Source organism: Lasiosphaeria miniovina, assembly GCF_030549165.1.
Source record: "Lasiosphaeria miniovina strain SMH2392-1A chromosome Unknown B0T26scaffold_4, whole genome shotgun sequence".
Taxonomy (NCBI): domain Eukaryota; kingdom Fungi; phylum Ascomycota; class Sordariomycetes; order Sordariales; family Lasiosphaeriaceae; genus Lasiosphaeria; species Lasiosphaeria miniovina.
This window is the reverse complement of record NW_026848223.1, coordinates 1,055,662-1,581,322: the sequence shown is the minus strand read 5'-3', so window position 1 is coordinate 1,581,322 and position 525,661 is coordinate 1,055,662. Positions and strand designations below refer to the sequence as shown.

The 525,661-nt window shown below is 54.5% G+C and overlaps 149 protein-coding genes and 3 non-coding genes across 152 annotated transcripts; 72 read left to right on the top strand and 80 right to left on the bottom strand.

Moving 5' to 3' along the window:
* Window positions 1–222: 222 nt before the first annotated feature.
* Window positions 223–1,839, bottom strand: B0T26DRAFT_645420 (uncharacterized protein; the record flags this gene model as incomplete). Its single annotated transcript, XM_060437716.1, has 2 exons — window positions 223–1,632; window positions 1,702–1,839. The coding sequence occupies 2 exons, from the start codon at window positions 1,837–1,839 to the stop codon at window positions 223–225; spliced, it is 1,548 nt and encodes a 515-aa protein (XP_060295992.1).
* Window positions 1,840–6,082: 4,243 nt separating this feature from the next.
* On the top strand, window positions 6,083–9,032 carry B0T26DRAFT_288112 (PAB-dependent poly(A)-specific ribonuclease subunit PAN3). The gene is made up of 7 exons (XM_060434174.1): window positions 6,083–6,232; window positions 6,337–6,451; window positions 6,846–6,979; window positions 7,034–7,134; window positions 7,185–7,518; window positions 7,579–7,725; window positions 7,780–9,032. Exons 1-7 carry the CDS (start codon window positions 6,163–6,165, stop codon window positions 8,823–8,825), a joined length of 1,947 nt encoding a protein of 648 aa, XP_060295991.1. The 5' UTR covers window positions 6,083–6,162; the 3' UTR covers window positions 8,826–9,032.
* A 985-nt stretch (window positions 9,033–10,017) lies between these two features.
* Window positions 10,018–10,655, bottom strand: B0T26DRAFT_645262 (uncharacterized protein; the record flags this gene model as incomplete). Its single annotated transcript, XM_060437701.1, has 3 exons — window positions 10,018–10,148; window positions 10,285–10,356; window positions 10,442–10,655. 3 exons carry the CDS (start codon window positions 10,653–10,655, stop codon window positions 10,018–10,020), a joined length of 417 nt encoding a protein of 138 aa, XP_060295990.1.
* A 2,352-nt stretch (window positions 10,656–13,007) lies between these two features.
* Window positions 13,008–15,086, top strand: B0T26DRAFT_288049 (uncharacterized protein). Its single transcript, XM_060434173.1, has 2 exons — window positions 13,008–13,513; window positions 13,581–15,086. The coding sequence occupies exons 1-2, from the start codon at window positions 13,264–13,266 to the stop codon at window positions 15,074–15,076; spliced, it is 1,746 nt and encodes a 581-aa protein (XP_060295989.1). The 5' UTR covers window positions 13,008–13,263; the 3' UTR covers window positions 15,077–15,086.
* Window positions 15,087–17,114: 2,028 nt separating this feature from the next.
* Window positions 17,115–18,046, bottom strand: B0T26DRAFT_288014 (uncharacterized protein). Its single transcript, XM_060434172.1, has one exon. It carries the CDS (start codon window positions 17,915–17,917, stop codon window positions 17,297–17,299), a length of 621 nt encoding a protein of 206 aa, XP_060295988.1. The 5' UTR covers window positions 17,918–18,046; the 3' UTR covers window positions 17,115–17,296.
* A 1,550-nt stretch (window positions 18,047–19,596) lies between these two features.
* Window positions 19,597–22,552, top strand: B0T26DRAFT_740705 (uncharacterized protein; the record flags this gene model as incomplete). Its single annotated transcript, XM_060443877.1, has 3 exons — window positions 19,597–20,974; window positions 21,035–21,417; window positions 21,491–22,552. The coding sequence occupies 3 exons, from the start codon at window positions 19,597–19,599 to the stop codon at window positions 22,550–22,552; spliced, it is 2,823 nt and encodes a 940-aa protein (XP_060295987.1).
* A 5,623-nt stretch (window positions 22,553–28,175) lies between these two features.
* Window positions 28,176–28,845, bottom strand: B0T26DRAFT_287883 (uncharacterized protein). The gene has a single exon (XM_060434171.1). The coding sequence runs from the start codon at window positions 28,643–28,645 to the stop codon at window positions 28,283–28,285; it is 363 nt and encodes a 120-aa protein (XP_060295986.1). The 5' UTR covers window positions 28,646–28,845; the 3' UTR covers window positions 28,176–28,282.
* A 3,735-nt stretch (window positions 28,846–32,580) lies between these two features.
* B0T26DRAFT_708967 (DHHC palmitoyltransferase-domain-containing protein) lies at window positions 32,581–34,529 on the top strand. The gene is made up of 3 exons (XM_060441914.1): window positions 32,581–32,956; window positions 33,017–33,496; window positions 33,557–34,529. Exons 1-3 carry the CDS (start codon window positions 32,845–32,847, stop codon window positions 34,243–34,245), a joined length of 1,281 nt encoding a protein of 426 aa, XP_060295985.1. The 5' UTR covers window positions 32,581–32,844; the 3' UTR covers window positions 34,246–34,529.
* A 6,311-nt stretch (window positions 34,530–40,840) lies between these two features.
* Window positions 40,841–43,102, top strand: B0T26DRAFT_675537 (uncharacterized protein; the record flags this gene model as incomplete). Its single annotated transcript, XM_060439842.1, has 2 exons — window positions 40,841–41,067; window positions 41,287–43,102. The coding sequence occupies 2 exons, from the start codon at window positions 40,841–40,843 to the stop codon at window positions 43,100–43,102; spliced, it is 2,043 nt and encodes a 680-aa protein (XP_060295984.1).
* A 3,876-nt stretch (window positions 43,103–46,978) lies between these two features.
* Window positions 46,979–48,469, top strand: B0T26DRAFT_602787 (uncharacterized protein; the record flags this gene model as incomplete). Its single annotated transcript, XM_060435769.1, has 4 exons — window positions 46,979–47,137; window positions 47,238–47,297; window positions 47,405–48,131; window positions 48,216–48,469. Coding segments are annotated over 4 exons (1,200 nt in total), but the record flags the coding sequence as incomplete, so codon positions are not given.
* Window positions 48,470–55,523: 7,054 nt separating this feature from the next.
* On the top strand, window positions 55,524–59,477 carry B0T26DRAFT_646313 (armadillo-type protein; the record flags this gene model as incomplete). Its single annotated transcript, XM_060437797.1, has 10 exons — window positions 55,524–55,613; window positions 55,786–55,864; window positions 55,975–56,441; window positions 56,504–56,688; window positions 56,752–57,944; window positions 58,039–58,676; window positions 58,736–58,778; window positions 58,832–59,010; window positions 59,101–59,224; window positions 59,302–59,477. The coding sequence occupies 10 exons, from the start codon at window positions 55,524–55,526 to the stop codon at window positions 59,475–59,477; spliced, it is 3,174 nt and encodes a 1,057-aa protein (XP_060295982.1).
* Window positions 59,478–67,441: 7,964 nt separating this feature from the next.
* B0T26DRAFT_286793 (uncharacterized protein) lies at window positions 67,442–68,207 on the bottom strand. Its single transcript, XM_060434169.1, has one exon. The coding sequence runs from the start codon at window positions 68,074–68,076 to the stop codon at window positions 67,534–67,536; it is 543 nt and encodes a 180-aa protein (XP_060295981.1). The 5' UTR covers window positions 68,077–68,207; the 3' UTR covers window positions 67,442–67,533.
* Window positions 68,208–70,599: 2,392 nt separating this feature from the next.
* On the top strand, window positions 70,600–72,897 carry B0T26DRAFT_751273 (kinase-like domain-containing protein; the record flags this gene model as incomplete). The annotated part of the gene is made up of 2 exons (XM_060445356.1): window positions 70,600–70,648; window positions 70,757–72,897. The coding sequence occupies 2 exons, from the start codon at window positions 70,600–70,602 to the stop codon at window positions 72,895–72,897; spliced, it is 2,190 nt and encodes a 729-aa protein (XP_060295980.1).
* A 2,839-nt stretch (window positions 72,898–75,736) lies between these two features.
* Window positions 75,737–76,353, bottom strand: B0T26DRAFT_286665 (uncharacterized protein). Its single transcript, XM_060434168.1, has one exon. The coding sequence runs from the start codon at window positions 76,191–76,193 to the stop codon at window positions 75,840–75,842; it is 354 nt and encodes a 117-aa protein (XP_060295979.1). The 5' UTR covers window positions 76,194–76,353; the 3' UTR covers window positions 75,737–75,839.
* Window positions 76,354–80,903: 4,550 nt separating this feature from the next.
* Window positions 80,904–81,190, top strand: B0T26DRAFT_646443 (uncharacterized protein; the record flags this gene model as incomplete). The annotated part of the gene is made up of 2 exons (XM_060437812.1): window positions 80,904–81,032; window positions 81,116–81,190. Coding segments are annotated over 2 exons (204 nt in total), but the record flags the coding sequence as incomplete, so codon positions are not given.
* A 3,018-nt stretch (window positions 81,191–84,208) lies between these two features.
* B0T26DRAFT_647930 (uncharacterized protein) lies at window positions 84,209–86,176 on the top strand (the record flags this gene model as incomplete). The annotated part of the gene is made up of 2 exons (XM_060437952.1): window positions 84,209–85,205; window positions 85,272–86,176. 2 exons carry the CDS (start codon window positions 84,209–84,211, stop codon window positions 86,174–86,176), a joined length of 1,902 nt encoding a protein of 633 aa, XP_060295977.1.
* Window positions 86,177–87,645: 1,469 nt separating this feature from the next.
* On the bottom strand, window positions 87,646–90,252 carry B0T26DRAFT_645767 (OPT oligopeptide transporter protein-domain-containing protein; the record flags this gene model as incomplete). Its single annotated transcript, XM_060437760.1, has 4 exons — window positions 87,646–89,049; window positions 89,107–89,553; window positions 89,606–89,899; window positions 89,995–90,252. 4 exons carry the CDS (start codon window positions 90,250–90,252, stop codon window positions 87,646–87,648), a joined length of 2,403 nt encoding a protein of 800 aa, XP_060295976.1.
* Window positions 90,253–94,260: 4,008 nt separating this feature from the next.
* B0T26DRAFT_t114 lies at window positions 94,261–94,353 on the bottom strand. The gene has a single exon. It is a non-coding gene; the product is annotated as a tRNA-Pro (tRNA).
* A 1,573-nt stretch (window positions 94,354–95,926) lies between these two features.
* Window positions 95,927–98,023, bottom strand: B0T26DRAFT_286444 (uncharacterized protein). The gene is made up of 2 exons (XM_060434167.1): window positions 96,611–98,023; window positions 95,927–96,496 (listed from the first exon to the last, which is right to left on the bottom strand). Exons 1-2 carry the CDS (start codon window positions 97,551–97,553, stop codon window positions 96,003–96,005), a joined length of 1,437 nt encoding a protein of 478 aa, XP_060295975.1. The 5' UTR covers window positions 97,554–98,023; the 3' UTR covers window positions 95,927–96,002.
* Window positions 98,024–100,691: 2,668 nt separating this feature from the next.
* Window positions 100,692–102,425, bottom strand: B0T26DRAFT_675530 (uncharacterized protein; the record flags this gene model as incomplete). The annotated part of the gene is made up of 4 exons (XM_060439841.1): window positions 100,692–101,439; window positions 101,511–101,958; window positions 102,066–102,102; window positions 102,189–102,425. The coding sequence occupies 4 exons, from the start codon at window positions 102,423–102,425 to the stop codon at window positions 100,692–100,694; spliced, it is 1,470 nt and encodes a 489-aa protein (XP_060295974.1).
* Window positions 102,426–110,322: 7,897 nt separating this feature from the next.
* B0T26DRAFT_286201 (uncharacterized protein) lies at window positions 110,323–112,252 on the top strand. The gene is made up of 2 exons (XM_060434166.1): window positions 110,323–111,825; window positions 111,927–112,252. The coding sequence occupies exons 1-2, from the start codon at window positions 110,493–110,495 to the stop codon at window positions 112,154–112,156; spliced, it is 1,563 nt and encodes a 520-aa protein (XP_060295973.1). The 5' UTR covers window positions 110,323–110,492; the 3' UTR covers window positions 112,157–112,252.
* Window positions 112,253–114,009: 1,757 nt separating this feature from the next.
* On the top strand, window positions 114,010–115,986 carry B0T26DRAFT_708855 (HAD-like domain-containing protein). The gene is made up of 2 exons (XM_060441913.1): window positions 114,010–114,762; window positions 114,830–115,986. Exons 1-2 carry the CDS (start codon window positions 114,419–114,421, stop codon window positions 115,713–115,715), a joined length of 1,230 nt encoding a protein of 409 aa, XP_060295972.1. The 5' UTR covers window positions 114,010–114,418; the 3' UTR covers window positions 115,716–115,986.
* Window positions 115,987–116,462: 476 nt separating this feature from the next.
* On the bottom strand, window positions 116,463–118,769 carry B0T26DRAFT_646787 (uncharacterized protein; the record flags this gene model as incomplete). The annotated part of the gene is made up of 1 exon (XM_060437845.1): window positions 116,463–118,769. One exon carries the CDS (start codon window positions 118,767–118,769, stop codon window positions 116,463–116,465), a length of 2,307 nt encoding a protein of 768 aa, XP_060295971.1.
* A 1,689-nt stretch (window positions 118,770–120,458) lies between these two features.
* On the bottom strand, window positions 120,459–122,537 carry B0T26DRAFT_645084 (kinase-like domain-containing protein; the record flags this gene model as incomplete). Its single annotated transcript, XM_060437683.1, has 2 exons — window positions 120,459–121,208; window positions 121,269–122,537. Coding segments are annotated over 2 exons (2,019 nt in total), but the record flags the coding sequence as incomplete, so codon positions are not given.
* A 1,872-nt stretch (window positions 122,538–124,409) lies between these two features.
* B0T26DRAFT_647614 (cytochrome c oxidase-like protein) lies at window positions 124,410–125,441 on the bottom strand (the record flags this gene model as incomplete). The annotated part of the gene is made up of 3 exons (XM_060437913.1): window positions 124,410–124,841; window positions 124,934–125,143; window positions 125,220–125,441. 3 exons carry the CDS (start codon window positions 125,439–125,441, stop codon window positions 124,410–124,412), a joined length of 864 nt encoding a protein of 287 aa, XP_060295969.1.
* Window positions 125,442–126,260: 819 nt separating this feature from the next.
* On the top strand, window positions 126,261–127,720 carry B0T26DRAFT_648290 (uncharacterized protein; the record flags this gene model as incomplete). The annotated part of the gene is made up of 2 exons (XM_060437989.1): window positions 126,261–126,918; window positions 127,038–127,720. The coding sequence occupies 2 exons, from the start codon at window positions 126,261–126,263 to the stop codon at window positions 127,718–127,720; spliced, it is 1,341 nt and encodes a 446-aa protein (XP_060295968.1).
* Window positions 127,721–129,598: 1,878 nt separating this feature from the next.
* B0T26DRAFT_751262 (uncharacterized protein) lies at window positions 129,599–130,148 on the bottom strand (the record flags this gene model as incomplete). The annotated part of the gene is made up of 2 exons (XM_060445355.1): window positions 129,599–129,624; window positions 129,686–130,148. The coding sequence occupies 2 exons, from the start codon at window positions 130,146–130,148 to the stop codon at window positions 129,599–129,601; spliced, it is 489 nt and encodes a 162-aa protein (XP_060295967.1).
* A 3,208-nt stretch (window positions 130,149–133,356) lies between these two features.
* B0T26DRAFT_751261 (Lipase, GDSL-like protein) lies at window positions 133,357–135,054 on the top strand (the record flags this gene model as incomplete). The annotated part of the gene is made up of 6 exons (XM_060445354.1): window positions 133,357–133,571; window positions 133,643–134,017; window positions 134,126–134,283; window positions 134,350–134,528; window positions 134,593–134,927; window positions 135,009–135,054. 6 exons carry the CDS (start codon window positions 133,357–133,359, stop codon window positions 135,052–135,054), a joined length of 1,308 nt encoding a protein of 435 aa, XP_060295966.1.
* A 376-nt stretch (window positions 135,055–135,430) lies between these two features.
* Window positions 135,431–135,501, bottom strand: B0T26DRAFT_t113. The gene has a single exon. It is a non-coding gene; the product is annotated as a tRNA-Gly (tRNA).
* A 129-nt stretch (window positions 135,502–135,630) lies between these two features.
* Window positions 135,631–135,702, bottom strand: B0T26DRAFT_t112. The gene has a single exon. It is a non-coding gene; the product is annotated as a tRNA-Gly (tRNA).
* A 483-nt stretch (window positions 135,703–136,185) lies between these two features.
* On the bottom strand, window positions 136,186–136,560 carry B0T26DRAFT_708821 (uncharacterized protein). Its single transcript, XM_060441912.1, has one exon. It carries the CDS (start codon window positions 136,502–136,504, stop codon window positions 136,268–136,270), a length of 237 nt encoding a protein of 78 aa, XP_060295965.1. The 5' UTR covers window positions 136,505–136,560; the 3' UTR covers window positions 136,186–136,267.
* A 1,554-nt stretch (window positions 136,561–138,114) lies between these two features.
* On the bottom strand, window positions 138,115–138,943 carry B0T26DRAFT_285770 (uncharacterized protein). Its single transcript, XM_060434165.1, has one exon. It carries the CDS (start codon window positions 138,752–138,754, stop codon window positions 138,221–138,223), a length of 534 nt encoding a protein of 177 aa, XP_060295964.1. The 5' UTR covers window positions 138,755–138,943; the 3' UTR covers window positions 138,115–138,220.
* Window positions 138,944–143,612: 4,669 nt separating this feature from the next.
* B0T26DRAFT_285721 (uncharacterized protein) lies at window positions 143,613–144,956 on the bottom strand. The gene is made up of 2 exons (XM_060434164.1): window positions 144,621–144,956; window positions 143,613–144,560 (listed from the first exon to the last, which is right to left on the bottom strand). The coding sequence occupies exons 1-2, from the start codon at window positions 144,802–144,804 to the stop codon at window positions 143,743–143,745; spliced, it is 1,002 nt and encodes a 333-aa protein (XP_060295963.1). The 5' UTR covers window positions 144,805–144,956; the 3' UTR covers window positions 143,613–143,742.
* Window positions 144,957–151,137: 6,181 nt separating this feature from the next.
* Window positions 151,138–152,411, top strand: B0T26DRAFT_285604 (uncharacterized protein). The gene is made up of 3 exons (XM_060434163.1): window positions 151,138–151,153; window positions 151,424–151,585; window positions 151,644–152,411. Exons 2-3 carry the CDS (start codon window positions 151,448–151,450, stop codon window positions 152,181–152,183), a joined length of 678 nt encoding a protein of 225 aa, XP_060295962.1. The 5' UTR covers window positions 151,138–151,153; window positions 151,424–151,447; the 3' UTR covers window positions 152,184–152,411.
* Window positions 152,412–156,376: 3,965 nt separating this feature from the next.
* Window positions 156,377–157,156, top strand: B0T26DRAFT_708792 (uncharacterized protein). Its single transcript, XM_060441911.1, has 2 exons — window positions 156,377–156,511; window positions 156,588–157,156. The coding sequence occupies exons 1-2, from the start codon at window positions 156,407–156,409 to the stop codon at window positions 157,095–157,097; spliced, it is 615 nt and encodes a 204-aa protein (XP_060295961.1). The 5' UTR covers window positions 156,377–156,406; the 3' UTR covers window positions 157,098–157,156.
* A 737-nt stretch (window positions 157,157–157,893) lies between these two features.
* On the bottom strand, window positions 157,894–159,082 carry B0T26DRAFT_285475 (uncharacterized protein). The gene has a single exon (XM_060434162.1). It carries the CDS (start codon window positions 158,937–158,939, stop codon window positions 158,205–158,207), a length of 735 nt encoding a protein of 244 aa, XP_060295960.1. The 5' UTR covers window positions 158,940–159,082; the 3' UTR covers window positions 157,894–158,204.
* Window positions 159,083–159,652, bottom strand: B0T26DRAFT_285474 (uncharacterized protein). Its single transcript, XM_060434161.1, has one exon. The coding sequence runs from the start codon at window positions 159,518–159,520 to the stop codon at window positions 159,227–159,229; it is 294 nt and encodes a 97-aa protein (XP_060295959.1). The 5' UTR covers window positions 159,521–159,652; the 3' UTR covers window positions 159,083–159,226.
* A 133-nt stretch (window positions 159,653–159,785) lies between these two features.
* On the bottom strand, window positions 159,786–162,178 carry B0T26DRAFT_740688 (kinase-like domain-containing protein; the record flags this gene model as incomplete). The annotated part of the gene is made up of 3 exons (XM_060443876.1): window positions 159,786–161,539; window positions 161,598–162,056; window positions 162,139–162,178. The coding sequence occupies 3 exons, from the start codon at window positions 162,176–162,178 to the stop codon at window positions 159,786–159,788; spliced, it is 2,253 nt and encodes a 750-aa protein (XP_060295958.1).
* Window positions 162,179–162,689: 511 nt separating this feature from the next.
* Window positions 162,690–165,432, top strand: B0T26DRAFT_708790 (uncharacterized protein). Its single transcript, XM_060441910.1, has 3 exons — window positions 162,690–163,259; window positions 163,513–163,561; window positions 163,642–165,432. Exons 1-3 carry the CDS (start codon window positions 163,038–163,040, stop codon window positions 165,276–165,278), a joined length of 1,908 nt encoding a protein of 635 aa, XP_060295957.1. The 5' UTR covers window positions 162,690–163,037; the 3' UTR covers window positions 165,279–165,432.
* A 1,390-nt stretch (window positions 165,433–166,822) lies between these two features.
* On the top strand, window positions 166,823–169,301 carry B0T26DRAFT_751256 (amino acid permease-domain-containing protein; the record flags this gene model as incomplete). The annotated part of the gene is made up of 3 exons (XM_060445353.1): window positions 166,823–167,467; window positions 167,577–169,079; window positions 169,149–169,301. 3 exons carry the CDS (start codon window positions 166,823–166,825, stop codon window positions 169,299–169,301), a joined length of 2,301 nt encoding a protein of 766 aa, XP_060295956.1.
* A 1,064-nt stretch (window positions 169,302–170,365) lies between these two features.
* On the bottom strand, window positions 170,366–172,030 carry B0T26DRAFT_645835 (D-arabinono-1,4-lactone oxidase-domain-containing protein; the record flags this gene model as incomplete). The annotated part of the gene is made up of 1 exon (XM_060437766.1): window positions 170,366–172,030. The coding sequence occupies one exon, from the start codon at window positions 172,028–172,030 to the stop codon at window positions 170,366–170,368; it is 1,665 nt and encodes a 554-aa protein (XP_060295955.1).
* Window positions 172,031–173,595: 1,565 nt separating this feature from the next.
* B0T26DRAFT_828864 (Rec8 like protein-domain-containing protein) lies at window positions 173,596–176,131 on the top strand. Its single transcript, XM_060447446.1, has 4 exons — window positions 173,596–173,786; window positions 173,851–173,887; window positions 173,961–174,242; window positions 174,297–176,131. Exons 1-4 carry the CDS (start codon window positions 173,768–173,770, stop codon window positions 176,071–176,073), a joined length of 2,115 nt encoding a protein of 704 aa, XP_060295954.1. The 5' UTR covers window positions 173,596–173,767; the 3' UTR covers window positions 176,074–176,131.
* Window positions 176,132–176,646: 515 nt separating this feature from the next.
* B0T26DRAFT_751253 (GDP dissociation inhibitor-domain-containing protein) lies at window positions 176,647–178,415 on the bottom strand (the record flags this gene model as incomplete). Its single annotated transcript, XM_060445352.1, has 3 exons — window positions 176,647–176,981; window positions 177,166–178,268; window positions 178,342–178,415. 3 exons carry the CDS (start codon window positions 178,413–178,415, stop codon window positions 176,647–176,649), a joined length of 1,512 nt encoding a protein of 503 aa, XP_060295953.1.
* Window positions 178,416–179,196: 781 nt separating this feature from the next.
* B0T26DRAFT_708772 (ribosomal protein S5 domain 2-type protein) lies at window positions 179,197–181,075 on the bottom strand. The gene has a single exon (XM_060441909.1). The coding sequence runs from the start codon at window positions 180,845–180,847 to the stop codon at window positions 179,678–179,680; it is 1,170 nt and encodes a 389-aa protein (XP_060295952.1). The 5' UTR covers window positions 180,848–181,075; the 3' UTR covers window positions 179,197–179,677.
* Window positions 181,076–181,302: 227 nt separating this feature from the next.
* Window positions 181,303–182,532, bottom strand: B0T26DRAFT_647968 (Alpha/Beta hydrolase protein; the record flags this gene model as incomplete). The annotated part of the gene is made up of 1 exon (XM_060437960.1): window positions 181,303–182,532. The coding sequence occupies one exon, from the start codon at window positions 182,530–182,532 to the stop codon at window positions 181,303–181,305; it is 1,230 nt and encodes a 409-aa protein (XP_060295951.1).
* An 832-nt stretch (window positions 182,533–183,364) lies between these two features.
* B0T26DRAFT_751250 (uncharacterized protein) lies at window positions 183,365–183,868 on the bottom strand (the record flags this gene model as incomplete). The annotated part of the gene is made up of 1 exon (XM_060445351.1): window positions 183,365–183,868. One exon carries the CDS (start codon window positions 183,866–183,868, stop codon window positions 183,365–183,367), a length of 504 nt encoding a protein of 167 aa, XP_060295950.1.
* Window positions 183,869–185,959: 2,091 nt separating this feature from the next.
* On the bottom strand, window positions 185,960–187,327 carry B0T26DRAFT_285226 (uncharacterized protein). The gene is made up of 3 exons (XM_060434159.1): window positions 186,957–187,327; window positions 186,840–186,896; window positions 185,960–186,787 (listed from the first exon to the last, which is right to left on the bottom strand). Exons 1-3 carry the CDS (start codon window positions 187,037–187,039, stop codon window positions 186,001–186,003), a joined length of 927 nt encoding a protein of 308 aa, XP_060295949.1. The 5' UTR covers window positions 187,040–187,327; the 3' UTR covers window positions 185,960–186,000.
* A 997-nt stretch (window positions 187,328–188,324) lies between these two features.
* On the top strand, window positions 188,325–189,278 carry B0T26DRAFT_285272 (kinase-like domain-containing protein). Its single transcript, XM_060434160.1, has 2 exons — window positions 188,325–188,610; window positions 188,659–189,278. Exons 1-2 carry the CDS (start codon window positions 188,605–188,607, stop codon window positions 189,124–189,126), a joined length of 474 nt encoding a protein of 157 aa, XP_060295948.1. The 5' UTR covers window positions 188,325–188,604; the 3' UTR covers window positions 189,127–189,278.
* A 1,151-nt stretch (window positions 189,279–190,429) lies between these two features.
* On the bottom strand, window positions 190,430–191,641 carry B0T26DRAFT_708762 (thioredoxin-like protein). The gene is made up of 4 exons (XM_060441908.1): window positions 191,348–191,641; window positions 191,161–191,267; window positions 191,024–191,056; window positions 190,430–190,944 (listed from the first exon to the last, which is right to left on the bottom strand). Exons 1-4 carry the CDS (start codon window positions 191,431–191,433, stop codon window positions 190,886–190,888), a joined length of 285 nt encoding a protein of 94 aa, XP_060295947.1. The 5' UTR covers window positions 191,434–191,641; the 3' UTR covers window positions 190,430–190,885.
* Window positions 191,642–192,131: 490 nt separating this feature from the next.
* B0T26DRAFT_647713 (uncharacterized protein) lies at window positions 192,132–192,842 on the top strand (the record flags this gene model as incomplete). Its single annotated transcript, XM_060437926.1, has 3 exons — window positions 192,132–192,337; window positions 192,470–192,622; window positions 192,722–192,842. 3 exons carry the CDS (start codon window positions 192,132–192,134, stop codon window positions 192,840–192,842), a joined length of 480 nt encoding a protein of 159 aa, XP_060295946.1.
* A 977-nt stretch (window positions 192,843–193,819) lies between these two features.
* Window positions 193,820–196,971, bottom strand: B0T26DRAFT_647698 (uncharacterized protein; the record flags this gene model as incomplete). Its single annotated transcript, XM_060437923.1, has 3 exons — window positions 193,820–193,953; window positions 194,013–196,352; window positions 196,422–196,971. The coding sequence occupies 3 exons, from the start codon at window positions 196,969–196,971 to the stop codon at window positions 193,820–193,822; spliced, it is 3,024 nt and encodes a 1,007-aa protein (XP_060295945.1).
* Window positions 196,972–199,798: 2,827 nt separating this feature from the next.
* On the top strand, window positions 199,799–200,325 carry B0T26DRAFT_740676 (uncharacterized protein; the record flags this gene model as incomplete). Its single annotated transcript, XM_060443875.1, has 3 exons — window positions 199,799–199,848; window positions 199,913–200,097; window positions 200,171–200,325. 3 exons carry the CDS (start codon window positions 199,799–199,801, stop codon window positions 200,323–200,325), a joined length of 390 nt encoding a protein of 129 aa, XP_060295944.1.
* A 424-nt stretch (window positions 200,326–200,749) lies between these two features.
* B0T26DRAFT_708752 (NAC domain-containing protein) lies at window positions 200,750–202,214 on the top strand. Its single transcript, XM_060441907.1, has 4 exons — window positions 200,750–200,962; window positions 201,022–201,146; window positions 201,324–201,497; window positions 201,623–202,214. The coding sequence occupies exons 2-4, from the start codon at window positions 201,098–201,100 to the stop codon at window positions 201,850–201,852; spliced, it is 453 nt and encodes a 150-aa protein (XP_060295943.1). The 5' UTR covers window positions 200,750–200,962; window positions 201,022–201,097; the 3' UTR covers window positions 201,853–202,214.
* On the bottom strand, window positions 202,215–204,522 carry B0T26DRAFT_708748 (adenosine deaminase/editase). Its single transcript, XM_060441906.1, has 4 exons — window positions 204,189–204,522; window positions 203,995–204,025; window positions 203,456–203,823; window positions 202,215–203,336 (listed from the first exon to the last, which is right to left on the bottom strand). The coding sequence occupies exons 1-4, from the start codon at window positions 204,322–204,324 to the stop codon at window positions 202,321–202,323; spliced, it is 1,551 nt and encodes a 516-aa protein (XP_060295942.1). The 5' UTR covers window positions 204,325–204,522; the 3' UTR covers window positions 202,215–202,320.
* Window positions 204,523–204,542: 20 nt separating this feature from the next.
* B0T26DRAFT_283598 (putative ribosomal protein L24.e.A, cytosolic) lies at window positions 204,543–205,816 on the top strand. Its single transcript, XM_060434157.1, has 4 exons — window positions 204,543–204,840; window positions 205,091–205,234; window positions 205,423–205,584; window positions 205,693–205,816. Exons 1-4 carry the CDS (start codon window positions 204,790–204,792, stop codon window positions 205,711–205,713), a joined length of 378 nt encoding a protein of 125 aa, XP_060295941.1. The 5' UTR covers window positions 204,543–204,789; the 3' UTR covers window positions 205,714–205,816.
* A 354-nt stretch (window positions 205,817–206,170) lies between these two features.
* Window positions 206,171–206,855, bottom strand: B0T26DRAFT_740672 (Redoxin; the record flags this gene model as incomplete). The annotated part of the gene is made up of 3 exons (XM_060443874.1): window positions 206,171–206,347; window positions 206,418–206,620; window positions 206,735–206,855. 3 exons carry the CDS (start codon window positions 206,853–206,855, stop codon window positions 206,171–206,173), a joined length of 501 nt encoding a protein of 166 aa, XP_060295940.1.
* Window positions 206,856–208,240: 1,385 nt separating this feature from the next.
* On the top strand, window positions 208,241–209,131 carry B0T26DRAFT_751240 (uncharacterized protein; the record flags this gene model as incomplete). Its single annotated transcript, XM_060445350.1, has 3 exons — window positions 208,241–208,520; window positions 208,779–208,867; window positions 208,922–209,131. The coding sequence occupies 3 exons, from the start codon at window positions 208,241–208,243 to the stop codon at window positions 209,129–209,131; spliced, it is 579 nt and encodes a 192-aa protein (XP_060295939.1).
* Window positions 208,902–210,924, top strand: B0T26DRAFT_284222 (uncharacterized protein). The gene is made up of 4 exons (XM_060434158.1): window positions 208,902–209,812; window positions 210,052–210,264; window positions 210,386–210,480; window positions 210,612–210,924. Exons 1-3 carry the CDS (start codon window positions 209,162–209,164, stop codon window positions 210,428–210,430), a joined length of 909 nt encoding a protein of 302 aa, XP_060295938.1. The 5' UTR covers window positions 208,902–209,161; the 3' UTR covers window positions 210,431–210,480; window positions 210,612–210,924.
* A 1,171-nt stretch (window positions 210,925–212,095) lies between these two features.
* On the bottom strand, window positions 212,096–212,710 carry B0T26DRAFT_675502 (uncharacterized protein; the record flags this gene model as incomplete). The annotated part of the gene is made up of 3 exons (XM_060439839.1): window positions 212,096–212,123; window positions 212,186–212,207; window positions 212,275–212,710. 3 exons carry the CDS (start codon window positions 212,708–212,710, stop codon window positions 212,096–212,098), a joined length of 486 nt encoding a protein of 161 aa, XP_060295937.1.
* Window positions 212,711–216,611: 3,901 nt separating this feature from the next.
* On the bottom strand, window positions 216,612–221,428 carry B0T26DRAFT_282846 (uncharacterized protein). Its single transcript, XM_060434156.1, has 3 exons — window positions 220,272–221,428; window positions 217,105–220,128; window positions 216,612–217,057 (listed from the first exon to the last, which is right to left on the bottom strand). Exons 1-3 carry the CDS (start codon window positions 221,095–221,097, stop codon window positions 217,044–217,046), a joined length of 3,864 nt encoding a protein of 1,287 aa, XP_060295936.1. The 5' UTR covers window positions 221,098–221,428; the 3' UTR covers window positions 216,612–217,043.
* Window positions 221,429–222,499: 1,071 nt separating this feature from the next.
* Window positions 222,500–222,971, bottom strand: B0T26DRAFT_647099 (thioredoxin-like protein; the record flags this gene model as incomplete). The annotated part of the gene is made up of 2 exons (XM_060437871.1): window positions 222,500–222,586; window positions 222,651–222,971. Coding segments are annotated over 2 exons (408 nt in total), but the record flags the coding sequence as incomplete, so codon positions are not given.
* Window positions 222,972–226,957: 3,986 nt separating this feature from the next.
* Window positions 226,958–227,909, bottom strand: B0T26DRAFT_802366 (uncharacterized protein; the record flags this gene model as incomplete). Its single annotated transcript, XM_060447049.1, has 5 exons — window positions 226,958–227,054; window positions 227,119–227,363; window positions 227,526–227,644; window positions 227,695–227,787; window positions 227,864–227,909. 4 exons carry the CDS (start codon window positions 227,907–227,909, stop codon window positions 227,151–227,153), a joined length of 471 nt encoding a protein of 156 aa, XP_060295934.1. The 3' UTR covers window positions 226,958–227,054; window positions 227,119–227,150.
* Window positions 227,910–229,013: 1,104 nt separating this feature from the next.
* B0T26DRAFT_708669 (uncharacterized protein) lies at window positions 229,014–230,475 on the top strand. The gene is made up of 3 exons (XM_060441905.1): window positions 229,014–229,342; window positions 229,417–229,582; window positions 229,831–230,475. The coding sequence occupies exons 1-3, from the start codon at window positions 229,251–229,253 to the stop codon at window positions 230,035–230,037; spliced, it is 465 nt and encodes a 154-aa protein (XP_060295933.1). The 5' UTR covers window positions 229,014–229,250; the 3' UTR covers window positions 230,038–230,475.
* Window positions 230,476–232,629: 2,154 nt separating this feature from the next.
* On the top strand, window positions 232,630–234,075 carry B0T26DRAFT_802364 (uncharacterized protein; the record flags this gene model as incomplete). Its single annotated transcript, XM_060447048.1, has 4 exons — window positions 232,630–232,693; window positions 232,974–233,059; window positions 233,175–233,424; window positions 233,639–234,075. 4 exons carry the CDS (start codon window positions 232,630–232,632, stop codon window positions 233,758–233,760), a joined length of 522 nt encoding a protein of 173 aa, XP_060295932.1. The 3' UTR covers window positions 233,761–234,075.
* Window positions 234,076–235,860: 1,785 nt separating this feature from the next.
* B0T26DRAFT_740669 (uncharacterized protein) lies at window positions 235,861–237,356 on the top strand (the record flags this gene model as incomplete). The annotated part of the gene is made up of 3 exons (XM_060443873.1): window positions 235,861–236,046; window positions 236,116–236,551; window positions 236,629–237,356. The coding sequence occupies 3 exons, from the start codon at window positions 235,861–235,863 to the stop codon at window positions 237,354–237,356; spliced, it is 1,350 nt and encodes a 449-aa protein (XP_060295931.1).
* Window positions 237,357–238,668: 1,312 nt separating this feature from the next.
* Window positions 238,669–240,348, top strand: B0T26DRAFT_646888 (fumble-domain-containing protein; the record flags this gene model as incomplete). Its single annotated transcript, XM_060437854.1, has 2 exons — window positions 238,669–238,971; window positions 239,077–240,348. 2 exons carry the CDS (start codon window positions 238,669–238,671, stop codon window positions 240,346–240,348), a joined length of 1,575 nt encoding a protein of 524 aa, XP_060295930.1.
* A 1,134-nt stretch (window positions 240,349–241,482) lies between these two features.
* B0T26DRAFT_596638 (uncharacterized protein) lies at window positions 241,483–241,954 on the top strand (the record flags this gene model as incomplete). The annotated part of the gene is made up of 4 exons (XM_060435620.1): window positions 241,483–241,528; window positions 241,610–241,650; window positions 241,721–241,783; window positions 241,862–241,954. Coding segments are annotated over 4 exons (243 nt in total), but the record flags the coding sequence as incomplete, so codon positions are not given.
* A 1,101-nt stretch (window positions 241,955–243,055) lies between these two features.
* B0T26DRAFT_740667 (uncharacterized protein) lies at window positions 243,056–244,779 on the top strand (the record flags this gene model as incomplete). Its single annotated transcript, XM_060443872.1, has 3 exons — window positions 243,056–243,297; window positions 243,417–243,825; window positions 243,943–244,779. The coding sequence occupies 3 exons, from the start codon at window positions 243,056–243,058 to the stop codon at window positions 244,777–244,779; spliced, it is 1,488 nt and encodes a 495-aa protein (XP_060295928.1).
* A 1,294-nt stretch (window positions 244,780–246,073) lies between these two features.
* Window positions 246,074–248,879, top strand: B0T26DRAFT_740666 (uncharacterized protein; the record flags this gene model as incomplete). Its single annotated transcript, XM_060443871.1, has 2 exons — window positions 246,074–246,290; window positions 246,436–248,879. The coding sequence occupies 2 exons, from the start codon at window positions 246,074–246,076 to the stop codon at window positions 248,877–248,879; spliced, it is 2,661 nt and encodes an 886-aa protein (XP_060295927.1).
* Window positions 248,880–250,076: 1,197 nt separating this feature from the next.
* B0T26DRAFT_675491 (uncharacterized protein) lies at window positions 250,077–251,533 on the top strand (the record flags this gene model as incomplete). Its single annotated transcript, XM_060439838.1, has 6 exons — window positions 250,077–250,115; window positions 250,307–250,325; window positions 250,410–250,421; window positions 250,513–250,799; window positions 250,861–251,244; window positions 251,300–251,533. The coding sequence occupies 6 exons, from the start codon at window positions 250,077–250,079 to the stop codon at window positions 251,531–251,533; spliced, it is 975 nt and encodes a 324-aa protein (XP_060295926.1).
* Window positions 251,534–253,267: 1,734 nt separating this feature from the next.
* B0T26DRAFT_644923 (Metallo-dependent phosphatase-like protein) lies at window positions 253,268–254,701 on the bottom strand (the record flags this gene model as incomplete). The annotated part of the gene is made up of 2 exons (XM_060437668.1): window positions 253,268–253,477; window positions 253,646–254,701. 2 exons carry the CDS (start codon window positions 254,699–254,701, stop codon window positions 253,268–253,270), a joined length of 1,266 nt encoding a protein of 421 aa, XP_060295925.1.
* A 620-nt stretch (window positions 254,702–255,321) lies between these two features.
* B0T26DRAFT_282088 (uncharacterized protein) lies at window positions 255,322–256,120 on the top strand. Its single transcript, XM_060434155.1, has one exon. It carries the CDS (start codon window positions 255,426–255,428, stop codon window positions 255,903–255,905), a length of 480 nt encoding a protein of 159 aa, XP_060295924.1. The 5' UTR covers window positions 255,322–255,425; the 3' UTR covers window positions 255,906–256,120.
* A 215-nt stretch (window positions 256,121–256,335) lies between these two features.
* On the bottom strand, window positions 256,336–256,877 carry B0T26DRAFT_675489 (cytochrome c oxidase assembly protein PET191-domain-containing protein; the record flags this gene model as incomplete). Its single annotated transcript, XM_060439837.1, has 2 exons — window positions 256,336–256,736; window positions 256,853–256,877. 2 exons carry the CDS (start codon window positions 256,875–256,877, stop codon window positions 256,336–256,338), a joined length of 426 nt encoding a protein of 141 aa, XP_060295923.1.
* A 987-nt stretch (window positions 256,878–257,864) lies between these two features.
* Window positions 257,865–260,116, top strand: B0T26DRAFT_740663 (Alpha/Beta hydrolase protein; the record flags this gene model as incomplete). The annotated part of the gene is made up of 5 exons (XM_060443870.1): window positions 257,865–257,896; window positions 258,016–258,095; window positions 258,159–258,254; window positions 258,320–258,615; window positions 258,692–260,116. 5 exons carry the CDS (start codon window positions 257,865–257,867, stop codon window positions 260,114–260,116), a joined length of 1,929 nt encoding a protein of 642 aa, XP_060295922.1.
* A 4,279-nt stretch (window positions 260,117–264,395) lies between these two features.
* B0T26DRAFT_675487 (uncharacterized protein) lies at window positions 264,396–265,032 on the bottom strand (the record flags this gene model as incomplete). The annotated part of the gene is made up of 4 exons (XM_060439836.1): window positions 264,396–264,452; window positions 264,507–264,577; window positions 264,645–264,882; window positions 264,937–265,032. 4 exons carry the CDS (start codon window positions 265,030–265,032, stop codon window positions 264,396–264,398), a joined length of 462 nt encoding a protein of 153 aa, XP_060295921.1.
* A 389-nt stretch (window positions 265,033–265,421) lies between these two features.
* B0T26DRAFT_647294 (RTA1 like protein-domain-containing protein) lies at window positions 265,422–266,668 on the top strand (the record flags this gene model as incomplete). The annotated part of the gene is made up of 2 exons (XM_060437886.1): window positions 265,422–265,862; window positions 266,027–266,668. The coding sequence occupies 2 exons, from the start codon at window positions 265,422–265,424 to the stop codon at window positions 266,666–266,668; spliced, it is 1,083 nt and encodes a 360-aa protein (XP_060295920.1).
* A 470-nt stretch (window positions 266,669–267,138) lies between these two features.
* Window positions 267,139–267,710, bottom strand: B0T26DRAFT_708622 (phosphatidylinositol N-acetylglucosaminyltransferase subunit C). The gene has a single exon (XM_060441904.1). The coding sequence runs from the start codon at window positions 267,682–267,684 to the stop codon at window positions 267,301–267,303; it is 384 nt and encodes a 127-aa protein (XP_060295919.1). The 5' UTR covers window positions 267,685–267,710; the 3' UTR covers window positions 267,139–267,300.
* Window positions 267,711–268,419: 709 nt separating this feature from the next.
* B0T26DRAFT_281937 (uncharacterized protein) lies at window positions 268,420–269,194 on the bottom strand. The gene has a single exon (XM_060434154.1). The coding sequence runs from the start codon at window positions 269,018–269,020 to the stop codon at window positions 268,562–268,564; it is 459 nt and encodes a 152-aa protein (XP_060295918.1). The 5' UTR covers window positions 269,021–269,194; the 3' UTR covers window positions 268,420–268,561.
* Window positions 269,195–270,031: 837 nt separating this feature from the next.
* Window positions 270,032–270,713, bottom strand: B0T26DRAFT_281898 (uncharacterized protein). Its single transcript, XM_060434152.1, has one exon. It carries the CDS (start codon window positions 270,573–270,575, stop codon window positions 270,105–270,107), a length of 471 nt encoding a protein of 156 aa, XP_060295917.1. The 5' UTR covers window positions 270,576–270,713; the 3' UTR covers window positions 270,032–270,104.
* A 1,215-nt stretch (window positions 270,714–271,928) lies between these two features.
* Window positions 271,929–272,978, top strand: B0T26DRAFT_281901 (uncharacterized protein). The gene is made up of 2 exons (XM_060434153.1): window positions 271,929–272,662; window positions 272,747–272,978. Exons 1-2 carry the CDS (start codon window positions 272,133–272,135, stop codon window positions 272,886–272,888), a joined length of 672 nt encoding a protein of 223 aa, XP_060295916.1. The 5' UTR covers window positions 271,929–272,132; the 3' UTR covers window positions 272,889–272,978.
* Window positions 272,979–277,418: 4,440 nt separating this feature from the next.
* B0T26DRAFT_751223 (uncharacterized protein) lies at window positions 277,419–279,732 on the top strand (the record flags this gene model as incomplete). Its single annotated transcript, XM_060445349.1, has 2 exons — window positions 277,419–279,326; window positions 279,412–279,732. The coding sequence occupies 2 exons, from the start codon at window positions 277,419–277,421 to the stop codon at window positions 279,730–279,732; spliced, it is 2,229 nt and encodes a 742-aa protein (XP_060295915.1).
* A 750-nt stretch (window positions 279,733–280,482) lies between these two features.
* On the top strand, window positions 280,483–282,979 carry B0T26DRAFT_708613 (uncharacterized protein). Its single transcript, XM_060441903.1, has one exon. The coding sequence runs from the start codon at window positions 280,556–280,558 to the stop codon at window positions 282,590–282,592; it is 2,037 nt and encodes a 678-aa protein (XP_060295914.1). The 5' UTR covers window positions 280,483–280,555; the 3' UTR covers window positions 282,593–282,979.
* A 6,272-nt stretch (window positions 282,980–289,251) lies between these two features.
* Window positions 289,252–290,483, top strand: B0T26DRAFT_740657 (uncharacterized protein; the record flags this gene model as incomplete). The annotated part of the gene is made up of 3 exons (XM_060443869.1): window positions 289,252–289,488; window positions 289,556–289,653; window positions 289,736–290,483. 3 exons carry the CDS (start codon window positions 289,252–289,254, stop codon window positions 290,481–290,483), a joined length of 1,083 nt encoding a protein of 360 aa, XP_060295913.1.
* Window positions 290,484–290,934: 451 nt separating this feature from the next.
* On the top strand, window positions 290,935–291,592 carry B0T26DRAFT_281651 (uncharacterized protein). Its single transcript, XM_060434151.1, has one exon. It carries the CDS (start codon window positions 291,035–291,037, stop codon window positions 291,407–291,409), a length of 375 nt encoding a protein of 124 aa, XP_060295912.1. The 5' UTR covers window positions 290,935–291,034; the 3' UTR covers window positions 291,410–291,592.
* Window positions 291,593–300,970: 9,378 nt separating this feature from the next.
* Window positions 300,971–302,963, bottom strand: B0T26DRAFT_675480 (uncharacterized protein; the record flags this gene model as incomplete). Its single annotated transcript, XM_060439835.1, has 2 exons — window positions 300,971–302,848; window positions 302,913–302,963. The coding sequence occupies 2 exons, from the start codon at window positions 302,961–302,963 to the stop codon at window positions 300,971–300,973; spliced, it is 1,929 nt and encodes a 642-aa protein (XP_060295911.1).
* A 5,024-nt stretch (window positions 302,964–307,987) lies between these two features.
* Window positions 307,988–309,506, bottom strand: B0T26DRAFT_281494 (uncharacterized protein). Its single transcript, XM_060434150.1, has one exon. It carries the CDS (start codon window positions 309,115–309,117, stop codon window positions 308,176–308,178), a length of 942 nt encoding a protein of 313 aa, XP_060295910.1. The 5' UTR covers window positions 309,118–309,506; the 3' UTR covers window positions 307,988–308,175.
* A 310-nt stretch (window positions 309,507–309,816) lies between these two features.
* On the bottom strand, window positions 309,817–310,529 carry B0T26DRAFT_281468 (uncharacterized protein; the record flags this gene model as incomplete). The annotated part of the gene is made up of 1 exon (XM_060434149.1): window positions 309,817–310,529. A coding segment is annotated over one exon (663 nt), but the record flags the coding sequence as incomplete, so codon positions are not given.
* A 1,528-nt stretch (window positions 310,530–312,057) lies between these two features.
* B0T26DRAFT_708551 (uncharacterized protein) lies at window positions 312,058–312,463 on the bottom strand. The gene has a single exon (XM_060441902.1). It carries the CDS (start codon window positions 312,364–312,366, stop codon window positions 312,064–312,066), a length of 303 nt encoding a protein of 100 aa, XP_060295908.1. The 5' UTR covers window positions 312,367–312,463; the 3' UTR covers window positions 312,058–312,063.
* Window positions 312,464–313,116: 653 nt separating this feature from the next.
* On the bottom strand, window positions 313,117–315,054 carry B0T26DRAFT_281442 (uncharacterized protein). Its single transcript, XM_060434148.1, has one exon. The coding sequence runs from the start codon at window positions 314,910–314,912 to the stop codon at window positions 313,215–313,217; it is 1,698 nt and encodes a 565-aa protein (XP_060295907.1). The 5' UTR covers window positions 314,913–315,054; the 3' UTR covers window positions 313,117–313,214.
* Window positions 315,055–316,338: 1,284 nt separating this feature from the next.
* Window positions 316,339–317,196, top strand: B0T26DRAFT_645470 (RmlC-like cupin domain-containing protein; the record flags this gene model as incomplete). The annotated part of the gene is made up of 1 exon (XM_060437726.1): window positions 316,339–317,196. The coding sequence occupies one exon, from the start codon at window positions 316,339–316,341 to the stop codon at window positions 317,194–317,196; it is 858 nt and encodes a 285-aa protein (XP_060295906.1).
* Window positions 317,197–318,489: 1,293 nt separating this feature from the next.
* On the top strand, window positions 318,490–319,691 carry B0T26DRAFT_675473 (uncharacterized protein; the record flags this gene model as incomplete). The annotated part of the gene is made up of 4 exons (XM_060439834.1): window positions 318,490–318,558; window positions 318,676–318,752; window positions 318,845–318,998; window positions 319,476–319,691. 4 exons carry the CDS (start codon window positions 318,490–318,492, stop codon window positions 319,689–319,691), a joined length of 516 nt encoding a protein of 171 aa, XP_060295905.1.
* Window positions 319,692–319,778: 87 nt separating this feature from the next.
* Window positions 319,779–321,260, top strand: B0T26DRAFT_708536 (uncharacterized protein). The gene is made up of 3 exons (XM_060441901.1): window positions 319,779–320,116; window positions 320,260–320,584; window positions 320,719–321,260. The coding sequence occupies exons 1-3, from the start codon at window positions 320,055–320,057 to the stop codon at window positions 320,812–320,814; spliced, it is 483 nt and encodes a 160-aa protein (XP_060295904.1). The 5' UTR covers window positions 319,779–320,054; the 3' UTR covers window positions 320,815–321,260.
* Window positions 321,261–321,867: 607 nt separating this feature from the next.
* Window positions 321,868–324,321, top strand: B0T26DRAFT_751212 (WD40-repeat-containing domain protein; the record flags this gene model as incomplete). Its single annotated transcript, XM_060445348.1, has 6 exons — window positions 321,868–322,183; window positions 322,286–322,414; window positions 322,524–322,861; window positions 322,894–322,998; window positions 323,056–324,085; window positions 324,161–324,321. 6 exons carry the CDS (start codon window positions 321,868–321,870, stop codon window positions 324,319–324,321), a joined length of 2,079 nt encoding a protein of 692 aa, XP_060295903.1.
* A 705-nt stretch (window positions 324,322–325,026) lies between these two features.
* Window positions 325,027–326,222, bottom strand: B0T26DRAFT_751211 (TLC domain-containing protein; the record flags this gene model as incomplete). The annotated part of the gene is made up of 2 exons (XM_060445347.1): window positions 325,027–325,680; window positions 325,743–326,222. The coding sequence occupies 2 exons, from the start codon at window positions 326,220–326,222 to the stop codon at window positions 325,027–325,029; spliced, it is 1,134 nt and encodes a 377-aa protein (XP_060295902.1).
* A 1,692-nt stretch (window positions 326,223–327,914) lies between these two features.
* Window positions 327,915–330,625, bottom strand: B0T26DRAFT_645427 (RAM signaling pathway protein-domain-containing protein; the record flags this gene model as incomplete). The annotated part of the gene is made up of 3 exons (XM_060437718.1): window positions 327,915–328,508; window positions 328,551–330,065; window positions 330,170–330,625. The coding sequence occupies 3 exons, from the start codon at window positions 330,623–330,625 to the stop codon at window positions 327,915–327,917; spliced, it is 2,565 nt and encodes an 854-aa protein (XP_060295901.1).
* Window positions 330,626–332,070: 1,445 nt separating this feature from the next.
* B0T26DRAFT_648002 (phosphopantothenate-cysteine ligase-like protein) lies at window positions 332,071–333,847 on the bottom strand (the record flags this gene model as incomplete). Its single annotated transcript, XM_060437966.1, has 8 exons — window positions 332,071–332,225; window positions 332,277–332,346; window positions 332,456–332,477; window positions 332,559–332,875; window positions 332,957–333,260; window positions 333,388–333,434; window positions 333,543–333,595; window positions 333,655–333,847. 8 exons carry the CDS (start codon window positions 333,845–333,847, stop codon window positions 332,071–332,073), a joined length of 1,161 nt encoding a protein of 386 aa, XP_060295900.1.
* A 1,304-nt stretch (window positions 333,848–335,151) lies between these two features.
* On the bottom strand, window positions 335,152–336,970 carry B0T26DRAFT_645596 (mitochondrial inner membrane magnesium transporter mrs2; the record flags this gene model as incomplete). Its single annotated transcript, XM_060437739.1, has 3 exons — window positions 335,152–335,539; window positions 335,622–336,250; window positions 336,341–336,970. 3 exons carry the CDS (start codon window positions 336,968–336,970, stop codon window positions 335,152–335,154), a joined length of 1,647 nt encoding a protein of 548 aa, XP_060295899.1.
* Window positions 336,971–337,768: 798 nt separating this feature from the next.
* Window positions 337,769–338,784, top strand: B0T26DRAFT_646438 (uncharacterized protein; the record flags this gene model as incomplete). Its single annotated transcript, XM_060437811.1, has 3 exons — window positions 337,769–338,054; window positions 338,136–338,425; window positions 338,542–338,784. The coding sequence occupies 3 exons, from the start codon at window positions 337,769–337,771 to the stop codon at window positions 338,782–338,784; spliced, it is 819 nt and encodes a 272-aa protein (XP_060295898.1).
* An 837-nt stretch (window positions 338,785–339,621) lies between these two features.
* B0T26DRAFT_751206 (ribosomal protein S30-domain-containing protein) lies at window positions 339,622–340,355 on the bottom strand (the record flags this gene model as incomplete). The annotated part of the gene is made up of 6 exons (XM_060445346.1): window positions 339,622–339,645; window positions 339,749–339,824; window positions 339,897–339,951; window positions 340,010–340,049; window positions 340,120–340,267; window positions 340,339–340,355. 6 exons carry the CDS (start codon window positions 340,353–340,355, stop codon window positions 339,622–339,624), a joined length of 360 nt encoding a protein of 119 aa, XP_060295897.1.
* A 4,067-nt stretch (window positions 340,356–344,422) lies between these two features.
* On the top strand, window positions 344,423–345,208 carry B0T26DRAFT_608152 (pyridoxamine 5'-phosphate oxidase-domain-containing protein; the record flags this gene model as incomplete). The annotated part of the gene is made up of 1 exon (XM_060435852.1): window positions 344,423–345,208. A coding segment is annotated over one exon (786 nt), but the record flags the coding sequence as incomplete, so codon positions are not given.
* Window positions 345,209–345,771: 563 nt separating this feature from the next.
* Window positions 345,772–348,968, bottom strand: B0T26DRAFT_280762 (uncharacterized protein). Its single transcript, XM_060434147.1, has 3 exons — window positions 347,087–348,968; window positions 346,535–347,029; window positions 345,772–346,472 (listed from the first exon to the last, which is right to left on the bottom strand). Exons 1-3 carry the CDS (start codon window positions 348,834–348,836, stop codon window positions 345,928–345,930), a joined length of 2,790 nt encoding a protein of 929 aa, XP_060295895.1. The 5' UTR covers window positions 348,837–348,968; the 3' UTR covers window positions 345,772–345,927.
* A 2,868-nt stretch (window positions 348,969–351,836) lies between these two features.
* On the bottom strand, window positions 351,837–352,442 carry B0T26DRAFT_675462 (uncharacterized protein; the record flags this gene model as incomplete). Its single annotated transcript, XM_060439833.1, has 3 exons — window positions 351,837–351,941; window positions 352,027–352,326; window positions 352,425–352,442. The coding sequence occupies 3 exons, from the start codon at window positions 352,440–352,442 to the stop codon at window positions 351,837–351,839; spliced, it is 423 nt and encodes a 140-aa protein (XP_060295894.1).
* A 262-nt stretch (window positions 352,443–352,704) lies between these two features.
* Window positions 352,705–354,243, top strand: B0T26DRAFT_708485 (Rix1 complex component). The gene is made up of 3 exons (XM_060441900.1): window positions 352,705–352,836; window positions 352,906–352,978; window positions 353,037–354,243. The coding sequence occupies exons 1-3, from the start codon at window positions 352,789–352,791 to the stop codon at window positions 353,930–353,932; spliced, it is 1,017 nt and encodes a 338-aa protein (XP_060295893.1). The 5' UTR covers window positions 352,705–352,788; the 3' UTR covers window positions 353,933–354,243.
* Window positions 354,244–355,480: 1,237 nt separating this feature from the next.
* Window positions 355,481–358,125, top strand: B0T26DRAFT_708483 (P-loop containing nucleoside triphosphate hydrolase protein). Its single transcript, XM_060441899.1, has 6 exons — window positions 355,481–355,618; window positions 355,841–356,204; window positions 356,258–356,451; window positions 356,511–356,951; window positions 357,003–357,494; window positions 357,550–358,125. Exons 2-6 carry the CDS (start codon window positions 355,858–355,860, stop codon window positions 357,936–357,938), a joined length of 1,863 nt encoding a protein of 620 aa, XP_060295892.1. The 5' UTR covers window positions 355,481–355,618; window positions 355,841–355,857; the 3' UTR covers window positions 357,939–358,125.
* A 734-nt stretch (window positions 358,126–358,859) lies between these two features.
* B0T26DRAFT_751200 (acetyl-coenzyme A transporter 1-domain-containing protein) lies at window positions 358,860–360,729 on the bottom strand (the record flags this gene model as incomplete). The annotated part of the gene is made up of 2 exons (XM_060445345.1): window positions 358,860–359,214; window positions 359,288–360,729. 2 exons carry the CDS (start codon window positions 360,727–360,729, stop codon window positions 358,860–358,862), a joined length of 1,797 nt encoding a protein of 598 aa, XP_060295891.1.
* A 1,098-nt stretch (window positions 360,730–361,827) lies between these two features.
* Window positions 361,828–362,755, top strand: B0T26DRAFT_740643 (Cenp-O kinetochore centromere component-domain-containing protein; the record flags this gene model as incomplete). Its single annotated transcript, XM_060443868.1, has 2 exons — window positions 361,828–361,903; window positions 361,965–362,755. 2 exons carry the CDS (start codon window positions 361,828–361,830, stop codon window positions 362,753–362,755), a joined length of 867 nt encoding a protein of 288 aa, XP_060295890.1.
* Window positions 362,756–364,773: 2,018 nt separating this feature from the next.
* Window positions 364,774–365,448, bottom strand: B0T26DRAFT_751198 (uncharacterized protein; the record flags this gene model as incomplete). Its single annotated transcript, XM_060445344.1, has 1 exon — window positions 364,774–365,448. One exon carries the CDS (start codon window positions 365,446–365,448, stop codon window positions 364,774–364,776), a length of 675 nt encoding a protein of 224 aa, XP_060295889.1.
* Window positions 365,449–367,341: 1,893 nt separating this feature from the next.
* B0T26DRAFT_708472 (uncharacterized protein) lies at window positions 367,342–367,653 on the bottom strand (the record flags this gene model as incomplete). Its single annotated transcript, XM_060441898.1, has 1 exon — window positions 367,342–367,653. A coding segment is annotated over exon 1 (274 nt), but the record flags the coding sequence as incomplete, so codon positions are not given.
* Window positions 367,654–368,871: 1,218 nt separating this feature from the next.
* B0T26DRAFT_751197 (major facilitator superfamily domain-containing protein) lies at window positions 368,872–370,490 on the top strand (the record flags this gene model as incomplete). The annotated part of the gene is made up of 3 exons (XM_060445343.1): window positions 368,872–368,952; window positions 369,072–369,283; window positions 369,380–370,490. The coding sequence occupies 3 exons, from the start codon at window positions 368,872–368,874 to the stop codon at window positions 370,488–370,490; spliced, it is 1,404 nt and encodes a 467-aa protein (XP_060295887.1).
* A 1,723-nt stretch (window positions 370,491–372,213) lies between these two features.
* Window positions 372,214–373,875, top strand: B0T26DRAFT_648254 (amidase signature domain-containing protein; the record flags this gene model as incomplete). The annotated part of the gene is made up of 1 exon (XM_060437985.1): window positions 372,214–373,875. One exon carries the CDS (start codon window positions 372,214–372,216, stop codon window positions 373,873–373,875), a length of 1,662 nt encoding a protein of 553 aa, XP_060295886.1.
* A 188-nt stretch (window positions 373,876–374,063) lies between these two features.
* B0T26DRAFT_280526 (uncharacterized protein) lies at window positions 374,064–375,070 on the bottom strand. The gene has a single exon (XM_060434146.1). It carries the CDS (start codon window positions 374,874–374,876, stop codon window positions 374,253–374,255), a length of 624 nt encoding a protein of 207 aa, XP_060295885.1. The 5' UTR covers window positions 374,877–375,070; the 3' UTR covers window positions 374,064–374,252.
* Window positions 375,015–376,226, top strand: B0T26DRAFT_280428 (uncharacterized protein). The gene has a single exon (XM_060434145.1). The coding sequence runs from the start codon at window positions 375,154–375,156 to the stop codon at window positions 376,000–376,002; it is 849 nt and encodes a 282-aa protein (XP_060295884.1). The 5' UTR covers window positions 375,015–375,153; the 3' UTR covers window positions 376,003–376,226.
* A 1,783-nt stretch (window positions 376,227–378,009) lies between these two features.
* On the bottom strand, window positions 378,010–385,835 carry B0T26DRAFT_675454 (uncharacterized protein; the record flags this gene model as incomplete). Its single annotated transcript, XM_060439832.1, has 4 exons — window positions 378,010–378,393; window positions 378,459–385,136; window positions 385,256–385,296; window positions 385,775–385,835. The coding sequence occupies 4 exons, from the start codon at window positions 385,833–385,835 to the stop codon at window positions 378,010–378,012; spliced, it is 7,164 nt and encodes a 2,387-aa protein (XP_060295883.1).
* Window positions 385,836–387,863: 2,028 nt separating this feature from the next.
* B0T26DRAFT_675453 (uncharacterized protein) lies at window positions 387,864–388,736 on the bottom strand (the record flags this gene model as incomplete). Its single annotated transcript, XM_060439831.1, has 3 exons — window positions 387,864–387,970; window positions 388,119–388,233; window positions 388,497–388,736. 3 exons carry the CDS (start codon window positions 388,734–388,736, stop codon window positions 387,864–387,866), a joined length of 462 nt encoding a protein of 153 aa, XP_060295882.1.
* A 1,306-nt stretch (window positions 388,737–390,042) lies between these two features.
* B0T26DRAFT_751193 (uncharacterized protein) lies at window positions 390,043–390,828 on the bottom strand (the record flags this gene model as incomplete). The annotated part of the gene is made up of 3 exons (XM_060445342.1): window positions 390,043–390,505; window positions 390,561–390,685; window positions 390,757–390,828. 3 exons carry the CDS (start codon window positions 390,826–390,828, stop codon window positions 390,043–390,045), a joined length of 660 nt encoding a protein of 219 aa, XP_060295881.1.
* A 6,848-nt stretch (window positions 390,829–397,676) lies between these two features.
* B0T26DRAFT_751192 (glycoside hydrolase superfamily) lies at window positions 397,677–399,181 on the top strand (the record flags this gene model as incomplete). Its single annotated transcript, XM_060445341.1, has 3 exons — window positions 397,677–398,247; window positions 398,308–398,892; window positions 399,039–399,181. The coding sequence occupies 3 exons, from the start codon at window positions 397,677–397,679 to the stop codon at window positions 399,179–399,181; spliced, it is 1,299 nt and encodes a 432-aa protein (XP_060295880.1).
* Window positions 399,182–400,848: 1,667 nt separating this feature from the next.
* On the top strand, window positions 400,849–401,960 carry B0T26DRAFT_751190 (uncharacterized protein; the record flags this gene model as incomplete). The annotated part of the gene is made up of 2 exons (XM_060445340.1): window positions 400,849–400,874; window positions 400,952–401,960. 2 exons carry the CDS (start codon window positions 400,849–400,851, stop codon window positions 401,958–401,960), a joined length of 1,035 nt encoding a protein of 344 aa, XP_060295879.1.
* Window positions 401,961–404,772: 2,812 nt separating this feature from the next.
* On the top strand, window positions 404,773–408,353 carry B0T26DRAFT_871660 (uncharacterized protein; the record flags this gene model as incomplete). The annotated part of the gene is made up of 3 exons (XM_060447934.1): window positions 404,773–406,522; window positions 408,009–408,219; window positions 408,288–408,353. The coding sequence occupies 3 exons, from the start codon at window positions 404,773–404,775 to the stop codon at window positions 408,304–408,306; spliced, it is 1,980 nt and encodes a 659-aa protein (XP_060295878.1). The 3' UTR covers window positions 408,307–408,353.
* Window positions 408,354–409,570: 1,217 nt separating this feature from the next.
* Window positions 409,571–410,539, top strand: B0T26DRAFT_708435 (ribosomal family S4e-domain-containing protein). The gene is made up of 2 exons (XM_060441897.1): window positions 409,571–409,671; window positions 409,839–410,539. The coding sequence occupies exons 1-2, from the start codon at window positions 409,658–409,660 to the stop codon at window positions 410,263–410,265; spliced, it is 441 nt and encodes a 146-aa protein (XP_060295877.1). The 5' UTR covers window positions 409,571–409,657; the 3' UTR covers window positions 410,266–410,539.
* Window position 410,540: 1 nt separating this feature from the next.
* On the top strand, window positions 410,541–411,101 carry B0T26DRAFT_708433 (putative ribosomal protein S4.e, cytosolic). The gene has a single exon (XM_060441896.1). It carries the CDS (start codon window positions 410,545–410,547, stop codon window positions 410,767–410,769), a length of 225 nt encoding a protein of 74 aa, XP_060295876.1. The 5' UTR covers window positions 410,541–410,544; the 3' UTR covers window positions 410,770–411,101.
* An 8,212-nt stretch (window positions 411,102–419,313) lies between these two features.
* B0T26DRAFT_646644 (uncharacterized protein) lies at window positions 419,314–421,452 on the top strand (the record flags this gene model as incomplete). Its single annotated transcript, XM_060437829.1, has 6 exons — window positions 419,314–419,640; window positions 419,752–420,151; window positions 420,230–420,847; window positions 420,924–421,228; window positions 421,310–421,347; window positions 421,419–421,452. The coding sequence occupies 6 exons, from the start codon at window positions 419,314–419,316 to the stop codon at window positions 421,450–421,452; spliced, it is 1,722 nt and encodes a 573-aa protein (XP_060295875.1).
* Window positions 421,453–423,116: 1,664 nt separating this feature from the next.
* On the top strand, window positions 423,117–427,307 carry B0T26DRAFT_648024 (RNA dependent RNA polymerase-domain-containing protein; the record flags this gene model as incomplete). The annotated part of the gene is made up of 2 exons (XM_060437969.1): window positions 423,117–426,816; window positions 426,931–427,307. 2 exons carry the CDS (start codon window positions 423,117–423,119, stop codon window positions 427,305–427,307), a joined length of 4,077 nt encoding a protein of 1,358 aa, XP_060295874.1.
* A 1,035-nt stretch (window positions 427,308–428,342) lies between these two features.
* On the bottom strand, window positions 428,343–429,628 carry B0T26DRAFT_646911 (uncharacterized protein; the record flags this gene model as incomplete). The annotated part of the gene is made up of 2 exons (XM_060437858.1): window positions 428,343–428,571; window positions 428,646–429,628. The coding sequence occupies 2 exons, from the start codon at window positions 429,626–429,628 to the stop codon at window positions 428,343–428,345; spliced, it is 1,212 nt and encodes a 403-aa protein (XP_060295873.1).
* Window positions 429,629–431,782: 2,154 nt separating this feature from the next.
* Window positions 431,783–434,587, bottom strand: B0T26DRAFT_646764 (uncharacterized protein; the record flags this gene model as incomplete). Its single annotated transcript, XM_060437843.1, has 2 exons — window positions 431,783–433,149; window positions 433,216–434,587. 2 exons carry the CDS (start codon window positions 434,585–434,587, stop codon window positions 431,783–431,785), a joined length of 2,739 nt encoding a protein of 912 aa, XP_060295872.1.
* A 2,643-nt stretch (window positions 434,588–437,230) lies between these two features.
* On the top strand, window positions 437,231–438,153 carry B0T26DRAFT_708402 (uncharacterized protein). Its single transcript, XM_060441895.1, has one exon. It carries the CDS (start codon window positions 437,331–437,333, stop codon window positions 437,730–437,732), a length of 402 nt encoding a protein of 133 aa, XP_060295871.1. The 5' UTR covers window positions 437,231–437,330; the 3' UTR covers window positions 437,733–438,153.
* A 4,519-nt stretch (window positions 438,154–442,672) lies between these two features.
* Window positions 442,673–444,253, bottom strand: B0T26DRAFT_278659 (ras family-domain-containing protein). The gene is made up of 8 exons (XM_060434144.1): window positions 444,041–444,253; window positions 443,847–443,878; window positions 443,709–443,735; window positions 443,547–443,626; window positions 443,458–443,480; window positions 443,372–443,400; window positions 443,059–443,316; window positions 442,673–442,994 (listed from the first exon to the last, which is right to left on the bottom strand). The coding sequence occupies exons 1-8, from the start codon at window positions 444,067–444,069 to the stop codon at window positions 442,822–442,824; spliced, it is 651 nt and encodes a 216-aa protein (XP_060295870.1). The 5' UTR covers window positions 444,070–444,253; the 3' UTR covers window positions 442,673–442,821.
* Window positions 444,254–448,089: 3,836 nt separating this feature from the next.
* B0T26DRAFT_751182 (uncharacterized protein) lies at window positions 448,090–449,685 on the bottom strand (the record flags this gene model as incomplete). Its single annotated transcript, XM_060445339.1, has 8 exons — window positions 448,090–448,381; window positions 448,436–448,484; window positions 448,547–448,598; window positions 448,654–448,788; window positions 448,844–448,934; window positions 448,996–449,116; window positions 449,173–449,254; window positions 449,659–449,685. 8 exons carry the CDS (start codon window positions 449,683–449,685, stop codon window positions 448,090–448,092), a joined length of 849 nt encoding a protein of 282 aa, XP_060295869.1.
* Window positions 449,686–452,049: 2,364 nt separating this feature from the next.
* Window positions 452,050–453,151, top strand: B0T26DRAFT_740628 (U3-containing 90S pre-ribosomal complex subunit-domain containing protein; the record flags this gene model as incomplete). Its single annotated transcript, XM_060443867.1, has 5 exons — window positions 452,050–452,278; window positions 452,395–452,572; window positions 452,659–452,704; window positions 452,778–452,883; window positions 452,970–453,151. 5 exons carry the CDS (start codon window positions 452,050–452,052, stop codon window positions 453,149–453,151), a joined length of 741 nt encoding a protein of 246 aa, XP_060295868.1.
* A 609-nt stretch (window positions 453,152–453,760) lies between these two features.
* On the top strand, window positions 453,761–456,969 carry B0T26DRAFT_675441 (uncharacterized protein; the record flags this gene model as incomplete). Its single annotated transcript, XM_060439830.1, has 7 exons — window positions 453,761–454,690; window positions 454,752–455,214; window positions 455,289–455,663; window positions 456,133–456,249; window positions 456,450–456,569; window positions 456,723–456,735; window positions 456,939–456,969. 7 exons carry the CDS (start codon window positions 453,761–453,763, stop codon window positions 456,967–456,969), a joined length of 2,049 nt encoding a protein of 682 aa, XP_060295867.1.
* Window positions 456,970–460,463: 3,494 nt separating this feature from the next.
* B0T26DRAFT_646053 (uncharacterized protein) lies at window positions 460,464–460,655 on the bottom strand (the record flags this gene model as incomplete). Its single annotated transcript, XM_060437778.1, has 1 exon — window positions 460,464–460,655. A coding segment is annotated over one exon (192 nt), but the record flags the coding sequence as incomplete, so codon positions are not given.
* Window positions 460,656–465,438: 4,783 nt separating this feature from the next.
* On the bottom strand, window positions 465,439–468,266 carry B0T26DRAFT_647682 (PLC-like phosphodiesterase; the record flags this gene model as incomplete). The annotated part of the gene is made up of 5 exons (XM_060437921.1): window positions 465,439–465,595; window positions 465,763–465,990; window positions 466,136–467,188; window positions 467,270–467,604; window positions 467,670–468,266. The coding sequence occupies 5 exons, from the start codon at window positions 468,264–468,266 to the stop codon at window positions 465,439–465,441; spliced, it is 2,370 nt and encodes a 789-aa protein (XP_060295865.1).
* Window positions 468,267–469,134: 868 nt separating this feature from the next.
* B0T26DRAFT_708353 (uncharacterized protein) lies at window positions 469,135–469,730 on the top strand. The gene has a single exon (XM_060441894.1). It carries the CDS (start codon window positions 469,142–469,144, stop codon window positions 469,496–469,498), a length of 357 nt encoding a protein of 118 aa, XP_060295864.1. The 5' UTR covers window positions 469,135–469,141; the 3' UTR covers window positions 469,499–469,730.
* Window positions 469,731–472,122: 2,392 nt separating this feature from the next.
* B0T26DRAFT_751179 (uncharacterized protein) lies at window positions 472,123–472,522 on the bottom strand (the record flags this gene model as incomplete). Its single annotated transcript, XM_060445338.1, has 2 exons — window positions 472,123–472,305; window positions 472,412–472,522. The coding sequence occupies 2 exons, from the start codon at window positions 472,520–472,522 to the stop codon at window positions 472,123–472,125; spliced, it is 294 nt and encodes a 97-aa protein (XP_060295863.1).
* Window positions 472,523–474,354: 1,832 nt separating this feature from the next.
* Window positions 474,355–478,308, bottom strand: B0T26DRAFT_774857 (uncharacterized protein; the record flags this gene model as incomplete). The annotated part of the gene is made up of 3 exons (XM_060446589.1): window positions 477,597–478,308; window positions 474,772–477,532; window positions 474,355–474,696 (listed from the first exon to the last, which is right to left on the bottom strand). Exons 1-3 carry the CDS (start codon window positions 478,070–478,072, stop codon window positions 474,355–474,357), a joined length of 3,579 nt encoding a protein of 1,192 aa, XP_060295862.1. The 5' UTR covers window positions 478,073–478,308.
* Window positions 478,309–484,848: 6,540 nt separating this feature from the next.
* B0T26DRAFT_605047 (uncharacterized protein) lies at window positions 484,849–485,277 on the bottom strand (the record flags this gene model as incomplete). Its single annotated transcript, XM_060435806.1, has 1 exon — window positions 484,849–485,277. A coding segment is annotated over one exon (429 nt), but the record flags the coding sequence as incomplete, so codon positions are not given.
* Window positions 485,278–486,824: 1,547 nt separating this feature from the next.
* B0T26DRAFT_675437 (uncharacterized protein) lies at window positions 486,825–488,133 on the top strand (the record flags this gene model as incomplete). The annotated part of the gene is made up of 4 exons (XM_060439829.1): window positions 486,825–487,201; window positions 487,287–487,363; window positions 487,745–487,968; window positions 488,065–488,133. The coding sequence occupies 4 exons, from the start codon at window positions 486,825–486,827 to the stop codon at window positions 488,131–488,133; spliced, it is 747 nt and encodes a 248-aa protein (XP_060295860.1).
* Window positions 488,134–489,173: 1,040 nt separating this feature from the next.
* On the bottom strand, window positions 489,174–491,095 carry B0T26DRAFT_278314 (uncharacterized protein). Its single transcript, XM_060434143.1, has 3 exons — window positions 490,876–491,095; window positions 490,059–490,686; window positions 489,174–489,372 (listed from the first exon to the last, which is right to left on the bottom strand). Exons 2-3 carry the CDS (start codon window positions 490,662–490,664, stop codon window positions 489,322–489,324), a joined length of 657 nt encoding a protein of 218 aa, XP_060295859.1. The 5' UTR covers window positions 490,665–490,686; window positions 490,876–491,095; the 3' UTR covers window positions 489,174–489,321.
* Window positions 490,630–491,353, top strand: B0T26DRAFT_645126 (uncharacterized protein; the record flags this gene model as incomplete). Its single annotated transcript, XM_060437687.1, has 2 exons — window positions 490,630–490,895; window positions 491,104–491,353. Coding segments are annotated over 2 exons (516 nt in total), but the record flags the coding sequence as incomplete, so codon positions are not given.
* A 467-nt stretch (window positions 491,354–491,820) lies between these two features.
* On the bottom strand, window positions 491,821–493,274 carry B0T26DRAFT_277788 (BcRAC, Rac-like GTPase). The gene is made up of 6 exons (XM_060434141.1): window positions 493,017–493,274; window positions 492,889–492,921; window positions 492,764–492,822; window positions 492,505–492,685; window positions 492,193–492,425; window positions 491,821–492,134 (listed from the first exon to the last, which is right to left on the bottom strand). Exons 1-6 carry the CDS (start codon window positions 493,035–493,037, stop codon window positions 492,071–492,073), a joined length of 591 nt encoding a protein of 196 aa, XP_060295857.1. The 5' UTR covers window positions 493,038–493,274; the 3' UTR covers window positions 491,821–492,070.
* A 335-nt stretch (window positions 493,275–493,609) lies between these two features.
* B0T26DRAFT_278042 (uncharacterized protein) lies at window positions 493,610–494,077 on the bottom strand. Its single transcript, XM_060434142.1, has one exon. It carries the CDS (start codon window positions 493,964–493,966, stop codon window positions 493,661–493,663), a length of 306 nt encoding a protein of 101 aa, XP_060295856.1. The 5' UTR covers window positions 493,967–494,077; the 3' UTR covers window positions 493,610–493,660.
* Window positions 494,078–495,610: 1,533 nt separating this feature from the next.
* B0T26DRAFT_853836 (centromere kinetochore component CENP-T-domain-containing protein) lies at window positions 495,611–497,597 on the top strand (the record flags this gene model as incomplete). The annotated part of the gene is made up of 3 exons (XM_060447672.1): window positions 495,611–496,747; window positions 496,812–497,354; window positions 497,405–497,597. The coding sequence occupies exons 1-3, from the start codon at window positions 495,978–495,980 to the stop codon at window positions 497,595–497,597; spliced, it is 1,506 nt and encodes a 501-aa protein (XP_060295855.1). The 5' UTR covers window positions 495,611–495,977.
* B0T26DRAFT_708299 (SURF1 family-domain-containing protein) lies at window positions 497,366–499,230 on the bottom strand. The gene is made up of 4 exons (XM_060441893.1): window positions 498,615–499,230; window positions 498,022–498,537; window positions 497,828–497,933; window positions 497,366–497,723 (listed from the first exon to the last, which is right to left on the bottom strand). The coding sequence occupies exons 1-4, from the start codon at window positions 498,916–498,918 to the stop codon at window positions 497,624–497,626; spliced, it is 1,026 nt and encodes a 341-aa protein (XP_060295854.1). The 5' UTR covers window positions 498,919–499,230; the 3' UTR covers window positions 497,366–497,623.
* A 255-nt stretch (window positions 499,231–499,485) lies between these two features.
* Window positions 499,486–501,438, top strand: B0T26DRAFT_277714 (uncharacterized protein). The gene is made up of 4 exons (XM_060434138.1): window positions 499,486–499,648; window positions 499,709–499,761; window positions 499,837–499,955; window positions 500,021–501,438. The coding sequence occupies exons 1-4, from the start codon at window positions 499,567–499,569 to the stop codon at window positions 501,222–501,224; spliced, it is 1,458 nt and encodes a 485-aa protein (XP_060295853.1). The 5' UTR covers window positions 499,486–499,566; the 3' UTR covers window positions 501,225–501,438.
* B0T26DRAFT_277723 (uncharacterized protein) lies at window positions 501,412–502,607 on the bottom strand. The gene is made up of 3 exons (XM_060434139.1): window positions 502,109–502,607; window positions 501,716–501,932; window positions 501,412–501,640 (listed from the first exon to the last, which is right to left on the bottom strand). Exons 1-3 carry the CDS (start codon window positions 502,318–502,320, stop codon window positions 501,608–501,610), a joined length of 462 nt encoding a protein of 153 aa, XP_060295852.1. The 5' UTR covers window positions 502,321–502,607; the 3' UTR covers window positions 501,412–501,607.
* A 2,358-nt stretch (window positions 502,608–504,965) lies between these two features.
* B0T26DRAFT_608631 (uncharacterized protein) lies at window positions 504,966–505,532 on the bottom strand (the record flags this gene model as incomplete). Its single annotated transcript, XM_060435862.1, has 3 exons — window positions 504,966–505,085; window positions 505,137–505,303; window positions 505,355–505,532. Coding segments are annotated over 3 exons (465 nt in total), but the record flags the coding sequence as incomplete, so codon positions are not given.
* Window positions 505,533–507,028: 1,496 nt separating this feature from the next.
* Window positions 507,029–508,069, top strand: B0T26DRAFT_602056 (uncharacterized protein; the record flags this gene model as incomplete). Its single annotated transcript, XM_060435754.1, has 1 exon — window positions 507,029–508,069. A coding segment is annotated over one exon (1,041 nt), but the record flags the coding sequence as incomplete, so codon positions are not given.
* A 604-nt stretch (window positions 508,070–508,673) lies between these two features.
* B0T26DRAFT_751167 (PDCD5-related protein) lies at window positions 508,674–509,500 on the top strand (the record flags this gene model as incomplete). The annotated part of the gene is made up of 4 exons (XM_060445336.1): window positions 508,674–508,697; window positions 508,782–508,897; window positions 509,098–509,108; window positions 509,226–509,500. 4 exons carry the CDS (start codon window positions 508,674–508,676, stop codon window positions 509,498–509,500), a joined length of 426 nt encoding a protein of 141 aa, XP_060295849.1.
* B0T26DRAFT_708286 (coenzyme Q biosynthesis protein Coq4-domain-containing protein) lies at window positions 509,464–510,928 on the bottom strand. The gene is made up of 2 exons (XM_060441892.1): window positions 510,524–510,928; window positions 509,464–510,455 (listed from the first exon to the last, which is right to left on the bottom strand). Exons 1-2 carry the CDS (start codon window positions 510,792–510,794, stop codon window positions 509,791–509,793), a joined length of 936 nt encoding a protein of 311 aa, XP_060295848.1. The 5' UTR covers window positions 510,795–510,928; the 3' UTR covers window positions 509,464–509,790.
* Window positions 510,929–512,076: 1,148 nt separating this feature from the next.
* B0T26DRAFT_708282 (uncharacterized protein) lies at window positions 512,077–512,283 on the bottom strand (the record flags this gene model as incomplete). The annotated part of the gene is given in 2 exon segments (XM_060441891.1): window positions 512,077–512,116; window positions 512,128–512,283. Coding segments are annotated over 2 exon segments (182 nt in total), but the record flags the coding sequence as incomplete, so codon positions are not given.
* B0T26DRAFT_708277 (uncharacterized protein) lies at window positions 512,097–513,191 on the top strand (the record flags this gene model as incomplete). The annotated part of the gene is made up of 4 exons (XM_060441890.1): window positions 512,097–512,163; window positions 512,186–512,315; window positions 512,399–512,888; window positions 512,934–513,191. Coding segments are annotated over 2 exons (693 nt in total), but the record flags the coding sequence as incomplete, so codon positions are not given.
* A 1,397-nt stretch (window positions 513,192–514,588) lies between these two features.
* On the bottom strand, window positions 514,589–515,246 carry B0T26DRAFT_675427 (uncharacterized protein; the record flags this gene model as incomplete). Its single annotated transcript, XM_060439828.1, has 2 exons — window positions 514,589–514,707; window positions 514,775–515,246. The coding sequence occupies 2 exons, from the start codon at window positions 515,244–515,246 to the stop codon at window positions 514,589–514,591; spliced, it is 591 nt and encodes a 196-aa protein (XP_060295845.1).
* A 4,711-nt stretch (window positions 515,247–519,957) lies between these two features.
* B0T26DRAFT_675426 (uncharacterized protein) lies at window positions 519,958–521,025 on the bottom strand (the record flags this gene model as incomplete). The annotated part of the gene is made up of 4 exons (XM_060439827.1): window positions 519,958–520,313; window positions 520,396–520,462; window positions 520,534–520,617; window positions 520,756–521,025. 4 exons carry the CDS (start codon window positions 521,023–521,025, stop codon window positions 519,958–519,960), a joined length of 777 nt encoding a protein of 258 aa, XP_060295844.1.
* Between the last annotated feature and the right edge of the window lie 4,636 nt (window positions 521,026–525,661).

Below are 525,661 nucleotides of genomic sequence, written 5' to 3'. Positions count from 1 at the left end.
CACGGAGGCCTCTCTCTCGCTAAGCTTCACGTCAGACACGGGCAGTACAAACATTGGTCTACTAGCCAGGACATGGCCTTTCCGTTCATTTTCCTACGACATTGCTCCGTGACCAACGTCTCCTGATCTCCTCGCCCGCTCTATAAACGCCAACCCCGAAAATGACTGCGATCCGCCAGTGCTCTAGGCAATATCTCGTGATTTTTACACGCGAACCTTCATCTATTCATTGTCCTCCTCGTCGTAGGGAATATCCTCCACTACGAGGCTTCCTCCCCTGCCCATCTTCTCCACAACCGTCGTCTCATTGGTCGGGCTGAACGTTTCTCGTGGCATAACGGATGCGATCCGGAACCTGTACTTGTGGTCGTAATCCTCCGGTTTCGCTGTCTCCGCTGTCTCGGACGGCTCCTGCAGAAGGTCATAGCACTCCACAAACGCGTAGAGATCTTCCAGCGTCGTCTCACCGGCAAACTTTCGGATCACCCGTCCTGCACCTGATGATGCTGGCATGTTAAGCGCCAGACGGACGGAGTCCTTGGCCCCGGCGTCCGGTTCCGCTGGGATTTTCCTTGCCCGCCATTTTCGCCACACCTGCCGCGCCTCTTCCAACCGCACCGCTGCCTCGGCTTCCTCCAAAGCCTGCTTCTCCGCGGCGGCGGCGGCGGCAGCAGCTTCCCGTTTCTGGCGTGCTCGTTCCCGGTCAAGCGCCAACGACCTCTCGTATGCCGAGTCCTGCTCCGAGCGCAGGTTTCGGGCGACGGCCTGGGCAGCGCGCTCCGCACGCACGCCATTCAAGTCAGGGGAGTATTTGGCTATGGAGATCCGCAGTCCGTCAAGATAAGCCCCCGGAGGCATAGGCCCTGCTAGACGTTTAATGATCCCCATGCGCGTGCTTCCCTCCTTTGGTGTGAGGCAGGCCAGGCAGGAAAAGGGGTACTTGGTGCAATGATACTCGTTGGCCACCTGGTAGGCCTCCGAATCGAGTACATTCCCTCCCCATATGTTAATATTATTGGCCGGATCGTTAATGAAGGCAACGACGTCGGGCGACAAGAGCGTGTCCCGGACAAACGAATCCGTGTCGTCGTGTTCGGGGGACACCAGCACAATCAAGAGAAATTTGAGGTCTCTCTTGGCGGCGTCCAGTGCTTGGGCATGCCCGCCGTCAAAGAAGGTGAGACCGTGTGCCCCATACTCTTCTTCAAACTCGCGCCGGAACCGCTCCGCCGTTTCCTTTGGGAGCACAACCCTCCGTGTATTTGTGCCCCGCCAACCCTTGCGCATCGACGTTGTCACTGTGCGCGGCCGGATGGATTGAGGCAGGAAAGAGCTTATGTACAGAACGAGGCGGGCGAGGCCGGTAAGAAGGTGGTATCCCAACCGAAACGGCGCGAAGATGGCGGCAAGGAGGAATGGAGGCCGGTAAACGATAGCACCCTGAGGCACAACCCGAGGAGCCGGGTCCGTTGTATGTAGCCGTGGAACCCGCGGCGACTGGACGACGGTTGCGTATAAACTCTCCTGCAAACTCTCGTGTCGCGCCTCGGTGCGCGGGATGTCGTTTTGGGCAGCCTGGGCTTCGGCTACCAGATCAGGCCCCTCGCCATCGAAGAATTTGGCAATCGCTATCTATGAATCCATCATTAGCGGCCCGATGCAGATACGACAAAGGCTAGGGAATGGGCGGCAATGACGAACTTGGATGTTCCATTGCGACCGCTCAAGTAGAGGGACCGCATCCTTTATCTCCTGGCCTGTGACATCCGTGTACTGCTGCAGAGCCTCCTGCTGGCTTGCCGATAGCTGGCTCAGATCAAACTCGTCTGTCTCCGCCATGGTGAGCTGTCAAGTTGCAAAAACCGACAAAAGTATCAGACCGCGGGCATGCCGGACTGGGAATGATAGAAACCACCCAGAAAGATCCGAGATCGAGGCGCGGAAAGCTGTATGTTATTTAGGTTGGGAACCTGCGTTCAGAGTCTGGTCTGAGCTAAAAACACCTTAACCAGGCATCCAAGGCAGGGCGAGGCGAGGCAATCGGGCGGCCTGGTAGCTCAGCCTTCCGAAGCAACGGTGCGCAGACTTCCGTGGATGGGATGACTGCTATTTGCCGCCGTTGTTAGGGGGTCCGTGTTCGTTGTCCTCGGAATCGGGAGTGGGGAGGGCGGGGCGATCCGAAACAAGAATCACATGAATTGTAAAAATACAAAGGCAATGTTGTGGATTTGGTCTAGATCGCAATGCATCAATAGTGGGTATATAACACGTTGTGGTGACCCGGTCAAGACCTGGGCTAGAGCTTGCCGACGAGGTTTAGGACGTATCTCCGTAAGCACAGCCTTTCAATGTGGCGTGGGTGGCGTGGGTGCTTCGGTTTTCAATTGGTCATAACCTTCCGGCCTGCGTTATGGTTGGGTGCACCAACAGTTATTATGGGGTATTAATCTTTTCGCTCAAGAATTGGGGAGAGCTAGCGGATACTGTACATGGACTGTATGGGGTTTGCCTAAACGAATGCTTTTGGGACTGAAATATTATTGCCCCACACTAACTCTTAGACACAAAGCTATACCCAATCATAATAAAAGCCAGGACTTAAACCAAAACGGAAGCGCAGCACCACCTTAGAAAAAGAAGGCCCTGCTTATCGAGACCTTATCTCGATAAGAGCCCACAATCTTTCTTGGGAGCGACCAGGAAGATAAATCTAATTCCAACTTCCAGGTAGATATTCCGTAGGTTACACCAAGTTCGATGTTTTCCTTCGTCTACTCAAAGAGCTAGAGCGACTGCTATAGTTAGATCTATCACCAAAGTGAAATACCCATCACTATATACACACTGGAATAAATATAATTAAGTATTTACCGCGATATAGCAAAAGGTCAAATAATGAAACTCAAACGGCACCGTCAGAGTCATCCTAACAGACTTACAAACCTTACCGCCAACCGCTATGTAATAGGTACCGCTGTGCTAGCTAGACAAAACAGATACCTGTGTGCCTAGGAGTCTAGTCAGCTGTGCATACGGCACACGCTAAACAAGATTAAGTTTTCGCTCAGGGCATATAAAGCGGACCAAGCCTGGCCGCGCAGGATTCGCTCGGCACCTACTAAATAACCACGCTTCAGTCAGCTCGTGCGACGCACTATCACATGTTGCAACCAACACGCTAATCAAGCGCCTAGGCGAGGCAGCATCCCTCTAGCTCTACAACAGCAGTCGCATTGCTAACCCCGGCTGCAGGCGGGTACAATGAAGACCAAGTACATGTCTCCGGTATCCTTAGTTCTATATAATTCGCGTTCGAATAGTTGATATTCATGACACTACTAATCATCACTAGATCAAGGTATTGAGCGTATAGCGTTAAGATCTCGCCAAAAGGCAGTCGGATTCCAGGGCCACTCGGGCACCGATAATGGGGACCAACAATGTTCCACGACGCGGGACCAACAAGAGTTATATTATGTCTGAGTGAAACTTGCAGCTGGGATTCCGGGCGGGCCTCCGCGGCTTCCGGACACTCCATGACCGAGGCCAACGCGGGTTACACGATGTTTGACTGAAACAGCAGAAAGAGTCGAGCATTAGGGCAGAGTTTTTTCTACTTAACTCAGACCCGAAACGGGCCGCCAACGCTCAAGTCATCAGTCTGAACTCTAGACACCAAAATTAGATGCCCAAGGGATAGCCTGAGGCCGCGACATGGTAATTGCGTGCTTGTTGGCGGCATCAGAAAACCGAATGAGAAATCATAACCGCTGCTTTAGCATGAAAGCGTGGCCTAGAGAGTCCCAACGTAGTTTACAAGGTCTACCTTTGCTCTAGGACATTTGTTGGCTTGTGTCGTCTTACCACACTCACAGGGCATCTCTACCCGGCCAAGTTATTTGGGTGCTACCTATGCACCTGCCGCAGGAGCTCCAACCAACCATACCTACTTGTCCTCGAAAACTGGCCCATGGCCTAATCAGCCTTTTGAAAAAGAAATCCAATACCGGCGCAGACCAACAACTCCAACCTCCGCTGCAGAGGTGGGGAGTGGTGGGTAGAGTAGAGATGTATATGATTTTTTGCTCTCGGTGTGCTCTGCTGTTTATAAATACCCTAGGTAAGGCCCTCACCTACCTGTCTTGTCTCATCAGCTTCCTCATCAATTTCCTCATCAACTTTCTCATCAACTTTCTTATCAACTTTCTCATCAACTTTCTCATTAGCTCCGTCATCATGTTTCTTGTTAGGACTCTTAACCGTTCCTCGGACCTATTGCTTTTATCAACACTAAATAACTCTAGAATATACGACTCTCGCTCATTTATACATCGGTCGAGATTCGAATTGCACTAGAGATATTTTCAAAATGACACTTCTGCAACAGGTTAAGGACTTGCACAACCAGGGGAAAGTCACCGAAGCCGACTTAGACAAGGTCATTGCGGCTGTAAGAGGGAAAAGGGCAGATGTGCTGGCCAAGCTGAATTGGCAGACCAACATGGAATATATTCAATCTCTGATAAATGGGAGAGGTGCTCTGCGACAGACGCATTTGCCCCGCTTGTAGTGTATTAGGGTAGTACTACTAGTTAGCATTAGTTTTCGTGGTGGGAGGGAACTCGCCTTAGTCGCATGTCTTTCTTTCAGGCTGCACTTCTCCCATCACGTCTTTCAGAACAGCAAGGCTGTCCTGATCATTGTTAGCAAATGAACCGGGTTTCAAAACTAAAGAAGGCTTTGGCATACCTATCTGGTGATGCTATACGACACCGACCTGTAGTAGAGTGACCTCCCTACCAGAGAACAAGTGCGTGGCTCTCAGCATTTGATCCACAACTGATTAGTTATTGATATCACATTGTGCTCAGGGTAGCATCAATCATCATGGAGTGGTAGGTACTTATCCATGGAACCCTCCCTTTCGAGGAGTGGTTCCAACTTCCATTAGGAACCCCCAATGGCCAACTATCTCATTCTCTAAACCATAACGATCGTGTCATCAGAGCCAGCCACATACTAGCCAGTCTAGTTATTGAAACAAATTGATACAGTGACTAGAGCTAGTCGAGATAAAGTCATCGTGGCTTCGCTGGTTATAATTAAATATCGATATACAGAGTTAGTCAGTTCATATCTTCCTAGGCGGGAGGCGACGAAAAACACTCGTCTCTTCCATATAGTGCCCTTGATCCAAAATGTACAGCTGTACATGTGTTGATATAGATTACCCTCACCAGTGGGGAAGGAGTAGGTAAGTTGAGCGTAGCGGGTGCCTTCCACGTAGACATACAAGCCTGACATGGTCTTCTACTCAACTTATTAATTACAAGCTAGTTCGTCAGTTTCCAGCCATCCATTTAGCTGAACTAGGACATGTTCAAGGTTAAAGGTTGCTGAGACCACTGTTTATGGGGACCTACATAAGGCGGGCCAATGGGCGGCTGGCGCGCGAAGTTGCCGTTACTTGCATTATGCAATTGACGGCGTAGTTACTGGCTAGGTCAATCTGCGGCCCCGTTAGATGCGCTAATTTAAGTCGCCCGTGCGTTCAGTTCGCTTCTTCGAGACTCGAGCGACACCCTGAGCCCCACCCTGCAGCATTGCCATTCAAGATTCTTCTGCCACTGGCACGCTTTCCAACCTTGTATCCCACCTCCGACAGCCCGCCCACTACAACGAAGTTTAGGCTTCGCGATCCAACAGGCCCAACGCGCACGACCTCAAAACGGGACGGATCCCCAACCTCGACCCCACGAGCCCTTTGTGTGCTAACGCCCGGTTCAGCTTTCTTTATCTTGCTTCGTACCGCCAAGCAAGCAGAGCGAGGCCATTGGCCGCCGTCCCCGCTCAATTGCTGTCGCCCTCTGCGGCTCTTGCAGCTCTCGTGCAACTCTCATGGGTGCCTTATCGCCGTCTAGTGCGAAACATGGGACATCTACGAAGTCAAGTGCGCTACCGCCTGCCCGCCCGTTTCTCCTCGCCCGCAATTCCGCCCACTGGGCATGCTGACGTGCCACCATTGCCCCAGATATTGTAGAGCCGGTCGAGGGGTGTCCCTTCTGTGCCTGATCTGATTGCCTCGCGCATCGTCGCGCATCTTGCGTTTGCTTTCGCATTGCATTGCTCGTCCTTCATATACCTACTTTGTCCCACCTCGAGATGGCTACGACACGGTACACAGCGAACGACCTGCGGCGCCAGGTAGGGTCGCCGCGATCCAAGGGACGCGGTAAGTTCTGTTCTGACTTTACCTCTGCCCGCCCCCTAAACCCTCTCCCTTTTGCCCTACATTACCGAAGGATAGGCGCGCTGACAAAGTTAAACTTCCTATAGAAAACAAAGATACCCTCTGCCGCAACGTAGTTATTTATGGGAATTGCCGCTACGAAGACCAAGGCTGCACCTTCAACCACGACCAGAACAAGATGTCGTCTTCTCAGACAGATCTGTAAGTGGCTACGCGAACATCTTTCTTCATCACTCGCGGAGCACCGAGAGAGCCGCTGTATAGCACCCATGCGCCGGGCCAGAGAAGCGGACTCCCTGGCGCCCAATTCGCGCCCAATTCCGGCCGGTAGGTTGTACTGTGCCTGCAGACACGGCGGGAGCTGCGGCCGCTTGCATCTCCAGCTCAGCAACATGCATAGGACATTGGAGGACTGTCGGGTTGCTGTCGTCAAGACTTGCGCCAGGATGACTATCGCCGCATGCATACGTCTGGCCTCATCTACTCGTGGCTCTCGAAACTCGGCCTTCGGTCTCGATTGATGTCTTTTCCACAAACCCTTGACCGTTTGTTTTTCACAATATTTTTCTGTTTTTTTCTTCTAACTTTTGGCCAGCACTTCTAAGAAAACATTCAATGTCGACTCTCCATCGTTCACGCCGGCAGGCCAACCTCAGCCACCTGCAAAAAAATCCACCTTCTCATCCCAGGCAGCAAGCGCCGCACCCTTCACACCCCGTGGAGCTAATGGTGAGTCTTTATGTTTGGGATGATTGCCCCGTGTGCCTAATATTTGCTGTCTAGTCACCCCAAACCTACAACAGCAAGCCACCGCTGAAACGTCTATATTTAATCCGGCAGCAATTCGGGAATTTACCCCGCAAAACTACGACATAGGAAATACCGTAAGTTCGAATTGGGATTTCGGGTGTCCTATTTGCTCACGCCGGTACAGAACTCTGTAAATGGTGCTGCCCAAGACAGCGTATATAACGATCCTTTCACATCCATGAACTCTCTGGGGCCGGCCCTGCCTCCTGCAGGCCAATTCAACCCTTACGCGAATGACCACAGTACCATGGGGGGATCCGGGGCAACGTTCTACCCTCAGCACGGAAGCTTCCCAGCTGGCCTTACGCAGCCACCAAATTATCATCTTTACACCCCCTACGACTCGTATCGGCAAGACCTACAGCCGTGGCAGCGGAGCACATACGATTTCTTCATGCCAGAAAAGATGCGGGAACACATGCAGAAGAAGATGTATGCGACTCAGCAAGTCATGCCCAGTAAGACACAATCTCATGAACATCGTTCTGGAATTCTCAAGTAACATTTGGCAGATTTAGGTCTACCGCAGCTCGAGCGCTGGCATTCTCTAGTTCCACTCGATACAAACAACAGGAAGAACTCGTCCTCTTTTGGCTATCCTAGTTGGATGTACAAAGCCCAAAACAGTAGAACGGGAAGACACTACGCACTGCGAAGAATTGAAGGTATGAGGCCTGTTATATTGGCATAGGAACTGTCTTTGACCATTGACCATGCAGGCTATCGATTGACCAACGACAAGGCCATTACGACGGCCATGAAAGAATGGAAGAAAATTAAGAATGCAAACATTGTAACCGTTCATGACATTTTCACCACCAGAGAGTTTGGAGACAGCTCGCTCATCTTCGCGTACGACTATCATCCTTTGTCGGCAACGCTGCAGGAACACCATTTCCCGTCTCATGGCCCTCGGTTCAGGGCACTAAACTTCATTCCGGAGAACGTCTTGTGGGGCTATATATGCCAGATCACGAATGCGCTGAGGATCATCCACTCGTCCAAGCTCGCTGCTCGCTGTCTCGAGCTCAGCAAGATTATTGTCTCGGAGAAGGATCGTATTCGGCTCGCGGCATGCTCCATTCTGGACGTGGTGCAGTTTGAAACAAACACGAGGTCCATCTTGGAGCTACAACAGGAGGATCTCATCAAATTTGGCAGGGTTATGCTTTCTCTGGCAACGAATACTCTGCCTGTCCATCTGAATAATATTCAAGCAGCTCTCGACTCTCTTGGGACAAAGTATACGTCGAACCTGAAGGAGGCCATTGCGTGGCTCATCTCGCCGGTGGGACCCGGTGAATTAAAACCGTTTGATAATTTTATCACCGGTATTTCTACGCAAATGACTGCCTTCTTCGACCTTGCACTCCAGGATGGCGACGAGAAGGAGTCAATACTGGCCAAAGAGCTGGAGAATGGACGCGTAGCTCGCTTGCTGATGAAATTGGCCACTATTACGGAGCGCGGCGATTTGGCTGGCATGCAGGGCTGGTCCGAGACTGGAGACAGATACCAGCTTAAGCTATTCCGCGACTACGTCTTTCATCAGGTGGACGCTGATGGGAAGCCCCGGCTGTCTATTGGACACATACTGAACTGTCTGAACAAGCTGGACGCCGGGCTCGAGGAGATGGTTGTTCTAACGAGTCGCGACAACGACAACGTCTTTGTTCTTACCTACCGAGAGCTCCGCCAAATGTTTGAACGATCGTTTAATGAACTCGTCAAACACAGTAAGCACGGTGCTCCTGGGGCGAACTAGAAGAAACCATCAGGAGAAAATACGGGGAACAGAAGGTCGAAGTCTGAACCGCTGCCCGCTCCTCCCAGCCAGGTGACATTAAATCCCGTGGCGGCACCATGGATTCCCGATTAAGGAACCGATCTGGGCACACATACAGCGGAGAAAGGCACACAAAAGCCTAATAAGGGGACAGGAGAGCAGGGTGGTTTAACAGCGGCTTGTGGAATACTCAAAAGATGCGAAGGAGACCGTATTCCTCGTACGGATATTTATTCGAATTCAACTGATACGATGCTATAGCGAAACTAGTAAGCGTAGCGCAATAGGCTCTTCGATGAACTATGCCAAGTTATTTTCTTTTTCTACTCGTTTGTTTTTGTTTTGGGGAACTTGTCCCACGTTGACTCCAGATTCGGGTCGAGCTCGGAGTTATGTCATATTTTTGCCCGTTGGGTATGCTTATTAGGTATATAAGACGGTTGCATCATGGGATGCAGTATATGATCTATTTTCAGTCCCGTGAAGCAGGAATGAGGAATGAGGGCTGTCTGTGTGTACACGAATGGGAAAGGGGAGGAGAGAAGAATAGAAAGAAAAACGAGACATTACTATCTTATGAGTAACAGCAATAACCAGATAAAACTTGCGCGCAGGAAATACCCATTACGCTAAGAGGTCAGTCAATCCCGGTAGAGCTTAGGGCAGCAGAGCAGACGCGCTTTCAGACAATCAATTACTGTCAGACTGGATGAAGCAGTATCTAGACTAGCAGTAAGGTCCAACCCAGTTCATGGGCTATCCATCTACTAACTCACCTAGCAACTCTGATGTATTCGAGTGAGAGGGTGTAAGATTCTCTCACGCAATCGCCAAGTGGCGATATCCCATGCATACACCTACCTAGTGCGTTGTTCCTCGGGGGTATTTCACCAAGACGAGTTCAAATGCACTACTGTCGATGCGTTCCTCCCACCCTATTTCTTCCCCTTTCTTGTACTGTAATAATACGCCGTTTCTTTCTTATTTATTTTTTTTGCGCCAGGATATATCCGTAATGTGACCCTCCTTCCGCCCCCCGGAACTGCCCGACCTAGGCTGCAAACAAAATAGGTCCTTTTGGTCTATTTTGGGGGTTTCTTTCGTTCGGGAAAAACTTGACGTTTTCCCTCCCCCCCGTTTTCCTGCCTCGTGTCTCGTACAATCGAACCGTTCACTCTTCGTCGTTCACCGCGAACGGGTTGGATATGACCTCGCTGCCGTCCACAGGGCTAATAACCACGAGTAGCGTGCCGCGCGCGACCACGAGGCCTAGCGATCGAGTATTCTCGTTGCCTTCGTCATCTAGATTTTGGAAGAGTGGTGGTTAGTCAAAGGGCTTTTTTCTCCTTTGCTCTCTGCTCTCGTTTTTTGCCCCATAGTCTTCGTGCTCTCCCTGGTCGACCAGCTGGGAAGCTGGCGTGTGGTGAGAGAATCTCACCTCTGAGAGCCTCCTCCACGTCATCAAGGACAAGGTTCATCAGTGCATCGTATCCTTTGAGGGTTCCGGTGACTGGAAAGAACAAGAAGATGAATCGGTTAGCTGGCGCCACGCGCGAAACTAGGGGAGATGACCAGGATTTTCCATGGAGACGCACCCTCCCGCCCGCCATTAAACTTGACGGTGATGCGCTGGTCCATGTATTTTTTGAGGTCAAGAATATTCTCTTTCTTTGGGCGCTCGCCCTGGGCGCCGCCCGCGCTACCAGCACCACCACCCTGTCCTCCGCGGCCGCCAGGTCCTCCGCCGCGGCCGCCGCCACTGCCGCCCCTAGAGCTGCCGCCGCGACCGCGATAAGGCCTGTCTGCCATTGCTATGCTTTGTGGGCTGTCGGAATAAAGGAACCGGTCGATATATATACTGGATGGCGGCTGTAACCGTTCGGGTGCGTTGCTTGGGGCGATGCGAGAGTGTGGCCTACGACGAGCTTCTGTTCTGTTTCGCTTGAATGCAACGCAGTCGTCAATAGAGGTCTTGGTGGGGCCAGCGACAAAACGCGAGCCGCCAGTAGGTCTGCTGCTAAAAATGACCCGCAGGGTGACCCCGCGATTTATGGTGGTGCAGGGGGCGTTCTGCGGCTTGTCGAGTCCCTGCCCGCCCAAGAGTCTGGTGGCCCAAGCTTTGCTAAACGTCACATCCCGACAAGGAGGGTGTATTTCTCTCTTTTGAGTCTGTTGCGCCTCTACCGTTTTCTCCAACGATTACGAAAGATGGAGGGAAATAGTCAGATGAGACTTTCCTGTTTGCACCCAAATAGGCCCAAGAGATCCGGGACTGAAGAACTAACCTAATTAAGGTGCGGTATTCGTACATACATAGTGGACGACCGTACCATGGAATCTACCACGCCCAACAAAGGGTGGAGGGCGCTATCCCAAGTTAGCCGGATTATACACTAGATCTGCTTGTGCCTCCGCTGTGGAGATGATCATCACCGGTGCTCCAACAGATCAGTGCGCACCGGAAAGCCAGTGTGAAGTTACTTGTCTGGCTGTTTACACTACAGAACAGGTAGGCACACTTCTATCCGCGATGCAACTCAAGCTTCCCTCCCGGCATCCCGGCCTAGCCGGCAGCCGATCGCCCAACAAGCAGGCCAGAGATAAAGGCCACAAACGTTCGTACAAAGGCTTCAAAAACGCAGCTGCAGTCTACAGGGGCACCAGAAATTCCGCCTCACGGAGTAGGCGGAAGATGGGCATATTCCGATCTAGAAAGGAAGCCAACCGTACTGCGCCCTTTGAAATCCCGTCTTTGATGTCCTCCCTCGCTCCTGACCCCCGCCACTCAAACCGGGCTTATGAGGCAGGAGGTCGAGTCTAGGAACGATGACAAACGGGGGAGTTGCCAAGCCAGGCCAAGCCCAGGGTATGGGCTTGAGTGGTTGTGCGAGGAACGCAGATTGTCGCAAGAAGATAGCTGTTCATATTCTACTTGGTCAGACTCTAGGTGTAATGGAAGCGTGCCAGTGAAGGGATAGCTTGGACATATGGTGTAGCACCATGCAGTCTTTGTTGGCAAGCGGGCTTCGGAGGGCTGGCTGGAGGTTCAAGTTGGTAGGTACCTTGCCCAGGCCCAGGCAAAAGAGCGGCCAAGAGCGCTCCCGTCGGCCGTAGCTTCCCATCTCAGTGTAAAGTCGGGTCCTACTACTGCGGACTGCGATGACCCAATTTCGTTGGTCTATTTAATTGCTGGGTTCCGCTTGCCCGCCCCCAATCCCGTCGTTCCCAAAACTCCGAACCTCTTCCTTCATCTATTAAACTTCCAACTCTTCAACAAAGCTGCCGCGCGGGTCCTGCTCCAGCTTACCCTTTCCCCACGGCACTCACGCCATTCCCGACCCGCTCATGCGTGCCATCCGCTAGGCTTCCCGCTACCTCCACACCACGCTCTTTGTATTGTATATACTATACACCAGTACAACCAATTCCTCATTAGCATACAAACCACAACAAAACGCCCACCTCTCTAAAAAACCTCGTTAAGGCTATCCGTAGCCATCCAGGTCGCTTTGGAGGCTCAGCTTAGAGCATAGGCAAGATCGAGCGATGCGTGTGAGGCTGGACGCGGATTCAGACGCGGGTACAGGTACAGGTACTGAGTACTGCAGATGCAGGCACATGACTGGCACGGGTAGCCAAAATTATTTCTAAGGCTTGACAGCTGCAGCGCTCCGTCATTGAGCTACCTGCCTCCCTTACCATCCATCCGATTTACTATTTGATAAGGCGGACAGCGTTTGTTTGGGCGTCTTCCACGCATTGCACTGCATCCAAAATCCCCAACAGCACAGGCCGCCATTGCCCGGAACGCGAGCCGATCGAAAGCCCCAAGAACCAGAACCTCGCCAGAACCTCCTCCAAACTTAAAGAGGCAATTTTCTGGCCAATTGCATCCGCATCTCATTCTGAGAGCTCGCGTAGCGCAACGACACACGATTGGACAATTCGAGAGCGACCTGGTCTAGGGTGTACACCACTCTTCAGTTTCATGGCCTAACACTTGACACTCGTCTAACCAACCTAAAAGACATAGAACTGAAGACATTGGCTTTATTATTCTAGTTTTTTTCTTTTTTTCTTCCGTCGCGCTGTGGCCAACTAGCCCACCGGAAACTCACAAGGCCGCATGTTTGGCCAGGCAAGGCCACACAGTCTCGGCTCACCTCCACTACTACAGCCCCGGATTTCATGTTGCAGCTGCACCTCGGCATATCTCACCCTGTTCTCGTGTTCCGTAGACAGAGCCACTCGGCACATGCACCCCCGCAACTCAAGTGGGCGGACAGCTACCCGGCTCTAGCCCCCGCCGTCGCCGTCGCCATCGACGGCGTTCTTGCTGTCGCCAGGAACAACAAGCCGACAACAAGCCAGGCGCTTCTGTGCTGCGTCGACAACCGCACTGCTGTGGCAGCGCAGCATGGTGCCGGGAGCACACGGCACTGGCGCCGTGGATCCACCTTCGGATGCCCACAAGCGCAAGCGCGACGCCGACGACAACGGCACCCAGCCTGCCCACTCGGGCCGAATCCCACAGCCTCCGCCACCCCAGGCAGGTAATGGCGCCCCTATTAACTACCTCTCCAGGGCTAGTCCGGCCAGGCTGCGCCTGATCCAAGACGACAGCGATGCATTCACTGACGTCCTGTCTCTCATGGGCGATTACGAAGGTGCGTTTGGAACTTGAGGACCCCCCTTATCCCCCTTAATTTGCGCTACCACTAACACTGTAATAAGGGGTACTCAGTCGCCACGAGAGTCTAGCTGCAAACCTAGGCGCAAAGTTGACCGCTCCCCGTCTCCTGCGCGCAATGGAAAGCCTCTTCGAAGGTACCATCACTGTAATTCCGGACATCCCCTACCGGGACACCCGGGCGTCCACTGTTTACAAGCCTACTTGGCTAGAAATCATTGCATTTGCAAAGTCCAACCCCGGAGACCTGAATTTGATAGCCGCTCCTGACGGCCGCCGAGTGTGTCAGTTTGTAATGAAGAATGTCCGCGTCGGGATAAGCGAAGACGACTGGCGCCTTATCATGTCAAGTACTCTCGATCGCTTCCGCTTGGCTCCCGCTCGGCCCCTGGAAGAGGATGAAGCCATAGAGCTGGCTACTCTCGATATCCTCGAGCAACGCCTGCAGACACTCATCAAGAAAGCTGACGAGGTAGCGCGGAGAGCCCGGCAGCTCAACTATCATCTCAGTGGCCGAAAAGCCGCCATCAATTCTCGCCGTTCACCGCCGGTTGCTCAACAAGGCTCTGGCTTTCAGTCTATGAACCAGCCGCCCGCACGGTCAGGAGGGCCAAATCCGGGATACGATCTTCACGCCGACCTGCTGCAGCAGTTTCTGGTGCCGGCCCCGCAACAAGCTCTTTCGTCTGCATCTACCGCGTCCTTACCTACCCTGTCCGAACCGCCCCGGCTACGCCAACCTGCTCAATTAGTTACTCCGAGTACGAGGCCCTCATCCGTGCATGCAGATGAGCTAGCGGCCTATCGAGATCACCAGTCAGAGTCCGCCGAAGACATATCCGCGGCTCACCGGCCCTTAATTCAGGCCCGCATTGAGAAGCTTGCGCGTGGGGATCCCATCTCCCCGCCTTGCGACCGCTGCCGACGATTGAAGACGTCCTGTGTTAAGCATCTCACTGCTTGTCAAGGCTGCACGCGCAAGCACGCTAAATGCAGCTGGAAAGGGGTCACGGACGAAGAGGTTGCCGCGCTCAGGGGCGAGCTTGTTTATGGGCGTGGGTTAGGAAGAGAACTTAGGGAACTAGAAGCTGCAGACCCGGCCGTTGACGAGCGAGACGATTTGCTCATGACAGAGCAATCATCTTCTCACCTACCGATAGAACCTGGTGAGGGGTCAAGAGTCTTGCGGGACACTAGTAGCCGACACCGGCAAGGGAGCAGGGGACAGACGGCAGGTTCGGCTAGCAACAACCACTACGGAAGCCGAGACGGCTCGACACCCCCTAGAGGTCGCAGTGGCGGGATTCATCTCGCCCACTTGCTACTACGGGACCCTAACGACGACAACAACAGGAGCGTCGATACACCGCCCCCGCCCCTGGACAAAGACGAAGATGGCTCCTCAGCGAGAGGCACGCGGGGCAGCCACGACCCTGTGGTTCACAGACACTTGAGCCACATGGCGTCTGTAGCCACGGCAGCAGCCGAGGCTAGAGAGGCGTACGCCTCCAAGGTGTCCAGAGGCAGCACCCCTGGCTAACGTTTTAACGGTTGGCCTTTCTACACGTGGAGAGAGCCCGGGCTGAGACCATTTAATAGCCCGGTAAAGCCTTGTAGGTATGACATACGACACGTGATACGCCTTGATACCATTTTATGTTTCTTTTTGTTTCGTCCACTTTCTAGGGGTGTTTTGCACTGGAGAAGGAAGGAGTAGATGCCCCATTTGCATTTCACCATAGATCTAGGTCGGCATAGTTGTTCATATTGAGTCATGGCAACATACACGGCTGGGAGGCTGGCGGTCTGGCTAGGTGGTTAATGATTGTACTGAAGTACTTACGTAATGTTAAAAGCTATTATGCCCTACTAGATGTGTATTTGTGAGTGAATAAGAAAGTCTGTTCCCGTAATTGTCTGTAGAGTTTACCTATGTCGTCTCTCCAGTGCCACATCAGAGTTTTGTCAGAGTCTCGTCAGAACCAAGCCCCTTAGTCTTGTATAAACTAGACACCTTGGCTTCAATTGGTTTCAGCATGTTGTCAAGAGTCAATTTAAACCAGAGTGAAGGTGAAATACCCACTTGGTAGGTAGGTATATATTAGATACTGATGTCCCTATTTTTACCGGTCATTCTACCCCAAAGGCTTCAACTTGTTGGTCGTTTTTCCTCTTCGGTCAACCACTCCTCCCCCTTTCTTCCACAGTCTGCCACTTGAAACCAAGGCCAATTCTCAATCAGCGACTTTCAGCTTCCGATTCACATATTTTCAGAATTTGTTCAAGAAAAAGCGTGAATATAAAAGTAATGTAACCAGAACGGCTGAGCAAACAATCTGGGCCATGTAAATATTTCACCACCGTCGAAGGTGTTGGGCCTCGTCAGGAAGTAGAAGGAGAAGAAATGGTGCTTCTGGTGTTTGTTTTGTTTATCGTTTGTCCCCCCCCTTATCTTCGGATGTAGGAGAGTGTTCGGCGGTCTGCAAAATCTGGGGGCTATTTCACTCAAGAGATTTCTTCCGTGATGCGGTGGTTCCCGGTGGTTGTTTCGGGGGTTGGGGGTTTTTGTTGGCGTCTTGAGGGTCCGGCGTGAGAGACGTATCCCCAGTGTCAGTAAAATGCTGGAACATGATATGGACTGACAGTTTCCTTTCCAGAAAAGAAAAATGCAATTCCCAAGCTTTGTTTTGACAACTCCCCCTTGTGGTAAGAAACATGGGTCATCGGCCTTTGTTACCTAGGTAACTTCAGCCCGGGGTGTGGTATAGATGCCCGATTGAGGCTGCTGTTTAGTTTATACACCCCCTTATATCCTCGAGTTTTGTTCCGCTCCATGGTGGCACACCATTAGTGCATTGGGCCTCCAGAGAAATGTGACTTGAGATTCAGGGGCGAAGCTCGATGGGGAGACATCTTGCACTATCTTACACTATTGTTACTTGCTAAGTGTAGGTGTCGCTCAGCGGAAGAGACTGTGTTAGTCTGATAAAGTTGCTGACGCTCGATGTGAAGCAGGGCGTAGGTGGCGGTATTTAGTCGGCCCGTCGGTATAGATTGACGAGATAGCATGTACCGAGGAGGATTAAGATCGGAGAGGGTATGGTCCCACGCGGCATCCATCTCAACTCTCTCCCGAGCCCAGCTGCTCTTGGTCAAGTCGGATCTGAGCGGGGTCGTCTCACCGACCCCGAGATTCTTGCGGTGCGACAGCAGGCAGCTAGATGGTGTTTGAGGTTAGCATGGGAGTGGTTGGATAGCCGAGGTAGTTTCTGGGACATCAGAATAGGGGGACCATGGCTATCTCGATTTTTTTTTCAAGAGAGCTTGCTGAGTGCCTTTGGCTGGTTTGTACCTGACATGGGGGTGCGGGTGCGCGGAAGAGCACGGCGATATTAGAATGACGGAGGAGTCATGTCGCGATATTAGAGGTAGGCATTGCCTGCCGGCGTCGTTTCGTGCTGTACCCAAGGTTTCTATCTTATCTCGTGTATCTTACCATGGCAACCTCGTTTCGTATGTTACATTTGTCTACCGTCTACACCAGGTTGGGCACGTTTGCTCTTCTGGCTGGCTTCAATGGATGGCAATAAACAGAGGCATGGCCGATTGTTTGCGATGCAGGCTTGCTAGAGGACTTGGACCACTGTGTTTTCCGAAATCCTAGCAATACTACTTTTCACCACTGCTCGCCCCTGACCAAATGTCTGCCCACCTGCTGTCTGCATCTCTAACATCACAGACCAAGAAAATTAAGCTGATGCTACGGGATACCGACACGCCACAGGATGGATGGCTTGGATTGTTGACGATATGGGATGCAGGCGCCGGGGAAATCTGAGAAAGGATGTCGACAAGAGGCTGAGGGATCCGGGGGATATTGACAAGTTACTGCATAGTAGAGATCGAGGGATACCACGACCGTGGGTGAGACGGGGACCCGGCGTTGTCGGTGTCTTCGCTGCGGTCGGTCAAACTCGGACCCCCATGCTCCCGCCTCCTCTCCCCTCGCTCTCCCCCTCTCCCCCTCGCCCACGGCGGCGGCCATAAACTCAACCCCCCAACTCAGTAACTCATTGGCTCCCCAGGGGTATGCAGGAGTTTGTGGATCAACACCACAACCGTGACCTGTCAACCCTCTCTTTTGGCGGCAGAGTGGCAATGGGTCGGAAATAAGGCGAGGTAGTTGGTTCTTTTTAAGTTGGCTGCGCAACACAAGCAACAAAGTCGCCGGCGCAGCCAAGTTGCAGTCAGAGCGATGCAGCGAAGACGGCCGGCTGACTAGGGAGAGAGTAGAAAAGAAGGCTTTTGTCACAAGAGAGGCTTCATAGACTGTTGACAATGGAAGTACAAATGCATACATGCATGTAAATGCTCGTAACATGACTTGAGCTATCTACACAATATAGGCAGGTAGCTATCATATTGGCTACCTGGGGCAGGTAGGCGAATATCTTGGGTAGGGAGAGGTGGTGACAGTCGATTGTATGTGTGAGCACGGTAGGTAGGGGTTCTCGGAGATGTCCCCATGCTGTGATCAGCTAGAGGCGTATTCATATTTTACTTCGTGGGGTTTCCGGAAGTGAAAGTCTTCCACGAGGGGGCAGGGCTTCAGAGAAAACGGATCGCGTGTGGTTCCCGATATGGAACAGTTTGAAGACGACGAAGCCCTGGCCGTGTCAGCACTGGTAGTGAACACTGAGCAGTAGCCCTGATTTGACTTTTTTGCTCTCGTTCTGGTATTATCTGACCAGGCATGCTGTATCGAGGCGCCCGGGCGGTCAAAACATGATGAGGGGAGGGACCGGAGCTCAAGTCAGTCTTGTAATAACTTACCCCCATACCTTACTCTTTTTACATGCCACAGGCAAAATCTTCTTCCTCTTCTTGTCGGCTGCATCCTTCGACCACACCTCACACTTCCACTTCCATACCTTTGAGGTTACCTACCTACCTTCCTTGCTGCGTGCCTACGCGGTTCTTACCTTGTTACTTTCAAACGCCCCCCCCCCCCCCCCTCTTCTCGCCAGCCCCTTCTCTTAAATACGGTAGCGTTGGCCGCCGCCCCTGGCGCTTCGCTTCGACCCACGGCACCGCACCCAATCTGCTTTCTTCCATTTTCTTCAGGTTCCCGCTGCATCTCCCTTCGCCAGCCCAGCCCAGCCCAGCCCAGCCAACCTAGTTAGCAGACGGACGCAGAGCAGACGCAGACCCGACTTTCTACCCTCCGCTCCCCACACAACGTAACCTAAACCCCCCGTGACAAGCAGCTAGCCAGCCCTTGCACGCACGCAACGGAACCAACCCTCGCTCGCTCCACCACCGCCCGCTTTGCCTTTCGCGTAGCTCGCGGCGCGTCTGAGAACGCATGCATCTTGTGCAATTGCCCTTCTTTTCTCAATTGCCTGTCTCGTCACTTTTTGCGTCTTGCAGAGCGCGATATCTTCCTTTACTTGCCGGCTCGCGTGCCACCACGCCCCACGTCTGCACGCGCCATTCTTCCAAGTACGGATGCCGCTGTCTGTTTTTGTTGCTTGTTAACAGCCGCCGCCGCTTGCATCTCGCCCCTTGACCAAGTCGGCACACAACTTCAACTCCTCGCAGCCACTTTTTCGAAGACACCTCAACCTCACCTCGTCGACCTTGATAGCCTCGCCCACGGGCACGAAACAAAACACCGAAACTAACCGCGTCTGGCTCTGGAGAAGCTATCGAGTGGCCCGGCCTTTCCGCTCGGCCTTGCAGCCAACATAGCTGGGGGACCAACTACCAGCCAGACCCAGACCAATTCCAGCCGTGGACCCCCCTTCCCGTCCTTTGTTACGCGTTGCAGTCCTCAGCAGACTAGTAGCCAATCGACGTGCCGCCTTTCCAGCTGCGTCTTAGTTTATTACTGGTACTTCAAGTTACCTTCCAATACCTTAGTTTGCTTACCACCTCACCACACCACCACCTGTCTTTTCTCAACACCGCCCATCAGTATCGCGTCAGAATCTTGCAGTCTGGCTGCGGTTGCACGCACTACTGTAATCCATTGCTGCTTTGCTCGCCATTGTGTCGACCATGGCCGAAATTGGCCCTCTCTCGTTCGAGACGAGTTTCTCGTCGGGCGCCCTAACCGAGTCCTCTTCAAACACTGCCTCGTTCAGCTCAACACCGCCAACGACCCTATCGCCCGACAGCATGTCGCTAGCATCAGACCCGGACGTGCCCAAACATGGCAGCATCGTCACTCCCCTTCTAGACGCGGCCATCCCCCTCCTAGAAGACGCGCAAAAGGCCCAGATCCAGCAGATGGAGCGCGATTTCGATCGGAAGGCACCGCACACTTCCCCGCCCGCCGAGTCCCAAGAGCCCAACGATCAGAGCAGCCGGCATACGCCTGTCGCAAATGCCATTGTGGTTGAGCCTTTGCCCGAGGAGCCACCTTTCGCTGGCCGCGCCCGCCGCGCGCGCGCAAGTCTGCCGGTGTACAACCTCGCAAAATTGAGTGGCACCAGACCCTACACCAAGCGGGTCGCCAATGGCGAGCCTGTCGACAGCAAGCGCCGCCGCACGATCGCCAGTGACACGCCCGCCACCGGTAGCAACGAGACGGCGAATGGCGACACGAACGTCCGGCCGAAGGCTTCCGAGCCGGCACAAGGCGGCATTGATGCGATGGGTCTTGACTTGCCGGCCGCCGCCGTTGCCCCGAGCTCGCCTGCCACTCCTAACCGGGCGCGCCGAATAATCAAGAAGCCCAAGTCAGTCAAGTTAATAATTAAGTCGACCAAGTCAACCAAGTCGACCCCTGCCCCCGCCGCGTCGATAACGCGTAGAGCGACGCGTCTTTCCGGCGAGCCCGTCGCGTCTCTCACATCAAAGATGACGGCACTTGGCAAGCGCGGTCGCAAGACGATCGAAAGGGGACTAGACCGCATGACACACGAATTGAGACGGCTGCAGGACACAAACGAGTTCGCACATATAGACACGCGTCCTGTGCGCTACACCGTTTGGAGTAACGGCAAGTATATTGACCCAGATGCGTCTGAGGAAGAGGCTGCGGCCACGCCACCCCGAAAGAAGGCGCGCACCAGCGAGAGCGCTACGGCGGCTCAACCCGGCAAGGAACCCGAGATCGATGCCGAAAAGAAGGAAACTACCGGGCCCGTGCCGAAGAAGCGCCGTGTCAAGAAGTGGCTAGACAAGGGCCTCTATTCCGGTCAGGACACACCTGTGGACGTTTTCCAGAACCTCAATGCCCAGGACAAGAAGAAGCTAGCATCCCTCCCCGAGTTGATCAGGCCCGTCAAACCCAATAAGACGCTGCCCTCCCCGATGTATAATGGCCTGCGCATGCTTATGAACGGCCGCGACTTCAAGTTGCCCTTTGACATCTGCAGCCCGCTCCCCCCTGGACAGCCAAAACCTGCTCACTACCGGACCATGACCAAGAGCAAGTAACACACCGTCGTCACCTGCTGATACAAGAACCTTGCGCTAATATGCTCTGCAGATCGCTTTGTTGGAGACGCCAGCGCGTATTGGAAGAAGACGCCCCACTTTGGAGACTTCGCCTCCAAGTGCGTGTGCAAGCCCGAGGACGGGTGTGCCGAGGACTGCCAGAATCGGATTATGTTGTACGAGTGCGATGAGACCAACTGTAACGTAGGCAAAGCCCATTGCCAAAACAGGGCCTTTCAGAATCTTCAGGAGAGAACTAAGACAGGTGGCCGTTATCGCGTGGGCGTTGAAGTCGTCAAGACTTCTGACCGCGGCTATGGTGTCCGCAGCAACCGCTGCTTTGAGCCAAACCAGATCATCATGGAGTACACGGGCGAGATTATCACCGAGGAAGAATGCGACCGCCGCATGAATGAGGTCTACAAAGACAACGAGGTAAGCCCTCACTTTCCGATGCAATCTAGCAAGGCGATTGATTCAAGAGACAATGATCTAACTTACCTGGCAGTGTTACTACCTGATGTCTTTCGACCAGAACATGATAATTGACGCCACCACCGGTAGCATCGCGCGGTTCGTCAACCATTCGTGTTCGCCCAATTGTCGGATGATCAAGTGGATTGTCTCTGGACAGCCACGCATGGCCCTTTTTGCCGGCGACCGCCCCATCATGACGGGCGAAGAGCTTACATACGACTACAACTTCGATCCCTTCTCCGCTAAGAACGTGCAGAAGTGCCTTTGTGGTAGCCCGAACTGCCGAGGTGTTCTCGGCCCCAAGCCCAAGGAGGTAAAGCCTCCGAAGCCCCCGAAGGAGACCAAGAAGTCTGTCAAGGGAACAATCAAGGCCGGCAAGCGAAAGCTCAAGGAGATGCTCGCCAGTGGCGACGAGAAAGAGCCAGAGAAGCCGACAAAGAAGGTTAAGCTGGTAATCAAGAAGGCGAAGAAGCCATCGCCCTCCTCAGCTGGACTCAAGGCCGCTAAGGGCGCAGCCAAGAGCGCAGTCAAGGGAGCGACGGTAATCATCAAGCGCAGCGTGGCGAGTGTATCTACCAACACGAAGCTAGCTCTTAGCTCGTCGACTAAGAAACCAACGACCAAGAAGGCGGCTGCGACCAAAAAGTCAATCACCACGATCAAGAAGTCCATTACGACGGATAAGGAAGCTCCTAGAGTCAAGCGAAAATACGTAAAGAAGAACACGCCAAGAGTTAAGGTCTCTTCGCGAAGTTCAAGTCTTACTACCATTGTCGCGGCCGGACCCGCCTCGGAGAAGAAGAAGACTGCTGGCCCGGGCAAGAAGACACCCAAGACGAAGAAGATGACGCCCGCGTCGTCGGCGAAGAGCACACCGAAGAAGTCAGCAACGCCACCGTCTTCGGTCAAGGTAGCCTCAGGTCGCAAGCGCACACCCTCGTGGAAGGTGCTGAACTCGGCCAGCCCCGACTCTGAGATGGCCGCTGGCGACGCAGTGTCTGCCAAAAACACGCCGTCCTCGGCCAAGTCGCGCAAAACGCTGGACATGGCACGCTCGGACAAGATCTGGGCCGTGGATGATGATGACGAGTAATCTAATTTTGCTTGTTGAAAGAGCCGGGTTTACGGCGGGGAGAGTATTGCTTGCATGTTTGGGGCATATCGAGCCTGAGCTTTGGGGCCAGGCGGAAAGAGGGCGAAATTACAGGAAGAAGTAAGGGATACACTTTGTTAGAAGAAAAGGGTATTATTGAGCGAGAGGGAGAGATATGGATGGATGTCGAATTTGTGCGTTGCGCGCCGCGCGGGAAAGGGAAATGAGGAATTGCAAAGGGGAAGAAGGCGTTCCGGGAGTATTCAACACTCAACAAACATATTTCGGGGTGGTAACTCAAGGGAAAGACAAGGAGTGTGTGGCTTTTGGGGGTGGGAAATAAGTGACTTTGGGGGGGAGGGGGGGGAGGGGGGGGGTTTGGCGTCTTGATGTCAATTTTTATTTTATTTACCTTACTTATTTTTGTGGGCGGAGGAGTCCCTTGTTGGTCTTTTTAGGGGACTTGTTCTTTTCCTCCCCCCTTCCATGTCATCTTTTTATTATTATTATTATATTTACTATTTGGGAAGGTTTTTTTTTCTTCACATTGCCGCCTGCCTCCCCGTGTTTTCACTATCTTACCTGCCTCTTCTTTAGTCCTCCCACTCTGTGTTGTATCTATTATTTTTAGGTTTATCAAGGAATACTTTTTCTTGTCTTGTTTTCTGTCTCATCTCGTTTCCTCCTGCTTACCTGCTTATCTTTTCTCTTTATGTTTTGAACTGGAATAGGATTAAAATCATAACATGTTCTCATATCGGTGCCTGCCTGTCACTTGGTTTTTGTCGTTGACGGGTCTAGGGACCATTCGGATGGATGGATGGATGAATATATATATTAACGCAAGCGAAGCAATTGCTCTACAACACCTATTCCTTTCGTCGTCAACAAGCAAGCGAGCTCTACTCCTTGAAATCGCCCTGGGTGCACCACCATTCTATCTCCATCATCAGCTATCCGCCCATATGGATAGCAAAGCAATCACACCACCCAGCTCGATTGGCTCCCCCTCAATCGGCTGACTCTCTACCCGGAAACGCCTCCAGAGACGGCATCCCCCAACTCCCCCACACCATCCGTGAGCTTACCAGTCTCTGGTGTCGATAAGATTATCGCCGAAATTCGCAATCGCATCTGTGGCCGAGTCGAGGTCGAAGAGGAGCGGTGGTGCATCAGCCTCAATCATGACGAGTTCAAGGCTTTTGCGGCGCGTTTCGAAGCCGAAGGGGACTACCGCTGGCCAAAGTAGGTAGCCTATCCCTTTGTCCCTCTGTCTCTCTGCCCCTCTTCGTCCAGCTGCCCCTTGTCCAGCATTATATTAGCTAACCTCTAATTAGGTACGACTACTTCCCTCAGCTCTTCAAGTTCGTCCTGCGTATGGCGGGCGCTATCCACGAAGACGTTATCGCAGGATTCGAAGACCTAGTTATAGAGCAGTTGATCGATGTACGGCGAGGTAACGACCAAGTCGCTGCCGATTTCGCTCGGGGCACACACGCAAGAAGAAGCCCCAATATTAAGGATAATGATGGTTCCCATTACCTAGACGGGTCGTTTGCGCACAAAGATGCGGAGGTAGAATGTGTTATCTTGGACGTCTCCCATTCACAATAATGATAAGATTTGTCATTCCTTGCAGATGACTACATCCTAGGTTCAAATGGGCGGACCCAAGCCGTTATTAGGATTGACCTTGAATACCGGGAGGAGAAGGGAAAAGAAGCCGGGGTCACTGTGTGGCGACTAAGATATATTGAGGAAGATGGGGAAGCCGTACTTGAAGCAGCTGAGACGGAAACAGGTATCTTTCGGGCAGTGGATGGTAGTTTGATCGATAGGGAACGGATCCTTCGCATCGGGCTCAAAGATTTTGGGCACTGGCCTAATTGCCCCGGAATCGATGACATCCCCGGGGAGATTACTATTTCGTTTTCTCAACTTTATGAAATAGTGCAGGGGGCTGAGGCTAGAGCGGAGTGTAGGAATCGTGGGTGCAGGAATATCCAGCAAGAGAATCATCAGAAGCGGCCAAGGGTTCGGTTACCACCGCAGCAACTCGCAGAATCAGACGAGGAGCTGTTTAAGGCAGCCGAGAAAAGAGTCAAGAGGAAACTTAGCGACCAGTAGGATTCTATTTTGGGGCAGGTGGCAAAGATAGAGCTTGTAGAATATTTAGATCCGTGGATCCTGAGTTCTGGGCGCCATCCCCATATATATTTTTTAAGCTATAGTCTGCGCGCTTCTTAATACATACCCATAACCATATCCTTTTCTTGCTCTGTCCTTCTTCCTTTCTGTAGCTTTGAATCTAGGCTTGTTGATTGCGAAGTCCTCCATGTAGGTTCGAAACGTGGCAGCATATACCCAGATCCCGGATGTTTTTAAAATAAGAAAGAGAAGTATTATATTACCTAGTTAAAGATTAATATAATTATTATACAGTTTATTACCCCTGGAACGGATGAACTGATTAATTATGTTGTACTGTCTCTTGAAACACCTACCTAGGTACTCTTTCGACCGTGACGGAGATGCGCTAGAAAGGCCGCTATGACACAGGTACACCGACACTACTTGTAAGAGACTTGTGCGCTTGGTGTTAAAGCCGTCGAAAATGGCAGCATGCGCTAGCCAAATTCGGCGGCTAGAACACCGCTTTCTCTGTTTGTAGAGGAAAACATAAATTTATATTTTATTGCTGGGGGGTTTCTAGGGCTATTCACGCCGTATTTACGCTTTTGTGAAGACATGATCAGAGAACTTTGGATGAAAGACCCACTTCCACTTCAAGATTCATATTGTTTGCCGAATTTGAGACGGTCGACGGTCTCCGTGCTTGACTCGATGGCTGTTGTTTTGGTCGAAAGTGAGTGGTGAGTGGACGGTCACGTGATATGTCAAACCTGGAAGGGAAAATGTATTGTGGGGGTTGAGAGAAGCGGCCTGATTGGCTTAGCCGTGTTATTGTTGGAGTTCCCGCCAAATTCTGGGTATCCAATGGGATGGAGGGCGGGTAGTTGCTGAAGAAAAAGAATTTGGCATTTGTTTCGCCTAATGCCATTGTTGTTTTTGGGTGGGGCGGTAAGCCAAGGGGCAACGGTAGGCGACTTTGGATCAAATGATGAGGGGAAAAAAAGCCTAAGGCGTGTGCCGCTTTGGCAGACTTGGTTAATATTTTTTCTAGGAAGAGGGAAATGCCGATTTAAGAGTGGAGAGAACTGGATTTGGAACTGCGGTGAATCTTGAACAAGTGGGAGACAGGCGGTTAGTTGACTAGCGTGTGGCGGTGGTGGTGAGAGTGAGAGAGTCGTAAACTCAAAATGCGCCTGGAGCGAAATGACACTGACGCTTGACAGGGGCAACGCCCCAAGAGCGACACCGGCGGGGCGGGCGTGGAATTTCCAAGTAAGCCTAGATTAGGTCTAAGGCAGTTGGCAAAGTCACGGGGGCAAGGGAACTGGTAAATGACGCCAGTTCATGATGGTATTAATGTTGGAAATTAGAAAAAAACAGTAGTTTAGGTAGTCTCGGTCTGAGTGTGTTTGTTTGCTGGCCGCCCAAACCCGGCGGGCTCGTCGTCGCTTGCCCGAGCCCAATCGGCCTGTGGTCAGCGACCTGATGGCTGTAACGAGCACACCGAAGGGCGGAGACGGCGCTGCCTAGATAGGTGATTCGTCCCTGGACGATATGTTCAGATAACCTAGAGCGCTTGTTCGAGACGGGAGAGACTATCCCGTCCTGTCCGGGTGTAACCCACAGACAGTCGAAGCCTCTATTAGCGGCACGACACAGAACGGCGAGCGGCACGGGGCATGCGCTGACGCCATTCCCGGGGTTGCACTGCCTGGGCCCGCCGTTTCGATACTTGAGGCGCAAAACAGAAACAAAACGCTCGCCCGGAAGAACTCGGAAGGACTGAGGTTGAGCAGATCTAGCGCCTCAGCTGAACCCTTGCCTGGGTCAATGACTGGTTGAGGAGCGACGATAGTGGGCGCGCGGTTGTGGCTGTGCTAGGAAACAAAAACCCACTGTTGGCGGGGGCTTCTGGAAGCTTGGCCGTTAGCTGCCACTACCGCCTCGTTTAAATCATATATTGAAAGAGTGGAGCGTGCAGCTCGGTAAGTGAACCCGGCGATGTCTGAAGTCTGGGGTCAGGGCGCCCGCTTTATGCAGAACGTGGGCGCTGGGCGGCGGGCGAGTGCCCCAGCAGTGGGGTTCGGCTAGCAAGCCTCGAGCGTGGCTTTTACGCATTTAGTCAAACATTTCAACGTTGGGACGCACGCACTTTCTCCTCATGAGGTCACCAGCGCCGTGTCGAAGGGACTTCGAGATTGGGTTTCAACAGGGCCCGCTCCCATATTCACAAGAGCCGTTAGCTGAGGCGCCGATTTCACTTTACGAGCTGCATCGCCTAGCCTCAGGTGGCCCTGTCCTGGGAAGCTGTTCCCTGGGGCACAGCGCTAATACGTCATAGGTGCCCGTAACTCGCGATCGGCCAGTCTGTTTTTCTTTCGGTGTCAGGGGGGGTGAGAAAGCCCAGACAGAAGACAATATCTAACTAAAGGTTGAAATGACTTTATCCTAAATGGCGACGGCCTCTTTGGATTAAGACATATTTACTGCAAGAGAACGAGGATGGGGGGGGAAGCCGAATTTGGCAGAGTGCAGGCTTTAGTTCTCTTCTCTCTCTCTGTCTATTTCCCCTGTTCCGGACAAAAACCTGCACCATTTCAAGGTGGACTCATCACCGCACAGCAACGTAACGTTACGGGTTACCGACTATGCGGGACGGATGGAGTATGTCGTAAATCTCCCGAATCAGGGTGAGTCAAAAGCACCGCACCGCGCTGCACCACACCCACAACACCGGGAGCTGATGTAGACACACACGTACACTTGAGAAGGGAAAAAAGAAAAAAAAGAAAGGCTTTCAGCCTTACCCACTTCGACAAAAGAACCCAGCCTTGGGGCTGCTAGCCTTCTCCAGAGTCCAGGCCTCGCCGATTTTCCTCATGCGTCAGTCTACAAAGGTGCCGGCCAACACCGAGGGGACGGAAAGACGTTAGCTATGATAGTTAGCTCCTCGCCGACAAGTGGCTCCAACGAAAGCCCAAGGTACATCACATCACATCGCATCACATCCATGTAAACACACGGTCAAGTCCTCAAACTTCCCCTCACGCTCTCAAAGAGTCGGTGTGAGGAGGAATGAATGGGGCCATATCAAGAGAACATTAATGCCACGCGTCAGAGCTTGGGATTTGCAGCAAGCAAGCTAGTCACCTGCAACTGCTGCCTCGCTTGTCAAGTTTATCGGTACCGGCGGTTACGCGCCCTTGTTGAGCCTCACGAACATAAGCCGGGACCTTTTGCTTGGTCCTGTGTGATGTTGGCATACCCGATATTGCAAACGAGCCCGGCGGGGGGATGTGGTTGCCTGTTTATTTACGGCGCAAGAGAGAGAGTTGACTCGTTGGGGGCGTGATGCAAATCCAACCCGAGATCCAAGTGAGAAATGAGGGGCTATGAGGACCCAGAGCATTTACAAGTGTAGTTAGGTGGGCCTTGTGGGCGGAGCTACCAATCGAAACCTCCAATTGCTTTACAAACATCGAAACTACAAAAAAGGTCCCGCGAAGTTACAAGTTAACGAGCGAATAGGTTCGATTTGAAACTGTGATTCTAATCCGTAGCCATGCATGCACCAAATGACAATAACCCCCAATGCGTCTAGATGCGTCGGCTTGCGCCTGAATTTCTAATAACCATAACGCTAAATCCAGATATGAGGGTATCTTGAGAAAAGCAGAAAGTTCCCGAAAATAAGAACTTAACTGTCTTTAACAGACATGCCGTACTCGATAGTCGAAAGGTCGTAGAGTAAGTAAGATCTCGCTCCCTGGAAGTGTTGTCGGAAGGGGAAAAAATGCCGGCGTGTCGTCTGAGACTGTCCCATCCGCCCAACTCAACCAAGCTGCGTACTGTGCCTCTAGACGTGAGAAGGGATCTTGTGTCTTTCAACACGACAGTATTCGCAACGAAAGTGGCTGACGCAAGCCGGATTCGTGCAAGCAACGCTAGTATCGATACCATAGGGGCCCGAATTGCATTCGTGCTACATCATCCGTTAGATCTAGAAATAAGTGCGAGCGTTGATGGGAAGGAGACTGACGCAGAACCACAGGTTAACGTATGAGTAAACCTTGCCCATAGCTGCTAGCTGGTGTGTTGTTTTGGATAGTATAGTACGTTGAAGCTTTTATCCTAAGTGAGAAGATGGTGAGCGTTGGGGGTGAGTAGATAGCTATAGCGATGAAGGAAGAGGCTGGCAGAAGTAAGGAGACAAGATTGAGCGAGAAGAGCCATGGCCTTTATACCTATCTTGAGACTTCTAAATGCGCAAGGCGAAAAACAAAGTACACACTAATGGAATTTTGTATCAATACCAAAGCGAAATACCATAGCCCCTCTTCACGGAGTCCATTCTGACTTGTCAAGGCGGCTGGTTAAGCACCGACTTAGTGGCAATCTTGAGCTCCGCCATCGTGTTTGGTTGGAAGAAGGATAGGCCAGGCAAACAAGAGGAGAGGGCCAAGTCCACTTGGACTTGATAGGACCGACATGTGTCTTGCCGTCGGGCAGTTTCCGCTCGACGACTCATAGGTGATGGCCCGGCAATGCAGGCGTGCATTACAGCGTTTCCTAGCCAGTCACCAAGCTGCGCCAGTTAGAGATTAGGACGTGAATATCATCCCAAGGCCTCATCCACCAAGAGCCGAACATTGCCCCGCGGGCGCAGCAAGAGGAGAAGCCACCATCCAAGGCTGCGAAAGTGGGCTAGCATATGCCGCGAGTATTGGATGAAAGTTGAATATGAAGCGGCTCGAGTTCGCAGCATCAGGAATCGGGCCCGAAGTGCGCGGCGCGCCATAGCGAAGAGCGGAAGACTCAAAGCCGCTCTAACCAGAAAGTCGACAAGAGCAGTCCGCGGCTGGTAGTCCTCCTTTTCCGGAGCCCGGGGCCGCTCCTATAGGCCAATCAGCGTACTTATGGCAGGTAAATCTAGTAGAATCAGTGCTAGACTGGATCGGTGGGTTGGTGTGTCGGCGCCTAGTTTTCTCGTTGGTCTGTGGTGGTACTTGGGTACATTTGCGGCTCTTACGGCCAAACCCGGTGTGTTGCCGGGTCTTGTGTGGGACGGACACCATGGTGTATGTATGTATGGGGCCGAGGACACTGGGCCAGCGAACGCGGGCTTGGCGAAACAATGCTGGTAACTTCATATGCACAACGCGGGGTGCCTGACCGATCCCCACCCAATTCCAGCCTTGTCTTGCATCGCTTCTCGCTCAACAGCCCGTCGTCATGTCGCCAACTCCACCCAATGCTTTAGCATATCGGCCTTGTTCACCGAAGAGAGCTTCCATCTAATCACGGGCTGCGTGCGAGGCACAAAAACAAAACACGAGCCCCTTTGCTCAGCCGCTGGTGCATTTGATCGTCGCCTGCACGACACAGTAGTTCTGACAAGTGACGCTGGAGCCTTGTCCCGGCTCTGGACGGTGCTGCCTTGGTGCGTGCAATGCGGAGGACACTGCACGCCAGGCTATGGCTCTCGCTCTGACTCATGGTGAGATGAGGCTCTGCGGCTCAAGAAATCATGAAACAGGACTTTTTGCGGGTAGTTTCGGTGGTGAATGGCGGGGATCCGGTCGCTTTGCTTTCTCTGACATCGAGCCAGACCTCCTAATGGGCTCCGGGGCGACGCGAGTTGAGCCGTACGAGCGTCGAGCTAGGACGGGGCCGCCCGACGGCTGAATAGTGAGTTCGTTCATTAACAAATCAAGGCTCCAGTGAGTCTTTCGCTTGCCTCGAGCCTCTCTCGAGCCCTCTCGCCCAGCTTGATGCTCCTCGCGCAAGGCTTGGTGACTAAGCGGCAAGGCTGGCCAGCTAGGTCTATGAAGAAACTTGAGACAATTCCAAGTGATGGTCTCATCCTGTGGGGGGTTTCATGAGCAGGCTGGCCGAAGACGATGAAGCGGCAAGGCGACTTTGTCAAGAGAGACAGAAATTTGGAGGACACCTTCCATGTGTTGTTCGTTGCTGCCCGGCCTTAGTCGGATTGAGGCAAGTGAAACCCAGTGCTTCGATACTAGTACTCCTAGTAGTACTAGGTTGGCGACGGCAAGAGGAAGTGAAACGGAAGGAGCAGACCGACACCTCATGGAACTGGGGTAGTACTTGCCTCACTTGGAATGAGCAGTCCACGGCAGGAGCAACTGATACCGCCCATTCCGAAATATCACAGGACCCGACCGTGAAACCTTGAACAGGTCGCTGCCCCTACTGGTTTAGATGCGGACGGGTGGCTCTCATTTCCCACGGTTAGGTGAGGTAGGTGCCCACCCCCCTCAGGGTTTCGAGGACATGTTCATCGGAGCGAGTCTGTCGGCTTCGGAAGTGGGAGGGCATTCCATCCTTATATAATATGGCCGGGAAGGCTGTCGGTCTGGGGAGGGCGAACAAAGTTGCTTTACTGATCACATCTTCCTTTTTGCAACCCGCCCAATGATCGTGACAGGCAAGGCTTCGGGGCTGCTGTTTCGGAAGGGTGTTGCCTAGGACGAAATCTGCCAAAAGTTTCCCGACCAGAATTCCAACCGGCGACGGTCTTTTTATACCTGGAGACGAAGATGAGGCTCTAAACAAGGGTGGTAGTCATTTATAACGCCACATTCTTGACTGCCCGCTGAAATATCGTCTGACTGGGTGACAGCGCCGACGCTGCCTTGGGCGAGATGCCTAATGGCGTTGGATGCGTCCTATTCCTGCGCAAACTTTCGAGACCTCACCTGGCGGCCGCCGCTGGTGTCGGAGACGTGCCACTACTGGCTATGGGGTGAACACCCAAACCGATATCCACAAGGCATAGGTTTGCTCCAGGCTACCCATTCATGCGCGACATGGAGACAGTCCGCCGGCTTCCACTTTCGGCCATGGGTAGAGTCTGGGACTGGCGTGGGGATGAGGGCCTGCTCGGCCATCCACTCCGCTGTTCAGGACAGCCTCGGCTGAGATTGGTAATTCGAGAGCCTTGGACGACTGTGTATCACACAATGTGAATTGCCTAATCGGTCATTCTTAACACAAGACGCAGAAAGAGGTGGCTGCTTAAAAAGGGAGGACTCGCCCCAGGTATCTTTATTGAGCTCCGACAAATCTGGCCAAGCTCCTCGCGGGAATCAACAGCGGGACAAGTGCAAATGACAAGTGATATGGCACACACAAAAATATGAGTGCATGTGGCGCTTAGGTTGAACTAAAGAGCCGCACCTAAAGCGAGCCCGACATAACTCAGGTTCTTATATCACAGCCAATCACTAACGACGCCAAGGTGACAGGCTCATTGGGAAGCGAACAGCACTTTTGATTATAAAACCCTTTAAATGGCTGTCTGTTCTTGTGCAGAATCTTTTGCAGAATAGCTTCTTCCCATTTCAACCAACAAGTGAAAGGGGTCTACAGAGCGTATGCCGCAGTGTTCACACCCATTCCTTTCGCATAAGGTACATAATCAGGGCACAGCTCCGTGTAAGTGCTGGTGCTGGGGAGAGAAGCAACGTAAGCCGGGCGTATCCAAATATCCACGGGCTGAAGAAAGGTCCGTCGCTTCCGCCAACATTACGGCCCACTTGCTGAGTCTGAGGGCAAAGTTACAAATCATCTCCAACAGATTTCGGGACTCGGAGTTGCCAACTTGGGTGGTTTGTCATTTGTCACTGGAAGGGTTGTTGGTGTAGTGCCACACCACCAACAGAGTTAGGGAACCGCCCAGTTGAAACAGAAAAGTTCCCGCTTTTGCGGAGTGGCAGCGCTGTTTCGTGTAAGTGCACCCCTTGTCATCGCTGCATTTCCCGGTTCTGGTTGGCTTTGGCAGGGGCGGGACCAATTCAGTGGAGAAGCTGGCGGTTTACTAATTCGTGCAGTGCCGAGGATATATTGAGACAGGCCCCAGTGCTCCTCTACGGCAGGGTGTTGCCAACGTCATATCTGCGCCTGCCAACGGCGGCCGAAAGCTGTCTCGCGGCGCCTTACCAACGTAGCCGTTTATCCTTTGTTCTCGAATGTTACCAATTTTCTGCATCGCAGGCCGCGGTCGCGCCTTCTAATCGTCTCCATCCCCCTTGCCGCTCTTTCTCTTTCTCTTTTCTTGCATCTCGCTTTCCTTAGCCTCGCTCGCATCCTTTGCACCACAGACCGGCGCCCGTCTCGGGATGCCCCGGTAAGACGCAATGAGGGTGAGAGCTTATCGGCCGGAGACGAGGTGGGCGACACGGATTATACCATTTGTTCTGGCTGGCGCTGTCGGATTTTCCACCTATGTTGTGGTCAAACGCATTTGCCGTTCGTGCAGTCCCTCAATCTCGTTGCTTGGGCACTCTGGCTAACAACTCTCTTCTCCAGTGGACTACTTCCTCTCCAGCTGGCAACGATCCGGCGCCGCGATCGCATTCATCGTTCTACACTTGTTATTTCTCGTTTTGATGCTATTGACGTATTTCCGCGTCTTTTTGGTCATTCAAACCAACCCCGGGGTCGTACCACTCGGACCCAAAGCAACCGAACAAAATACCCTTGAGAAGCGGAAGATGAAGGGGAGACGAAGGCGGCGCGGCCAAGGAGACAGCGAAGGAGCCGCCGAAGGTGACCTTGAAGCTGCCAACCAGTACGACGGACGGCCAGACGAAAATCCCGACAGTCCGGGACTCGAAGAATACTATAGCAAGGACGTATTTATATGCGAGACGGATGGCCGGCCACGCTGGTGCAGCACATGCTGCAACTGGAAACCGGATAGGGCACACCACTGCAGCGAAATCGAAAGATGCGTGCGTAAAATGGACCACTATTGCCCATGGGTTGGCGGTATCGTCGGGGAGACTAGTAAGTCCCAAGCCTTGAAAGCTTAACCCGTCCAGCAGCTCATAATTCCGCGTGCCACAGGCTTCAAGTTTTTTGTCCAGTTCACGTTTTACACTGCTCTATATTGCATTGTGGTAATTGTTGCTGCCGCGCTATGTCTGAGGTGGTTGGCTACCAATGGACTTGGAGTGGATGGGTTTGTTATCGCCGTCCTGGCAATTGGCGCCTTTTTCGGCCTTTTCACGACGACAATGGCACTCACATCGATACGGTACATAGGCCTCAACCTCACAAACATCGATTACTTGAAGTCCAAGTGTATTGTCCACCAGTTGGCAATACGAGTTCCTCGAGGCACTCCACTAGGCCCGGACTACGGAGTCGTGCACTATCCTTTGCCCAAATCAGCCGATGGGCTGAGTTCTCCAGAATCCGCTCTGGCGGGCGGTAAAGGACCCTTTTCTGCAAGAGACCAACTTGCTACTCGCACATTTGCAATCGTCAAGACCGAAATGGGCGAGAACCCGTGGCAGCTCGGCGTCTACCGCAACTGGAAATCGGTTATGGGAAATAACATTATCGATTGGTTCTTGCCCTTTAATGATTCGCCCTGCTCAACTTTCGAAAACAACGAGAGTTACTACGAAATGGGTCCGTTGTATAATCAACTGCGGAAGAGATTTAACCTACCAGAGATCTCGATCGAGAGCGAAGAGTCAGAAATGAAGAAGTTGGAAAAAAAGGGGCAGCATCAGGCAAACGGGTTATAGGAATTCATGACGTGTACAAAGATACCCGGGGTATTTTAGGTGGCGCTGGATGGCAATCTTTTCTTTATGCTCTGCAATTATTTTTACTCCAGAATCGGAAGATACACACGCGATAATGTAATTAGACTTGGAGGTCTCACAATCCAGGATTCAGGATACATGGTTGAGTTCGGAGAAGAGCGCAAATGGTATCAACAAACAGGTTCAGCTCATGTGACCAATCACGTTCAACTAACGCGGGGCATGGCTGGTTATCAGGTAGAAAAATATACGTTTATCCTGAAGATGTCCGTGACAAGAAATTGTTCGCAATCAGGTGGTCTAGGAGATAGATAGGCCCGACTCTGGATCTGGTCGGCACCGAAGAGCCCTGGTTCCAATTTGCCCGAAGTCGAACATGTCAACATAGGCACTTGGTACGGAATACCTTTGTGAACTCCAACGCGCCTCACAGAAATCCGCCAGGCAACAAAGCCGGGGCAGCCCCCAACTTTATGAATAAATGATGTATTAATTACCTTACTTGGGTAGGTGAGGTTTAATGGAGTCTTTGAAAAGTATGGACCTTGTTTGTTCGCTCAACCAGGAAGTCGCGCCTCAGACCTAGACCCAACGCAGTTTCCCCAGTCGACACAGGAGAACCACTCTAAGTAAGCCCTTGGCTCAACAAGTTTCAGGTTCTGTGCTTCGCTTGTTCCACCGTTCTAAATCCGCAATATTGGGAGTGCGACTGCAAACCGCGGAACAGATATTGTCGTGAAATCCTTACGGATCCTGTGCGTGCAGGAGGGAGTGGCGACTGAAGAATCCAGACCGCCATATCAGCCACGAACCAGGCAGGGGGCATGCTTTCTTTCAACGGCAACCCATTTCAACAAAACCACCTATCCACCCCTCTCCCCAAGCCAAGACTGGAGTCGGTATAATCCCTCTTCATTTATCTGATTAGATTCCAATGCAATTGTTTACATTCACGGAAGTCAAGCCAGCCAGTGCCACATCAACGACGTTGCCGTCTGCTGGTCAACGACATTCGCAATGCCGGGTTCCAGGACGAGAGGCACACCGGTTGCCCTGCCGGCAAGCCGGCATGCATATGTAACCGATGAGAGCAACCACCCATATCCAAGCTGAGACTGTTCATCCAGTCTTACGCCATGACATTGGTTCGCTGCGTGGTTGACCACTTAACCCCCTCGTCGCAACAGGGCAGACAGCACTTGCTTCTCCGTCTGCGTCTGCGACACCGTAGAGGCTCCCACACCGAGCCTCCCTCTCTCAGCTACAATTCCCCGCTCCAACACCCCGTTACATCGATACCATCCCCACCAATTGCCAGCTCAGGCCCAGGCCTAGGTCCCACACCATTCCCAGAGCGGTGGGCCTTGCTGAGCTGCAGGGTACCGATCGATGCCGATTCCCTTCTCGCTGTCCAGCCTGTTGGGTCTGCAGGTTTGTGGGGGCGGCTGAGGATGTGTGTGCATGGCGACCACTCATGACCTCGGACAAGACACAACGAATGAAGTTACGCCGTCGCCTGGCATGAAGCCTTTTCTTGAAAACGGCTGACGACACTGTTAGCAAGGAGAGGGAGGGAACATGATTGCAGAAATACTCTTTAGGTTATTACCTAACCCTCACACGTCGAAACTCGAGCTCGGGCCAACTATGGTCAGCAGTGGTTTCCAGCCCAACCTACATGCGTCGTAGGAGTCTAGACGATGACCGCGGTGTTGCTAGGCCCTTGGCATCAGTGTGTATTTCCGAGTATCGCCAACATCAAGCCGAACTGGGTATTATCACATCATCAACGACGCGATCCGGCAGACGGAGATGGAGCACTCGACTATAACCTCGACGACATGTCAGTGTCAGAATATGGTCTAAGGGGCACGAGGTCAACGTACGAAGCTCTGCAGAGCCATTTGCGGTCCATATGGGCTGCGACAATGTTTTTTCACAGGGACGAGCCATGATTCCGCGCGGGAAAGAGAAATCCACCCTAGAAGGTGTCATTCATTGGTGTGCTCTATGATCTCGGGTCCCCCTAGTTGGCTTGAAAGAGTCAAGCTAACTACCTACCGCACCACACGCACCGCAAGACACGACCTCCCGAGGGCCACCCGCCACAGTATCCCTTCTCCGAGACCGAAGCCACACTACTCCAAGCTGCCATATTCGCCAAGCTTTGGGGCCAGTCCACTCGATCAGGTGCTGTTGCAACCGCTGCATCGTTCGTGGTAGCAGATGCTGCCTTGAGCATTCTCGTTTGTGCAGGTGTTTGTTGATGAAGTGCTGGTCGTTTTACCGTCGCATTCGCAACACGTCCATTCGGCATCCCCCCCGACAGATGGAGGTGGGCTTTCGTGCTCCCCCGCCGGGTCATTTTCGACTTCCGCCCTGTGTCCGAGTCTGAGCATGGATGGCCGGCAGGGAGCTCTCTGTTTTGACTCACATTTTCTTAGCACGAGACAGGGTGATCCAAGGGCGCTTTGAAAGCTTTTTGCCTTGCGAGGGAAGCCGGGAGCTAGTGGGGGTTGTAGGAGTTCGTTGGGAAACTCAGACTTCACTCCTAGGCGGCGTGGCTTGTTGGTTTCGAGCCGACAACATCCTCATCTTTCGCCACCAGCTTTATAGAGCATCCAGAGAGCTAGCATAGTCGCCTGCTTCTCACAGTCGCCCGCGCAGAGCCGCATCCATCCAACATTGCCCTACCTTTTGCTCTCTTCGTCTGCCCTAGTTGTGCCGGGCAGCGGTCTGCCGTCATAAGAGCCTCCATCCCTGGGCGCAACATCCCTGAGTGAGTCCAAGGGGAGGGCAAAGGGGGCTTAGATACCAGTGCCCGTAACAGGGTGGAACGCAAGAGACAACGTCATTTGGCCGATGAGGTAAAGCCAACGGCGGGCAGTTGATTAGTTGACGATCAACCGCATCGAATAAAAGGGGCTTGGGCTCGGAACTAGTGTGGTTTTTTTTGGTAAGGCTAGCCTTCCAGAACACACTAAAATGTTTCTTGACTGGATACCGGGACATATGGGAAATGAATAATGAGAGAGACGATCAAATCCTGGTTCCGGCATTGCTAACTCTGGGCAAGACTATAAATCTCCGACCAGGAGCTTGTCGTGTACCGACGAGGGCAAATGAAGAGCGTAGCATCTTCTATCCCAGCCGCGTCAAGTCGCCCTGAGGATCCTAGTTGAGAGATGTTGAGTGGTTGGAGTTGGCTTCGGGATGCTGACTATTCAGGGGTCAAGCGTAATGAGTACTACCAGCTGGGAGAGAAAGATACTACCGAAACTGACACAAGAGCCGCAGCCTTACCACCGTTTGTTGCCCGTGCCAGCGGTCGCCCCCAACATGACGGCGCTTCCGCAATCACGAAACAGTGGGAAATCAGACACGATGGGGAAGAGCAACATGCCTTTCGTGGGGCGAAGCGGGGGGAGGGCATGTGATGATCAACAAGCACTTCGCCTCTCGTACAAGCGCCAGCAAGGTGAAAGATCAAAGCGAGAGACTGGCTGCGATCGGCCAATGATTGGTATACTGGGGCTGAACCTGGTTCAACATTGGCAACAACAAGGAGCAACCAAGCAGGCGAGACGGTGACAAGAGCCCCAAATGCCCTGCGCCTGCTCGCCCAAGCGGAAATGCTGTCATCTGAGAACTGAGACTACGGGTGCTGGGCATGGGGCACGCTTCGGAAGGCTTTCGAACCCAGGGCGCAATGTTCCCTGATCCTGATTAAGCGACTAATAAGAGCCGATGACGGAGTCTGGGAGCTGGCAAAAAGAGGTCAATAAGCGCAGCCTTGTGCTACCCAAGTTTCTGAGCTTCACCGTCTAAGCAGCAGATCATCCCATTGTTCTTCACATACCACAAAGCCCAGCGTTTTTGAGTCGTGATGCAACCTCAGCGGCTACGCCACTGGCAAGCAGGCCGGGTTGAAGCGGCCATCTTGCATTGGGGGCTTTGCTCAAGGCTCGGCCCTCTTGGGAATGAGGCATGACGGCGGCGTATCACTTGATCGCGCCGTTGGAGGGGGGGCCGCGTGCCAGCCTCGGAATACAGTGTTCTCACCGCTTCTGCCCAGGCAACGTCAGCGTTTCCCGTGGGCCATGAACCTTTGATTGCAAAAGACTACCTGCTGTTTGTCTTGGAACGCCTGGTGCGGGAAAAGGGGGGATTCCAGGCGTCTGGAAGAGCGCACGTTGTCTGTTGTCTCTCCTTTATCGGGACTATTGTCGTTGACCAAACTTCGCCACCTCTATGTCGTGCCAGGGCGGCTCTTGATAGTGGCTATGGTAAGCGCCAGTCCTAAGGCTAGGCGACTACTAACAGAAGACCGGTTGCCTTTCTCGTGTGACACACTGAGCCCTTATTATCATAAATTCGTTGCTTGAACGAGAACAGATGGCAGAAAGTCAAGTCAGAGAAGAAATGGGGGGCCCATACTGCAGTCCATCTTTCGTCGACGTGAGCCGGCGCTGACATGTTAAGTATCTCTGTCTACCGTGCGAGCTATCTGGCGCAGCACACAATCTCTTCTTCCTGGTCGATCTACCGACAGAGGCGATGGCGGGCCGTCGGTCCCCGAGCTTTGACTCGGCCGGTTCAGCTATGCGCACGGAACTTCTTCCAAACCAGTATTTGAAGTGTACCTACACAAAACCAGACGTTTGCTCATGGCTCTGTGACGATTGATATGGCGCCGGAAGAAGTGCTTTGTTTGTCACCAAAGTCCTGACAGCCAGCAACTTATCCAGGCAGTGATCTTCGCTTTCTACGCTCCATGGAATATACCATTCCTCTTCAAGAAAGCCACCCACCGTCGTTCATGCAGCTTGCGAAACTCGTCACACATATTCTTCGCATGTTTCTACACTATTACCTCGTGGGACAAGGTGGGGTTGCATTCTTCGATGCAAGCAGGACGGAAGCCGTGGACTGAGGAGCAGCGCGACGAACAACGAGCGCCGGTAGGCGAGACTTTTGGTAAGTTTGATAGATATATTATCCCGCTGTCTACAAGATGATGTCCAAAGAGCGCTTTGCAGTCGCTCTTGAGACTGTCCACAGTGCCGCTCTCTTCTTCTGCCGAAAAAGGAGATCCAGTGACCTGAAATGCGTGCGACAGCCATAAGCTGATGCCGCCTACAGCTCCCTCGACTGTGGCGAGCTGAATAAAATCGCGCGATGTCCGAATGGTGTAGAGGTGGCAACACTGTGCGAAGTTGTCCATGCACATTACCGCTGCATCCCGTCTGTCAACTGAGCTCTAGACGGGTAGGTACACAACGTATGTCCGTGGAAACCGGGGTTGGTCGCGGTTTCGGCCCCCCCTCCTCCCGTTCTGGACACGAACAACATCCCGATTGAGGAAATACAACATGTACTCTGTGCTCCCGACGTTCACTCGGCCAAGATAAAGTATAAAGTTGGGACAGTGACCGATAATACTTCAAAGGCGCCGGCCGCTCTGCTCCGTGGGCCGTTGGTTCTAACCTCCGACACACAAGAAGGGAGGTATATCGCCCACCGGGCCTCGAAATCTACTCAGGGAATCAAGCTCTTATCGTATGATATTGATGGCTTTGAGAAGCCGACTAAGAAAAGAAAGAGACCAGACGGCATGCATGTATGGGGATCATACTTCATAGGACGAAGGTGGCTCAAGAAATAAGTATCGGTGATTTTTGTTTGCGCGGAGGAGGGAAAGGGGCAAAAGTTCAATTCCGGATGTTGCCAACGGCCATTTTGCACAAGGAAGGTCAAATTCCACATTATAGAAATGTCTCAGTTTACATAGACTACACATTAGCCACTCGGCAATGTGAAAAGTCAATAATAGACCTTACAAATAAATATCATGAAATTCAGCAGACCAGCAGCTGTATCATGTGTCAAGGGAAAACCGGAAGAGGGTTGAGAAACTTGGACTGTCAATAAATGATGAGGTGTCTTGAATTCACCAAACATGGAAAATAAGACAACTCGCAATAATAAGTTCATATTCAATTAGTTACATATTTTTGTGAAGTTGATAATGCCGAGATTTGAGGATTGACTGGGATGCCCGTGGACCCCGTAGCAAGATGGAAAGGGAGCGGCACGGGCGGATAGCGGATGTGGGGCCCCTAACGATCCCGTTCCCGCAAAGCCAGCGACGCGGGGGAATGTACCGTTGAATGGGCAGAGGTGTGTTGTGTGAAAGAGATCGAGAATTCATACGTTATACAGTACTACGGTGTCATTTTCCTGAGCGTTACCATTAGATCTAATAGAATCGAGCATTTCAAGTTATTGTAATGTGTATATACTGGAATAGTTTCAGGCCTATCTGCAATCCCCGTACTTACCCCGCTAAACGGATTACAGTACTTTGCACACGATTCTAACAAGTGGGGATCGAAAGACGCGAGTTGGGAGCCACAACCATAACGGCAACTGCACCGCGTCCCGCCCATCCTGGCCCCGATAGCTCGACGTTACCAAACATCACGACACCCGCGACAATCCGGACCGAGACATTAGAGCTGATGCTACTGTGTCCGAAAATGAGCTGCCGAGCCACGCTTGGCCTTCAATCCCGATGTCCTCATCTCCCCCCCACTCGTTCCGGGCCTCGTCTCCAATTGACGGTGGCCCGGGGCGCCGACGATCGCGCTTCACCTATCGCCATCTCGCCCAGCTGGCAGCGTACAATGCCTCGTGCCCCCTTAGGGTCATTGCCCACATAGATCTCGACTGCTTCTATGCCCAGGTGGAGATGGTCCGTCTTGGCGTGCCCGAAGACCAGCCGCTTGCTGTGCAACAATGGTGTGTGCTGTTGATGCCGTCGTCAACCTCGTCTTCCCCTCCAAGCCCCTTCCTCTCGACCACTTACTCGGTGTCTCGCTCCGCCCCTTTGGCCCCCTCCAATCCTTACCCTTTGCTCTCTCTCTCTCTCTCTCTCTCTCTCTCTTCCAGCACCAAGTCACAACGTAACACCTCACCGCCTGGACATGCTAATTGACGCTCTTGCGCGCGGGCTTCCAGGCAGGGCTTAATTGCCGTCAATTACCCCGCTCGTGCCTTCGGCATTGGTCGGCATTGCACTGTGACAGAAGCAAAGAAACTTTGCCCAAAGCTAGTCAGCCAGCACGTTGCAACATTTCGAGAGGGAGACACCAAGTGGGCATACCGCCCAGATGCGGCAGCAAACATCACGACGGACAAAGTCTCGCTCGACCCCTACCGGCTTGAATCGAGGCGGATCTTTGCAGTCATCAAGGACCAGCTCCCCTCACATCTACAGAAAGTGGAGAAGGCTGGAATAGATGAGATGTTTCTCGACCTGTCGGCGCACATCCACGCCATCCTCCTTGAGCGTTTCCCCGAGCTGGCCAGCACGTCCCCTTCCCATGACCCCGCCGAGCAGCTTCCCATGCCTTCCATCTCGGCCCTTGACTGGAAGGCTGACGCCCTGGTCGATCTCGATGACGAGCATGCTGAGCTCGAGGACCCCGATTGGAATGACGTGGCAACCCTCATCGGCTCAGAGATTGTCCGCAACGTCCGGGAAGCAATCAGAGATAAGCTCAGATACACATGCTCCGGGGGGATCGCGAAGAACAAGATGCTTAGCAAGTTGGGCTCAGCTCACAAGAAGCCCAATCAGCAGACGGTTGTGCGCAATCGCGCGGTACGGCACTTCCTGTCGGGCTTTAAGTTTACCAAGATACGAAACCTAGGCGGCAAGCTGGGCGAGGAGGTAAGCCAAGCATTCAGCACCGACGCCGTGAGCGACCTCCTCGCCATCCCTGTCGAACAGCTGAAGCAGAAGCTCGGCGACGACGCGGGAGTCTGGGTCTACAACACCATCCGGGGCGTCGACCCGAGCGAGGTCAATTCGCGCACCCAACTCAAGTCGATGCTCTCCGCCAAATCCTTCCGCCCGAGCATCAACACGCTCGACCAGGCAACCAAGTGGCTTAGGATCTTTGCCGCCGACATATTCTCCCGATTGGTCGAGGAAGGCGTGCTGGAAAACAAGCGGCGCCCTCGCACCATCAACCTCCACCATCGTTACGGCGCCCAGACTCGTTCGCGTCAGACGGCTATACCGCAAGGCCGGCAGCTGGACGACGACGCGCTCTTCGACCTTGCTAAGCATCTCCTGAGCCAGATTGCCCTCGAGGGTCGGCTGTGGCCGTGCTCCAACCTCAGCTTGAGCGTCGGCGGATTCGAAGAAGGCATTACGGGGAACATGGGAATTGGAGCGTTCTTATTGAAGGGTGACGAGGCACAGGCGCTCAAAACGGGTCATCGGGCGTCGATAGCGGAAGAGGCCAGCAGCGGGCTCCACCCGGCAGAGAAGCGACGACGAATCGATAATGGTGGTTGCGGCAGCGGTGGTGATGGGAGTGGTGGCATCCAGCGCTTTTTCACGAGGATGGATGCATCTCCAAGCCGCATCGTCGAGTTGGGCGCCGACGATAGCGCCGTCAGGAACAATGGCGGTGAAACGTTGGGCAGCCCAGGAACCGAAGCGGTGTCGAGGGCGGCTGGTGACCCAGATGATTCAGCCATGTCGGATGAGGTATATCGGGACCAAGCCAATCAGGCTCACATGTGCTCTCGATGCAACACCGGCTTCGACAGTTCGGGGGCGCTCCAAAGCCACCAAGACTGGCACTTTGCTAAAGACCTCCAAGACGAAGAACGTGTCAAGCCGGCATTTGTCAACCAGCCTCCAGCCGCTGCGTCTTCCTCGCGTGCCGGCAGCCAGAAAACCGGAGCCGCTGCACCGTCAAAGCGGCCAGGACGGCCAAAGAAGACTGAGAGAGGCCAGAGCAAGTTGAAATTTGGCTGAAGGGGCTTATGCATCGCCGAGGTAAGGCATGCATCGATAAACACGCAGCTGCAGCAAGGCAAGCGGACCAGATGAGTCTATCGAATCTCACAAGAAATACGGCGCGCCATATCAGCCAGAGGTGGTGGGACAGGTGGGCTTGACCAGGGCTGTCGTCTCCTGGCCCCAGATTGCCTCATGTTTGTCATACATTACCTGTTGGGTAACATGGACGAGCGGCGTCTCCTGCTGCGGGAGGATGACGCTCTCCCAACACCTACTCCGGGTCAAGCCTAGGGGACAGACCAATAGACTTGGTTAGCCGGGCTCAAGAAACGGCCTGTAGCGCTTTCTTGGGCAGGGTAAAGATGGGGAGGAAAGACTCGTCACGGATCGCCTCGCACCGCTTCCGGGATGCTCTGAGCCCGTACCCCCCTTCCTTGCATAACCCTACATCAGATGAGTTGTTGATTGTGCTCGTCCGGAGGGCACCGAGGTGCCCAGCACTAGGAACAAGACGAGAGCAGACGAAACAGGTTCCGGGGCGCTGGGAGAGGGTCTTTGGTTGACGCGCTTGCCCTCACTGAGACCGGGTGAAGCGTCGGTACCCCAGGTCCTATGATCTTCGTTCTTCCCCAGGTTACTGTTTGGCTTGAGTGACGTGAGCGGGCCTTTATTGCACGTTCAAGAGCTTCAGGGGCTTGTTCAGATCAACATTGGGCCGTCAGGAAAGTGTCCTTTCAGGAGTCTGTCTGGCTGTTTTTGCCTTCGCGTTGCTTCCGTGCATGCATTTAGCACGCTGTGGCGAGGTCGAGGTCAAATCGAGTCACCAGGAACCAGTTTGGTAGAACGCAAACGGCCGCTTCGTCTCCCCGTTTTGCGGCACTTTGAGGCGGCGTGAGGCCGTTGATTGGCTGGGAAGCCAGCCCCCCTCGCATCATGCGTCAGGTTGGGCTTCACGAGACGCATTGATACCCGACAAGAAAAAAAGAGACTCCCCAAACAAGCCAGCTCCATCAAATTGCTGATGGGTGACCAAGCAAGTCTATTACAGATTCCGCTAGCCCGATGCAAATGACACCCTTCTTTGGCCAGCAGCGACATACATGCACAGAAGACAGGCGATCCGGTAGGTGAATATATCCCGAGAGACCACGTCGCCAGCCGGAGCGTGAGCAGCGACTGTAATAACCCTAATAGCCTCTCTCCCCCCGACACACCAGGTCAGAACCGGGCCTTACTTGCACTTGTGAGTTCCTCCGGATCTGACCCAGTCTGCGCCGTCTTGCTTCCTAGGCAGTCCCCTGTGACCTATCTAGGTACCTATGTAACTGAAGGGCCGTTTCGTGCTCGCCAGCCAATTAGACAAGCAGCTGCTAGGAGAGTATTGATATCTGTTCCTGTAACAGATGCCGTCTCCGCTCACGGTCTAACTCGTGCTGGGTAGGCAAGATAGCGGTCCTGTAGAGGAGTGACTCATTCTCGTGTATCTCTGCTGCTCTCCTGGTCGTAAATAGGTACTTTTTTTTTTTTTTGCAAATGCATCGACTTGCTATCCTTCTGCCTTTCTCGGAACTTGAAGTCTGGACTATATGCCCACCTAAGTATTACAGCAGCCAAATTACCGTGGCAGGTTGCTGGCTTTTCGCAGGTCACCGAAACGGGACACCGAAGCCTCTCATCTCAGCCGGATTCCTTTTCTGCCAAAACGGTGGTCAAAAGCCAGGTTTCCAAGTCTTTCCGTCGCAGGCAACAGCGTCGGTAATGCTTTCAGCACCGGCACCGGCAAGCCAGCACCGCAACCCTTCCCATCGCGTCTGCGTGTAATTCATGCGCGGCCGCAACGCTTGATTGGCAGCCACACCAACAAGCAACAACCGACTGGACAGCAAACCGCAACCCCGAGGCCCTTCCAGGTTTCGGGCCACTTTGACATTTGATCAACGGCGCCACAGACCCAATCAGAGTCAGAAGGCGTTGGTGAGAGAAGCAGCCTCGTCACCGTATTTGGACGCCGGAACCGTCCGACTCACTGCAGTGCAACTTTGCGAGTGTCGTCGACGGGAAGGCGCAGCCAGTTTCTTTTAGATGCTCAGGTCTGCCCAGCCTCGGTAGATCAAATCGACGTTAGGGAATACAGATTACGATTTTTCATTTTCTCCAGACTCAGGCCGAAGGGCAAAGTCGGACGAGATTTGAACCCGGCGCGCCGAGTTAGACAAGTCGCAATTCCCTCGCGTCTCTCATTGTATCTCTCGGTCCCAAAATCCCACGCAACACCACTTGCACGCTCTTGCTGGTGTCCTGTTGCTATTGCTAGTCCTAGGTCTAGTGCTACAGAAACGTCTCGCCGTGTCTTTGGCCGCTCGGGCTTTCAGTGCCGGGACTGGCCTCTCTTGCCTCGCTGCAGGCAGCCCACAAGCCCACAAACGAGGCCCAGCAGCCCACTTTCTTTACGGGGCACGAGCCAACCAGGCTCTCCCACGCAATCGCAGCGAAACCACATACAGCGTGCACACCGGCAAGAAAAGAAAGGGGGAAAAACCTAGTATCATTCGGCCTGCGTGGTTTTACACTCCGGCGCAGCCACCCTTTGTCGATTGGATTGCTCGGGTCTCACCTGATTGATGCCCGCCCGCGGGTTGCTTGCTGTACGCTTGACGAACAGAGGTTGACCGAGTGAGTATAAAAGGGAGCCAAACCGAGCTCAGGTGCCTGGAGTGAGTTGTGAGGTGACCGATGAGCCACTGCTGGGAACCCCTCCATCCCGTCCACCCGCTGTCCCTTCCTTCCATTTTGTGGCGACTCGCCGACAACAGGCAGATGTACTATGTAGACGTCCGTCCTGTCAGGTTGCCATTTCATTATCCATCAGCGACCACCTCCGAGGCGGCCTGATCGTCCTATTGGCAGCGTCGGTGTTCTGCAAAGCTAGGCCTGGCATTGGACGACCTCCCAAGCTGTGCGGTGCAGTCTGCAGGTGCCTTTTTAGCCCCATAGGTTGGCAATTGGAGTGTCCCCAGCAGAGGCATCCACTGGCCGCTGGTCACTGGTCACTGGCACATAGCACCCGGCCGCGCTTTCCAGTTGCCACGTTCAGGCATCCGTTTGTCGGGTTCCATTGCCACCACGCCAAAAAGGTCCCCGTCGGACCGTCTTGGTTCGCTCTCCGTCGTCCAAACACAGACGGTGAGGCAGATGCACGCATACACGCACGCACGCACGGCACGCACGCACGCACGCACGCACGCGCACACACTTCACGCAGACGGCGCACCCTTGAGGCGCACAGCGCACGCACACGCACTAGACGGGTGGCTCCAGCCAACTGGGGAGCGCCGTTTGAGCCCACAGTCGTCGGACTGCCCAACGGAGGCGAGTTGGATGTACTGTAGGTGGACGGAGACAAGAGAGAGACGCAGCTGCAAGACGCTAGCAAATAAGGAATCCACGGCCCGTTACACTGACTGGCTGCTGCCATCGCTGCCATCCCAGCCCAGCTCAGCCAGCCCAGCCCAGCCCAGCCCGCCGGTCCTCCGTTAGTCCCCACCCCTGCCAGCCCAAGGCCTCCTCCCCACCCCAACCCAACCCCAGGCGCCGGGTGTGCCTTCGTGGCTGCTGGCCCTGCCAGTCGTGCTGGTCCATTTCTTTCTCCTCCGCCCACCCTTTCCCCTCCTCCGCCTTTTCTCGCTTTCATTCTCCTTTCCTGGTTTTTCCTGCTTGTCGCCTCGCCGGTTCCTCACCCCCGTGCTTCTTAACCTCTCTTACCGACGCTACTCCTCCGGCTCTGAAGCCTCTTCTCAGAATCTCCTTTCTGGCGTCGTCTCTGGCTCCATCCTCCCCATTATTCTTAACTTTTCACACACGTCAGCAATGGCGGCCCGGCAACCGAACAACAGGCCGAGTCAGGCCCAGCAGCAGCAGCAGGCGCTTCCCCCGACCACGCGCCAGAATGAATACTTCGTGCCCCGCGACGGCATCGACCGTGAGGTTATCACATCAGACATTTGCAGATACCTAGGGCACGATGCGCTGGTGCGGCCTGGCACATACGAGGTATGTTGGCCGATGAACCCATCGCAACGAGCAACGGAACTCCACGCTTCTCGCAACCTCCAATATGGTGGTTTTCTAATCAACCCTCCCCTCTCTGTAGTCACCAGACGGCCGTGTCACGCAAGGCTACTTCATTACGGCCTATCGCAACTTGACATCAGTGAGTCCAAGTCTGGTTCCCGCCCGCGGGGCGCCAACGTTTTGAGTGCTTAGTCGCTGGAACTGTCCGTGTCCGTGAGTTTGAGCTGAGCATCGCAACCTTGACAGGCAATGATCCAAGATCTCAAGCAGGACTCGGCTCGGTGGGAGCAGGAGAGACGTGCAGCGTCCAGGTCTTCAGGCGGTGGTGCCGGAGGTACAATGCACTCAAGCCAACCGAATGGCGCGTATTTGAGAAGCTCTAACTCGCCCGTAGGCGCTCGGGAGCAAGCTCGTGGTGGGCCGTCTGACTACAGCACGTGGAAGAACCGCCAACAACGGGACCAAGAGACCTTCACGGACTACGGAGCCATGGACATTGACTATCCCTCGGTCCCCAATCCGGCCAAGAATGTTGGCTACAATGCCGTCCCATACACGGGAGTTCCAGCTCCCGCCTACCCCCCGGCCGCGTACCCACCCCAGGCGCACCCTGCTGCTCCTCAGTTTGCCTCCCAACCCTACGGATACCCGGGCAACCTGCCCGCTGGATACTCATCCCAACCCCAGACTGCCACGGACAGGTATCCGGGGATGGCGCCGCCTCCTGCCATGGCCCCGGCCTTTGCCCAGGACACTGCCTATATCCGCGGGTCGGACTTCCGGACGGGTTATGGGGCTCCCCCGCCCAATGTGATGCCAATGCCTCTCACTTCTGGTGCCCCTTCTAGGACTTTTCCCGCTCCCACAGGAGGTGCCCCGGGCTATGGCGGAGACACGGATATTTATGGCTATTCGACAGCTGCTGGAAACACGGCTAACCAGGCCTTTCCTCAAGATCCTCAATACGGCCGCGGTGCGTCTTATGTAGCAGCCGCAAATCCTCCACCCCCGGCTTCGTCTGATGATTTAGGTCCCCCCGCAGGTACACAAACACAAGTCCCCCGACCCCCGCAGGGCTACGGCGCCGTTCCGGAACCGCAGTTTGATGACCAAAATTCCGGCCTGCCTCCCGCACCCGTCGCCCCCAATGCCGCGCCTGCTCCAATGCCCAATAATGGACAACCGGCCGCACGCCGTGACCGTGACTCGGAGCCGAGAGAACGAGAGCGAGACCACCATCGGAGTCGTCGCACAGAGCCGGACCGCGAAGACAGACATGCTGCAGAACGAGAGCGGCGTCGCCATCGCTAATCCTTTGCCAGGACTCTCTCGCAGATCTTATTTTCTTGCACTTCCTGGACTTCCCCGAACGAGACAGTCTCGTCTCGCGCGAGATGTCTTCTCGTTGATACCTGCTAATACCCTCGGCCCTGGAGTTATTCATTGCCATGTTTACCAGTTTTTTTTCCTCTCCAACTTTCTACTCCCGGACCTAGCTGCTCGCGTCTTGCAATTTTTAATTTTTTTTTACATCATCCAACGGATAGACCACCAGGACAGGGAGGCTCGCACAAACATTGAGATCTGCAAGTGGCATGCATCTCTTTGAACTTTTGGATATCATGATTTATCGGAGGCTCGACTCTTTGCCCTTTGCCAACATTTGTCGAAGACATTATTTTGCTGCATTCTCGACTAGCCCGGGATCCCCCCTCCCCTTAACGACTCGAAAACAACGTTTCTCTGTTGCCAGCATTTAACCTCCGGAGTCGGCAGTTTATGGAGTGGCAACAACATCATTGGATGGCGGCGTCGTCATGTGACTTTTTCGTGTTTATGTGTTCTTCCCCCCAGAGGCTGTGGGTGCGGAGATGCATGATACCATGGAACCGAATCTTACTGGATCTGCGAAAAGGAGAGCGATTCGGTCACAGCTTGTTGCTATGGATGTTTCCTCCCCCCGTTACTATCCGGATCGGTCGTCAGGATGATGTCTTACTCTCTGCGGGTCCGCGTCTATTGCCACGCCTTTCATACCCAGAGCGGGAGATGTTGCTGCTGATATCTTCCGGCTTGCCTGCTCGGATCCGCTTCCTCAGATCACAGAAGTTCAAGGCTGCGGCCAGAAAGCAAGGTGAGTGAACTTTTGGAATGGGTGTGCATATCTCATCAGACGAACCCCTGGAGCACAATTCGCTACTCCGTCTTCCTAACCCCGCGGCCTCCGCCCGAGCGAAACGCCAAGCGAGACTTGAGTCGACCGACTAACAGAACGCAGGCCATTTGGGATTCGCACGCACTTCTGGACTCTCTGCTGCTATGAGCACCGTTCTCAAGCTCTAGGACCATGGACTCATTTTCTACGGCGTCGTGATTTCAATTACATCCTAGGATTGGTTTCGCCCAGCCTACAGGATACACAACCCGCAGGAGCCGAGTTTCCTAGGGCTACCAAATATGGACTGGCCATCTTGCCTCGGCAGACTGTTGTCGCCAGAGAAGCCGAGCCTCGGGTGATGCATGAGTTTCGCGGTTCGGTTTTGGACCGTCCTTGCGCTGTCCAAGGCCGTCCCGAATCTTGATGAATGAGCAAAAAGAAAACATGAAGCGCACGGTAAGGCCGAGCTACCCATGCTCTTCTCCGCCACAACTGGACCTAGCACACATGGCCGGAGCCGTCTGCGGTGTTTCTGCTTTTCCCACACTGGACAGCCGTCCATCCTTCAGTGACTCGTGGTCGTTGACCAAGAGGAGGCGACAATGTGCTCATTGCGAAATACCACCCATCAGCTGTCCCTGCTTTTCACGCCATGTGCCACTTCTTAGAAGTTACGACTCTTAGCATCCAAGGTATCCATCCCAACCACTGGCATCTCTCTCTCGGGACTTGCGCCGCATGGAGTGGCTCTTTTATTTGCCCTGGAATAGAAAGTCCACAAAAGGAGTCCGAGATGAACTAGGATCTTATCATCACTCTCCATTCAGTATTTGACTTTTTGAGGACTGGACATGTCTCTATTGCCCAGGATTCCAGGACTTTGATGGCCAAACAGTCCCAAAATGGATTGCACCTCGTTTCACATGGATTCGCTCGCCTTGGACACACACTTGAGATGGCCGCGCTTCGAATCCCTCGGGGGGCATCATTGTCAGTTATATTGCCATTTTCATTTGTCATTTTCGGTTATCAAGATGATCACGAAGGATTTATGCATGCGTCGGAGTTTCGGCGCTTGGGAGGGCCGGAAGCATGAGTGCTGACGTGTCTACGCAGACAGTTTCTGGATCACTGCTGGAGACGATTTGCCTTCTTCTCCCGGATTGCTGTTTTCTTGCTGATTGCCGGCCATATCTTGTGCTTTTTTCTGGCTGTGTTTTCATTTCTTACGGTGCGGCATTTATTGCATACAATACGGAATAGTGGGCGGGAAAGGAATACGTTCTTGCTTTGCTTTGGGGCGAATGGAGGCATTCGTGTCGGTTTGAAGAGAAACTTTTCTTGTATATTCTGTATGGCACACGGGCACGCTCTCACACATCACCATACATTGTGGCGCGCATTTTCACATTTTGCCTGGTTGCTGGCTGGGCGGTCAATGGAGTAGTTACTACTAGATTGGGAAATGAATGGCTGGTTGGGAAATAACGAGTTTTTCTGTTTTGCGGCGGGAGCGGAATCTTTCCTGGGTCCGGGAACGGCGAGGTCGGCTAAATTCTATTTTATTTTTGAGCTTTGAAAGCTTTCAAAGCAAGCATTTTTCCCATCTGGATCATTCTGTTGGGTGTGGATATACCCAGACTGATTTGCTTGCTTGTTCCTGCCTGTGTCTCTTCGCCCTCGCTGTCGGCCTATCTGTGTCTCGGCATCGGGAGATAGTATTACCTTTCACCCGTCCTCTTTTTGCATATACATGCCTATCTCAAAGACATTCGTTACTATTGCCACGGTTGATCGATACATGTAATACCTATCTATGTACTTCTCTCAAAGCACCCTAAATTTCGACTCTTCCTTTTCTGACATTACGCCAACATGCACCGTTAGAAACATCTAAAATGCCTTTGCCACCCTTTTGAGAAGACAGTGTATTATCATATATTCTCTTGCTTCGTTTACTGGAAAGCACTTCTTGACTAATTGTTCCTCCTATTAAAACAACTCTAGATAAGTATCTACGCTTGTTGTTGCGTGACGGATGAGAGCCAAAGGGTGTGTTATTGGCCTCGCGACCATCTTTCTGTTTTCACGTATAACGCCGTCGCCGCTTTACTGGGGATGTCTTGGGCACTACTCGCGAGGTTGGTAGTAGTTTAAGCAGGTAGGTAAGGTAGTGAGGATGAAGATATCTACATACCTAGGTATCTTTCGTACGGGATAGGTTTTGAGTACAGAGCTTATGTAGCAACCACATGCGGATATGTTGAGGTCGGTCCTAGGCATGCAAAGATTACTAGGTCTGTATATGCATAGGAACAGGAGTGGCTCTGTTCAAGAACTCGGACGCGCCGTCATATTCACACCTTGAGTCGGCGTTCAGCAACCAGTTTAGATTGTTGTGTCGAGTATTGACCGGCAAATAGGGGACAACAGGGCAAAATGTGCTTCGATGGTTCAAGGCCGGTGTGGTCGGCTGAGCCTTGGGCAAATTTGGCAGCCCGTGGGCTAGGGTGGAAAGAGATCTATGTCTTGGTCGAGATGTCTAAATATACAGTGCAAAAGTTATATGTTGGGGCAGATATATATGGATGTTCGCCTCGTGTCGGCGTCAATATCACGCACCCCATTTTACGCCCCTTCCTACTTCTCGCCCATACCGGAAGCTCTCTGTCACAACTTGATTCTCGTTTTATGTACACCATGGGCTTAAGATGGGACACCAGATTACGCATCCCTTCCTCTTATTAGATCGACTCGGCTGACTCACTTGTCTCAGTTCTACACTCGGGCTCTGTCGAAGTGTCCAGGAGCTACACTCCATACTACCCTTCAGAGCCTCAATCAACACCGCTAACTTAAGTTAGGGGCTTACAACCTCCCCGCTCGACTTGGTCTTTGGTAACATCAACAGCGTGTTCAATACGGCTTTAGGTATTCCAGCCACTCGGCTAGAAACATCCAACCTATTGACACGGTTCTGAGTGCAGAGCTGAAGACGGGGAGCGGATAGACATCGACGGCAGATTCCACGTTGGGCCGGAGGGAAGGAAAAGGTGCCAGTCCTAGTTCCTGTACCCAAGATGGGCATCTGCCCCAGTCTAACAACCCACCTCACATCATAGTTATACCATCGGCCCGCCTACATTGCTTGTCTCATCGCCGTTGGCTCGGTGTTCAGGAAGCCGAGGCAAGGCAGCTAGCTGTCTTGCAGTAACTCGGAAAGAAGCTGGACTCAGTTCCCAACTCGGCGCTTGCCGGGTTCGACCATCACGACGACTACCACATTCGCTGCCACCCCCTAGAAGGACCCCTCCAAGATCTTTGTCGGATACACCAACCACCCGGATAGCGATCCAGTGGCAACGATGGCTTCCTTGTATACGCAGGCGTGAATGCCAAGGCTAACTTAGCCGACCTCAAGGCAAGCATGTTTGACCTGAACCTTAGTGTGGGGGCCCAGACAGATACTGGAACGAAGAACTACTCGGTGGGAGCGCACCTCCTGGGCACTGGATTCACCATTGGCAAGAAGATGTCCATATCGACTTTGGGAGACTCTTTGGCTAGGCAGACCAAAGAGTGGTCTAGGCTCCCAACGGCGGCAGAGACTCTTCCGGCTGAGTCGGGCTCATGTCAGCGAGTGTTTTTGGGCGAGGTGGTCGTTTCTTATCTTGATTAGGGAGGAGAGCAAAGAACTGCGAGTTTATAAGAATCCAAAGTCCAAAGAGCAAAGTAATATTGAATGCAAGATCTCTCTCCTATATGGCGTTATTTTCTGAAGGGTTAAGTCTTGAAGGCTTGAGGCTTTCTCTCTTCAGAGACAGAAAGACTTTGTGGAAGTTCTGCTTCACTGGTCAACCGCTGTCAAGGATATAAAACAGGCCAACAAATATAAAGGATGAAATACGAAGCCGAGAGCTATCCTTTAGTCCATGCGAGAGGAAAGAAAGGAGACGAGTCAGAATAACTTCGGCATATCGAAAGCACGGTCATGAACGACCGAAGCAGGTGAAATGTTCGTACTTCGTATATATATATCGGTATACGCTGGGTACTGTATGTACCTAAATGGTTTAGTTATATAGCAACAAGTCAATGCTGCTTACAGAGTACTACCTTGCGTACTGGCATGGACCATCATGGAAACCAGAATGCACTAGAGCGGCTATGTAGTGCATCGCCGTGCCCCAGAAACCTAGAATCTTGATCCCACGTTGACAAACCTTTACCTACCTAACCCGCGGCTGAGATGCGTGTCGGAGAATTAAACCGACAGCGTTTTGGCAGAGGCCCTGCTTATCTCCCCCCGTACTGTATCCGTACTTCGTTGGATTTAGGCATGTGCAAGACAAGGCCATGTGCGATTTTCAGGAACAGGCAGGGCGGGAAAATCTTATCCATCCCGCTGCCTCCCCTCGCCTTCTGCTTTCTCTCACCGGCGCCAGAGGGGGCGCGGTGGGCAGACCTCTGGAAAGACTACCAGTGGTTGGCGGCCGACCGCCTGCACCTTGATAAGTGGTAACAGTCTGTCTGGCGCGCGAGGCACGTGCGAGGCTAACCCAACCGGCATGGTCCCCATCGGGAAGAGGGTGGGGTGGTCGCTGATCGTGATACGGAGTACGCTCTAGTTCTCCCCCCTCCCCTCCCCCCCCTTTTTTTTGGCCTGTTTCTTCTTAGGTTTGCCATCTCTCCAAATCTCTACTACTAAAATAGGGTGAGGTAACAAGCCGGTGGTCAAGCGTGGCTCCTAATGCGAGGGGAATAAATCTTTTGAATGATTTTGTGCGTTCTTGTCGAAGCCCTGGCGTAGTGGCGTCGGCGAATGAAGAACGACACGCATGAATGGCGGGGGATAAGGAAGGAGGGGTGGTCCTGGCCCAATGGTGGTCACCGCCTTTGGGGCCATCATGGTGGTGGGGTCTTGCGCCCTCATCTCTGATGGGTTTTGCTAGGAAATCCCAGAGCAAACTTGCATATGAAGGCGGTCAATGATCCTTTCTCCCGCGCGCGCATCGGATATCGGGTACATCACTCTGCACAAAATTTTTTTCAGGTGATTTGGCCCTCCTAGCAAGAGCACTTGGGGCTTGTGATACACGTGGCCGGAGCGAGTTTGTGTCACTGCATAAGTACACTTCAATCCCAGCCAGCAGATTGCCAGGGTCCGTGGTTTAAACTCTCGAGTGGCCCGCCAATCCGTCCGTTCATGGCCGTGCATCAGCGGTATCCAAGATCCAAAAAGCTGATGTGTGTGCGGTTCCCGAAACAACTGCTGCGTAGCGGGTTGGGTTGGGTGTCAGCTGTTTTCAAGGAGATTGACGGACGCCGCAAACTGAGGTGGTGGTTAGCTGCTAGCTTCAAATCCTTGGGCCCACGGGACTCGTCGTGTCGTTTCGTTGCAGACGACCGGCAGTAAAGAGCCCATGGTTGGGCTTTGTTCGCCTTGTTCTTATTCGCCCGAGATGAGGAAGGCAAACAAAGGTGAAGTGATTGAGGACGAGAGAGAGCTACCGAGGGCATCGAGGTTGGTTGGCCAGGCACGTCTTTGACCACAGCTCGGACTCTTCGCTTGGTTGTCTGTCCATACATGCTGTGCTGTAGCCTCTTGCAATTTTGAGGTGGCAATGTTGTCCCAGAGCGTCAAAACACTACTCTTGAACCTGCTGCATTGAACAACACAACAAAAAAATTGTGAGAAAACCCCCCTAGACCGACACCCGTTGCTTGGGCTTCTTCCGCATAGGGTTTGGGCGTCTGGAAATCGGTTGGCAGGTGGTTAAATCGTAGCGGACCCTAGAACGCTGCCAGCCTGCGCTGCCGCTCAAGTCTCGACACCCCTCCGCACAACCCCTCCACTAGGCTGGGCAGGGCTGGATGGCAGTGCGGGCAGTGTGGGCAGTGCGGGCAGCTGCCGCCCCCTGACAGGGCCCTGACTGGCGACACCGCGTGAACCTCTGAACCCTCCTAGGCCCTCTCTTAACTTCATATGCCCCGCCATTCTGGGGCTGTAGCCGACCCTAGACTGCAGCAGTTGCTTGGGAGAACTAACGGGACGCGGATTTTGACCCAAATTTTTTTTAAGCTTGGCCGCCCTCGACATCTTCAACCCACATCTAGTTTTTGTCCCCTTCTCCCCCCCTTCGCCAGCACTCATTACTGCCCCTGAACGCGTCTGGATGCTCGAATTGGTCTAAAAAGCTGCCCACGATGGATGCCGCCGCCATTCGCCGTTGCATCGTCGCCACCCTCGACGCCAACGCCGAGACTCGCCACCAGGCCGAGCTTCAGCTGAAGCTGGTACGTTTGTTGTTGTGGGTTATTTTGAGGCTGCGCTGCGTGCTGCGTGCTGCTTATCGAGATTCGAGACACGTTCCCGCCCCCCATCCCACGTTGCTGTCTCGCCCATTTCGCGACGGCGACAACAAATCCATCCGCACCATGGCTAGCACTGACTCTTTTTCCATCGCAGGCCGAGGAGCAACCAAATTTTACAGACATCCTTCTGGATCTCATCCAGTCCGAGCCAAATGTCAACCTCCAGCTTTCCAGTATGTCCACTGTCGCGATGTTACCCACCACGCACCCCTCAACATACCCCATATTCCTCTTTGTTCCCAACAAAAACACCCAAGGAACACTACTGACTTTCGCCTGCCAGCCGTTATCTACCTCAAGAACCGCGTCAACCGCGCGTGGCAAGCCCAGGATGCCTACCCTGCCGAGTCGATGATACCCGAGGATGCCAAGGGGCGCTTTCGAGACCGGTTACTGCCCATCCTCGCCGGGTCTCAGAACCTGGTGCGCCACCAGCTGGTTCCTATCCTGCAACGCATCCTCCACTTCGACTTCCCGGGTCAATGGCCCAAGTTCATGGACTACACCATCCAGCTGCTCAACACCAATGACGCGCCCTCGGTTCTCGCTGGTCTCCAGTGCCTTCTCGCCATCTGCCGAGCCTATCGCTTCAAGGCCGGTGTCGGGGGCAGCAGAGAGAATTTCGAGAATATTATCGAGGCGAGCTTCCCCAGGCTGCTGACGATATGCAACGAGCTGGTGAACCAGGAGAGCGAAGAGGCTGGGGAGATGCTGCATATCGCCCTAAAGTCGTACAAGCATGCGACATGGGTAGGTTTTGATCGGGAGCAGGGGTGGACGCCCGAGATAGCTCACTGACCGCAATATCGCAGCTCGAACTGTCCGAGTTCCTCCGGCGAGGACCCGTCAACTTGGGATGGTGTACCGTCTTCCTCCAGACCGTGGCCAAGGCCACGCCTGCCATTGCCATGAACGAAGACCCCCAAGAGCGAGAGCGTCACCACTGGTGGAAGGCAAAGAAGTGGGCCTACTTTAACCTCAACCGTCTTTATATTAGGTATGGGATTCCCCCCTTGAAAACTCATGACCATCTTGGTCTCTATTGCTGATGGACCTGCAGACATGGTAACCCGCAGTCCTTTATGGACAAGGCTAGCGAAAGCCAAGCCTTGTTTGCCAAAGAGTTCTCAGCCCAGGTTGCGCCCGAAATCCTCAAGCACTATCTCTCAGAGATTGAGAAGTGGGTTTCCAAGACATCTTGGCTAAGCCGGCCTTGTCTTTCGTATACGATTGTGTTTCTCGACGAATGCATCCGCCCCAAGGAAATGTGGACACACCTGATGCCGCACTTGACCAACCTGGTTACGCACTTCATCTTCCCCGTCCTCTGTCTTTCCGAGGATGACCTTGAGAAGTTTGAGGAAGAGCCGGAGGAGTATCTTCATCGCAAGCTTAACTTCTACGAGGAAGTGTCTGCACCCGATGTCTCGGCCACTAACTTCTTGGTCACGCTGACAAAGGCTCGGAGGAAGCAGACGTTTGAGATCCTCAAGTTCATCAATGAGGTGGTCAATCAATATGAGCAGGCTCCCGAAGACAAGAAAAACCACATTGCAAAGGAAGGTGCTTTGCGCATGATCGGAACGCTCGCGCCGGTGATTCTGGGTAGGAAATCCCCAATCGCCGATCAGGTCGAATATTTCCTCGTCCGTTATGTTTTCCCGGATTTCAGCAGCCAGCAAGGTTTCCTCCGAGCCCGCGCTTGCGATACTGTTGAAAAGTTCGAGGCGTTGAACTTCAAGGACCAGGGCAATCTCCTCATCATATATCGCCATATTCTCGACGCCATGGCGGATCCCAAGCTCCCAGTCCGTGTGACCGCGGCCCTGGCCCTGCAGCCCCTGATTCGGCACGACATCATCCGGACGAGCATGCAGCAGAGCATCCCTACCATCATGCAACAGCTCCTCAAGCTGGCCAACGAAGCTGACATCGATGCCCTGGCAAACGTAATGGAGGATTTTGTCGAGGTCTTCGCTGCCGAGCTTACTCCGTTCGCCGTGGCTCTTAGCGAGCAGCTACGTGACACGTACCTGCGCATTGTCAGAGAGCTGCTGGAGAATAACGAGAAGCGAGATGATCCGGAGGCCGAGTACGGCGACTTCCTAGATGACAAGAGCATCACAGCACTAGGAGTCTTGCAAACCATTGGCACTCTTATCCTCACACTCGAGAGCACTCCAGACGTCCTGCTCCATATTGAAGGAGTGCTGATGCCCGTTATCCAGGTGACGTTGGAGAATAAGCTTTATGGTAAGCCAAGCTCCCCTCTTCTTGCCCGTCTTTTGCCTGGGAGCTTCCCGCGCTACCGGTGCTACCTACGAATATATTCTAACTGTCTCTCCAGATCTTTATAATGAGGTTTTTGAGATCATCGATAGCTGTACATTCGCCGCTAAGCAAATCTCCCCTACCATGTGGCAGGCGTTTGAGCTTATTCACACGACCTTCAAGTCTGGAGCCGAGCTGTATCTCGAGGATATGCTGCCTGCCCTGGACAACTTTGTGCAGTATGGTTCCCCGCAGCTCATCCAGAACCCTGAGTATGTCAAGGCATTGTTCTCGATGGTCGAAGATATGTTCACGGACGGCAAGGTTGGCGGTGGCGTAGACCGGATTTGTGCGTGCAAGCTCGCCGAGGCCATAATGCTGAGCCTCCGCGGTCACATTGACGGCTGCGTTCACGGATTCATCAACATGGCAATGGGTGTGCTCGCAACACAAGAGGTCAAGATCAAACCATACAGGATCCACCTCATGGAGATGGTCATCAACGCCATTTATTATGACCCTCTATTCGCACTTCGCATCCTCGAATCGCAAGGATGGACGAACAAGTTTTTCAGCCTCTGGTTTGGCAGCATGGACTCGTTTACCCGAGTGCATGATAAGAAACTGTGCATTGTGGCCATTGTTGCGCTTCTCAACATACCGGCCGACCAGGTCCCGGCGAGCGTTTCAGTCGGGTGGCCCAGACTCCTCCAGGTTAGTCACGTGTATTTTCAATACTTCAATGACGCCAGACATAACCTAACATTTACCAGGGCATCACGGTTCTCTTCAGCTCCCTGCCAGCGGCATTGAAGAGTAAGTCTAAGACTCTAACCCTGATTTGACCACGACAGCTGATAAGGCTCCAGACCGCGATGAGGCTTTGAAGGATGACTTCCAACTCGAAGGCGGAACTTACGGTTATGAGGACGAGGACGAAGAGTGGAACGAGGACGAAGCGACCTGGGATGCCGAAGGGGGAGTTGAGGAGGAGTCTAGCGACGCCAAGGATGAGAGCACAGCGTATCTCGAGTTCCTCAACGAGGAGGTAAGGACCAGATGGATGCCCCCTTCTGCGGTCGAGTTGACATTGAGGATACTTCAGATCCGTAAGGTTGCTGACATGAACTTGATTCAGGCACAAAAGTTCGGCGCCACAGAAACAGAGCTTTCTGAGGACGAGCTTGGCGAGGACAGCGTGCTATTAGAGACTCCCCTCGACAAGCTCGACCCCTACAGCACTTTCAGACTTTCGTTCCTGAGTAAGTTTCTGCCCCTCGGTCTCGTACTGGAGTGAATCTGTTCGCCACCCATTAGACGTCTGCTAATTCCGCCACAGAAATGCAACAAGAACAGCCCCAATTCTACGCGTCCTTAACCTCACACCTGTCTACCGAAGAGCAAACCGTCATTGCAGCAGTTTGCCAACAAGCCGAGGTCCAAGCTCTTGCAGCCCAGCAACAGGCTGTGGTGGCCGCCCAAGTAGCCGCAGCCGCAGCAAATGGTACGAGCTAGTGAATGACCCCCTTGACAGCTTCGGTCCGTTGGTAGTGCATATCAGTGTTTGCCAAGATGGACCTCGAGCCACGGAATCATTGCAACTATGGCACTGTTTCCCAACACTGCCCTCCGTTACACCACCTACCATTATTATTACCCAAGACCCCCGGTTCGATGGGGTTGATAGCCGAGCCGATTATGCTTCCAAAAGTCTCACCGGGTGCAAGTGTACCAAGAACCGAGACGAAACGCAGGTGATTGAAGAGGTGGACTGGTAAGAGTTTAGGTGTTTTACAGGCGCTGGGTGGAGACTAAGGGCAAGACGAGCTATTTTGGTGGCGGGAGGGATACAGGGCATGCAAATGCGGCGTCACCTGGCCGGGATCTTAGGAGAATGAGGATATAATTCTTCATTTATTTAGTCACTCTACGTATGCGCCGCTTCTGTACTCGCCCGTCTTCGATCCCCTCTGGGCCCGGGCATAAGGGTTACCTAGAGGAGATGGATTATAGTTGGCCGAGAAAACACAAGCTATCATAGCGAGTGTGTTGTCGAATATTTCACCAGCGAGTATGTTTTGTCTTCCGAAGTCCGGATCTTGCCATGTAGGGAAGGTAAGATTCTTTGATGTAAGTGACTTGCACGTGCCTGCTAATCTTGTCGTCAATGGCTGTTGGTGCTCTCGAGGGGTCAGCCCATACGACTGAAAGAGTCATGTCATATACTCAGTGTCTCGGAAATTCAACTCCCAAGACATATCTTTACCGAGTAATAGGGAATACAGCACTGATATATATCATCCCTGATGACCCGTCTGCCTATCTGTGTCTCTGCGCCTTTGTCCATTGGCCTCTTTGTCTCCCTGACCGTTGTCACCCTTCCAAAACATCTGACTCCCCTATCTTACCCCTTGAGATGGCAGAGTGTTGGAAGTGCTGGTCGTCTCAATAGGGTGGCAGACCGCCAACCAAGCAGGATGGGTGTTCGGAGTAACAGTTTGTTGATCTCACTTCGTGCTTTCAGTGTGGTGGTAATGGATCATCTTGTCTACCCACCGCTGGCCGTATCTATGGATATAGTTCTTCGACATCCCGTCCATGAAGACTGAGCTGATCTTGCTAGCCAGCTTGTTCCGGTTTGTTGACCTAACCAGGCTAGCTTTATCTTGGGATTTACAACCCAATCATCTGAATGTTTATTAGCGATGGACTTTCCAGGATTTGAAAGGGCTCAATGCGTTACGGTTCGCACGAAAGGCTTTTCGCCGAAGGAGGTCAAGGCTATTGAAATCCCAGAATCCCAGAGGCCTACCTCTTCTCTCAAACACCTATTGAAGGCTTTTCCTAGCCGGTTTATTTGCTAGGCTATAATATTTATCTTACCCAAGTGCTAGGCCAACAAACATTCAGGGACTAGATTGTTGTCTCGTAGTTGCTACTAGTAGTCTGGGGCTCTGGTAGAAATCCAAGGTACGTAGCTTGATGTGCCGAACAGTTGCCCTGTCTGCATAGGCTGGCGGCGTCTCAGATGTTGTATGTACGTATGTGTTATTCAGCTAGCTACGACCTGCAATCTCACTGTGGTGGCGAAAGTAGGGCGCCTCTGAGTGTGAGTGTGATGGCGGTACAGTCGGCCTGCCAAGGATCTGGGAAGCATGATGTAAGGCAGGGCGATGGCAGGGCGATGGTAGGGCATACAATAGGACGATCGAGATGGCAAAGTCAACAAAGACGGAATCACTATCATACGACCTCATCTAACTAATACTTTCGATTGCGGCTGGTGGCGATGGGTTCAAGCCGTACCACTGTTGCGGTTTCAGTACGGTGAGGATTCGCTTTCTCCCACGGGTGGCGAATGAACGACATAAACAACACGATCTCGTGATATTGGCCTGCTCAACCATTGGACCCCCAAGATATGTTGGCGTCCTTGACACAATATGCATTTCACATTTTAAAAACTCGATCCCAAAAGTTTTATGCAGCCACTGCGGGCTGGCCACTAGCAAATATGGACAGAGATATCTAGACGACGTGTTGCTCGCAAGAGGGTGTTGGGGGGGGGGGGCAGTATGAGGGCCTAGACCGTTCGTCCTTTTGCAAGTCACGCAAAGGAAAAAGATGACAGCCAGCACAGCACATACATTTACCAATCAAGCCTCATCCAATAAAATTGCAACGGGAAGAGAGAGAAAAAAACTTACAGCAACTGTATGGCCATCTGGTAGGTAGCTGTTCTCCGCCGGCATCGGAGAATTTGACTTGACATGATATCTCTAGCTCGTACTAGCCACTCATCTTTAGGACGGCAATGCCTGCCTTACTTGGGTATCTGTCTTCCGTGATATCACACAGTGAGTGACTGAGCAAGCGAGCAGCTCAATACATGTCCCCGACAAACTCTACCGCATATATACATATTATACTTGCCCTAACCAGTGTACAATCCGTCCCAAATGACGATGGATATGGCCACCAAAACGGAGAGAGAGAGGGCAGCAAAAGCCCGCAGAGACGACCGGCAGCTGCGATCACATCGCCCGCGTATCTTTGGTCACGTTTCTCTCTCTTCCACCCTCTCCTCCAGGAAGGGCAAAAAACCCCGAGCCCCTCGAAGCTGTTTTTCAGCTGGTGTAAGTAAGTACCTTTGTAGATTTGTATCAAAGCACGTGGTAGATATGTAAATGTGTAGGTAGGTAGGTAAAACACAAGAAGGTAGTAAGAAGAAAGGAAAAAGAGAAAACCAGACTCCCTCCAAATCCCATCCCGAAAACCGGCGACCCTTGTCTTTTTACATATACACATGGGTATGGGTTTTTTGGGGGCGTAAAACGAAAATAGAAGATACACTCCGTTTACCGGACTGGCGTTTTTTTGTGCTGTGAATGCTAGACCCTAGTGTGCGCGGATCCGGAGCGCCAGTGTGATGAGTGTGTGTGTGGGTGGTGAGACACAGAAAGAGAGAAAGAGAGCGCGCGTGTTGTGTGGAAAGTCGGCACTGCCGGAAATTACCTAGACTGGATAGAAATAGAGCAAAGTGGACTCGTTTTCCTTGTCCAATGATTAAGCCTTTTCTTTACGAATGAATGCCTGCCGCGGGGCCGGTCTTCCTCTTTTTTCGTTTCTCGAGCAAGTTGGGAGAGAATACAGGGTCTACTCTGTGCAGACTGGAACACAAACTGTCTCTCTCTGTGTGTGATGGCGATGGCGGTGTTGATGTTCACACTCGGTTTACGCATTTGCCAGCTGCAAGCTGAGAACTAGGCCAGTCCCAAAGGGAAAAACAAGAAGAGAGCTAGGTCCCCCCGTCTTCGCCGGCGCCGCCCCGGATCCCCCCGTGGAGCAAAGACCTGGATATGGGGCTATCCGCTCTGTTTTTCGCCTCCCCCACTTCTTTTCCAGCCTCCTCGCCGAAGCAGGCGCCAGCCGGGCGTATGGTTGTGTATTGGCCTTGCTTTAGGCGGCCAGCTACGGAGGACCCTGCGGGACGGAGCCGCGAGCGGCGGGGAGCCGGGCGGCAGGCAGGCTTTCTGTTTTCGTGAGCTGGGAAGCCGTTCCATCCGCCAAGGTCTACCAATGCGAGAGAGGAGGATGGAGAGAGAGATGCGGAAGGGATTGGCTGTCTGAAGAAGCCGTCCATTCCACCCCTCCCCTTTTTCCTCATTGCTTGTTTTTCGTGGACCTCTACGTCCTCTGGACCCATACCTAGACCCTCTCTTATCCAAGGACACAGTGAATCACAAGGGTAAACGTTGGTGGAAATTTTGGACTTTCCACAGAGATATTTTCGAATCGTGTAGATACACGTGTACGTGGGTGGTCAGCCCGGTTTGAGCCTAGGGGTTGGATTTTCGTCAACACGATCAACGATCATTCACCATCGATGCCTCTAGCTTGAACAGTCTCTCCTGCCAAGATTGCCAAGTCTAGTGCTCGGTATTCTTTTGAGGCCAAGTACATCTATCCTCTGGTCTGCTGCTTGTTCGTGCTGTGCCCAATGGATTATTGAACACATTTGGCGAACCGAGGAGCCAACAAAAACATAAGCATCAAGTCATCAGATGGGACGCCACGAATAACCAGAGGAGGAGGGTAAGGAAAGGGCACACACACGTGTACTAAGCAAAATAAGGTTAGAATTGTCAAAAGAATCCGAGGGAAAATGTAGAAGGGAAACCGCGCTGAGGTAGCAGGTACATGCAAATAAAGACCAGTTCCAAGAGGATGCTTGGAAGGCTGATGAGACGGGGGTAAATGCATAAACAAAAGTCGCGGTACATTGAATGAGGGATTTTCTTCTTTTCGCCTGGCGCCTGGCTGGCTGAACACTCTTCCTCTTGCTCTCAGGCCACAGTGGGAACACTAACACACACAGCTACAAGAGGTGTGGTGGGAAAGAAGTTTCCTCCTACTTTGCTGTTCCGTAACATGTGCAAGAGCATGCCAACAGACTGAGAGTTAGACGGGTGTTTGCTTTCCAATGAACCAACGACCGGTCGAAGGTTCGTTCTCGTCGTCCAGGCTGACGCTCTCTGCAAGGACCATGAGGCAGCTTCTAGTCCTCTCGGGAGATGCCCACTTGAGTGCCCAGTCGGTAGCAACTGGCCGCGGTGTCACCCTCTTGATATTGTTTTTTGGGGTTGCGGGAACATGTTTGGATAGTGAATGCGCCACACACGCACGGCTGAATGTAAGCCAACTGTAAACCTGTCTCGATCCTGCTAAGACCCGGCGTCTCAAATGAGCGGCTGTCTCGCAGTCATGGCCAAAGAAAATCTTCCTTTACTAAGCAGGTTGGGAGGTGCTTGATTGGTCAAATGAGTAATGTCAGCAGCTTCGCAACGGACGGATCAGATCAATGAGGAAGGGAACCCTGCATTTTTACACGGTGAAAAAGGGCGCGGGGGGGAGGGGGGTCGAGAAGAGGAGAGGCGAATGCTGCTCGGGATGCGGTATCCCCATCCACACACCGCCACTTGCGGCGGCGGGATTAGATGAGGCTCTCCAATTCGCAGCGCCGTTCCCCGACAGACGCGCAGAAGATCGTGTTGATGCGATTCGAGTTCGACTTTGAGGGTGGGGAAAACACGTCCGTCGAGTCGAGAGGCCATCGAGGCACCGTACTAGTAGCATGCATCGCGCAGAAAATAGTCCCTACCGCAGACCCTGTGCCGTGTCGTCGTCCATCAATGCCGCACCATTTCAGCTTTCCTGCTTCCATTTGCTCATGGCCAGGCGGCCAGACAGACATCGACGGCCATTGAAGGCGGGAAACACTGAACACTGGCTGGGGTGGGATGCTGCCTCAACTGACGGGCAAGAGTGCGGGGGCGGGGAACAAAAGTCGAGAGGCTACTGGCAGACACCTTAGCCCACGTCGTGCGACCAACCAATCAGCCAACCAGGGACTGCTCGGCTGCGGAGCCGAGAGCAATATGCATCCAAGACGGTAGTCGTGTGTGAACATGTCTGGGCTTAGGTTGTCAAGGTCAAGAGAGCCTGGCGACAGGAGGGCGCCGAGCTGCTCAAAGCGGTTTCAAGCGCACTTTTGCACCACCTGGGGCACCACTGGACGAGTTTTTGGGATAAGTGATCGGTAGAGGTAGCGCGATCGAGGCAATCGACTCGAACCAAGACAAGGCAGCGGAGCGCCCAGGCGGGAGATCGCAATGCCAAGACGGCTCGATAGCCTGGAGCCTTGTCTAGCCGGCTGCGTGGCCGCTGTGGGTGGCCTGTGTCACAGTGTGTGTTCGGGCACTGGGAAGGGGGGGGGGGAGGACGAGAATGTTGCAAGCCTGCAACTTGGCCCGACCAGGGGACCCGCTTCATTCCGATTTTCCCCTTGCTGCCACAATCGACAGGATGCCCATAAACAACATCCAGCCCACCAGTTCACTTACACCCATTTATGTCCAATCTCATCTGGACACTGGGCTGTTACGGCACAAGACCTAAGACGTGCTGTACGGAGTGCGAATACCCATATGAGATAATTAGTAACGGTGTTTACGAAAGTTCCAATGCGTATCCGTACTTCCGCCATGAAGAGCCTAACATCGATTGACGGCAGCTCGGTTTCATGAACGGTGATTCTGACAGCTTTGAAAGTTTGCTTCAGCTATTTTGCGGGTCCCAGTCCAAGCAAACGCGCAAGAGCCCAGCTTCATAGCATACTTATACGGAATCGAGAGACGTAATTGTGGCTTTCCTTCTCAGGGTTGCAGTGACAGCAGGCGAGTTATCGAAATGCAATGCCATCCGTATCATATCCCTACGGACTAGCGCAGGTAACCAACATCAGCTTAGGTACCTGAGTGCTTGAGGTGCAGGTCAAGCTGTGGTCTGTGTGTGCAATCTGAGAAAGTCCGAGTCCAATGGCTGTGAGTTCCCGTCCGCTGGCCGCAGGGTCACCGTGGGTCCGTCGGGGCCGCTATTCCTTACTTTCAATTTTGGGACGGCCGCAGATGCATTGTGTTCCAAGCGTCAACAAGCGGCAAGCGGCAAGCGTGGGGGGCTGGGCGAGGTAGTAGGTCGAAAAAGTGTCGGGTGTAGCTCACGACTCGCGAAACCGAGGGAGTAGTGCTACGGAGCAAGTGTACGGAGTACATCCATATATACCTCGGGAAGTTACACAAAAATCCAGGGCCCCGGCTTACCGCTTCTGGCCGTTTCCGGCAGCGGCGGCGGCGGACCCAAGGGTTTAGCGGCCCTGCCCTAAATTAGAGATTACAGCAGTAGGACAAGACAATAGTTTGGACTCCTGCAACAGAGATGCGATACTCGGTCTATCGAATTTTGGACTTTTGGTTGTGGATCACCCTTCAAGTCAAACAGCAACCACAGTGTGCGTCCGGTTCGAAACAAGAATTTGAGTTCAAAAAAGTCAACTCTCACTCATGACGGGCGCCGAGAAGTCTTGGCAACGGCTGTACCTTAGATACGACCCCGAACGCCCCAAGAGAACGCCTCTCCTGAACCGATCCTCATCGACTCTTCGTGTCTAGCAGAGGAGAAGCCTCGGAGCAAACTGTCTGATGGGCGGCTCAATAGTATACCATCTCTTAAGTCCGTTTTGGCGTACAGGGTCTTCTCATGGTGCTTTTCGTGCAAGCTCCTCCCTTAGTTCTGAAGTTTCTGGTACACCACTTGAGAAACCATCAGATTACACCCCTCCATCCATCCCATGACGTGAGAATAGATTGCAAGCAGCTGCACAGTGCACGGGAAGCTCTGGGAGAAACCGGGCGCCACCACGCCCATCTCCCCGCTCACAATGAGTGACAGGCAACCTGTACGGGGTTGGAGTTGGAAGCATGACTGCCAACCACCTCTCAACTCCCATTTATCTGTGTGAAAGAGGAAGGCCTTAGTTGCCGGGTCTCTTCACAAACCGCGACGGCGATTAAGATGCTAGAGCTTATTCTTGCAGCCGCATCTCGAGGCATTAGAGGCTTAACTGAGTAATCTAGGCTTTAAACGAGGAAACCCCGTCTAGATGGATATGTGAGACAGACATGATTGAATGACACGGCGACTTGAGGCTCAAACACGCCCAGTGGCGCCCCAAGCTTAGTGCATGCAACAAACTTACAAACGTCTTTGCCACTGCTCGAAAGCCCCGAGCCCTAATAAAGAAATGATGCAATCGTCTGGAAACATTCCTCTTCAGGCACTTGATCCGACGGCAAAAATGACAAAGCCACGATCAACAGAGGCCCGCTGTGGATATTTGGTGGGAAGGGCACCTTCCCCCGCCCGGAGCCCGCTTCCACAACCAGCTGGGGCAGCTGGCAATGACGCAGTTTGCGCTGCACAAGTCGCCTGGCTTGGCAGGGATTGGCAGCCAAAGTATCGCTACTTTGAAAAGTCTCACGGCGAATTGTGAACTTCTTTTTTGAACTCCTCTGGTTTTACCAATTCACTTGACTAAAGTCTCAGTCTCTGAAAACCGATGAGCTCAGCTAAGAAGCGCTCCGGCAACGTCTCTCTTTGCGAATTGAGTTCTCAACGAGACGCTGTTCTGTGCTGCTGTGCAGCCGTTGAATGACTTGCGGTGTGTTTCGAAAAGTCAGAACGGTGTTCGGCGACTGTCTGGGCCGCCGCTAGTTTTTTTTGCCGGCCTCCTCCACCGTCCTTGACCCCCGGAGGTCGGCAAATCGCTCTGGGCGCGAGTGGGCGCGAGCGGCCTGACCATCGAGTTCTTTAGCGCCTCCCGTCTTGCCAAGAGGCCACAAGCGAAAAGCGATCGGTCACCCTGCCAAGAAAGGTGATCGGCCGCCATCTCACATCTTGTGCTACAGTACATGCTGAATACGTACGTGACCATAGATACGGAATGAGATGCTGCGATCAACAGAGGAAGACCAACAGCCGGCGCAGACTTGCTGATATTGCAACATATTCTGTCGTGTCTGGGCAAGTCTTGGGAATTCCTCGCGGCGCCTTGGCGATGGCCGCGATAGGACGGCTCGAGTTCGGGTCTCAGAGCCGACGCAGCGGAGAACGGCCGAAGAGTAGGGATCCCCGCCAGCGCAATCTGGGGGAATGGGAGGACGGGAGACCCCGTTACCAGATGAAGGATACACAACAAAGCCCGAGTATGCCTCAACATGGAGCTTTGTGAATGTCACACCCCCAAGCGAACAGATGTATCGGAATTTGTAGTTATACTTGCACGGGAGACGCACTGTCCGGTGTGAAGTCGAGTTAATTTGAAAACCCCGAATGCCCACGGGGATTTCTAGAAGGAAGGACGTGCGTTCGGCTTCGGCCAATCAGTTTGCGATAATTGAGACCAGCCCGGGTGGGGTGTGCAGCCCATCCCACTTCTGGATGCGAGGCAGCGCATCTTAAAGTCCGCCCACATGGAAGCCATACATACCTGAGCTGTAGGCTTTCTGTCAAGACAAGACGGCGCAAGAGAGTAGCCCTGCTGAATCACTAAACGCCGAAGATAGGACCAAAGCAAGGAGAACGAATGGGGGCATATTATGAGATGCCCCTCCGTTTGGGCGGCTTCTAGCGGTCAGTGGGCGATGGAGCTCAAATGGCTAGGAATTCCTTGTCGGCGAGGGGCAATGGGACCTGCCGCTTCCATGCTCGCGGAATGGAATGTTGGTATGTACTTGTACTTAAAACACATCCATCCCAAGGCGGGCGCCCCTTTGTGTGGTTTTCCATGTTGCCGGCCCCGAGCCTGCCTCTGAAAACCTAGAGCGAGGTATCCGAGGTGTAGGTAAGTTTCTCACTAGGCGTTTAGCGTGGGCGGCGGCAAGAACAAAGAGCTAATAACAAGCTCGAGAGGCGCCGTCTGACCTTTTGGGTTCTCATCATGGACGTTGCTCATCCATATTAGTCCCATACTGTAATTCTGAGGTATCCGTCGTCGGGGCCAATACTAAGGCGGTTTCATCGCATGACTGGCCGACTGTAACCCCCGTTCCAGCCAGCACCTGGCCGCTCGCCCGGGCGGACTTGCCATCTTTTGTCGACGCTTCTCTTTCAACTGGAGTTTGGAGCGCTTGCTGGGTGGCTGTTTCCACTTGCTACCGCATACGCGGTACTGGCTATTCCCGCACACCCCTCCAACTCCAACTCGCCCCAGTGCCATTTGACTAAATAAGACGACTGATCTAATCCGTAATTGCTCGATCCCCCCAATTGGAGCACAGCATCGCGCAGGCAGGACTTGGTGGTGCCCCTCGAGTCTTGGGGTTTAGGTGGGACCCTTGGCATTTGCAATCTCAAAGTACCTCTACGCGCGCCCGCGATTCAGGCGGCTTCCCAGCGTAGACGCCGATTACAAGGTACTCGATACTCGTCCAGAACTTATCCCATACCGGGCGGGCATACCATCCCATACCCACAACCTAAAAAGACTGCTGACACTGCCCTCGTCTTAACTCCTCTCTCTCCTTGGAGAACTTGGCTTCATTCGTAAAATTGTCGTGACGGGCTTTGAACCACCCCCTTCCCTATTCCGTGCTAGGGATTTTACCCCACTGCACGCCAGCCCACTTCCGTTCACCAATCCATCCTTCCGTCCACCGAGAACGAAATGCAACTTTAGCGTAGGCTCACCCCCTTCCCCCCCTCCCCCCCCAATTCTCCCCACTCTGTCCAGGGAAAGCCCCAAAAGCCCTCAGTGTTCCTCAGATCCCAGGCGCATATCACGTCTTCCCCCCTTTTACGTTTATCCAACCGCTTTTCCTGCAAGAAGAGAGAAATAAGGACGCCTTTGATTTACAGAAAGCTACTCCGCCCGAAAGATGCCGTTATAAGCGTTGCCAGCCCACGGGCGGAACTCTTTTCTTCCTTCATCTCTTCCCCCTTTCTACCTTTCCTTTTGCTTGCCAAGAGGCCGCTGTCGCCCAAGCGGCTTCCCAGCGTGTAGATCTCGGCCGTTTTTGTGCCCTCAACACCGCGCCACGCCTGCTGCGCAGGGCTACACAAATCTCGCCTCACGAAGACGAGGCTTGGCAAGAGACGATTACCGGCCCTAGAGATCTCCTAGAGACCGAGCCGGACACGACAGACGACAAGTAACCCCGGATCTAGGGACCTTAGGCTCTCTACATATAAGGCCATTAGACGCCCTTGCTTCCGTGAGCGTTGCCTGTGTCTTTGGTCACCGAGAGCCAAGCAGCAAAAAGCAGCCAGCCCGTCAACCTTGAGTCGCAAAGTCTGACCAGCCGATCTCGGTCTGACTCGGGCCAGATCCTCTGCCATTGACGGACAAGAAGGTGGCCGGCAAAGTTAGTGTGGTCGTCTGCAGGCAAGGGAAACAAAGAAACAAAAAAGGCTGCGGCGGCGTGCAACAGAGTTCGGTGTCAAGAGTCGGCAATCGGAAACCCCGATTGATAAGCCAGAATCCAGTTTCCAGCTCCGTGGGTGGTGGTTGTCCCGCTGCCAGATTTCACGGGGTCCAGTTCTGGCTTTCTTGTTGGCCTTGCGGTCATTGTGCAGCAGCCCAGCCCTCCAGGCCTGTGAGACCGCTGAGTGGGCCACAAGACCCTGACGTATACCGCTCAAAGACACCGGACTCTGTGTGCCGCCTGCCCTACCCTACCCTGTTTGCTGGACAGCGCTACCACCACCAACCACCCAGGGCGCCTACCCCCTGCTTGTTCCAACAATGGCCGTGTCGGTGCTTTCTGCTGCGGCCTCGCAGACCTCTTCTTTAGGTATCTTTACTCTTTTTAATCTCAGCCATGAAAGGCTGCCCGTTTCCCTCCCACAACCCAAAGTTAGCATTTATCAGCAAGCAGCCGACTCATCGTTTTTAACTGCAGAGCAAATCCCCCATCAGGGCTCCAACCTCTCGAGCCTCTCGTCGTCGCCGCGCCAATTCCCGACCGACCTGACCAGCTCCATTCTCGAGGAGGGCGAGGAGACGGAGAGCGAGCCCGCCAACGAGCCCGTCACCCCAGTGAGTGGCCGTCAGTCGCAAGACTTCCATACGCTTGTCAACCAAGAGAACCACCCCGACGCCGCACACGATTCGCTCGCGTCCGACCAGACCACCACGCCCTTCGCTCCAGTACCGCCAGGCGCCGTACATGTACCAGGCTCCAAGCCCTCCCTCGTCATTGACACCGTAGCTACCCCTCCGCCGAAAACACCGCAGAGGAGTCCGGACACTGCTGTGCCTGCCGCATCGCCCGCCGCAAACCCATCTGTTGACCAGGAGGCCACGCCTGTGCCCCTCACCCGACGCTCGACCCGTGGGTCAACGTCCAACTTTAAGCGCACCATGTCGAGTTTCTTCCGGCGCACCAACTCCCAGTCGGAGAAGGCTAGCCTCGGTGTCGGCGCCGGAAGCTCTAGCGCCATAGCCGACTTCAATATTCAGGAGCCAAACCAACCGAAGGCTCCGACGCGCCGGTGGTCCATGAACAAGAGCTCGGCTACTACCCGCTCCAACACGCCACCGTCGCCCAGTTCTCCCCTCGAGATGCCCATCAAGACCAAGGAACAGGCATCGACCCCGACAGTACCCAACCCTGACGAATTTTACGAAAGCCATAAAAAGGCGCGCGCGTCCACCGGCTTCACCCTGCGCTCCCGCGTTGCTCATGCCGCCGGACACGCCGAGGCAAGACAACAACGCCAGTCGGTAAGACGGCGTGCCAGCAGCTTTGACTACTCGAAGCAGGAGAAGCCTGACACGGTGGACCCCAATAACCCAATCTACATGGAAAGATCGTTATGGGGGCTACCTGCCGAGTCCGGCACCGGGGTGAAAGCGCGCCGCATGAGTCTGAGCTTGCCCGACGACTTTACCGTGGATGTAGTCGAACTCTCATCCGAGTACGAATATATACACAAGTTCCTAGGCCGACACGGCAAGCACCTGGGCAAAGGCGCCACTTCCAAGGTTACACTAATGGCCAGAAAGGGCTTTCCTGGCGAGCTCTATGCCGTTAAGGAGTTCCGTGGCAAGTCTTCAAGCGAAACGCGGGAGGAGTACGAGAAGAAAATCAAGTCTGAGTATACGGTAGCAAAGAGTCTCCACCACCCCAACATCGTCGAGACAATACGCTTGTGCACTGACCACGGTCGGTGGAACCACGTCATGGAGTACTGCTCAGAAGGTGACCTGTATACCATGGTGAACAAGAAGTACCTCAAAGCCGACGACAGGGAAAAGGACCGTCTTTGTCTGTTCAAGCAGCTGTTGCAGGGCATCAACTACCTCCACGCCAACGGCATTGCGCATCGCGATATTAAGCTAGAAAATCTTCTGCTCACAGCCGACAGCAAGCTCAAGATCACCGATTTTGGTGTCTCGGAGGTTTTCTCGGGCACGCATCCCGGGGTAAGGGAGGCCGGCGGCCAATGTGGCCAGAACATGGGAGAGGTGCGCCGATGCGCGCCCGGCATCTGCGGTAGTATGCCCTACATCGCCCCCGAGGTTATCACCAAGGCAGGCGAATACGACCCTCGGGCTCTCGATGTGTGGAGCGCGGCCATCGTCATGGTCAACCTCATGTTCGGAGCCCCGCTCTGGGCGCGGGCCGAGGTTGGCAAGGATGCGAACCAAAACTACATTTCGTTGGTCAAGGGGTGGGAGAAATGGGAGGCCAAGCACACCGAAGGCGACCGGGCCATCACCGAGTCGGACTACCCAGCAGTCTTCGTTTTCGACACGTTTGTGAAGCCGCCGGCCCTGCGCCGCGTTCTCCTCCAGATGCTCAACCCGAACCCGGACAAGCGAATCAGCATGGCTGACGTCATCAACAATCGATGGGTCAAGCAGATTGAGTGCTGCCAGCTGGAGAGCTACGAGGATCCCACGAGGATTATTGACGCATCCAAGAAGGCGTGTCTGAATCGTGGGAATCAGCGGAGAATCTTCTGCCACAACCACCTCCCTCCCAGGGAGATCAACTCACACTCGCTAGGCAAGATGCCCGGTAGCGCCGGCTATTAAGACGGCGGGATGCATTTGGCGGTGTTCCGACTGCATCATGACTATTTGGGAGGTTTCACGGGTCCTTCTGCTTTTACTACCTCATTTTAATGGATTCGGGAGATGCTACACCAGCGGGAGTCACGACACATGCACTGGCGTTGGGGGACAAACTGGCCGGTTCTTCATTGGCGGCTCAACAAACATCGGGGGTTCGGGTTCAGGCTAGATGTCACATTACTGTCAGGAGAGATGGGATGCATGTCATCTTTGTTCTGATTCACGTGTTTTCTTCTGTTTTTCTTTGTCTGACGGCCGCACAATTTCCGCGGGTCTAGTTTTCTTAATCCAGCAACATGATCATAGCAAGAGGGACTTCTTCCTTTTTGGGATGTAGTATTTTTTTCAAGGTGCAAAAATGGGGAGAGCAAGGAGGCAGAAGGAGGAGGAACAGTTGCACATACGATCCAAACACATACCCCTTTCCTCAGAGTGCCCAGCGGGACTGAGGAAGCGTCATTAGTGGTCCGCCTTTGCTTCGAGGCGTCGACTAAACTCTCTGTTAGAAAGAAGCATCCTCGACGAGACAAATCAGATTGGATTCGAATTCATGTTGTCGAGTTGCATCTCGCCAGGGGTATTTCCCAAATTCCTGAGCTGTAGTGCAATGGGGGGGGGGGCACGGTGAGACGAGGGAAACTCGGAGCTAAACTGCAACGCAAGCCGTGTCGCAAAGCATAACACAAAGCCAAAAGAGGGCCGTGATTCCACGTGGGTAGGATGCCGCTGTCCGACTTGCTTTGTAGCCCGGCGTTGTGCCGCGGTAAACACGCCGGTAGTTGCTAACGGAGCCACGAAACAGCCGGACGGACGCATTGGGTCTTTTTTGCGAAGGGCCAAGGCAAACATGGGCATCACTGCACGGGTTTTCTTTAGCTCTCGCTCAGCACCTACTGCCGTCTAGGAAGGACGGACTATAAAGTGTTTGAGCGAGAGCGAGCAAGTTGTGCTCGCCCCTGCCGGTTCCATCTATCACACTCCCAAACCCAAGCCGGCGCGCCGGTAGACGAAAGTTTATGTTCTCTAGGGGAGAGTAAACAAGGGACACCCCGTCCTGGGCTTGCTCACATGGCATGGCATGTGCGATCACATGAGAGATCTATCTCCCTCCGCTGCCATGCTATGCTATGCCGTATGCTCTTGCTCTTGCTCTTGCTCTCTGGGTCTCTCGCGGTCCCCGGCTAAGTGAGGTGTCTGTCGCTGTCACGCGGCCGCCGGTTCTCGGTAAGCAGCGGGGCTCCTGTTTCTAAGGGGAGATGGGAGGGCAAGACTTCTACTCTGTACAATTTGTCCATTGTTGGTTTGTGGTTGATTGTCAGTGTCGTGCCGTGTGTTGGTTCTCAGGGGACTGTTTCTTGTTTTAGTCCTGTTTGCTACCGCTAGCAACTACCTAACTAACTGAACTGAAACTGCCCTTTTGAAGATTGTTTCACATAATAGAAGGCGCAGAGTCCGAAGTTGATCATTCTCGCTCGCTAGCTGGCTGGCCCATCTGCGCGCCGTCGCAGGGTCTCTCCTGCTCAGCCTGTCGTGCTTGCTTGACTTCAGGTCCACGTCCGCCTTGCCTTGCCTATCTTGGGTAAGGTAGGTAGCAGTCGTCTATTTACCTAGATAGGTAGTTCTAGACTACGAGTTGCTGCGCGAGCAGCCGCTCCCATCCGCTTGAGAGGATACCGAAAGACACACACACAGAGAGAGAGAGAGAGCTTCCCCGCCTTTTCCACTCTTCTCGCCGTCTCGTCGTTACTACCTACCTACGTAGTGCTGCGGTGCCTACCGTACCGTACCGTACCCATCGACGGAGTATCATGCCTGCCTGCTATCGCGTCTCGCTTACACTAGTGTGGCTTTTTGGCCGCTTGGTAGACGGTCTTGTCTAGTCTAGACTGGTTTTCCGTAGCTTGCTATCTGACCCTGGCCTAGGTACCGAAGATGCGTCTAATGCGGCCATCTCGGTCTAGGGTGTGTTTGGTTGTTTTTCTGAATAATTCTATTTTTATGTTTCTTGTCCTGCAAAGGGCAAGGGCAAGGAGCCTTGAGCTGGGATGTTGTTTCCATGGATCGCTTTCTGCACCGTACGTACCTGCCTGCCTTTTACTGATCTATCGGGCCGGCTTGCCATGTCTGGCGTGTGCGCGTGTGCGTGGGGAGGTGACGATACCATATCGAGTGCTGCGCTCCGTACCTACCTTATCTTACTCTCGATAAACTCTACCGTCCATACCTTCCTTTCCTTAGCTTCCCGGCGGAAGACCTTATCCCAATCTCTCTCCCTCACCCGCCCGCCTTCTTTCCGTCTGGCAAACTCAGTCGTGTGTGTGTGTGTGTGCGTGTGTGTTTTTCCCCCAGGCGTTCGTTTGCTTCCCGTGCTACCCCTCCTTTTTTGCCTTTCACGTCCTCTCCCCCACCACTTTCTTAGCCAGGCCGCCATTGCATGTCTTGAGAGCATAAAACCTTGGTTGTGGGGAGGTTGATTGGGAGAAGGCAATGCATGGCAAAAAACTCTAGTCTAAATGTACTATTGTTATTAACTACAAGGTAGGCCGGGGCTTCCGGTTTGTTTTCTTGTGGGTGTGTGTGTGGTTGCGGTTCTGCTGCTGCGTGACGTTGTGCATGCTTGAGCCGCTTGTCGCGCGATCTAAGAAGAGCAAGAAGAATGTAAAGAGGGCTTCTAAGAAGCATGGAAAGAAGAAGTAAGAGAATTAATTATCCCGCTGTCCAATCCCCGCGCACACGTGCGAGTGACGGGCCATGGCAGTGGAGGGAGGGGTAAGGTAAAGGCTGCCGGTGAAGACGCCTTCCTGTAGGCGGTGCAGTTATGACAGCGGCTTGAGCCTTGGCTTTTTTGCCTTTTCTTTTTCCCCTCGAGTTCCGTCCAGAGGGCTGGGTTCTGGGCTTTTTGGTTATGTTTTGGTTCGGCTAGCGCGTAATCGATGATGACGATGGTGATTATGATGATAGAGGGTGGGTGGTGGTGGTGGTGGCGCCAGCCAAAGGATGTAGAAGCGGGGTGAAGCATGGGTAATGATGTCCGTATGCACATAGAGTACATACAGTACAGTACATACAATGATGGAGAGCGGCCCCATATCCCGGCTTTCTACCACGACTAGAGTAGGATCTATATACAACGCATAAATTGCGACCTGGGTGGCATGCGCCTGAAAGCGATGCTGGGGGGGAGCAGCCATCATATCACGGAAGAGGTGTAAAAAGGCCATCGGCAATAGCCAAACCCCGTAACTTCCGCGGGCCATGAGAATGCTCAAGGTCGCTTTTGTACGCCATGAGGTGCTCCAGAAGTCATCACAAATCCAGCAGCCAAACAACCCACCTATAGGCCTGAAGAGGCGTGCAGGTAGTCCGATGTATGCCTTTTGGCTATCACATTGTTCACATCTTCGCGGCAAGCACGGCTTCTTAGAAAAACAAACCCCTATCTCTAGTACCACAACTACTGCTTCTACAGGGTCACGAGTTATTCGTAGCGAGATAAAGACTTGGGGCGTGATCTAGGCCTTGTGCCTCGGACCCGAGATCAAATGACGGCATCGCAATCAGGAACGTGCTAGGTTCTCTAGAAGCATTCGAAGGAGCCGTCACATATCACCGACTCGCGTATTTTTGGGCTTCTCTCTCGGTTCCCGTCGGCTTTGGGGCGCGCCCTCTTTCGGGCCTTGAACCGCCGGCCCTGGCCCGGGGTCTGGCCGTGACTTGATCCGCGAAAGAGAAAGAAAAAAAAGGTGACAAGACCGGGCCAGCCGGCCGGCGGGTCGGCCCCTCGGATCAGCTGAGGGGCTCCCAGGTGTCGGAAGCAGGGTCTGAGGTTCATGCGGTGAGCCAAAGGTGAAGCGGTGAGCCGCATCACATGCCGGCATCCGTTGCCGGATTGCAATTTTCGTTACGAGGATCCGCGTCCCCGTGATGAGAAATCTTGTGTGGCCTGCTTACGGTCCCCTCTAACAACAAAGCGTGTGCGAGGAAAAGGCTTAAAAACAACATGGATACTTGCTTGCTTGATTAGGCCGTCTCCGTCCCGGCTACGGCAACAAGACAGGAAGCCACGGTTTTTCCCACCAACACATGCTGCTTACGGACAGAATTAAACGTGAAAAGAACATGCAAGTACCAGTACTTGAACAGCGTGAAGGAGAGAAAGGGTAAACAAACCATTACCTAGTTGGCAGTGCTGACCAGGTCCGGAACCTGCTGATGTCCATGTTTCCCAATCAGGAAAATATCCGACGGGCGCGCCGGGCTGCCAGGTTGTTAGACAGACGCCTACATGTAAATTCAAAGTGCGAGTACGACATGCTTCTCGTCTCGCCTTCAGAACAAAGTCCCCATAGCCCAAATGCCCACAGCGGATATGCCTTCAGAAAGTGTCCGGCCCCCCTTTTTTTTCCGCCGAGGACATGGAGGTCGCGGAACTGGCCGAACAGTATCGCGGTACGTAGGCATGTAGAAGAGCCAGTGCGCAGGCAGGCACGTACCTGTCTATATAGCTACCTACCGTGATGTAGCTTTGTAACTAGCCAGCCAAAGGCAGTGGCTCGCCAGTGAGCGACCATTGTTGTCGCGAGTGCAAAAACAATGCAGCATCCAATAACAGAACCAGGGTGCAGGAACACGGCAGTGTTGGAAGTGTATTTTCACGAGAGACATAACAACCCGAGTCTACTTTTTATCTCCTCAACGGAGTGTTGTTGGGCATGTATAACCCGTGAAAGCCATGGCATCCCGATTCCTCAGACTCCTTGTTTGTTTGGCCCCCTATTAACCCCTTTGCGTCTCCCTCATCCACGCCCTCCATTACCTCCCCTCTCAAATCATCATCATAGCCTCCTTGTACTCGCTAGAGCCGCCACTGCCACCATAGCCGCAGGCTTTGGCACTTACGTACTCCTGGGAAGCCGCACACCCCACGCGCTGGGCAGGGCCTCGGGCAGATCCCGTCGGTTGTGCTCCTGCGCCAAAGCCAGCAGCCAGCTCTTGCTCGTTCTAAAGGGACCGAACTAGAACCCCATCCGGCCGGCGATGGGTAGTCGGGCAGGGCCGGCGCTGGTGCTGTATCGAGGAGACGTGTCGGACGGATAAAAGGCGCCGCAGAGCACGGCAGACGCTTACCGGTTTGCAAAGGTCGAGGAAGAGTAGCTACCCCCGCTCCTCGCACACGGCCTCACTCGACGCCGTCAGGAACAGCTCAACCGTGAGTGCGCTGGGAGGGTTCGGCGCGCGTGGTGGCGCGGTAGACGGCTGTCATTTGCCGACTACGTAAAGGAGAGGTAGAACTTGATATTTGCTAGCGGCTGCAATGTACTCAGCCAGTCAGATGTTCTCTTTCTCGTTGCCATAGCTCTAGTTCTTAAGAGGACTACTAGCAATAGTAGTATTTTGCAATTCTTCTCTTTTGTAACAACAGCCATAAGTATTGATATTGGTTTTTCTCACCCAGAGAAGACTTACCAACCACGAGTCAGTCAAGAGTGTGCATGGGCGTACCGTGTAATCAGATATCTCCGGCCGCGGCATATTCTTTCTCAATATCTGTTTTTGTCCGTTTAAAGAAGGATTACCAGGTTATTTATCCGTTGGTTTCGATCTCGGCAACATCGTGCGAGTGCCGCCAGCCTAATCCACCGCCCATCGTGAGAATCCTCAACAGTAAGAATGTAGTATTTTGCAAACGTCATAACTGAAATTGCTATTCTCTCACGATTCTAGCACAAACAACTGACAATCAGCTAGCACGACAGCCATTATAGACACAACACGGCTTGCATCTTCAAGCGTTACTACACCTTAGGTCGGTTGTAGAGTAAGACCATCGAGAAACTACTGGAATAAATTAACAAGTCCAAAGTCCCCCCACAGCCAGAAATTGCTTAGCCTGTTGTAATACTTGAGCCGGGGTTAACTATTGTATTGGTTGCGAGGGTCCTTTTTCTCGGATACAGTTGAGCTACTCAAGGTAGAGATCAAATCTAGGGAGGTTATGGTTTAGAGTCCCCAGGATTCCTTGTCCTAAACATCGGGGTGTTAAAGTTCGCGAGCAAATAACCTATGAGACGTGGAATACAGATCCAGCTTGACAACCACAGCTGGCCACGTTTGTGAAGTACCCCAAGTACCTGCTAGAGACCAAGTATAATAAAATCCATCCCCTCTGCTTCGGCAGGTTGGCTGAAGTTGCTGTGAAAGACCGAGACTGGCAAGCCTTGCCATGGAGAGAAATCTCAGCTACCAGTAAGAGCCCATTCTCGAAGTAACTAAGGGGGCTAGAGCGCGGCGAGTCTCTTAGGATAATGCATCAGCACCTTGGAGCTGCCGATGCTTGAGACAGCATGAGCACGAGGGTAGTCACGAGCTTGTCTTCATTGCCATTCGCAACCCCCTTCACCATCTCAAAGTTTCTCCGGGTGCCAATTTAGGTAGGGTCCCAGTTTGCTACGTCAACGAACTAGGACATGGCAAAGTCGGGGGCACGGGACGTTTGAGGATCGTCAATACTTGAAGATGCTGCTCTCGCGGGACCTAGGCAAGACGCAGGCGTATGCTCAGGCTTCTTATTCGAGCAAGTAGGTTATGCGGCAGGGCAAAGAAGAGGAAAACGGAACATAGCCATGCATTGACTCCTACAGATGCAATGGAGAGCGTGTCAGGGTAAACTCGTCGCATGAATACAGCTCTTGTCTAGAAAGAACCCCCCTAAGAGACCCTTTATTACTAGGTAGGGATAGGCTTATAGCCATAGTAGTATTCCCAAGTTTGCCAAAGTCTCTCTTATCCCGTTGACTGCAAACCAGCGGAACAAGTTTGAGCGAGTTTCCCGCCCGTACATAGCTCGGACAAACGTCAAATCACACCAGGGCGCTCTAGAGACCCTATTCACGACGACGACGCATGCTGTATCCGTAGTAAGCCGAGATTCCCAGCCCCTTTTCTAGTGTGGCGGATGGTGATGGCCATGTACAGAGCATATCTCTATTCTGACTTGAATACTCTGTGCGTTCGCTCCTCAAAGGTACTGTCAATAACTAGAGTCTTTGGAAACACGAGAGGGCCGGTTGTCTCTGTTAAAGGTAAACTGCCGGGCTGTAGGGGCACATCACAAACTATGGATCTAGACATAGTCTTGGTATGGTCTCCCACCCGCATACCATCGAGGCAAGTCTCAGATCTCATGGCCCTCGTTACGTCAGAGCAATAGAGCCGTAGCGAGGACATGCCCTACTTAGTCGCGGTCTGTAATGTAATGCGAAGGCGAATAACGCCGTATAAGATGATTGCCAAGATGCTGAAGATGGCCCTACAGATGTTAAAGCCTCTTATCTCTCCGCGGAAGTTTTACTTATATTTCCTTGCTTCCATGTTTGCTTATTGATCTGGATTGAGTCTGAGTTTGTGTTTGCCATGCTTCCTTGACAGGCATTGGCCATTTATCAATCTGGCTCAACAAGAGCCGTCCTGTCTGGGACCTGCTTCAGCGGTGTGCGGACGGACGATAACAGTGACTATGCAAGGACGATGCCCCTATCACTGCTTCAAGCCATGCGACAACCAGCCGAGTTGTCTTGAACTTATTGATGAACGACACCCCAACAAGGCCGAGACGGGGCAATCATTTTTCCATGGCTATTGATAGGTTACCAGAATCCATCAGCGCGGTCGCATCGTCTCACCGCCTGGCTGTCATCGCGTGGGCTGCAAGGGATGGTAGTACGACAACGAGGACGGCCCATATGGCCTTCCTCTCTGCCTAGCTTCGTGATACCATGACCGCCCATCAAAAGCTAAAAGCTGAGTCGGATCCGACGCGCTCGCCCTCGGCCACTTGCTGTCATACAGGAAAAAGAACCCGACTTTTTTCTCTCCCTCCCCGTGAGTACTCCCTCTTGCCATGTGCAACTACACACAGGTTAGGAACACCATAATTACAACGGTTTTTAGAAAATGAGCTGACAACTTCGCAGCGGGAATATGTCTGCGGGCACTTCGTCTGGCTCGCTTCGAAACACTGCGAGGCGTACAAGACGATCAAGACGAGGCGCACAAAGTGTGAGCCAAATGTAACGGCGTTCGAAGAAAGGCAAGTAGTGATAACACTTTTGACTCGGCGGCAGCCTTGTTTGATAGACGAAAAGAAAAAAAAAGCTAACTCTCATAGACCAGACCAGAGAGCATGTGCGGCGAATGCCGGCCAGCACAGCACCATCCGTGGACGGCGGAGTTCATGAGACAGCTCTCGGTCTAGCGCTGAGATAGCGGCTACGAGGGTTTGGCAGCGGCATTGCGGGAGGACAAGCAGCGAGACACGAGAGAGAGAGAGAGAGAGAGAGAGAGAGAGAGAGAGAGAGAGAGAGAGAGAGAGAGAGAGAGAGAGAGAGAGAGAGAGAGAGAGAGAGAGAGAGAGAGAGAGAGAGAGAGAGAGAGAGAGAGAGAGAGAGAGAAACAACAGGGGGAGGGAGGGTTAGATGAGTTTTACTGCTCGTGTCAAACCGAGGCCGAGACATGCTTACCTGAATATTCATGTGAGCCGACATACTTGGCGTTACGTCTTGGTTTCTTTCCTTTCATCGTCTTGGAGGGAGTGAGCTGGGTCGGGTTGAATAGATAGTATATCTCTAGAGGATGCCAGCGAGGTAAAAGTTCAGTTCCAAGAGCCAAGCATTGCTTGTTTGCCACCAACGAAAAGCCGCTTGATGCTTTCTTCACCCCTGCGAAAGAGGGAACGCTCGCTCTATTTCTAGGTGGGGGACATGAGCAACGTTCAACCTCATGTGACTTGTGGAAGCGGATGAGGATGAGGGGGAAGACAGAGGGATCTTGAACAGTTACGGGTATTAGGTGGGGGTATGCGCGAAGTGCAGACATACCGCGGTATCCCTCAGGTCGAGCAGACGTCATGTTTTTTATTAGTCGAGCGGTCGAAGAGGAATCGAGAAAGACGGCCAGTGTGGAGATGTCGAACTGCGGTCAGCTTCGAGTCTGCCACTCTGCCAGGACGACTTGCTCCGCTGGCCAACAATTGGCCAGACGAAAATTTGGTCAGACCGCTGGAATTGGGGGTCCAGAGCCAGGGAGGGAAGGAGATCGCATTTCTCCAACTCAGGCCCGTCCCAAGGGTTCATGGGTTGGTTGAGTCAACCTCTAAGGGTCCAGGACCCTTGAAATGGCCCGGGGCTGTTTAAGAATAGCGCCTCTGTTTTGGGAACCCCAGCCATTTGGATTCCCCATTTGGGGGAAGCTACGATTGAGGGAAGCCACCTGACCCTTTTACGTGGCAGCCCTAAGCTCAAGAAGAGAAGCACTCGCGGGGTAAATGGAACTAACGAACTGACGAACTCGCTCCTTCGGGAGTCAAAAATAACATCCACAACCCGCTGAAAAGGAAGAATTCTGGCGGCCAATCTCTCATGCCATCTTCCGGCTTCCTCGGTATCAGCTCCTGTCCTGTTCCGTAGAATACGTGCTACTGTTACCGAGTATCCCGTACTGTCCCGATTACGCATCTTATTCCCGAGGCTGACTGCCTCCCTTCCCGCAAAGGAAACTCCCGAGCAGAGGGAATGAGCCACGATGCACGACATTCGTTGGATCTCCAATCGTGTGCTGTCGTCAGCAGGCGGGCATGGGTCAGGATCTTATCGGTCAGAGTTGTGCTTCATGGGCGCGCGGCCCGTCCCTCATATTCCTCTTCCTTTGCTGACCGCCAATACGGGGCAAATGAAAAGATGCGCTTGGTTTGGCAAGTGTTCTTGGGAAGGCTGGTCTGATAAAAGGTAAATTATGAGGCGAATGCCAACTCGCGACCTACGTGGTATAGTATGTACAGCTGAGGCGGCAATGAACTGGTAGCAATGGTTCCCTGAGATGGAGGGTGAACTCTCTGCCCGACTTGCCAGCATGCTCGCCCGCAGCCTGTCAGGAACAGCCAAAACTCTCCAGACAAACCCCCCACTGAACTAGGTTTGTGCGGTGCCAACGCATCCAATGTAATATCCATGTATGTATGATGCCAGGTCCAACGTGTCTCTCAGGGGCCTAGCATTCCGAGTTCACTGGATATCACAGTCCGTTCTTGACCCGTTGCCCTCAATACCGGCAATTAAACTCTGCAATAGGGCTGTATGAAAATTCAGCCCCATTAGGACAGCCAACCTCGAGGGAATTATTTGTATGTATGTATAACAGCTTGGACAGCATGGAGGCATTTCAGAACATGCCTGTGCCTTTTTTTTTCTTCTTTTTTTTCTTTTTCACATCGGGAGAGGCACATGCAAGCTGCCGATCTGCGTATACCGAATAGCATAACCTGTCTTCTAAACGGTCGCTAGGGTGATTTAATATGGGTGTCGATTTAGTCTCAACTGAAGACAGCGGTCAAAGATGCGGCGCTGAGAGACCAACAACAACTTAAGTGAATTAGCACAAGCCCAAAAGGAGACGGCAGCACCCTGATTTGGAAACGGTGGCTGTTCGTCGGACCAGCCGGCTCACAGGGCCGGCTGTCAATCATGGGGGAATCGAAACCCGACCGCAGGCGTCAGGGAGTCGTGGGCCCGCAGATGCCGCTAGCCGCCCCCACCGATTTTTGGTATTTGCTGGTCGCGTGTTTCGTCACAGGCACTCCATTTCAAGCAGCCCAGCCAGTTCACCCCGTCTTGGTTGCCAAGGGAAGAGAGACGAGACACCCCATTAAACTCTCCAATAAATTTAAACTCCACTTACACCTGGCAGGACAAGGCAGGGCTGCCTCGTCCCTTTCCGTCCTTCAAAACTCTTGCCATGCGCCGTAACAGCACCACCTGCCTGCATTCTTGGACCACGGCGACTTCCCGAATTCTTCAACCTGTGCAACCATTCGCGCATGCTTCTCGATCTTCTCGGCTCTCTCGACCCCGTACGTGTTACTAGCAGCAACACCGCCGGCAGCATCATCGTCCGACCCTTCCCGTGCACCTGCAACCTGTCCGCCACCAATCGAGCCCGGGCGCCTGGCTTGTCAAGGTTCCGACCCGTCAGGCCTCAAACTCCCGTCCCCCGATGGTTGTCCACCACGGCCCAAGTCGCGCCCCCTTTAGCTCGCCCCCCCCCCCAAACCGCCAAACAGCCTCTAGTCATCTGGATCGTCGTCGACAGTGTAAACAAACTGCCCAATAGCCCCGGGGATGACATCAATAAAATAGCTTGAGCATCCAGGCGCCCGCCATAACTTGCGCCAAGCTGCTCTCGACCACACCTCCAGGAACTCTGTTTCCATCGTTTCCCCATGTCACCATTGCCCACCATGACCAGGCTCCCCTCCGAGTCGTTCTGGCCCTCAGGCACCATCGACACCGACATGCGCCTTCCCTTGCCAGGCCTCGGCAGCAGCGACTCGTCCTCCGTCATTTCTCCTCTGGCCCTGCCTCGAGGCGCTGCTGGCTACTTCGACCACGTCTCTGTCAACGGAAATAACCTCTCCCAGCTCGCTGCCGCTGCTCATAATCCTTCCAAGAATGCTGCCCCTGGAGCCTCTCGACGAAGTCAAGTTAATTCCCCACTCTCGCCGGGCGTCCGCGGTCCGGCTCTGTCCCACGTACCTCAGTTCCTATCACCACATCTCTTGCCGGTTGGGAGAGAGGCACAATACAATCTTCAGCAACATCGATCGACCAGTCTCCCTCCAACTCGTCGCGAGCCCCGCTCCAGTACAGGAAAGCCCAAGACTACCATCATCATATCCCAGCTAGGGGCACCGGCTGTTCCAGGGTCGCTCCAAGGCTCGACGGAAAACTTGAAACCTGTCAACGGGGCAGTTAACTCGTCCAATGCTCCCATGTCAGCCATCGGCTCGACTTCGGCCGCCCACCCACGCAGAACCTCGACAGATTCGGCAAGTGCGCCCTCGCAGGTCCAGACGATCCGTCGTTTGGTTCAACAAAACGGTCGGATAAGGGAAGCTTGGGAGGCTGAGCGGAAATACCTGGAAGCGAACAGGGAACGGGCTGAGGAAGTTTACAAGGAAGAGCGAGCTCTCATGGAGGACGAGAGAGTTGAGTGGGAGACTGAAAAAGTCGGTCTACTGCAAGAGATCGAACGACTTCAGCACCAGATCTTGAGCCTTGGCGGTGACCCTCGATTCGCGAGAGACGGCAGCGTTTCGAACGCCAAGATCAACTTCGTTTCTTCTCATAACATGCGCGGCGGCGCTATATGGGAAACATCGCCTGAAAGCATGAGAAGCTCGCACTCTTCGCAAGGAAGCGCACAGCGAGAGGGGCGAAGTGGCCAGGGCGCTTCCCACGGCTCCCGCATGCTCAGGAATGTTGCCTCTCTTCCTCATCTTCGAGCCGAGCTGGAGAGGCCGAGCCGGGGCACCCTAGGTCCCCTGTCTTTCAGGCAAACGACGGGATTCTCAACAGAACCCACCACCAATGATAGTCTCACGCCCATTGTCGACGTCCAGGAAATCCACCCTGATCTGGAGGGTATTCCTATCAAGTCCAACACTATTCAGAAGCCTACATTCAAGGATACGCCTTCGCGAAGTGAATCGCAGGCGTCCAGTAGAGCTTCATCTCCGTCCAACAAGGCGGCCACCACCTCACAAGGGCCTAAGGAGCAAACACTCCAGGTGCTGGCTGCCGATGAATCGGACCGACTTACTATGCACGCAGGCCACACTCCAAGTCACTCTCTCTCGCTTCTGCCCACGATGTCTTCCTCGGGCGCGGCTACTGCGACTAGCAGTGGTGATAGCACCCCAACCTTGCACCAGGGAGACGGCGTTGCTGCCGAAGAGCTGCCTGCGGGTGATGCCAGCTCAGGAGTTCCATCGCACCCCGCCGAACCTTTTCCATCTCTGGCAACTGCTCAAAACAATTTCTCCGAGGACCACCTTGAGCCGATTTATGAAGCTAGTGAAGATCGCGAGCTGAAGGGCCCACTGATGGTGAGAAATATGCCAGCGCACGACGAGATATTCTTCCGGAGACTGTCGGACAAACTCGAAGAGGTAAGCAAAGACACCATGGCAGCTCTGCCTGCTGTGTTGAGGGGTGTCGACTCTGCTTGCGACAAAGTTGAGGAGCCAAAGTCAGAAAATACGTCCAACGCCAAGTCCGACGCCCAACAGGAGGTCGTTGCCAGCAAGGACCAGAGTAGCCCGAAGAGCGGCGAGGAAGAGGAGCTAGATATTCCCCTCAAGATCAAGCGAAGTTTCAACTTCGGAGCTCCATTTGGCGAATTTCGTTAGAGCCGCACAGTCAGTGGCGGCTCGCAAGGAGCTTCGCCTCGGCGCCTGGATGTTACTCCAGCGTCGCCTTGGACAGCGGATAACCTGTCCGCCCCTTTTGAATAACGTTCTGTCCATATTTGTTCTCTCCACCTTGACCGCCTCACTCTTTGCACATACCCACATTTCCCTTCTGGCTATCGCCTGCTTTTCTTTTCTTCTATTTGAAGATAGTTCATATTACTTGTGGACCGTCAACTATGGGTGTTCCCTTTGTTTTTCCCTCATCCGCATCACACTAGTGCGAGAACATACACGGCCCCTAGACTTGTGCTTTTTTCTTTTTCATTGGCTGAATATCCATCTGGCATGAAACGATGACGAAAATAACCCAAATAAAATAGACGGGCGCATTCGACGAGCGAGGCTTTCTTCTTCTACTACTCTACTACCGTTTTTTCTCGCATCGGTCTGGAACGGGACGCGGTCGGTTTTTTTCTACGGTTCTGACATTAAAGCAATAATACCCCTTCCTCTCCTGCGGGCGCGCATTAAAAAACCGAAAATGGCAATCTGGTAACGGCGCGGCGCGGTATGGCACTTCCTTTAGTTGGCCACATTATATCGCTAGGAAGCAGGCACGGAAGAAAAAGGGCACACATAATCCCAAGAGAAGGGGGTTTCTCTTGGCGGCGGGAATGGAGGTTTTAGCATTACTATTTTTATTCTTGATTTCCTTTTGTTGTTTGGTGTCTGCTGGGTTGACTGTCTGAACGACTAACCAACCGCGACACAACTGGGCTGGATGGGCTTGAGTGGGATGGATGGGCGGACGGACGGCTTTTTTGTGTTTTTCGACAATACCCCTCTTTCTTCTACTTCTCTTTAACAGGCTTATATGCTCGCTTCGTGTGCTTACTTTACTATTAGATAGTAAGTAGGATTGTCGGTTCGCCTTGAGTTTTTCCAAGGCATAAAAAAAGAATGAAATGAAGAAGTCATGAAACCAAGGTACAGTGATTTTCCCCTGATTTGCTTAGGTATTCTTAAGTGATCAATTAGTTCGACATTTTGACTTCGACTCATCATAACACTTTCTAGAAGATAAGGACATGGGATCGTACAAATCAAAAACGTACTCTTCATCCATCGCGTACTCGCTCGTGATATGTAGGTGGGTTTGAGTGTACGTGTCTCTTTCAAGATCTTCAAAAAGAAATGATCAAAAGAGAATAGGGAAGATGAAAAAAAGAATAAAAATAAAAAAGATTATTCACTCCGGTTGTCCAGTTCCCAAATTTCCAAATGCCCCTCCCCAGTAGGTAAATAAACCAAAACCAGAATCGTACCCCCCAAAAAAGTTTCACGCTTTCCTCCAACGCTTTACCGTCAGGGCCCTCCCTTTAAAAACTCCCATAAAAATGTTTGAAATAACCCGCGACTCCTGCCCCCAATCAAACTTGGACGTGAGATTTTTTTGCTGAGAATATCTAGGGCCACTCAGTAGGGCCAAACTTCTCTCCTGGGGCGACAATGCTTTTGACGGCCAGGGAGTTCATGTCAAGCGTGCTGAGGGCCTGGTTGTTGCCAAACCATTTGGGTCCGTCGGAGCTCGTCAGGACGAGGGCGAAGAAGACGACTAGGGTTGACAAGATGAGGCCGCAGTCGAGCGCAGCCGAAGTAACGTAGTTGTACTGCAGCCACCAGCCCATCTTGCGGCGGCGGATAAAGTAGTTGAAGACACCGCCGACGATGCCCCAGCAAAAGAAGATGAATACTGTGGCGGGCGGCAGCATGCCCGACCCGCCAAAGACGAGCGGCATGTTGACATAACGCCAAAAGCCACGCGAGTAGCGCCGGGCGAGAAAGTAGGTCGCGATGGGCGCAATAGCGCCGACCAGCCAAAACCACTGCAACGAGCTATACAAGGCGCTGCCAGAAAACATGCGGGCTGGGCCGATGGCACCCCAGATGATAGAAGCCGTGTAAAAGACTTTGGCGTTGGGGCAGTTAAAGTGATGCCGCTGGTGTTCGCTGCAGACGTCGGGGATGGTGGCAAGAGCCCAGTTCATGACTGCAACCTGGACGATGGCAGACCAGACCGACGCAATCAGCTGGGACCAAAACATAACCCGCGGTGGCACCTTCATATAGTGGCCGAGCTTGAGGTCCTGGGTGAAGTAAAGCGCCTGCGACATGCACAGATAGCCGTAGTTTTTGAACATCATCATGGCAAGCGGGCGACCGGGGAGCATGTAGCCGACGATGAACTCGGTCAAGACGTTCAGCCCAAGCTGAATGTTGGTGATGGCCTGTACAATGCCGATGGGAATAGTCCAGACCAAAGGGATTAACATGCAGATGATGTATGCCCACCAGGGAAATTCTGTGTCCCAGGCGCAGACGACGACGAGCGAGAGGGCAATCATGACGCCAAACAAGACTATGTACCACCAATCCTCGGCGTCGCGGTACTTCTTCATCAGGCGCATGTGGACATCATCTTCCTGGTGGCGCGCGAGTTTCCACTGGGTCCAGATCTCTTTGCCGTGGTAGACAGCGACGTGGGTGATGACGGCCGCCACAGTAGCGAAGGCGAGGCCATATGCGAGCGCAAACTGGGTGGGGAGATAAAGAGGCGAGTAGGCCTTGTATTTCGCCTCATCAAACTGCAGATCGTCACCTAGAATCCTCGAAACATCGTACTGCACGCCGGTGTTGTCGTAGGCGTGCGAGTTTTGGACCGGCAGGTAGTCCGAGTACCACATGCCCGAGTAATGGATACCGAACGACGCGAACACGAAGAAGACGATGATGCCACCGAGAACGTTGGCCGTGGCGTGGAACGGCGGGATGAGCGGGGATTGAAGATATCCCGAAATAATGCTCCAGTCCTAACAGCACGGTCAGTGCTGCAGATGACAACCAATTCGGCAGCTCAAATAACTCACCAGGGTCATAGGAAGTAATCCATAGCCGCTGTAGCCGCCGAACAGCTGGTTGACAATGACGCTGTCGGGATAGATCCAAGTGATCCAGCAAAACCACTGAAGCCCCTGGAAAAGGTAGCCAGGGACCCAGTACCACAGAAACGATCCGCTGAAGATGATGAGGAACCACTTGTAGCGGCTAATGGTCCAACCATTGGTCCGTGCCGGGTCCGAGGGGGAGTGGTCGTGGAGGGTGTAGAATAGAGCGCAGTTGACGAGATCTGTAGGCCAGATCATGGCAGCTGGCCAGACGAGAAATCTCCTAGCCAAACCGGCAAGCCCATATCCCGTGCAGAGTGTGGTGATGCCAAATAGCAACTGCCACAGCCAGCCGAAATTTTGGCCGTACCATACCTGCTGGGCAATGATAACATCGGTAGCGTAGAGAGCGCCGCCGCCGTAGGCGGCCTGTTTCTTGTCAGCACCCTGTTCCCTCGAAGTACGCCTCAAGTGTACCCACATTAGACATCACCACAATGACGACATGTTCCTTGACGTTGAAGGGGCCGGGCTTGAAGTTCATCTTGAAGCCAAGGAACTTAATCTCGCGGTCGGGAAACACTACGTCCCAAAACAAGCCAATCGGATAGGCAATCAACTGAATGACAAATGTCGTGAGTAGAATGCTCGGGTTTCGAAGCGATAGCAACATGTTGACAGCCGAACCGATTGTGCATAGTAGTAGCCCAATCGACCAAGCCCGGATTGTGTTGGCGGGCATTTCGACATCGAAATTCCGGACCGAGGCTCGAACCTTTGAGAAGTTGCTTGTTAGAGCGCGTCCGTTGCAGTAACAAGTACGGTCTCTTTCGCGCGCGCGCGCGTGACAGACAATGCAGGGCTTCTCACTTCTGGGTATGGCGAATTGTCCTCGGCCAAAATCTGCTCAATCTCGGCGCCCTTTTCGGCATTCGAAGTCTTGAGCGCAACATCAATTTCGTCTAACTCGTCAAGGGGGAGGTTCGGATCAAGACGATGCATGTTTTTCATCTGCTTTAGCGAATTCAGCGTCTGGTAGTCGGCCGTGTCCCCTTCCATCGACCCGTTGTCCATGTCGGGCATCACGTTGCCGTCGACGTGACGCCGACGGAGAAACCTGAGAACCATGGCGGCGTGTGGTTCTCGGTCGGGAGAAGCGCCCCGGGACGCTTTCCGCGCAGCAAGGCGCGCGAAAGGAGAGCGGGAGACGCTCGCTCAAGTCGTCGGTGGGCCGACGCGACTCTGGAAAGAAGGACGGGCGTTGCTTGCGGCGCGAGCAAGGCACGGGAGCATTAACGTTAGTATATTTCGATCGTGGACATGGCTGCCTCGTGAATGGGGGCGATCACATCACAGCCGGGCCCGGCGACAGGAGGTGGACGGGGGCGAGATGGGGCAAGAATGGAGGATGGCCAACGAAAGGAGAGGGAAGTGGTGGATTTTCTGCACCCGGGCGACAAGGAAGGCCCCCGGTCCAGGCGAGCCACTGGTTGCGCTGCGCTGTGGGAGGAGAAAAGAGGGAGGGGTCTCTTCTGGAAGCACTGGGCAATCCGCTGGGCATCGCGGAAGATGCAGCCCCAGCTATCGGCGACCTGCCTAAATCGGACTGATGGCTGGGCTGATGGCCGATGGGATGACAGGGGGGCTCAGGAAATCGCAAGCGGGGGGCCAGCAGCTGCGGTCCGCTTAGACTCTTTGGAGAGACCTGGGGTTCTCTCTGTCGGCGAGGCCTTGGTGTTCGTCGATCCACCCGGCCGTGACTGATGCGATAGGGTTCCTTGTCATCAATCAACCTATCCGTGGTAGCGGGACCGGCGATCGCGACTTTTACTTCTCTCTAGTCTCCAGAAGCAGCAAATTTCCTGAGCCTGAGCCCGAGCCCGAGTCTGAGCCTCGTCGCGATTGAAAGGCGGTCGGCAGGCCGTGCTCGTGCTGTGCGCATGAGGCAGAGCAGCGATAAGTTGAACAAGCGACGTTGCACTCGCAGCGCCCAGCCCTCCGACGCTGCATGGCCGGGATAGGTTGTCTTGGATTGTGCGTCTTCAGCTGGGAAGTGGGCATTTGGGGCACCAAGTTTGTCCGCCCAGGAACTGAAGAGAGCACCGATCAGCAGCCAAACGGCTGGCAAAACGGGACGGGCGGGCCTGCTTCGACCCTTCTATCGCTCATCAGATGGAGCGCCTGGTGGCCACCGTCTCGCGGCCGCCCAAAGCAGCACGCCTCAACCAATGGGGTGCCAGCTCTGCCCTGTCGTCAATATCGGCGACCCATGAACCTTCTTATCTCCCCGTCGTCAAGGCCCTGAAGGCCGTGTCCGTCGCAGCCATGGTGTTCTGTGCAAAAGCATTCTCGACGCTAACCATCGTTCGAAACTTGGTCAGCATACAATGTTGACCGAGACGGCTTCCTGGCTCGTTTCACCAGTTGTCGAGTTGTCGGCATGATCGTTTGACAAGAATGGGAATGCTGAACAGCCCAAAGCTGACGGACTTGAGAGCGAACAGATTTGTGGGCACCGCAGTTTCCGTTTCTTGGCACAGGTTTTCAACGTTAGTCTTCTTGCCTTTATCTCTCCAATTCAACAAGCAGCAGCTTGTTCCGTCGACCAGCGACGTCGAGGCGGTTAGGTGGTATCAAAGATATCGTGAGACATGTCAGGTATCCGAGACAATTAATTAAGCCGATTCTTTTCGGACAGTTTCTAACACAAGGTAGCATCTGGTGTATCAGACTGACTGCAAAATCGACGAATCCAGCATCGGCGGTTCCTCGTCACATGAAAGCTACTGTGTAGTCGCGATGGTCATCAACGGAAGTCGCTATCCACAATGACCTTGGAACCAGAACCCAGGGTATCCTTTCCGTGGTTATCGGGCTGCGGGCAGGACCAATCTAGATCATCGTGACTTCTTTTCCAAGGAAAATCGTATAAACTTTTACTCCGCCCTTTCCTCTCAACCAAATGATGCACAATAGAGGACCAAAGGACCAAGGCTGTCGTTTGAAGCACCCGGATATGGACAGCGTGTTTCACAGCCCACTACGATGCGGCAAATGGATAGAGAACCCAGGCCAGGAAGGCACGGCTTCGGCGCTGCTCAACTCGGATTTACTGATACCAACTACTCTACGCTGAGGGAAACGACAACCCTTTCTCTTGAACAAACCCCCACGCTCTCTCCAAAAGCCCAGAACTTTGCGGCCAGCTGGTGTCTGCCGTTAGCCAATGGCTGTAGGAAGACACTAGGCCGTTTTACATGGCCGCCGGTACGGAGTGCCCCCTGCCAAGACTCTGGGGAAATTCCCCCGCCTCCTGGTGACCAAATCTGGCCAGAGCCCATACTGTGCCCATTCTCATCAAACTATCTCTCAATGCGCGAGGCAAGAAATCCGAATTCTGCCCCAAGCACCCAAATACTCGAGACAGCGTGTTATTTCCGATACTGTGGCGCAAACCTGCCAAACAAGCAGGAGGCGGGTCAGTCCAGAGTCGCCCGTTCTCGAGCTTTCCGTGTTCCTGTTCTTCCGCACAGCTTCCGGCCCCTATTCCGCCAAAGGAAATGTAGCCTTCAAAAGCTGAGGCATCCCTCGTGTGGCTCCCCAGGTGTTCACGTTTTTCCGGGTCCCGTCCTCCTGTGTCGGCTCTTCCCTTGCTATACTTCACCCAACCTTCTCGGTGCAATGCTTGGCAGTTGGCCGTGAAGTCGCACTAGGCCCTGGGCAGACGGACACATGCGTGGAACCGAGCGGCCCAGGAGTTCGGATCTTGATCAAGGATAATGATCCAAACGCTCCGCGGAACATGGCTACACAGTCGCAGTGCTCCTTGAACTACATCCCTACAGTATATGTCGCCGGCCTGCTTATCTACTGTACTCTGCCGTTTACTCGCAGACTGTTATTACAGGCTCCCACCCCCGCGGTTCTCTCCCAGCGGCGTGGATCCAAACAAAAGGCGGTCGTCGTTCGTTGCCGCATTCCATCTTCCTAGTCTGGTAGATGTGAGTGCTAGGCCACCATGTCGCTCTTTGGCGATTGTGGGGCAAGTCAAAAAGATGGGATGGGGACTACCAAAATAGCAACTCATAGATTGGAGTTCTCTTCCGGCTATTTGGGGATAGATTACCCTGGTGCTACCGCACACACGTGGTGGCTGGTGCTGCACACCACACCAGGTCTCGGCCGTCCGGTGAAATATTATCAGGACCTCATTAAAACTCTTGAACTATCTGTTGGCGAGGCACATCCCGCTCCTCCCCTCGACAGGGCTGACTTGACTTACCACTTCTCGGTTCTCGGCGCCAGACCACATGATGGAGTTTGACATGGTACTGTGGGGAAATATTACGCAGGCATCAACGGCGACGGCCCTCCAGTTTCCGCCGTTCTGTCGATGCCGGCTGTCTCCCACGAATCTAATCGAGCGGCCCTTTGCCAGATGGAAAACTTGGGTCCTCGGCCTTTTAGCCTGGCTAGACCAGCCGGACAATATTTCTATATCTCGACAGATATTTCTGCAGATACCCGTTCGTCTGAGCACAGGGGCTAGGTGGCAATCTATGCATTTCAACCTTAAAGTCACACAACTCGTTTAAAGCAGCAACGGATGACAGGAAGAGGTCGTGAGCCCCACGCACGTGTGTCTGCAATTGTGTTACCCCCATGGTAACACGACCCTTCCGCACGCTCATACCCGGTATGGCAAGCCCACCAGCAGACTGTTTGCTGCAGTAGCAGCTTTGTGATAAGCTATTCACCGGGGGGCAGGCCAAGGCTATTTAGATTAAGTGCTTCGGGAAGCAGTGATAGGGTTGGATGCTCCAATGTTACTCAATGGAAATATAGCGACAGACTGACTTTGGCCAAAATTCCATAAGGAGTCTCATACTCCGCACCAACATTTAGTTATTAGTCCGGAGTATTCGTGTCTATTGCACTTTCGTAACTCTAGGCCGAGGACAGATAATTTGCCGCTCTCTAGCAACTACGGAGCGCAACTATTTCACAACAGCAAAAAGGTCAGCTACCGATAGATATAAACAATTAAGCCGAATTCAATTGAATTTAGCAAAGAAAGTAATTAAAAAAAAAATTGATACATCGTGAAGACCAAGTCAACTACAGATGACATATATGGGGCTTGGCCGGGGATTGAACCCGGGACCTCTCGCAGAACAGCAGCTGTAGGGTGAACCCTAAGCGAGAATCATACCACTAGACCACCAAGCCAATCATGTTTCGATGGAGATGTCGTCTGAAACCCGCACCCAAGTATCAACATCGCTGCCATGGCTGAGGGGGAGGTGTTTACCCTGTGATCATTATCCCGTACATGCATCATTAAACTAAAAGTCCTCGTAGGGTTGAAGATTTTCTGCCCTTTTTTTTCTTTTTAGAAAAATTAAATTTCTTTGGTAGCCATCAACCGATCTCTCCTTGTCTGTGGCCTCACCTGCATTGCCTTGTTGAGAAGGCAAAGTTACTTGGGTTATGAGAACCTGGGTTGTAGGTTCCGCCATCTATGCCGATGCCCATCTTGCTTCTCTCAAATTTCCCACGTCTTTCGAGGCTACACAACTCGATGTATTTTCTTTCAACACAGCCAAACAATACTTAATACCTTACCTTAGTTGACACACGAGGGTAGGTCTACATAGTGCATCACCACGAGCAGCCAAACCGGTACAGAATATGTAGATGCTTCATCGACATGAAGCGTGAATTCCCTACAAGCATCTGGACAAGACGAGACGATCGAAGGCATATAGACAGGGCCAACTCCGTCTCTTGACCAACACCTAAAGGCGACTAACCACTCCTCCTTTCCATTCCGTTGGCATCGCCATGCTCTCTCTCATTTCTATGCCTTCTACAACGTCTCTCCCATCTTCACCCCACGTGCGTACACAATTTCTAGATACATGCACGGGCATCCTACGCTCCCCCTCGACATAATAGGTACAACCTGTTATCTCTCCTCAGGACAGCTAGACATGAACACCCCTTGAAAGAGAGACATAGGCACGGTAGCTTCTAGTTAAAGACCTTTATAGTAGGACATCTAGATAGGTAGGTAGGTAGATAATAATCTACCCCTTCTGCCTCAGCACGCAGAGGCAAAGGTGAAGGCAAGGGTGAAGGCGAAGTAGAAAAAAGACAACCGGGCACGAAACGACAACACGCACACGGCATAGCATAGCACGGCGTAGGCATATGTATATATAATTTTTTTGCGATAAAAATGCATAGACAGCCGCCTGGCTGCCCATAGCTGACTCGACTAGAGGCTAATGATAGAGAGAGTTAAAAAGAAAGAGAAAAAAGATAGAAAATAACACTGCTTTTAATAGACTCGCTCTCCGCCCCGCCATGACCGGACTCAGGCATGGATCTCTATTGATAGACCCGTAGCGGAAATAATGTCAGGGGTCCGAAATGAAAGAAAAAGGTCCCAGCTATTTGTACACCTTCGCCTTGGCTCGTAAATATAGACTTAGGTTCCTCCCAGGGTAAGGTCCCCCGCGCGTGTGTGTGTAAGCGTAAGTTGAAGGAGAAGAGGAGAAAAGAATATATGCAGCCAGTCCTCGGCAGTTGGCACTTTCTTTATACCGGTTTTATTTTCCCCCATGTCACGTCACCTTTTTCCGTTCCCCCCTTCCGCTCCTCCAAACTCATGATGCCCCGAACTAGTCATAATAATAGTGATAATAACAACGAAAAGAAATAGTAGATAGTGGACAGTGCGGACCCTCTACTCTACTGAAGAACATAAAAAGAAACAACGCCGAACAAATGGAATTAAGGAAAGGAACTGAAGTTCCAAAGGAGAAAAAGAAGGTATGGGAAGAATGAGATATGCACCAAATTAGAACTCAGATTTAGGTGCTGCGGCGGCCTAGAAGACGGCCCAGCATATCGCTGCTGTAGTGACGACTCAGCCAAGGCTTCGAATTGGCCCTGCTGGCACTAGCGCTGGCACCCGCGTCCGGGGCGCTGCCCCTCCCCATAGCATCACCAAAGCTTGCGCCGTTGTTGCTGTTACCGATGGTGTTGCTGAAAGCATACCGCAGCTCCTCGCTTGATGCCTGCGCGGCGACGGACGGCCGTGGGTACATAAAAGAGGCGTCAGCAGTGTGCGCGCGCACGGGACTCTGCCGCGCAGCCGTCGGTGTGCGGATGGTAGTGGTGCTGCTACTAGGGCTGAGGTTGTCGAAACCGGGTCCCGGACCGAGCCACCTGTCCCCGGCGGCCCACCAGGGGTTGCTTGTGCCCTTGATGTCTCGAGCGGCATCGCGCCCGCTACGTAACATCAGCCCCCGCATAAACCGCCGCGCGAGACCGACGCCCCTCTCGTCGTTGCCGACGGCGCTATCTATCTCCTCGTCGTCAGAGTCAACCTCGAAGATGGAGACGTGCGCGGGTGGCTCAGAACGGGCTACCGGAGGCTGACAGGCGGCGCACTCTGAGCGAAGGGCGGAAGGCTTGCCTGGCGTCCCTGGGTTCTGGGAGCTGCCTCTGCCTTGGGCGTGTGCCTGTGTCCGTGCAACATGTGCAAGAGAAGAGGACGAGCGGGTTGAGAGGTTTGAGAATGAAAACTTTCGAAGATTGGCAAACGAAGGGCGACGGATTGCTGTCTGTGGCCGGCCAGGCGGCTCCGGGAGTGGCTTCAACCAAGGTGATTGGCGGGGGAATTCCGCTGGGGCCGGCGCGGGTGGTGGAAGCATTGAAGGTATAGAGGTGGTGCTGGCTGACATGGAGTTCAACGCCTTGGCCATGTTATTGCTCATGGCGCCCAGATATTGGTCGTGGCTAGTTAAGGATGGTGATTTCGAGGCTTGCTGAAAAGGGATGAAGGTGGCTCCCAATGGTCTTGCCAAAGAAGACCTTCGTGGCGGAATAGGGGGGATCTGCCTATCCGGCGGGTCCGTCGGCGGAAAGAGTGAGTAAGACGCTACCTTCGGGGTCTGAGGCCGTTGACGGGTCGGACTTGGTGCGTTTGGCGGTCGAGATGACGTATTCAGTTGCTCTTCTCGAGTGCCTGATTGACTCGCTTGCTTGTCCTCTTGGACTAGAACCGGTCGTGTTCGATCTTGAGTATTGTGCTGACCCTTAGAGGAAGAGTCGATAAGTGCTGGGTAGCGATGTCTCGTGGAGCTGGAATCTTGGGCCCTGATTTGCCAGAACGAGTCCCAGAGATCTGTCCCTGTGGTCTGATATTGGTAGTCCTCATCAACCGAGACGTCGGACCCATGATCCTCGACCATCCCCGGAACCGAGCAGTCGGAACCAAGGGATTCTCGACCAGCTTCCACCTGACATTGGTTGTGGGGAGGACCAGAGCAAGGGTATTGGTAGATCTCCATTGGGTAAATTGCTCGAGAGAATTGGGTGACGTGTTGGAGCTTGGCAAACTCGTGTTGCTTCTCCATCGTTGGCGATATCCACCGACTTCCCTGGGTGCAAACTAAATATATGGCACACGGAGACTGAAGTGACGATAGCGAAGTAGGCGGCAGACGGGCCTAGGCGAATATTTTGGCCAGTAAGTCCGGAAGAGGGTGGGGTTGCTCGGGAAAAAGCAAAGAAGCCCAACTGAGCGTTTTGATGGGATGGGACAAGATCAGAGACAGAAACACCCATGCCCGGCGCAAAAACACTGGGGGGGGGGGAGTAAATAATATATGGGTATCTGGATCACCGCCCCTTGAGCCCAAGAGAAAGCTTCGGCGGGGTAGTGGGGGCTAAGCATCAGGTACGCATGCGCCACGCTGTCGAGCGAGGAAGAGAGGGGAGGAGGGGGAAGAGTCAAACATAAACAAGGCGAGGGAGAAGCCAAGGAATGTCTCGAGAGGAAACTTGGTAGAGAGAAGCAACAGCTGCCAGGGCCACAACTCGAAGCACAGAGGACCTCTGCAGGCGAGGAGATGGCCCTCGATGGCCGCGACTCGTCTGCCCAATCGTCTTTGCAGATGGGGATGGGCATTTTATGATGTATCGCGAACGGCTGGGGCAAAAAAGGAAAAGAAAACATGACAGGTGGCGCGGCTTTCGACCCTCTTGCTATCTACAAAACGCCTGCCTGCTAGGCGAGGATCAAGGGAATTATATTAGATGACGGGGTTTAGTCTCTAAACCTAGACGAGGAGACGAAAGGCCGAGAGATTCTTCTTGCTGTTGCTCTTCTTCTTTTCTCTTGTTGTGTTGGAACGAGACAAACACGCAAAAAAAAAGGAAAACAGTGTGTGTGTGTGTGTATGGTATTGAGGACCGCGTCTGTTTCATTCCTCAAGCGCGTTTTGGGAGGGTGTGTCAAAGTGACGCCCTCCTCGGAGCCCCGAGACCTACCTACCTTACCTACCTTTTAGGATACCTACTCTGGCAGCATGACGGCATCGTCGTAGAGAGGTATCATTTTGTGTGCCTGGTGCTGGTGGGAGAGGCTATTCTCAATGCCACCGACGGCCGAGACAAGTGCACATCGCGGTGGCCCCTTTTTACGGAGAGCCCCCCCTCCCCTTGCCCCCTTCCTTTCCAACCCCGGAGAAGTTGATGCGGCTCACAATGCGACCTATCAGGGTTCTCCTGAGCTAGGGCCTATTCTCCTGGCCGATTGCCGAGTCGATCTCCTGACAGAGAATCTGGGAGCAGAGCGGTCAGTTGTCAGTCGTCGGATGTTTAGCAGCGGTAGCGGTAGTGGCAACGGCAGCTGGCCGTGATGGAGTTCGCAGTGTGCAGCGCGCAGTGCCTCGTCTGCAGTCTGCAGGTCTGCATTCGAGGCCATTGGCGGGCATGTGTGACCCTGCATCCGAAGAGAGGAGCCGGAGTTTTGTACAACTCGGTTCAAGTTGGCGTGTGTCGTCCTTTCTCGTCCTTACCTTATTTTGTTGAAGCCGCTTCACACTTCCTTACCTGGAATCGGGCCACAGCCCAACCATCGAGTAGAGGTGAGCTAGTCCTGTGAGCAAGAAAGGATAGAAGGGATGCTAGTGACACAAGCAAGCAAACAAACAACCCACGAGCAAGCAACCCGTTCGGTAATCTTTTCTTTTTTCGTTTCTTCTGAGGAATCAGCTTTCAAGCTGTTCACATTCGGGAAGCAGGGAGTAGCAGTCTGAGGTCTGTGCTTGCAGTACAGTGCAGCCCTCCAATGGCTCTTTCCCGGCGAACCGGATGGGCGAGTGAGCTGTCACATTCGGCTGTGGATCCCACATAAGGTATCCATGGATATCCCCACCCGGCCCTGGATGCCCTGTCATTGTCGGGCAAGTCTGCCGACCAGCGGAGCCCCACTCAAGTAACGTAACGCAGCCGTTGGGAAGGGAAGGAGGTAGGGGGGCTAGGCCAAGGTTGATGGCGCAACACCGTTTTTGGGGACGGCCGGCGACTGCATCACGAAAACGCATTTTCAGGCATCAGCAGTGTCCCTTCAGCGCCGACCAGTGGGCAGCCCTTGACAGGTATGCAGCACCTTTTGCTATTTGAAGCGCGAGGACGCAGCTCGAACTGCCGCCGTCACAGTGAGGATGCGGGAGCCCGCGCTTTGTTATATAGAGTAGGAGGCGAGCGAGCGACATGTCCCCTCCAAAACCGCACTCCATCGCCCGCCTACATACTGACAACTTCCAGGTTATTGACACGTCCCTGCATTGGATTACGTCCGACCGTGCATGATGCGCAGCCGCAGTACTGAGACCGACAGCTTGGGAGCAAACCAGGCTCGCCTTTTTAAGCTTTTACGTCTTCCAGCCTGTCTTATCAGGTGGTTGACGGCCAAGGCACATTGATGCAGGGGAGAGCCCAGGCCGAAATGCTAGCGCCTGGGACGGACTTCAGTCGGCCTCGCCTGGGACGGACTACAGAGTACATACAATCGGTCTATACATACTGGGCCTTCCCGTCGTCTCCAGTGTAGGAAGCCACGGGCATTATACACAGTGCTTGTAGTAGGCACTGAACATGTCGTAATTGTTGATATCTTAAACCTTCAAGTGAGAGCAAGACACGGAAGAAAAGAAATCTTTTTTCATGATTGATCGCCAACCTTAGCAAATCTGTTTGTGATGTGTGCCTGCCTTATACAAAGAGTCCGCCCATGCCCATCGTGTCCAGGTGTTTCGAATCCAAACGCCTTCGCTGATAACCATCACAGAAGTCCCATCCCGTCCCATCCCATCCCATCCCATTTCCCATTTCCTAATTCCCGATTCCCGATTCCCATTTACTTCATGTCCATGATTTCATGCAATTCCAACGCCTATGCTGTTTCACGTTTCCTCCGTAGCCAAGAAAAAAAAAACCTCCCTCCCGAATCCGAGTAAGAAAAAAAACCCCCCATGATAGAAACTCCTTGCGTTGTGTATTTATTGCCCAATGGTTCCCTTCCCTTACCCCGTGCGTCCCTGCAGGTATATGTACAGCATTGCCTGTTTCGTAACCGTGGTTGGCCTTCTCCCTTAAATACAAGCGAGGGAGAAAAGAAAGGGCACCCTTTTGGTTGTGCGGGAAAAGAATCCGAAAAGTGAAAAAAAAAAGAGTGAGACAGGAGAGAGATGAGAAAAAGCTTGGCATCACAGCCAGTTGTTGCCATGGTTGTCTCTTGACAGCTCGTCATCGCTACTGCCTCGCCTCAGAGAGGAGTCCTGTGGCTTCGCAACGACACCACCGACATGGTCCTCGTGCACGACGACGATGTCGGTCTTGCGGATAATACCGTGATAAGTATCGAGCAGATCGTCGTCGTCGTTGTTTTCGTCGTACCATGAGCGGTTCTTCTCGTGGTGGGCGCGCCCGGGGACGACTGGCTGGCTGCGGATGTCCGTGATGTGCGCAAAGAAGTCGATGTTGCCATCTCGTCCCTCCTCCCGGGGCCTGTTGCTCCCGTTGCTGAAGCTGTTGCCGCGGGCGGCGCCCCCCGCAAACACGCTGCTGGGCACGTACCGGCGCTCTCGCCAAGACACCTTGCCGCGAAGGGGTCTCGAGGGCTTTTTGTTGTTGTTGTTGTTGTTATTGTTCGCCCGCGTCGAGCCCCACGAATGGCTGCTGCTGCTGTTGTTGCTTCGCCGCTTCTTGTCGTCGGTTGCATAGCCCACCTCGATGTCCGGATACAGGTAGGGCCGATTGATGCCCAGCGACTCAAATACTCCCGGGAACCAGCGGCGGCCGAGCGGCCAAAGCGCTGGCACCGACGCAGTGACGATGGCCAGGTTGACCTCGATCGTGGTTGTCGTGTAACCGAGCGAGTAGTGGACCTGCGAGGGGTGCAGGTAAAACGCCTTGACGACAAAGTACAGCCGCACGGCACTGACCAAGGTGACTCTGCATATGGCAGACGGGTGTCAGTGGCAATCGCAATCTGCAGTGTCTCACTCTTCGTGGGGAGAACTCACAGGCCGCCTAACATAAAGACCACCAGGAGGGAGTTGCGGACCCTCCGGTTCACCTTGAGATTCAGGAACATGCAGTACGGGATGTACAGGATCAGAATGTCGGTCACAATGTTAATGCAGGCCAGGGCAAGCGAGAACCTGGCCGGCTTGATGCAGCGGCCTGAGGCGGCGCCGAACCACGAGAACTCGACGGGATCGCATGAGAAGATTGTGACGAGGAAGAAGGCAAACGCCTGCAGTATGCTGAACCACATCAGAGCGATACACGCCAGCCGGATCCGGTGTCTGGTGCCGCCCAGACGCAGCAGAAATATGAGAGCTGACGCCTTGACGAGAGCGAGCAGAGGGTTGTAGAAGACGCGGTCCATATACCCCCAGAACAGGCCCTGGGTGAACGGGTGTGGTGGGATATCTTGGTCGTGTATCCCCCAATATTGTGCTCGGAAGGCTGTGAGACCTTGTGTCAGTCATTTTCGCCCCCTTTTCTTTTACACGACTTGACAGAGAACAACCATCTTCCCCCCATAATGTCTGAATATGACGAGATTTTCTTACTGATTGTTGCAAAAAACGCCTGCGGAATTGCCAGAGCCTGTTTTGTTTGTTATATTCGTCAGCCCTGTTTTGCACATACGAGCCAACCCCCTCAAAGCCTAACAGGGCTAGTGCGCCACGAACCATTGCTAGAAATATCAGCCAGTCGTCCAGCCCGAACCCCTTCGCCAGACGCCTACTATACGCCCTCAAGCAGCAGACAGCGAACGACAGGGCTGGGAAGAAGGCGAGTAGGAAGAGGCCGAAGACTTGGAAGCCACTATATGGAATAGGCCCCGCCGGCTCCAGTATGAAAGGAGCATCTGGGTCAAATACTAGAATAGGCGGCGTGTTTGACGCCGCCTTTGTTGTGCCTGACATGTTGGACGCTATGTCGTGTGTTGCTGTTGGCAGCAACTAGGCAGGAAGAGAGGCTGTAGATACCGGTTGTCTTCACATTGAATAGAGGCTCTGCACGGCAACACAGAACATGGTTCGCAAGGTGAAGAACCATCCTTGCTCCAGTTTATGTTGGATGGACCCTACCTAATAATAAATCCCACTAGGCCCGGGGATGAAGGGATGGAAGGGTAGGGGGGCTTGAAGCAGGGTGGGAGGAGAGCCGGGATCAAAGGTGAAGCTGCCCCAGATTGGGACTTCCCAACCCGGTCGACATTGATGCTGACATGGCCTAGCTATGCAAGGACTGAAGTCTGGGCCCGATCATTGCCCCTGGGCTTCTTCGATCTGGTGCTGAGTTTCAGCGGTCTTTTTGGGCATTGCTAGCCTGGATGCCAGTGGGCAGGGAGCATGAACGGCGAGGACCGCTGCTCCTGCTTCCCCGAGCGCCAATATCCCTGGAACTGTTGTGTGAGTGGGGCGACAGCGCCGCACACGTACGTGTAGACACAGGCTCTCTTGGTATGTACACGTAGCTCGCCCGTCAAATGCCTGTCTGTGATGGAGCTCCCAGCCTATCCGATCGGGGAGAAGGAGCCCTATCATACCGACACCGGTAAGATACAAAACAGTGGCTAGTATGCGCCGAGATCAAAAGAACATCGCCTCGAAGAGAGCGGAGTCGATATAGGGGGAAGCTTCCCACGACGATGTTGCCAAGAGCAGTGTAATTAGGCTGGCCAATACCAAGAGACAGTCAACAACGTCACATTACTCGTTCCAATACCCTGTAACTCGGTGCTTCAGTAAGATTCTGGGTACGAATACTTTCACTCACCTCTGAACGCATAACTCATCGTAGCACTGCCACCAGGCACCGATTACGTAGATCATGTTCTCTCGAACAGCGGAGTATACGTACCGCGTGGGATGCGCTGAAACGTCCAAAAGAGAGAAGAAGGTACGGTAAATTCGTACAGACAGGCTGCACGCACCCGCGGAAAGCTGCCCTGCGTTCTCCGAGAACCAGGGACCAGAGTGGCGGAGTTGGTGTGTGTCAATCCCAGATTCCAGGTCCCCGACGCACACCGCATGCATTAAAATGCTGCATTGGCAATGCGCGCGCGCGGGGGAACAGACCGTTATGAGGTCCGCCGTTGACCTAGTCAGCCTAACGGCAAAGGCAAGCAAGGAGACAGGAGCGGGCGGGATGCTAAGTCTGTGGTTTCTACTCCGTACTTTCTCACTTTATATTCTCCGACGCGGCGACAACATTGGAAAGGAGTGGCTTGGAAACGGCTGATCATCACTGATCGTCGACGAACCAAAACGAAAGGGGGGTTCGCTGCGACGCCGTTTGGAATCGCTTCAGTTCGTTGCAAGTAGCTAGCCACTGCGCGCCACAGGACCGACCATTTTGTCAGACGGAATCGCCTGTTTTGCTGCGTGTGTTGAACAGACAGAGCGGGCGAGCTCCTCGCGGCTGAAACGAGAGTTCTCGTGGATTTCTGTCTTGAGGCTTTGCTGCCGGTGCTGCAAAGACGAAAAGCCCGACCCAGTGAGTCTCGAATTCTACCCATCATTGGGAGACTTGTTGAACAGGAGCTGGGCACAAGCCGACGACATTGCATTCCTCAGGGGTCTTCTCCCATATTAGGTGTATTCCGTAGATATGAAGCTGTAGACTTTTTTTTGTTTGGTGTAACGGACGTCGTGATTCTAAAGCTTCGGTCCCGTGCCGCGAGTTGTTTAGCGAGGCAGAGCCCTAGACCGAAAACCGGGAATCCCAAGTCCCTCTCCGCCGGACGCGAGGTCGTACACAGTCAGTGCTTCTCGCCTATATCCCGGATTGTTCTTGACAAGTTGACCGCCGCCGCATCGCAGCGAAGCGCATTGAACGTGGCTTGATCACCGCCACAGTGTCGCTGGCCAATTTTCTTACACTCTCAGGCTGCTGCGCCGCTGCTATGTTGCTTGAATCGCAAAAGATATGTCAGGAGCAAGTTAGTGTAAATCGTGAAGCAGTTGCAGCAGGTTTCCGTCCCATTTCAGGACACATCGTTCGAGGGATCAAGTGGGTTGGCGGGCGGGGGGTCCGCACAAATGCTGGGATGCGAGCCTGGAAGGCACAGCGAACGCATGAAGCAGCTGGGCGTGGGGGGCCAATGAGTCGGACTGATTCCAGCCACAGCAGCTCCTTCCCGGGGAAAGAGGACGGGAGACGGCTGGGCATTCTCTTAAACATGGAACGGCCTGCAAACTCTCACCCAGCAGTTCGTATTGCGCAATACGTACTCGCGGACTCATGCGGAGCGGGTCTCGATGCCAATTGCTGGCACTGCCTTCTCACAAAGCTCTAATCGCCAGCTGGTATTATGCCCTAACTGTGGCTGTCTTTGTGGCTGGCCGAGGTGATACTTGGGCTTATGTACGACATGCGTCCTGTGGAAGGAGCGTTCGTTCCTGGCTGCTCCAGGCTGAGCAGTTGTCCATGTTTTGCACCTTCCTTTTTGGTGCTTTCAAACCCAGGTGAGATTCGCGGATGTGCGGAGATTAGGCGAGACCTGAAGTATGGAGGTACTTTGAAGAAAGAAGGCAGTGCTGAATTGTTGGAACGGGAACTCCCGTGGAATTCCCGTTCGGGGGACAATACAAATCCATCCGCTTGGAGGGCCGAATATCCGTAAGGATACGAAGTACTTCGTACTTATATTCGGTTTTGAGAGGTCTTAATGGCCTGTCTGTGGCTGTTGTTGTGGCTGGTCGAGATCATGCTTACCTAATCGTAGGTCGCCGACAAACCGGGCCCAAAGTCGTCCTTGGAATAAAGGTTGAGGTGAGTCCCGCTGTGTAATTAACCTTCCCCGAGCCTTGCCGTCTAGCGGCGGGAAGGTCAGCTCCTTGTGGGTTCGATTCTACCTAGACAGCCAACGAGATCTCCAGCTCTCCACTGCCCAGGCACATATTATGCTCGAGGAGGGCGGCCTGTAAAGTTTATTTGGAGATCTTAAACAACGGCAGGAAAAAATACAACATATGCATGACTCCGATGAATGACACAAAACTTCTAACCGTATCTCGCCCACATTGTCACAGTTAAAAGGGACAACGAGCCCCCGCCGTATATCCGCACGAATAAAGAATAAATATAGAGTACGGATACACCGCACAGACAGCATCTCAAAAGCTAAGACATGGCAATGAACAAGAGAACTATTGAATCCAGATTTGTCACCGCACAAAACTCGCAGCAGCCAGAAAAACTGGCACGGAATCTCATCGCCGTGGATGTCCGCGGGCTCATCAAACATCGGAGCTACTTACCTACCCGACATGCATGCAGGCGACTCTCCCAAATATCACTAATATCACAGCACCGGGCGCACGAGGTAAGCGGAGTTCCGATAGATGGTGGTCGGCAGCAAACGCAGAATCGTGCTCTCCATGCGCTGTATGTGCTGTACATACCGTTGTGTTTGTTGCTGAAAGTAGACCCGCCCCAGCGTAGAGTCTGGATACGGAAGGTAATCTGCCTTGTAAGTTAGTCAGAGTAAAACCCACGACTGCTTGGTAATTATCTCCGTTAGAAACCTCTCGTCCCGATCGTGGAAGCCGCACATTGCTGCTGGGACACGGACGGAGAGGTTTCTTAGCTGCCCGAACCAACCCAGACGGATGGTACGACGGGTACTCCGTAGTTGTTTTGTTATAGCTAGAAGCAACCCACGCCGTGTAACCTTAGCGGGCCGTTAGATCCTTATCAACTAGTACGCAGGGTATTTGTAAGATAGGTATGTAGTAAAGCTAGTTCCTGGGGATGAAGCTATTCGCATAAACACGAGTCTAGTTGTTGACTACTCGGTTGCCTGGAATGCTTGGCAAGCTAGTTCCTAGGTCTGGCGTCAAATCTAGACAGTCAACTGGTGCTTCAGGCAGTTTAAAGCCGAGACAAGCTCACGATAGCGGGCTAGGGAGCCGTAGTAAGCCAAAGACTCCTTGTTGACTTTCCTCGGGAACGCTACCCCCTATTATTCCGAGCCGCTCCCTGCATGATTTCACCTACAAATAGCATCGCTGATACGACTTCGGAGGGCTCGTTGGTGACTCTCAGGCCCATCGCAGCAACCCCGAAGGCGCAGGGAGGAATGGGAGCATAGATGCTCCACGACCGCAGTCTCGGGAGGCCCGAGGAGCGGACCATAAAGGAGAAGAAATTCATCTGACGTTTCCTCTAGAAGAATTAAGGAGCATACGTACTAAGGAATGGTGTACTTGATGCACAGCCCTTATACTTCTACTTCGACACTGTGAGGCGAGCAGAGAAGCGCAGCTCGAGTATAAATATCTGGCTTCTTTCGTCCGTGGACCGTTTCTCTTCTTCACACAGCAACTATTATTTTGTCAGCACGACTGCTCTGATCTCCCTTCAGTATCTCACCTCTTGTGAATCTCTTCCGAGTTATCTTAAGCCGCAACGCCACCTTAACACACTACGTCATCTCGACAAGGGGGAAACGATGTCTTCTCACGTCGACATGAAAACGTTCACATACTCCGCCGAGTATCCTGTTGCCTGCTCTTCTGACGGGTGTTCCGATGTCATATATGGACGTGAAGCCTCTATCGAATCAGATGAACCGGGTGTTGGCGAGGGGCAAGAGGAAAACAATCACATCGCTGAAGACCCTGACAAGTGAGTGCAATGACAAAAGGGGATCCGATGAATGACTGTCTTTGCTCACGCCAAAGACAGCGACCCGCGGGGACTAACAGGTGGGGATATGTCTGTTAAGGTTCGGGATGGTTTGAGTGTCGGGTTTACTCGACAGCTTTGCTGTGTGACGTGATGTTGGGGTTCTGTAGTCAGTCAGTTTGGGCTGCGCTGCGTCTATGGAGGGATTCGCACGTACACGTAGCTGTGACTAGTTTCGGGGACGGACACCGATTGCGGCCAAGATTAGCGGGAGAACTCGTCTAGGCGCCATACCGAGCTATAGTTAACATATGGAGGTCTGGACCCATCATCTCCGGTGTTCGTGACAGCTGTGGCTTGATGGTTCTGCGTAGCCCGTGTGTGCGCGTCAAACTCGAATTGCCGTAGCGTCGTCGCCTTCTAGTTGTTGGACAGGAGCATCTCCCGCGGGGAAAAGCAGAGCCGAGTATCTCGCCGACACAGCTTGGCTAAGAGTTCAGGAACGGACTCCGAAGCTGGTGCATGTGGCGGCGCTTCTAGCCGTTGCACGGCGTCCGCTGAGCGGCGTTTGTGGGGAACCGAGCTACGCCGTTAAAACTTACTATGTAAAGCTTTCGAGGGTGAGCTTTATTTTCAGTAACATCTGTCTGAAGCCTCCGATTGGTGGGAGCTTATGGGGAGCAAGGCTGCGGGCCCGAGCCGCCCCTCCCTCTCAGCCGACCCCAGACCAGACCGATTAAAGTCCCTTGGCGCGTAAGCTCTGTCTGCGCCTGGTTTTGTCGATCGCATCGCGTCATCATCACGGGATTTCTAGAGCGTATTCGGCGAACTTGGAGTGTTGTGAGATCTGGATGATGCTGTTTAAGACAGGTCGCTTCTCCGAGGAACCGTGTCTGATAGCCGCCGGGCTTGGCTTACAGCCTCGTCGATCGACATCGGGGGACTACCAAACGTCGAAACAGGGGTAGTGTGAAATTGGAGGGTGTGAGCCCTGTGCCGAAACCGCCCTCTTGGGATTTAAATCGGGTCTTGAGGCTGACCGCGATTGGAGCCAGCGCAGAGCTCGAGCTTCCCCACCAATCTATGTGCCCCGCCTTACCTCACTGGTCCAGCCACCCACTTTTCCCACGTTGGGCTCAGTCGCTGCTAGACTGTCCGGCTAGCGGTAACGTTGATGACGAATGCTCGGCGCTTTGAATCTTGCTTCCAGCTGTCGTCAAGAGATGGATGGTCCTCGATGTGACAGTTGGTCGTACTTTGCCGTGGTTGAGAACTATGTGGTTGTGATATGTATAACTTGCTTGGGTTCAGGTTCGGTGGGCTGGTGGGGTGGTATATGCCCGGGCGGGAACTTGGAATGCATCATGCTTCCCCTGAGGTCCATGATATCTCAACGTGCGACTGGCATGCGACTTGGGATACAGTTTAAAAAGCTCCCGTTCTCTAGAGCAAGCGAGTCGCCCTTACCCGTCAAGTCAAGCTCAGGTGTCTGAACACCCCATGGAAAGCTTTGTGCGACTGGATTCTGCAACATCGTGGGCGGCTGCGGTGTTTAATTCGTGTTGAAGGCAGCTGTGCTACCCGCGGCGAGCGACTGCATCTCTCTCTTCAGGCTGAACGGGCTGTTGAGACTCGCAGTGCACAGGGCGGCCATTTAGACGACCTGCAGGCGCCAGAGAATGCATTCCGAGCATTCCTCCGTCGACCTCTCCCTGCATCTCTTGCTCACAATCCCTCGTGGTTTATATACCACGATTCTCCCTCCGCCGTGATTTCGAAATGGCTCGGGAAGCAACGGGCGCGCTGGGCAGGACGACGACGGCGCTCGCTGGAGCTCAGCGACTGCTGTAAAGGTCCGTGCCTCAGCGGCCTCTAGCGCGCTGCGTCGGTGACGAACCTGCCATAAGAAACGGCCCTGGGCATCAGCGCACAACATCTTCAAAATTCGCAGCGACCCAAAATCCGCAGAGTCTCGAGCTCAACCGAATGCGAAACCTGATGGACTGAGTGCAGTCGAAGCCATTGGCGTGCGAGCATGGTCGGAAGTATTGATCAGTTATTTTTCTCCTCCAATCTCCCGTTTGCTCGACCCGGCAGGTCGTGTTGTGGAGGTGAGGCAGCGGTGAGCGCACGAGTTGGTAGTGTTGGGCAGCCAATTCCCTCGACACCTCCAAAACGCACCGCCTTTCCTCCACTCTAGACGTGACGAGCTCTCTTGCCAACAACTTCGACAACTTCGCCTTCTTGTCGCGGGCCACAACAATTGCACGGCGCCGGCTGCCGCAGACACTGGCGACAAATTCTTGGGGCCATTTTGTGTTTTTCGGCGGTGCTGACGCGTGCTGGCTGTCCTTCAACCGCCTCGCTTGGGCTGCTCACTTGCGCCATCCCATTTTCCCGCCCTGCGCCATCCCAATTCTTTTTTTTTTTGCGACACGAGACAGCTTGCGCCAAGTCGCCTCTCTCTGGTCTGGAGCCCAGCAATACTCTCTTCGCCCTTCTATTCCTCCTGGGATATTGCATCTTTCATTTTCTCTGTAATGATTCACGGTAGTTCCCTCTGATCGTAGTAGAGTTCTAGGTTCGTGGCTCTGGCCCATACCCGCCTGCATCCCTCCCCACACCGCGTACCCGCTTCCTTGCTTGGTGTTGAACAACATCTAAAGATTCCTCGCACCACATCGCCAGGCTTAGCTCTACTATTCTTCACTTCCGCGTCACCACCACGGTGGTGACACTTCAACTTGTCTTCCACACCGGCGCCCGCTGGTGATCGGCGAGAAATTGCCGCAGGAACGCCTTCAGCATTGCCTTCTGACGACCGTCACGACCTTCACGACCCCACAGCATCCACCCAGCGCCAGCAGCGGACGCCTTCTCGCCCTCCACCCACTGTCTCGCCTTTGCCTAGACTCGGCGACAGATCTTCAACCCCGTCTTCACACAGAGGCCTTCGCCGAACTCCTCGCTTCCAGGCCAGTCCCAGTCCACGTCCGTCCGAGACCAGGCGCCTCATCCACCTCGAAGCGGCCACTCTCGGTTTTGAACCCCGGCCTGTGCTGTCCACAGCTGGAGCAATTCCCGACCGTGGACCAGCTACCCAAGTACCGGCTTTACCTGAACGACAGCTTTCGCAAGATCTAGGAGACGACTCTGAAGGAGTCTCTACTCCTCCAGCCTCTTTCCTCCCCCGGCCGGCTTCCCCCTTGTCTGTACGCAAACCGGAGACTCATTCGGGTTCCCGTCGATCTGAGCGCCGAACTGAGCGTGTCCGGCTTGCTATCCTCTGGACCCTCGAGGAAGCACTGAGACAGCCGAATCCATTCTCCCCAGACTATATCGAAGAGAACGCTTCAATGTCGGATCTCCTTGGTGGCGCGCCTGCCACATCCAACGGAAATGGCCAGCGGCCCACCGAAGCCCCGGCACAGACCGGATCTCCCCAAATCCGTGGTCCTAGGATGATCATGCGTGAGCGTCTCGAACGCGAGGCGCGTCAAAAGGCGGAGCGGGAACAGATGGAGCGTATTCGTGCGGAAGAAGAGGTACGCCTACATGAAGAGACACGGCGGAGAGTGGCAGATCGTAGAGCGTCGGCTGCTGGCGCTGGTCAAGGCGGTGACACGCCGCTAGATCCACAATCACAACGGAGACGAGAACGTGCGCTGGAGGCCCAAGGAGTCCAGCGCGTTCCAAATCCAATCCCTTTACCCTCAACACAACAACAACCCACGGCCGCTCCGCCACCCCTTCGGCCAACCCGAGTGCCCACGTCACAGACGCCACAAGGGATTCCCGTTTCGCAACAGCCTGGGATGGGCGGTTCGGGTCCCGCACAAACAGGCGAGCCGTCAACGCAAGCACCTGGCGCAACCAGATCCAAGAACTCGTTCCCTCATGCTTTCGAAAGGTGGGAGGCTCTGTCAGCCCACTGGGAAGGTATGACGGGCTTTTGGATCCGGAAAATGCAGGAGAGCAAAGACGAGATAGACCGAGACCCGATCTCTGCTCAGCTTTCAAGACAGGTTGCCGATCTCTCAGCGGCAGGTGCGAATCTTTTCCATGCCGTGGTGGAATTGCAGCGGCTGCGGGCGAGTTCTGAGCGGAAATTTCAGAGGTGGTTTTTCGAAACACGGGCGGATCTGGAGCGCAACCAAGAGGTTACGGCAATGCTAGAAGCTCAAATGGAACAAGAGAGGCAGGCCAGGTCCGATGCGGTCCGAGAGGCACAACAGCATGAACGAGAGAATGCCAAGACGCAGAAGCTGCTCGCCGAGATGCGGAAGGAGCTGTTGATCTCTAAGGAGGAAGCTCGGAGGGCATGGGAAGAGCTTGGACGCCGCGAGCAGGAAGAGCGTGAGAAAACAGTATCACTCCAGCAAGGCCACCCGACACTTGTTGGGGGCGTCCAGGTCGTGCCCATGACCCAGGGTGTTCCAAGCCGACAGACAAGCACCACGACACGCGACTACCAGCCGCGTACCCAAGCTACCGATACATCCGACTATATCGCAGCTCAAGTCCCCCAGTACCCTGAATATACTCAGGCACCTGCCGTCCAGCCCAGCGCGGCCGTTACAGCTGCAGGAGGATCCGGTGGCGCCTCGTACTATCAACAGCCACCCGAAGCGACAGGTCATGAGGCAGCCAGCTATGGCCCCGGTGGCTCCGAGGCAGGATATAGCGAGGGTAAGTTCGCGATGCTCAATCCGTACGGTCAGGCCGAGAGAGACACTTCCCTATTACCCATTCAACCAAAATTAGAGATGAAAACTCCTGACACCATATAGAGGACTATGAGGCCCAAACACCGGCATCCCAAGCCCCTACGAGCTACCCCCCGTCAAGCTCGCAATGGGCCGGCGCGTACACCGGCGCACCAGAATATTCCGGCCAGGGGTATGCTGCACCGGGGTGGGAGACAATGCCACGGCACCATCACCCAACCAGATTGAGCGATGTCATCGAGGAGGACGACGAACGGAGTCGCACCTCGGCAAGTCAAGTCAGCAGGGCGTGATAGGCCAGCTCAGAAATCGTTAGACCTTGCGCAGCTGCTAGCCCACGGGCGATGACCTTGATAACGGGATCAGCAACAGCTCTTTCATAATCGGCATATTCGAAATTGTGATAGACAAAGGCTGTAGATGTCCGATAAACTGACCGAATCATATTACACTTTCTTGTGAAAACTTCAATTTGGGCGAGGAAATGACGGCGGAATGTCTCGACCACACCAATATCGAACTTATGTCTCCTAAGACTAGCCTCCCGAAAAGGATCCCTGACTTATCCACGGCGGCTCTCGAATTCGCTCTCGCACTAATACACACCGCTGGAGCATCCTGTCTCGTTTCTTGGGAGGGCGCCAGGCCGTCTATCTTGTTTCTGGTCTCGGCTCGCACTGGCTATCTCGAGCAGCATAATACCGAGCTTGACCAACGCTTGTGGCGCATTGCTGTAACAAATCAGCCGGCGGCCACGAAACCCTACTCATCTCAGCATTCTCGTCGTTGTTATTGGAGCCTTTGTGTTTTTTGGGAGGCGATCAGGGGGTTACGGCGTTTTTCTTTTCTGTTGCCTGATGGGGGAATTAAGAGGGAAAGGCGATGGTGGTGATGGTTTTGCTTCTCCCATGTTTTCATCCATGTGTGGGCTCTATTCCGAGCAACCGGGGATAATATACGGCATGTGCATCCAGTTCCTTGTCTGTTCTGTCTGTCGGGCTTTGTACGGGTTTGTCTAGTACTATGTCTCTCAAAAGGAGATCGAAGGAGATAGAGAGAGCTCTTTCTGTCGGGCCTCGGGTAGTGGGCGGAGCATAGCAAGCCAGGTTCTTGTGCCTATTCGTCATAGATAAGAGAGAATGTATGGATGATTCATCTTGGGCCAAGTGCGGACCAACCATTTTTAGTGTTTATATGCCCGAGTTTTCGTGCTCTTGTAGGCGTCTGCATGCGGTGGCGAGACAATGATGAGTAGGTAATGGTAAAGGATAGATAGGAGGTATAGGAGGTATAGGAGGTTAGAGAAAAAGAGGTTTAGTATTTGTACAACTTTGGCATTCCATGCGGCAAAGAGTCCTCCTTCAAAAGGATGTGAATCCGTGGCGTTATCATTGGGGTGGAAGGGGCTGACGCTCCTGATGGTCCTCTGAGACCTGGAGGAGGAGGGGCATCTTTCTCTTATACACGCAGAGATATCCGTATGTAATTTAGTGTCAAGTGTAATCAAGTCCAAAGAATACGGCACTTATTGGCTCGTTTTACAAACTTTGCAGACTGAAACGCGGTTGGCATTGAATGTTTTCCCGGGCCAGCTTGCTTCAGGTTCCGTGTTGTCTAGTTTCGTTCTGATGATGCACTAGGTTTGGTTGTCTTTTCCAAGACGAGCCCCGCTCTCAGTCAGTCAGGCGGGTTGTCAGGGGTGGGAAGGAGCTGCACAGGCGGGATGCACCACTAAAGTGGACACCGAAACGACCCCCGGCGCCATTTGGGGGGCTAGCCCGTGCTCATCCTTAGGTGGCCTAACTTTCTCACTCGTTCATCTGACCCGTCGGTAACCTCGGCCAGCGACACATTAAGCTCCAAAGCCTTAGTTAGGCCGCAACAGATACACGAGGCATATCGTGAAAGGGAGGGGGAACGATGGCGGCGCGCTCTCGCCTTGGTTGCTGCGTGCACGGGTAAATCAGTCATCCATTCATTCATTCAATGTCGATGTTTCTCGTCGTTTTCCCCCTAGAACTAGAAGTCTAGAGCGAGAATACCATCGCCATCGATCCCAACTCACCCATATCTCCCTTGCCTCACATATTTTTATCAGTCATGTTTCTTCCTGTGGCGTCTGTATACTTACTCGGTGCCATCTTTAGCGCGGCAGCCGTGCGTGGCGTCTGGGCCTTGCCGTCGTCGACACTGGGAGCGGCCGTGACGGCTCATCACCTAGCCCCTTTTTCTCTGCAGCAGCAACAACAACAGCCCCACCAACAACGGCAGAGGCAGCTGTCTACGCACTCGCAGTCTAGACGGCCGAAAGCTATAGTGAGGACCCAGAAACGGAATGCCGCTGGACTTCTCCGGGGGTTCAACTCTAGCGCCTTGGGGAAGCAATGGGAAGCCTTGAGGGACCCGCCCTCGTTTGCTTTCGCTTTTGAGTGAGTTTCTGCCCCTGTTTGAGCTGTTTACTTTGACTATTTACTCTTCCTGCCTGGTTGCCTTCATGCATGTTCATATAATCTCTTCCCAATCCACAAGATGGGGTAACTCCCTTGCCTTTTCCCATGTTTAGGCCTCAGCCCGTTGACCCGAGACAATGCAGCATCGACGGCGTGCTACTCCATGTCGCCAAACCCATTCCGGGCGCGACAGAGACGCTGCGGTTCTTGAACGAACACAGCATCCCCTTCATCCTGCTGACCAATGGCGGCGGCAAGCTTGAGGCGGACCGTGTCAAGGACCTCAGCGAGAAGCTGGGTGTCCCGCTCACGACGGACAACTTTGTCCAGTCGCACACGCCCTTCCGCGAGCTAGTTAATGCCGGCGGGCCCGACGGCAAAGGGTTTAGGGATAAGACCATCCTCGTAACGGGATCCGACTACGAGAAGTGCCGGTCTATAGCTGAATCGTAAGCCTTGTTACTCTCCTACCTCCGGCGACTGACGAAGGAACTCGTTTGTTGACACGTCCCGCAGATATGGCTTCAAGAACGTCGTGACCCCCGCCGACATCCTCGCCGCCCACCGCTGCGTGTTCCCGTTTGCGGTGGTGGCCGACGTCGAGTCTGCGGCTGGCGACGGCGACAGGCTGGCGACGCGGCCTCTGCCCAAGCCCCTGCACAACACCACCGCGGCCCCGGCAACAGCAGCAGAGCGGGCGGGGCTCCTCAAGATCGACGCCATGTTCGTGCTCAACGACCCCCGAGACTGGGCGCTCGACATCCAGGTGCTGGCCGACCTGCTGCTGTCTGAGCAGGGCTACATGGGCACCTACTCGTCCAAGAACGGCAACGCCTCGCTGCCCAACCACGGCTGGCAGCGCGACGGCCAGCCCACGCTCTACTTCAGCAACGCCGACCTGCTGTGGGCTGCCGCCTACCACCTGCCTCGATTTGGCCAGGGCGCGTTCCAGGCCGCCATCGCCGGCGTCTGGCACCGCCTCACCAACGGCGCCGCCCCGCTCCGCCGCACCGTCATCGGTAAGCCCCACGCCGACACGTATCGCTTCGCCGAGCGCGTGCTGACCGCGCACCGCAACGACACGCTGCGCCGCCTGGGACACCTCCTAGAGCAGGCCGCCGAGCCGCAGTGTGCTGCTGCTGCTGATAGCAACAGCAACCCCGTCGCCGCCGTCTACATGGTCGGCGACAACCCCGAGAGCGACATCGCCGGCGCCAACGGCCACGTCAGCGACGCCGGTATCCAGTGGCTGTCGGCCCTCGTGCGCACCGGCGTGTGGTCTGAAGAGCGCGACGGCCACAGCGTGCTCACGGGCGTCAAGAAGCCCACTGTCGTCGTGCCCGACGTCAAGGCCGCCGTGCAGTGGGCGCTGCAGAGGGAGGGGTGGGATGCGGATTTTTAGACTTCGGTGATGCGACGTCATGTGGACGAGTAGCGCAGAAGCGAGCTGAATATATCCCTTGATTTTTCTATAAGTGCTCCGTAGCGTATATGGTTATTCCGTAGACAGGACAGTTAAGAGCCTACGGATATCTAATGACGTCTTGTGAAATGCACTAGCCAGGCAGCGTTGCTATTACCATGTTCCGGAGCGATGAATTATGTTATATAAACAGCATTACTTCACGACGCCGCTATCAATAGTTAGACTTCAAATATAATAGATAATAAGCACGCCGCCATGCATGCAATCCATTACTATCTATGATAATGATAATCGCTTCTTCGACTTCAGGATCCATGTCGGTTCTTTCTTCATCCCATCATCTTCCTCCTATCATCTTCATCCTTCTTCTCTCATGTCTCGCAAGCAAGCAAGCTATGTGCCGTAACATGATCCATGATCCATGATCCGTAATCCCATAACCCACGCCCTAGGTCCCGTGTCCCGTGTCCCGTTAAATCATTGACCCCGTTGTCCCCGTTGTCCCATGTCCCATGTCCCATGTCCCAGATCTGGGCATGTACGTACTCCAATAAAACCACACACATACTCCGAGCCCATAAATGTGTAAAAAAGCAAAACAAAAACGCCGTCGCTATGTATTGTCGAATTCCGCACACAACGCAAACAAACAACAAACACACATATTTACAACCCTGGCGGTAAATCCACGACGAAACATGTTCTCGCGATGAAGCAGCGTAATCACACAATCGAGCGATTCAGCACGCCGCGCTTGATCTGGCTCTTTCTGACGCGGCGCTTCTCCGTGAAGCGGCGGGCGCGGCGGATGCCCAACAAAGCAGCACCGTCACCGCCACCAGCGCCACCGACATTAAGGATCCAGCGGGGCTGTGTGTCGGGGATGCCGCCGCGGACGCCCATCTTGTCGAGCATCTCGTCGCGGCTGCGGCACTGCTTGAATGCGGGGTCGGCGAGGAGGTCGTCGTTCGCAAGGAACCCGGCGATCTCGGCGAGGCAGGTGACGGCGTGGGGCAGGCGCATAGCCGCGCGGTTCGGGAGGAGCGACGCGAGGGCGCACAGGTACAGCACGAGCAAGGTCAGGAGGATGGAAAAGGCAGGCATGTTGGGGTAGATGCGCACGGCGCCGTCGGTGGCGGTCAGGGCCATGAACATGCCGCCAGCGAGGACGGGAACGAGGACGAAGAGGGCGGCTCCGGCCGAGAGCGCGGCGACGCGCCAGTGGCCGTTGCGCAGGGCGCGCAGGGCGCTCTGGGCGGGCGCGCCGCAGGCTGCGTAGTCGGCGAGTAGCGAGTGCTCGGCGCGGGCGCCGCGGGGGTCGGCGAGCGCGGCCCACGGCTGCAGGACGCGCAGGCTCAGGTCGAGCGACTGGAAGAGCAGGAACAGCACCATGCCCAGCAGCGACGGCAGGAAGCTGTACAGGAAGTCGGCGGGCGAGAAGACGCCCGGCTGCGGGCCCGAGGGCAGCCACGGGAGGAAGCCGGACGCGATGCGCGTCGACGGCAAGAAGGCGGCGACGAAGATGGCGACGAGCAGGACCAGCGCCGTCACGACAAAGTACAGCAGCTGGTTGCTGCGCAGGCACCAGGGTAGATAGCGCAGGCGCGCCTGGGCCGAGAGGCCCGCCGTGCCGGCTTCGAGGTCGTGGTTGCCCCCGAGCAGCTCGCCGTCGGGACCGCCGGCCGCCACACCGCCCTGCTTCTCGTCGTTTCTGTCCATGCGCTGGCCGGCGGCCGGGTCGAGGACCGGAACAAACGCCGCGTTGTCCATGGGGGTGCCGAGGGTGTACCAGAAGCCCGGCCGCCCGTCCTTCCACGTCCAGTAGCCGAGCTTGTCGTCGGCGCGGCGGCGCAGCGCGAAGCGGATGCCGTCCCTGGTGCGGGCCATCTGGGTGCCTCGGTAGTCGTCCGCAGTGTTAGTGTCGGACACGATGGCGAGGATGTCAGCGAGGGACCTGGGGTCCCAGATGAGGCCGGTGCACTCGACGCTCGCCCAGTACCGCCAGACGATGATGGTCGAAGCCAGCAACGCCAGATACAGCGCCACGAGGGTCCAGGCCACGCCCTGGACCGTCGCCCACGTCCAGACGCTGTCGTCGTCCCCTGACAGTATCACCGTAAACAGCGAGCTTTGCAGCGGGATGGTAAAGTTGGCCAGCCAGGTGACGAGGATTGGAACCCAGACATTCCACTCGCCTGTCAGCTGAGGCCAGAGAAACGACTTAGGATAGAGGTTAGCGAACAAGGCGCCTTCGCGCTCCTCGCGCCGGCTGGATGCCAGGCGAACAAAGGGCAATATGCGAAACATGGTGCTGATGACGAGCTGGGCCCAGAGCAGCAGGACAGCGGCCAGGAGCTGCGGCAACATGCGGAACACGAAATAGAGCCCGCCGGCGGCGCTCTCGTAGCGCCGCAGGCCTTTTTGGCGCTCGGAATACACGGCGCTGAACATGAGGGCCACGATCATGGCGAGACACAGCGCCGCGAAGCTCAGCAGCGAGACCGCCCGCAGAGCCAGCGGCCTAAAGTTCAGCGACGGGACCGTGGCCGCCTTTTGCTCGCCAATGCTCCCGACGATGATGTCGCGGTCGACGACCCTCCACTCGTGAGGCTGGGCCGGGCGCTGGCCGCTCTTCAGCAGCAGCGTCGAAGCCAACGAATCTGCCGAGGCCTGCGGGTTGGGTCTGAAGGGGTCTAGAGGCGGAAGTAGATGGCCGGGGTACTCGGAGGGGGGATGCGCCGGCCGCGGCTGGGTTGGTAATGAGCTGTGGCCGGGGAGGGGGATCGGCATGGGTACCGACACGGGCGCCTGCTGTTCAGAGTAGCGCCGGTAGTCTGCCGCAGTCTGGTCGGGAATGAAGCGCAGGGCGGGGCTGCCTCCGTCGGAGCTGGACGAGCCCGAAGCAGAGTAGCCGGTGTCGCGGTCGCGGGTGATGGCTTCGATAGCGGCCTGGATATAAGGGGTGTCGTCGACGCCGGGGGTGACGATGCCGGCCAGCCTGGCCAGGCCGTCGCGGAAGTCGGTCAGCATGGTGGCGCTGAAGATGGAGTCCCAGGCGGACGGTTGGGGCGCGGGCGCGGACGCGGGTGCAGGCGGGAAATCAGGCACGCGGCGAAAGGGGCCGTCGACTATGACGGGGCGCGCATATGCCCGAGCGACCAAGGGGGGAGCGGCGGCAGAGAAGCGTTCCGGGCCGTAAAGCTCGGGCTCCGACGAGGACGAAGCAGTGAGGGAGGGAGACGGGGGCGCGGCGCGAGGCGGAGGCGTCGGGGCGAATGGGATCACAGTCGTGTTCGTGTGTGTTTGCGTTGATGGTGACGGCGACGCATAGTCTGGCCGCGGCAGCGCACGAAGCGTCAGGTCAGAATAGCTCGAGACTGGAGTTGGCTCGGCGAGGTACTGCAGATGCGGGCCTAGCAAGAGACGGCCGTGAGCAAGACGATCGCTAGCAGAGAGAGACAGAAACAGAGAGAGAGAAGCAGCGAGGAAAGACGACAACACGTACGAGGCTGTTCCACATAGTCAAACGACAGGTTTTGGAAGTTCATGCTTCGTCTTACTCGTCCGTCCTACAGAAAGAGACCGATAGACACAGACAGCGGCGAGATGCAGAAAACCTCCACTTGGACCTCAGATAGAACCAATTGCCAGCGCAGACAGCAGATGCACAGAGGAAGGCCGCATGATGCGAGGCCCCACGAGCATGAAATATGTATGGTTGGCAGCGGCTGCGTTTGCGCGAGGCTGGTGGTTGGGTTTTCTGTCGTGGGTGCGGTGGCCTCGCGCGCGAACTGGAGGTTGGGCTACCTATTTACCAGCCACCCACACCACACCACACCACACTCACCAGGTTCAAATCCCCCCCCCCCCCCGGAACCCGCACCATCAGACAACCCTGGGAGAAATCGTCTTGAGGAAATTAAATAGCATACCGTGCATAGCGGCGTCATGAACCGTCACTGCGATGCATTGCGCATTCCCCTTAGCTAATTCGGAATCGTTGATGTTCAGAACCGTTTAGATGCATCGTGACAATGACAGCCAAAGGTACGGATGAAGAGGCTGGGGGAAGCTTCAGCCCGACGGAGAGCTTTGGGACGACAAGGGTTGCACGCGGATGGACGGTGGGAGGGAGACGGGGAGGGGCAAAAAGACTGGGGTGAGCTCTTGCTGTGCCGCAGCGCAGCTGTGAGCTGTGAGTGGTGGGGGATGGCCCGTGCAGGCAATTCCCCCACGTGTCTCCTCCACACAGCCAGTTCATATCTGCCACAGTACGGTAAACACACAAGAGCAGAGAGGGTCGAGAAGGGATACTGTAGATAATAACGGCGGTATCATATTGATCGCGATTCTGCGTGAAAAAGAAAAAAAAAAAAAAAAAGAACAATCCGTACCTTGCATCCGAACCACCGACTGTCGATGCATGGGAAGAACCATATTGCCCAACCCCTGCTATAGAAACATACCCTGACTGCCCAGACGGGTGAAAAAAAAGGCCTTACCGAAAGGTTAAACCAAGTGGCTGGCTGGCAAGAACCTGGAGCCTGCAAGTACTACCGCCGTAGGGCAACCTTCTGGTGCGGGCCCTAGCGGCTGGGCAGGAACCGTCGCGCCCCCCTGAAGCTACGCACCCTTACACGGAGGGCTAGGCACGGAGATAGGATAACTCAATCCGGACGGATACCTCCCATCCCTCCCAGGTAGGGACGGAGCGCGTAATTAATAACGAACAATCTTGAGCTTGGACTGGACATCGGCCGGCAGGTCCTCAGCCACAACTAGACCGAGCTGGACGCAGTCGCCGAGGAAAAAGAAGGCTCGTTCCTGCGCGTAGCCCAGGTAGTCAAACACAGAGGCATCGTCGACCGTCTCCTCGTCCTCGCCGTCCTCGTCCGGAACGGCGCCGCCCTCCGGAGACGGGACCAGCTGCAGGCCCGGGACCTTGGCCTGCACGAGACCCCACGCCACCCACTGCGCGCTGTTGGCAACGCGCCAGAGCCTCGTCTCTTCGAGCAGCTCTTTGAGCCGCCCCTCGAGGATTTCTTCGCGCTTGCGCTCCTCCTCCTTCCACCCACCTGTCGGCACGCGCGCGTCCAGCATAAAGTCCGCGATCGACGTCGTAGAGCCGGTGCTGTGGAGTGGCGGCGTGGCGGCTGCCACTGGAGCTAGGTTGGGGGTCGACGAGTTGCCCGAGAGAGGGTACCGTGGCCGGTGGCCGATGTAGGCCTTGATGAAGCGTTGTTGCTCCTCCGGGGTCGGGTACTTGCTGGTGTCGCAAGCGTGCGGCCGCTCCGGGTCATGATAGTTGTAGGTCCACTCGGAAAAGTGATTGGCAAACTCAAGGCCCGGCAGGTTGGCGGCAGCGTACTCAAAGTCAATGACGACAAGCTGCTTGTGCTCGTTGGCCGGCTGCAAAAAGGGCGACTTTTCGTCGTCCGGACGGATGCGCAAAATGTTACCATATTGTGTCTGTGCGCGACCAAGCTGTCAGTCAAAGTCCATCTCTACCCTTACGAAGGAAATACCAACATCGTTGTGGGCAAATATCAACTTGTCCCGAATGGCTTTGGCATCACCATACTTGTCATTCAAGAACTTGCGGTATTTGTCGACCAGCGCCTTAAAGGCGGGCCACTCCACACCGCAGACGAAGCCTCGAGTCTTCCAAGCATCCCCTGGGCCGCGTGCCGTTTCGAGGGAGCTTGACGCGATCTGCTTGTCGAGGAACATGACCGTCTTCTCTGCTTGGTTGAGCCATTTGTCCCAGTTTCTCCACACATTGGGGCCCTTGTCCTTCTCGTCTTCGAGAAGCTCGACGCCATCGTGAAGCTCTCTCATGCGCTTGGCGATTTGCTTCGATGTCTCGGGCTCCCTCAGGTTCGCCGGAGTGAGAGTCGTAGAGTTAAAGTACTGCTCAAATCGGCCATTGAGAAACGTGCCCAGCAACCGTGGGCCAATCTTCTTCCTGGCCAACCTCCGGAGCACGCCCAGTTCCGTCTCTCTGTCGATGAGATGTTCCACTTGGGGGCCATAGATTCTCAACAGCACCTTGGTAGGCTGCTTCTTGCCCTCTTCGCGGGGTAGCACCGACTCGGACGGCGGCGAGACCACGTACACGGCGTTCGTCAATGCGCCGCTGAGGCGCTCGACGGCAATAATCTCGCCGCCGTCCAGTGGCACCCGCCTCCAGCCCTTGAGCTTGAGCGTGTGGGCGATGCGGATGATCTCGTTCTTGAACGACGTCCAGGCGTGCTTCTCCCGCTCCTCCTTCCGGCCCGAGATGGAAGCCGTCTCGTCGGCGGTAGGCGAGGCCTGGCCCCCGAAATAGCTCATGGCCTTGGAGTTGTCGAGGTAAGCATCGCAGCCAGGCACTATCACGTCACCGTCGAAAAAGTCGGTGTCAGACGAGACAGGGTTACGGCTGATGCTGGGGTTCTTTGAGTGCCGCTTGTGATGTTTTCGCCCTATGCGCGCGTGTAGGTGCGAGATGGAGTCTAGACCCAATGCTGCCATGCTGTCGTCAATGATTCTCTGGAGTCGGTCAAGCGAGACCTCGCTCGACGCGGAATCCATCGAACCAGCCCGCGCTCGGGTGCGTTCCGCCGCGGCTACTTCGCTCACCGGTTTCTCTGGCGCCTTTTCGACCGGAGGCGATCTGCGCCGCACCTTGCGGGATTTCTTGGTCTCTCTCTTGACCTTTTCACGCTCGACCCAGTCCGCAACCTGCGTGAGCAGCTTCTCGCTCACTCGGTCTAGTCTATGGCGGTGATAAGACTGGGTCTGGTGCTGGGGATCATCTGCCAAGTGGGACGAAGAGGCAGCTGCTACCACATCACCAACTACGCTCTCGACGCTTCCCTGGCTGATGGTCGAGGCCCTTGACGAGCCTGGCACAGGGGCCCGTCCACTGAGCCTCTTAGCAAGTCCAGCAGGAAATTGCTTCTTAGAAGCCGAGTCATCAGGTGAAGATGGGCGTTCGACCTCGGCAATTTGCACAGCTAGGCCAAAATTAACAAAGGATCCGTGGACCAAATTTGCGCAATGTTGAAAGAGAAAGGTACGTTTCAGCGGCTGGCTTGCTTGCGGATATAATTTGGGCCAAGCCGTGGCATAAGTGCAATTCCTGTTCTAGCCACGAGTCTCTTGTGTAGCCGGCTGAGGCAATTCAGACGGCAGGAATTCTTGATCTATGGTGGTACATATGACATAGTTCAAGCCACGCACGTGGAATGGGTAGGGGCATGACACTAAACGCACCCTCTTTCTTGTGCAACGGCTTTGTGTGAAGGTAGGAGAAAATAGCGAGGGTGAGAGAAGGGCAGCGGAGTGGCACAAACCTTTGATGGATGCGCTCAAAGGAGGCGTTTTATCGCTCTCGCCATCCGGCTTCAGCGCCGAGCGCCGTGGCTGCGTGGCAGAAGTGGCCAGCGAAGGGGCCGACATTGCGGCTTCTCCTTTTGCGCTTTTGGCGGATGCGGTTTAGTCGAGAGAGGCGATATTAATTAAACCTTCCTCAGCTTTGTCTTGTCTTGTTCGTCGTCGACTAATGCATGTACGGTACTCACCCTGTCTAAATCGTAATGCAACGTACGTACGGAGACCTAGACCAAGGTTGAGATGAAGTTGACTGGCGCGGGGTCGTCGAATTGTGGAATAAGAAACGGTGTGGCAGGGTGCCTACTAGTTATAGCTGGGCCAAGGGCTCGTGGCTGCCTCGTTCTAGACTCGATGTTGGGAAGGCAGTTAGTCTTTTGGGAAATTCCCTCGCAGTGTACTCCGTATCTCCTGTTTTATTAGTCCCTCACACTTTTGGGGTCGAAGTGCACTAGAGATAAGGAAGCTGGAGTTGAACAAGGGTGCATTAATCATGGCGCCGGCCATGTGACACAGCAACGGCGATCCAGCGACGGAAGCCAATCAAGTCACTGATGTATGAGCTAGGCAAAGTCTAGCGACTGACGACGGGGAATCCAAACAGTCTGCCGTTAAACGCAGGTGAAGGACGGGACGTTAAGAATGCCCGCAGATGCCCGTTATTCTAGGGTGCGACCGTGGGTGCGCAAGCCAACCTTGGAGGAGACGGGCGGTTACCATGGTGGAGAAGCAGCCACAGTATCCAAAACTCCGAGGCTTGTTAGGCTGGTGGGTGGAAGTTTTGTCGCATCCTGGCCCGTGCCGCATGACGTCGTACAAGCAGTACGGAGTATCCGTAAAAGGGCAGCCAAGAATGTAGGCACGATATTCTACCACTACCTTCCAGGTTACCACATATATCAGATCCATCATACACACTACCTTACCTAACCAGGCCACCTATTATGACATTAAGCTTAACAGGCCTCGCATTTATCGATGCTACGGTATCTCGGCACGATCGGGTACCTTGCTTAATGTCTCGTAGCCCGCAGGGAACCTTCCAGGTAAATATTAACCGACTGGCCAGTTCAAAAAAAGGGAAGCGCTCAAATTCGGCTTGTTATCCGTACTGGATAGGCAAACAGTTTAGTTCCGGATCAAACACATCTCGTATAACCACACCTACTCACGTACGGGCAGTATTACAAGGACAGTTCTGATTTATATTACATGAACAGATTCGGTGGTGATGTACAATTCTCGCATACTACACACAGATATGCCCAAATGCGTGGTTCAACTTAAGGCGCGTGACTATTGGCGTGTGGCTGACGGCTTCCACTCCTTCATGTGGTCGATGATGATCTTGGCGGCCTGATCCGGGGAGTGCTGCCGTCCCAGCGCCTCAACGAAATCGCCCTCGGGGTCCATGAGGTAGAAATAGATGCTGTGGTCGACCAGATAGTCCTGGCCTGGCGCCACGGCCTGAGGCGTGCTAAAGTAAACCCGATATGTCTTGCACATGGCTTTGATCTGGTCGTACGTGCCGGTAAGGCCGATGAATTTGGGATGGAACTCGCTCAGGTACTCCTTCAGCACCTTCGGGGTGTCGCGGGCCGGGTCGCACGTGACGAAGACAGGCGCCAGCGCGCCCGGGAGCTCGGCTTCGACGAGGTCGAACATGCGCGCCATCTTGTCCAGCTCTTCGGGACAAATGTCGGGGCAGTGAGAGAAGCCAAAGTACACCTTCAGAGACGAGAGAAATGCGAGTCAGCACGCAGCCATAGACACCCAAACCACCGTAGCTCCATCGTCTGCCCTGGACATATTCGACTTACCAGCGAGTACCGGCCCCTCAGGTTCTGCTCAGTCATGACGTTGCCGTCCTGGTCAAGTAGCTCGAACGGGCCGCCCACCCTGGGCCGCCCAACACCTTTTGCTGCCTCGGCTATCCTCTTTTGCTGCATACGGCCCTTCTCGCGCTCGAAATACCACAGGAGACCGGCGGCAGTGGTGACGAAGAGAAGGCCGGCTTTCCAGGAGAAGGGCTGGGCGACACGTGTTAGTCGTCGCTCGAGCCTAGAAAGGAGGTGCAGAGCGAGCGAGTCTCGGCCCATTCCATACCCCAGAGCGGTAGCGACTCTTTGCCTCCTCGACCGTCTTGTATTTGAACCTCCGCTGCACCAATGGCTGCCGGGCCTGGGCCGGGCCGTGGAAAAGGCAAGGGGCCGTCGGTCGTCGAGCGGGCGAGCTGCGCGCGGTTGACATGGGTCGCAGGCATTGCCGCGCCGGTGCTCTTGCGAGAGCGTTTAGGACGGCGCCTATCCGCACAGCCGGCTGCGACATGGTGGGCGTTGGCGATGGAGCGGATGTGGCGAGCGGGAGGCGCTGAGGAATGGAGTTGGCAGATGTTCAACGAGAGCTCCAGACCCCAAAGCCTGAGGTCGGTCTCTCTCGTCTGCAGCAAGTAAAATCGCCCGATGATGGTGGCGCTTGGTCCGGGCGCTACACAGTAGCCAATGGAACTTGGGCGCGTGGCGCAAAGTGTGGGGCGGGTGCCAAGCAATCGCGCCAGGTATGCAGATAACGCAGCAGCGCATGCCTGTAAACAACTTAAACTCAGGTTCTCAACCACCTGTTGAGCCACTCAACCAGTGACTGAATTAACCTTGAAGCACGAGCAGACGCGATCGACATTAGACTCTGCACGCCCATACAAACTTAATATGTACAAACGATAGCTAAAACTGGAAAACTTGCGATGCGTGCGTGGGAAAGGTAGCACGGCTACACCCCATCTTCACGGTTGAGCCAGGGCCAGGGCAAGGACCAGGACCAGGACCAGGACCAGACTCAAACTCAGCCACAGGTGACGCCATGAGCCACGCCCTGCCGAACATGGAAGTGGAAGCAAACATGAACAACCCTCAGGGTGAGATGGAGAGTGAGATGGAGAGTGAGAGCCGGGATGGAAAAGCCGCTGACGTCGCCATCTCTCCTCCCCCGAGCACTTCACCCAATAAAATTCCTGCTCCTGTTCCCGACATAGCAATTAAGTCGGAAGAACACCAATCGCGCATCCCCAGCAGCGACGCCATTGACCGGCTCAAGACAGAAGGCACGCCAACAGCACCCGCTTCATCACCATCATCAACATTACCAGCCATGGCCGGCGACAAGACCAAGACGCCCAAGGCGGCGCCCAAGAAAAAAAAGGGCACGGCCAGTGTCGTCAAATCTTCCAAGCGCTCACGCGGTGGCGGTGGCGGCGGCGGCGGCAAGAAGGGCGGCAAGAGCTCCGGGGCTGCTAACAGGACCAAGACCGGGACGGGCTCGTCGCTAGCCCTCGCTTCCGGCGTGACGGGCGACGGAGATGGCGATCTCGGCGGCGGCGGCGGCTCTAGCGAATCGGACAGCGGGCCGTACTGCCTTTGCCGGGGCCCAGACAACCACCGCTTCATGATAGCCTGCGATCGGTGCGAGGACTGGTTCCACGGCGACTGCATCGGCATGGACAAGTACACGGGCGAGAACCTGGTGCAGAAGTACATCTGCCCCAACTGCACCGACGGCAAGCGCTACGTCACGCGCTACAAGAAGATGTGCTCGCTCGAGGGCTGCAACCGCCCCGCCCGCGTCTACAGCGTCGAGGAGCGCAGCATCTTCTGCTCCGAGGAGCACTGCCAGCTGTGGTGGGAGCAGCTCATTGCCACCCTGCCCAAGTCCAAGGCCGCCGGCGCCGACATCCTGACGCAGGACGAGTTTATGGGGCTCCTCGATACCCCGTCCAAGGGCGGGTGGAGGGTGGGCAAGAAGCCCTTTGGTATGACTTCTTCACTTTGTTCTCGAAAAAGTTTCATCCCGTCTTCACCCCATCTGTCCCTGGCTCACTCCACTTGGGCAACATCGGAATTTTGCGCAACTACTGACAGCTGTGAAAAGGCGTCTCGGACGATTCCTGGAACACGGTAGACCTTAGCAAGGCGCTCACTGCCGAGGAGCGCGACATCCTCGACCGGTCTGCCTCGGACCGCCACAATCTCGGCGAGGAGATCATGCTATGCAAGAAGATGCTGCAGCTGATCGAGATGGCACTCAAGCGGCGGGAGACGGCCATCGGCGCTGGCAAGGGCATTGCCAAGGACTTTTGCGGGTACGACGTGCGCCTCGACACGGTGGGCGTGACGCACCAGTTTGGCGTTTTTGTCCAGACCCCCGTAGGCGAGACCATCTTCAAGGCCGGCCGTCTCGACGCCTCGCCGGAACAGCTGCCCGCGGCGCTCCTAGATCCCGGAACGGCTGGCGGCGGCGGCGGCGGCATCGCTGCGGGCGCTGCCGGCCCGCCTATCGTGGACCCTGCTGCCGCGGCCGCGGCCGACCCCTTCACGGCCGGCATGTGCACCAAGAAGAAATGCAAGCCGCACGCCGTGTGGAGCGCCATTCTCGTTAAGGACGTGAAGCACTCCATCAAGGAGCTCGCCGCGCAGGCCAAGGAGAAGCTCGACGCCGAGGCCCGCGTCCGCGACAGCGCCGCCAGCCGCTTCGGCCGCAAGCTGTGCGAGAAGAACACCGTCACCGTCTACAACTCGGACGACAACGACGCGGACATGGAGGACATCGAGTGATGAGAAGTGGCGGCGCCGGCGGCGTGTATTGGGTAATAATGACAATGACCAAAAGGCTCGGACACGTAGTTTTCTCGCCGACGCGTGATGAATTTTCTTTTCTTATTTTACGTCTTGTGTAACACCTAGATACCTGCCTGCCTTATGTAGCCGGATTGAAAGAACAAGCTGGGCGTGGGTCGGTGACAAAGGCGTGCTGCGTGGGCGTTTCTAGGGATTTTCCTTTCGCTCTCGGCGAAAGGCGTGGTTTAGAGGGGGGGAGGGATGGGCCGGGGGCGAGGGAAGCGCGTCTCTCTGGCATGTTTCGTTAATAAAATAAATGGCGTCTTGGGAGTATCGGTTATGATTTATATGGAGTATCTGCCAAACGATAGCCCTGGAGACAAGCGGTCTGCCTTTTGCTGGCTAGTAGTCGTCTACCCTTCCAAAGTGAGAGGAATACCTAAAGGCTCATGATATGACGACGCGAATATATACTGGTAAATAGATATATATATATATATACTAGAAGTATATGTTCTCTTAACCCCCATTCATATGCTATCCAGCCGAGAGCATCGTACAAGGTAAGAACACACACGCCCCGCTTTTGTTGCTTGTTCTTCTTCAGCTTGAATGGGTACTTTCGAACATACATGTGTGTCCCGGCCTCCTCCGTTCATGCTCACACCAACCAAGCCAAGCTGTCGCACCTATTTTTCATCTCGTAGCGCCAACAATTTCGGTCTTCATCCTGCCCACTGCTCCTGTTTCCAAGACGAAGACGGCGTGTGGGAAGGAAAAGTCGATATGGGGCGACAAAGGGGGGCGTAAGATTTTTGAAGCGGTCTTCCTTCAGAGAAGAAGACGGCGAAAGAGGGGGTGAGAAAGTGAAAACACTGTAGCGGGCATGGTCAGCGTGATATGGGCGAATTTTGAAGCAAAGGCTGCCTGTCTCCTTCCGGCGGGTCCGGAATAAGACGAGAAAGAGATAATACAAAACAAAAACAACAAAAAAACATAAAGCCGCCGCCGCCACAGAACGCTCGTGTGGGTTGGAAGAGAGTAAGCGATAACGGAGAGTGAGAAATAAAAGTAGCCAATCCAACGCCAATCATATATTTCCAAGAAAGGAAGAAAGGAAAAGAATCGGTCATAAATAGAAAATAAAGAGACGAGCCGTGAGGCCATTTCCATCTTGTGTGTCCAGCCGCGAGGCCCATCCAGTAGTAAGTTACGTTAAAAAGTCTTGAGACATAGCCAATGCCACCGCCGTCCAGATTTCATCATGCCGCCGCCGAGGCAGGCAGGCCAAAAAGAAAAAGATAGCCAAATGCCCAACAAGATTAGATATTTATATCCCCTCCCATGAAACGATGCTGTGCATGCATGATAGAATTCCCGGGATATGCCGGGACAAGTGATGCGACTCGCATATATCCCTTTTCTTCCTCTTTGCCCCCCGGTCGTGAGATCCGGGATGACGAGATTTGCTTTTTTTTGTGCAAGATTATGTCGGCGGTGCTGTTGTATCCCGCCAAAATAAGGGGTCTCTTCTTGTGAGAGAGAGCGCGAGTTCCCATCAAGGGGATATGGCTTTTTCTCAAATGCAAAAAAGCCGCCTCTCCCCTTTTTTGTACCAGTAGTGGTCGTGTGACCCCAGTAGATTCTACCATTCATTATGGAAGACTGATTGCTTCCATCCATGTCCATTACTGGGCATAGCCTCAGTTGTGGGCCATCTCGCACTCGCGCGGCGAGAAACAATTATCGGGTGTTTCTTTTCTCTCCTTTTCTTCGGAGTACAGAGCTATAATCCCCTGTGCACTCCCTCAAGGGACTTCAGTGTTGGTTGAACAATCTTTGGGGTGCCGTATTTTTTTGTCTGTTAGTTTCCAATTACTTATGCCCGGTGCCGTCCTGAGCTGGAATGTCCGTGGCTACGGTGACTTCCATGGCCATGGCGATCTCTTCTCGATGAGCTACTTGCGCTGGATCGCTCCAGCTCGCGCTCCAGCTCCTCAGCCCTGCGACGAAAGTCGCGCACTATATCGCGAATATGGCTAATGCGATCAAAGTCGAGCTCTAGTTCGTCGATCTGGCGCATTATCTCGTGAAAACGGGCTATTTCGGCGTCGGCGTTGTCGATCAGGGTACCAGCACGGTCGTATACCTGCATCGTTACTACCTGCGACTGTTCCATGAGATATTCGAGCTGCTGCTGGATATGTTGCATTACGCGGTCGAAGTGGTGGCCCAACGCAGCCAGAGACGAGCTGTCGATCATAAGCAAGCCCTGAGACGAAGCCCGGCTTGCCGCGCGCGATGATGTCGAGCCGCCTGCCGCCACCGCCTGCTGGCCATGGCGGAGCAGTTGAATCTCTTCATTTGTCAGTCCGAGCTGTGTGTCCGGCACGGCGCTTGCGGCTGCTTGCGACGATGATGACATGTTTAGGGGGGCGACGGGTGCGGACTGGCCAGCTCAGGTTGTGAGTGACAGAAGCTCCTGCAGTTCTATGCCAGTGTTGCAATGCTGATGCAAGGTACCGGGATCTGCCGCCACTGGCTGCGTCGCCGATCGTCTGAAGGCAGGGTTGGCGGGGGCAAGGGGCGGCGCAAGATCTAAGACGGGAGCTTGCCGGGACCTAGAGACGGTCGCGGTCCCTCAAGGGGCGGGGTCCCACCGGTGACGGCACACGGCGAGGGGGTTCTGCAAGACGTTGCAAGCTTGTAGTTTGTCGGGCTCACAAGGGCGAGCTCCGTGGCACGTTTGTGGGGAGCGCGTTGCTGCGGGGTAGGCGGTAGTGCAGCCTGCACTCACTCTCCAGAGGCCAGAGTCTAGGTTGTATGTGGCGCGCTGGTTTTGGAGCCGGCATCCAGATCCGTACCATTCACTCAAGCGTCGGCGACGTCGGGCGGCGCGCGCGGCGTCGGCATTGTTCCGCTTCAGCGGGCAAAAGGCAGTCACTGTATTGGAGCCATGTCCGGTGGGCAATTGGAACGTATAGGGAGGTCGAGTCTGTCTGAATAAGGGGCGGCGGTCTCGGTTTCGCCCACGAATGTCGGAAGATAAGAGGGGCGCTGGTGATGGCGTGGGTGCCGGAGCAGCAACGCGATGCGGAAGCGGGGACCGAAAGATGGGTAGCGATGGCAATCGGTCTTGCCTTCGTTTGGTGGGTAGACGGCCGGCGAAACTGCCCTCCCACCGCGGCTCGCTTCGCCCGTCTGTCGCGTTTACACACCCTCGAGATGCCAGATTGTCTAAACTCGAAACAGCGTTCGTAGGCTGATAATCGGTGGGATCCCAGTGCCTCTGCTGACGGGAATGCGCAACCTAAAGTACCTTCGATTTCCCCGGCAAATCCGCAATGAGCTCCGAGACATGCAGAAGGGGTCTCTGGGAGAGGGGGCGCGAATCCGGCAAGCTGGTGGTGGTGGTCTCGAGAGCGCGCGGAGGTTCCAGATGGTCTTAATTATGTTGCCTCCCCCCTCGCCAAAATCTGCATCAGCTGATAGCGTGTCGAACCGACACCGCCCGGTTGTGGGATTGAGCCAAAAGGCGAATCCAGGGAAGCGGTGGAAATACCGCAAGAATGGAACCAGAGCCGTGGGCTGTTATTAATATCTCGATATCGTAGCGTAGGGCCAACTAGAAGCTAATGAAACCTGTTGGATCTGGCCAAGGCAAAGGCGAATGTCTCAATTGTGCACGTGCCGACGAACCCCGAGCCTGTTGCTGAGGGGTTTGAGGTCAAGCTGATTTCCCAGTATTGCCAAGGCAGGCTGTTCGTGCAAAGAATGGGTAGAGGGTCGAACGTCTCTGGCTGCCCTTGTCGTCTTCGGGGAGTATCTCATGGGAGATGCATGTGGAATAAGAGAGGCCGGAAGGTTTAAGAATGAATAAAGAAAGAAAGAGAAGAAAAAAAAAGTCTGGTGATGATTCAAAAAGGAATCTGACGAGCTAGATCTTGCGCTTTCCAATTTGGTTTCTTTTCTTCCGCGCCGACAGCTTAAAGACACGCCGCTTTCCAGGGCTCAGTGTCTGGCCTGGGCGTCACGTCCCCCTTGTCAACGTCAGAGCTTCTCGGAGGCGCTGACAGGGGTTAAAGTTGCACATCACATCTTTGCAAAGCAAGAACCGGCGAACATCATTTTCATCACATCTCCACTATTCCAGTGATGAGTGAGGAGTCAGGACAGTTTGCGCGGCACTAGCGGCTGGGAAATGACAACGATATCATCCAGCCCGGCCCGAGATTTGGCGCGTCCTGACTTGAGCAGGCGCGACTCACGCGCAACAACTGAGGTGATAGATAGCCCAACTTGGATCAAATCTCTCGACAGGGCAGGCCCACATCCCACACGGGAATTGGGGAAAGCGCCATCTGGGAGAAGTGACCCGGCTGTGTGGCGCTACAGTTCGCAGGGAAGGCAAGGTTGTGAATTGTCCAATGGCTCGCGCCCCTTGGTGTCCGTAGCTGGCTTAGACTTGAGCAAGCCTTTCGCACAAACCACGGCGGCCGTTTGGCTTGGAAACTTGCATCCAGTTTCACTGCCTTCCTTATGTTGCACCACCCGGCACAGCATGGAGATACATACATACAGTATCTACTGACTGCTTGGGCTTGGGCGATGCGGCAGCCTGCAAGGACGTTAGCTCGGGTCGTTCGGGCCTGGCCCAGCAGAGCAGGAAGGAGGCCCAGCAGGAAGGGGAAGGCGCTTACCAAAGCTTGTTAGTGAATGCTTTTGTTGGCCCACTACTAAGGGAACCCCCAGCCGCAGCTTTTTCAGCCTCATCGATCGTCGTCCAACGACAACCTCACTGCAAAGTTGCCCAGAAAGCCGTATTTTCCTGGGAATCGATGTCTGATGCGCCCGCTCCCGCGCCGATCGGGCGCTAAGTAGGCGCAATTGCGCATACCGCGTATCCCGGCCCGACTTTTACTCCGTGGAGTGGTGGACATCGCATCGCAGTCATGACCAAGGACAGGACAGGGCAGGACAGGACACTGTCACTCAAACTGCGCTCCCTCCGCAGAGACAGAGACATGGCCATCGGGATATTCGCCCTGTACTCGAAGTCCGTACCTCGCGCGGATCCTCGTGGTGCCCTTGCGCCGTATAGAGGATGCCGCCGCCGCTGCTAGATGGGGGTTGCGGAGCAGTCTCCTCCGGGGAGCAGAACCTCGCTCTTCGTTCTCTCCGTCTTGTTGGCGAGCTCGGGGGGGTAATTCCCTTTCGTCGCAAGACGGCCGCAGAGTCTTCGGCCCCCGGCTGCTTCCCCCGGTCTGTTTCATACAGCAGCACATATTCAGAGTCACAGCAAAAAAAAACATGTGCTTTGAACTTGACTGCGGGCGGCCGCGACTTGCCAGTAGATTGACTAGCTGTCGGCTCGCTGTGCCTCTTATCGCCAACACCAGGAAGTGACAAACCCCCCAATCGTTTTGCCGTGTGCAGAACGCACACTGTCGCTACCAAATGTTGCTTTTATCCCCGGGCCGAGAACCCCTCTCTATTTGCAAATTGGCGTCTTGACAAGCAGGAAACCGGGCTAAGGTCCCTGTATAAAGCCGGGCACGTTGGCAATGAGGAACGGAATAAACTAAGTGGTTCGGCCCTCCCCGACACTCAATCGTTGGTCCCGCCCCGTCGTCATGCTGTCCCTGTCCATCCAGGGTCTCGTCGTCTTTGGCATCGCTGCCCTATGGCAAGCTTCTGCGACCATTCTCCAGAATGGTCAAGTGAAGCCTACAAGCTATGCTGAGACTCGTATTAACCAATCCGAATACTCGTTCAGGACCTACTCGGCGAACGCCACCGAAATATCGTATCAAGGCCGGTGGGATTCCAAATATGTCTCTTGGTGGTCGTAAGTCAGATCCGCATTGGCTGGCCATGAGCCAGATGTCGTACCAGAAGGTCTGATACAGATCCCGATAGGGCTCCAGGTATCAAGTTCGGCTACACGGGGCGGACGGTGGCCATCACGTTCGGCAACCTGACGACGGATGGCGTCCTTGTTGGATACCGCATCGGGGGGCTGGATTGGGCCTTTGCAAATATAACAGCCGGTTCCACGCACCTCCTTGTTAGCCCAGCCGACCCAAACTCGGGTTTGACTGCGCCCATCAATCCGTGGACATTTGAACTTCGCGTAACGAACTGGGCTTTTGGCATACAGATCGACTCCGTCCATGCCGCCGCCGGCGAAAAGCTTGTCAGGCTCCCCGACCTTGGCCGCCGGATCGAGGTCATTGGCGACAGCCTCGCTGCTGGCATGTACACCTCGTACGAGGGGCTCTCAAGCTGGGCATAGTAAGTAATGCCTTCTCTTCGGGTCTCAGTTGGGCAGTCCGGTCGGGACTAGGCTGAGTGTCGAAACCTTTTTGACAGGCGATACACACTAACCTGCGGTAAACAAAGCGGCCTCGCTGCTGGGCTGGGCAACACGGAATACTCTGTGACGGCTTACCCGGGAATTTGTGCTGCCGACCAAGACTGCTGGGGAAATCCTCGAGGACAGGTGCACCAATGGTTTTATACATCCGACACAAGCTCTCGAGCCGCAGCACTATATGGAGGTACGGGGTACCGGCTTCCCTCGACCTGGGAGAGTCTCAAATGCTGATGCTGATCGAGAACTATAGAAAACCCGGAACCCTGGGATTTCAGCGCGCGGCCAGCCGCCGACTTGGTTGTTATCAACATTGGCACAAACGACGGTAACGAGCACAACAATGTCTCGACCACTGCCTATATCGATGCATTGACCAAAATTATAGAAGGCGTCCACGGAAAATGGCCCAAGGCCCAAGTAATTGTCATGGTGAGCTTTTCCTCTGTATGACTCTCTCCCTCGGCTAAGCTCTGACAAATACTCTCCTGCCAAGTCACTCTGGCTCGGCTTCTACCAGTCCGGAAACTCGTACTTCCCAAGCGCCCCGTCTGGGTGGGTGAATGAGATCAGCCAGATGGTCCAGTGGTTTAACTCAGGTGACTATCTGCTCGACCCAGTCATCTACGACGGCATCACCAAAAAGACCTCGAGGACGGGCACCAAGGTCGAACCCTTTGTCCACTACTTCAATACGACGGGTATCATGCAGCACAACGACATTGGGCCGGGGTATCATCCCACGGACATCGGGGCAATCAAGGTTGCCAGCCACCTACAGCAGTTCATCAAGATGACTTTCCAGTGGGACTTGTACGCTACAGGACCAGAGTAGGTGGCCCTCCTCTTTCCAGAGCTATGCGCGGCTAGTGGGGGATTCGAGTGCCCGCATGACTGACGATGAATCTCAAGGGTCTACCACGACACACTTTACTGGAATAACGAAGCCAACTACTAATATGTTCTACTTTGTAATAAGTAAGTCACGGAGTCAACACAAAATATGATATGCGGAAAGCGTGTTTCTGCACAGAGATTATGGTCCTCCTATCCTGAACTTTCAGTCTTGCCCTTATCAGCAGGCCAGTCCAAACAAGAAGGGCGAACGTTGCATAAGTAACTACATTAGGTAGTCTAAACCGGAATTGAGAGTGGTCAACAGATTATCGCTCGAGCGAAACTTTATGACATTCTGGCTCCCGATGATTAACCAGGTTGCATAGCAAAGAATTAAAAAGACAACAAGTGCGAGGTAAAAAAAAAACATTTCCGTTGCGTTCAGCCATGACAGCTGCTACAAGCAAAAAGATACAGCTCCAATCTAAGAACGCAGATACGACAAGAGGGAACCGAACCCCCCCTCAACCTTGGAAGGGTTGAATCCTAGCCACTAGACTATTGACGCTGTTGCTGGATGTTTGGATGATAATAGGGTAGGGGAGGATAGTCTCCATAATGAGAGGGCCCCATGAGCTATCGATAGTGAATAAAATAATAAGTTGCAGAAGAAACCCGGTTGTGGAGGAAAAAAGGATGCATCAAGAGGGAATCGAACCCCCCCCTCAACCTTGGAAGGGTTGAATCCTAACCACTAGACCATTGATGCTGATGGACACGTTGTTTGTTTGATGATGTGAGGGGATGCTCCACCGCTATCTATAAGCCTCGTGGCCAAAGCCCCCGAGGGTGGGTAGCGTCTGGGAGGTGGGCCTCTCACCGGTTGGTTTTGCTACGAGGGCTTATGTTTACCATCTAGAGGGACGGCCATAGTGTTTGCTTCCCTTTTGCGAGTTAGGTGCTCCGTGGTGTTTACGTGCATGTTAGGTTACGCCCCCCAAGAAGACATTGGCGAGCAAAGCATAGGACAGACATCACCGCAAACACGGCAATGCAAAAGCATAGCATTGAAGAATAACCCCTTAGTGATCTTGACATCTTAGTTATGTCCGAAACACATCTAATCCACGTGTTTCCTCCTGGAAGGTAGTAGCACCAGAGCACTGCAGTTGTGCCTATCTCTTAGCTTTGGTCTCCCGGGATGGGTACCTCACGATACGCTTTCCTCAGGCCGCCATCCATCCATCCGTCCAGGTGAACACTTGATCGCCGAGCAAAAGGCTTCGGGCAACAATAACACGCCGGGGAGGTCGGAGATTCTTTGTCAAGGACCCCTATATTGATCTTTTTTGTTGCCAAGTGTTTCCCGAAGCGCCTGCTAACCTACATTCCCTACAGGAGGAAAAACTGCAAGAAAAGGAAAGAAAGAAAGATGTGTGGAGTCTCGGCACATTGTACATAGGAATAAGGCAAGGCAGGTAGGCAGGTCTCTGTAGGTATACGTGTACAACAGATGCAATGCATGGTAGGACTAGAAGGAAGGCCAAGGCTACGTACTGTACAATGTACATACATGTGCATAGGTAAGGAGTATGTTTGTTCGCAATAAGCTTTTCGGGAGATTTTCAAAGATTTGCGTGCTTTCTTTTCCCATGTTTCCGTCGTGTCGTCGTTCATGTTGGGGCGAGCAGTGTTTGGGCAGGCAGCGCAGCACGCACACGGGAGGAGAAACAAAACTGAAACGAGTCGGGTGCATACGCTACATGCACTGCTTTGCACTGCCCTGACCTGACAAACCACGCTGGCGGCTGCATTTATTTGCTTGGGATAAGAAATGATCAAGGAATAACGGCGCTAAATTAAATTCTCAGGCATGCATTGTTGTCATCTCTTGATTCACCACGAGGTTGCTTGCTGTGCCTCTTGGAATATCAATATCGTTGAACCTCCGCAGGGGCGGAGAACCGGGGCAACTTGGCGATACGTAAGACAAAAAACAAAAAGACAATCAAAACTGAAGTCTCAAACAATTCGACGAGAGGGAAGATCTTAGCATGCTTGTTTTCACTATGTGACCAACAAACAGCTGGGCCGAGTTGCATTCTGTGCTTCAACCTACCTTTAACCTGGCGCGTAGGGAGTAAAAGAGACCCAAACCCGGCCAGCCTATAATTGACACATAATATCAATCCCGACGCTCAGTGCAAGGGGAAATCAGCAGTGCAACAAACCCACCGTTTCTTTTTCTTTCTTCTTTTATTATTTTATTATTTGGCGTTCCGTTTGTTTCCCACAGCATCTGTCCTGCCGCGCGAGGTACATACCAATTGGAGTTGTTTTTCCCCTTGTCTCCCCCTCCCGTTCCATCGTGTTACACACAAGGAACTTGCCTCTCGGCTTTTGGCCGAGCCGTGGGGTGTGGTTTATGGGTTAACCCGGGGGGGCACAAGGCAAGTGCAGGGGTGGGCGGCCTAACGTTTTCGGTTCGCAGTGTGAAACGCACGCGAAAATGGGACTTGTAGCAAAATACGTTACCTATAACCGCCTGCAGCAGCAGCAGCAAGTGACCATAGGCAATAAGAATAATCAGTTATTTGTGCACGCGTGCACTGCGGGCATTTAATTGTGCTGTTTGTCTCATACATAAGGCAGAACTACTTATTGTTGATCGTGGTTTCTTGAATACGTAAGAAGAGGAAAAGAAAACATGAAGGAAAAGGGGGGGGGGCTTGTTTGAGATACGTGGTTCCGTCCTAAGACGGACAAGTGCAGCCTCGTTCCCAGGGGGGCCGTTGAATTGAATGAGCAAGGGGCGAGGCAGCCGCAGCAGCCTCGCGCCTCGCGCCTCACCATTCGCTAGTGCAATGCAGTGCCGGGCCAGGTCGCACGTAGAGTGAGTTTAGCGCCGAAAGGCAAGCCCCCTTCCATCACAAAAGTTAAGCAAAAGTTAAGCGATAAAATAAATAAAATAAAATAAGAGAAGAAATGATGCGCATTCATCCTTCCCAAGGGTATGGCGCGCCGACGCCGCGTCCGGGAACTGATCTGTTTCCCCAGGGCCCGCGGGCATGGCATGGCGTTCTGTAGTCGGCAGCAGCTCCTCCCCGGCCCCGTCCGTCGTCACCGTCACCTAATTTCGCTCAACACCCGCCAGGAGGTTGCAAGGCGCCGCATCAGGAAGTTCTTAAAATATCGGACTATCATCACAGAGACACAGACAAAAAACACGCACGGCGTAATATGTGATTACTCCGTATTTCCTTCTTTTTCGTCGACATCTCAATAGCTCAGCCACTTTTGTTTCTTGCCCCCCCGCATCTCATCCTGCAAGCGCAAGACAGGTAGGTAGGTGGTGAGACAGACAGGAGCGTATGGGACTGCAGATACTTCGTTAGTACGTACTTCGTGCACACAACCGGCCGGCCGGCAGTGGATACCGCAGTGGATGCCGTGCACATCTGTCGTGGACCCCTTTCTTTATACCTACGCAGTGGAGAGAAAACACACAGTTGGCACGGATAGGGCCGGGCAAGGACAGATACGCGAGCGCGAACAAAGGGCGAGATCCTCGCACCTTCGTCCTGGGACGAGTCTTTTCCCCACAGCTCGCTCGCTAATAGCTCGGCGAGGACAACTTTGGCCGCGGTGAACTTGCAAAACCCCTCTTCAATCTTGCATGCAAGTGACGAGGGCCGAGCAGTTGGGACTCGGGAACGAGTTGAACAAATAAAAGAAAAGAAAATAAGAAGGAAATAAGAGTTTAGCGTCATGATCTCCACTGCACTGCGTCTGCGTGTGGCGGCGCCACAAGTGAAAGCCATCGTTTCAGCCAACGGCCTTAACGTTAAATCACCCAGCCCAGCGCAAACCCCAGCCCAGCCCAGCCCAGCCCAGCCCAGCCGGCAGCTTGGACCCACCGCTCCACTCCAAGTCAAGAAAGGCGCACGCCGCCCGGCGGCGGGCTGATCGGCTTTCGTGCTGGCATCTGCGGCTTTGCGCGTCGTGGTTTCTGGGGAGGGGGATGATCTATGTCATCCAGCGCAGCGCCGCACGCACAGCACGGAGCGTCTCGGCACCTCAGCTCGGGGCAGGGCAGGGCAGGGCTTGGCTTGAGGCCTAGAGGGCTGTGGTTGAGGTTCAAGCCGTGTTTGTGAAACCCCCCCTAGTCCGGCTCTCCCACGTTTTGCGCCTCGTCCGCACTAAAGACGGAAGAGGCTGCAAAGTGAAGAAAGGCTGCAAGGTTGTCGAGGGAGGGCCCGAGCGTCAGGAGCGACTAACTGAAGTTGCAAACAACTGAGAGCTCGCTCGCTCGCTTCGGTGGTTCGGTGTTTCGAAGACATCCGGGAATGTGGATTATTTTTGTTTTCTTTCGGCTTGTCAATCATGAGGAGACGCTAGGGAAACTCACTCATTGATTTACGCGGAGTCTCGGTACACGGCTGTGGAGTTGCATTGTAGGAGTGTGGATTGGGGTTTTGGCTTTGGGTTGGACAAAGGGGGAATTGTCGAAACGGAAACAAGCGCAACGGAGCCCTGTCGCATTGAAAAGAGTTGTTTTGTTTTGTTGCTCGAGGAACTCCTCTGCAAACCACCGACTGCGCTCTGGGTTCGTCTGAAGTTCCGAACCCATACGGGATACCAAGCCGGGGTTCATCTGCTTGTCTTGCTCGTGCGAGTTGCTTGTCTCACTTGTCAAGCCCGAGCTTGCGGGATGCGATGCCAGGTCCCCAAGGTACTAATAATTTGCAGTCATGCTTGTGGCGATCAGATGAAACAATAGTTAGATCTGCAGCGCGTGATGGAAGAAGGTCCCGCGCATTCGGTCGCTCACTTCTGGGCAGTATAAGCATGCAAGATGCAAGCCATAGCACAGGGCTAGCTCGTCACTGGGGGCCGCTCCGCCATAAGTGACGCTGTTCAGGTTGACTTTGGTGCAGAAAGAACGCCGCGGATGCAAGAGTTCTGCAAGTCCATGTTCGCTGCACGGCGCCAAGATGACCGTGTCGAGAGGTGCCGTGTTTATGGCTGGCTGAGCGATCTCGGATGCCTGCATTCGGAAGGGCTGTCCTGAGGTTGTTGATGGCTTGATCAGAGAAGACGCTGCGGTTTTGTTTTATTTTCCCCTTCATTTTTTGCGATGCCACCGCGAGTTTCTTCTACAAACTGTCGACATTGGCCGCCTCTCATAAAAGACTACTCATGACATCAGAACCCCTTTTTCACCGCCAGCCTGCCTCTGATGATCTGCCCCATGGGATGAGCGGCGATCCCTGCATGGCATCCAGGGCTTGGCGGGAACTACTGATCGACATGACATGGGCCGCAAAAACTTGGATGGGCGGAGGTGGAGAAGCGAGCTAAATAAATGGAAAAAAATAAAAACGATAAAAAAGACCAAAAAAACACGGAAAAGGCAACGGGGCACGCTAGCGCAGCGCATCCACACGCTAGAAGGGCGGGAGACGCTAGAAGAAAAAGCAAAGAACATGTTTCTCTTGAGTTGAAAACCAAGCATCGGAATTGATGGCAAGAAAAACCCCGCAATCGTTCAATTGAGGGGGGACTATTGAGCCACTCGGCACGTGCATGTATTATACTGAGTATAAACAGTACACGACACCGCGTTTTACGGACGCTGGGTAGGTTCGCACCCACCCTGGCGTATATTGGGAACGTCTTTCTCGCCGTTCGTCGGGAGGACGGGTGCTTTTTGGGAAGCCGCGACTGCAGATCACCGCATGGCCCCCCAATATTCTGGGGCGCACTGCATCGAAAAGAAACGTGTCACGGTACCACAACGGCTTTTTTTTTTTGGGAGGCGACTTCTCACCGTCTTCCCTAGAGCGGAAACCCCAAACGAGGCCGGCTGCAGCCAGACTGTCCAATGCACCGAAGAGAAATATAAATATTTATTATTGCTAGATTTCCCATCCAATCCCCAACGACATCATCACACTACATATGTGCACAGCATGTACCCAATCAGTGCCTTTTGATCTCTTCCGGCTTTATTCCTTCTTTGCGGCTGATGCTGATCAGCGGTGATGGCTCTGGCTGTTAGTGAGGCTCCGTTTCCCAATTACCGAGGACTCGGGATCCAGCTCTGGACCCATCTCGGGCTCCTGCCTGACTCGACATTCCCGTGGCGGGTTGTTCCATGGCCAACTAGTATGTTCCCTTTTCTCTTTTTCTTTTTATCTAAACTTCTCGAGCTGGTATAGGCCATAAGATTAGATCCCCCCTTCCCATCCATCCCCTTGCAACGTGGAAGATCAGCGGATGGGGTTCGCTAGCTCCGGTGATCTGCCATGATCCCTGCACCTGCTGGATGTGGCGTAGTTGGTTCCGTCGTGAGACGAGCGGCGATGACGAATTACCTTGGTTTCCCGACGACCTCGTGTCTTTTGGTCGGCGCAGGAATGAAGCTATAAGCATTTCAATATTAGCCTGATGACGGTGCTCCTAGTTCTGACAGGCCAAATACAGTAATCTATACGCGGCCCCCGCCCTGCCCCGAGTGCCTTACCGTTCGTGTAATAAGAAGACATAGATAGCAAACAATAGGATGGCGCTACGAAAAAAGATCCGGCCGAATTTCCAACGCATAGGCAAGCCTAGGGCATCCCATCTCCGAGATATAATGACCAAACACAATGCCTTGTTGACTCAAGCGTCGGCCTTTTCCCGCACTTTCTTTGTGAATTGGTTTTTCTTGCAATTCACATCCGCTGGGTTCGTCTGCAAGCATTATCCCGGGCGTTGTCGAGTGGAAGCCTCCTGGAAAGAATTGTTCTCCATAGTGTCCAATCTGCTTTTTACGTCATGGCATGGCAGACCCCGAGTTGCCGAGTTGCGGGTTTCCGTCTCAATTCAATTTAGTATTTTAGTAAGTAGAAGGGCACCTTACCTAAGAAAACCCCTCTCCCGCCCATCTCCCGCTCATCCCCCCTTGCCGAAGGAAATACACGCGCACCAGGTTTTCCTGGCCTTTGTATGACGATGCGGGGCCGTTGAAAGCCATGAATGGGAGAGACGTCGAGATCCTGGTCATCGACGACAAGAGGCTCCCCCGGAATGGGTAACCATTTTTCTGCTAATAGTTCGCATCCCAATAAAAAAATTCGAATTGAAAGAAATTTAAACCCTGAGTGCGCCCGCCGTTTGTCGTTAGACAGGGCCGCTCTATGTCCTACGGGGCGATCATGCGTGGAGATTATGGGTCCTAGCTTGTTGGCTCCGACGTTCCGGCCTCTCATTCGAGAAAAAAAAAATCGCGAAAGACGAGGGGGATACGCGAGGGAGATCTCCTTCGATCATCGGTTAGGGAGGAATGTAGGCAGTGCAATTCTCCTCGGGTGCCCGGTGCTGATGACGGTTACGTCTCTAAGACTTTGCTTGCTCGCTCGCTCCCCCTGGGATCAGTATCGTCATGCCGTGCGTGCAACGGAAAAAAAGTGTCAATAGGATCTAAATCCCACGTTCTCAGCGTCTCTCTCGAAACTCGCTTTGTTCTGTTTCGGTTCATGGGGGTGTTTTCTTTTTCTTTTTTTGTCATGAGGGGGGGGTTATGAGGTTAAGGTTATGACGCTGTTGTTGTTTCAGTAAGGTGGTAGGTATTCCGTCCCTCGAGCACGTCCCTCTCTCCCTCCCCTTCCCCCTTACCCATGACGAAACCAAAACCGACTTCTCTTTTTCACCATGAATAAACCAGAAAAGAAAGAAATAAGAATAACCCCCGAAAAATAGGACAGAGAAGTGATAAACCCTCCCAAAATGTGATGCAACCATTGGTATTCATTCCCACGCCCCCTTAAAAAGTGCTTTTCTGACCCCCCTACTGCGCAATGCATCCCTCCTCCAAGCGCCCCATCCCATGGTGTTTGCTTGCGGACGATGTCCCTTTCCCCCCCTTCCTACTCCCCGCCGATAGGCATTAGATGTACAAAAAAAGAGAGAAGAAACAATCCAACATATTGGGTATATCCCCTTTTTCTATATGTACAATTATGTCTTCTCGCAAAAAAAATAATTTTGCCCAATGCATCGAAGCAAGGGAGACGAAAGTCTCTCTCGCCCAGGGGTAGTAGTTCGTCGTCACGTAAAGTGAAAAAAAAAAGAAAAACAAAAGAAACACCCAACATATCCCGTTGTAAATGCTGAGCAATTCCCAGACCACCCCAAACCCCCCCCCCCCCCCCCCCCCCCCACCCCCCCCCCAATTCACGCCTTGTTCCCCCAGTGCAAAAAAAGTTGACCTTGTAACTCCTTTCCGTCCATAATGTTGTTGTCCCAAACCTGTTTCGGAGTTCCAACCGTCCGTCCATTGTGCCCCCCGAAGAAAAAGAAGAAAAACATAAAAACAAAAGAAAAGCTTTGGCTCCCCAACCACCAAAGGAACACTCCGTGTGCCCACTTGTAAACGCCTTTTTTCCCCCAAAAAGTAAAATATGCACCGCCGTCAACACACACGCACATATGTACCCATCCCTTTGTGTACACATACACACCCGTCCTATTTTTCGTCCCAAAATCTCATCAAAAAATAACATCCGATAATTGGAAAGAGATGGGGGAATTATGTATAAAAACAGTTATCGTTGTGGTTGTTGGTTGTTGTATAACGAAGGGGGGGAGTGTTGAGAACCTCTACCACCAGGGCCGGTATGCTTTGTTTGGTCGTAAGTGTTGTGGTGAATTAGACATTTTGGTTTAAAAAAATCCAGGGGTGTAGGTGTAGCTGTCTTTTTTGCTGGCGATAGGCAAAAATATTTAGAAAGACCAAAGACCAAAAAAAAGTGGTGTTGTCGATTTAGGAACTTAGCGTTGGCCCGCCGCTGCTGCTGGTGCTGCTGCCGCTCTCGTACGTGTGGCAACCCCGCTCGTGACGCTTCATGTTGCTCCGGACGCTAAAGGCCTTGCCGCAGCCGGCGTGCGGGCACTTGAAGGGCTTCTCGCCCGTGTGCGAGTGGCTATGGATGCGCAGCGAGCTGGGGCGGGAGAAGGCCTTGTTGCAGGTCTGGCAGATGTAGCGGTCCTGGGACTGGGGGAAGGACGAGGCGGACGAGGGCGCGATGTAGTGGTGGTGCTGCTGCCAGGGGGCGCCCGACGACGGGGCCATGGTCACCGACACCGGCATGGGGGGGAAAGCCTGTGACCCTGATGAGAAACTTCTCGTGGGGAAGGAGCCCATGGGGTGGCATACCTGGGGGAGCGGCCTCTGGTAGTACAGCCCCGACATCTGCGACTGCTGCTGGGGGTTGGGCTGCATGGGAGGGTAGTACGATGCCATGGCCGGCTGCGTCATGTAGGTGGGCGCGGCGAACTGGGGCTGGTACGCCGAGGCGTGGACCGAGACCCTCGGCGCAACGGCGGCGGCTATGTGTCGAGCATCGGCCTCGATCTGGCTCAGCGGCGGCGTCGTCTCGAAGTAGTAGTTTTGCTGGTTCGAGAGCTGCGTCATGGGCTTGGTGGCCGGCGAGTTGTACCCCTCAAATGAAGCATCCGACGACATGGGCGGGCTCGGCGGCAGTATCCCCCTTCCCATCATCGAATTGCCATAGTGTGACGAACTTGGCCGTGTCTCTGGCTTTGATGATTGTTGCTGCTGCTGTTGTTGTTGTTGTTGTACTGGGGGTGCGGTTAGTACCTGCTGCCATAGCTCGTCCTGCTGCTCTGCGAGTCCCCTACATTGTTGAGACTGGGGCGACGTCTCTGAGGTCGGAGATCCCTGGTCCGCTAGCCCGAGCAAGTTTGAGATTGAAGGCAGCGAGCACTTGATGGCGTCATCCATTGGGGGTGAAGGCGGGGCGATATAGCCATAATGTGCCTGTTGTTGGGGAGCAAAGTGTGTTGCTATCATCGTGGACGTCATCTTGATGTCGAATTAGAGAGGTATTATTTTTTGGTATGTCTGCGTGCGTGCGTGTTGCCGAGTTGGCAAGTAACCCCTTCGACGGTTTACTGGACGGGGCACGAGACAGGACACCAAAAGCAGCACGAGGTTGTGTTTTTGTGATTATTAGGCTCTTGTCAATGGCAAGAGCAGGGCGAGGGCGAAGGCGAAGGCGAGGGCGAGACGGGACGAGAAGGAAGCGAGTTAGATTGGTTGGATGATTATATCGAGTGCCAGCTGGATAGTGATGTGTTGTTTAAAGATCCCCAAGATTTGCTAGCGGATTATCTGGTGGGAGGGGGGTGGCTAGTTATGTATGCAACGAAAGAAGGCTTGCCCTCGCGTGTTGACGTTGTTACGGTAGGGTAGGCAAGGTTGGCAAGGCAGGTTGTGGGTTGTAGTAGTGTAATGGGTAGTAAGGTCAGGGAAGGGCAAAAGGCAGGGGCAGCTTTGTACCATCCATCAGATCTCCCGAAGTACACTACATACATGGGGCACCAGTACGCCAGAGTGTGGATGATCAAGCGTAAATCCACAAAAGGTGATCCCTCCCCGGACCAGGGCGGCCAGTAGGTGTTGTCACATATTGTGTGTGGGTCTGACCGGCGGGCCTTGGGTGTTGTGCCAGGCCAGGATCAAGGCCATGGGGCAAACTGTTGATCAAAGGTACTTGCAGCAGCCACCCCCGTCGAGCAGCCGTCGAGCTCGCCAAGCACTTATAACGCCTCCTGGTATATGGGGCTCTGACTCCGGGTGCATCGGCGGCGCCCTGATTTGATGCTGGTGCTGGATGGGGCCCGCATGACCCTGCCCTGCCTGCCAGAGTCTACCTCTACCACCTTTAGTCCCATCATCCGGTAAACACGGGGGGACCCGCGGTCGGCTGCGCTCAAGTACCAGCCGAGCGCCCGCGCCCCGTATGTACAGTACCCGAGGTACCTACCTGGGTCAGACACGCAACGGGCGGATGATCGAGGAGATCCAGAACGCGTTGCTTTTTTGTGATTGCCATTGATCTCCAGAGTCCAAAACGTTTGAGATGCGTGCAGCTGCCAGTGCTAGCCCAGACCCTGTTGCGCCAGTGCATTCTATGCCATATCGCATCGGCGGGCCAAATGCGATGCGCGCGGGGTGCACCATTTATTGTCGAATCCGTTTTTGCTCTATAGCTGCGCTTTTCTTTTTCTCAACGGTCGAAGGCCGAAAGGGCGACGAGAGAAAAAAACGTGAAGCGGTGGGCACTTCGGGTCTGCGACGAGGGCGCTCCTTGGGACCAAACCCTAAGTCTAGACGCTAGCTCAAAGAGGAACTATCCACTCTCCCGTTTCTGCTTAGCTTCTACTTAGCCCTTCCGCTGCACGCTGGGGGCCCCGCTACACCCGAAGAAGACATGCCGCCGTCCCAAGAGTTGGTCTGTGTCAGTACGTACCTGCCCTCCCGTCCCCCCTCTTCTCCCCTCCGTGTTCTGTCACGGACGCCTGGGGCGTTTTGGGACAGGGGTCCCTGAGCCCGGGCAAGCACAACTTGAGACGAGCGACGACACCAAAAACCTCGTGCCTGATAGCAGATGAAGCCACCGCAGGCGCTGTCAATGCATCACCCTGGAAACTTGCTTGACAGAAGCTGTGACCGGATTGTCGAGCTGATCTTATGCCGTACGCCGTCCCTGCCTTGCCCAACTGCCATCTCGAAACAAGTCCATCTTTCAAGGTTCAGATGCCGTGGCTAGGACCTGTCACGGTTCCAGAACTATTCTGATCTGTCGAGACCATGGCGCAGATTGCTCGATCCATCTCGTGTGTCTGGAGATCTTATTTCGACCCTCAGTCCATCAGCGTGGCTCATCGGGCCATATCTGCTGTTCCGCATCTTGTGCCACAGGGAAGAGCGGGAGCGTCATTCATGCTAGGACCGGTTTTTGGAATTATTTCAAGTAGCCTACCTTACGTACGTACATACATACATCGTATCATCAGCACCCAGCACGAAGCACGTGGAAGCTGCAAAAAGCACTCACTGCATATTGAACACCCTGCAACGGAGTGCAACACGATTACCTAGAACAACAACAACAACAACAACAAGCACGGGGCAAGGAACGGGATAAAAGAGGGCCTGTCTCGACTCGCTTTGGTGGCCCAATACCCTGCAGGGGCTTATCCAAGAGCCGGAACTGTTTGGACGAGTCGACGACAGCCATGGTCGGCAGCCCTTCAGAGCCAGAAGATCTCTATCTCTACACGTACGATGGCGCCCTTCAACCAACCGCGCGGGTGCGAGTGTCCGATCGTGAACCCTCAGGTAATTAAGGCCGAGTTAGTGGGTACGATACCACCGTTGCGGTCGCTTAAGGAAGTTAGTTACTGGCACGCCTAATTGCTGTATAGTGTGTGTCAGGCCAGGAGATATTTCTCTCAGCACACGGCCTCGAGTTCCGCATCTGACAAGAGCATCCGTAGCTGTAAAAGCTATTAGTATAACGGACCATAGCCCCTTTTCGGCGCGTCGTGATATTAGAAGCCAGAACATGGACCCGCGAGCCACCTGGCAGTCAGTCGCCGAGCAGCTGCCGAGCTGACGACGGCAGACACCAAGGCCTCGCCTCTCTTGGGCGAGTAGATCCTGCGCTTCAAGATTGTTTCTCCAGAAACAGCCCGGGGATTTTCAGAAACAAAGGCTAATCTCAGATGATCGTCCGCCTTACTCGGGGAGGTGAGTCAACGTTTAAGGAAAGCTTTGGCATCCGGGTGGCTTGTCCGGGGGCCGTGGGGCGCCCTCGGGGTTCAGGGGTCCTTGATCGCCAGTGGAAGCGAGTCTTTGGGACTGGGGTTGCCGACGGAAAAGAAGGCTGCCTGTCTTGTCTTGCCTATGTCCTGTGTGGCCCTGTGTCTGGCATGAGGCAGGGGCGAGCAGGGAGATCGACGAGGGTTCGGAGATGCTTGGAGCGCTTTGGACTCGTGGGAGAGCCGGAATTGGGAAGCTGGGACAAGGAGATGGGCCTGTCGTGCCACACCCGTGCCACATCCGCGGCTCAGTGCAGGGCAGCCAGTTGCAAGGCATGACAACGGGATGAAGTTCCGAGAGCGCTCTGCGTGGTCTGGCACCGACCTTAAACGCAGGCCTGCCACTTAAGGTTGTGCTGCTGCCACATGCCAGACACCCAGACGGTCAACGGACCCCGTCGAGGGACGCCCTAGCGACTTGGGACGACGCTGAGCACAAAGCACAAAGCAGCATTTTACTGCTGAGATCTTTTTTTTTGACAGCTGCAAGCTGCCGACCAGTAGGTCGCCGGGCCACGCATCGTCCTATGTCGCACTGCAACCTTGTCTAAACACGCCCAGGGCTGCGCTATGATGTTTTTCTGCTAACAATGTCTGTGATATTTCAGAGTCTTTGGTCGCTGCCGAGAACCGAGACATGCTAAAACCAATTGCGCAGCGCGCTGGCTGCCCTGGCGGTGTCTTGTGCGCCGGTGCCAGCAACATCCGACGACTGCAAGATGCGGCTAATTGTTCGACGTCAGGGTAGGATTTGCTGGTTTTGATACACTGAAGCGCCTTCTCTGCGTCCAGCTGTAAATAAACCGTAATGTGATGTACAGTACGTGATGGTAGTTGGGGTGGCAGATGGATTGGCAGGATCAATAAGATGGGCGCTTTTTTTATTTGTTTTAATTATTTTCCGTCTCTCCAGTCGGTGTTCTCGAAGCTGCGCCGCGCCCCCAAATTGGCTTTTTGCGGGCGCAAGCCACTTTTCCCAGTCCACCCTCTTCCTGCTCCTTCCCCTGCTGGGTCGCGGCGGTGCACTTACCCAGACCCGTCCCGTCGGGCAAGAACCACCCACGACAACCAGGTCAAATGATGCCATTTTTGCTTCCTTCCCGAGGCGCCAAGAGCACCTTCCCTCAATCTCGGCGCTGACTTTTTGCGATCAGGTGCAAATTTCAGGTACAAATTGAATTAAGCTGAACCCAATTGAGTCTGATGCAGGCCCCCCAGCTTCACACGCCGCGCGGGGCTTTGCCAACTGAAAACAGGCGGGGGTTCTGCCCACTCCGCATTTTCGGAACGCGACTCACTCAAGCGCCGACTGATGTTCGCGGGGCCGGGGCGGAGTCGGCCCACGTACCCGCTAATTAAGCACCGACCCCGACCGCCCAGCACGGCCAAATGTGCGACCGGCTCTCGCTTACCGGTCCGCCGACAGCCACACCCACTGGAGCCGCTGGAAGCCCGCTGTAGCTCTCCTCAATGTTCAGCGGTCCGGTACCCCAGCTGGCTTCGAGCTACCGAAGTTACAGGCCTAATTGCCGGCCTCTTCTGCGGCACTTGCGGCACAGAATCTTGTCTTGGAAAGCGCGGCGCCCAATCGAAGACGGTGCCAAGTCGTCCCAGGTTGCTGTGAGGTGGCTGCGATGAATCTCGCTCGTCTGCCAATCAAGCCAGGCGGCTACAAGAGCAGTTGCTCTGTGCAAATATACAGACAGTGCCCCGCAGTGATGATGGCATCAACACTTACAAATAACAAGAGAAGCTCAAAAGTCCTGAGCATGATTTTTATGACGTGAGGAGGCGCGATTTGCATTGAGGCTTCCGTCGCAGCCCTCAGTCGAGACTGAATTGGCGCACGCCTTTTGGCACACTCTTGAGGCGATCCTACACGGACCCAGGTTCACGTTGCAGACAGAATCAATCTACTGAGCTATTGCGCTAGAGCTGAGGCCGCGCGCTGTGAGTGATAGCTATAACCTAAGCTGGTAAGCTTGCCTTGATTACGGATGTGTCTCCGGTAGGAAGCAAAGGGCAGGCATTTGCAAGTCGTCCTAGCCTGGCGCGTTTGTCGCCGTCCCGCCGCCAGCGGGCCGCTACGTAATGGGCAGCATTGGCTGCCATTGCCAATGCCCGTTGGCTTGGTTGTGTGGTTTATGGCTGAAGATACAGGTGTTGTGTGGTGAGCGGCGGTGGTATTTCGGGCACTCTTTGATTGCCCGCCCATATCACGCCCTGATATAACCCTGGCAGGCGCCAGGCTGCCGCACTCCGTTTTATGGCCAGCACTACCTGGTATCCGTACGTACGTGTAATACTAGGTAGCCCTGACTCCGTACTTCCGTAAACTCTGTAGTATCCTGTACGTACGGTGAGTCGTGACAGAGTCTACGAGGTGCGGGCCTACCTTCCCTAATGTCACACTCGAGGTCGTCACTGCCTTCATCTTCATTACATAGCATTACATAGTACAGAGTACAGTCACCGGCCTGGGCTTCTCCCCCCTGCACGCAATACCGATTTCCCAAACGGATATTATCCGACGTGCGGCGACGTGGGCGATCAGAACGTGGTGCTGCCTTAGCGCGGGCTCGCTTAGCACGCTCAAGCCGAAAAGAGTGTGAGGGCGTGGTGCCGGTTTGGGAATGGGCGAAGATCGACGAGCGTTTTCGACGTTTGTGGTCGGCGCTACACTAGTCTCGGAAAATATGCCACGCTGCAACCGCACATCGCGCTTCTTACCCAGCTTCCTCTTTGGGCCGCCTCACCACCACGGAATCGCAATATCGTCAGAGCGCCGCCGACGGCCTGCCCAGGATCATCAATCACCTCCCCTTCGATTGACTTACCATGATATCGATTCTCTCGTAGCCGGCAACCCGCTGCACAGGTAGTATCCAGCACTTCCTGCTCGCCGACCTCGTCCTTCTAATCCCTTGGCCGTCCCTTCCCGGGCTTTTCCTACAGCACATCCCCGCAGACACCGGACTGCCAATTAATTTTCTTCTGCATGGGCCGTCCCAGTCCGACGGGGGGCAAGCAAGCAAGCAGCCCAGCTTCAGCTCGGCCTCTTTGTCGTATCGCATTCGCTCCCTCCTAGGACGCTGTCAGGACGGGCTTCTGTCTCACCGTACATTGGGTCCATCATCGCCCTAGCCTGGACGGAACATGTGATCTCCGCGTTCCAAGAATCGTTTCCGAGACTCGACGAGGAACAGCACAATGCTTCCCGCCCACCGAGCCACGAGCTACCTACGCTACGTACTACACATCTCGGTTTCTGTTGCCCCGGGCAGCTATGTATTGTGTGAGTCCCTGCCTGGCTTGGCCAATGTCCAATCCGGCAGTGTCCCTTTTTTGGAGTGTGTACCTCGGCCAAGCCAGTCCATGCGTCGTTGGGTGATCGTGCGGCACCAGGGGCTACGGAAAATTGCCGAGAGCCATGCCTTGAGCAAGTCTCCCCTTGACGGGTTCATGCTTCGAAACCTCAGCAGAGCCAATTCATGCCGCTGTCAAAACAGTTAGACGCTCACTCGTATCCCAGTGACTAATCCACGGTGAGTTGAGCAGACCTCTATCTCTTCTTTTTGATGCCCAGATACATGCTGTCCAAAGCCTGCGTCACGTTTGGTGCAGTGTACTGTATCGTACATGCGTCGTTAATTGTGCCCAGCTTTCTCCAGCCCTGGAACACTATAGTACATCTATATATCTGCATGTGCAACACGAAAGCCAAGCGGGCAGGTTACTGGACCGCTGCGTCGGGCCTGAGCCCATAACTGGCTAGTCTACCTGCGCTTCATCACGGCTCAAATCTTGGGTCACAGGTCGCTGCGTGCTCATTCTGTGGCATGTGTGCGTGTGCGTGTGCGTGTGCGTGTGCGTGTGTGTCTCTGCGTGAGTGTGTACCGGGAAAGGAGAAAATACGGATGCAACACGTGGACGATGTACAAGGCACACGAGCGAGTGTGTGTGTGTGTTTGTGCACTGTAAGTATCTAATCTCGAGTTTCCATCTCTATCCATCTTCAATGTCTAACTGTGCAAGTACCCAAACCGTGATACGCTGCTACTCGAGCTTCTCAGCAAAAGGCCGGAGCAGTGGAAAAAAGAAAAGGTGTGTGCCGGATGCAGAAGCAACAAGGCAGGGAGTGCGACTGGCTCGCGTCTTGTCTCGGCGACTTGGGGCCAGGGTCAGCTCTTCCCCAAGGGAATAGAGTTTGAGGGATCTGTCGATCAGCACAGGGGGGATCTACCCGAGCCGAAGAACCTCTCTTTCAATCTTTTTCGAGGTTGCTTCTTTCTCGTCGTCGCCACCTCGGCCCCGGCGTGCACTTTGACCAGTCTATCTACCTGTGAGGAGAGACTTTTGAAGTCTGCTCAGGTTAGTAGAGCGAGTCGTCCAGGCAAGAGGAGTATTTACCTACTTCTGCCAGCTTCACAGGCTCGAGGCGTGCTGGGAATCGCCTGGCAGTCAGCCCTACTCTCGGGTTTTGCCATTGTTCACACCGACTTCGGCAGGCAACGACGGTGTGATGGTATGGTCACCGCTGCTTGTGCACACCTCTTCTTCCCGCCTCCAAGATAAAGAATTTCCTCTGCAAAACCCGGCCTTATCAGTTCGGTAACTGCCACGGTACCGACGGAGGGGGCGCCTTGCACGCCTGTCTGTTTTGTGTTCTCTTTGCGTTGTTTCTGTGAGCGCAAGGGGTCACATTGTCGATCCGTACGGGGGAAACGAACTGCTGGCACCCACCCTAGGGGGTCGGGGAAGTTGGTAACCTTTCCCTGCATTCAATAATAAAAATCCCTCGAGCTTTTCCACAAGTCGGAAAAGGCAACGACGGGCTACCATTTGTTGGCCCCCCCCTCGGGTGGGGGGGCCCTTCGATCCTACATATTGTCTGCTGCCTAGCAGTCACGCGTCCGTGATGAGGTTGGCCGGGTGCTTGGTGGCGTTCTGTTCCGCTAGCCGTTTTCACTTTCTGTAGCCGATCAACGGGGCGGGCTGTTTTTTTAGTGTATGTAGCTTCCCCCAGACATATGACAGACAAAAAGAAGGAAAGGGACAAGATTGGAGAGCCCCAGACATTTATCCCTGCCATGTCTCAGATAACAGCGCTCCAAACCGTTGGGCAAAACGGGCGCGGCGTCGACGCTAGGTTGCGCCACTGCTACCTTGGATACCTTGCCAGGCCGCCCAAAGAAGAAGGCCATAGGGTAAATCTCCGGGCTGTAACGACTGCCAACTTGTTCCTCGCTCCGCCGATCCGGGTCTCGAGGCCGACAGAGAGTGTACAAACCCGACAACGCAGGTGTCCGCAAGGTGGCTACGGTCTGGCTGTTAGACTATGGTCACGTCATCAAAAGCTGTACGTAAACTGGAAATGATTCTGATTTCTCTCATTCGACAACAGGCGCGTTACTTTAACTCCTATCGACGGGAATCCGGTCTGGTCGAGATCGTTCCAGATGTTGGAGCGTGATCTGGACTATTCTCTGGGCAACCCGATACGAACAAGTCCCAGGTGGTCGCCGGACAGAAAAGAAATATTGACTGGTGCTGGCTGACTTGACTTGTTTTTTTTTTGGTTGCAATGCCGCTTCGCTAGTTCTTCTCAATTGGAGCGAGACGAACGAAAATGGCGTGGTTTGGGTGGATGGCCCAAGCCAGCCTTGCCCCTATATCACGCCGGTATTATATGTTTGTTTCTTTTCCAACCACCCTTCGCTACTACCACCCAAGGTACTCACTTCTTCCCAATCAGTACTCGGCAGCCAGAAGCTGGGCGAGATTTTCACCCCGGGAATACCGCCTGCGCCCTTACAAACACGCCCTACTTTGCCTTATGTACGTTTTGGACATACATGTGTAACAAAGAAAGAGTGTCCCGCAGCGTTTGCTTTTCTGGCTTGCTTGGCTCAACCGCGTGTGATGATTTCACGAAGAGATGCATGGTTAAGCAGATGCTCTCTTGCCAAGTGTTCTAACCGGGGTTGCTAAGACACGGGATGGCCGATCTAGACTCTTGAGGAAGACACGCCGCGGAAGAGATTCGCGGTCTAGCCCACGGCAAGAGGGATGATGGTTTGTGTTTCTCCCCAGCGCTTACGCGTCGGCTATGTCTTATTCTTCCTATTGTGCGTGCTGGCCACGGACAGAGAGAAACGGCTAGTGCAAGGTAGGCATTCAGTCTTTCTGTTTCCACATCCTGCTGTATTACGCGGCTATGGCGCTTATCAGCCATCGCCCAAACTTGGTTCACTGGAATGAGAAGAAGCACCACTAGCAATTTCCGATACAAGCAATGCGACAGTCTCGCGTCGTCTCATGTTCAAGCCAGATAATCTATAAACGACGAGTCATAAACATATACAATACAAACCCCACGCAACGCAACGCGCCGTAACCGGCCTGGAAACAAACAGAGTCTCTCGCTTCCAAGGGTCAGGGCTGGCAAAGAGTCTTTGTACATACAATACAAATAATACACGCACAAGTCTGCGGACTCGGAGAGAGACGTCACTAGCGTCCTGACAGCCTCTGAATTAACAACTAACTAAACAAACACGAACACAAGCAGAAGCTATCTGATTGGGGAGGGGGCATTACAATGCATCCCTGTGCGATCGAGAGGGCCTTTACTCCGAAAGCACTGCCTGCAGACCCCATCTCAAAGGTTGGGTGTGTGTGTGTGTAAGTGTGTGTGCATGATGTTCTTCCGGCTGGCGCACATCTCTGCGTAAAGTGCTTACTTACTTACCTACTTTCCGTACTTGAGGGCGTGTGCGTACGCCCAGACCGTCGTACACATCTACCTTACCTACCTTACCTACACCCCGCTAGACCGCTTCCCGTCGGGCCTGCAGGATGAATGATGTGAGGCGAGACAGAGACAGAGCGTCCTCACTCCGCGACCGTGTTCCGTAGTTCCTAGGCGGGACAAGTGACGAGTAAGAGAGACTCCGAGCGAAGAGTCTCGTCTCTAAGCAAAACCTAGATTGATACTCGTAACTCGCATCATCCGTCCGCAGTCCGTCGATGATAATCAGTACATATGTCGGGGGGAAAGGGCCACAGGCCACACCCAGAACCCGAACCCGAACAGCTGGAAAGGGTTGGCTGACGCGGACCAGGGTAGGTAAGGTCGGCAGCTTATTCCAATGCGTATGGATGAGCAGGACAAAAGGGAGTGAAGGGCAGTTGTTGGAGGTTGAAAGCCGTGTTTTCTCGTTTTCCTTCCCTAGGGAAAAGGCGCTCCTCCCGCCCGTCTTCCCTCCCTCCCCCTAGCTATCGGGACGTCATTTGGCATCGTTGCTTACCCACCCCCGAAGCTGATCATCACACCCCGAGGTCGCAGTCAATGGGACGAGGAGGGCGATCACTGTTTCTTTTCTTTTCTGGGAAGGGAGGGCAAAGGGAAGAAGGGGGGAGGGATGTGATAATGACGGGGATATTACCTATCTTGCATGCCCTTATTTTGGGTTTCCGCAGGGAAAAGAAAAAGAGGAAACGCAGTAAGAAGCTTGAAAGTGAAGCGACGGCGATCCTTTGTTTCTTACCTCCCGGACGTACATACGTACAGGACGTACGTAGTATTCTCCGCGTCTTCGTCTCTCCCTCTTCCGCATGTTCCCCCCCCCCCCCCCCCCCCCCCTCCTCCGCCCACTCACGAGGGGAGGGCTTCCTGGGGTCGACTAGATCGACTGGATGGAGCTGTACCGAGAGCGCGAGACCTGGGAGCCCGCCGAATCAGCAGTCGCTAGCGGTCATGCTCAGTCGGATTCTTTTCTCCTTTCGTGTTGCCGCGGCCAGCACAGCAGTGCATCCATCCGGCACTCGACTTGTAGTAGGCATGCGGTCCCCCGTACCGTACATAGAGGAAAAGAAGAAGAGAAGAAGATAGAGCTTTGATCAAAGGTGGCCGCAGGAAAGCAAGCAGGCAAGCAGAACAGTACATCCCCATACTGTCTGTCGGTAGGCGAGGACGAGATGGGGCTGTTGCTCCAGGTATCAATCATTCCCCAGGCCTGCCCCGATGTCACATCGCTTTCTGTTTTTCTTGTAACGTGCTTCATTCTCCCCTTCCGCCCCCACTTCCGGCCTCGAAACACAAATATGGTCTTAAGATAGGGAAGCCACTTACACTGTGTTTCCCCGGCCCTCTTCCGCAGCTTGCGTGCGGCGGCGGCGGTGGCGGCAGCTCCGCATCTCGCTCCGTACCGGGTATCTCTGAGAGGAATAGGGAGAGCCGCAGGCGGAACAGGTGACGTATGTGAAGGGTAGAGAAGAGAGGCCTGGAGCATACTCTCTTGTAAGAAGGGTAACTGGAATTTGTCTCTTGGGTTTGCCCTCGTCCATCCTCTTTTCTTGCTTGTGTATACGCAATATTGAGCAAGCGCAGTGCCTTGTGTGTATTGTGTGTAGGTACATCCTGATGATCATTACTTTGCTAACCCCTGGCTTGGTCTGGGCTCCGAGTTCCATAAAAATACGGACTCGGCACCGGCACTTAACGACCGCATCCCCCTCCCAGCTACTGGGGCGCTGGGCTGGGCTGGGCTGGGCTGGGGTGGAAAGGGAAGGGAATGGGGGGTGGTGCCCGGGGTGCTCCCTCCCCCTGGTCCTTGCTTCCTTTTCTCCAGAGGGGGAAGGTAGCAGCCATCAGATGTCATATCGGTTCCCCTCCCAAAAAAGAAAAACCCACTTTCAATTATTTATTTCCCTTGGGCCCGCCGGCGTTGCACTATGCTCCGAGTTCGTTTCGTGCGCTCCCCTTCCGTAATAATGATGGATTTTTCTTCTTGGGTATGTTCCCTTGTTATTGGGCTTTAAACCGAACGGCGGAACGGAATGTATTGTCCTTGCAATACGAACGACGAAACGGGAGAAAAAAGGGAGGGGCTTGCTCACTGGTCAGCGTTGGCCCACCGTCCGTTCATCCGTCCATCCTTTCTCGCTTGCCTGACTGATCGCTGTTGGCCTTGTTAGCTAGCTCGTGCAGATATTGTGTGCTGTGCTGGGCGGCCGGCAGCAATAAGCAGTAGTGTAATGTATTGTGGTGTAGTGACGAAAGAAAGAACAACTGTGCCTAGCCAAGGACGTTGTTCTTGTCCATGCCGTGTAGTTAGTCATGAGGCCCCTGTCCCTGTTGGCGTCTTTGCAACGGCTGGTGGCATCGACCACACGCAAGCCACTATTCTCTCTGTCGTTGCTTTTTCTCAACGCATTTTTCCCTGTCATTGTGGGAGGGGAGGGGGCGGTTTATGCATCTCAGTCGGCCGCCACCATTGCGTTATATTTCTCTCTCTCGCTCTCTCCGTGATCGGCTGCCCTGGCACAGACAGACATCTTGTCTCTTTCTCCTCTTATGGGCTCAGTCACAATCACACCATTGATCACACGAATCTGGTCAGGAAGTGCGAAGAGGAACAATCTTCAATAAAAGTCTGGAGGCTGGGTCTAGACTCTGAAATCTCAAAAACAAAAGCCGCGTTGTGACTGTGGCTGATTTTCTGCCTTGAGTGTAAAACGGTGCGGGGGTGTAAAATAAACGTTATAGGGGGGGGAGAAGAGAGAAGGAAAAAGCAAAGTTGAAATCGTTCGATGGGACTGTGTGGTGACTGACTAGACCAGACCGGGCGAACGAACAAAAGCTCGGTCCTTGGGGAACCCCCCCGGTCAGTCCCCAGTCAGTCCCCGGTTCGTAGGTTATGCTCTCTTTCGTTTTGACCCCCCTACCGGTTTTGATCACCACCCACCCGAATGGACGAGCACGTAAAACCGACGTGGGCTTTCGTATCTGCGTGTGAGATGGGGGGGGATGGTTCCCAGGACCGGAAATAATTGTCGATCTTTATTGACCGCGGGACCCAGATTAAGATTGATCGACCGACTACGTCTAGGGTAGCGGAGGTGGAGGCGGAGGCGGAGGCGGCTTCGATCACGGCGGGTGTGGCTGTCAGACTTTCCCGTCTCCAATCCCATCCATCCCCAATCTCAATCTCAATCTCAATTTCAGGGCCAAGTCGAGCTGAGGCGGGCAGGCAGCACCGGCTCGAGAATTAGGAGAAACAAGTTTCTGCCGCTGCTGTTTGTGTAACTATCGCTGTGACGGACCTTGCAGTTTCTGCACTCTCGGCTCTGCGGTGTGTATGTCCATGTTTGGGCAAAAAGCTCGCAATTGCAGAGCCCATCATCAATCACACTTGCCTTCGTACCAGGAAAGAGCAAATAGCAAAACGCCAAGCTGAACCGGCACAGGGCGGCAGCAGTAGCGGCAGGAGCAACCCAGCACAATGAGACCCTGTTTCCTTCTTCCTCTTCTAGGTTGTCGCGGCAGAAACAGCATACGTCTGTCAATCAATTCAATACAATTCGATTCAGACAGCAAGTACCTCAGCACCGAGACTTGTCGTCGGTGGATATTCGCCTGATTAGTCTTCTTACATCAAGGCTGACACGACTACCAATTCAATTCCCTCATCTTCATCACACGCCGTCATCTTCATTTTCCTCAGCCCAATTCACGGCCTGTCGTTCCGTATGGGTTTATGTTTTCCGTACCTAACCTAAGGTAGTGGCGGGCGGCGGGCGGCAGGCGGCAGATCAGCGGCCCTGCCTTGCTTTGAGGTGGTGCGTGCTTTTTTGGCTTGCGGAGAAAGAGAAAAAGCCGGGGGTGGGTGGTGCAGCACCAAGGAGAAGACAAGCAAGCGAGCGGCGTCGTCGTCGTCGGTTTGTGTCATTGGATAATATGTATGTACATGTACCATGTACGGGCTGCCGCCGCCGTTTTGTGATGCGGCGCAACTGAGACATTTCGTCCGTTTTGGTCGATAGCGCCCTGCACCTACCTCCAAGCTTGCATAAGGAAAAGAAGTAACAAAAAAAGGAGAAAAAAAAAAGAAAGACAACTCCAACGGTCGACGGGCAGGACTTCCTTTCCCGGGAATAGATCGACAGTTTTTCGATTTCCGGTTTTTTTGCATGTGGATAGATAGATTGCTTGTCCGGACTTAACTCCGTGAATCCGTACTGCTGCATCATCATCATCATCATCATAGCGCGCCCTGACCAGAACGATATAAAAATGCTACGTATCGGCATTGCAAAACAATGAAACAAGGCATCGACAAGTGCAGATCGTCTGGGGTTAACCAGCCAGCCAGCCAGCCAGCACGGAGGCGAAAACGAGGCGGTGAATGGCAATGGCACCGCAGGGGGTTCGAACAGGAAGAAGAGCGTGTCGCCGCTGCAGCTGAGGATATTGCAGGACAGGCGGTGGGGAGGGGGTTGGCAGGCACCGCAGACACCGTGCAGTTTGAGTTGCATTACCTCACCCATGATCCCTTGCGCGCCCCTTTTGTTGTAAACAGAAGCCTACATCCCAGTCTCCCTTTGGTGATTCGGTAGGTATGGGAAAGTCAAAGAAAACACAAACAGCCCTGGCCCCGGAGAAGCAATGGAATGACCGCGAAGCAACCTGCGCCAAGAAATATTGATAACCCAATCCCAAGTCCCATTCTAAATTGGCCGATCGCTCAGCTCAGTGTGCTGATTGCTTCGATATGCACACACGCATGAGAAGAAGAAACAGAATAAGAAAGCACGCAGGTGACACCCGTGTTGAGTTAGTTAACCGACAAGAAAATTAATCCCCAACGCCTCCCGAAAGCCAAACTCCGCCATGAACAAAGGCAACAGAAAAGAAGAAAAAGACCCCCGCCCAAAAAGAGAACACCAATAGTAGCCCTTCCCGTTTCCAGAAAAGCCAGAACGGAAACAAGAAAAAGGAGGCCGCAAACGCCTCCTTGCCCACTCCCTCTCAAAGCCGAGATATTGCTCCCCTCCCACACAGAAACTGGCTCCAATCCAAGCAGATGACCGGCCTCCCCGTCCTTGTCATATAGGTTTTTGTCCAACATGTGCGCATCATCGCAGTCCCCTTCCCCTTACCCTTCCCCAACCCCCAACATTCCCATATCGTCTTTGGTTCCATCAACATCCTCCCCCCTCGTTTCCTGACCGAACCTCCTCCCTAGCCTGCCTATCTGCCATCGAAAAAACAAAAGGAAAAAAACACATCATGTAAGCGATTGCACCTTAGATGCAGTTTGGTATCTCGAGACACAAGCGCAACAGAGAAGGCGACAGAGAAGGCGGGCCAAGAGGAAAACAGCTCTTTGTTGTTTATGTCCGTATGATGGGCTTCCGCCGAACCAAGAAAGGACTTGGCATCTCATCCCTCTCCGGGTCCCAGACAGCAGCTGGCTCCGAGGATCCCGAGCCGCCCCGGTTGGCGGCAGCGGCGTGTTCCCGGAAGGGCCGCGTGGGGCTGAGGTTCTCACCGCTCATGACGGCGCTCAATGGCCTACCGCCTGCACGGGCCTGCTGGAGTTCCACTAATGTGCGACCCCTGATGTTGTTGTTTTTGCCCGCCACCTTGTTAAGAACGGGGGGCTGTGGTTGTTGCTGTTGCGGGGGCTGCTCTGGTTCCTTCTTGATGATGGATGGCTTGCGAGACAGAGCGGGAGCCGAACCATCGCTCCCACTGCTCAGCTTGTTATTGCACCCGTTCAGGTTCGTCGCCGAGGGTATTTTTGTAAGCCGGCGGTTCGGGCTATTGCTTCGTTCCCGCAGCGCGCCATTGCTCCCGGCCCTATGCAGACCGTGCAAGTCGGGGTTCGAGGCCGCAGTCGGAATGGCACCCATGGTCCTAGCCTGGGGCGCCAGTGTCTGTTTCGACTGGAGGCGGTGGAGCGGGGCCGACTTCTGCGCGAGGAGTGTGGGTCTCTGCTTTGAAGTGAAGGGATTCTTGCTGGACTTGATCATCCGGGTCGGGGACGGCATATGGGTTTCGTCGTCGGACTCGTCATCTGATGCCATTCCGGCAATATCTCGAGGAGCCTCCCACCGTGCATCGCCTCTCGCCATCAAGTTGGCGGTGAAGATGTTGGATGGGTTCGCCGGAACTTTGGTCGCTGCGTTCCGTCGAGGCGAAAGCGACAAGGATGCTATCGTGATTGGTGACGGCGAAGCCATCTCGACATCCATTGGCGTTCCAGCCGGGACACCCACAAACATGGTTTGAGCCCGTGCGAAAGGAGTGCGAGCGCTCTTTTTCAGCACGTGAGTTGAAGTGTCAGGCGAGTCAACAGACAGCTCGGTGAGGTCTGTTGTCGAAGAGAACTCGCCGTCGGCGCTCTCGCAACCGATTGACGAGTGCGGGTAGTCCGACTTTGAGGACGAGAACTCGGCCGGCTCATCCTCGCTGAATGCCACAGCCTTCCTACGACTCTGCAACTCTGCTTCAACTCGCGCCTGGACCTCCTGCTCGAACTTCCTCTGGAGCTGCTCAATTTCTATACCGACTAGGCGGTCAATTTCGAGTCGTGCCTTGACCTCCCATTCTCTCCTCAAGGAGGAATCGATTTCCTGCCGCATGGCCACCTTTTCGTTGTCGACCGATGCCAACTTTTGGTCAAGCTCCCGGATCCGTTTATTGAGGGAATCCTCTTTGGCCTTGAGCATATTGCTGAACTCGACCACCTCCTTCTCCTTTCTCATTAGCCGCACAACAGGCAGATTGAGGAGCGTCGCCGTGTCCGGTCTGCGGTCGGGGTTGACGCGCAGGCAATCCTTGATTACAGCCATCAACTCTACTGAATAGACCGGAGGCAGGGGTGCGACCTTGCCCTCTTTTATCTTCTGGACCAGCTGGAAATGCGACTTGGCATTGAACGGCGGCTCGCGTGAGCAGAGCTCGTAGATGATGCATCCCAGTGACCAGATATCCGACTTGAGGGTATACTTCTCGGCGGCGCAAATCTCGGGCGACATATAGAATGGCGTGCCCACATATGTCGACGCAAAGTCGTGTGACTGCATTACCTTAGAGAGACCAAAGTCGCCTAGCTTGACCGAATTATCGGCGCCGAGAAAAACTATGACGGAATCAGAACCGAACTTGACAGCCTCAACTGGCGAAGATGTGCAACCTACCATTCTCGGGCTTCAAATCGCGGTGCAGAATGATCATGCCTCCAGTCGGTGCTTTCGGTTTCGCTGCTGTGCCCAAGCCAAGCACTGTCTTGCCCACCTCGGGAGGGTCGACGCCGTAGTGGCAGCGGTAGAGTGCCGTGACGAGCTGGGAGAATGTGCTCCAGACAAAAGACTCCTCGGCGTACTGGTTCTTGCTCGCGAGGTCTCGAATGACACGGCCGAGATCGCCATTGCCGCAGTACTCCATGTAGAGGTGCAAGTCTTGGCTGGCCTTGAGATGCTCGCGGTGGTAGTAGCCAACAATGTTTGGGTGGCGCAGGGTCGACAGGATCTGGAACTCGGCATGCAACTGCTCGCGCTCCTTTTGCGACATCTTGAGGTAGCTGATCTCCTTCCGGCAGAGAATCATGCCGTCCATCTTCCGCCGCACCTTGCGGATGACGCCAAACGAGCCATGGCCTAGAGGCGAGGGGAAGACAAAGTCAGCAACGACAATGGGTGCAGAAGAGAGACTTGGGGAGGGGGCCGATTGGCAGCTCACCAATCTTCTCGAGCACATCGTACTTGTCGCCTTCAGACATTTTGGCTCCCTATGTTTTTTTTCTCCCTTTTTGAAATGCGACAAGGTCTGGCGGGTGTCAATTGGCGATGTTGTCCCTGTCCATAAGCAAGCCGGCAGCTGTGCAAGGTCGTGAGGGTTTTCCTGTTGTTGTTGTTGTTGCTGGTTAGTATCCCGCGAGGGCGGCCGGAGGTTGCTGCACTGCGATGCGATGCGCTGCACTGCACTGCACTTCGGTGGTTGCTTTCGGGGGATTGGAGGCGGTCGGCTTCGCTTTCGGTCAAAGGCATTCGATGGGGCAGACCCTGGCCTCGCATGGGTATCAACACAGGGCCGCTGCCTAGGCAACGCCTTCCCAATTGGGAGCGCTGGCAACGATCTGCCCCACTCAATGCAGGGGCTCAGATGAGTCGCACGGGATATTACTGGTTGGTCGGCGCGGCAAAACTTGTGCATCCGTCGCAGGCAGAGCTCTGCGGGCGCGCCTTCCCACGGACCCGGAATCAGCCTTATCGATAAGCCTCTTCGCTTTGGAAAGAGGAGCTTTTTCATCAAGAGCCAGGATCCCGTGATTAGCAAAGCAATTGCTGGACGACGGCGTAACGCCACCCGCCCGTCCTTGCCGCAACCAAGAGCTTGGTCCGTGCCCCACGTGAAACTCCCAATGGATGTTAGTTAGTCGTCGGCCTTATCTCCGGCGGGGGGCGAGGTGTTGGTCAACGCCATCAGCTCGGCTTTCCGCTTCCTGTTGGCTGCTTCTTCAGGTCAACAACAGCTTTCTTTCTTTGTGTTCTTCCTGATTTCTGACTGCATTATTTTTTTTCTTGACTGCATATTCGTATTGCTCTATTTAATCATTTTGCATCAAAGGAACAGGAAAAATGGTGCTCCGGAAACACGAGTTGGAGGTCAAGCTCAGGGACGACAGCCGGCTCATCAAGAGCGGAGTCCTTCGCAACGAACATCCCCTCGACTCATCAGAAGAATTCGATGAATTTATTCAGGCATGTCGCCGCGGCGACCTCAAGCGCTGCCAGGAGTTGATGTCGGCCGGCGTCAACATCAATGGAAAGGACAACTTTGACTATACCCCGCTCATTATTGTAAGTTTTACTTGTTGAGTGTTCCTTGAAGTGTCTAGGAAGGAAAGTGTAGTGAAAGTGCTTGAGTCTAGGATGCATAAGATCCTAGCGCCTTTTTAGTTTCTATGACTCTGTCTACGACCGACCTCTACGTCTAGAGTTAGAGACGGCAGCTGCGGTCTCCATTGGCCCTTCACCGAGTCTAGGTCTCATTAGATCTCAATTTCGTGTAAATTTCTTCAACATGGACACAAACAGAGCTGACCCAAGACAGGCCAGTTTATGTGGTCACTACGAGCTGGTACAGTTGCTTCTTGAATCAGGTACCAGAGTCCCGCCGTGTCTCCAAATTGGCTGACACCCGTGCAGAGGGCATTACTTGGATCACTGACAAAAAATCTAGGGGTAATCGCTGATCCGGACTCATTTGAGCGGGAACGAGCTGTCTACAATGCCCTCAACAACAAAATTCGCAACTTGCTTCTGTCGTACGACTACTCAAAGACAGCCGACCCTTTGCAGTCGTGGGCATCCTACATCACATCTCTGCTGACGCGTGAAATTCCAAAGACGTCGGACATCACGCTCACGGCTGATGATGATAACTTCCATTTGCACAAGTTTCTCTTGTCGGCGAGGTCGCCCTACTTTCGCAGAAAGTTTGTCGAGGCCCCTGAGACGCCGACGTGGAGGCTTTCGAGCTCTATTCCGGTCGAGGCCTTTCGCCTTGTCTTGCGCTTTCTGTATCTTGGTGACCTGCCACGAGAACTGGTCGGGCTAAGGAGCGCGGTTGCTGAAGAGGACGTTTTTAAGGGAATTGACAAGCTCTGCAACCAGCTCGAGCTTGAAAGGCTTTGGGAAGCTGTGCTATCTTTGAACGACCGCCGCCTAGCACGCCAACGGCAGCAGGACGAGGTGCGGTTGGCACAGGCACAGGTCGCTAGTTTCTTTAAAGATACAGTCCTGAAGTTCAAAATGTATGTCGATCCCCGCAAGGTCGACGAAATAAAATGGCCGCACGACAATGCCATCTTTGCCAACTGCATCCTGCGGGCAGACGCAGACGACGAAGAGGAGGAAGATAGCGGCTCGGGGTCCAACCATCTTGGGATCCCTATAGCCGTGGCGCCCGTGGCCAAGGATTCGACGACGAATGGGGCTAACAAACCCAAGCGGTCAGTACTCTACCCTGTCCACAAGGCCTTCCTCATCCGCAGTCCTTACTTTGAGACCATGTTCTCGAGCGAGTTTATGGAGGCCAAGGACAAAGAATACCTTCACATCATCAAGGTCGACTGCACCCCCGAGGTGCTTGAGATTATCCTGAGGTTTCTCTACACGGAGAAGTCAGACTGCCCGTTGGAGTTTGCACTAGATCTGCTGTATGCGTCGGACATGCTTCTGCTTGACAAGCTTAAGACAAAGGCGGCAGTGGCGATAAGCACACTGGGAAATGGCGACAGCAACGCCTTGGAAGATATTACACGTGTTGAAGTCGGAGACTTGAAGCGGCAGCGGCAGCAGCAGAAACAAGAGGCTGATGTTGAGCCCATCAACGTGTACGACGTGATACGGGCAGCCTGGGACCTTAGAGTGCAGCGGCTGGAGGAGTTTGCCGCGCGGTACATAGCCAACCGGCTAGAGGACTACATTGACGACGAAGAATTTGTAGAGCTTATCCGTGAGAGCGCGTCGAGGATAAAGAGCAGACAGGAGACGGACACGATTGAGCTTCTCGACGACATCCGCTACTACCTCTCGGAGCGCTTCAGGCTGCGCTTTGACGGCGACGGCCTTGAAGACATGCTCGAAGAGGATGAGGAGCCAGATGCTGCAGCGGCCGAGGGACTTTCGGGTGCTGCGGTGGACGACGAAGCCCAGGCGAGACAAGCAAGCCCCGCGGGAGACGAGCAGCTGGGCGGCGTCAGGACGCTGGACGGGAAGCTTGTTGAGGATGAATTCGCCTCGGACGCCGTCAACTACCAGATTATGCTGGAGAAGATCGACAAGATGCTGGACCGTCTCGGATTGGACGCATGAATAGCAATGACTGTATGTAGGCATGACATGACCCAGAATAGACCAAGGACACCCGTGGCGGGGACTAAGAAGAGCGAAGAAATTGTTTGCAGTACATATATTTAGATAGGCACACTGCAATACACTGCAATACATGAACTAGATGCAATGGCTCTTTTTTGTATCCGTATCTATCTATATGTATGGGTTGATTGGATTTTCCAGTATCCTCCCGATTTCTCGCCTCTTGGCTGGAGATCGGATCAGCGAGACAAGCTTTCGATGTATGTACGGCAATTTTCAAAGCTCTGAATCCACGAGTCGGATCGCCGCCAAGCCTGAAACACGGTGTGGTTGTGCGGTCTGGGGGGGCAAGCTCAACCCGTCACGTCTAAATTCCATTCCCCAGAACCGGCAAGGGCCCCCCGTTTCAGCTTCCCCAGATGCGACCGGCCTTGCGCCAAGCCATCGCCACAATGCCCACAATTCCCGACCAGCCTTTTTTTTTTCTTTCCTTCCTGTCGGGATTCGGCTGCATCCATACGGAAGTTTATTCTCGGATTGAAGAGGGTGTGCAGCAGGTCGGCACTTGGGGAGGGTTTAATCTCCTTTCCCCCAAAAACAAACGATCAATTAACCAAAAAAGCCTGACCTTGTTTCCACTTTCCCGATTACAAGAAAAGTAGGAATCGAGACGACGACCGTTAAAGCTTGATTGGATTTATCCTAGCCGTACCCTATCCACGGGTTTCACCACCCTTCCTCTGACGGCGATCATGCCAAGCCCTTCCATCCTAGCTGAGCTATGCTACTAGTATTACTCGGCTGTTCCTACCCATTCCATTTTCTAGAAGCAGGCAGAGAGAGCCAGGCCATGGGCGTTGCAACGAGATCCCCAGTGGCAACGCCAGTGCCGGTCCCAGTGTCAGTGCTTGTGGCGGGCTGCTTCCAAATATGCTTGGTCCTGCCTATCGCATCTTTACCTTGCCTTGCCTTGCCTTGCCTTGCCTTGCCTTGCTTTGCTGGGCACCGTGGGGAAATCCTCTGCCGCGAGTTTTGACAGACAGCCCCCTCCTCCCCTTCCCTCCCAGTCGGTGACAAACAGGGGCCGGGGGCGAGATCCCCCAGGAGGAGGGAGGCCGGTCCATGGCTGATCTTCTCTTTTCCCGGCTGGATATGCGAGCCTCTATTGTTGCAAAGCCTCTCTGTGTTCTGGGTCTCCTTCTCCTCTCTTCCAACTCGGTAGGTCCTCGCCCTTCCTCGTCTGGGCCGACAATAATACCTACCTTTGCCGCGAACCGGTGGATGTAAGTGGTGAAGCAAAGGGGCCGTGCCTTGGTTCAGCCCGCAGCTTCAACTCTCTCCTCTATGGACACATAGAAGGCGTCTCATATACGTCCCTCCCATCTTGGTTCTGCTTTTCAGTTTAGAGTCGCTGCATAAGCCAGTCATCCCTGCCCAGTCCCACAGACAACAAACCATTCCTGCTTGGTGATGTTCTACAGCTTGTCCCTATTCTCATCGTGACGAGCGGGGCCAAAAATAAGGCCAGAAAAGGGGAGAACATGGCGCCCTCGTCGCTGTTACCGGATAGGCTGTCATCCCCACGTCGGTTTTCCACCACCTACATCGCAAGCGCCATCTCTACAGCAACCTCGCCGTTGCAAGCGTCCTTCCAGCTTAGCTGCCGGTCGCCCATCCGGCCCACTTATGGCGAGCTAAACGATGAGCCGAGAAGGCTCAACAGCAGCACAACCACCACCACCACCAACAACAGAAGCCCGGGGTATTACAGAGAGCCCGCGAGCCCTTTGCCGTTCAGCTTGGGAATACCGGGCTCGAGCGTGAGAAGCAGCGAGGTCCGCCCCGACGGCCGCGCCCACTACGAGGATCCAGGGAGGAAATCGTTCCAAGAGCTAACCGCAGCGAGCGAGACATGGCTGCTGCAGGAACTCGGCCCAGGGCTTCTTGCCTCCCCGCTGGAGGCGGCACCTAGAAGACAGCACCAGCGGCGGAGGAGGAGGCGGAGCGACGCGGAGAGGAAGCTCGGCGTCGTATCAGCCATCAACATCATCGTGGGCAAGACGATAGGTGTCGGCGCGTACTCGGTGCCCAGCGCCATCTTTGCCGGCGTCGGGTCCGTCGGCATGACGCTGCTGCTGTGGGTGCTCGGCAGCATCATCTCCTTCTGCGGGCTCGCCGTATACTTGGTGAGTAATTTCCGGCTGGTTGTTTTCTGCTCGCTTTGGGCGAGAGAGAGCTGGATTAAAAGGGGAGAAATAAGGCAAAGAAACACATGAAAGCTGACAGTAAGAAAAGGACTTTGGCACGGCCATGCCGCGCAGCGGCGGCGAGCGCGTCTACCTCGAGCGCATCTTCCGGCGCCCGCGCATGCTGGCTACGTGCATGTTCATGGCGTACGTGGTGCTGCTGGGCTTCTCGACGCCCAACGCCATCGTGCTGGGCGAGTACACGCTGTACGCGCTCGACGCGCCCGTGAACCGCTGGAACGTACGCGTCATCGCTGTTGCCGCCGTGTCGTGCCTCTGCTGGATCCACTCGCGCCACCCGCGCCTCGGCCTCCGCCTGATCAACGTGCTGGGCGTGGCCAAGATGCTGATCCTCGTGTTTGTGGTCATCGCCGGAGTCGTGGGTGGGCTGATGGGCGTCGGTAGCGACCTCAGCGAGGGAGAGCGAGTTCTCCTCGCGCCCAGGCGGCTCGACGTGGTGTTCTCCGGTGTTTCTAGTAGTAGCAGCAGCACAGCCCAGAGAAATTTCAGCGACGTCTGGGCCGGCAGTAGCACGCAGCCCTACGACTACGCGACGGCGCTGCTCAAGGTCATCTACTGCTTCCGCGGCTACAGCACGGCGAACCAGGTGCTGGACGACGTCCAGGACCCCGTGCGCACGCTCAAGATCGCCGCGCCCGTGGCCCTCAGCATCGTGTCGCTAGCCTACCTGGCCATCACGGTGGCCTTTTTTCTCGTCGTCGACAAGAACGACTTCAAGTCGGCCGGCATCGTAGTCGCTGGCGTCTTCTTCCGCAACGTCTTCGGCCCCGGCGCACCCTCGCACGTCATCCTGCCCTTGTTTATCATCATCTCGGCCGCCGGCAACATCGCCGCCACGAGCTTCGCCCAGGCCCGCGTCAACGAGGAGCTCGCCAAGGACGGCTTGCTGCCGTGGTCGCGGTTCTGGAGGACTAGCAGCAGCAGACAAGCCTCTGCTCCTCCAGCCGTCGACCACGCCCTCGATGACGACGATGGCTATGACGATGACAGCCACAGCGAAAGCAGTGCCAGCACCAGCGACAGCAGCTCCACCCACAACTACCCTCACCACGAATACCATCACCACGCGCTAGCAGAGTTCAAGGCGCTCCCGCTCATCACCCGAACCAAACCCCCACAGCACAAAAACAAACCATCACCACGCTCTGCCGCCCCCACCACCGCCGGCGCTCCTCCGACCCGCGGCCTGCTGCTGCACTGGCTCATATCAACACTGGTCATCGTCCTGCCGCCGCCAGGCCGCATCTACAACTTCCTCGTCGACGTCGGCAGCTACCCGGTCAGCGTGCTCGGAGTAGCCATCAGCTGCGGACTACTCTACCTGCACTCCTCGTCTGCCTCAAAATACCGCACGCCGTTCCGGGCCCCGCACCCCGCCGTCGCCGTCTTCGCGGCCAGCAACTGCCTGCTGTTGATCCTGCCGTGGGTGCCGCCGGCGGGCGGGCGCGAGGACGGCGGCGCCGCGGGGTTCGTCTGGTTCGCGTACCCGGCGACGGCGCTGGCCGTGCTCGCCGCGGGCGCTGCGTGGTGGGTGTGGTGGGCGCGGTGGGGGGAGGGGAGTAGGGTTAGGCGGGGGACGATGATAAATGAACATACGAAGACGAGAGATGCGGTTGCTATGGACGGCGAGAGAACGGCGACGTTGGTGGTTGACGAGGCGGCGCAGCGGCTGCTTTTTGTCGTTGACTACGACGATGATGATGACGACGACGACGAAGTAGAAGAACAACACGGGGCAGCGGGATTGCCGTAGCGGATTTGCTGGCTGTTGTTGCAATAAGTGTCTTTTTGTTTGTAGGATTAGCCCAACAGGAGTAGCAGTAGTAGTAGTGCTGGTACGTACCTGGTAGAGACAAGGGAGAAGTTAGTTAGCTGCGGCGTTTTTCTACTATAGCATGTGGTACGGTTATTGTGCAAGTAAGGTACTGGTTTCATTAGAAGCTATAGCCAAGTTAGACGGACAGACGGACAGACGGACAGACAGGCAGACAGGCAGACAACTATGTAATATATACCTAGCGAAGTAATTTCTGGCATGCAATGGAGAAGATTAAAATAGGTACCTACTCTTTGAGAAGGAAGAGCACGAGGGGCTGCAAAGGTGGAAACGAATCGGCCTTCTCCCGGACAGTCTACCAATGCCAATATCATAGACTCTAGATAAGAAGTTCAATAATATTATACCCTCTTGTCAATTCGCATAGTGGCAATGGTATCTGAAGATAGACGCCAAACAGCGTAGAGGAGTTGACCACCTCGCGTACCGCACTCATGGCAGCCACGTTGGCGAGAACTAACATTGAAACCTGCAGTCATAATTTCTATATACGAAGTAGAAGCTAGTGCTTAATCGCTTTCGCTTTGTGGGGAGATGAAGGCAACCGCTGACAACCAACCAAGTACCAGCTCTCGCACGATACAAATCATGCATAAGCCCAGCAACACAAAAGATATATGCCAAGTATAGGAAACCGATAGGTTATTTCATTTCCCATCGCTAGCCCCCAGACTGGGTGTCGCGGCCGGCGGCTGTAATGCACTAAATGGGTTGCCAGTCATGGGTGGCGTGGGTGGTTCGTCTGTCGCGGACTTTTCTTCGTCTGCCACGTATGCGTCTTCTACCAAGGATGGCTCGTGCAATGTGTCAGAACCATAAGAATCATGTGGCTGCCCCCCAATCCCTTGCTGAAGCTCCGTCTGTGCGGTCGAAAGCTGCTGCTTCTCCACCAATGCGGCCAAAATGTCGTGGCCCCATATCTTCGGCGGCACCGGACTGTCCTTCCAGTTGTCCGGAACCTGTGTCGTCTTACCAATACACTAGTTGGGCACGACAATGCTCTGGGCGCCGCGGACAAGGAGACCGCCGCTGCGGCCAGCGGGCTCTGTCACGAAGCCGACCTCCTCGAGCGGGAGGCGTTCGAGCACATTGTTGACCGGCAGGGTGCTACCCAGCAGGTAGCGGCGATGCCAGGGGCCGACAAAGAGACCGTTGGGGTCGACGGCGTCGCGGACGCGGCGGAAGCTGGCAAAATCGTCGCCGTACCAGGCGGCGAACTCTTCGGGGGCCACGGAAAAGGTCTTAGCCCAGTGCGGCCGGCCGCCGAGGTCGCGCATGAGCCACTCAAAGCCCTCGTAGTAGCGCTTCGTGGCCTCGTAGGTCGGGTCACGATGGTAGGGGCGGTACATGGTGGCATTGAGGTAGAGGGCGGGGCCGTCCTTGGGCGAGGGGTCCAGGAAAGGCCGGTTGTTTGCGGCGGCGCTGGTATGCACGTTTGAGTTGCTGGCGCGCACCTCGATGGGGCTGTGGACATAGAGCCCCTTGGAACTGAAGGGGATGCCGTGGTCGACGTAGCCGACGTCGCCGGGCTTCAGGCCCTGCAGCCAGGCGCCGAGCCGCTTGAGGGCCTCGGGCCCACGGTGCAGCGGGATGGCCCACTCGTTGACAAACTGGCTATACAGGCAGTCGAGCAGGAACGCCTGCTGGCTGGGCTGGACAGCGCTGACGCGCGTACGGTCGCCGTTGCGGAAGCCGTACTGGAGTCCAAACACAAACCACTCGACAAAGGGCGTGATGCATGGCACCCAGCGTGCCAGCGCGAGTAGGTTGTGGTAGACAAAATAGCCCAGGCGGCTCTCGCAGAAGCTCTTTGGTGGGTCGCGGTGAGCGACCTTGCCCGAGTCGATGTCGGACTGGGGCACCACGTCGGCCTTCCACACCGCGGCGCGGCGCATGTAGGGGAACCACCAAATGCGCACAAAATCTCCCTGGGTCCACAGCGTAGTGTCCCACTGCTCAAAAAGGCGGGCATCGGCGTCGATGGCTTGGTCCCAGGCGAGCGAGAAGGCGGGCACAGCCTTGAAAGTGACCTCGGTAATGATTCCGAGGGCGCCGACGGACAGCAGGGCGGCGCGGAAGAGGTCCGGGTTGTCGACGGGAGAGCACGAGTACGTGTGGCCGTCGGCAAGGGTGATCTTGAGGGCAAGAATGCTCTCGCTGACGAGGCCGTGGTGGATGCTACTACCATGGGTGCCGGTGCTGATGGCGCCGGCGATGCTCTGCTCGTTGATGCTGCCGAGGCTGGGCAGAGACAGGCCGACGGCGGCAAGTTCGGCGCTCAGCTGGTGGAGGCGGATGCCGGCCTGCATGGAGCAAATACCCGTTTCCTTGTCGATGGAGAACACCTTGCTAAAGTTGTCGAGGTTGACGAGCCATGACGACGTGCACGTCATGTCCGACGGCGAGTGTCCCGAGCCAGTTGTGGTAACGCGGCGGCGATGCCTGCGGGCCAGATTCACCAGTTTCTCAATCTCGGCCTGCGATTCGGGCTGGATGTAGAGCTCGGGCAGGCTCGTGTAGGTGCGCGCCCAAGTGCGGTGCATGTGGGCGTTCCGGGCGCGGAACGGGACTCCATCGTCCTGCTCGATGACGGAGAAGCCGTCGACGTCGAAGAGCGGCCCGTAGTTTTTCTCCGTCGTCGCCATTTTTTGGGCTGCGGCTTTTCCTTCCCTTTGTAGTCGAATGAGTTTGATGCTGTTTGTTTAAGCGTCGCTTTGGCGATCACATGGAGCCCGGCCAGACGGGAAGAGAGGGGTCAAGGTCAATCACGACAGACGCGCGAGGTGCGGAGCGAAGCGAGAGAGGGCCACTACAAAGAAATTCGCTCAATGGATATCCAACGGTCCACGATGCAATAAATTGATTAGATTTGATGGAAATCAAAAACCAACGACGGAGTAGCAAGAACTGTGACTGTGGTTTAGCAGCCGTGTAGAATGAACCCTCTATGGGTGGGCGCGTTGATAAAGCTGTCGGTTAGCTACGAAACTTCTTGGTTGGTTCTGTGTTGGGGTTCGCCGTTTTGAGGAATCCTGCCGGGTTGGAGTGCCGTGGTTTAGGTTGTTAGTGAACGACGAGCCGCTGTAACTTGTAAATAAATTTAGGAAGGCGTGGTGCTGTACATACAGCGAATTCCGCTAGGACGTTCGACATTGCTCATTCGGTCCCCACCTTCCCACCCCCATCCTAACGCTCTAACGATGGTGTCCTAGACGCTCCATCCCCATCTCCAAATTTGGGCGCCTGGGATTGGCGGGGAGAGACTAGCGGATTAAGAACTTGAACGGACTCTCTAACGACAACTGGTGATATTACATTACTTATTCACTTTGAGGGTTAGTCTACTCTTCAACATGTTTCGAGATGTTTTTTTCTTCTTCCTGATTATAGATCCCGTGAGATATGAGAAATTAAACAATTGAAAGTTCTCTTACATGACCTCAGTTTCGTGGTTCCGTTTGTTCTCCATCTCAGACTCAGCGGCGGCAACTGTTGGACTTGAGAGAGACTTTATACGAGGGCCACTGCAGGACTTGATATAAGCTATCAACTACTCAGACAACGTCTTCATGTGACGAGCAGCATATACTCGTCACTTGACTACCAATGCCTTCCATTTGGTCCTTATGTTCGTTCTTAGTGATGTGTATGCAACAGAGAGAAGGGGAAAAGAATAGCAACCAACTAACCCGGACAAAGCGATAGTATCATAGCAATTGAAGAGACAAGCGTTCATTTACATAGCCTGAAGTCTTGCCAGGTGGGTGTGGGCGTTCAGTCATGGCACCCATTGCTCGAGATGTTGAGCTCAGGGAAGAAGTCTCTAAAAGGAGAGTAATATATTGGACAACAAGCTAGAAACACGACAAGCTGCTGTTTCTTGATGTCTAGTCCAAGACTTTGGGATGAACAGCACGCTACCTGCGTCTCCTGAGATTGATTAAGGAAAGTGAGAAGAAAGTAAGGTTTGTCTGAGTGCTCGATCTGAGATAGGGCTCCTTCCATTCTTGGTACATATTGCCCAAGGGAACCTTATTCCAGCGTGACTGCCATAATTACCTGACTGCCAGGAGCTCAAATTGTACCCAGGCGCACCTTCCATTTCCGAAATACCTGACAGCGAAATTTCGTCAGCCCGTCGCGTCAGGCGCGCGGTCCCCCAATGAACTTCGCACAAGTTTTAGGCTTCTTCTTTTTCTTTCTGGTTTAGAACCAACACATCTCTAGGGTTCTGCGCGGAGCCCTTAACCTATCACCCCTCTTGGTATTTTGTCTTACCCAAGCGCAGCATACTTATCCTAACCTTTCTATTTCGCCCCTTCAACGAGAGTCACATCTTAGGTTGACCGAATTCCTAACTTGGTCGTATCTAGTCGGGAGCCATGTTCTGGAGTCACGAAAGTAGGGAACCTCTGTCCGCTCTGCCGGATTCGGATTGAAAGTGCTGACATCGTAACTCCGGCAGTTCTCACAAGCCGCCAGCATGGCGTTGCGACCGTCTGGTGAGTACACCTAAATGCCTCTTTGTGCTATTTTCTACGAGAGCTCGCGAATAACTAAGTGTCTGTCCTCTAGGTTGGTATCTACTATCGGCTTTAGATCAGCGCACCGTAAGATATCGCGCAAGGCTATCCAGGAGGTCGACGTTCAGAAGGCATGCGAGACCATCCTCCAACCTGGGGCCCCAATCGCGCTGCGCCTCCAGGGCAGCCTACTCTATGGCGTCTCGAGAGTCTACTCCCAGCAGTGCACGTACGTGCTCACCGACGCCGAGAAAGTCCAAACCACTATGAGGACCTTGTACGGCGTCTTGGGTGGTGACGAAAACGCCTTAGACCCCCAAGCAGGAAAGGCCAAGTATGCGATCCCTTCTCCCTAAGGATTGCTGCATGTTCAGCTAACGGTAGGCAGGCGTGACCAGATCACTCTACCCAACGACCCGAACTTTGACCTCACCATCAAACTTCCTGCCTTCCACTTCGACGGTGACGGAAACTTGATTCCACCTCACGAAAGTCAAGCCTCGGGCAAGACATCGTCTCAGTTTTCGCCAATGCAGCTAGACCATTCAAGCCCCGGCGGCGGCGCCTCCTTCATCGGTAGACTTGATCTCCCTCCGTCGCCGTTTAGACAAGGAAGCTCTCAGCTCCTATCGCCCTTCGGATTGGGCAGCGCAATATCGCAACAAAAGGATCCCGAGAATAATTTGGTCCATTTGCGGGACGACGAGGAGGAGCTTCAAGTGGTCGATGACTGGGGAATTGAGATTGATGCTGAAGGAAATGTCATGGAGATAGTAGAGGAACCGGAGCTACCACAACTTCCACGCCCAGAAGGCGCTCATCGGGACAATCATATCCATGAAGACGAGGAACCTTTCCTAGTCATCGACGACCAAGGCGACGTCGTCATGGCCATTGACGCTGCGGAAGCTGTTTTGCCACACGCCGAAGCAACTCATCCACAGCCAGAGGGTATAGAGCTGCAATTGGCGGAAGAATATGACTTGAGCTCGGAGAGAGCTAGAGTGTCTGCCCAAAAGCGACGAAGACGCGCGTTGCTGGCTCCCGATCACGAAACTCAGCTGAGCCGCCAAGAGATCAAGTCCTGGAGCGCCGAATATCTTGCGACGGCCGAGACTAAGCGAGCTCGCCGAGCACGCCATAGGACCACTGCCGCTGATGCTAGGGTGAACGCTTTCCAGTACGTGTTTGGCCGCGGCGTGGCAAACGTTGGGTCTCCCACGGGGATCCCTGACTTCTCCCACCCACTGGCACGCATATTTGCCGGCAACAGCCTCCAAACGGTACTCTTGAGCTCCATTGTTGAAGAGGAGGACGAATATGAGGCCCCGCGAGGCCGCCGTCGTTCAGCCCTCGAGGCACTAGAGCTGGAGGGTGAGGACGAAGAACGGCGAGTTCGACGCCGCATCAGCGAAGATGCCGAGCTGCAAGCTGGCCAGGGTGTTCAGAGAGGAGCAGTACTTGGCAGTGATGGTCATCTAATCATAGACCCCGAGGAAGAAAGAGAGGTCGGCAGAGAAGCGGGCTCTAACTTGCCCGACCTCCCGTCTGAAGTGCCCTGGAACCGACACTCATCGCAAGTACCGAGCTCTTCAGTCAAAGGCGGCGGCAGGTCGAAGCTCGGTCATTCGGCGTCGGGTCGCCAAGTCAGCGCCAGCCCCTTGCGCAACCGTGGCAACACCCTCCTACCCGAGATCGAACGCTTTAGCGATTCTCAACCTGCCTATGAATCCGATGGCGTCGGCCCGGCGTTTCATTCGGCAAATACATTCTCAGACCCCATCATTGAGAGCATGGGCTCGCAGGATCGCCAGAAGAAGAATCAAGGCGAGGCAAACACTTCGCAGGTGACGCAAGACACCCTGGATCACGAAGGCCTCAACTTTGTGGGCTTTGTACAGGCAGTAGCACTCGACAAAGGAGACGCAGACGACAACGACACCGATGAAGATGACAACACCGGCGGAACTGATCGCCGGAAGTGGGTGGGCTTTGAAGAGCTGTTCGAGCCAGCCGACCAAAAGCGTGCCGTCGTGGCGCAGGCTTTCTACCAAGTCCTCTCGCTCGCAACTAAGAACATCATCAAAGTCCGCCAAGAGGGCGAGATCAATGTGCCATTTGGCCCGATTCACGTAGGCGTCACGATGCCGCCGATCGACGAGTAAAGAAAGGGGCTCGATAAGAAGACTCGCAAACATCACCGTCACATTCCCAAACACCCATTCATCTTTTCTTTCTTTCTTTCTTTCTTTCTGTAACCATGATCCCCTGCGATGATTTAGCAAGGGTTTGGGAGCCGTCTCCGAGCTTTGGGGTTTGGAGACTGGATGCCAAAGATATTTGGGGACATCTCTGCCTGAAAATACCATCGGATCTGGCGCTTGGATTGCTGGGAGATCTCATTCACATGAATGGGGGAGGGGAATACATGGCTTCCACCACCTCCCAGATCTGACGAGCAGTTCACAACAGAATGGGGGTGACGACGATATGGAAATGGAGGCAGCAGCAATAAAAGATCTGAATTCTGGCATCTTGGGGAAAGCGGTTCCTTCACCCATACCCCCACATAGCGCACTAGCTTTTATCACTCTGGTCAGGTATGACCATGGACGGACGAGATAGTCTTCAATAATGACTTCTGAAATTGCATTATTTGCAGCCAACCCCTCCCTGTCTGTGTGGTATCATACGGAAAGCGTAATATGAAAGAGTCCACGCCCTTACCATCATAATCATCAATCGTACATCTCTTCATCATATACAGCGCCTTCCCGGTCCGGGAAGGCCATATAATCCGCACCCGTCGCCGCTTCGTTCAGAACCTCCTTCCAAGCCTCACGTACAACCTTTAGCGTTGAGTCGTTGAATGAGAGGGAGGGAGAAGCGGCGGGGAATTTGAACACCTGGCCTTCCGTGCGGCTGCCGGCGGGACCGCCCAAATGTTCGTAGTACAATTGGTACACGCCGTGAGGCACTTGCTCTCCGCTGACTGCATCCAAGAAGGACTGCACGGCTTGCTCCAGGACTTCCTTGGAGCCAGTGATCGATGGCGTGGTGAGATATAATATGCCTGGTTTGTCCTGATTAGCTTTGGTTCGCCTTTCGGTTAGAAACAAGGCTCATTGAGAGGGTACATCAGAATGTCAGAGGTATTTTTCGTCAGGGCCGAGGCTCAGACAATGTAGATAAGTATTCAAGGTTTGGATCATCATCGTACCGGTGGATTTTGAGAAAAGGAAAAATAAGCAACTTACTTTGACCAACAGGGCACTCCCCAGTATCACTCGAGTGAGCAAACACGTAGACAGGGAATTCCCACGTCTTCCCGGCCGAAGTCTTGAGCGAGCCTGAGGGAAAGGCAATGACTGCAACGGCCGGTTTTTGTGCCCCTTCGACGACAGCCGCAAACAAAGAGTTTAACGGTGAATCGATGATGGACACCAGCCTGCTCACAACCACCTTCTCACTGGCAGGTTCGTCAGTTTGCACCAGTCTCCGGGTCTTGACCGTCACGCCGTTCGTCAGCTCCAGCTCCAACTCCATCTCGGCGCTGTAGCCCGTCTGCATCGACTTGATGCCGGTCCCGAGCATGTAGACAGCACCGCCCACGGCACATGCTCGACAGGCAACCTGGGCGATCTCCGAGATGCCGCCCCATTTTGGGTAGATGGCGGTAAATCCCGGGCCGAAAACGCCCATCGACGAGAGATGGCGGTGGATGATGGCCAACCCGTCTCTGGTGCTTATCCTCCCGTCGAGCGACAGCGTCAGGGTCACAATATAGGTCTGCAACTCCGCCTCCATCGTAAACTCCTTCCGGAGAAACTCGGTCAGGGGAGCATCCGCGTGCGGCTGCCAGGCTTCCGTCTGGGGCTCGCTGTCGTAGTCGACCACGAACTTTAGGAACTTCATCAGCCCCCGCTTCGCCTTCACAGGAATAGCTTTTGAGAGAAAGACATCCTCGCGCGTCGACGGGATCCGCGTCAGCACGGCCTTGTGGTCCAGGTCCTCTGGAGCCTTGAAGATGAAGAACGCGCCGACGGCCAGGAAGTCAATTTGCCGGTGTGCTCGGGACGAGACCAGCTGCGCGAGCAGCTCCGAGCGCGAGTGGATCAGCTGCGGCGAGAGCGCCAGCGAGTATGAGCGCGAGAACTTCAGGGCTGGCGAGGTTGCCTCGGGCTTCGTGATCGAAGCCGCCCGGAACACGCCGCCGTTGCCAGCATTATTCTGGTTAGTGGGGTCTGAGAGAGTGGCCACCCAGGACTCCGCCTCCTGCAGGCTAAACGCCGCCTCGGGGCCGCCATAGTATTCGTTGGGGTCTATGTGCAAGATGTTCTTGCCCGATCGCGAGAGGGCTCTTCAGGGCGGACAACAGCTAAGTCAGTCAGACGGGCAAAGGGCAAAGAAGAAGCGGGGGACAGGAGCCTTACAAAGCAAGAAGCGACTGCTGCAGACCGGTGCCGCAGATGACAACGTCCCATATGGTGTCGCTGAGAGAATCCATGGCTGACATGAGGGAAAGCTTGCACCAGCCAGGACAGCTCGCTGAAGTAGCGTTGTTTCCGTGGTGTGTTTGATAAAAAAAAATGAAAAGGAGATTGTGATGGGTAGAAGTGTATTGTGTAGGCAGCAGAGAATGTAAAAGAAAAGGTTGGAGCTTGTTGGGTGGATACCTCAATCATGGGGGGCTGTCCCGAAAGCGCCGCCCGGCCAATTCAACGGCCCGAGAGCCTAGAGGCACCCAATGCGCACGGACCCGATTTGCAGAGTGAAAAAGGCTGCTTATCTTGGGCATTTCGCCTCTAAGACTCTTCTCTCCTTTTTTTTATTTAGAAAAACAAAATAACCCCCGCCCTAACGGATCCCACGCGATTGCCGGCTTTTGCATCTCGACGGCGATCGCGGAGCGGTGGAAGGCTCTTTCAGTAGGGCTCTTCAAATGTTGGGCGGCAGATTGAACCTCCAGTCTTCCTGTATCTCCTGCTCTGGAATCATAACCTGTTAGAGCGGTTCGAAAGAGTTGACACATCTCCCCCTTCATCCCCCCCTGACTGTCCGCATGCTGGTCCCTGACATTTGCACAATTTGCCTTGTTTCTTTGCCTTGTTTCTCATGCTGCGTCTGGCTGCTGCGTACGTGGTCTCTCGAGGCTCTTTTGTTCTAAGTGGTCGCGAGCTTACGAAGGGAAGCGGGCGGACACGACTAAAGATAGCTGTGCTCAATAGTTAGAAGCCAACTCATTGTTGAGGCCATATTTCGATGTAAATTTGAACACATTCCTAATCTTCTCCTGATCCACTGTGCATTTTGCACTATGATCACTTACCAATATCGTGAGTTGGTATTCTATTTCACCATGCCGGTTATTCCGTTTCGTTCTTGGATTGTCAAGTTGGCTGTGACCGCGCTAGGTACTTTCTGCCTACGTGATCGAATCTTCCACCACGACATTTTCAGCACAGCGGTACCAGTATCAGTCTCAGTAAAGCCCAGCATTTCGTCTTCCACAGGAGTCGCCGAGAAAAAAAAGGTACGGACGAAGCCGTCTCTCTCTCCCACACTGTCCCAGATAAACCAGGCGCATCGATCCTTTCGGGGTATCAATGCCATCCATTTCTTTTTGTCGCCTGTCCCTCCATATATTTTTTTTTTAAAAAAATACCTACTTCGCTCACAATGCCAATCCATTATGCTTTTAATCTTCCTCTGAGCAAATAGAACTTTGTAGTCTAGTAGTCCCTCCCCGGCGCCTGCCTGCTACTTGGATTACTGCATGGCATCCCGCACCTCCTTCCACCTCTTCTCGGCGACGCCCGCGAACCCCCTGATCAGCTCGCGGCCGATCACGACACCGCCCTGCTTCTCGATGCTCTTGATCCTCGTCTCGCCGCCTTCGCTGCAGTCCACCACCATGGTGATGGTCTCGCTGCAGAGCGTCTCCTCGGAGCGGTCCGGGTCCAACAAAATCCAGTGCCGGTTGCCGACAGTAGCCTCAGCAGAAGCAGCCATTGACTCGCCGCCGTGCTCCTTCTCGGGGAACATGGCCGCCGTGCACGCGACGGGTAGCCCCGCGACGGGCAGCGGTGTTGTCTTGACGCTGTTCTTGTCCTGCCCCGGTACTGCTGCCGCCGCGGTAGCAGTAGTAGTAGTAGTCGGCTGTGAGTAGGACTGAAGCACGGCGGCCTGGCGGTCGGGGTCCCACCGCACGGCCGGCAGCTTGGTGTCGCGCAGGGCGGCCATGACGGCGGTCCAGGCTGCATCGAACGGGTTGCCGTCGAGCGACACGAACAGCAGGTCGATGTAGAGCACCCAGTACGCGGCGAGCTGCGGGCCGTCGTCGCCATCGTCTGCCTCCTCTTGTTGCCTTTGCTGCTCCTCTGTGTCCATCTCGTCGCCTACTGCCGTCGGCGGCGTGTACCAGATGCGCAGGGACTTGGGGTCGACGACGCGACAGCTGTGCAGCAGCGAGTAGACCCGCGTGCTGAGCGTCTGGGCGAGCGTGGTGGGCGGCACGCCGGGGAGGAACTGGGGCGCGCAGCCCGTGGCCAGCTCGATGTTGGGCACGAGAAGGTCGTAGTCCTTGAGCTCGCCGCGGCCCAGGCCGCCCCTCTCGTCTGCTCTCTCGTGGCTGTCGTCCTGCTGCTGTTGCTGTGTTGCTTGCGGCCGGTACTGCGGGATGTTAGCCACGGGCAGCACCTCGCCTCGCACGCCGCAGATGACGGTGGTGTCACCGGTGCGCACGAGGGCGCTGCCGTGGGCATGCGACAGCGACGACGTGTGGATGTGGACGGGGCGAGCCTCATGCGGGGCTCGGCCGTTTGTGCGGCTGGCAGCGGCGTCTGACGGCGGTTGCGGCGCGAGCGTCCTGAGGAGATATGGATGCGGCGAGAGCTTCGCAAACACCGCCCGCGGAAAGCTCATAGACGGAGCCGCCATGTTTGAAAATCTAGCCTGTGGAATGCGAGAATGCTGTCGTTGATCGCTTGATGGACGCGAGTTTAAAGTTGAGATGCTTGGCCTGAAGTTTGCTTCGGAAAGTTCCTTCGCCCGCTGTTCAGCCTTGTCAAGGTGGGCTGTCAGAGAGCGCGGGAGTTGCTAGAACGTTGGTTCCAATTGGCTTCCAGGGTCTTTGGTGGTAGGGTTTAGCGGTGTGCTGCATTTGCCAAGGAGCTCAGACCACCAACTCGTCCAGATACCTAACCCAAGACCGGAGCGCGCCTCCTTAATCTGTCCTAGAACACGTAAATACTCAATTCCGGATGGAATTATGCAGTAAACTATTAAAAATTGAAACCTGTTCACTATTCAAGTCTATATACTTTCAGCGCTGTGCTGGTTCTGCGCTATTCATACATGCGTTACCTGTTAAAAACACCCTAACTATCTATCCATCATTCATTGCTGCGCCAAAAGTTGGCCGCCAAAGCGGCAATCTCGTCTCCCCTCGCCATGACAATCTCGTGACCGCATTCCAGAATGACGGTCTCGAAGCCGTCTTCACCCAGTACCGCCGTGGCATCGTGGATCAGCTCCTCTTTGATGATGACGGAATCCGTCGATCCCAGCACCAGGAGAACCCGTCCGCCGCGGAGCCCCGGCAACGCTGCCGGCGACCTCTCATCCTCGGATGATTCCGCGTCCTGTCTTCTATCGGCTAGCAGCCGGCCCAAAGCGAGCCAGTCCTCTCGTTGATCGTATATTGGCGCGTGCCGGATGCTGCTGATAAACGCCGTGATGAAGCCCTCGTGATTCGCGATCTGCCACTTCATGACCGACGAAACCGTGTGGCCTGGCCGGCGCATCAGAAGTGTCGCATTGTCGTACGAGCTTCCCCCGCTGGCGTCGCTGTTTCGCTGCGGTTTTGGATCCACCGCCTCGCTCGCCATCTTGGTTTCAGTCACCGCGCCCTTGGGTGAGATGCGCCACCGCACAAGAGTCTCGAGAATCCATCCCGGAAGTGTCCCAGTCGAGTAGAGAAATTTGCTCTTCCAGCTCTGATGCTCGGTGCGTATAAGTCCGCCGCCGGCAATGAGGATGAGCGAACGGACCATGTGTGGGAAATGCTTAGCAAACGGCACGGCAAGTCCGCCGCCCAGGGAATACCCGATGAGGTGGAAGCCGTCATCTCCCGTCCACGGAACGCTCGAGGACGCGAGGACCAGGAGAATCTGCGTCGTGAAGAGACGGATGTCGTAAGGGAGATCTGAAGGCGCATCAGAGTACCCGCGCCCAAAGAAGTCAAAGATGATGACCCGGTATCCCCTGGCCACGAGCGCTTCTCCGAGGCTCGCCTGCGACAGACATGGCGTGCTGATTCCGTGTAGCATGAGCACCTTTTCTCCGTCTCTAGGTCCCAATTCAAAGACCTTGATGCTCCCGTAAGGCGTCTCGACATCGCGGCTGCCAGGAAGAACGTCTGGCGGATAGGAAAGCGCACTAGTCTCCTCGGCAGAGAGTTTTGGCAGCTGCGTCTTTGCGGGGGACCTGATGCATGGTTTTCTGCTACGTCTCTGCGGCGCCACGAGAGCCCGGACGACGAGACCAAGCGAAATCCCAAGGACTCCCCAGAGGATAACAGAGCCGGCCGTTTGGGGGCGAAAGGCCGATACCCCGGTTACCATGGCGCTCAGGTTGCCTTGAGTTGTCACGGATATTTGCGTATTGTGAGTCAAAACCGGGAGCTGTGCGCTGGGATGGCTATAAGCTCGCTGCGGCGTGGGCGGCAAGGAATCCTGGCTGAGGATGTTCTGGACCATGCCGTTAAATTACCGAGCCGAGTCACCTAGGTCCTCTTGGTTTGGATCCTGTTGAGTTCCGAAACATTTCAAGGCGTTGAGATGGCCGTGGTGCAAGCCCTGATGCCACCAGAGACGAGCGGGTTTGAGCTGTATCTAAATATTGGGTGGGAAGAGTAAATGATGTGCCCCCACTGAGAGCCGAGATCGAGGTCTGCAAGTGCGAGAAGCGGGGCCGTCCCTCTTGGCCCCCAAATGTCAAAAGTCTCCATCCGTCCAGCAGGGAGGACGGAGTACGCTAGAGTCTAGGAGTTGCGAGCCAGTCCTCCGAGGAAAAGTAGTGCGATAGCTCGGAAGTTGCTGGTTCCATTCGCACGGCTAGAGAGGGGGGGGGGGACACTGAGGAAATATCCGAGCACACTATCTTTTTTGCTTTGGGTTCGTCATTCAATGGATGAGGGTTGAAACTTGGAACCGGAATGCACTGTGCGAGATGGGATGCATTGCTGCAACCTATCGAAACGTGGGGGTTGGAGGATTGTTGATCTTAATTTAGAAAATGGCAGGGTTATCCTCTGCCGACGGGCCGTTTTGAACTCCCGGCGCCATATTGGACGGAGTGGAAAGGAGGCTAGAAAAAAGAAAAACAAATAAATAGGCCCCATAGGAAAAAGAAAATAGAAAATGAATAAATAAACAAAACCGTCATCATCATAGCTCACACGCCAGGCGTGGGTTTCATTCCCTTTCGGCACATGACCTTCAGTTTGGAGAGCTGCCGCCGCACGACGCCGCCGCCGCCACCGCCGCCGCTACTGGGGGGGTTGACGACCCTCTCGGCGTCGCTGTCCTCTTCGGAGAGCTCGAGAGAGAACGAGGGCCGGGCGGAGCCGATGCCGGGCTCTTTGACGAGCTTCCGAAACGGGCGGCCTCTGTCGCCCAGCCACGAAGACGACGACGACGACGTCGGCGTCTCGACGGAGCTGAGCCACGACTTGGACGAGTCGTTCGACCGCGCCCTCTTGTGCTTGTACCGCTGCTGTGACGACGGCCGCCGCCGCTGCGTCTTGGCCGTGTTGGCGGTGGTAAAGTAGTCGAAGTCGTCGCTCTCCTGCTGCTCTTCGCGTCGGTTGGCGTCCAGCAGCGACAGGTATGCCGAGTGCGGGTCCTCCTCCTCTGTGGCCGGCGCCACCCAGGACATGCGCCTGAAGATTTTCGACATAGTTTCGTAGAGACAGAGGGAGGCGTGAACAGATTTGACGAGCGCAGAATCTAGTCGCCGCCTACACAATCGGGGAAGCTCGTGAGGTTTTTTTTTGTTTATGGAAAAAAAAAAGACGATGAGATAAAATAAAGCAGAAGTGAGTAATAACAGTCTGCGGGAATAAGAGCGTGCAGTGTGCGAGGCGGGAGGTATGGAGGTGCAATATGTAGGTATGTAGTCAGCTCCCCAGACGATCAAACAGCGCTGCCTTTGGGTCTTGTGGTCCGAGATCTGGCGGCAGGAAACGCCAAGGAGGGATCTTCTTAAGGGGGGTGAATAGACCTTAGGAGTTGCGAGGAGAGACGATGACGGGACAAAGTTCCAGAACTCTGTGCAGGCAGCGTATGAGGAAAGGAAAAGAAAGGAAACAGTTCAAGTCAAGAAAAACGCGAGGCCGTCCCGGAAAACTCCTTTCATATGGAACATGGCTGGCCACAGCCCCGAGCGTTCTAATTTTGGCTGTCGAGAGTGCACATCCATACTCTGCATCCTGCCTAGTTCACAGCCAAAGAGATAAAGTTGCGTGTCCATTACGCATCCTTGCCGTGTTGGCTGTCATGGAAGGTTCATGTTGATGGATGAGGCTGGCGTGTGCGTGTGCGCTGTGTGGGGTGCAGCTTGGTAGTGTTCATGATCTGCATGATTGGCGAGTGGGTTGCGGCTAACGAGACTGACCTGCCGCCGTGATTGACGCCCATGCGAAACCCGTTCGGGGCCCTGATTCGACAGTCGCTGGCGGCTTCTGTGGCCCAGTCGTTTCCCCGGTGAAGCTTGGCTTTGCCGCGCCCTGAAACGCGCCCCTCCGCCCGCTGACTCTTGCCGCTACCGAGCCAACCAACCGCGGGGCGTTCCGGTGCTGGCACTTCAGTGGATGGCATTTCACCGTGCCTTTGTTCTCGCAAACCAGCGATTGGCCAGTGACACGTTTCTGTTTGAGGGATTCCATACCTTGAGGGCATCCCTTCTGTCTACCCCTATTTTTGAACATGGACAATCTAACCACAGCCTCAAGGTATGCAGGAACCAAGGAAGGTTACACAGCGTGACGCGGTTGCTCTACAGCTCGGGTCAAGACGGGTTTAATAATTAATAATCTTGGTTTGCGTGAATGTTTTATTCTCTGGTATTGACCTGGAGGTAGGAAATACATACACACTCTTAACAGCCATCAGAGTCTGTAGTGAGGGTCAGGCAAGCTACAAAGGCGAGCTTGCATGTGGCGTTGTTTGGCCGCTTAAGAGGAAGTGGGTATAAATGATATATTACGGTGATTCGAAGCCCGAAAAGCACGCCATTCACTCATCTCGCTTTACGGCGGGCTCTCTGGGAAACGCTTGCTGGTTTCGACAACTCACCCGCGGCAGCCGACGGTTGGCCTGATGACTTCGCGGCCCGGGCTTTTGTTTGCCGATTTTGAAGACCTGTAGTCGGTGCTGGTGCTTTTCCAGCCTTGCGTGATCGTTGTCGGATACCCCGACCCGGGCTAGCTAGCACAGCGGGTTTCTTGGATGGCTGTTGACGGGCTGCGATTCGTGTACTTCGACGAAGGGGGGAGATTGATGGCTGTTGACGGGCTGCGATTCGTGCACTGCGACGAAGGGGGGAGATTGATGGCTCACCGCCTTGCTTCTTGCCGCTTCTTCTCCTCTTCTCAGGAACCTCAGACTCGTGTGGTTGCTGGGTGCCCGTCTTCGTATCCTGTACTATTTGGAGATGGGAAGGAGGTTCCACAGACGGCCGCCTGGAGAGCAGTGTATCTTCAACCATGTCGCCGTGGCTCTGTTCATCCAAAGTATTGGGCTTCTGCCTCTTGGGACTTCGGCTTTCTATGGCCTCGTCTTGACCCAGTTCGGGCTCGATCTTCCGCTTTTGACCTTCCGAACTGCCCCCAACAGCCGTGGATTCCAACTCCAACTGAATCACTGGGATTTGGTCTCGGATACACTCGAGCAAGACTGTATGGCGCTCTGCGCTTTTCACATCAAGCCGGTATGAAGAGGTATCCCTGATGAATTTGCCGATAAGATCATTCCGGTGCTTGGTCCGTTCCATTTCTTCATTAGCTGAGTCGAGATTGGCCTCCGCCGCCGCTAGCCTCTTCTGAGCAGCAGATGAAGGCTCGCTGGATCAATGGCTTGCTGGGCCGACAACAAAGCCGCCTTTGCATATTCAACGGTGTCATTCGCCTGCCTCTTTTCGATATCGCGTTGATGCCAAGATTCGTTTAGGATAAACGTCTCTGTCTCATGAGGTTTTACTACTCCCGATTCCAGGAGCGTCTCCCACTGTTTGCGGTACCACTTGGCCAACTTCTTGTTTTGACCGTAACGCCTATTGTAAAAGTCATGCTCGCAAACCAGGAATTCGATCCATGCCGTCAGCTTGTCTTGTTGCTTTGGGTCTTCGTCAAAGCTGAGCTCGGCCGGCACCGTGATTGAGTGTTTGTTGAAAAATGCCTTGGCCCGCTGGGTCAGGTCCAAAATGCGCCCTTTGTATCTGGTTCTCATGGTCGCCTGCCACTCGCGGAATCTTCTCCAGCGTATCAACTGCTGTCCGATTAAATCTGATTTATTTGGCTTTGCGAAACGCAAGAGCTCGCGGTATTTTTGCGGATTCCTACCGATGTCTTCCATCATGTGGATTGAGTACCAAGGATGCGCACCATCGTCGACAAGTTCATCGTAGGCCTCCCTTTCCCACCCGATCCTGCGCTGGAGCTCATGCTCTGAATCGTCCGAGGATGAAGATTCGGCTGGTAAGCCGCCGTGCCCCTCGGCCGGCACCTGGTCGAAGGTGGTTGCCTGAAGCAATCGTGCTGAAACTTGGTCGAGATCAACGGGGCGAGACTGGACCTGGTTGTTTGGGCGAACCCGATCCCTGCTTGACTTTTAGAAGAGCCAGGAGTTGGGGAAAGAGCGGAGCCAGTCACCTCAATCGCTGAATGAAGGACTCGGTTAGATTCTGCGGGTCGTGAACAGAGACGTGCCTGTGTTCAACTTGACGTCAGAAGACAAACACGGGGTGTGGCATCGCAGCGGCGGCTGACCTTCCGTTCTCCTCAAGATAACGGTCCAGTTCCTCGTCATTGTAGGCGATAATTTCGCGCGCATACAACTTTTGGATCTCCATGGCCTGGGGTGTGGTGGAGGATAGGCAGGTTCAGACGAGGCTCTGGCAACATTCCCTTTCGCGCATCTCTCTGAGACTTATTGCCAACCCCACGGCGGTAGGTCCAGGACGAGCGCCCTATGGCTGCCTTATCAAGGGAGTAGACATAAGGCGACTGTGCGACGTGACATCTTGGGTGGTCTTTGTCGCCAAATGGGCCGGCCAATCAGGCTTTGGATGCAGTCTTCCCGATTGGTTTCTGCCAGCCAGAAACAAAGACGTATTTTCCGGATCCGTACTACGTAAAGCTAGGTAATGTAATTCTGGAAGGTGCAAACAAAGACTTATTTTCCGGATCCGTACTACGTAAAGCTAGGTAATTCTGGAAGGTGAAATGTGAGCCGCAACAGTACGCACGGCTTCTTTTTGACTGATACACTTTCTATTTCCTTATTTTAGGCTTCTATCTCTCTTTTAGCGCCCGACCGAAGCAAAGTGATGCTAGAGATGTGCATACCTATATCCAGTGGCCGCCTGGATGACCCGACCTGTGCAAGGCTATCAACATGGCCTTTAAAAAGGTTCAAGAGTCAGCCAGGCGGCGTGTCGCAACAGTCAAATCTCTTTCCACACTTTCCACGATTCCCGACAGACATATCAGTTGCTAAAAATGGCTGATCCTAACCTTATTGCCTGCTTGTATCCAGCCCGAGACTCTACTCAATTTGCCAATGAATCACGCACGATTTTTTACACCCGGGAATGCGTCCCGGCGTGTTGAACCGCTCCGCGAGGATCGGACTCGCTCTTCGTCGCCCATAACTGACTATGGAGACGGTGACGATGACGGTGATGGTGTTAGCATCAACAACGACGCTAATAACAGTCGCAAAACTGCTCAGAGGGCTTATGAATGCATGCCTTGCCTTAAGATCAAGTTCGACGACTAACGGAAACACCGAATCGGCTTGGTCTTCGGGACTAGCTCAACTACCGACATTGTCCTGCCAATGCGGGACAGTCTGAACGGCCTTGCTGCCCTGCAGTGCGCCCTCACCTTTGATGACCAGGGACGCCTCGTTTTGAGAGACTTACAAGGCCCCGGCGGTCGAAAGAAGCATGGGACTGCTGTCACTTACGACGGGAAAGGAGGAGAGAAGCGCGAACTTTTACCTGGATCCTCGGTGGCGAGGAATTCACATGTGAGAACCACCTAATCAATATTGAGTTCCACAAAAACTTGATCTTCGAGATCGTGGTCGCTCAACACGATATCACGTCAATCCCGTACTAGTAGATGGTTTCTCAGTTCCGTAGCGGTGCTACGGCGACTCTCGATGGTCTTTCATTCGACGGGCTCGGCTTCCAGAGAATGGGCTCTACAGCAACACAGAGCGGAACACGAACTCCTAGCGGAGAAGCCCCTATCCTGCTCGACGACAAGGAACTGGGTAGGGGGGCTCAAGCTGTGGTGACTCGGGTCTAGGACGTTAGCACCGGGCGCTATTATGCCGCCAAGAGACCTCACGCACAGCATTTCTATGGGGCATTAGTGATGGAGCTCAAGCTCCAGGACCAAATTAGCCATGTGCGTTAGTCATATCTCCCCTCGGCAGTAGATTGTTATTAACCCCTGCCAGGACAACATCGTGCAGTACATCCTCGAATATTCAACGGCAGCACCAGTTCTGAGAATGATCCTTGAATACGCCCCTCTCGGGACTCTGGAAGACCAGGCCGGCGTGGAATGGTTCTCACCCCAGGAGAGCTTAGAGATTCTTCGTCAAGGCCTATCCGCCCTGCGACATCTCCACGAGCGAGAGGATCCAATCGTCCATAGAGACATCAAGCCGGGAAATATCCTTGTACAGTCGCGAAATCCCCTCCACATCAAGCTCTCCGACTTTGGCCTGTCCAAGGAGAGCCAGGACTACTTGAATACGCTCTGCGGCACGCGGCTCTACGCGGCTCCGGAGATCTTCAGGCATCAGAGTTACGATTCGGCCGTCGATATTTGGTCCCTTGGCGTGGTTATTTTTGAATACGCGCACCAGCTTCCAAATTTCCGCGGGTCACAGCCGTTCGACGGACTGAGGTGGACTGACTAAATCGTGGCGGCTCTCTGTGCCTAGATAGAGATTTCGTATTGCCCCCTGCTTACATTTCTGTCGAGGGCCATGCTGGTCATTGACCCGCAGCGTCGCTATTCGGCTCAAAGATGCTGGAAGGAGACGCAGCAGCTCGAAGTATTCTCGCCTTGCCCCTCAACGCCGACTCTGACATCGACGCCGCGGCCAATACCTTCCGCCCTCGCCCAGGAAGACGAGTTGACGTTGACTAACCTCCCGTCGGGCGAACGAGAAACTACGCCCGCCGGTTCTAGCGCGCTCCGTCTAGCGTCTCCCCCGCCGTCAAGTGCGAGCCGGAAGGCATCGCGGGTGACAAAGTCGTCGTGCCAACCCGCGAGCCGAAGACAAAGCGGAAACTGAGAGTTTAAGTACATGTTGGACAAGTTCCGGAATCCGCTCCACCCCCTCCACGTCGGGTCCTATCTCGGGCAGGAAGACGACTCGGAGTGGAGCGAGAGCAACCTCGCTTCGACCGTCCACGTCCAGCCAGTTCTGCAAGGGCCTGTCGACGGCGCGGCTAGCGACTCGTCGTCGGTCGTGCTCGAGGACTAGTATAACGACCCACGGTAGGCACCAGCGCCCTTGCCTAACAGCCCCGGTGCGCTGGTAGCGGCCTTGGATGTGTCCGACGGAGGCGTGTCGGTCCAGATCCGCTTCCTCGGCACCTTGATGCAGGACATGAGCGAAGGGGAGCCGGCCGCACATGCTGGGCGAGCAGGGACGCCTACTGGGCTAGATGGCTCGTAGCTTGCGATATTCTAGGGCTTGTAACGCTGTGGCGGGTCGGTTTGGAGACATATTGTTTCCCATGAGCAAGAAGTCAGAAGTTTAAGCTGTTGCTGCCGAGTTGATGGTTAATTACAGGGCGACGAGGGCGGCATTACATGAAAAAATACCGATATGGGCTACAATTTAGGAAATTATGACAACAGCAAGGCGGGTGGTTTGGGAGTATGGGTTTCGCAAGTGAACTATGCATTTTAAGGCGTTGGTTTGTAAAATATCCTCTGCATAAAACCAGATGACTCTGGAGGGGTGGGTAGATTATCGAGGCGCAAGTCTATTTACATGTCGCAGTTGACTATCATTTGGTACCATTGACACCTAGGAGGGTGCCCGCCTCTGCTAGCACACTGAAGAGTCTTAGTTGTCGACTTCAATATTATTTCATAGGGAGTGATTCACCCAATAATATTTTCAAAAAGGAATTTAAATAATTTCGGTGCTCTCAGATCAGCTAGTACCGTTTTTACTATCCAAAATGAGATGAAAGCGAAATCTTGGCTGAAAAGTCATGGCCTGCGCTCTCGTTTAGTTTGTTTGCAATGCCAGAGAAGCCAGCGGGGCTTGAAGTGGCTAGAATAAGAGACTACGGGGAAGCTCCTTTTCCCTACCCGTGTTTCCCTTCATTCTACACAGTTAACAACTCTACCCCCCCAGACATAAGTAGAAGGGGAAAGGAGGTAAATTTCTAAACAAGGGCCGAACAAGGAGGCCATCGTAGACCGGACTACACTACACACGGAAGGTCTCAAGGTTGTTAACCGGAACAAAGTGGTATACAATATTTACATTTTATCGTCTTGTGTCCCTTTGCTGCTGTCTGTCTATAAACACCTGGTCCCTCTAGCGCCGTGCGGGTTTGGCGTTTTACGCCCGAGCACCGACTATCCCGCGACCTTTGAGCTCCGGTAGTCCTCGCCCTCGACGCAACATATCGGAAAAGGGGCTCGTTCTTCTACGCACTGTCCTTGACAAGCGCTGTGACTGCCTCCTCGATCTGCTTATCGCTTAGGCCTGAGGGGAAAAAACAGGTAAGTTAGGTTTGCCTTTTTTCTTTCTCTTTCTGGGGCTTGAGACAGGATGCATGGCGTACCTTCTAATATCTGCGACTTTTCTTGGCCAAACTCTGTAGGGGAAAAGAGAGAGAGAATTAGCAAGAGGTCGCATTTAAAGGTGGGGGGTGGCAGTGGTTGGCTTAGAGAGGAGGATAAGGGCGCAGCGGCTACCGACCGTATCTCGCGTACACCTTGGGCTGGGTGCCGGCCGCTTCCCGGAGCATGATGGGTATCGAGGGGTTGTTCTTCTTCATGATGGGGTACGCGCGCGTGAGGAAGGACCTAGGTTCAAGGTCAGCACGATGTCTTGCCGTCTCGTGGAGGACAAGGGGAGGCGCTGGGCTTCAGAGAGGCATCCGTACCTTGTCGCAGCGCTGTGCTCGCCCGTCTGGCAGAAGAGGAAGCGGACCTCCTTCAGAGTCTTGGTAAAGGCATATTTGCTCGACATGGTTGTAAGGAGCCTGGTGCACGTGGCTTTGGCGTCCAGTCAGGCGCGGAGGGCAGGTCGATTGGGTCCGGGGCGGCTCTTAATTGATGGCGGGCGGGCAGTGAGCTTTCGCGGCGACGACGGCGGCGACGACCACGAGCTCCGAAGTGGATGAAGTGGATGATGAGGCTGAATACTTTAGCGGGGCCCCACTCACTGGCAAGCTCCCTCTGCAAGTGCTGCACAAGGCTGCTCCACTGCATAAACCTAGCACTTGTTTATGTCAGGGGTCTAACAAGCGTCTGCACAAATCACGCACGGGCCTGACAACTCTTAATCCCGCTTCTTATCCCCGGACTGCCCCCAACGGATTGGCAATTGACGTACCAAGGGGTGGCCGAGCCTCCATCATCGGACCTCTTTCCTTGCTCGTAACTGTCGGGCTGTATCTCGCAAACGATTCCGGCGCAGCCAGTCAGCCCATCCTCGCCGCCAGCGCACTCGGATCTCTCTCCGGACATTGACCCGAAGACGCAGAAGCCAATTAACCGGACGGCGCAACAACAGGGGGCAAAAAAAAAAGCCCTTAATAAGGGCCGACCGACAGCTCCGAGCCGATCCTCCCCCGAACCCCTCCGACCAAAACCTACGGTAGCCACGACCACGCCCCGAACCGAAGTTATCTACACAACTTTGACCAGTAGTATCTACTCAACACCATGGCACCCACCCACAACCTCTTCCGCGCGGCGCGGCCCGCGTTCCGCAACAGCAGCCAGTTCTTCCGGTCGAACCTGCGCCCTAACAACACGTCCAAGCGGTGGCAGTCGTCGTCATCGTCGTCGTCGACAGCTGGCGCCGCGCCCGAGTCGTTTGCGAAGCGCATGTGGAACAGCCCCATCGGCGTCAAGACGGTGCACTTCTGGTGCGTCATCTGCTTTCTTGCCGTTCCTCTCCGTAGAAAGAGCAACAACACGACATCCCTCGCTACTCGGGCGTATCTCTAAATGAAAACAGAACCTTGTTGTGCATTTACTAACGCGTTTTAAACAAACAGGGCACCCGTGATGAAATGGGCGCTGGTGCTCGCGGGCGTCTCCGACTTTGCGCGCCCCGCCGAGAAGCTCTCGCTGACGCAGAACGTGGCCCTGACCCTGACGGGCCTGATCTGGACCCGCTGGTGCTTGATCATCAAGCCCAAGAACTACCTGTTTGTCGCCCTCTCTCGCTTCTGTTCCAACGGGGGCCGGTCCTCTCTTTCCGAGCTACAGAGAGACAAGAGACAACAAAGCTAACACATCTCCCCCAGCCTCGCCGCCGTCAACTTCTTCCTCGGCCTCGTCGGCGTCGTGCAGGTCAGCCGCATCGTCATGTGGCAGCAGTCACAAAAGACCCTCCCGGCCAAGCTGGAGGAGGCGGTCAAGCAGTAGGAGTAGGCTGAGACGGGGCGTGGCCGTGTGCCTGTCTGTGTGCGAGTTTGTGGGTGGCGGGGACAGGTCTTGTTCAAGACCGTGTGCCACGTAGATGGCAACGAGTAAGAAAGAGGGGGGGAGAGGGCCCAGGGAAACATATGCTCTCCGTAGACTCACTACTCGGCGAGCAGGCGTCTCTAAAGCAACTACATTTCATTCCTACACTGCCTAAATATGCAGAGAACGGGGCAGAGTTGCGGCTCAATGGCGCAGCAAGTTGCATGTATAACCCCCTCAAGCGCACGTGCACATATACCAGGAGAGGGGAACGTTTGGGGGCAGACGATTGAGTGAAGGTTGCAAAGCTTGTAATACATCATGAAGTAAGTATCCGTACTTGAAGCAGATTTTAGATAATATTTCACCTTGTGCCAGCCGTCCCTCACCCGAAGATACGGAGAACAAAACAAATATCTTTCTGGGGCATTTCCCTTTTCCTTCTCGTGTACCTCAGGTAATTCTCTAGCGCCGTAGCAGTCAGTGTAGTGGTATAATATATCCATCACCCCCCTCAACCAGGGAGAGAGAGATGGGGAAAACAGAATCAAGACTTCGCCAATCCAGATCCAAACCCATAGTCCATGTCATGAGATAACACACAACACACAGAAAAAAGAGACAAAACGAGGCCCCATTTTCTCATTCGTGACCGCCAGGCTCCCTGCCCAAAATCCTTCCAACTCCAGTCATCTTTACATCATGCCAGAAAATAAGACCCCGAGTCTATCCAGATAGCCATGTCGTGCTTGTTATTTGCACCCGCACCCCCCATTATGTCCATGCGTGTGCGCATTATCTAGGCCAATCGTCCAAGCGAGCTCTTTTCAAGCCTTTGCAAAAGCCCCCAAATTCATGGTTCTCTTTTCGCCGGAGCTCTGTCTAGGTTTGTAGACGGCCATCTCATCTTGCTTCCCGGCTGGGCGCTCCCCCCGGTCTCACATTATAGAGCACTCGCCCTCCTGCTGCTTGTCGATTTTGCTGCGGGAAATGCGCTCTCGCGCGCGCGGACCGTTCTTGCCGGAGCGCTTGAGGTCTTCAAGGCGCTCGCGGGCCCTAGGAAAGTCCTTGGCTGTTTGTTTCGGTTAGCATCTCCACGGTTCTGCACCGACAGGCTTGGCGAAGACTTACAAGCAGCGCGCCAATACCACCTCTTTGCGTCCTCCAGGTTCGCCGGTACGCCAATGCCAACTTCGGTGAAGTAGCCCATCGCATATTCCGCTTTGGCCAACCCTGCCGTGGCCGCTTTCCTTGCCCACAGGTACGCCTCGGTGTCGTTTTGCGCGAGCACGCCGTCACTGCCAGTCAGGTACCAGCCAGACAAGGCCAGCTCGCTCTGGTGCTCTTCCTGTGTCGCCGCGCGGCTGTACCACATTATGGACAGCCGTGGGTCGATAGGACAGCCCATCAAGCCGTACTCGTACGCACAGCCGAGGCGGAACTGACTGAATTTGTAGCCGAGGTCGCCGGCTTTCTTGAAAAGCTCAAGCGCGTAGGGCTCGTCGCGCAGGATCACGTCGTTCGGCTGCGCACTCTCGTATAGAAGGGCGAGCTCGTGGAGCGCGTGTGGGTTCTCGCTGTCGGCTCGGTCCGCGGCGCGTTTCAGCCAGCCAACGGCCTCACGCGGATTTTTCGGCTGGCCCAAATGGCCCTTGAGCAGAATCATGCCGACCTTGTACATGGCAGGAGTGTCGCCGAGGGTTGCGGCCCGCTTGTACCACTGGATCGCCTTTAGCGGATCTTTACGTGTGCCGCCGCCATCGTCGTTGCCGATCTCGCAGCACACTGCAGTGCGGTAGGCAGCCGCTGCGTGCCCCAGCTTTGCAGCTGACTGGTAGAGTGAGAATGCATGCGCATTATCCGGCTCCGAGTTGAACATGCCGCGGCCCATGCAGTCAGCCATGAAAAACATGGCATCCGGGTTGCTGGCCTTCTCGAGCTTCCGGAGAATCTTGTGCGCATCAATTATGTACCGTTCGCGGGACCGCGCACGCGCCTTGGGGTCCGGAACATTGGGCACTAGAACGTCAGATGCCTCGATAAGTCTCTTTGCAAGACGAAGCGCCGAGACTTGATCGTTGGGATCTTGCTTGATAACACCGCGCAGGTGCTCCAGCTCTTCGACTGTGACCGGGGCTTCGACCGGCTTCGTAGGCGCTGGGCTTTGGGCTGCCTGAGGAGGCGGGGGCCCAGACATATTAACCCCTACGGGCGGGGCTGGGCCGCCCGTCATACCACCACTATAGTTCCTCACGGGAGGGGGCCGGTCGGAGAGGTTGACGATGGAACCCGGCATGAGGCCTGGGCGGACTGGTGTGGGGTGTGACGGCAGAGCGTCGGGGTTGGAGGGGGCTGGAGGTGTTGCAAGTGGCGCGGGGCTTTTATATGAGTTTGGATTGGAAGGTAGGCCGGGCCCGGGTAGTGGTCCGATTTGCCCCTGCGGTGGCTGCCGCTGGAAGCCCTGTTGGCCGTTGGGCATGGGCCCGGGGGGGTTGGGCTGTTGAGAAAACTGGTTTGGAGTCGGTAGCGGGGGGATATCGCCGGCCATCTCGAAGATTACCGTCTGCGAATTGCGCAAGTCTGGCTGAGATTTTGTCTTGCTTAGCTCGGGTACTCTGCCAGGTCCACGCTGAGCCTGTTCCTGAAAGCCAGGCTGCGGCATTTGAGGGTCCATCGAGTTTCCCGGCCTCTGAGGAGGTATGCCATTAAAGCTCGGGGGCTCGGCCAACTGAGCTGGGGGTGGATTCTGTGGAGGGTACTCGACGCTGTCCCGAGCATCGTAGTAGTCGTAGAAATCATCGAACGAAGCAGGCCGTTGCTGGGTTGCGTATCCCGAGTCAGGCGCTGGCCCATATCCTGGCTCTCTATACGGCTCCTGTGGTGGGGGGCCGTTGTTAGGTGGATATGCTCTCGGCGGAGAGCGCATGGCTTGGGCAGTATTCGGGCGCGGCGGCATCCCCCGGCCAATGGGACCGCTGTATGGGGCGCTATCGCGTCGCGGGGGAAATCCTGGGTTGCCCATTTCCCCTGCATCTCTCGCGGGCATCGTCATACTGCGCCCTGGCGGGCCGAAGCCGTCATCTTGATAGCCACCCATCGGCGGCCCGTATCCTGGGCCCGGTGGAGGACCGCGTCGCTGGTCTGGATAATCCTGAGGAGAGTAAGGCTGTGGCGGTCCTCGCGGGGGGCCAATAGGTCCAGGTCCAGGCCCAGGCCGAGGTCCTCCATAACCATTCCCAGGAGGGCGCATGGGCCCTCGCTGTGGCTCGGGGCCGTTTGGTCCACCCCTGGGGCCAGGTCTCTGGCCGGATATGTCCATATTGCCCATCTGGGCCACGATGTCCTGCTCCTGAGCTAGATCTGTCCTCCGCTGCGTGCCGGGAAACGTGGGAAAAGAACCGCCGCCAAATCCGGGTTCACTTTGGGGCATGGGGCCAGGACCAGGACCATTCATCGGGGGCCTTCGATTTGCTGGGAGACATATTAGCGAATGGCTTGGACAAGGAGACATGGCGCTGTTTGCACAAGCATGATGCTCACCAACTGGATCGGAGCCTGCAGACCGTTCCATAGGGCCTGGCCGGCCACCTCGACCTTGGGGAGGATAGCCGCGCGGAGGCCCAGGAGGATATCCGCCGCCCCGAGGAGAGTATAGACCTCCCCAGCCGCCCTCGACAGGGGGAGATCTCATAAGACCTCCCCTTCCTCCGAGCATCGGTAGCCTCCCTCCCCGCGCAGGTCCAGGTCCGGGGCCGTTCGGAGGCATCGGGCCAGGGTCGTAGTACTCTGGGTAGTCTGGATTCGGAGGCGCTCCCCTTGGGGGGTAGTTCGTGTTGTTGTCGTATTGCCTCGAAGGGCCCTGGCCGTAGCCATTTCCATAACCTTCTAGGGCATAGCCATAGCCGTCCTGATACTGATCTTGGTCGTATTGTTGCTGCTGCTGCTGTTGCGGCGGCGGCGCGTTGAATTGTTGAGGCTCACCGGGCGCGGGAGGGTATTGACGCTGCGGGGGGGGTCTTTGAGGGCCCTGCCCAGGTGGATAAGGACGTCCACCGCGCCCTCCGCCTTCGTACGGGCCGTTGTATGCCATGGCGAAAGGGATGCCTCCACTGCGTTGACGGGCAGTCAGTCGCGTCGCTTGAAGCTTTTAAGCTGCGGTGGGAGGGTGGGGAGTCGAGGGGGAAAAGTGGCCGAGAGCGAAGAGACGAGGGATTGGATTGGGATAGCAAGGATAAGGAGGAATGGAGTCGGAGGAATGAATGGCGCCTCAGCGCCCGCAGCGTCTTTTGATTGGCCCAGGGTTACCGAGATGGTGCGCGCAGCCTGTTCCTGCCGTTCGGGATGTCGCAGGAAGGGTCTGAACCGCAGGACAGCCCCTCACAGAATTACCTTACTGTATGTACCTGAATACGGCAATACGCGCCCAGGCTCAAACCCCAACGATTTGTTTGCTACCCGAAGTGGCAGGCACTTTGAGTTTGGCCGTCTTTTCAAGGCATAGAAGGTATCCCATTGACATCAAAGTTACACAATGCGCTCGACATGACTTTATTATTTCCCGCGCGTCTATGAAAACAAGACGCTGGCGGCTGAATATCAAGCTATCAAGATCGAGCGCTAATGGGCCTTACCGACGGTTAGGTACCTCGATACTGCAACGGCCGTCACAGAGTGTCAGTGTGCTGAGAGTTGTATGGAGTACATGCGGATGGGTATAATGTGTGCGCGTGCATAAGGTTCCTGAAACTTCTCGACGGAGCTCCCAGCCTGGGGATTTTAGTGTAGCATGCCCTGGCAGTGCACAGTGCCGAGCATTCTAGGGCCACTCGTCTCTCCACCCAGGGCAGCTGGGCCGTCGCCTTATTCACCTGAAAGGCACGGATACGGAGTATCAGACTCCAGCACCGTCGAGGCCTCCAAACTAGAGCTTGCTGGCTCTCGTCGGCATTCAATTCAAGCCAGCTTGGCCACGTAGGCAGCCATCAAGCCTCTTCCTGGGTAAGGCAAGGCAGTTTCTCGTCCGTCTTAAAGCGGCTTTTGCGAGAAGCCAGCGGGGCGGCGTGATGCGCTTGATTTGCGACTCCCAACTTCAAGCAATCAACGATCGACTGGAGAGCCACCCGTGTTGCGCAAAGCAGTCCCGGTTTCGGGTTGGCCCAGACTGTATTCCGTAAGGTAGTGCTGCTCGAAGACCGCCTCCGCGAGTCCGTCCACTCAAACAAAAACGACCTGGTAGGCTCTACTACCTAGGATTCAGGACTCGTCGCACTGATGGCACAGCGAATAAGGTACCCCTTGTGCCTCGTCTTTAAATCCCCTATGCCACGGAGTCGCGGCAGCCGTCAAATCTGGTCTTCCATTGCCTTGTTACACACTCCCACGTCTAGGAGCAAATTTGTGCTCTGCTCTGATCAATATCCCCCGGCTCCCCCCCCCCCGCCCCTTTCCATTTCTTCTCTGAGCTGTAGTCAAGACATAATTAGCCTGCTGTGGTAAGTTGCTGTTTTCCTACTTATGTGGATCTTGCCGTCGTCTTCAACGTGCCGTTGGTGGAACCGCCGTTCCGCCCCTGGGTGACATTTCTTGGCTGTGGTTCTTACTGAGGTGCCTCTGAAACCCCGAACTTAAAATCTACTAAATCTTTCACAAAGGCTGGCGAAGGCTTCAGACTGCCTATCCGTATGTGTAGCTCTAGATACTTATATGTGTCCACTACCTCGGAAATGCACTTAAGGTTATTGTTGCACACCAAGGCAATGATGTAAATATTTGATAGACCGGCAAGCAAGTGAACTCCTGTCTCGGGTCTGCACATTACACACAGGTTTTGGAACATGCGAGGGAAGCCGGCGACGCGACATTCGAAAACAGTCCCGTCGCATCAAGGGAGGAGCCGACCCGGACTTGCGCAGTTGCCGGTCTGCTCACACGCAGCATCACAGATGTTGCCCCATGATGCTGGGATTTCCTTGCTGTTTTTCAGACGGAAACAGTTTGTTGCTACGTAGTGTTTCACTGCCCTGCTGTGTGGCCTGGTAGGGTGCATTGCAAGTTGCAGCACCTACCTACCTATGTAAGCAAAGTGCATACTCCGTAGACATGCTCACCTTAGTGACAGAGACAGCAGAGGGAAAAGCCACCCGGCTTTAGCCTGTGATTGGGTCGCCACAGTAGGAAGAGGCTGTCAGCAAGAAACATGCACGGATTCCGGTTGAGCGACTGGCCGGGCTGACATCTTGACTTCCCGGCGGACTTGGAGCAACATTCAATTCTGAGAGGTTGCTCCTTTTCTAGAATCGCCTCGCCGGTCCTTTGACAATGCAGAGAGCAGCGGACGGCCCCCGATCTGCGCCGTGATTGATAACTCCGGTCGATGCACCCAGCCAATGACCTAGGAGCTCTCAGTTAAAATCCAAGAGACCACTCGGCGAGTTACAGGCGCCGAACGCGATTGCATGATTTTCGTTGGCGCACTAGCATTACCGGGACACGTCTCCGTTCTCTTGACACGGGACCGGAGGATATCTGAGCTGATGGCCACACCGACGTCGGCACCTACCATTCGCTATCCCCTTCTTAGGGTCATACCTATCCGGAAAGCCGAGCCCGTAGTTGGCTGTTTTGTCGCAAAGCCAGGCCTCCAGTTATAAGTGTAGTCGACTTGTACATACAGTCAGTTAGGTACCAAGTGACTAGTGGAAAGTGGGAGCAAAAGGGGAATGGGGCTTTCTGCCGTTCCTGGCCGCTTTCACTTCCACCAGCGTCAAGTAAGCTAGCTCAGAGGCTCAAAAATCCACGACGTCACGTTACCCGGGCCTTTGATCATAGCTTGGCTTAGGCGCGCCAGGCTTCAAAAGATATCTCAAGTCGGCAATTCCCGACTCTCTTGCCACTACCACCGCTATAGACCCGCCAAGATGCCCAAGAAGCCGTTTAACTGGCGGTTGTGGACCAAGATGATTGTCGGGTTAGTCTGCTCACGATCCGTCGTCCCAGGCCCTGCTTGTCAGCTGACATCGAGCCCGAAACAGCGGAGGTGCTATCTGCGTTGGAGGGCCAGCATTCACGTACTGGGTCATGCCCACAGATGAGGAGTTGTTTAAGAAATACAACCCCGAGCTCCAGAAAAAGAGCCTGGAGAGAAGGGACGAGCGCCAGCAGGAGTTTGACGACTTCGTCACGAGGCTCAAGCAAGCTTCCAAATCGGACAAGCCCAGTGAGTTCCCCCTTCTCAAGACTCAAGAGTAGCTGTAGGCTGTAGCTGTGCCCGGGCTGACTCGATTACGCAGTTTGGGTTGTCCAGGCAGAACATATAAAGCAGGCCCAAGACAAGCACAAGGAAGAGCAGTCCAGAATGCAGAAGGAAATAGAGGCGAGAAGGGAAGAGATGAGGCGCGAGGCCGGGCTGCAACAGCAGCCGTCCAGCCCTCCAAACTGCAGATGATCATGATGTGACGATGATGGGGTGTGGGTAGTTGGGAGTGTCCGGGCAACAAGGGCGCGACTGTATTAAAATGTACAACAATTCACAGGGTATATCTCTCTAATGGAACTGGCAGGCCATATTTGTTTGTTCTGTAGCTTTAGTGTCGAGCCTCAGCTAAAGCTAACAATCCTGTCGTTTATTTTTTTTTTTTTTTGGCATTGGTGGGAACCTTAAAAAGGACGGGAGATGTAGGCTTAAGCCATAAGGCTCGTGGGATAAGGCCCTTCGAGTATCGCAGACTTCTGGATGGTTATCGCTGCCACGGAGTGCTAAATATACCAAAGACTGAGATCCAAGGTTTCAAAAGAGGTCGCATGGTGTTGAATCCCCTCCACCCCCCTCCAGTTAGTGGTAGCCCAGCCTATGGGAACGCAGTTTAGGGTGGGGTAAAAGTTATTGCGGCAGCGGAAAAAAAAACCAGGCCCCCGGCGCACACAATTTCTCCAACCACAGCCCGATCTAGCTGAGGCTCGAGACATCACGAGCCTATCAATTGACAGTCGGCGAATCCAGGGTAGAATAACCCCAAGCAAACCAAGTACGTCGTTTTCTCGGTCGGGTGCACGCCGGGGAGCTTTTCTGGGACGAGGAGCGGGTCAGACGAGCTGTCCGAATTGTGCCGCGAGAGCGGAGGCTAACCAAGCTGCGTTGCAGGGCTCACCGACCTGAAAACGAGACCTCTCCCATCCACCGCCGCCTGTCCCGCAGACGTTCACCCTCCTCCGCAATCATGGATGTCCAGGAGAGATTGAAGAAGCTGGGCGCGACTGCTCGTATTGGTATGTTGTCGTCGCCGTGCTCCTCGCCGTCCGCCTACCACTGGCGCCCGCGCTAACCGAGCTCCGCCTTGCAGGGTATGTACAACTAACTACGGACACACTGGCTCGGTCGCGGCTGGCCGTCCGGGCCATGACGCCGCCGCCACGGGAGCCGAGATTCTAACGCGTGACAACACAGTGGCAAGGGTACCCCCCGGAGAAAGGTCAAGCGGGCGCCGGCGCGGTCCAGCGGCGATGACAAGAAGCTTCAGCAGACCCTGAAGAAGCTCAACGTACAGCCCATCCAGGCCATAGAGGAAGTTAATATGTTCAAGAGTGACGGCAATGTCATTCACTTTGCCGCCCCTAAGGGTGCGTACAGCTATCCCCCATCTACGAGCGAGGCACCGGGCATTCGAGACAGACGGATGAAGAGAAGACGGGAGAGCCGTTGTCGCTCTTGGTTTCCCGAAGCTAACCGCCATGTTATATAACAGTGCACGCCGCCGTACCCGCCAACACCTTCGCCATTTACGGCAACGGCGAGGACAAGGAGCTTACTGAGCTTGTCCCCGGAATCCTGAACCAGCTTGGCCCCGATTCGCTGGCGTCGCTGCGCAAGCTGGCCGAGAGCTACCAGAGCATGCAGAAGGGCGAGAAGGAGGCTGATGATGATGATATCCCGGATCTTGTGGCGGGCGAGAGCTTCGAGAACAAGGTCGAGTAGAGCCCAGTCGTCATCCCCCGCCAACTTGTAGCGGCGTGAAACAAGACATTTGGCCCACGCTCTCTTTTTCGCTGCCTCTCTGCCCTCATCTGCTGTTTCTTTTTTTCGATAGTGGCAGGGGGTAGGAAACGAAATCTATTCTATAAGGACCGGCGGCGTCAATTGGTGTTTCGTGTGGAATTAGGCTCCTTGCGCCACCTTAACGGCCTGATAAGGTTTGAGAAGGAGAACGGGTATGAGCGGGGAGTGAAGGAACAAAATATACAAACAACACGATGGTGATCACCTCCCATCAGGATATCTATCACGGAGACAACGTGGAATCGCCCTACGAGTAACCAGCAACGACAGGCGTTAATTGTGTTCCATGATGGGGATTGTGCCTTTTAAGTAGCAGGTTGCAAACTTGTCGATAAGTGAGCACTTCGTAAGATGCTCCCTTTCCTGTATTCTCTGGTGTTGCGCACATCACACGAGGCCGAATGCCCCGTCACCCTCATTCCTAAGCCACCCTTGCAGCGCCTTGGCACGAGCTTCCTCCTTGACCCGTCGTCGAGCAGCAAGCAGCGGGCAGCCGTCTTTAAGCTCGTCGTAGGTGCCGGCCGCTAGGACACTCGCTATTGTTTGGCCTGAACCAGTGTCTTCATCCCCAGCCCTAGATTGATCCCCATCCCCATGCCCGTGCCCGTGACAATTCCCAAGAAGGCCGGCCACCTCGACAGCTAGTTCCCACATCTTCCGCCGCGACACGGCGCTCGCCCCTTTTTCGTCAAACGTCTTGCGTCCTTGCAGCACGCCCCCAATCAACCCCTCCTCCACCAGTCCGTCGCACGTCCACACCACGGCGAGGTTGCTCGCCCCAGTCCTCCTCGTAGTCGTCTCCTGCTCGTTGCCGGCCCCGGCGCCGACGACAGCCGTCTTGGAGAACTCGAACTCCAGCTGCGTCGTCGTGACGGCGACGGGCGCAAAGGCGTAGCCGCTGGCGCCCCACCGCCGTCCGGCCAGGGCCCGCATACGGCCGGGGGGGAGGCAGTCCAACAACTCTGACGATTCCCACTCCGACAACGAGGAGGCGGAGAAGCACCGCGCGCACGCCGCGGCCGAGAAGCGCGACGCCGGCAGGACCAGCGTCGCCAGGTAGACGCCCCGCGGCGAGACCACCGCCGACGCCACCGCCGACAACAGCGACGTGCACTGCTTGAGCGCCAGCTTGTCTGAGCACGACTTGGACACGCTCGCCGGCGCGTCGCCCCGCGCCGGCTTGCGCCGCACCACCCCGAGCTCCGAGAAGTAGCCCCGCCCCAGCAGCTCCCCGCCCGGCGCCACCCGCGGCTGCCCGGGCTCTGCGGCGAGAGGGGGTGACGGCGCTTTTGCTGCTGTTTCTGTTGTTGCCGTTGCTGTTAATGGGGCGCGGGCCCCAGGCAGCGCCCATGGCGACGCATCGTCCTGCGCCGCCATGACGAGTTCCATGCTGGCGTCACCACCTGTTGCAGCGGCAGAGCAAAGGAATCGCGCGAGTCAGCCCATTGTTTTCTTCTTCTTCTTCTACAGGTCACATTGTTGATGCTGGCCAGCGAACGGTCAGCCGCCGGGAAGAACGTACAGGGCGCTTCCGAGCAGTACATGTGCAGGCTCACATCGTCTCGCCAGGCGAACGGCTGCCGCTGCCACGTGCGTTCTTCCTGGTCTTCTTCGCCATCTTCGTCTTGCTGCTGCCGCTGTTGATGCCCGCGGGCGTTGCCGGCGGGACCACCACCAGCAGCAGCAGCGAGCTCCGCGTCGGCCCTTCGCCGGAGGAAGTCGGAGGCCGGCCGTGGCTGCTCGCCATCGTCGGCGGCAAGGAGCCGCCTGCACTCTTGCAGAACGAAGCGGTTGAAGGCGCGCAGCGCAAGCACCTCGGCGTGCCAGTCGTGGACGGCCATGCCGCGGGCCTGCGGCAGCTTGGAGGCCGGGAGGCATTTCATTCCCGTTCTGTGGCGGTTTGTGAGTGTTTGCTCTTTTCGGCCATTTTGTCGTTCAGTTGGATTTCAAGAGTTACGGAAGTGGGCGTGTGAGAGAGTGTAAGAGAGAGATAGAGAGATGTGAGTAAGCAGGCATTCGATGATGGCAGAACACATGCTTTACGGTTCATGATGGACTTACGCTAGGGCCAGGCATCTCAGGAAGTTAGGACCTTGAGAGACAAACCCCCTGTCAGCTCATTATCCCTTCGCCATTTCCATCTTTGCCTCTGTTATTTGTCTTCTTCATTCTCATACACACTTCCATTTTCTAAAGAACAAGGAAAAAAAAAAAGAGAATAGAACAGTAAGATTGACAATGTGGAATATTTGCACCTTTGGCAACAATGCCGCTCAGAGGCACCCATTCGTGAATGCCATTATCACGAACACACGGCTTGCGTTTTGCTGGGAGCTTTTGGAACTCGGCCAGCACGGCTGACGCAATAGCATCTGCATCATATGGACGCATTGGGAGGAGACCGACGGCTTTCGAATAGGGTTAGGGTTAACAGTTGAAAGTCTGGAAATATACCAAGAAGATTTGGGGCCAATGTGAGGAAAATGCTGTTTGACGCCTGAGAGTCCAGTGCCAGGAAAGTGTTGTCCCTTAAACAACAACGGAAGTTGTTACCACCGCGCATCGTTCAGCGAAAAAGTGATATATTGTGTAAGCACAGTGTTGGCTTGCACTTTTCCCTGTGCCAGTGCTCAAATATCTCCACCCAAAGCGGGCCAAGCCACACCCAAGCCGCCACCCAGTTTTTGGTGGGCTGTAAAGAGGCGGTCTAGCTGGCACGTGCACCGCCGGCCTATCACAGGACAGCCCTACCCGCACAACCTGGCTGCAAAGAGAAATTGGTGAAAATCGACCCCGAACCTCGAACTCAAGCGGAAGCAACCACGACAACGACAGAATCGACAAACAACCGCCACAATGAGGACGTACGACGATACCTTCTCCGGCCAGAGGATTTACCCTGGAAAGGTGCGCTGCCGGTCTACTCCCTTTTATTCCACGGTTGAAATGAGGGGTGTGGGGGACGGAGACGGCGAGCCAACTCGTCGTTCCTCGCCGCGCGCGACTCCTGGATAGGAACGAGACCCGCCCCATGAGGCTTTCTCTCGGGAGCCCCCATCCACCAACTTCGGGGAGGGGGGAGGGGAAGGGGAAGGGGAAGGGATACTGCTCGTACCAAGATGGTCGCTAACATTGCCATTGTTTCTACAACGTGTAGGGTAAGCTCTTCGTTCGTGGCGACAGCAAGGTCTTCCGGTTCCAGAACGGCAAATCCGAGTCCCTCTTCCTGCAGCGCAAGAACCCCCGTCGCATTGCGTGGACAGTCCTCTTCCGCAGACAACACCGCAAGGGCATCTCTGAGGTACGCTCTCCGATCCCCGCTCCCGCCGGCTACCCCTCGCGCCGCCCAAGTGCCCCATCCGATTGAATGATTCTCGGGTCTCCCGAATGAGTTTGGATCCGACGGGAAGAAGCCTCTGTCATAAGGCAGCATTGGCGTTGTCGAGGAGACGAAATTGGCCGTACTGACATGCTCTCTCACCTCTACAGGAAGTCGCTAAGAAGCGCACTCGCCGCACCGTCAAGGCCCAGCGTGCCATCGTTGGTGCTTCCCTCGATGTGATCAAGGAGCGCCGCAACACCCGCCCGGAGGTGCGGAGCGCCGCCCGCCTCGCCGCCATCAAGGAGTCGAAGGACAAGAAGCAGGAGGCTGCTGCTGCGAAGAAGGCCGAGAAGGCGAAGAGCGCCGCCTCAGCCGCCAAGGGCCAATCGCAGGGCCGTGTGACCAGCAAGCAAGGCGCGAAGGGTGCGCCGGTCAAGGTTGCCGCCAAGAGCCGTTAAAGAGTCTTGGGTGGAACGGGTCGATGAAGTTGGGGTTGGTGATGGGTCTTACGGTCTTCCTGATGGAGGAAAGGGCGCAGTCGGTTGGTCGGTCTCGGTTATTTTGCCTGCTCGCCTCTTAAAGGGTTTCGCTCCTGAAAACAAGACACCTTGTTTCTAAAAAGGGCTGGTTGCGCGGATCCTGTGTCTCGGGGCATCACATTTGCATGGGTAGCTCACAGAATGCCGACTTACGCATTTGGTCTGAAGCACGAAGCCTGAAGCAGCGCCGTGGCTGTAGGAGACTAGAGATATTTCGACCTCCGAATTTCTTTATGTCCCGGCCCATATATAATATGCAGCCGACTCTTCACGTTGAGACCTATTCATGATCCTAGCAGTGTCCCTGAATCCATAATCCCATCCCTCTCAGAAAGACTCGCTTTCCCAGAGGAATGCCGCTCCAAGCCCCTTTCTCTCAGAGCTTGGACAACACGGCCTCGGCACCAGACTTGCCGATGCTCTTGGGGACGTCGTCCGTGTCGGCATAGACAACCTTGCCGTGGTCGACAACAATGGCGTATCTCAGCGTACGGTCTCCCTTAGTCCAACCAATGCTCTTGCTGAATGCTAGTCCAGTGTCCGACATGAACAGCTGCGTTCAGGCACCACTGTTAGCTCAGGCCCGGGTACTAGCGGGTCTATGATGTGGAATCAAGGCTTACAATCGAGTCGTCCTTGACGCCGTTTGCCTTGCCCCACGCCGCCATGACAAAGTGGTCGTTGCTGGCAATGAAGACGACCTGGTCGACGCCCTTGGCCTTGAGATTGTCGAGGTTCGCCAGGTACGACGTGACGTGCTGTTCTTGGCATGTCGGCGTGAAGGCCCCGGGCACGGCGACGATCACGACTTTCTTATTCTTGAACTCTACGCGCGTGTGTATAAGGCGTTGGTTAAGAATGCATACAAGGGGGGGAGGAATTCTTTTTGGAGAGAAGGAGAGAGGGGGGGGAGGTAGGGTGCATCTTGAAAGAAACCTACCCTCGCTGGCGTCGTACTTGATGGGCAGGCCGCACGTCGTCAAGTCCAGCTGCCCTGTCGGCGCAACATAGGTGAACTTCACCCCCTCGGGGAACGAATCGCCAGCCTTGAGACCCGGCATGTTTCCTGGTCGCTTTATGCCTGTCGTATTGGAGGTAATCGAAGAAGGCCGGCACGGGGACTAAAGGACGGAAGAGTACAGAGTATCTTGTCTTGGACTGTCGGAGTTGGAGATGGAGATGGGGGGGAGCCAAAAACAAAGGGACGGGAGAGCGGTAAATGGATCTGGCGTCTCTGGGTTGCTTCCACGGATCTTGTAGCAACTTATCTTCCGCGATGGTTAGTGGGGTTCGGTTTTGGGGAGGGAGGGATCCTTCCCTTGAAGGGAGAAAGACCGTAAATAGTGCGTACAGGGCAAGGTATCCATCCGCCCCTTCGGTGGGCAAAGCGTATTCAGTACTAGTTGGTATCCCGTACGAGTAGCGTCAGGGCCGGTTCCGGGCCGCTCCTGCCTGCTGAAGTCGCCGTCGTCCGACAGATGGGACCTTCCATTTAATTACCCCACTGCCATCTCTCTGCAGATGTTCTCTCGCCTACCCACGAGTGACAAGCACAGCATGTGTACGGTTGGGTGCGAGACATGCGTTTTCGATATTTGCCCCCGTAATTGCGCGATCCTTTTGAGTCCTTTCTGTCTTGCGTGAGGCAGAGAACGTCAGTGCGATTTGCAGCCAGATAACCGTTGCAGAATTACTTGAGGGCTTTGCCACTGCCGACACAAAATAAACGGCCCCGAGAGCTGTCTCCGAAGCTGACAAGCTTTTTCGTTCTCGGGCTTGTTGACTCGTTGTCATTAATGGAAGAAACTCTCCGATATTGCCTGAGGGTTTTTTCTGCAGCCCGACTGAGGCCTCGATGGCGAGGGTCTCGAGCGCCGAGCTTGCGGCTTTGTGCTCGGCAAGACTTATACTTTGCTCTGTTCATAGGCTCTCGTTAACGCTAAAACTTTAGCAAGTGAAAGAACCAGGCGCCCAAAGACACATCTCTCATCTTTGGACCGATTCTCAGCTGATGGAGAACTAAATTATACATTTCACACGAGGTTTTCTGCCAAAGAGGCAACAGGAAAAAAATAACACGAATAACTAAGGTGTTCATGAATACTCGTCGCAAACACCTTGTTGCTGGGATATTTTGGCGGGAAATGTACCTACCTTAGGTGTGCACTTACAGCATTAAGGTATAGTACCTTTGGTGTTCAGGACATCCCCGCCGACAGAGTCATCGCCAAACTCAACCCCGCCCCCCTGGAACCTTTTCACAAGTGAAAAGGCTGTTACAGCTGCCAGGTAATTTATCGGAACCTTGGCCACTTCTTTAGCACGCCTTGCTCTCGCCGACTCATCACTCCCGTCTTCTTAGGTAAAGCAACAGGAAATACCCCGTCCTACCCCTTTCGGGAGTCTCGACTGCGACTGCGACCACGACCAGAAGCTTCAATCGGCAATGGCTGCGCTTTCCTTTATCGACTTAGCCCGCGAGCTGCGCGATATGGTCTACGAGTACTACGTCGCGATCGATGGCGGCTACGTCTTCGACCCTGAGTCTGACAAGCTCAAAGCCCCCTCACCGCGTGCGCATCTATTTGCCCTTCAGCGGACGTACAAGCGTGTTACCGATGAAATAACGGGCCTCGCCTTCATCCACAATCTCGTTACCTTTTCTACAATTCTCCGCATGCGAGACCGCGCCTTTCTCGTCGAATTCTTGTTTGACTTGTATTTTAGTTGCCAAGTAGATGCAGTCATACAACATTTCGACGAGAAGCCCGCATCGAACTTGCTTCGGGAAGCCGTTGCTCACCACTATCCGAGTTTCCTGCCATGCCTGAATGCATCGCCAAATGACTGAGCCCCCGAGGACCCTGACATGCATGTCGCGCGGGACATTTGTGATGGGAAAATCAGTGTGACTCGGTCACCTTGCTACGAGTTTGCAGATTTTGTGCTTCACCATTTGGGGCATGACAACGCAACTTATCCAGATGCTGTTCGCCTTCGCCTGTCGGACAAGTATTGGAACATTCCCTCTGACGAGGAGCTCGAAAAAATGCCCAAAGCCCTGAGGCCGACTGTAGCCGAATTTGAAGCTGATAATAGCCCTATCATAGAGTTTGACAGTCTCTAGGAGGAGAACCGCTTCCTTTACCATTTCTCGGCCGCGGCAGCAGCCATCCGGTTCCTCCGGTCCAACCCATCCAGCCGCGTCCACGTACGCAGGATTCTTCTCGATGAAGACCGCGAAGCTGTCGCCTACCCTGAAACTCACGGAAAAGGGCTCGTTCCGTTTTGTGCCGAAAACCCCCACCTCCGTATCGAACGGCGCGTTAGCCTCTAGAAGAATATATTCTCATCAGCCTGTCACTATATGAGACCTCCGCATGGTGCCGAGCACCACCAAAAACACCGGTTTGAGCATTCTTATTTGGAAGATTGGTATTCTGGGATCAGTCACTGTTCTGTTTCGAACAGCGTGGCGAAATGGGCACTCGAAGCCCTGGCTCTTCCTGGCAGCATTTCGGTCGTTCTAGATTGCGATTCGACCCCTGAGCAATGCTCTCAAATGTTTGAAGAAGCGGTCGTTCAAGACGCAGTATGGCAGAAAGTCCAAGAAGAATGCTTTGCTCGCCAACTTCTTCCCCCTCCTGTTTGGGAATGGAGATCTATGCACTCTACGAACGCCTTTATATGCCAGGATTTCCCAAAAATTGTTCAAGATATCGTCAACGGGACATCAGTCATCTCCTGCAACTTCCCAATCAACGAGTTTTCTGATATTAATGTGGAGCAGTTGATTTGGGATCATCGCGGAATGTCTATATACGACTGGGAGGAAAAGATGTATGAGCGGTCGCAAAGGCCTGGTTTCCAACCTGTCGCTCCGCTACCTAATCTCGGCACCATTTTGAGGCAAAATGCCAACCTTGAGAGGAGCAGTAGGGATTCCCCGTCGCGGTTCCAACATAGCTCATACGGCATCGAGATTTGCACAATCAACGGGCATTGCTCCAAGTTTTGGGTAATTTTTTTATATTATATTTTATCTGCTTCAATCAGACTTGCTGCCTTAAGGAGAGACTTCCACATTTAGATTTATCACAAAAGTGAAATGGCTCATACCCATCACCACGTACACTTAGGGGTTCGCGCAGGCATTTACCGCGGTATAGCAAAAAGTCAAACAATCGAACGGCACTGCTCTGTTTGGGTTAGCAACGGATCTGCTCATGAATGAAAAGTTGGAAACTAACCCAACAGAGTCATACCTGCTGGCCCATGAGCCTTACCACCGCCATGCAAGATCAAAGTTTTCGCCCACGGCACATAAAACGCACCAAATGTCTGGCTGCACAGGATCGCTGTTTCGCTGCCCAAAAAGACCATATTAGCATAAGCGACTATGATGAGGGAGGGTTAGAGCACACCAGGACCATTCCTTCACGAAGAAGCTTCACCAAACAAACAAAAATAGTAAGATTCAGCGGCTCCTGAGTTGAAGGTTGGTTCATAGAGAATGGTACTCACCGCCATCTCCCTGATCCAGCATACACCAATCAATCCACGCCTCAGTCAGCTCACGCTACCTAACTAGCAAATCACAATAAGCTCCCGCATATTAGATGACTTGGGGGGTTAAGGTGGAACACATACGCACTACATCAACCAACGCGCTAATCGAGCGCTCAGGTACGCCGGGAACCCTCGGGCTCTGCTAACCATTTGGAATCTCATTAGTGAGACACGTTACGAGGGGTGTAATATTCGAGTCTAGAAGATAACGTACCAAGAGCCGTCGTATTGCTGACACCTGCTCCAAGACTAGTACAATGGACATGTTCAAGTGCCCCGTTGTACCCCATACCTGTGCCGACAAAGTAAAGACCGGATGAGTCAATATACCCGGGGATCCCCCGAAAGGGAAGGCAGTCCTCAAGCTCGATGAACAACAGCAGAATGCCTTGTTACGGAAAGGCCTAGGCCTAACGTTGGTAACCGCTGGGAACAAAGCCGACGAGAGGAAGCTGAAGGCATGGTTGAAGCGGCTGGAGGATGTGGAAAAGCCGTGGGAAGACCTAGATGGGGATATGAGGGATTGGATAACAGGTATTGGAAATAGGCGTTTCGGCCGCCTGTGGGCCTTTTTGAGCTCCAATCAAGACCAGGTCGTCGGTGCTAAGAAGACGTGACAAGAAATCTCCGTTAGCTTGAAGCCTAGAAGCTAGGACGAGGGCCTTTCTCTTGGGGGGGGGGGTGTTGGATGGGATGGGTGGGTGGCAAGGATACCAGGAGGTAGAATATCATATAAGCCAAGTACATGCCACTCCCCATCACTTACGAGCATGGCGAGACATGCGTTTGGCTCGATCAACGGATTCCAGCACGAAGAGATGTTAAATTAGATTCCCCCGTTTTCCCGCCCCCCTCAGTTTCGAGAGAGGGCTGGGCAACAAAGGGGAGGCAGGGGGTGGGTAGAAAGAAAACTTGCTTGCCCAAATGTTCAGCTGTGGCTGTTGCGGAGCGGAGGGGTCGAGGGTAATTAGCGCCTCTCTTTGCGAGCCTGGTCGTCCTCTGGAAGCTTGTTTGTGTAAAGGACACGCGCGTCGTGGTTGGTGGTGGGACTTCATTACTCACAAGACACAGTTGATGCCTTTTAAACGCCATGGCCAGGGCAGGAGCGGGGAGGAGGAAAAATGGGAAAAAGGAAAAGCGAGGAAGCAAAGCAGAGCAAAAACCGAAAGCAAAAGAAAACCCATCTTCAGAAAATGAAAGGAAGTGGTTGTGGGGTTTCGTTAAAAAAAAAAAAGGGGGGGGGGGGGGGTGCCTCCCACGTAAGAGTGGTTATCCACCAAGTAGCTGGAATGACAAAGCCTACTTCTTGATAGCCAACAGCACAGCCACGGCATAGTCTCGAAGGGCCTCGAATTGGTCGAGGCTAAGGTATGCAATACATCACGTGGTTGTGAGGCTTGCATGGCGAGAGAGCAACATGCCGAGGTCTGTAGTGCCCGTGTGTAGCGTCAAGTCAAGGAATCTCACTTCGGTCAGACTATTGCAGTGGAGCAAAACATGTCTGACGTCCTCCCATTCGACGCCACATGAACATGTTGCAGACTTGGCTAGGCTTTTAATATTGTCAGCTCCTTTTTTCTCTTCGTGGACGGGGCGGCGGGGCACAATTATCCCCACACAAACAAAAGAGCGCATGCATACGAGATGATGGGTCGAATCTGGCTGATGAACCAGCGTCACATACTAAAAACAGTTTCGCCCCAAGTTGGGCTAGATATTATGGGATAGTGCCTCATTCGTCGTTCCACCTTAGCCTTGATCTGTACCGAAAGGAAGGAGTATGAGTGTTATTGCGGATAGGAAGCAGAGGGGGCACACTCACATGCTCGAGATGATCTTCAAATCTGAGGGCCGGGTCCAAAACAACTCCGAGGAGCACGTGACGCTCCTTGACAACTTGTCAACCAAGACCTGGTATCTCGGGAACATCGCTCGGTTCAGGTTTGGGGCCGTAACGACGATAATGTATGATGGCGTATTTTTCGGGGCCGAACTCGACACCCAGCTCGTTCGCATTCCAGTCAATCTCTTCCCAATCCTCGGGTCTGCCGTCCATTTCCTCCCCAGACGCCGGCTGCTGATGTATAGACTCTTCAACTTCATCACTGATCTCGATCGGCTCAAAATCCCCATCAGCCGGCTTGCCGAATATGTCAATGAGCTTTTTGTGCAGCTGTGTCAAGGGTCGGCAGTTGTCCCTATACGACCTGGACCAAACAACCATGGAAAGATCGTCGGCATACGCCCAGCACCGGAAAAGGGCAGGAGCGCCGAGTTTCGAGTGTGACACGGTATCAAAATACTCTAGAATTGGTGATGTAGCATTGGAATTGGCCTGGGCCGGCATTGTCTATATCGGTCGGTCGGGTCGACGTTGCATATATTCGTAACGTATATTGACTTCCCAAATCTTGGCTTGTACCTCGGCGTCCGACCTCATCACTCTTCGAATCCCTGGCGAGAAAGAAAGAAAGGTGGTCCTTATCTGCAGTGGTAGGGAGGGCAGTAGAGTTATTCGTGATGACTTTAGTATAGCCGGACTTGGGGGTCCAAACGAGTGTAGGAAGAGCTGGGAATGTCTTTTGCAATAAGGAACCCCACACGGTGGGCTATGCGCCCCTCGATATCGGACCTATCTGGACCGGTCGACGCCTCAGTACTTGTCGACAACTGGACGGCCGCGGGACTAGCCTTCTTCCTCTTGGATTCGGCGGCTTTCTCGCGCCGCACGGCTATCTTGCACCCTTTCTGTTTTTTGTCCCGAATGGCTCGGGGATGGTCGTCCTCTGTGAGCCCCCTTGGCGTGCAAAAAATGGCACTGTGCATTTGATTCTCCGGGGCGAATGCCACATAGATGGGACATGTTTGCAAGGCGACGATGTCGTATTGCCTCTCCTCGCACAGGAATGTGAGGGGCTCTTTGTATCGTTTCTCACATCCCTTGAGATTGATCTGTCCGACGAGTTTGCCATGGTTCGTGATGCGGGGCCCCCTGAAGTCACCAAGAACGAGATAGTATTCATTTCCCCCCAAATAGGCGGCCGATTGTCGAAAATCAACAAACACGGTTCCTCTTAGATTCGGGGGTCGTCGAGTTGATGCGGTGACAATAAGGTTCGGCCTAGCCCACCCCGAGCCCCACCCCGGGTGAGAGTCTGTCTTACTCTTAATTACCACTCAACCTCTCTAGATCACATCCCGCTTCCATGGCTGTCCAGGTCGACAATATCACCCAATAGTAAAGCATCGGACTCATCGCTATTTTTGTCGGCGTGAACTGTACCCATGTCAGCGGTGCCAGTTCAAGAAAACGAGGTTCCAACAATGCGGCTGACCAGCGTACAAAGTCTTTTCACGGCAATTGAATCTCGTGCGGTGAATTGCATCCTCCTAGTGCGGACGGGTGATTGATTGATCACTCCGCTCCTGAGAGACACCGATATTGTTGAGGACATGCACGGCGGGGGAGTAAGAGCGGGACGGGTCTCTCTTTTAACAGGAAATGAAACGGGGAATGTTCCTTGCCAGTGCGTTATATACCCTCTACCACGACTTGGACCATGGCGTGTCTTTCTTTTCGGACTGGTCGACTTTGCGGAAATAAGAAACTAAGAGAAAAGGACCAGATAACCTATAACAGCGACCCCCCGCCTGTTCTTCAGAATCATCGTCGATTAGGACTCTAGAACCGTACCCCCTTCAAAAACGGCGGGAGCTAGATAACGGGAACTGAGTTTTACAGGTACGTACGTACTCGTTCCTGTCCCCGAGGAAACATGCTTGTGTGCGTCTATAACACATACGAAAAAAGTAGACGGCCTCTTTTTATATCTTTTCCATCACTGACAGGAGACTTCTACTCCGAACAAAGCATATCGCTTGAACAGGATAAATGGCACATATAGATAGGACAGTAGCCACAGCGTCGAGGCCAAGATTCTCATATTCCTCTGCGAGCTAATTAGGTGGGTAGGTAAGCCGCGTGCCTGCAAGAGCAGGAGAACGAGAACGAAACGAGAGTGTAAGGTGCGTCTCTCTCTGTCTCTCTGTGTGTTTCGTGTTATTACAAGAACAAGACCTCCAACAAGGCCGCCGCCGCATTCATTCTCCCCAATCCCAATCCCAATCGAAGCAGCAGTAACAGCAGTAGGCTGGCTATCCCCCCATATAGCAGAGAGATCCAACCCGCCGCTACCTGCCTACCCAATCCATCCTCCGACTCGCCTTTCCCCAATCCCATACCCCACACACAAGCACACGAAATGCAAGAAGATCGTGGCTCGCGCCGAAGCAAAAAAGACGAAAACCCCAAACCCCGCCTCCTCCCAACATGTTTCGCTGCCTGGGTATCTTCCGCCGAGGGTATATCATCCCAATTCGTCCTGTCGTTCTTCGTTGGTTTGTTATATCTACCGGGTATCTACCCCGCCCATCCATCTATCCGTTGCTCTCGTCGACGCGCTCCCTGGCTGGCTCGTTCGCTCGCTCGCTCGCTCCGATGTGAGTAGATGAAGAAAGAAAGAATATGAATAAAGGGGTTTGTTCGTCGAGTCCGGCACGGCCACATCGTTCCGTGGCTGATGGATGCGGCAAGAATCCACCGATGACCCAACCAACTAAACAATCATGCCAGCCATGCCGAATCTAATCTTTCTTCCCGTCTCGAACCCTTTTTTTTTTTTTTTTGTTTTTGCAGTTTCGAGTTTTTTTTTCGGTTGCCACCTACAATTACGTATGTAACTAGGCGGCGTTCTTCTTCTTCTTTCCGTTGTCTCTCTTCTTCTTGTTCTTGCCAGCCGGCGCCTTGGGCTGCGGCTCGGACGGTGCCGGCGGCAGGCTTGCCTTGGGAGTGGCGGCTGCGGCCGAGGCCGGCGATGATGATAGGGCTGAATACCCGTCATCGGTCACGGGTGGGGGGCTGCTGGGCTTGGCGGCCTTCGAGGACGACAGGCTGCCGTCGTCGCTGGCGACGGCCATGAGCGCCGCCGGGGCCATGGACGAGTAGGGAGGAGAAGCGGTGGCGCGAGCATTAGGGGCAGGAGCGGGCGTGCCGCTGGCGTGCTTGGGTGTGGTTAGTGTTGCGGCAGTACGATAAATGGCTGGCTTGAGGGAATCTGGCGTCTTTGGCGAGGCGGGTCGGCCCTCGCTGAGGTCAAGGTCGCTGCAGCTGGGCGTTGGGCTGGAGCCGCGCCGTCCTCCCAGAGTCATGGTGGCAGAGGAAGGAGTGCCGAGTTGCGTGCCGTCGTGGACAGAAGTCGCGGGGCTAAGCCTAGGAGGCGTCCCTAGCGGCGACTCGAACATGAGCTCGTCGTCTTCGGCCACAGGAGGCGAGCTCTCCCGAGACGACACATGGCTCCGTGCGCTGAAGTAGCTGCTTGTTCGTCCAAAGTTAATATAACTACCAGCCAATGGAAAAAGGTCACGGGATCAAGGTGCGACTGAAATAGAGAAGGCATGATGGAAAAAAAGGGAAGGAAACCGATCCGGATGGAAGAGAAAGTCCGGGTGTAGAACAAGGCCAGGTAGTAAGAGATGTCTTCGAGATAGGTAGTTACGGGCCAGTTAGTACTTACTCGCTCGTCTGGTGGGTGTGCGCCACGGATGAGCCCGAGAGCTTGTGGCCAACCATGTACTGAGAATCCGATAGGATTACCAGGGTATTGTCTTGCGTGTCCTCCAGCTGTACCACGGGTTCGGCCTTCTGAACAACCACCTTGGGCGGGGGAGGATGCCGCGCAGAGCTCCGAGTTGGAACACGAGGGAAAGGGTCAAAGTTCTGGGGGAGGCCCGTGAAGCTGCCATGACGGATCCAGTCATGCTCCTGCTCCGTGTTCTTTGTCGCCTTGCTAGCCTCGACTGGAACAGTGGCTAGCAGATTCTCCACGACGGGAGCATCAACAACAGCAGTGTCAGCCACTACAGACTCGACTGTGGCAGCGCTGTTTATCGAAGAACCTGCAGCAGAAGGGCAGGCCGCTGAGATCGCAACCGCCGGAACCTCAGCCGCCGTGTTCTTGATGCAGGGCGTCTCCGTGAAACTAGTGTTGATATTGCCGGGAGTCTCGAACGCATCGGCTTGAGCCACGGGAGCGTCGAAATCACCAAGAGATGCCGAAACCGAAACATTGTCCGCTTCCGCTGCAGGTTCAGCAATGGAAGCCTCGATCTTGGGAGACCGAGTCAAAGGAGAGTTTGATGCAGGAAACTTGACGACCGGGACTTCCTTATCCGACGGCGCCTCGGGCATGTCCGGCTTGACCACTATCGACTCGTCCACGAGCAGCGAGGGTCGCTGCTGTGGCGCCTGCTGATGCTGCTCTGCAACAGTGAATGGGCGTGGCACTGTGGGCTGCGTGGGATGATACTCGACTGGGGGCATAGAGAACTCCGTCCTGCGAGGGACGTGGACCTGTGCCGACGGTGGAGACTGGGATTGCTGGTCGCCCATTTGCTGCTGGCTGGGGTGATACTGGCCATATTGAGGAGAGCCGGAATAGGGACCATATGCTGCTGGCTGGGTAAAGTAGCCTATGGGAGGCCCGCGGACCATGGGGGGTGTTCCGGCATGTTGAACAGGCGGTGGCGCCATGGCGGTATACTGGCTGCCGTAGGGAGGAGAGCAGTACCCGTACTCGGGAGGTGTGGCCATGGTAGGCTGGGCCATGGGAGGAACGCTAGCGCTAGCCACCCGTGTCTCCGCCTTGTTAGCAGCAAACAGTTCGTTGATGTCTAGAGACTGACTGTTGTTGTTACGGTTTCTGTCCACGCGTAGCGAGCCGCCTGCATCAGCACGGTAGCCTCTGCCGGAAGCAAGTTGAGCGTTGCTGTCTTGGCCCCACAACGAAGAGCCAGCGTCATGGTCTTGCTGGACAAGGTTGCTTTGCTCAGGCTTGGGTGGAAGTGTCGATGGAGCAGACGGGAGCTCCTTCGAGACGTGATGAGCAGTCTCCTGCACACTGCTGGTGGAGAGATCGGTCTTCCTCGGCCTATACCGCTTTTGCGATTTGCCCTCAGTGCCCTCGGCAGCGGTGTTCTCGGCGCTAGTATCGGCAGCGCCATGCTTGCCGGTTTTTTGGACAGCATTTTCGGGCTGTCCACCAGCAGGGCTGTTGACAAGAGTGGCCAGCGTAGATGGCCGGGACCCCGATTGCTGACCGCTCGCCTGTTGCTGCTTCTTTTTCTTGGACTTGTTCTTCTTAGGCTTCGACTTGCCATCCTCTTGCGTATCCTCGTGCTGCGGCTGTTTCGGCCCAGCTACCTGTGGGCTCGGGTTCTGCTCCAGAACGGCTGCAGACGACCGGCTTCGGGTGCCAAAGTCCGTTCCACCGACTTGAGTGTTCACACGCAGCTCAGGACGCTCCACAACCGTTGGCACTGGAGCCACGGGAGTCTTTGCGCTGCCGGAAATGGGGGGGACGCCTGAAGAACCCGCGTTATCGATGCCCATCCACTCCGAGGGGATGCTCTGGCGGACTCGAAGCTTGCGGTGGATTACGGTTTCGATAGCCTTCCCCTCTTCGGCTTCTGAAGTGAAGAATCGAACGTCTTGGGAACCAAAGACGTACTTTGGCCTCTCCGTTGCCGGCTTGGTACGTTCACTTTCGGGCTCCTCGAGGATTTGAGGCAGAGCCGCAATGGTCTTCTGATGCACAACAGATGCTCCAGCCTCAGTCGTCTCCTCTTCGACAGGGATTGCTGTATTGGAGACACCGCCCTTCTTCTCTTGGGCGGGAATGTCGGCAATGGGATTGGTATGCATTTCGGGTGCAGTGATCTCCTTAGTAGCGCCGCCGCTGGAAACACAATCCTGAGGAGTAACATGGCCTTTAGAAGCGACCGGCTGCGAGGAGATAACCGACTCCTCGGTGGTGACCGGATTCTCGATAGCGACCGAAGTCTCAGTTGCAACCGGCTTCTCAGGAATGGCCGACAACTCCGAAGTACTAGACTGTTTCCGCGAGACATGGACTTCAGGAGAGTTGTTCATCTCGGCAAGAATCGAAGACTCCTCGGCTACGTGCTCCTTCTTTTGCTCCGGTAAAGGCTGGTCGTGGCCAGGAGCTGCAGGAGCGGCCGCACTCGCAGGAGTGATATAAACGTGGCTGGCCATGTCCAGAAGCATTCCTGTGGTGCTGGCTCCGCTAGGCACGGGAATGTATTGGTGGGGGACAACCGAGGGATGGTGCGCAAGCACCTGGCCGTAGCCAGTCTGGGGTCCGCCATATGGCTGGAACTTCCGAGCTGGCTGGGCGTTCTGTGCTGGGTTTTGCTGCTCGTCCTGTTTACAGGGCTGGTAGCTGGGAGCCCCATACTGGGAGGGGTTCCAGTAAGCGGGGTGGTGACCAGCGTACTGCTGCTGGGGCATATGGGCCATGGGTTGAGCCGCCGACGGGAACAAAGTGCCAGGGATCACTCCAGCGGGCATTCGCATTCCGTGGAATCCTTGGGAGCCGTACTGAGGCTGCTGCGTGTACTGTGACTGTCCGTAGAACTGGGGTTGTCCCGAGAACTGATGCTGTCCGGCAAACTGCTGATATCCCGAAGGATATAGCTGCTGCGCGTATTGCTGTGGCTGCATGCGGACATATACTGGCGAGGTTTGCGATGAGGCGGAAGGGTTGCCAAATGGGTTTCCACCAAATGCGGCTGAGCTGGTAAATCGAGCGTTGTTTTCCAAGAAGCGGCCATCCGACGTCCCCCGGTTCTTATGGCGAGGGCTGCCAGTGCTATATTGGGCTGGGTGGACAAACGCGCCTGAGAGTGGTTGCCGAGGTTTGCGGCTCGAGTTACCACCGGAAGCTTGGTTGCTCGCGACTGAAGGCATTGGAGGGGTACGCAGCTTCTGGTTTTGGTTCTGAGTCTTTGGCTGTTGAGGCTGCGACGGCTGCGTCTCGCCGCCTGAGACGCCGGTACCCTTGTCTATGGTCATGTGCTCGGCCGGCTGTGTCGCCGATCGGAGGCTAACGTGTGACTGCTTAGAGGCCGGCGAGTACAGCTCGATGTAGTGCCTGGAGTGGTACGGAAAGACTACCTTGAGCTTGTTGGCCAGAGGGTACAGGGACTGTCCGTGGGCTTCGTTGCACGCCCTCACGGCGCTGTCGTCCGACTTGAAGTAGACAAAGAAGTTTCTGAGAGATCTTCCGCCGAGTCGGTAAGGGTGAGCCTTCGGGCATGTTGGCTCACACGACTCGACCTCTCCCCATTTACCGAAGAACCCCTTGATTTGGTGCGTGTACTTTTCCTGCGGGATTCCGTCGATAGAGAGTCCCTGGACGAGGACGCTTCGAGACTTCTTGTCACATCGAGGACAATGGCAAGGCTCAGACTGTTGCGAGACAGATCGGTCGCGGTTGCCGTGAAATTTGCAGGCCACTTTTGCGGTGTGTGAGGGAATGGGAAGAGTGGAAGGACCTGAGTTCTTAAGTGGATGGGCTGGGAGGCGGGAGGGGCCAGCTATTTCAACGGACGTCTGCAACTTGGCCAACTCGGTCTGTGCCATGTCAATGGGGCCCGATTTAGAAGGCTCGTGGCGCCTCGTGTTATGCTCCACTCCATAGACCTTCAAGTCTCCCTGGCCAGCGGTAACCACTATGGGGATTGCGAGCGGGGCTACGCGCAGGGTGGGCGAAACGTTGGCGGACTGGCTGCCGGTGGAAGAAGCAGGCGAGTTTTTCACGGCCGAGGGGAACTCAGTAGCCAGTGCCGAACTGCAACGAAGCTGCTCTACGGCGTTGCTGCTGGGCGGCACGAGGTATTTGTTCACGTCTATATTATTGCATTAGTTAGAAACCAGCGCAGTCAGAAAATAGGGGACGACATTCGGAGAATGGGAGATAAATTTAGGTACACGAGTGGAGGAAGAAAGTCAGAAAAGAGTTCGTTGAACTCGTGAGTTATTCAAATCATACCTCTTCCATGACCAGCTTGGTACTCGTTCTTGCTGGCAGTCGAACCTTCCTTCGAATCCTTGACGGGGCTCGGGGCAAAATAGAAGGGATGCCAATGGATGAGGATGCGGCGCAACACGTCCAAATACTCGTAACTGCAAGGGGCGACGTTGTTCCAGTCGTTGGCCGTGAAAATACTGAGAATGTCGCGCTTCTGGTCCCAAGTGCTCAGCTTTTGGCGGTTATCGGCGTGGGTGAGCCACTTGTAAGCCCAATCGTCGGCGATCATGAAGCCCTCGGGATTTTCATTGGCCAGCTGGGGGGGGTTAATGTCCATGGTATCGCCGACCTGCTGGCCATAGGCCTCGGCGACATTTCCCTTTGCAATTTCCTTACCTTTGCCCTTGGCCTCCTCGATGCTCTTGTTCTCGTGGTAAAGGTAGTCAATTGCGAGCCAGAGATTGACGGCGCCGTGGCTCCAGATGTCCGCCGCGTCAAAGTAGTCGTACATCTGCTCCCACTTCTCAACCGGGGCGACCTTCTCCATCAGGTGCTCAGGGTGGAACTTTCGAATGAGGTTTGCCTTGATCTGGACCTGATTCTCATCCCAGTCGCGGATTTCGCGCTGCTTGAAAGGGTGCTTCATCCAGCGCTTGACGGGAACATGGGCACTAATGGTGAAGATGCACTGGGCATCAGCTGGCATCTTGGTGTAGAATCCCATTTGGAGATTTCCGAGCTTCTCCAGCACCTGCTTGGGCGTGAGCTGAACGCGATGGCCCATGGTGGTCGAAGTTGACGTCTGAAAGGTGGCTGCGCCTCCGGTCGCAGAGGTGGTTTTCTTCATTCTCAATAGCGAGTGCTGATATTTGGGTGAATGGTTGTTTGTGCGGTTTTGTTTTGATGGTGACAAACGCCTTTTCGAAAGACAGCAAACATAAACGTCTAGCAGCGCGGGTTGTGTGGTTGAGAGAGAATCGAGAAAAGAGCGTCTCGAAATTTTTTGGAGGTGAAAAGGTGAGGGCTCAAAAATGAGAGAGAGAGGGATCGAAAAGGTGGGCGTGGGTGGGTTGCCGGGGAGGCGGTTTTGCAGGTAGGCCAAGCACCAAATTCTCTCATATAAAAAGGTGAGGTGAAAGTGAGACTCGCGCTGGGAGAGCCGGCTGGAGGAGCAAAACCTGCGCAAGAACGAGCGGAAACGCTTCGGCGCTGCCAAGGAGAAGAGGAGGAAGAGGAAAGAGGCAGCTCAGCAGCCCTTATAGAAGAGAGTTTGCCGGAAGAGCCGCCCGCGGGTCGCTCTGAAACAGTCGTCTTTTGCGCAGAAGTTGTGCGAGCTTGGTAGCGTGGAATGGAGAGAGTCGAAAGAAGAGGACGGATGAACCCAACGAGCGAGCAAACCACCAGAGAGAGAGTAGCTGATCAACGTGAAGCGTTCCAGGTCTTGGAAGGCTGAGTGAGATGGTACACGTTTGGGGTGGCAGAGTGTGAGAGGGAGTGTGGAGGATGCAGCATGGATTGTGACGACCACGAGGTAGAAAAAGGTGTGAGGGAGGTGTGGTGGCTAGTGCACGCGTGCCCCTCGAAGAAAAGACGTGGGTGGGCAGAGGGCAGAGGGCAGAGGGCAGAGGAAATCCCCCCGTCACCTAGTCGACAGACTCGACTGCCCAACCGCCTGACTGTCTCCTGGCCTACCTACCTTCCCCTCCCTCGCCCTCACAAAAGACCCCAGGAACCGATTCAAGATTTTTTTGCAGTGCATTCCGGAAATGCGAAACCACTCCAACCAACTACCAGCACAGGCGGCCGTCTGTATTTGCATCCCCTTTCCTTTCATTTTCTTTCTGTCCTTCTTTCTTTCAGTCCTTGCTTCCTTCATTCCCGTTTTCTTTCTCTGCGCCAAACCATGTGCAAAGAGCACGTACCCGAGACATGGTTCAGACAGCTAAAGAAAACCACAATGCTCATTCAACGGCAGTGGCAGCGGCGGCAGCAGCCCTACGCCATGGACCGTTCGGCTCGACGGACCAGGCGCCGCTGCCCATACGGTTTCCACCTTTTTTAACCACCAACTAGAGGGGAAAAATTGAAGACAGGGCGTTTATTGAATAGTTTACAGAAGAAACAAACTTTTGCAGAGAAGAAAAGAGAGCTGAGTGTGTAGAGTAGTCGCCTGAGCAAACAGAAGGAGCGAAAAAAATATGAAATGACATGAATGTACAGCGCGGCGGGGTACGGCAAGAACCGTGAGCCTATTTCTTGGGCAGCTCGTTCAGCATCTTCAGTATCGCAGACTCGTTGGCCCCGGGAACCACTTTGCCGTTGTTCCAGTCAACAACCTGCGTTGCGCGTGAGTGAGAGAGTGAGTGAGTGGCTATGAGAAGGGCAGGAGCAAAAACGCACCAGAGGGACCTGGAACTTTTGGTTGTTCTGCTTGAAGGCCTTGAGGGCGTCGTGCTTGTTGATCTCGCCGGCTACAATTGACGGGATATCGGCCTTGGGGACATAGTCCAGGATGGTCTCGAGCTGGCTCGGGGTGGGGGGGTCCTCGACAATGGTGAGCTCGAACTCTGGGATCTGGGTTGCCTGGGCTGAGTGGTCGCTCGCTTGGTCTTCAGTGGCCGATTCGGAAGCGGCGGCCGACGTCTGCTTTAGGAGCGTTGCAATCTTGACCGACGCGGGCGAGCTTGGCTTGTGGAAGAGGGTGATGATATCGAGGGAGCGGCGCTGCAGGAGCGACGAGCCAAGAAAGGAGACAAGGTCAGCGGCTGCCCATATCCCAGCACCAATTTCCCACGCCACGCGCGATTGCACTTACGAATCGAAACATGGTCGCGGTGTTTATCTATTAATTGCTCAAGCCTGGTGAAATAATTGGTCTACAGCGCAATTCGTGTCGTTGTCGTGGGCATAAGGGAGCTGTGAAGTGCGGGCGTTTGTCGCTTTAAACAGGCATGTCGTTACAGCTAGCGTGTTGGGATGGGTTCGGTTTTCGCCAGGGAGCTTGGGTCATGTGGAGGCTTAGCTTACCCCACCCTCCTACCCTTGGCCTGGGCCTGCGGGAAGTCACTGCCGTAGTCCCCTGTTCAGTCAGAAATTGCTTGCAGCTGCAGTTTTTGTCAGCTTCCGTTCCAAACCGCTAACGTAATTGCATAGCGAGTGGCCATGTATAGCGAGTGGCCATGTATAGCGAGTGGCCACTCTCGCCACCCTGTGACGGCCCGCCTTACGCAGTAGGGATGTCAATGGTTGAAGGCAGCAACGAATGTGGATTTAAAGCTAAGGAAGAGAAAGGAATCTATCGCCGGGTCCGCGCAGGGCGCGGAGAAATAGGTAGTGGTGCTCAGTGCGCACAGGCCACACCCTAAGCACAATGCAGCCAATAGAATCAATCCTGTCACATGAGCCCTGTGGCGACCGTGACACACCCCAATTGAACTTTCGCCCGACACACCAACACTACAAAAAAAACTAAAAATGCCACCTAAACGAAATGAAGCACAAATATAGCTTGCCCTCCAAGCTATGGAACGCAATAAATCACTAAAGCCCTTTGCAGCTGCAAAACTGTATTCGGTACCCCGAAAAACACTTGAGCGGCGATTAAAGGGAATCCTCCCTCAAGCAAACACTATCGCCAACTCTCGGAATCTCAATCCCCTTAAAGAGCAGGTTATTATACAAAAGGTTCTTGACCTCTATGAGCAAGGATTTTCGCCAGGATACGATGTGGTTGAAGATATGGCCAATTTGCTACGCATCACGCGTAACGCGTCACGCGTCGGACCACGCTGGGCTTCAAACTTCGTACGACGACAACCAGAGCTCCAGATACGTTGGACGCGTCCGTACGACTACCAGAGAGCCAAATACGAAGATCCAGAGATAATTGGGGCGTTGTTTGACCTTATTCGTAATACAATCGCGAAATATGGGATTATTGAGTCGGATATCTGGAACCTTGACGAGACTGGGTTTATAATGGGCCAAATTTCGCCGATGCTTGTTGTTACTTCATCTAAAGCCCGTAGGAAGGTCAAGAAGATCCAGCCTGGTAATCGGGAATGGGCTATAGTGATCCAGGCTGTACAGTCGGGTGGTAATAGCATCCCTCCGTACGTGGTGGTTGCAGGCAAAATCCACCTCGAAAGTTGGTATCGCGATAGCCCTTTCCCCCCCGATTAGACCGTTGATCTCTCGGAAACTGGTTGGACGAATAACCAGATTGGTCTTAATTGGATTAAGCACTTCGACAAACACTCTCGCCGTTATATAATAGGTGGAAAACTTCTCCTAATCCTTGATAGGCATGAGAGCTACTGTTACAATCTGGACAACAGGTCCACGGAGCTAGGCCCGGCCTAGGATTGTGGGGGTCTGGACGGCAGGTAGGAGATGACAAGAGGCAAGGAGTATCGTGCACAGATTGCGAAAGACGGGCTTTCAACACACAACCTATGTGTGCTTAACCAGATGCATTGATAGCTGCAGAACCGTTCTCCCAGAGAGAGCGTGCTGCCAGCTCCTATATAGAACTACGAGCAACCAATCAGAGTCCCTTCTTTGCGCTCTGTGGGCCCCGGGGCGATCTGCCAACAGATCGCCATGGGCCCCACTAATCGCCCTGCTCCGTGCGCTCTCCCGGGTCTTGGCAACTAACCGCACAGAGCACTACCTGATTGGCCGCATCCTTCCTGCCGAGAGCCCTGCCCTGAATGCCGCTCCAGCAATCTGCAGCGGGCGGGACAACGCCCTCTGTGCCTTTGAACCGGGATCGTAACAGAAGCTAATACGCAACCATATTCACCATATCACCAAGCCCGACTTCTTTCTCGCCTTCTACAACGTATTTCAAGCAATATTCAAACCTAAAAAGCATAAGGAGGTTTCCGAGGGGCAGGCCTTGTCCCATTTGACCCAGAAAAGGTGATATCCCAGCTAGATATCAAGCTTCGTACACCAATACCTACTTGCCCCCCCGAGGACTCAAGACCCTTGTGTTACGACCCTGGTTCAAAGGTGCAGAGGGCGTTGCCCGCCCGCTGCGGATTGGCTGGAACGGCACTTAGGGTGGGGCTCTCGCTAAGAGAAGGTGCATCCAATTAGGAGTGCTCAGTGGGGCCATTGCCAAGGTGCACTGAGCAGGCTGAGCTCAGTAGGATCAGTGCCGAGACCCACTGAGCGCACTGAGCAGGGAGCTCAGTGGGGATCAGTGCGTCTAGGACTGAGCACGACTGAGCATGTAAGGCAGGAACTCTGATTGGTTGCTCATAGTTCTATATAGGAGCTGGCAGCACGCTCTCTCTGGAGAACGGTTCTGCAGCTATCAATGCATCTGGTTAAGCATACATTGGTTGTGTGTTGAAAGCCTGTCTTTCGCAATCTGTGCACGATACTCCTTGTCTCCTGTCATCTCCTACCTGCCGTCCAGACCCCCACAATCCTAGGCCGGGCCTAGCTCCGTGGACCTGTTGTCCAGATTGTAACACCTTGACCAAATTGTAAAGGATACAACGAAGGTTATGCACGAGGTAGTATTGATGAAGGCTCGTATACGAGAGCTTGAGGAGGCAAATACAGCCCTAAGTAAACGCCGAAGGGCTAAAAAAAGTCGTATCCAAGCAGGAGGACCATTAACTATACAGGATGCAAGCGATATTCTGGCTGAAAGGGATGTATACGCCCTACTAGAGGAGGAAAAGCGGTCGGGAGGTGGCCGTACGAGGAGCAATACAGCAGGTTCACGGCACTGTAGCAATTGCGGCAAAACAGGACACAACTCTCTCGTACGTGCCAGGAGGATGCGAAAATGGATAAGGGATTGGATTCTAAGTAGTTTTAATTGATCATTTTTTTGTGGTATTAGTGTGTCGTGCGAAAGCTCAATTGGGGTGGGGAGAGTGGCCACTCGCTATACATGGCCACTCGCTATGCAATTACGTTACGTCATGTTCAAAACCCGCTTTTCAAAACCCGCTTTTGGAGAACCCCCACGCCATGCCATGCGCCAGCCCCAACAGCCCACCTTGGGTTTTTGACAATTGTTGGTAAAGTAGATTGTAGCACGGAACATATATATGTCTCCCTCAACGAAGTCTTACACTGCCTAAATTTCATGCCGAGAGGAGGGGATTCGTATTGAAAACGCGGATAAGTCCGCTCTGCCTGCACTGGGTTACATTGTGTTGAAGCAGCATCGTAATTACCAATTATGTCCGCCTGAGATCAAAGGAAATTGACACATCTTCTCCCGACGCGGAAAGAGCCATGGGATATTCTCCCATAACCGAAATGTGATTTACAGAGAGGTGAAACAGGGAGGTTTCTAGGCTTTCTCTGTGACCTATCTCGACCTCTACGTATAGTCACCGCGCGTCAAGGTCTCCGCCAAGAGCAGCCAAGTCCCCTGTCCCATTATTATTAGTATCGCCCCGACTGCCTCTTGCGGCTACCTAGGTAGATATTTTTATGATCCAAGAATTTTGCCCTTTCCAGTGAGACGGTCGTCACCAGCAGCTCGACGAGTAGTAGAATTCGTACTGCTCGCTGCAGGCCAGGACTGAGAAGGCGTTGTCGGCGGCCCACGAACCGTTCTCGTGCCCTACTTGTATATTTTCTTGCTTCCCCGTCCAGTTGTTGTAGCCTGGGTAAGCACGGCCCGTGGCGCGAAACCAGGGGTCATGCGCAGGGAGAGGGTATCGTGCCATGTTGGCCAAGCACAATAGGGTCAGGTCGGCGTCACTGAGGGTGGGGGAAAACTAGGAGCGGACCAAGCCGTCATTGTATCCTGCCCAAGCTTTCATAGTCCTAGAGGTTGGGCATCTGTTAGACCCTGCGGGCCAACTCAGCACCAGACGAGCGAGGCACTTACCATAAGTTGTATGGGTTTTTATTGTTCGGATCCTAGTACGCCGAGTCAAACGCTACCAAGGTGAAGTTGCCGTATGAAGTCGGTCCTAGGTAGTAATACCAGTATGCGTCGTCGGTGGAGAAGCACGGTCTAGGAGGAGTGTGTGTCCGGTTGGAAGAGTGGCGCTCTTCGGCAAGAATCGGCGCGCAGGTGATAGCCATGCGGAAGCGCAAGCGGGAATTGGGTCGAGCATTTATGCCAAGATGCTGAAAAGGGTCAATATAGCCCGTGTCGGCTTGGAAGCCGCCTGGCTGAGCACAGATATCCGCGCCAACGGGACAGGGCATGGGTCGGATGGTTAGCGGGAGTGATGGCACGACGAAGACTAAGGTGCACAAGGGCGGCGGCGATGGACACTGCCGACTTACGTGCGGCGCCGACCTTGCTGTGACGCCAGGCCAAGACACGATGACGAATGCCCACAGCGAGGACGCGCTACTAGTCGAGTTGCGAAGCAGCACCTGCAATGCGTGATGGGGGCCAGTCTCTGGGCGGGCGGTAGACCAGATTTGGTGCATGAAAAAGCATACGACGGACCAGACTTGGCGATCGACAAGCCGACAAACAGGGCGATGGCGCTGATGAGAAGCGGGCCGTCATTGCGGCCGACGGTGAGAACCTTGGATCCATCTGTTCGTGTTGCTCGCTCGTCAGGCGACAGAAGACCTTTGAGTAATTCTGGGTCTAAATGGAGTTGAAAACCCACCGCTCCAGTTCGTCCAAATACCTATGTATACGGGATACAAGGACATCGCTTTGACCACCCTCGCCCAATGTAGGGAGGTAGACAGATGCGCTGGCCCACTGGCTATGGCAAACATTGTAACCCGGATACGACGCTTTTATATGCTGGTAGCCTGGTAGCAGCCTATAGAGAGTGGAAGCCAAGTTTGACAGAGAAACAAGTCGAAATACCCGGTAAGCGACCCGCGTGCGTCCCGCCTTCCAGCTTATTAAACCCTACGTCATGCTCATTATCACACGAACGTACTGTTGAGCTAAAGGTGCTGCACAAGTTGTGTTTCTGTGCTCATCAGCTGAGGAACTGAGCAGCATTGATTTGCTTTCTAGTCACGGCCCACGAGTGTGTGGAAGATTGGGAAAGCTCAAAAAGAAAACCCCTCCGATGCGACTTGATATAATTAGTGATATTAACCTGGATCTTGCAAGATTGAGCTTTTCGAGAAGCAACCGTGAGAATCCTACTCTGTTCCTTCTCTGATCTTCCAAGTCATGTTCTTTTCATCTTTTTGTCCTTTCCATTTCCGTAATTACACATTGGTTCACCGATCGTAAGGCAACGCCGAAGGAAACCCGAACCTACCCGCTACTGCCGCCCGCAGAATGGATGAGACTAACCCCGGTTCCCGGAGTAGTGGCGGTTAGACCGCGAAGATGTGCGTGCGTGCGGTGCCCGGTCTGTGTAAGCAACCCGCCGAGCTTAGCCTTGTGCTGACTAGCAGCTGCCGTTCCTATTTGCCGGGCACGAATGCGCGGGTAAGGTAGTAGCAACATGTCCGTGCTGAGAATGCATGTTCCAACGTTCTTATTCACCCCCTTGCAGCGAGAAAGCTTCTCCTCGGAACAATCAACATGGCCAGTAATCTCGTCAAATGTTCTGGTGTTTGCTTGTTAACTCGGAGGCCGAGGCGCGGGGTTGTGTATGCTGCGGAATCGAGGGGCGCAAGATAGCGTAGGAGTATTGAGTACGTGGTTTGGACAGTTTCTGTTGGGTGTCGTGCTTGCGCGAACGCAGCTAGCTGCATTCGACTTTGATTAGTATTCCGCACCCCTAGTGGTTCACTATTCGAAAAATTGTCCCTATAATAGCAGGCTACCCGGTGCTCCGCAGCGTAAATGGGGAGACCAGCGAGTATATATTTAGTACATACATCATACGGCTAGCCCAGGCTTAAAATCAAATGAGGGGAAGGTTCCATTCGTCATTCAACTCCAAGCACTTTCGTTCTTCGCGACTTCAAACCTCCGTGACACAAAAACACACACGCTCACATAAACAACCTCAAGCAATCAAAAATTAACCCATTACAGCCCTTTTAAACCATCTTTAACCAACCGCTCAATAACCGACCATGGCGCCCGAGTCCAGACCCCCTCTTCCACCCTTCACGCTCGAGACGGCGCAGCGGAAAGTCAAGGCCGCGCAAGACGCGTGGAACACAACGTATTCAAATCGCTTATTAGCTGGTTGCTAATCAAAGAAAAAAGTCTTCTCATTAACACATGATGCCTTGCCAGAAACCCCGAGGTGGTGCAATTCGCCTACACGCCCGACTCCATCTGGCGCAATCGCGGTACCTTCCTTCAGGGCCGTCCCGCCATCGTTGACTTCCTCCGTGACAAGTGGGCCGTGGAGAGCGGGTACCGCCTGAGGAAGGAGCTGTTTGCTTTTACCGACAACAAGGTCTGTCCAAGGTCCTATCGTTTTTTTATTCTTCTTTCCCATTTCTTTCTGTCTTCTCTCTTGCTTTCTGAATAAGAGAAAACAGCGGTTCATAGGCTGTTTCTGGATGGATTGCGCTACTTGCCGTTATTTCCCTTGTTACGGCGGTGCTTGGAGCTAGGCCAGAAAGACGCCTGATGGCTGATCTAAAGAGAGACCCGAGAGTGCTTTGCTAACTTGTGGCTCCCATGCGTAATAATCAAAAACAGATCGCCGTCCAGTTCTGGTACGAGTGGCACGACGAGGCAGGGCAGTGGTGGAGGACGTACGGGCTCGAGGACTGGACGTTTGCCGATAACGGCCTAATGAGGAAACGGCAGATGAGCGGCAACGATGTCAAGATCTCGGACGAGGAGCGCTGGTTCAAGGACGGCGTCGACGTCAACACGGTCGAGATTGTCGAGAAGCACTGGTGATCGGACCGGCTATAATTTGGGGTGCGTAAGCGCCTCGATTATTGCGGCGGCGAGGGCAAGAAAAGAAAGAGAAAGGAAAGCTACTCGCGTTTGGATCTGGAATGAAATATAAAAAGACAGCAAAAGAAAAAAACCAGCAGGACTGAAGAGGCAGTCGATAATGAAATGGAAGCAAACAACATCGCACTGTCGGATACACAGCTTCCAATGAAAACAAATTGTAAAAGAAAAAAGAGACGACTCGCGGCGTTGTTGTCAACTACACGACTGCTTGTGATTGCTCTGCAAATCAACCAACAAGCATATTTATCGTCCTGCGTTCCTATGCTAGCATCTCATTGACATTAATCCTTGTGAGAAGTCCTCGTGGGTTAGTCATGAGCCGTGAGCCTACTATCACGTCGACTTACGTTGTTGGTAGTAATTAGTAGTTTGCCACGTCTCCCCGCCTTAATCTCCCTGGACTTCACAAGCCAAAACTGGAACGTCACCCAATTTGTGGCCCTGCGGGCCGTACTGTAATTGACTAAAACAAAACAAAATGACTTGAGCTATCATTGCTGCGCACATCTGTAAGGATTGGTAGTCGCCGTTGTATTCAGGAATTGACATTAGAGAGCATGGGTTGCTCTGTGTAGTCTGACGCTCCCCATTTCTTTCATTTCTCGTGTCTCTTGACGCTACCCGTGGAGGAGTGGCGCTCACGTCGTCGAGTGGTCTAGACAAAGCGGGACCGACGGGGGCTCTCTTTGAGGGAGAACTTGCTGCTTATTCACGGCAGTTAGCAGTGAGCCAAGAAATATTTGAAATATTGGAGGACTAGAACGAGGGGAATTTGCTGCTGGCTTGAAGGCTTCACGGCCTCAAGACAGCCAGACGGTGCTCTTTAACTAGAGTTCTAATCAAAAGACGTACCTAAGAACGTTTTATGACCACAGACTTCCCGCTGTGGGATGTTTTGAGGTGTGAAGCTGAAGGTTCTTGGCGCTAGTCTGAAAGTATCGCAACGTTTCATCGAAAATGTGACGCTGAAAGATGGTTGCGGACACAGACGATATTGGACAAGTGCTTTGAGCTGCAGAGACTTAATTCCTACTCGACAACATGTCGTGCAAAGCTAGCACCTTGGGTATGCTCTAATTTACTAATACCGATGTTAACTCGATTGCCGAAACGAGAGGGCCAAGGCAAAACTGGCTTCTTCATTGGCTTGGACATGAAGAACCCATCCCTCATCTTCCCAAAATAGGAGCATAATAATTAGAAGTGCGGTAAAAAACTGAGGAATTTGAATCGACCTACTACGATCATGGACGGTTCTCGAGTGTGTCTGAAACTCACGAAAACACTCAAGCGTAGTGATTCTAATTCTGGTGAACCTAAACAAAAGTCAGGTAGGCACCAATATGTCCCACTGACTAACATAATACCATTAACTAACTAGGCATTTAATAGCCACGGAGAAATGGGTAGTAACTAGACACGTAGAACGGTGAAAAATGATACAGGTGGAGCACGAGACGGTCATGATTAAGCCGTTCGTTATGAAAGTAAACTCAATCTGTATTCTATGATAGGCTACCGCTGCACCAGCTGACAAGACACATACCTGTTGCCTAGATATCTGGGCAACTGTATCTATATGGGTCGTAGACTGTAGGTTGCGAGGCTATACGCAACAAATATTCTAGAGCGGTGGAGTGACATTATCTGTCGGGTCTCTCTCTGTAACATTGTTTAGGCTCACTCAAGGCAAGACCTGGTTTGGTTTCATACTGTGCTGGGCTCTCTTTGTGTTTGCCATCAGGTTTCGGCTGATCTCCTTTACTCCGTTTGTATTTTAGGCTAGTAGCAATAGTAGCAACAACTGTTGATGAGTTACAAGTTATGGGGCCATTATATTTACGTAATGGTACGGGCCCTTAGTGGCCGTACATTGTACTTTTCCCACTACTAGACGGTTATCAGGGCCATTTATCTTCATTCACGAGATGATACAATACACTATAAGCACGCTGGAGAAAGCAACCCAGAGAAAGAGGGGCCAGAGAGGTGCGAGACCTTTCGGGTGGCAACCATTGAGAATCTGCCCAACTAAGAGACGCGCCCCCCCCGCTTGGCCTGTCCTGTGATGCCGAGATGGGCTGATGCTGAGCTGGGCTCACTCCTAGGACATGGTTACCCCTTTCCGGCCGAAGCAGTAATTCTTAGCGGCCAATCTGTTTGCCCAAAGTTTCTGTCTTGCATTGAACTCTTGGGAGGTCGCCGAGCTGCAGTCACCGCCACCGCACTGATAGTGACTGGTCACATTGTCGGGGACCTCTCGGGCCGACCCATCGTAGCCTACGGCCGGCGCCGTGCGGAAACTAGAGGGTTGACTGGGTATTTGTGCAAAGTATTGGGGCTTTCTGGCTTATACTGCCTTACTGAGGCAGGCAGTTCACGAACACAGAGAGGGGTATGAGGTGGCGAGAGAGAGACAGATCTGGGGGCGAGCGCCCGTCGACCAAACACAGTCCACCTCGCGTAACCCGCAGCGAGGGCTAGATTCCATAGCCTACTGTAGGACTCGCAGACGTACGTAGTGAAAACATGGGACATGCAGCAAAAGAGGCCTGTCTATCTGAGATGTGGATGTGTGTTCAGGAGATTGTCCGTACGTCAACCAGAGGCCAGAGGAAAAAAAGGTAGGGAAAATAAGAAGGAAAAGCCGTAAACCCGTAACGTTGGTGTCAAGAATGTCGGGGACGGGCACATGGGTAATGAGCTTTGAGGTATATTCATGTCTGAGTCAAGGCTCGTATTGGGTCGATCGTGATGCCCAAGGCAGGGCGGTGATCCTCAGACTTGAGGGCTCGGACTCGATAGAGACGGCTTCAGCTTCTCCGTCTTTGCATTATTTTGCGACCTAACTGGGGACTGACGTCTTGGTCTAGCTGCTACCTTGCCGCTACAAGCCGAAACACGCAGTTCTCACAGGTTGGGCTGCAAACCGATGCGCTACAGGGCTGTGATTAGTACTGTATGCTCTGTGCAGCGTCAGCGAGGCCAAGCTAAGAGTCACTAAGAGATGCCAAGCAAAGAGACCGGGACCCTATCCATCCCATACAGATTGTCTTGAAACAATGTGATTCTAGATCAGCGGTTGGGTCAAGGCTTTCCTTCTCCTCGCTGGTCCTCGGAGGGGGAGCAGGAGAGAGGTGGGCTCTCAAGTCCAAAAAGAAGAAACATGCATATCTCGCAGCCAGCTCATAGGGACCTTGATTGCCACTGGATCTGCCACCGCCCCAAGGAGAAGACCTGCATTTGCTTCTTCTGGTGCCGGCAGTGCCAAAGGGGCAGAAGGAGACGACATCGACTATCGACGCCCCGCATACCAATATGTATGTATGTGTAGTCCCTACGCATTGGAACAGGTTGGGGGAGGGGGAGAGGGAGAGGGGCACAGCCTGGGCCAACATTGCCTCTTGATCACAGGTCCGCAACCATCAACAACAATCAACAACCCAATGGAAGTCGGCAGAACGGCGGAACGTTCCCAGCGCAAACCCAGTCGCGCTGAAATTCGCACACACAGGGTGAAACGTGCCGACAATACCAGGGCCTGAACCGGACGCTCCCGTGGATCTCGGAAATTTCGAGTTTGGAACGGACGGTGGGAGAGGGCCGTCCATCGACCAGGAAGAGAACAAAATGTCCGACAAGCCGAATGGGGGGTTGTAATTGTGATTGAAGCAGCAACAGTGCGCCGTGGACAGTGCCAGAAGTTCAGAATCCATTCCATTCTCGGTCGGGCAGCACAGCAGGGCAGGGCAGGGCAGGGCAGGGCAATTGCAACTCCCAGACGGGCCCGCCTGCCCGCATCCCAGGTCGGCGATCATGAGGATCTGGGACCTGGACCTTCGATCTCCTTGCATCGGCGAGCGAGAAAAAAAGCAAAAACGGTTGCGTCAGCTCCTTCCCACCTCGGCTGCCCTGGCCTTGATTCCTTCCATTTCATTGGCCCAGAGCCTGGAGACAGGGGTTGATAGAGCTCCGAGCTCAAGTTCTCCCCCACCCTCCCCCGAACTCGCACCCGCCCCACGATTGAGGAAAAAGCAAATATCCAATTATCAGTCTTTGGCTTGTCCATTTCCGGTTTGTCCCCATTCCCAATCCCATTGTCCTCCAGCCGAGTCCAGTCCACAACCCACATCCATTGAGTGCCGGGTGCCATTGCGCTCGCCACCAATACTATGGCCATTGTGCAATTATTGTTGCAGCTGCACTAGAACGAAGAGGCCGGGTGATCGACCTCGTGCAGCGTTTGTCCCGTTGAGCAAGCAAAGTCAAAGCTCCAGATCTCTCGTTGGCCTCTGCTCTCCTTTGAGGGCTCCCCCATCATGCAGCTTGTTGCTGCAGTCACCTGCTGCTAGGCTGCCCTGGGTTGTTTTCTTGCGCGCTAGCGATCTTCTGCCAGCCCATCCCGAATCTCAGGGTCCTTCCTGCTGCTGGTCGCACAGCTTCCAGCCAGATGCATGCCAATGGAGGCTGTCACTGCGGGCGGCCTGGGCATTCAGGATTCCCATTGCGAAGCCAAGGGAAACCCTTCTCGGCCAAAATAAGAGATTGGCTCTTGCCATGAGGGCAGGGGGGCATATCTTTTCTCAGCCGTCGCCGTGATGCCATCAATGGTGGCCATGTGCTTAGTGGGCCTTTTGTCACTGCGCCAACTCTGTATCGCTCCGGAAGGGCGTCGATCCGGCAGCGTCTGGGCGATAGCAAGACCGAAAGTGTTGCGCCTCAATCCGTCCACCTTTTGGTCGACGTCAGTTTAGTTAGTCGGCTCCCGCCAATCCGGGACGCGCAAATCAGCCCCAAAGTGCCGATCTTGCCCCTTTCGGGCCAAGCCCGCCAGCCGAGAGTCTCGACCAAAACATCGAGGTCAATAAGCACCACATCCTAGTCATTTCTAATAAGACCGCGTCCGTAGCACAAGTGTACTGTACTAATCTAGGTCCCCAACTGTCTCTGCTAGTGTTTGTATGTACTTCGTAGCTTTGCGGGAGCCGCAAGCTGTATCCGATGGGTGGCTCCAGAGTGCTCCCCAACCGCCCCTGGCCACAACTTCCCCATCTGCAAACCGCTTCTGAGTCACATCTCCCGCATCGTCCGGCGAGGGGGCTAGCCCGGGACCACCCTTGACCCTTTTTTCCTAGGTTATCGTGTGCGTAGAGGGTAAAACTCACGATGTATACAGAACCACGCGGTAAGACTCTCCGATAAGGGCAAAGCGCCTTCTTCTGGACTGGGATTGCCTGCGTACCAGAGACGATATAGATACGGCTGATTCACCCCTGAAGCTCGCTTACCTCTGGAATTTAGTGCCTGCTAGCTTCCTCTAGCAAGTTGACGCCATTGAGATAAAATTGCGTTACATATTACATAATACGGATCACGATGTATAATACAAGGGCACCCTTCTTCCCCTCCACCTCGCCCTCTCTCTACCCTTGCAAACCAGCTTGTCACGGCGGACGGCACTCCGTCACACCAGCCCAGCACCATTTGAGCCTCGGCCACAGGGATCCATATTACCCTTCCTCCCTTCCACAGCCCAACCCGGTCCGATCAGCTTGTATTCCTGCTACCTGCCTGAACACTCCCGTCTACCTGGAGAACCCAAGGAAGCCGAGGTTTCGATCCTGACTTGTCACACTTTCGTCATCACACCAAACGCTAGAAAACATCCCGGAGGTCCCCGCAGTAGTGACAACCGGCCAACTCACCTTGTCCTTAATAGTCGAGAAAGCCCCCTCGTCCGCCGCGTATATAGCCGCCATCATGGGTATGATACCGCTGCACTATAGACGCCCATCATTCGTTGAAAAGACGATGATGGGAGATAGCCAGAGTTCGCTCGAGGATGGAGATGGAGAGCGTTCGCTGAGATCTGCCAAGTCTGGAAACCTGTCGGGAATCCCCGAAGCCCTCAGCTTCGACAAGATCGTGGACGGGGGAACGTGCCCGGTAGGTGCTGCCAGGCTGGACATGTCCCCATGCTCTGGCCACGGACTAACATGAGAGCACAAACCGAAGCCGTGCACGCTCCGAGAGTTCATGAACTATCTTGTTTACATCGAGCGGTCTGCCGAGAACCTCCAGTTCTACCTGTGGTTCCGCACCTACGTGACTCGCTTCAAGCTGGCCAAGACCATGGATATTTCTCTGGCCATGGAATGGACCCAGGCCATGGAAGACGAAGCCATTGCGCGGATCCAGAAGGAGCACGCCGAGAAGGCGCGCAAGGCTCCCAAGGCAGGCACGGCGGCTGAGATCTTTGCCGGCAGCGACTTTGTCAAGGGCTCCGAGACCCCGAGCGTGGCTAACACCGAGATTGCCAACCCTTTTGGTACGCCGCCTGCGACCCCCTCGGAGTTCAACCAGCCATTCGACTATAGCAACAGCTCGGAGGACGATTCGTATAGGATGAAAGCAAACAAAGCGTTTGCATCTGCGGGCGTCAAGGCGCCCTGTAAGCACCTCCGCCCCCCTCCAAGAAGTACAAAGTGGATATGAAACTGTCAAGCTGACCCTTGCCTCGAAATGCAGTCACGATCCAACCCTTCCGCAAGGAGGTTGACCGCGTGGTCGCGACATACATCATGGACGGGGCGCCTCGCCAGCTCAACCTGTCGGACCGGGAGCGAAAGGCGGTGCTGCACGCGCTGGCGTTCACGACGCACCCATCGGCGTTTAGCATCGTGATCCAGGCGACCGAGTTGACGCTGCGGCGGCAGGCACACCCAAACTTCATTCGCTGGTCGATCTGCAACGGCAACCCGGCGCGCGTGTCGTTCGCGCGGGGCCTCGGCGCCAGCCTCATCCTAGCGGGCTTCGCGGCGGCCGTGGTGCTAACGCTATCGGGCGCCGCGCGCGGGTACCGGGCGCTGGCGTCCGTCGGGTGGGTGCTAGGCATCTCGACGCTCATCGCCGCGTGGAAGGGCATGTGCGTGGTGCTGCACGGCATGCACCACCGCCACGTGCGGCCGTGGGAGCTCTTCATCCACGAGCTCGAGGACGCCGAGTCCGACCGCATCAAGAAGCACTCTTTCGACAGCTTCGGCTCCGCCAACAGCTACGAGGAGCAGCCGTGGGTCATCCGCTACCAGCGCCGCAACATCGTCCGCAAGGTCTTCGACCGCGAGGTCCACATCCGCGAGCCGGCGCTCCGCCAGATCCAGGACGTCATCTTCCTCCAGAGCGTGCTGTGCGCCGTGGTCCTCTCGGCCGTCTTGACGGTCATTTTCGTCCTCGTGCCGGGCGCGGACATGTTTTGATTGGGCCTGTTGTCGTTGTTTGTTTACCTTGCTTCCCTTTCTTTTGCCGTTCTCCTCTTGCTACTTATACACACATGTGTTTTGAGTACTCTGCTTGTTTACGAGCCCGCGCCGAGGACTGCCTGAAATGAAGGCATGGTCGGGTCTGTGATGCTAGCAGATGGTAGCTGGGGAGAGCACGGAATGGAATTTGGGTAGGAATGTCTTTTTTCTTCTTCGTCTCTTTCGTTTTTCTTTTCCAATTGATCTCTTGTCTGGGTGTTCTATAAAGGGAGTTTTCCTCTTTTCACTTCCTTTTCTTCACGTATACGAGATGGCAGTTACGGATATCGGTTAATTGGGCGGTCTTTTGGGGGGGGGGGTGGGGGGGGGGGTGGGAATAATATGGAATGGATGGATGGATTCATGGACAAAATTTACGGGACATGACTCTTGTAATATAGGGGAAGGGGAGGTGCGGGGGGGGGATAAAACAGATTGTGAGCCTCGCAAACAGAGCGGCGCTAGCGGCAGACTGTGAAAGGGAAGCGGCAAACAGAACGCGAAACGGAAACGGAAAACTCGAGGCTACAGAGCGATGTCGTGAGAATATCAGACTTGTCAGTCTAGGTGTACAGAATAGCAGCACTGCATTTCAAGGCTCGATGTAACCTGAAGAGTCTAGTGATTAATGGTGCATGTCCTCTGAGGCTCAGGCCGTGCACTATGCTTTAGTCAAGCTATTCTAGTGGCTAGTCAGTGAGCACAGATGCAGGCTTGTGTTGAGAGTAGTAACTTGGGGTTTGGCTGATCTTCTGCCTTATCGATAAGCGCTGGTTTTCTGTGGTCCCGCACTGGCTGGGACCCGACAGTTCCAAAACTCACCGGGATGAGTTCTACAATGTAAATCTGAGCATTCCCTAGGTACCTATTATAAACGTTTGACAAACTCGGAAAGCCAGGGGGGAGATAAAAAACCCGCTTCGAATGGCGGCCACCGCTCAGGACACGTCAAGGCCTCCTTGAAGCACACGAGCGCTCTGCGACCGAGAACACCCGACATAAGAAGTGCCTTGCGCGCCCACACGTACGTCGGCAAGGACCGAACGGACGGGACCCCACGATGCCGACGGACATCTACCAGGCCGACGCTCCCCACCAGCAGCTGCCACTCCCGCGACCGACCTCGGGGCCCGGGATTGGCGGGGATGCGGATGGAGATGGAGATGCGAATGGGGATGGAGATGCGAATGGGGATGCGGAGGTCCTGGGGACCGAAATGGAGATGAAGATAGAGATGGGCATGGACATGGACATGGACATGGACATGGACATGAGCGGGGAGGGGAACCGCCAGAATGACAAGGACGACAGTGCGACCGCGCACATCGAGGCACACGCGCCCGCGCCGGCAGCCGCATCCAACGGCCTCCGCCCGCGGACCGCCACGGGCGGGAGCATTATAGACACGACGCTGAGCCATCCGGGCTCGGTGCGCATCAACGTCAAAGGCGCCTTTATTGTCGACCTCGAGAGCACCGCCTCGAATGGCCGCACCGGCTCCCCGCACAACCACGAAACCAGAGACATCCGCCTGCCCAACCACACGGCCGTCGTCAGCCATATTGCAATTGATGTATGCCATGATTCCCGCGCCCCCCCCCCCCCCCCCCCCCCGGGTCCGCCGTGCAATGTTGGACATGGAACAGACAATAATAACCCTTCTCATTTCTGTTGGCAGATCGGCGGCTCTTTGGCCAAGCTCGTTTACTTCTCGCGCGAAGCGCACTCGACCGAGCCCGGCGGGCGTCTCAACTTTGTCAACTTCGAGACGGACCACATCAGCGAGTGCCTCGAGTTCATGCGCCAGCTGAAGCGCAAGTACAAGAAATCTAACGGATCCAGCCCCGCCGAGCTGTGCGTCATGGCCACCGGCGGCGGCGCCTTCAAGTACTACGACATGATCCGCGACGTGCTGGGCATCGACGTGCTGCGCGAGGACGAGATGGAGTGCCTGATCATCGGCCTCGACTTCTTCATAACCGAGATCCCCGGCGAGGTCTTTACCTACTCCGAGGCCGACCCCATGCACTTTGTCACCCCCGCTGACAAGGTCTACCCCTACCTGCTAGTGAACATTGGCTCGGGCGTGTCGTTTCTCAAGGTGTCGGGCCCGCGCGAGTACCAGCGCGTCGGCGGCACCTCGCTCGGCGGCGGCACGCTCTGGGGTCTGCTCAGCCTGCTCACGGGCGCGCGCACCTTTGACGAGATGCTCGACCTGGCTTCGCGAGGCGACAACAGCAAGGTGGACATGCTCGTCGGCGACATCTACGGCACCGACTACGGCAAGATCGGGCTCAAGAGCACCACCATTGCCAGCTCGTTCGGCAAGGTCTTCCGCAAGAAGCGCCAGGCCGAGAACGAAGCCGAGGACAGCGGCGGGCTGGGGCACTATCAGCACCACAGCCACAACGACCACGACGACGACCACCAGCCACTATCCCCCTCGGATGCCGCTATTACTAATTCCTTCTCATCCCTGCCAGACCAAGGGAAAAGCAACGGCGGCAGCAGCAGGGACCCTCCGTTCTCGGGCGCCGACATCTCGCGGTCGCTGCTGTACGCCATCAGCAACAACATTGGGCAGATTGCGTTCCTGCAGAGCCAGATCCACGGGCTGTCGCACATCTACTTTGGCGGGTCCTTCATCCGCGGCCACCCGCAGACTATGAACACGCTCAGCTACGCCATCAAGTTCTGGAGCAAGGGCGCCAAGCAGGCGTACTTTTTGCGGCACGAGGGCTACCTGGGCGCCGTCGGCGCGTTTCTCAAGCGCCAGCCGCGCAACTGGGGCCGTAGGGGCAGCTTCGAGGAGGCGGCGCTCGAGGAACGCATGCGCGCCCGCGCTAGCATCGGTGCCAAGGCTGCAGAGCAGCCTGAGGACGCATCTGCGACGGGGTCGGGGCCGGGGACAGGGCTGGCGAGAGCAAGTAGCGATGCTGCCATTGCCTAAGTGTGTTGTGTGTGTGTGCATATCCCGTCTGGTCTATACAAAGGCAGGACAAGAAGGGGAGTGAAAGAAGGAATTTGTTTTTTCCTGTCGAGAAGGCGTATTTAGCGGTTGTTTGAGCTTTTTTTTTTTTGGTAAACGAGCTTCTCCATCTTTTTCCTTCTCTAGCCGTCTACTTTTACTCGCGCGCGCGCAAACACACACACCCGCACACATACCCACACTTGCACCCGCATGTTTTTCGGCCTGCCTGCTTTGCCTTGGCCGAGTAAACTGCTCGTCTATATTATCCATCATACGTTTGCTCACGAGATACCTACATACATCAACCAGCCACGCGCCCAAATTTGCATGATTTCTTTTTTTCGTTTTTCACATTGCTTTGTCATTGTATCTTATCTTATATAGACTATCCAGCAGAGCCTTTGTTTCGATACACATATATGCCTATTTACCTGCCTACGTAGCGAGCTAGCTAGTATTGCCTATATATCATTTGCCATTTGCCTTCCTTGCAATTTAGTTAGTTATTCACTTACCAGCCAGGTCTTGGACCCGTGCTCTCCCAGGCCCCTTTATTATTATCATTTGTTATTTATTTGACGGTGTCCATAACAACTCCGTCCCCTGATGATTCCCTCCGTTTGAGAGGACCAATATATAGGAAGGGTTAGGGTTGTACATGAAGCCTCATCTCTTCGGTTTCTTGTTTAAAATCTTCCCTTCTACTCCGTAAGGAGCAAAACTTTCCTCGTGAGTATTACGGGTTACAACTCGGTACTGTAACAGAATCTGGACATAGTTTAGGATTCGAGGTAGTTGTACGGAAAATAGGGAGATATGGCGGAGCACCGACGGCATAATCCCTTAGTTAAAGGTTGGGGTGGGCACGGTAGAGTTTACCCACTATGACGTAGATCATCTTCCATGCATTATACATACAAATAGATCATGGCCCAGACCTTTAAAAGGGGGCAGCTTGTTGTTTACCACTTGGTGATTCCCCCCAAGCAAGCAAGCCCAATACATTCTGATCGTGCTTTCGTTCTCTTGATTCGACGAACTATTTCACTCGCATTTCCCAAATCGCATAATAACACACACTCAGCCACCATGTCGGGAAACTCAAACACCACGCGGTTCGAGGAAGGCCAGGCCAACTCGCACATTGCCACCGACTCCAGTAAATACCTACCTACCTTAGCACGCTTGACCTCGTCCTTTTCGTTCAGACTCCCGGCTAACAACCCGGCCCTCCACACAGAGGACCAGAGATCGATCGCGAACCGCTTGGCGGCAGCCGAGGTGAGGATATCTAAGCATGCAGCTGTATTTGTATCTACGATAGCTATTCACGTTGCTGACTGGCATGCAGAGCTCCACAGAGCCCCGGGATAGCAAGGAGACGGCCATGCTGAAAGAGGACCCCACCGTGCCTGTAAGATATTTACCCCTTGTACATGTATATGACAAAGAACATAGGAACGGTTTGCTAAGACTACGTCTCGCAACGCAGGCCAGAGCGCACGGCAACGAGCCGTCGAGGGGCGCCAAGATCGACGCCCAGATCCAGGCCGACGAGGAGGAGGAGCTGGAGCGGAAGCGGAAGCGGAAGGCTTGAATTGCTTGCCTGATGCTTGCCTGGTTTCTTACTAGCTACTAAGTGGTTGGACGTGACGCAACAGGGCCGCGAGGCTTTGGGTCGTGTTCAGACGGACGGATGGAGATGAATATTTGGGGAAAGAGTACCTATTTCGCAAGGAAGGCAGGAGTTGGTTTCGAGCCTTGGGGTTTAAGTTTACCTCAGGTACTTCTGGGGTGTGCGGGGAACACATGCGTGTACTGTTTGTGGTTCTGTTGCACGCCAGGAGCGCCTAGCGCCGACAAACCATATACTCTGGGTGCAGTTCTTTTGCGTGGTCTCCCCACTGGCTGCACTCTAAACACCTGGTGAGTAATGTTACCCTTGTGTCGACAGGCTCGAATGGGATCGGTTAGACCAGTTTATGGGCTCAGATTTTGACATGACAAGCGAAGAGAAAATAATGGGGAGGGGAAAAGGCTACTTGAGGTTTGCTGAGCTTGTTGCTGTTTCTGGCAAGTTGCGCAAAAGCCTTGGTCGGTGTCAGTCAGTCTGTTGGTTGCTTGCGTTTCCAGCCGCGCAAACTGGAAGTGGTCTGGTCCACATGCACACACGCCTTCCCAGTTTGTTGAAGATCGATGGTTCAAAACCCGTATTCACGGTCAAACCCCGTGAGTATTCACGTTAAGGCGTGTGCATATATATCAACACGAATCCACGGGTTTCGAGGTGCACACATCCCCGTAGCCTTAGCCTCGGCACCCCTTGGCCTTGGCATCGGCACCCCTTGGCCTTGGCCTCGGCACCCCTTGGCCTTGGCCTCGGCACCGGAGAAACTACCGTGTAAGCCAAGGCAGTTTTGGCAAATGATCATGGTGGAAAATTGTTAGCGACACAAAGGAAAAAACGTCTCGATTGGTTATATTCGGCAAATTCGCAGACAAGTTTGACCGGTGCCGAGCCCAAGGCCAAGGGGATAGGAAATCGCGAATCTCTGTGCTGAGGGGGATCTGTGAGACAGGGCAAGAGCGCTTCCTTCCCAATCAAGGTAAGCGGGCTTGCTTAATGCAACATCAAACTCACATATGCACGCTTCTTTCACCAGCTGCTAAATTGCTAGCCCTCGCCATGGCGCGCAAGACTTTTACCGTTCACACATCGCTGCTGTTCGACCCCAAGAAGAAGGCCTTTGTCGAAAATGTGTCAATGGAGGTCGACCGCGTGGGCGGCTCCATCGCCCGCGTCTTCTCCCGCGACGACGACGATGGCGACGAGATTGCAAAGAATGACGACGACATCGATCTAAGGGGCAAGGTCGTGCTGCCGGGCTTTGTCGACAGCCACGCGCACATCTTTATCCACAGCTACGAGTGAGCACCCTTCGCCGTTCCCTCTCCCTACTTTCTATCTTGGTGTGTGTGTGTGTAGTGGGTGTTATGGTTCCTACGCGCTCAAGACGCTACAGAGCTGCGGGCTAAAACTACTCCAGCGAGCGGCCGGCGAGCGAGCAGATGCGCGACGTGTCTGCCGTGGAGCGGATCGTGAGAGCCACCAACCACGCGCGCGCCGCTCTGCTGGCCGGATACACGACGTACCGCGACCTCGGCACAGAGGCGCTGGGCGCCGCCGACGCCAACCTGCGCGACTGCATCAACCGCGGCATCACGCCCGGCCCGCGGCTGTTCGTGGCCACCGAGGCCCTGGCCAGCAGCGGGTCGTACGAGACGCGCGTCGAGAACCGGTCGCTGGGCGGCCGCGGCACCGGTATTGGCAGCGGGCTGACGGCGCCGCGCGCTTCGGATGCCGCTGATGGTGTCGACGGCGTGCGTGCCGCCGTGCGGAGGCGTGTTGGTGACGGCGCCGACCTAATCAAGTTCTACGCCGACTACCGCCGTAAGGTAATGCGCTTCCCGCCGCCGCCGGGCAAGAAGTTCTTTGGGCCAGACTCGTTGTCGGCATCGTCCGCACAGGCACGGGACCAAAAGAAGCCCAAGCCCAAGCAGCACCGGCAGCAGATAGGCCCGAGGGAAGACGGCGACATCCTGTTTCCGCCGGCGCGGCGCAACCCGGCGGTGCCGTTGTTCACGCAGGAGGAGATGGACGCCATCGTCAGCGAGGCGAACCTGGCCGAGATCCCCGTGGCGGCACACTGCGGCGAGACCCGGACGGCGCTGATGGCGGCACGGGCCGGGGTGACGAGCGTGGAGCACATCTTCGAGGACACGCACGCGGTGGCGGACGAGCTGTTCGCGGCGCTGCGGCGGGGCAACGTGCTCTGGGTGCCGACGCTGGCAGCGGCGGAGCTGCTGTCGCGGCCCATATTCGAGCAGGTCAAGGCGTCGGTCAAGCGGGCGCACGCCAGCGGGGTGCGGTTCGCGGCGGGCGGCGACACGGGCACCTTCAACCACGGGCTCAACGCGCGCGAGCTCGAGGTCATGGTCGAGGCCGGCATCCCGCTCGTCGACGTGCTCGTCGCCGCCACCGTCGGCGGCTGGGAGGCCTGCGGCGGCGACCGCTCCGGCTTTCGCTTCGGCTGGTTCGAGCACGGCAACCGCGCCGACATCATCGCCCTCGACGCCGACCCGCGCGACGACACCAGGGCCCTGCGCAAGGTCAGCTTCGTCATGAAGGACGGCCAGGTCTGGAAGCACCGCGGCCAGCCCGTCGCCGACATGGTTCCCGTGCCGCAGTGGCCGGACAGCAACGGCGGCAGCAGCGACGGGGGTGGTGCCGACAGCGACGAGTGCATCGACGACGGCGAGCCGTGGACCAATCTGAGTGCGGCTAGGCCGCATAGATTGTCCATGTCGGTGCCGCTGCCCGTGTACCAGCCAAGAAATGCCCCTGTCTAGAAGCAGGCTGTGCGTGGTTTGTCACCACTTTCCTGCTGTTCTAGGTTGACTTTTTTAAGTTAAGCGGGGCGGCAAAAAGACCAAAAAGAAAAGCTAGCTACCTATCGTGCATTTCATTACCTATCTATCTTCTCAAGAATTAAAGAGGAGCGGGGGAAAGGTCTTCCTACTCCGTATATATATACACTTAGGTAAAATGCGGAGCTGTCATGTTTTACCCCTTTTTGCTTGATCGAGGAGCATTCGCAGCACAACCCTTTTTTTCTCCTCGACCTGCTACACTGTCCTGAAGAATAGCCACAGCAAACAAGACTAGCTTTTCTTTCTTCCTAATTCTTTCTCCCTAATTCTTTCTTCCTAATTTCTCGCTGTGTGTTTTTGATAAAGATAAATTGCAATTATCACGAGTTGATGCCCTTGAACCACCAGCCACTAAAAGATCAGGGTTAGGTATGGTGCTGCAGATGGCCCAAGACGGTTTAGCAAGGTCCGACGGCTGCCCGTTCTTGCCTGCCCTAAGCCGGCTCCGGAAACCCCTGAAACAGTGCAAGTGCAGGCCTTAAGTTGTTCCCCACCCCCGCCGAAGCGCTTCCCCACAATCTTAGTCCACCCAAAAATACCAGGCCAACGTGTCCAAATATCCACGACGTACGCCGATCCTCGAGCTCACCAAAACGTCGCTGTTCCCCGCCTCCCGTACATACAGCAGGCACCTTGCATCGCTATCTGCCCTCTCCTTGGACAATCGGCTTTTTATATGACGGTACGTCAGACATTTTCCAGCCGGGCATTGCCTTCTGTCTCCCCTCCCTATCCCAAGTCCCATTGTCCTGTTGCATTGCTGGGAGCGGGTAGCAGCATCTCACCGCCCGGCCAAGTTGAGGTTGGTACTGTACACTAGATATAAGGCATCTGGTTCGACAACGCCACGCCTTCGTCATGGAGCCCGGACCCGACCAAAGTCTCAATGGCCAGGCGCCGGCGCTGCGAGGATGCTGCGAGTTTGGCGGGCCAAGTCCACTTTAAGCCTACCGCTCTCCCCACCAAGCTGATGCACCGCCCAAGGCTTGCTGTGGAGCACGGGCTGATGGTAACATGTCCAGAGGCAACCTCGGCCGACAACACAACCAGCCATCGACACCGAGTACAGACACTGGGACTGACTCGACCACGGCACACACCGCGCCGTAAACATCCTCACCTTGCTTACCTTGCTCACCTTGCTCACCTTGCTCGCCTTGCTCACCTCACCCGCCCTCGCCGGACTCTCATTCGCGCTAAAATCTCATCCATTATGGCCAAAGTTTTCTACGGCACTGTCAAGTCAGTGCTGAGTGGAGACACGCTGGTCGTTGCCAACATCAACAATCCTGCCAATGAGCGCACCTTCTCGCTGGCCTTTGTCTCTGCCCCCCGCCTGAGCAAAGACGGCGATGAGCCCTTTGCTTTTCAGTCACGCGAGTTCCTGAGGAACCTGACGGTTGGGAAGCAGATCAAGTGCACCGTTTTGTGTAAGTACTGGCGCTCAGACTACCCCCCTACGCCGCACTTGCGGATAGGGGGTCGAGCCATTTCGGCCCCTGGATTAGCTATCATGCCTCTCCTGTTGTTTACTCGACCGCTCTTGATTGGTCTAATGCTTACTTTGAGCCCAAGACATCATTCCAAACTCTGGCAGAGAGTACGGAACTGCAGCCCTCCAGGACAAGACTGAGTTTCCGGACGAGTCGGTCAAAGCTGGCTGGCTCAAGGTCAGGGAAGACGCCGGAAGGAAGGAGGAGTCGGAAGAAATTCTCGAGAGACTTGACAACTTGTGCAACCTGGAGACCCAAGCCAAGAATGAGAACAAGGGTCTCCATGCCGGCACCGGCGGCATCATCGAGGTCCAGAACGACATTGGTGGCCCCGAGTTCTTGAACGAGTGGAAGGGGAAGACGGTAGATGGAATTGTCGAACGCGTCATCAGCGGAGACCGCCTGCTCATCCGCCTACTCCTCACCGAGAAGAAGCACTGGCAGGTCATGACACTGCTTGCTGGCATCCGCACTCCGTCAACCGAGCGGATCAACACGTCTACTGGCCAGACCCAGCCCGGAGAGGAATATGGCAGCGAAGCCCGCGCATACGTCGAGCAGCGACTCCTCCAACGCCAGGTAAAGGTCAAGATTGTCGGCGCCAGTCCTCAGGGCCAGCTTGTCGCCACTGTTCTGCACCCGGTTCGAGGCAATATTGCAGAGTTCCTCCTGCAGGATGGTCTTGCCCGGTGCAACGACTTCCATTCTACCATGCTCGGCAGCGACATGGCCGCCCTCCGTGAGGCCGAGAAGAAAGCCCAGGCTGCCCGTGTGCGTCTGCACAAGAACCACGTGGCCAAATCTACCGACAGCAAAGACCTTGAGATGACCGTCATCAAGATCATTGGTGCCGATGCTATCATCGTCCGCAACAAGGCCGGCGACGAGAAGAGGATCAACCTGAGCAGTGTCCGTGGGCCCCGTGCCGGAGAGCCTTCCGAGTCGCCTTTCAGAGACGAAGCAAAGGAGTTCCTGAGGAAGAGGTTCATTGGCAAGCACGTGCGCATTACCATCGACGGTTCCAAGGCCGCCACGGACGATTTTGAGGCTCGCGACGTTGGCACTGTCATCCAGAACGGCAAGAACATCAACCTCACGCTCGTTCAGGAGGGCTACTGTTCCGTCATCAGACACAGGAAGGACGACACAGACCGCGCACCAAACTACGACGAGCTTCTAGCGGCCCAGGAAACTGCAAAGGAGGAGAAGAAGGGCATGTGGTCCGGCAAGCCTCCCAAGGTGAAACAATATGCGGATATGTCAGAGAGCGTCCAGAAGGCCAAGATTCAGCTATCCACCCTTGCTCGGCAACGGAAAGTTCCCGGCGTCGTTGATTTCTGCAAGTCCGGGTCTCGCTTCACCATCTTGATCCCCCGCGAGGGCGCCAAGTTGACGCTCGTGCTTGCTGGCGTTCGCGCTCCCCGTGCGGGTCGGACTCCGCAGGAGAAGGGAGAGCCTTTCGGGCAGGAGGCATTGGATCTGGCCAACAGACGCTGCAACCAGAGAGATTGCGAGATCGACGTGCACGACATCGACAAGGTCGGCGGCTTCATTGGCGACCTGTACATCAACCGCGAAAGCTTCGCAAAGCTTCTCGTCGAGGAGGGCTTGGCCTCTGTCCACAAATACTCGGCCGAGAAGTCAGGCAATGCGGCCGAGCTCCTGGCTGCGCAGAAGCGTGCCAAGGAGGGCAAGAAGGGGATGTGGCACGACTGGGACCCGTCTCAGGATGAAGTCGAGGAGACCGAGGCGGCACCGGCGGATTCTGCCGCGGACGCCGCCGTGACGATCGACAAGAAACCTGAAGACTACCGAGACATTGTCGTCACCAACATCGACGCTGCCGGCAAGCTCAAGATCCAAGAAATTGGCAAGGGCACTGCTTCGCTGACGACCATGATGAACGAGTTCAGGAAGTTCAACCTGGACCCCAAGAACAACGTCGCCGCCAAGGAGAACCCAAAGGCCGGAGATTACGTGGCTGCCAAATTCACGGCAGACGGCGAGTGGTACAGAGCTCGCATCCGGTCCAACGACCGCGCTGCCAAGGTGGCCGAGGTGGTCTATATCGACTACGGCAACTCTGAGAAGCAGCCGTGGTCGAAGCTCCGCCCGCTGGACCAGGCGCAGTTCGGCACGCAGAGGCTGAAGGCTCAGGCCGTGGACGCACAGCTCTCGTTTGTGCAGCTCCCCGTGGCCCCTGACTATCTCAGCGACGCCATCAACTTCATATACGAGCTCACCGAGGGCAAGCAGCTTGTGGGGAGCTTTGACTTTGTCGACACCAAGGAAAACCTAAGCTACATCACCATCTTTGACCCCAAGTCCCAGGGTTCTGCAAAGGTCACGGAATCCGTGAACCGAGAAATCGTCCTGAACGGGCATGCCATGGTCCCGCGCAAGCTTAAGCCCTGGGAGAGGAGCAAGGTGTTCGAGCCCGTGCTCAGGAGCTTGAAGGAGGCCGAGACAAAGGCAAAGGAGGACCGTCTGGGCATGTGGGAGTACGGCGATCTCACCGAAGATTAGATGCAGTTGCTGGCTGGAAGACAAGGGTGAGGTGTGTGGTGAAAGCAGATGGCGAGTATTGAATTCGGGTCATGGTCACAAAAGCCGCAGGTGGCCGCTCAAAATGGACGAGGCGGTCATATCCTAGTCCAATATCATCATAGAAAAAAGCATTGTTTCGGTCCGACGTCGGAGTTCCTCAGACACATGAGGCGCTCACATACGGAGAACCCTCGGCTACTAGTAGTAATTGCCTGCCTGGTATTCCGTGGAACTAGTAAATTGAACGAGTACAAAGTAAGTACCTAGACCACCGTCGTGTTGACAGCAGTGCCGAGCATCTGAAGGAGCTCCCAGAAACCGAGAAACGGCAGCTCTGGTTTCATATGCCTCAACTAGTCGAATCAGAAACGACGTGCTTGCCAATGCCTCAGCATTGCCCAATCAGGCAGAGAATGCGCCTCACGTTGGGCCATTCGGCGGCTGAGTAAGATCTGCCGCTAAACCCCGCAGCAGTCGTCAGTCGCCTCCAATGTAACAGTGGCGTTCGGGCACGACAGACGACAGAGCCTGGGAATCCGAATCCGCGAGGGTGAGGTGGAGTGACTGAAGAAGGCAAAAACCCAAATCAAGATATTACGCAAGGGAAGGATGGGGTGAATGGATAGGTCGGGTGTGCTTATTAACGACGGAAACTTGGCGAAGGCAGTATCTCCATGTGTCTTTGCCAGCAAGATCCCGGCCGCCATGTGCTGGAGAGCCCAAAAGGGGACCTTTTTGGAGGGGGCGCCCCCCAAAAAGTAAAAAAAGTTAAAACTCTTCCAGTCGGGTGATTCTGGACATTTCCGTGGAGCAACACAACACACAGAGACAAGGAAGGGGGAGGCCCGGCAATGGAGAAGGAGAACGGTGGGGGGCAAAGCAGATGACGATGTGGTGTGCCCCGCTAAAAGTCGCAAATATTATCCGCAGCAGCCCCGGGCGCGGCGGGCTTGACTCATATTCCCCTCCCCCCTCTATTCATACTCCTCCCTCAACAAAGTTGTTGGTGTCAGTCCACTTTGCTCTCTTTCACAAAACAAAACACAAGCAATCAAACTGCTTCATTGCTCGCTCCCTGCCAGAATATCCGGCGAAAACGAAAGAAAACACAGTTTCGTGTTTTAATCTAAGCAAGGGAAACATTTTCCACCATTCATCCCTCCGCCTCCCCCAAACATGTCTACCTCTCTGGACCAGCTCAAAGCCTCTGGCACTGTACGTCAGTCAACAGTTTACCCCGCCAAAACAACACCACCAAACCCCTCGTTTTGTTGCTCGCTATGGTTGTTAGTTAGGCTGGGTCGAGTCGGCAGCCGCCGATTGATTACCACCTCCCAGCGAGCTGTTTGCACTTTTATAATTTTTGATGTTCGTTCTTGCTGACCGTGGATTTGCAAATGGACTAGGTCGTCGTCAGTGACTCAGGTAAGCCATTCCCGGCCAGACGAGAGGAGGTGCTTTGAGCAATTGAATAGGGAAGAGCTTGTTGGCTAACACGTTCTGGTTTAGGTGACTTTGCATGTCAGTCTACCCCTCCTCCTCCTGCTCTTCCCCCCTGCCCGAACCGGTACCCTCCCTCGACCCGACGGGACAGGCGCTCACAGTTGTGTAGCTATCGGCAAGTACAAGCCGCAAGATGCCACGACCAACCCGTCGCTCATCCTGGCGGCCACCAAGAAGCCCGAGTACGCGGCGCTGTTGGATGCGGCAATTGAGCAGGCCAACAAGGAGTCGGGCAAGTCGATCGACCAGAAGGTCGAGTCGGCCCTAGACCACCTCCTGGTGCAGTTCGGCAAGAAGATCCTCGAGATCATCCCCGGCAAGGTCTCGACCGAGGTCGACGCCGCCTTCTCCTTCGACACAAAAGCCTCAGTCAACAAGGCCCTGCACATTATCGACGTACGTGTTGTCTCCGAGTTTTGATTTTAGGAGCTGTAGCTAACCCCTCTCCCCCCGACAGCTCTACAAGGCCGAGGGCATCTCCAAGGACCGCGTCCTGATCAAGGTCGCGTCGACATGGGAGGGCATCAAGGCGGCCGAGATCCTGCAGCGCGACCACGGCATCGACTGCAACCTGACGCTCATGTTCTCGCTGGTGCAGGCCATCGCGGCGGCCGAGGCCGGCGCCTTCCTCATCTCGCCCTTTGTCGGCCGCATCCTCGACTGGTACAAGGCGTCGACCAAGAAAACGTACTCCAAGGAGGACGACCCGGGCGTCGCCAGCGTCAAGGCCATCTTCAACTACTACAAGAAGTATGGCTACAAGACCATCGTCATGGGCGCTTCGTTCCGCAACACGGGCGAGATCACCGAGCTCGCCGGCTGCGACTACCTGACCATTTCCGTAAGCTCATGTCCATATTTGTAGAATGGATTCATTGCTAACATCTGACACACAGCCCAACCTGCTCGAGGACCTCGTCAACTCGGACGCGCCGGTGCCCAAGAAGCTAGACGCGGCCGGCGCAGCAGCGCTCGACATTGAGAAGAAGTCATACATCAACGACGAGCCCACGTTCCGCTTCGACTTCAACGAGGACCAGATGGCCGTTGAGAAGCTGCGCGAGGGCATCAGCAAGTTCGCCGCCGACGCCGTCACCCTCAAGGACATCATCAAGGCCAAGCTGCAGTAGGTTTGCCTGGTTCGGCATGAACAGCGCCTGCTTCGATATCATGATAACCTGGCTCGGTGGGACCAAGCCCTATATGACAAGGAAGACGCACTGGAGGAGTTTAAAATGACGTACTCTCTGGCTGATATTGCTAGTCTTTGTGCGTTATTGTGGTCGCCGCTGCTGGTGCTGCTGCTGTTCTTGCGGGTTAAGTGGTGATTTTGCGCCGCCAACGCGCGCACCACATGACGAAAGAATGAAAACAAATACATCTTTATCTATTTTTTGTGCTGCTGGCTCTGTTTGTTGCCTGCTCTTTTGCGGGACTATAAGATGAAATTATTTGTCCTTGATGCGGGCAGGCGAACGCAAAGATGGGTATTTATATACATATTCAGAGAATATCAATAGATGTCATTTTTTTTCTGGGTGTATAATGCTGTGTTGTGCCGATATGCTGTTTTGTTGTGTCGACTGGGGAGTGGTGCCTGCATTGCGGTCGAGAGTGAGGTCGGTGATTCTACCGAGAGTGAGGCTAGTGAAGATGTGTGGGCTACTAGATTGGAGTGAGTGGGTTGATACTGATGAGTGAGAGCTGGTGAGTGATACTCGTCAGGGCTCCTAAAGCCCCCGCCAGACCAACGGGTTTATTTACCTACCGCCCTTGGTCCCGGCGTTTCGGAAGCCTTGAAGAGGAAGTAGGCGGGGATTGGTCGGTCATATATATTATTATATCCCCAAGATCCTTGTTGTTGCTTTCATCCGAGTCGAGTCGAGGAAATTTAGTAGACCCCTTCTTGTTCATCGGTCGATGTCCTGTAGTTGTAGCTGGATGTTATCGAGAGCGAGCTTGCCTGGAGCTGGTTTGTATTTGGGAATGGTTGTGGTTATGTGTATGGCTATGGTTATAGTAGATGTGAGGTGAAAGACGGCGGTTCTCGCCAGCCTTAATGTCGCTGGGCTACCTAGGTAGGGCAGGTAGGTATCTAAGAACTTCACCTACTTCAACGAGATAGTGCTATAGAGAGTTATCAACGCAATTTGTTTATTCGTCACGGAATATAACCGAGTGTAGCGGCATTGGGACTTCCGCATCGGTAGGCCTCTCTCCTGTGTCTGCCTCTATTATTGTTTATTTTCTACCCCCCATTTCTCCTCTCGTATTGCTACCCCATCCACTGTTTTCGGATTGTCCCGATCTCCAACGAAATTACTCATAAAACTCGGGGGTTACAGATGCCTTCCCGAATACAAAGCAGCCAAGTTGACAATGTAATCCCAGAAGGAAACCCACTGACACACGCAACAGCGTATTGGAAGTCGAGCGTTTATTTTCTCGTGGCTCTCGGGATTAAATTTAAACGAAGTGTTTATACTCCAAGCTGGTGCCCGAGCAATAACAAACAAGTAAAGAAAAATAAAACTCAGCAACAAAGCAAAGCCCTGCCAATCGCTTTCCTCGCCCTGCCATGCTATGCCACACTACGCCATGCCAGCTATGCTATGCCATGCAATCAATGGTCTACAAGGGGTCGCCCCCTCCCATCATCATGCTGCCTCTCTAGAATGCATCCTACCGCCCTTTCTCTCCATGACCGAGTGACTTGAAGTAGTAGCCGACTTGCGTCTGTACTCTGTACGTACACAACTGCCGCTCCAAACGTACGCTTCTAGTCTGAACACTGGCGAACCCAAAAGGAAAGAGAAAGGAGATAGAAGAAAAGACGGAACCGCCAACCGATATCAACATGCAAGCTACTTCCCCTCGCCGCCGCCGCAATCAACCTGCACAATACGATGAGTGATGCGCACTCCCTCACCGTCTCCTTCGGGACTGGCCGTAGCCGCAACAGCTTCGATGACCAGCGCAGACAGCTGGCGGCCGTGGCCACAGCCAGAGTCGAGGCCAAAGGCGTACCGGATGCCCTTAGCGTGCTTGTGCGGCGCCTTCTTCTTTTTCTTGTTCTGCTTGTTGCTCTTCTTCTTGCTTGTGCTGGCGCCCGCGCTGTTAGTAGCAGCAGCAGCAGCAGCAGCAGCATCGTCATCGTCGTCGTCGTCGTCTTCCATTCCGCTGCCTTCGTCGTCACTATCGTAGTCGGTCGGCAATGCCGCCTCTGCCGCGCTGATGTCAACCTCTAGGTCCGCCTGCAGGCCGGCCTTTGCGTCATGGCCGTAGACGACCACGACGCGGTCCTGCTCGGTTCTGATGGCGTTCTGCGCGCGGTTCCACGCATGACTCCATGGCTCGCCCTCGCGGCTGTCGACCGGCACCACAGCCGCGGGCTTCTTCTTTTTCTTGTGGCGAGCTTCCTCCGTCGCCGCCTCGGAGGCCGCCGTGGCTTGGGCTTCGACGCTGGAGAGGTGGTAGTGGGGGCGGCGCGGATGGTACACCAGACTCCGCATGTTCATCACCGCCCAGCGGTCCTGCTTCTCGAGGGCCACCGACGGCACCAGGCCCGCGTGCACAACCACGATGGTCCCAGCGTTCCACGGCGGTGTGGTGGCGCCCGGAAGTCCCCCGCTAATGCGCAGGGCAATGGGCAGCGCGGCGAGCCAGTTAAGCTGCGCTTTGGACAGGGTGCGGGCCACAGCGCGGGCGTGTTCGTTCGCAGCCTTAGCTTCTTTCTCCGCTAGAACGCTGTCGACGGCTTCGCCGCCCTCGTCGCCGCCCTCGTCTGCTTCTTCCTGCTCCTCTGCCGTAGCCTGCAGCGAAGAGATGCGGCCCGCGGCCCGCAGCACGTTCTCATCGTGGTTGCCACGCACGGCGCTCGCCCCGAGGTCCATGGCCAGCTGCACTACACCAGCGCTGTCGGGTCCCTTGGTCACAATGTCTCCGGCCAGGACGAGGTGGTCGCTGCCGCTGCTGGTTTCGGCGGTGTCAGCCTCGGCATTGGCGGTGTGGCGACCGTCGGGGCTGAAGCGGGAGTTGTCAAAATCCAGCTTGGTCAGGAGGGCGCGCAAGGCCGCCAGATGTCCGTGGACGTCGCCGACGATGATGAGGCGCTTCGTTGTCGGCTGCTTCTGCCTCTGCTTCTTCTTGTTCTTCTTGCCGGTGCGCGTCTTGCCGCCGTCGTCCTTTCCCGGCGCTGGCGGAGCAGAAGGGATGAACCGCGCGGGCAGATCGCCGATGACGATGGGCTGCTGCCGCGTGGCTGTTGCCGAGTCGCCCTCTGCCTCGTCGGTAGCCATGATCGGCCTTTGCTGGTCCCGGAAGTTGTCAATGTCTTTAGAGGGCTGGGAATACTGGTAGTCTGACGGCGCTGCTGATGGCAACGGCACTTGGGTCACTGCGACGAAAGGAGTCTGCGGTTGGACATGGAAAAGACTCGGTGTGGTTGCAGCGCGGTACTCGTCTGCGGGCCCGTTCGCGTTTGTGATTTTGTCGTTGCTGCGGTCGCTGTCGCTGTCACTGCCACTGCCACTGCCACCGTCGTGGCTGCCTTGGTGGTGTTTGTTTGGGCTGGGGTCCTTCTCCGAGGGCAGCCGCGACGTCATCATGGCAGGATCTTCTGGAGCCACCCCTAGCCGCTGCTTCCCGGTCGGGGAATTCAGACCCAGGCCCAGGCCCAGCCCGTCGGCAGCCGACAGGCGCGTCGCGACCAGATAGATCGCCACGACGGCCACGGCCACGAGGCCGAAGAAAACCGTTGTACCACGCCGGTGGCGGTGGCGTTGGCGGAACCGTGCAAATAGCGCGAAAGCCATCCTGCGCCGACGCCCTCTTTTCAGCGTTGCGCGCACATGAAGTCGACCCTTTGGCTTTTCCCCCTCACGCTCCAAAGGTCGCTAAGTGGATTTTCCTTCGTCAATTAGTTTGCAGGTGGGACAATGCATGAGCTAGTCCACTCCAGTCACACCGCAGTTGGTGCTTGAAGTTTTGTTGGTTGAGCAGAGGACGAATCGTTCGGTGAGGATGGATTGGAAAAGCAGAGAGACCCTGCCGTTCATCGCCTTCTTAGCCTCCGTTCGCGTCCCTGCCTCCCTCGCCAGAACGGAGAATAGGTCCGCCTTTTGCTTTTTCTCATTATGTACTACACATCTCTTCGTGAACATGATTTACTTCACCAATATAGTTACGTGCGTCTTCGTATGTAGTAACATTAACTCCGTAATAGTCATTACAGCCTCTGACTTGACCGGCGATGGGCTTGCATCAAGGTCAAAAGGAATGCGCCACTTGACTAAATCCCCCGAAGCTAGGCGTTTGCCCAAAGGCGTTTGGATGATTACTTTACGCGAACAGATCTATATGGTCGCTGTCGCGGGGCCTTTGGCCTGGAGACGCGGGTCTGCTCAGATGCACAACACCGACAGCCTGTCTCCCGAAAGGTGTAAAAACATAGTGGAGACCAATTGTATGACATGCCAGTGTCTTCACTGCATGCCGAGTTAATATAACATACAATACACGTGCCGAGTCTCAAAACACAAGTCTACAAGCCGGTATGGCTTGTTCATGCCTCCAGCTCGGCCCAGGACGACTTCCATACCGCACCGGGCTTCACTTTACCACTACCTGGCGGAGAGACGGGACTTAGTAGTGTTCTCTCGAGCGATTTGGCCGTCAACCATTCTCAGAGGAGATGGCGAGTTTTCTTTCTGTGCCAGAACTTTGGGCAGAGCCATTAATGTAACCACCCATCCACCGTAAAAACGCCTGCCGTCTGTGCTTTCGCCCCGGTCCCCAAGAAAACTATTGTCGTTGTACAGTATGTATGATCGGCAGAGCTGCCCAGCTCAACCGCCACCCGGCCGCTCGGCTCCGTCTCCCCAGCTCAGCAGTGCCTGGTATGCGTCGCAGCGATCCGTTCGTCTCGCAATCGTCATGGCTTGGTCCCCTTGCTGGCAGCCGCAGCCGCAGCCGCAGCAGCCGCCGTAGCAGCGCGCTCCTTCTCGGCTTCGACCTCCCTCCAGTCGGGCGGGGCCATGCCGGAGCCGTCGGTGACGCCGCGGCCGCCGGCAAAGGCCGACTTGCCGGCGTAGAGCTGGTATCCGTCGCCCGTGTTGTCGGCGTCCTGCAGCTGGCGGAAGGTGACAGGCTGGTTCCCGCGGAAGCGCTTGCGCATGTCGACCATGCCCCTCCGGCACTCGCCGAACCCGCGCTTGAGCTGCTGGCACTTGGTCGGCAGCTCGTCGACTAGCGGCGGCCGCAAGCAGTCGGCCGCCGAGTGTCGCTGCACCATGACGCACTCGGACTCCTGGAGGCACTGCGCCAGCGCCGCTCCTGCATTTTTGGGGGTTGTGCCGTCAGTCAATTGGCCCAGCTCAGCCTAGCCTAGCTAATCTGGCACAGGGTTGCTGGTTGCGTGCGGGTTTCTAGGAGGGGCTGTGAGCACTCACGGATCTCCTTACATGAGCTCGGCATTGTGTGGTGGTTGCTCGAGGTTGGACTTGTCAGTCGCGAGATCGATCTCAAGGCTTGACTGGCGGGCCACTGCTCTGTCGTTTGAGAGAATCGCCCGAGTCTTCCAGGGAGCTTGGGGCGCCGTGCGGTCCGAGCTGCCCTGTCCCTCGATACGGCTAGGTAGGCTACCTAGCTAGCCGATTGGCTGGAGGCGATGTAAGGTACATACAGCCCTTGAGCCCGTACGGGGCACCCCCGTGTTTTCCAGCTGCGGAGCGCGGTGCGGGATACGGAATACTGTGTAATACGCTCCTCGCTGGCGCCCCCTTTTCTAGCTCGGTTCAAGAATGTTTTTCCCCATGGTTCATAGCCCACCCCATGAGTTTGCTTCCATTTTAGCGGAATCTTGCTTCCATAATAAACTGGGGACAACAGCCCGTCCATCTCACAGAACCGGCTGCAAGACATTGAGGCTCTCGCTTGCCTTGCTGTCGAAGTACCAAACGAAGTAGTCGTGCCTTGCAGCGGTCTTGGGCATCCCATCCCAGCGGCCCACCGCCTTTGGAGGGCAAGCGCAGCAAGAGGCCGTTTCGCATGTGACTTGCGTGACATCACAGGGTCTCTGTCACACCAGCCTCCAGCCCACCCCACATTCATCATCTGCAGCCCAGGTATTCCATACCACCTCCATTACGAATACTTAGTCGCTCTTTCTTGCGAAGCAACTTAACCTTCGACGACCCCGGAACCTCTCCCGACTGCCTTGGAAGCGCCGCACGGAATTCCGTTCGATCCAGAGAATGTCTTGCACGGTGAAGAGCGCCACTCCCTGCTAATTTTCCCTTACATATCCGCGAATACAAGAGAAAAGCAGCCAACATCTACATTTGATCCGCCACCGGGTCCCGCCCGCGCGTCAAACTCCTGTCGTATTTATTGTATTCAACTTCAACCACACAAGCTGCGCCGATGCATTACAGTAGCTAGAGTCGCTGGGAAGTCGCCAAGATGCCTGTTCCCTTTCTGGGGCGTTTGAACATGTGAGAAAGACAAGATGGCCCATCCTCTCTCCTTGCCGCCTTCTTTGCCGCAATGCCCCGTCCGTGCGGTGCCCGTAAGCATTTGGCTGACCGCGTGTCCATGGCTGCCCCCGGCGCAGCACCGAGTATGCCGCGCTCGTCGGATCGTTTTTGCTCGTAGGGCTCGAGGCTCTCATTCGCGTCTTGACTCTTGCTCTTCGTAAGCACTTCTGCTATTCGAAATGCCTACCTTATCTAGGCACCGTAGCTAACAGCCCCGAAGCATCCTCACTCCTCGCCGTCTTCTACGGGATATCGCGACGTCTGTTTAACAGACTGACATCTCCGCAGCAAAAGCGGGCCGAGCAGAGAAGAAGATGTACGTGCCCTGCCAACCCCGTCTGTCCCACGCTAGTGCGCGCCGCTGACACTCCGAGACATCAGCCGTGTCGGCGTCGATTCGCGATGCCTCCGATTTTGTTGACATATGTGCCATGTTCGGCTACACTGCCGAGGAGCACGTAGTGCAGACCGAGGACGGATATCTCCTCGGCCTGCACCGGCTGGCATGGCGGAAGGGCGAAGAGGATGTGAGGGTCAACCGCGGCCCTAACAGCGTCAAGAAGCGAGTCGTCTACCTGCACCACGGCCTTCTCATGAACAGCGAGGTGTGGGTCTGCTTGACAGACGAGCAGCGAGCCCTGCCGTTTGTGCTTGTTGACCACGGCTTTGATGTTTGGGTAAGGAGCCTCCCCCTCCTTCTTCCTCTCGTCCAATCCTTAGCAGGGATGTATGCCAATGACAGACCACGTGAAGTTAGGGAATAATCGCGGCAACAAGTACTCGAAGAAGTCTATCAAATGTTCGCCCACCTCGCTCGAGTTTTGGAACTTTTCGATCGACGAGTTTGCCTTTTACGACATCCCCGACAGCATCAGCTACATCCTAGACACCACGGGTCAGCCATCGTTGTCGTACATTGGCTTCTCGCAAGGCACTGCCCAGGCATTCGCCAGCCTCGCTGTCCATCCAAAGCTCAACGACCAGGTCAACGTATTCATTGCTCTCGCGCCCGCCATGTCCCCTGCCGGCCTCTCCAACGGCATCGTTGACGCGCTGGTCAAGGCCTCGCCCCAGGTCTTGTTCTTGCTCTTCGGGCGCCGGTCAATTCTCAGCTCTGCCACCATGTGGCAGTCGATCCTGTACCCGCCCTTGTTCACCAAGGTCATCGATGTCGGCCTGGCCTTTCTGTTCAACTGGAAGACGCAAAACATCAGCACTTCGCAGAAGCTTGCTGCCTATCCCCATCTGTACTCGTTTACCAGCACCAAGTCGGTCGTCCACTGGTTCCAGATCATCCGCACGAAGTCATTCCAGATGTTCGACGACGACGTGCACCCGCCCATGCTGCTGTCCTCCAGCAGCAAGTACACCAAGGTGGCAAAGTATCCCACCCGCAACATCAAAACGCCCATCGTCCTGGTGTACGGAGGTAGCGACTCGCTGGTGGACATCAAGGTCATGCTCCGCGAGCTGCCAAGTCAGACAGTCGCCATCGAGATTCCGCACTACGAGCACCTCGACTTCCTCTGGGCACGGGACGTTGACTCCCAGGTTTTTGGCCACGTCTTCGATGCTCTCGAGAGCTTCACGGGCGCTGAACATACCAAGGAAGAGTTTGAAAGGTACCGCAGCGCGAGGCACACCAGCTTGATCTCTAGGAATTCGTTTGGACGGCACGCCGCTCGGGGCAGCGATGTCGTCGACAGCGATGTGAGCACCGCGGTGGGCTGGAGCAACGAGGACGACACCCCGGTCGGGCCCGGCGAGGAGCACGAAAATGAAATTGCAGAGAGGTCCGATTTTGTGCCCGAAGGCCGGCCCGATACCGCGATGGTCAGGCAATCACACCAGGCCCGTGAGAGCCAAATCCCCTCGCCGAGTGCCACGTCCCGGCTGGCCAAGCCCCGCGGACTCCGGGTCGCGATGCCGGACGAGGACGGCTATAGCCGGCACAGCCCGAGCCCCTCGGCGTCGAGCACGCGAGCCGCTCGTCTCGACGAATCGGTGGGGACCGAGGCGACGCTGGACGGGATGCAGGACCGCGACCTCGACTTTGAACCCGTGTCGCCGGCGACGTCGATAAAGCGTAGGAGCGTTGGCGAGTGCCAGCTAAGCCTGGACTCGATGAAAAGGGGCCGCGGGATCAGTCTCGGTGCCAGTAGGTTTCCCGAGACCTAGTTTGCTGCACCGCGATTTGTTCTGGAATTTTGCAACCAACCGGAAAGAAAGAAAGGCCCAAGTAGCTTGGTTCTTTTCTGCCCTTGGGTCCGAAAACACTTCTTTTACTCCCCGTCCCCATCCCACACAGATAACCCAGTCCCTTGCGATTTTCCCTACTCTATTGTGTCCGATTAGCGGGATCGCTGACTTGCGGGTGACAGGTAAAGCTGTTGGAGGCATTACTACTAGCAGTACTGACATTGCCGCCCTCGCGGGCAGGTCGGATCATGGGGCTGGGTTACGGCGGACTTCGGGGAAGAAGTAAAGAGAAGAGGGGAACAGAGTGTGTGTGCACCGGCGTTGAAACAACATGCCACCCACCTTTTGTCTAGGGGAGATGTGTAATCCCATATGTATTGAAAATGGGAGAGAGGGTGATAGGGGGAGAGGGGGAGAGGGGGAGAGGGGGAGAGGGGGAGAGGGGGAGAGGGGGAGAGGGGGAGATGCGGAGGGAACGGACAGAGAATTGTTGCCGGGCCTTGGGATGGGCTGCGTCAGTTGTGGTATGCGAGCAAGCCTCTCCCCCCTTCTCTCTCCCCCTTGTCTAAAAACAACACAACAAATACACGCGGAACCGGGTAGATGTATACATACATGCTTGTACTTGTAAAGCTACGCTACCGTACAGAATGGAAGGGCTAAACTATTTATACATGAATATAAACATCACTGGGATGCGATTGCTGTTAGCTGGGAGACTATGTTTGTGGCCTCGATATATTTCCGTTCAATAACGAGTAGATGGGAAAAGGCAGGGGCTTCTCCTTACGCCACGTCTACCGCAACAGATCGAGATAGCGTGAAAGGGGCAAGCTAGCTGTTGCGTTTCCTTGCATGATAGGATGATGGGATGATGATAGATCGACAGTCCACGTTCAGCTGGCTCCCCCTGTGCACACAAACCACGCACAGCAGGTCGGCAAACTCTTTCCCGAACCGACGGCAGGACGGACGGAACCTTAGCGTGCTGGTGTAATTCTTTCAGGGGCCGAGGTGGCGCCAGGGAGGGATCAGGGGCGTTTAGTTAAGTTAGTTTAGTTAAGTTAGTTGATGGTGCTGGTGCAGCCGTGGTGTGCTTCGCTGGTTTCTCGGGTTTGATATGTAAGGTAGGGAGGTAGGGAGGTCTAGGGTAGGTAGGTAGAAAGGTACATGTAGAGGGTGCTTCAATCGCATTAGCCGTCGTCAATACAACCGGTGATTGCTTCTGAAAGGTGTGTGCCTTTCCTAGCCGACGGGAGAGGGTTCCTATCTACGCGCTGAGACGGAGACGGACAGGTATAACTGGGCAGACATTCCAGCCATTGGGGACATTCTACATGTCCAGATGTATGAAGGTCCGCTGTTGGCCTGCTCTTGTTGGTCTTCTCCAGCCTGAGCTGTCAGCCGTGCTTGGCTACCTACTTAGGCAGGTACCTACGGATACCTTGGGGGGGGGAGAATTAATATACATACATACATACATACATACATGCATAGCCCTAACTAGAACGCTATGCCGGGGGCCGTGACCGCCTGGCGTTTGCCCTCCTAGGGCACCTCATTTCCTGCCGTTTGAGAGGGTCCTCTCGCGTTGCTTGGGCGTAAAACAGGCCGGCCGGCGGTTTATCGGCCATATGAGCTAGACTTCATGAACTTGGCGAGTGAGAATGCCGGCGCGTATTTCTCGGGCAGATAAATCTATTTGTCTCATGAGTATCATCTTCCTAGCAGGGTTGCTCTGTTTACCAACCTTGACATTCTAGTCTGGTAGGGGAAATAAGAGAGGGAGAGGCAGAGAGGGAAAGGATGAAGGGCCTCGGCCAGAGAAGAACCAAACGGATGGATGAACCCTGACGCTAGAGGGAATATCTGTAGCAAGCGCCCCAACAGGGACCGGGAGTTGCTTGCAATCTGATAGCTAGTTCTGGCTCTGTATCGAGACGGCCTGTGCTATTATTCATCTAGGGCCTGGACAGCCTCGGACTCACCGGTGCCCGGCCGGGAGAGTTCTAAGCATATGTATACATACGTGGTACGCATTGGCTCGCTGCCCCTGTATCTCCTTGATGGCGGGAGCTTGCTGCTGCTTCCTCCCGTCCAGTCTTTTGGTTTCTATGTACCGTGAATGTCTTGTTATTGTTACTTGCCTTGTTCATCTCCCGTATCTCGTCTCTTCTCTCTGCCTCCTTGTCAGAATCCCCCCTTCGTCCTCCCTCCCTCCCGGCTCTGGTCTGGGCTAGTTTGGCCGGTATCAAGTGGACAGGAGCAAGCTAATATCTGTATCGTACGGAAATTGTTTGTCGTTGGAGAGTTTTTAGAGGTGTACTCCTTTACACGACGGACCGTGACATATCTTTGACAAAAGGGGGTTAGGGCTTTATTATTACCACCGCCCTCATCGATGCTTTGACTCCGTTTCCTTCCGTTTTGCTCTACAGGTGCAATGGTAGCTAGGCCCCCTTTTGACATATCTTTCTGCTATCAAGTTGCACGCACCCGCCCTGCTCTTCTGCCAGCAAACGCACCTCTGCTTGAGTGCAAACAGTTACCTACCTGCCTAAGGTAAAGCGGCGGGCTTGGGGGCCGCGGTGGATTTCCGCCAAGCCGTTGCACACAGATATCTGACGCGCGTTAGAGCTAAGCTATACGAGACACGATCTAGAGCAAGGACGGGCTGTGGCTCGCGGGGGAGCTCATGGTACGATGGTTGGTTTGGGCTTACTCCAATACGCTGTAGTGGTAGACAGTGCCCAGCGCACATGTCCCGCGCCAGGCCAGGCCCGGAGATTTCACGTTGTGTCGGCGGCTTGGTCCTGAGGCGAGGTGCAGAGAAATTCCAGTGTTTGGCTGCATACCTGGAGAAGAAAGAAATCAGGGAGGAGGGGGGTGGTGAAAGCCGGCAGCGTAAGTTATAACCTAAGTAGGTAGTCGATGGCCCCTGGACGTAAATAACCAAGGTAACTTTATCTTTGGACGGGTCTCTACGACGGGTCGGCCAGAGGGCAATGTTGGTTCCAGACTCTATTTCGGTACATTTCAATCATTTAAACGCGTCTTCTGTATGTTTCTCCCGAACTGGATAAAGTCCGGTTGGATTGCAAGGCGGTGCAGTACGTGTTGCCCCAAGACAGACCAGGTGAGTGATGATTACTTACCTAACCTAGAAGATTACGTGTCGTGGTCACTCGAGCGCGGTCTTGGATGTCGGCGTTATGAAGCCCAAAGGGTCTAGGAAGTGTGTGCGTCCCGCACGGGTATTGGGTATTGATTGTGTATTGTGTGGTTGCAGATGGATTGGACGAAACGACGATTTGGGCAAGGACCAGGGGGTGACGTACGCCTGCGCCGCCGTTATGCTTCGCCCTCAGGTGGCTGGTTACACAACCTAGCGGTCGACGGAAGGTGCCGAATGCGCAGTCGAAACGTCCTGCCCGTCTGGCGGTGGATTGATTTGCTGACGCCGAAAAATACGCAGTGGGCTTGCATGGCGCTTGAAGCATGACCGCTCCTGATTTTCGTGTCGGTGAAGGCCTGCAGTACAGTCCTGGATAGCTCAATTCGTTGATTCGTTATCAAACGGGCGTGTCTTTATTAGGTTTGGTTGGAGACGGCCCGCTCAGTAAACGTAATTTTCAGGAGGCTCAGGGCCTGATTTACCCGCTGCGAGGCTGACTTCCATGGTTCTGGAAGCGGCGCCGTGGGGCCAGTGCCTGCCCATAGCGTGGCATTGCTTGAAAGGGGAGTTGGGATGGAGTCTCGATTGGCAGTCTTCCGAGCTCGATAGCCGGAGTAAATTCGACAAGTATTCTGGCCGGCAGTGCACTTCGAGACCGACTGATAATCAATGACAAGGTCGGGGCCAATGAAAGGGCCTGAGGCCAGCCGCCAACCAGGCTTGCTGCCAGTTGCCAAGCGTTAAGCGAGTGCGAAAGACCACGAAGGACGATGCTCAGCCCCAGCTTAGCTAAGACTTCTAGATTCGGCAGCATCGAGCCGCTTCCTCCCGCGCAGTTGACGTTTAGCGAATGCGAGCTCCATGAGCCAGCCCTAAAGGCTTCCCTGACTGATCATTCTAGGTTGATAGCGCAATGCACCCGCAATACGTATCCACCGCCATCCATGGCAGACAAACAAACTCAAAAGACTCATCTCAAAGACGCGTCGTCCACTCTCTGCTGCATCTGCCAAGACCAAGACCAACAATGCCACGTCCCTGCACTGTGCTCGCACTCGCATCGTCGCCAACCGAAGACGGAACTTAAACAGCGACTTGACTTGGCCTGACCTGACCGACCGCCTGCATTGTTGCCCAGCGCTGCAGGGCCAAGAGAGTTGGGCCCCGTTGGCGATCCAGAGAGGGTGTTCCTACCGCCCGGTATCTATCTGGGCCTAGGATCACAATGCCCTTGTTGGGCATTTTGTCGCGGAGAATCCCACTTTCTGCGGCTCGGTCAGCAAGCGAGCAAGCGCTAAGCGACGCCGCGAGGCTCAACGGCGGTCAACGTACGTATGTAAGCCAGCCAGTCCTTCGGGTATCGTCCACGTCCCACAGTGCTCCCAGCAGAGCTAGGGGCCATCAGTTGCCCCAGCGGGGCGTGGACAGGTCGTCCTGCCCTGACTCCTGTATTAGGTACGTCCTTGTCCGTCGGGCCAAGCAAGCACCCAGCGCTCGGAACCTGGCCGTTGGTCTTGTCATCGCCTACTAGTCCGTCTCGCGAGTGCGAGTGCGTCCAGCCCCCGGCAACCTGGGGGCACAGTGTTGCACTGGAACACATCCTACTGTCCTGGGTATGGAATACCTCGTCGACAGCCTCCTCATTTGCTTCAACGCCCTTGCTCTCATTGGTCTGCGCCAGGCGGGGACTCGTCCTGCCTGTCGCTCCCCCTGCCAACATGGATAACTATAAGACCTTGTGTCACTCATCTCCCATGTATTCGTATGTCTCCTGGATAGCTTAAACCAGAACTGCCTCATATCCATACCATACACTGCCTTTCAATGCACAGTTCGTTCGTTCTTTGAGCATCCTTGATCCAAACATCGACGGCACAGGCCTCGCAACCTCGCCCCCGGAGCCCAAGGTGAAGCCGCTCCCGTATAACTCTCTCCTCATACAACAAGGCTGGACTGGGTAACAGTTCATACATATATCCCCCCGAGCCCTCCCCAAGCCACCCAGACGGGACATAGAGCAGGAAACTTCACCCACTCCGACTCTCGGCACCAGCGAGCCGCATACGACTCACAAAAGAACTAGTCACATAGCCAACGACACCAGTCAAGATGGCCGACGACGACAGAACACCGCCTCCCAATGGCTACAAGACGTGGGGAGAGTTCTGCGCATCGGACCCGACCAACCTCATCTGCGTCAACGTCGATAGCAACTACGAGTACAAGCCTAGCCTGGCGGCCAACTCGCTGTTCGCGGCGCTGCTCGGCCTGTCCATGCTCGGCTTCATCGTCACGTACGCCGTGACGCGCCGCGGCACCGCCTTCACCGTCGCCTTCGTCCTCGGCACCCTCACCGAGGTCATCGGCTACGCAGGCCGCATCATCAGCCACGGCAACGTGTGGGACCAGAACGGCTTCCTCATCCAGATCATTTGTCTTACTATCGCTCCCGCCTTTCTGGCCGCCGGCATCTACCTCTGCCTCCGTCGCATCGTCTACGTCTTTGGCGCCGAGAACTCGCGCATCTCCCCCGCCATGTACACCCGCTTCGTAAGTAACCCCCTCCTGCTAGATCCAACCTTCGTTTTCTGTCTGTCTGTCTGTCTGTCTGCCGAGTGTGGATATTTCATCAGACAGCCCCCCCCCCCCCCCAAAAAAAAAATCGGGGAGGCGAGAAGAGAGAACAGATATTCTAACACAGCCCTTCTAAACAGTTCATCCCCTGCGACGTCATCTCGCTCGTGCTGCAGGCGGCCGGCGGCGCGCTGGCGTCCATCGCCGACAACGACCAGCGGGACCTGCTCAACGCGGGCAACAACATCATGATCGCGGGCCTGTCGTTCCAAGTCTTCACGTTGCTCGTCTTCATCGTCGTGTCGGTCGACTTTGGGCTCAACGTGATGCGGCGGCACCGGAAGCTGGGCGAAGCCTCGCTCGACCAGAGCGAGATGGCCGTGCGCCTCCGCGGCGCCTGGACGTTCCGCGCCGTGCTGGCCGCGCTGGCCCTCGCCACCATCGCCATCTTCTGGCGCTCCGTGTTTCGCGTCGCCGAGCTCAGCGGCGGCTGGGACGGCCCGCTGATGGGCCGCGAGGACCTGTTCATCGGGTTTGAAGGTGTCATGATCGTTGTCGCATGTTTTGCGCTCAACGTCTTCCACCCCAGCGTCTTCGCCCGCGACATCATGGCCCCCGGCTTCGGCAACCTCACCAAGACGGGCGCCAAGCCCGGCCACCAAAAGGTCGAGAGCTACGACCGCGCATACCTCTCCCCCGGCAGCAGCGACACCGAGGCACTACCCATGGGCAACGTGGCGACCCAGGCCCCCGCGGGCTATGCGTCGTCTCATCGCGCTTGATTTTGAGAAGGGGGATGAGCGGGTGTTTTATGATTTTCTCAAAAAGAGATACCACCAAACAAACTCTTGATATATGTCCATGTTTCAGCGGAGGGGGCCGAGGGGGGGTTCCTTTTGTTTTCTAGGTTGGTTAGTTGGTTGGTTGGTTGGTTACTTAGGTTCAATAGATCCCCTAGACCAATATATGTATATCTTCTCTATTACCATTTTGTTTTTCATTAGCGATTTGTCTCTCAAGGGAACCGAGGCGGGAGGGACAACGATTTGGCAGTTTCTTACCTTGCCACTGGAATTCTCGTTTGGGCTTACGATGCGGCATGGTTTCCTTTTTTCCTTTGTTCAGGGAGTGGGACATGATAGACGGCCCGCCCTCCCTGATTAGGTATATTTACTGTGGCCATACCAACATGCCAAGAGGGGGACGACGAGTTAGAGAGATACATAATATAGAATAGGCTTTTGCTAATAGGATACTATGGTTCACGTACACCCAACGCAAAGAGATTGGTCAGCAGTGACAAACACCAAAACGCCCAGTTTATATTTATCACCGCATTAACTACGTTACGTGTCTATTACGGCATGTCTATCCATGTACAATCCATATACTCCCGACGAGAAAAAACACACGTCTATTCGTCATCCCAGTGCCTGCGGCTGATGATGATGGGGCGGGCGGGGTCCCAGGGGCCGTAGATCTCGTTCTTGTACTTTTGCAGGCCGATGAGCCACCAGCTGCAGCCGCCCATGGCGACGGCCGAGATGAGGCAGGCGACGACCATGCCCAGCAAACCCTTCTTCCAGGGCCAGCCGCGCTCGTCGCCGAGGATCATGCCGACGCCGGCGCCGGCGCCGAGGACCAGCAGCACCGTCAGGGCGACGTGGTAGCGCCAGCTGCGGTGGCGGGCGTACCGGCGGAAGACGGGGAAGAGGCCGAAGACCTCGATGCTGAACAGCGTCAGGCTGAACACCTGGCCCGTCGACGGCAGGCGGCTGGCCAGCACTGTCGACGCCATCAGCGCCGCGTTGGTCGACAGCGACGCCACCGAGACCTTGTGCACCCCGACCCACGTGCCCGAGTAGTCGAAGAAGAAGACGTTGATGGCGAGCAGCCAGAACGAGATGGCCCAGATGCTGTCCGACGACGTCGACCGCGTCAGCGACTTCAGGATGGGTGACAGCCCCAGCAGCGTGAAGTAGATCAGCATGGCCGACTTGATGGTGCCAACGCGCAGGTAGACCCTCCCTCCGCGCGAGGGCGAGTCGTCCCGGAACCTAGACGCTCCGCGCGTCTCCCCGCTACCCGTCCCGGAGCGGGAGACGCCGGCGGCAGAGCCGGTCACGCTGGTCTGGGAGGCGGCCGAGTGCACGGAGCTGGCCGACTTCGAGTGCGCGTGGCTCGGGCTCAGCAGGCCGCCGACGCTGGTGGTGCTGCTGCCGCCATACTGACCCAGGTGGGCGGCGGGCTGCAGCAGGTTGGAGGTGGAGCTCGCGGCCGAAGGGAAGTTTGAGGTGCTCGAGATGCTGGTAGTGCTGACGCCAAGCGCGGCCGGCAAGCCGGGTCCACCGGTGTCGTGGCGCCGAGTGCGAAAGGCGGGCGGGCCACGCATGCTCCCCACCCGCGAGATGGCGCCGTCGGCCGAGTCCCGGTGGCTCTCCTCCTGCGTCACCCACCAGTCCCACAGCAGCCAGCCGATAAAGGTGGCAAAGCTGCCCCATCCCACCACCGACACGGGGCTCACGCGCTCCTGGAAGATTCCCACGAAGCAGACAACAAAGATGATAACGGAGCAGACGTGCTGCAGTATCACGGTCGAGTCGGCGATCAGCGGCCAAAAGTCGTAGGGCTGGACACGCGGGTTCCGCTGGAGGTTCTCGAGAAACGTGGCTTGATCAGTGTAGTTGTCGGGATCTGCCGGGCACAGAGAGTGAGAGAGTGTGTGAGCAAAGACAACGCCAAGAATTACGAATTGAAGGGGGCGTACATGATTGCTTCACCCATAGCAGCTTCTGGAAACGCTTCCGCCTCCTGCTCCTGCTGCGACTTGCGTCCTTGGGCTGTCTGTGGCGGCGGGGGCGCGACTCGTTCCCGGAGCCATTGCCGCCGCTTTCGAAGCCGCCGCCAAGCCGGCGCGGGGGCGAGGCCGATGCCGAGACGAGGGCATCGCCGGGGACCAAGAGGCGCGAGGAGGGGTCAGGGCGGCGTGAGGAGGCGGCTGCGGCTGTGATGCTGTTGTTAGAGGTGACGGGGGCGGTCGAGGAGCGGACCAGCCCTGGCAGCGGCAGCGGCAGCGGCAGCGTCTCGAAGTCGGTGGGTATCGCTGATTGATGGAGGCCCGAGGGAGGGGCCATAGGTCATAGGAGCGTCTCCTCCATGCAGTCGTCGCGGGTCGCGCGGGGGGTTGCAGGCGCTGGCTTCTTCATCGAATCGCGACGGGGGATGCTAAAACAAACTTTGCCTTTGGTCCGACTGCGCAGCAAGCAAAAGACAGGTTTCACCATCCTAGACCTGCAGGCGGTTTCGGTGGAGACGGCACGGCATCTCGATAAACCTGTCGCGCTCGGACCATCCTCCAAGTGATTAGCCTGCGATTGCCGGATTACATAAGGTGCACACACTGGCCAGAAATACGTAGTCCGAGCTGCCACTGCGATTTGACTTTTGAGCATCTGACCACTACATCGAGACTGTCCAGCTCTCGTCGCTTTCTGCTCCAGGCTTCACAAAATTGTGACATCCGAGGGCAAGAATCCGATCCGGGGTGTCTATTGCGGCGGCGCACCCTGGTATTTGTCGTTCTATTCCGAGGAGTCGTCCATCAGAGTGTGGAGACGCTCGCCGATGCCAAGAAGAGGATTTACAGTCTAACACAGCCTCGGGCTGCTAAGCCTCAATTCAGGGGTTGACTTGTGATCTCTGATCTCTCAGAAGCTGAATATCAAGGGGCTCTTCCGCCCAGTGATTTGTGCACGAGCTTGGACCTCAAGGTCTCAGTTGCGTCATATCCATAGCCATTCCCCTCGCTTTGATCCTCCAGAATGGCACGGCAGGTGGACGCGAGGTTGAAGAAAGGAAAGAAGAAAACGAGGGCCAGGATATTCCCGAGATGAAACTCGCGCTAGTAAATCGCGGGCCTTTTAACTATACGGGCAGACGTCGAGACAGAGGCTGGGCATCGCAGGCATTGGAATCCCAGTTGCAGTTCATCAGACGCGGTTTCTCGCCATTGGGCGAGACAGCGGGGCCCCCGCGCAACCGAGCATTCCCCTGTTGCATTCCAGAAGCTTGATCGATCAATGGAAAGAATCGGGAGCGGCCTTTTCTCAGGGGCCTTTCTTGGAAGCTCTGGTCGAGATCGCCACCGGGAGCGCCCAGAGTTTTGCGACATTCAACTTGCGGCGGGGTTACGAGTTTCGGCGACGATCCCAAGATACCTTACCTAACCACGCTACGGCCAAACAAGGCAAGGCAGATATCACTCTTCCTCAATCTGCCCTCTAGATCTAGCCAACAATCTGTGTGGTCTCTATGGTGGATGAATACGCAGGACAATGACGCGGCAAGTGATGGTTGATAATCAAGCTGAGTGAAAGTAACCCGAGCCCTAGGATCGGATGCCAGATGAGCCCCAAACGCGAGCCGCCATTCAAGTTGCTTCATGGAGCAAAACATCAACAGTCGGTGAATCGCTGGGCGTACGTTGCCTCGTTTGTCTTGGCATGCACTGCTTGGGTGTTCAGGAGCACTTGATACGCGTGTCTTAAGAGTCTTGGCAGGGTCTCGCAGGTCAGGAATCAACGACGGAGATGTTGCGGGTCGATAAACGAGGCATTCTTGAAAGGCGTTTTCCAAAGGAATACGAGACTGTCTCTGGCTCTGTCTCTTGACCTTCTCTTTTGAACCCATGAGAGAGAGAAGGCGACGGGGTGGCCGGGTAACTAAACCCCATGGCGAACCTTGGTTTGGGCAGCGGGCAGTTTTGCGGGGGCTTGGCAGCTGTTGTGAACGCCGTCAAGCCTCTCCCGCAGCAGTTTCTAGTCTGCCGTGGGGCATTGACGGAAACGCCGCAGGGCATGAATTCGGAATGCGCCGGACAGATGGGGCAGACCCTGGAACAAATGGAAGGGTTTCCACGATGGACGCTTGCGTGCGTCCCGCGTATTTGTGCGAGAGACGACTAGATGACCCGCGTGGACGCCGCCTTGCCTTGCTCCTGGATGTCAGGGGATGAAGCCACTTGCCAAGTTGGGACAGTTGAGACCACTTCATTGGGGGGGCTGGCGGCGCTAAGTGGGCCTGGGCGAGCCTGTGAGGTTGCCTCGGAGGCCCAGGAGCGTTTCGGCGGGGCGGGCGGCTTCGCTTCAACCACTGTACCTACCATTTGCGGAGCGACATTTTCTCTGAATTACTAGGCACCGCATTCGATCTCGCATGCGCGTGTCTAGACCCTCCGTGGAAACATTAGACGGGCACGCAGAACTCGTATCCCACCAGACCTGGCCGTGCCGCTACGAGCCACTAGAATGAGTGCCAGCGTCACGGCAGGTGCATTAGCTACTCATGCTACTCATTTCTAGTCAGTATCGGGTGGCATCTAGTCTTGACGGGCCCCATAGACAGTCGCCTGCCCCGGGCTTGATGGCACCTCAGTGGATCCGTTCCAGGTGAGGTCCAGTTTCCATCTTAGTGGCCGCAGGGCCTAGGTGCCTGCCGCCAGGCAGACAGACAGACCACCGTAGCGATTGGATTGACGGCAGCTGTCTGTCAGTCAGGCCGGCGGCTGCTTCTGCTTCTGCTGCCGGCACGCTGCGCCGGGAATGAAAGTTGATGCGCCTCATCCCTTCTCGGACCTTTTGTCGTGGGATCTGCCCTGGCCTGCTGGCTGCTCGTCTTGGGACATGCGACCCTGCGCAGTTTCCGCTTCCGACGATGTAAGACCCGTTTATGAAGTGAGATGTTCTACCTCTTTTTTCTCCCTGCCCGCTCTCGCTTTGTTCTGCCCACCCTCGCGTCCCGTCGGCTCTCTCCCTCTTTGTTTCTTCGAGTCGCGATAATTACCACTTCGACTCAGAAGCCCGCCCCAGCACGTCGACGCTTTTAGGCTGCTGCATTCCAATAAGACGTGGCACTCAGCATCCGACGTCCCGCCCCCAGATTCCCTCCCACTGGTGGCGGCATTTTATAGATTGGCTGTCTGGTGCTGTCTGTCAATTATCCGGAGCCCCTCTGCCCGTCCTACATTGGAACCCCAGTGTAACGGTAGTGCAGGCCAAGACTTCCAGAGCAGCGACCCTTGCTCGCTCTACCTGGGGTAATCGGTTCGGACGTGCCTCGGGTCTGGTCTGGCCCTTTCGCGGCTCGTTATATGTGCTCGACGCCCTGTCTGCTCCGTGGGACTCGTATCACATACACCAACACTCGCCTTATCGACCGCTCCACCGCCCAGAGTCGCCCGTCGTCATCATGAAGCCAAGGAGTCTCTACCTCGCGCTTGGCCTCGTGCCAACGGCCCTATGCGCACCTGTGCCAGCCGTGCTAGTAGAAGGCATCGAGACTGCCCCTGAAACATCAGCCTTAGCGCAGGCGCTATCGAGATTCCATCCAAAGCACAGCTTTTTCAGATCCGCCCCTGAGGTCGTCGGAGAAAGTGCTCCATCTCCAGCACCATTCGATAACCGTCCTTTCACCCCTACGGCCTCGGACAAGCCCTCAGACGTACTCGCGTTGCCGCGCCCGATAGCCACTGACTACCTCCTCTCGGCTACTTCAGACGGGAAGAGCCACGGCTCTGCCGCCGCAACGCCAGGGTCAGATGCTGACGACTCGTTTACGATCACCGAGATGGAGGTTACCGTTGGGATCCCGTCACAGGGCATGCCGTGTCGCCGCGCGCGCCTGTCACGAGACCGCAACGACATGCTTGCCGTCTTGCTTGCCGTGACCTTCCTCGCGGTAGTCGTCATGGTCGAGACATGGGCATCTGTCTGCCGCAGGTTAGTAAACCCACCTTAGGCTCTCGAGCGTCACTGCGCAATAGTAGCGCCCACATGGCAGCCAGCGTTGCTAAGTCTAAACAGTGCACGGTACCTGTTTTGCAGGCAGGGGGCCATCCGGCTCGAGGAAGATAGCACGCGCCAGTTGCTATCAACTGGGGCGGCCACTGACGACTCGATGGAGGGGCTGGGGGAAAAAGACGACTGCGAAGCAAAATTCAGGTGACGAAACGGAAGGATGGCACCTTGGCAGGTGTTGGAGAGATTCATTTCTCTTGTTTTCTTGTTATCTATTCTTTTTAGTTCCCACTTTTTTAAATCCTTTTCCAGCAGATCAAATGGCAGGCGAGACTCATGGTGTCATAATTGTCAAAGGGACACGGCGTTTTGTGCTGGTCATACCAAATGTGGCTTGGGTTATCTCGAGGAATTTCTTTTGAGTATTGGGAATTACGCATCCGGAGGAGAAGAACGGGGTGCATGAATTTCAACGGGGGACAGACATGTCAGAGGAGCATGGCCATTGTGGTGATTCCGGGTGGGCGCGATAGCATCGACAGGCAGATGAAGAAGACGGAGCCGAGGGTCATACAGAGACTGGGTACTGGCGGCCAGCTTCGGGAGTTGGAAATTAAATCTTGCTGCATCTTGGGAGGCAACCAAGCGACAAACTCACCGCCTGACAATCTGACTTGTACACTACGACCCCTGGATGTTTGTTGACGTGGTGTTTGGGAACATACCGGCTACTTTAATAGGTATTTCTAGAGAATGGATACGCCTCTGAGGTTCTGAAATAAGGATTTTAATAGCTTTTACCCCCCTCGGCGAAAACCCTTTAGAGCGACGCGGCTCGTAAAGTATCGAGGCCTTTCAAATCTTGGAAAGTCCCCGGATAACAAACATTCAAGGATTGGATGGTACCACCGACTTGGACGAAATATGCCGCAAGTTAATTGCCGGTACGGATAATATAGATGACTTTCGTCGCCCAACAACGGTAGGAGTCTGAGCCATAGGTACTTAACTTACCTAGTATTTATATCCGTACAATACAATACAAAGTGCTGACATGGAGACCGATTTGAACCGCTGCCGCCGATGGAACATGGATGGTCGGGACGAGCGTGGGAACTGAATGGGCTGGCGGCACATGTCATGCCATGCCTGCCATGCGACGGGACGAATTTGTGGAGAAGACTGACTTTGACTGGCAAAAATAAATAAGGATAAAGCTTCTCCCGTCAGCTTTCCCCTCCCTTCCCTTCCCGGCTCCCGTGAGCTGCCCGATCCCGCAGCCATTCTCCTGCTGGCTGGCCCGAGTCGGCCGCTCAAGCCCAACGGGTCCCGGCGCCCGCAAAGCAGCCACTCACGGAGCCTGGTGATTACCTCCCTAGTTTTACTGAGGAGTACCCAGTGTAACGGTCAACAGGGTAGCGCGTGCCTTGGGTCTAGTTTCACTTTCAGGCTTTTGGTTCTGTCTACACAGTAGTAATATCGAGGAGCAGAGCAGAGCCATACCTTTTGCCTCGCCAACCTCGTTGATGCCAGGTTCGGGCTAACCTAGGTGCTCTACCTTTACTAATTGCCCCATCGCGGTTATTATTATTGCTGTTATAATTACGGATCTGCTTGGTGATCAGATAGAAGGAAGGCCGATAGCCTATCGCAGCGCGAGGACCGGCGTCAGAGTCAGATTTTGGCCTCACGTCAGCAGCTGCGAGCGCCAGTGTTATCGTGGCTTGCAAGGGTGTTGATGCAGCCCAGCTGCCTCCGCATATCCGCGGGCTGCAGGCTTGGAAGGTGGGGAAAGTTAGGGATTTTAGGGTTTGGTTTCTCAGCCCGGAGCACCCACCTATCGTTAGGAGGACCCACCGAACTGCAAAAACCCGGGATGGCAGCTGGTTTCAACTAACGGCTTTTTTTAGCGTAAAATCGGTACTTTTGGATAGTGGCCCCCATATGTAGATTTTTGGTCTTTCAACACGCGGATCACCTTCTGGCCCTTGACCACCTTGTTGAACAAGGGCGGATTTTGTCACCATGCCTACCTACCAAAGCGAATCCCGAGGGTGTTCCTTTACCCCCCTGTAGAGGCAGTATGCGCGAACAAAACGGACTTCCTTGTGCGCACGAGATGCTGGCTAGGTATATGACAAGGGCATCGATATTTGTTACGAGGGAAGACTGTCATCCTTAATGGCACCTCAAACAGCGGCTTGTAAGTCATTGGAGTCATGTTTATGGGAGTCCATTGCTAATTTACTATGTAGGTTGCCATGGATGCGTATCTCCGAACCGACCCACCAGACCCTGCGAAGCCAAAGGGTCGCCCGCGCAACCAGGGCGGCCCATTCGGTAACGAGGTTGCGATAACTAGCGAAGTCTCCCTTCCTATACGCCCGGCACCGCGCCCTCGCACCTACGAGATCACAAGCACCTATACATTCCTCTGCACGGCGGCAGTACTCGCGGTGGGAGCTCTCGGGGCTCAGTCTAGAAGCACTGGATGACGCAGACTACATCATTGTCAAGGAATGCACGGGGAATGAGGCTAGTCAGGGACAACAACAACAACAACAACAACAATAACAACGTGCTACAAAGAGAAAGGCTGGTGTTGAGACCCCGGTGCCGAATCCGCACCTCAAACTACAGGCTTTTGCGTTGTGGGAGGCCCGCAAGGCCAAAAACGTACGCATATCAACATGCGTACGCATGCTGACATGTCCCCCTGACAGGCTCAACACCATAAATAACATCACCACTCTATTCGAGCGGCCTCACATGCATGCATGCACTTGACTATATGCAAATCGGTCCATTTCAACGAATTGGCCAACAGCCAGCTCAACACCCTGATTTGCACCAAATTTATCGAGGGGCCACTATCCAAAAGTATCGTGAGGGTGGGTGGTTCTCCTAAATATATTCGTCAGCCGATGGGGAGCTGCAAAATAATTTGACAAGCCTAACCCGCCCCTAATAAAGAGCTCGGGATTGGGGATCCTGCCTCGCTTTAATCTATAGAACTCGGCCAAATACCTTCAAACTCTTCACTACATGTCGCACAGAAATATTGGACTAAATAGGGGTGTCTTTGGCAGAGGCCACTTTTGTACGGCACTTCAAAAGCGGTAATTTGCTAGACGAAGCTGCCTCTAGTTCGAGTCCAGTTATGGACAAATGTGGCCATATCACTCCATGAGCTGAGAGCCAGTCTAGTCTGGCATAGCAACTAACTCGGCACCGCTAGACCCTGCTATAACTAACCCCAACCCACCACCCTACTTGGCTATTTTCATTCAAGTTAACACCAAGTCCTAAGATGAAGAAGTCTTTTACCATCATATCATGCTGTCCACTGCCACTTTCGTGGCTCTCGTCGCGGACGGCTACTTAATCCCAGGCTACAATACGGTGCTCATAATTGGAATACACACTACGACCGTGATACTCTATCAGCTTATACACTCGGTGCAGGACGGTTTTCTTGGCGTCCACATTGCGGCGAACAGCCTGGCAAATGACTTGTGGCAGATCACAGGATTTCTTCGAGATGCCACGACAGGCGGACCATCTAACATCACCTCTCAGTGGAACAATGGCACTATGAATTCTGCAATTATTGCTGGCTCGACCAACTCATCGCCGATCCGTCAAAAAACGGGATATGGAATCCTCAGCACGGCAGACATTGAAGGAAAGTGGGAGATGTTCAAGACTGGCATTGTGGAGAACCTCCTCTCCCAGGTGTAGATCGGGCGCTGGTCATTGTCGGGAGCGACAAGCGTGGAACGATCTTTGGAATCCACACGCAGGCAGAGCAGTGCGGTCAGTCCCCTTACCACTGGTTTGCCGATGTCCCGGCCAAGAAGCACGAGCACATCCATGCCCAGCCAAAGGCGACAATCCATGGAGAGCCTACAGCGGTCGCGTGCAAAAATAAAACCCCCTTGTCAGGTACCTGTGGGGCAAACACTTTGCGCGTTTTTGACCAATAAGTACTCGGCATGGGGCTTTTTATTACCCATCATACCACAGTATCATCAAATACAGGGGCCAGGCGGATAATACGATAGAGAAAAGAGGTGTAACGACCCCGACAAATATGGATTGCGGAAGCTGAGGTGGGATCTAGGCGACCCCAAAGACAGCCCGGTATTCCGTAGCTGACTGGATGGATGGTATGTTGCACCGCATGCACGCCTCACCAAGACCCCTAGCTCGTCTTGAGTTAGGCAAGCCAAACCAGTGAAGTGAGGTAAGCAGGCAGCCCAAAACTTGACCTGAACCCCCCCGCCCTCGCCGTGCGTGCTTCAGCCCTCCCCCCTTCATATCATTTCCGACGAAGCTCCTCAAAACCCCGTCCGGACCCCGAGAAGTTGAGGAAAACTCGGGCAAAGTCTTTTCTGCTGCGGCTTTTTGGAATTAAAGACTACACAAAGTTGCAGGAGCAAGAGCACACCACCCCAGCCTGCTGGCGCATCCACTCTCGAGCAGCATCTCAGTCGTTATCGAACTCCACCTACCTACCTTAAATTTAGGGACATCGTGGGGAACGAGAACCCCGCACCACAACGCCACCAGCCAAACTACCCCTGAAACCTGAAAGGGACGAACACCCTCTCCAACAGTTTGCCCTTTTTCTCGCCAGGACAACCCAGGTCGCGCCCCGGGACTGCTATATATAGCCTGCTTGAGTGTTACGCCACGTGGGGGCCAAGCCAAACCGGGCCTGCTGAGATATTGAAATATGTCGTCACTGCAGATTGACGAGGGCGGCCGGCGCGGGCGTTCACGGTCGCCAGCCGGAGACCGCCGGGATCGCGACTACGACGACGACGACGACAGCGGCGGTCGTGACCGTGACCGCGACCGCAGCCGCACCCGGGTCTCGGCCAATGTGGTCGAAGCTGCGCCTTACCCGGGCTCTACTGCCGAGTCGTTTCGCAGCCCCACGGAGGCTTTCCGTGGAGGCCCCCCCGAAACCTTTCGCAGTCCCCCTTCGGCTTCGGCCGCCTATGAGGAGTACGAGCGCCTGTCCAAGTGGCCGCCCGCGCCGCCTAGCGACGACGGCTACTATCCCGCGCCGCCCCGTGAGACGTTTGACAAGCGCGACCGGGACCGCGAGAGGGAGAGGGATAGAGATAGGGACAGGGATCCGAGAGACGCGCGGGACAAGAGGGACCAGGGCAGAGACCGCGACAGATACTCGGACGACGACGATGACGAGAAGCTTAAGCAGCGCGCCAACCTGTACCACCTTCCGCAAAAGTATGCCACCAACATAGTGACGGCCGAGCCTCCCGAGTCGCCGCGGCAGTCGCGTGACTCCCTCCAGGACAGAGAGCGCGAGAGGGACAGGGGCAGGGACCCGGACAAGGACCGCAGAGATCGCAAGGAACGCGAGCGCCAGCTCCGCAAGGAGAAGCTCGAGGACGACTTGGCCTACGGGAGCACTCCTATTCTGCCTGCCAAGCCCTCACCCGGGTCGCCGCCCGACTCGTACGGCTACGCCCAGCCCAAGCCGTGGGAGTATGCCAAGGTCGAGGAAAAGGCGAGCACGACGTACGGCCAGGACCCGCGGTACAGCAGCGGCGGCCTGACCGCCCCCGGCTCCGGGCGCCCCGGCGGCCGCTCGCCCAGCCCCGGTCCCTCGCCGCTCAAGTCGGCCATGAAGCGCGACCGCTCGCCGCAGCCTCCGACGGCGCGCATGTCGACGCTGACGGTAAACACGGGCCACCATTCGGCGTCGCTGTCGCTCTCGGCGGCGCCGCCGTCGCCCCTCTTGGAGTCGTACCACGGCACGTACCAGTCCATGTCGCCGATGCCGTCGCCGCTGCTCCTGCCGAACCACACGCAAGTGCTCGAGGCGCTGTCGCCCATCGGGTCCGAGGACGAGCGGGCCGGCGACAAGAAGCGGTCGCGGCGGGCGCGGTTCCACGACCCCGTCGACGACGCGGCGCGGCTGGCCAAGGCGCTCAAGGGCGAGAAGCGGGCGCCCGAGACGGAGCCGCTAGTCGAGATCCTCCCGGGGCTGACGCACGAGCAGGTCATGGAGCTGCGGGTCGAGTACAAGCGGCTGGTCAAGACGGGGTCGGAGCGCAAGGGCGTCAACATCGCCAAGCACATCCGCGCGCGGCTCAAGGACGAGGACCCGAACCTGATGAAGGTGTGCTACGCGACGGCGCTGGGGCGGTGGGAGTCGGAGGCGTACTGGGCCAACTTCTGGTACCACGGCGACAAGACGCGGCGCGAGCTGCTGATCGAGGCGCTCATGGGGCGCACCAACGACGAGATCGGCCTCATCAAGGACGGGTTTAGCGACAAGAAGTACGCTAACAGCCTGACCAAGTGCATGAAGACGGAGCTCAAGGAGGACAAGTTCAAGAAGGCCGTGCTCATGGTGCTCGACCAGACGCGCATGGAGGAGGCCGACGGCTACGGCCGCCCGCTGCGCCTCGACAAGGAGCTCGTGTACGACGACGTCAAGCAGCTGCACCACGCCGTGCGCAGCGACAAGGGCGGCGAGTCGCTCATGATCCAGATCGTCACCCAGCGCAGCGACAGCCACCTGCGCGAGGTGCTCAAGGCCTACAAGGAGACGTACCGGGGGGCCAACTTTGCCAAGGACGCTCTGAAGAAGAGCGGCAACCTGGTGGTATGTTTTTTTTTCTTTTTCTTTCTTTCTTTCTTTTGTTTATAACAAGAAAAACCGCTAATCACTGACATGACACGGAAAACAGGGCGAGGTCCTCACGCACATCCTCAACGGCGTCATCAACAAGCCCGTCCGCGACGCCATGCTGCTGCACCACGCGCTGTCGGCGTCCAAGCGCGAGGAGCTGCGCCGCGAGCTGCTCATCTCGCGCCTCGTGCGCTACCACTGGGATTCCACCCATATGGTGGCCGTCAAGCGCGCCTTCCGCGACCAGTACGGCCGCGACCTGCAGGACGCCGTCCGCGACGCTACCTCGCGCGAGTGGGGCGACTTCTGTGTCGCCCTGTGCATCACCCGCGTCCCCGACGACGTGCGCCGCGTCGAGCGCGTCGACATTCACCGCTGAGGGTGTTGTGTCCGGCTTTTTGGTTTGGGGGTTTTGGATAGTCTTTTTTGGGGGGAGGGGTTTGGCTCTGCGGATCTGCGGATCGGTCTGCTAAAAAAAATTGGATTACCTACCCGCTGGCCTGTTTGCAAGAGGGCTTGGTGAGGGCTTCATATGAACTCTGGTGTGCATGGTTGGTCTGGCGTGTTGTGTATGGAATATGTACTAAAGAGGACCGGCCGAGATTGTGCTTGTATTCATAATACAACACGCCGGTTGCTGGGCGGGTGCATCATGGCTCATATTCCTGCTGCCGGTCGCTGCAGTGGGTTCCTGTCACATTTATACAAATATATATATATATATAGGTATGGTAGGTATATACCCGCCGAGGGGGTTGAAGCCTGGTTCGTTGGTTTTGGACTTTGTTGGAACCTGGCTACGTACCTGAGGCATGAATGAACTTGCCTGGACCTTTTTGTTTTCTGTCACTGAAAATGCCTAGATAAGCACCTGAGGCTGCTGGTCGTTATTGGTTCTTATGGACCACCTAGTTGTGGGAGTCTGGGTTTTTCTTTCAAATGCTCTCTCTCCTCATGGCCCCGGGATGTTGGAATAGGCTTTTGGCTGAACTCAGCAGGCCCGACACCTGCCACAAGACACCAAATTCAAGGGTTAGGGCTGTATGTACCAGCTCGCGGTATGACTCTTATCGGCCACTGCCCCAGTGCTGATAAAAGTGCCCCGCCATCCCACCTCACTCCCGTGCCTCGACACTCGCGAGCCTCGACACTCGCAACTGCTCGACAACACCACCCCAGAGCTCTCAACCCAACGACACTACATGTACTTACACAGGCACCCGGATTTGCGCAACACAATGGACAAGAAGCAAGTCGAGCCGATACGGCGGCCGCTTTACCTCTACGACCTGCCCCCAGAAATCCTCAGAACGCTCTCTCTCAAGACTGGTGCAGGGTTCCCAGCGCAGCAACAGCAGGAGCAGGAGCAGGAGCAGGAGCAGCTGCCTCACGACACCCCTGATCAGCCGCAACAACTCGGCTCAGACCCCGCCACCCCAGACACCGCTGTTGGGTCGCCTTCCTGCTCCCTCTGCAGCTTGGCTTTCGCAAACGCCCTCGAACAAAGGGGCCACCTCAAGACCGACCTCCACCACTACAACCTCAAACAGAAGCTCAACGGCCTCTTGCCCGTCTCGGAACCCGAGTTCGAGAAGCTCGTGGCCAACCTTGACGAGAGTATTTCCGGCTCCGACTCGTCACCCAGCGAAGATGAAGAGGACGAGCCGCCCTCCCGCAAAGACACCACGCTGGTCGCGCTCCTGAAGAAGCAGGCTACCCTCGCCGACAAGCGCGGCCCTGATGTCACGACCGAGGACTCTTCGGAGGCCAGGAAGAAGAGGAGAGGCGCGGCAGGAGGCAGCTTGCCCCTTTTGTTGTTCAACTCCCCCACGCTGCCCGACAGGTCATATTTCGGGGTCTACAGGGCGCTTTTCACGGCAGAAGAGCTGGCCAAGGAGGACGCCATCATCGACGCCATCAGGCAGCGGCAGCTGGCTCCGATATCGATGCCCAAGACGGGGAAAGACGGCAACGTGGCGCCCTCGGCCCACAAGGGGCGGCACATCTTCATGTGCATGATCGGGGGCGGCCACTTTGCCGCCATGGTGATCTCGCTGGCTCCGAGGCAGACCAAGAACCACGCGGTCGGCCCGCTCAACCGCGAAGCCATTGTGCTCGCCCACAAGACTTTCCACCGCTACACGACGCGCCGCAAGCAGGGCGGCTCGCAGTCGGCCAACGACAACGCCAAGGGCACAGCCCACTCGGCCGGCTCTTCGCTCCGCCGGTACAACGAGCAGGCGCTGGTCGAGGACGTCCGCGCGCTCCTCGCGGACTGGAAGCCCTTCATCGACACGGCCGACCTGCTCTTCATCCGCGCGACGGGCGCGACGAACCGGCGCACCCTGTTCGGCCCGTACGACGGCCAGGTGCTGCGCGCCAACGACGCGCGCGTCAGGGGCTTTCCGTTCAGCACGCGCCGCGCCACGCAGAACGAGCTCATGCACTCCTTCATCGAGCTGACCCGGCTCAAGGTCAAGGAGATCGAGGTCGAAGCAGCGCCGAGGCCCGGCCCCGACGCGTCGTCCAAGCAGCCCGACGCGGCGCCGTCCAAGCCCGCGCCGCCGCAGCTGACCGAGGAGGAGCAGGCGGCCCTCTTGCACACGACGCAGATCCAGGCGCTGGTCCGCCGGTCCAGGCTCCCCGCGCTGCTGTCGTACCTCGCCACCAACAGCCTGACCGCCAACTTCTGCTTCGAGCCCGCGGACCACCACGCGCCGACGGCGCTGCACCTCGCCGCGGCGCAGAACTCGGCCCCGCTCGTCACAGGCCTACTCACGCGCAGCGGCGCCGACCCGACGGCGCCCAACGGCGACGGCATGACGCCGTTCGAGCTGGCCGGCGACCGCGCCACGCGCGACGCCTTCCGCGTCGCCCGGGCCGAGCTCGGCGAGGCCGCGTGGGACTGGGACGTCGCGGCGCGCGTGCCGCCGGCCCTCCTGCGGTCCGACGCCGAGCAGCGCACCGACCGCGAGCGCAGGGAGAAGGAGGCCAAGGAGGCCGACCGGCGGAGGGCCGAGGAGGATCGGCTGCGCGCTGCCGAGGGGCCTTCGAGTAGTAGCGACAAGGTTGGGTCGGGGAAGAGGACTAGAGGTGTCGTGGGCGTGATAAAGACGCCCCAGGAGAAGAGGGACGAGGAGGCCCGCGGCCTGACGCCCGAGCAGAGGATGAGGCTGGACAGGGAGCGGCGAGCGCGCGCAGCTGAGGAGAGGATCAAGCGACTCCATGGGGGTGGTTAAGAAGAAGAGACTGGTTGGCTAGTCACGGTTGGCTGGGTGAGTGGTGCTCAATGAAGGTTGCAGGTAACTAATTAACTCCCTGGGCTCGAGGGAGCGTGTGTGCCTTGAATCAAAATATTATAATATGAAGCTTGTGGCTCTGACTCTGTCCAGCTGTTTGCCGTGTCTCGGCTGGGTCGGGTCATGTTATATTGCTTCCATGACACTGTCTGCGTGTGTGCGTGTGTAATAGACAACCCTTTTTATTTACTGGGTTAAAGGGGGTTAGCTATCTACTATCTACCTACATAGGCAGCTAGTTCGGGGTGGCCTCTGTATAACGTGATAACGGACAGCGACATACATATATATACTGGCCTGCTGCCCTGGGCATGGCGTTAAAAGGCATCAACTGTGTCTTTATATATATGCGATTGTGGTTCTGATATCTAGCTGAATATTTGGGTAAAATCCGTTGATCGAACTAAACCACCGACGACCTGGTCTTAATTGGAGCTCAAAAAGGCCCATAGGCCGTCGAAGTACTCTTCTTCGGTTTAATAGAGCTACGACCTAGCTTTCCTTTCTAAGGCCCTCCTCCCACGGCTTATCTACGTCTTCTAGCCGCTTCAACCAAGTCTTCAACCACTTCTCTTTAGCTTTGTTCCTGGCGATTGCTAACGCTAGGCCTAGGCCTTTCCGTAATAAGGTAGTTCGTTGTTCTCTATCAAGTTTGAGGACTGCTTCCCTTTTCGGCGAATCCCCGGACTGCCGTTGCTTCGTCGGCCTAGTTATGGGGTATAACCGGGGTAATTGAGCCTGGATATTGTACTGGTCTAGGAGCAGGTATCAGTAATACGAAGGCTCTTGATTCTACATGGTTAGTAGAGCCCGAGGGTTATTGGTATGCTTGAGCCTTTGATTGGCGCGTTGGTTGATGTGGTGCTTAGGTCGTGCGAGCTGACTGAAGCGTGGATTGATGGGTGTGTGCTGATTAGGGAGACGGCGCTTGTTCGTGAGGAATGGTGAGAGCGATCCTGTGTAGCTAGATATTTGGTGCGTTTTTATGTGCCTTGGGCGAAAACTTTGATCTTGTATAGCGGTGGTAAGGTTCGTGAGCTGGCCGGTATGATTCTGTCGGAGTAGTGCCGATCAATTGTTTGACTTTTTGCTATATCGTGGTAAATGCTTGTGGTAACCTTAATGTGTACGTGGTGATGTCAATTTTACAGCGTGGAAGTTTTTTGTTCGCTCCTTGATGGAGATGATAAATAAATAAAGAAATACTGGAAAGATGGTGTTTGTTGGTTTTCTTGTTTATTATCCCTGGTGTTTGCAATGGTGATAAGTCTTGACATCCCGCGATGATGACGAGAGAGAGGGCGAAGCAGAGACGGTTGGTGATATGACTTTACTCGCCGTTACACGTTTCTTAACCAAGTTTTCTAGTCTTCTGGCAACTGCATGGATAGCTTGTAATTAGTGCCCTTTCACCAAGAAAGAAAAGGGGTAGTTAAACGCAACCTACACGGTGGCTGACTCTTTCGAGCGTGCTTTAAAGTTTCTTTCTTACCTGTGACTGTAGCGGGCAGCCCTACAGGAAATAATAGTGTGTTCATGGGTCTTTCAAGACACTACTGCCCATAAGGACCTGACGTTAGGAAGCAGCAATTGTAGCTGATTTTCCCGTCAAGGGCCAAGACCGAGAATGAGTGTTTGATTTTGGGGATAGGACAGGCCAACCCGCAGCCAATTATATTCGTGATGCACTTCAAGCACGAAGATCCGTCTCTAGAAAGACGCTACTCCGAAAATATTCAAGTATAGCACCGTACCAAATTCCCTCGAAAGCCATCGCGCTTTTCGGTCCGCAATCGGCGATATCTAAGGTAAGTAAGGTAAGTAAGGTGAAGGATGTCAAATCGGAGCCTGCCAATTCCGAACATTTTCGAGGTCTTGGCTTGCCGACCCACCACCGACTAGGCGGGTAGGGGTCGTCAAAAGACGGGATGACGTCAAAGCCAGACAGACGGGAAACCCACGCCGCCGCTCTGCCGAAATCGAACAACGGTCAACCCGAGCTTTGACGACAAAGGACCCGATCGAATGTCACACACACAAACACACGGACCAATTCAATGTCTGCACTGAGTCGTTCGCAGCAAAGCAAAGCAAGCAGCAGCAGACACAAAAGGGACTAGGAGAGAACAACCCCTCCATCTATTCACCGAAACGCCAGGCGGGCTCCCCATCCCTCACACAAAAAAAAATACCAAGCACCCATCATATCATGGAACGTGGCTCGGTGCTTCGCATTTTACTTCGCGGGGCGAGCCCGTCCCTCCCTTCCATACTCTCCACACAACCACCACATGTCCTCGAACTCCACCAGCCACAAACGAAAAGGGCTTGTCAAAAGGTTCATGACTCTCTTGTTGGTCGTCGGCGGTTCGGCATTGACCATTCCGACTTGAGACTTTTTTTTGTTTTGACGGAAAGAAGCCGGGAAAAAGGCGGGGAAAAGAAAGGCGTCGACGAAAAGAGGTCCGCGGAAAATCCGGGCCCTACCCAAGGTAGCATGGGTAGGCAACCCGACCTAGTGAATGAATGAATGAATGACGCCGTGCTTGCTTGCTGTAAAACCATCCTAGCAGCGAACCGCAAGACACTCACGGGCGCCGCATATCCCAAGCATGATCGCGGGACCATTTACATTTTGAACGGATAAGACCCCTGACGACTTACGAATGGCTAATTCGTGTGGCTGAGCAATGACAATGTGCACCTGGGTTGTAGGTGTACGATACTGCATGCAGCTGCCTATCCATAGCTCTTGAAAATAGACGGCCGACAAGATCCGAGCGGTGTCGGTTTTGCGCATCGCAGGCCGACTTGGCCGACGGCCGGGTGGACTTTTGTATGTGTGTGGCTTTCGCACACAACCTGGGGTAAGAAACGCCCCAACCATACTACGGGTATATCCCTCATGTATTTTTTTTCTTCAGGTCGCATGCAGAACGAAAGCGGTGCACGCGAGCAGAGCAGAGCGGAGCAAAAGCAAGGCAAACAATTGTGGAAACAGGCATCAAGATTGTCAGAAACGCGCCCTTTCGTGGTGCCCGTCGGGAGATCACGGGCTGGCCCCAAAAAAAAAAAACGTGCCGCCGCCCCACCACTTGCTGACCCTGACAAGCAATGGAGTGGAGGTCAGCGTCGGGTTCCCCCCCCAGGCGCGGCTCCAGTGCGCTGGACACCCCTTCGGCAGCTATCCCGCACCATGCCTCTTTTGGGCACATGCACACCGTCTTAGAAATCCTTCTGGAAGCGTCAAACTGCATGCCAAGACAAAGCCCGTTTGCGCTTGCGCACTGTGGGCAAAGTCAGGTCGCCGCCGTCCAACGGCAGCAGCTTCGCCAGAGAGTGAAATTCCGCAGGGAGCCGGGGCCATACATAGGCATAGGTAGCACTCGCTATATGTTTAGCCACTTTGCCTCTGTGCCAACTGACTTGGCGTTGTATCTCTTTTGAGCCTCGCGACTGGCTTCTCGAGGACAGGCATCTTGCTCCGTCGTCTTCCATTTTGGCGGCTTAAAGAGGCAGTCAGATATTGTCTCTTGCTCCTCCCAAATCCCAACAGCTCGAGGCTGGACACGTTACACAGGCCCAACCCCCCAGAACAAAAATATTCCCAAGCGGCCGCGGTTATCAAGAATTTGGTTTGCCGTGCATACAAAGTAGGGCATTCCGTGAATCGGTTCAAGCCCCCCTGTCAGACTTCGGTGATAGTGGATCCAGAAATAGTAAAAGCTAGCCAGACAACGTATCTTGACTGCTTGTGACGAGACAACTCCGAGCTTCACGAAACCGCGCCGTATCGGATCCTATCTCGACTAGATCAGCGCTCTATCGCGAAAAACCAAAGCCAAAACCTGGTGGATCGTAGTGCAGCTGCACTTGCTGGGGGTAGGCACAATATCATTGCTGCAAAGCCTGCAGAACACCATCAAGTGCCAGTTGGCAAGGTGGTAGGAGCAATTAATAACAAACACACTAGCAGTCATGTTCCTGCTAGGTGCTGATAGAACCCAGTTGACGGGACGCTGCTGAGTGAGGGAAAGCAGGCAGGCATGCCTCGGATCTTGATCGGGCGTCTGTACGAAGGTATCGCAGCTTCGCGTCGGAGCGCATTTAGCTAGCTAGCTAGCAAGCGGAGCCTTCAGACTCGAGCGCAAGCCGCCCATCCAGAAGGAAAATTAAGTGAAAAAAGAAAAAAAATTTGGTCGTCGGCATGGTTCAAGATGGTAGGGACTGTTTCGGTTAATTCCACATTTTTCCTCCTTGGATCCGCGCAGGGGGGTGCTTGCTGTGTGTCGTCGAGCTTGAGCCCTCGATCCTCATACCAGTACATACATGCGAGTCCACTACAAGTGGAGTTTCAGCGTCATAGGGTTGGTCGAGGTTTTGATGGTTGGTGTTGGCGGTTTGCATTGGCGGTGTCTTCCTTTTTTTCTGTTCCCCGAGCCGCCTCGCTACCTACTCCCCCTTACCATTCCCGTCAAAGTCAAGGACCGGGATTCGGCCAGCGGCCACACCCGCCGGTAAACGGAAAGGACGCCGACTCTTTTGGCAAAACGGCGATTCAGGTCCCTTCGAGTATTGAGCCCGGAGTTTCGAGCGAGGTGAGGGAGGTCAGGGGGAAAAACATGCCATTCTATGCATTAAACTGCGCTGCGCTGCACTGCACATGGGTCTCATTCAGGTTTCTCTGTGCTGGTCGGCCTCGTGACGGATGGAGACAGACATTGGTAGGTACGAGGTAGACGGTGATAGGATCGACGTGACTCAACAACAAGGAGGCCCCAAAGAGGGAGTTCCGTGGACGCAGACACGGACGCGGGCGCAGACGCAGACGCAGACAGTACTGAGCACATCGGTGCTGTCCAGTGTAAAGAGAGTCGACTGACTGACAGTATTCCGCCCGTGCAAATGCAATAGGCGGCTGGCCGGGTTTGGGGCCTTAGGCAGCGGGCTCCGCGGAATACTCTTTCCACTCCCGTTTGGCGGTTGCGGGAAGCCGCTTACTCAGAGCAGGGAAGTCGGCGTTTAAGGGTCCATCAACGTCCGAGGTTTTGGGCCGAAGTACCTCCATGTACCCAGCGGTACCTGCCACACATGGGATCATGGGCGCGTGGTGGGTCCAAAGCCGAGGTGCGCTAGCCCCGTTCTGGGCATACCAAGGATGGCTCTACGACTCGGCGCGTTAATGGTCGTTGCTCGGTCCAGCAGCTATTCCCAACCAAGAAAATACGCTTCCCGTTCGAGCCAGGACAGGACAGGACACAGCAGCGACGATGGCTTCTCTTCTGCAAGTGCAAGCAGGGTCTCGAATGCCATGCCATACCCTTCTTACTCAGCCCCGGCGAGCGTCGCGTCAGCTTCAACCATTGAGAAAGGGCGTGGGCATGAGTAACTTTTGCGACCAAGTTCCTGGTTTGACGCAACTACTCCATTGATATAAAGGAAGCTTGAGGGGACTTGCTTGGCAATCTGTTTTGGAGCACCATCCCACTACCGCATCGCAGCATCCCTGGAAGCTCTCGTCCGTACGGCTCTCGGCATTCAGTGCCTTCCCGTGTGTGGACCGAGTACTGCTGCTGGAACCGAGTCGAGGGCCATCCATTGACGGCTTTGGGGGCATACAAGCCGGATTCGACTGGGGTCACCGCAGGCAAGAGTCTCCTCCACCGAAACAGGCGGGATCGATCCATACACTACGTACCAGCGATCACCTCCAGGATCCAAAGGCTGCCAGGCGTGAAATTTCACCACGACTACCTAGACGACACTACAGCATCGCATCCGATCATCGATCACCAGGACAGGACATCAAGCAAGCAAGAATTCTGCCAGGCGGGACTTGTTAGCAGCCGGGACTGACCTCAGGTGGGCTCCTGAACCTGAAATACAGTGGAATACGGTAATACCCACGCTATCAACCTCGGTACATATGTACCTGGACCCCACAGCAAGCAAGCGTCCCAAGCTCCAAGCACTGCACCCGCAAGCACTTTGCAGGCAAACCGCCATTTATTAGCCCGCGCGCACTCGGACATAACGAACAGGCCGACCGTTGATGCCAACCCGTCGCGCGCGCGGCGCAAGGAACCCGAGAGATTACGGATACCTGACCTTAATCGACTGAAGGGTGTGTGTGTGTGTGCACTGGGCCATTGACAGGCGCCGGAGTACGGCATCGCCTCGCTAGTCCTCTTTCGAGTTCCGTTTTCCAACTTTCGATTGCCATTCCCATTCATTCACTCGGTTGCTGGCCATACCCATGTCTCCCTGCCCACCACTGGAACCCCGTCCTTCGTTCCCAGCCTTACTCCATTATTAATGTCGAGTCATTTGCACTTGCTTATGCACTCGCTTTCTGCTCATACACAGTAAGCACGACTGAGCGTGGCTTGCCCGTCCGTGGTGCCTTCTGGAATCCCTTATACTTGTGGTTGGCCCCTCGCCTCGCATCTCCAAAACAGCAACTAGCACTAGTTGCACTTCACTTAACACACACTCCCGTCTCCTCAACCTACGCACGTCGCTGCTCCTCCACGCCACCGACCCAAGGCCACCCCCTTAGTGTCCCAGAATCGAGGTCCCGACTTATATACGCCACCAAGATGGAAAGTCTACCGACGCCCCCCAATGAGGAGAACCTCAAGTTACACGGTTCCAAGAGACAACATACTAGCTCCAAATCAGTAAAAACAGTACATCGCGGCTCCAAGAGGGCTGCCACCACACATGCCCACCACCCCCCATCACCGTCTCAGGACGGCCACTCCCACTCAGGTGGTGACGGGAGGCACAAAAGAGTATGGAAGGCCTGCGAGAGGTGTAGAATGAAAAAGACAAAGGCATGTTAATTTTCATGGTACCCGAGCACTACCTGACTGAGTTCACTCTCACTAACACCCACCCCAGTGCGACGGCGAGTTCCCATGTAAGAGGTGTAAGGACGACGGACTGGTCTGCACCGCCGGCACTCGCAAGAAGACCGAGTACAAGCAGTTGCCCCGAGGGTATGTGTGATGTCCCAGCTTGTTGCCCCTGACCAACCCATCTCGGCGCGACGTTCAGAGAGGCTTATACCGAGGCGCTCAGGTATGCCGAAGTGCTCGAGAACACACAGTTCGCTCTCATCGCCACGGTGCACAAGCTCTACGCCATGGTGCGGAATCGGCAGGCATGGGATCTTGGGGAACCTGAACTGAACGACCGGGGTCAGCCCGTGATCCACAACATTGCTTCCAGGCTCGGCTGCATACGGCCGAACAGCGACATGGACCTTCCGGTCCACTCTGTCTTTCCCGAAGACGAGGCGGGACTAGCCGAGCTGGCCAGGCAGCTCGAGGAGCAGCAGAGGGAGACGGGCGAGCTGGGTGGTGGAAGCAACAGACAGGACGCCGATTACTGCAACCGAACCGACCGCGCAAGCTCGTCGGAGCTCGACCACTCAGACGTTGAGCAAGACTACCGCAGGTCTGCCTTCCGCGGAAGCACGACGGCCGTCACCATGTCGCCCCAAAGTATCAGCTATACCGACTTCGATCTGAACTCGACGGCGCCACCATCCGAGTCGTTCGCTAGCCAGTCGCCCAGCCACCTATCCACAGCATATGCATCGTGGATAAGTAGACCGACGTCGATGGGATTCGAGAGCAGTCCGTCACAACCGTTCGTCCCGACGGGATCGTACCTCGACATGGACATGCTCAACCAAGGCCTCCTCGAGTCTAATTTCGGCACCATCAAGCCCCACGTATTATCGTGTCCGAATCCCGAGGTCATGATGGGCATGGGAGACCCGATGATGTACTCGGGGTACGACGCAGATGCGCTCAGGCTATGACCGAGACCCCGACAAAGACGATCGCTGCCGAAGAGATAATGGGGCGGAGGGTGCAGGAGGGAGTGGCATTACAATGGGGTGTGTGCCAAAAAAAAAGACGGTCATGAATCACTAATTGGGGCGCTCGGCGCCGGCAGTTGCTTACACAGAGACGCGCACTCTACGAAAGACTGCGGCCGCTATTTTACACGGGGTTTCCGTACGGGGTTCCTTTACCGGTTTTCTTTTCGGGGGTGGGAATCTTTCAGGTTGGCATGGAGTCTGGGGCTTGGTGCTTTTAGAAAGGGATGCTCCCGCTTTCGAGTTGGGCAAACGAACTGGTCTCTTTGAATATATGCATTGCTCAAACATCCACGGGATACGATTGGGGGAGGGAGGGAGGGAACAATTCCAGATACCGGTAAGGTATGATTACCTGGCACGCTTTTGGGCTAGGGGACCGTCCCACGAAGCGGCCACGGGCAATTCGAGATTTTTTACTCATCACACATCATGACAAGACTGTGCACAAGAGTGAGCGCGAAACCCACAAAAAACGCCACATGTAAGACATGTCATCTCTTTCTTTTTTTGGGTTCTTTGTTACGCCTTTTTTTGCTATGACCCGAACAACTGGATTTCCGTCCCCGCTCGTCACATTTCCGAGTTACTCCCGAAGCAGGGCCCACCCTTGCCAGCAGCCAAACAAATGGGACTCTGTCTTACTCAGCCCTCTTCTTTACGCCTTGAACAATTACGTGCAAAGATGCGAAAGCGAGAGCGGGAAGGTGAGATGGAAGGTGAGAGTGCGGGCGTGTCTATGTGTAACCTCAGCTAAGACGAACCAAACCCCCGCCCCGCCCTCTTGGTCCGTCTGGGCCCAGCCCCTTGGGAAACGCAAGATGGGATCACCGTCATCGTCATCACTTTGGGCCTCTTCTCATTAGCACTTGTTGGTGTCGTTGACTTATATTATTACTCCCACGTTCAAGCTAAGGTAGACCCGGCAAACCAAGGTGACTATAAACACCGCGCCGGCCTGCCAGACGCCAATTAATTACTGAACAACAAAACAAAAGACACAAGGAAAAAAAACATCTCACTCTCTCGCTCTCCTCGCTCTCTCGCCCTCGCCATGATCAGTGGAGAACGGTGTTTCGTTGTTTGTTTGATGCCGACTTTCTTGGGTCTAGGTTTTATTTACTGATTATTGATCACGCGATACTCGATTGTGTAGGTACCTAGGTGTCTGTATCTCTCTGTCTATGTAAGGTGTACCTCATGTAAGTACTGTACATACATACCGAGGTATATGGATATGCGCGGCTTCGGGAGATATAGCAACGTCCCGACGACGACTGGTGATGAAAGAAGCACGCAATTTCTCTGCCTGCCAGGCCAGTGTAGCAGCGCCGATTTATTCCGATTCCTACCACACATATTCATCAATTCTGTAAGGAGTAATGTGTGTGTGTGTGTGTGTGTGTTGCAACGCAACGCAACTCTCTTTCTCCCGCCCTGTCGTTGGAGATTGATGGGCAAGGCAGGGCGCACAGCACGCGCGCGCGCGGTGTGTGTCGCGCGGAGAAGAGAGTGGACAAGGATTGTAATTAGTGGTTGTGGTGGGGAGGGGGTTATCTGGTCTCCGTTTTGTATTTTACGCACGTATGTATGAAATTCAGCGCAGTGGTCCGTACAAGTCCCAAATTAAGTTGAAAAAAGCCCATGTCTTAATTACAGTGTTCCTATAAAGGAGCCTTTTATTTTCTTCTTCACCCCTGCCTACCCGTAGCGTCTCTATCTCGGGGATAAACAAAAAGAGAAAAGTACCGGGCGAACGACAAGGTTGACGGGGATATTTGATATATATGTTGACCAAAAAAACGCTGCGGAGCATATAAGATATATGCAAAGCCCAAGTGTAAAACGCCCTCAAAAGCAGGCCATCTTAATTTATCGGGCGGGCGGCGGGCTCTCCCGAGTCGGTATCCGTACCTCCTCCACACCGCACTCGTAAGGACATAGGAGAAGAAACATGTCGCGAGCGTATTTCATTACAGAATTGGAAAGAGCCACCTCCAGATACCTTACCCAACAACAGGATACGTAGTTGAGAACCTTGCTAGCTAGCCAGCTAGGCCCCTTGGCCAGCGATATCAAGTCGAGAGAGGGAAAAACAAGGCCGGGACCGAGCCGGCAGCGGATTCGGCGCGTGGCGTACGGGATACGGGGCGGACGGGAGGGGAGGGGAGACTAGCTGGCTGGCTGAGACCCAAAATTGGGGAATAGGGGGCCGTATACATGTCTAAATGCCGACGGCGGGTACGTAGTGTAGTATAGGACGGGGGAAGGGTGGTGTGATGTCTATGGAAGGAGTGTGGAGGAGGTTTCAAGATTGTGATGTGATGCGATGTGTTGTGGGTGATGCCCGTCTTTTCGAAGAAAATGAGATCCGGAATTGTTTAAAATTGGGAATGGGAGAATCCGAGATTCCCAATCAACAACGTATTGTATATACGGAATACGCAGCCGACGAGATCGATCAATGCTTATTTTGTCTCTTCTCCTTATTTCCAGCCCCAGGAAAGTAAGACAGGAACACATCATAGGAGACCCAAAGTATGCTGTACGCACATGCATAAGGTACGGATATCTTGGCACGTTACGCTTCTCTCCGCACCGCACCGTCAGCAGCACACACTGTCCATGTCGTCGTCGCAAATGAGGCAAAAGTCTAAAAACGCCAAAACACACGACACTCATCCCGTATTTCGTATCTCGCCTCGCCCGCCCCGTCTACTTATCATTTTTTAATTTTTTTTTACTCGGGGTGACTCAGCTGGCTGATCGATGTCTGCTCGCGAACTCAGTGCCCAATGCCAAGGACTCTGTGTGCCGGTTTCTGTGTTCGTCCATAGGGAAAAAACATCACAGCTTAAGTCCGCGGCCACTTTGGCTGGGCACGGAAACTGCACTTCTTGGCGTTGATGGGGGAGTTTGTCGCGGCCCAGTTCGGTTCTCTTTGCCTCCCCCCTTCTCTCTCATGTCGCTAGCAGCAGTGTCAGATCATTGAGGAGGATGAGGCGCTCGCACACACACGCGCGCCTTTTGTTACCGTTTCTGGGCAGTGTGGTGGTGGGCTCATTGGGGCAGTGGCGGCCGAACCAACAACAGTTACACCTTCACCTAAATTCAGATATGATATGCGAAAGTCGTCCATCTGGGGCACAGTTTGTATCTATGTAACATACGGGCGGCGGCGCGTTTGTTGGTTATGCGAAGAGCACACGCAAATGCACCATCACCTTCCTACGCCCTGTATGTATGTACTCCGCAAACAACAAAAAAAAACGTTGGTCAGATATCAGATATCGTATATCGTAGGACCGGGGAGCAGGTTTAAACTTCACCTCTCACCAACCACACACTGCACACCACTGCAATGTCTTTACCTTGATCGAGCAAAAGACCCCAACTAGGTGAAGTGAGCATATACCTTACCTATTCCGTAGGAATTCGGGGTTCGCTTCTCCGCACTTTTAGGCTTGAACGCGAAAATATTTACAAGGGAAAGAGTAAGCGCGCGCGGGTGAGCGATACGGATTAGATAGCCCCCAGCCCCCGCCAATACCAAGACCCAATCCAGGGGGTTCTTCTCTCACTCTTTCACTCCCTCTCACAGCTAGCTGACCGATGCCCTACGACAGATGAACCAAGAAACGAGTATCCGCACATCGAAATCGAGCCAGCCAAAGTAAAAAGGGAGGAAAAAGAAAAAAAAAGGAGCTCGCATGCGCATGCGTGGATGCGAGCCCGGGGGTGGGGACAACATGGCAGCAGATCGGCACTAACAGTCTGGGCTTCCATTGAAAGTTAGGATGTGCTACCCCAAACATTGATACCCCATTTCATTCCATACCCATACCCATACCCGTACCCATTACCCAGCCCAGCCCTGTGATCTCGGACATTGAGAATGCCCCGTGCTCCGTCATCGTGGGATCGAGAACAAGACCGCGGACGCCCCTCGGGCGGACTAGCTACGTCTCGATGGAATCCCGACTTCCTCCTTGAACCCTGGGCGCGCCGCCTGCCCAGCCCAACCCAGCCCCTGGGCCTGCACGCCGTGTCGTGTCGTGCTGCGTGCTATGGTCTCTTGCCTTGCCGCGCCTCTTGCCTACGTATTATCCCGGGTGTGGTTCCAGCGGTGAGGGAGAAGAAGTTTGAACCAAACTAGGTTTTGTCCCCCCCATCGGTTTGCGGGGGAAAGAACAGTCCATGTCGATATATGGAGGGGCAGGGCAGAAAGACAGGGGGAAGAAACCAACTGCCCCCCCTTCGCTGTGGGTGAGTGAGATGTGAACGGGATAGCGGCATTTAAACCAATGTCTCTCCCAAAAGGTAAGGATAACTTCTGCAATCTGCATGGACAGTACGTGGGCAAACACACCACCTGCCCAAATGTGCCACTTGGTTTGCATGCCAATTCATTGGCAGTTGTTGGAGGGTCATCATGGCTGGTCTTGGCTTGGAATGCCATGTTCACCACTTATTGGTGTTCGAATGCAGAAGGACCTTCAAGTGCTCAGGTCAGCAAGTTTCTTTCAGCCACCGAGCCTGACCTGGAAAAGAGTGTGAGCGCTCCGGATGCCAAGCTAAGCGTTTTGGGGTGTCGAGGTGGGGCTCATAACCGCGGGCGGGTGAGAGCGGGGGGCCAAGCAAATCTCGCATTCGCATTTTAACGTTAATGTTATCCGCAGGTGTGAACGAGGTACGGAATCGGTAAGGTACTGTATTACAGATACCTCCCATTCAACTCCTGCGAATAGCTTCCGGCTTCTAGTTTGTACGGAATTTCGCTCTTTAGCAAAACCCCGTCCGCGGGGATCAGAGTGCCGTGCAGCTAGAGAAAGGGCCATGCGACACTGGAGCCACATGGCCACGAGCGCAACCATTCCGAGTGGTCTCATTCTCGATAGGTACGCAATGCGCCGGCCGTGCCCCGTCCGGCATGCCCTGTTTCAATGTGTAGTGCGCGCTGTGGTAGCTGTCGATAGGTTCTGGTTTTCAGTGTGTCGAGGGCGCGCGCCGCGTCATTTTAGTGTGGCTGAACCGCCCCTCCTACCCCCCTAAAGCGCCCCTGGCTCGGATCAAGCTCCGACCGCAAGGCGGCGGAGCGGGGACATTGGTAGTCGCCTTATGCAGGCTTGGCATCGGGACGTTGGTGTACCTCCAGTACATGCGGATACTCAGACAGCTTGCACGCACGCACCAAGTTTGACAGGGCCATGGAAAACAAAGCCGTGCAGACGATAATCGGGCCCCGCAAATGCCGAGGTTCTCAAATGTCCTTCACATCAGGTTAGCAATTCCAGGATGCGAGAAATTCAACACGATATGATTCATTTGAGTTGTTTGTTGTTCGCTGCGGCATGTGTAAAATCCGTCGTCGATACACATTAGCTCCGTCCAAACCCCGGAGCTTCACTCCGGCGCAACGGATTTAAGGGGCACGGCATTGTTTAAATGACGCCTACCTTGATGTGGTCGCCGTGGTAGTATTTAGTAGCTGCATTCTGTGGGTGCCCGCCTGACACTCGGCGGCCAGCCTGAGACGGACAGATTGACTGCCGAATGATTCATCACCAACAAATCTCTTGAAGAAGTAAGAACAAAAATGAGCGGTCTGGCAGCGATTTGAGCTTGCAAGTCGCAACAGCTCGAATAAGATGCTGCATGGCGATTGGTCAATCTGCCCTCCAGACGAGGAAGGGAAGGATTCCTGTATGCAACTGCATGTCAACGGCAGCAACGAGAGACAACGGTCCCATATTTGCCCCGTTCCCAGCGTTTAGGTAGGCCGGGGTTGATAACGGAGGGATGATGCGCCGATCCATCCCGACCAGGCGGCGACGATGGCCTCCGCTCGCTCATCACGCTCGAATCCAGCCCTGCGGGCGGGAATCAGGTATTCATTTCTTTCGTCAATCCCCCCACTTCCCCTTTGGTTGTTGCCGGTTACTTACCGCACAAAAAAGGAACCGGTGAAGACAGGCGCTCCCTCTTGGTAATGCTAGTATTATATAGGTAGGTAGTTAGCATCCGGGTAATCTGACTGCTGACGGGATCAAATCCCACCCGAGCATGAAGTCGCCTGAGAACCTCCAGGGCCGCCATCTCATTCTTAGCAGGGCTTCCTGCCGTAACCTCAGGTACTTGAACTGTACGTGAAGAAACAACCACGAGCAGCTGGGGACGATACGGAGCTGGTCCCGAAATCCGCGGGGTCTGGCGCAGACACCAACATGCGGAATCCATAAGTCCACGGAGTTTCCGCCAACGCCAACGGAGGACGTGCAATCGTGTAACAGTGTAATGTGCAATACGGAGTAATAAAAACCTGAGCCAAGAGCCTACCGTTAAAATGGGCTTTGGCGGCGTCGAAGAGAGGAACGGACAGCAAGAGTCGAGATGCTGTATGCGGAATATGTCCCGTGGTCACTTTTTGGTGGCGTTTTCGAGACCCGATTGCGCTGATCCATTTCCCATGGCCTGACGTGACCCGTCGATCGATCTTGGGGATATTGCCGATGCCGGGACCGGAATTATGTTTGCAAAGCACGAATTGGTACTCCGAGGTTCGTTCCTTAGTCCCACGATATCCCGTTCACTCTAGATCCCGACGGAGATTGCAACTCTTTTCTGCTTTTCGCATTCGCAAATGATTGCGACGACGGCGGCGGCAGTGCACTGCGCCAGGCAATTTGACAATGGTGGCCGGCCCCGCGCCGAGCCCATACGCGTAGACACAGGCTGGGCGCCGAGAAATATCCCGCGCGTTCGTCTCGCTGGTGAGGTTGAACGGGAGGAGACTTGGTGCGTGAATGGTCCCTGTAGTCAGCGTGGCTCGTGGCTTGTGTGGTGGGATCGACCTCTGGGGACTTGGCGTGACTTTTGTGACCTTTGTGACTTTCTGCCATTCTGGGGACGGCAATTCCCCAATCTGGCAACTTGGCAACCTTTGGACTGCGTCGCACAGACGTCGCACGGCGTCTTGCACCTTGCCAAGACTTGTGTATCTAGCGCTTATTACCCAAGCAAGAGGGAAAGCTTGAGTGAGACGTGACGGAACTTCGGCGGGCCGATGTGACAAATCTTGAAGGCTTGTTTTAGGCAGTACCGTCGGTTGTGTCGTATTCTAGGCGAGGTGGGCGAGCTAGTTTAGCAGAGAGAAAAGTTCTAGGTTTTACTTTTCTTTGTCTAGACTCTTGTCGGTTAACAAGGCGATATAGCTGTGTCAGACAGGACGTTGCGTTACACGAACAGCCCCGCTCGCACATGACTGGGCTGCGCGGCATAGCCTGGGTTGCACAAGAAGGATCAAGCGCGCCTTCCCAGAGTCTTGTGTGGCATAGCAAACCCAAGGTAACTCTGACTCTGACCGGTTCAAACTTTAATAATTAACCCAAGTTCTGCAGTTGAAGTGCCCGCCCGCATGTCTGCCTTACATACACCACCACCTCTCATGCAGAGCGTGACAAGACACAACCGCATCAGCTGTTTCTCCCACAGCAGGACCCCCAAAACCGACACCCTCAATGCGACTTCAATATATGCATTGCCTTTGCCTTTGACGTGGGATCAACTCCTGCACTGCTCCGCAGGCAGGCCGTCCGATTATATCATGACATCTTGGCATGTCTCTTGTGTAAACGGATATGCATGTCCTGTCCCTTGGCGATCAACTGATGACGAGCGATCTCGTCTTTTTACACCCGGTCCAAGGTCAATTTGTCAGCGCGGATGCCGTTTGCGGTGCTTTCCAATGCTCAGTAATCAGGAATCCCCTCCATAATTTATTATCCACAATCCCACATCAAATTTACACTCTCGGCGGCTTCAATTCTTCCCTCGCTCGCATCCATCCCCCTCGCCCCTCTCCCGCGCCTGCAGATGGGGGTGTGTGCGGGTGCGGATGCGGGGAGAGCTTCGATTCGATCTCCTCTTCTTCTCTAGGCCCGAGAGTCGCCAATGTGCTAACACCGAGCCGATTTGCCCGGCGAGCCTTGGTGCATCATTCCACCTTTCATCACCGATTCGGTAGGGGTGCCTGACAGTCGAACCCCCCAACCCTTTTAGTCGTTCAGCGCTTCGGTTCATTCGCCCGCTCGGCGGAAGCTACTTGGACCAGTAACGCTGCGTCGCACTGATTCCACGAAGGCTGGCGAATGGCCTAAGGGCGCGGTCCGAGTTCCTTCTGCGCCCGGGAACGTCACACGAGCAGAATACATTTGGGCTGCAGCCTAGACTATTTTCCCGTCATGATCCTGTACAACCCGGGCGTATTACTTAGTTGTCAAAAAGCTGTGTGAGTACAGCAAAGTGCATGGTGCATCGCGGTTTCCTTATCCGCCATTATTAATCCAACGCTGCCCACATTTCTCTCGCTCTCGTATGGTATATCGGAACATGCATCTGCCAAGGTATGGTATTCTACTACACCATCCTACCCGGCCTACCCATCATCAGTATCACTGTCGTCTCTCTGCAGGAAAATAGTTTCACACCGCTACACTCTAGTCATGCTCCCCTTACCCGTAACAGGTTGGCCGCCTTGGCGCGAGGGCGTATCCAAGTGAAGCCGAGGTTGACGATGCTACTCGTCAAGATGTTTAGTCAACGATATCTGCACAATGGCAATCAAGTTCAAGCCTGAGCCGGGGTGATCGATGGCATGAACCCGGAGCCATGTATCTCATGTATGTGTGTAGGAACATCGAGATGTACTGCAATGTCACCATCAGGTCCAAGGCAGCTGTCAGGCAGTGAGAGGCGATCAGATGGCACCACAAAGGTCAAGGCCAGAGGACCCCCTTCTCTACCTCAGGCGACATTACAAGACAAGTTGACGACATTGTAGCCACCTGATTCAGGCGGTCAATCCTGCACCAAGGAGACAACCAGAAACCTAGAACACATGAAATCAGCGTTTTAGCTTCATGTTTGCATGTCTTGTCAACTCATTTCCCCGCGTCACCGTCTTGCAGCTCTGCGCCAATGGGTCGACACTGTCTCAAGTCTCTCATTTCTGTTGTCTCAACTCTATTGTCTCATCCCTCACTGTGTCGGTTGCCCAGTGCGGACATAATGGAGGGATATGGCTTATACCCATTGCCATATACATAAAATGAATACAAGTAAGTATCTACTTAGAGGTAGGTAGATAGATATTACTTGAATTCTGTGGTCTTGATGTTCGATAAGGTTGTTCAGCTTCGCCACGGTGATATCATGTACGAAGTGTAGTTCATATACCAGATCTCATATCGTCTCGAGTGAGAGTGGGGCTAAGAGTGAGACAACCCCGACTTAATCTTCAGAGTCGGCCGAATACATACATTTGCGGTTGCTTTTCTTGAGACACGCGCCTGTGTCAGTTGACGCCGTGACAGAGAGAGTGGCTGGCAGTGGAAACACGAAACATGTCGATCAGCCAGCCCCATTGAGACGGCGATGGTCAGTTGAAAGCGGTTAGAAGAAGAAAAAGAACTATGTTCATGAGTAAGTAATTGTTTCCAGACGGTATGAGATACAACAAATTTTTTGGGAGGCAATATCACAAGTGTTGTCGCCTTGAAGCTCACACGAACACACCCCTTTCTTTCTAGCGGGCCAGAGTAAATGTTTGACACACTCTACACTCTCCAAGACAGCACCGAATGCGTTCCCAGGCTCGGCGCAGATCACTAGAAACACGCAGCGCAGATCACAGACAGACAGCGCAAGACCCAAGACAGCAGAAGGAGGCGACCACGAGGAAGATCAACCGACCAAGGGCTTAATTATACGTGAACCACATCAATAAGACAAGAGACTAAAGTGACGCCACCACAAATCTCATATCAAGGCTTCGCATGTGTAAGAACGGGTGGTGCGTGTGTGATCAAAAAATGTGGTCTTGCCCTATGGGTATTAACTATTAACTACCAATTTTGTTTCTTCTCGTGTTCTCCTACAGAAAAGAGAGAGAGGGGCACACCATTGTCCACCAGTGGAGGGGGAGAGAGTATTCTAATAAAAGAAAAAGAAAAAAGAAAAAGAAACCAGGATGCTTTAGCATCATTGTGTTTTCCCCATGCATGTGTCTAAACAGTGCGTGAAGTGCTTTCGTGAAGCCCACCCTTCACCACTCTCCCACACGCCTCTCTCTCTGTGTGTGCCCTTTCGCACACAGCAAGACTAGGGCTGTCTGCTGCGGCTAGTTTCCCACATGCTTCGGATATATATGAAAGAAAGAAAAAAACACCCAACCCCAAGACCACCTGGTTAAATATGCTGATGCCGTTTTTGTACTGCCGTAAGGATCGTAAGAATGAGATATGCAAATGCGAAATAGGAAGGCCGTCGGGCCATGAGAATATATTTCCTCCTCGTCTCCGTGTCTTGATGTTGATACACAAAACATATACTGTCGTCGTTCGCGTTTTCACGACACTTGCCACCTGTGCTTAGAGGCCGAGGATGGCCAGCAATGTCATGCCAAGCGCAAGGCTGAGCCCGGCGTTGACACGGCCGCTGCCGGCGGTCACGAAGCCTGGTTGCGTGGCAGAGGGGCGGAAGCTGCCAGTGCCGACGGGGCCAGCGGTTATCACGCCAGTGGCTGGCGCCGTCACAAGACCTGGCACACTGCTGGCAACAGCAGGCGGGGTTGTCACAGGGATGAGGCCAACCGAGCCGGCAGTGCCGGTGCTGAAGCCGACCTGGGGCACCGAGAGGGTGGTGCTGATAGTGACCGTGGTGCTGGAGCTTGGGATAGTGACGCCTGCCGAGTCAGTGCAGGGCACGACGACGGTCTGGTCCACGGTGATTGTCGTATACACGGGGGCAACCGCGGTCGGCGTAGCGCTGACAGTGATATATGTGGTCACGGTGGCACCAGTGGCGATGGCAGGGTTGGTTGGGACATACTGGGCGCAGATACCCTGGAAGAAGATGACTGCCTCGGACACGATTTGATCTGTAGCCCCGTGTGCGTAGATGCAGTTGAAGATGTTCTTGACGAAGATCTCGTCGGGGCAGTAGCATCTCGAGTCCGAGTTGTCAGAGCAGCCAACGCTGAACATGAAGGTGCTCAGGCAGGACGGTACAACGTCGGGGCAAGGGAGCGTCTCCACGGGGGCAACAGAAGTGGCAGCGCTCGTGGTGCCAATGACGGTAGTCGAAGTTGTGCCAACATCAACAGAGGCAGACGAGGTCGTGCCGCCAACGGGTGCCACTGATGTCGTGCCAACATCAACAGGGGCAGACGAGGTCGTGCCGACAACAACGGGCGCCGATGAAGTAGTACCAACAACAACGGGTGCAGACGAAGTCGTGCCGACAACGACGGGCGCAGATGAGGTAGTATCAACAACGACAGGCGCAGATGATGTGGTAAGAACGCTGGTCTGGGTCAGGGTGACGGGGCATACTGTCGTAGAAACAGCAACAGTAACCACGGTGGTGACAACCGAGTTGGCCGGGCAGTTGGGGATAGTAGGTGCGCAGCTGGTGATGGTCTGGGTCGAAGTAGTGAAGACTGTTGACGTGCTCTGGGTAACAAAGGTGGTGGTGACAGTGCTGGACGAAGACACGACAGCGGGTGCGCTGGAGCTGGCCGTGACAGGAGAGTTGCTGCTGACTCCAACAGGAGCAGTGCTGGTGGTCCCGGCGGCCGTTGTGCTGGTAGTGCCGGGAGCAGTAGTGCTAGGGGCGGTAGTGCTGGGGGCTGTGGTGCTAGTAGTACCGGGAGCTGTGGTGCCAGGAGCAGTGGTGCCAGGGGTAGTGGTGCCGGGTGCGGTAGTGGTGGCAGGCTTGGTGGTAGCAGGCTTGGTGCTAGAAGCTGTGCTACAGTCGAAAGACACGGTGGGAACCTGGACGCTGCAGCTGGGCTTGGGCTTGTTGGGCTGAGGGGGGTAGACGATGGTGACGTTCTTGGCGCCGCCGCACTGCGAGTTGACGACAGTGGTGCCGGACTTACTACACGGGTTACGGTGCTTGCAGGTCGAGCCGTCAGGCATGTCGTAGTGGAACTCGAGGTCACAGTCAAACTCGGGCTTCACGTGGATAGAGCCGAGGGAGAACTTGTCGACGGAAGCTCCGCAGCCGAACGATGGTGACGAGGCCTTGTCCGAGTGGCATGTGCCGCCGATAAACTTGGACGAGGTCCGGGGCTCAAAGCGCTTTCCGGACGAGGCCCCGCATTGGAAGTTCTTGAAGGTGAAGTCGTTGTACTGGAAGACAGGGCCGATGTTGAGGTCGCCAAAGTTGAACCCGGGCTTCTGCTTGTCGGTACACTTGTTGTCCGTGTTGCTTGGGCAAGAGAATGGCGGTGCTTTGTTGAAGCCCTGGATGACTGTGTTAGTCACCGAGACAGAGAACGGAAGGCCGAGTGATGATTGTCTGACATACCGTTGCCACTACGCTGGACGCGAGGGCGAGAATGGAAACGACGTTCTTCATGTTGACATCGGTGTGTACCGAGGTACTAATACTGTATCTCTGTGTATATATAGAATGTTCAAGAACAGAAAGTGAGAGGCGTAAGCGATAGTGAGAAGGGAGAGCGAGTCTTGCGCTTTCAGTCGGATGGGCTGATCAGTTCGTAGTAGTGATGTAAGATAGATATCAACGAGAGTATCCAGAGAGAGGAATACCGAACAGAACGAAACGAAGGCAGAGAACAAAGGAGCGAGTGGCTTTGCTTCTCTCCACAGGAATAAGAGACGAGGTCAAGATGGGGAATAGGAAAAGAAAGAGCTGTTGCATGAAAGTATCAAGAGAGCGGGAGGGAACAACCAGGAGGGCTCGGCGCCGTTCATATACATGCGTAGCACCCACTCCCCACGATCCCTACAGAGCAACCGCACGATAGTTTGGACTCTCTCTGTACCTGGATGGACTCACATGGCCACAGAAAATGGACCACCCACCCGACGACAGGGGACAGGGGGGAGGGGGTCGAAAGAAACAAGGACGACTAGGGCCCTGTCAAGCCGAGTTCCCCACAGCCGACCTGCAGAGGGATGGGTCCCAGGGACACGATCGATCCTTGCAGGGGGGCCTAGATAGGATGTACACAAGTCTCCGTTATACCTCCTTGGGCATGAACCGGCCTACCGAGCATAAGAGAGGTACCTACCTGACTTAGGTACGGTGCCTGACTTGCCTGGACTAGGACTAGGCTATGCATCTTCCCATGAAGGGAGGCCGGTACTAGTAGTGTAGTAGACATCGTCTACTTAGTACATCTGAGCCTGTCCGCGCCGTGCAAAATAAAGACGGCCAGCCAGTCGGAACTCATGGCTAGCGAGGTGGGCAAAGGCGAAGGCGAAGGCAAAGGCGACAACGGATGACGGACGGGTGATCTGAGCTGTGGACATGTCCTTCCTACCTGGGTGGAGGCGCGAAATGCAAGCAAGCATTTCACGCCTCCTAGAGCAGCCTACTGGCTGTTCCACTGGCTGTCAGGACTCGAAAGACGTTTAGGTAGAATATGCACCGCGGTTGCGGACAGCGCAACGCGCTAAAGTTGCGTTGCTGCGTCTGTCACTCTATTTTGGCGATACAGCGCCCATACAATGGAAGTGAGTCAAAAGACAGCGACTCAGCATAAGAGGTTGAGGTTGAAGCCCCACTCTTTGGCAGACGCTCTTGCCGTGGGTTGCGCGCGGCTCCCTGCCAGGGGTTGACAGGGGTCTGGAGACAACCATGGCCAGAGGCCCGGCGACATCGCAGCCCTTGCCTGGCCAATCGGCTCCATGATACAAGACTCTACTCCGAATCTCACACCAATCCAGGAGAGATCCAGTGGCTTGCGCCTTCCCGAGTGAAGGAGTCAGGAACAGATTAGGTAACGACTTCAACATTGATGGTGTCGATGAGTCCGAAGAGTGGAAATATTACTGTACCTATTGAAAAGAAGACAGAAACAGAAGCTACCAGCGGCAGAGTTAAGATTAGTTTGCGTCGGCGCCAGATAATTGACCGAATATTTGCATTGCGGCTGCTGGGCTGCGGCGAACAAGCAAGCTCTCGCAAAACCCCATCATGATTCTCATCGCATGAAAAAAGCGCCATCACAGCCTCCCTTCTCGACCCTCCGTCCCTACTGCTAACCCGCGAGAGTGGTGGAGCTGTGGAGCTGTGGAGGGTAGGAGGGAGGTGGGCGGGCTACCTGAAACAAGATCGGTCCAGCCACATCGAGCCACGCTACTGCAGGTACGTGTGTACGAAAGGCTCTCACACCTCCAGGTTGCTGCGCCCACAACCCAACACACCGTGTCCAATCGGTTTTGTCTAGATGCAGAGCTCTAAACAGCAACGTCATGGAGGGCGCTCGAGGCTCGAGCGAGGGATACTATCTATACGAAGTAATGTACACGTGAAGTTGGATTTGTTAGTCCTCGCTCCTCAGGCCTAGCTTTCCTAACCAGGAAGCTAAACCGCCTCATGCGCCTTTCGGCATGGATGGAACACGTAAAGTGTGCCTCGCGGCTCAGGCACCTGGGTCCCGAATGACACCAGGTCCCGGGTTTCGATGTGTGTACTCACTGTCGGTGCAGCTGGGCACATTATCTAATCCCACCCCAACGGCAACGTGATTGATTCTGTCAAGGCACAGCACTAAGGCACCTAGTGTAGACGATTGGCAGTCTTCGCTTGATCGAATGCGACTTTGCTGCCCAGGTAATTATTACAACAGCTCCATTCCTTATGTAAATTTCGTAGGAGTGCTAGACCTTCCTCAGGTTGAGGACGAGCCCGAGCACCTTTGGTCAAAGCCAGTGTCAACATTGTTAGTCAACGGCGCTTGAAGACGGTTGGGGGTTAGAAGTGAAAGCTAGAAGCGAGCGCGAATCGCAAAGAACAAAGCTGCCGGCGCTCGTCAAAAGATGCAAAAAGAAGCTTAGGGAAAATTGATTGGAAGCTACCGTCGTGTTTCGTTCTTGCTTGGGCGCGAGGCTGTTTCATGTTCAGCGACTCCTGGTTGATAGCCAGGGTCATCTGAGCTTTGACGCTGCAGCCAATGAGCCCACCTGGCCTGTGCGGTAGCTTTCTGGCCGCTTCTCACTCAGCACTGACGGGAGCTCTGCCTGCCCTCACTCAACCTCGAGTCAAAATCACACACACAAAAAGCCAAAGACATCCGAGCCAGCAGCTACTGCGTAAAGACAATTTCGCAAAAGCACGTCGCCACCGTCACTGCGACCGCTAGACAGGTGACAGGATGGACCTCGCGGCCTGTGCGCTCATTACGCTGCGTATCCATCCGTCTTTAGCATCCCAACTCAATTCCATCCCGGACTTCTCGTAGGTCGGCACTACTCTCTCAGAAGAGGCGAAATCCTGCTCTGTGGACTATGGAGCAGTGGGCAGGCAGTGCAGCTTCGGGCTGCACAGACAAGGTGGTGGGCTGTTGCTGGAATTAGCGTGCTATCAACTCAGACCACAATTATACTACTGTCACTGCTAGCGATTTAGCGCCTTGTTGCCGCCCATCCGACACAAGCGCTTTGTTCCAGACTCCAGACTCCAGACTCCAGCGCTGAGACCTGCCCACCCGTACTGCAATTTCCTCGGAGCCTGGCGGCCGGTCACGAGTCGGAAGATTCGATTTCGAAGATTCACCATCTCGCATCGGCGACGCGCCAGCCGGAAGGCCCGCCGCTTCTGAAATGATTCGTACATACTACCTACCCGCCAACGCCCTGGCTTGACAAGCTGAAGCCTGGCTGCTGCCATTTTTAGCACCGGCAGCCCTCTCGCCTTGTCTCGCCTCGCCTTGCCCTGTCTTCCACTGCATAGCATAGGCCGCCACAATGAACAAAATGTTCCGATGGGAACGGCAGCCGCGCGATTGCCCGGGGAAACCTGAAAGCCCACAAGTCAGGCGCTCAGCTCGCGGCTCTGATGAGCTCATCGCTTCTCAACAACCAACTGATGAGCCTCTGGGGTGAGCGCTGTTTCTTCCAGACACGCGGCGAACCGCCAAAGATCAGAGTGATCGACAGGCACAGCTCTTGACAAGAGCAACAAGCCGTTTCGACACCACCAACAAAGAAGCCCGGCTTTTCCAAAATGTCTCAGACCCTGGCGCTTCACATCTAACATCCCGCTGAATACGAGAAACAGGTGCAAGAACCACCTCTTGCAGCTGTTTGTTGCAGTGTGCACGCTAGGTACATACATGCTGTCGGTGACAGACGCATCGGCCTCCTTTTTTTGTCTCTGCCTCGTCTTTTGCAGCCGGCACCTCTTGGCCCTCCTCATCCCGGCGACGGTCGGATCCCGGCTCCGCATTGGGAACTCGTCCAGCCGTCAACGTAGGAGCCACCGCTATCTTGAGCAAGTCCCGCGTCGTCGCTTGTGTAGTGGAAAGCCCAGAACGGCCGTGGCTCCAAGGCCATGTTTCCAAGTCGAGACTAGCGGTGCAACCTCTTTAGAGAGAGGGCTTCTCCAAAACAACGTGCCCTGGTTCAGGAGGCTTTAGAGTTGTTTCGAGCCGATGCTACTCCGTACCTTACACCACATGTGCACCATACGCAGTACACCCCCCCCCCCCGCTCATGGTGACATTATCTGCATGCAAGCTTGATTTTTCTCTCTGCAACAGGTCACCAAGAGGCCATGGCTTTTGAGTTGCACCACGCTGAACTGCTCTCGAACCCCTTTTTGTCCCACGAAACCTCGTGCCCCGTCGCTCGAAACGGCGGCCCCAGAACTGGTCAACCTTGGGCAGCATCTTTATGCCGTCGGATCCTCTTCTCTCTTATTTATCGGGCGAAAACGCCAAGACGACAGAACTCAACTGTTTGTTAATGATCCTACTCGAGGCAGACAGTTCTTGTTTCCTTTTGGTTTGGGGTTATTGCTCTCTTGATGTTGACTGCTCAGAACTGGGAATCTGTCCAGGGCAATGGTTTCTGCCTGTGCTGATCAAGTAAACCCTTCTGACAAGACAGATAAGAGAGAAAATAAACAAATCACACATCCCCATCGTGCATAACACGAGATCATTCCCTGCGAGGCTATGTTTCACGAACGTTGCCGTTCCCGTATCAACAACACCGGCAACGCCACCATCAAGCCTAACCCTTCCTCCCAGCCTTCCTCATCAAGGCAGCCGGCCCAGATATTCTACACTACAGTCTGCCCAGTGTTTGCCACGCGCGCTGTGCCTGAAAGGCTGCCTAGTGGCTATCGTCGGGCCACTCTATTGCCTCGTGCATCGCGAGGTGCAATCCTCTTCCCAGCTAATTACGAGATGATGTCTGGTGTTCTATTTTTGCCTCCGTAAAGGATTCTTCCAATATTTGGCATTTTGAGTGATCATCTCTCGAGACTCGCACACTTTTCTTGCGAGAAGAATCTTGGGGCGACACTTTCGCGATAATCCAAGCTAGTTTCCGGAACTATTGAGCGGCACGGCGGCGCCGGCGCGGCGCGGCACGCTGGGGAAGCCAAGAGGCGGATGCGGCGAGACCATGCTATCAGTGGAGAGAGGCGGCAGAGAGACACGAGATTGGCATGGTTAGTGCGTGGCCCTGCTGCGCGCCGTAACTCCTAGAGGAGGTGGTGCGTGGTTCTTTTGTTGTTCTTCTCCGGAAGGAATTATTCAATCAATTGCCATTGTTTCCCGGCGAGCGAGTCCACGCCCCCGTCCCACACCTAGCTAGCCACGACGTACGTGCGTGCTTACTCCGTGAGGTGCGTATCCCCAGTCTCGACGGCGCGGCACGGTGGTGGGTCTTGTGTTTGTTGGCCGGCCGGGCCGGCTTTTTCCCTCATGTGGCCCCGTTTGAACTAGACTCGACGGAGTTGACCGTGTCAGACCTGCGGAGACTTGAGACTCGCGCGGGCAAGAAAAGAGCCCCAATCGGGCCGGCCGGTCGCCCAGCCGGCCGCCCAGCCGGTCTGCATCGTCCCAACGGAAATGCGAAAGCGCGGCTCGGCCTGTCGCGCTCGTGTGTGGCTCTCGTGGTTTAAATAGCGGCGAAGCCCAACATCTCTTGCTCCTTCTTACACCCTGCTGTCTCATATACAGGCACATCAAAACCAACCATAGCGCAAATAATACCCTGTCGCACAAGAGACAAATTGCCGCAGACAGCGTTCCGTGTATAGAAGAATAAAAAACAAGAGAATAAAAAAGAGCTACTACTACCACAATGGCAACACCGCAGACCCCCCCTGGCCAAATCTCGCCCACGGCAGCGGCGGCGGCGGCGGCGGCAGCGTCGCTAGACAGCATCTCGGCCGACATTGGCAGCCAGATCCTCGCGCAGCTGGAGACGATCGACGAGCGGCTGGGCGACCTGGAGACGGCGATTGAGGACCTGTCCATCATCGTCGAGGACCACTCGTTCACGACCGAGGACCGGCTGACGGCCATCAAGAAGCGCCTGGGCCATATTGAGCGCCAGGAGGAGCTCGTCATGGCAGAGATGCACATTGAGGAGACAGGCGACGACGCAAAGAAGCAGCTGCCGCAGACGCAGACGAAGAAGGGCAAGAAGGCGGCTGCTGCTGCTGCTGCTGTGGATAAGCCCGCTGAGAAGAGGCCGGATGCGACAAAGGAGGACCAGCAGCACGGCTCCCTCGAGGCCTTCATCATCGGCGACGACGAGGATGACGACAAGGCCCCCGCCGCCGAGGCGAAGCCCAAGAAGGACGCCCCGTGGTTGGGTTAGAGAGAGAAGAGCACTAAACTCTGCCTACCTACCTGCCTGCCTGTCTGCCTACTTGCCCTTGCCCCCTCTGTGTGTGATATGCATTCCCTAGACATGACATGGGATTTAGACAGATGGGGGATTAGAAAACGCTTCCCTCCCCCAGGCCGTTTGTTTTGATAGTGGCGAGAACGTAGAAAGAAACGAAATGTATTGTAACAACAGAACAGAACGAAGGTCATGCTCGCTGGATTTGTTCCCACCAGTGTTCGGTGTTTTTGATCGAGCGATGTTGTGAAATAGACGATTTGTGTTCCTATCATCTTGGACGTGTCTTTCTCGGACGCGGCTTTCCTTTCCCCGTGCATGCAAATATATGTTTATGGATGTTCGCTATCCCAACAACAGCAGCCTTTCCTCAGTCAGAAGAGTCTGGTAGACGGAGCGGTCGTACACATACACACGCACTCGGTGGGACTGGACCGGTCAGCACGCTAGCTGGTTGTCTTGGGCTCATGACGATCTCAGGTGGGGTTGAGGCTAGAAAGGGGGAGAGGGGAAAGGGGAAAGGGGAAAGGAGAAAGGGGGGAGAAAAAAGCTGTTTCTACTCTGCACTAGCTCCCCGCCTACGCACCGCTTCCACTCCGCCTGGCTACAACACGCAGCTCAACACCCCTACTAGGACTTAAGGTGATTAAAGTAGGAAATCCTCGGCATACTCCTCATACTCTTTCATAAAGTCCTCAATGCTAAACTTATTCCCCATCCCCATTTCCTCCAGTATAGCCTGCCCCGCATCCATGTACCCTGCCTTGAATGCATCGTACAGTTCACGGCTCTTCATATAGTGCGGAATAAAGAGTTGGTTGTCACCGGTGACCATGGCGCCCTTGAATGCTTGGTATACCACATCCTGGTCATCTGAGAAGTCCACCAAGCCACACTGACCGAAATCGAGGAGATAGAATCTAATGGCGCGATGCTGGAAATCAAGGCCTCCCTCAACCTCATGCTCAACAGCCGATGAGCCAAGGACGAATTCGACATCGTCACCGTTCACGCCCGCGCCCCAGTGCATGATAGCGAACGCTTTGCCCATCGCAGATGCGAGTCCTATGACTTCCAAACCCAACTCCTGCATCGGCTTCAGATACAGTGGGAAGTTGCGCAAGGAGAACCCCGCCCTCGTGAATACGCCATTGTCTCTGCCGAGATATGTTCGTGCAAGACAGTGCTTGTTCGGAGTGTCATTGAGGATGCTGTCTAGCAGAACGGAATCGGGGAGAGGGAAAGATTGGAAAAGGGAAAAGAACTGGGGGTTAAAATTTATTAGTAGGGGGAAAAAATTGAAGGAATATTTAATTAATCTTCCCTATCATCAAGGTTTGGCGTGTTCTTTCCAAGGCTATCGGCGGTAGGTGCGTCATCTCCAGTCTCAACGAACCTTCACCTCCCAACGGACTTCCCACACCGATATGGTCTAGTTTGCTGGCGAGATATTGGTAATAGTCAACACCATCAGATCATAGCCTTTCACCACTACGTCTGTCATTACCAGTGGATGCAAACCGATCCAACAGGTCGGTCCATCTAATTCTCCCCAAGTTTCAACATCGACAACAAAATCTACTTCAGTCACATTAATAACTGCAACTATCACAAGGACATCCTCAATTACAGTTACTGAGACGCGCACCGATCGCCCCCTCACAACCAAGCGATCCGCAACAGTCGCAACCTTGTTCATAACAACCGGGCGGACTGATATTTCCACCAAAGGCACCAATACGCTTATCCTATCTTATTACGTCCCAACTGTTTACACTAATACGATCACTAGTGCCAGCGTTTATTCCCGGTCTAAGACGACACAGGTCTGCATGTGGACCTCGATTAGAGATTTGTACATTCCGTGGCAGTGTAGATATTGTGAGAAAACCCCGATCTACCTTCCCTTGGCTTGTCTCATGCCGACAACAGGAGGCCCAGGTTCGGGACCGCTTCCTCTCTGTCCGTCTTGGGGGGGTGGCTGAATGATTTACTGGAATTACGTACAAGGTGTGCCTGTCTATTACGCCAATTCTCCTGCTCCGAGTTTGATGGTGCATGTATTTGGCCTGCTTGACTGGTTGGATTGACACCCGCCAGATCAGACAACTCCTTTAGAATGTATCTTAGTTGTAACAAGTACAGGATGCCGCAGGCCTTGTCTTGCTTGTTATACTCCAACCACAGCGGAAACCATCTTCCTCTCCCGGGTTTCTCTTTTATTGCCGTTCGGAAAAGAAGGCGAACAAATAAGAAGCAGGAAACTAGAAGGAAAAAAAAACTCATGTCGGTTTTTAGTGACTCTTGTTGATCCGAGCTACCTTATCTACGTCCATCTACGGTTGGTCCGCCATCCTAGCAATATCAAATATGTGTATGTATGTAGCTTGTGTCCAGACCGAAAATCAGGTAGAGAGAGAGAGAGAGAGAGAGAGAGAGAGAGAGAAAGGCTTGTAGCGGCCTTCCTTCTCTCGGTTATCTAGAATCTACCTAGGCAGGCAGGTTACGTTTTCCGTTGCTCACCCCAGGCCCTTCCTTTTCTTTTCTGCAAAAAATACACTTCTACCTGCACGTTCACTCTCTGCGCACTCGCGAACCACAATCAAACGACCTCGCGCTTCCTTCTCAGGACCTATGAGTTTAAACTCGGGACGATTAGCCCCCCCTTTCTCTCAAAAAAGGGGAAAAGTGAGTGTACTGCGGTTGAAACCTACCCTGTCGTGCTGTCTCCCTCTCGGGTCTACCTTAGGACTTACTATTACGGGTCTACCTTAAGGAGAACTTTAATATCTACTTAAATAGCTTAATTATAAGAGTACAGAGAAATAAATGGCGCACTGCTTCTAGTTGTGGGCCTTATAACCACTGTGGTTTTTGCCTAATGGGTTGTCGTATATCTGCGTCTGTTGTGTAGCACTGCTAAGCAAGAAGTCGGGGCTTAGATTTGAGTCGAAATGGATGTGAAGATGTGATGCTTTGGGGAATATCTCGGCTATGGCAAAGAACCGGGTTTTCTCGATCGTTTTGCGGTTTGAAACGAAGTGGTCTCCGTCGGTCCTCGTATCGACGTGGTACAACAACGACATCGCGCACGAGGGCCGGCGGCTCGTGCTCACGGCCGTCGGCGTACCGTGTACCAACGTCATGGGCCCCGTGTCCAAGGGGGACTTCCCGCGCAGCCGCCTCGGCGAGAAGCAGCGCGGAAAGATTCTAGCGGGCTGGGTCAGCCGCAAGATGAAAACCATGGCCCAGTTCGCCATCAAGGACATGGACGCGTTGCTAGGACCGCCCGGAACCATCGGACTGAGCGAGCCAACCAGCAGCATCTTGGGAGTGCCCGACGCGGCCGGCGACCACCGCATCAACATGGGCAGCTTCCGCAGCTCGAGCGGCGGCCCGGTCCCCGGCGGCAGGAGCCCCGTAACGTAGAATTGTGTCGAGGTACATACATGCTATCTAGGATAAATAGACAATGGACAGATAGACTTGGTTACGATGGGGGTCCGTACAAAGTACAAAGAAAAATAAGAAAACACATCTTCCACTAGAAGATCCACGACGTGATATCAGTAGCTATCTGGAATCGGCACTACCGATGGACATATACGGCCGAGCATCCCCCCCAGCAGGGCTAGTGAGAACAGCAGATCACGAGAGGCACCTGGTGAGCAGCAGATCCGGATAGATCGATTGCCAACGTGGGCGTTGTATTTTTCGGGGGGGGTAGATTGTCACGTGATGGGACAGCCCGAGGTTACCAATTAGTAGAAGATACATCAATCTACATTCAATCCACATGGAGTTGCGAGAGAATGGGCGAGAGACTTGTTACACCCCAGCCCAATCTCCGCCGTCATGTTAAATAACTCGTGCCAAATAGACCATCCGCCCGAATTTTCAGAAACAAGATATCGTACAGTACATCTACTCTCCTTTAGATGGAGACTAGGGTGTGGAAAGAAAGGGGGACCAAGAAGCCGTGTTCCTCCCGACATTAGAACCAGACGCTGCCGTCGGTCGAGTACGAAGACGACGAGGCCTTCGAGTCGGCCCTGCTCTGGCTCCCGCCGTACTCGCTCTCGCTGTCGTTGTTTAACGCGACCAGGAGCGGAGAGTTGGCGTCGTCGTCGGCAGCGGGGGTCGTCTCGTCCGGCCAGCCCGACTCTATACGGGAAATTTTCTGCGCAAGCAAGTAAGCCTCTTCGTACTTTTTCTTCCACAGGCTGTCGTCGCGTTGCTCCTCTTCGAATAAACCGAGGTAACGATCGGGGATGCGCCGCGGCCGGCCGGTAGTGGAGTAAAGGTCGATAACATCATTACCATCATCCTCCTCCTCCTCCTCCTCTTCTTCTTCTTCTTCTTCTTCTTCTTCTTCTTCTTCTTCTTCTTCTTCTTCTTCTTCTTCTTCTTCCTCCTCCTCGTCTGACGAGAATTCAGAGTCGCTGACGAGGTCTGGAGGCATGCTCTCAGCAAGTTTCTCTTGCGGATCGTCATTATAGTAATCGAGTATATCACCAAGTTCTTCCTCGTCTTCATTCACCGCAGTGACATGTTCAACATGCTCGGGCGCACATTCTAGTACAGCGACATCGGCGTCGACACCGAACCCTGGGTAAAGAGATCCTCCGCCACTGGGTCCAGAAACGAGGGTCGACTGACTCCAATGTGACAGAAGGATACTCGATTCTCGTCTTTTCGTTGGGTCAGCGACGCGGTCAGGCAACAAGTCGGTAATATCACGCTCGATCCTATCGAGGTCCGGTATAAGAGCTGTCTCACCAATTGCCGACGTTCCGTGAAGCGTCCCAAAATGCTTCTTTATCGATGGGGAGAGGCCGGCACGGAAGAAGAGGTCATAAACATCGCCTGGCCCTTCATCAACGTTAGCTTCATGAACTGCAGCGAACTGGCCGTAGGGATTGGTGATGTCAACGCCTATGGTACCAATGTCGGCCATAGGAGCCGTCTTACCAACTCTCGTGCTCTCCCTGGTTGGGGTGTAGTCTTTGCTCGTCCACGAAGTGAACTCGGCCTCGTCCACGGCTTCTCCGCACAGAGCCTCGAGGGTCTCGAGATGGGCATTCGGCTTATCCTCACTGGTCGAATTCGAGACTCGCCGAGCCGCGCTGGGGGGGATGTCTAGAACTTCCGCAATCCCTCGAATCTGCACTGACGCGCGGCTGGATCTTCGGTCCGCTGATATAGTAGACTCGGATCCAGAGCTCGCCCACTTGATAGTCCTCACTCTAGCGTTCTGCGCCCTAAGCAGCCTCGTCTCCATAGTATCCGAGTCGAAATATGTTAGCCGGTCGACGAGGGCAGTGAGCTCGAAGCGGATGTCTGTCGGGTCTTCTGGAATAGACCTGCCGAATATCACGTCGGCCGGAACCTCATGAGCAGAGACGGGCTCTAGTAGTTCCATTGTGTTCTTGTAAGCCCAATAGTTTTTGATGGCAGTCAGATTTCGAGTGTTGTAGCCCTTGAAGACGGCGCGACAACCCGCGCAAAATCCCATGACAGCCTCTCCTGTCTTGGTCGAATTCTTGGCGCATATCTTGGAAGGCCGTGTGCTAAACCACGAGAGCAAGGGGGATTTGCCACCGCTCTCGGCAGCGTTGCGGGCCTCGCACTTGGTCTTTTCTACTCGGTCGTGGGTACACACGGTGTAAACAAACCGAGTAGTGTGGCACATTTCGCCTCTCCTCTTGGGCGGGGACCTTGCACGCAAGGTCCCCGGTACACAGTAGACTTGAGGCGGAAAAGAAGAACAGGAAACAGAAAAGAAAGCGACCCTGCCTACAGGGCAGCAACAGCCGATGACGGCTAGATGTGGCGGGGTCGAGAGTGTGTTGGTGTGTTTTTGTTGTGGGAGCGATTGCTGCAAACAGGCAGGTTTAGGTGGGCGGTCAAAACTCGTTGACGCCGCCGGCTTGAAATGAGCAACTCGAGACAATGCGCGGAAAATAAAGACACGAAATGGGCAGGAAACAACACAAAGGCATTGTCCGCCGTCCTTGTTTGCGCAAATGGTGGCCGGCCCTTTGGACGGCGGTCGAGGGCAAACGAGTCGGGGTCAAACAAAGCGAAGATGTCAGAGAAGGAGAGGCGAGGAGATTGAGAATCTCGGAAAGACACATGTCCGGCCAAAAACAACCCCGCGCAGTACCGAGGCGGGGAGGGTCACAAGAAGCAAAATCGGCCAGAAGCCGAAGCATTTCGTTTGTTTCCATCCCATGGCCAGAGGTAAGAGGCACGAGGCAGGAACAGAAACAGGAGCATGAACAAGACAACTTGGTCCCAAGACGAGCGAGGCAAAAATGCGGCACCAAAAAGTTTGTCTACCGTGCCACGACTTCAAAAGCAATCAAAACACTGCTGATCCTCGTGGCAGGCGGTCAGGTTGTCACGATATCAGATCACAGATTGCATTTGGTGGTTGAGGTTTCGAGAAAATGGTCAAAGTCGTGTCGTCTAGTTCAACGAACAAGGTGGGGGTGATCTGATTGATCCACTTGACATGAAAGAGCTGCTGAATAAACCTGTTCTGTAATTTACATTCTTCCGTATTCTGTAATAGTCTTCAGGCTTCCTTCAGTGCCAGCTTGGAATGTATTTCCGCCAATATTTCCATTCTGGTACACACCCCGCCATTACGTTACGCTTGGCGCATCCGTAATCATGGGTAATCCAGCGTCAGCAGCTTCAGTAAGCAGGCTGATTGGCCAATCGCCGCTGAAAGAGGTACGGTGATTTTTAAGCACCAATTATTCCGTACTCGAGCTGCGAAGGCTCCTTGGATACATTTGGCATACTCACCCAAGAATTGGGTTATCAGCGTGAAATACCCGCGCGCGAGCTCCTTCTCGTCAGATCTAGATGCTAGATACAAAAAAAAAACACTCCTCTGCTCATTGCTATAAATGGGGCGCTTTGTGACTACTCTGTCGATTTTCGTTGTCCCAATTTCCATCATCTCCTACAACTCGTCTGCGATCAAGTCTTTACTCAAGAGTAGTCCTCTCTCAGTGTATACCACGTCTCACCTGTCAGAATCTCAGCTCCAAGCTATCCATACTTCAACCAGCGAGCAACCCATGCTCAACGCAGTCAGGAACACAATGTCCAAGACTCTGTACGACGCCAAAATCACCACCCACCTGTCTTCTGCCCGGGGGCACGGCGACCACGGATGGCTCAACACGTACCATTCCTTCAGCTTCTCGGACTGGTACAACCCCAAGCTCATGGGGTTTGGGGCTCTGCGGGTGCTGAACGAGGACCGCGTCAAGGCCAACTCGGGCTTCCCCACGCACCGCCACAATAACTTTGAGATCTTCAGCTACATCCTCTCGGGCGAGCTGACGCACCGCGACTCCATGCTCAAGAAGGGAGCCGAGGGCGGGCAGTCGGACCGCTTCTTCCGCATGCACCGGGGAGATGTACAGTTCACGACGGGCGGCACGGGCATCGCCCACTCCGAGTTCAACGAGCACAACCATGACACGGTGCACTTTTTGCAGATCTGGGCCGTGCCGTGGGCGCGCGGTTTGACGCCGAGATATCATACGCGCCACTTTGACGACGACGACAAGCGCAACGGCTTCGTCAACATCCTGAGCCCGCTCAAGGCCGGCGTCGAGGCCACCACCGAGGAGGAGAAGGCGGCCGAGCCCACAATCCCCGACACAATACCCATCCACGCCGACCTGGTCATGGCCGCCGGCATCATCGCCCCGGGCGCGGAATTCGAGTGGACAGTGGGCGCCAAGGCGGACGGGGCGGCCAAGCGCAAGGTCTACATCCACCTGCCCATGACGAAAGGCGGCGGGTCAAAGATCAGACTCGACGGGAGGGAGGACGCGGAGCTCGAGGAGGGCGACGGCGCGTTCGTGGAAGACGTCACGGCCGGAGACCGCCTCGTGGTTGAGAGCATTGGCGAGGAAGAAGCCGAGGTCATCGTTCTGGACACTGCGTGAAAATCATGTGCATGTCAGAGTTTCGTTCTTCCAAATGTAAATAAGCAATGCAAAGCAAATTGAATTCAACTGAATCGTACAACTGTGACTGCATTAAACATTAATCAATTCCATTCGCGGTGGGGGGAGTCGAGGTTGCTTCGAATCTCCGTCGTGTACTTCGTACCTGCTGCGCGCAAAATTTGACCAAGGTAAACGTCCTGCGTGACGCAGGAGCTACGGTTGCGGGTCAGCCAGGTCGAGCACGCACGTAGGCAGACAGCAGTAAATCACACTCCGGTTCAGTAGAGCAACGCAACCACCACAGCGATAGACTTGCATGCCCCTCTTGACAATCGCGTCACTGCTCGGAATCAGCCCTTCTTCGCCTCGACCTGCGCGCAGGCCGACGGAGATGAAAAGAGAATCGGGTAATGAGTTTGTTCCAAAAATTCCCCAGCCGGCCGAAGCCAACTAGGAGCGGTCAGGGTTGTAGTTTTCAACTAGCAAAAACGTGATCTCGGACGAATCCTCACTGATACACGTAAAACCTCTGCACTGGGATGGGGAAAAAAAAAGAAAAAGAGGAAGAGAATTGAAGGCTGCCGGCACAAGTATTTAAGCAAATTCGTGTGATCCGTGCGCGGCTGCGATTTTTGAGGGGTCCACTCTTGGACCCCGCTGCTGCTTGCTGAGGGCCCGCTTTTCTATGGGAGGTGGCAAACTGAGGCCCCACTCTGTCAGAGGGAGAGAGTCGCAACTGCCAAACATGGAGCTCTTGCCGGCTGGCACGCTGCCCGTGCTGTCCCCGAGTTAAGACTTTTGTCGGGGACATCCTTCTTTGTGTTATAGAACACGGTGCTGCACGTTCCGGGAAAGGCGCCCTCCCCCAACTCTCCTCATTTGCTTTAGCGCGGCCATTCCATCATCCCCGCGACTCTTCGTCCTTGCGCCTAAACATAAATAAAAATACATCCCCCGGCGTCTCTTTCCTGTATTATGGACCTTTGCCCTTCTTCTCATATTCTTCATAATTGCACCAGCACGCAATACGGCGGTTTTTGATCCTAGTCTGTATCGCTGTTTAGGGTTGCCGACCCCAAAACACTACATTTTTGGCGGGGTAGTTCTGGACGCCGCCCCCGCAACCAGTTCCTTCTTCCTTCCATCGCCAATCAGCAGGCAAGCGAAGCAATCGCCCTAATAATAATAATACCTGCTCCTTCCGTCGTCAACAAGCAAGCGAGCCCTGCTCCTTGCAGTCGCTCTAGATGCACGCGCATTCAATCTTCATTATCAAAGCCATCCGCCCATATGGCTGACAAGAGAAAATTCGCCGAGCTCAATCGGCCGGCAACGCTCCTAGTAACGCCCCCAGAGACAGTATATCCCGCCTCCACCACACCGTCTGTGGGCTTGCCCGTCTCGGGCGTCGATAAGATTATCGCCGAAATTCCCAATCATATCTGTGGCCGAGTCGAGGTCGAAGAGGAGTGGTAGTACATCAGCCTCAATCGTGACGAGTTCAAGGCTTTGGAGGCGCGTTTCGAAGCCGAAGGGGACTATCGCTGGCTAAAGTAGGTAGCCTATCCCTTTGTCCCTCTATCTCTCTGCCCCTCTTCGTCCAGCTACCCCTTATCTAGTATCACATTGGCTAACCCCTAATTAGGTACGACTACTTCCCTCAGCTCGCCAAGTTCGTCTTGCGAATGCCGGGCACTGTCCACGAAGCCGTCATCGGAGCATTCGAACGCCTAGTTATACGGCAACTACATATTATCGAGCAGAGTAACGACCGAGTCGCTGCCGATTTCACTCGGGACGTACGCTCAATAGGAAGTCCCAATATTGAGAGGGATGGTAGTTCCCATTGCCTAGACGGGCCGTTTGCATTGCCCAGACGGGTCGTTTGCACATAAGAATACGACAGAACTTGGCATTATCCTAGAGGTCTCACATTCGCAAAAACGCCAAGATTTGCAGTTCCTTGCAGATGACTATATCCTGGGTTCAAATGGGTTAACCCAGGCTGTTATCGGGATCGACCTTGTATACCAGGGAAACGAAGCAAGAGTGATAGTATGGCGACTAAACAAGACTAAGGAAAAGGGAGAAACTACCCTTACAATAAAAGAGACCTTCAAGGGTACCTTTCGCGATACAGATGGAAATTTAGTCAATGGCAAAAAGAAACTCCGAATTTGGCTAAAGGATTTCAGTAATCAGTTTGATTACTCCGAGATCCAAAATGTTCAAGGGGAAATTACCATTCCTCCACTCAATTGTATGAGTTGGTTCAGGAAAGTGAGGCTTTCGAGCAGACACTGAAGCGGAGGCGGGGGTCAGATGAGGTTCTGGAGGGTAGAAGTAGGCAAAGGATGGTCAAGCAGAAGTTAGTCCGCCCGTCGCAAGAGAAACTCGAATCCTCAGACGAAAAACGATTCGAGGCAATGGAGGAAGAGGCTGAGAAGCAGCTCAGCGGCCAGGAGCAAGACTATATCCTAGAGTTGGATTAATCTTGGCCAAGATGGAGCTTGTAGAACTATTCACGCGGATCCGAGTTATGGGCGCCGCCCCCATATATATATATATTTTAAGCTGTAGTCTGCGCGCTCCTCAATATACCCTTTCCTGCTCTGTCCTTATTCCTTTCTGTAGCTCGGAACTAATTATGTTGTGCGCTTGGTGTTCTGGCCGCCGAAAATGGCAGCATGCGCTAGCCAAATTCGGCGGACAGAACCCGTTTTCTCTGTTTATGGCGTATACTGCTACATACATGTAGAAATCTCACATTTTTGCCAATCGATCAAAGAGTAGAAAAGACGCCGCTCTTGACGTGCAATTGTATCAAGTATCTTATTAATATATACTTGACAGCCATGGCCTCGCAGTTGCCCGCGTTTCCGCGGTTCGTGTTCACGATCGCGGAGCCCATTTCACTGTAAGATAACAGCGTGTTTCCTCTCTGCGTGTGGCACACATGTCTATCCCTCCAATAAGCGGAAGGTGACTTTTATTTCTTTGCCTTTTTTTCATAAACCGCAGAAACAGCAACAACAGATGGTAATTGGCTCGTTCGTCAAGTGTCTTCGGCGCCATCTACGCCATCGCGTGGCCGGATTGGTTCACGGCGGAGCAGCTGGGAACGCCCGCGGCGGCGCCCGCCGCACTGACAGGGCACAGCCGCGTGGTGGCCCGGCAGCTTGGCAACTGCTACGGGCTGGCCTTCTTGGTGGCCGTCGCCGTGCTCTACTCGACGAGCGAGCCCAGGGTCGTCAAGAACTACCTGGTCGCGCTGTGGCTTGCCGACATTGGCCATGTCGCCATCTCGTGTCTCGCCCTAGGCCGCGACCAGGCGCTAGCCGTCGCGGATTGGAATATCCTAGCGTGGGGCAATATCGGGATTACGGTAGGTTTCTCTCTCGTTCTCTCTCCTGTTGAGGTCTTTTTTTTTTTTTTTTTTTTTTTTTTTGCTTTCGCAGAGCTTGGCCTCTGCCGGTTTGCGAGATTAGAGTGGCTGCTGATATTAATTTGGGGATGCAGGCGTTCTTGTTCTTCACCCGGACCGCATATTTTCTCGGGCTCTTTGGTCCTGATAAACCGCACCCAGCCCAGCTGTTGAGAAAAAAGGCGCAGTAGGAGTAAGTCGCCTCGAGGTTTCGCAGTCGTCTTAACTATTAGCAAACGCGCTGTTGCCTGCTACCTACCTCAGCTGTCAAGCACTTGGGATGGTTCCACAAGCTCGACCTCGGGCCCCGGTATGCTGCTGGCTGATGCCGAAGGGCATGTCTCCAAGGCCTAAGAACTTTGGGTACTTGATTATTATTTCTAGTTTAATCGCATTGGATAGTATATGGTAGTTTGGTTTGTGACGAGATCTTTTTATTGTTCGATATCCGAAGCTTCGGTGGGCATTGGGGACTAGGGGCTTCAAGTCCTAAGCTGTTACCGAGTTCATAACGAGTCTAAACACCGCCAAAAGTACAATACTAGCAGATAAAGAAGAGGAAATATATTGATGTCTCTTCGTCAACTATGTCTCTCGTCGTTGAGAATGCTGTACTTATTTTTATCTTCTAAGCAGGTAGCTCGCTTCTGCCCGTTGTGTTGATAACTCCGCGGATAAGTCCGAGTTCTGTATTCTGTATTGCTAGTGTCGCGGCACGACCCCACCATCCGAGGACGAAGCTTCCGATTTGTCGGCCGCATGTCGTCACCGCAGAATCGCGGGCGGACTTGGACCTTCTGCACGTTGCATCTGCCTTGGGACTAGGGGTCTAGGATGGGATGGAAGATGTCGACGTCGTTTGACCGGGAATGCCTCATTACCCCAACCTGGACCAGCCTCATAGACATGTTTGATGCCGACGCCTGGTGCAACACTTTACCGGACCTAAAACTTCCCTTGCGACTAGACGTCGTTCTAGCTCCAGTCCTAGTTTGAACCCCTCTGCCGCCGCCTCGTACGTTGGATTCTTTGTGCTTTGCCTTTCCCCATAGCAAAGGCTCCGGGTTGCAACGTGCATCAAACGCTCGGGAATTGAACCTGTCGGTCTCCCTCCGGGTTTTAGCTAGACCAACCACAAGTGTCATTTGGCCAAACGCCCATCCCATCTCAACCCATCTCAACCCATCTCGCCGCACAGCCCCGCTTTGCTGATTGCATTGGGGGGTCGGGACAAGGCGCCCAAAATGAGTACCGCCGGGCATCCCGAGGCCGGCGCCGACGACGATAGCGAGGCCTATCTGAGTTCTCATGAGCACCAACACGAGTCCGGTGACGACAACGATGACGACTATGACTGGTTCACGACGCTTCAGGGCCACATCCACGATCATTACCATAACCATGATCGGCCCGAGGGTGGCGAGGATGTCGACGAGGACGAGGACGAGGACGAGGACGAAGACGACGACGACGACGACAACGACGGAGATTATGTCGACGAAGATGAGGATGTCGACGAAGACGAAGATGTAGATGATGACGAGGCAAATGAGTACTTGGGTGCGTTCTGACATTAGCATCAGTATGAGCATAAGCTGGAGCATGAGCGAGCTGCTCGTTTTCCCGCTGCCCGCCCTACCCCACATTCTGACTGGTGACTAGATGCCGAAGCCGGCGAGGTCGAACTAGAGCTTCTCATCCAGGAGATTCCCGGTCAAGGCGCCGGCGGCGACGGAGCTGAAGCGGGCGCCGAGAACAACTTGCACCGGAGGATTTTGAGAATCATTGCCGGTAAGCAAAGGCCTATTCTGCGTCGCGGCATGCAAGGCATGCTCCCGCCGCTCGGGGAAACTCATTGGCGTTTAGAATGCGGGACAGTGCGACTAACTCGTCTTTCCAGGACGGACTGGGCCGGGGTTTTTGACAATTCGCCAGATCTTGGGCCTTCTCCGAGGCCAAGACCTCCGCCATGTCATCTTTGACGACAACGAAGAAGTGGATCCGTGGTCGACCAGGAGAAGGAGGGATCTGGACCCCAACCGATTCCCAAAGGTGCCGAGCGACGAGGGCCGAAAACTGATCGAGTCTGGCCTCTTTGGCGCATTTGACGCCAGAGACCGCGACAGTAAGAGACTAGCCCGACGAATATTCGAACGCGAGTTAGGTATCGAGACCGGTTATGGCCGCAAGATCCAGCAAGGCCTCATGGCTCAGGCAAGTAAAAGGTGTTTCTGGCTTGTGCTTCCCCCGGAGTCCTAACCGTGTCTTAGCAAATGATACCTTCGTCAAAGCCCGAGATGATCATCCACTACGACGATCCCGTCTGCTGCGGGCAGTTTTCCGACGACGGCAACTTTTTTTATGCATGTGTCAGGGTTGGTCTGCCAAAACCTCGCAGCCCTTGATGAGCTGCCCGCTAAATGAAATCTCAGGACTTTCGCGTGCGCCTATACGACACTTCTAATCCCTACAACTGGAGGCACTACAAGACAGTCACGCTTCCATTCGGCCAGTGGAACCTGACTGACGCAGATCTCAGCCCTGACAACAAGTGGCTCGTCTACTCGTCCCTTCAGAGCAACGTCTGCTTCGCACCTACCGACCCCGACGACACAGGCGATCCGTATGCTCTCAACCTTGCTAACGCCACGAACCGAGGCGCGAACACGGCCCGAAACTCCTTTGCCATCTTCTCCGTCCGCTTCTCTGGCGACGGCCGCCACCTTGTTGCCGGGACGGGTGCCGACTCCATCGTGGTATATGACATTGAGCGGCGGCAGCCCATCCACCACGTCGTAGGACACCACAACGACGTGAACGCCGTTTGCTTTGCCGACAAGCTGTCGCCGCACATCCTGTACTCGGGCTCCGACGACTGCACCATCAAGGTGTGGGACACGAGGAGCATGGGCGACAACAGAGAGGCCGGCGCCTTCGTGGGCCACATCCAGGGCCTGACCTACATCGACAGCAAGGGGGACGGGCGGTACATCCTTAGTAACGGCAAGGACCAGAGCATGAAGCTCTGGGACCTGCGCATGGCCATGTCGACGTCGCGGTTCGAGGAGGTCGATCCCACGCGGGTGACGAGATCGCACGAGTACGACTACGACTACCGGTGGCAAGACTACGACGAGAACAAGTGGTTCAAGCACCCGCACGACAACTCGCTGGTGACGTTCCGCGGCCACAAGATCCAGCGCACGCTGATCCGCTGCCACTTCTCGCCGCCCGGCAGCACCAACTCGCACTACGTCTACTCGGGCAGCCAGGACGGCTTCATCTACGTGTGGAACCTCGACGCCACCCTCGCGGCCAAGATCGACGTCAAGTCGCACACCAGGGGCGTGCGGCCCGGCTTGGGGCGCCGCGTCCGCGCGTACGCCGGCCGCCCCGTCAACGACGGCTGGATGACGCTGATCCGGGACGTCAGCTGGCACCCCAACGCGCCGCTGCTTGTCGGTATGTATTGTCCCCCCTCCCTTCCCTTCTTCCTTGTCTAGTCGAGCACCGTGGCTAACAAGATACACACCGCAGCTTCGTCGTGGGACGGCCCGACGATGGATTGCGGCACCGCCACGGTACACTCGTTCAACGAGAACGAGGACGATGAGGCCGAGCCGGCCATGGGCGTCTCCATGAACGACAGACTAGTGCCTGGCATCCCCCCTCCATCCGCTCAACAGCCGGGGTGGTAGGTTTGGCCTGACCAGAGGCCATTTGAATGTTTTTTATGCCCTCATGATCATGTATGTATTTACCGTACGCAATTTGGCGCGAGGTGGTTACCTAGTTAACTGTTTCTCTTTCTGTTTTTAATCTTCTTACTATTTCTTTTCCTTTTTTTCAATTTTTCAAAGTTTCTCATCTCCCTTTCTTCATTCTTATTTGTGGCGAATTTGCGTACACACATACAAAGGCGTGTTTGTATTTTGAACGGAAAGTAGGTGGGCAAGAAAGTAGGCAGTCAAATTACATACTCGATTGAGGATACATACATACGTGCTCGGCTACCTACCTACCTACCTAGGTAAGGCAGATAGAGAAGCAAGGAGTTGGAACTGTACTTTGAGACTTGGGTTGGTCCATGCACATGACATGATCCTTGCCCACTCGAGCAAACAAGCCTGGAACGATATTAGCAATGACAAAACAGGAACCTGAAGGTTTGTTCAAGCCATTAAAAAGGAGAAGGGTTGTATATATGCATAGAAAATGCAACGCGTTTAAACAAGGAAACAATAAATTGAGAAGCGCAAGTTTCCAACCCCGTCCGTTGGCTCAGTCAGTAAGGTAAGTCAGCTAGCACCTTTCCTCGCTCCAACGCTCGCTCGCTCGCTCGCCTAGCTTTGGCTCGGTTCGCTTCCCCCCTACCCGCTCCCGCCCCCCTGGCTCCCAAAGCCTCATTGGATGGTTCCATCGCGGAGTTCCTCGCTATCTGGGACCACGTCTTCGATGATGGAGTGCTGCCTGCGGTGCGTCAAGTTGTTTCCCGGGACGACGTGCTTCTTCTCGTCGATGACGCCCGTGGCAGTGGTGACTGCCGACGGCTTCTTCTCCTCCTTGACGGCCGCCTTGCCAGCATCGCCGCCCTTGGGAGGGTCGAAGCGCTTCCGCACGGCGGTGATCATCTTGAAGAACCAGTGCCAGTTGAGCGTGTTGAGGATGATGTTGCTGGCGACGTAGACGAGGGCCAGCCACACGGGCACGGGCTGCTCGGCGGCGGCCGTGACGAAGGCCATCATGTTGGCGTCGGGGTCGGCAAACGGCAGGAACATCGAGTTGCTGGCGGCGTTGGCGGCCGCCGCCGCGGCCACGTAGAGGGCGTCGGGCGAGCGGCGCACCGCCCGCCACATGTCGGCGTAGACCAGCACCGACTGGTAGCTGCCCCACACCAGGCGGCACGAGAAGAAGGTAGCCAGCAGCGCGATGCCGTTGTATAGCTGCGCCTTGGAGCCCGTCATGTTCAGCTTGTCGAAGAACCAGTGGATGTTGAGGAAGGGCGTCGACAGCTCGTAGAGGATGAAGACGGGCGAGTAGAAGTTGAGGAAGGGTCTCTGCGTTGTCTTGTCAGAAAAGAACGGACCCGCAGCAAGAGGTGTGAAGGGAAGAAACGCACAAATCCAAACGAGTAGACGGCCAGGGCGCTGACGGCGTGGGCGAGCAGGCCAATGCCGAAGATGTCGAGGTTCAGCAGGGTGATGCCCAGGTCCCAGACGAAGTAGCCACAGGCCAGAGCCTGGATCATGGCCGACGAGCCTGTGTAGCCCCAGACGCGCTGCTGCCAGTCCATCGACTTGCGCTCGGCATCGAAGAAGATGACCCACAGCGCCAGGGAGTTGATGATCACGCTCTGGATGAGCGAGACGACGTGGGCATCCCAGTTGGCCTTCTTGGCGCGCGAGTGCCGCGGGTAGTACTTGGGGAAGAAGCGGCTCGACAGCGCCGGCGACACGACGACGTGCACGAACGTGTAGAAGAGCGCCGAGCCCACCACCTCGTGGGCGTGCAGCGGCAGCACGGGGAACGCCAGCCGGTCCGCCCATGGCTGCACGGCCTTGCTCAGAGCCGGGATCGAGAAGGCTAACGGATCCCGCATCGTTGCTTGCTGGTTGTGTCGTATCGCATATGTTTGTGTCGGTGCAGGGAGGTCAAGAAGCTTGTCCGCCCCGAGGTGAAGAGTTGACGTGAGTTCGGAACGGTGTGCGGGCGAGGCGAGGGGAGGCCAGGCGGGAACGGGGACTCGCGCGAGAGGTGGACGGGGAGAGCTCCGAATATACGAGGAAAATAGAAATGGGCAAAATATTGGTGCTGTGCACTCTATTTGTATTTGCCCATGTATTTCTCGGTAATGTACCTCAGCTACTAAGCCCACGCGAGGGGAGGTGGTAGGTCGGGAAGGTATTCCGCAATAGAGCCCTATTCGTTTGGTTGGCTGGGAGCCACGGCAGGGGTAGGCAGAGCAGCTTGGGGATCGGCTGCTTGCTTGCTTGCTCGCCTCTAGGCAGATGATGGTGGCAGGCTGGCAGACAGGCAGAGTCACACCTAGGGCTGGCGCATCGTCATTCGTGCTTCCGTTCAGTTTAGTTGGGTGAGGCGGGCAGGTGGGCGGGATAACGGGCCTGGCGGATGTTCAAGGCACCAGCCCGGTGGGCAAGAGACCCTGGGCTAGGTATCCGTACTCCGTAAAGGAAGCTAACCTACCTACTCCAACCCTTTTTGTTGGGAGACCTTGGCGGTGCGGAAGCCTTCTTGGCTTATCTTATCGCCAAGTCAGAGGTACATACATTTGGCCTGGCCCATACACCCAAGGAACTGTACTATAGACTTCTGGTGAGGGGACCCCTCATGAAATTGCGGGGCGCGTGAGGGTCCCCTCGTCATGCGGCATCTGTCCAAGGCAACGCCCGCCTGTCAGAGCTGTCAGCCAGCCCCAAGGCTCGCGCGTCACATGGAAATGGCGGGAAGCCCCTGGGATTTGTATTTCCTATTAGTGTAGAAAAATATTCATTCTTCACTCTTTCATATCGTCCTTCCCATAGCCTCACGGTACCGTGCTTGAACCTTTAACGTCGGATCTGGCAACCAAGGCGGCGAGCAGAACCTTGATGAATAGTCGAATGGGAACAAGCCTTGCATCCAACTCCCCAATAGCCGAAGAAAGGTTGGAAGAAGTCCTAGTAAACAAGTTTGGGCAAGACTTCTTCCTTCATTAATAAACATATCATTGCACTCTGCCAGTGTACAGTATGTACAGTGCTTGACATGACCAGAGTCTATTGAACAGACCATAACGTGAAGTCTGTCCCAAGCCCTTTAAGTCCCGTATGTATTGCACATAGGTTCATATATGCGCATACATACATCATGTGCCCGATCCCATAACCTTACACCAACACCCAAATCCGTGTCTACCTAGGTAAGATAGCCAGCCAGACAACCCAACCCATCCGTCAATACATACCCAGATCCCGAAAATGCATTTCCCTTCCATGACTTGAGTCGTAACTCTGCGTATTCCTTCACATGTGAAAAAAAAAACCCCTAGCCCATCACCACTCGAACAACATCCAGTATCTGTATAAGGAGACAAAGCCCCACGGAGCAAGAAAAATTAGAATACAAAAAAAGTAAAACACATTTTTACACTCCCCTTTTGAAAATGGAAGTTCTGTAAACCCGAGGCGAGTCCCAACCGGCCAGATATAATGGTACCCCACAACGATGCAGCAGAAGACGAAAAAACACAAACATGAGTGAAAATGAAGAAAAGTAAAACAAATCCGCCGCGTCAGGGAGGAGAGAACGGCTTCGTGGCGCGGACGGCTGGCCCTAGCGCCGCGCTCTGCGGCGTTAGGGGCAGGGCCTGGTCGGTTTTCCGCGCGGGGCTGCCAGAGCGAGCCGAAGAAGAGGTGGTGGCGAGGCTGCTAGCCGCTGCCTGTCTCCGCACGACGTCCCAGAGGCTCATGCCGTCCTTGATGTTGCGCGAGATCTGGCGGATCCCCATCTCCGTGTCGGCCGGGAACCGCACGATGAGCTTCGTGTCGAGCGCCAGCTTGATCTGGTCGCACAGCTCGGCCCAAGACACAAACAGGCTGTGGCAGAGACCCCAGAACGGCGAGCGGGCGCCTAGGCTCGGGTCGCGCAGCCGGATCGTCGACAGGAGGGCACGTAGCGGCTCTTCCTGCTGTGCGACGGCGGCGCTCCTTTTGAGCAAGAGCTCCCAGCTGACCGTGTCCTCGGCCGAGCGGGCCTTGCGGAGTCCCCCAGCGAAGAGGTTCTTGAGCCCCGGCAGAGTCTCTTGGGCCAGCTCGGATGCGGTTTTGAGCGACACAAAGAAGCACTCGAATTGCTGGTCTCCGTCACTGCTGGCCGGATCGGCCTGCTGCCCGCCGGTTTCGCCCTCACGCCCGCGGCCAGCCTCGACTGAAGATACGGACGACGAAAAGGAATCGCTTGATGGCGGTGTCCTGGCGTGCGCCACCGGCCGCCGTAGTATGCCCACGTTGTACGGTATATCTGTCTTGACCTGCATCTGGCGCTTAGGGGACCTCCCAGGAGTGACTGCGGGCGGTATGGGCGGCCTGGGTGCTGGCAAAGTCTCACGAGGCGGTGGTGACGGCCTGTGCGGTGTAGGTGCTGCGGTCTGGGCCGCGAGCCATGTGCTGATAGTCGCACGCAATTCCATAACACTGTGGTAAAGAAGCAACAAGAATGTTCGCATGTACCGCTGATCACCATTATCCACGAGAAGGTCGACGCTGCCGGTGAGCCGGGAGCAGATGTGGACATAAGCCTGAATCAGGGTGACGTATGCCCGCTGCATCCCCTCGTGCTCTCGAGTACCGGCCCAAGTGCCTGCCGAAAGCTCGTAGTCCTGAATTGCCCGCTCAAGCTCTCCAAAGTAAACATTGGTATTGTAGAATACCATCTCGAGGCTAGACCGCCTAGCTCCGCCATCGTTGGTGAGGCTCATCAGAGTCTGGACTCCCATGTGCAGCTGAAATATCGAATATAGAATGCCTTTGGAAACTTCCAGCACCGGGTCGACTGCCTGGGACTGGTACTTGCGAACAGGCAACGCGGAAAGGGCCCTGACATATAGCGGCCGCTGCAAAGACGGGTCTTCGGGGCTGAAGGGGTTCTGGAGAGTCAAGCCCCCGCTATAGCTGAAACCACGGAAATGAGTGCTCGTCCGGTATGCCCTGGCACTTGTAGTGACCGCACCGGGCTGTTGGGCCAGTCTGCCACCCGCGGCAACGGCTTCACCTGCACGGGTAGAGGAACGGCTCTGTGATCGCTCTTCGTCCAGCGATGACCTCACCAGCTCGGGGTTACTCCGGAGGCTCTCGTTGGACTTACCCATGGTCAGGGGTATAATGCCCTGCTTCCGGGCCAAAGTGTTGGTGTACTGAGACAGCGATCGGCCGGGGATAGGCGGCGGCCTCGACAGCGACGGAGACCTCGACACGGGGGGAGACAAGGCTCCGGCGGTGCCGGAGCCCTTGACTCGTATTGGGAAGCGGCTGCCCGGTCTTCTGGCGGGCAGGCGTGGTGTGTCGACGCCCTCGCTAGATTCATCATCTCCTGCTTCGGATTCCGAGGCCCCGCCGATGGCCTGTGCGTTCAGCCGCTGGCCCAGATACTTTTTGATCTGGTCCGTCAACATCAACTCCGACACACTCTCGGACAGCGTCTCGTTTGGGGCCAGGTCCCAACGCTGGACTACAAAAACTTCCTTTGGAGGAAAGCTGATGGGGTTCCCGTCCAGTCTCAGCCTTTGCAGCGAGCTCATGTCACCTAAGCCGAGAGGCAGCGTCTTGATTCTGTTATCCTGGAGAGCAAGGGCCTTGAGCGAAGTGAGCTTAGCAATCTCAGGGGGGAGCTCTTCCAGCTTGTTCCGCCCCAGGTCCAGGAACTCCAGGGAGGTGAGATCGCAGAGCTGCGCATCGGTTAGCCACGGGGATGGGACGACGAGTGGTTATAGACGGCGACCAGGGGCTTGCTCGCGCATGCGTGTACACGTATGAACGTAAAAGGACATACCGGCAGCGGAAACACCTCGAAGGCATTGTTTCTGGCAGCCAAGTAGCGCAGCGAGGTGCACCGGGCGAAGCGGGCGGGCAGTGAGACAAGGGAGTTGTGGGAGAGGGCCAGACGCTCGACGCTATTGCGGAGGATGTCTACAACCTCGTCGGGAAGGGCGGGGATGTTTTTTTGGGTGAGATCAAGCGTGATGCCCGGCTTCAGGCCGTCCGAGTCTGGAGCGCGGTTCTCGTCGTCGATGCGCGCCTTCTGGAGGGCCTCGCGCACCAGTGCAGTGACCTGGCCCGGCGAGATGGGCGCGGTCGCGGCCGCGCCAGGTGGTGGTGGGGGGACGCCGACCCGTCTTTTAGAGCTGCTCGGCGGTGCGGGCGTCTCTGGGAGCCTCTTGATCGATGACGAAGACGAAGACGAGGCCGACGACTGCTGTCGCCGCTGCTGCGGGTTCTTCCAATCCATTTCTCGGGAAGCCATAAAAACGGATCGTTATAAGAATAATCGGAATTGAAATGCAGACAGACTCGAAGAGTCCAGGGACGAAAAAAGATATTTCTTTTTCGAGAAGAAATTCAATAAAGCCAAAACCGACCCTGTCCGGCCCGGTCCAGTAAGCCCTCAGCAGTAGCCCAACCACCCAGGCGGAGGAAACAGGGCGATTGTCAAAGAAGATACGAGACAGGAGCCGCTGGCGCGATCTCTCTAGGTGTAAGCACGCCCGAGTCCGACATGTACGCGCCCCCGATGTGTTGTTTTTGTTCCGTTCGTTCGTCCCAAGTTTCCGCGGATGTTGGAAACTTTCCACCCAAGATTGGATTGGATTGACACAGGGCCAGGTGCGAAGCGGGTAGGTATGGGGGGGAAAAGGAAAACAAAAACCTTAAAAAAGGCTGGCGGCAGTCGGGAATAGGCAGGGGAAGAAGATACAAAGGATAGAGAAGACGGGACCGCAGGCCACCATTAACAAAATGGAACTAAACTGAACCGAATGGGTGATCCATTTGACTACCTGAACCTTCATTATAGTTCGGGTAGCAAAAAAGCTCGGGCATTCAGTCTGAAGCCCGGGGCAGTTGCGATCGCTCCTTCTGAAACCATCTGAACTCAGGAGGAGCGGGCCGGCACGCGTCCAATTGGAGACCAATGCGCCCGCATTTTCCTTTTTTTGCGAGCGAGCGCGGCATTCATCCATTCCCATCCCCCCACCTTAAACCTAGCGGGCGAGCCGCGCTCACTCGAGAAGCCGGAACGTCCATAAACGGAGGCAGGCAGGTTCCATGGAGCATGAGCGTGAGTGTGAGAGAGAGGGTGTGTGTGTGTGTGTGGGTAGCAGGCTATATCGGCGCCCGCGATATTACACCACACCAAGTATGTCTTTGCTTTGATATTTTCTTGTGTCCATTTCTGGCTTCATGTTTCTCCGTTGCATGGGAGTACAAGTACCGCACGCTTGGTGGTACGTGAACTGGTGAAATATGCGCCGTCAACTACCTGAGAGAATGTCGGGGACTGCATCATCACACCTGACATTGGAGGGAGGACCCTTGACCTCTTGTGCTGCAGTGAGCGGCGTGTCGAAACCGAAAGAAGAGCAACACGGCGCTTGCTGGGTTCCCAAATAGGCATTAGGGATGTTGCGGGACACCAATCAGACAATGCCATCCATCGTCGCCCAAGTCACACCGCCCATTGGCTCATACATTACCTACCTTACCTAACATCTCAACTACGGACAATACGTAAGGTAGGTTGTCGGTAGAATACTTCCAAAAAGAACAGCTTAGGCATTTTCTCTAAATAAAAAAACATCTCAATAAAAAGGAGCTGCGTATGTACACTCTTGCCGCAAAGATCAAATACGAAGGGACACCCCAATCCCAGAGACATGAGGCAGCCTTCTCTGCGCCTCAACCGCGGGCCTTGCCCTCGTTGTACGCCTTGATGTACCTAGTATGCAGCTCCTTGACGGCGGGGATGATGAGGCTCTCAATCTCGAGCTCAGGCTCGCCCTCGGGCAGGCTCTTTGGGTCGAGCGGCTCGTCCTTTTCGACGGCCGCGGCTTCTGGTTCTGGCTCTTCTGCTGGTGTGGCGGCGGCGGAACTGCCATCGGCACTGCTCTCGTGTTGCTGCTTGTGGATGGGGATACGGATCCAGCGGTCTGGGAGACCGGGAGCGACAAACACCTTTCATCAGGGGCTCAGGTCAATACCTTGCATCTTACCGAAAGGGGGGGGGGAGTGTAGCTTTCAGAATCTAATGGCGTGAGAGAAACGAAAAGGGGGCCGGACTCACAACTTCCCACTTGCGTGTGGATCTGTAGAAGAACAAAGTAGACTATCAGCACAAGAACCTCGCATAAACCATTCGGGCCATAAAGACAAGAGCAATAACGTACAGCAGATTGCCAATGACGAGGTGGTGCTGGTACCGCTCCAGCGAGTAGCGGGCCTTGTGCACCAGGATGGCCGGGTCCGTCTCAAGCTTGAACGAGACGATCATGCCCTGGGGCGACCAGCCCTCGACGAGGTTCTTGAGGAACTTGGGGACGGGATCGAGGTCGACCACGAGGCGCTTGCTGCGGGGCACGGCAGGCGACGAGTCGAAGTTGTCAAATATCTCCTCGTCCGTCGTCGTGGGTGCCGTCTTGCTCCCTTTCTGGACCGAGTCGACGGCGTTTGTGCTCTGGATCTTGTGCTCCGACATGCGCTCAGGCTAATAGACATGCAAAAGCCAGCCCTCTTTGTCAGGACCACTGCATACAAGCTCGTTTTGCGCTTCGAATCGTCTACATACCGGCACGAAAAAGTCGCTTACAGCAGCAGCCAGGTACAGCAGTGCCTGCGGGCCGAGCGGACGCAGCAGCCGCGTGATGCTCCGCAGCTCGTGGAGGTAGTCGGATATGCTGACGAAGGGCAGCACGAGCAGCAAGTTGCGGTCACGGGCGTCGCGGTACTGGCGGAGCACGTGCAGCATCTTGCCGGCGTCCTCGTCGCGGGCGACAACGCTGCCGTCGGGACCTTCCCTTAGGAAATCGAGGAAGCAGTCCGTCGCATGGCTGTAGTGGCGAGAGAAGGGCAAGAGAGAGAACTGGCGATGCCTGCAGTGGTTAAGGTGGTCAGCTGGTTTTAGTCTAGGCTGACAAAACCAACAATAAACAACGGATAAGGGCCCCCTGAACAACGGATAGGCTAAAAACCCCCAGAAAAAAGAAAAGAGCAGCATACAGAAACAGAACGGCGTATCCGGCTTCGAGGAAGTATTCGGCGCTCGTCTGTTCATTTGTCTCAAATAAGCAAAGTGTTTACTCAAGACAAAGGTCGTGCCTCACAACAATCGAAAATACAGGGAGGCAAAAAGTAAATAATATGAAAGAACATACTGCTCCGCGTGTGCCGGCCGAGAAGTTGTCAATGAAGCGCACCGTCTGCTTCTCTGTGAAACATCCCTGTATCAGCAGGATGAGAAGGCAAAGCCGTTATTAATAAACATACCCAGCGGGACTGTGGTTCCGCCCGACGTCACAAGCACCAGCGGGCGGCCAACTGCGGCGTGGAAGTTTATAAAGTCGCGGGCGAGAGCCACATGCCTGTCGAGGTCCTTGGGGGGCGGGTTAGTGTTGAAGTACTGGTCCTCCGAGGTCGCGGGCGCGGGCGCCGCCGCCGATGAGTTGTTGTTCGACGCCATGCGGGCCGTTGTGTTTTGGGTGGGCGAGACAGCAGACTCCTCTGTTGGCGAGAGCTAAGTGGCGGCAGAGACGGGGACAAGGTTGAAGACGAGAGTAAGAGTGTGAGAAGAGGACGACGATGTCGGCGCCTGAGTCACCATCATAAGAGTCTTTTGTTAGAAACGATTCTCGGCGGGGAAACTCGCTCTCGGTGTGCAGAGGCACGGTCAAGAAGCAGGATCGGTATCAATAGCATGTCGGTGAGAGTGGTCCGCAGGCCGGATACGCTGCTGTTGTGTTGTTTGTTCAGGTGCACCGATGTGAGTCTTGCGGCTCTGCGTCGGCCGAGTTTCGACAACATCTCGAGGCAAGCAGAGAGAGACCGAAAGAGGCGGAGAGTCCAAGTGCGTTTGTTCAGAAGCGATATGGGATGAGAAGTAGCCAACTGACCTTTAGTTCCTCTTATAATCTAAAGTAGCTCATGCACAACAGTCAATGACAATGACAATAGCTGAGACGGTGATAACCCTGACTGGATTGACCGATGTCCGACCACTTGAATTATCGGTCGACGTTAATAAAACCTTGCTAGGATTTCCCTGCTCATCAACGGCTGAGGGGTTTTGTTCCTCTTTAGATTTCCTCCAAGTTGCCCTGGGAGGTGAACGAGTTTGTGAATGGCAAGTTGTTTGTGGGAGAGGGACGGACTCGGATGAATGAATGCGTCAGATGCGTCACTCTCCGGATTCCGGCAAACGGCAGCCGCGAGAGAACCCCGGGCTTGGCTTGCCTGTTACGTAGTGGGGTTTTGCAGCTAAACTGCGGGGAACATGGGACCATGGCCGGGTGAAGGGAGTGCCCGAGTGCCCTTCTATTTCGTTCGTCCCAGGCGGGTGATCTAGGTCCATCTATCCATTGGATCCATTGCACTTGCAATTGGAAGCCCCTAAACAGCCCGACAAAGGGCAACATGTAACCCCCGAAAGTTCCTCACTCTCGACACATACTGTTTACAGCTGATCCATTGTATAGGTACCCAGGTAAGAATTATATACAAACAGTAGCCCAACAATGAGCCGAGACGTGAGTCAGACAGCCTTTCTCTGACAAACAGATGATATGCTACATACTTGCAAAGATGAGAGGAATATAATTAGTTGACTACACGGCTCCAGTTCCAGCCTCTAACACCCCTGACACCGTCTAGCGCCCGTCTAGACTTTATGCACAGAGCCTGTAACGCTGAGGTATAGTTTAAAAAAGGGGCCGATTCCGGAGACACAAGACATCGATATGTCGTGCTCTTTCCTCCGAACTTTGCCCCTCAAAACCACCGCTTCGGCCGCTGCTTGACCGTCTTCATCATGTTGATCCTCCTCAGGCGCTCGCGGTTGGTGGGGTCGAGCAGTGCGTTGGGGTCCTCCTGGAAGAACTGGCTCCGGTCGCCGCTGTGGTGCTTGTCGACGCGCATCCTGACGCGCTGCACCTTGCGCAGCTTGATGAGTCCGTACCAGCAGACTATGATGGAGAAGAAGGTCGACACGGCCGTCACGGTCCCAAAGCCCCAGTTGGTCTCCTCGATGAAGTTCTCCACGTTCATGCCGTACAGCCCCGCGAGGAAGGTGCCCATGGCGAGCCCGAGCGTTCCCACGCTGAACTTGAGATCTAGCAGCATCAGAGAGTTGCGGTTGGCATCCAGGATCGCCCGGATACTAACAACACATTTCTCTTGTTAGCCGGGGCCGGGACTGGACTGCAACCTCAACATCCACGTCCGCAAAGAGAGGTCCCTACATTTCTTCGGTGTTCCTGATGCTCGAGACGAGATTGCTCGCCTCCTGCACCACCTCGTCGCAAATCTTGTTGTACGACTCTAAGAGCAGCTCGATTTCCGTGTGGTCGTCCTCGCCGCGGAAGAGATCGTGCGTCTTCTCGGTGAGGTACATGGCCGCGAGATCGTCGTCGGCTTCGAGCAGTTCCTCAATGGCGTCGCGCACCAACTTCGCCTTTTGCTCAAACGTGCTTACGCGCTTGGACAGGTAGAGGAGACTCCTCAGCTTCTCGCGGTCGATGACGTCCTCGAGCTCGCTGAGGACGAGGAGGATAGGGTCGCGGACGGTCCCGAACTCGGCCTCGAGCTCCGTCGTCACCGACGTGAGCACCGCCTCGAGCGCGCGGAACTCGTACGGCAGGTTGTTGGCGCCCGGCATCTGCTTCTGCTGTAGCTTCCCCTGCAGGTCGTACATGAATGCCGACTGCGAAAACGATGTCCTCGAGCCGTAGACGTCAAACAGCAGGACACGGTCGTGCTTGATAAGCACCTTCAAGTGTAGCAGGTTGAGTAGGATGGCAGAGGGGCGGACGACGATGTGCGGGAGGTTCGACGAGTCAATCTTGCGGAGATCTCGCGGGAGGAGCCCATACTATTCAGATAGATGATTAGCCAGGCAACGACGCGATATATAATGTGCCATCGTGGCCTCAAGCGCGGTCCACGCAGGTCGAAAGCGTACCTTGGCAATGAGCTCGCTTTTCTTGAGCTCGCCGTCAACCATGATCACGTTCCCGCTCCCGTCCACCTCGGTGCATCGCAGCCGGGGGTCCAGCGCCGCCTTCGCCGTCATGGGCCGGCGCGGGAAGATTGAGCCGGCTTGATCACCCAGGATCCTAAGATCCTCCTCTTTCAGCTGCGATGCCGCATGCGCTGCGTCCTCGCGCCGGAATATCCAATCCCGCCATGTGGGTCTGTTGGGCTTGTAGGGCATCTTGTCTGGCATGCAGTCTGGTGGTGCGTCAGGCGTGGGCGGCTGCTCCGGCGTGTTGTTCAAGCTGGTCGCCATGGTGCGCTGTTTCCTGCAGAGCGACCTAGGGACGATGGCGTCAAGATCCAGGAGGCCAGACCGCATCACGGCGAGGACGGGGCGCCTGGGCGACGACGACGTGCCCAGATACCTCACGAGGACCCGCGGTGTGCTGCTGGCGCCAGTCGAGACATTGCGACGCGAGGAAGCGGCATTGGGGCAGCGGCGGACGACGCAGGTTGCGCCGTGGCTCAGGCCAGAGAAGGCGAAGCCCTCGGACTGCGCGCGCAGAAATCGGAGGAGGCTCTGCGACGGTGCTGCGGGTTTCAATGCCGGCGGCATGACAGCGACGAGTTGGCTGGGGGTTCGTGTCGGGGGAAAGGCGCCAGCTGGAGCTCGTTCAATCGACGAGAAGATGGCCCCTTTGCGCGCAGAAAAATAATTGTCGTCAGAGCTTAAACCTGGGAATAAGCTTCTGTCCTAGCCAAACCCCCTGGCCCGGTACGAACTTTATAGTGGGGCTGCCAAGCTGGCCAACCCATCTTTCGGGTCAAGTCCAGCACTCAAGGAACTCCGTCATACCTTGTTGTATCTATTCATTCATGGAACACTCTCTCTGCGGCCTAACCTGCGGACGGATTGTCGTGGGATTTGAAGTGGTTTTTAATCGCATTATCTCTGCGTCTTAAGGCAGTTCGGGTCTTTTTCCCTCCCCTCAAATTTCTGCTTTTTTTCTCTTTCTCTTCTCTTCTCTTCATTCATCCCCGTGGCAGGTTTTCCCAAGTTGGGAGCTCAAACCAAGCAATTGCGCCATGTTTCCCTCTTATTAGACAACCCACAGTTCTTGTCTCCCAAAACACGGAGTCTCTCACCACCACAAAACACCAGGATTCTGGACCCGTCTTTCTTCTGCTGCGAGATCCCTACAAAGCCCCAGCTTAGACAAAAACCATGAAATTGACGCCGGTCAAGGTCCGCGGGAAAGGCCCCCGGAAGAAGGGCTGGCGTCCTCCCAACCCCGGGCGGTTCAAGCGAGCGCTCGGCGAGGCAAGGCGCAGCAGAGAGAAGAAGAACAAGAAAAAGAAGCCCGCGGCGCCCATCGAGCGGCTGCCGGCCGAGATCCTCGAGCAGATCCTGTTCATGTCGGAGAACCTGAACCTGCCGCGCAGCAGCCTGCGCATCGGCTGCCTGCTGTCGGGCCGCTCGTTCCTGTCGGAGCTGGCGGTGGCCGCGTTCGGGCCGACGTGGGACCTGTGGTTCGGGTGCGTCAGATCCCAAATCCGCTCGTACAGGGACTACGAGGCCGATTACCACCGCGTCGGCGGCAACCCCGAGTTCCAGAGCGCCGTGCTCGCCTGCCCGCGCATGAGCCTCGCGCTGCTGCTGGACGCGCAGAAGAAGTGGTACCGGCGCCACGGCGAGGGGCGTCACTACCAGCATGCGGATACCTTAGACGAGCACCGCTATATGGATAGAGATGGAGGCTCTAGAACTGGAGGGAGTCAAGACCAGCTTGAGCTGCGGGATCGTCTAATCAGACACGGCCGGGGCGGTTTCGGTCACGCCTGTGACCTCGAAGCCTGCCTCGGTAGTGACTGGGAGTGGTTTGAAAGGCCACAGGTCATCCGTATTTTTGACTGCGACCGAGATTGGCGGAGGCAGCGCTATATAGACCTGCACCCGGCCACGCGGATCCCCGACCACCTCCTGGCGGACCCGATGGACCGAGACAAGATCAAGTGGCTGTTCTGGCTGATTCGCGGGGGAGCGACTTTGTCTCGTCATCAAACCTGGGAGGTAAGTCTCTATTGGGAATTTACTATTCCGGCCGGACGTGGCTATTACTACCAAAGATTTTAATTCGGTGTTTCAACAAACAAGCCTTTTAACATGTCTTCCCCTGTGGGCTACAGATCACGGAGTGCGGCTACCAGAAAGCCATGGATGGTGCGGGGAGCAGTCCAGAGCTTGCACTACTGGTTATTCGCCTCTTCTTCGCTCTCGGAGTTTTCAGCCACCGCCACTGGCCTAAGTTCCTAGTTTCCAAGAAGCTGTCCGAGGCCTACGACGAATGCGATGATGACAACAGCACGGTTACGGCCGACTACATAGTTTGGAAGTATGCGGCCCTCATCCTCAAGAACACACGGGATTAGTTCTATATCGGGAACAGTGGAATGAAAACCAAAGCTTCTCCTGCGAAGAGATGGATAAACACGTTTCTGGTTGCCACTCAACGTCGAGCCAGAAAATGACTTGGTCTCTTTACCTGACACACAGAAGTTCAGAAGTTCACACAGGGATATCAGTTTCATTTTTGATCTAATTCGATTTGGAAGGGGCTCAACCCATGGCTGTGAACTCGGAAAGTTGAGGCTCTATTTTGGTTTGTTCAGTATACAACCACTAAAGGTGGGTTCCAACATTCAAATCACGATTTGAGTTGCGAACCTACTGCGTACGCAGCCGCCATAGAGACTAGATGGTATATCCTAAGTAACACAGAACAATCACACGAGCAACTATAAAAGGGGCACAATGGGTGTTTTTGGTTGGGTTTGTTGCTTTGCGTCTAGTCGGAGCCGAGTACTCCCTCCATCCAGGAGGATTTGTAGCAGAGAGAGTGTCGAGGTCTTCTCTAGTCGAGTGTCCTCCCTCAAAATATAGAGACATAAAGCATCGCTAGCATGCCCCCTTCATCCCCCATCTCCATCCCCAGCGCGAAAATGGCGTCCCCATATCCAGTACAGAAAAGCTAGTGCGGTGGTAATTTGATGACCATGGTGTTCTGTGAGGCTTTTTGGAACCAAAAAACTAGATTCCACACCTTTTTTTGCCGACCAAAATTCGTTCCCCCCCTCCACCGAAGGGAAATGACTGACATTTGCCGTTCACAGAAACATTCTCAACGGAAGCAGAGAAGGTTGCCCTCGGAAAAATATTGCGTGTTGAGGGCTTCGCCGGAAAGAAGAATGTCACCGCCGGTGAGTCGCTTAGGCAGTGGGGTTCGGGTTCATCTGTGTCGCAGGTGTGCACATGTCAGTTGGGCTCCCGCTTCTCTTCAGGAAGAGGGGCGAAACTCGGCCTCCGCCCTCCCCTGGGATAATGATGAAAACTTACCTTGCGCTTGCCGCCAACCAGGGTGACGTTGACGAAACGGCGGGTGTATTGCAGTCTCTTCTTCGCGCGGCCCTTACTGCTCAAATGGTCAGAAACAACTCACCACTCCAACTCGCTGCCCGTAAAAGAATCCGGAGGCTGAACGTACGGGACCTTCTTCTTCTCCTGCTTCTCGACCTTGGGGGTCTGAGACTTGACCTTTCCTGTAGAGACGTTGTCAGATTCGGTTCCAGATCATGGCATATCGGCGGCGGTGCCGACGGTAGTAGGTGCGAGAGGATGCATACCGGCACGAGCCAAACTGCAATCGAAAGAACGAGGTTAGCGATTTTGTTGTTGCTATTAAAATAGCGTGAGGGGGCACGCCTTACCTTCCGTGAACCTTTCCCATTGTCGAAGATTTCTGGTGGTCGCTGCGAGATCCTTGGTGTCGTCGTTGTCGTCGGGAAATAGGCCGATTTCAAACGATTCCAGCCGGTGTCAAGGTCGTAGATTGCCTCTGGATTACGGACCTGGCCACTGGATTTCGAGATTGATTAGCTAAGACTTGTGGGAGCCCTGCGGGGCCGTTTGGGGCTACGGGCACGAACCACTTGAGAGGGAACATTGAAGCCTGGATCTCAAGGTTCAACTCGGTTGTGGCTCGGTTGTGGCTCGGTTGTGGCTCGGTTGTAGCTTAAGGGTATGATCGGCTCGTTTCTGTGCCGAGCTGTTTTCTGTGCCCACGCTAATGCAAGGTATTCCACCTTCCTGATCAAGTAGAAATGTGGGCTTTTTCTGCCATTCGAGGTGCTTCATGCCCACGAACCCATGAAATTCTATGCCCACGAGAAATGGCGGGCAAGAGGCGAGCAGTGAGCAGTGAGCACGAAGCCAGTCTTTGGCCTTACGGAAGCCAGATAGAGGGGTTGAAGAACTGAGTTGCACTGTAATTAGTATGGTGGAGCGTTCGTCAAGGCCAACCACATACCGACGCCAATAACGATGATGTAAGGCGTGCAATCCTACTACAGCTGTAGTGGCTGTAGCTATTCAGAGATATCGATATCTGTTGTCGTGCCGAGTACTTCGAAACCGCCGAAACCGACAGCTTATTCACCCTAGCGGCCCTGTAGTTGCGAGGCACATCGCCAACGCCTTCTTAACCGGCTCGGAAACGCAGTTCAAGGACCTCTTCTAGATGTAGAGAGCAGCTTTCTTTGAGCTTGTTGAATGGCTTAAAAGCAACGAGGGTCTTGTTGGCTCTCGATACCAGTCAGCTGAGTAACAGGTCATGGTTGTGCTTTGGATCTTTGGCCATAGCGCAAGTCAACGCCAAACGGCACATATGTTCCAGATTACTCAGTGCGCTGTCTTACGGATCGTCAGAAAGCTATTGCCAATGCTCGTATCTTTACACAGGGCTTTTGTATGCCTACCTGACGACGACTGGCTGGACCCAAAGATCGAACTGGATCCAAAGCTCAACGTGTTCAGCGACTGTATCGGGGCAATAGATGGCACGCATATAACCGCCTACGTGAGGAAGGCTAACCAAATTCGCTAGCGAGATCGAAAGGGCCGTATTATACAGAACGTGCTAGCTGTAGTCAAAAGCGACTATAGCTTCAGCTATGTACTTGCCGGCGCCGAGGGCTCGATGAATGACGCTTCTCTAGTAGCCCAGGCTTTTGGGAGGGCATTTAGAGTCCCCGATAATCGGTATTACCTAGCTGGCTCAGGCTTTGGTACTCGTAATGGCTTAATGCTTCCTTTCCCTGCAGTTCGATACTATCTTCAGGACTGGATTAATGTAGAGCGCCGACCGGAAACCGCGAAGGAGCTCTTCAACCTGCGGCACGCACGCATTCGTGTTGTGGTTGAGCAAGCATTCGGGTAGCTTAAGCGGCGATGGAAGATCGTACGAATAGCGCCGTTTGAGTATAGTATGAGGAAGCAGGTGCAAATCGTGTATGCTGTAACTGGGCTCCACAACTTCTTGATTAAGCAGAACGAAAAGGTCGCGTTAAGTATAGAGGAGGAAGCTGACCTTATTAAGGCTGCCACGCGGTTGGAAACTTTGATGCCCGATAAGCACCCCGATGTGGTTCGGAATATAGTGGCGACGCTTTCTTGGGAGCAGTATAGGACAGTTAAGGCGGAAAAGAAAAACTAGAAGGAGGAGAGCATTTGCGATAGCTTTGGTGGCGTTGAGAGGGTCGTATGCGTATAGGGCAAAAGGTGATGAGTTGTAGCGTTTTGGCAGCAAGTTAGCTAGATAGGGAAAAGATTGCTCTTTATAGACAAATGCGCCTTTACAGCCAAATTGCCTCAACTTAACCAAGTACGTTAAATTGGTGTTAAACAACTGGGCACTGAGCCTTTATTATTCCTGGCCGTCACCTTTCTTCCACTTTTCTACATAATACTTCTTCATCTCCAAGCCAATCTTATTCCATAAAACCGCGTTCAAAGGGTCTTTCTGTAGGTTCTTGAAGCAATTCCCGAGTTCCCCAGTACTGAGTTTATCGCTAAAGAGCTTCTGTATATTCTCAACCGCTACGGCGAATTCCTTGGTGCCAGGTACCTGCGATATCGACCCAAATGCCTCACGAAGAGCATCACCGAATGCGTCGATAGCTGCGTCAATGGGTGCTTCAATAGATATAGTACTGGGTGTGCTTGGTGTTTTCCTTCTAACTGGAATGAGGGGGGGGACGCTACGCGTAGGCGTAATATCAGGATCGGTATCTCGACGATGCTGTTGCCTAGTAGTTAACCGGCGTGGAACAGGTGCAATCTCTATAACGCTCTCGTCTATAGATTCTTCGTCAAGGTCCTCTGGGTTATCGCAGTCCGAATCCTCGCCGTCGTTTTCTTGGTGTTGAGAGTCGTCTTGGTATTGGGATTCAGCTGCCTCGACCAGATTCGTACCAGTTGCTTTTTCCCGCCAAAAGACTGCCCGATATATCCACGTCACCCAAAGGAATAGTCTTCAGCCACTGGTGAGACCTGGAAGTGGTGTTGCGAGAGGAAGCGTTCCCAAGTGCTTTCATCGTAGTTAGGAAGCCCAGTCTCGTGGTTAAAGGTAAAGCCCGAATAACCCTCAAGCAACTGCTTCCAAGCAAGAAAACGGCAGCGCTCAGTATTCCATTTCTGGCTGATCTTTTTCTCTGACCACCTCTCATTTGGCCAATTCTCTTTACAAAGCTCCAAGACTTCCTCCCACACCTTTGTATAGTCGTTTCTCTTCGTACTGTTGAAGAGGCCTCGATCCTTGCACTCCTTGAACCATTCCATGACCTTATTAGTCATAGCAGTCGACCACGAGGTTCTCCAGGTTTGTCCGTTGTTACTGGGTTTATCGTTGGGCTTCTTGTTGGGTTTCTTCTTCCTTGCCCTAGTAGTTGAGGAACGCTTTCGCTTCGATTTCGATGATTCTTCTTGCGGTAACTGGGCCGGGGGAGCAATACTGGGAGTTGAAGGCTGTTCCCGGTCGCTTGGAACCGTTGAAGGCGGTTCCAGGGCGCCTGGACCTTCCAGCATATCTTCAAGCGGCGGGAAAGCATCGTCGCTAGCGATCCAGGCTGCAAGGCGAGGGTCTCGATAATCTGGATCATCAGGGTCGTTGTTGGCTGCCTAGGACACAGTAATGGCAGCCTCGGCCAGATTGATCAAATCGTAGACCGGTATGTGGTCGAATGCGTCTTGTTGTATGGCCATTCTGACTCGTTTGCAGCCAAAAAGCGGCTCGAATGCCACCAGTCAAGACAGAGGCTGGCACAGGCACTGACACGGCCGAGGCGGTGAGCCAAAGGGGCGTAAGCTAGACCCAATACAGCATATGGGGCTAAAAGTGGGCTATGGGCGATACTTTCGAAAAATCTACTTATTTTACAGGGGGTCAAATGTACTGCTAAGCCTCACGGGCACCATGCCCGTGAGTTGGCGGGCCCCAGAAGATCAGGGTGCTACGGTGGCTCCGTTCAGCTGAATTAATATCATGGGGCCGTAATGCAGGTAGGACAGTTGACCTACACACTGTATCTCTTATCGATTGGCGCTATCCGTAATCTGATTATGCAATGGGACTTTGGTCCGTCGTTATCCGCAACCCCGCTGTCGATCAATGTCTCGCCTGCTATCTAACGGCGCTGTATGGCGGGAGTTGAGAAAGCGCAATCGTTTGATGGAAGCATGATTTTGGTGCTCCAAAAAACATGAGGTTCATGATCTGTGTAATATTTACTATCAATCAAGCAATCATATTCAGTCTACCATATCACTACAGCTAAGAGGTGTACCGAAGCCTACATACATGACAACAGCAGTAACTCCACTCGCTTTGGCCTCGACTGGTGCTTACCTACCCCACCACAAATGACACAAATGACGCTAGGTAGGTATCATTCGATCCGCGGCGTAGTCACCCCCTCCCTTGCTGCCAACTGATAAAGGAGGGAAAGTCGCCGAGCAGGACTCACCTAGTTGTCTTACTCTCTTTTGTTCTTCTACTCACCTGTCTGTACGAAGAGATAGTAGCCCAGCAACAACACCACAGGAAATCAAACCCTGCCAGCTTCCCACAGCGGCACCGAAGCCGCCAAGATGAAGTCCGCCGCCGCCCTCCTCCTCTCGAGCTGCAGCGTTGCAGCAGCGGCCGCAGTCGAGCGCGCCAGCAGCAGCAACATCAACCGTGTACCAACATCATACGAATCGGCGGTGCTTGCGCGGCGGATCCTCTCGCTGACGCCGCTGGGGACGCTCGCGACGGTATTTCCCGCCTCCTCCAGCCACAACAGCCACAGCAGCAGCAATGACCCGTCAACAGAAGAGAACCGGCCGGACGGGCTTGGCGGCATGCCGCACGGGCTGATGGAGTACATCTCGGACTGCTCGGGCGAGGCGGGGCTGGGCGACGACGGCAGCCCGACGCTGCTGGCCATCACCATCGAGACGAGCTTCAAGAACGCCGCCGCGGGCAGCAACGTCAGCCTGGCCGTGCAGTGGACGCCTCCGCACCCCCCGGCGAAGCGGATCCAGAGAAGCGGTGACAGCGGCTTCGTCAACAGGGCCCTGTCGTATCTGGGGCTGCGCAGGACCCGTCTCGGCGAAGATGAATATTATGGTGATGAGGACGTCAAGAACGTGATGCCCACGCCACCAACACCGTACTCGGCAGCGAACCTGCCGCGGTTCTCGCTGCTGGGACACGTCGAGCGGATCGATGGTGGCGACGACCGCCGCGCGGGCGGCTCGGTGGGCGACGCGCTGGCGGCGTGCTTCACGCGCGTGCACCCGGACGCGCGGTACTGGCTGCCGGGGTCGCGCGTGCACGAGTCGCACTTTGTGCGCCTCGTGGTCGAGCAGATTTATTGGATTGGTGGTTTTGGAGACCGCGCTTACATCGGCTGGATCTCCGTCGACGAGTGGAGAGCGGTCACCCGCAAGGAGATTGAGAGCGTCCGGCTGCCCGGCGAGAAGAAGGGCTGGCACGAGTGGTCCGCCGCCGCCGCCCGAGCGTCCGGTGGCTCGCGGGACCTCTGAGGGGATTTGGATAGGTAGGTAGCCAAGCAGATAATAAGGCAGAGTATGTAGCAGTTGGTCCCTGTTGGCTTTTTGTCTTCCTTTTTTCTATGTCCTTTTTTTGCATGGCCTTTTTTGCGAACTGCTTGTTGCACCTGGGGCGGGGATAGGGGGTTTTAGGATTTCATTACATTCCGGGGCGAGGCGAAAGTGCTTGTATACCTTCTTGGTAACCAACCATGTGTATATTCTCGTACAGGCATCACCGCAGTTCCATATTGACAGTAACATCGTTGGTTTATCATCCATGTAGGATGCAAGTAACCTCCGTATAAGATCCAAGTCTCCTACATGACCCCCCATGTTCAGCCTTGCTCCATCCTTGATTTGGAAAAATACAAGACCAGAGAGAGGAGAAATACGAGAGAAGTATCAATAATGATCGCTCTTCATCACAATACTACATAGAGAGGGTATCGACAGCGTCTAGGCATGAACCAGTTAAAGAACCGTGTTTTCCTCCTCCGTCCACCCATTGCCTGAATGACATGACCCGTTTTGACGGTTTTCTTTTTTTGCTTTTTACACCGAGAGCCTTTTGTTTTGAATTTCCTAATCAGCTTTTTCCCAATAATTTCGTACAACTCCCCCAGGAGCTTCGTCGCATTTTATCCTTAATCGACTCTGATAATGACCTTCCAGCCCAACGCCCCGGCCTCGCGTATCGCACATGCTAAACAACCTCGTCTTCGCCTGCTGATCAGGGCGTTCCAGCCCTTCTCAGCGCAAAAAGCCCTGACAAGAATCTCCATGTCAGATCCAAACTGGCGGCGCCGTGTCTCCGAGTGCATCTTTTTGCTCGCGCTTTCCAGCGTGCCAGCAAGACTCCCAATCCCGGCACCACTCACGGCGGCCGTACCATACACGGACTCGGCCACAGGCCCAGGCTGAAGCGGCGACCAGCTAGCTGATGCTTGACTGCCTGACCGGCTTATAACCGGCGACAGAGGTATTTCGTGCTCCTGCGGCAACGACTGAAAGCCAGTGATGCAGTCAATCACAAGAACCTTAGCAGCGTTATTTGACGCAGGGGTCAGGCTAGGGCGGTGGGCGGTTGATGAATAATTGCTCAGAAATGCTTCTAGCGAGAAGTCTTGCTTCGCTAGCAGCTCCGACAAATGGAGAGCTGTATAAGTGTAGTATTTGTGCAGCGGATGGCCTGGGTTGTATGTCAGTCTCGCTAATAAGTTCGAAGATCCACGATCCTTAGTACAGGCTTACCAATAACGCTGGCGGTCTTACCGGCCGCAGAATCCCCTGAGAGATCAACTTGTTGGATGGTTGGGCTTGATGGCGACTTCAGTATCTTTACATGCTGAGACGGCACGCAAGGGTGGGCCGTGACGAAATTGATGTCTTTAGCCAACGCAAAAGTACGCTCCTCTTCCGCCCCCGAGTCCATGTCTGTTACCGTAAAAGATACCGACGACGTATAAGTACGGATTTCCGGAGGTCGACTGGCCTCAGAAAATGGCGTCGCGTTGAGGTCCTCGGTAGGGGTTGTGTAAACCGAGTCAACCGGGGCCCAAAGATTAAGAGCCCTGAGGTCAATCTTAAGGCAGGGGGGTGTCTTTTCCCGGTAGATGTTTTCAAACGGTATGATGAAGTCTGCTGGGAAGACAGATGAGGGATCAGTATCCCCCAGTACGCGTGACTCTCTTTCAATGTTTTGCTTCCCCCAAAGTCGAGCTTTCTTCTCTACGTTATGGGCGTCATCTGGAAACGAGTCAGCAAACACGGTTGCAGTCAAGCTGGAGGGCATGTATTGCTTACCGGGAGTTTCCTCAACTTCAATGTTTACCCAACCGTCGCCAAGTCTCTGGGGTTTAATATCGCTGGAAATCCAGCCCATGCACTCAGCAGAGCCTTTGCCAGCAGCGAGAACCCGGCCAACAATGCACGACGTGCTCCAGAAGCTCTTGCCGGAGTACACAAATCCACCGCATAGATTCGCCATGGGTCCAAGTCTCCCCATGGCCTCGCGATCATTTTCCAGCAAGGTCGCCATCAAAAAGTGGCAAAGTCCTTCACCTGGCAGCATCAGCCCCGACACGTAGCTTTTGGACAGCCAGCCTGCGGGGTGCAGAGCGGCTGATATCTTTCTTCTTCTGGACGGCATCCGCTTGACCTTCGAATCTGGCTTGCGCTCGCCAAGATGCGAGCCTCCAAAATATGAGGAGCGATGGCTGTCGCTTCGGCTTCCCGCACTGGCAAGTGAGTCGTCAAGGATGTTCCCCTCGGCGATGCTCTGGCAGTTCGCCGATATCCTCCAGGCGTACGGTTCGACGTCGGGCCATTTCAGCTGCCTCGCGAAATGGGTCAAGCCATCGACTTGGCGTTGAACGTGCCTCCCTCTGATCGCGTAGACGGGTCCGTGGTGCTGGCTACGGCGATGCGACCCGCCGTCACGAGATAGTGATATCCGCTTGGTCAGAGTTGCTAACCAGCCGGACGGCTTGTCTTCGGCACCCGGCCGCTCCGCCGGCTCAGTCTTTACCACCTCGATATTCTCCAGCCACGCCCGAGCAAGGTGCAAAGACCACTTGACCGACTTGTTCGCGTCCTTCTCAAACTTGAGGATTTCTGACGGCCGGATGCTCTCAACGCCAAGTTCCTCGCCCTCGGTGATTGCGTCCAGCCGGACAAGTAACTCACAGGCCAACAGGATTTGTAAAAGAAGCCAGTATCTCTCCTCATGGACGTCGCTAGTCGTCTCGCTCGCCGACTCGCCAGTCCTGACTGAAGCTCCGTCGTCAACTTCGTCCTCGATAGGGTTTCCCCATAGTAACTGGCCGAGGCGGATCCGCCACTCCACATGGGAGAAGTCAATCCACATGTTCGGGGCGGCGAGAACCTTGACGAGGGCCTGGATCTGCACCGAGAGACTATAGGGGTCCCGATGGTCGAGCACCTTTGTCGGCGGATGAAGGATCTGGAGGAACAACTCATTGTAAAGTTCGCTCGAGACACGACGCTCCCGCGGGTGCTGCTCGCTGTACCTCTGCCCATTCTTGATCAGCTGTTCCATGATGAGCGTCTCTTCCATGTGGCGGAGGCCGTCCCTAGAGGTGAGCATCTTCTGGCGTTGCTCAACAATGACGGGCGTCAAGGTGCCTATTTGCTCGAATCCCCATTGGTCCTCCTGCAAGGCGTCGGCCACGCCCAACTCAAGCGCCGCTTGATAGCCCATGCTCCCCTTCTCGAGGCCGGCCGAGCTCAGCATGCTAGGGCGCTCGCGGCACCGCGGGTAGAAGTGTGCTCGGCGCTTCTCTTCTGTAGCTCTCTTGGCGGCCGACTGGTCGCCAAGGATGTCACGCGTAATATGAGGCCATGCCGTGACCACTCCCCAAGCCTTGTCTTCGATCTGCGTGTGATCCGTGAGGTCCCTAATCTCGAGCTTCTCGTCCCACGGGAAGGCTACCGAGGGATGGGGCGCCCCCGTGTAGTGGCCCTCAGAACGGGCAAAGTACTGCGGGGCCCCTGAGAAGAGCTTCTCGATCTCGGACTCGGTCAGAGTTGCCATGATGCGGGCGAGTTTGAGTACGGGTTTGGCTGCGGGGGCTGGCTCGCTGCCCGGCGGAGGGGGTGATGGTAGCGGCTTATTAGGATTGAACGGGGAGCGAGGAGACAGTGGTGTGGATGCCCCCGAGACCTGGTGCGTACCACGAATTGTCAGTCAGCCGCAATGATGCATGCACGGGCTCCTTCATGTGGTGAGACAAATTGGCAGGCAGACAGCAAGCAAGCTTCATAAATAGTCTCGAGGCCGTCTGCAAGGCGCCGACCGCCCCTCGTACGGTTGGTGCAGGAACAGGCCGGGGGAAAACAAAACAAGTCACGCGGGACTCTCGAGTCTCAAATGGGAATAAGGGGAGGCAGGTAAAATCGGCTTGGAGGTCGACTGACAAATGCCCGCCGATGACGACGGATGATGCGTCGGCGGCCTTCAGCTGATTCCAGAATCTGAGGTAAATGGGAGTAAATGGTATTCTTGTGCAAAGGGGCCTAGAAGGCAGGACAGGACAAACTCGTCTCGCTTTGCTCTGCTCTGCTCTGCTCAGCTCTGTTCTGCTCTGTTCTGCTCAGCTCTGCTCAGCTCTGCTCTGCTGCGTGCACAGATCCAGATGCACCAAGATTCCAACGATTGCAGTTGCAGGTACGATTGAGGTGCACCCGCAGATCTAAGAAACCGTGCATCTGCACCTGGAACAAGATGAGGCAGAGCACTCAGATACCAGCAGCAGCAACAGCAGCAATAAACGAGAGGGGAGCAGCTGGAGCCGGAACATTGGAGCCCACAAGTGCACGGGCGGCCGGATGGGAAACGGCCCCAGATGAGGTGAACTGAGGTGTAGGCGGGTGTGGATGACGGGTACTCGAGGGCAAGCAGTATGTCATAACTTAATGCCTGGGAGGGAAGGGACGGAGAGGGGGAGAGAGTCTAGGGTTGCTCTTACCACGGCTGTGCCTCGTTGAGGTCGTGGCTGCTGCGAATCATGATCTCTTCCCCGCTGAGGGGTTAAGGACGGCGGTGGCTTACCCACTAGTCGGCTCCGGAGGTCGTAAAGCAAGTCCCTTTTCGAACTTCGACGTCCTTTCAGAGTCTGCTGCTCTGCACCAACATCCCCTTTCGAGTTCCCGTCTGGAGTCAGCGCGCTGCCGTTTTGACTTTGTTCCTCGACAGCACTGGTGTTGGAGCTTGCAGAGGGCCTCCGCGGCGACCTCCTGAGCATCGAAAATGAGGGCATCTCGGCCGGTGGGGCAGGTGGTATGACACCTGGAGGGGCCGATGCTGTTTGTCGAGGTGCTGTTGTCTCATTGATCAACGGCCAAAGACACGCCCGCCGGCGCCTGCGTCCTGCGGCGCAACCGCCTTTGCCGGTAGCTTGCAGATTCTGGGGACGCCCGGTGGCTGTTTCAGCTTATCGGGACTGGCTGCTGTGCCCGCTTCGAAAAGGGTAACCTGCAGGCAGCAGGAGAGGAGCCGAGAATGACGACGGGAGGATGGGACCGACAAGCTAGACACGAACAAACAAGCGGAAGATCAAAGCAGATATCATCCAAAAAGCGAGGGTAGAGACATAGAAGAAGAAAAATGCTGTCTGTCTCTGCCCTGGTAGATGGGCTAGAAATGCTGACGAGTTGGGCTGGTAAGGCAGGCAAGGTAGCTCAAGAGCAGCTAGCTGTCTCAGGCTCATCTGTTATATCATAGCAAGCATCAAGCGTGCCGCGGAAAGCCAATAACTGACGATAGCAGGCCTTTTATTCAATCACAAGCCTTAGCAGACGCTGCTTATTATGACCAGCACATCCTGGGGATGATACCTGATTCTGCGAGCGAAGGCGACCAGCAGTTGATTACCCACCACTACCCAGTCGCCTAGCAAATCACGGGAGGATTGCGCCGCTAACATGTTTCGAATCAGAGGCCTACATCTATAGGTTCGTTACCATTACGAACCTCGAGATTAAGGTTTTCCCTACGGAGGAAGAGTCCCAGGTTGATGGTGGATGCTGCGTGCCCTGTAAGTGTCGGTGCTGCCACTTGCCCGCCCACGCAGCACACGCAAAGACACCATGCGTGCAAACTTGGAATAAACTGGTTTGAATCAACCTAAGCCCATAGCGGCTAAGGCCAATACGCATCCGTTGGGCAAAGAAGCCGGCCGAAATTTGAGCGAGATCTAGCCCGTTTCGTTGAGTTGGATCGGGACCAACAAGATGTGACGCGCTTACGTCCGAAATGCACGTATGCCCCTATCCCTAGCCGGAAGTGTATAAACGGCTTTTTAGAGAGAGACGCCGGAAAGCGGCGAGTGTGGGCACTGGGCTTCCATGGGTTGCAATGGAAGCGTTCACTGTTCACACTTCACGGCGAGCACGGCAGCAGCCCCCGCGCAAACAGCAAGGGAAGGGGTAGGACTAGTAAGTCGTAATCAAAGTAGGAGTTATCTTGAGCTGTCTATCCACCCACTCATTTCCTTCTACGATAGGCTGAATATGTACGTGACCTCCGTAAACACGGACAAGGAGCACGACGACCGTTGGCGCACCGCAACAAGCAGTCCCTTCCCGTCGTGCTTCCCCTCGTGCGCGGAGAGCCTCAACGGCGTTTCCCGCCCCAGTCGCTTCTCCGAATCGTCCCGGAAGAACGGGTCGGTTTGATGTGATATTAAGCGGCCATTGTTTAGGTAAATCCAGCAGCTCGTGGGTTTGCCCGCTTGGAGAGCCCTTACTTATCAGCCGCCTCGACAAAGACTGCAATCTCGGGGTATCATTCAATTTCCAGCCATGGTCCATTGTTCGTCATCCATTGCCCACCATAGCCAGCCTCGCACTCCGCAGCTTACTTCATTTCAACCTCGCATCCAGAGCCTTGACATCAGCTTGGGCGCGCTGCTTTCATAATAGTGTATGTACGTGTCTTGCCAGCCGCCGAGGGGGGATTCGCCGCAGATAGATGAGCCAATCTACCGTTAGGTTCCTGTTCCCGTAGTGCCTACTGCCCCCACCCCACTCATCATTATGCGGGAGGGGTATCGTGAACTACGATCAACAGATACTTCGTGTCAGGGACAATGACAAGCTCTTGCTTCTTGGTCCGTAGCCGAAGCAATTTCAGCTCATCCTGTGTGTGTGTGTGTTTATGTTTATGTCAGTCGTGATGGGCTTAGGTCTCTCTCGAGCTTGTCGGGGTGGGTGCGCATCGGTACCTCCGTGTCCAGTTCCTGAACGAGACTGCCCGCCGTTCCCACAAAGTTCCATACAAGAGCTGCGAGTTCTTCTGCGCTCTGGTCCTGGCTTGAAGGGCTGGCGGTGGATTCGCCGGCAAACGAGCCCACGGTTGGGTTGGGCAGGGAAGAGCCCGGCGCCTTTACCTTGCGGACTGAACTGACCTGGCCACTGGTCTTCAGGATGGCCCCCGATGCGCGGTCGAGCACAATCGTTGCCTTGACGCCCGTCTTCTTGGAGAGACGGCCTAGCGTCTCCTCGAGAGCATCGGGGCCGGCGCCCTGGTCTGGTCAGCCTTACCTGGGCACGGTGTATGAACATGCCTTGTGGGCCTAAGCCGCAGAGAGTGAGAGTTAGGGTGAGGGCGAGGGTGACATACCAGGCCTGGCTCTGCCATTTCAGTCCGGTCAAGCGAGCGCAGGATGGTCAAACAGGCGGGATAATTGAAAGAAGGCTCGAAAGTCTTTGGAAACAGCTGCAGCTACTGTGTTGTCCGAAGCGGCTCATCATGGCATTCACACCAATGCGCGTGCGTGCCCGGTTTGGAGGGCCCCAGGGCGCCCCCAGCGAGCAACCAATGCATTCTGCCGCCCAACACCGCTAAAATTTTCCATCGAGCCCCACCAACGCAGTTATCGTTTGGGAGCATGTCCTCCATAGTAGGGAGGCACATCCGGCCTGCCAACGGCATAGCCAGTCTGAATACATAAAGAAGGAATCAATCTCCTCCCAATGAGACAAGAATGGGTTCTAGCAACAGGAAGAAGAAGGAAAAGAAGAAGGACTTCCACGTATGGTTGTCCCAAACCGAAACCCCCTGCAGCCACTCTTTCAGGAATTCTCACTAAACCCCATCTCAGAAAGCCAAGTTGAAAGTCGGAAAAGCCAACGCAAAGGCTGCCAATTTCACCGATACGAGCTTCAAATCCAAATGTGACAACTCCGGTGTGACCCATACGGCACCATTTTTGCTTTTGCTAACTTGCCGCAGCCATCAATGTCAACCAGCAGACCCTTGAGGGAGATGGGTCTGACTCGGTGGAGCAGTTCAAGCAGACGCTGACGACGGCCGCCACTGCAAAACCTGACAACCTGAGACGAGATGCCCTCTCTTACATCACGACCCAGGTATCGGCAAAGCCGCCGAACAACCCCGTCGGGACGGCCAGCGTGCTAACAAAACTGCTACCCCTAATCTCGGACGTATCCATATCGGTGCGCGCACATCTTCTGAGGCTATTCCGGGTACTGCCGCCTTCCGAGGTCAGGCCGCACGTCGAGAAGATGCTCATGTACATCCGGGGCGGCATGACGCACCTCTCGGCCGACATCCGCAGCGACACGCTGAACGCCATGGAGTGGCTGCTCGACGTGGCCGGGGACGAGGTCGTGTCGTGCCCGGGCGGCTGGCTGAAGACGCTCAACAGCTTCAGCTCGATGCTGGGCTGGAACCCTAGTGTCGGCTCCGCCATGAACAGCCAGGGCTGGACTTCGGGCTCCAAGTCCACGCTGGGCACCAAGAAGGGGCCCGAGGCCCAGGCGAGGCAGATCCAGGTCCTCGCCCGCTTCCTCCAGGCCGGCTTCCAGCCCGAGACCGTCGCCCCGTACAACCCCAAGGCCTACTGGGACAACATCTACCGCCTGCCCGCGACGGCGAACCCCTTCGCCTATCTCAACCTCTTTGGCGCTCCCCGGGACGAGGACAACGAGATGTACCCCGACCGCATCTCGAGGCAGCGTGTTTTCGATGCGAAGTGGAGGAGTTCTATCGTAGGTGGCATGGAGGGCGCGAAGAAGGAGGGTGGTACAGTCGGCAGAGCTGCTGCCTTGTTGGACAAGGCTTTGCGAGGCGGACTCAGGGATAGCGCTCCTCTGCCTGCGCGCTAACGTCTGGAGAGAGTCGAGAGCGAGAGCGTGGGCTTCGACGGGTTTGCCTCCATGCCCCTAAATCGACATGCTTAGCTAGGTAGGTAGGTACCTAGTAGGTGAGGTGCTTGGGTCTACCACGCTATATGTATATATTTCGACAGCATTCTAAGACATTTTCTGCCTTGACCTGTCTTTCGTTTTCCTCCCCAAAGCCAGAGGTTGACAAATTTACAGCAGAAAACGCGCCTCCACCAGCCCCCCTACGAGCCATTTTGGTCAGGTAGTTTGGCCTCGCCAAAATCACGTGAATCTGCTTTAAGCACTCAGCCAACACAATCATGTTTGCAATGCCTCCGTTGAACATGTTAGGAAATGGATACCCGCCGTGCTGTTAGAGCACATTGGCTGGCTGAGTACGAGTCTCTATTGTTGACCTCAAGTTTCTTCACTTTGCCATCGAACACTAACCACATCCAAACCAGCCGACTCCTATCCCACCGTGTATTTGCTGGTTGACTCGACTTCAATGTACACGAATAACCTTTACTAGTGCTAGAATATTCCCCTTCTCGACCCAGTAGGTAGGTGGCTTGCTTTTTGGCGGTCTGGGGGGGGGGGGGGCACGATCGGTCGACCGCCGCCCAGAAATACCGGTATCCACTTTCAACAGTTGCCCCTTTTCAACTTCCGTCCCTACTCGGTTGCTCCTTCCCTTTGGCTGCTCGGGAATAAAATCACTGCGCGAATTTGATTTGCGGAAATTCAAACCCGGCGGGCGTGCTTCTGAGTCTCAGGCGGCTGGTTTACGTTTCCAGCCAGGCTTTCAAGCTTGAGTATTTGAGACCGGGATATCTGCTCACTCCTTCTGTCAACAACTTCGGCGCCTCTCATCCTAACCACACAACTTCCTTCCACACAGACAGTCTCGCACGCCTACACCAAGGCACGCTCATCTACTACTCTGTCCAGAAACCAGGCAAGCAGTTCTTTCTTTTTCGTCTTCTCGTCTTCAATATCTCGCCCTACCCATCGCCCCGGCCCAGGGATCGGGGGGGCATATTGGCTTTCGGGTTTGTCTGCCAGTGCCGCTCCTGAGCTGAAGCTCCTTCTGTTTCTCGTCCGATCTACCTTGTTGTTGGGAAGGCACGTTTTTCAAGCCCACAAACACACAATTCCCTTCTCTTCCAACGCGTTCCCCCGTTTTCCAGCCCTTCCCACCGGGCCTACCTCGACAAAAATTGGCAATCACTCCTGGCCTTCCCCCCTACCCCACTATCCCTCTTTCTGACGGCCAACCTGTCAACCTTTCTCTTCCTGACATCATCTTCCAAAGTTCGCCTGCTTCTTGCCTACGCCTTGCAAGAGTCAAGCCCCGAATTTGATCCATCAGGTTCGTTCTCCCATCTCCTTCCTACCTTTTTCAACTTCCCTTGCCCAGATTCGTCTTTGGCCATCGGGCGCACGTTTATCTGGGGCGCGACTTCTGTTTCCCCCAGTGCTACTGCCGTCTCTGGTCAACGCACGTCCTTAATATTTCAGTGTCTCCTCTGGCACTCTCTACCTTTCACCACACGTTCACCTCTCCCATTGCTTCACCTCGGTCGAGTAGACCTATTCGTCATATTATTTCCTGCTCACAACCAAACCAGATTAGCGATCGTGTCTACCATCACTCCCTGATCTCTGTACGGTCGTTCTCGGCAGGTAAGAAATTCACTCCCAATGAAACATTCAAGTGACGCGAGGCATTCCCCTTGCGGTGATGTTGGCAGCCTGGAGTTGCTGCTTTCTTCTTCAGACGTCGCTTTCCGAAACTTGATTGCCCGTCTTCCCGAAAGCTTCACCCTCGTTTCCACCTTAGCACCCACTCATCCTTTTGCCTTTCGGTTGCTAGTAGACAGAACACTTGCTAATATTCCACGTCAGAAAACCAATCTTCAACCATGACGAGCCTCAACTCGGATACCCCAGGCGCGGTTGGCGGAGCGAGTGATTCCCTCTCCACCCAGGCCGCCGGTCTGCCCGATGGTGGCGCCAAGGTTGCCAATGACAAGGACGAGACTACCGACCCACCTAAGGTCGTTCAGAAAATCCCGGAGGCCTTGGCAGGTTGGGCTCCATTGACCCCGTACGACTACAACAATGAGGCTCCGACGGAGTGGGACGGCAATGCTGCTGTCTATCACTGGGATGGCGAGTTGGGTGAGGTCGGCCCTGAACACGCCGACCTTGAGATTCAGCTGTTTGGCCCCCCCAACCGTCGCCAGTCCCAAGGCATTGACTTTTCAAAGTAAGTCTATTCAGTTTCCCAGGTGGAATATGAACTGTTCGCTGACTTGTTAGAATCGCCTCCATTGAGTTGTATCAGGAGGGCCCCGTTCGCGTTAAGCCCATCTCGAAATTCGAGGATGCCGGCCTTCACCCTGTCATGCTTCGGAACGTTGAGCTGTCAGGATATAAGATCCCGACCCCGATCCAACGTTACTGCATCCCAGCAATCAACATGGGATATGATGTGATCGCCGTTGCCCAAACCGGTAAGTTAAACTTGAGGATTTAATACATTGGCACACATAACTAACCGACAAACATCCAGGATCTGGAAAGACGGCTGCCTATTTGATTCCGATCTTGAACAAGCTCATGGGCAAGGCCAAGAAGCTTGCGGCGCCTCGCCCTAACCCAGTGACTTATCGCCCTGGAATTGATGCTCCCGTCCGCGCTGAGCCGCTTGTTGTTATTGTCTGCCCAAGCCGCGAGCTTGCTGTCCAGATCTTCAACGAGGCTCGCAAGTTTTGTTACCGGACCATGCTGCGCCCTTGCGTGGTCTATGGAGGCGGACCTATGCACGATCAGGTCGATCAGCTTCAGAAGGGATGTGACATCTTGGTCGCTTCGCCCGGCCGTCTGGTCGACTTTATTGAGCGTCCTCATCTCTTGACTCTCCGTCGAGTGCGCTACATGGTCATTGACGAAGCGGACGAGATGCTTGAAACCGCGTGGAGCGACGAGCTCAATAAGATCATGACTGGTGGTGGTAAATTTTTCACCCCTTGAACTTTTATATCTTTTTCTAACTTGCCAAAAGAACAGGAAGAGGGAAACATCAAGTATATGCTCTTCTCAGCCACATTCCCCAAGGAAGCTCGGGATCTTGCGGCAACTCATTTGGCGGAGAACTATGTTCGACTTCGTGTTGGTCGTGCTGGAAGTACCCATGAGAACATCAAGCAGAGTGTCGTCTTTGTCGATCCTTCGATGAAGCGACAGGCGCTATTTGACCTGTTGCACTCGCTTCCCCCCACGCGTACCATCGTATTTGTCAACAGCAAGCGTGCCGCCGACGAGGTGGACGACTTTTTGTTCAACAAGGGTATGCCCTGTGCGTCAATTCATTCGGACCGGACTCAGAAGGAGCGTGAGGCCGCCATGCGTGCCTTCCGCGCCGGCACATCCCCGCTCCTGGTCGCCACCGGTGTCACTGCTCGTGGTATTGATGTGCGAAACGTTATGCACGTCATCAACTACGACATGCCGTCTCTTGACTACGGTGGCATTGAGGAATACACTCACCGCATTGGTAACTTGACTCATGTGTATCCGTCAATATTGGTTCGTGTGCTAACATGATGCAGGACGAACGGGCCGTATTGGTCACCGCGGTCTCGCCACTTCCTTTTACTGCGACCGAGATGAGCCTATTGCTTCTGTGCTCACTCGCACGCTCCTGGAGACCAACCAGGAGGTTCCTGACTTCCTGCAGCAGTACATTCCAGAGGGAGATGCCCGTACCAACCTGAAGTTTGAGGCGGATTCGGACTTTGATGAGACTGAGGCTGCTGAGACTGGAGATGACGGCGGAGTTTGGGGTGATGAATCCGGGGACCAGCCTACCACCGGAGACGGAGGTGGTTGGGGCACTACTGACAACAACAATGCCGATGCTGTTGGCGGAGGCGCTTCGGGCAATGGCAATACCTTTGCCAGCCCCCAGGCTGCTGTGGAGGAGTCAACCGGCTGGTAAATCTATCAGCTCTGCTGATACCAGCCTTGCTGATGTGTGGTGCGTTGGGAATCTTCTTTGAGTTATCCTGAATGGTGCGGGAATAAAAGTTTGACTAAGAGTTGTGGACTCTAGTGCCGAATATATTTGCCACCTAGCACATTCTCGATTAGGTAGCTTAGCATGTCGTGGTGATTCGGAATACCTGATACCGTAACTTGTGTGAACCGTGACTGTCCGAGTGTACACTCGATCCTTATTTCTATTTGATATAACCAGGCCCCTTGGTGTTTTAGAGGCTTGGCAAATCGTGCCGCTGGCAATCCAATCTAGACCGCCTTGTATGATACAAACCGCGGGCAGTGCTTAGTAGAAATCTTTCTAGGGTCCCAAGATGGACGGAGATTCTTTCCAGCCCTACCTCTCTTGCTCGGTTTCCGGCGATGGGTTCTCTTATGATATCCTGTTTGCCTTCAAGATACGAGTGGTGTACTATTTCAGGCAGAAAGGCCCCGACGAGAGCCAAGACGCGGAGTAGTAGGGGGGCTTTACGAGGCGCTTTATATTGAGCACACTAATGAAATTGTATATGGTATGTATTGTGACATTTCTACGTTTAATATTTTCAACTCTGGCAGAGTGAGTGTGGTGGTGGTATGTATTTATTTTGTATTTCCCGCCCGTCCCCCCATTTTCTTACTTATTTCCCCCCTAGGCCCTTTTGCCCCCCTCCCCCCCTTACAAAGCTACCTCCTGGCTTTGTTTTTGGCTGTCTTTGGTCCCAAACCAACATAATTCGCTACCACTTCTATCTTCTTTCTATCCGCTGGGGTTTTGGAGATCTGGTACGAGGAGAGAAGAGGGGAGTCCAGGACCTTGGGGTCAAGATTTGAAAAAAAAAAAATTTTTTTTTTTCTCAAGGCACACAACAGATCTCAACGCTCAATATTTTAACGAAGACGACGATGACGACGGCGATAACCGCCACGCGCGCAGGGGCAGGGCCTGCAATTGCAGCACCTTGGGGCGGATGAAGAGCACAAAGGTGACGAGGCCGAGGGCCACGCAGATGACGTTGACGATGTAGTAGCCGTCGCGGACCATGTCGCAGGTGCCGCCACCGGCGAGGCAGCGCTCCTTGTCGGCCTGGATGGCGCAACTAAAGGCTTCTGTGATGAGGGAGTGCTTTGAAGAAGAGGACGAGGACGGAGAAGGCGGGTTGCACGTGGCGCTAGTGAAGTAGTCGACGAGGCGCAGGACGAAGAAGCGAGGGAATGTCCCGCCGAGGTTGCAGACTCTGAGAGGAAGTGTTAGTTGTTTGTGGTGCAGCGTGTTTCTTTACAAGAAAATGAGGGAGGGAGTAAACTTACGTCGCGAGAAGGGTCATGTACGTGCCGCCAATGACAGGGTCCGCGATCCGGGCGTGGAAGGCGGAGACGGCGACGAACATGACCGTGTTGGTAAAGGTGGAGAAGATGTGCTCGGCGATAACGACCAGCAGGTACCACGAGGTGACGCCGCCGGCAGGGAACATGGCGACGGTAATTTGGGCGAGCACGGCAGCGAGGAGGCGGCCCATGAAGGCGCCGCACCAGAGGCGCATGGGGGTGAACTCTTGCGACCACTTGCCTGCGTAGTAGCCGAGGCCGATCTCGAAGGGGAAGTCGATCAGCACGGTCAGGGCCATGTTATCGGTGCCGAAGCCCTTGTCGAGCAGCTTCAGGTTGGTGACGCCGTCGTTGGCCTGGAAGCCGATCTTGGCGATGAGGTGAACAATGACGATGGTCTGGATATTGCGTAGCTTGAGCACGCCCCACATGATCTTGTACACGTCCCAGATGCCGTCCTCGTTCCTCGTCTTCTCCTCCTTCTTGATTAGACCCAGGCCGATGGTGACGGCGATGTACGCCCACCCCCAAAAGGTCAGGTAGCCGCCCAGGCCGATCAAGCCGGTGTCGAGCGGCGAGTCGCGGAACCAGCGGTTGGCAAAATCCTTGGAGCAAAAGGCCAGAAACACGGTGTGGGACAGGAACTGGCCGGCCGTGAGCCCGACCGTCTGGGCCGTTGACGCGTACGAGATGTTGCTGGGGCTCAGCAGGGTCAGGGCCCAGCCGTCAACAGCGATGTCCTGAGTGGCGCACATGAGCACCAGGAAGAACCACCAGCCCGTGAAGCCCCAGACGGTGTGGCCGCCGGGCTTGCCCGTCATGGCCATCATCTCCTCGACAGTCGAACCCAGCCACAGCATGCCAATGCCGGAGAGCAACTGTATGGGCAGGATCCAGCTCTTCCTCCGGCCGACCTTTGGACTCCACATGGCGTCGACAATGGGACTCCACAGCAGCTTGAGCGAGTATGGGTATGAGGCCAGGCTGAAGATGCCAATCTCGCTGTACGACATGTGGTTCTTGAGCAGAAAGGGAACGGAGCCCGTGGCCAGCCCTAGGGGGATGCCCTGCAGGAAGTATAAGAGGACGAGCAGGCCAAAGTTCTTCTGGTCCTGCTTGGGCAGGTCGAGGAAGCCATGGTGGTTGGCCGTGGGCATCTTGGGGTTCGGCACGGGGTCGTCGAGGGAGAAGGTCTCGCGGGACATGAGGTTGGCCGTCACGGCGCCCGAGGAGGCGTCCTGGGATATGTTGCGCCGCAGGAGCTCGACGTTCTTGTTCATCGTGGGGTCGTGGTCGTGGGTGGTGCCGCCGCCGCCGCCACTGCTGCTCGCCCCGCCGTTTGTTCGGGCGTCGTTAGGGACGTGTTTCGGGGACTTGGCCCCGTTCTGCGTCGGCGATTTTGCGCGACGGGACCGGGCACCCATAGATGTTTAGATGATCGTGGTGAATGCGACAGTGTTGGTTTTGGGTAGCTGTTTCTCGGCGTCCGGGGGCGGGCGCGTCGTCTTGCGGCGCGGCGCGGGCGAGTAAGCGACTTGGGCGTTGGCTTGGGAGTTGTAGCGCTTTACACACGAACCACGTCAATAAGAGTGCACGCAATGCGGACGAGAATGGAATAAAGCTTGCAGGTAGCTACCCTTTTTGGTACAATATTTTGAACGAGAGACGAGAAGTATGACTAGTGTGCAGAGTGTCGAGAAACGAATGTGGCCTCTTCAGAAGCGGCGCCAAGACAGGGGGCCAACAAGGTAGGTGGAATTCGGGTAAAATTCCAGAATGACTGCATCGAAATCTGGGGCGGGATGGATTGCCTGGGATCCAGCGAGCTGCTCAGGGGGGTGCCTGCCACCGCCTGGGCCTCGGCGCGGTCACAGGAGGGGAGCCACGGCAGCAGCTACCGTGGCCTTTTAGGTGGCGATGCACATCAGTAACCCGCACCACTATTCGCAAATACTTAGAATAGAGGAAAAAACCTAAAATATTGAACTCGTTTCCGTTCAAGCATGCTTCTTTGGTCCGTAGGCGAGAATAGGGCTCATGTAACTAAATTTCTGGAATAACCCCCAAGACATTCTGTAACTGGATTTTGTTACGGGCCTTATATTCAGAAGCCACCTACGGAGTTGTGCCTTAGCTAATCACGCCCAGGCTTCACGGCAGGCAGGAGCAGAGACATTCGGCAGCCAATGATAATGGAGGGATGTCCTAGGGATGCGCTAGTGCGGGAGGGGTCTAGTTGCATTCTCATAACCCACACTGACCACAGTTTGTCCAAGACGCGATAGGCCGTGACCGACCTGAGACCAAATCCGTACAAAAAAACTGGACGGCCTTTGGGCTCCTTCGAATATGAATAACGGGCATAAGATATCTCTTGTTCAGGCGACCCTAATTCCACCACATCTTTTAATGGCGATGAGCTGTCATATTTACAAGAATAACGAGCAACGGACGACGCGAGACGCGTTACGTCTCGTCAATTGAAAAATACCCTTCAGTGTTACTCCGTCCGTACATTTGCAATGGAATCGGAATTAGTATCGGCATCGGCATCAACATTAGCTCTTGATGATGGTATTGAGAATTTGCAGGCGCGAGGTATGTATGATAAAAACCCCAACCAAGTCTCATTGCGCACATGACTGACACGAGCCCGTAGTCTCATCCCTGAAGAAGCAGCTGCGTGTGCAGACTTCGACGCTCATCGCGGCGCCGTCAACACGGGAGCTGCTGTCCGGCGCTCCACGGGCCGGCAAACTGCTCGCGCAAGCGGCCGCGCAAGAGGCGCACAACCAGCAGTGTCTGTACCGCGCGTGTGCCTCCATCACCACATTTCGCGTGCAGGACCCCGACCCCAACGCCGTCGACGGCGGTGCCGCGCTGGGCCTGCGCGTCGAGGTCGTCAGCCGGGCCAAGTTCCTACGCCCATACTACGTACTACTCAACCGTCCCTATCCCAACGCCAGCCGCCACCTGCGCGTCCACCGCCACACCGTTCCGCCCTGCATCCCCTTGGCTGGCCTGGCAGCGCGTCATCTCCCTCCCCCGCCTGCCCCGGACCAGGGCCTGGCGCGGTTTGCGCGTTCGCTGCGCCGCGAGATTGTCCGCTACCACCACCGCCTGGGCGTCGTGGCTGATCTGCGTAAGGCCGCTGGGTTGGGCCGGAAGAAGAAGCGAATTGCCGAAGACGAGGGCGGTGAGGAAGAGCAGGAGGAGGAGCGACAGGCGCGGGGGCTGATCAACATTAATCCCGCCGATGCCGAGGCGAAGCAGCTGAGCATCGAATGGGTTGACGGCCGCACCGGTCGGCTGGTCTTGGGCGACGACGGTGAAATTCTCAAGTTTGTGGCTGTCGGCGATAACGGCCGAGACCGCGACGCCGTAAGGGAGCTCCTCGGCGGCGCAGCCCGGGTGGATGAAGTGGTGGAGCGGCTGGCATCTTCTGGGTGAAAGGCCTCAGCTTCTTCCTTGCTATCCCGTCGCGAAAAAAAAAAAAGGGAATCACTCGTGCAGATGAAGGCTGGCTGATGAGCCTGGCTGTATGAGTGGGCGCGCTTCTTTTTCGACCCCCACACGTTGCTGATTTCGAGCTCACGCACGTCGATCCCTCAGGAGCGCGGGCCCGGCCTCTCATTACCGAACTCGAATATCGCGTTCATGTGCCTCACGAGGAGCAGGAGTCCCGCGCCGCCCGCGCCGCGCGAGCAAGTCGGCAATTTCCATTTCCACACGCCCGCAATTCTCAAAACCTCGTTCCCCGCCTTCGCGTATTTAATTTTATTGACGAGAACAGAGCGGGCTATCAGCCTCCAGAAGGAACAGCTTTTTGTTTGGTCAAACATGCATCAGCCATCCTCTTAACCAGACAGGCTTGCAATGGGAGTGAGTCCCTGGTCTCTTGTCTAGCGAGAGGGCGGGTAATTCGAGGAAGTTGACCATGACCACCAGCGCCACGATTCCCGCACGCCAGGGACGGCGTTGTCTTGTTGAGAGGAACTTGGGCAGTCAACACTAGCCGAAAAATACCGTGTAGACCTACACCTTGGCTGTGTGCATACACACGCATATGCAACACGTCATGGGAAGGGGAGATGGTCATTTATACGGTCAGACGACGTGGCCGCCAGCGACGCCGCCTGGCGATGACCAGGTCAATATCTACCCTCATGCTTTTTTAAAGGGTGTCAACACCCAATCGCTTTTGCCAGCGAGCATGTTAGAATAGTAGCTATGGAGTTAATTGAGACCCCTATGCAGGCAGACAGGCAGGTCAGGGTGTCCGGACGTGCGGCTGGGTCAAGGCGTGCGTGGCTGCGTCGGTGTCCATGCTTCCCGTGCCCTGTAAGATGCGAGGACGGGACGGGCGGATAAATATAGCGGGAGGCCATGCGAGATGAGAGATGGGAAGAACAAAAAATCACGGCTATTCCATCTACCCAGCCCAGCAGGACCCTTTTCTTTTTGGCCCATGTTACTAGTAACCAGTATTGGAGCAATTTTCCCAGGTCAGTTGATCAAGGTTGCGTGCGGGGAGGGTCTGCGGCACGCACCCATTCCCTGACCGTGTAGAGAGAGATGATGGGGCTGTGCGACTTTTTACGTCCATAGGTAGGTATCTACATAGCCATTAGAGGCTGGGAATGAAGCCCGCCGTAAAAAGCTTTCGGACACACAGTAGCAGTAATAGCAGCAGAAGAGCTCGCGCGTCCTGGTTCACTTTTTTTTTTTTTTGAAAAAAATTTAAAAAATTTCTCACGCGGTAACAAAACGACAGACAAAAGAAGCAAGCCTCTCACGCGGGAACTATCTTCACAGATGGCCGAGAAAAAAGAGAAGGGAAAAAAGGGGTATTCATTAAAGCAGCCCGATATGCGGGCCTAGGGAAGAGAAGATGGGGTGAAGCAAGTCTTCAGTACTGCCCGTCTCATAGTCGGTCTCTCAGTTGTGCGAGGGCTGGGGCTGGAGCTGGCCTGGTTGTGAGCGGCCGCTCTTGCCCCGTTATCCCCCACCGTGAAAGAAAGGGAAAAGAGGGGGGAGGCTGTGAATAACAATAACAACCAATACGCATCATGCGTCGTGAGAGAAACAAATAACAGTCATTTCTTGTTGCCTTTCGTATTCTCGTGTTATCATTGTCGAAAAAGGGGTTAAGTCAAGAGAGTAACACCCTTTGATCGCCTCCCTCCCTCTCCCCCCCTTTTTGGTTTCCCGACAGCATAACACAACAGGAAGTTGTTCCCTTTTATCTCTCCCTCCAACCCCCCCACGCCTCCTCTCACAAAATAGCACAAGATTTCCCATTATCCCGATAAGAGCTTTTCCGAAAGAAATATATATCATGCGCGAGAGAGGGGGAGGGGGAGAACATGACAGTGAGAACAGGAACAGGAACAAGGACAGGCTTCGTTCCAAGACATGGCAAGACACGAGAAATCAACACACACACACACACACTAAGAAAGAAGAAACTAGAGAAGCGCAGCGGCAACAGCAATAGCAGCCAGCGCGCCGCCAGCGCGGTGGGCGTTATGCGCGGCGGCGGCGGTAACGGCAGCCGGGAACGACGAGGTTGTGGACAAGGACGGCAGCGGCGAGGGGACGAGGGAGCCGACGGAGGAGGTGATACTCGAGGGCGGCAATGGTAGCAGCGAGGTCGAGGACAGCGGGGCTGGCGGCGGCGGGACACGGAGCGTAGTGCTGGGCGGCGGTGGGGGGATGACGACGGCTGAGGTGGTGATGACGGGGAGCGGGGCCGTGGTCGACCAGCCCGGCGGCGGCGGCGGCGGTGGCGGCGGTGGGAGAGAGCTCGGCGGTGGCGGCGGAGGAGGGACCACCAGTGGCGTGGTCGTCACGGGGCACACGGTGGTGCTCACGGGGACGGTCACGGTGGTGACGACGGTGCCGCCGTGGGCCGGGCAGTTAGGCACGGCCGGCGGGCAGCCCGTGATAGTGTGCACACTCGTCGTGTAGATGGTGCTGGTCCAGAACTTGGGCGGCCAGGTTGGGTTCGGCCAGCCCAGCGTCGGCTTCCCGAACGAGTGCCAGTCGTCGTCCTGCTCCTCTCCTCCCCAGCCAACGCCGTGGGGTGAGGCAGCCGCGTGTGCGGCCAAGGCGGCGAGCAGGGCGGCGGCGGAGGTCTTCATGGTGAGCTCTTTTGTGTCTCCTATGGGACCCAACAATTTTGGTGTTTTAAAAACCTGCGACGGACCACCTGGTTGCCAAGTTGTTGTTACCAAGGAAGCCAGTGACGACTTGAACGAGTGAAAGGGTACCGCGGATACGGACTACAGAGGGGAGCAGCAAGTAGGTGAACATGGGCCCGGGGGGGCGTCGGCCGCCTTTTAAACATGGTCACCCGAAGGACGCACGCGAGAGGGGGCAACAACACAGACGGGCATCTTAAAGTGCGGCCGTGGTTTTCCTTGGCAGCCTGTCGAATCCAAAGGCATGGATTCCCAGGGGGGGAGGGGGTCAACGCCGACATGGCGTCGTGCGGCAACTCCAAGTACTGCATGGATGTCATACTATCCGATGCATTGGGGCCTGGGGAAGGAGGCAGGCACACCGAGCTGGGCACGGCGCTGGCGGCTAAAGAGGAAGTGTGCCCTGCAATCAAGATTTCTGTGTAATGAAATAATGAATGGGTAGGATAGAGTATAGTGTAGAGTGACTATAGGCTGGCGGACATGAACAGACCGCGTCGGTGACGAGGCAAGACAGTGCTGAATGCACGGCTGCTCCCTGCCCTGGCAGCACATCATAAATCAGAGCATGGCCTCGAGGGCCTTTTCCCCCGACCCAAGGTCAAGCAAGGCCTTGATCGGCCTGAATTAAGCTTCTCGGGTGATCGTCCGTTAGGGGGGTGGGAACTCCCTTGCGTGGTCGCGGGAACGACAGACAGGCAGGCAGACAGGCAGACTGTGGAGGCGGTCGGAGGATGTAGCCAATGTCAGTCTGATCTGATATGCACGGGCGACCTCGTTCCTGCATTGGCTGTTAATGAGCGGGCTCCCGACGGCCGGCCACCGAATGAGATGCGGCGTGGACCCCTGTGTTCATCTTGACTGCGGCGCTGCACACGGCGCATGTTTCGAGTTTTTTCCTTGTTTGAGGCAGGGCCTGCAAAATAAGCGAGCTGCTTACGTCCTGGACACAATTCCGATGACCTCGATCTATATGCAGCCGAAGAATCATTGAGATGTTATTAGGATTGGGAGAGTGGCTGAGGAATTGGTCGTGTATGAAGGGAAGAATCGATCGGGGCGGATCGATAGCGATACAACTATTATAATTCAATTCTCATCTATGTTTCCATGTTTTCCTATCGTCACAGTTCCCACCTACGTACGCATACAAATGGAAAAGCACCAAAATAAGTTGTTGTAAAATCAGGCAGGTATCTGCGTCTAAAGATAGATAAATTAGTATATATAGTTATGTTCTAGCAACCCTAATAATATATACTTACGACTCTGCTGGTATAGCTCGGGAAGCGTGACTGACTGATCTCTTCGCACTGGAGATCAACGAGCCGGACAAGAATGCATTCCGACCGAGATGTAATGTATCGAGGCCGATTTTTCTAGCGGCGAATCTCGGTTGATGTTCCTGGTATTCAGGTCATACCACTGAGGGCTGGGTCCAAGAGGGAGTGTGGTAGTACCACCAAAAGGGGGGTTGTGATTGGTTTGTTCTGTTTGTCATGTAAAGCTGAAAGTGTTGTGCGACCCTGGTTTCGGTGGATCTGTGCGCGAGCCCCGCGCGATCACGTGTCCGGTTAAGGTGGCACGTGAATCAGCACGTGACTCACGCACTTGCAATACAGCTACACTTAATATTAAAAAAAAATCTCGAAGTCTTAGAACTGTTATAATTCAATTTCGTAGGGTATGCGTGTGATTTTTAGCTAGGTAGGCTGAAGTGATGTACTATTACAAACCACTCGACTGTCAGAGCCGTCTGCCTGTAAGGGTGCAAGGGCACCACAGAGAGGGTTGCTGGGTTGGTGTAGTGAAGATTGAACAGAGGGCAAGCTCCTGTCACGAATCCCTGTGGATTCCCTGTGGTTATGCACAAAGGTGGGACATGCACTTTTGGCGCGAGCCAATCAAGAGCGTTCCAGGATTCCGAGCTCTGGAGCTCGGGGGCGCGGGACAGGTCCGGCCAGGCGGTGACCCGGACGCGGGACCACGGGACAACGGAACCACTGTTATTGGTTACGTAGATAGATATATACGACGATCGTGTCCACGGTCTTAGATAGTTCTTGCTTGGTTCTTCAAGCAAGCAATACACATTCACTGCACTCATACACTTTGAGTGGCATTCCGATTTGACTGTATTACCCGTGCGATAGGAGCTTGCCCTTTGTTCTATCTTCATAATTACCAACCCCAGCATTCTGTGGAGCCCGTGCTCCCTTACAGACAGACGACCCTGACAGTCGAGTGGTTTGTAATAGCTCCTTTTGCACGGGTGATACAGTCAAACTGGATTGCTACTCAAAGTGTATGAGTACAAGGAATGTGTATTGTTTGCTTGGAGAACCAAGCAAGCTCTAGCTAAGACCGCGGCTACAGTCATCGTATATATCCATATAGGTGGGCCAATGGGCGATGTCCCACTGTCCCGAGGTCCCGAGCGCGGGGCCTCGGCCGGTCGCCTTGCGTCCCGGTGTCCCGTGGGTTCGGCCCCCGGACCCTGGACCCTCCTGATTGGCCAGCCCCAAACAGTGTGTGCCCCACTCCACCGTCGTGCATTTCCTCAGGGATTCTAACATGTACAGAACGCCAAAAATTGGTTGTTGGTGGTTGGGTGGAAAAGGAAAAGAATTGGAGGGTGGGTGGTGAAATATTTCCAGATGCAGCGATCGGCGGCCCCACTAGTGGATACCAAATAGAGTTTTGCTGGGTTTTTTCCAGAACGAAGTCTGGAAGCGTGCAACAGAGAAGTCGCGGCGAAATGGCACCCTAGTTGTGGCTGGTACGAAACATACCTAGTCGAGCGTATCCGCAATTCCTTCGTATCGAGCGTATTATACCGTACCGATCGTATAGACGGGGACTGTAAGTGGCGCTGTCACAGGGGGAAGGGTTGGTGGGGAGTCCTCTGTGGCTGAAGCACTCTAGCTGCTAGCGTATGGCGGGAGACCTGGGGGCCCAGGCTCGCTCTTGGTTAACCGCTGCTGCAGAGGGGGGTCTGGAGACTGAGAGTGTCAACACGTTGTTCAAACAGCTCGATGCTGCCACGCTGCTTCGCTCGGGACGCTCTTCCATTCGCTTTCGAGTCTTCTTCTTCTCCTTGCTAGTATTATTATCTACCATAATTTCTATATACGTGCGGGCCGTGATAGAGGAATCGGGGAAAAGAAAGAAAAGAACAGAAAGAGAGGCACCTCCATTCTATCCTCGCTTGTGCCACCAGCAAGCAACCTTAACCTCCATACCGGGAAACAACCATCACGCAACAGTGTGTGCGACTCCGCAACCTCTACGCGCCAAGGAAACCCAACACCAAGACCCTTTTGTCCGAGGGAGAGCTCCCCCAGCTCCAAGCCGTCGTTAGCAATGGGCCTGGCGCCACCAGTTGCTGCTGCGGCCCGCAAAACCGTCTTGAGGGTCATCTTCATCTCCCTGCTACTGGACCTGGTGCGTATCTCTGCTTATTAGCTTCCCCCCCGGCCTCTTGCTAGCCTGGGAAGCCAGCCAGTCGACCCGACCCGTTGGACAATACTGACGTATCATGCTTTTGCTGTTTGCTCCCGCAGATCTCCTTCACCTTCATCCTCCCGCTGTTCCCCAACCTGCTCGAGTTCTACCGCAATGTCGAGGCCGACGCCGGTGCCGCGGCCGCGCCGTCAAAGACGATCCTCTCGAGCATACTAGGATACCTCAACGCATACAAGGCGGCCTTTGCCCGGCCAATTGACTCGCGATATGACATTGTTCTGCTGGGCGGGGCACTGGGGAGTCTCTTCTCGTGCGTTGGCCCCCTTCACCCCTTGCTCCCCCCCTCTTCACTCCTGAACCTGTCTCGGCCTAACCAACTAACACCCCTTTGTGATTTGCTATGCAGGATCCTCCAGGCGATCGCCTCGCCCGTCATAGGGCACCTGTCGGACCGATTCGGGCGGCGCAACGCCCTGCTGGCCAGCATGGCGGGCAACATTGTGTCGGTCCTGCTGTGGGTGGTGGCGGTCGATTTCCGGACGTTCCTGGCGTCGCGCATCGTCGGCGGCCTGTCCGAGGGCAACGTGCAGCTGGCCACGGCCATCGCCACAGATATCTCGGACGCCGACACGCGCGGGTCTACCATGGCCCTCATCGGCGCCTGCTTCTCCATCTCCTTCACCTTCGGCCCGGCGCTGGGCGCCTGGCTCAGCTCTATCGGCACCGTCGCCGCTAACCCCTTCGCCACCGCCGCTGGCGTCTCGCTCTTCCTGATCGTTACCGAGACCGTCTACCTGTACCTCTACCTGCCCGAGACGCTGCCCTCGATGGTGAATAAGCCGGCCGAGGTGCCTTCGTCTTCTTCGGCGGCCGCCGAGAAGATTGCGCCAACTGCCGCCGCCGCCCCCGTGCAGCGGACCAACTCGCACTTCCTGCTCAACTTTGTGCACATGACGTTCCTGCTATTCTTCTCGGGCATGGAGTTCTCGCTGCCGTTCATGACGTACGACCTGTTCGGCTACAGCTCGGCCAACAACGGGAGGCTGCTGGGGTACGTAGGGTTGGTGGCGTCCATCTTGCAGGGCGGTGTGACGCGGCGGCTGCCGCCGCTGCTGTCGGTGCGGATAGGCGTGGTGTCGTGCGTGGTGGCGTTTGCGCTGCTGGCGCGGGCGTCGACGGTGCCGGCGCTGTACGTGGCGGCGACGTGCCTGGCCACGACGTCGGCCACCGTGGTCATGGGCCTCAACGCGCTGAGCAGCTTCGAGGCCGCCGAGGGCGAGCGCGGCGGCAAGCTCGGCATCCTCCGCAGCTGGGGCCAGCTCGGCAGGGCCCTCGGCCCGCTGCTGTTCACCAGCGTCTACTGGTGGGCCGGCCGCGAGGTCGCCTACGGCATGGGCGCCGTCGGCATCTCCGCCGTCAGCCTGCTGACCCTATTCGGACTCAAGACGCCCCCCGGCTCGGCTGTGAAAGGCCGCGTTAAGGCCAAGGGCCGAGGGGGGAATAAGAAGGAGCTGTGAAATTTATATAGAAGAAGAAAAAAAGAGGGCGAATGCGCATGTGATAGCTTAGTAGGAGGGGGAAGGCAGGGTTAGTTGCATAAAATGTGGAACGAAGTAGAAAAAAAGTGGAAAAACAGATGTCTGTTCGATAGTCTATTTTTTCTTTCTTATATAATACACTACAGCTAGAAGGCTTTCTCTGTCGCCTCCAGCGCCCCGTGAGGTTGTGCCGTTTATGTGTTTTGTGGGCTGGGACTGGGGCCTTGATAATTCAGAGAAAAGGAGATAGATGGGTCTCTCTGAAAAGGGGCTTGCTGTAAATTGTCCTGGGTTTTGCGCCTCCTTTCTTCTTTCTTTTCTATTGAGGGGGAAAGATACCCCTCTCTCTTTTCTCCTAGCTGACTTCCGTCCGGGTCCTGCTAGGATCCAAGGTAATAATTTTCCGCGGCCGGTAGTACTTGTAGTAGGCGGTGTGGCAGATCACTAGCTAACGGGTTGGTTCATAGCAGGAGCGATGGGTTAGTGTAGCGTGGGTGAGGATGCGTAGGGTTGTGGCCGTTAAGGTCCTTACTTACTTTTCTTCTTTCTTCTCTTTTCGTTTTCTTCCATTCCATTTTTGTCTCATCTTGTTTTGAGAAGGCGCTTTGAACCATACTGTGCCCCGAGCCTAGTGCAACTGGTGGGCGGTGTTTCATAGGCGAAAACGCGGTAGCACACCAAACAAAGAAAGAGCCGTCGTCGCTCGCAGAAAGGCAGAGTGGCCGAGCGGTCAAACTGCTTGCACGCGAACACACAGGCTTACCCAGAGGCCTTCGTGGGGAAATGGTAACCCATCAGACTCCTAATCTGAGGATTGCGGTAGGTTTCGCGTCCATAACACTAACAACTTCTCATGGCTCCCTCTCCGCTTTGATCTGATGCTAACGAAGACGTTCAGGGTTCGAGTCCCGCCGGAGGTGCTTTCTTTTCTTTTTTATATTATAATTTAGTTCTTTATATTTTATTTCGCAATATTCTTTCGAGCATGACTGCTCCCTTGATCTCCTTTTGTTAGTCACTGGCAGACCTGGGCTCCGGATTAGAACTTTCTCGAAATAATTGAACGGCTACGGCAACTGCTTGAGACGGTCTCCTCTCGGGAGCTCTTCATCACAGCCAGACAAACCTTACTAACGTGCTCTTTCGCCGATCTACTGCTATTATTCGCCCGCATCCAGGCCGCCATCGGTCCAAGCCCCTTTTTAGGCCAAATTCGACCAGATCAGCCGTGTTTCCTCACCTAGGTGTGCTGTAGAATACTAAATCGGCAGTTGAACTACAGACCATCAAGCTCATGTTCCGCGTATAGGTGACCGGCATATTTCAAGGCTGGCTTTGGTCCAGCTGATGCCGTGCTCCGGAAGGACAAGACGGTGAGATCGGGCCGGGGTTAGTGTGGAACCCACACCCACGTTCACAACGTCTCGGCTCTCGGCTCGGCATCTCCAACAGACGACGCTGCTGGCTGCCCGGTCTCCATCAGCATCCACAACAGCTGCTGGAGGTGTGCTCACGCGGATATGCCGGCATTGCCTTTGTCGCCATTTGCGCACAACTGAGCGCGGAGCATATCGTCGATATCGCCTACTCTGGACAAGTCACCTCAACTCACCATGGTCTGCAACAGGGGTCTAATTGTCCACGTCCCTCGGTGAAGATATCAAAAAGAGATCCCAAATGAAATGATAGAATGGCGCTCTTTATGGCAAAATTTGCCAGACTTGTCGTTCATGGCTTGGCCGTGGCCTCTCTAGCCAGGCCCTCGTTGGCGCTCTCCGGCCCCTTTGATGTTCGAGAAGCCACAGTCGACGTCGTGCACAGCGCCCTCCTAGCTCGCCTCACAACATGCCGAGAAGTCATTTCGGCATTCATTGCTCGAATAGAGCAATTCAACCCCATATTGAACGGCGTGGTCTCGCTAAACCCAGATGCTCTCTCGGATGCGGACCAGATGGACGGCCTGATCGCGTCCGGCAACATGACGGGTGCTCTGTTCTGCATCCCCGTTCTCCTCAAAGACAACTACAACGCAGTTGGGATGAACACGACAGGAGGCTGCCTGGATTTGGCCAACAACAGGCCGCTGGTGGACGCCCCAACGGTGAAAGTGTTGAAGGGTGCCGGCGCCATTATCCTTGGGAAAACAAACCTGCACGAAATGGCCTTGGAGGGCCTGACCGTCTCGTCTCTGGGAGGACAAACTGTGAACCCCTACGACTTGACCCGAACGCCAGGGGGGAGTAGCGGCGGTGCTGGGGCGGCCATCGCCGCGAGCTTTGCTGTGGTGGGAACGGGCACCGATACCGTCAACTCGCTGAGGAGCCCCGCCAGCGCCGGCTCTTTGTTCAGCTTCCGTCCCACGAGGGGCCTAATATCGCGTGCCGGCGTCATCCCCGTCAGCTACACACAAGATGTAGTTGGCGCTTTTGCTCGCAACCCGCAAGATCTTGCCGTCGCCATGACTGTCATGGCGAGCGTGGGCTTCGACCCCAGAGATAACGCCACGGCCCTGATGCCGACAGAGATCATGCACACGGATTATTACAGGTGTCTCCTTGGCGGCAGTCTCAAAGGCTTGCGGCTAGGTCTGGTTGACGGCTTTTTTGATCACACGTCCTCGCCCGAAACCACACCAGTCGACGACATCATGGCGGGTATGGTCTCTCAGCTCACAGCGGCCGGTGCCGAAGTAGTCAATATCACCGAAACCATCTACAACTCTGCGGCTATCTCTGCGGCTCTCGATGTGCAGGTATACGAGTACCGGGAGCTCCTGGACACGTACCTGGCAGGGGAAGACCTCAGTGGCGAGCCGCGCCCTAAGAGCTTCGACGAGCTTTACAGAAACGGCAGCGGCGAGTTCCTGGTCATCCCAAGCCAGCACGCGTTCGTCGAAGCGGCGTTCCGCTCGTCTACCAGTAATACCAGTTACTTCACGGCGCAGCGCGGAATTCAGAACCTGACGCAGGCGCTCAAGGCCACGTTTGCCCGCGACAAGCTCGACGCACTCATCTACCCGGAGCAGAAGAACCTTGTCGTCACGGTTGGCTCGCAATCGCAAGCCGGGCGAAACGGTATACTGGCCTCACTGACAGGCAGCCCCATCGTTACGGTGCCGGCTGGCTTCTCGTCGCCAACCGAGGACGCGCTCCTCGGCGTGCCCGTTGGGATGGAGATCCTAGGCCAGCCATGGACCGAGTGTCTGTTGCTCAACATTGCGAGGCACGTCAGCGAGTTAGTGCCCGTGAGGAGAATGCCTGCTTTTGCCAACATGACTGTCGAGACAAAGGTATTCGACAGCGTGCCAGTGATCACTCCGAATTCGGCAAATATTGCTCCAGCTTATCCTGTGGGGGTATTCTAAAGTCTAGCTTGGCTCAAGTCAAATGTCGAGCTTAATGATGGCTATCGAGGGTCCTTCGTACAGTCGTATATGTGTGATATGATATGATATGGTATTACATGAAAGCAAAGGTATCGACATTGGTCCCCTCCGCCGATTAGCTCCAAGCCAACCACCCGCAGAATGCAGCGGAGAAGAAAGACTGGACAATACGAGAAGAAACCTGTACAACTTTGTCATGCAGATGCCCTCCTCTACAAAAACGATAAAGCAAGACGCCGTGTACCGAGCTTCAAATGCAAACGCTGCTCCTTCTAAAAACACACCGCCACCCACTTTGTCATGGACAGCCGGGTGTAGAATCAAGTACCATTTCTCGACCCCCGTCCGGCCGCCTCTCAGGAACGGCCAGGGGCCAGAGGATCCCGCTCGCCGCCTCCGTTGTACGGGGCAGACATGGCATATTCGCTGGTCCTGTAGCCACTGGGCACAGCAGGGCCCACGGCGGTAGAAGCAGGCGATGGCGGGAACATGACGGCGGCCGGGCCGGGCGACGGCTCGGGCGACACGGACAGCGGGTGGCTGGAATAATACTGCGCGGCCGCGCCGCCACCAGCGCCGCTGACCAATGACGACGACCTCGATCTTCCTCCTCCGGATACCGCCGAGACAGACGCGGCAGTGTTTGCCGGCGGCATAATCAGCGGCGTCGTGCTGGCCACGACGCCCATCTCGGGCGGAGGCCCGCTGCCGACGGACGACATGACGGAGACGGAGAATTCCGTCCTGCTGTCCTCGCTAGCCGCACCGCCGCTGAGTGCCGCGTTGTAGCCGTATTTGCCCGCGCCGCCGTCGCCGTACGGAGCTGTTGCCGCTGCTGCCGATGGCTCCTCCGCCCATGCCATGTCCCTTTGCCCCGTAGCAGTAGCGCCGCCGAACCCGTCTTCGCCCCCGCCCCCGCCAACCTTGTCGTACATGCCGCCGGCTACGCCGTCCTTGCTCTGGTGCCGCCGCCGCCGCATGCAGCAGCACTTCGCCAGCTGCTTGACGGCCCAGATGCCCAGCGCCACCTGCACGGCTTTCCACAGGACACGGCCGACGCGGAATTTCTTGCCCGTCTGCTTGCCTAACCTGCGCTCTGTGCGTGCGGGGTGCGGTTAGTCTTGTACGATTCTTTATAGCATAAGGGTGGGGTGTGCGAGTTGGGAGGATCTCCTTTCTTTCTCTCTTTTCAACTTACCCTTTCTGTAGTAGTGGACGAGGGCGCACAGGAACAGCAGCACGATCAGCGAGCCTACGATGATGACAACGATGGCCCAGACGGGAATCGCGAGGCCGGCCCCCTGCGCCGGGCGGTTGTTGTTGTTGATGATGATAGGCGCCCCGGCAGTGCCTCCCGTCTTGGTGCCCGATGTGCCGGAGCTTATGCCGGTGCCTGTACCAACGCCGACGCCAGCGCCAATGCCAGCGCCAACGCCGGCGGCAGTCCCCGACCCCGAGGATCCAGAGCTTTTGGTTCCCGAGGTCGACGACCCAGACCCGAAGCTTGAACCAGATCCCGAGCCTGAAGAGGAGCTGCTTCCTTTGGAGCCCGAGGAAGAAGAAGAAGAAGACCCCGAGTGGGACGACGAGCCGCCTCGGCCTCCTCCCGAGCCGCCGCCTCCGCGCGGGCCGCGCGTCTCAATCCGGGAGCGCGCGCCGGGCAAGACGCGGCCTCTACCCCTGAGCTGGCTCGGTGCCTGTTTGGTCGTGATGGGATTGCGGCTCCTCATGGCCGCCGACTTTTTTTTGCCGTTTGCTGCTGGCGACCTTTTCGAGGTTTGTCGACTTTCGGAAATATTCCCCACCCTCTCTTTCGTGCCCTTTTTTCGAAGTGCCGACGGCAAAAGATATGGCTTCTTTTCCTACCGACCTTGCCTACCTACACTCTCTCGACTTTTTGAGATTTCAGAGCGCCTGATTCATTATATAGGTACAATTGCACTGCGTTATTCGCGTGCTCGGTTAGGACAAGAATCCGGCCTAGGACGCGCTCGAGGCTGGTGTGCGGCTGAGGGGTTGCCAAGTCTGCCTTCATCTTCCCAATGCGGGCAGTTGGCCATGCACAAAAAAGAAAATCAATCATTGGACGGGATCGGCATCGCCTAAAAAGAATAAGGAAGCTCAACCTCTCTCTCCAGCGCGCGCCGTTGTAACGTCCTTGCTATTTCTAATCATATTTCTCGAATGCGCTGGCTGGACATTTTCGTTTTCCTTTTTTTGTCTCTCCTCAAAACCTCGTCTGAGCCCAGCCAGCTCAGCTCCGTGGAGTTTATAAGTGCGAGATTGACATCTCCGGGGGGTATGGGGAGAGTAGGGCGGGGTTGTATGTATGTTTAGCCAGCCGATCGACACGGGGAAAACACCAGGGGGGAAAGGGGGTCAGATCTCCGTTCGGAGTTCCGCGGCCGGGGCTGTGCCGCCAGAGCGCCCATCTCTCACGGATCCGTCCTCCAACAACACGCTACGCCTACACAGACAGCAAAGACCCCTGGGCCGCCGCGGCGCCGGGGTCTTGAATAAAAAACCAGCCTCTCTCTCCGTCTGCCTAGGCAGGGGCCGGGAACCGCGCTGAGCATCCCGGCTCCCCTACCTGGCCTACCCAAACTCTACACGTGTGCGTTGTGGTCTGGCTAGCTATGCATGCTTGGTTGACGGCCCCGGCGTGGGTCACGCAACAACAGCTCACCACAGACCAGGGCTCGCTTGCCTAGGAAGAGAGAGCAACATGTACAGGATAACAAGACCAGTCCATCCACGCTGGGATTCTCTGGTCTCGCCTCTGCAGCCATAGTACGAATACTCACAGAAAGGCAAAGCCGATAAGCAGATCCCACCCCTTCTCGCAGATCATGGCATACAAGACTGCCTCATCGACCACGATAAAAGGGGACTGAAGAGCGCCAGCAGCCGTGTGTCCTCCGCCTGTGTGTACGTCTATACGTCTGTACGTCTGTATGCACGTCGAAGACTAAGGGGGCAAATTCTACACACACACACACACACACACACACACACATGCACATAACAAATCCTTCTTTCCTTCCTTTCTCTCTGGTATCGAAGATGTGTTGATAATCCAGTACAGTTACCACACCACACCACACCATACCACACTACACTATGCCATACCTGGTGCGGAAGGCAGGAATGTAACTGTTGCATGTGCCGCTAGAGGGGGCCGGGTTGGGGAGAGACGATGCCGTCTTTCTTGGCCCCAGCCGCCCCAGGGAATCTAACACCGAGGACTGAAAGGATCCGTGCCGAGCCACTCAACAGCCAAATATGTTTCGTTCGGAATAACAAAGCTGCCTAGCCAGGGTACGGTATGCGCCCCTCGGCCACACCGCACTCACTGAAACGGCCGCCCAGCATTGACATGGCCTTCATCGCCCTCTTGGATCTAGCAAGGTAATGTTTAGCTACATCTCGGATCTTCACCGCAATGCCAGTCCCGCTCACACACGCGGTGCACTCGATGAGAACGGCTTTGCCATAATAATTACAACCAGCATGTATGTACTAGCCTAGCGTAGGACGGCCGAGGTGGCGATTTGTGACGATATAGCATTATTGTAGAGAGATAATGTGGGGAAAGAGTGCGTGACGCTGCAAATAAGGACAGAAACAAAATAAAAGAGCGGTGGTGTAACAAGTATCCCCCTGTCGAGACAAGTTCCAATCTCCACCCCCTTCTTCCCCTTCGTTATATGCGACTTCTCCCCCTCATCCATGTGACAAAGGAAACAAAAATTATGTGGTTGTGTAAGCTGTACAAACTCTTCCCTAGAGAGCCAAGAACTGTATAAGGGCCCGGCTTGCGGCACCATGCCCCCAAACAAACATACCTCTGCTAGTCAAATGAGAAGACAAAACGCAAAATAAAATCAGGAAAGCTTGCTTAATGGGGTATCATTCTAGTCCGGTCTTGTGCTGCGTGTACAGGAATGGAGCACGGTGAATTTCGGGTGAGTGGTGGTGGTAGTAGTGGTAGTGGTAGTGGTGCGTATGTGCTGATCATATCTGCCGTGTTCTCTTGAGTTGATAAAGAAATCACAAAGAAAATAGTTGGTCATTATACCATCCCTTCCTCCTGGAGCGTCTGTCTCCTGCTCTTCAGTCGTCGAAGAAGCCCGCGTCGTCGAAATCTTCAGCCTGAGCATCCGTGTCGTACGCACTCGGGCGCATCATGGGAGGAGTCACGGGCCCGGGAAGTCCACGACGAGGGGGCGTGTTTCGTGTTGACACATTGCCCCCATGCAACGAGGCCGATGACGGTCCACGGGGCCTGCTGGAGTGGTCTTGCGATGTAAACCGGCGGCCCGTATTCGAAAAGGCGGTCGGTTGCTTAGTCGAGACGGAGGCCGGCGGTGTCTGACGCAAACCTGATGCAGGAGGCGTCAAAAGTCCGCCGAGAAAGCTGTTCTGCCCCGGACTGCTCTTTGAGGGCGTCGAGCTGCTTCCGTTCGGGGGGCAGGCGACAACAACACGCTCCCTAGGCTGCCAAAGGTACCCGGTTCTCTCCCCTTGCGCCAATTTCCCCACGCGGCGGCCAGCGGACCGACCGCCTGGGCGACTCGCGGTGTTGCCGCATCCCGGATCGTAGCCGCGATGTTTGGCAGATTAATAGAAGAGCCACCGTTCATGGCCCTCTCGCGCTCCTGCTGTTCCATTTGCAGATTGGCCTTCAAGCGAATGGCTGCATCCTTCACGGCATTTCGATCATATTCCTCGCCACTCAGAGTGGCAATGATGTCTTGGAGGTCCGAGTGTCTCACGGCAAGGAGCTCGCGTAGCCAGATGATTTCGTCATCGCGCTTCGAAATCTTGGATTCCGAATCGGGATCTGTTTTCGAGAGAGCCTGTTCGAGCTCCTCGACTCTGTGCTCGCGCTCCTGCAGCTGCTCCTGTAGCACCATGATGGACTCCCGAAGAGCCTGTGGCGAGATCTTCTTAGGCAACTCCAAGCCGCGTGCGGAAGGCCTGGGCTGTGGAGCCGCTTCTGTTGCCATGATTGGTGACTTGGCGGCCTGGGCTGCCGCCTTTGCAGCCTCCTTTGCAATCTCAAGCTTCTCCTGTACGTCGGTCAGCTTGGATGTGGAAATGCTCAACCGTTCAAGGAGATTTTGCTCGGTTCGCTGGGCGTCTTCGGTTGTATTGCTGATTTGGCGTTCGTGGCGGGTTTGCAGATCTTCCATCTCGTTCTGGTGCTTGAGCTTGAGCTCCTCAAGATCCGCCTTCTTGGAGTTCTGTGCCTCCTCTAGAAGCATCTCATAGCGAGCCTTGGCCGTGTCTGCGTCCATCTTGACCTGGTCGAATTGGCTCCGGGCTCTAGCCAACTGGATGTCGAGTTCTTCGCGGATAACGTTGACTTGATGGTTCGCACTTTCCACCTCGGCCTGCATCGACTCGCGCGTGCGCTGGACTTCTCGAGCACCAGATTCCCTAGCTTCCTGGAACTCGGCTTGGAAGCGCAGAGTGCTCTGCTGCAGGTTGCTGTTCTCGTTGCGCAGGTCGATGATAAGACCCTCCAGTCTCTCAAGCTCCGTTTCGATGCGCTCCCGGGTCTTTGCCTCTGCCTGGAGTCTAGCGTCCAAGACCTCTTGTCGAGCCAGCATAGCCTGTTCCTTCTTTGCGCGTTGAGCATTCTCCTCCGTGACACGCTGCGCAGATTGTGCCATGTCTTCCTGGATGGTGATAAACTTTGTGCGCCAGCTGTCACGAATGCGCTCGCTCTCGTGCAACTGTGTGCCGAGAGTGTCGATGAGCTTGTGCAAGGCTTTCTTCTCGCCCAGGGCTTGAGCGAGATCATCACCCTGTCTCTGGGCAGTCTCAGAGAGCCGGTCCGTCTCGAATCGCCAGTGGCGGACTTCTTGCCGAGCATCCCGCAAATCAACCTCGAGGATATTAATGCGGTTCTGTGCTTCGCTCTGCGATTGTTGGGCATTGGACTGCGCGGCCTCTAGAAGCGTCAGACGCATGGCACTCTTGCTATGCGTTGCCTCGACAGACTTGATCTTCTGCTCGCGCTCTTCAGCCTGTTCTCTCAGCCGGACTTCTTCCTCGGAGGATATGCGAAGGAGCCTTTGGACTTCTGCGAGCCTATCTTCAGCAGCTCGTCGGCCCTTAACTTCCTCTTCGGTCTCCCGTTCTGCATGATTAATGCGATCCTCGACGTCGCCAATCCGCTGGTTGAGGGCGCTCTTGTTCATCATCTCAACCTCAATCTTGGTGGCAGCGGACTGGAGCTCCCGGCCGAGTTCTGCTGCGCGATCTTCGGCAGCCCGTCTAACAGCGACTTCGGTCTCTACCTTGGTCTCCTCACGCCTGAGACGCTGCTCAAGCTCTTCAAGACGAGTTTGGAGCTCGTTGACCTTGTCTTTGTTTTCAACCTCGACCTGAGGAGGAGTTGGAGGCATGCGGCGCTCGACCGCCTCTTCCACGATGTTTCTGAGATCCTCGCCACGGAAGTCGAGGTGCAGCGATTGACTGAACTGATCTCTCATCTCCGCGAGAGCCGCAATGATTGCCGAATTGTCAGCCGGCGCAGGAGCAGGTACAGGAGAAGCCTCCTTTTGTGGTTGGCTGCGTTGATGGGCTGCGAAAGCCTCCAAAACTGTGGATCGAATCTGTTCCATTCTCCGATCCCGACGAGGGCTCATTGAGCGCCTGGGCACAGGCATTTCATCGTCCTCGTCATCCGCATCGCTCTCACGGATCTCAGCAGACATACTGCGTCTTTCCCGTCGGCTGGCCGGGGTTTCCCTAGATGTGCCTGCCAAGGCATGCTTGATAGCATCCAGGGTATGCTCAAGAGGACCGAGGCGGGCAGCAAGAAGACCACCAACAAGCTCATTGACGTGGCCGTCAAAGAAGTTGACCCGAGCCTCGAGCTTCGTCTGTTCGTCCTCACTGAAAGCGCCATCCCAGTCGCTAGCCGGCAAACTCTCACTACCATTGAGGCGGTGAACAGGGCCGTCGAGAGACAGAGTGCTCTGGGGCGGGTCCACGAATGGATCCTCCAATTCGGTTGACAGAATTGGCTGCGATACATCAACGGGAATTGAGCGGTATTGGCGCGGGCTCGGACTAGGAGCATCGCTTCGGAAATAGCTCTGAGGAGGCAAGTGCAGCGGCGAAGCCTGGGTGACGGCAGCAAGAGAAATATGGCGAGTAGGGCTTGGTTGATGCCATTGGGGCTCGCTGGTAACCTTCTTGTTGACGCCCATGTTGGGGTTCTCGTTGAGATGACGCATAATCGCATCGATGTCTGCCAAACTTGGTTCATTATCTTCAACTCCCTCCACATACTCCTCTCCCGAGATAGGAGACAAGCTCTCAGAAGGAAGAACCAAAGGCTGCTGGACATCTTCGGGCTCAAGTGGTGATACCATGCCGTGGGTCTCATCTGTCTCGTCGAGAGGCGAGGGACTAGCAGCAAATCGCGAAGCGGTGGCTGCTGTTGGTAGCGGAACCGCCCTTGGGAGCGAAACTGCCCCTGGCGGGGGGGAAGGGCTTCGAGCGAAACGAGACGCTGCTAATCCCTTTGGCTTTGGAGGAGCTACAATATGCAGGGAAGGGGTGATGGCAAACCGGGGGAAGTTGGGTGCCTGTGGGGGCGTAGCAGACGCACTGGCAGGAAGAGCGACAGATTGTAGAGGCTCGGCAGCTTCTTGAACGGACTCCTTAACCGGCGTCTCGATCGACTCAACCACTGTTTCTTCGATTCCATTGTCAATGGGTTCGTCCCGCGCTTCTGCAGCCAAGTTGTCCAGCGGTGCGGCATCAACTTGCAGTGCCGAGTCGAGCTCTTCTGCAAGCTCTTCGGCAGGCTCGTCAGCAGGCACTTCGGCAGGCAATTCAGCGGGCTCGTTGGTCGAATCATCCGCTGAATCGTCGGCGGCCCCTTCCCATCCTGACACCCCAGGCACAAATGCTTTGGCCGTTGCCGACAGTGAGTTCTTGTGGCCACGCTTAAAGCCACTGTCACCCATCGGTCTGGCATCGTTAAATGCTTGCAGGTCGGCGGTGCTCTTAAACTCGAAAGGTGCCCAATTCATGGGAGCCTGGTCGGGAGATGTCTCTGACGGGCTGACAGTCGCTTGGGTGTCTGTCGTCTCAGATACCATCGTAGAGGACATGGTTGTGTCTGCCTGACCGTGATTGGACTCGTCAAAGGACTTGTCCTCCGAGGGAATGACCTCTTCCCCGTCAGGTGTCTCAGGCCGCGACTCCGGCATAGGCGTGAGCTCCTCAGTGGGTAGCGCAAACAACGGCACTGCATCGTCGTCTTTTCCATTAGCCCGGGCCCTCTTGATACGAGAATCGTCAATCATGCGGCCATCTGGCCCTTCTCGTACTCCGTCAGGACGAGGAGGCTCGGGGCTTTCAGGTCGAATAATGGGAACAGCTTTAGATTTCTTCGCGGGAAGTACTATTTCCGCGTTACTGATATCGATGTTGCCGAAGATGGAAATCGGTAGCTTGCTCTCGGACTCGTCCCCTGACAGGGGTTTCGTAACCGAGTTGGCAACCGAGTTCGACAGAGAGTGGGGCGTGAAAGCTGGCGCATCTGGACGGAACTTGGGCCCAGCAGCCGAAAAGCTGAAGTCGATGTGGCTAGGCGCAAAGATTGGAGCATTGACGTTGATTTTAGAGGATGCAATGGCCGGCAGACTGAACTGATTCGAGGTTGGCAGGGTCAGGCCGGCGTTGAATACCGAAGGCTGGAATGAGTTGCTCGAGAACACAAATTGCCCAGGCTTGAACGTGTTCGCCGGGTTAAACTTGAATTCGGGGGCTTCCACGTTGAGCTTCGACAACGACGGCTTGCTGCTGTGGCTCGAACGCCTCGGCCCAGAGCCACTGGCAGACTTTCCTGACTCGTTATCAGTCCAGGGGTTACTAGCAGTCGACAATGATCGCTGATGCAGCAACTTCGAGAAGTCGAATGATTGGACGGGCGTGCCCAAGTTGCTGGGGTTGGTATCGATTTCAGACTCTTCGGCCGATTGTGTCGCGACCCTCTGCAATGTCGGCCTGAAAGCTCCATCCCTAGATACGTCCTCCTCGGTAAAGTACTTCTGAGACAGAGAATGACCGCGGCTATGAGGCCTTGGGTGATGCAAAACAACGTTATCTGCAGCCCCGCCGAAGCGCGGAGGTTGCGGCGCAAACTGAACAGACGGCTCGACAGCCTGAGAGACAGCAGATGACGCAGGATCTGTCTCTGCGCTCGCGTTCTGGTTATAGGGACTATAATCCTCGTCATTGTCGAGCTGCGTTCGCATCTGCTCTTCCAAATGGTACTCGGCCTCGTCAATCTCTTTCTGAAGGCTGTTGCTGGCATTGTGACGAACGAAACTAGGCTCGGGGGTTTTCGAGGGGCTCTTGCTCGGAGCCTCTTCATCCACCTCGCGAAGCTCTTGTAAGCGAGGCGAAGACCTTGCCTGTTGCTGGAACTGGTGTGGAAGCAAGGGGAACTGAAGTGACTGGTGCCGTTGGTGTGAAGGAGGGCCAGGCATGCCGTCGACAGAGAACGGAGAGGTCGGTGACATCATCGCGTTGAGGTTAGCAAGCGATGGCGAGCCAACACGATGGCCCTGCGGCAGCATCATCTGCGGCGACCATCCATGAGGAGATGGAATAGAAATAGAAGCTCGAGGGTTGTATTTCCCGGCAAAAGATGCGGGCGATCCGCCAGTCGGAATGCCAGGGCTCTGGGGGGCGGAAGACAAAAACGAGGTAGGGAACGGGAATGCCTGGTTCGCCTGGTTGCTGGATGCCGATGACGTTGGCAGCGGCGGCGAGAAAGGTAGAGGTGGATATTGGTTGACTGAAGCTTGGCGACTTATGGTGGAAGCTGGTGAGATGGACGGAGCAGGAGGGTCGTCCTCTCCAAATGAAACGCCGAGCGCGCGAAGCTTTGCCTCGTTCAACTCGTCGACATATCTCTTCCATGCATTCAGGTCCGGAAGGAGCACTTTCCAGCTTCCCTCTTTCCGCTCTCGCACGACTTCGTCAAAGTCGGGCCAGGCACCCCTGCTCTGAGACTGCTCCCCCGGCGCAAACGGCCCGGCGGGCTTATCCAAGTCAAACCCTCTGATGCTGTAGCCAAGTTGCTCCCAGTCCCGCAGCATGCCATCGACATCGGATTGCTTCAGAGGCATCGGTGCCTTGCCTAGCTGGCCGCGCTCATCATCCCTAGGCAGGAGAACCATGATGTTTTTGCCCTTCCAGGGGACCTTCTTTTTTAAACGGGGCGATGCTGTGCTAGCAGCCCATTTGATAGGCGGTCTTGAGGGAGTTGTGGGTACATTAGGTCCGCCGCTATGCCCTGCGGCTGATCTGTTAACGGCTGCATCGCCGTTGGCATTTGGTGTGCTGGGCCTCTCGGTTGTGGATATTGACTCCTGAGGGATATCAGGAACGGCGTGTTGTGTTGCGCTATCGGGCGATGTCATCTCATCGGAAGACGCCATCTTTGCAGGCCCGTCTCTTTCCTTGCTCTCGAGGAGAGCTTGCTTCAATGTCTCGATACTTGACTTCTTTCTAGGTCGGCCTCGAGATATCTGCGGGTTGTTCTCTAGCTGCCGGTTTGCTCTGGGCGTCAGGATGTCGCTGTGCCCCAGCCAAGCAGCGTCTTCACCAGAAAATGAGCCGCTCAATGAAGAGTTCTCACTATCGCCGGTGCCGTCGCTGAACCAATGGCGCTTTTCCGAGTCACTGTCGCCGGCCGTGTGGTGGCGGATCCAGCCCTCGGTAAGGCCGTGCGGGACTCGCCTCGCGCGATTCGCAAGAACGGCGGCGGCTGCACTGATTGCAGGCTGCTGGGCGTCCAATTGCGAATCTTGGTCGGCGGGGACAGGTCGCAGGAATGGGGTCCGGAGCTCTAGCTGATGAATCGGGGAGTCCTCCGACGCTTCGCTACTGAAGCTGTCTCGGCGTAGGTGTAGAGGATACGGAGAGCCCCAGTGCGTGGCGTCGTCGTACCGGGAAGCTTCGCCCTCGTCAGGATTCGGCGGCGGAGTCCTCAACAGCCCGCGCACCCGGTCGGGAAGCCGTGGGGCTGGCAGAGGCGGGAGGTCGGGAGACGCCTCGCCGTCGGCGGTGGATGCGCTCGACAGGGCAGGAGATACAGCCGGAGACCGATACCGAGCCCAGGATTGCCGAGAGCCGTCCTGTGCGGATGCACGAGGAGGAGTTTGGGGCTTGGATTGCGTGGACGACGTCTTCGAGGGACCCTATGGCGGCCAAGAAGCATCGAGGTTAGCAGTCTGTGGTGTTTTGAATGGCAGATAGACGCAACGTAGACTGCGTGGGTCCAGGTGCTGAAAGTGGACCGGACGGGATTTAGACTCACCAGTCTGAGATCAGCGCAGACGAAGCCGAAGTCGTCTGCAGCTGATTCTCAAGTTCAGCGCGTCGCCAACATCCATGCACTTGAAACCTAAAAGGGCCGCAAAGAAACTTTTCTGTCGTCGAGCGGGCCGAGGCGCGACGCGTTGCCGGGAATCAGGGACCTGTGCACGCAGATGCTGGTTGAATAGAACAAAGCAACATTAAAAATAAAAATAAAAGCTTCCGGGCGGGTGCTGGAAGTGGCTAAAGGAGCGACGGAAAGGCGACAGACAAACGGCTCCGAATCTCTGGACACATCGAGTCGTAGTTGCTGCCAGGTGAAACTTGGGCGTGCAAGAAGTTGAAGGGACTCGAGTCGGCGAACGCAGCAAGGAGACGACGCGAGGATGCCGTGGTCTTGGGGGGTGAAGGGGGTGTGATGTGTCGTGGACCGTCGGGCCAGGATATTTTTTCTGCTGGGACTAGGCCTGGGCTGCTGCTTTAATGAACACGCCTCCCTGTCACCTCCACATGGTTGGACCGATAATTTCGCTCTCATTTGCAGATGGCCGGTACTTGCTCGAGGGACCCCCGTAGCCCATTTCACCCGAGCTTTCCCTCGCCCTCGAGGTACCTTGAAACAGTTGCCCCGTTGGTCTTCCCACTTTATTTTGCCCAGCCCGGCATCTGCCAAACGGGCGCATTGGGCTTGCAGAGCTCGACAGCTGCAAGAGCAATGGATTGCATCGATTCGTGCAGCTTGAGCCGAGCCTGTGCTGGGCCTCGCATCGCAGCCCAGCGCAGCAAGTCTCGAAAGCCATCAAAGGTTATGACGTGTTGGCATTGGGTACTGTACCTGCATCACGGCCCCATGACATTAATAAGAGCTCCGCCTTTAGTTTTCGACAAAGCCAAATGCAGCCACCGAACGAGGGCTGTTCCCCGAAATCCAGGGTCACCCGTCAAAGCCAAATCTTGTCTTCATGGAAGAAGCATGCAGAATGAGGGACATCACGACATATTGAGTCCTGCTCGGCGACTTTCCCTCCTTTATTAGTTGGTAGCTAAGCATAGAACCCCGAGAATTGAATTATAGTTACATCGCTATCAATCCAAATAGTTGTATCGCTATCGATACAGTTATGTTCTAGCAACCCCAATAATATAAACTTACGGCTGAGGTCGTGTAGCTGGGGAAACGTGACTGGACAGAGACTGATCTCTTCGTACTGGGTCAACGAGCCGGACAAGAGTGCATGCCGGCCGAAATGCGATATACTGAGACCGATTTTTCTAGCGGCGATCTCGGTTGATTTTCCTAAATTAATTAGTACCCAATATTAGTCCAGTGAAGATGAGAATAGAATAGAAGGTAGAGGGTGACAAACTCGGCGAGCAAATATGTGCGGGTATTAATGAACTCTCTTTTCAGATTCGTAAGGTCTTACTCAACTGATTCTAGACGCTCAACTATCGAATCAAGACGCTGATCCATCGGATCAAGACGCAGATTCATCGAACCAAGAGCTGAGTCAAGACGTGAAGCAGATGCCATCATCTAGTTTTAAAAAATCGCCATCTGATTTGTCAGAGACTCGATGAGGTCCCATTATGTCCGGAGCGGGGTCGTGTCAAGATCCATTATTGGCATGTATGTTGGCGCTGGGTGCACACACATTCTATCATCATCATCGAACCTCTCCACCCGGTAGAAAATTGAAAAGAAATTTGATGACAGAATGAGAACGGGTGCGTGCGACCGAAAGAAATTGAATCGATGGGACGAGAATGAATCAATGTTGATTGATCTATTGATAGGGATACAGAACGCCAACAGGTGGTTGTTGGTGGTTGGGTGGAAGAGGAAAACGATTGGAGGGTGGAAGAGGAAAAGAATTGGAGGGTAATATTATCAGATGCAGCGATCAGCGGCCTCACTAGTGGATACCAAATAGAGTTTTGCTGGTTTTTTTCCAGAACGATCATTGTCGCCTAGATTTAAGCCACAACCGAGCCAAAACCGAGTTGAACCTTGAGAAGGCCTCTATGACGCTCACTTCCTAGTACTACTAGATTTCCTTTGTTTAATAAATAGGGTGAGTAATGCAACGTTTGCTACGGAAGCTGTACCATTATACACCCATGTAACCGCTCTCGATGCAATTTGGGCAACTAAATACAGGCCAAGACTACCTAAATAATGTCAAACATTTGGCCACTCTGGCTCTCGATCAACTCCCCGTGTATTACGCCATGGACGTATTCTTTTCCTGTATCTTTAGACCTTTTTTAGACAGACAATTCAATGCGCTGTCAACTACGATCACGTGCAACAATCATCAACCAATGTGGCAACGGCAATATCCCAAACAACCCAACTCGCTGCCATTATAAATCAGTCGCCCAAATCGCCAAAGTTGCCCAAACGCAAATTAAAAAAAAAAAAAAAAAAGGAAAAAAAAAGTTTCCCAGAAAGCAGGCCAAAAAGAAAAAGGGCCCTTAAATATTTTAATACGCACCCCATGTTCCAACAGGTCTCCGGTCGCGACAAGTGTCGCGTTGACAGGCCCGTTCAGTTGAATCGCTCGATGGCTCAATCGCTCGCAAAAAGGAAACAGATACGAGTCACATCATTGATCGCAGAAAAAGTCGAAGTCGGCATTAGAGCTCGACAGCACAGGCGGCGGGAAGTCGAAAGCGGTTTTGGTCGCCGCTTGTCCGGTGCTCTTGCACTGGGCTAAATTCGTTTCAAGCAGAGCGTTCTCGTCAGCCCAAGCCGCGAAGAACAAGAAACCACTTCCCCCCCAAGCACGTTATGCGCAATACGCCCGGACTAAGCAAGTGCTCGCGGGCAGAGGCAGAACACTGGGAAAATCGGTACTTACTTGTCTGCTTGTCGCAGTCGCCGACAGCAAAATTTCCCTGCTTGGCGTTGGCCGCCTGGGCGCACTTGTTGAACTGATTATCGCAGGCTCTGATGGCGGCAGTCGGGAAGTCGTTCTTTTTGAAGTCAGCAGACATTTTGATACAATGGGATCTCTCTATTCCGAACAAGACATAGCGAGAAGGCGAGAGAAAGCGAACGGGAAAGATGCCTCTCCTCCGCCTCACCACTTCCTCATCGCTTTCTTTACGACACACACATACGGAGAGAGACCGAGGAAGACAGGCCCCCTTTTTCAACGGTTGTGAAACGGGGAAACCCAATCAAGAAAACAAGCCAGAACAGCAGCAGCAGCAGCATGCAGAGGCCAAACACCTACAAAGGTATCGCCGTCGACCTCGAACGGCCTGTCCCTGTCTCCCGAGAATGTAATGGCCGACGCCTTGATTCCGCCCAGGTCGCCGCTGAAGATCTGCAGGTTCGTGGCCGTGGCGGCGACCTGCTGGCGAGGGTTGAGCAACGCCATGCGGAACTCGTGCAGGGCCACGTCCTCGAGACTCATAGACGCCATAGCGGCGGCGACGCAGGCCGCGAGGGCGTAAAAGGTTGCGCACCGCATGGTGACGATGGTATGTCGGGACACTGATGAGGAAGAAGAAGAAGAAGAAGAAGAAGAAGAGAGGAGAGAGAGAAAGGTTTTATATTTCGCGTTCGTGAGATAGCTTTACCCGTATAAATTTGATCCACAACAAAGTGAAATAAACAACCTATCCCCCGAATGGTACCGGCGGAGGTAAGTAATAGACAATATTAAGAATGGCAGTTGGAATCTGAAGCTACCCAGCAGCAGAAACGGTGGTGAAAGAGGAGAGGAGAAATGCTTCCCAACAGCAGCAAACCCGCACCGCAATCGATTTTCGTTCCAGGGCAAGAAAGAATACCATTAGCCGTCCATTGCCCTCACCAATTAGATAAAAAGAACACACCCAGTAACTAGAGAAGAGCCAGAACGAGAGGAGAGCGCATCAACACCTGAAACCGTCTTGAGACGTGCGCTCGAGCAATTAAGGGGGGTGGACTTGTTGTTGAGCGAGGCGAATGCACGTGACATTTTCTCTTCTGGATAATAAACCGGCAAAAACAACAATACCTAATCTACAGCGAACGAAATGGAGGGTCACGAATGCAGAGGGCGAGCTATTCCTCTTGCTAAATTAGACTTTCTTTAAAGTGCCTGGCGGTCCAAGCGAAGGTTTCGCTCAAGTCTTTAGATGGCAGCTCATTTGACAGGAGACGCCAAAAGATAGTGTCCCTAGTTCATGCCTCGGGGACAACGTCGAAAATCCCAGTGTGCACACAGATATGTATAGCCGAGAGCGATTTCAGTGATGAGAAATCTATTAAAATGGTCCTACTACGTGTATGCAGCTATTCAAGGACCAGTGATGTCCCCCAACAGTCTGATCCTGTTTTGTTACTGTGAGAAAGGGAGAGAAAAACATAAGAAAAGGAAAGAAAAACACAAGTCCCTTTTTCCGCGTCCTGCAACCGACCAACTCTTTCCCGTTTTCTCGCCGTGTTGGGAGGGGGGGAAACTGCTCAGCCTAGCCTGCTCTGCATTCGCACTTTCTCCGACAGACCCGTGGATAAAAATCCTTCCTTCTTGGTATATGCCGATGCAGCGAAGCCAGTGATGAATTATGGAAATGTCTATCCTTTTTTCCCCTTGGCTAAAATGAGCTCTCAGAAATGCGAGAATGAAATCAATGCAAGAAGTGCAAGAACACTCCCGAGGTGTTCCCAGTACGGCGAAAGACAAAAGAGTAGAGGAATGTATGGACAAGTCGAAAACAGATGGGTGGCTATAAACAGGGCAGCCCGGCGCAGCCCATTTAACGAATAAGGTGTGATTCGCATATCAGTGATCAAAAGTTGGATGCTGTGTTGACCTGTGTAGGTGCGTGGTAGCTCTCGAGAGTGCTCTGGAATGGCGTCCGCCCAGTCATCGAGCCGGAAGTCTCGGTGGTCTTGTCGGCAGTGCTGTTGTAGTCCATTAAGCCGTCGTCGGCATCTGGGGTCTTCTTACGGCCCCAGATTCTGAAGGCGACGAATGCCAGACCCCCGAGTATGATGGCACCACCAACACCAACCACAACACCAATGACAGTGTTTCGCGTCTGGGTCGACATACCAGAGGACTGGCCGCTGTCATTGCTCACAAGCCCGGCAGTCGACGTGGTTAGCGACTTTGTGGTGACTGTCGACTTGGACCCATCTGAGTTGGTCGTCGTATAGGTCTCGGTAGTCGTTTCCACAACTTCGGAGCTGCTCGAGCTTTTATCGGTCGACGGAGGCGGTGAAGTTGACGGAGGCGGTGTCGTCGAAGAGCTGGAGCTCGTCGGCGTAGTCTTGGGCGGCTGGCTGGTGGGTGGAGGGTTGCTACTGGTTTTGGACGTCGAAGTTGGTGGGGTTGACGTCGGGGCAGTTGTCGATGATGACTTGGTGGGAGTCGTGTTTGTGCTTGGTGTGGAAGTGGGCGTCGTCGCGGATGATGACCCAGTGCCCGAGCTTACGGCATTCGCGGCATCATCGCTTCTCTCCTGTCTCTGTTGCAACTTCACACCATTTTGATTACGAACGAGGGTAGCCTCGACGACGGACGCCGCCGAAAGCCCGAGAACGAGCAATTCGAAGACGTTTCTGATATGCATCGTGGCTCTCAGGTACACGAGGCCTGTTTCGTGGTTGTGGTTCTCGTCTTGGAATCCTCGAATCGAGATCGTTGGAATCGATCCTGTTGGAAGCGGGGGGAGAGTCGCCAAAGAAAGGCGTTTTTTTTTCGACAGAGCCCTCGGGTTTTTCAGATGTGCTGCACCCCAGAAATACACTCGTCTCGGACTATTCTGGGTTATTCGCTGGCCGAACGCGAGAGCGGCGGCTAGAAGTTGTCGGACCAGGTCAGACCTCGCCACAGAAGTCGGTCGAAATGAAGGGAGGCGTGGTGTGGGACGTGGAGAGCGAAGGAAGTTGGGCCGAATATACTTCAGGTACTCGGAAACTCTTGGAATGGAAATAGTGAAAGTAGCGAAGGAAAGATGTCGAAACGAGCGGGGAAATTCCAAAAGGGAACGAATGGATGGGTATGGGTGCAGCGGTTTGAGGACAGGACAGGGTGAAGGGGAAAAGCTTTCTGTTCGCTGAGTGACCAGATGTTGTGAGATGCTTGGGACTGGGTGCCCCGGACACGCGGCAAGCGACTTATCCAATGACAAGGCGGCATTGGGCGGCAGGGGTGCAGGGTTTGCCGAAGCATTTCGTATCCACTGGGCGCCCATCGTGAGGCCCCATTCGATCCCTCAGCATCCCCATCAAGGGACCAAACGGCTTCCAGGCCCCCTCCTGACCCGGTCCAACGTCTGCAGCAATCGGCCTCCATCATCCAGAATTTATTTGCTAGGCGGTTTGGCGACGACTGCCTTTCAGCATTGCTTGACACTTGCCAGTGGTCGTGATTGACATGTCTGAGGTCAGCGCCTGATAGAGCAGCGGCCCAACCGATCGAGCTAAGTACTGTAATACCGAGATAAGTAACTCGATGCCGCTACCCCCCGTAAGCACTGCATGCATTGACTGACCTTCAACCCGTATTTCCGGAGTACTAAGTAAGGTAAACAGGTTCCACGCCACTTACGATGTCGTGCGTGAGATAGGCTGCAATGGCGCGACCCTGCGTGTATCGTCGGTCAGCCTGCATTACCCTTGGGTTGCTGATTTTTCTTGAATTCCGTTGTTGTTGGTTGGCTGCCAACAACAGAACAGCGAACCTGCCTTACCATTGTAACATTGGGCAAAACATGGAAGTCCTACGTCTTCAGTGCGAACACCCCCCATTCTAGGTGCAGTGTTACAGCCCTCCCACAGTTACCAACCTAGGGTAGAAATCGTCAGTCAGCTCCCGCATCGAGCTAAAAATAATGTACTAATCACAGATCGACTGTGTAGGAAAATTTAGCGAGAATAAGGCTGTGCATGCCAGGGCAATGACCAACAGCGAACGGGTGTTCGATTGAAAGGACCCCTGTTTTTCGAAGCCCAGTTGTTTATGTTTCACTGCAAAAAGGAAGGTTTTACTGTTTCAAAAAGGCCCCAGATCCGTTCCTGTGTATTCTTCGGTAGCCTGCGATCAACAACCTGTGCGTTCCGGGTCTGAGACTCACCACTACGTAGTACGTATCTTCATGCGGCGCAAAATGTGCGGTCGCACTGAGGTGTACAGTACATAACCGCGTGCTCGCCAACACATATCCATTGTGCCTCTGTTCAGAACTTGGGACGAAAACCGGTTTGCTGCCCTCGACGCGCCCCCACTATAAAGGTAACCACGCCTCTAGAGCCTCCGTGGCCGCAGCGATCCAACTGTCTCGATGACATGATGATTTAAGTTTTCATGTTTGGGTGGGTGCTTGCTTGCGATTAGGAGAGATCGTCGGCGCTGGGGCAAAGAGGCGCCGATTGAGCTGCTCTGTGCGGATCGCTCGTTACATCTACGTCCCGACGACATTCAGAAGCAAGTTTGTTCGTCGGCGACTGCACACGAAAATCGGATGCGCAAGCAAGCTGTCGAATAGGTCGTACATAACAGACAAGGGCCGGAATTTGCTTATCCCGTTTTTGGGGGTGTAGTTGGTCGAGTCTCGAGGTTCACCTTCGCGCTATTTTCCCTGTATTCATGACGTCGGCGGCATGTTTTTTGCGCCAACACAATTCGTCTTACACAGGGCTCTCGCCTTTGGCGTTCAAGAACAAGAACATGGAAACCGGCTGCTGAGTTATCCCATGTTCGATATTCTTGGTCGACCATATAAGGTCTGCTTATTAGGGGCGCCGGTCGCCTTGGCCGCCGGCCAGGTCCGAGCCCGGCATAGCATATTCACGAACCCTGACCAGGCCTGTGTTGCGGACCGATGCACAAATAAAGGTGCTTTGTTCTCAATGCGTGATAGATATCACAGCATCAAATCCGTGTGGTGCTCGGTGATGTTGTAGGCTTCACTGCCCATGTTATAGGTAGAACTGGGGGCAAATCTCCTGTATCTTTAAACGTCGACGTTAGTAGTACCTCTTCTAGAGAGGCCGGGTCCATGAAACTCGGTCGTCGGCTTTGTGGTAAAATTAAGGTGACCGGTCTCAGCGCGGGAGTCCCGAGAAGACACCCCAGCGGAGGCTCAAAACTGCAAGAAGTCCGATTCTTTATGGAGATTGGTCCTCAGGTCTATCCGGAAGTCGATGCGTACCATTCAGTGCTAGAGGAAAGAAAGAAGCAACTGAAACATGGAAATAAAACGCACCAAGGCCGCTGTTTTGTATCACAGGCTCCTTTCCCCAGTAATACTAGAGTTCGTCGATTCCTTTTTGTATACACCATTCCACAGTAATACTGTGATCGGTGTTCCCTTTTACCGTGCATGTGGTATCCGTCGTGTCCAAGTTCTGCTGAAAATACCGCCGAATTTATCTCTTCATATGAGTAGGAAATGATGAAGGAGATATATTCTACGGCAGCTACTATTGTTTGTCCCTTGGATGCAAATGACCCGCGGGTATTTCTGAGACTTATATAGGAACCCAGAGAATACGTACCTAGTCTACTCTACCAAACGGACCAACTGCCCTGTCAAGTAATATTCAGAATACGTTCATTACCTATCAATCACTCAACAGCCGTATGAAGAAGAGGGCTTGTTAGACCCATGAAGCCACTCTACTCGAGAGCATCTCGTCCAATGACATAGAATCTAGCTTCCGTGTGGGTAAGAAGCCTGTCACGAACGGCTCTTTAACAATTCTGCTTTTCTTCCTCAGCGGGGCTAAGTTTGCTTCCGGTATCTATGTCTATATTCTGTTAATACAGTATGCTAACCCTAGTTAATACCTTATTATGTTCATTTTGGTGTGCACATCGTGATTGGTATATACCATGTCACAATTGTGAGAAATCTAACACGATAGAAGTCGCTCCTCGACACAGATAGTAAACAAGTGAATAAAAGGCTTTGGTTGATGTTCTCCGTGTCCTTCCAAAAACTGCTGCTCAGGTTTGAGTAACCGTTCTGGCTATCTGGTGAGATCTATTCTCCGTTCATATAGCTCATGGCTGTATTGGTCTCTCCACTGCCCGTGTTGTGCTCGGTAGTGTTGTCAGAGGTAAATATGAGGTTGAAGCTGGGGCGCGTGATATATTTTCTGCCATGAGCTAAATCGACTACGAGTAGAACTTTTGCAGCGCGGTCCGAATAAGAGGCACAGCTCAGTCATAAACCGAGCTCGCGGAGAGTTATGACACAACGTAAAAGCACGAGTTGCCATTTTGCGTCAGTGCTGCAAGAATATCGCCAGTGTCCTTGTGCAGCAGACGACTTCCCACATATAGTGAGCGACCTCCCGTTGCAGGTTTTCTAGGGCTCCTCTAATGTAAGAGCCAACCAGGGGAAGAAGCACAATGCAAACCCTACTTTCTTGGGGTTAGAGGAAATGTAGTGCCGGCATCCCCAAGCTGAAGCCTCGCCTACACCCACTACAGTCAACTGTAAGCCTTGACATCGACGGCAGACGTAGCTAGACGGCCTACTCAGGCTTTAGCCGCAATTGACTCGAACACCGGCTGGCCGGAAGAGTTCGGAATGGGCTTGTTAGTTTTGTTTCTCATTTTCCTTCTTATTCCTCAGGATCTGTGTGGTTCCATCAGACTATCCATCACGCCATGGTACCGATTAAAAGAATAAACGGAGGTGCTCGGCACTAGACTGCCTACTAAAAAAAAGATTATTGAGGATGAGAGAGTCCGTTCGGATTGTCAAAACCGTTTGCCAACACCACAGTACATATGACACTACTCCCTGATATGGCTTTGACGAAAAAAACCGGCGTATAATCAAAAATGAAAGGGCTCTGGTGTTCTTGCTAAGAATAGTATTCTGTACAAACTTTCTGGGTTTATCTACTAGAGCTTTTTTGTATTTCTCTGACATGGAGACCTGGACGTGATTACCAAAAGCATCTTTCCCGGCCTACAGTCCAAAAGGACGTTTCTGCAGCCTGAGTAGACTCCCTCAAAAGAGAATACTATTAAAAGTAGTTTTGTCAATGGCATTTCACTGGCTTTGAGACAAAGTTTTTAGCCTTGGCCCTAATCCTACCACCACAAGTGAGCGAGCGCCGAAGGCTTCGGGGGCGGTCTACGTGAAGCCCCCGAGCTGTTCTCAAACCCGGGTCTCGCTATTCGTACTCCGTATGGGGAACTAGACCGCACCTTTAAACTAACTTCACTAATATATACCATGGAGAAGATTATGTACAATGAATTGCCTATGAATGCGAGAGGTTGTGTCGAGGGAGATACAACAAACAGCGACTCTAGTGATAAAACGCGCAAGCGAGGCAGACGTCTTGGCTAATTTCGTTGTGTCGCAGTTGCTGCGCTGCGCCCCCATGGTACGGGTTTCTCGCATTGGGTCCACGGCATCTCTTGACATGCAAAAGCTTTGAATACCAGCTCCGCGTGGGAACTCCATGGCCATTACTTGATTGAGGAAAGAAAAAAAAGAATTCAAGGTCGTGGGGGATAGAACGCCACGGCTTGGTAAAGGAACTAAAAGGAAATTCAAACGGCTGCCTACCAAGACCGATCGATGCCTTGCAGAAGTCGACGGGTGGCGTTTTTACAGCTTTGGCGCTGCGGGAGAGCTTCGATCGTGGGGGATCCCTGTTTTACCTGACGCGTGGAGCCCGGGTACCCCAGAATAAGAATACGCGTACGGTACCTGCAACGTCAGCGACGGGAGAAGCAGAACGTCTGGAGCCGCTATCGCGACGACAATCTGACTAAAAGCTCACCCGAGGACGGACGGATCATTTAGCATAAAGGCATATTCCTTGCACTCAGTCCGCACACAATCAGGAGTAGGCACTCGGGCAGAGCCTCATCTCTTTTCCAGGAAATGGCCAACTGCCCTGCTGGTTTTCCCAGGGAAAAGACTTGGACTCAAGTCGTCGCCTAGGGGCTAGAGTGGATAGTTCTCGGTATTTTCTGCTCAGGGCCCGCCATCCATAACAAGTTAATAACACCGCGCGGAAGGATTCGAGAACTGCCCAGGAGAAGAGCCGCTCCACCTTTTGAGAATGTGTGGCGGGTTCGGCGTGCGTGTCGACCGAATGAATGTCGGACGATGTGGGCTTTCTATGTCGCAATCTCATTATGTTTCGGCCCCCAATCCCGTCTCTCTCTCGAATCCGGGACTGACGCCTTGTTCTTTTGCAGGCGCCGAGGAAACCCAATTAGGGTTTTTTGGTGTGTAGGACCCCTGCCCTCGATTCGCTCATCCAACCACCTACCTTCCCCTTTCCCAGCGCAAAAACTTTCCGGGCTGCGTACCTAACGCGATCAAATAACGTTTACAAAGGCGCCCGTCTGAACATTTTTTTGACGCTGCTCTAACCATGCAGGCACACAACCACGACGTTCTTGGCAGGGGCTCTCCACTCCTCCGATTTCTTGGGTATCTTCTCAGTCGCCACCAGATCCAGCAGGTACCATCCATCTTGCCTTCTAGCTGTGCTTAGCTATCGAATTGCGCATCCACAGATGCTCCACCAACGTGGGAGTCGCCTTCTCCATTGGTGAGAAACGGGCACCGAGCGGAAGACTAAGAAGCTTGGAAGTGGAGTTGGCAAGTCGCAATTGGTCAATGGGATACAACTTGAAAGATCTAGCGTCTCCGCCCATCCAAGACGACCTGGGGCAATCCTTACTGAGTATAAAAACGAGCTCATGTCGAGGCTCTGGAGCCGAAGTGGGATGTGGCCAGAAACCACGATGGAAAAAAAGTGGAAAGGAAAAGCGAAATACGATCTAAAACATGGTGGTATCGGGAAGGGCCAACGCACGGGGTCTGCAATCTCCTACCCCTGCGTGGCGCCCTGTTGAGTCGACAGACAGATCAACTTCGCGATGGGAATAGAATGACTGTGCAGTTGCACGCGCGGTGGCCAGCGGGCAGAGAAGCCGGCGCATGCCCCGAACGGGCCCCCTGTTTTTTCATCGGCCGCTACTACGAAAGAGGCACCTGCGTATCGAGCGGTATCCATCTGCTGCCAGGTTCCCTCGTCGCTGGCCCAGACTGTCCCCCGTTCTGGTTCCTGGCCGCCCTCGGCACGAACGGCACCCCAATTCCAACACCCCCTCCTTCCAGGTTCTCTTCTCCCGAGTCTAGCGTCCGGGATCGTGGGTAGTATGAAAGGTAGCCCTGCCCTTCTCGTCCCCCAAAGGGGGACCTTTTTCTCTTTTTCACACGCCTCTTGGTCCTTGTCAAGTCACCATCAGCACCCGACGGCGTGCTCTCCTGCCGTGCAAACGTTTGTTTGCGTCCTTTCGTTGTTAATCTCGTATCATCACACTCTCTTTACGGCCTCTGGCCACTTCACTCATTTTTGTGGGTGCTTATTTGTATAATTATATACATATGAATCGCACGTTGTGTATACTTAATTCTAGATCACCATAATGTTCAACTACAAGACGACTCTGGCCGTTGCCGCTCTCGCCGCCTCGCCCGTCTTTGCCAGCGCCCCGGCGCCCCCCGTCGTGGCCTCGGAACCCATCGTCAACGTTTATTTTGGCCAGACTGGAACGCAGGGCCTTGGAGACTACTGCGAGCAGGGCACCGGCTTCGAGTATGTTACGGTGGGCTTCGTCAACAGCTCGCCTGAGCACGACCCGTCGGGCTTGAACTACGCCGGCACCAACTTTGCCGCCCACTGCGATGCGCCTCTCTACACGAACTCCAAGAACGGTGTCAAGTCGAACCTCCTGAGCTCGTGCACGTACCTTGCCAGTGACATCGCCAAGTGCCAGAGGCTGGGAAAGAAGGTTCTCCTTTCGATTGGTGGTGTGTTCAACCAGAAGACGTCCAACTACGAGATTTCCGGCCCGGCCAAGGGGAGGGAGTTCGCCGACTTCGTATGGGGCGCCTTTGGCCCTTACAATTCCAAGTTTACCGGCCCCCGCCCCTTTGATTTTGGTGGCAACCGTGTCAAGTTTGACGGCTTCGATTTCGATATTGAGACAAAATTTGGTACGTATTTGTTGTTCTCTGGATTCTGTGCCTGGTCTTTGCTGATGTGAGACACTGTAGAGGACCAGTCTGGCTACATTGCCATGATCAAGAAGCTTCGCGAGTTGACCGATGCCGCCACCGGCACCTATCTGATCACCGCGGCGCCTCAGTGCCCCCTCTCGCCGTCTCAGTATTTCCAGATGGACAACATCATCAAGAGCTCCGTCTTCGATGCCCTGTTCATCCAGTTCTACAACAACGCACAGTGTGAGGCCTCGAACGCTGCCGGCTTTAACTACAATGCCTGGGAGACCTACCTTACGGGCACCCAGAGCAAGAACGCCAAGATTTTCATTGGACTCCTCGGTACTTCGGACCCCAAGCTTGGCTCCGGATACGTGGGGCCAGACGCTGCTGTCACGCTCATCAACAAGTACAAGGGCAGGGCGTCGTTCGGAGGTGTTTCAATCTGGGACGTGAATCTGGCTAGCGCCAAGGTTAATGGCGGCAAGAAGACGTACTATGAGTTCATCCACGACTCCATGTGCGGCACCCCGTCCGTGACCACGACCGCCACCACGAAACCCGCTACCACGACCACGAAACCCACAACGACGACTGCTTCGCCGACTGCCTGTGTCACGTGGTATACAGTTAAGCCTGGTGATTCTTGCTGGGCTATCGCCAACGCGTTCGGATACGATGAGGCCACGCTGAGGAAGTACAACCCGTCTCTGAATGCGAAGTGCGACATCTGGGGCGGCCAACAACTGTGCTGCGGACTTGGATTTCCCACGACAACCACAAAGCCGGCCACGACTACAACCACTGCGCCGACCACGACTACGACGCCGACAACCACCACTACCCCGACTACCACCACTACGCCGACTACCACCACTACGCCGACTACCACCACTACGCCGACTACCACCACCACTGCGATCACTAGTCCCGCTAGCAGCACTACGATCTTCCAGCCGCCAGTTTCGGTGACAACCACTTCGGTCCCCATCTCCTCTGCACCGGTCAGCTCCGCCCCCAGCAGCAGCTCAACCACGACAGACGATGAGGATTGTGACGATGAGTCTACCACTTCCTCTGTACCCTCTAGCACTGCCCCTGCCTCTACTGTAGCTTCGTCGGTTGCTTCGTCGTCGGCTGCCTCGTCGGCTGTACCTGCCTCTTCGTCGGCTGTCTCGTCGTCTGCGGTCTCTTCGTCTGCACCCCCTTCGAGCTCGGTAGTTTCAGTGACTACCACTTCGGCACCGGTCTCTTCTGCCCCGGCTAGCTCTAGTGTTAGCAGCTCCACTACGACTGACGATGATGATTGCGAGGATGAGACTACTACCTCCGAGATCCCCTCGAGCACCGCCCCTGCGTCGTCTACTGCTGCTTCGTCGGTTGCTTCGTCGTCTGCTGCCTCGTCGGCTGTCTCGTCGTCTGCGGTCTCTTCGTCTGCGGTCTCTTCGTCTGCGCCCGCCTCGAGCTTGGTAGTTTCAGTGACTATCACTTCAGCCCCAGTCTCTTCTGCCCCGGCTAGCTCCAGCGTTAGCAGTTCCACTACGACTGACGATGATGATTGCGAGGATGAGACCACCACCTCCGAGGTCCCCTCGAGCACCGCCCCTGCGTCGTCTACTGCTGCTTCGTCGGTTGCTTCGTCGTCTGCTGCCTCGTCGGCTGTCTCGTCGTCTGCGGTCTCTTCGTCTGCGGTCTCTTCGTCTGCGGTCTCTTCGTCTGCGCCCGCCTCGAGCTCGGTAGTTTCAGTGACTACCACTTCAGCCCCAGTCTCTTCTGCCCCGGCTAGCTCCAGCGTTAGCAGCTCCACTACGACTGACGATGATGATTGCGAAGATGAGACCACCACCTCCGAGGTCCCCTCGAGCACCGCCCCTGCGTCGTCTACTGCTGCTGCCTCGTCGGCTGCCTCGTCCGGCGCTCCGTCGAGCTCGGTCGCTGCTTCATCCGCTGCCTCGTCCGCTGCCTCGTCGTCTGCTGTCGCTTCAACTATGGCCCCTTCAAGCTCAGTACCCGCTTCGTCTACAATCACTTCGGCCCCAGTTTCTTCTGCCCCGGCCAGCTCAGGAACCCCCAGCAGCTCAACCACTACCGACGATGATGATTGCGAGGATGAGACTACCACTTCTGAGGTCCCCTCGAGCACCGCCCCTGCGTCGTCCACTGCAGCTTTGTCCAGCGTTCCGTCGAGCTCGGTTGCTGCTTCATCCGCTGCCTCGTCTGCTGCCTCGTCTGCTGTTTCATCTACTGCCCCGTCCGGCGCTTCTTCGGGCTCGGTTGCTGCTTCGTCCGCTGCCTCGTCCGGCGCTCCTTCGAGCTCAGTTGGTGTTTCGTCGACGATCACGTCGGCACCTGTGTCTTCGACCCCCGTTAGCTCGGCGCCCGTCAGCAGCTCGACCACGACTGACGATGACTCCTGCGAAGATGAGACCACCACGTCCGATGTCCCCTCGAGCACCGTGCCTGCTTCGTCTACCGCCTCGTCGGGAGTTTCATCGGGAGTTTCGGAGTCCGCATCATCCACCATCACTGCTGCCCCCGTGTCGTCTGGTCCGGCCAGCTCTGTGGCCAGCTCGTCTACCACCGATGACTCCTGCGATGAGGAGAGCACTACCTCGTCTGAGGTCCCCTCGAGCTCCGTCCCCGCCTCTTCCGGAGGTGCCAACGGTAGCTCGGCCGTCTCTTCCTCCGCCCCTACCAGCGGATCTGCCTCGTCCACCGCGGCCAGCTCGGGTGCCGTTTCCTCGAGCGTCCCTGGTGGCCCTGGTGCCGTTTCGTCCACTGCCTCGGCCAGTTCGGGTGCCGTTTCGTCCAATGCCCCGGCCAGCTCGGGTGCTGTCTCCTCGGGCGTCCCTGGCGGCCCGGGTGGCCCGGGCGCTTCTGCCAGCTCGACCGCCGTCCCGTCAAATGCCCCAGTGAGCTCGGGCGTCTCCTCAGGTGCTCCTGCCGGCCCCAGCGGCGCTTCATCGACCGTACCTACAGGCACCGGCACTGGTGTCTCGTCATCCGCGAGCTTGTCAGCCTCGGTCTCCCCTAGTGGCCCCATCTCCTCCTCGGTGGAATGGACGACGTCTACAATCTACTCGACAACCACGTACACCATCACGTCGTGTGCTGCCACTGTCACCGACTGCCCGAGCAAGATTGGCCAGGTCACCACTGAGATTATCTCGGTCACAACGACTGTCTGCCCCGTGACCGCCGCAGCACCCGCCACTGCCACCGCCGCGCCGGTAACCACGGCCGTCCCTGCCGGCTGGGTCACGTCGACAATCTACTCGACAACCACGTACACCATCACGTCATGTGCTGCCACTGTCACTGACTGCCCAGCCAAGATCGGCCAGGTCACCACGGAAGTGATTGCCGTCGGCACCACTGTGTGCCCCGCCGAGGAGGGCTCCGCTGCACCCACACCTACTGGTGCTTTCGGCGCCGCTGCCGTCCAGTCGGGCTCGGCCGAGATCACCAACACGCTCCTCACAAGCGCCAAGCCTGTTGCCACCAACGTTCCGGCTGGCGGCGCTGCTGCTCAGAACAGCCCCAATCCCACACCTGCTGCCTCTCCGGCAGCCGTGGGCACGGGCGGCCTCTCGGCAGTCTCGCCGAGCGCTTCAGCTACGTTCCCGGTCACCGCCGGGGCCGGCCGCAACGCCGCTGTGACTCTTGGTATGCCGGCTCTTGTGGTCGCGCTCTTCCTTGCTCTCTAAGAGCCATAGGAGCCTGGCTTTTTTTTACCAGTTTTTTCTTGTGTTTTACTTTATGAATGATCTATCTCTTCGTATGTACTTTTGTGGCATTGACGGGTGGATAAGCATTGGCGATCAACTATTTTTTCCCCCCTTTATTGTTTGGATACATGTAGTGTACAATCCTCGCAATGAACAACATCCAATCAAACCCCAACGAGGCATGCGTGTATGCATCGGTCTCGCTAAAGTAAGATGTAAATGCAAAGAAGTCGGTTTCGTTCGGTCTAGAACAAACAAGGAAAAATCGGCCCAATGATAAACCCCCTTTTCCGCCGCGGACATTGAGAAAGACACTGGCCTAGCTGAGATCCATGTCCTGTCGTGTTGACGTCGTACTCCTCGAGTAGACTAATAAACCTTTGCCTCCGCGGCGCGTGAGGAGCACAACGCGTCGCTGCGCAACCTGCCAGGACCGTCAACGTGGTCACCATGCAGGTTCGTGTTACGGCATATTTCAGCTGACCGAGGTTTTCTGGGTCGTTCCGTCTGCAGCCCGTCCGTCCCAGCGAGACGGCGAGGGCTGTGTGGATCCATCTCCGCCCCATTCATCTGTGGCCACAGTCCTCCTTCCTCCCACTCACCTCACTTACTCTCGCACATGATCCTCCCAAAAATGCTAATTTCCCATGGGGTGTTTAGGAAGTAAACCAGTATGACTTTAGAGTGTGTACGACGTGGAAAAGCCACATAGCCTCCTTCGCAGAAAATCATTAATTTCTCACAAAGTTAGTTACCTACGTCAGCCAGCGGTGAGAGAAAAAAAAAAGAAACCCCCCGAAAGAGTCCGGGCACCTTGCAGGCTGATGATCGGCACCGACAGTCTTCTTCGACCCACACCTTTTTCATTTGTGGGCGGGAGAGTTCAATCACCGAAACGGCAAAGAACAAGAAAAGAAAAGACGGAGAAAGCCCTGCTGCCGGGGCATACAGACAGGCTCCTGCTGCATCACGAGCAACCTCGTCTGCCTTCATCAGAAAGTGAGTTTGCCACTTTCTCACATTTTTACGGTTACAGTATCGGTCCTTCACCTAAAGTAGACTTCATGCGGGCACGTGGCGGCGGGGAAGGAATCTTTTCTCTCTCTAGGTATTCCAACGAAACAGAGGACGAGGACATGAAAAAATAAATGAAAAAGAACCACACACCAAACAAAAAAAGCCAAGACCACCCCGTCCGTCCGTCCGTCCCTCCCTGCACCGACCTTTTGCGATTTTATTGGGGCAGGCAGCCAGATAGATTCCCACGCCGTCGGGACGGGAGCTAGTGCGCGTACTGCGAAAGGGTTACAGACTGCCTGACCTGACATACATGAATGGGGTGGAGCAATGGTAGCTGAGGATTTTGATGCTGTGACTCTTTTTTCCTTCTCTTCGCTTTGGTCGGGTAAGGCATGTAAGGTAGGTGCTGTGCGGAATAGCTGACCGCCACAAAGGTCTGGGCGAATGGCAATTCTCGATTATGATTATGAGACACTGATTGAGTTCACTCGGCCTCTCTTCCCCTTTTCCCAATCTCGTGTTTTCACTTCCCTCCCCTTTCTGTGTTTTATATTTTCTTTTACCTGATGGAAAGTGGGATTTGCAGCGGCACAGTGGTGGCAGGCTTTTTTTGGACCTCATCCAGTCTAATCCAATCATTCGTCGTCGACGAAAGGAAAGCGCGGAAGTAGCCCCGTTGTTTTGGGAACGAGAGAAAAAAAGAGTGAAAGAATACCCATTTCGGGCAGTCGCATCCAGAACACGAGAAATCCAGACTAAGAAAAAAAACCCCACCATTCGATTTAGTCTCGGCAGCTGCTGCTTCCCCGCCCTTCGACCTAACCTAACCTAATAAGCTGAACTGTGTCTGTATTCCGTGCCGACAGTATCCCGTGCCTCAAGTTCGAATGGATATGGATTCGCTGTACTGCTCGCACAGATCGCTGGCGGGTTCTTTCAGCTGACACTGGTGTGCTCTGCACTCAATTACTGGAGCGGCGAGAGATAACTTAGCCACCGAGAGGCAGGTTTTGTTGGTTTACTTTGGCCACTTGAAGTTGAATTTTCCGCGGTTCTAGGTTGCTGTCGAAGTGGCGATGGGCGTCGTACTTGGCGAGCCCGCCCCACATTCCGATGTACAAAGTACCTTACCTGCGCATGTCGGTAACTTCCTGGGTTAGTGTACTGAGGTGCTGCTGTACATACTGTACATTACCTTACTGTAGTGTATGATGCTCCGCGCCGCGCTGTTCCCGCAACGCAAGCAACGAGATATATGTTCCGTACCTGAGGAACATCCCTCACTGCACGATTTCGCGGGGAGCCCGGATCGCCTCCGAACGTCCCAGACCGACGACCCTGACTGCCGGGAGAGGCGCCCAGTCACCCAACATACCTACCTTACCTACCTTACCTACCGCAGGTACTTAACTACCTAGGGTCCAAGTAAGGGTTTGTTTCCAAAGGCACGGCCGAGCCGCAAGTCCTCGCAGCCCTCCCGTCTCTTTCCCTCGAACACCTAGCCCATCTCACTGTGCCTCCTCCCGCGGTACGGATACTTAGCTAGGTTTGCGCGGCGCTCGGTCGAAGCTCCGGAGCCGAATTTATCACTGCCCGCCTGCTCCATAAACCACCCACCACCACCGTCACCACCCCTCCACGTCGTCTCGTCGACGTCGTCCTCGTCGTGATCGCCCTACCCACCTCCCCCTCCCGGGAATCTGCATCTTTCCTCGAGCCTCCACCTCGTCTGCCTGCCCAATGCCCTCCTCTTCGAGGCCATTGTCCCACGATGGCTACTATCGAGCCTCGGTTGATACACCTCCTCAACAACTCGCAGACTCCTGATCTGCCGCCAATACAGCTGCTGCCCTTTAGCCCGTCGGCCGACCAGTCGCTGTCGCTGCCCCCGCTCGGCTCTGATGGCGGCCACAGAGGTGACAAGTCTGCGCCAAACCAGATCCCTCCGATATACGCGCCAGGCGACGAGCATGCGCCCAAGCAGCTCCCTCCCCGCGTCGAGAGTGCTTACGACAACGACCACAACAGCGCCCTCAACAAGCCGGCCCACCCGCTGCAGCGGCTCCTCGCCGGAGAACTGGAGCCAAGCGTGTCAACTCTCTCCTTACGCATGATTGTAGGCGACAACACACCCGACAATTCGGAAGATCTCTCTACCAAGAAAAGGCATCGAGCGCTCACAAACAAGGAGGACTTCGTCCAACTGCCCCAGCCACTGAAGAAACAGAAATCAACCCAGCAAGTCGTCCCTCCAATCATCAATGGCCTGCACGAACCGCCGCCCAACGCGGCCGTCTTCCCTCCCATCACGGGGTCCTTTGACGACAACGAAGCGCTGAACCTGGGCATGTTGAAGGACTTTACCAATGGCACTGAGGAACGAGCCCTCACGGCCCCCACGAGCGACGCGGAGAAGAACAACGCCAATAGCAACAGTACAGGCCCCAAGGTAAAAAGACGCGCTACAAAACCGCGGAGGAAGTGGTCTGACGAGGAAACCAATCACTTGCTGTTGGGGGTCAATCGCCACGGCGTTGGAAAATGGACGAGCATCCTGGAAGATCCCGACTTCAAATTCAATGATCGGACGGCCGGGGACCTGAAAGACCGGTTCCGGACTTGCTGCCCCGATGAGCTGCGCGGAGGCACGGGCATGGGCAAGAAGCGCTCCGGCAAAGACCCGGTCGACACACCAGCCCCGCCTCCTCCACCTCCGCCCCCTCCTGCACCGGAAGATAACCCAAGACCTCGGAACGGCCCGCTGCTCGAGAACATTCTTATTGAGCCCGGGGGCGCAGCCGACTTAGACGGGCCGTCCTTGTATCCTCCGCAGACGCCAGATTCAGGCCCCAAGCAAAGGAAAAGCCGAGCACACCGTAAGAAGATTGAGGATTTAGAGGAGCTAGGCATCCGTGGTCCCTTCAAAAAGTCGCACCGCCGTGAACGGCGGCCGTTCACCGACCAGGACGACAAGGAGATCCTGGAAGGCCTCGACCAGTATGGGCCGGCCTGGACGAAAATCCAGCGCGATCCCAAATACAACCTATCCAGCCGCCAACCCACTGATCTACGTGACCGTGTGCGGAACAAATACCCAAACATCTACGCGAGGATCGAAAAGGGCAGCTTCTACACGAAGGAGCCCGGCCGAGGGGGCAACCTCCTCGAGCCTTCCGTCAACACAAGCATGGAGAACTCGCTCCATCCCAACATGCCGGGGACGCTGGAGCCGCAGCTGAATAAGTCGGGCTCCAAAGACGACATGCGCAAATGGGGTTATTTCGAGTCGTCAGAGTCTCTGCCCGCACTGGCCGACCCATATACAAACGAACACCCGGCCTCGTCGTCGTCCTACGTTGCCACGAACAATAGTAGCGCGCCTGAAATGGACATTGGCCGGCTTCTGCTGGACGACTCCCAAATCACAAACGACAGCCACGCGACACCGGGGCCGTATGATGGGTCCCCCAACGCAACTTCGCGTCGGGTGGGCCAACTGATCCCCGTTTCCCAAAGCCCAGGTAGGCATGGTACCGAGTAATACGCCAACGCCACACGAGCTGGCTCCTGAGTTGGGTCTCTAGATACCTAAGCGTATCAACTGCTTACGCGTGCCGCGTTTTCTTTTTTTTCTTTCTCTGTCGAAGCTTTCTTCTTTCTTTCGTCCTTATTCTTATCATCTTCTCCTTTTTTCCCTGGTGGACGCTTTGCGAACTGCCCCATAAGGGGGCTAGTTGTTCGGCCATGTTCATGCTTTGCAGCAAAGATGAAGATGGACGGTTGAATTTCTCTCTACCTGTGCTGACTCGGGCGCTTCTCCCAGGAGTCACCACTGGTGCTTTTGCTTATTTGGTAGATCACTTAAAGGTTGGGAATTTCCTGTCATTACTTACTCGAAGATCCTCCGGGCGAGGGAGGAGGGGAGGAAAGATGGGATGAGAGAATCAGGGCAAAAATTGTACACTGGGCGTCGTCTGGGAAAGCACATGTGTTTTAAATGGAGGGGAAAAAAGCACTGCGCGAACACGACGGTAGGTAATGGGGGGAAGGGGGGATCTAAAGGTTAGAAAGGGAGCAATCTCTACTCGGAACGAGAAACATTTCTCAAAGGGCTGGCTTTCTGTCGCTTCATTGTCTCGGTTTCTTATCCCCTTCTCTTGTCTTTTCTTCTTTTCTTTTAGTTTCCATTTTATTCCTTCATTGTCTCTTTTTTCATCCACCTATCCGGTCGTGTCAGTCTACCGAATAGTTTCTCAGCTGGTCGGTCTCCAGCTTGTTTTCTCGCACTCTATGTCACTCTCTCTTTCTCCCTGTCTCTCTGCCTGTCCTTACTACTGTAAAACGAACGATTTAGGGAGGTTTTGCCCGGTCGGTGTGTGCGAGGGGAGCCTCACGGTAGCGGAATATAGTAATGCAAACCTGTCTTACTCGGCGGAAGAATATGAAACTGCGTCGTCGTTGAGGGTTGAGTGCTCGGGCTGGATTCCGCCACTGGATATTCCGTAAGGCACTTATTTACTTCGTCTCGATGGATCTCATCAGTAAAGGTTCGCTGATAAACCTAACCCTTTGGTTCTGCGCTCCTCCCAATCGCCCCGCAACACCTGTTCCTTCCGTCATCAACAAGCAAAGCGAGCCTTACTCCTTGCAATCGCCCTGCAATAATATACCTGTTCCTTCCATCGCTAACAAGCAAAGCGAGCCATACTCCTTGCAATCGCCCTGCAATAATATACCTGTTCCTAGCAAAGCGAGCCATACTCCTTGCAATCGCCCTGCAATAATACACCTGTTCCTTCCATCGCCAACAAGCAAAGCGAGCGTTACTCCTTTGCAATCGCCCTGAACTAGCTGATGGCGAACTCGATCTTGCGGTCGCAGGCCTCAACGTCGGCCGGGTCCTCGGGTGCACACACACTCTATCATCATCATCATCATCGAACCTATCCACCCACATGGCCGACAAGCGAACAATCACCCAGCTCGATCAGCTGACTCTCTACCCAGGAACACCTCCAGAGACAGCATCTCCCAACTCCCCTACACCGTCTGTGGGCTTGCCAGTCTCGGGCATCGATAAGATTATCGCCGAAATTCGCAATCGCATCTGTGGCCGAGTCGAGGTCGAAGAGGGGTGGTGGTGCATCAGCCTCAGCCGCGACGAGTTCAAGGCTTTTGAGGCGCGCTTTGAAGCCGAAGGGAATTACCGCTGGCCAAAGTAGGTAGCCTGTCCCTCTTTACCCAGTTGTCCCTTGTTCAGCGTTGCGGTGGCTAACCTCTAATTAGGTACGACTACTTCCCTTAGCTCGACAAGTTCCTCCTACGTATAGCGGGCATTGTCCACGAAGACGTTATTAGAGGATTCGAAAACCTAGTTATACGATAACTATGGATGATCAAGCAGAGTAACGACCAAGTCGCTACCGATTTCGCTCGGGGCACCCGCGCAAGAGGAAGTCCCAAGATTGAGAGTGATGGTGGTTCCCATTACCCAGACGGGTCGTTTGCGCACAAAGATGCGGAGGTAGAATGTATTATCTTGGAGGTCTCCCATTCATAACAACGACAAGATTTGCCATTCCTTGTAGATGACTACATCCTAGGTTCAAATGGGCAGACCCAAGTCGTTATTGGGGTTGACCTTGAATACCGGGAGGAGAAGGGAAAAGAAGCCAGGGTCACTGTATGGCGGCCAAGATATATTGAGGAAGATAGAGAAGCCGTACTTGAAGCAGCTGAGACGGAAACAGGTATCTTTCGGGCAGTGGATGGTAGTTTGGTCGATGGGGAACGGATCCTTCGTATCGGGCTCAAAGATTTTGGGTACTAGCCTAATTGCCTCAGAATCGATGACATCCCCGGGGAGATTACTATTTCGTTTTCTCAACTTTACGAAATGGTGCAGTGGGCTGAGGCTAGAGCGAAGTGTATGGATCGTACGCGTAGGAAGATCCAGGATGAGAATTGTTTGAAGCGGCCAATGGTTCGGTGTAACTCACAGAATCAGATGAGGAGCGGTTTCAGGCAGCCGAGAAAAGAGTCAAGAGGATTCTATTTTGGGGCAGGTGGCAAAGATAGAGCTTGTAGAACTAATAAACCTCGGTATACTTAGATCCGCGGATCCTGGGTTCTTGGTACCGCCTCTATATACGAGTGACCTACGAGATTATCCCATTTTCCGGAACTCATCAAGGCTTCCAAATTCGGCATACTTTACACCTACGACCAGGACTCATAGGAAAATTCGAGATCCCGTCCGCTCTCCCATAGACAATCCAATAAGGGCCAGATCAGTAGTTAGGTCGGTGGCGGCCAGCAAATCCCTAGTGTTGTATTTTTTTTCACCTTTTTTATTAGGTTTTTAATGATCTTTTATATTGTCCTTTTCGAGTGGATGTATTTTGTTTTGGTGTGGAGTTGAGACGAGGTAGCGGCTCTGGCCTTTAGGGAGGACTTGGAGCCTTGCAAATTTGGTGCCCCACCTCCAAGCACAGACCAGGAGCATTTCTGCCCCATCTTCCCGCCCGCCCACCAAACACACTAGGGTTTTGGAGGCACAGAATATTTTTCACTGGTTTTAGGTGCGTTCCTCAACTTCAGGAAATCCTCCCTCGTTTTCTCATCTACAAGCCAGTCGACATCAACATCGAGCCAAAATGGGTAAAGGACTGTAAGTCAGCCGAGATATAGCATTCCAATCCGTGTCGACTGTGGTTCGATGGCGCGCACTTAATTGCCGCGAGCATCTCGGCGAGATTCGTCCTGCGGGACTGATCGAGCTGCTGTCCGGCCACCAATTCGAGATGTGAAGGCCGCGATACTGACCCGCCATTACAGGAAGAAACACCAAAAGCGCCTCAGCGCCCCGTCGCACTGGCTGCTCGACAAGCTCTCGGGCGTGTATGCGCCTAAGGCGTCTGCTGGTCCCCACAAGACTCGCGACTGCATGCCCTTGATCGTGTTCATCCGCAACCGCCTCAAGTATGCGCTCAACTACCGCGAGACCCGGGCCATCCTGATGCAGCGCCTGGTCAAGGTCGACGGCAAAGTCCGCACCGACCTAACCTACCCCGCCGGCTTCATGGATGTCATCACAATCGAGAAGACGGGCGAGCACTTCCGCCTGGTCTACGACACCAAGGGCCGCTTCACGGTCCACCGCATCCAGGACGAGGAGGCCAAGTACAAGCTCGGCAAGGTCAAGCGCGTGCAGCTCGGCCGTGGTGGAATCCCATTCTTGGTTACGCATGATGCAAGGACGTAAGTTCTGTCGACATCTGTCAGCCGTTGGACCAAGCTTTGGAGGATCGTGTGTTTCCTTGCGAGAGGGCCGCGATCAACAGAAGAGCGAGATCTCGACGGCTGGTACGTCTTTATTTTCCCCCTCAATTTTGCTGACAGGCCCGCTCCGTTTAGCATCCGCTACCCCGACCCGTCGATCAAGGTCAACGACACCGTCAAGATCGATCTCGAGACTGGCAAGGTTACCGACTTCATTAAGTTCGACACTGGCGCTATTGCCATGGTCACCGGTGGTCGCAATATGGGCCGCGTCGGTGTCATTACCAACCGCGAGCGCCACGATGGAGGATTCAACATTGTGCACCTGAAGGATGCCATTGACAACACGTTCGCCACCCGTGAGGCCAACGTTTTCGTCATTGGACACGAGAAGCCGTGGGTATCGCTGCCCAAGGGCAAGGGCGTCAAGCTCACCATCTCTGAGGAGCGTGACCGCAAGCGCGCCACGACGCTGGCTGCTCACTAAATGGGGGTAATTGGGGAAAGGGCAGGGGCATTGGTTTGCTGACCTTAAAGCATGCTGGACGGAGTACCGGATGTCACTTTAGTTTGAGCTCGGCTGTCCAGGGCGTCCTGCGACGTGGTATACGGAGACCTGATCGGCTTTGATACCGGGTAGATTGCGCTATCGGACCGTGGGACAACATAACTTTTTTCTTCACAAATCTTGACTCCCTGTTCTTTCTGCTGCAGCCACATATTGAAACCGTGCAGCGTGCGCCGATTCCGCATGTCCGTATGGACTTACTTGCAATTGTGATGTTCAGGCGGTGAACGTGTTACACGGCTAGCCATGCATCTTCACCGACCGCGGTCGCCATTTTCCCTCTCCCCCCTCTTTGGGGCCCCAACCAGTCATCCTGCAAGCGCATCTACTGCACTCTTGATGAACCCCCGTTCTTTTTCTTAGTTCCCCCTATACGTCCAGCGGGAGGAGGTCAGGGGTGGTATGTTAGATCTCAAGAGGCCCAATGTCTTCTGGCTTTCCCGCCGCCGCCGTGGCGCTTGCGGCGTTTGCCCAGCCCAGCCCAGCCCACCACAAACCCCAACGCAACCAGCTCGTCGAGGCACGCACAGGCTGCATGCCTGCCTGTATATGACCGTCTTGAGACTCATAGCATGGCAGTGAGAGAGATGTGTTGTGTTCAGGGTGTGTATGTGAATATGGAGAAATAAGAAAATTTAGAAAATAAGACGACAATAGACTTGACGGTGGAGAGTTTTTCTTGCTTCTTTTATTTCCTTCTTTCATTTTATTTGCTTCTCTTCACTTTCCTGTGCCCCGCGGAAAAACAACAAGGGAAAAAGCAAAGAAAGGAAGAAAAAAAAATCAGAAGAACGGAAGAGGAAGAACGAAAACAGGAGAATAGTACCTTACCGGTGATGAGAGAGCCCTGTGAGAGATATGGCCCTCGCAAACATACATGGAGGCCACCTTACAGTGCGCATTCACATGTTCTTCGTTTGCTGCAATAATAGTCTAGACGAGAGAGTTCTATTTCCACAAACACACACCTGTCTGTCAGGTAACTAAGAGCCGCAAGGGAAAAGGGGGCGGGGCGGGAAAGCAAATGGGATAAGGTAGTGAACTGGAGCTGGAACTGGAACGAGTGCGTTATTTGATACCTGCCTACCTCGCCTACCGCCTTGCCTGCCTACCTACCAACCTTCGAGCTGCTCATATGTCTGTCTATGTGTCTGTCTGTCTACCTTGATGCCACAGCCTGGCATTGCCTGGCTATCAACTTCACTGTCTGTCTGCTTCGTCTTGCTATAGGTACTTATTACCTTACTTATGTGTGTTTGTATAGCCAGATGGGAGGCAGTTTAGCAGAAGACCAAAGTAACTTCCTGTATCTGTATTTATATACAAGTCAGATGTTATATCTACCTCACTGAAATCGATCTACTTGCTAGACGGGTTGGCAAGGCTACTACCACCTACCCCAGGTTACTTTGCATCTGAATGGGCAGACCACGGCTAGACCATCCAGGGGCATTTCTGAAAACCATAGGACCACACACATGCACATACCACGCATATACACAAAACGTTCTTCTTGTCCTTTCCTTTAGTGAACCGTTGCGTGCTGTGCCAGAATTTGCTGTGGGTGGGTACCCGTGTTGGCGGGAAACCTACAGATGAGCTTGCTTGCTTGCTTGTCTGACTGACAGTCGAACAACTACGTACTGTCTGTCTTTGAGTGTTTACTGTTCGGGCTTTCGGGTTGTATTGTACTGCCGCCGTCTGTGTGTCTGTTTGTGTCCGTTGAACGAATCGAAGCATGATGAGGGAAGAAAGGGGGAATCTGAAAAAAAAAAGGGGGGTGTTAGTAGGCCAGACTAAGCTTGCTGGCCCTGACAGCAGGTTCTGGAAATTTATCTCTTGAAACTGAAAGTGAAATCTATTGGTATTGTTTATTCATTGCAAGGCCGTAAGGTCGACACGCAGACAAGGAGAAGAAGACGGTTATAGAATATTTCTCTTGGTAGCAACAGAAGGAAGAGAGAAACAGGGAAGCAAATATTTGGTTTGTGTAGATCCGTGAATGAAGAATCTTGAACAAACGCGATGTAAGTTCCAAACTCCTATCTCAACTGCCCAGGTCTGAAATGGTGACCCAGAAAGCCCTCCCTTTTGGTTATCCCTTTCTTCAAGGTCATGTACAAGACTGCACACTTTCAAGCTGTTCTGTCCCTCAAGCGGTGTACCTTGTAACACCAGCCTGACGTTCCTGCCAATATAGCCTTTCTAAAGGCACATCTAAGTTGCTGTGAAGTACTAGTGTTAGACTTACCACTAGCTACAAGAGTGTGTTGGTTCCTCAACCCGACAGGCTCCTTAGTTTCGGAGATAAGGTAGTCCAAAGTTGTTTGCCTTCAAACTGCGCACAGGGTCGGCATTCTGATAAACTCATCAGTAACAGCAATGCGGTTGATTCGATACCAACAAGGCGTTCTGTGGTATAGCGTGCTAACCTGGGCAAGATTTACCCCGGACATCCCCTCTAAACGTGTATATAATACCTATATGTACATACAGCGTTGATCGGTCTGGTGATCGGGAAACCCAGTTACATGAATATTGTGATGGTTGTGCCTGTGTGCCCTTTGCCTCTTCACAGCAAATATGGAAACCAGAAACGGGTCTATAGCTGCATAGTAGCTAGCACGGTGTGGTCCCAGATGCGAGCTTAACACGCAATGAAGCACGTTATAGGGACGGGGGTAGACATATTATTGGATATGGATAACCAACAGGACCAATGTTTCCTTTTTTCCCCCGCCACCCACACTGTGTCCTGCCCGCTGGGCTCCGCGGGTACCAAGGGGACGGATGACCTTCCCGTTGATTTGAACCACTGACGTTCCATCTTGCGCCGTCTCGTGACCCCAAGCTGACGTGCGGGCAAATGCTTAATGCCCCGCTAACTGCTTCCCGGTAGCAAAAAAATAGGGGAGAGATTCGGAAACAACATGTTGTGGGATATCCCCAAACCAAGCAAGAAGATGGAAAGGGTTGGAATAATTGCCCCTCTGCACCCGGATCGTCAAATTGTACAGTACAGTGCATACGTATGTTCAGTAATGGGCCGGACTCACCGATGCAACTCACTAGCCACACGGACGGAGACACAGACACCTGGCTCTTGTTGTCGCCGAGAAACTGGCCTTCCCACTCTCGAAATCTTGATTTTGCCCGGTTTCGAGGACCCCGCAGCCCGGAGAGGCGGTCACATCTTTCCAGCTATCCAGGTGGCACATGAATTTGCCCACCTGCATGTTGCCAGCGAGGACTTTTTGAGACAGGGGCAGCTGAACGGAATCTGGCGGGAAGGCGAAGGTGGTGGGGTGCTTTGAAGGACTTGACAGCCTGGGCGGCGGACAAGCAAGCGGGCACGCTTGTACCCGTCTGCCCGGCTTCTTTGCTTCTTCTTTTTTTCTTCTTTTATTGCCCGCCCGAAGAAGGCGACTTGGCATGCGTGGCGCGGCGTTTGCCGGCGCCATCATGTTCCGTGGCACCAAGTGGGAAGCAAAAGGCCGCCGAGCCAGTGATGTTAACCCGTTTGGGGGTGCGATCTTGAGGCTTTTCCCGCCACAAAGCGTCACCCAAAGTTGTCACCGACAGTTCGGGGTTTATTGCCAGGGGCGTGCTGCAAGCTATTCGCTATCAAGTGAGGAGGCTATTGACTCTTTCATGTTTGCTGTGGGGGGAGGGAGAGGGGGAGGGGAAGTGGAAGAAGAGGTGGGGGTGACGAGGTGAGCGTGGCCGACATTTCACCCGAGGGCAAGCTTTGATAGCGATTTTACCCCCAGTCTGCTTGGCAAGGCGTTGACTGAGCAAGATTTTTCTGTAACAACTAACCAATGCTGCGTACTAATCTGCAGGAGACCAGCTCACAGCAGCTCTTCTGTCGAGACGGTGAAGCTCTCCGTCTCGTTGCGAGCTTTGTGCTTGGGCGTGGGGTAAGCCAGTCGTCCGTCGTTTGTGATGGTCATCCACTGCCGAGACAAGCTTCACCCGAACAATCTCCTTGGCAGTTGACTTGCTCTTCGGGCTGAGATGCAGACGGAGTCGCGGGGGGTTTGTGCAAGCTGACTGGCACGTGTCTCCCAAGCTCACAGCACGTGGCTCTCAGTCAATGATATTTCGTTTTTGATGGACGAGCTGCGCTGAGTCGGCAGTGGGCTCTACACGGCTGGATTGCCCGACTTCCGGCAGGCAAGGGTTGGGCTAGACGAGCAGCCACTAGGTACCGTGTAACCGAAAGAAATCTCCGGGCATCAATCGCATCTTAATTGATGAATACAATAGAGCGGGATAAGCGTTCCTGAGATGTACTGTACATAATATCCAGTAGTAGCACTGGGAATGGGAGGGTGCGGTAGTGGTACTGTAGTGAGGTGGACTGCAGGAGAGCGAGGAGGTCAGATGTTCAGTCTGAGCCTTTTTTGTGTCTCACCAATCTAGCGGTGTCCGTCGTTCAAGGAAGGCACGAAGGCCAGGCCACGAAAGACTACATCGAACGAGTGCAATGTACGAAGTACTGGGGAGTAGGACGCGGCTTCCTCCTTGAGGATAACCGCTCTTTCCTCGCTGCCGCGCCGAGCGAAACGTGAGCCAGACGTGCTTGAAGTGGCCCCACGCGGTAACTAACGGGAACTTTCAGTTTTTAACCAAAATCAAAACCACAGAGTCGAGAGATCCCCAGATTGAATCTCCTGATCAAATTTGCCTTGAGTCTTTTTGGAAACTAACTCTAGGAAGCCGGAAATACCAATATGGGGGGACAAATCCGCCAGGGTTCTTGCTTGGCGCTGGTCAAGACACCGATCCATTGGACCTGGGGTAGGGCAAGAAAACCCCCTTTGCTTCTTCCCCTGTCGCCAATTCTCTCGCGTGTTGCACAGCATCAATCCGCTGCCTGAGAGCATCGACCCGCCCGCTAGAGCAGGCGACTACCCGTCAGAGATGTTGATCTCGTCGCCGCCTTGGGCGAACAGACATAAAGCAAGTAGGCCCCAACTCCAAGGTACCGCACAGGAGGACATGTACGACGTGGGGCCCATGCCACACACAGCGTTCCCCACGCTCCGAAGCGGTCTGGGGAAGGAATGGAAGGTATCCATGACCGTGTTACTCGAGGATGACATCGCGCTCGCCTACTGCAGCTCAGTCTTGATCCTGGGGTTCCGATTCAACACTGATTCTGTTCCCATGACCCTCCAGAAAATTAATTTGCATCCCAACTATTCCGCATCTCGCGACACCAGCATGACAATGGAGCCTCCCGTCGCCTCTAACACCTCTAACACTTCCCCTAGCCCACCCTAGGTGTAGTTGTATCTCGAATTGAAGAATCTACCGCGAGCCGTTGCAACGATCGACAATTCCAAGTCCAAGTGGAGTCATTAATGGGCTGAGAACTGTTGTTTGGACTAACATTCTCTCCATTTTTTGGTGGGGGTGCTTGTTTTATTCTTTGAACCGCCCGATTTAGCACGAACCGGACCGCAGTCGTCTCTAAAACTGTCTACGCAGTATAGTTATCCAATGTGCATACCTTACCTTAGATACTCCGTACCTCCTCGCCGTCGTCGATCGCGTAAGGCGGCCGAGCCGGAAAAGAGGACTGGCTGGAGCAGCTATCGACAGGGGTAGAGTAGCACAGCAGCTTGGATAGTTCAAATTCCAGGGAAAAAGGCATGTGCCTAGTTTTCCACAAGAGATCGGTGCGCCAGCAGCTCCTAAGGTAGGTATAATTGCTCTGGGACTGAATGAGGACCAAGCCAACTCAAGAGAATAATAACTCGTACGCTTGTGATGTCTAGGAATCCATACACACGATGGCTTACCCCACCAGTTACGGGCAACGTTATCCCTTGAACAGCCATGAACCTGGTCTCCGCACGCCATCTTCATCTTGCCTAATCGATCTGGAACGCAACGATGTATAAAATGGACAGTATATGATATGGATTGGTTACAATTAGGAAGTTCTATAGGGACAGCAGCGCCGTTCGTTTCTACAACCCACAGCGAACCTCGTGACCGAGAAACAGAGATCGAAATAATAAGAATAAGTCCATACACCGCACGATAACCGCACTTCTTGACGCCTAACCGGGTATCCAGAGGTGACACAAACAGGAGCCTGCAGCGTACTTGACATTTGCATCCTTAAGTAGCTCCGGCAATAGTCGCCTCAACCTTTGATCTAATTACCTAGCTCCCTCCCCGTGTTTGACGAGACTGCAGCGAGACGCGGGGCGGGGAGAGTTGCTGTTGCAAGTATCCGTATCTGACCTTGGGTAACATTTTTGGCCATCTACTAAGTACACGTGCTGTATGTACCCGGATTGCGCCTTCTATGGCTTTTCTAGAAAGAAAGAAGAAAACTCCGGACATTCTCAGCCGGCCCGACTGCTCAGCTCTCCCTGTATGTACCTACCTAGGTTAGGTCTGTGCAATAGGTGATGGGAACGGGATTTTATTCTGAGCCCAGGTGGCCATTGAATACATGCGGATCGGTGGTACCGTATGTACCTTGACGGACAGGCACCAAAACGGGGCTGGAAGCGATCTTGTGCAGCAACAGCATCCCTCTGTTTCGAGGGAAGGCGCCATTCAGTTGACGTACCCGTATGTACTTTTGCACAGACAACTTTTTGGACGCTGGCTGGATCTGCAACGTGCATGGTACCTGCTGATGACAGAAGCACGAGAAATTTTTCTAGCCGTCGAGCTTTGATCCGCCCCAACCTACCTAACCTAGGTTCCCTCTTCCGCTTTCATTTTTCCTTCCGTTCCGCATATGTACGCACGCCTCTGAGGTATTCTCGCAGCCAAGCCGGCGACAACCCGCACCCCACTACCGTGTGGACAGTCTTCGAGACAACCCCGCGACCCTCAGTAGCCCGATACCTAAGTTAGCGGGCACTGGACGTTGACGTTGGCATTGACATTGGCGTGCAACGCTGCTCTCAGACAGGTGCCCGCGTCCTGTATGTACAGTACATACATCTGTACATATTCGTATAGAGAGGTACATACGGAATATGTCTGCGCATACAGGGCAAGACAGCCTAGAAGTCGCGGGTGGCCCTCCACGGGGTCTATCCCTGCCTGCCTGACGGACCCTTCTGTTCTTTCGTCTCGTTCGTTGCGCTTCCCACACCCTCCGTTGCCCTCCCGCCCTCGAGCCGCCATCCCATTTCCCTGGGCCGGTTCTCTCTTGGTTGCTACGCTGCACCGTGTGCACGGTTGCAGCAGATTATATGTGCGTCTGTACATACCTTTCTTCCCAGCAGCCGTGCTAAACCCTGTCCCTGATGTGGCCTCGGCCGTCCTTTTTCTCCCTCTCCCGTCGTCAACGGGCATGGAGTGGAGGGTTGGCTTCTATGTCCAACGGGCTTGGGGGCGTCATGGCTGGCTGACCTCCCGTCATTGTCCGTCCTCTCTTGGCCTGTGGGACAGAGAGTACCGTACATACCTACCTTTCTTTACCTTGGCCTGCCGTCCAACGGAGACTACCTTGCCATGGCTGCCTATACATACTTATACACATATTGCCTTCTCTTCTCGATGGCCTCGCCATGCGCTACTCTACGTGTGTGTGCCCGCCCACGCTGCTGCCCGGTTATCTTGCCACTCAGCAGCACCTCTCGCACCGTTCCTGCTTGTTGCTGCTATCCCGTGATTCGATCCACCTGTCACAATCACAACCGCCCCCCTTGAGACCTGACCCTCACCACGTCAAGCCCCTTCGCTGCTGGACATAGCCTAGTTTAGCCCGGGCTTGATTGGACCCAGGTACTGCTCCACCTGTGCTGCATCTGGCACCGGATGTGGAAGCGGCATTCATTCATTAATAAGAGGCGATACCCTACCAAACAACACGGCTTCCGGGCATCGCCCACTCGCATTATCGTCTCACCAGAAGATAGTGGCCGCGGAATTCGTATCGCCCACTATGGTCTCGTCATACGCACCCTTCAGTCACACATTGTCGTCTTAACTTGAACGGTACACTCCTGCCATCTCTCCTCTCTCCCAAGACCCCCTCTTCGTCAACGCCATCACGGGTTGGAACCATCAAATCTTATCGATTGTGTGCGCGCCCTTGCCACGTCGGTGACACCATCCCCGGGTGCGTTGGTCAAGTTCGAATAAGTGGAGAGTGGGTATCATCGGATCCAAGCAAGTGATTCCGCTAGACTAGTCAGAGGCTGATCGAGCAAATAGCTCTAGGGTATCAGTTATTCTCCGAGCCTGCGTTGGAACGTCCACCTCTTGTTAGATCAGGAGACTTGAAGAAGCTAGTGGACAGAAACCTCTGTTTTATTTAGTAAAGTGAGAGACAGGAAAAAGAGTCGTTTGGTTGCAAACAGCATTTCCAGGTCATCACAAGCAAAGGAGACGAGAGCCAATCCAATCCGCGCCTAGTGTTGCAATCTCACCCGCCGATTCACGGAGGAGCACCAGGTGCTGCAGAGAGCAAGTCCCGGCATGTCTGCAAACCAATTTGCGAGGGCTGCGAGCGCGGCCAAGCCCCTCAGCAGATCTCTTGCCGCCGGCGCCACCCGCACCGGGTTATGCGCTGCCGGCCGCCAAAGCTTCACCACCTCGGTAGTTCGGCGCACCGTTGCCGGAAAGGGGCATAGCCCCCGGATTGCTTCGGCATGGTCGTTCTCGGGCGTTTTGGGTGTTGCCACCGCTGCCGGCATGTTTGGATGGGGCGTATCCGAGCTTCGTCACCGGGGGTTTCCTGGCACCGTGCTGCTAGATAGCGTATTTCCCGAGCCCCGATACGCAAACTTGCGAGAGATGGAACTGGTATGTAGAACAGCCACCCTTTTGGCAACTCCTTTAGTAGAACTAGACCCGCCTCTTGTTTGTGCGCTCAGCAGTTGCTAACTATGTCCCTTATTTGGCGGCGTGCTTTAGGCGCTGGCTGAGATCCGCGATGAATTTGGAAGCGAGGACATTATTTCAACGGACCCCGATGACTTGCACGCGCATGGCTATTCGGAGTGGTCGTCGAGCAACCCCGAGGGGTTGCCAGTTGCGGTGGCATACCCGCGCTCAACGGAGCAGGTCTCAACTATTGCCCGCATTTGCTATAAGCATCGCATACCAATCATCCCCTATTCCGGGGGCTCGAGTCTGGAGGGAAATTTCTCTGCGCCTTATGGAGGCATCAGCGTCGATTTTGCCTACATGGATAAGATCATCAAGTTCAACAAAGACGACATGGACGTTGTCGTGCAGCCCAGCATTGGATGGCAGGACTTGAACGAACAGTTGTCTAAGCAGGGAAGTGGGCTCTTCTTCCCCATAGACCCTGGTACGTGACTTTTGATGGCGGAAGGATCGCACGTTCGCGTGAAGCTCCGACGACAGACATAGTAACTGACTTTTCCAGGCCCGAGTGCCAAAATCGGCGGCATGATTGGTACCAATTGCTCCGGCACCAATGCTGTCAAATACGGCACGATGAAGGACTGGGTCATTAACCTGACAGTGGTTCTGGCCGACGGAACCGTGATTAAGACTAGACGGCGTCCCCGTAAATCGTCGGCGGGATACAACCTCAATGGATTGTTTGTCGGCTCCGAAGGGACCTTGGGATTGGTGACAGAAGCAACACTCAAGCTTGCCGTTGTCCCTGAGGAATTCTCGGTCGCCGTCGTCACTTTCCCCTCGATTCGCGATGCGGCGTCCGCGGCTGCCGAAGTCATGCAAACCGGCATCCCGGTGGCAGCAATGGAAATCATGGACGAGGTGCAGATGAAAGTTGTCAACATGGGTGGCGCGACTTCTCCCCGGGTTTGGAAAGAACTCCCGACCCTATTTTTCAAGTTCTCGGGGACCAAGGCTGGTGTGAAAGATAACATCAACCAGGTGCAAAAGATCACCAAATGGAACAAGGGCGGCAACTTTGAGTTTGCCAAGGACGCCAGAGAGCAGAAATTGCTGTGGTCGGCTCGAAAGGAGTCGCTGTGGTCTATGCTCGCCCTGCGCAAAGAGGGCGAGGAAGTCTGTAAGTGTCTATTTGGCCAGAGACTTGGAAGCTCATCCGGAGCCCGGACAAAGGGGGCAAAGCTAACATCTACTAGGGAGCACTGACGTAGCAGTTCCGTTCAGCAGGCTTGCGGATATCATCGAGATCAGCAAAAAAGAGATGGACGATCTCGGCTTGTTTGCTAGCATCTTGGGCCACGTTGGTGACGGGAACTTTCACGAGAGTATCATCTATGATCGACGCAACAAAACCGAAAGCGACAAGGTCGAAGTCTGTGTGAAGAACATGGTGAAGAGGGCCCTGGAGATGGAAGGTACCTGCACTGGCGAGCATTCGATCGGATGGGGCAAGAAGGAGTCTTTGCTCTGGGAAGTTGGCCCCGACACTCTTGGGGTGATGGTTAGTCAACTCCCGAATCCCTCTCAACCGTCCTGCGCAAAGCATGATGGACCGCGTTGGATCAGATACTGACCTGTATAGAGGGCTATCAAGGCTGCACTCGACCCGCATTGGATAATGTTTGTTGCCAACTTTACGCCTCCTCCGCCTGTTTCCTCGTTCTCTGAGCGCTGGCTAACAAACCGTCTAGGAACCCAGGGAAGATTTTCGACCGAAGGGCTTAGAGGCAACAGGCAGGGTTCTCCTCAGTGAACACTCTGAGCATCTGGCATTCTATACATTGGGAGTGGGCAACCGCCACCTTTGGAGCATGGCTCATGATAACGATTACGTGTATGAGGCGTATTTTGCATTGGGAGACGGTTGAAGTTCAGAACATTTTTTGCCCGTGTTTGTAGGCTGGGCCTGTCACTGAACCCTAGGCAAAGTAGGTTTGAGCGTGGATTGGTTGTGCGTTTGTTCTTTCTGCATCGATTGTTTAGAGACTGGGATTTTTGCGCATCTGCTTCCCCACTAGAGGGACATTACCGGAAAGCTGCATTTTGATTATCAGGGGACCTGGGAAAAGTTGTGGACCTCTCGCATCCTACGTTTTAGACGAGACCCGAATGCAAACGATTTCACGACGCCCCTATCCGAAAAGACCTCTCTCTCAGTGGCTGCCGCATCCAGGTACGTACGTATCTAGACAAACTAGGCGTGGAGTCTCTCTCTTGTCTGACATGTCATCCAATCCCCAGCCTTGCCCCGGTCAGATGAATCCAATTGTGCCCAACACGTCCCCCCCACCCCTCCCCCGGCGCCGTTATAATAATATTATGAATGTCCACACATTCAGTCTTTGAACTCGTCGCCCGAGGATGCGAGATGGGTAATCTCTTTTTGTGTCTAGGAGATATACCATAGGTACCTACTCTGGAGGGAAGGAGCGAGTGTCTAGCAAGAGCACACCGCCACGGCAAACCGCCGAAGTGAGCAAGGCAAGTACGGGATCGAAACCACCTCACCTCACCTCCATACCTGACCTAATTCTTCACCCTACCCTATTGTATCTATTTCATCACCTACTCACTTATCTCATCTGAGCAGTCGGGAAATTACCTCTGGCTTTAGGTCTCTTCCCCTTCCGCTTCCCCCAAGTTCCATTTGCGGGCCGAGCTTCTTTTCTCGCCTTTCGCTCTTCACCCTACCACGCTAGCTCGGAGAGACAGGCGTGCACGTAAGTTATCGAGTTCGGGGCTGAGAAACGAACTGCGGTGCTGGCTGCTCCCTCAATTCTCTTTTTGCTTGCTTTGGTTGAGACCTATTCGAGATCTCATTTTCTCACATCCTCTCCAGCCAAGACGAGCGCGCTCCTTCTAGATCTTTAGTATTACGAGCAGCGACAATATTCCGTCCCTTCACCCTCCCCCGCTCAGCCCTTGTCGAACCGAAGGGCATATTGCTCTCGAGTGTTAGATGTAGTCTGTCGTCCGATAAAAGGACCCACACCTCAGGTCATTTTTATCACTCCCCCCTTCTCAAAACTCCCACGAGCCTCCGAGCTCCTCTAAAACCTCGCACATACATGCATGTGGAAAGCGCCAAAACTCACCTCGCATGACCGGCAGTCATTACCTCAGTTTCTCATACCCGAACGGATCCAAGGTAGCCTCGGGGCTGACACCTTTGATCTGTCGAGGCTCCTGCCCGCATCACAATGGCCGATCAGTTCCCCGGGGAACGGCCCTCGAAGGCACCCAGAGCGGAGGGCGAAGTTGGAGCACCACCTCCCGCCGTCCCAAGGAGCAGCACAGCCCCCGCTCAACAAGTCCTCCCTTCTCGTCATGGCTTCCCCTACATTGGGCCAGTTTCAGGGACGTCTGTAGTCCGTGCTGGCAATAGCACAATGTCCTCGGGGGAACGTCAATTCCGGCCTCTCCGCCAACCCCCCGTTGCCCAGCCAACTGTTATCCCTCCGGGCTGGGCTCGCCAGCGAAATGCACAGATGATAATCAGAGGTGTGCCTTCCGGGGCAACACCGTACGACATCTACCAATTCTTCTCAACCTACAGCACGGTCGTGTATATTGGTATGGATGACAGTCGAAGGAATGCCGACCGGACAGCTCGGGTGCGGTTTGAGCCCCCGCCATCCGACCTCAGCTTCATTCGAAATGGCCGTTGTACTCTTCAGGTCCAGGGGCGCATAGCAGTTGTCTCGGTCGAGTTTCCAAGGCAGCAGGAGGGAGAAGTGACAATTCGGACGCCCCTTGGTAATCCCTGCCCTGCGACTATCGTCTTGTCGCCTTTGAGTCTCCGATTCGGTGTATCGACTCGGCCGGAAACATTCATGCCCAAGAAAGCAATCCACCCTATTCCTGAGTTCGATTTCAAACTCAGTATCGATTTCAAGCACAAGATGCTCGTCGTGGCCTTTCCGGTTGATTGGAAGATGACCTATGAGGGCTTCCCGCTTAGTTTGCACCAATTCCGCATGAAGATCACTTTCAACACCATCAAAGACATCTACCGCCTGACTGCCTCTCAAGAGACTCAGGGCTTGGTTATAACTGTTAGCGACCCTCCCACTTTCTGGAGAAAGAGGTCTCGTTTAGGTGCTGCCAGGACCTTTTCCAAAGATCGGCTGTTCTGGGACGACAATGAACTGTGGGAGAGGGTCACAGAGATCAATAGGAAACATCTATGTGACCAGAATGACATAGTTTCGCTCGATGAAGACTATCAGCTTATCGACACAGGTCGTTGGACAAGCTACTGGATCGACATGGACCTACACACTGCCGCCCTATGGTCTACTGCTGAGACAAAGCTACAAGACTGGAACATCAAGACAACACCCATTGTCTCCTTCAACGTTATCCCAGAGCAGAAACCGCAACTCTGGAAGGTCCTGGGCAAGCCAATCACCGTGCGGCCGAAAGATTCTAGCACGTCTTCAAATGACGATCTCGCTCTCCTCGGTTCAACTTCACACAACCAACTACGTTTTGATGTGCGATACCAGCTGGAGGTTTGCATCTCCCAGGGAATCCTAAGCGAGTATGACGTTGGCCATGAGTTCGTTGAGAAGCTTATTGAGCTCTCGAGCCCTGAGAGCTTGACTCCAGACCGAGCCCGCCTGGTCCTCGAGTATGCTGCTGATCGGGGGAACAAAATCTATAACCCCATGGATCTGTTCGACGACAACGCCGCCATGACTTACTATCCATCCACGATGAACTTACCGGATCACTGTGAGCTGGTCAGAAAGGCAGTCATCACGCCAACCAGAATATACTTCAACACCCCCACAGTTGAGACTACTAACCGCGTGGTTCGTCAGTACAAGCATGTTCGGGACAACTTCATGCGCGTTCAGTTTACCGACGAGAAACTGAAGGGCCGCATCCACGGATGCACGGGAGTCAGGGATGACTCGCTGTACAGGCGCGTACACCGGGTTCTCAAGTTCGGCATCAAAATGGGGCAATGGTACTGGAGGTTTCTCGCATTCGGCAACTCGCAGTTGAGAGAAAATGGAGCATTCTTCTTCTGTGAGCCCGAAGGAGACCCCGAAAATGTCATAACCTGCGGAAAGATGCTCAAGTGGATGGGGCGATTCAGCCACATTACCGTGGTCGCCAAGCATGCTGCCAGAATCGGGCAGTGCTTTTCAACGACTCGGCGCGTGCCTGGAATATCAGCTCCCCGTATAGTCAAGATCCCTGACGTGCAGAAGGGAAAGTACTGCTTCACGGACGGTGTAGGCAAGATATCAGGTCTGCTTGCCCGGTTCGTGGCCGAAGACTGGGACATCATCAGCCCGGCTCCCTCGGCCTACCAGTTTCGCATGGGCGGCTGCAAAGGCGTTTTGGTGGTCTGGCCGGATGTCAAGGGTACCGAAGTTCACATTCGTAAGTCTCAGGAGAAGTTCTTTGCCGAATTCAACGGACTGGAGGTCGTCAAGTGCTCTCAATTCTCCAATGCAACCCTTAACCGACAAATCATCATGATTCTGTCCTGCCTGGGAGTCCCTGATCAGGTCTTTGTCGACATGATGAAAGAGCAGCTTACCAACTACGACATGGCTATCAAGAACAAGTTGAAGGCTGTAGAGCTGCTCACTCGGTACATAGATGAGAGCCAGACGACACCCGTCATTGCGAGCATGGTGCTCAACGGCTTCATGGAGAGCCGCGATCCATTCTGCGAGACAGTCTTGCAGCTATGGAGGTCCTGGTCGATCAAGGCCCTCAAAGAGAAGGCGAAGCTCATCGTTGAGAAGGGTGCCTTCGTTCTGGGCTGCGTAGACGAGACTGGAACCCTGAGGGGCCACTCGAAGCTACTCGAAGGCCAAGGAAAACCCGAACAGAACCAGCTGCCGCAGATTTTTATCCAGGTCCCAAACCCAGACGAGCGGAATGCCTACAAGATCATTACCGGTCTGTGCATCGTTGGCCGCAACCCCTCGCTCCATCCCGGCGATATTCGGGTCGTGGAAGCAGTTGATGTGCCCGCACTTCGACATATCAGAGACGCTATTGTGTTCCCTCTGGTGGGAGATAGAGATATTCCTAGCATGTGTTCTGGAGGAGACCTGGACGGAGACGATTTCTTTGTCATCTGGGACGAGAAGCTCATTCCCCCGTCCCAATGGGACCACCCCCCTATGGACTTTTCTCCACCCCCGCCAGTGGAAGAAAAGGAAATCCCAACCACCGAAAGCCTCATGGCCTTCTTCGTTCTTTATATGAAGAACAATAACTTGGGGTTGATTGCTCATGCTCACCTAGCCATGTCAGACTACGAAGACAAGGGCCCCAAGAGCCACCGATGTCTGAAACTCGCCGAACTACACTCACAGGCGGTTGACTACGTGAAGACGGGGGTTGCTGCTGTATGGAGCAGAAGCCTCGAGCCCCCGAAATGGCCTCACTTTATGGAGAAGAATACTAAGAGAAGATACCACTCGGGTCAGACTTTGGGCCAGCTGTACGACATGGTAAGGAAGGAGGCGTTTGACTCGAAGGAATGCTACAAATTACCATTTGACAGCCGAATCCTCAAAAAGTACCGCCTCGACAACGAGCTACTGAAAAAGGCACGACGAATCAAGAGCCAGTATGATGTTGCCTTGCGCAGAGTGATGGGCCAGCTGGAGGTCAAGACTGAGTTTGAGATCTGGACTACCTTCATCTTCACTAAGCCTAGCGGCTTGGGCTCCGACTACAAGTTGCAGGAAAAAGTTCGCGCCGAGTCGGCCAGCCTCAAACAGGCATTCCGCGACATGTGCATCACGGAAGTTGGATCTCGTGAGTTTGAGGTTCTGGGACCCTTTGCTGCTGCCATGTACCAGGTCACGTCGGAAGAGGTGCGTATCGCCCTTTACGAGGCCCGCCAAACCCATGTTCGTCCTGACGGAACCCTTGGGGTGCGGCGCATCAACGCCAGGTCCATGCCGTTGATCAGCTTTCCCTGGATCTTTGACGCCGTCTTGGGACGCATTGCCACGGGCACAACCGAGGCTCCCAGATTTTCGCCGGCTGCTACTCTTGGTGGCCACAACCCTGGCGCCCCGGGCAAGCAGAAGCATCGTGGGCACGCAAGTCAAATCATTGATCTTGGCCTTGACAATGGCATCGACATTGGCGAAGGCACGGATCCGCCGACTCGACTGAAGCATCATGAAGAAGTCAGCGAGATCATCGGCACCGATGCAGAGCCCGACCGGGCGCTCATGGACTACACGATCACCAGCGATGGACACGTCATCCACCGAGGCGAGATTCTTCACCTGTTTCGTCACGACGACGACGAATACGGTGACGACGAGGATGGGGATATTGGCGGCGTCGAAGAGGATAATGGCGTTGACGTTGACGTTGACGTCGAGAACGAGAACGAGATCACCGACGACACTGGCAACAATGCCGGCCGCGATGCGGGCAACGACACCGGCAATGAGACGGGCTATGAGACTGGCACGGACACCGGTACCGGCACCGGCACCGGCGCCGGCAATGAGAGCGGTAGCGAGATGCTTGGTGGCGGCGTGGCGAGCGAGCAGGAGGAGGAGGAAAATCTCATTACGATGTAATGCGGATCTTGTGTAGGGAGTCATGTAAACGGGAAAGCTTGGGAGGTAGACTTTGAGACAGGGGGGCCCTACAGCGGGGCTACAGCTAGGAGCTTTTATTACTGAGGGCTTTCAGGTAATCCTTAAGGCGAGCTTTCTAGCGAATAATAACACGGCACGTCTAAGATGCTACCTAGGTTAGGTAGCTTAGACACTAATAATTGCCTTTGCTTTCGGACCTGAGGAGAACATCATGCCAGTCAGTCAGTCAGTCACGAGTGAATGTGCCTCGAAGATATCAGAGCCTGCGCCTCGCTGGTACAGAGAAAACATCCATCACGACGGGTAAAACAATTCACGATATTTAGTTGTTTTTAATAATAATAAAAACTCAATTCAAATGAACGTGGATGAATAGATGGATGATGAGATGGATGATGATACTCGGGGGGGTATTTTCGCTTTGCCCATACAAAAGAGAAAATTCGGAAAACCCGGCAATAGTAACCAAAGAGACAAAAGGAAAAACTAACTACCAGGTAAGGAAACAAACCACCACCAACTTACAAAACATGGAGATATCCGAAGAAGGAAAGGGGGGAGGGGGGGTGGGAGGTGTGAAAAATGAGTGTCTGCTACCGCCGCCCTCCCTTATTCTCAAACATGTCTCCCCCATTCCCACTTCCGCATACAAATGGAATAGTAGCGAAACAAGAACGTACGCCGGTTATTTGGCAGACCCCTCGACAGATGTCTCTTGAGATTTCTCTCGTGCCACTGAGCTCCAATGTTCCTCTCTTCCTTCACCTATTCTGCAGACTCCGGTCGAGATCGATTTCACCTGATTGACATTTAGCGACGTGAACAACGAAATCGATAAAATTTGCTGCCTGCCCTGCTAAACCTCTTTTTTTTCTTGTAGGAGTTTTTTCTTCTTGGGAGCCGAGACTTAGTTTGAGAGCCTGTTATTGTCACCGAACGCACATAACGAACTATTCGTTAGACAGTCGCCCTCCTGTCCCTTTCATCCGGCTTTCGTTTAGTGAGTGTCGTGATTTAGACAACCGTCTTAATCGGGTCAACCTCGTCCTGGTACGGAGAGGGCTTCTCCTGGTACTCCATCAGGCCAGCCTTCTCCTCGGCAATGACGGCTTCCTTGAGGGAGGCGCGGTGGTGGCTGTGGTGAGAATGGTGCCGGCGGTGGCCGCTGCTGCTGCTGCTCGACGGGCGGCGGAAGAATCTGCGCCACAGAGACACGATCAATGTGCCAACAACCATGCCAACGCTAAGAAAAGAGAAATTGGTTAATTAGGGTGCTGGGAAAAACGGGGCATACAGTGAGGAAGGAGGAGAACTTACAGGCTCACGCTCACGCCAGCGACGATGCCAATGAGAACGGGCAGCAGGATGTGCGAGGCAATGCTCTTAAACAACTGGCCCCAGCTGTGCTTGCGATGGTGCGGGATCGGCATGGCCTCGAAGTCTGGCGCGGGCTCGGCGGGCTCGGCGGGCGCAACAGCCTCAGGCACGGGCATGACGGCGGCGGCGGCTCCAGCCTTGTTGCCGTGGCAGGGCCTGGGCTTGGACGCCTTCATGCCCTGGATCTTGTCGTGGACGGCAGCCATCCACCTGCACAGCACGGTGACGCACTCGGAGGGCGCCGAGCTCAGCGACGTCACGGGGTCGCTCTTCTCGATGCTGTGGACCAGGAGCCGGCCGTCGGCCTGCTTGATGAGCTTGACGTGGACGCTGGGGATGCCGTCCATGAAGACGGTGCCGATCTCGATGATGTCCAGGTCGATGGCGATGAGCTCGAGCCCGGTGGCCGTGTCCTTGATGGGAGCATGGACCTCGAGGCCGAAGCCAAGGGGCAGCGCCGGCCGAATGAGCTTCGGGTTGGGGCGCCGGAACTTGTGATGGCTGGCGAGGGCCTCCTCCTTGTTCTTCTTGGCATCCTTGCGCGCCTTCTTGTTGTTCCTCCGGTCAAGGACCTGGGGTGCGGCGAGGATGTTGTGCATGGGGTCTGCCACGGGATACAGCTCGAAGCCGTTTAGGAGAAGGCGGTCGTGCGTGGGCTGGTGGTCGACGGTGAAGGATAGCTCGAGGTGGTTCGGCTTGCTCTCGGCCGTGACGTGCGGACCCAATACGAGAGGACACCCCGGGCATTCAAGCTTGACGACATGCTTTTCCTGAATGCTGGGGACAGACGCCGCCGCATCCAAAGGACGGGGATCGACGATGCGGAGGTCGGCCTCGGTCAGCTCGGGGGGCAGGAGGAATGCGTTCACGGCAGGAGCGGCCAAAAGGCCAGCGGCCGCGATGGCGAGGGGTTTAAACAGCATGGTCGCTGTCAATCTATGCTGTAGTTGTCTCGGTCGGTAAGTACGGGGAGCGTTAATTCGTGTCGTTGGTTCTTGTTTTGTGCAGTCTTGCGCAGAAAAGGAGATCGACGGGAAGAACGGTGGTTGTCGTTCTGGTTTTGATGCGGCTTGTTTGGGAAATGGAGGAGGGATCGTGGTTGCGTGGTGAGGCGATGCAGGTGATTCAGATGATTTCAGGTGCGGTGATGTTGTTGGCCCAGCCCTTTGTTAATAATCCATTTGACGCCGGGCCTGCCGGAGCCCAAACCATTAGCAGCGAGTGGCATCGGCCATCAGTGACGAGCTGCTCCAACGAGAGGGCCACAGCGTGCCAGGGCCCCCTTCCCCTCAAGCCAGCCAGCCAGGCCCCCAGACTCCCGTGACACTCGACTCGCGCCAGGGAAGCAAGCACCTTGGGCTTGGCCGTCTCCGGCGCTAAGCTAAACGACGTAATTGACGGCCTGAGGCATGAAATTCCTGGCTTGGCTGACGCACATTCCCCTTCAAACAGTTGGTGATGTGCACTGTGGGGTATTACCGAGCCCGCAAATACACGTGTACTTTGTATATCCATGTCCTAGAGTGCACAATCTACAACTCATGCGGCTCTTCTTCAACAAGCTACAATTGTTTATTTTACGGTTTCGCGGGTTATAATATCGCGTGCATCTCCTGGAAAAACCCGTGAGCGTCTCTCGCCATTCCCCAACCTACCTTCCCCCCCACCGCCCGCCCGAATGCGCCGATGATGGCCCCACGTCTCCGATCCTCCAAGCTCGGAATCGTCAGTTTCTCTCCATTTCTGGTCAAGTATATTGCTCGTCCTCCGCCGTCGCTCCCACTGCACCCCCTTTGGGACATTGCCCCAAAGAGTCGCTGAATAAAAGCCGTCGAGGTCTATCTATGCACGGCCGGCGTTTAACTTTTTTCTGCGGAGACGGGCCACCAGAGCTGTGGAGATGGTGAGTGAGCCCGCCCATGCCGTTCCATGTTCCCGTGAAGCAGTAGTCCAATCCCTGAAGTTTAGTTTTTTTTTTTTTCCGACGGAGTTAATAGCTATGCGGATCTCCAGGTAGTATTCGAGACAGGGAGATAGGCCTCCAGGCTTCTTTGCTAGGGGTTCCAAGACTTTCCGCCTCCCAGTCCGGCACCAACAAACATTCAAGGATTGGACTGTGCCTATGTGTGCTCTCTTGTCCATGAGTGACACTCTACGAACGAGACCAGATACGTAGTAAATAACAACCACTCAGGTAGGCAAGGTATGTATGCACGTGGAATGCGCGCCCCTCCCTCACATGGGTGACCAATTCCCGAAGGTAAGTCACCTTCATTCATTCCACACTGATCTGAATATGACAAATAATTACTGAGCCTCCTTGTTAGTAGGATATCTAGTCACACACAGACAGACGCACACACGCACACAAAAAAGCAAAAACGCCGATGGCCCCCCCCCGGGTTGCGAAACAAGGCCCTGAGACAGGACCTCAATCGTTTTGCGACACAACAAAGGCCGGCACCATGGGCGGCGGCGGCGGCGGCGGCGGAGGCGGGACATGTAATGGTCGCTGGCCCCACTCTTTGTTGAATTTTTCCGTAGTGTCATCCATCATCATGCCCGATTTAGACAGAGTGGCTCGTGTGATTGGCCTGCGAACAAAGGGCCCCTAAACAGAGTCAGATTACGGATACGTCTTCTTCTCTCAAGGTAAATAACCAAAAGTTTACATGAGCTCTAGGACCAGAAAGAAAAGAAAACAAGTTATTAACTCTAAATATTGCGAGTTTTGTCAATGGTGGTATCTACATAAAATGTCCGCCCTACGGACATGGACGCCGTTGCTGAATCTCTCACCTGCCCGAAGCATGCAATATTCGGACAATGTCGTCCAAGAAGAAAAAAAGCACTTCCTGGCTAAATATTTGTGCAAGATGTTGCACCAAAAAACTCTCCCATGTGCAACCCCCCCCCCCCCTTTTTATGTTTATTTTCTGTCTCCGGCCACGGCCGGTTGAAACAGGGCCGAGGAGGTTTGGCAGGTGCTGACGACAACCACACAAAGCCACTTGACCGCCTTGGCCTCCGAATGTCATCACATTTTCGATCGTCAGCTCGGTAACGATACGTAGTCGTTACCCGAGCCGAATGGGGGGCGGGATTCGGCCATATCGCATGGCTCTCGAAAAGCTACGTGCATTGAGTGCCGACCTTCCGCCAACCTTACCAGCGGTAGCGCCCGTGTCGACGAAGAAGTTGACGAGATCGACCGAGTTTCCATTCCCGACCGTCACATTGCTTGCCACCTGGACGCTCACCGCGCTGCTTGACACGCTAGCTCCGGGAGTAGAAGAGGTGAAGAATTTTTGAAGTGTGTTCTGGGCTGTTTCGGCATTTGCAAGCGATTCCTTCTGGAGAATGAAGAGGACTGCAACTCGAGCAAAGTCAAGAACCTCTTCCGTAACGTTGAAGGTGGCTGTCGGGGCCGGATTTGGCGTACTGGGTGCCATTGGCATCGTAGTTGTTACGGTACTCGTTGTGTACGGGCGTGTGGACCTTCCGAGGGATATTGTTGTAGCAAACGTGCCAGGAGCAGTAATCAGAGTAGTGAAACCCACTCCACCGCCAGCCTGAGTAGTTGCCACAACTTGGGGTGATGCTTGGTCCGACGTGGCCCGGTCTGCAGTAGCGGGGCTCACAGTAAATGTGGTAAATTCCCCAACCATGATGGTTATTGTAATCATAGCAACACCGTTGACCACATTGACAGCGTTGACGACGCCCTGTGATTGAGCTAGAGCGGCACCATCGCGCGTCGCTTGACCGTCGAAAGTTACTAGTGCGTTCTCGGCCGCGCAGCTCATGTTACCTGCATTGAGCTTCGCAACTATCTCAGTGCCGGAGAGAGGAATCGAGAAATTGGTTTGTGCTTGTTGGATTAAGCGGGGAATGGCGTCTCCCACGGTGACGTTGTCAAGATTGTTGCCGCCAGCAAGCGAGATCGAGCTGCAGCCGATTGAGCCTGCGACTGCGCAATTGAACCCAGTGAATCCATTCTTGCATATGCAAGAACAAATGCCCTGGTTAACGACATTGGTGCCGCCATTCGAGCAGGCCAGCTGAGCTTGACATTGATCTAGGGCCGCCTGCTGGCTTCCACGGTCCACGTTTTGCTTGCGGACAATGAAGAACTCGACAGGAATGACCACGGCGGCCGCGATGAGGAGCAGGACCACAATCATCACCACAATGAAACCCCAGAGTGGTAGGCCGCAGCATCTGCGCCCTTCTTTGGATCCTGAGCCTCGTGAGCTGGAATTCGGTATTGCTTCCTGAGAGGTGTTTGGTGTGCGATTAGAATTAAAGGGTAAAGGCCAAGACTGAACTTGGTCTCGAATGCTCTCGCGGAAACTGCGGCGACTGGTGCCCGCAGCTGCCTGAGCAGGAGGTGGAAAAGCAGCAAGCATATCTGAAAAACCAGAACGGTGTTTCTCGCCATCGTCTTTTTGCGTGTCAAGTTAGCCTACAAATCTGTGCCAAAATCTCAAAGTTGCAAGGAAAAACTTACAGGAAGCATCTTTCTCAGCCCCGTAGTCATCTTGTCCCGAATAACCATCAAGGTCATCAATTCGGCTGGCTGGTCTCCTACCCTTCTCGAGGCTGGCAGCTAATCTTGTTGCACGGCGTATCAAGTCTGGCAAGCTGGTCAAGCTTCCTCGCGACTCGGCTTTTTTCACGGCGTCCAAATCTAGACGCGGCGGTCTCCGTATTGCCGATAGTCGACTGAAAGGGCGGCCATTCGAGGGAGGTTGAGGTGACGGCATTGGAACCGACGAAGGGCTGGACGTATCGGTTGCACTTGCGGATGAATACGCATTGAGTATGGCATCCGCCGTGAGCGAAGAACCAGCCACCCCTCTCGTTGTCTGAAGCGTACTAGACGAACTGGAGTTCTCCAAGTATCCTGTCCCATCCTTAAAGGGCTCGGATTGAACTGGGGCCAGGCCAGGTCGTTGACTCCCATCCACGCCCCGAGGAGCCGTCGCACCAACCAGCGTAGCTTTTGCTCGCTTGCCCAAACTCGCACTTCTTACAAGCCTGCTATCCTCCGCATCGTCTTCCTCGAAGGTGGATGGCCCTTCCTCCACTATTGTGTCGTCAAAGTCCGCATCTGGGTAATCAGGGCTAGGGCCTGGGGATGGTGTTCCCCAGCTTTCAGGCATCGCCGCGCTCGACGCGAATGAGGCGCGGGATCTCGAACGGGGGCTTTCTTCGGGAATTGGCGAGACATATGAGGCATTTGAGTAGAATGAAGATGCACCGCGCCTCGCTGATGGCGGGGGACCGAGATTTACACTCCGTCGTGGAGGGCCGGGGGGGAGCTGCGCCGGAATAGGAAAGTCGGGAATTGACACAACGGAGGATAGCGTGGATTGCCGTGAGAGACTCGAAGGAGTCTCCGGCACCGATAACAGTTCCATGCCCACAGATTCCCTTCCGGACTGAGGTCTGTATTGAAAGACGGGAGTATGGTCCTGTATCTTGGAGCTGTCAAGAATCGAGGGGACTCTTGAGGGACGTGGGGGTCGTTGAGGCGGTTGAGATTTTCCAGGGGGAGGTCGGTATGGCTCACCACCTGCGCCAGAAGCGGCCGCCACGGGGCCTTGCAGCGGCCACTGGGGAATCTGTGTCGGTTTTGAAATAGCCACACCGATTTGCCCATTCCTGGTCTGCATTCCCAGTGGTGCTTGAGGTCTCGGGAGTCGTGATTGTCCAGCAGTCGGTCCCATTGGAGTTTGACGTGCCATGGATGGCCGCGCTATCTGTGGTTCTTCGTCGCCAGGCATCGCCCTTGATGGTAGACCATCTTCCCTCGGAAGCCCAGCCGCAGCCCGCTCCCTTGCTCTCCTAACGGATCCTGCTGGTGGTGGTCGATCCATGTTTCTCCCATCTTGAGAGCTCATTGAGTTGGAGTCTCCCGGAACCCCCAGACATCCAAACTGCCTTCAGTCCCTCTCTCTTGCCGGATTTTCAAATATCCGCCCTGCTTTCCTCCGGGATTCCACGATGGCATGCGCGATATCCCACCACGGTGCGATGAAACTAGTGATTGGTTTCCAAAAGACCGGCTAGGCGGTATGGTGTGTGACGAAGTCGTAAGCCGTCGTCTCTGCGTCGCTATCCGCCGTACAAATCTCTCGAGTCTATCGGTGTAAACGAACGGTTGGCTGGCGCAAACGAGGGAGGAGGGACTCTATAATCCAAGGCTGTGGAACCGGACGTGTGCATGTATCCGTGACAAACGAAGAAGTGAATGTACTCTATACTGATGCAGAACAGACAAGAAACGAGCCCAGAGTGTAGCCTGAGCCCGGTCAGCACAAACAAGAAAATAAGATCAAGTGGCTGGCCAGCGGCCTGGACTGCGCGAAGCCAGAAGGACCGGGCAGTTTGAAGGCTGGAAGACAAGAGGTCAGCCCCAAGTATCTGGTTGCGCAACACGAGACACAAAAGAAAGGAGCATCAAAGTTGTTCACGGATCATCCCCATTTGCCAGCATGATTTGCCTGTTCAGGATGGCCCGAGGCCAGGAGGGCTGGGGAATGGCGGGAGGGTGACTTCACCCGCGGCCAGGACCAAACACTGAGCCCCTAAACAGCCGGGTCGCGGAAGGGGTGGGACGGAGGAGATCACGTACAATTGGCGTTTCGAGACCCGGACACGACGACTCCAACAGCCGTAGTTAATGGGCGATTTAGATACGCCCAGTGTATTTTTCTGTCCCTTGCGTGTGCGTGTTGGGCGACACTGCAGACCGGAGCGTTCGACGCCCTCGTGTCTGTTTGCGCGACTGGCCGAACGGTGGACGGCCGAGTCTCGCGGACGAAATAGCAGGCAGCGATGGTCGCTCCGATGGGTCACAAACTGAACCAGAGGCCCCAGAGTCGGTAATGGCAGCGCGCCGGGATGCCGTGCATGCACGTACTTGTACGACACGACGGTGGTGCGTGAACGGTAGGTGGCGTTTCAGGTTTGCGGGACGAGCAGAAATCGCAGCGGAACCCAACAGGGTGGGTGTTTGAGAGTAGATGATCAAGAGAAAATCAAGCAGAGCCTGCAGGCGTTCGCAGGAAGATAGACAGAAAGACGGGTACGAAACGTCGAGCAAAGAGACGCGCGATGAGTGTTTGTGTCTACGTGTGTGTGCTTGCGTGTTTGCATGTAAGGCAGGATCTGGGTCTTTGTTTGGATATACACAAGCAGGCCCAGCGCGGCGGTTCCAGGATCCTTAGACGGCAAGAAGGACAACCTAAGTGCAACTAGCAGAACAGGCTCAAGTGGCAAGAGGCGAAACGAAGGGGCCTTCCCAACGTGGGTGAGGTGAGAGACGGGCCGGGCGATGTCGTCAAGACCGCGCAAGCGAATCCCGAAAAGAAGGGGAAAAAAATCAAAATCAAAATGAGCGTCGACAAAGTTTGATGATTAGGCTTTGCAAGACGCAAGAGTAGGAAGCAAACACACTGCTTGACCAAGTTGCTTGAGCCCCAGCCCCAGCTTCGACTCCAAGCGCCAATTGGGTCAAGGTCACCGTTGGTCGACACAGCAAGCAAGCAAGCACAGCCGCGACCTGAGGCAGAGCAACTGCAGAGAGGAGACGAACGAGGAAGGGACAACCCGGGAGGCAGACCGCAGAGAGAGAGCTTGGACCGCGTCAGTCACCCCACGGTCCTGCCCGGGAGGCGCACTGCACTGCAGACCTCGGGGTAGGCATCACGGCCCCCCCTGGTCACCTATAGACCATAAACCGCCAGGGCGCGGTCCAAGACTCCATAGTGCTGCTTTGCTACAGGTCCGAGGTCCCTAGCGTCGAAATTGAAAGGAGATCAGTGCAGGAACGCTCTTGCGAACGGACTCCAAAATCAGAATCCCTCTCTATCCTGACGACCTAACCAGGATCGACACAGCTTTGGGTGAAGGGCTGCTGTTGGATATGCGCCAAGGGTGGAAGTCCCAAGAGTCGGTCCACTTCCAAGGTCACTCATGTACGGTACGGTACGGTATGGACACGCAAATCCCATGGAAGGCTTCGTCAACTGGATCAACGGCGCTGCAGGTGAGAGGCGCCTCTTGCCTGGTGGGTGGGTGATTCGTCCCAACGTCCATACAGAGAGGGTAGTTTGTGGTGATCCAAAAAAACGCAAATTGATCTACACCTTATTTTGGGAAACCCGACTTTTCGAACAGGCCAATGGGTGGGCTGGATGGGAACAAAAAATAAGGTCAGCAGCCGGCTTACCGCGCATCACTGTGCCCGCGTGCCGACTTCTCCTGTGATAGCTGGGACCACCGAATCGGTCTCATGCAGGGGAGGAAGGGGGGGGGGAGGGGGAGATCCCAGAATACAGGGCGCCTGCGAACACTTTCTAGAGGCTCAAGTATCTTTGGCGTATCTTAGTCTGGAAGTAACTTACCTGACTTACGTGGCCCGTGGTGTGTGTTGTGTATGGCTTAGAAAGATGGGGGTAAATCCTTTCAGGCATTTGGGAAGGAAAAAGGTTTAAAAGAAGCCTTTCCGTTGCGGCGTTGCGGCGCGGCGGCATGCGAGCAGTGTTGCTTGCCGCCCACTGCCGCCGCACCTTAAAAAGAAGGCTTCTTCGCGAATGCTGAACTGCGGCGGGAAGCATGGGAACCGGACACCTGTTCCACGGGATACATGGACACACGGCGCCATGCCATGCCATGCCATGCGGAGGGAGATTTCCATTCCCTCGTCGATCACGACATGACGCCCGCCTGCCCGCCCGTCGCCTTGTCGGGTTTGCCATGTTGATTAGCACATGTTACCACACGCAAGGACCCAAACCTACCAGCACAAAAAGGGGTGGACAAGCACCGCACCGAGGCTCGAGGACCCCCTTCCCGGCGACTCTAATGGAAGCTAAATCGGAAACGCTAGCACGGTCACTTGCAGCAGCTTCCCCTTATTTCAGGGGTACCTACCCCAAAGGCTCTAGCTCAAGTGGGGCCAGAACAGAAGACCACACAACACTCAGATCTGCACATACACTCGACTTCATATCATGACCTTTCTCATCAACCCCACGCCCTCTACTCCCTCTACCGGAAAGGGTAAAGCCCGCACATCTCAAGGGAAGACAGGCGCGGTAATCTTCAAGATCGCGTCAAGAGCGTTGTTCAGGTATTCAGGAAATGGCGACTTGGAGGCTCTTAGGCATTCACAGCACCTTCGTACTTCGTACTGTGCACGGTCGGAATAAGCAGTCTTATGTGACGAGACCGCAGTTTGTTGTTCTCTGTGATGAGAGAGAAAAATGAGTGACCCTAGGCTCTGGGACGGGAGCGAAGGAGCAGTGTCTTTTAATACCTCGGCTCTTCTCGAGGCTGATAGACCAAGGTATTGATACTGCTTTTCAACTCGTGCTCGGGTCAAGCACGTGATGGTATCTTTACAGTACATCGTATATACACAGTGCGGAAATAAGGTTGAGGAAAGTCTCACCTTTTTAAACCTCAACAACGCCCACCGCACGCAAAAGCACAAGCCCGCCAAAACCCCGTTGCTCGTCCTACACTGTGTCACTATGCAATGCGGCGGCTCGGGCTGCTAATCGACAACCTTATGTACCAACACGAGAAACCCGGCCGCCCGGCCCGGCGATCGGCCAACCTAAAAGGCAGCGCGAGACGGAAGCCCAGCAAGCAGCCAGTGCGGGAATTGCGGGAATTGCGGGAATTGGCCGCCAGGAACCTTAGTTACCTTGCTTATTGCGTGATGGCCATCTCAGGCGTCTCTGGCTGGATGTCCGCCCGGCCTCACGACCCGAATTTTAATTTTCTTTTCCTTCTTCATTCAGAATATATTGTCTTTGACGCTGTTTCCACAGCCCTCAGCTAACCTACCTTGGCCCAACCGCATATTATTCCATCGCAGCAGATTCTTTTTTCTGTGACAGAATAAATCGAACCGTGCACTGCGAAGACGAGACATCTTGCAAAAATCCGGAGAGGGCGAAGACGAGCGCAGGACGATAAGGAGACCGTTCCGTGAAACGAAACAGAAACAGGAGGGCTTACCAACACTTTCTCATGAGGGTGTGGCAAACCGCAAAATCCCCCCCCAATGACCAAATCAGGCAATCTCCTCACCATTAGAGAGCCCTTGCATCAGGCGATAGCAGACCTGAGCTTGTGCGGTCCATGCGCTCTACTGTGTATGTCTATTGAGATGCATCCCAGTTCACGACTCTCTTTGCACTCACCTCTTAGACGGACTCGCGAGGTGCCAGCGCTGCTACATACCTCCTTTACAAGCAAGGTGAGGTGACTTGTGTAAACTTGGGCGTGAGCTTCTAACGCATCGGTGCCCTGACATCGTTCCAATAATGCTCGTGGTAAGTAAGAGAGCTGATTTTCGTTGAGTGAGTTCATTCAATCTTTTGGGGGATCTGCGTTCGCGTCGTCCCGCGCTGCATCAGGAAGAAGCTGCTGCATCCATCTCAGCGGAAGCTGTGCCAGAGTCTTCCGTACCCGTTTTTTTCTCTTCCTTTCCTCGTCATGGGTCAAGGTTCTCCGTACTCCGGTACCGACTTTGCCGTTTCAGGTTGACGACGTGAATGCTGCTGCCGTTGCTGCCGCTGCTAGCTGGGCCGACAGACGAAAGGGGGCAGGAGGACTGGCCGAGCCGGAAGCTTCAAACTCGGCCAAGGTAGGGCAGGGAATTTATCCGACTGCCTTGCGCATTACATATTTTTCCGATTGCTCGCGTGCCCTCCGTTCGGTTGTCTATGTGTGCCGTCTGCGTAGGTGTTCATTTGGCAAGCAGCTGGCCAACCTCCTCAGCTCCCAGCCTACCCATCTCGTTTTGGTATCCTAGCCTCTTCCTCGCCGATGGCTGGATCGTGCATATTGCCAGGACCCAGACTGTACAGAGACAGAGAGGGAGAGGGAGAGGGAGAGAGTTGTGAAGCCGTCGCCGAGATAATTCAGCCCCCACCGCCCAACCACCCGGTTCTGCTCCCCTTTTACCCGCTCCACCCGCTGCTTCAGAATGCGTTTGCGAGTTTTGTAATACGTACGTAGAGAAGGAAAGTAAACAATGTCTGACCCGCGTGGGCTGCCGCCGCCGTCGGTTTCCCGGAGGAATAATTTGGCGTGGTTGCTCGCTCAGGAGTGCTGTGTCAAGTGTTTTATTGGAACAGCGGCATTCATGACCGTACTTTCGGTGCAGGAGGGAGGTAGCGCCAGGCACGTGCCGGCTCACGTGGTACGTGAGCGCATGGGAGCCTGCGTGCCGATCCACCGAAAGTAAGCCCACCCAGAAACCTTAAAATTCTGTAGACAATCAATGAACAACCATTACCCCCCCCACAGTAGTACTGCTACGAACCATTCCGGAATACCACGAACATGTTTAGAGGACAGAAGACCAATGCGTGTGTGTATGTGACAGCCAAGACGCCGAGAGAGATGCATGGAGCAGTGGCATACCTGATGTCTAGGCCGGCATTGATGTTGGATGGCAGGATGCCGAAAGGATTTTTCTTTAGTCGTAGTTAACCACTGACAAAGTTCGAGGAGAAGGAGCCCAGAGGCGTCACGGTCGAAGCAATCAACTTGCTGCCAGTATAACTAATCAACTATGAAGAGCCTGGGAGGATTTGGATCCATTGTGGTATAGAAGCAGGTCTTATACTCGGTGAGTCTCGGTTATAGCAGTGGCTGGGTTGGCCCTCTTTTCTTTCTGTCTCTGCTGGCTCAGCCTCTTCATGGCTTAAACTCTCCGCAACCCGGATACTCATGGTCTGTATCCGAAGTAATAGACTCTTCCCTAATCTCAACGTGATACAGAAGTGCTTCACTTTGATATCTTTTCTCGCCTGCGAATGTAACCTTGTCTTGTTAAACTGGTTTAAACATATGTCTCTTATCTTCTTGTTCGGTCATTTTTATTGAGATATATGTGTGCACGCGCATATATACGTGCAGTCTATCATCCAGTCAGGTGGAAGTAGTTCCATGGATTACCTCATGTTTTCGTACATGTTTTTTTGCTGCTAGTAAAAGGATACTATTGAGGGTTGGCCGGTTACACTTTCTCTTTCACCGCCTGTGAAGTCAGAAAGCCACACACATGTTGGTGGCGTCTGCTGTACAACAACAACCTCGAGACCCTTGCCTGGGCCAGACACCCATCCCTTCTTCCCCACGCGCCAACCACATGAGCGTCGGTCGGAATTCTTTTTTTTCTTTCTGTGAGGGTCGCTTGGGGGCCGAGAACTGTTGACTGGTAGCACACGAGGAGTTAGGGAAGATTTGACGAGGAGAGAACTCTTTTCTCTCCCTCTCTCTGTGTGTTCCATCTCCGCGCTTGTCTCTACCACGCACACAATCACACCGGTGTTGTGATCGATGTGTCATGCGGCGTAACCACCATTCGATGTCTCGGCCCACCAGCACGCCAAGGGCTGACTTGTCAAGGACTTGGAGTACGGAAATCACGCTAACTTCTCACGCTCAAGACAAGGTGCACGTATTGATGTTGGCGGCCAAGAAACAGTTTGTCCCAAGGTGCCTAGTCGATTGCCCAAAAACATATCGACTCCAAATTTTCATCTACTTGCTATCTACAGTTCTCCGTCTTCGGCCTTGCAACCACTTTTCTCGCTGCTATTGCAGGTAGACAAAGATGGAAATCCATTCTCGGCTCCCATCACACATGCACATGCATAGAGACACAGACACACACTTACACATTCACACACACACGCACGCACACCACTTGACAATCACCGGCGTGACCTCCGTCGATCTATAAACAGCAGCAAATATCACGCCGGCCAAGACTCAACCAAGAGACAAGTCAACCAACAAAGCTGCTCGTAAACCTTTAACCCTCCGAGAAAGAGTGAAAAAATCTCAGAAGAGAAAATTTTGGGCGGCTCTTGCTCGCCCCTGATTTGACGGCGGCGATCGTATGCAGGTGGGGTTGAGGTTGGTTGGTGGGCAGGTAATGTAAAGTACATGTACCTACAAACACAGTTACTCCGTCTGCTCCCACAAGGTAAGGCAGGGTAAGGCATATTATATGCGTAAACCGTAGGCCGACCCCAAATGAACAACAAGTAAAAAAAAACCCCGCTCGGTCCAAATCCGCCTTCTAACCTCCATAGGAAGAAGCAAGGGAGGGGAAGGGTGCTAAGGCAAGGAAGGGGTGGCGGGGCCGCCGCGTGGGCCGGCGGCAGCCAAACGTCACCCATATACGTATCAAAGTTTCGAAAAGAGATGGACGCCCATGCCGGCGGGAGAGCGGCGTCAGCGGCGCATGCGGCCCCTACCTAACCCCCTCTCTGCCGCTTCGGAGATATATGCCGGGAATTTTATTCCTTGCTATATTGCCCTCTTCCGATGTTACACTGGGGATTATGGACGACGACTTCGGATAAGCAAGCTACTGATTATCCCCAAGGTAAGGGTTATTAGTATTGCTTTGGTTCTAGAGTAGGTAGTAGTTGCGCGGATGTTACTTTGTTGCTTTTCTTCCGAGTTGCTCAACAGGGCGGTTCCGCAAGTCGCCTTCTCTTCGTGGATGCCATGATGGCGAGAACCCGTGGTTGTTCATCCAGAAAGTTAGGCAACTGTGCAAATAAACAGAAGAATCCCATGACCAGGTTCGTGAGCATGATTAATTGTTTTGGTAGAGGCGCCTTGCATGCCACTAACATACACTCTAGACTGTTGCTCGAGGAGCTGCCAACAAAACGAAGTGCTATCACTCGCATCAACAAACGCACATGCATAACCGATCCAAAACCATGCTTGCGCTACCGGTATCTTGTGTCCATCCCAGCATTGTGACTCCCTTCTGTTCGTGCAGAAGATCAGGCCATGGGAGATGCAGACACCTAAAAAAAAAAATTGAAAAGGAAAAAAAGGGTCGAAGACCAACCAGGAGGGTCTCGTCAAACTGACAGCCGTTTTATCCCACCATCTCTTTTCAAGAAGTTCATATCCATGTCATGATAAATCGCTCCTTCCATTTTCCCGCTGTCGCTCAGGCGTCGAGCAAATATAGCCCAATCTTAACCGCGGCTGAATCACGACCTCGTAAGTATGAAATGTGAAAGAAAAGGGGCACAGGAAGGGAAAGAGGAGCTCATAATATCACGCATCTGTGCTCTCGGTCTTTTCGCCTCCTCCTCTCCCGTTTCTTGGAAGATGCAGGATACTCCTGCTTTTGATAGTAATCGTCATCGCGTGTGTCTTCGTTGTAGTCATCGCGTCGTAGCATTTGTCGACAAAGGTCAACAAAGACTTCATCGACATTGGCTAGGCGGAAGGCATCATGGTTAGACAGGGGTTAACGGGCATGGTGATGTGGGTAGCGACGTACTTCGTGTCCTGGCACTGGCCTCGTAGTATGGGGCTCGCCACCGCTGAGAAAAGGAGAATGCCTTGGCGCGATCTACGGTCCGCGAATCTTCGAGATCTGCTTTGTTCCCAACGAGGACAATGGGGATATTCTCGTCGTCCTTGATTCTGATGATCTCCTCGCGTAAGGTTTTTAGCTCGTCTAACGAGGCGCCCGAGTTGATGCTGAAGACCAACAAGAACCCTTGACCGGTTTTCATGTAGAGATCTCTCATAGCAACTGAATCCGCTTGTCAGCAAAGAGTTTCCCAACACCTAAAGACACGGGAACACACCAAATTGCTCAGTGCCGGCAGTATCAAGGCTATGCACTATGTTAGAATAGACGAACAGGCTATAAAGGGACCATACCGAGTCTCACATTTCTAGAATCACTTGGCGTCCCTGACATCAAGCCACGTTAGCTCTAACACAACGAGAGACGACAGAAACATAAGAGGCATAGCATACATCGACAGAAATCTGAGTCCTGTAAGAGTCCTCGATGGTAGGATCATAGCTCTCAATCCACTCATTGTGAACGAATTGGGCTGTTTGCAAGGTTGGGTCAGCATCAAGAGGGAGAGGACAGGGATGAGGAGAGGTTGCTCAGGGGATGGTGATAAAACTCACCTGTTAGACAGCTCTTTCCAACGCCACCTTGAGGAAGCAGAAAAATGTCAGTAGATACACCTGGTGATGCTTGTGATTTCTCTGGGGAAATAAGCCGAATCGCTCGTGGCTTGACAAGCTCGAGAATGAGAGACATACCTGCACCAAGGACTACCACATGGAATTCCCGGCTAGTCCATAGTTAGCTTGTGAATTTGTATCCATCGAGGCCATTGAGCGTTGCTTAAGAAGGGTTGTTGGAGGGGAGTTGTGAGAAGGGAGAGCGAGGGAGCTGGAAAGAGGGCAAGGATGAGGATGAGGATGAGGGTGAGGGGGGGTACATGGAAGCTCACCAAGGCTGGAAACCATATTTCGACGGCATGATCCCCAACTTCAGCCAGCTCAGTGGAGGAGCGGATCGCTGCCCAATGCGCCTCGGGAGCTCGCCCTATTATTTTGCCGCCTTTTCACCGAAGTCTCGCACTCGCAGCTCCGACTCCTCACGGGACGCCTAAGGGCGGGTGCAACGATGGGCCGGCCCAGGGACCGCGGCATGCAGATATCGACCGGTGACGACCAGGACCCTTTGAGTGGAAATACTAAAGTTGAAGAAAAGGGAAGGCTCCGCCTTTTCAGACAGCTGGTTTTTTTTTTGCGCTCTCTCTTCTCCCTCTCCCTAGTCGTACTCGAGAGAGACAAGCGCTGCTAGGGCCGACAAATTTGGGGGCTCGAGAGGCGGGGGGAAGGCGGGATGCTTCCAGGCCGCCGTGTGGGAACAAGCTCAGATGTTTTAGTGGGTCGACAAGATGGGGGATGGAGGGGTGCAAGTGGCCAAGCACCCAACTTATGTTATGGCCTGCTGCTGCTAGGTGTGCTGCTGCAGGCGGGGTGTCGATGGCCCAAACTCCGAGCAACCGCGGGGAGATCTTCCTAGCAGATCTCGAATCGGAGGTTATAGAAGGGGGGAATAATGTGATATAGATATCCGCCCGCCGAATCTGGAATCTGGAATCTGGATTGGGATTATTTGGATGGATCCAGGCCTGTAATATCCCGACCCCGCTAGAAATCCCGGCTCGCTGGGAGGAAGTCGCGGCGGAGGCAAGCGAAAGGCACCAGACTAATGGCGCCAACAGTCGCTAGCCTGGGCGGAGCTTGAACGGTGGGTGCTGGATGACGTGAGAGAAGTCGCGGGAGTCAAAGTACTAAGATGGGGCTGAATGCCCTGGTAGTGTAGACGGGAGGTATTTGTATTTGTAGTAGTGTGGTTTGGGGTGCAAATCAAAATGCGGATACACAGCAATCTAGGTAAGTGGTAAGGCACGGAGGTCCATCCATGGCAGCTAGAGGTATCCGTACTTGGATTTTGCCCCTCTTGGCAGCTCTAGAGGTGCCGGTGCGGCGGGTTGACAACTATCAAAAGCCGTTTAGGTAAGGTACGTAACAGGGTATGCACGTGCTTTACCTTGGGTAGGTATCCCTCCTCGAAAGACAGACATGCATGGAGGCGAGGTGCAAGACTAACGGACGGAGTGACTGACTGACTGACTGACAGGGAGGCGGGGGAATTCCGAACGCTGTCATGGTGCAGTGGCTGGAGAGAGACATACAGGAAAAAGAAAGGATGGATGGCATAGGATAATCCAATCCGTCCACGGGAAGCACATCCATCTCACCTCACGTTATTGGACTTGTCGGACGGACATTCAGCTTTGGTGCAGCACGGAGGCGGCAAGCGCCCTGACTGCCAGTGTGTCTCGGAGGAGGGACGGACTCGCGTCTCTTTTGTGCTTTTCTCTCAAGGAACAGACGCTGGAATTGGTCGAGACGATCACAACGGCTGCAGTCACGCAGGAGGCGACCTATGGCCCAACCCTAACGAGGCTAGACTGGAGGGCGGGCCAACTAAAAGAGAAAGTCCAGGCGAGCCAGACTGCAGAACATTGGCTTCCCCGGCCGCGGGGGCCCTGCGCTGGGTGCTAAAACGACAGTCTTGGAGCCAAAATCTATCCAACCAATTCCCCCCCTTTCCACCAGGCTGTTACCTTTACGTGCCTGCGTTGCGCAGACTTGAATGATGCTCGCCTTGTGGATGCGCGTGCCTTACGCACCCACCAGCCAACGACACTTGGCCATTCAAGCGAGACGCTGCAAGGACGGACGCCAAGGACTCCCGAGCATCCAACCACACAGCCAGACAATTGACGGGCTTCCGGTGGGACTAATGCCAGGAACGAAAAGGCTTTCAGAATCGGGCAGGGACGAAGGAACACATGAGCCGATCACGGCAGGAAGGAAGGCCCTGGGCAGGCATGTTGGTAGGACGTACCTTCCATGTTTACCTATCTCATTTCGTAATGCAATTAGCCCTACGGTATCCGTAGAGTCCTGGCGCTTGCTCTCAGTTCCAGACACACAACTCCGCCTCCATTGAACTGAATGGCTGCAGCCCGCCACTGGTTGCTTCGCCTGGCTTCCATTGAGCTCGGCCGTCAGCGGTATTGATGCGTGTGTTTAGGCCCCCTCGTGTACGAATTGGCTCGGCGTCGGAAGTGTCTGTCGATAAGCATCCGTCGGTAGTCCGAACGCACGACTCTGGCCTATCGAACTCGAGCACCGCGGGACCGCTGGCCTAGCAAGGTCCAAGTGCCTGACCTGACCTTGGAAGGCATCGAATTGCCCAACCACAACAACAGACATACGGGCCCGCCCGTAGCCACTCCGCCTCTTGCTTCAGCCGCTGGAGCTCCTGATACCTGTATTACAGGAAGCGTTTGTTGGTAGGTAGGTCGGTCACGGCTTCCTTTCCATCATTATCGCTCACCAGAGGCTGCCACGCCGCCCAGGAAAAGCAAAAGAAAGACGCAAAAAAAGAAAGAAAAAAAAGAAGCAGATGACCTGCAATGACAGCGTGGACAATCCAGCGTGCCTTGCTTTCAGGGCGCGTATCGTTGTCGTGGCTGTAGCCGTCGCCTCGTCTTGCAGGAAATCGATCCGTCCGCTACGTCCTCCGGCCCGTCTCTAGACATGGACCATACCTAGGCAATCATAGTTGGGCATCACCGGCCAGACTCGCTGGCCGGGTTACGCTGCAGCTCGTATCTCGCACGCACGCACATATACCTCTTTCCCGATGACCAAGACGTCCTCCGACTGGACAGTAGCTGTGTCGCGCAAACCGGCAATTCGTGACATCGTGACATGGGGAATGTGCGCGCGATCCAGGGGTTCAGTTGCTATGGGCTCGTCTGAGCGAGTCGAGGCCAGGCGGCGCGCCTGGTCCAACATCGCCGCCGTTTCCCGTTTTGTCTTTGCTTCTTGGAGCAGTCCGCCGTTGTCCGTTGGCCGTAGCCAGAACTTGACACACACTAACCAAAATATAGCTTAAACGGCCGTATCGGTTGAATACGTCCATCCTATCTATCTTTGCAATGGGATCTCTCACTGGGGACGCTAAGAGAGGCGTCTAGATCGAGGAATAATGGCTCGGTTCTCCCATACCACTTTACAAGCAGACGGCTTGAGCGTCGAAGACTTGGCATGCTCAACTGCCGACACATCTTCGGCCCCCCGAACTCGGAATGCTACGCTCACACTCGCCTACCTGCCTGCGTCCTATAGGTATTGGCTATTTGGCGTAAAGTCGACCCTCGGTAAGCTCTATTGAACTTCTCCTTTCTCATCGTCATCGGCTTCTTTCCCCGACAAGACTCCATCCACGGCCCGACGAAGCCTCTCCTCTTACCGCCGAGCCACTGGCTTGCTACCATTAGCTGTACCAGCTAGCACTCCATTAGTGTCAACTCTCCGGAACAGACCAAGCTGAAAGACTATTGGGACCTGGCCAGGATTAGCGCCCAGCCTTTTCGGGATTCCATGGTCGGCAACTAAAAGAGTACATGCTGCTGTTAAAGTTTGGACGGCAACAGCCGCCAGTCGGCCATTTTCTACCCAACTACTCAACGTCCCACCCATTACAGCAGGTTCAGAACGTTATAGATGGCCTGATCATCCCTTTTATTTTAAGAAATCACAGTTGATCAATAATACGCTAGTGGCTGGTACTCTTTCGAACCTCTGTTTATCTTGAATGATTAGTAATAAAGCATCAGCAGATGAGCTCTTACGTTGGAAGGTTAAACCTCGACGGCCTACTTTTCCAACTATTATTTGTCTATTACTGTATTTGGTGATTACTTGAGACGCTCATCATTCATGTCTTTAAGGCTCTGACGACATTCGCCACCGTCTGTTCTGTCTTTAGTCGAGTAGATCACCAGTCTCCATGCTGTTCTTGGCACGACGGAGAGTCCAAGCGACTCATCTGGGCCCTAGCGGAACGTGATCATCCGAGAAGCCCTCTCTCTCTTGTTTGTCTTCGGTTGTTAAGCCGCCATATCCTCTAGCTTTCCACTTCGCCACCCGCAGACGGGCCCGGGTCCAGTGGTAAAGCGGCATCAGCGGCGGACTTTTCAACATCTTGACTCGTCGAGCTGAGCGTCTCGGTGGCCTTGCGCCCCGAAATATCGTTCCAAGCTTTCCTCTCGGCAAACTTGAAAGGGTTTCCCTGTGCTTCGTGCTCGGCCAGAAGATCATCGAACGTCTTACCCTCTGCCGCGGCCGCTTTTCGGATCTTGCGTGTGCGTAACAGCCAAACTAAATGGGAAGTGAATATGCCAATCTCAAGGATAATGCTGCGGAAATCGTCAGAACTTTGTGCCCAAGTGGGTTGCTTGTTTCCCGCTTACCAAATTATATAGAGAACGCCACCCAGCACATCAAACGAATTCTGTACGACTTCAGGGGTTCGTTAGCCACTTGCTTCTGCAGGGATCAAAGACCGAGATGGGATCACCTACCGAGCGCCAAGAGCGAGAAGAAGGCTCCAGACCAGTCCATGCAAAGGAAAATCTGCCTTGCGTTAACCGCGTTTATCCCCAGAGGCTTCTGGTTTGGCCAGACATACCCAGTTTATCCCTATTACACGACCTCTTCGCTTCCATATTTCGCCATATGGCGGAAGGAGGCCGATTGCAAGAAGCACCGCAGCGAAAATTCCAACGACGAAGATTGGAACCTCGTTCCCGTCGTTATACAGGGGCTGAAAGGTCAGCTTTACTGTCTCGAGTTTCAAGGTCTTCACCTGTGGAGCTTACCCTCAACGTGAAGATCAGTGCTGCCTCGACGCCAGCAAAGACAGCTGCGATTGTGAGGGCTAAAGCTGCTGCCTTCCACACCACCCACTTGCTATGCCTTGTCAGCCCATAGTACTGATTGGCTACAGGAGTCGCTCTTCGGCCACACTAACTTGTGGTACACCAAGATTTGAGCCCAGCCGACGAGACATAACCCCATGAAGGCGTTAGGTTGCACCTGCAACGGAATGTTGAAATTTTGGGCGATCGAATACACGCCGAACGGAACACCACCTGTGGTCCGTCTTGTCAGATCTGGCGCCTGACAGACCGGCACTTTTCTCACTCACAAAGCGCCCACATGAACATCATGGCCCCTGGCAGCCCGTCTGTCTTCTTGGTCCGCCAGTTCGTCCATACTTGAGGAATCAACTATAAGGACACATGAGTACAAATTGCGTCGCGGCAGTGAGACCAGTCGGCTACTCACTTGGACGCACCAAAGTCTAGAGCGCGAAGAAAGGGAAAGTTTAGCACGGGATCTCGCCAAAGCCGAATTTGGGCATCCTTACACTGCAGAAGGTATCAGCAACCATGCCTGTAATTTCCGCCTGCTAGGTGGGAAAAGAGGGCTTTACCTGTGCCAATTGTCTAAACATATTGAAAAGGGGGATTTAGTTAATAAACACCCAATTCGCAGGCAGACCAATCTGCTTCAGACTTACACCTAAAACATTCGCAGCCTTTCGCAATGAGAATTATATCGTCAGCAATAAGCACAAGCACACCACCCCCGGTCTGAAAAATCCACCGGACGAGGCCTCGGAGCAACTTACAAGCGGGATGTCTGTCTGCGGCGCCATTTCTGTGCCGCGCGGCCAAGGGTATTGGAAGAAGAGAGGGGGCTTTTGGCTTCACCGCGAATTTGCCCTATCTTCTTCACCCTTTTACTGAGGAAAGAGCGGGCAGGATGAGGAGCGGTTGAGCAAGAGGGGGGGGTGGGGGGGGGGGGGGTGGGTTGTGTTTTCCAACTAGGACCGAGGTATTCACTTGGGCAAAGACAAGCGACGGCATCAAGGAGTGGCTTTAGACAATTGAGAAGAAACTGCAAAACAGCCTAACATAGGTAACAATTCCCTTCTGACAGAGTAGTAGGATTAGAAGGTACGTCAATTAAACTTCAATGGACAAAGAGAGCAGCAGGGAGACGAGCTTTTGTTTTTTTCTTGGGCCGAAAATGGGGGGATGAGGGGGGGCTATTCGGCCAATCCAGAACAAAAAGAAGGCCGGCTTCGAGAACCCACACACAATGGTCCTAGTTATAGATAAAGGAAAAAAAGGCGAGGAACAAAGAAGAAAGAGTCCACAAAAATAAATCTCCTAGAGGACGTAAAGGGGAAAGGATGAGAAGGATCGTTGGAAGCATGAGGTCACACTAAGGCACAACGAGCTATTAGCGCCTCGCCCTCGCTTCTTCGCCATCCTACGGCCCCCTCCTCTCATACATAAACCACGAGAACGAGTGCAAATCTGAATAGGATTGTATTCCAACACTATTGTTACAATGATGGAGAAAAGATGACTCGATTGGGGTCCAGCACGATTCCTAATCGAAACATTTAATAAAGTGCTGAACAGAAAGAGGAAACAACCAAACCCCACACATATGAAAAGCAGCCTCTTTTTTTTGGTGGGCTTCGCCTCGATGACGCTATTCGTCTCCAGCGGGGGGGAGGGGAGGAGACAACCCTTCGGCGTGAAGAAGCAAACTGCAGCTTTTCACAAAATAAGAAGAGAAATGTCGGGGATGTCCGTGTTCCCTGACTACTAATTATTAGATAATGAGAAAAGGTAAAACACGAAGGAAACCCTCGGGGCCGGTTGTCGGAAAGGTGGTGGTGGTGCGGTGCCTTAGCCGATGTCTTGATGCAAGTCGGGACGGACAGGTTCCTGGTGGCGTTGGTGCAAATGGAATGAATCCACACCCGCCGCTTCTCTACAGGTTCCGTACATGAAATTAGCGTCTCTTTGTTTTCTTTCGAGATATGAACGACTTGTGCGCTGAAGATTAGAAGGAAACGAACCGTATCTTTTTGCACTACAGATACAGGAGCACTCCATGTCTACCGGATGGCCGAGTTGTGAACGAATCCGACGTGGTTGCGGCTCCGAAATTAAGCGAGCCCCAGCCCATTGGATGACGCCGACGACCGCGGGGGATGAAGCCGGAATCGATATCAACTTCAGGTGCCTAAGAGAACAGCCCCGGGTGAAGAGATAGAGGCAAACATTCTAGCATTCCCGACGTACTCTGTACGACCAAAAATCAAGCTGAACTAGTACAGTCCGTGTCAATACTCAGCATGGCCAGTTACTATGTATGCACTTTGTGATAGGAGAGTATAGTACATACAATCTAAGCCCTGAATGTTTGTTAGCAGGGGCCGTTCAAGATATAAATGGCCTCTGTAAGGAAAGAGCCCCAACCCACACACACGACCAACCCACACGCGTACCGAGCGGGCCAAGACCTCACTCCTTTGTCATGACCTCTCGCCCGCTAGCCCTGCACTCTGTCATGTATATAAGCAGTGGCCCTCGCCCCTTCCTTTGCGAGGGCCAGGTTGAAGCCTCTTACCAATACCAGTCATTGCTCGTCCTATTCAGTACCTTCGTTGTGACCACCTTGATCAGGCGTACCTGCCTTCACTTACACCTCAGTATCCTACGGCTCGCCCCAAACGTCTTTCTCCAAGGAGAGTAAGAGCTATCGATTGCAAAAGCCTTTCGGGGTTTGGACTGAGAGACCGGGGAAATATTAGAAGCCGTGAAACTAGCACTCGGCCCTAGAATGGATTTCAGATGCCAATCCCCTGCTTTTCAGGACCTTGTCCACTGAAAGTGCTGATACCCGCTGTAAATACAGTGCGGATTGGTTGGCTGAATTAGCACTGTGCTCTCGCGAAATTTTCGTCCTCGCATTGAATACAATAGACCGTGAGATGAGTGGAACCAGCGCTCACCCTTCAACTTGATATCAATCTTTGAGGAAAGGGCTTTATCCAAAGATTTGAACTTGTTTGGGTATAAGTCATTTGACAAAGGAAACGGATCACTGCTAACGGTGTCTTCTGATTATTGCTTGCCCAGGAAAAAAATTCCGGGCCCAAATAAGCACTCTCAAAGCCTCCAACCCCACGGGTCTATTGAGGCCAGGGTTCAGTACAATGGCCGCCCTCGAGCAGAAAACAGTGAAGAGGAAGGCGGATGACGACGGCAGCAAGAAGAAGAGAAAGAAGGTGCGCGAGGACGAGGCCGACCTCGATGTCGAAGCCGGCCTGAACAGGGCCTTTGAGCGCATGGACAGCCAGCTTCTGGCCGACCACATCGCCCAGAAGACGAGCCGCTTTGGCACAGACCTGAGTCCCATCGAGCTGTCGGATCTGTACATTTCAGGTAAGGAAAGAAAGCAGCCGGAGTTGCGCCGCTGGTGCTTGGCCCGGAACCCCCCCCAGAACAAAGTGCAGAGTACAGGTTTACTGACGGGCGAAAACCGGGGGGGGGGGGGGCAGCGACGGCTATCAAGGACACCACTTCCTGGCAGAAGCCGCGGTCGCAGAATAATTTGCCTGACTTCCTCGAGGCTTTCTCCGAGAACCCGGAGAAGCTCCAGTCGGCCCCGAGGAAGCTGGGGGCGCCGCACACCATCATCGTAGCCGCAGCAGGCCAGCGCGCCGCCGACCTCGTCAGGTATGGAGGTCCAGCACGTCCATCTTGGACTCAATGTCTTGAGATGTCTTTCAGGTCGACTGACTAATCTGGTTCTATCTGTACAGATCCGTCAGGACGTTCCAGCAAAAAGGAATCCCTGTGGCGAAGCTGGTAAGGCCTTGCCGCGCATTTTCGCTGCCCTTACAAGACTGGGGGGGCTAACTCGTTTTTTTCTTCTGTGCAGTTCGCCAAGCACTTCAAGGTAGAAGAGCAGGTCGCATTTCTCAAAAAGACGCGGACGGGAATTGCAGTCGGCACGCCGCAGCGCTTGATCGACTTGATCGATGACGGTACTTGATTTTTATCTTCTCTCCTCTCTCCCTTACCCATCTGTGTGGGAAATGTCTAATCTCCTTATTTTGCTAACTTGCTGAAGGCGCCCTGTCTATTGAGCATCTGAAGAGGATCGTGATTGATGCCTCGCACATCGACCAGAAGAAGCGAGACATCACTAACATGAAGGAGACGATGCTGCCGCTGACAAAACTGCTCTCGAGAAAGGACCTCAAGGACAAGTATGCGAACGAGGAGAAGCCTACGGAATTGATATTTTATTAAGTACTACTTTCGGGACTTTCTGAAACAGTGAAAACCGCCCCGAACGATGCTTGAGGCCTCTGGTCTGTTCCCGGGTGCCGAGTGCGGGTCAAAAGACAGCTGAGTGCTTGATGTTTATTATTGAGTTTCTGAGGGGCCATGGCCCTCCGGTTTCTTTCTTGCTGCTGGTAGGGACCACTCAGTTAGCGCCTTCTTGCTCTTGACAAACGGAATCCTGCCGTTGGTGTCCCATTCTCTGGATTCGTGATGAAACTGGAAGGCTCGATCATCATGGCGGAAAGTCGCTATCATGTGGGACTGCAAAGCGCGCCTGCCTTTACTGCCTACACAGTATTCTTCCTTTGGGACTCTCGCAATATGCTCCTTCCACGGCTGGTGCCCATGAATTCCACGCTGTATTTAGTGCTTCTCGCCGTGGTGCACTTCCAACTTCTCTCCTCCATCACAGCCACCCATCATCAACCATCTCCTTTTTGGACGTCCCTCGTTTTTTTGGATTAGGTGCCCAGATTCTTTTCACGTCAATCGTTTGAACCCCCTTTTTGGAGATCATATCTTTGCCTGCAGCTCTCCGGGCCACCGCTGGGGCTCTCTCTCTCATCAGCAGCCATGAAATCCGCAGTGCTCTGGAGCTTTACGCTATTCTCAAGCATCCCGTCAGTTTTAGGGCTAGATGCGAGCAATCTGCCCGATTGCGGTGGGGGCTGCCTGGAACCTAGCTATCTGGGCTCGGGATGCGCCGACCTGCAGTGCGTCTGCCAGCGAGACCAAGAGCTTCAGGCATGTCTTCTCTTCGCCCAAACGCCGTCGTCTCCGAGCTTAGCTAACCATTGTGGACGGCAGAAACTCTTCCAATGCCTCTTCACCAACTGCAATGCCGAGGACTACGTTCCCGCCATCAAGCAAATCACGGCTGCCTGTATCAACTCGACCGTGACGTCGACGGTTCACAGCCTTATAGGGACCCAAGACCCCAGCAACATCACGGCCCGCGGCTCTCCCATACAACTCAATGTCAATCTTCAAATGGCGTACGAGGGTGTTGCCGAACCAGCCATCACTGGCACGCCGGTTGTTGTCAATGACAAGTCAGCAGTCACCGACGCATTGCCTGATATCTCCCTGGGCAATCAGTCCCCAGTCGAGATGAACATCAACCTCAATTACGGAAGCAACAAGCCTGGCACCGCGACAACGTCTAGCAACCCCGCTGCCGTCGCTGCCCGGCGACTCCTCGGTAACTCTATCAGTCTCGTCAACGACACGTCTATCCATCTCGACTGCCCCCCTGGACAAAACCCCAACGGTGGAATTCACGACCCAAGTCCTTTCGTGACGAGCGGGCCTCCTTCAAACAACGGCAACGGCGGCCCGCCGGGGCCATCTGTCACAAGTGGACCTGCCGCTCCCGGCCCAGGCGCTGGCAACCCGGGAGGCAACGGACAATCGCCGCCCTGCCCACCCGAAGGTGGCCCTGGAAATGGGGTTGGCAATGGGAATGGTGCACCTCCTCAGGTCACAGTTACCGTTGCTATTCCAGTAACCCCTGTGGGACCACCCTATGGCTCTCCCATGAGCGGCAATGGTGGGAATCCCGGAGCAAACGGAGCTGGGACATATGGATCTGGTGCTGGATCTGGTGCTGGATCTGGTGCTGGATCTGGTGCTGGATCTGGAAATGGAGGCTTCCCGAACGGCTGGGGCCCTGTCGGGAATGGCGCCGGTACTGGTGCTGGGCCTGCACAGTACGGACCACCAGCTCCAGCTTTTCCTCCTCCAGCTCCAGCCTCTCCTTCTCCAGCTCCAGCCTTTCCTCCTCCAGCTCCTGCTTTTCCACAACCAGCTCCGGCTTTCCCTCAAGCAGGCGGGCCGGCATGCGCAAATCCAGCGCCCCAACCGGCTCCCATGGGTCCGCCTTTCAATCCAGGCGCAGAGTCTGGAACCCCCAATGGCAATGGCCTGGGAAACGGATTGGGGGGATCACCACCTTGCCCTCCTGGCCCGGACTTCGGAAACGGCAACGGAAATGGGAATGGTAACGGCTGGCCGGCTCCAGGTTTGGGGTCAGGTAGCGGTGCAGCTAGACCCAGTCCATGTCCGGCTCCAAATTTGATGGAGGGCCCGTTTGTTGAAACAGTCATTATCATGGGAACGCCAAGTCCCGAGGCAGTTGTCCCAACAACATGTCCTTCGCCCCCACCTCCGCCTCCGCCTCCGCCTCCACCACCTCCACCACCTATGCCGGCAGCCCCGCCCATGTCTCCGTGGCCCATGGCTCCGGCTCCATGGCCAGCATCTCCGCCGCCCCCACCCCCTCCTCCGCCGCCTCCTCCGCCACCGCCACCAATGTACGGCCCGCCACCTACTCCATGTGCATTCTACGAAGCGAAGGCCGCTGCAGAAGTTAGAGCACCTGAATTCGTCACGGTCACTGTCGCCGTTCCAGGAGGTAATCAGTACGACCAGACCCCTGCAGTCGTCGGCGGTTACGGCAGCCCAGGATCGGCCCCAGGTAGCGGGGGCGCCGGAGCCGCACCCGGAAGTGGCGGTGCAGCAGCTCCCCTGCCAAACATTCCACCAGCTCCCTGGAGTCCTCTCCCGGCACAGGTTACCGCATCCCTGTCACACAGACGCGGACCGTCCTTTGCGCTTCTCACCATATCAACCCTCGGTGCTGCTCTTGTACAGGCTGCCCTGCTTTACACCTAGGAATCAATACTCTTGAGTCTTGTGTGCGGCAATTTTCTGGTCCCGAAGTATTATGTTACAGCAAGCTATTAGAACGGAAACAGGATGCATATCAGTAACTACGGCGGTTCTCGAGACATATATTGGGAGGAGTGGTTGTGCTGGTATTGACATGATATCGAACAGAGGACTATTGTATTGATGAGGGCTGACCTCGGTCTCGTACCCCGCTTGTGAATTCTCTTGGGAAGGCATAAAGGGGTGGCGAGTAAATAACTTAGATAGACAATTAGAACGGCTGTGGTCCAGCTTGGGAGTGCTCATCGCTTCTGCTGTTGTGATGGTCGTATTCCATCTTGATCTGGTGTCTCTTCCCGTGCATGGCCTCTACTCGTTCTTCTCGCCAGCTGGTTAGTAGGCTGAGCAGGGCAGCTTCGGAGGCGCCTTGGGCCACCAAAAGTGTGCCTTGTCGGGGGCTATAATCTGCACTGCAATTTTTAGCTGAGGAGGGCCTTCGAATTTTTAGCCCTTTGCTCTCCTCTTTTGACCTACCTGAAGGCAGTCAAGCTTGCACTGTGATATTTAGCTCGAAAGGAACCTCGTAAACCAGAAAACTCGTCCAACTGCGGCCGCTCTTGCACTGCAAATTTTAGCCCCAAGGAGGCCAAGTTGCGACATGTGAATTGGTTGAAACATGATCAAACACTGGACGAGGAGCTTTGGAGATGGAGTAGCGCCGCAGACGAGGTCATGACGAGCCGAATATACGAACAAGCCGAGTGAATGCACGAAAGTTCAAGTCAAACGCAGTTCAAGCATGGCAAGATCAGGAGATAGAAGTTATATGGCTATAGGCACTATAACTATAATGGCCAACATCCAGTTATTGCCGGTAGGTAAGATTCCTTGCGAAAGCGGCCCAAAGCTACGGATATGACCACCGACAAAGAAACAATGTTTGTAAGGGTGTAATTATATCTGTCCTGAGCAATCCAAAGTTAGCCAAAATGTTGCGCGCCATATCAGATACAGCTAGACCAATATTTGTATGGACGGGTCGTTCAGAATATGTAAGAATGGACTATCACTTTGCCACCAGATATAGCAGCCCCGGCGAGGGCGCCACCTGATGGCTATCAATCGCAAATTACGCTCATCATGACAACCTGAGCCACGAAACTTGTGGTTGGTGGGGGAGGGGAGTGTTGTGTTTTTTGTCAAGAGGATGCATACCTGATGAATTTCTGCCGGATTTCCCCCGGGGACGAAGACTGGCTGGCTGGCTGGCGGTCTTCCTCCCGAGAAAATCCGGGTGCGGTGGTCGTGGTGACTACCACGCGCGCACACACAAACACAACGCACGCCTGCGTGCGTTGTGTGGGTGAAGAAAAACCCCGAGGCCTTGCACGAATCGCTTACTATCGCTTCTCTCTCCCCCTTCTCTGCTCGTGCAAGAATGAGTTCCGGAGAGGGGGAGAGAGAGGCGTGATAGTGTTCGTTGCTGAAGAGGTTTGGAATTCGAGGAGGAAGAAAAAAATTGAGCAGAGGTTAAATATCTCAAATTTTTTGAAGGCCCGCTTACTTAAGCTCCTTCACCCGTCAAAGTCAAGGCTTCTTTTTGCTGGTGGAGTGGTGGGGGGATAATTGTGGGCCAAGAGGTGGGTTGGGGGACAGCACTTCCAGGCTGTCTCTGGCAGTTGGTGATTGGGGCTGTCGGACCGTTGGGCAGCCAGGTAGGTGGGTGAGTGGGCAGACTTGCTGGACCTCGTTCCATTCCTTCTCTCAGTTCACCGCACAGCAAGCAACCCCCCTGCCAAGGACAGCATGGTGCAAAATGCATGCATTGCCGATGCGGCAGCCTTGTTGATGGCGAAGCGCGAGATATAACTTGCTATTACCCACATGCTTCATTTTGCTTTCTCTTGACTTGACGATCCTCGGACCAAGTCGCCCCATTTTGTCTTGTTTTGGCGATACTGGCCGGACGCTTCAACCGGACAGATCTCGGTTTATGTGTGGTCAAATAGCACCAGTGTGATACCGAGCGTAGATATTGACCTTCATGTAGTATTAGGCCAGCTGGGTGCCGTGTCGCTGCGACGACGGTGATGAGGCGCTGGAGCGACGATCGCCATCGTTTCGGGTAGCGATATCAAGAGAGACAGGGCAGTATCAGACCATGGGGCGGGCGGGCTCATTTTTGGTCAGGCCAACCAACGATAAACTGCCGTCTACGGCCGTACGGCCGTGGTTGGCTGTTCCCAGCGAGCGGCGCGGTTGTTGGACTATTTGTTGGGCGCAGACATGTTGTAGCCAGTAGCTCTGTCCAGCAGGAGACGTTGAGGCCCAGAGTAGAGAGCCGAGTAGCGATCATGTAGCTCATGTGCCGCGTGCTGTGCGACTGTTGGCTTTCTCGGGTGGCCAAGTCGAGTCAGGCTACATACCGTCGCCCTGAAGCTTGCTGCTGCTGCCAGTGTGAAAGAGACAGACACAAGACAAAGAGGAAGGAGAGAAAGAAACGAGATGTGTTGCACAAGCAGCACGTCGAGATGCGTCCCATGCGGTGCGACATGTCGGCAGAGCAAGCCTCACACACAGCCTCGCGACGGATACAGACGCCTAATTATGGTGGAATAAGTAGATAGTGGAATAGGTAGGTACTGGAATAAGTAGGTAGTGGGATAAGTATAGGCCGAGGTGAGAGATGCCTAGATGGGCCGCCGTGATCAACCAACCCTGGGTGGTCGACGAAGATGCGCGTGCCCATGCCACAGATCCTCGGTTGGCTGTGGTTATGGCTGTTCACCGCCGCCGCTGGCCATGCTGCCCTAGGTTGGGCACTGTAGGATCTGGCGTGATCTCTGTTTCCCCCCCCCCCTCAGGGCACCAAGGATATGAGGCTGTTCGCCGGCTGTGGCAGCCGGTTTTCTAGGTCGTTCGTTGCACAAGGCATTGTCACGCGTGGTGTGTGTTACCTGCCACAGTCTGGGGTGCCTGTCCATTGAGAGGGCGCATTGACAGCTACGCTGGCGAGATACTACCTATCCGTGTTTTGGCGGGCATGGACGTAGGGAACTAATAAATAAACAACAAGGCTGGAGTCACTCTCGCATGATTATCTTTTTACTCTCCCACTCTCCTAGGTAGGTACATGGGGCCGGGACTGCACGAGTTCGATTCCGGTCGTCCACGTCTCTCTTTTCTCTATTTATCCCCCCACGTGCACACAACCCCCATCACGAAACGAGAGAGAAGGAAAAAGGAAAAGGGGTCTTGGTTCAATATGGGGAAACCAGGGGAGTGACGTTACACACACACACACACACATATGGTACACCTTGGGGGCCGCCGGGGATCTCTGGCGGAGGCAGTAGGCATTCCGTTCCCCAGGCCATGGTCATCCTCCTTCGCCTCTAAATTTCTCAAGAGCGAGCCTGTTCTGTGAAGGAAGGAAGAAGGAATAATAACGGAAGCGACGCGGTTGCTTGTGCTGACAACATTGGTTTGTTAGTCCTAGACGGACTAACTTCGGCCCTGTCTGTCTGTCTGTCTGTGAGTCAAGAAAAACAAAAAGAAGCAAAAAATACCAAGACAATCCCATAGAGAGAAAAAAAATGCGAGGCCTAGAATGCGAGTTCAAAAAAAAGAAAAAGAAAGAAAAAGTATCACACACTCAACCCGCTTTGACTTTCTTTTAACCAACCTGATAACCAGTCAAACCCCCCCCCCCCCCCCCCCCCCCCACACCCTGCCACCAACAACAGGGAAAGGGCAGTTTCAGCCGGTTGCACAAGCACACGCATATACGCGCACATACGCGCACATGCACTCACTCACATCAAGCTTTGCCACAGAGGTGCGTTCTCGGTGAAACTGCCTTGTGTGCCTCCTTTTGGGTTCTATGCTATGCTGTTCTAGGCGCATCCCGCATGAGGCCAAGATGTCCAGCGTGGCGGGGGGAGAGGGGTTTCCCGCTGGGAGAGAATAGGTACGTATAGAAGGATGCCGAGTCCTTGTGTAACCAAACTGTCGGGACCGCATCCGCGAGCCGGGGACAGCCAACCACACACACACACACACACACACACACACGCACACACACACGCACGCACATACTGGCGGCTGCTGCTGCTGATAAGGCGGCGTACCATGCTGTGTGATCCCGCAGACTTGCCCCGTGCCATCCAAAACTGGACATGCCCATTACGGATTCAACAGATGCAGCCTCATCCACGTGGCCAGCACTAGTCCCGGTCTTCTGGCGTCTACGGCTTACACACTGTCACACACACACAAAGAGAGCTCTGTGTAACCATGCCCCAAGAAGCTGCGCGGCTAGATTCCTTGGCTTATGGGAGAGTTGGCTTACGGTAATTCATTATATTTGCATACCCCTTGGAGACCCTTCCCCAAACCTAAAAGTCAAAGCAACGCCGTACCATTTCGTTTGAACCCGCTTTCACCGAGTCCTTGTCGCCCCAAACTTTTCCACCAGAATTAAAATGAAATTAAAAAGTGAATTTTGTCCAACATGCAATACAATGCTTCCCCGTCAGTTTTCGTTCCTAGACCGATCTTTTGAAAGAAGAGAAAGAAGGCCGGATCGAGATCACCTCTGCGGCTCTCACACATCCGGCGTTGCGTGTGATTTGGTGTTTGGTTTACTGGCCTGTGTTCTGGTGTGTGTTTGGTGCCGAAAGCATGCTGTCCCACAATGCCCGCAAGCGCGGCCTCGTATCACCCAAACTTCTTGGCCATTGCTGGCGCAAGTTGGACAGCGGACACCGGGCAGCTGTTGGATCAGGCGTGTTAGGTCAGCTTGCACATGACATGGCCGTGATGCATGACAGCGGCACTGTCTTGCGGACCCCTCTCAATGACACCGGATCCGAGCGGTGGGGCCACAGTCCGACAAACACATGGGGCCTGGATGGAACCGGCTTACCATTTTGGATATGTAGAGTGAGATGAGCCGATCTCGTCAAGGTCCCGGTTGCTGGGCTGGGCTAGGTACGTCTGATGTCCGCCTTTCAAGAGAGCCGTTTAAACGTGAGGCTTCAATGGCTCTGACTTTGGGCGCGAAGTGGGCAGACTGGTGGCCGAAGACGACGAGGAAGTGTGGTGGTCGAGATGAGAATGGAGACTGGGGAAGGACTGTGCTGACAGATCCGGGCGGGCTGATGAACCGAGTAGCAAGAGGCGAGGTTGAGGTTGAGGAAAGCGAGCGAGGCTGCTTGATCATTTATACTCGACCGAGAAGCTCGCGAGGAGGTACGAATGACGCCGTTACCTCTGTCCTATAGACTCACGGACACAAGCACCAGAGGGCGAGGACGAACGAAATGCCTTAGTCCGTGTCTTAGGGCGAGATTGGCCATCGGAGAGAGAGAGGGAGAAGGGAGCGGGAAGCGGGAAGCAGCAACGCTCGTTGAAGGTCCTGCACCCAAGGAGATAATATCATGGGCTGGCCGGGGTCTGATCAGCGGCGTGTTCCCGGTTGTGAGGTCGACACTAGACGGGCACTTGCAGAGCAGAGGGACAGGCCTGTGTGTGAGACGATGCATTCCGCGCTCCGGGAGATTCGGACTGGGCTGCCACGCTGCCAATCTTCCTTCCTGGGGCCGGTGGCCTGGGCAAACGACCACGAGCATCGTGGCCTGGGCGTGCCTCCTAGACCCGGGCCCTAGGTTTAGGTAGCGTGTGCGCGCTAGCTTGGCGAGTTACGAGATAGATAGACAGGTCGAGACGACAAAAGGCGTCAGATGTCAGATAGCAGCCCCGCAAAGCGAGACCGAGAGGGGAAACACTCATCTCCAGCCATGGGGCGGCTCCCCATCACTGTCACTCTCTAGTCACTTGTCCTTGCTCTCCCCTCGCCTTCAATCGGCCTACGCCCGTTTGGTGCTGAGATGACGTTCCTAGAGTCACAGGGAGCCTCGATTGGTTGCGCGCAGCAATTCGGGATGGGTGTTGGGACAGGGTTCAGACGGGAGAAGGGGGAAAAACGCAGAAAGAAAAGCCTGGTAAGCGAGTGTTGGCTTGTCGAACCCGGCCCATAGCAGTGGGATTTAACCCATGAAGTCCGCGGTGGCTCTAAGGAGTTAAAGGACGCTTCACCACGCTGTCGACGCACTACCCAGTAGCTGCATGATTTAGCTCGGCTTGCAGCTCGCTGCTGCTGAATGCGTCGTGCATGCTCCCCACAACCACCTCAAACTTTCCAGGTTGGACATTTGCGGACTGGTGCCTGCCTTTTTCAGGTAGCCCGGGCATCGTGACCGCCATCGAAGCGCTGAAGGTGCTCAGAAAGCGCCTGCCGTTTCCGTTGTTCAGGGCTCTCAGTTTTCAGGTTGTCAGCCTTGTCTCTGTCCGGGATGTGGGTGGCCGACCAAGACGCCGAATTCCGGCCTCTGGGCTTCAAACCAACGGCATCCTTGGACGTCAAAAATCATATTTATACTGTGTTAGACGTGGCAAAGTACGGCACCGTCCATCGTTTGCAAGAACCCCACTGTCCGAGTTCCCAAGTAGCTCTTTCTTCGTTGCCCAGTTAAAATACATCAGCGGCACCAGTGTAAAAGCTCGCCGCGTGTCGATGGGGTTCAGGGATCGACAGTCGCCAATCTCAAAGGAGCGCTGTGCATCATAGGCCGTCCCCAATCTGTCCCACATCTGCTCCCCCCTGGCTGGTGACCCGAGCCAGCCAACGGGAGAAGTCAAACGAATCCCAGCCACGGATGACCAGCTTCAACATGTTACCTCAGCTTGGGGATCTGCGCCATGGAAGATAGTATCAACAGGTCCCCCGATCCAGGAACCCAATAGCGTGTAGTATCATATAGAGTTCCGTGCTCTGCAAGGTTGCAGGTGGCCCCTTCTGTACGACTGCTTCAAGTGCTAGTGTCAGGAATGTAAGTGCGTACTCGTATGCCCAAAATATTGCACCATGTGTGGAGACTCGTGCCTGCGGCCGAAACAGGCTGCTGCTTCCTTGCATCACCGCGCAGCCTGTCACTGCACTAGTCGTCGAACTACAGCTGTCGAGAAGATGGCGGGCGCATAAGTACTTAAGGTATAGATACTCAGTAGACCGCCAACTGCCAAGCAATGACCAGGCATCAATTATTGCCCCTCGGAAGCCGTCCTTGGGCTTTTGTCACACTCAGACTTCTCTTTCGTCGAAATCCGAATGTGTCGGGCACGACACGCGTGCGTGCGTGCTCTCCGTGACAGGGTCGCCCAGCTCGCACCTGCCCCTCACGTTGCCTGTGTTAGTTTGTGGCCGTCTAACACCGCCATTCTTTGTTTCCTTTCGAAATCCAACCAAATTCTACGTCCTACTTATTGGGTGGGTGGGGATTGGCGCGTTCCCGGCCGAATCCCCTACCTACATATAGGACAAACACCAAAAGACTGCCATTCCCGTCATTGCATGCTGTTGTAATCTAGATTCTCACGGGTGCGGCCCTCCCCCGCCAACAATCCCGGGGATCCGAGCTAAGACTGTGTCGCCGTCGGCGAGTCGACATGGTTCGGGCATAAGCTGAAAAGTTCGAGCTTATCTTAAAACGGGGTTGTTAGCAGAGTGAGTCTTGGCCTCGTGAAAACTTGCGTCCCATGTAACTAGGCATAGAAGTTCGGTCGGTTGCTGACTCGCTTGGTAATATTATGGAATATCACAGATGAACTTTATGATCCAGCAACTATTTCAAATCTACGCCGGCACTATCGGGATCTGGCCAGGAGAGACCTTGACCGACTTGTCAAAGATAAAACTGAGGCAAGGAGAGAGGGCAAAACGAATATGCGCCAAGTCCGCCAAACGCTCGTAAACGACTCATCACAAAAACATACCATGACAACAGACCCAACTACTCCTCACCGCGATGTCCGGGAAAACGCCCCTATCTTTCTCAGCAGGCGGCGTTTGCATTCACTCGACTTCCCTTGTCCTTCTTTTCCCTCCCTTGCGCAGCCAACCGCCCAAGGCAGGTGAGCGAGCGAGTGCGTAGTAGAAGAAAGTGGATTCTTCGTTCATGTCTCTCTCTGTATCTTCCCGTTGCGTTCGCCGTTGCGTTGCGCGCGGCCCACTCATCAACAGCAAAAGAACAATGCCCTTTACTATATGCCCTTTGTTTGTCAAAGAGGTCGGTCCCCTACACCCCTCTCTTCACCAAAGAAGAAGGAATACAAACGCCACGAGATGCGGCGGGCGGAAAATGTGGCAGATCTTATCAGAAAGATTTTAGGTTCCTCCATGCGGTGTTGTTGTCTACTCCTGACATTTTATGACCTGGGGAAGGAAGCAAAGTCGACAAACGAAGCACGACAGTAACAGATGACCTGAGTAGGGGGAAGAAGAAAAAAATAGAGTGAGGGAGATGAAGGAGGGGAGCTACCTATTTCCTTGCCATTCTCCTCCTACCAACGCCGCATATATTTCCCTTCCTCTCCCTCATTACTCCCGCCATGTACCGGTCTAGAACTGGCTCTAGAACTCAAATCCTCTACTTCCGTCACACACACACGCGCGCGTACATGGACGAGAAGAAAAAAGCAGCGGGTGTTACCTCATTAACTGTTGCTAGTGTACACCACTCAGCTCACACTACGGGGTATCGAGAGAGAGGTAGAGACAGAAAAGAAGGAGGAGAAACAACAAGGCGTGGAAAGGGTCTAGAAAGAAAGAAGGTAGGGGGGGCGGCAACAGGCAGGCAGGCAACCTCACAGCACAGCACAGTACGGTGTATTGTAGACCGATAGAGGATTTGACGGGATCGGACACGGATGCATTTTCGGCGGGGGGAACCGGAACCAGACTGTCGGGAACGAATCACAGCTAATCATTCATTCTCACAGTGGGTTGCGTTGGTGACACACCCAACTCCCTCCCGCCGCTTCAACGCAACTCACACACCGCCGCCTGTTTGTCCCCACGTTATGTCCCCTAGGTAAGTACTTTACTTACGCATCTCTCTCTTCGCCTAGAAACAATGCAAGATGGGGCACAATAAGGTTCCGAATTGTAGTAGTAGTCCTGCTGCACGTTCCCCTCAGTGCACACACACTTCTAAACGGGCTGCGCTGTCGTTGGCCGCCGACTGATAATGAAGACTGTTGTTTGCTTTGCCTAGCCATTTCATAACAAGGAACTGTAGCGGCAAATTTCGTTTTTGATTAATGTAACCTCCAATTTGTTTGGGTATCTCTGCTCAAGTACGAGAAAAACAAGCCAGAAAGACTTTGCCCTGGGAGTCAGAAAATGCTCCGACCGGAAACGCCAAAACCGAAATACCCAGCTAGCTAACCAAGAAGATAAATGTTAAAAAAAAACGCTTATATCCACTGCAGCCCGAATGCTTGCTTGCCTGCCATATGTTCAAGGCCGAACCCAATGATATGTACCGGTATATGCTAATAATGCCCCCATGTGTGCGCCAGGACGCTAATAGTCTAGAAGAAGAGAGAAACGCGGAAAGAATAAATGAGATAAAAGATCAACGGCAGTAAAAAATATTACGGCCGCATGATTCGGGTTTTTGGATCCGGCCAATGCAATATTCCGATCATCAGACCGGTGCAAAAAGCGCGATATCCGTTCATGACCAGAACGCCTTGTCGATCTTGACAAAGAGCTGGCCGGGACTAGGGCGGCGAGTGTTCGGGTAGACGAGGTCGATGCACCTGTATCCCTGCTGGAGGCGATCAAGACGGATGCAGGCCCACGCAACCAATGGTTCACGAAAGTTGCTCGTGCTATCTTCAACCCTGAATCTGCACATTAGAGTTAGCAACTGCTGCAACATACTGGGAAATAGAGCGGTCTGTCACCGCTGTTCGGAGACGGGAGGAGACGGGAGAAGAGGGGAGGAGACGGGAGGAGACGGGAGGAGACGGGAGGAGACGGGAGGAGACGGGAAAACACAGAAGGAAAGCAACTGGGCGTTTGCGGAGAGCTGGGCAGGGATTTCGGCATCCAACAGCAAAACGGCGCGAGTTCTCGGGTCTTTGCTGCGTCGAACGATTCTGTCATCTCTTGCTTCCTGCCGCAGCTGGCACCCGCCAGACATGCAGGAGCCCGCCGCCGTCTCGTGATTTTCCCTTCCTGAAGGCTGACTGACGTAGGCACCCAGGTGCGTCGAGAAGCAGGTCTAGAAATCGTCTAGAAGACAACATGGAAAGGCACACGGCAGCTTGCATCGGCCGATAAGGCGAAGCGACTTGCTTTCGTGGCGCTCAGAGCATTGGGGAGGGATTTGAGCTAAACAAAAAAGAAGGAAAAGAATTAGCGCCTACCTGACAAAGCTGAGTTCCGGAACAATGTTTTCGACATTGAGGAACTCGCAGGGAGAGGCACCGAAGCCCCAATCCGGGTTGTCTGTTTCGCGGGCAGAAGACGTCCACACATAACCAATCGGCTTGGTCGGCTTCTCGGCATGTAGTTCGACCTTTACAAGGGGGCGGAATTTCTTGTCACCTCCTACACCGACGCCACTCTGCTTCCGATCTTCGGGTAGTGGAATAAACTGGCCCGCCAGCACCGTGATCCGCAAATTCATGGTCTGTTGCGGCATCGAGTCGACACTGAGCGGATCGTCGCTGAGGTATCCGGCCGGCTTAAGCACCCATCCATTCGTATTGGCAAACATGGCATCATTGACCATCATGCCCTCGTCAGTCTTCTGCCAGTTCATGGCCACCATCTGCACACCTCTCCGCCAATGAAAGCTCGGGTCGGGATTGCTGCTGTCGACACGTAGACCCTTGGGGTAAATCCGCATGAAGAATTGCCGGTTATGATCGATGAGCTTCCGCAGCCTCGTGGCGTCCTGGGATAGGGCAAAAAATTTGTCCTCGCTCAAGCTGAAGATGTGGCTCGGGGTCCGCGACGTCAGAGACTTCATGTCGTCAAAATGCTCACTATGAGTATAGATGGCCAAAGCAGCGAGCGCATCGCAGATGGGCGGCTTGGAGTTAATAGACGAGGTGACATGCAGAGACCGCCCTCGGTCGACCTCGCCCTCCACGGTGCTCTCATGTATCCGCTTCACCTTGATTAGAATCTTCCTAGACAGCTCTTCCAGACGCGGTTGCCGCTCGTGAGGATTGCAGAACTCAAAGGGCGTATCGAGAAGTAGCCCGTCCCATTCTTCTTTCATTATCTGCACCATCATCTCCTGCTGCTCACGGTCGGCGCCAACCTCGAGGCTGACAATGATAGGCAAAGGGTTAGTTTCGAAGGCGCTCTGTCGGATGGCCTTGCAGACTTCCCGGAATCCAACAGTTGATGTCATGGTTCCGTGATGGTGCACGATGGGCTCTCCTCTGCGATTGGACACAGACGAGTCCCTAGAGCGCACAATCCGCTTGTCCGCCTCGGCCGTGTCGAGACCAAGACCAAGACCAAGACCAAGACCAACCTGGGTGGACTCGGTTGTTGCACTCGAGCCAGTTGTTGCACACGAACCGGTTGTTGCACCCGAATCGGTTGTTGTAATGGTTTCGGTTGTTGCGCTGGTCTCGGCAGTTGCACCAGACTCAGCTGATGGCAGAGAAGGCTGGTTCACACTAGGGGAACGGCTGTGAAGGCTCACTTTGGCGGACATAGCCTGCTTGACTGATTCAAACGTCTCAGCAGCAGCCCGCGGGAGAGACGCGGTCGAGAGATGGCGCCGGTGGTCCGGGAGAGGAGATTTGGAAGGCAAGCGAGAAGTCGGGCCATTCCAGACGTCAATCTCAATACAACGACACCCATTTTTTAGAACCTGTGGCCGAGAATTAGAAGTCATGTACAGAGAGGTGGGCGCTGGGTGGGGGGGAGGGCACTTACGGCACGGTATGCATCGGCAGAGCTCTTGGACGCAAGCTGGTTTCCCTCCAAGTAAGTATTGTGGCTGCTGCTGATAAAGTAGTTGCTGATGGCTCGGTTTTTGGGGTTTTCGTCGTCTCGTATCCTCCGCACGGCGCTCCATGCCTCGTCCCTGCTGCTCCAGACTTTGAAGAACTCTTTGAAAGTGAGCGTCTCGAATTCCGGCAGTTCGACAGTCGTCACACCCTGAGTCCGTTTTAAAAATGTGATGAAGTTGGCGCGGGATAATGCCCTGTCGCCGTCACAGGCCAAGTCGTAGGCCCGCTCCACATGCCTCCTGACCGACTCGTGGCTGGGCATGTAAGTCTTTAATAACCCGTCCAGTGTGCTGTCGCCGCGCACACTCGGCCTCATGTGTCCTGCAACCGCGGTTCCCAGAAAAGCGACATTCATCATGGCCGACCTCGGGTGGTTTGGGGAGCCCTTTCGAAAGGTCGTCATCCTACGCATGAAGTTGGACTTTGGCTTCTTGTGGGACTTGTCCCTTCGGAGTTGCTGTGGCGCAGGAGGAGTGTTAGAAAGCAAAGTCAAAAGCAGAAGAGAACGAGAAAGAGCCATTGAGTCTTCAAAACGGCAGCAACAGCAAGAAACAAACGGCACTGGGAGGACGCCCGGCCAGAAGCAGGGGCTTTTCTGGGCAGGCGCGTTTGGCAAAACGTACGGATGGAAGGCACATCATGATGGCGGGGCAGGCCAATTGGCCGCGAGAGCCTTGTCGTTCCGCGACCACCAGAACCCAGCTGCTTCCGAAGCCTTGTTGCACTCAGCCTATCGAGACATGTGATGTTGTCGACGGCGAGATAGGTGTGCAAGAGTAAGTGATAAACGCAACGGATGCGATGTAAGTATTTAAAAACCGAAAGGCAAAACGAAATCAGAAAGAAGTGGAAGTTGGAGGGGTGGCGGCACAGATATGGTCTTCCAGCTTCAGCCCAGTTGGACCTCTTTCTCTTTTGGTCGTCCAGAGCCTCGCCCCCCCCGCGCCCGCGCCCGTGGTTGGTGTCGCGCTGGGGCTGGCTCCCGTCCAATGGAAAATGCAACACACGACTTGAGGTGCCCCACCCAATGTCCGCGTTTGGCCTCGGTGGCCCAGGGATGTGGTTCAGGAACTACAACGCCGTTCTGACCAAAACTCCCCTCTAGTCTGTCACCAACGGCTTCCACGGAGAAGCACTGCTTTGCGGTTAAGTTGCGGATGGGTTCAGCTTGTCGCTCCTCCCGCCTCTTGTATGGAGAACCGTACCTTAAAACGACGCAGTCATCGGGCAGCAGGTCGCCCCAAAATTATTGAGTCTTCTTCACTCCGCTGTATGCCGTACAGGGCTGTGCTTGTCGGTGAAGACGGAGGGCCCCCGTGTGACAGCGGGCCGTCTCGCTTCTCCAACTTTGAATTTGGGGCTGCCCGGCCCTGGCAGTTTCCAGCTGGGCCCAAAATGCTGGAAGGTCCCGTCTTCGATTTTGCCAAGGCGAATGGGATGCCCCCTGGCCCATCAGCCTTACCAATTGCTCAAGCACTCACCAGTGGTCGGGTGTCAGCAAGCCACAAGAACAAGTGCCCAAGCGGAAGCACCCAAGCATGGACCTCCTCACCTCCAGCTTCCTCAACTCGGCCGCACCGACAGATACGTAAGGCTAATGCAGCACGGGTGGCTGTGCTGTGCCCCAGTTGCCCAGCGAACAAATCGCTGCCTGGATCTTTTGGCCTCAATCCACTCCCGTCTGGTCTATACTATCGCCCAAGTTGCACTGCATCGAGTTGCTCACGTTTAAATTCTGCCGAATGCGACTGAGATGGCCGTTGTGCGTAGCTGAAGGGTGAGACTCGGGCCGCTATGTAACCTATCAGCCAAGTAATAACCATACAGATTGCGTGCTGGAAATCCTACGACACCCTAATAAGAGCCATTGTGTAAGTCCCTCCCCGGGTCGGGGACCGGACCTACGATCAGTCACGGGCACATTCCATAGGTTTGGGTCACGGAAACACACAACAGCGAAATCCTTCCTTACCTGGCCCGACTGTATTCTAGCGCAGCTCTTGGAATGATCATACCTTGGTTCATCTCGCGTCGGTAGGACGGAAAGCTGTTGCTCCTCACGCTTTCCGCCAAATCGGAGAGCCAATCACTCTGCATGCATCACATAAGGTATCCATTGGGAAAACCCAGGGCCGCCGCTGCTTCACTGCAGTTCGCGGGTAAAATTCATTGCACCCAAGATAGCCGGCCCCAAGAGCAGCGCGCACAGCCCCAAAAACGAGGCACAGCAAATCGACTTGTAGCAATCTGTATCACTCCGGCGAGACGACTCATTGACAACGCATCCCATTGGAAGCCAGACATATTCGTCAATCAATCCTCTCTCAACATGGAAAGTGTCCCACGGGCGTGTTATCCCGAATTGGGTGACGATTCCGGCCCTCGATGTCATTCTCGTTTTGCTCGCCGATTGCCAATTACTAACCGTTCGGAATATACCAATTCGAACACTTGCTGGATCAAGCAAGACTAGAAAGAGATTCCGTCTGCACATACGCACTTCGTACACTTACGCCGTATGCACAACCTCAGAGAGAGGAAGGGGTTTGAGGGGCAATCCCCCACCGCCACCGCTCTTGAGGCAACTTGCAGAAAGCCATCAATAAGCCACCACCGTCACGCACCTCCGCAGTACCACACACTCGAATTCCCATGGCCATTAACAAATCATACTCCTTTTTGTTCCGTTTCTGCACGAATCAATTCCATTCTCCCCTCTCTCGCCGACACGTGAAGCACATCCAAGGGCGTGGAAGATACCCCAGGACCGGTCTGGATACACGCCACATCAGACCCCCAACAAACAAGCTTAAGCTGCTGATGTGATCCCCTCCCCTCTCTTGGCACCCTGGTGTGGGAGCGGAGAGTCTCCCGTCTCTTTCCCTGTAACGGGCCGGAGCCAGGGCTGGTCCAGGTAAGGTCAGGCCATGTCAGCACTGGCGGTGCGGTGCGGGCAAGGCTTGCCGCTGGCGGCTGCTACGCTACGTTTACGTTTCTTATTAGTAACTCAGGGTTGCAATGCGCCCTCTCCTCTGCAGTAGAAACCAAGGCAGGAATCTGATCCTTCGCCAGCTTTTGTTTGGCAAACAAAGCAACATTTTTCTCAGGCCTGCCGGCCAGCGGCCAGCGGCCAGCAGCCTGTGCCGTGACCGTGCCGTTAACGGGTAAGAGTCCCGCGTATTGATTAGGGGGCGGGCTCCTTGTGGTCACAACGTTAGCAGCTGCAATAACAGCCCTCGAAGAAGTCTTGTTACACAAAAATCCACTACCAACAGTACCTGTGTATGTATAAACTAATGATGAGACGAAAAAGAGAGAGAAAGGGAAAAAGTTAGAAAGACATCGGCCTGACTGTATCTTGGAGCGTCATAACATCCATCGAGTCAAAGACAGGGTATAGCAGCAGCTGAGTGGGGGGGGGGGAGTTGCCCGACAGTAAGGCACTGTACGGACCAAGCAGCGTAATACTGTAGCAAAACATACTAGCACGAGAAACACCCCTCGGCAGACCAAAGACGAAACTCGAGAGACAGACAGACGGACAGACAGCTTTGCCTGTCTAGCATTAATAAGTGCCAAGAGCAAGCAAGCAGAACACCGCCTCCCCCAACTTTGTCGTAATATCATCAAAACCACCGCCAAAATGTCAGCCAAAAAGAAAACACATTTGTAATCCATCCTCGCTACACCAAGATGGAAACTTATCCCACCTTAGAACAGGTCCGCGGCGACGGACTTGAATCCCCGTTCATCATCCCATCAAGCTAGACTTACGCTTTTTATAGAAATGTCTAAGGGCTTGTGACAATTTTTCCGAGGCGATTCACGGATCATGCCTTGGGAAACTGACTCATCGGCAGTCGATTCCAAGATCACAAAAATAGAAAGCAAAGAAGAAAAAGAAAAAAAAAACGTACAACACCTAGGATTCCCAAAGCTACATCCTAAAATCAATCCAAAGCAGAAGGGTCTGAGCATGCCGAGATAATCTAATCCACGAGAGCCAGAAGGGGTTATTAGTTGGGTCAATTAGATCCTGGGGATCTAATTAATCCAGCAGACCCGGACGCTCATTGGCCAGCTAATAGTCTACCTCATATAGTTACGCTCTAGTGCTGCCTCTGGGGATGAAGAGCTCTAGCTATCAAATGTATATACCTAGTTTCTAACGTAACGTTGGGCTGTCATTGGGATACTACTCCCGCAATCTGTGCACCTAAGGACTTATGCTTCAGTTTATTTGCAACCTACTCAAGGTACTGTACTAGCTCTGCAATACTCCAGGCTACCTCCACCCACCCACAAAATTCCTGCTCATATGTTCAGTTTCCGTAGAACCCTGTGTTCCAGATTGTAACTACCGGTACCCAAGGTAATTAGCGCTTGCGAGGCTCCTTCGTGATCTCGCTCCATGAGCCCTTGTAGTCGAACGCCAAGACACCCAGAGCCTCGCCACCGTCCCAAGACCGGGCCGTCAAATCGCCATTGCTCGAGACCGAGGCATAGGCATCCCCCTTGGTAGAGGCGATCCTGGTGGTTGTCATCTCTCCGCTTGAGCCCTATAATTATCGTCGAGAGAGATACGATTTGTTAGTTGTCCTCTTCTTCGTCGTTGTTGTTTTTTAACCGTATCTGGGCCCAAAGGGAAAGGGGGATGTAACGAACCTTAAAGGTGGTGGGGACCACTTGGTACGAGTTGCCCCTGATGCGTGAAAAGACCGAGCTTGTGAGGGTAGCTCCGGCGATGGCCAGCCCTGCAATCTCGAGTCCGCTCATGATGGAATAAAAGCTCGGCTGCTGTTTGTCTTGGCTGAAAAAAAGTTTGTTCGTGGAAAGGTGGTCAGGCGGGCTTGAGAAGGGAGGAAGGGAGTCCGGCCGAGGCTCTAGCATGCCAGCATAGGTGGGATTCTGCACCTTTTAAACTATCTACCCACGTTCTCTTGCTGCTCTTTCATTTCTACTTTGCCAATGCTTCCTATCGGAATTTCCCAAATTTGCCGTTCAAGGCAGCGAGATATGCTCGCTTCACTTTTAGCCCTATCTTGATCCTGCCCAGTCCTTATTAAGGTAGAGGCCAATGACAACCGACCCAGAGACACCACTCCATGATGAAAACTATTGCACGAAATAGTGGCGTATTTTGCACTTTTGGATGTATGCTTTCTATTGGATATGCCGCCGTGCAGGGGAACCGGCACGGCGGCGGTCGAGCGCAAGATGGGGCGTGTCGGTGCAGGCCGGCTCCAGCCGGGCGTCGGTGTTCAGGAACGGAAACGAGACGGTTGTCAACTTCACCGGCAAGAGGAGGGCCGGGGTGACTCGCGGGGGGGGCAGATCTGGGCCAGGGTCAGAGACAACGTGGCCGTTGTGCAGTTCTCTGACGGCGAAGGAGGCGATTCCTCAGATGGGGAATAATTGTTGTTGTCAGAAACACTACATTCACTTAATTTAGGAGGAAAATTAAGGGTTGCAAAAAAGCGTGATTGTATTTGCTTGCTCTGTTGGTCTCTGGCTTTGCCAGAAACCCTGGTTTTGTATTGATTATGTTTGGTTGCTGATCAGGGGTTCATCAGTGGCCGGATGACAAGGGGGTTGTTCACACCCCTATCCAATATATTCTAGTGTACTTTATGTACGTTTTTCTTGGCCTACCCACCTTATATAAGGTGGCCCCCTCTCTCTGATCAGGGCCCCGGCATCGCTCCTTAGCTTCTTTTCTAGCCAGCCTGTAGAAATCACGTCTTTTTACCATGAATTGAGATCCCCAGACCAGTGCACGCAGCAGTGCCTTTTTCTCTTAGTCACCGCTTCAGTGCCATCTCGTGGCGTTACGAAATGCATACATTGCAAAATGTTTGCGACAGCGAGAGCTACCAACAGGAGGGAGGCCTAACCCCCCTTAAATAGTCTGAGTCTTTGGTTCATGTAGGGGGCTCCGTGGGGTTCTGATGATCCGATGATAGGACATCCCAATCTTAAGCCAGGAGAACAGTCTTCAGTTTCGGGGAAACTTTTAACGAGAGCAATCGCTCATCTACAATTTGGCTTGTTTCCATCTATAATACAAGTACACGGCCTAAAGGATCAGTCAGATCCTTGGGCCAGTAACCCCATTTTTCCGTCAAACAAACAACTGCCGTCTTAAATCCATCCAAACTTTTCTTCAGGGTATATCCGGTTGATATCTTTGCCATCAAGTTAGTCCCCCTCCAGTAGAATCGAGAAATGCCCGTCAACAAGCCCTGTGTGTATCATCAACCCCAAAACAAAAGAAAACATGAGAGATTTTAAAAGAGTTCGTCGGTTTAGACAACTGGGGTCGGCTGTAAAAAGCCCTGCCGTGTGCCGGTTATGAACATGGGATGAAATGTTGCCCCAGATGGTAAATATACAGGCCCAGATGATCGTCGAGTATTAAGTCACCTGGGCCAAGATTATGTTCAATGAAATAATCACAGACAGCGCATGGTCCGTGTTGTCATGTTGGAAGTAAAATGTTGCAGCGCCAGAAATGTTGGATAAAGAAAAAGAAAGTCGTAAGAAATCAGTGACGCAAAAATTGTAAAATAAATGAAAGCGGTGCCCGTCCTGGACGTCGCGCAGAGAGGCTAGCCCCAGATCGGCACGTTTCGATATGCGGGGGAGTTATAACTGTGCAAGATTCGGTATGGCGGATTGGTATTGTGACCGCTGCGGTTTCCTACACTGTGCGTTCGGTGGTGACCTCGGGGCACGTGTGGTGGGTAGGGGCCATCTTGGATACGCTGTCCGACTATGGCATCAAACTGGTTGCTACTCCAGGGGTCAACCGCCGGCTTGGCAGGAGCCGTGTAGCCATTTGACATTGACGGGGGATGGCCTTTTTGGATACGCCTCTGTTGGTAGCTGTAACCATCGTAACTCGCACGATGCCGAAGCGGCGGCGGCTGGCCGTTTCGGGCCTCCCAAGCCTGCGCACTGTTAGGGCGTTGCATGCTAGCCCCACCCTGATTTTGGACTGAAGCAAGCGAGTTATGGCGACTAACCCCATTCAAAGAGGTCTGAGACGAACGGCGACTCAAGTCATGGTCAGTTTGCACATCCCAGTTGGGAGTTTTGCTTTGAGAAGGCTGGGCAGGCTGAGAGTGTCGAAAGGACATAATCCGCCGCGGGTCCATGGTAGGCGTGGAAGCCGAGTGTTTGAGACTGTTTGTCACCATTTCTCCTTGCTGAGAGGGATAACTGTGGATGCTGTCTCTGCTGGCCTTCTTCGCAAGCGGCTGTGTAGATGGGTAGCTTTGAAGGCTCTCCCGGCTAGACTGGCGGGTAAGGCTTGCTGTCGACGACTGCGACCGCAAGGGCGGGGGTACTCTGAGCGGCATCGATCTCCGGGTCATCATGCTAACCGGTGGAGACCTCCTCGCCTTGGTCTCCGCAGAAGCCACTGCTCTCGCGAGGAGCGGACTCGGAAGAGCGGAAACTGGGAGGTCTGGGTTCGAATACATAGTCGTCGGCGGGATCACAGCAGGCAATCTCGCATCCCAGCCACGCGCGGTACCTGCTGTAAGACTCATACTTCTCCTTGTCGGCGTTGGCGACAGGATAGTGACTCCGCCATCATCCACCTCGGTACGCGCTGCAGTGATATTGTCAACACTGCTCCCGCCTTCGCTGTCTGTTGTCGATTCTGCGGTATCGGGGACCGTGGAATCTGCTGTTGGCGTCTCCTTCACGATTTGACCCTCCCCCTTGAGCGACTGGTGGCCGACAGGAACCGGTTTCCTCGCCACTGGATTTATCATATGAGCCGCCACCTGTACAAAAGACGAGGGCGCTGATTGCAAGGTCTGCTTCCAAGAGTTTCCTTTGGTCTCGGGGGCATCTTCGTCGTCGACCTCGACAACTTTAGCAACAGTTGGGACTGCGGTTGGGACGGAATTGAGAGCCTCGACACTGGCGTCCATGCTTCCGACGCTGAAGATGGTTCTCAACGTGTCCATACTGGAACGAGGTTTCAAAGCGAGCCTCTTGGTTGTTGTGGGGAATAGCCCAATGCGCTCGCGAAGCTTATGCTCGACATCCTGGGGTATGGACGGAATGCCAATCTTCTCAACCACGTGCGTCGCGTGAACCGTAAGTGGTCCAGCGGCAGGGTGGCGAGCTCCGCTGAGAAACCTCTGCAACTTCCCGGGCCGGCGTGACCCACTCCCAATGCTCAAAGCTGAGCACGAGTTGTCAGATCTCACGGACGTTGCGCTTGTTGGGGTGAGAGGAGTGGTTTCGGGCGATTTGAGTCTGCCGGCGTCGTAAGGAGGACTGAGGATTGGGGATGGAACATGCTTCGCTGCCCTCAATGCGCCTGCCGGACTGAGATAGACCTCCGTGGTGCGGCTATGGTCAGAAAGACTCCTCGTCGGAACGAAACTCGCTTTTATCGGCGATGGCCTAGGCGAGGTCGAATGGAGGTCCTTGGGGGGGACGGGCGGGGGAGGGGGATCTCTCTGGGGTGCCGCTGGATACAAAACACCAGACGATACATCATGAAGCTGGCTTGGTAAGCTCGGTGTTTCCGAGCTTTTCTGACTTGACTGAGACGGCTGTTTCTCAAGTGATAATTCCAGGCCTTCTTGGAGGCCCTGGGTCTTCAGTTGGAATGATCGCAGCGAAACATTGGAACTATATCCCGAATCGGCCTTTGTAAGAGGCTTGTGGGCTGATTCTGTGGACGGGCTTTTCGTGGACACAGACACAAAGCCACTATCGGACCTCTCAACGGCAGTGTCGGTGGTACGGTCAGCCTGCCCGTGGGGCGGTTTCGCATTCGGATCCAGGCGAACATCGAGCACCTCCACAAATGAGTACTCTGGCTGAGCATCATCTTCGAACAGCTCATCATCAAGAGCGGTAGCCTTGGAGGTGGTCTGTAGCTGCGGGCTAAGAAGCGGCGAATCACTCAGAGAGAACGGGGTGAAGTCGATCTCGGCCAGAAACTCGAACGGCACGTCCGATGTGGTTACGGCAGGCTCCTGAGACAGTGAGCCTGAGACATTACGAGTAGTCTCAATGCTCAGAAATGAGGAAGCAATCGGGCTGAGTCGTGCAGCCCGCGGCTGCGGAGCCTCAATCCTCGGGAGGGGCGCTTCGGTCTGCTGCACAAGCGGCTGCACCGCCGCACGCGCCGTACCACCAAATTCTCCTGGCTGTGCTCCTCCAAAATAATCACCTCGTCCCTCAATGCCGTCCTGGCCCGGCTCTCCCCTTTTACGCGTCTTCTCGATCTCAGGGCTAGCAGCACCATTTGTTATCCGCAGAGACCCGAGCTTGAATGCCCCAATTGATTGATATTTGTCCTCACAGGGCGTTACTACCCGAGGGGTAGAATCCGGGTCATGGAGAGGGGGCGGCAGCGACACAACCCCACCCCGGTAAGATTCGAAAGACTGCTGCCTCGACAAGTTTGGCGTCGGCGGATGGCTGAAGCGGAAATTCGGCATCGACGCGACAGGGCTCTCGCGAGCCGAGTTCGAACGCGTCGCCACGCCCGGTGTCTGTATGACAGACCGCCGCCGAACCGGCATGTAAAGTGACAAGTCCGAGTTGACACGGCTGACTGGAGTGCTCGCCGGTTTTGCCGAGTTTGTCGGATTCGAGCTCTTCCATGTCGTCTCCGTGACCACGGTTCTGCTTTCAGACATGGTCGTCGCGAGCTCAAGAGCTGGTTCTTCGGCGAGGTTGAGGAGACGCTTGGCTTCGTAGGACGTCAAGTCGTAGTTCCACGAAGTACGTGATCTCGGCGGCACTGGCCAACTGCAAGGGGGGCGCTCGTTAGACAGATGCGGCCTTCGCAGGAGCGTCGAGGGGGGCTGCTTACCTCTCCGGGCCCGGTTGTCCATAGTACGCAACTGCGGATTCGTACGTCATGGAATTTGCCCTGCCCACCTTGTCTGCCACCCGCGAAACTGGCCCAAGGCTGCTGTTCCGCCGCTTGGGATCAGAGGTGGCCTGGGACGACTTTGAGCGAAACAAGCTCCTCCTCCTCCGCTCTTTGTCTTGGGGAAGCGGCACGATGACCGACGCGCTCCTCTCTATACCCTGTTCTGCATTGGCGGTTGTCTCGTCTGCGGACGTCACCGTCGTCGCTGTTGTTGGCGTAGAGGCTGGTGACGGGCTTGGAGGTGGTGGGTATGGGAGGTTGGAGCTCAGGCGGGCGTTCGAAAAGCGTCTCGAGCTACTTGAGAAGGCGTTGGGGCTCAACAGGCCTGCTGTCGCATGATTGCCCGTTTTCGGCTTCGATAGCCTGTGCGACAGCCTCCGAGGAGCCTCAATGGAGGACTGTGTGTTGCCCATGGTGCCGTGCTAGTCCTGGGACGGGTGCCAGCGGAGCGTCGACGGGAGGATGTTGCTATGCGGTTATAGGGGCTTCCATGCCGCAAACCCGACCCGTGGTCAACGACAGGCGACACACGGCTTCATGTACATGAGGAAGGGTGGGCAATCAAGTCAAGACACCGGGGCCGGCCAGCCTAGACTTTTGATGCCCGGCAGGTAGGTACACGTGTAGGGGGTAGCTTGGGTGTTCGGAGGGGGAGATCGGTCTGGAAAGATGGGATGGATGGAGTGCCAGGTGGGCAGATTCGGATTAGGAAATAGACGTGTTAGTTCCACTCGGTATGGGGAGGTATCAGGTCAGATCAGGAAACGAGACATCGGGGCTGGCAAGAGGCGGCAATTTGAATAGCAACAGGGACCAAAGGCTGCGAGGAAACGGGAAAAAACGAGCAAGAAATCAAGCAGCCTGGTCAAGACTTGGCTGGGCCTCTGGGAGCCATCCGTAACCCGCTTGGTCTGAGACGGCAAGGCGAGGCAGGAGTAAAGGAAGGCTAGAGCAAGAACTGAGGGAAGCAAAGCCAGCCAGTAGAGCATCGAGATTCCGGTGTGGAGGTCGGCTGCATCTCGATGACCAGAGCAGGCGCACCCCCAGCATCCCACTTTACCAGCTTTGTCCAGCTTTGCACGGCCCAGCTCGTCAAGGTATTTTTCGGTACATTGGTACATGCAACCTTCACTATACTAGTAAGTGCCCAGGCAGGCACGCAAGCTCCAGGTCCTGCGGGCCAACTTTGTTGGGGTGCCCTGCGGTGCGGGGGAACGTGCGCCAGCTCCGACACAGGGCAGGGCAGATCAAGAAGCAGGCTGAGGCAGCTTCTACACCATCAAAGCTACCCGCCCAGGCCAGGTATTCGTGGAAAAGAAGCCTAGGGAGCCCACGCTGGAGACGATCGCCGGCCGGGATCCCACCACCTTCCTACGCCGCGTTACAAAACCAATGCACCACGTACCCGACCCCCTCAGACGAACACATCGTCCTTTTCTTTGAGGGGCAAACACCCGACGGTGTAGAACTCCGGCCACACAGGCGGTTGGTTCAAGATTTGTTAGCTACCTTACTCCGCCCGATGTCTTGATTGGCTTTGGACGAAGGCTGGAGGGGTGCAGGCCGGGAGTGCACTCAGTGCAGACAGCTGCATCTCGAACACTCTGGGAAGGAATGAATACCTTACCCTACCTGATCTTCTACTGTATGGCCAGCAACTGATACATACCTGCCTGCCCGCCTCTCCTGCTGCAAGGCGGAGGTCGGGAAGCGGACAGTTGGCAGAGCGGCAGCTCTGAGACGCCGAGGAGCAGTGCAACCTGATCATTTCGTCCCTTCTACTTCCGCCTCGCGGCACAATGAAGGTTGACAAGGACCCCCGGCCACCATGGCATCCAAAGCCTGATTTCTAACCTAGACGATGATACTGATCCGAACAAAAGCTACCCAAGCCATCGATCATCGATGATGTGGACGTCTAATCTGACGGAATGTTTCCTGCCAAAAAGTGCGAAAACGAACACTGACTGCCCTGAAAGTCTGTTGCACTGGCCGCCTGGTCACCTGAGGTGGTCAAAGACTGGACGGGTGCACTTGGAATGGTATTCGATAGGGCCTTGTCTATCCAAGCCGACGACGACATGGTGATGCCAAAACGAAACTAAAGACGCGGCTGATCCGACGCCGCCATGAATGCAGGCAACGCATTCTGACAGTCACTGGAGTCGGAGCAGATGGCGGCGGCTGGCTGGCGTGAGCGGATCGGCAGCTGTTTCAGATGCAGAAGTCCAGTGCAGGCAATTTGATGAACGACGCCAAAGGGCGTTTTAACCACGGCTCAACGATTGAAGTGCGAGCGTCCCGTCTGTTTCCCACCCCCCACCCCTTAAAACATGCAGCACCGCGCCCAAGGCGGCCCTCTAGCTGCTGCACCAACGGCGTTCGGGCGTGGGGCTTGTCCGAACCACCTCAATTCTCGCAGGAGAAGGTATCCGTACGCCGTCGAGGACACAGCTGCCTGCCTAATGGATCCAACCTGAAAGAAGCTTTGTCCATGTCATCTGCTGCAGCTGCCAGGGAAAAAAAGCAGGCAGAAAGACTGCCACGCCAGAAAACCGGGCATTTGGCCTACAATATTTATGATCAATCGTGGCATCTCGGTTCTTGCTGCAGTTAGATGGAAAAGCCAGTGTTGGTACGAAATACTGGGTTATAATTACGGAGCACACCGATGGCCAGCTCCAGGTCTGCCCCCGCAATTGGCTCTTGATGGATGTGACGCTGGCCGGGACAAAAACGTCATCGCATTTGAAGCTCCTTGGCCGGTGACTTGGGAGAGATCAGAAACAACGCAAAACTCTCAAGCCTGCGCCGTTCAATGTTTCGATGGAACACTGTAGTGGCCCCTGCGGAAGCTTGGCTTTTTGGTTCACAAGCTAGGGCAGCCAGACTTTATTTCTCAAGATTTATCAAAAGTTTGGAGGCTCTGATCATTGATGAGCGGCTGGGCTGGTTCAAGGTTGACATCGGCCCCATAATCCAACACCGTCGTCCGGACCATCGTGTCCACATCCTTGTCTAGACGTTCCTAGGTCAAGGAGTATTCAACCAGCGTGCATGCGCTTTGCCTGGCCGCCTCCACCGCTCCTCAACATGAGGTGAGCGAAGACTCGCTGCACGATGGTGGCTCTCTAGTCTCTAGAGGAGACTAGCGGTCAGTTAGAATCGAATTGGTTTGCATCTTTTACGGCCTCATCCTTCCCGCCCCCTGCTTTGGCCATCGACTGGCCATCAAGGCACCGCTCCGCTGGCCAATGTCGCCATCGACAGACGCAAACACCGCGCTGCACGCACGCCAGCGACTTGGACGCCACAGTCACCACACGTCCGAGACAGTCCACGAGAATGCTGAAGCCACTCATCTCCACGGGGATCCGAAGATAATTATGAATACCTACCGACGGACACCCTACGGACAACGACAGAGCTTCGAGGTTTCTTGTCTTGGACTTTCGATCCTGAACGTCCATGTACATGCCGGACAGCGTATGATTAAGATGTGATCGCTTCCTACTTGTCTTCCTTAAATGGAGGCCAGCCACCAAATCGGGCCTCTCGCCGAGCACAAGTACCAGCCCGCTCTCCGAAGCTCGCGCATGCCACGCTACAATCTCTCCGACCAGGAGCCAATCGCAAGGCCTGGAACCGCCACAAGCTCCCTCGTCGTAGTTTATTGCCCGGCTTCCAGATTCGTCTGGTGACCACAACGCCAATCCCAGCCTTCTCTTAGTATTATATATGTGCAACTCACACCAGAACAATCAAAGATGACAGAGAGCCGGGGTTAAAAAAAAACCAACACTTCGCTTGGAGGCATCTACCGCTCGACAGAGGCCTAGCCCCAACCCAGCCCTGCAGGTCATGTCATGTCAGACACAGCAGAGTTGACGTGTCACGGGCATCATCTGATTGGTCCCAAACGGCTGAAGGCGAAACTCGGATGTGGGGAACGCATAAACTTGTCAACACCAGCCAACTGCCGGCAAAAGTGACTTCGAGACACCAAGCGGCCAGATGAGGCTCGCCTACCTTATGTTAATACTGCGTAAAAAGTCTTGCCGGACTCACCCCGGCATCGCGGGGAGGACCCTGGGGTCTCTGGGATCTCTTGCCGCAAGGACCCGAACCTTCCGTCCTCCTGACGCCCCCTTTCTGGAAACCTCTCCTCTCCCCCCCGCCCGCGGCCCCCCCGGCCTGCGGCTCAACAACAGTGGAACCCATCCCATGGCTCACATGTGTACATACACGTAGTAAGTGTACAGTATACAACTTGCGCTAGCCCTGGCTGGGAGATCGGAATGGGGGTGTGTGCGGCACGCGCGCGCGCGAGAGAGAGAGCGATCGCTCCGGGATCAACATCCGCGAAGCGCGGGATCTGAGGGGTGGTTGCTGGCAAAACCAGGAGTTGGTGCTGAAACTTTTTTCCCCTCTCCCAAAGCCCGCTCTTTCACTTGCCTGTCTCACTGCTCACATAAGGTCTTGTACTTTTTGATCGGCCTTGCAACCTACCGTCGAGCATGCAAGTAAGTACGTGTCTGTATTGTACATGGCAATGTCCGCGGGCGTCGACACCAAGAAGGTCCCCCCCTCCCCCTCAACCTTTCCTTTCTCGGTCTGTCAAAGATCGGCCGTTTTAGGAAAGTTCTTGAACACCTCTGCATCCCAGATCAGCCATAGAGCTTCGTTCCCCAGCCAGAATTTCACGGCGTGGGATGTACGAGGTGACGTGTTAATAGCCGGTTCGACGAAAAAAAGGGGTTCTCCCAGTGAGATAGCAACTACTCTAGTGCGGTCGGCTTTTCTATACAGTAATGCATCCCGTATGCAGCGTGTGTGCGGATGGAGTGGCAAATAGAAGTCCGAATTTGGATGGGTCGTACTATAAACTCTTCCCAGGGGTTAGGTGTGTAGCTCCTCATGGCTTGGGTTCCCAAGCTCACGTTTGCACGATATTGCTTGAGCCCCAGCCAGCCAGCCTTGTCGGTAACGTTTCCGATAGCTGTGTAAGAGGGTTGAATATCTGTGAAAACAGGTTCCCTCTTTGTATTTGTGACCTTGCTCTTGTCAGTCTCTGTATAATGAATGAATGTGCTGCTTTGTCTCGCCGTTTCTTCAAGGAGACTCGCATGTTTCCGATGAGTCTTTTCAAAGAGGGGTAGAAGGCGCCATTGATACATCAGCAATGTTTTCTAGCCTAGCGTCTAGTACTAGCAACTTATGGTGCTTGCCTAGGTAGGTGGTTGTTGACGATACTACGCCAGAGTCCTGCCGCTGTTGCAGAGACCGAGATACATGTCACCATCACAAGGCGGGGCGTTTTGGGAGAGACTTCTACTCGCCAAGGGGTCTTAAAGGAGGCGACGAGAGCGATAAGAACACACGAGAAAATTCGATAGCCTTCTCGACTGCTATTGTCTGTGTCCACCCAATGCTGTAGTTTATGTACGCTGTGGCGGGGATCTCATGTAGAGGTGTTACAATTAGCAAACAAGTAACGTGGAAATTCCCTCTTGTCCTTTGGCAGGTCTTGTGTATCTTGACTCTAGCTGAGGGGTCTGCCAGCTGTATTTTCTCTCTTAGATAGTCGCCGGCGTATTGGAAGTAAATACGTGGTTTGGAGAGCGGAAAGGGGGTCGGCATTTGTGTACGTCACTTTATTCCATTTGGCAGAGAAAATACACGGGGAAAAGGGGGATGGCTGCTCAAGTCGAGAACATTCCCCCCGCTGCCGAAATGCTCTTGTTAAATTTATATATGTACACACAACCAACTTCAAGACGGTTGCTGATTTTCAGTCCTGGACAAGCAGTCGCCGAGCTCGTTGAACGGGATCCAGGGGCCGACCATGGTGAGGAGGGTATGGGACCCGTCGACGGCGCGATAGTCGGGCCGCCACCGCACGTTGTGGGCAAGACTTCGCTGTTACGAAGCCGCGTAAGGTTGGCGGTGAGAACCCTCTGCCCCTGACCGTCCCGCACGGGAAACGGGTGGTTGCTGCGGATCCAGACCGAATCCCCGGGGCTGTTGTTTAAGTTTCCCACCATCACCACGCCGTGGGCGGACGACCTGCCCGAATACGGCACGATGAACTCGACCTCGGACGACTTTTAATTCAGAAGCAGTGGTTGTTCCAGTCGCCGCCCCGCTCCCGCACGAGGATCTTTTGGTAGTCTCCAAACTGGTTGTCATGAGGAGACTCGAGGTACTCGCATGGCCTGGGGCCGTTGGGGTCCCTGTTTTCCCTGTACCGGTAGCGGTAGACTTCGAATTCGAATATGGTGAGGCTTGAGCCCGACTCTGGGGACTTGACCGACTTGTGTTAGACGCCGACCAATCTCTAAACGACTCGCCGTGATAACAGGAGAGACAAGCTATGGCATCTTACCGCAGAACTATCGGCCGAAGCTTTAAAGAGCGGAATAATATAAAAACACAAAACTGTTTGGCTGTTTATATTTGATGGCTGAAGAGAATGTGGAGGTGTAGGCAAGGAGGGTCAACCCGAGGAGAGATATAGCAAGAGAGACCGGCGCGGACAGCTTCTTTCCACGGGAGCCCTGGAAGAAAGTTTTGATATCCGACAAGCAGTGCAAAGACTGACGCCACCGTTGAGATGTCAAAGTATGGCTGGCGTATTTGAAAATCGTCAGGTTGCTTCCACTAGCCGCAGCCAAAACGGGCCAGGAAGCAAGATAACTTCAGCAGATCGCCAACATATCGGACCGGAAGAGGAATTGGGTTCAAAGACAGACTAGTGCACCGGCGAGAAAGGTATAAGGGGCGGGCAAACGACGACCTGGGCTCTGGGCTCACGGATCTACAACTTCGGTGACAAGCTTATGTAGAAGCAATGTGTTGCATCGAATTCGGAGACATGGTTTTCAGCCTTGGTCCATTCTCTGATCAAGAAGAGTGTAGCCATCCTTGGTGCATAGTCTTCCAGGATACCACACACGCCAAACCAAACAAGACGACACCGCACACGGCGAACCAAACAGGACGCACGACGCACGGCACTCACGACGCTCCAGTGACGTGCAGCTAACGTGTCCATTGGGAAGAAGTCATGGCATAATTCCGCCAGCCAGCCAGTCGGCAAGCCAAATATACGAGGTGGTGATGTAAGGGGGGACCTGAAATGGGCTGGAGTCGAGCGTTTTTCTTTCTTTTTTCATGGCTTGCTTTGTACATCTTTCGAGGGCGCCTCCTCCTTGGACCCCAGCATTTTGGCCACCCACTCAGCAACCTCCTTCTCGGCAGCCTCGTCTGCGTCACCTCCCTGAAGGTCCATTGACCGCCTTGCCATTCTCCTGAGGTCGTCAACAGAGGAGACGTCCAGGGCCCACGACAACCCGCCTGTGGCCATGACGGCAAAGCTAATCATGTTGAGTGTAGCTAGATTCAAGGCCTCAAAGGCTACGAGGGGATTACGGCCCTCAAGTTCCTTTGCAGCGTCGCCCCTCCTCCCTGTATTATGATTCGGCTGGTAGAATTTGAGCTGAGATGCGCGCATGTGCTTTGCGACGGCGCGCCGGGAGATTATGATGGAGAAGACCATGAAGCTGGCGCCGCCACAGAAGAGACCGAACTGCTTGAGCGTGCGCTTCGTGGGAAGAGGCGAGGGCTTTGTTTCCAGGGACTGCTGTGGCCAGGCCTCAACGGCAGAGACTCGAGGCGGATCGGCAGGAGGCGTCTGTGTCTGGAGAGGCAATGGCAGTGAGGGAGGCGGAGGAGGTGCAGCCGCAGCGGCTGCCGGCAGGGACGGGGTGCTTCCATTCGCTGGCTTGGAGCCGGAGCCAAAGAGCGACGAGAAAAAAGACATTGTCGGTGTTGTAGTGAGCGTAGTTTAGTGTACTGTACTATGCTGTGTTGAGCTGAACCCGCAAAGAGGAAAGGAGAAAGCCTCTTGATGCGCAGGCCGAGATGTCGAGCGACGCCCCGAGACAGACACTGACTGCGGGTTGCTGTCACGTCTGTAGTCTAGACCGCGCGTTGTGGTGTGGGGGGCTAGACCGAATTGGGTTGCCGTTTGGGAATTGTCGTTGGGAAAAAGAAGCCTAGCGTTGACGGGAGCTTGAAGCTGGCAGGGCAGGGCAGGCCCATGAGGGTCCACCTCGCTAGTGCGTTTGTTTTTTTGCGGGGAAATGCACATCTTATGGTGGAGTAACGTCAAACAGGACCGTCCATACGCACGCAGTAGGGTATCTTCATGTTGATAGCAGCAGCCCAGACCCTTTACTTCTGAACACGAATTGAAATTTGCAGTATTCTGTATTCCATAAACCGTAACCTCACAGAGCCCTATTGCCAAGTTTGGTCTAGGAAGTACGGATACTACGTTACGGAGTAATTGGCGGGAAATTGGCTGCCCCGCCAAGCCAGGGCGTTCAAGAAGTTCACGACGAGCGGCCCCGAGTTCGAGCCTGAGCTTTGGATTAGGTCTACAGCCTTATGATGATGAAATAGATTATCCGCTCGTTCCCCGTTTAGTCCCATTCTCTCGGCCAACCCCTGTTACGAACCGCGAAACGGCCCTACGCCGGTGTGTACATGTTACACTAGGGGCGGGTAGAAGATCGATCAAATCCTCATTCTCGAGGGTGGAGGGCTTGGGCGGATGCGACCCCACTCAATCGCGAATTCCATCTTTGCTGCAAGACTTGCACACCATCCTCGGGATTGGATGTGCGGCACTGAGGTGGGGGTCTACTTACTACTTTAAGTAGTACGAAATATTACCGGTCCAGACTGCAATCTAACAACACGCGCATATTTCAACATTAGGAACTCCATCATCACCCCCAACAGACCAAACCCCCAACGGGTAACCCGTATACCACCCATTTTGTGTGTGCCAGGCGAGGCGATAGAGTCGACAGCCAGTCGTATCTCATCTGGGCGTACATATATACAAAAAGCACTGTTCACAGCTCAGGGGCGCCCAACTGGATTTGGTCAATTCCATAGTTGTATGTGGACGGCATCACTCCCATCTTCGGCCCGTAATTATCATATTCCCAGAAACCGATAGTCGCCGCCACTGCCCTTTTTGACTGGCCGTCACTCGGCCATTGCAGCATCAAGTCTGTGCCCTTTCCGTGAAACAAGCAGTAATAGTGAGTTTCTGACAAATGCCTTTTCGATACACAGTACATAAGACAGACAATGGCAAAAGACAAGCGTGCCAAAGCGGCGGCGGCAGCCCTGCAGAGCAACAAGCCAGCTCAGCCACTCCCAGTGCTAGTCAGGCCGTCCTGGCCGCCATTCAAGCCAGCTCTGCCCGTCGCGGATCTGAGCCTCGAGCCCGTTGTCCCGGACAAAGTTGTCGTTCTGAGGTCCTTCTTTCCTCGCTCCCTGTGTCGGGACTATGTCTCTGTCCTTGGCACGCTGCCTCTCACAACCACTCCTGGGAAGCCCAAGCGCGGAGAGGCGTTGCGCGTTAATGATCGCTATCAGATCGATGACCCAAAATTCGCCGATCGGTTGTGGTCTGAAACAGGACTCAAAGACGCCGTGCTGAGCGACGATGTGGCTCACTTGTGGTGCGTTCTGTTCTTAGCTCTTGTCAACACAGGAAACTATCCAAGAGAGCAGTACCCGCGCTGACTGCAACGCTGCTGGATACAGGGGCGGAGACGTCATTGGCCTGAATGCAAACATCAGAGTATACCGGTACTCGCCAGGGCAGTTCTTTGATGCTCACTGTAGGCCGCCTATCTGTCTCTTTTCCGTCTTCCCTCTTCCCAAGAGCCCTATTCCACTTGCATCTGATGGCTTGCATGACCTGCAGTGTGATCGGCTTCCACCCCCCAACCATCCTCACCCCGACTTCGCTCTTCTGACTTCGAGGCCCGCGACTGCACCTCTGGCGCAATATCTGCGAACTACTATTGACGGAATGTCGAACATCCGGAACAAGCCTCCACTGCTTCAACGTGATGTCAAACTGCCCTCACGCGTGTCTTGGACACAGCACCACCGCCTTTGCGAGCTGTCACTTCTCCACGTCAAGTTCCGCTGTCCCCCGAAGCCACCAGCAGACCCGCCCGTGTTCTGACTGCCAATCAATGCTAACCGTGATCAAGACGACGACTCGAACAATGTCCTTGTCACTACCGAGACGGGGGACTCACTCCCAGCCAAGACGACCTGGACCCTATTGCTGTACTTGACTTCGTCGAGTGATGGCTGCGTTGGTGGTGAGACTGTGTTTTACCCATACGACAGGCAGTCCGCTAAAGAAGCAATCATCGTGAGCCTGGAGACGGGGATGCTACTCCTACACAAGCACGGCCATGACTGCATGCTGGTGGGTTTTGTTCGCCGGCTCCTTTCCCTTTCTGGGAATTTTTGTTGTCACCACAATTGTCACGGCCGCTGACGTTTTTTCGGCGCCGTCTTCCAGCATGAAGGCCGCGAAGTCACCGCCGGAGAAAAATGGATTCTCAGAACGGACCTTTGCGTCAAGAGGTAGTGCTACAAGCCTGCGAGGGTGTCGAGTGGAGAAAGGTGTGCGCCTCTGTGTCAGGCTAGATCCGCTGTTGCCTTGCCAAGAGAGTACTCGCAGACCCTGAAACCATCCAAGGGTCCAAGAAGATTTGACAGGTTCGTGCCAAGAGGGGAGAGCAAAACCATGGGATCGAAAATATCCTTACAGGCTTACCCGCCGTCTCTCTCTTCGTCGTGTATGTACTGAATACCTACTTGGGTATTTTCATGATCGACAAAGACTCTCCGGCATGAGGAGCCAGCCCGAATTCTCAAAACGGAACAGAGCATGTACACTCTACTTCCGAGTGCCATTAACGCGGTATGTACTTGGACAGAAACAGAAGGGGTTTTGCGAATAGGCTCGGCCCAGAAAACGTTGTCCATGTCTTAAGAATCTGATTTAGGTCTTGAAATAGCCACAACTTCTTTCAGAGAAACCCTTCAATACGAGCCAGAAGGCATCCGTGCCTTTCGAGTCGTGGGGGCTTTGTCCCACACTAACGACATATCACGGCCCGGATATGGGATAAATGTCCTCGTGGACAAAGATAGCATCGTGCTGGAGGGCGTGGCTAGCTCGTCGTCCTTTTCTCGGCAGCCCTTTTCGTTCTACTTGGCTCATCTCGGTGATGTTGTCTCCTGTCTTCCTAGAGTAGTAGATCTATACGAAACCCAGTGCGGACGAGGTGTATGATTCCATTTCGATGCCGCCCCTTTCCACGCCGTATTCTCCTGTTTATTATTACCGACTCGCAACGAAGCTAGAAGCAGTGTGTACAATGCACCCAGACGGCCATCTACTATTGCCCTCCTCTGCAATCGCCGCCAAGACCTTCCTAACTCGTCCGCTGCCACAGTCACTAACACGCAGCTCATAGGGCTAACCCTAGCCCGCGTTCACAATTCGGCAACCTGGTCTGCATTCTCCTTTCGTTTCTTTTGTTTCGTTCAAAAACCCTTTACAAGACCTTGCCTGGGTCGATCTCCAGGATGGCCCCGTCGGTTTTGGATCGGACGGCAGCTTCCGCTGTGGTTGTGCCTTGTGATGCGAGTAAACGGGCGGCATCTCGCTTTTTACACTACGTTATTCCGTATATGTATACAATTCGCAATTTGCATCAAATCGCCAGTATTTTATACCCTCTATCTCAAACTCTGATGTGCTAGCACACTAACAATTTGGCTTTCTCAAAGCGGAGCTCGTGCGTTGTCGGTCAACAACCTAAATCTTGTGGGTTAGCCTTGCGCATAGACTCTCGTGTAACCATACAGACAGCCTGCAACCTAGGTAAGGTAGTCTTGAACACTCAACCACAAATAACAGGAGTTGGTGTTGCAATCCTATGCATTCGAGTAGTATAATTTAGGTGATTAGGAGACTGATGATGGCGTACTTTGCAAGAGAAAGGAATACTTGTGCGGATAGTAGAGTACCCAACTACACGCAGTATTAGTGCCCAAAGGTACCTGCACCTCATGTACCTCCTCTCCAGTTCTCAGGCACCTCATCATCCATGTGATGCTGTGGAGAAGGCTTAGAAGCAAATCCCAGCGCAGCGCAAGGTACCGGCCGCCGAATGGGCCGCGTTTTGGGGAGGTACAGTATCTGTAGGGAGGGCAGGTTGGGTTTTGTGCTGTGCAAGGGGAGGATTTTGGTTCCCCACATCGACTTTCTCTCCGCCTTTTCTTGGGGGTTGGAGAAGGGAGAAGAGACCGGCAGAAAAAAAATATTCCACAACCAGGCGCGTGCATGAATGGTCAATCGCAAAGCTCTCAACAACCGCAAAGACGATTGTTTACACTCTTGTCCCCCTGTTCCCCCTAATTTGAGAAGCAGAAATTTCGCAAAACCAACATCACGTAAACACTATCAGCCATGGGGAAATCATCCAAGAAGAGAGAGCGCACCGAAGAAGATATCGCCGCGGGGCAGGAAGACGCCAAGCCCATTCTCAAGAAGAGCAAAGTCCACGCCAATGGCAAGGCCGAGGTGACGAAGCAGGCCGTCGACGACGAACCTGCCATTGAAGAGGTTGTGAGCGATAAGAAGTCCAAGAAGGAGAAGAAGGACAGGAAAGAAAAGAAGAAAGCCAAGGAGTCCAAGATCGCCGCCACCGCCGTCGCCGCAGAGCCCAATGCGGCCGCATCTAAGGAGGAGCCCGTGAAGGAGAAGGAAAAGAAGGACAAGAAGGAGAAGAAAGATAAGAAGGAGAAGGACAAGAGCAGCAAGAAGAGCAAGAGCCAAGACGACTCGCCTGCGCCCACATCAACGCCCAGCAAGGCGTTCAAGACCGACGCTGGTGCCAGCGCTGAGGCAGAGTCTTCGTCCAAGAAGGACAAGAAATCCAAGAAGGAAAAGAAGGACAAGAAGTCCAAAAATAGCAGCAGCAAGGACGCCGCCGAGCCATCAGCTGACACCACGAAAACCGGCGAAGCCACCGCCTCTACCGCGGCAGACGACGAGGACGACAACAACGCCGAAAGTGACAAGAAGACGCGCTTCATCTGCTTCATCGGCAACCTGCCGTTCAGCGCGACGACGGAGAGCGTGCGGGCGCACTTTGCGTCAGTGCAGCCGACGGGGGTGCGCATGCTGACGGAGCGCGCCAACCCCAAGAAGTCGCGAGGCATCGCCTTTGTCGAGTTTGGCCGCTTCGACCACATGAAGACGTGCCTGGAGAAGTTCCACCACACCGAGTTTGACGACGGCCTGTCGCCCGCGCGCAAGATTAATGTGGAGCTGACGTGAGTTCTCTTCAAATCTTTCTTTTCCTTCTTCCATTCCCATGTTTTTATCACACACAGTCATACACAACAGAGATGAATATGAGATTAGAGAAGAAATCTTTCTTCTCTCTCACACAAATATACACAAATCCACACGAACCTACTTTCTTCTCTCTTCCCCCTTAAGCTCCCCGTCTCTAATTTTCTCTCTTCTTTTCTCAAACAGAGCCGGCGGAGGCGGCAAGACGGCCCAGCGCAAGCAAAAGATTACGGAGAAGAACAAGAAGCTCAATGAGGAGCGCGTGAACCGGATGCAGAGGGAGGAGGCCGCCAAGCTGGAGAAGGCCAAGGGCGGGGACAAGACCAAGAAGGCCGAGCCCGCGTCTGACGGCTTGACCCAGAAGCAGCGGGAACAGCAAGAACAGAACGCCATACACCCGAGTCGGCGGAATTGGGTCCAGCATGCAAAGAAATAGATAGACTAGAGGCTTGCATAGGAGAGCGGGCTTTTGCATACGTGGGTGGACTGGTTGGGTACACTACGGTTTCGGCAATGACATTAAAAGATACCCCCTTCCTTTGTAGACTCGCCGAGACGCAGATACAGTGTATAACACGGTCAGGAGAAAGCAAAAAACCCTCGGCATGTTTGGCAATTCTATTAGTGAACAAGGATTTCTCGCATTCAACCATACATTCATATCCACACCGCCTCGGCAAGTCCCTGCCAACGGGGGCTGTGTAAACTATCTACAGAAACAAGCGGGATATCCTTTGTGATGTTGTTCTCGATGATAATGCAAATTTGCTACCTTGAGGCGCCAAAGCAGGGAAAGACGACCATGTAGAGCAAAAAACGGAAAAAACAACCGATTCCCGAAACCGTTCTTCTCCTGAGAGCACTGGGTAATATCAAGGGAAGAAGAGGGGCACACGCAGGCTTCTAAAAGTGCTCCCTCATCGCAAACTCACCGACTTCAGAAAACCCTTTCGTGCTTGCCGCTCGCAAAGACCCCCTGCGGGAGGTGAGTTCTTATATCGAGCTATCTAGCCGCTAGATGCGGAACCGCATCACAGCGAAGCCTAGTAATAGCTGGCAACAACTCGGAAGAAAGGGCGACGAGACGTTAGGGGAGGGCATATATGACTTCGAATTAGGTTATAAGCCAGAAGCTCCCCAGAAATTGGCCGAATTAGAGAATGGTGCACTTTGGCTTCTTCTGCTTCGGCACTTCCGTTGTGGGGTTGAGTACAGCGCTAGGGGCTAGTTAGTTCTGCGATACTTCAGGGCGACATCGAACGACGAGTCACTTACCGGATGGCCTCGTCAAACACAGCCTTCAAGCCTATCTGCGTAAGGGCAGAGCACTCGACATATTTCTTCGCGCCGATCGCCCGCTGGGCGGCGAACCCTAGCATGGGATCTATATAGTTGAGATCACCAGCCTTGGCACCCTCCTCCTTCTCCGATTTGCTGCGTAGATCGATCTTGGTGCCAACGAGGATGATAGGGACGCCAGGTGCGTGATGCGAAATCTCGGGACCCCACTGAGAATGCGAGTCAGCCGTCGTTTAGTGTATCCTGCAATACTACTACTACTACTGCATTTGGGAGCTTGTCACCAACCTTTTCTATGATGTTCTCGTAGGAAGATGTGCTCACGGTGGAGAAGCAGAGAAGGAAGACATCGGTCTGGGGGTATGAGAGAGGGCGCAGTCTGTCGTAGTCTTCTTGGCCGGCAGTATCCCACAATCCCAAGCTCACAGGGTTGCCATCGACCGTTACTTTTGCGCTGTAATTATCGAAGCTATCGGGTTGATATCATCAGCACCGTGGCGCCATTGCACTGGGTTGCTCTCCAGATGATCGCGCCCTTTGTACTTACACTGTGGGGATATACTCGCCCGGGAAGGCGTTCGTTGTGTAAGAAATGAGCATACATGTCTACGCCGCTAGCCGTTAGTCCCACGGAAAATGAGGCTCGGCAATGGAGGGGCGAAGCCTGCTTACCTTGCCGACAGCACCGTCACCGGCGACGACACACTATGCAAATGAAGATGCACGGTCAGCTTCAAATGAACTCTAGGTGGGGGAATTTTGGCGGTGTGGCGCCGGAGCAGAGACGGCTGCCGACGAACCTTGATCGATTGGGTAGCCATGGTAGCAGCACGTCTCTAATCTCTGTTTTTTTCAGGAAGTAGGGTTTCTGTGCAACCGCCGAGTCCCACGCTCAGAAGGCGAAGCTGTCGGAGCAAATCGGTCGAGGAAAGGTTCAAGGATGGATGGAAGCGGAGGCCGAATCCAGGGAGCAAGGGGGTTGGTTGATGGTAGGTTGCGGAGCAGCGACGGCGACAAGATGGCCGACACGGAGGAAAGGCTCAAAGATGGCTTGGGGTCGAGCCGCTGCGTAATCAAGAGAGGCCGGCTATGGTTCTTTCGATAGCCCTACTAGAATGGGAAGGCTCGGGATGAAGAAAGTGGAAAATGAGCTGCACCGAAGGTCAGAAAATGTTTTGACACAGACCGGAACGGTTTGGTGCCGGGGGAGGTGTCGAATGGAATTTAGGTGCAAAGCTGGGGACGGCAAAGAGGAGATAAAGAGCCAAGAGCCAGGGCATTGGCCAGTGGCACAGTGTGCAAGTCCCGCTGCCTGGGTAGTGGTGTGGTGGGCTCGAACGTAACTGCCCGCTGTGGGTGACACTGGCTCTTTTTTTTTCGGGGGGGGGGGAGGAGGTTTGGAGTGGGCGCCTTCCTGCACAGGACGGCGGCGAGGCGGGAATTACTAGTGGAGCTGCCCGCTAGCTGTGACTTGCTCGCACGGAGTGCCATCACATTGGCGGTACGTATCTGCCCACAGCGGGGCGACTTTCGATTGGGAACCAGGAGTTGCCTCTAACACTTTCGGCGTCAACCGCCTGACGCCAGGCGACGCGATTGCCCGACAGGGACAGGGCCAAACCCACGAGTCCAGCATCCCAATGGACGGTCCGCTCATACAGATACAGCCGAGCGTGGGGATCCTCGAAGGTAAGGGCAAGAGCAGGTCCATCCACGTCCGAGCGAGACTACGACTGCGACAGCCAGCCATGGATGGGAGCCTGAGGACGAAAATAAAGACCAAAAGGAAACAAGTGAGCCAAGGAAAAAAAGGCGCCCCCTCACTTACCTGAATTGGATGGAGTGAACGGGGTGGCTGCGTTGTCCCTGCTTGCTGCCTCGAAAACGTCGGTGACTGCGTCCCTGCGTTGTTGTATGTATGTACACGCAAACCTCTGATCGCCTCCTTGGCAGAGGTTGATGGTGGGTAGCTATGCGAGCCGGATGCAAGGCAGGACGGGGGGCGGGGGGATGCGGGCGAGGATGCGGCTTCTTACAGGCAGCTTTAAAAAGCCGTAGAGGATTTGGGGGAGAGGTGGTGGAGGTGGTGAGTCAATGGGACTGGCTAGCGACGGGCCTCATGAGGTCAAGATGTTGGAGGGAGGTTACACAGTCTCGGACTCAAGTTGCAATGGAGCTGGCTCAATCTAGACGGGCTACATCTGCCGGCCGCGGACCGCAAACCTGAGCAGGCTTGTTGGAGCTTGTTACGAAAATTGGGACCGTTTCTATTTGTGTGGACTTTTCCCCGGCACCAACGAAGGAGGTTTGTATTCGTACGTGGATTCAGAAGGCACCTATGGAAAGTAAGGTATTGATCAAGGTTTCAACGGGCATCGCCCAGAAATCGGCATGCGCGAGGAACCGGACCGCCGACCGAGGTGCGCGATTCAGCATGGGGAACAATAAAAAGGGCTCCTTTTCCCCTCTTGTCGGCCATCACCGACAGCATGCCTGGTCACATCATCGAGATGGACGTTTTTGCCGATAGTCAGCCATTCGCAAAGATCGACCGTGCAATGGGAGGTCAGAGCCCCCCCCAGGAGTTCAGGCGTTACATTTGACGCACGTCTGTAACAAGGCGGTCTCTATGGAACACTCGACGAAGGTTCCTGCAAGTCAGAACGGCCAAGCGTCTGGCCGTGGCGGAAGCGCTATTGTCCTGATTCGTCTCTTCCCACCAGCCCTGGCCCACTCGAAGGGGCCAAAAGCTTCCCGGCCTGTTGGCTAATCAGCCGACAACCTGTAATGATCGCGAGGTGTCTCTCTATTGCGGTCGGTGATCTCGACAGATAAAACCCCAGTGCATTCCCACTGCGCTCCTGACTGAGTGGTTCGTACGCTGCGACGGCGACAAGGCTCTTGGCAAACCGTGACAGCTCCCTTTATGGCGTAGTCAGCCGAAGCATCAGAAACGACTCCGTATTCCCGGCTATCCATACGGGCATGTACTATCTCCTTAAACTGGGGCGGGAAACCAGAGCACTCGTTGGAAAACCCTAATGCATAGCGCCGCAGCAACATGACATGCCTGATGTCCTTCGGCGTGCTCAGGGTACAGCTGCCAGAAACCCAACGGTGTGCTGCGCCCAGATTCGATGTTGGTAGCATGGATCGAAAGGTGAGTCGGGCTTGAGGGGCACGGGGCCATGGGGAAAACCACTGATACGAGTCAGAGGCCACCTGGGCCATCGTTTGATACTAGTAGTAATAGTTATGGTAGGTAGATAGACTTGTGTTTTGCTATGCAAGATGCTTGACCCGTTCTTACAGGGAGATAGGATCTGACCCGAGATACAAATCGAAATGGATCCGTAGGCGTGGAAAAGGTAATCATCACCCCGCGCGCGCATCCCTCAATCCCTGTCTGTACTGTGCCGCGTCAGGAATTTGCACTGTACTGTACTGTACTATAATGATACCGTGTAACCTGTCCATTGTACGGAATAATTTCTCAGGCTCAAAACGCGTCTCGCTTGCAGCGTTTGGCGACCAGTCGCGTCACCCACCGACTCGTATTTCCACTTCAATGCGGCTCTGAGTGAGAGCAGGTTGATATTACCACTCCGATGCAATCGACCAAGGCTCTTGTAGATCCGCTAGCCATTGCATCAATGCCAGGGGTCTAAGAAACCAGCAGAGATCAGGAAAGGACACCGACAAAAAACACCCGCCACCAATCCTCGAGCTCGGCCTGTGATGCCCATTGGAAACGCGAGCTGATGCCCATGGCGCGCGAAAGCCACCCCCGGGTCGACGTGACCCCGAAACCGCGGGCTGCGAGTGCCGACCCGGCCCCGTCGACCAGCCGGCGCTCCATCAAGACACCGGGTAGTAGTCAGGCACGGGGTGTGCAGCGCCCGCAGGGCCTCTCGGCGTCGGGCAGGAAACCCGCACCCCTGGTTGCGACTCCGCATGCCCGCGCCGCCTTGCGGGCCATTGACTCGCGGCGCGCAGCCATCTTCACACCTCACCGTGCGAGACGCCAGAGCCTCCGCGAGGCCCGCGAGACCCCGCGCGACTTTCTGCTTCCGCTGGGACGCGTCCTTGCGCGCAACACCAACATCATCAACTCGTCGTCGTCTCCGCGCGATCAAAAGACTCCCGGCTCCGGGGGCGGCGATGCAGATGGCGACACGGCCATGGAAGAGGATGAATACGACGACGAGGATGACGACCTCCCGAAGCGGCCCAGGTTGTCGCTCCCGATCGACGCGGACGATGATGACAGCGACCTGCAGCCGCACCGCTCGGCCGGCCTGGAAGACGACAATCTGACGGCCCGGTCGATCGAGCTGCCACGGAGAGCCTTCAGTGAGCAACGTGGCAGCCGGTATTCGCTCGCTAGTATGCGCATGAGCGACTACTCTAACGGGAACGATGTGCCGCCGAGCGAGGAGGTTGGCATCGATTCCGGCTTCTTCCCCCCGAGGAACGCCATCGATCAAGATACGCTCGATCTTAGGGCGGGGGATATATCGGCCTATGAACGGTAATAACAAACTTGGACCCCCCCCCCCCCCCCAAGCATGAATAATTTTCTAATGCAGAAATAGGCTTGATTCGGATGTAGGACGCCGTGATACGGCCCGATTTAGTGACTTTGAGATTGAAGTGCCGGTCAACATGAATGAGGACACCTTCATGATAGCGCCGCAAGCTCAAGAGTCGCCCACCCACGAAGCCCCTGAGCTTCATGAACCTGTGGATGAGAGCGAGGCTCTCGACCCGCAAAGCGACGATGATAACGACGTGCCAGAGCCGGAACTAGCCGAAGAAGCGAGCGACGCCGGGTCAGAAGCAGCTGTAGAAGCTTTTGCCAAGTCGGATGCACAGCGAAGCACAAAAAAGCGAGCCATCAAGATATCGAAGCACGGCATTGAATACCCGTCTCTCCCACCTGCCGTAGTGAAGCGGCTTGCGCAAACATTCGCAAAGACAAGCGGAGCGAAGGGGAAGATCACCCCTGACGCACTCAAAGCAATCATGCAGGCGTCAGATTGGTTCTTTGAGCAGCTGGGGGACGACCTGCAAGCCTATGCAAAGCACGCAGGCAGGAAGACGATCGAAGAGAGCGATATGCTCACCATCATGAAGCGGTACGTCACTCTCGGACAGGGTATCTTACGATGTATATACTATATAACAGTGTGTTTTTTTTTTACATGACTGACCCTATCTACCTCAGACAACGCCAAACTAACCCCCATACCACGCCCTTTGCTCTTGCACAACGCCATCTGCCAAGGGAATTACTTCAAGAGCTGCGCATGACACCCCCTGCTCCAACGAAGAGACGGCGTAAGGCTAGTGGCGGGAACGAGGACAAAGAGATTACCTGAACTGTGAAAACAGCGCCGATCACTTTTTACCAGCTCTTGTTCATACGAACACGCCGAGTTATGTCGGATGGCGGCTTTTTGACCACCAGCCAAAACATTATTGAGGTTGCCACAGCAAGGCCGTACCTAAATACGTCAGTCAACTAGGGATATAACCAGCAAGGCCACAAGGGCCACCCGGTGGCACGACAATGGTTGATGCATTGCAGCAGGAGGCAGAATCAACATACCATGTAAAAATGTATTGGGCGTGGTTGTTACGCAGGTTCACCTCGGCAGGCCTGCCAATGGGGATACCGCGCGCCACGTAGTCATAGAGCTGAAGAATGTCGGGGTCTGCGTCTGCTGTGTCAGTCTTGGTCCGGGATAGTAGCTTTTGATGCCAGAAAAAGGGGCATGTAGATGTAGAGAGGGGGAAACTCACCCATAGTCTGCTCAATCCAGACGGGCTGACTCCCGGTCAACTGCGCCATCTGGTGCACGTCGGGAAAGTAGAACTCGCCCTTCTCGATGTTGTTGTCGGGCGTGAACATATTCTTCTTCCACGGCTCTCGCAGCATGCCCTCGACGCGCACCGTCTCGGGCTTTAGGCTGTCCATGCGCTTGCGCTTGTCGGCCTTGTCCTTGGATATCCACCCGCGGTTCACGAGCACCGTCGTCTCGGGCCCGCCCTCGCGCTCCAGCGGCGTCACCACCATGTAGCCCTGCTCGCCGTCGCGCATGCGCGGCCCGATCAGCATCTCCTGGTCGTGCCGGTACCGCCCCGTCGTCCACACCCGCCGGTAGTCGAAGTCGGGGATCGCGTCCGCATCGATGCGCGGCGGCAGCGGCAGCGGCGCCCGCACCAGCCGGTCCTCGCACTTGGCGATCAGCTCCGTCTTCCACTCCAGCCGCTTCACCTGCCACGTGCCGAGGATGAACGCCGTGACCGGTATGATGGCTGGCCACGAGGGGAAAACAAGGATCAGTCAGTCACATGTTGGGCCGGAGAAAAAGGTGTGGGTGGAAGAAACGCACCGAGGATGATCAGGCCTGGGCCGTGTCTGCGACCGGACCGGACCAGTTCTGGGGGGTTGTCGAGGACCGAGGTGAAGCCCGGCTCGTCGGCGGCCTGCCGTGCGCGTCGTGGCCGCGACGTCGAAATGGGCCGGCGGGCTGCCCCAGCCCGCCGTATGGCCGCCGCGGGTGTCGATAATGTCGCAGCTCGGCATGTTGGGGGGGTTTGGGATGCCGCCGCCGTCCATTTCTGGGCCACGCCGCCAATTGAGACCCTCGGCGTCCGCGCTGGACGCAGCAGGCAATTGAACACTGTCCCGGCCATCCTACCTGTTCTTTTATGATTGATTGGTCCGGCCCGAGAGGCGAACAGAAACACGGTTCGTCTGCTTCGTCTTGTTGACCCGCCGTCAAGAAGTGTTGCTGGGTCGATGTGAAATGTCCAACGGCGATGGGAATCTTGAATTTCCCACGCGTGGAGGTTGTAGGTGCTTCCTGCAGCCCGCGCCTATCCGTAGCGTCCGTTCGCCGAGCCTAAACCGTGGGAGCGCAGCGGCTCATTGGTGCAACCGGGAAGCTTCTGTGCCCCGCTGCACGGCATGGCTGGGGCTGTAGTCTGCGGGGGGAGGGGGCTCTCTCTCTGTAAGCAGGGGTCAGGGAGCTTCAACGTCATCCATCGCGCTTCGCTTGGAGCTCATCCATAGAAGCCACCTTATTAACTTCGGCTCAACCAACACAAGGCAGCCTTCTTACGACCGTCGCCAAGCCAATTTCCTCTCAGCTTACATCTGCTTACAGTCTGCGGTTTGAGATAACTAAAGGACACACCGCCGTCTCTTGGCCCCGAAGACTACGTACGCACGAGTCGCGAGGTTGGGAAGCTTCCGTTTCAAGCAGCCATCGCCCTCCATAGTATCTCATCAACACCCTCATCAACGCCGCCGTCATATATCACTCTTCTCATCACGTCGCCATGTCCTTCTTTCAAGGGACTCTTCCAGAGGGCATCGCAACGGCAGTCCAGGAGGCAAAGTCCGTCGTGTGTTTTGTGACAGGTGAGTTCTCAGAGTAATACAACACACCTCTTGACATACAGACTGCTAACCTGATAACAGACGGCCAGACGGAGAGCCAGTCGTGGGAGGAAGAGTTCCTCGCAGTTGAAGATGTGGGTGTCTTTGAGTTGCCATTTGCTGAAGCGTTATAGATGAGCTCATGTCTAACAACAGAACTAACCCCGCAGATCGTCTCACTGCTTAAAGACCAGGCTGTGACACTGCGTCTGGAGGCGGGATCGCAAGAAGAAGGCCACCTTATTCAGTTCTACCCGGTTCCCAAAAAGCCCACGATCGTCATAATCAAGTGAGTCTGTCTATCTACGAATGGACATATTCGGCTTAGACTTGAAATGCTAACCTGCAAACTAGGAATGGCGAGCTGAAAGAGTATATTGCCGCTGGCGTATCAAAGGATGATTTCATGAAGCGGATTAGCCAGGCGCTGCGGCCCGCCGTGGCTGTTCCAGTTCAGACGGAAGCCACCAGTGTGCCGGTACAGACACAGGCACAGGCACAGGCACAGGCATCTGTACCTGCCCCGGTGTCCGCTCCAGCTTCAGCACTGCCCCGGACTCGGCCAACCCCGGGAGCTGGATCGACGGCGACTAGCTCAAGTCAAGTCACGCCGTCACCGGCAAACGAAACCCGGGCTCAGATACAATCATACCAGTCAGCACAGAAAAAGAACGAAGAACGTAAAAAGAGGGAAGAGGAGGAGGCCAAGCGAATCCGCGCCGAAAAAGCGAAAGCGAAAGCAGATGCCCAGGCAACAGGAGGGGGTTCAGATCCAAAGGCCAAGCAGGCCGAGCTGTTGAAAAGGAGGCAGAGGGAAGCGCGAGAAGAGCGGCAAAGGATCCTCAAGGCCATCGAAGACGACAAGGCTGCGCGCCGGGCGCTGCAGGCCGAGAGGCAGGCCGAGCGCAACGCGACCGTCGAGGCCGAAAAGGCAGCGCCGGCAAGCCAAACCCTCACGTCCAAAGGCCGGCCGAGTGAGCACTGCTCGATCCAGGTCCGGCTCTTCGACGGCTCCACGATCCGCAACCGCTTCAGCAGCGCCCAGACCCTCAAGGACGTGAGGCAGTGGGTTGACAATACCCGCGAGGACGGCAACACCAACTACACGTTCAAGGTCCTCCTGACCCCGCTGCCGAGCAAGAAGCTCGACGTGACCGAAGAGGCAAAGTCTCTCCTGGCGCTCGGGCTCACGCCATCGTCGACGCTGATCCTCTTGCCCGTCCAGAAGTTTGCCGCGGCCTACGTGGGGGCCGATCCGCAGGGCAACGTCTTCTCCCGATTTATCGCCTTCATCCTTGCCATCGTCAGCGGCTTCTTTGGCGGTGTCGCGGCCTTCTTCTCGACGCTGTTCAGCAACAGCGGGCCGCCAACGGCGCCTGATCCGGCTGCTGCCCAGGGCCAGGCGTCTGACCAGAACAGGAGTCGTGTTTCGAGACTTAACAACCGCAGCAGTGGAGCTGACAGGCGAGATGAGCAACAGTTCTACAACGGGAACTCTGTGAGTGCTACTTCCTTCAAGTGCTCCTCGCGGCTTTGCGATTTTGTTCATGACGAATAGCCCAGAACCACTCACTAACCCAGATGCAGACAAATTTCCAGCCAAGACGGAACGATGACGAAGAGTAGGCGGGAGGAGACTTTCATTTAATAAGGGGCTAGGGTGGGGGAGTCTATTGACTGCCTAGGAATTAAAGCCAGAGGTCGATGTAACGCTTCAAGAGCAGAGTTTATTGTCATTTGGGTTTTTTTCTTGGTTTGTATTTTACAGCAATTGTCCCTTGGGCCATGTCAAGCATGTAAATCGAAGCTTCCCTTAGGGGGTCTACGACAGGGGGATAATGATGCTCGGTGTCTGGGCAATTAACAACCGTCTCCTGCCTCCTAACCCCAGCATACACGTCGCTCACTTTGTCAAGCAGTGCGATTGATTGCATGGGTGCCCTAGTATTGGCTGGCAGCGGCCTGGCAAGCCTTCTACTCGGGGGGTCAGCATATCGTCAAGTAACGGGAGTTTGACGCATGGCCGTAAATTGTTGAGAGAAAACGTACCAGCTGCTCCAGATACCACCCGCAGATCTGCATGTTGCCGCCCTGCTCGTCCATGCACTTTGTGAACTCGGTCGTCGCGCCCTGGCAGTTGTTGCCCCAGCTGTTGCTGCTCTGCGCCGGGCTCTGCTGCTGCTGCGTCTCGGCCGGCGCGCTGCTCGAGCCCCCGCCAAAGAAGCCACCGATGGCGTGTCCGATCGACGAGCCTACTGCCACGCCGCTAGTGACCAGGAAGAGAGACGTGTTAGTTCGTATGGACATAATATAGAAATATATATATATATATATATATATTTCTCCAAGACAAGTTAAACGCCCGGCTTGGGTTTGCGGACAGCCCCCCCCCGGGAAAGTCTTGGCAACGAAGGGATGGGGAATGGGAGAGGCTAGACCTACGCAGCGGTGCTAGCCATGTTGGCAAAGAGACCCGGGCCCTGAGACGTCGGGGGAGATGCCACGGGGGAGGCGGCGGTGGGAGCACGGGGCGCCTGTGCCGTCGGGGCATATGTGGCGGCGGGCCGCGTCTGTTGCTGCGAGGGCGCCGAAGAGCGCGAGGGGACCGTGGGGCGAGACGGGGCGCGGCCGCCGGAGGATCGTTGACGAGGCATGATGGCTTTTTTTTTTTGGGGGGGGGAGGGGTGATTGGTGATGTGCTGGAGTCTTAGCGGAGGTCAGTCTTGTTGGTTGGTTTTTTGCGGAGAGGAGAAAGTTCGAAGTTTGTTTTAGGCGGAGGCTGCTACAACGACGACGAGGTCAGGGGTTGTCTCCGGAACTTCGGGTTACGTGGTGACCGGATTTGCCATTTGCCATTGGCCACTTAAATTAGTGTTCAAGCTCAAAATTGCCGAGACGGCAACGCCTGGAAGCCAATAGAAGGCCGCTAAACTGATGGGGCAGTTTCGATTAGGGGCAGGAGAGCAAACATTTAGCTCGAGCTTGGACCAACCCGGCCGCAAAGGTGCTTGTCTGGTCTTCTTTCAGCCCCAGGTAATTGATAATTCATCTTCCAGCCTTCTAAAGTTCGTGAGTCGGCCGGTACGACTCTGTCGGTGCCATTTAATTGCTTGAATTTTTGCTGTACCGCGGCAAATACCTGTGTTTACCTTTAATGTAGTGTGGTGATGGATATGGGCCATTTCACCTTTGTGATGAATCTAATTAACTGTGGAAGTCCTTCCTTGAGCAGAGCGTTGTTGAGCGTCTCCGTCAAATCCGCCTGGCGTCAATGCTCCCGAGGCGTATCACGAGGCACCCAACGATTTGTGCACTCCGATCCCTGGATGTTTGTTAGCGGGGGACTCTCCAAGATTTGAAAGGCCTTGATAACTTACGGCCCGCCCTGAAGGTTTTTCGCTGAGGGAGGTAAAAGCTATTGGAATCCCTGTTTTGGAATCCTAGAGGCTTTTCTCTATCTTGGAAATATCTATGAAAGGCTTTTCCTAGCTGGTATATTTACTGCGGTCTTTAACATAAGACATGCCCCCCACAATCCCGCGAGATGAGTACGACCGAAGAATCGAGCTCGCTATACAGGCTGAGGAACTCATCAACCGCCACGCACTTACACAAGTGCCTTGAAATTTTGACGCCGTAAAACTTGCTCAATGGATGGTTGCACCACCAAGTTTGCTTGAACGAGAACCTTTACTCGGCGAATACGGGATCGTACACCTTGAAAAGGCCATAAACCATGGGAGTTCCTGCTATGGCAATGTAAGGATTCCGTTTTTGAGTAAAAAGATTATTGCTAATTGAACTATGATTAGTTCTGTCGGACTATGACTATCACAGGAACATTGCCTCGCCGACAGATGTTAAAGTCGGGAGGGGAAAGAGTGACGCGAATAAGGTAAGACCCATGATATAACGGTCTTGTAACTTTCAAGCTGGGCTAACATTCGGCTGGCAGTGTATAGATAGGGACGGGGGAGCCTGTCTTCTCCTTGGCACATCGGGCCCTCATGCGATAAACTCGGACTTGACCCGAAAGAAACACTTGGCCCGACCACGAATCCTTGGTCAAACACTACTGGGGCGACTTCATTGGGTTCAAATCTGAGCCAGCGGCAAGTGACAAGTCGTGGAATATGATATCACTATCTCCACAGCTTCACGCGTGGTTAGACAGACAATACTTGGGCTTGGAGTACACCGGAGGCCAGGCTCTACCAAACACGAAGTTCCCTGTTCAAGTTCGGTTGCAATGGCTATCCATTCAGCCAAAGGTCGACCGTGATGATCCGTATTTTGCGAGGCCGGTCGATCTCCATAACCCCGACTGGTTTCCAAACGGGCTCCAGTTCGTACCCAAGACCCATGGCGATAGAGAGAGTATGCACCGGTCAGATGGCGTAACAGCCATCAGAGATACGACCTCAGGCCAGATGCTACTCTCCGGGAAACTCTTCCACATCGATGTTGACGCCGATGACGGGCCAAAAATGGTGAGAGCGTTACGTATAGATGTAGTGGGCTCTGATCCGCATCGCCGCGATGAGTGGTGCTGGGAAAGCACTGGACCTCCTACGAAATAACGACAAGGACGGAGGGCCTTCGGCGGAAGAATTTAGGGCCACGATGGTGTCATTATACAGGAGGAATGACGATAAGCCATCGGCCCAAAACAGAAAAGCCCACGCGAAGGCGATTGCCCCTATCGCGAAAAAGAAAGCAAATATAGCTTCACGACATGGCCAAACGCCTTACTGTTGTATACGCCTTGTATTAGTTGATTTTGTAGTGAAGGAGTGGACACAGTAGGTAGTGTTTTCAGGAATCGTAAATGGGCCCATAAAGGCAAGATGCTATGTTTCCTGCATAGCTATCTAGGACACAATGTCCATTCATTCTTTGGGTATCAAAGAGCTCGCTCATTGCGCGTTACCGCGAGGACCAAGAGGTCGAGCCACGTCCCAAACCCTAGCCCATGTACCAAACTCCTGCCATTGGGTATCAGAAAGACTGTCGTAGACTCTCGCACCATCTGCGCCGCTAGAAGCAGCGCGGGTATAATTCTTCCCTTTTCCCTCAGAAAGCAAGCCGAGGCTGTAATGTCTCACCGACATCTCTGGTCGACAAAAATGTCAAGGGCCCAAAATCGGGCTTCGCGTTGTTTGTACGAGCCCCGACCCGCAACTTGGTCGTATCAGCATCGTACGGTGCACTTGCACCTTCTTCACTTTGGCTTCTTTGAGCCGTCATGCTTGGGCTTCTTGGGCGGGTTCTTGTTGGTCTGGCTGGAGCGGTCTCCTGTATCTGACGGCTCATCGGCGGCCGGGCGCTTATTATCAACCTTGGCTGCCTTGAGCGCGGCCTTTGCCCTCTCCTTGGCGATCAGCTCTGCCAGTTTGCTGCTGATGCCTTTATCGCCGCTCTGCATTTACGTAAGCATGGTGCTAGCAACGTAGGGGTAGACACAACCTACAAGATCAGACCTAACAAAGCGAATGGCGGCTTCGGTGTTGAGGGTGCTCTCGCGCTCGGCAGCTGGGGTTTCTAGCTTTTGGATCTTGTTAAAGTATTGCTTGACACGGGTCAATTCTGAGAAGATGGCATGGTTCTTGGTTTCCACTTCATTGAGGCGCAGGCTAGCTTCATCGCGAGTTAGAACAGGCACGGGAAAGGAGCGGGAGACGGTCTTACAAAAGAGAAGCGATTCTATCGCGTACGAGACCAACACGTAGAGTTTTGCCTTGTCCAAAAGCGGCAGTTTGGACGAGACATCCGCAATGTCGCCAAGCAAAGGCTTCAGCACATTCTGAAGCTCGATGAGGCCACTGTCCAGCTGGTCCAGCTGAGGCGTGATGTCGGTCACGTCCATTGCGAGAATTCTGCCTGTGCAGGGGCCGCACGAATGAGAAACTTGCACGCCAAGTCTGGGGCCGTGTCGGAGGGAGAATTTATCGAAAAATCCCCGGGTTTGCGGATTTAGCTAATGTTTGACCAAAGAGAGCAACAGCGAATGTCCGAAAGAGCTCGAGAGGACTGATGAACAGATGCGGATATGCCTTGAGTTTTGAACGATGGTAACATGTGAGTCCTGCCCGCAGCCCAACCCGGCTTTAGTGCAGAACCGACTTTTGCTGGCGCAGGGGTCGCATTACCGGACCACCCCCCCTGTTCTTTGGAGCTTGGTCTTGAAGTGGGAGCCAATTAGCTGTCGCCAAAATACGCCCCAGCGATCCTCGCCAGAAAAGTACTCATTAGTATGGAGCGCGTCAGAAAAAAAAGTCCGGCTAGGACAATATTTCGAGGTTGCTTCTACAGCTACTGTGCCGTACTTGAGTGCTGTCGCCATCCGTCTTGAGTCTCGCCTCCGAATCTGCAACTGCATCTTCTGCCAGCTCTGTGCACCATACATCCATCATCCGAGCCTCCCGACGCCTCCCTCTCAGACCCCGACAAACTCTTCGAGGTGTCTACGGCGCCGCAGAAACCCGGTCCCATGAGCCCTCATGATACTATATGAAGACCGGCAATCTGTATCTCCGCCGTACTCTTCTTCGGTCGCAAGTATTTGCTCGAATACCTCGCCGGCACAGATTATGGTGCCCAGGTAGCAATGCGATAGGCCAGGGGGCCGCCAAATGGCTGTCGAGCGCACCATCCTTGGCCCCGAACCACCCTCCGGGCCGCGGGGATCAGGAGAGCTCCCAGAACAAATGGGGGGCTCTTGAGGCGGCGGTCAATGAGCAGGCACAGAGGGCCCCGACGATACAAGCGTCTCAGACGAGCGCCCGGCAGGACGAACCCAAGCCAATTCCTAAGAGAGGGCCACATCCACTGATACCACTGCCACATGGAGTGGTGGCGATGCTAAAGGAGCGAGAAAAAACAATAAAACGATTAATTACGGATATTTCAGGGGATCGCCGCCCGAGTGAAGCTCGCCGAGGATCAACACCAGCAAGCTCAAGTCCACATCCTGAAGGCCCCTCTCCACTTCGCAAAGCTCCAGCGTCAGATAGATTTGCGGCAGTGCTCAATGTGCAGCCCGAGGACACAGCTTCTTCCCAGTCTTCCCAACCCACATCCTACCCAAGTCCAACTTCTACAACAGAGAATATCACCACTTCTACGATAGGGAACGAGCCTGCTTCTATAGCACAGAATACGAATACCCCATTCGAGTCAGATCACAAGTGGGCGGGAGACGCGAAAACGCTTGACGAGAGACTGGACCTAGAAAGCGCCGGGGAAAGCGTCGACCACCATGAAGTGCTGCCACATCAGACTAAAATACAGACTAGGTTAAAACTGTGGGACGCCGATTCTCGACGGGCAGAGGAAGATGAACCAGCACGCAGGCCCGCCCGTTTTCGCGGATCGGACCAGATACACATCGTTGGAGGCGGGCTAGGTGGGCTTCACATCGCCCATCACTTGGCCGGCTGCCACACATTGCCCCCGGCTCACTATTTGTTTCATTCGCTCTCCCTAATGAAAAAGTTCATCAAAGCCGGCCGCCAGCTGACCCTACATACAAGCGGCGGGACTGCCGTCCATGACCGCATTATCCCAGAGGCCCAGAGTAGAGATAAGCCGAATAACGAGATCATCGCGAATCTCATTGTCGCTTGTCTAGCACACAACGTCAACTACGCAGTGGGCACTATCAAGCATAGGCTGAATTCCTCGTCAACTATCTGTCTCATCCAAGATGGTCTGGGGGTTGCTGAGAGTCTCATCGAAACGCACTTTCCCGACGAAGCATCTCGGCCGGCCATCCTGCTTGGCCACTGGACCACGCAGATTGAAACCGCCGATGAGCCATTCGCCGCCGTTGAGAAAAAGCCAGGGAGGCTCTATTTGACGATTTATACATGTCACAATCAGAACCGGGCCGTGTCGCTCATCAAGCGGCACCCCCCAGTCGAGCGGGTTGTCAAGTCGACGCATCTTCTCCGTCTTCTTGCGCAAATTCCGGGACTCAATGCTACCGGGCACCCGCCAGCCCAGTTTCTAAGGGCAAAACTACCGGCCGTGACCTTCCGAGCCATAGTAGAACCCCTTAGCGCCCTTTTCGACTGTCACTACGACAAGCTCCTCACCCAAGACGCGAAGCATCTCGTGGATCAGCTTCTGTCGGAGGTCTTCCTCGTGATATCTCGACTTCCAGAAACCCGCGGTATCGTAGGTTTTGAGGACAGCATGGCGGTGGCGAGCTGGCTGAGGCCTAAGATATACGAAAAGCTATACCGCCGGCGTCATCATTTCAACGACCGGGAGAGGATGAAGTTTCGAGGGGGGCAGATTGAGCTCGACTACTTGACGGGATACTTTGTACGGCGAGGCCGCGAGCTGAACGTTGACGTCAGGGGGCTTGACACGGTATTGCAGATGGTCCGGATCAAAAAGTATTTCGACTGGTTGAAGGGGGATTATGCAATCCCCATGACGGGTTGGGACCCTGACGGCCTAACTCGGCGGATAAAGCCAGGATCAGAGCCTCGCAAACACATTCTCGACTTCCCGTTGTTCCGGGACGGTCGCCCTGACGAAGAGGGAGCCGAAAGGAGGGGTTGGAGCGAACACGGCATTGGTAATAAGGATTAACTTCATCGGCGTTGTATCCCACGATGAAAGTAAATAGAATTTGGATACGGGAGGATCATTCCTGTACGAATATTGTATTGTCCAAGTACAACATGTATATATCACCAAAACATAGAGGTTGTGGGTTTTCTTTTGTTGGGCGCTCGAATACCTTACCTGACGTACCATCGTTGGGTTGTACATACACAAGTCCTAAGGCAGCCAGCAGAATCAAGACGGGACGAGAAGCCGACCCCACCATAACCTTTTCGACCCCGCGACTGAATGCGCGAGGGTGCGATTTTCCCCGCTATACATCCCATACGTGCCGTTACCTGCAAAGTTACCCATCTGTTCTTTTTCCTCTTCACCCCTTCCAGCACGCCAAATTCAAACACACGAGACAGACATACCCATATTAAAGAAGATGGAGGATTCAGAGCTCGCAAAGGTGCGCCCTCCGCATCCCGCCCTTCCCTTGCTTGCTACTGTTTCCCGACACTGACGCAGCAACCCCCCGTCTGCTCCGATACAGATCAGGCAAGCTCGCCTCGAGCAGCTCAAGGCCCAAGGCGGCGACCCCGGCGGCGGTGGAGCTGGACCCAAGCTCGGCGGCGGCGGCGGCGGCCAGGACCCAGCGCAGCAGAGGCAGTGAGTGCATATATATCTACCTAGTTTGTCGGGTCGGGTCTTTTTCGCTCTTGTGCGAGACAAGACAGGCGATTCTCGTTGGGGGGGAGGGCGGCGAGTGTATGCTGCGCATACCGTCTGGGCGCGCGCGCAGGATTCTTCTATGGACAGACATGGCAGGACACGGTGCTAACAGTCTTTTCTTTTGCGTGCGCGAACAGACAGGCCGAAGGTATACATCACCACCCGACTACAGAATCACTGCCATCCCAGTCCCATTTCCGCCCGAGGTTAGGTTAGGGAGGCGGGAAAGAAAGAAACACTAACACACAAGCCGTTTTTTAAATAGCCGAAGCGCGTCAGTCGATGCTCAACCAAATCTTGCAGCCCGAGGCAGCTGACCGGCTGGGGCGCATCCGGCTCGTCAAGGAGCAGCGGGCGACTGAGGTGGAGAACCGGCTGATCATGCTGGCGCAGTCGGGCCAGCTGCGCGCCAAGGTGACCGAGGACCAGCTCAAGGAGCTGCTCAACGCCGTGGCCGACAACAAGGAGGAGGAGAAGATTGTGGTCAGCCGGCGCAAGGGCTGGGACGACGACGACGACGACGACTTGTTTGACCTGTGAGGGTCTGGGTTTCTTATTTCTTTCGGGGCGGTTTCTTTTTTGTTCTTTGTCTTGCCCACTTTTCGCAACCCAGGTATATGATATCCCGCAACGTTTTCTTCGTGGGAGACGGGAGTCTGTGTCTATTTTTCTGTTGTCTATCTTCCGGGTATCTTACAGCTCTTGGTCTTCTGAAGCTAGAATACATGTGCAGAGGCAGTAACGGATATTGCCTTTGCTGCCTGCCACTTGCGTGAGAGCAACGAGCCCCCTCCAAAAACGGCATTGGAGCCCCAGTCCCAAGCCTACATCTACACCACGCCTGGCTGCGACGCAGAAGGCTCTCTTGCGGCCTTCTGTCTCCTGCGCTCGTCGCGCTCTGCCTGGCGGATGGCGCGCAGGTCCGGGGGCGGCTCGACGCCGAGCTGGCGGCGCAGGTCCTTGACGTCGCGCTCGAGCTCCTCCTCCCAGTAGACGTTGATGACCTCGGCGGCGCGGAGGCCGTTGCGCACGGCCCAGGGCAGGTAGGTGGTGGCGAAGCGGCGGCGCTCGCTCTTCTTGAGCGTGGCGGCGGCGAACACGCTGAGGCCCGTCATGGGCAGCAGCGTGTTGGCGAACTCGAAGGCCTTGAGAGCGACCTCACCCTCGCGCACGACGGGGAGGCCCGTCAGTGCGTGGTAGAAGTCGTGGCACTCGCGGTACCGCTGCATGACGTACGCGCACTCCTCGTCGTCAATGTACCGCACCGCCGACCGCGTGTCGGGCGACACGCCCTCGCGGTCCAGCCACGCCACGTACGTCCGCCCCAGCGTGTTGCCCGGCAGCGCGCGCAGCCGCGGCAGGTCCAGCGATGTCGATGTGATGCGCGGCCGGTCCCGCAGGATCCGCCGCCCCGTCGCGGACCCCAGCATCGCGTCGCGCAGCCGGTAGATGAAGTACGGCGTGGCCGTCACCTCGGCAAACGTGGCGATCAGGTCTGGGAGAGTGTGTGAGTTTTTTTGTGGTGTTGAGAAGGGGGAAACAGTCACCCATTTGTATACATACCTCCTCGCCGCGGATCCCGGAGCGACATCAGGCCTGAGCCGACTGTCAAGGCAAGCCGCTCGAGCCTCGTAAGGGGGACATGGCCGGGGTAGTTTGGAGGCGGCCGCGTGAGGCTCGAGAAGCGGTAGTGCTGCTGCGACGGGGATGCATTGTGCGGATGATGATGATGCGACGACAGATGCAAGGCCGCCGCCGCAGAGGGCCATAACATACTGCTGCTAGTGCTGCTGCGAGCTACGAAAGCCGTCGAGCGTCTGAGGGCGACCTCCATGGCGAATTGGGTCGCAGACAGGTAGTGCGCATCCTGAGCTCGGGACGGTGCGAGGTGGTGGGACGAGATGGCTGATGGGTTCAGAAATGGTTCGATCTCGGAGTTTAGCTAAGGTACTTTATGGGCTTGGTCGGAGCTCTCGGTGAATGGGACCCCCACCTCTCCCCATTTGGGTTAGCGCAGCCCCTCCATTGACCCCACGACTCCATGCCCTTCCGCCAAAGATAATAAGAATCCTTCTCCACGGCGTCTCTTTCTTGTATTCTTGACCTTTTGTCCTTCTCATATTCCTCACAATTACACCAGCATGCAACAACGCGGCGGCTGCACTTGATCCTTCATTTTGGTTACGTCTCTTTCCGTCCTCGTTCGCCCTCATACGCCCTCGCTACATCGATCGCGCCGTCGTTGTCGTCGATCCTCACCACCCACCCACCCTTCTGTCCAGCGCACCTCGGCACGCTACTTGTCGTTTTTGGGAATCTCGCGACATTTGCCATTTCATTTCGATGCTCGCTCGACTCTGGCCTTTGCTAGCCTACGCTGAGCGGCGAGGCTTGCCGTGTTGAGCCTTTCGCCTCCTCACTCGCGCATATATCCTCTCCCGGGGCCGCCGCCACGTTTGCCCGGGGGAATCCTAGGCTCAGCCCCGCTACTGCCCGATCTAACGCGCGCAAACGACATGCCGAGCCTGCGGGGCACCTTGGTTCTCACGACCGCGACGGCGGCGCCTTCAAGACAGCTCACGTGATGCACCCTTTTGCAGGGTGCTGGAGCTTGCCAGGCTCCAGCAGCGACAAGTGTGGGAACTGCTACTACTACCGAAGAGTTTGCTCCTAGACCCGGGTCGACGACGCGAAGCACAGTAGGACTGCCCAGTACAAGGCCAAAATTCACTCCGCTGTCGAGTACCACTTTGCCAACCTCGCAACGGTCAACGTCAGGCCGAGCCGCTAACTCCACTCGTAGCCTTGATCTGGAAGGAGTGAAGACGTCGAGAACATGGAGATCCCGCCAAAGAATTCAGATGCAGATGCAAGCACGATTATACGCAGAGAAACAAACAACCCATATGCAAACCACGACGGGCAGCAAGCAAGCAACCCCGATCCATCTTGTTTCACCTCATGCTAGATCTGGAAAATAGAGAGAAGTTGCCCCGCGGTTGTAGCAGTTCCACGAGAGCGTCTGTGTCGCTGTCTGGGCCGCTATTTTTGGCTAGTGTGGCCCCGCCATTTTCATGAGTACGTACCCCTCCAGTGGCTTCCTCCACGCATCTTATAGATCCCAACTTCAAACTTCAACGCTTCGCCATGGCGGCAATCATATCGAGGTCGACGACATCTCCGTCGGTATCGGCTTGGTCGGTGTCGACTTCATCGGCAGTTCCGTCGGCGTCTACCATACTTACTTTAGTTAAGTCGACGAAAGATAGCGATCCCCCGACCGTGCGATTTACCAATACGCAAGATCTCTTTGACGTTATTAATTCCACTATTGGGGATTTCCTTGCCGTTACAAGTACGATATCACCCTCTTATTCTATATAATATACTAATTATTTAGACGTCTCTCCTAATTAATTTACCGAAATCGAGCGTGAGCGAGACATTGAGCGAAGGACTGGGCAAAAGAAACGATACCGAAAGTTCCGTTTTCGCCGCTACAATGCTAATTCCCAGATTTTGATCATCACAATCCTAACCGATCTACACGAGGCCCTTCACCTGGAACTTTATATGCAGTATCGTGACCAGCTTGTCCGGAATGGCACGGAGCAAAGCTGGAAAAATATTGGGTCAGCTACATTTCGAGCAGAACAAGGTCATCCTGGAGGAGATAGCGGAGAAGGCGATTCGACAGGCGGCCCACGGCCGGAACGTATAGGAGCAGGTAATTGGCCAACACTAGTTATTGAGCCTGGACATTCCGAAACATTACCCGAGCTTCACAAGGATATGCGGTGGTGGTTTCAGGCATCAAACCACGAGGTCAAGATTGTCATTCTGGTGAAATTTGACGACCGGCAACACCACATTTTGCTAGAGAAATGGGAGGAAGAAATCTCGACTCTACAAGGAGCGATCACGCGGAGTCGGGTTGCTGCAATATTGTAGCAGAATGGTGTTCTTAACCCAGTGAAACGGCAGTCAATCACCATCACCCGCGATGAGACAACAAATCCAGTATCGTACAATGTTACTAGGGGGGCATTAGCACTAGGATTTCGACTTCTTTTTCTTCGCGATCCAGGCCCGCAAGAGGGAGATTTTGTACTTAGCATTCAGAACCTGCAGCTGTATGCAGAGAATGTCTGGGCTGAGCTGCCGAGATCAGACTAGCCAATCAGAAATCAGTATTGATGACCCAACATATGGCCAAAAACGGCAGCCCCAAGAGTGACACAGGAATTGTCGCTAAGACAGACAGAGCGTACAGAGCTAGGTGATCTGTTGTCCCAGGTGATCTGTGAGCAGATCACCTTGAGCAGGACTCTGATTGGTTAGTCATAGTTCCATATAGGAAGAGCTGGGAGCTCTCTTGGAAAGAGTGTTCCCCAGCTATCAATGCATATGGTTTATTACTTATTGCTTGTGTGATTGGGATACTGCTCCCGCAATCTGTGCACTATTGCACTGCTCCTTATACTTCAACCTACCTGTGTGGTTCACTCCTCATCGATCACCCACCCAAACCCTCACGATCCTAGGCCGAGCCTAGCTCCGTGGAACTCTCGGTGTTCGAGATTGTAACAGGCCATACGACGTGTATGTTCGATTGTTGGAGCTATGCCACGATTATCCATTGATGGGATCCACTGCTTAAGGGCTGTTTCTTCGGCTGGTGATAGCTTCCTGTGGGAACTACCAGTCAATCAGAGGATGCAGTCGCACGTGACTGGTCGACGGGCTGCACAGCCTCAGTGGCTGCTGACCAGCGCGCGGGCCGCCATGCGGCACGTGCACAAGGCGCAACCATCACGTGACCTCCAGGCATCGCTAAATCCACCCCGCATCCTGTCCCCGTAGTTCGTGATCCTTTTAGAGAGACAAAGAAGAATACAAGCAACACAACCCCCCCCCTCCACCCTTCGTGACAGTTACTATAGTGGCTAATGCGCCAATGACCTTGTCATTCCAACACTTCCGTTTGCTAAGATTAGTTCGAGGTGGTTGACCGCGTAGTCGTGCAGATACTCTGGTGAGCTACATTATAGACGGTTGCAGTATTCCGGATACTTGTAAATTTACCTGTTGGAAAGCCTGAGTGGCCAATTTGACCCGCTCTGGAGTACACAGTACAGAGTAATTGACGCCGTATTGTGGTGGGGTGGTAGGTACGCGCGTGAGCCGCGTTTGAGTGGCTCGTATGAGTGTTATGGCTCGCCGAGGTAGAATACGTTATACGGCAACTTGATGGCTCCCACTAGGCGCACAGGTCTGTGCGCTTACATAAGCCTGAAATTGGCGGGTTAGGGTCATGTGGTGACGGGAACTTCAAGGTTCGCGCCACCTCAACGTCAATGGACGATGGCATCGCAATTGTTGGCAACTGAGCGCTGTATCTCCACGTAGTGCTGCTCTACTATACCAACGTGTTCCCAACACAATAAGAAACGGACATTGCCGGCTTGGCGCACAAGAACTGAGCAAAATCCAGACCAGGATGTAGGAGAATATAGCTAAAATTGAACGCTTCGTGGACTGACTGGAAAGTGCAGTGACAGCGCGAATATCAATTCTCAAATCGACTAAATGCTTGAAAGAAAAGCACAGTTAATACAAAACCTCGAATCACAAGTACCGGCACGGAGTCCGATACCGCCAGTCTTCAGCGCCCGTGCAGTGGTGACCACTGCAGCAACAGACCTGTCCCTTCCAAGCGACCGCCATCATTGGCGCATCCAAGTATTCTGTTTGTCATTGAGAGCGTTAGTGGTGAGTTCACGAATCCATCCAAGGTCCTGGGGCCGGAGAGACTTGCATCGCAGAACTTGACGATGTTCCGGTCCCAATAAACGCCAGGCGGGAAGTCCTCGGGCGTTCTAAATCGTCCCCACGTGAGTTCGCCGTTAAATGCCCAGAGCTCCTCATCGTCGCGAGGCAAGCGGCCGCCTTCGTCGTAGTAGCGGAGGTAGGCCTCGTAATTGATGCGCTGTTCCGGTTGCTCGTTTGCTCCCATCAACTGGCGGAACAGGGCGATTCTGGCGGCCCTTTGTTGGTTCTCGACATTGGGGCGAATTTTTGTCACGGTTATTAGGCCGTCGGCGCCCCTTTGCATTCTGTATCTAGTCAGATGTGCGTTGGGGCCCGTATCCATGAATTCCGGAGGCACGGAAAGGCCGTTGGATGCCGGGAAGACTGCTGTTGTCACTTCAGGTTGCGCATCCCTCGCGCTGTTGCTGCTGCTGCCGCCGCCGCTGCTACTACCGCTACCACTGCTGCTGCTCATCGTGGCTGAGAAGTGTCCGGACTCGAAACGGCACGGAGAGTAATCATTTCAGTGTTGTTGCAGGTTGCGTTTGGGACGGTTTTTGGTTGCAACAAGGTTTCGACTTTGGAGGGGTTGTTGGCTCTTGGGATGATGTTGGTGAGCGTCTGACCACCATTGATACTTCGCCGTACGTCTGCCTGCTTGATCATGTTCTTGGCACTTTACCCCGCTTTTCTGGCCAATCAGACGCCGGCTGACATGTTTCTCGCAGTCCTTTTTAAACGAGTTGCACAAGAAAAAATCCACTCTCTTGACATGCACAAAGATGGCATCATTGACTACTTCTAAAGCAGACAGTTTTATTTAGCACCGCGCGATATAGTTAAGCTAGATGCCTACCTTATCCACTCACAGATAAAAACCACTTGACCAAGGTGACCAACTAAGTTAACTAACCCAGATTTGGCCAGGCCCTACATTTGGCCCATGCGCAAGCCACCATGCACTTACACCGAGGGTGATTGACCGATTTTTCTTCATCACACCGCAACTTCCTCAAAACAAGACCAAATTCTTCCATTTCTTGGTTAATCGAGAGCTCAATCAATCCTCTATTTACCATGCCTGAATACGACGAATTGGAGATGCTGACCGCGATGAAGTTTGTGCGAGACGGCGGCAGTGTGCGTCAGGCGGCAGCAAAATATTGTGTGCCGAGGAGTACACTTCGGCACCGGCTGGCCGGCACAAAAGCCCGTTGCATTGCGTTTGAACACATGCAGACTCTAGATAAGCCTGTGGAAGAGCGTTTGACCAAGTGGATCGTCATGCAGGGTGCCCTCGGCCTGCCTCCTACGCATGCGCAGGTTAGGGAATTCGCCCGCCGGCTGGCCCGGGAGCTCGGGAAGCCTGACGAGATCGGGGTGAAGTGGGTGCGGCATTTCATGGCCCGGAACCCGACCATTAGGACCCAGAGAGCACAGCGGATCGACTCGGTGCGCCTCAACGGAGCTACGAAGGCAGCCGTGACGGCCTGGTTCGAATACCTGGCCCTCCCGGTTATTCGGGGCATCAAGCCCGAGCACCGTTGGAATAAAGATGAGACAGGCATTCTTGAAGGCCAGGGTTCCAACGGCCAGGTCATAGGAAGCTCAGAAAACAAGGTGTTGATGAAGGAACAACCCGGATCTCGCAGCTGGACTACCTTCGTGGAATGTATCTCTGCGACTGGCCAGTCCCTACCTCCTGCGGTCATTATGAAAGGAAAGACCGTTCAACAACAACACTACCCAGAAAAGCTCAAATGCTTCGTTGGTTGGCACTTCACAAGCCAGGAAAAAGGCTGGATTGACGATGCAAGGGCATTGGAATGGCTTCAGAAGGTCTTCATTCCTAGGACCCGGCCAGCCAACGGAGAAAAACGACTACTTATTATTGACGGCCACGGCAGTCATACCACCGATGATTATATGTGGTCATGCTTCCAAAACAACATCTACCTTCTTTATTTACCTCCACACGCTTCTCATGTTCTTCAACCTCTCGATTTGACTGTCTTCTCAGTCCTGAAGAGGGCATACAGGAAGGAGCTCAATAGCAGGCCGACGTTATCGCACAGCACGGTTCTAGGGCGCCGGCTTATGTTGCTTTGTTATTTCAAAGCCCGGAAAACCGCATTTCAGCCCAGCAACTGCAAGGCAGGTTGGCATGCCGCCGGGTTGTGGCCTGTCAACAAGCAAAAGCCCTTGCGAAGCAAGTTGTTGCTAGAAAACAGGAACTAAGGCACTACAAATATATAGCTTCATAGGCCCTGGAGGAAGCCAGGTCATGAGCTTACCTGCAGCAACAGGTATATGATAAATACGGCGTCTGGAAGACTCCTCAAAAGGTCACGGAGCTCACGGTCTCCCTGGCGAAATTGAACATACATTCGGCGGCTCGCCGCACTCGCCGTACGCTATTCAGGAAGATCGAAAAGGCATTCAACATCAAGGACTTCGAATTGGCTAAGCTACGACGTGAGAATGAAGCTCTCAAGGCCGAAATTGAGAACAAGAAAGGCAGCAAGAAGAAGAAGGTCCAATTGAGCCCGAATTCCAAGTTTGCTACGATTGAGGACATTCGCAAGGCACAGAGGGCAGCTGGGCGCGATATTGACAGTTCAGACGAACCAGAGGGCTCGGAAGATGAAGAAGAAGACGAAAGTTGCATTGTAATTAGTTGATTTGACCTTTTTCTATAGCTTCAAATGTCATGCGTTGCGTTGTGTAAGTGCGGGCGGCGCCCGGGCCAAAAGTGGGGCCTGGCCAAATCTGGGTAAGCTAACTTAATAGCTGTGTTTCCCTGATCTAGAAACCAAGCCTAACACAGATGGCAATAGCAGTATCCGCCCTTATCAGAAACAACCAGACAGCAAAACATCACACCCTATCCCCCATCATCAACTCAACTCCGTAGTTATCCAGCCCCGGAGCAAACAATCTCCTTTTGCTTGATTCAAACAAGAGAATGTGTAATTGCTTTTCTCCCGAGCCGACTTAACATTCCTGAATCGAGTCTCTCCCTACATCACCCCGATTCTCGGCCGCTGACAGCTTAGAGGACGTCCTGAGCCAGACATGGCGACATGAAACATTCGAGCTAGCGAACAGAGCCAGGTTCATTCACGAGGCCTTGGCCTCCTTTTCTTGGCAGTCTTCGCATTTCCAGTGCTCGCAAAGAACACATTAATGTCGTCTGGAATTGACCCACTTTTCATGGAATTGGACAGGCCCTGGTTGACATGCCTCTGAGCTTCCTTCATTCTTTGTTATTTCCTTCATTCTTGACTCGGAATGTCCTCATTTCATTCGGAATGCCCTCTTTCGGGCTGATTACAACGCCTCCCTTGCCTTCTCTCCACGAGTATAAGGAAGCGTTCTTTTCTGTACTTTTAGACCTAGGGAGCAGACAATTCAATGCGCTGTCAACTTCGATTGCGTGCAACAACTAATTTGCCAAGGTAGGATTCTTCTACTCATCTTGGCAGCATACCCACCACGTCTTGGATAGTTTAGGCGGTGGCGGTGCCGGTTGCTGCTTCGCGTGTCCATGGTCTTTTCCTTTCTTACTCTTCTTCCTCTCCTTCGTCGACGTGCCCATCTTAGACTGTAGGATTGTTTTAATACAAATTCTCTCTGGGATATAGAGAAAGAAGAGAAAGCTAGCCTTGCGTATGGCTGCAATCCGAGTAATTGAATAAATGGCGTACCACTTCGGTTGTCCACTAAGGTAAACCTTAAGCATGCCAGGTATGTGCTTTTATAGATACTAGGAAGTGGCAAAAATACGTGGTTGAATTTTTAGGTGTTCTTTTATAGTGACTCAAGATATTTAGTTGGAATTTGAATATTCCAGAGTATTGACGACAAAGAAAGCTTCATTATGGGCTTGCTGGTTATATAACCAATTCATAAACAATCAAATATGCAAAACGGTTGATGATTGCGAGAATGACCAGCCTGAGCTCCGAAATCCGCCACAATAGCTCCAATCCAAGTCGCTTGTGATCATGCTATCTGTAGTCATTACTTTCAATTCCAGAGTCACTTCTTGCCTTAAGATGTGCAACAACTCCTGTTTGCCACCACTAAACTGGGGAACAGTAGGGTTAATGCTTCGAATCCATGACTTTTGGTAAGACTTCACGATCCCTCGTCATTTGCCAGGATCTTGTCTACTCCACTCCAAGCTTTAGGAATCATACACCTTTGCGAAGGAAAATATTGAAAACTGAAAGATTTGAGGCTTGATATACGCACCCACTGAATCCGTCGCCGCACCTACCTGTCGGTCCCGTACACCCGATCGCAGTTTAACATTAAAGAGGCCAATTTCAGTACGGTACTGTTGGGATGACGCGCTAGTCAGCCACGGAGGGTCATCCACGAAGGTGGCTGTGGTGGCACAGGGCCACACACTCTATATAAGTGGCCTACGGCCACTTCCACCCTCTGTCTTCTAGATACACACAGACATCAACAAATCCATCACTTGAGCCACCATTTTTCGGCGTGCAGTTGCTGCCTGTTGCTTCCAGTACCGGTACCTGGTGATTCCAACAGGTACAAAGAGCAATCTCAATGCCTAGATTTAGCTACAATTGTGACCGGAATTATAGCTAGGACCTTGCGCATACTAAAAGAAACCCGCTGTCCAGAGCCATCAGGTCGCTGTCGAGAGGCATCAAGACGCTGTCGAAAGGCATTACGACGCCCACAAGTAGGTAGGTGCGGTGAAGGATTTGGTGGGTCCGCATGTATATCAAGCCTCAATTCAAAACTAAAACCGGCCTAAAAACCTTCAGCCCTCTTCATCCGCCAGCCCAGCTGCGCTACTCCCGCTACAAGAATGCTTGGCGTCAAAAGAAGAAATAAACCAGTTGGCACTATAACAGGCAATCTGCCATGCTCTGTCTTCTTCTTCTTCTTCCTATTCTTCTTCCCCTTCTTCTTCCTCTTCTTCCCCTTCTTCTTCCACTTCTTCTTCCCCCCCCCCCCCCCCCCCCCCCCCTTTTTTTTTTGTCCATTTCTTCCTTCCCTCTTCCGAGATATGTCAAATAATCCAGCCCCAGCCCTAGTCCGGGGGATCCATGTTGGATTCGATGATCCAGTCATCACAATCCGGCCCAAGCTCAGCTTGATACCAGCAACAAGGCGGCACTGGCCGACATAGGTGCCTGCCTTCTCAATTAAGCCGGCATATTGGCCATAAGGGTCGTCTTGTTGTCGGCCATAAAAAGAGACGTGTTGCCCTTGTTTGTAGCGAAGAAGAGCTGACCGCGCATGGCGGATCCACTCAAGCAAGGTACACCGGCGGGCTGGATGATGCCCAATTCAGCCACCCAATTATGCAGGTGCTTCCAGCCACCTGCAGCGGCCGGGTCCTGGGCCACGACACGGATCTCGAGATTGCAGCCTCTCATATTAACGGGGCCGGTGGCCGTGGTAATTAAGCCAGGGATAATTGGAATGTTGAGGCCGGCGGTCAAGTAGTTCCAATCAGGGTCATGCACAACCTGCCTGTTGGATCCAGTGTCGTTGATGCCTAGGTAAGTATGTAGCTGTTAGTATACATAGGTAGGTAGTAAACTATGTGAGGCAAAACAAACGAGGCTATCGTAACTTACACTGCACGCGAACGACCCGATTTGGATCACCGCCGAGACCAACGGGGATTCTGATTTCGACATGAATCTATATTCAATTCTTAGTTAGTATTGCTATTCCTTATTTTCATCAGATTTTTGAGGAGAGTCTAGACTCACATAATGCATCGCCTGTGGAGCCTGCCCGGCAGGGACGTCGACTCTTGCCCATAGCAAAAGCGCTTGGGCGTCAGTGGCTTGTACCTTGATACTAGAAGTAACCACTTGATCACCGCTAAACGAAACTACCTGGGTGCCGATGGACTGTAATCATAACTGGGCATTAGAAAGACAGGAAGAAGTCGAAAGGACTTCCAGACTTGGGCTGGAGAAGACACATACCCAATTGGCGGGCCACTCTTTCTCTCCCTGTCTGCCCTCATTATGCTTGATAAAGTCGGCTATATACTGTGTGGCGTCGCCCACTTTGACTCCTCTTTCGTCCGTGAAGGTCCAGGCAATCTCCCCGGCAGGCATTTTACGGTTCGGATCTTTGAAGTATGCGAGAAGCCCTGCATACTTTTTCTTCATCGCATCGGTGCCCGTGGTAGCCAACCTCTCTAAACTAGCTATGGTCAGAACGTGGAGGTCGGTCTGTTGGTTGCTCGTCATGTTGGGCTAGGTAGAGTTGATGGACAATGGCAAGAGTGCTAAGAGTCTGGTTGGTTCTTAGGACGCTTGAAGAAGGCGATGGCGCTATGATATCCAGGATGAGGTTGTGAGTGAGCATTTTATCACGTCTATCCGGGGCTCAACGGCGTTGATTATATACACGTCGAGGGACGGAGGGTCCAAGGCAATGCCGTCGAGCAGCCTGCACTAACATGGATGTCTCAACCAAGACCATGTCGTATCCCTCTCAACCAACGACAAAGCCTCAATGCCCAGGATAGCAACACCCTATGTCTTTGCCGCCCTTGCCGTGAGGTGAAATGGTTGCCATGTTGGTGAGGGACAATACCGCCGCAACTCATCCGCGGAATCATGGGTTTGATTAAACTAAGTTTAGCCTTAGCCCTCGGATTTTGCTTATTCCACGCTTTATCCTACGCCAATTTGTGAAGTGACTTGTCCAGATCGGGTCAGATTCTTCGACTAGTTGCGGTAATTGCGGGAAAACCGCCTCGTCTGCACATGTCCTCAATCTGGCGCAGGCTTACCAACAGCAGAGGTAGTGGAATGGCAGGAAGAGGCGGAAGCGCAGGAAAGATGCGACAGGGCGCTTTTGAATTTCAAATTCACTTCCTTTCCCGCCCTAATCCTGCCACAAGTACCGCCCTCTGACAGCATCGAACCACCACTGAGGTCCGTTTCGCCGTATCTGGGTTGGTCCTCTGGTTGGCTGGGGGTGGGGATTGGGTGGTGTGGGAGTTTTTTTCACAGAGGGCAGATTGACTGCAACAGGTGGACTGCAACAGGTTGATTAGTTGAAGAAAACCAGTTGAGACGGTTGATCTATGCTGCAGTGCGAGTAGCTGCGTAGAAGCCTTGGCTTTTATTGTGAGTGGGCCTTTCTGCGTGCTGGGCTGAGTTCTATTTAGACCTAAGACTACCTGGCGTTGTACAAGACTACCTTGGCGTTGCACAAGACTACCTGGCGTTGTACCTTTTAGTCTCTTCGCAATGGGCGCACCACGATTGTCGTGCCCCTTGGCTTGCTGCCAACATTGCTCAGGTTCCTGCTCGACGCCTCTCCCTTTCTCAGGCCCAGCTGTACGCCTCCCCGGGAATGGCCCAACCTGAGATAGACGACGTCACAGACAACAGGACTCCCAACCTTTCCTCTACGCGCCGTCTTTCTACTGGCCTTTGGACGCCTCCGCGGCTTGGGCCCCTGTCACGCAGCATCTGCAACCAACGACCCAACAGCCTGGCATCCGGGTCCAGTGGTGGACTACTTGGCTGTGGTCTGACACTAAGAGCGAGCGCTCGCACTCCTGGCAAGGGGCACCGTTCCTGTGCGCGTACTTGCTGGTTAGTGCGTCTCAACAGACGAGCGAATGCCTGAGCCGCGAGAATTTACACGAAGCCAAGGAGTTGGCCAAGGAGTTGGGCAAGAAAGCCGCTGACTCGATGACCGCTGTCTCTGACCCTATCACGCCTTGCTGTGCCGGGTCATAACAATTGATCAGGGTCGGTAGTCAAGTGGTATGACGCGTTGGATGTGTCACTCTTAAGGGGAAGCCACTGAGCTTCAGATGCAAATGGTGCAGTTTCCCCGCACAGCAGAGCAGGCGGTGAGCTGAGGATTGTCCCAACGGCGGTGGTCTTGGAGGGTCTGTCAGCGAGGCCGTGTTCGATCCCTGCCCGGCTTACTGCCTTTTCGCCGATCTTTTTGTCGTCCGCCTCAGTGCCCCTTTAGAATCGTGACAGCAAGCTACCGAGTCGAGAGTGCCGTACGTCTGACGGATTTCGGTGGCGGTAAGGCGTCTCACACAGTCAGATTCACTGTTATAGAGTTTTTTTTTTGAAAGCGGTGGTTATTATAAATAAAATGAACTTGATTACTTGCTAGGGGGGTGAGGTTCCCCGAGAGGGAACTATTTTACAGGGTGGTCCGTAGCTTAACTCGTCTAACATTACTACTATCCGGGGCGCCTCGAGGATCGTAACCCGCTCGTACTAACAACCGAAATTGAATTTCTCGATCACGCTCTCCGGCAACCGCTCCAGATCAGATAACGTCGTGTCTTCAAGGTGCGATCTTTCCGTATGGCTAGAGAGGCAGAAGAACAAAACACGTTTCTACTTCCCTAGTCAGCGTTGCGTGTGTTGTGTCTTTGGTGAGGTGAAGTGCGCCCGTGGGGCCAGAGTTGCAGTTGCCTGGTTGTGGTGTCGACCTGGGCTGCGGCCAATCATGGTCCAGAGGGGTGCTGACGACGACGATGCACAGCCCCGGGGGAGGGGCAGCTTGCGGGAGGCCGACGAAGCTAGGTACGGAGTCCCGTGCATTCCTTCAGAGATTCGTAACACGATGCCCCTCCTCCGAGGTTAGCGCCTCGACAACCTACGCCTTCCCGTCAGTTGACGCCTTCCTAGTCGTGAGCACTCTTCCATCCTTCATCGCGCTAACCGCAATGTCTAACCGGGTTGCCGGGTAGGAAAATCTCGTCGCGCCCAGCGCAAGCTCAACTCCGACTCTATCCTTTCGGTATACGTTTCCGCGTACGGATCTCCATCCTCAATACCTTGCACTAATTATTACCGATATAACTGTAAGGAAAGAACCCCAACCCCCACACACGACCAGCTTACACACGCACCCAGCGGGCCAAGACCTCACTCCTTTGTCATGACCTCTCACCCGCTAGCCCAAGCACTCCGTTATATATATAAGCTGTGGCCCTCGTCTCCTTCCTCTACGAGGGTGTAAGCGAAGGCAGGTACGCCTGATCAAGGTGGTCACAATGGAGGTAATGAATAGAGTGAGCAATGACTGGTGGTATTGGCGTGAGACTTCAACCTGGCCCTCGTAAAGGAAGGGGGCAAGGGCCACTGCTTATATATATGACAGAGTGCTTGGGCCAGCGGGTAAGAGATCATAATAAAGGAGTGAGGTCTTGATAAACGCGTGTAGGTTAGTCGTATACATAGTATATAGGTTCCTTTTATTGTGGATCACGTATTAGGGCTTCGCACGGACCACACCCTAAACAGCTACAGCCAGTCGGCACGTGCTTCCTAGCGCCTTGTCTTAGCGCCTGCCGTAACAGCGTGCTCTTATCGAGGGTCGGTGAAATTACCTCGTCAACGCTAGGCCCGTTCCGGCCACTTACCCCCGCCTACATTTCGCCCTGAAATCGCGTGCGCACGCCCGATAAGGGGATTTCGATAAGCTACCCGCCTTACCATCACCGCCGCGCTTCAACTGCAGACAGCGCGCGCGCGCGCGCAAACACCACACACACAGACGAAGTATACACACACGAAGCACACACATACGAAGCATACACACACGAAGCACACACATACGAAGCGCACACACACGAAGCACACACACATACACACCGCCATGGCAGACGATTCCTACGCAGCCGCGGAGGAGCGGGCCCAAGGGGCTCGGAGGGCCGGCCTACAAGCGAAGAAGGAGGAGCAGCCGGCCAATACGGCGAGGAGCTATGCAGCCAAGCAGCGCGAGTGGAAGAGGTGGTGCCAGACGCCCCGCGACGGCCCAGACGGTATACCCTATACCTGGCCAGATGGCGAGCTTGTCACGCCCGATAAGCTAGCTGCGTGGCTCAAAGAAGATATCCTCCTCCGGCGCATCAAGGTGCCTGACAATAAAAAAAGGGGCCATATACCACTACTACAGCCAGTAGAGGCAGAGGCCCTTGCAGAGGCTCAGGTCCTATCTGAAGCGCTATCTATACCGGTGGCTGAGGCAGTCCAAGTTCTTTCCAACGATCGGGAAGACTACATACCACCAGCTACGGAGCGGCTAGCAAGGAAGAGGAGGGGACCCTATTTACCAAGGGTACCGTAGACGCCTATATCGCAGCCGTCATCGAGCTCTGGCGAGTACAGGTGGCCCACGGCAATAAGAATACCGAGAACCCTCGCGGCGCCGCCGTACGGGGGTTTCTCGAGCAGCGTGGCCGCCAGTGCGGCCGCTATAAAGACCGCGGTAGCGAGGGCATCCAAGCTGGGTACTCTACCGCTGAGTGGCTCAAGATCCAGGAATACCTCTTACGTACGGCCCCCACAGCGCTGCAGAACCTCCGTACGCGCCTAGATCTTCTATTCGGCCACTACTACCTACTCCGTGGAGAGAACCGCCGTAAAATGGAGCTTGGCGACCTCTCTCTACTCGATTACCCGCTCTCAGAGGGCCCTACTCTATGCGGCTGCCTCGTATCGCTTCTCCAAAACGGCAAGATGAACCAGACGGCTAAGAAAGAGTTCATGAGGTCTCTTCGCCATAAAGACCCTCTACTTTGTACACAAGGCGCCTTAGCACAGCTCTTTTTCTGGCGTTGGCACATTGCCGGTGAGCCAGCTCCTAGTTTCCGCCACCGCCAGGATTGGTACCATATCAAGGTCTTGGTCGGCCAGGACCGCGAGCAAGAGCTCTCGTACAGTACACAACTTCAAGAGACTTGGCGCGTCTTTGGCGCTATTGGGTTTACTACAACCAAGAAGACACACCTTCCGCGGCGAGTCGGAGCACAGGATGCAGAAACCTACGGCACCTCACTCACACAGATTTCACAGGCCGGCCGCTGGAATCAGAGTGTGTTATGCCAGGCCT

What these genes read in the sequence shown, in the direction of transcription:
- B0T26DRAFT_277723 (XM_060434139.1), bottom strand. Translation starts at nt 502,320, where the DNA reads ATGCCTCGTCAACGATCCTCCGGCGGCCGCGCCCCGTCTCGCCCCACG. An exon ending in AACATGGCTAGCACCGCTGC is followed by an intron (nt 501,933 to 502,108) that starts GTAGGTCTAGCC and finishes CCTGGTCACTAG; the next exon opens with CGGCGTGGCAGTAGGCTCGT. An exon ending in GGTGGTATCTGGAGCAGCTG is followed by an intron (nt 501,641 to 501,715) that starts GTACGTTTTCTC and finishes CCCCCCGAGTAG; the next exon opens with AAGGCTTGCCAGGCCGCTGC.
- B0T26DRAFT_828864 (XM_060447446.1), top strand. An exon ending in CATGGCGTTGCGACCGTCTG is followed by an intron (nt 173,888 to 173,960) that starts GTGAGTACACCT and finishes TCTGTCCTCTAG; the next exon opens with GTTGGTATCTACTATCGGCT. An exon ending in CCCCAAGCAGGAAAGGCCAA is followed by an intron (nt 174,243 to 174,296) that starts GTATGCGATCCC and finishes AACGGTAGGCAG; the next exon opens with GCGTGACCAGATCACTCTAC.
- B0T26DRAFT_708551 (XM_060441902.1), bottom strand. Translation starts at nt 312,366, where the DNA reads ATGACGTTGGTACACGGTACGCCGACGGCCGTGAGCACGAGCCGCCGG.
- B0T26DRAFT_708622 (XM_060441904.1), bottom strand. Translation starts at nt 267,684, where the DNA reads ATGGCGTCGACAGTGCTGGCCAGCCGCCTGCCGTCGACGGGCCAGGTG.
- B0T26DRAFT_285604 (XM_060434163.1), top strand. Translation starts at nt 151,448, where the DNA reads ATGTGTGCGTGTGCGTGTGCGTGTGCGTGTGCGTGTGTGTCTCTGCGT. An exon ending in TGTGTGTGTGTTTGTGCACT is followed by an intron (nt 151,586 to 151,643) that starts GTAAGTATCTAA and finishes TAACTGTGCAAG; the next exon opens with TACCCAAACCGTGATACGCT.
- B0T26DRAFT_708433 (XM_060441896.1), top strand. Translation starts at nt 410,545, where the DNA reads ATGGGCCGCGTCGGTGTCATTACCAACCGCGAGCGCCACGATGGAGGA.
- B0T26DRAFT_281901 (XM_060434153.1), top strand. Translation starts at nt 272,133, where the DNA reads ATGAAGCCAAGGAGTCTCTACCTCGCGCTTGGCCTCGTGCCAACGGCC. An exon ending in TGGGCATCTGTCTGCCGCAG is followed by an intron (nt 272,663 to 272,746) that starts GTTAGTAAACCC and finishes AAGTCTAAACAG; the next exon opens with TGCACGGTACCTGTTTTGCA.
- B0T26DRAFT_286665 (XM_060434168.1), bottom strand. Translation starts at nt 76,193, where the DNA reads ATGGCCCGCGGAAGTTACGGGGTTTGGCTATTGCCGATGGCCTTTTTA.
- B0T26DRAFT_708402 (XM_060441895.1), top strand. Translation starts at nt 437,331, where the DNA reads ATGGGAACCGGACACCTGTTCCACGGGATACATGGACACACGGCGCCA.
- B0T26DRAFT_285474 (XM_060434161.1), bottom strand. Translation starts at nt 159,520, where the DNA reads ATGTTGGACAAAAACCTATATGACAAGGACGGGGAGGCCGGTCATCTG.
- B0T26DRAFT_708790 (XM_060441910.1), top strand. Translation starts at nt 163,038, where the DNA reads ATGGTGCTCCGGAAACACGAGTTGGAGGTCAAGCTCAGGGACGACAGC. An exon ending in ACTATACCCCGCTCATTATT is followed by an intron (nt 163,260 to 163,512) that starts GTAAGTTTTACT and finishes GACCCAAGACAG; the next exon opens with GCCAGTTTATGTGGTCACTA. An exon ending in ACAGTTGCTTCTTGAATCAG is followed by an intron (nt 163,562 to 163,641) that starts GTACCAGAGTCC and finishes CAAAAAATCTAG; the next exon opens with GGGTAATCGCTGATCCGGAC.
- B0T26DRAFT_277714 (XM_060434138.1), top strand. Translation starts at nt 499,567, where the DNA reads ATGTCCTTCTTTCAAGGGACTCTTCCAGAGGGCATCGCAACGGCAGTC. An exon ending in CGTCGTGTGTTTTGTGACAG is followed by an intron (nt 499,649 to 499,708) that starts GTGAGTTCTCAG and finishes ACCTGATAACAG; the next exon opens with ACGGCCAGACGGAGAGCCAG. An exon ending in AGTTCCTCGCAGTTGAAGAT is followed by an intron (nt 499,762 to 499,836) that starts GTGGGTGTCTTT and finishes CTAACCCCGCAG; the next exon opens with ATCGTCTCACTGCTTAAAGA.
- B0T26DRAFT_708286 (XM_060441892.1), bottom strand. Translation starts at nt 510,794, where the DNA reads ATGGAGGTCGCCCTCAGACGCTCGACGGCTTTCGTAGCTCGCAGCAGC. An exon ending in CCGGGATCCGCGGCGAGGAG is followed by an intron (nt 510,456 to 510,523) that starts GTATGTATACAA and finishes ACACTCTCCCAG; the next exon opens with ACCTGATCGCCACGTTTGCC.
- B0T26DRAFT_286201 (XM_060434166.1), top strand. Translation starts at nt 110,493, where the DNA reads ATGTCGGATCTCCTTGGTGGCGCGCCTGCCACATCCAACGGAAATGGC. An exon ending in CGAGGCAGGATATAGCGAGG is followed by an intron (nt 111,826 to 111,926) that starts GTAAGTTCGCGA and finishes GACACCATATAG; the next exon opens with AGGACTATGAGGCCCAAACA.
- B0T26DRAFT_280526 (XM_060434146.1), bottom strand. Translation starts at nt 374,876, where the DNA reads ATGCGGCGGCGGCGGCACCAGAGCAAGGACGGCGTAGCCGGCGGCATG.
- B0T26DRAFT_708772 (XM_060441909.1), bottom strand. Translation starts at nt 180,847, where the DNA reads ATGGCGGCTCCGTCTATGAGCTTTCCGCGGGCGGTGTTTGCGAAGCTC.
- B0T26DRAFT_708821 (XM_060441912.1), bottom strand. Translation starts at nt 136,504, where the DNA reads ATGTACATTGTACAGTACGTAGCCTTGGCCTTCCTTCTAGTCCTACCA.
- B0T26DRAFT_708299 (XM_060441893.1), bottom strand. Translation starts at nt 498,918, where the DNA reads ATGGCCGGGACAGTGTTCAATTGCCTGCTGCGTCCAGCGCGGACGCCG. An exon ending in CTGGATTGAGCAGACTATGG is followed by an intron (nt 497,934 to 498,021) that starts GTGAGTTTCCCC and finishes CAGCAGACGCAG; the next exon opens with ACCCCGACATTCTTCAGCTC. An exon ending in GCCCAATACATTTTTACATG is followed by an intron (nt 497,724 to 497,827) that starts GTATGTTGATTC and finishes TGACGTATTTAG; the next exon opens with GTACGGCCTTGCTGTGGCAA.
- B0T26DRAFT_281442 (XM_060434148.1), bottom strand. Translation starts at nt 314,912, where the DNA reads ATGTGCCACACTACTCGGTTTGTTTACACCGTGTGTACCCACGACCGA.
- B0T26DRAFT_288014 (XM_060434172.1), bottom strand. Translation starts at nt 17,917, where the DNA reads ATGTTACGAGCATTTACATGCATGTATGCATTTGTACTTCCATTGTCA.
- B0T26DRAFT_282846 (XM_060434156.1), bottom strand. Translation starts at nt 221,097, where the DNA reads ATGAAGAAAACCACCTCTGCGACCGGAGGCGCAGCCACCTTTCAGACG. An exon ending in CCAAGCTGGTCATGGAAGAG is followed by an intron (nt 220,129 to 220,271) that starts GTATGATTTGAA and finishes GCAATAATATAG; the next exon opens with ACGTGAACAAATACCTCGTG.
- B0T26DRAFT_281898 (XM_060434152.1), bottom strand. Translation starts at nt 270,575, where the DNA reads ATGGGTTCAAAAGAGAAGGTCAAGAGACAGAGCCAGAGACAGTCTCGT.
- B0T26DRAFT_285721 (XM_060434164.1), bottom strand. Translation starts at nt 144,804, where the DNA reads ATGACGTCCACGATGATAGCAACACACTTTGCTCCCCAACAACAGGCA. An exon ending in GTCGCCCCAGTCTCAACAAT is followed by an intron (nt 144,561 to 144,620) that starts GTAGGGGACTCG and finishes CCGCACCCCCAG; the next exon opens with TACAACAACAACAACAACAG.
- B0T26DRAFT_708752 (XM_060441907.1), top strand. Translation starts at nt 201,098, where the DNA reads ATGGATGTCCAGGAGAGATTGAAGAAGCTGGGCGCGACTGCTCGTATT. An exon ending in GGGCGCGACTGCTCGTATTG is followed by an intron (nt 201,147 to 201,323) that starts GTATGTTGTCGT and finishes CGTGACAACACA; the next exon opens with GTGGCAAGGGTACCCCCCGG. An exon ending in TCACTTTGCCGCCCCTAAGG is followed by an intron (nt 201,498 to 201,622) that starts GTGCGTACAGCT and finishes GTTATATAACAG; the next exon opens with TGCACGCCGCCGTACCCGCC.
- B0T26DRAFT_708613 (XM_060441903.1), top strand. Translation starts at nt 280,556, where the DNA reads ATGTACTTACACAGGCACCCGGATTTGCGCAACACAATGGACAAGAAG.
- B0T26DRAFT_278314 (XM_060434143.1), bottom strand. Translation starts at nt 490,664, where the DNA reads ATGAAGCAGATGAAGCGCGTCTTCTTGTCACTTTCGGCGTTGTTGTCG. An exon ending in CCGCGGCGATATCTTCTTCG is followed by an intron (nt 489,373 to 490,058) that starts GTGCGCTCTCTC and finishes CACAAGATTTAG; the next exon opens with GTTGTTGACCGACAACGCAC.
- B0T26DRAFT_278659 (XM_060434144.1), bottom strand. Translation starts at nt 444,069, where the DNA reads ATGCCGTCGAAATATGGTTTCCAGCCTTG. An exon ending in GGACTCAGATTTCTGTCGAT is followed by an intron (nt 443,481 to 443,546) that starts GTATGCTATGCC and finishes GCTTGATGTCAG; the next exon opens with GGACGCCAAGTGATTCTAGA. An exon ending in TGCCGGCACTGAGCAATTTG is followed by an intron (nt 443,317 to 443,371) that starts GTGTGTTCCCGT and finishes AAGCGGATTCAG; the next exon opens with TTGCTATGAGAGATCTCTAC.
- B0T26DRAFT_708485 (XM_060441900.1), top strand. Translation starts at nt 352,789, where the DNA reads ATGGGTTCTAGCAACAGGAAGAAGAAGGAAAAGAAGAAGGACTTCCAC. An exon ending in AAAAGAAGAAGGACTTCCAC is followed by an intron (nt 352,837 to 352,905) that starts GTATGGTTGTCC and finishes ACCCCATCTCAG; the next exon opens with AAAGCCAAGTTGAAAGTCGG. An exon ending in TACGAGCTTCAAATCCAAAT is followed by an intron (nt 352,979 to 353,036) that starts GTGACAACTCCG and finishes AACTTGCCGCAG; the next exon opens with CCATCAATGTCAACCAGCAG.
- B0T26DRAFT_285226 (XM_060434159.1), bottom strand. Translation starts at nt 187,039, where the DNA reads ATGGAGATCCAAAAGTTGTATGCGCGCGAAATTATCGCCTACAATGAC. An exon ending in TATCTTGAGGAGAACGGAAG is followed by an intron (nt 186,897 to 186,956) that starts GTCAGCCGCCGC and finishes AGTTGAACACAG; the next exon opens with GCACGTCTCTGTTCACGACC. An exon ending in TCCTTCATTCAGCGATTGAG is followed by an intron (nt 186,788 to 186,839) that starts GTGACTGGCTCC and finishes AAAGTCAAGCAG; the next exon opens with GGATCGGGTTCGCCCAAACA.
- B0T26DRAFT_286444 (XM_060434167.1), bottom strand. Translation starts at nt 97,553, where the DNA reads ATGGAGAAGCAACACGAGTTTGCCAAGCTCCAACACGTCACCCAATTC. An exon ending in CCAGAACCCAGGGACGCCAG is followed by an intron (nt 96,497 to 96,610) that starts GCAAGCCTTCCG and finishes ACGAGGAGATAG; the next exon opens with ATAGCGCCGTCGGCAACGAC.
- B0T26DRAFT_708792 (XM_060441911.1), top strand. Translation starts at nt 156,407, where the DNA reads ATGTTCCCTTGTTATTGGGCTTTAAACCGAACGGCGGAACGGAATGTA. An exon ending in AGGGAGGGGCTTGCTCACTG is followed by an intron (nt 156,512 to 156,587) that starts GTCAGCGTTGGC and finishes TGGCCTTGTTAG; the next exon opens with CTAGCTCGTGCAGATATTGT.
- B0T26DRAFT_708855 (XM_060441913.1), top strand. Translation starts at nt 114,419, where the DNA reads ATGTTTAGGCCTCAGCCCGTTGACCCGAGACAATGCAGCATCGACGGC. An exon ending in TGCCGGTCTATAGCTGAATC is followed by an intron (nt 114,763 to 114,829) that starts GTAAGCCTTGTT and finishes CACGTCCCGCAG; the next exon opens with ATATGGCTTCAAGAACGTCG.
- B0T26DRAFT_708762 (XM_060441908.1), bottom strand. Translation starts at nt 191,433, where the DNA reads ATGTCGAGCAAATATGCCTTTACCAAGACTCTGAAGGAGGTCCGCTTC. An exon ending in GAGCACAGCGCTGCGACAAG is followed by an intron (nt 191,268 to 191,347) that starts GTACGGATGCCT and finishes CCTTGAACCTAG; the next exon opens with GTCCTTCCTCACGCGCGCGT. An exon ending in CAAGGTGTACGCGAGATACG is followed by an intron (nt 191,057 to 191,160) that starts GTCGGTAGCCGC and finishes TTTCCCCTACAG; the next exon opens with AGTTTGGCCAAGAAAAGTCG.
- B0T26DRAFT_282088 (XM_060434155.1), top strand. Translation starts at nt 255,426, where the DNA reads ATGGATTGGAAAAGCAGAGAGACCCTGCCGTTCATCGCCTTCTTAGCC.
- B0T26DRAFT_280428 (XM_060434145.1), top strand. Translation starts at nt 375,154, where the DNA reads ATGATGACAACGATGGCCCAGACGGGAATCGCGAGGCCGGCCCCCTGC.
- B0T26DRAFT_285475 (XM_060434162.1), bottom strand. Translation starts at nt 158,939, where the DNA reads ATGGGTGAGGTAATGCAACTCAAACTGCACGGTGTCTGCGGTGCCTGC.
- B0T26DRAFT_288112 (XM_060434174.1), top strand. Translation starts at nt 6,163, where the DNA reads ATGGCTACGACACGGTACACAGCGAACGACCTGCGGCGCCAGGTAGGG. An exon ending in ACTACGACATAGGAAATACC is followed by an intron (nt 7,135 to 7,184) that starts GTAAGTTCGAAT and finishes ACGCCGGTACAG; the next exon opens with AACTCTGTAAATGGTGCTGC. An exon ending in CGCACTGCGAAGAATTGAAG is followed by an intron (nt 7,726 to 7,779) that starts GTATGAGGCCTG and finishes TTGACCATGCAG; the next exon opens with GCTATCGATTGACCAACGAC.
- B0T26DRAFT_278042 (XM_060434142.1), bottom strand. Translation starts at nt 493,966, where the DNA reads ATGGCTGGCTGTCGCAGTCGTAGTCTCGCTCGGACGTGGATGGACCTG.
- B0T26DRAFT_708353 (XM_060441894.1), top strand. Translation starts at nt 469,142, where the DNA reads ATGCTGGAAGGTCCCGTCTTCGATTTTGCCAAGGCGAATGGGATGCCC.
- B0T26DRAFT_281494 (XM_060434150.1), bottom strand. Translation starts at nt 309,117, where the DNA reads ATGATGAAGGCCTCGAGGGAGCCGTGCTGCTGGTCCTCCTTTGTCGCA.
- B0T26DRAFT_708483 (XM_060441899.1), top strand. Translation starts at nt 355,858, where the DNA reads ATGACGAGCCTCAACTCGGATACCCCAGGCGCGGTTGGCGGAGCGAGT. An exon ending in GATCGCCGTTGCCCAAACCG is followed by an intron (nt 356,452 to 356,510) that starts GTAAGTTAAACT and finishes ACAAACATCCAG; the next exon opens with GATCTGGAAAGACGGCTGCC. An exon ending in TAAGATCATGACTGGTGGTG is followed by an intron (nt 356,952 to 357,002) that starts GTAAATTTTTCA and finishes ACTTGCCAAAAG; the next exon opens with AACAGGAAGAGGGAAACATC.
- B0T26DRAFT_283598 (XM_060434157.1), top strand. Translation starts at nt 204,790, where the DNA reads ATGAGGACGTACGACGATACCTTCTCCGGCCAGAGGATTTACCCTGGA. An exon ending in AGAGGATTTACCCTGGAAAG is followed by an intron (nt 204,841 to 205,090) that starts GTGCGCTGCCGG and finishes TACAACGTGTAG; the next exon opens with GGTAAGCTCTTCGTTCGTGG. An exon ending in AGGACAAGAAGCAGGAGGCT is followed by an intron (nt 205,585 to 205,692) that starts GCTGCTGCGAAG and finishes GCGCCGGTCAAG; the next exon opens with GTTGCCGCCAAGAGCCGTTA.
- B0T26DRAFT_287883 (XM_060434171.1), bottom strand. Translation starts at nt 28,645, where the DNA reads ATGGTATCGATACTAGCGTTGCTTGCACGAATCCGGCTTGCGTCAGCC.
- B0T26DRAFT_280762 (XM_060434147.1), bottom strand. Translation starts at nt 348,836, where the DNA reads ATGGCAACTCTGACCGAGTCCGAGATCGAGAAGCTCTTCTCAGGGGCC. An exon ending in TGAAGTTGAGGAAACTCCCG is followed by an intron (nt 347,030 to 347,086) that starts GTAAGCAATACA and finishes ACTCGTTTCCAG; the next exon opens with ATGACGCCCATAACGTAGAG. An exon ending in TAAGACCGCCAGCGTTATTG is followed by an intron (nt 346,473 to 346,534) that starts GTAAGCCTGTAC and finishes CATACAACCCAG; the next exon opens with GCCATCCGCTGCACAAATAC.
- B0T26DRAFT_286793 (XM_060434169.1), bottom strand. Translation starts at nt 68,076, where the DNA reads ATGTTGAGGCATACTCGGGCTTTGTTGTGTATCCTTCATCTGGTAACG.
- B0T26DRAFT_708967 (XM_060441914.1), top strand. Translation starts at nt 32,845, where the DNA reads ATGAGGGTGAGAGCTTATCGGCCGGAGACGAGGTGGGCGACACGGATT. An exon ending in TGTGGTCAAACGCATTTGCC is followed by an intron (nt 32,957 to 33,016) that starts GTTCGTGCAGTC and finishes TCTCTTCTCCAG; the next exon opens with TGGACTACTTCCTCTCCAGC. An exon ending in CGGTATCGTCGGGGAGACTA is followed by an intron (nt 33,497 to 33,556) that starts GTAAGTCCCAAG and finishes CGCGTGCCACAG; the next exon opens with GCTTCAAGTTTTTTGTCCAG.
- B0T26DRAFT_285770 (XM_060434165.1), bottom strand. Translation starts at nt 138,754, where the DNA reads ATGGCTTTCACTTGTGGCGCCGCCACACGCAGACGCAGTGCAGTGGAG.
- B0T26DRAFT_277788 (XM_060434141.1), bottom strand. Translation starts at nt 493,037, where the DNA reads ATGGCTACCCAATCGATCAAG. An exon ending in TGGCTACCCAATCGATCAAG is followed by an intron (nt 492,922 to 493,016) that starts GTTCGTCGGCAG and finishes TCATTTGCATAG; the next exon opens with TGTGTCGTCGCCGGTGACGG. An exon ending in GTGACGGTGCTGTCGGCAAG is followed by an intron (nt 492,823 to 492,888) that starts GTAAGCAGGCTT and finishes CTAGCGGCGTAG; the next exon opens with ACATGTATGCTCATTTCTTA.
- B0T26DRAFT_281937 (XM_060434154.1), bottom strand. Translation starts at nt 269,020, where the DNA reads ATGGCCCCTCCCTCGGGCCTCCATCAATCAGCGATACCCACCGACTTC.
- B0T26DRAFT_708536 (XM_060441901.1), top strand. Translation starts at nt 320,055, where the DNA reads ATGGCCTCGCAGTTGCCCGCGTTTCCGCGGTTCGTGTTCACGATCGCG. An exon ending in ATCGCGGAGCCCATTTCACT is followed by an intron (nt 320,117 to 320,259) that starts GTAAGATAACAG and finishes TCGTTCGTCAAG; the next exon opens with TGTCTTCGGCGCCATCTACG. An exon ending in GGGGCAATATCGGGATTACG is followed by an intron (nt 320,585 to 320,718) that starts GTAGGTTTCTCT and finishes TTGGGGATGCAG; the next exon opens with GCGTTCTTGTTCTTCACCCG.
- B0T26DRAFT_708748 (XM_060441906.1), bottom strand. Translation starts at nt 204,324, where the DNA reads ATGCGTCCATATGATGCAGATGCTATTGCGTCAGCCGTGCTGGCCGAG. An exon ending in GAGCGGCATTGTTGCCAAAG is followed by an intron (nt 204,026 to 204,188) that starts GTGCAAATATTC and finishes TTGTCTCTCAAG; the next exon opens with GTCCTAACTTCCTGAGATGC. An exon ending in GTACTGCTCGGAAGCGCCCT is followed by an intron (nt 203,337 to 203,455) that starts GTACGTTCTTCC and finishes CCGCTGCAACAG; the next exon opens with GTGGTGACGCCAGCATGGAA.
- B0T26DRAFT_708669 (XM_060441905.1), top strand. Translation starts at nt 229,251, where the DNA reads ATGGCGCCCGAGTCCAGACCCCCTCTTCCACCCTTCACGCTCGAGACG. An exon ending in CAAGACGCGTGGAACACAAC is followed by an intron (nt 229,343 to 229,416) that starts GTATTCAAATCG and finishes ATGCCTTGCCAG; the next exon opens with AAACCCCGAGGTGGTGCAAT. An exon ending in TTGCTTTTACCGACAACAAG is followed by an intron (nt 229,583 to 229,830) that starts GTCTGTCCAAGG and finishes AATCAAAAACAG; the next exon opens with ATCGCCGTCCAGTTCTGGTA.
- B0T26DRAFT_284222 (XM_060434158.1), top strand. Translation starts at nt 209,162, where the DNA reads ATGAGACCTCCGCATGGTGCCGAGCACCACCAAAAACACCGGTTTGAG. An exon ending in GGCATTGCTCCAAGTTTTGG is followed by an intron (nt 209,813 to 210,051) that starts GTAATTTTTTTA and finishes CTAACCCAACAG; the next exon opens with AGTCATACCTGCTGGCCCAT. An exon ending in TCACCAAACAAACAAAAATA is followed by an intron (nt 210,265 to 210,385) that starts GTAAGATTCAGC and finishes CTACCTAACTAG; the next exon opens with CAAATCACAATAAGCTCCCG.
- B0T26DRAFT_288049 (XM_060434173.1), top strand. Translation starts at nt 13,264, where the DNA reads ATGGTGCCGGGAGCACACGGCACTGGCGCCGTGGATCCACCTTCGGAT. An exon ending in TCTCATGGGCGATTACGAAG is followed by an intron (nt 13,514 to 13,580) that starts GTGCGTTTGGAA and finishes CACTGTAATAAG; the next exon opens with GGGTACTCAGTCGCCACGAG.
- B0T26DRAFT_281651 (XM_060434151.1), top strand. Translation starts at nt 291,035, where the DNA reads ATGTCATCTCTTTCTTTTTTTGGGTTCTTTGTTACGCCTTTTTTTGCT.